Here is a 576,716-nt window from a genome sequence, read left to right as displayed (position 1 = left end):
AGCACCTCACAACCAGCAGCTACCTCTCACCATTTTTTAGGTCCTGCCCAACTGCGAGATCGCAGTCAATGGGCGTACGAGTCCCAACGTTACTAAACGACCAACCTCAAATCATGAATTTATCAGACACCACCTTAACAGAGATGCAAATTAAAATTCTAGAAAAAGGACTTTCCTTCACCCCTGCCCCAGCTTTTGACAAATTCACATGGATCAAAGACATTAACTTATTTGCTCAAAAACTGGCATTACATAAGTTTCACAAACTCAGACAAATTAACTCTTCTAATCCAACTATGAAAGAAAGGGAAGTCCTGGAAACTTTATTCGATCTCCAAGTAGAAAATGAAACCGGAATCCGCCAGTTCTGTGCACCGGCTACCAATCTCAAACCAAAATCGCAATTTACACCTTCCATTGTGAATTTTCATAACATTGAAAAATTTGTGAATCTAGAGTGCAACGACATTCAGAAATTAGATATCAAAATGACACAATCCAACATGAACCTGAACCAACAGGAACAACAGGCACTCAAACAACTAACCAAAAATGATCAGATCGAAATTAAACCCTCAGATAAAGGAGGAAATTTAGTGATCATGAACAAAGAAGATTATCGTCAGATGTGCCTTAGATTAGTGCAAGACACTACCACTTATGAAATTTTGAAGAATTCAAAGAATTCCTCACGGCCTTAAAAGATCTACTAATGGAAGCAAAACAACAGGAACTTATTTCAGATCTAGAATTTAAAGCAATATTTAATTCAACACCTACCATCGCTACTTTCTATGCACTTCCTAAAATCCACAAACAGCGTACGCCTATACCTGGTCGCCCGATTGTTTCGGGCAATAACAACCTTACTGAGGGCATTAGCAAATATGTTGATCAGATACTAGCCCCATTTGTCGAGACCATGCCATCATATCTGAAGGATACTACGGCTACGGTCAAAAATTACAGGAGGTCTCTGTCTCTCAAGGAGTTATGCTAGCGAGCCTCGATGTAGAGGCACTCTACACTAGCATACAACATCAACATGGACTACATGGACAACATGGACTACATACAAGTTTTACCTCTTAAGTAGAGGAAATTCTTTCAACACTCATAACCAGTTTGTCTTAAGATTGCTTCGATTCCTACTCTCTCATAACTACTTCATTTTTGACAAATGTTTCTATTTACAGAAAGTCGGAACAGCAATGGGTACCAGCTGTGCTCCCACCTACGCCAATTTATATCTAGGCTGGTGGGAAGCAACCCATGTGTTCCAAGACAACATGCAGAAATACACAGACCACGTACTACTGTGGGGGCGCTACATCAATGATGTCTTGATACTATGGGACGGAGATGCAGCGCTTTTCCAAGAATTTTTCAAAGAACTAAATTCGAACTCCATCGGCCTCACCCTAACAAGTGAGATTAATCCAAACACTATTAACTTTTTAGACCTAACCATCACTATTGAACCGAATGGTGACCTCAAAACCAATATATTCCGTAAACCCACCGCTACCAACAGTTTCCTGCAGTGGCGAAGCTTTCATCCAGCCCCCCTTAAAAAAGGAATACCGGTAGGGCAGTATCTGAGAGCGCGGAGAAACTGCTCGACTGAAGACGCGTTCATAAATGAATGCAACATCCTATATCACAGATTCATCAATAGAGGCTATCCAAAAAAGGTCCTACATAAAGCCTTTTATAGGGCCAAAAACACTGATAGAAACAGACTGCTGAACATAAACCTAAATTTTCAAACGCCTACAAAAACGATACGCTGTACGCGGTACATTCGATGCTGCCCATCACAGAATTAAACAAACAATCCAACAATATTGGCCCGTTCTCCAGGCTGACCCGGACCTAAAAGAAGTCCTATCAAACACTCCAAGCATAACATATAGACAAGGCAAAAATCTCAAGGATCACTTGGTTCATAGCCATTTTATAAATCCAGCCAACGAGGTCCGATCAGTCACTTGGCTAAAATCAGAATTCAAGGGATCGTATTCTTGTGGTACATGCAGTTATTGTAGATACTTACCAAAAACGAAGACATTCACAAACTCGAAAGGTGATCAGACGTATACGATAAGACAATTCATGAACTGCCAAAGCAAGGGATTAGTATACGCAGTCAAATGCCCATGTGGCCTATTATATATAGGAAAAACTATCCAGCAACTCCGCAATCGCATAGGCTCGCATCTCAGTAATATCAGGACCAAACCAGCATAGCGAGACACATAAACGAGTATCACAGTGGCAATCCAAAAGGCCTGACTTTCTGGGGCATAGAAAAAATCTGTCTCGGACCACGCAAAGGCAACTTAGACATGAAACTACTTCAAGCAGAAGCCAGATGGATACATAGGTTACAGACACTTGCTCCAACAGAACTCAATGAAGGGTTCACCTTCACCCCATTTCTATAATTTTGACTCTAACCACGGGAATATAAAAGTATATATAATGTTGTTTTAGATCCTGGTATAAACCATGGCCATAATTATGGCCGCAACACACCAAAAAAAGGAGTTTCTATCAAAGAATCTGACCATCGACCAGACCTCGAGCACCTCTCAGTGATCAAGTCCGGACACGCATGCTAATAGTTAACAACAAATTATAAAATCAAATTATCTCAAAGATTCAGTACAATTTTTGTCAAACAAAATTGACTGATATCGTCTCTTAAATTACGCACAATAGGCAACCAAACAAAAGTCTTTATATAACTTCAAGATCATGTCCCATAAAAGGCTCTGGTACCACGAGCCCTGATAATTACCTTTTTCTGAGAATAAGTCCTATAATGCGCAGCTCTCCAGCATCACACCACACTTTGAGGCTAAGTCCTAAGACATGCGCAGTCCCACCACACTACATCATCCGTGACTATCTTCTAAAACATGCGCAATAGGTATATGACAACATAACTCGGAGACTATGTCATAAAACATGCACAGTCAAAAACCACATATCCTTTTGAGACTATGTCCACAGACATGCGCAGTCGGAACCTATAACTCCAAGAACTTCTAAGTTCCCACGCAGACGCAAACCTCAAAACGGCCAAAGAGGAGGGGTTGTCGGTTTACCCGCGAATTTCATATTCAAAAACGGGCTATTACCCTATCACATTTGAATATTCATAAGGCAGGTCTGAACTTTCTATTGATCGTCTCCAATTGGTCCAATATACCAGGATCACGGGTGACGTGATCCATAAGCAGATAAATTTCCTGCCGGGATCCCGCCCGCCATCGCCAACTTTGATAAAGTCGGAGTACCGACGAAACTAGTCAGGAAGCAGGCAATGGCTATTTTAATGTAGTTAGTGCCACGAGTGTGATATTCCTTGTTGCAGTTTGACTGAACTTCAGAGGTGCAAATCAGATCATCATCACATACTATAGTATTACCTAGCAAAGCATTGCGGCTCACGCCAACTGCCACACGGGTCAGCACGGCCGTGCACCCACCCAATGCACCTTATACTATATTATATTGTATACATATCGATGATCTGAATTTGATCGACTGTACGCCAATACATACGCAGTGTGAACTGTCCGATAGATAGCAAACCGCATACATACTAATAACTGCTGTCTGGCAGTATACAACTGTGATACTCTATCGCCACGAAGTTACCACAGCGTATGTAAGATATAACTGTTAACTGGATCCTTAATCGTGACGGCTGGCTAAGGACAGTTACAGTTGATTATATTATTAAAATACACTGCGAGGAAACATCAGCTAACCACAGCTGAAAAATGCGCTGTGTGTGGGTGATTATACACTGAGGGTGTATAATCACCCACACACAGCGCATTTTTCAGCTGTGGTTAGCTGAAAGAACAACAATCAAAAGGGTGATTGTCAATACATGAATAACTCTAGTTGGTGGACGCACCTCTAGCTGATTATTCTGTATTAGTACAGCAAAGCCGATCAATAGCATCATAAATAAAAAAAAAATAGACTTGAAGCACAACTACTTTTAAATAACACTGTATATACTGCACATTGGTTATATTTTATAAACAATACAATAAAAGTTAAGTTTTACCTTGGGGCAAGTATAGGTATTTCGCCTTCGGGCAATTGGATTTACTAAAGCAATACCTCCCACAAGGCAGGGATCATTGGTCCCCATCTCTGAGTTTCATTTCTAGCACAAAAATCGCCCCATTGACTTACATTGGAGTGCAGAAGTGGTCATTTTTCTCTGTCACTTTAAGAGGTAGGAGTTAAACCAGCTTAGGTCTGCCGTGCCCAGGGAGGACCTCATCCAGCCCGCACTGAGTTTCATTCCTACCACCTTGGGGAAAAAAATGTGTTTTTGCGAGCCTTAGAAGACATTTCCTGAATTCCCATAGGAAATCAATGGCGTCTCTATTCAATTGCATTGAGCGCATATCAGGTGGGTTTTCTCTGCCGGCTTAAGAGATACACGTGAAACTAAAGCCGATCCTGGGTGCATAAGGTGCATCTCATCCAATCCGCACTGAGTTTCATTCCTAGCACATAGCCAAAAAATCGCTCCATTGACTTACATTGGAGTGCAAGAGGGGTCATTTTTTCTCTGTCCCTCTAAGAGGTAGGAGTTAAACCAGCTTAGGTCTGCGGTGCCCAGACCTCAATCCAGACTGCACTGAGTTTCATTCCTACCACCTTGGGGAAAAAAGGTGTTTTTGCGAATGTTAGAAGACATTTCCTGAATTCCCATAGGAAATCAATGACGTCTCTATTCAATTGCGTTGAGCGCATATCAGGTGGGTTTTCTCTGCCGGCTTAAGAGATACACGTGAAACTAAAGCCGATCCTGGGTGCTTAAGGTGCATCTCATCCAATCCACACTGAGTTTTATTTCTTAATTTATGCCAAAAGGCTAGATACCCTTCCTGCCCCAAGGTAAAACATAACTTTTAATACAATTGATCAAAACATATAGTTAGGTGATTGTGTATATACAGTGTTAAAAAAATAGACACATGCTGATGCAGCTTCAATGATATACTGTAGTGTACTAACTGACACAGCCTAATCCCTAGAGGCCATCTATTCCTGGGATGAATGATGCTGTGTTTAATAGTTGAAATTATTCAGCTATACTCTATCAATGCTGAATTTTACACTTAGGACAGTTAACTTCACTGCCTTAGTGTATGAAAATTGGACTTCGGAATTGTTGTCTGCGGACCCGCAGGGAATTGACAGCAAACTCTCTTAAGCCTCTTTTAGTGTCTCGGTATCTGTTATATAAGTGTTGCTATGTTACTAATAATGCATACAGTGCCTGTGACACTTAGACGCCGACGTGAGTCAGAGAGTTACTATATTCAAAAGTCCATAAGTAATACACTACATATGTAGTGCGGGGTGTAATCACAGGCTAGACATCGCACAATTATTTACAATCACATTATTTACGTATCGGTGCAGTTTTCAACCTGTGTCTAATTTAAAATTGCCATTGCCTCTCTGCTGACTAGTTTCGTCGGCATACTCTGACTGTATCAAAGTTGGCGCTGGCGGGCGGGACTCCGACAGGTTCTTTATACGTATGCTGGACTTCCGTCGCCCGTAATCTCAGGATCCTAACCAATCAAAAGTTTAGAGAGGAGGTGTCATGTAAATAGGATTGGCTGTGGGGGACGGCTTTGGATTCAAATCTGGCGGGTAAATTGGCAATCACCGCCTTCTTGACTGTTAGTCTATAGCGCAGACTCACGGACTTAGAGTAAATTCTTATAGTTCACTTCCCGGTGCGCCTGCGTTGGAAATTAGTGCAAGATTAATCATGCCCGTTGCGCATGCTCTAGGACTTAGATTCTTTTCACTGTGAGTCTAATGCCCAGGCTTCTTGACTTAGAACGGATTCGAATACCGGATCTATAATACGCCTGCGCTAGTGCAGAATTTCTATTTATATTGGGACTTAGTGCAATTTGGATCCTGTTCAATGCGCATGCTCCAGGACTTAGATTCTTTTTGCTGAAGATCTACTTTGCAAGGTCCTGGAATTAAAACAATTCGGGTGGTAAGTCTGTTGGTGCGCCTGCGTTGGGACTTTGTCTAAAATCCCTGCTCTGATGATGTCCATTGCATAAGCTTGAGGACTGGGAGTCAATTTAAGTAGAAAGATGGATTAACATTTAGAATCACGTGCCAGTATCCCCACCCGTATTTTAATCGTGTCTTTATGTGGATATCATGCAATAATTGCATAAGTACTAATATTGTATCCACTATAAGGGGTCTCTACTAGGTCAGTGCCTATTTTGTGTATTTTGACTTGCTAAATGCCAATAGTCGGGTTGTTTACATGATCACCGGTACTGTCCCAGGATTTAAAAATTGTGTATCTGTGCTCATAATTGTTCCATTTAAGGGCTTATCTAAATGGTGATGCATTAAAGGATCCTGGATCTAAAATAACTCTGTATAAGACCACTAATATTCCAATGCTTTACAAGAAAGGAGTAAAGGTAAATCCCTCATTAAGCCCTCGTGGGGCCAAAGTCTGCAAATGGTAGATCCACTTTGCTTCAGCTTGGAGCAATTTAATGTCTAAATTCCCTTTACGTGGTCCAAGTTTTATTAATGCGATACCCCAAAAGACCAAGCCCTTGGGGTCACCATTGTGATGTTGATTGATATGGCGGGCTATGCTTGTCTCAGTCTTCGTCCTTATGTTTCTCAAATGCGAGTCTATGCGGTTGCGGAATCGTTGAATCGTCTTTCCGACATATAGTAAACCGCAGGGACATTTCGCAGCATATACAATGCCTTTTGTCTGGCAGTTCATGAATTGTCGAATGGTATAGGTCTTCTGGTCAAGAGGATTCGTGAAGGTCTGGGTTTTAGGTAAATACTTACAATAACTGCAGGTTCCACAGGGAAATGATCCTTTTACTTCCGACTTAAGCCAAGTAGTGGCTATATTGTCGGTTAGTGAACTGGAGAAGTGACTATGGACTAAGTGGTCCTTCAGATTTCTCCCTCTTCTGTATGTAATACTAGGAGTAGTTGATAACACTTCCTTCAGATCTGGATCTGCCTGCTGTACCGGCCAGTACTGTTTGATGGTTTGTCTTATTTTATAATGTGCTGAATCAAAAGTTCCAATGCATCGTATAATTTCGGATGGTGCAGATGTATATTTGTTTTTGTTTAGCAAACTGTTCCGGTCTGTAGTTCTGGCCCTATAAAAAGCTCTATGTAAGACCTTTTATGGATAGCCCTTCCATATGAATCTGTGATAGAGCGTGTTACATTCTTTTAGGAATGCCTCTTCGGTGGAGTCCCGCCAGCCAGGGCCAACTTTGATAAAGTCAGAGTATGCAGAAGAAACTAGTCAGCAGAGAGGCAATGGCAATTTTAAATTAGACGTAGGTTGAAAACTGCACCGATACGTAAATAATGTGATCCTCACCCAGCGTGGATGCCCTGAGGCACACATTATACCAAATGTACTAGACAGGGAGGTCAGCATCATAGGTAACACGAATCCAAGTGAAATGGGGAAATCCAGCACTCCAGAAAAAACAGTTTTCAGCTAAAACGATACTTTATTTTCCATATTGGTTAAAAACTTTTTCTCTCCCAAGGAGAGACCCTTCACCAACCGGTTTCACGCTCGTGGCGCTTAATCATGGTATTACCATGATTAAGCGCCACGAGCGTGAAACCGGTTGGTGAAGGGTCTCTCCTTGGGAGAGAAAAAGTTTTTAACCAATATGGAAAATAAAGTATTGTTTTAGCTGAAAACTGTTTTTTCTGGAGTGCTGGATTTCCCCATTTCACTTGGATTCGTGTTACCTACCTGAACGGCTGGCCGCCGTTGAATCTTCCGTGCACCCTCCCATATCCATTGCGGGACCACAAGTCATCTAGTACCAAGCGGAGGTGAGCTGACCACATATTTTTTCACTTCATTGAGGTCAGCATCATAGTAGTTAGACTCGCCGAATTCGTGATCACACAGCCCGTTAGATACGCGCACGCAGATCGTGGCAAATTGTGCGATGTCTAGCCTGTGATTACACCCCGCACTACATATGTAGTGTATTATATATAGACTTTTGAATATAGTTACTCTCTGACTCGTGTCGGCGTCTAAGTGTCACAGTCACTGTATGCATTATTAGCAACATAGTTGCAAACTTATATAACAGATACCGAGACACTAAAAGAAGCTTAAGAGAGTTTGCTGTCAATTCCCTGCGGGGCCGCAGACAACAATTACGAAGTCCAATTGTCATACACAAGTGCAGTGAAGTTAACTGTCCTAAGTGTAAAATTCAGCGTTCGTAGTTGATAGAGTATAGCTGAATAATTTCAACTATTAAACACAGCATCATTCATCCCAGGATTAGATGGCCTCTAGGGATTAGGCTGTGTCAGTTAATACAGTACAGTATATCATTGAAGGTGCATCAGCAATTCTATTAAAAGTTATGTTTTACCTTGGAGCAAGAAGGGTATCTAGCCTTTTGGCATAAATTAAGGAATGAAACTCAGTGCGGGTTGGATGAGGTGCCCCCTGGGCACCTTTGAACAGTTAAGGTTTAAGTCCTACCTCTTAAAGGGACAGAGAAAAAAACATCTTTTGCACTCGACTGTAAGTCAATGGGGCGATTTTTTTGGCTATGTGCTAGGAATGAAACTCAGTGCAGATTGGATTAGATGCACCTTGGGCAGCTTGCATCAGCATTATTTTCACGTGTATCTCTTAAGCTAGTTGAGAAAACCATCCTCATATATGCAGCCGATGCTAGTGAATGGAGATACCATTGATTTCCTGTGGGAATGCAGATATCTCTTCTAAGCAGTGCAAAAAGATGTTTTTGCCCTAAGGTGCTAGAAAGGAACTCAGTGGAGGTTGGATGAGGTGCCCCCTTGGCACCTTTAAACAGTTAAGGTTTAAGTCCTACCTCTTAAAGGGACAGAGAAAAAACATCTTTTGAACTCCATTGTAAGTCAATGGGGCGATTTTTTTGGCTATGTGCTAGGAATCAGGGGCGGTCTTGGCATTTCTGGGGCCCCAAGCGAAGTTATGGCATTACGCATTCCAAAACAATAGACCGCTGTGTTTTGACCCCAGTAGTATATACCCCTAGTGTGCTACCGCCAGTAATATATACTCCTTGTGTGCTGCCCCCAATACTATATACCCCTTGTGTCCTGCCTCCAGTAGTATATACCCCTTGTTTGCTTCCCCCAGTAGTATATAGACCCCTGTGTGTTCCCCCAGTTATATATAGCCCCCCGTGTGCTCCCGCAGAAGTATATAGACCTCCTGTGTGCTGCCCCAGTTGTATATAGACCCCCTGTGTTCTGCCCCCAGTTGTATATACCCCCTGTGTGCTCCCCCACTAGTATATAGGCCCCCTCTGTGCTCCCCCACTAGTATATAGCCCCCCTGTGTGCTCCCCCACTTGGATATAGACCTCCTGTGTGCTTCCCCACTTGGATATAGACCCCTGTGTGCCCCACCAGTATTATATAGACCCCTTGTGTGCTGCCCCAGTAGTATACAGACCCCTGTGTGCTCCCCCAGTTATATATAGACCACCTGTGTGCCTCAAAAGTAGTATATAGACCCCCTGTATGTTCCCCCAGTAGTATATAGACCCCCTGTGTGCCCCACCAGTAGTATATAGCCCCCTGTGTGCTCCCCCAGTAGTATATAGCCCCCCTGTGTGCTCCCCCACTTGGATATAGACCTCCCGTGTGCTCTCCAAGTTGTATATAGACCCCATTCTGCTGCCCCAAGTAGTATATAGACCCCCTGTGTGCTGCCCCCACTAGTATATAGACCCCTCTGTGAAGCCCCAGTGGTCTATAGCCCCCCTGTGTGCTCCCCCTGTTATATAGCCCCCCTGTGTGCTCCCCCCATTTATATAGACCCCCGATGTGCGCTCCCCCAGTTAAGCAGACCCCTGTGTGCTCCCCCTCCCCTATAGTGTATAACACAATAAAACAAACACTTATACTCACCTGGGTCCGGGGGTCTCCTCTTCTCTTCCCTCTTGTGGCGGCAGGAAGAGTTTTCCCTGCGATCACAAGAGGCCGCACTCCCCTTGTCCTGGCGCTGATGCTCCAGTGATGTCACTGGAGCGCCGGCACCACAAGGACAGAGCGGCCACTTGTGACCGTAGGGAAACAACTTCCTGCGGCCACAAGAGTGACTGACAGGAAGGGAGCCAATGTCTCCCGCCCTGTCAGTGCTGCTGCATGTAACTATGAGCGCTCATTACGAGTGCTCATAGTTACAGTTCAGATGGCAGCAGCGAGCGGGGCAGCGGCCCTGTCCAGCGGTCTTGAGCACAAGAGCGGGGCGTGGGGGCCCCCCTGGATGTTGGGGGCCCCAAGCGATCGCTTGGGGTGCTTGGTGCCAAAGACCGCCACTGCTAGGAATGAAACTCAGTGCGGATTGGATTAGATGCATCTTGGGCAGCTTGGATCAGCATTAGTTTCATGTGTATCTCTTAATGTTTCAAAAGATTTTTATTGAGAAATTTTTCAATTTTTGACAGAAAGAAAATAATTATAGTTCAACATTGTACATATGTAGGTATAACAAACACATGGAGCAGCGTATTGTGTTCACAGCGGGTATTACAAGTATAAAAATAAACATCTTGAATGTGGAGGCCTCAGCAAATATTATTGACATGAAACCAACTAACAATAGGAAATAGAGTGCCAATGGGTTGAGAGTATAATACCCGATTTTACTGGGTGATATCGTGAACTAGAAACTCCAGTTAAACAAGATAACAGTACTCGGATCTAACTGGGGCAGAAAGGGGTGGATAGGTAAGGGGAAGAAGGAAGGAAGTAACAGGGGTAGGGGGGAAGGGGTGGGAAGCAGGCAGGCAATCCTTGTATTTATAGGAATTGGAGGTGTATGTGGGTTGGTACTAGGGTAACATCCTTTTCTCCGCTACTGATATATAGTGGAGGAGGCAAGAGGGTTATGAAACCTTTAAGTAGATTGGTTAAGTCTAGAAAGACTTAAAGGAAGTACTGCAGGGTCATCAGGAATATAGTATGGAGATTGCTCCCACCCGGCCCACTGTTTAGAGAACAATGATAACGTACCTCTCCCGAAGGCTATATATTTTTCTAACTCGTATATTCGTCTAATTTCCGGGAGTATCATGTATGCTATTGGGGGAGATTTAGATTTCCATACTCTAGTGATGGCGAGGCGTGCTATTGTGATAAGTTTACATACTAATATGCGATGCTTATAGGATATTTGGTCCATGTCTAAATACAACAAGGCCATTGCTGGAAACAAGGTAATAGGGGTAGAAGTGATTGTAGTTAAAATGTGTTGTATCTGTGTCCAAAATAGTTTCAACACAGGACAACCCTAAAGTATGTAGTATAAGGATCCCGTATGGCCACATCCCCTCCAGCATAATGGGCTCGCGTCAGGGTACATGTATTGTAATTTCTGCGGTGTGTAATACCATCTTAGTCTCGTTTTAGTATGGATTCCCTTTGAGATGTACTTATCACCGATTTCAAGGAATGTAGACATGCTCTTTCCCACTCTTTAAGAGAATAGGATCTACCAAGATCATCCTCCCAGGCCATCACAGGGGGGGATTTCCCCTGTGCGTCTACACCACTCACAGCAGCGCATATGGGTTTGAGGCCTTTGAGCTTTAGTGTTAACACTGTAGTGATTGTGTGCTCCAAGACACCCGTTTAGGTAACATCTTAGAAGTGATATGACAGATTTGCAAATATAAAAAGAAATCCTGTCTAGAAATATGAAATAAGTGAGATAGTTCCTGAAATGATTTCAGGTGGTCATTGTCCATGAGGTCAGATATAGTATGGATTCCATAAGAGTGCCACCTAGCCATGGCCTGGGAAGAGTCTCCCGGAAGAGCGTATGTGAGTGACAGGAAGGGAATGGGGACCGAAAGCAAAGTGGTAGGGGAGCCTCTACATGCGTGCAGGGTTGACCAGCATTTAAGACCGGCTGACATTGGAGGAGAGTATTGTACCTTTGTGACGGGCAACCAAATGGAGGCATATAGTAAAGATTTAAGGTCTCCACCTGCCTGGGTTGCTTCAATTTGTAACCAGTTCTTTTCAGAGGAGCCAGTCCACCACTCCCGTAACTGGGATAGTATAGATGCGGCATAATAAACATAAGGGTCGGGCACCCCAATTCCACCCCTATCTACTGGGCGGGATACAATGGAATAAGCAGTACGGGGGGGCCTACTTGCCCATATGAATTTTGAGATGAGCTTTCTGGTGGCTTTGAAGTACGATTGCAGTATAAATATTGGGAGAGTCCGAAAGAGATAAAGGAGCTTTGGCAGCAATAACATTTTGAAGGTAGCCAGGCGGCCAGTCCAGGCAATTTTATGTTTGGTCATGTTGTCAGCCTGTTTCTGGAGATCAGCTAAGAGGGGAATATAGTTGCGTTTGAATAGATGTGCAGGGTTGGCTGTGATATACTGTATGTTCCCATGTATTTAATTGCTTCTGTTTGCCAGGCTAGGGGGATAGACGATTTCATGTCACTCAATTGGGTGGGGGGGACATGAATAGGAAGGGCTTCAGACTTTAAGGTATTTAGTTTATAATATGAAACAGAACTGAATTCGGAAAGGAGAGATAAGGCAGCAGGTAGAGAACGGTGAGGAGAGGATAAGATGAGGATAACATCGTCCGCGTATAACGATAGGACGTGGGAGGTCTTGCCTATGGTCACTCCTTGGACATTAGGGTCCGTGCGGAGGAGGTGGGCCAATGGCTCTAGGGAGATAACGAAAATTAAAGGGGAGAGGGGACAACCCTGTCTAGTTCCATTAGTTATGCTAAAGGAGGGGGTCCCCTGTCTAGTTCCGTTAGTTATGCTAAAGGAGGGGGATAGGGTGCCATTTGTAAAAACTTGAGCAGTGGGAGCGGAATATAGCGCTTGTATGCAGGGCAGCATTTCCACACTGACCCCAAACCTCTGGAGCACCGAGAAGGCATAGATCCAGGAAATCCGATCAAATGCCTTCTCGGCGTCCAGAGATACCAGGACCGTGGGGAGCTTGCAAGTGTGGACATGGTGTACAATATTTAGGACTCGACGGGTGTTATCGTATGCCTGCCTGTTCCTTACGAACCCCGTCTGGTCCATGTGTATGATAGAGGGTATGATCAGGGCTAGTCTGTCAGCAAGGATTTTGGCATACATTTTTAAATCAGAATTTAGTAGGGAAATGGGACAGAAGTTCTTCGGGGAGTCGGGGGGTTTAAGCTAAAGAATTAAAATAAATGGGGGGACAACAGTGGTGTAGCTACTATGAAGGCAGGGAAGGCAACTGCTATGGGGCCCCTGCAGGAAGGGGGCCCGAGGAAGCCTGCCCTGCCTTCATGGTAGGTACCCACGCTCCCCCAGGGGTCCAGAGAGGAAGAGGGACCCCCACTGCACTGTTCAGCCCCCTCACTGTAGTGCCGGGTGAGCGGGCTGAACAGAGGAGCAGGACCTGCCAGACGGCACAGGAAAGGGATGAAGGACCTTTGGGTCACATGACCCAAAGGTCCTCAATACCTATGTAAAGATCAGCCCGGACTACAGGAGGAGGAGGGGGAAGCCTGGGAGCTGTAAGTGCTGTGTATGTGTGTCAGTGAGTGTACATATGTATCTGTGGGTATATGTATATGTCAGTGTGTGTATATATGTATCTGTGTGTATATTTATATGTCAGTGTGTGTATATATGTATCTGTGGGTATATGTATATGTCAGTGTATATATGTATCTGTGGGTATATGTCAGTGTGTGAATATATGTATCTGTGTGTATATTTATATGTCAGTATGTGTATGTATCCGTGGCTATATGTGTGTGTGTGTGTGTGTATGTCAGCAATGTCTGTAACACTGCTGTATATGTGTGTGTGTATGTATCTGTGGCTATATATATATATATATATATATATATATATATATATATAGTCTGTAACACTGGTGTATATGTGTGTTTGTGTATGTCAGTAGTGTCTCAAGTGATTGACAGGTTTGCTCCCAAAGATGTTCTGCAGCAGCTTCTATTAATGCTGGGCTCTAATAAAAGAACCCACCATTAATATCTGCTGCATTTTCTTTTATTTCCGGTTGAGTATTTCTTATTCCATGATTTCCCTGTGTACAGTCTACTCATGGTGTATACATCAGCACTAGTGTAATCACATTACAGCTTATATATGTGTGTATGTCAGTGGCGTATCTGTATATATGTTAATGGTGCCTCTGTGTGTATATATGTGCGTCATTGTCTGTGTTTGGCGCGGGGGGGGGGGGGGGGGAGCGTACAGGATTCATGGGGCCCCGTACAGTTTTTTGCTATGGGGCCCCATGAATCCTAGCTACGACCCTGGGGGACAAGATGGAAGAAAAAGATTTATAGTAGAGATTCGTCAGTCCATCAGGTCCAGGGGATTTGTTAGAGGGGAGAGAGCTAATAACCTTTTCTATTTCGGAGATAGAGAAAGGAGCATTTAGAGAAGTAGATTGGTTAGGAGTGAGGATAGATAGGTTAACTTTATTTAAGAATTCATTAATCTTATCCTGTGAGGGCTGAGGAGTGGAGGGATCGTCTTTAAGGTTATAGAGTTCCCCATAAAATCTTTGGAAACAAGATGCAATAGAGGTAGAGTCTATTAGTTTCCCTTTTGCGTGGGGATCTATCATGTACGGGATGCGGGATTTCTGATGTTGTGTCTTAAGTTTCTGTGCCAAAAGCTTCCCTGCTTTGTCACCAAAGGTATAATACTGTGCCTTGGTTTTACGCAATTAAAATTCAAAGTCCACCAGAAGGGCATCTTTTAGTCGTGTCCGTAGGGAACGGAGCTGGTCAGTGAGATAAGCTGATTGAGTATGTTTATGTACGGCCTCTAGTTCCCGAATTTCTTTCATTAAAGAGTTAACTAGTTTTTCTCTTTCCCGTTTGGCCCTACTGCCCAGTTGCACCATTTTGCCCCCTATAACCACTTTATGCGCGTTCCATAAAGTTGCTGCATTGACTTGCTCCGTCCTGTTATGAACGAAGTAGTCTTTCAGCGCATTTTCTATCTCTAGTTTGTATTGCGGCTGTGATAAGAGGAAAGCGTTGCAACGCCAGAGGTAGGTCCTAGTGGGGTTATCTGAGTCCTGTATATTACAGGTGATAGGGCAGTGGTCTGACCAAGACCTATTCAGAATAGAAGATTTAATTAAGAATAAAGTGGGAGTGTCTGTTAGCATTAGATCGATCCTGGAGTAGCTGTTGTGGGAGGGCAAGTAGTAAGTAAAATCTATTTCGGTGCTATGGTGGGCACGCTATACGTCTATCAGCTCGCATTGCCACAACAGTGCCGGTCCAGTGATGGGTGAACACGGGAATAGTTTTGAGATGCGTCCAGCCTTGTATCAGGGATAACGTTGAAATCCCCACAAATCAGTAGTTTCCCTTGTTTGTGTTTGTTAGTAAGTCTGAACACTTTACGAAGGAAGCCAATTTGACCATGCTGCGGAGCATACACAACAACCAGAGTATATACAACATTATTGATGGTGCACACTAAAATAATAAATCTACCATTGGGGTCCGCAATATTGTGCATAATGGTGAGAGCAACAGAATTGCGGAAAGCAATGGATACACCTCTAGCTTTAAATTTAAAGGGAGCGTGAACAATAGTGGAATAAGATGGATGTTGGATCCTGTGGGTGTCTTTACTTAGTAAATGGGTTTCTACCAAGCACAGGATATCAGCGTCCATCTTTTTAGCCTCTGCCCATAGGAAGGATCGTCGAGCAGGGGAGTTCAGGCCTCACATTATACAAAACAACATAAAGTACCATCAAAAATGTTCAATGTTGTAATGAATGCGAACACATTATACAGATGAGCTGTGTGAGAGAGGCCAGACTCCAAGAGTATGGAGTGCAACCTGGTACCTAAGGAAGAAAGGGGGTTAATAAAGGATGGCCTGCAAACGAACAGATCGAAAAACCACAAAACATAAGGAAAACAGGAACACATTGGGCTGTTATGGAGCCCAAAAAACCACAGCACACGGGTGCTAACCAATTTAGCCCAGTTACAACTAGAAGGTTGGGGCACAAAAGTCTGGTTAGGTTGTACCAGAAAACACATCCTCGAGGGTCAGCAGTCCTGTTCATGGAACGCTGGCCCGATCTTGGCGATCAGTAGGTGGAGAGCGGCGGTCGGGTCTTTTATTTGACGGGCATTGCTGGCAGTCAGGAACGGGAGTGGGTGACACGGAGAGGGTCCCATGAATCCAATAAGCGCCTGCCATCATCCAAGTTGTTGATGATGAAGGTCTTACCGTCTTTAGTAACCAGGTGTTTGTTTGGAAAATCCCATTTGTAGATTATTTTTTCTTCTCTGAGAGTGCGGGTAACCGGACCCAAGGAGCGGCGCCACTGCAGGGTGGCCGATGAGAAATCTGCATACACTGCTATCGATTTATATTTGTCAGGAACAGCATTTTTGTTTCTTGTAGCATTCATGAATGCTTCTTTCACGTGAAAGAAATGGAAGCGCGACAGGGTATCTCGTGTATCCTGTGGCAGATGTTTAGGGCACGGAACCCTGTGCGCACGATCCACTACTAATTCCCTGTTCGGGCAGTCAGGCAGTACATCTTTTATGAAACGTTGCACATAGTGCATTAGTTCATTGGGGGTCATGGATTCCGGTATCCCTCGGAATTTGACGTTGTTCCGACGGGATCTGTCTTCGAGATCCATAAGTTTGTTTCTCAGGTAGGTTACCTCATCGGCAAGGCTGTCATGTGAGTCAATAAGCTTGTTGTGAGAGCCTACTAAGTCCTTTAGCTTGTTATCATGGCCTTCTAGTGTAGATTCAATAGCAGAGACAGCACGTTTGATAGGTGCAATGGAGGATTGATAGCTGTTGTGTATATCCAGCAAAGTGGACATCATGCGCTGTTTTACTGAATTAGTGGCTGGAGAGTCATCATCAGGAAAGTTGAGCAAATATGCAGCAGTATCCAGTCCTTTATCAGAAGCTGCTGCAGCTGCTGCTGTGTACTCTGCCTGCAGTGATTTAGCCATGGCATAGTTTCTGTGTAAGGGAGAGGAGGGAGGGGGAGACAAGTCCTCCTCCTCTCTATAGCTGTGGCCGGCCGGTTCCTTTCCCTCCTCTGGGGTCACTTCCCTACTGTCTGGGGTCTCATCCTCCATAGGGTGCAGTGAGGAGAGGGGCTCATACCTGTTGGTAGTAGGTGGAGTGGAGGACAACACCGCTACATAGGAGCTGGAGGCGGCAGTGCTGGACTCCGGCATAGAACCTAAGATGGTGGCGGCGCCATCTTGTGAAGCCACTGGTGGGAAAAAGTCTGTCATCCTCGGGGTCCCGGGGTCACCCCTCACTCTCCTTTGCGTGCCGCTACGGTCTCCGCTCATTCCCCGACTTTAGCGGTGTTTTTCCCAAGCAGATCGGTGCTGTAATCGCTGTTAGTTCGTTGCTGCAGGACGGAGCTCTCTGCTCCCGCAGCCATCCAGCACAGCGCTCAAACTAGGCCCCTCACGTGTATCTCTTAAGCATATATGCACCCCACGCTAGTGAATGGAGATACCATTGATTTCCTTTGGGAATGCAGATATCTCTTCAAAGCAGTGCAAAAAGACGTTTTTGTCCCAAGGTGCTAGGAATAAATCTCAGTGCATAATCCAATTTTAACTTAATTGCTGTGAAGATCGACAAAAAATATTCTAAAAATTAACCTTTATTAATAATAATTTAAAATGTCAAAATGTGATCAAAAGAGATAGTGATTAAAAATTATTCTGGGTGTAGGAGATGAAAAGATATTCGATAATCAAAATAGTGTCTATGTATAGCTCAGTAAAGTACTGTATATTTATATATAATATCCGCTAAAAACAGAACACAACTGGTCATACAGGCGTACAGACTGATCCAGATATGGTCAATTTATCAGCCACAATCCGATCCTTATAGTCTGACGCTAAACCATTTCTATCACAGGCCAGTATTGTGTCAGTCTCAGCGAAAAAAATATCCCAACAGGACTCTCGGTAAGCTAGCAGTGTCTTGGCGTGCCCTGTGAAGGCAAACTAATAACAGTATTTCTTATATGGTTAGCAGGCCCGGACTGATAACCTGGCAGGCCGGGCAAATGCCCGCTGGGCTGCTCAGATTATTATTCGGAGGGCCGCCGACCAGCCCCGCTCCTAAGTAAACCACCACGCACTCACACCCCCCAGCCCTCAGCCCCCCTACAGGTCACAATCGCCCTGCATCTGCCGCCGATCCAGCAGGTCCTCTCTGGTCCGGTGCTGTTAGCTGCTTGCATATTCTGTTACCGGCAGCCCGATGCAGCGCGGCCCCGGAGGCTCACAGCTCCATCCCCGCGGCGCCTGCATCTCTCTCCCCTCCTGCTCGTCGGAAGACTTGTGACATCATCCGTTGCTGCCCGCCCGAGCAGGAGAGGAGAGGGATGCTGCAGGCGCGCGGGCTGGAGCTGTGAGCCTCCGGGGCCACAGAATATGCAAGCAGCTAACACAGCACCAGACCAGAGAGGATCTGCTGGATCCACCAGAGGTGAGTATACTTTTGTTTTTTTTGTTTTTAACATGAATGCTCCTACACAGTGGGAGCTTCACTTGGGGCCTATAACATGGGGTTACAGAGGGGGTTGTATACAATGTGGGGTCTGTACAGGGGGAAAGGCCATGTAGGGGGCTACAGAGGGATGCTTTTACTGTCTGGGGGGCTTCAGGGGGGATAATATGGTGTGGCTATACTATGTGGGGGCTGGATGCACAGAGACCTATACTATGTGGGGGGCTACACTGGGGGGGGGGGATAATATGTTATGGCTATACTATCGGGGGAGGAAAATATGTGGGGGCTGGCTACACAGTGAGTGACATCCATGTATACTGTGCATATAGTGAGTGACCTCCCGGTATACTGTGCATATACTGAGTGACATCCCTGTACACTGTGCATATACTGAGTGACATCCCTGTATACTATGCATATACTGAGTGACATCCCTGTATACTGTGCCTATACTGAGTGACATCCCCGTATACTGTGCATATACTGAGTGACATCCCTGTATACTGTGCATATAGTGAGTGACCTCCCTGTATACTGTGCATATAGTGAGTGACCTCCCCGTATACTGTGCATATAGTGAGTGACATCCCTGTATACTGTGCATATAGTGAGTGACATCCCTGTACACTGTGCAAATAGTGAGTGACATCCCTGTACACTGTGCATATACTGAGTGACATCCCTGTATACTGTGCATATACTGAGTGACATCCCCGTATACTGTGCATATAGTGAGTAACATCCCCGTATACTGTGCATATAGTGAGTAACATCCCCGTATACTGTGCATATAGTGAGTAACATCCCCGTATACTGTGCATATAGTGAATGACATCCCCGTATACTGTGCATATACTGAGTGACATCCCCGTATACTGTGCATATACTGAGTGACATCCCCGTATACTGTGCATAGACTGAGTGACCTCCCCGTATACTGTGCATATAGTGAGTGACCTCCCTGTATACTGTGCATATAGTGAGTGACATCCCCGTATACTGTGCATATAGTGAGTGACATCCCTGTATACTATGCATATACTGAGTGACATCCCTGTATACTGTGCATATAGTGAATGACCTCCCTGTATACTGTGCATATAGTGAGTGACATCCCCGTATACTGTGCATAGACTGAGTGACATCCCTGTATACTGTGCATATACTGAGTGACATCCCTGTATACTGTGCATATACTGAGTGACATTCCCGTATACTGTGCATATACTGAGTGACATCCCTGTATAGTGAGTGACATCCCTGTATACTGTGCATATACTGAGTGACATCCCTGTATACTGTGCATATACTGAGTGACATCCCTGTATACTGTGCATATACTGAGTGACATTCCTGTATACTGTGCATATACTGAGTGACATCCCTGTATACTGTGCATATACTGAGTGGCATCCCTGTATACTGTGCATATACTGAGTGACATCCCCGTCTACTGTGCATATAGTGAGTGACATCCCTGTATACTGTGCATATACTGAGTGACATCCCTGTATACTGTGCATATACTGAGTGACATCCCTGTATACTGTGCATATACTGAGTGACATCCCTGTATACTGTGCATATACTGAGTGACATCCCTGTATACCGTGCATATACTGAGTGACCTCCCTGTATACTGTGCATATAGTGAGTGACATCCCTGTATACTGTGCATATAGTGAGTGACATCCCCGTATACTGTGCATATACTGAGTGACATCCCTGTATACTGTGCATATAGTGACATCCCTGTATACTGTGCATATACTGAGTGATATCCCTGTATACTGTGCATATAGTGAGTGACATCCCTGTATACTGTGTATATACTAAGTGACATCCCTGTATACTGTGCATATACTGAGTGACATCCCTGTATGTTGTGGCTATACTATGTGGGGGGCTACACGGGGGGATAATTTATTGTGACTATACTATGTGGGTGCTACAAAAGGGGATATACTATGGGGGCTACACAGGGGGAAGTGCTATACTATTTGGGGGGCCTATATTATGTGGGACTGCACAGGGCATCTATATTATGTGTGAGGGGGCTATATCATTTAGGGGCTGTACATAGGGACCTGTGCTATATAAGTTCTGCTGCTCAGTGGGACCTATGATATATGGGGACTGCTGCACAGGGGAGCTTACTATAGGGGAGGATTGAAGTCGCCCATATAATGACATAGCACAGAGAGGGTCTAATACTATATAGGCACACGGAGCTGCCTGACTGCTTATGTGGGAGCACAGAGGGGGCACTATTACTGTGTAAAGCAATGGGAAAGGTTATATAAGGTTATAATGAGGTATAAGGTTAGGATGATGCTGGAGCGTGGAGCCTAAAGTGTTTGTCTCGCAGATTCTGGGGAGACGAGTCATGGCTGGAGAAATCTTCATGATGGGCTGAGCCAGATGGAAAGAAAAGGAAAAAACAGACAACTTTGACTACCAAAAAGTCACTTATGATTCATGTAGGAAGACGCTGCCTGTAAGTCACTGGATGTAACTGCACAATCATGCATAATCACTTTTTGGGTGCATTTACATGTACAGGATCTGCTGCAGATTTGATGCTGGGTTCCGTCATTGAGTAACAAAGATATCTGCAGCATCAAATCTGCTGCAGATCCTGTTTGTGTGAACGTACTCTTAAGGCCTGTAGATCCTTTATATAGCTTGATCTCTACCTCTATGTGGTCACTGCTAGAGATGAGTGACCTAAGTTTAGGTTCACATGAACCCAAATCATCTGAACTTCATCTCAAATCAATGCTGAGGTAGAATATTGCATTTTAATTACTGGTGGTATAAAGAGAATATTATTTATAGACAGTACAGCAGTATTATCCAGTCACTGTATGACGGCAGTGGTCATGGTATTATTTATCCGGTGTATACTCATTTTATTGGTTATACTTGTGTTCACGTACTGGATTTTATTCAGTGACAGCATAGTGGTATTAGTTATGTTGTAGTGATGATGGTGGTTGAGGTATTATCTTTTACTTGTATACTGTAAGGCTGCGTTCACACTACGTATATTTCAGTCAGTATATGTATATTTCAGTCAATATATTTCAGTCAGTATATTTCAGTCAGTATTGTGGTCCTCATATTGCAACCAAAACCAGGAGTGGATTAAAAACACAGAAAGGCTCTGTTCACACAATGTTGAAATTGAGTAGATGGCGGCCATTTAATGGCACATATTTGCTGTTATTTTAAAACAACGGCTGTTATATTGAAATAATGGAATAATGAATAATAATAAAAATAATGAATAATAATAATGAAATAATGAAATAATCCACTCAATTTCACCATTGTGTGAACAGATCCTTTCTGTGTTTTTAATCCACTCCTGGTTTTGGTTGCAATACTGACTGAAATATACGTAGTGTGAACATAGCCTTATAATGGTAGTATCAGTCTCTTTATAATAGATTGGTCAGTAACAGTATGGCGGTAATATGTATAATGATAATATGCGCTTTCTGTTTACTAGTGTTATTTGGTAACTATGACAGCTATTTAGAGATATAAAGTATTATCATGCATAGAAAATTGTCTTACCAGTGCTACCATTATACAGGATATATGTAATATTATTTTACATATCCTAAAAATTTCCCTAGGACCCTACTTATATATATATTATCACCGCTGTAGCCTGTTGTTGTAGATAGATAGTTAGATAAATATGAGATAGAGATATAGAGAGATAGATAGATAGATAGATAGATAGGAGATAGATAGATAAATAGATAGAAAACTTGTATCTTGGAGCAGCACTACAGATCACTTGCGGTGGGTGCCAGCAGGTGGCCGAGACCACGGCTTCCAAATAGGTATACGCAGAAATTCCCACAGCACTCCGAAGTATCAAACAAACGTGGTTTATTGCATGGTGACACAGCACAAAAAAGTCAAAGCGACGTTTCGACGACCTCCGTCGTCTTTTTCAAGCGTGACTAAACATCAAACAGCAGATCCTTTTATACAGGTGTATTAATTAGTGTTACACTGTGATAGGTGCATTGGTGCACGTGACTAAGGTTTGACAAACAAACAAATAAAGTTTTTTGTAAAAAAATCAATACAAGTGATTACATGAGTACACAAATCATGTGTACAAGTGCTCAAGTGTAGTGAGAAATAGCTTGAGCCGGACGGCAAAGCATCATCCAACATAATAATATAAATCATAACAGTCTTGTCTTTAAATAATTCCTTCAATAATTCCTTGTAGCGGCTCCGGCTCACCACCAGTAGAGGAGGAACATAAACCTTTTGGCAGTAGTGCGCATGTCAGCGCTCTGTGCATAGTAAGTTACACCCATCATGTCTCGATCCCAAGTGGGAATATTGGTTGTAGTAGTCGTGGTGGATCATGGTGCAGGTCGCTCAAACAGCTCTAAGCAGAAAGGCAGCATCACCCCGAACCATCATCACAGTCGGTACCGCCGCTACTGCAAAGAAAGCTGATACTTTCCATGCCGACCACATATATTTAAATGTGAACAGTCACCAAATGTACAAAGCGATCATGTCGGTACTTGGGACGAGTATAGGACTCAGCATCACCCCGGAACACTTAATTTGTCCGGTACCGCGTCGTCCTTTCATCCTGTGGCCCCTCCGGGCCCCTTCCCAGAGATCGCTTGTAGTCATGGTTTAAACACAGTTGTGTGTGAATGGTGACTGAAAGTAACACAAAAAGACATCCGGGTTTTACGGTATTTAACTTACTGCCTCGGTTTGTTCTTGCTGCGGTGGGTGGTGAGTCTGTCCGCTACAATCCGATACCATAATAACATTATCTGTAAGACAAAATTATTTACAGTTAATATATAAAAAAAGGATCTAATGTAAACAATTGACACACTCAGATTAACAGCACATAGATCCCAGGGGTCACAGTGGAATCACAGTTCATCTCATCATATGTCGTGATGTCTTATATTCTACATTCAGTCCTGCAGGACTCAAAGCATTGGTCTTAAAAATCCATTCTAGTTCACGTCTATGTAACGCTAATTGTCTATTGCCTCCTCTTGCAGGCATATGAACCCTATCTACCACCATACATTTTAAATCACTCTCCTGGTGTCCATGCTCAGTAAAATGTTTGGACACAGGCAAGTCCATTTTCTGTTTCCTTATACTGTACCTGTGTTGAGTAAATCTTACTCTAAATTCCCCCGTGGTTTCCCCCACGTAGATCATATTGCATGGGCACCATAAAATGTAAATGACAAAATCAGATTTGCAGGATAGATAATGTTTGATTTTGTGTTCTCTCTTTGTTACAGGGTGAATGAAGCTGGACCCTTTCACCATGTGGCGGCACGTAACACACCCCAAACATGGGAAGCATCCCACACTTCGAGACCCCAGGTAAGTTTGTGTATCAGTCTTTTTCTGTGTTATATCGGTCATTACCAATTTGTCACGTAAGTTGGCTCCACGTCTATATGACAATAGGGGAGGAATCTGAAACTCAGGAATCTCAGGAAAACTACGCTTAATAATAGGCCAATGTTTATTTATTATATGTCCTATTTTTGGAGAGAAGTGAGTGTAAGTGGACACAAATGGCATGCGTGTGAGTGTGGTGTCCGGACACCACACTACTCGTCCCAAGTACCGACATGATCGCTTTGTACATTTGGTGACTGTTCACATTTAAATATATGTGGTCGGCATGGAAAGTATCAGCTTTCTTTGCAGTAGCGGCGGTACCGACTGTGATGATGGTTCGGGGTGATGCTGCCTTTCTGCTTAGAGCTGTTTGAGCGACCTGCACCATGATCCACCACGACTACTACAACCAATATTCCCACTTGGGATCGAGACATGATGGGTGTAACTTACTATGCACAGAGCGCTGACATGCGCACTACTGCCAAAAGGTTTATGTTCCTCCTCTACTGGTGGTGAGCCGGAGCCGCTACAAGGAATTATTGAAGGAATTATTTAAAGACAAGACTGTTATGATTTATATTATTATGTTGGATGATGCTTTGCCGTCCGGCTCAAGCTATTTCTCACTACACTTGAGCACTTGTACACATGATTTGTGTACTCATGTAATCACTTGTATTGATTTTTTTACAAAAAACTTTATTTGTTTGTTTGTCAAACCTTAGTCACGTGCACCAATGCACCTATCACAGTGTAACACTAATTAATACACCTGTATAAAAGGATCTGCTGTTTGATGTTTAGTCACGCTTGAAAAAGACGACGGAGGTCGTCGAAACGTCGCTTTGACTTTTTTGTGCTGTGTCACCATGCAATAAACCACGTTTGTTTGATACTTCGGAGTGCTGTGGGAATTTCTGCGTATATAGATAAATAGATAGATAGATAGATAGATAGATAGATAGATAGATAGGAGATAGATAGATAGATAGATAGATAGATAGATAGATAGATAGATAGGAGATAGGTAGATAGATAGATAGATAGATAGATAAATAGATAGATAGATAGATAGACAGACAGACAGACAGACAGACAGATAGATAAACTTGGCACCATTTCCGTCAATAAAAATGAGTTGCAATACAACACAACACGACCTAAGTGTGATATGGTATGTGGGCTAGAGGGGTGTGAGTGCCAGGGCTGATTTTAAGTCCCAGCCCGGCCCTGATGGTTAGGTACTTATTATACCTACAAATGTAGGTGATATTATCAGTCTCCAAATAACCATACAGTTTCTGTCGCCACCATGCTCACACGTCCAATCACTCAAATTACTGAACTATCGAGCTATGTAAGTCAGTGGTTAGTCCGGCACAGCCGGCGTTGACGGACTGTCACTAACAAATTCACAGACTTAGTATAGTCTTGTAAATGCTGTCTAAATATAATGAAGTAGACTATCTCCTAATAACATCCAGATATTTAAAATAACACACACAAACCCACCACCCACCCGACGTTTCACAGCTAGACTGCGGCTTTATCAAGGGCAAATATGATGGGCGAGTCGCGATCTGCAGGCTCTTTTATGGGGCTGTTCTTACAGATACACAAGATCATTGGTCTAGTAATTAGTATAATCAACATATGGCAATGTTTTGTATTTATTTGAGATGTCCAATAGAGGGACACTAACGATTACCATGTGACCACCGTCCTTTGCGCATGACTGTTATGATCGGACAGGGACTTAGGTTGAAAGCAGCTATTCTAGCTCTACTGCGCATATACCTACACTTAGAAGAATCTCTACTATTGTAGATCCATTGCGCATGTGCGCACACTTAGAGAAAATTCGTCTTTAAGCGGTCTACTGCGCAGGAGTATACACTTAGAAAATATCATTGTCATAGATCCACTGCGCTAAATCTACATACCTGGATACATAGTCTCCAAATGAGTATATCATTCCACATCATGTGTCGATTTCTTGGTAAGTATTTGGAGCTTAGTTTCTATGTATCCCAGGGGACAAACTGTGCAAGATGATACATCTAAAATTTACAACTTGATAGGGATTCATTTATGTGGATCTATTTAGCGGAATTAGATACTACAAGAATATTTTATCACAAGAAAATGTGTTGTACAGAATCACAAGCTGCAATACCTTCCCTCTAAAAAATTGGCGTCTCTATAAGTTAATCAATTTATTATAATTTATAATTAGCAAATCTGCAAGGAAAGTTTAAACCCCATAGCCCATCAAAAAGATGGCAAATCTTTCTAAGATCACTATTTACTATAAACTATTAACAAAATTATATATAAATAGCAAATGTTAACCTAAATTTAGGAGAAAATATAATAAGTAACAGTCTAAGACAGATCAAAGGAACCATATATGCTATATGAATGGTGTGTACGTAAAGCCTTCATTTAGGCCCTTCGGAAACATGCAGTCTAATCTAAATATCCATTTGGCCTCTTCCTGTAATAAAATCCTATCCAGATTTCCTCCTCTTGGGCCTAGCATCATCTTTCGTAGTCCAAAAAAGGTAAGGCAATTTCTATCACTGTTATGGAATTCTTTCATGTGACGTACTATTGCCGTGTCTGTGCCAGTTTTAATATTGCTTAAATGCAGACTAATTCTACACCTTAGTTCTTGTATTGTCTTGCCAACATATACCTTAGGACAGGTACACATAATTGCATAGACCACTCCTCTACTTTTGCAATTTATGGTGTCATACAGTTTGAAGGTTCTCTCTCCTCTCTAGGGACAAATCTACAAAAGGAACACTGTCCACAAGGAGCTGTACCATTCCCCTGTCTTGTATCCAGGCTAGTATATTCTTGGGTGGATAGATGGCTATGGACCAATATATCCTTTAGATTGCAACCTCGTCTGCAGGTAATGTTAGGATAGGGGTTCAGAACCTCTTGCAGTTCTTTGTCCCCTAGCAATAAAGGCCAGTACTTGCGTAGAGTTTTCAAGACTTCTGATGACTGATTGTCATATGTACCGATGCATCTTACTATCTTTTTGGTTGTCATTCTTTGCGATATCGTAGTATCGTTTATAAGTTCAGTTCTTGGTGTATTTGTAGCTCTGTTGAAGGCCCTATTTAAGACATAACTTGGATAACCCCGTGCTCTAAATCGTGTTTTTAAATTTTGGCATTCTGTTCTGAATTTCAGATCATTCAAACAATTCCTGCGAGCCCGCAGGTATTGTCCTGTGGGGATACCAGATTTCAGAGTTTTTGGGTGATGACTCTGCCAATGCAGTAAGTTGTTTGTTGCCGTATCTTTCCTGTAAATGTTTGGTTGAATAATATTGTCAGTGTCAATGTATATCTCCAAATCCAAAAAATTGATTTTTCTCCCTCCAATCTCTGACGTGAAACACATGCCAATCTGATTTGTGTTTAGCCTCGAAATAAAATTTTGTTACGTGTCCAAATCCCCTTCCCAAAAAAACAAAATGTCGTCAATATATCTACCCCAAAATAAAATGTGCTCAGTGAATGGGGTATTTAGTTCGGAAAAGACAATTTGATCCTCCCAGTACCCTAAAAAAAGATTAGCAAATGTAGGTGCACAAATAGTCCCCATTGCCGTGCCATGAATTTGTTTGTAAATGAGACCATTGAAGGTGAAAAAATTATGTGTCAGAACAAAACTCAAAAGTGACAACGTAAAGGAATTATGTGCTGTGTACTGGGTTCCTCTAGTGTTAAGAAAGTGAGCTACCGCTTGAATACCAAGATCATGTCTGATGTTACTATACAGGCCTTCAACGTCTAAGCTAACCAATATCGTTTTCTCTGTCACTGCAATGTTATAGAGTTTCAGAACTGTGTCCTTTGTATCCCGTAGATAAGAGGGTAGAGATTCTACAAAGGGTCGTAAGATACAATCAATATATCTACTCCTGGGTGATATTGTCATTTCCCGATACAATTGGTCTGCCTGGAACTGGATTTATTTTCTTATGCACCTTCGGAAGGGTGTAGAAGGTGGCCATAGTTGGATTAGGGTTATATAGTACTTTAAACTCATCATCTGATAACAATTTCTCTGCCTTAGCCTTCATAAGTAGGACTTTTAAATCCCTCAGAAAATCCTGTGTAGGATCTCTCCTCAGGATTTGATATGTGTTTTTATCATCCAGAATCTTTTGACACATAGATATATATGCGTCTCTCTGCATTACCACAATGTTTCCACCTTTATCGGAACTTTTTATTACCAAATCTCTGTTCTCTCTGAGCTGTTCCAGAGCCAACCACTCGGATATATCCGACTCTGAAAAATCAGTTTCTTGTGGTTTTCGATGTGGCTTATTTTTGCCGGGATTTCTCTTGATATTATATATGTTACCAGTCTCAAAATCAGTAGCGTCCCATATAAATTTCCTATGTTTTCATTCCTTAATTTCCTTTTTAAGGCTATCTATGTTTTTTTGTAAATTAATTTCCGCTTTTTGGAAATCAGGGTTCGATGAAAATGTTTGAATCTCACTGATCTCTTTATCCAATTGTTCCCCTATTTTGTTAAGGTAACCACGTTCGTAATTTAGCAAGTAATTCATTAAACGTAAAGAACTATCAGTCAACAAACTTTCCCATCCCTTTATGAAGTCTGGGTCATCAGTATGGGAATTGGGGGAGATCAGAATCCGGAGACCCCTGTACACTAAACCTTTTTGTACATAGGACTTCAGACTAGTGATCTCCCACCAAGATCTAGTATATGATTTGTAGGTTCTCTCAATCTGTCTAAAGGCTGACTTAAAATCAATTTGTCCAATTGGTAAGGTTTCTCTTGAAAACATGTGTGCTGCCTCGAGATTCAAAGTCTCATTATCAGGATTATTGTTTAAGAAACCAGCCATAACATCTATAAAAGATGTACTTTTCCCTTTCCTGGGAGTGGGGCACAGGTAATGGGACCCTAAGGTGTCCCAGATACAAATCTACAACAGGGATGGCCCCCAATCTTCACGCTAAGTACTATAAGTGCATAATCCAATTTTAACTTAATTGCTGTGAAGATCGATAAAAATATTCTAAAAATTAACCTTTATTAATAATAATTTAAAATGTCAAAATGTGATCAAAAGAGATAGTGATTAAAAATTATTCTGGGTGTAGGAGATGAAAAGATATTTGATAATCAAAATAGCGTCTATGTATAGCTCAGTAAAGTAATGTATATTTATATATAATATCCGCTAAAAACAGAACACAACTGGTCATACAGGCGTACAGACTGATCCTATATGCTATTTATATATAATTTTGTTAATAGTTTATAGTGATCTTAGAAAGATTTGCCATCTTTTTGATGGGCTATGGGGTTTAAACTTTCCTTGCAGATTTGCTAATTATAAATTATAATAAATTGATTAACTTATAGAGATGCCATTTTTAAGAGGGAAGGTATTGCAGCTTGTGATTCTGTACAACACATTTTCTTGTGATAAAATATTCTTGTAGTATCTAATTCCGCTAAATAGATCCACAGAAATGAATCCCTATCAAGTTGTAAATTTTAGATGTATCATCTTGCACAGTTTGTCCCCTGGGATACATAGAAACTAAGCACCAAATACTTACCAAGAAATCGACACATGATGTGGAATGATATACTCATTTGGAGACTATGTATCCAGGTATGCAGATTTAGCGCAGTGGATCTATGACAACGATATTTTCTAAGTGTATACTCCTGCGCAGTATACCGCTTAAAGACGAATTTTCTCTAAGTGTGCGCACATGCGCAATGGATCTACAATAGTAGAGATTCTTCTAAGTGTAGGTATATGCGCAGTAGAGCTAGAATAGCTGCTTTCAACCTAAGTCCCTGTCCGATCATAACAGTCATGTGCAAAGGACGGTGGTCACATGGTAATCGTTAGTGTCCCTCTATTGGACATCTGAAATAAATACAAACATTGCCATACGTTGATTATACTAATTACTAGACCAATGATCTTGTGTATCTGTAAGAACAGCCCCATAAAAGAGCCTGCAGATCGCGACTTGCCCATCGTATTTGCCCTTGATAAAGCCGCAGTCTATCGGTGAAACGTCAGGTGAGTGGTGGGTTTGTGTGTGTTATTTTAAATATCTGGATGTTATTAGGAGATAGTCTACTTCATTATATTTAGACAGCATTTACAAGACTATACTAAGTCTGTGAATTTGTTAGTGACAGTCCGTCAACGCCGGCTGTGCCGGACTAACCACTGACTTACATAGCTCGATAGTTCAGTAATTTGAGTGATTGGACGTGTGAGCATGGTGGCGACAGAAACTGTATGGTTATTTGGAGACTGATAATATCACCTACATTTGTAGGTATAATACGTACCTAACCATATAAGAAATACTGTTATTAGTCTGCCTTCACAGGGCACGCCAAAGACACTGCTAGCTTACCGAGAGTCCTGTTGGGATATTTTTTTCGCTGAGACTGACACAATACTGGCCTGTGATAGAAATGGTTTAGCGTCAGACTATAAGGATCGGATTGTGGCTGATAAATTGACCATATCTGGATCAGTCTGTACGCCCGTATGACCAGTTGTGTTCTGTTTTTAGCGGATATTATATATAAATATACAGTACTTTACTGAGCTATACATAGACGCTATTTTGATTATCGAATATCTTTTCATCTCCTACACCCAGAATAATTTTTAATCACTATCTCTTTTGATCACATTTTGACATTTTAAATTATTATTAATAAAGGTTAATTTTTAGAATATTTTTTGTCGATCTTCACAGCAATTAAGTTAAAATTGGATTATGCACTTATAGTACTTAGCGTGAAGATTGGGGGCCATCCCTCTTGTAGGAATGAAACTCAGTGCGGGTTGGATGAGGTGCCCCCTGGGCACCTTAGAACAGTAAAGGTTTAAGTCCAACCTCTTAAAGGGACAGAGAAAAAACATCTTTTGCACTCCATTGTAAGTCAATGGGGCGGGGGGCGTGGCTAACCACTGAGGAGAACAGACGCACGGCTACTCAGCTCCTGCTACCACAGCTGCATTATTGCTTTCCTGCAGCACAAAATTCTCCTAATTTATCACTTGGGACTGCTGATCATCTTGCCGACATCTCAAGATGCAAAGAACATCAAGAAAAGCATCAGCAGCGGCGCGGAGAAGGATACAATCCTCTCTTTCCTTGGCCAGAGCGACTCAAGATGGCGCCGGCTCTTACACTGACTACTGGCTGGACTCGCTGATATCAGGTGGCGTGGGAGGCCGCCCCAGCATCCAACTTAGCTGACGAGCACCAAGAGGGCCCTGCAAGTGGACAGTCGCTCTCAAAATCAGCTAAACGGAGGAACCGGAGAGGTAAGAACACAAGCACGGGCTCCCAGCGGCAGCGCTCAGCTAGTGCAGAAGAGCAGCAACGCCATTTTCCCTCATCTGCCGTACTCTCTCCGGTCACCCCTCCCTCTCCTCCGGCTGCCGCTTAATACATGAGTTGTCACTCCGACCTGTGCCTCCCTGAGCTTTTTGGTGAAGGACTCTCTGCCTCCTCTGACCCTAATCTAGCCTTTTCTGCAGATCCTGCTATTTTCACATCCGAATCTCTTACTGTCCGATCTGATATGTCGATCTCCCAGCATAGCTTACCTACTAATGTTAATTACTCAGCTGTCAATATGGGGAATAGCACTCTCTCCCCGAAGCTACAGAACTCCCTGGCACTCCCTGTCTCCTGGCTGTCAGAGACAATCCTAATATGCAGCCTTCAGGGGCATTCTCCTCATCTTCACCCTCCACTTGCCCTATTATTACCTTGCAGAATGCTGCCCTGAACATGGAGACAGACATTCGAACTGACCTGCCTCAAGCTTCAGATGCTATTCTGGCCTTTCCTTTCCTTAAAACTCTGCTTTCATCGTTCCGCGACTCGCTACTGGATGGAGTGGACAAAATTGTCTCCTCTTTTGCTTCTTCCATGAGAGCGTTGGAAAACAGACTCCTACTAGCAGAGTCGAAACTCAGCAAACTAATTTCCTCACACAACTTATTAGCGGACGCATGTAGGAGATTGGACGAAGAATCTGTTCAGTTGCATAACAATAACCTTAAATTGAGAAATGTTCCTGAATCAATCGCTCTTCCAGATCTATCAGCATATATTCAGCGCCTCCTTAAACAAGTTCTACCTTGTCCAAACAGAGAGCTGTCGCTAGACTGGGTCCGCCGGGTTCCTAAACCCAAATACCTTTCCCAAGATACTCCTAGGGACATTATAGTTCGCATTCATTATCTTCATGTGAAAAAATGATTTTTTGACAGCTACCAGAACATTGGATAAACTCCCTGGCGACTATCAGCATGTTTCAGTATACTCAGACCTCTCCCCCGACACATTAAAAAGGCGCAGGTCCTTCACCTCTTTTACCAAATCCTTGACGGAAAAAAGTATCACATATAAGTAGATTAACTCCGCACATCTGCTGATTCACCTTGGAGAAACCAAACACGTAGTCACAAGCCTTGGAGAAGGATTACAGCTGCTGAACTCGTGGCAACCGTCGCATGACAAGCATTGACTGAACAGTCAGCAGGACTGCTTTGTACCGTTCATATGTATAAGTCACATTTCCTCATTCCTCAGCGACATAAACCGAACTTTGTGCCCTTACACCCCAATGCAGCGTCTCTGATATGTATATATTATACGCTGCCAGGTTTGTCTTAACTCTGCTGTTTGTTTGCATTACCAGCTTGTTTGCATTATGTTATTAATATTGTTATATACAGTATATGGAACCTTATTCATATCTTCTGTGAGCTCATTCAACACTTTCCTATGCTACATTATTTTTTGCAGCTGTTACATATGTGCCATTTAGCCTACCCTACTGAACTATTCACAGCTACGTGGTGACTATATACTCATTCACTAGCTTGCTCTTGCAGTATGTGTCAGCATGTTGCTCTAAGCACAACATTTAGCTTCTCGATAGTCGACGCTATAAATTCTTTGTGGCAGCTTATTTAGCCTAACCTGATAACTATGTCTCCACGGAATGACTTTGAATTTCCTAGCTTACTCCTGCCAAACCTTCTCCTTACACTTATAGTATATGTGATAGCAACCAACTCAAGATATGCGTTGTCGCGTACAAGCCGACTTTAAACGCTTTCCTAGCGAATGATAAGGTTAAAATCCCGCATTGTTCTTTGTCTTTATCTGTACTATCTCCAGCATTTCGTTGCTCTAGCCTCTTCCAGCCAATTATTCATGCTTAGTATTCCTGCGTAATGCCGTAGTGTGTGCATATACACTATTATTATTATGCAATGTTAAATTTCTTGAAAAATTTCAATAAATATATTGAAACGTAAGTCAATGGGGCGATTTTTTGGCTATGTGCTAGGAATGAAACTCAGTGTCAGCACAATTGCCAACAACTGTGAAGAGTACTGAATTTAACCCGTTAAGGACAGAGCCTGAAATGGCCTTAAGGACAGAGACAAATTTTATGAATATGACCAGTGTCACTTTATTCATTAACAACTTTGGGATGCTTTTACCTATCCAGCCGATTCTGAGATTGTTTTCTCGTGACATATGGTACTTTACATATCTGGTAAAATGGAGTCGATACTCCATTCCAGCGAATCTTTATGAAAAACACCAAAATAACGTGAAAAATTGTGAAAAAATGCATTTTTCCAACTTTGAAACCTTTCTGCTTATACAGAAAATGGTTATGCCACATAAATTATATATTAAATAGCATTAGCAACATGTCTACTTTATGTTGGTATCTTTTATTAAACTGTATTTCATTTTTTTTAGACAATAGAAAGCTTAAAACATTAGCAGCAATTTTCCAAATTTTCAGTATAATTCAGATATTTCAAAATCAGATATTTTTAGGGACCTGTTCAGGTTTAGCTATGTTCACACTACGTATATTTAAGGCTGTATGTATGAGGCTGTATAGCAACCAAAACAAGGAGTGGATTGAAAACACAGGAAGGCTCTGTTCACATAATGTTGTAATTGAGTGGATGGCCGCCATTTAATGGCAAATATTTGCTGTTATTTTAAAACAACGGCTATTGTATTGAAATAATGGAAGTTATTTACCGTTATATGGCGGCCATCCACTCAATTTCAACATTGTGTGAACAGAGCCTTTCTGTGTTTTCAATCCACTCCTGGTTTTGGTTGCTATGAGGACCTGACATGAGGACCAAATACAGCATCAAATATACATAGCGTGAACCCAGCCGGGGGCTATGTTCAGACTATGTAAGTGTGCGGCTGTATAATTTTTTGTCCGTACATGTCCGGGTGGTCTTGCGTCCGTGTTTGAAAAGCACTTACGGTCTCATCGTAAGAGTACGTCCGTAGTGTTGTGAGGCTTCCTGGCTTGTTTCGACCCGGCCGAAAGCATGTAATTTATTCATGAATCTGCCCCCGGCCCAAATAAGCACACCCAGATCCCTATAAAATCTACGCCCACTCGCGAAGTGCGCCCATATGCTTTTTGTGTTTGGAAAAATCTTGAAAAAATTAATGATGTCTGGAACTAATGCTCCTTATGGTCCTGCCAGAAGAATGAGGCTTCTGCACAAGCACCAGCCCCTGGTGCTTGGTGTCTTGTGGAACCTTCACCATTATTATCTGCGATTGTGTGTAAGTATTTATTTATAAACAATTTTTTTTTTTTTTTTTTTTTATGTCAAGCTTTATCCAACTGTTTTAGAAATAGCGTTACTAAATGTTTAGGATTAGAATCAGTAAACATTGCTTTAGTGTATTGTTTCTGCAAGCTTCCTTAAGTACTGTTGACAAAAGGTCCTTAAATGCAACAGTTGAATACCTTTCAGACTAATTTACATGTGTTAAAAATATTTTTTATTTATTTTTCTTATCAGAGGCGAAAAAACAAACTGCAGCGCCGTCATCATGTTGGACGGCGCTATTGGGTGCACCCGATAAATCTGCGGAGGGAGACCCGTGGCCACATCGGTTGCCTGTATGACGATTTGCGCCGGTAGGTTTTTTAGTAAAAAATGTGGTTTAATATTTTAATATAATATCATAATTTTAACTTTACTGTAACAGAAATTTTTAACCAAACTCCATAATGTGCATTATGTCCATTCGTTTTTTTTTTTTTTAAGCCTTACAAGCTCTAAATTTCAGCATTTGTTTCCCTATGACATCTTCGTATGATCTGTGTTTGTGTGTAATATTTCTGAGAAATATATTTCTACATTTGTTGCAGTCATCCTGACAAATTCCAGGCGTTCGTCCGCCTGCCTATGGATGCCTTTGATAATTTGCTTTCAATTTTGAGCCCACATCTCCAGAGACAGGACACCCACCTGCGGAAATCCATCCCTCCTGTGGCCCGTCTGCTCATAACGTTAAGGTGAAGAGGCTTTTGTTGATGTTTGAGTATTTGTTCATGTATTAATGTAAATGTAATTTTAGAATAAAAAAAAAATATCTAGAAATATTTTATTAATATATTTTTTTGTTTAGTTTTTTTATTCCAGATTCTTGGCGACAGGGGAGAGTTATGCATCGTTGCACCTCCAATTCCGGGTTGGTAAGTCCACCATCTCTGGAATTGTGAGGTGCACGTGCGGCGTGATCTGGGAGCATTTGCAGCCCATCGTGATGCCCAGTCCGACCCGGGAGATTTGGTTGCAGTCAGCAGCAGGCTTTCAGTCTGTGGCCAATTTCCCCAACTGTATAGGGGCGTTTTATGGTAAGCACATACGTGTGAAGCAACCACCGCGATCAGGATCACAGTATTTCAATTCTAAGAAATTTTTTTCTGTGGTCCTGATCGCGGTTGTTGATTCCACGTATTGTTTCCTTGCCATCGACGTCGGCTCCTATGGCAGTACTGGGGACTCCCGGGCGCTACTGAGATCAGAGTTTGGGAGGCGAATACTGTTAGATCGCGTAACTCTACCTCCTCCCACTCCTCTTCCGGGTACCATGCATCCCGCTCCATTCGTCATGGTAGGGGATCAAGCCTTCCCTTTACTGACCAACCTGCTGCGCCATTACCCACGGAGAGGGCTTGATGAACGGGGGAGAGTATTTAACCGGAGGCTGAGCCGGGCACGTAACTTCGTGGAGTGCGCCTTCGGAATCATGACTAGTCAGTGGAGAGTGTTTACCACTGCCCTGCAGTTGAACTTGGGCACAGTTGACATGGTCATTAAAGCTGCCTGTGTTCTCCACAACTACCTTTGGGACTATGCCCCCCCCTCCCCCGGATGTGGACGTGGAGACACTGCCAGCTTTTAGTGCCCCTCTCAACTATGGCCAAGGGAGACAACTCAACCGCGGGATAGTGGTCAGGAACCTCTTTGCTGACTACTTCATGACTCCTGAAGGCGCCGTGCCCGTGCCCCTTTCACAGCCTCCGTTATGAGCCACGGCCACAGGACTGATGTTTTTCCGCATGTGTGTCACCTGTCTCTGGGATGTGTCAGCTCTTTTATTTTTTGTTATAATACTTTTTGGGTTATATTTGATTTACTGTATATTTATTTTAACCAAAAAAAAAAAATAATATATATAATTTATTTTCTACTAAACAATGTGTCTGGCTTTTCAATGTATGTCAACCATGTAGTGTCTGGCCACATAGTTGTAGTGTTCTAAAATACACATAACCTCACTAGATCTACTTATGGGCAGGAATTAGCGAGCATGGGCAGATCCTGCTAATGTTCAGAATTGGATAGTCCTTTCAACCTAGTGTGCAGAAACATTGATGTGAGCCAAACATGTGTGTTTCCTATGGAGTGACCAGCAGGGTGCGCACTATATGTAGAACTTTATAGTCTGGGATATGTAACAGGATCTGATATCTTCTAGGGACACAGCCCATCTCACTTGTTACCAATCACCATTAACACACCACATATATCCCTCCACCCATCACCCAGGTGCGGCAGGTGGATTGAGGGATGGATGTGGTCTACTTATGTAGTTGGTTCTGTGTACGTTTATATAGTCTCAACGTTTGTAGCTAATTAGCACATGCTGGATGTCCTGCAGGAGGATAGTTCTAATAATATCTGACACATTGCTCTATGTAGAAATTTGTGTGGCCTGATCATAAAGATTAATTTAGTAAACTATTATTGATCATCCCAACCCTCTCCTGCTCTGGCCACTTCCTGCCTTGCCCACAGATGTCAGCATAGAGCAGTGTCAGACTTTAAAAACACAGAATAGCAACATTCACTACATCTTCTTATGCAAACAAACTATCAAATGTATTGTTTATAGTATTTCGGTGTTCCTTAGTGGCACTCAGTAATTATTAATGTGTTTTTAAGGCTTAAACACTGAAAGCTAAATAACTAAAAGACAACAATTACGCTAACAAACATATATCTCAAAATGGATTTATTACATGTAAAACCAAAACATAGATCACATGATAGTGTGTCTGGGTGGATGTGGCAGAGGGTGTGTGACCACTACTTTTGACCATGTTGACAGGAGGTTGAATAGTGTGCAGAGGCAGTAGTCTGGCCATTATGTGAAGGCCACAGCCAGCCTGACTGTAGTCTGCCAACACAACCATAAAAGGGACATCCCCATCCCCCCAAGCTCTTTCTGTCATCCATAGCTAATGGGATGCCAGACCTTGTAAAGAGTCTGTTGTTGATGTCGTCCTGGTGCGCAGAAATTGTATGAAAAGATGAATGCTAGTAATCCTACGTTGGCACAAGGGCCCTTCAGTCTAGCAGACAAGGGGTGGTGTTGGTGGAGGTGAGGAGAGGGAGTGCGGCCCGCACACAAATGTTGTTGGACGGTCAAGCCAGATGTTGGCCTCCCTCGCCAGGCTCCACAGGGCCCTCTTGCCATCTTGGTGGTGGAGTCATGGGCAGTGCCTGTGGCAGATGAGGTTCTTCATTCTCTTTATCCGATTAGGCCTCTGCTGGTTGCTGAACTAGTTCTGGTCTGAGGAGAAAAGAACACTGGTCACAATCTGTGATTACAAAATAGGTTTTATACATTGGTGGAAGTCCAAATAAACAATATGCATCCAATGCAGTATGTTACTCTGGCTGGTTTAGGAATTTTTTGTTCAATATGTTCAATGTGTCACACTTGAACTTTGATCACTACATTCACACACTGGTACCCCAAAATGCTGGTCTTCACAAACCGACCGTAGTGGAACATTGTTAGGTCCTATGGACACATTAGGTCCAATGTTTTACCATTATTACTACAGTCCATGCTATTGGCCAAAATTATACTTACAGTTATGTATTATATCCTGGACTGATCAAAAGCTGTTCCAAAGGCGGTTATGCCACGCTGCATTTGTTACTTATCTTGTGTCCAGCAGGGGGCGCATGATCTTACCTAAGTATATATTACTCTAAAGTGTTACATAAATGTAGTGCTCCCCCTGCAGGACCCTCAATGTCTATAATCTCTGTAAATATAACACATGTCTATGTCTGCACACATAAGACACTGACCTACTTCTGACCTATCATCTGATGCTAGCATGGACACATGCAATTAAGACACACACTTACTGGCGCCGTCTGCTGGAATTCAAAATGAAACGCAGCATTGGGGCAAAACGCAAAGAGGCCAGTTCTTCTTGTGAGGCCCCACGCCTCATCAGCTGCCGTCGCTCCCTGATGAATCTGTCCCTCACACTGGACCACCTGGTCTCCACATGTTTGGCTGAAAGCAAAAAGCGTACAGACATTAGTAATATATGAGCGTCAGGTGACCATAACAGTATAGTTTCTTGTTTGCCATAGTGGCTAAACAACTTACCAATTATCAACTTCTGTAATCTACTATGCTTGTCCCAATCTGGGTATACAATCCGGGCAACCTCCCTCCATGCGGCACTCCGCCTTAGCCGGCTTGTGTACCCAGGCGCAGGGCCGTCCCATAGTAGTGGCCGAGCATGGACCTGAAAACAAAAAAAAATTACAGTAAGGTCTTGGAAACACTGATAGATTAAGGTAATAGCTAGTCGAGGAATTTTCCATGCTACACGCCATGTTTCAGCCAAAATAGTACGTCACTTATGTGGGTGGATTCTCGAGCTTCCCGTGCAGCTAACTCCCTCCCTCCTCCATCCATGATGTCTGCTGGCGGCACATATCATATACACAGTACACTACTACTCCTATCATGTGTTCATAGTATAAGGCTAAAATACATCGGCTTAGTACTAGGGAATGGCACCCCACAATCCGGCACGGGGGGCTGGTATCGGATAGCGACCCGGGGGGACACGCCTCCTCTCTGTAGGATCGTCACGTCAGCACTGGGCGTAGCGGGGGGGGGGGACAATTGTGTGTCCTGTGCTTGGCTAATGGCTATGTGAGACCATGTAACGCTGGTCAGCTTTGCCATTTTTCCGCCATTGTCACGTCGTAAGCAGGTGCGCTACAAGTGCCATAATGGGCGTCCACGCCGCTTTTAACGTGGCTGCTGCGTATTGTGTGTGCTTCCGACGTTACAACGGATGACAAAGTAGAAAGCAGAGCAGCGGTAAAACCATAAGTAGCCATTAGCCTAGCACTGAACACAATTAGCACAGCACACCAAACACTCCGGTTAAACCACCCACCCCCCCCCCCGCTACGCACACTGATGACGTGCATGTACTACAGAGAGGAGGCGTGTCCACACTGTGTCCCTAGCCTATACCATCACCCCGCGCCGGATGGTGTGCTTGATTTGCGTGCTATTAAAGCTAACTCGTTATGATGACACTATGAGTACATGATGGCAGGATTTGTACTGTGTATCTGCTATGTGCCGCCAGCAACCATCATGGAGGGAGGGGGGAGAGACTTAGGTGCACGCCCATCTCGCTAACACAACACATAAGTCACGCCCTGGTTTCCCAGCAACATGTGCTCTTACAAGGACAATTCCTCGACTAGCCATTACTTAGAAATAGCGCGGAAAATATTATGTGCGTGACCTCGGCCAAAATTGCTAATGCATTGCCTTATTTTAAGGACACACACATAGGCAAAGACAAATCCAATAATTGATCGATTTCAAGCGCCCCCTGATGGCAAACCCATAGGAATTACACACAATCGTAGTTACATTAACTACTATGAGCGATGTATCGTGCCACAAAATCACAATGGACAATCGGTCCGATTAAATAAATATTAGATACCATCTTGTCGTCAGAAAATTATATAATTAATTTAATTTTTTTTATTTTTTTTTCTCTAAACAACAGCCTGTAATTACATATCTTACATTTTGACATTAAATCACCCGGGATAAAATCTAAGCATTCTAACTAACATGCATGTAAATGTTAGTAACACAACAACTCAGATTAATACATCAAGTCACAGGCACACACATCGCTTCTCAGCCTCCAAAGGAGACTATAAATATGTGTATATCGAAGAGCTTACCTATCTAGAACGGACTCACAACACCTCATTAAAAACTTACTTCCAATATTAGCTTTACCACGTCTATTATAGAGCGATCAATAACCATCTCTGGGTACATCTATCAGCCTTTACTGTAAAAGAAAATTATTCAGCCAGGTCGTGTTTCAATGTGCAGATGTTCAAATCCAGACAAATCATAAATAACCTTGGCTTCTACCCATAGGAACCAAAAATGATACATTTTTTATCTCCATCCAGTCACACAACGGCCTAGCTGAAGCATGGGCACAAAGACCTCTTACATTCATCCCTGTAGTTTCTGCAATGTTTGAAAGTAAACAAAGCACTAAAAAGATAAGAACACCGTGAGAAATGTTTCCGAAACAGCATTTCTATAATGTATAACCTTAGAAAATGCTAAATTTTTATTCTATGAGGCTATGTCAATGCAAAGTGTCAATCCTGCTCTCATCACATAGGTGCAACTATCTAAAGTGCAGGGTGGCACACAGCAAACTGCACTACCAATGCTATATAGCAGTAGCCCACTCCTACAAGAAATTGGCCACCAACACACACCATTCATTTCCCTTTTGGCCCAAAAGGCACCTGCAAAGGTCTAGGACACATGTCCACTCTCAGACAGGGCAGCGAGCAGACCTGTACCAACGATACCTCATACCCAGCCCTCAGGCCAGGCACTCACTGGTCATCAGTTACTATAAACCAAAGGTGTTATCTCCAGAAGGAGAAAACTGGTGCACAGGGATGAAATTACCACAGAACAACAGGTTTGTTATTCATAAATTCATTCCTTACACCCCTTTGTTTGCACCATGTCCTAGCTGGTTGCGGCTTAGGCCCCACTATTTCACGGATCCTTTCTATATTGAAGCTACCGAACCTGTGGATCAGCCCAGCCACTATGGCCCTTTGTGAGCGAGCACAATGATTTACATATGCAAATACCAAGGCCTTTGCGGCAAAGAGCAATGTTGCTTGGAAATCTAAGCTAGCTTTCAGCTTTGTTACTGCCAGGGTTAACACATTTGTGATTAGCATATGAAATAGAGGCTTTGTTTTCACTCATAAAAACTGTTGTAATCTGGATACATGGATAATAGTGATGTGGCATTAATGCTAATGATTAAGCTAAACAAACTGCACAACCAGCTAAGGTTTTTAGAGGACATGTGAAAACCTGAGACATTACATAGAAATACACATGGAATTGTATTCCTAAACATTGTCAGACTTGTCAAGCAATCTGATCTCACAACAGTAAAGTAAAAGTTAGATTTTGACAGAGGGGGAAGGGCGCATGAAGCTCCAGCTTACTGCATACAGATCATTGGATTCTGCTGCAGTCTCACAAAGGCCAATCTCGTGGTCCAGTCTAGGAGCAGACTATCATATATTCCTCGAATACACACCATGAAAAAAGCCTTAGTCACGGATTAGCGTAGTGCCAGAAGATGCTTACAAAAGGCTGCCACTATTGGGAAATGTGACATATACATGGTGAACACAAATCCATCAACTGCACTATGCGCCAAGCCAAACAATCATCTGCTTAAGAAAAAAAAAAAAAAATGTTACGTCTCTTAACACATGTAAACATATCCTTGATGTATCATTGTAAAGGCTTTAGGCCTGTCCATATTGCAAATGGCCACTTTATAGCATAGCCAACATTGAGTCTGCTCGATTTAATTATTACGTTAAGGAAAAGCGCTACATTCCACAACCCAATCGAGAGACAATAACGCTGATGTGTGTTGAAGAATGTAAATAATTCAAAAGTCCTAGACAATGTATCAGTGTTTTTTCATACAAAAATATACTAGCGATTTTCTTGATTATCATGAAGGTAGTTATGATGTGCAGAAAAATAGAAGTGAGATCTGAAATTTTTTAGAAATAAATATATCATGTTCTCAATCAAATCTCAGATGCAAGTGATTATAGTAGAGAAAAAAAATATTTAAAAAGGACATTTTACACACAAACATTAGGTGCCAGATTATCAGTCAAAGATATAAATCCAAAGGCAGGAATGGATTTAAAAAGAGGACACATCTGAGGCTTTCATTTATGACCTGATCTCTGTTTTAGAGCCCATTTCTGTCCTTGGCCTCAAAAATTTTTCACATAGTGTTTCAGGTCCAAAGGTCCCCTACACACAAGAAACAGGCGCCCTGGAGATATGAAAAGGCAAGATTTATCATTGTACATCTTTCTAACTTTGTTTGTTTAAATGAGGATCTTAGCAAACTGTTTTTTCAAACAGAGTGTACCATGTCACCACGGTAAGGTGTCCTCAGGGACATGGACCCTACTCTAACCTAACACAAAATGACCTCTCTGGGCCAGAAGAAGCAGACCACTTGCCATAAAAAAAAAATAATAATAATAATATAAATAAATTATATAAAATAAAAAATATGATGTATTGCCTCATACATCACATACTAGAAATCATAAACGTGGTAGGTGACGAGAAGCCCGAGAGCGCCGTCCACGCCGTGGCTGGTGCCTAAGAACGGCCCTAGTACCCTCAGATGGAGGTGGCACGGCACCAGGTGGCTCTGGGGAAACTGCTGGGGGGACAGGGGGGGACAGAGGTGGGGGCTCAGTGGTCTGAGGGAAAAGGTTCACCTCCTCCGGGATACATGGCCTCCGTAAGTGTAAACCATACACAGTTTGTAGGATGTGGCCCACGTAGGAAGGGTCGGGGAGAGTATCCGAGTCAATCTGCTCATGGCACGACATGACGAAGTCCATTACGAGCCTCGCACTCCGTGCCACATTAGTAGGGAGATTCCGTAAACGGGTTCCCAGATAGTGGCAGAAGAAGTCATTCTGGTCATCTCCCCCATCAAACCGCCTCACAAACTCGATGACAGAATGATCAACCTCAGTCAATGCTGACTCTAGGTTCTTCTAGGTCCCGGCGCCGCCTGGTGGTGGTGGTGGACCGCGTCAGTGGCTGACGTGGCCTAGCTGCCAGGGGCACACCACTGGGAGCTGCACCAGATGTTGACGGTGCTGCAGCCTCCTCCTCTTCGGGCATGGAAGTAGAGCCAGAAGGTCCTGGCATCTGCTCCGTGCCCTCAGAAAGAGTCGGGCTGGCTGGCTCCTGTGATGGCGGTGGCGTGGCACTCTCCCCCTCCTGCTGGGGTGCTTCAACGTCAGCACCACCAGCATCCTCTCCTCCAGCTGGCTCCGAAAAATTGCCACTGGTTCTGTGGAGAGACAGAAAGGTTAGATAATCTAGACACATTCACAAAGTCACTTTTTTTTTTTTTTTTTTTTACTATTTGCTAACATACAGTATGGTTACATTTGCTATTTGGTAACAGGAATACATTATGTAGTACTATCAGCATCCTAGGTCAGGACATACAACTGTTTATTCCTAGTCTTTCAGATTACTGTGTTCTCAAATAAAAAAAGCTGCATATTGTTTGAATAATTGCCCCTTTCTCACTGTGCCAACAATGCTCTCATCTTCATGGCATGGTGTGGCCATGGAAGCATTCTTGTGACAACACAATAAAAAGTGTTTTCTCATGTCGCCCATCATGGAGAGGGGTGTAAATTAGTCATGTCACCAGATACACAAGCGTCCAGTAACAGGGCTCTGTACCTGTCATTGATCCCCGCAGGGCACACTGACAGTGACAGAGCAGCAGGCTGCCGAGCATTGAGTATTCAGGAAGTGAATAGTGTGGGGCGCCCAACAGCTCTCTGACTGCTTTGTACAGTAGGACACTAAAGATTTAACATTATCCGCTGCATGGAAAAGGGCATTTCATTCACCATGCTTACTGGCTCGGCCACCTACAGCACACGCTGAACAACTGAGGGAGTGACCGTGATCAGAAAAATTCCATATAATTGGATATTTTGTTGTAGCTCCATTACAGAAAGTCATATATTTTACTTTCATTAGAGGATGGTGAAGCATGAGTGAGAGTGGTGTGTAAGCATTTGGTTGACTGTGAGCAAAGGGGCCTATTGGGATTGATCAGGATAGATTAACCCTCTCTGTACAGTCACATACACCATCATGAAGGCTAATAAACATGACACAACTAGGGCGTTAGAAAGAATGGCAATAGTGTATGTTGCGAAATAATATCTATACATTTCTGAGAATAGTATTGTCATTCCTAGAAAATCTCTACATAAAGCAGAATGTGATGGGGAGTGGATGATATCAGCTGCCACTGAGTATCGAGCAGGTTCAGCTGAAGATCCCAAGCCAGACTTTGTAGAGAATAGGGCCATCTAAGATTTTATATCATCAATTAGATATTGGACACTATATGATACTATATACATTAGCTTATAAGCCAAATATCCTTACAGCCGTTGACTCTGGCTCGGGAGAAAATCCAACAGGGACGCATAGCGCATAGAGGTCGGCTCCCCACCCCTCTCCTCCGTGCGTATCGCCCGTTGGTACTGGTCCCTCACACTTGACCAGCGGGTCTCCACTGCTCGGACTGACAAAAGAGAAAAAAAAAAAGGATAAGCTTAAAAAAAAAAAAAATAATAAGATTTCAAAGGATTATTATGAATATCGTCCATTCTTCCAAAGATTTTCATTCATACATGATGTGACAATACGACATACCCATCCGCATCTGCTCCGAGTCCGTCACCTCTCCCCACTGTGGGACTACCAGAACCGCTATAGTGTCCCACGTCTCGCGACGCAGAAAGCGGTCGTGGTAGCCACGCACAGTCAAATCCCACAAATGGGGACGTGACCGCACCTGAAAAAAAATATATGAACACATAAATCAATACACATCTCCATCTGACTTCACCTCTCTGTGTGTCTAGATCTATTTGAAGAATAACAACACGAATAACATGTTTTCCATAATTCAATTACATAGAGTGGTGTTGGGATTCCAACAAACCACCTGTGTAATCTAATGAACACAGCCTAATAACCACTGAGCCAAGACGCACAACACAAAGGAATGCCAGAACTCTTTGAAGAGACTTATGCTGCGTTTACACGTAACGATTAATCGTACAATCGATCGTAACACGCTCGTGAGGTAGCGATTTCTTTGATTGAAACGACTAGTGTTTACACGGAACGAGTTATCGTCTGAAACGATCGTTTGTGCGATTGTTCAGAAGATTGTCCAACCGGTCGTGTGGCTATTCAAATGGATCAATCTGTTGATTAGTAGGCTGCTGGGCTGATAATTAGCATAAAGAGGCTGGTCATAGGGAGGGGTAAAGACACCAGGGAGGTGTGTGTAGCAGTACTGCACATGCACATAGTTTAATTCGAACCAGCTGTGTTCAGCTGTTGCAGTAGAAAAGATGACTCTGAACCAGAGAAGGGGTCTTGCCTGGCTGATGCTTTTTGAGGCAATGGAAGACAGTGAGGAGCCTGCACCCAAAAAGCGTATGTGGGTAAAATCGTGGCTGCAACAGAAAGACAGCTTGTCACATATGGCGCTTGTGAAGGAGCTTCGTACCAATCACCCTGCTGATTTACACAACTCCGCATGTCGGAGGCGTCTTTTTTACGCCTGTTGAGAATGGTGGAAACCCGGATTGTGAGGGAAGACACTGTAATGCGGAGGGCTATAACAGTGGAGGAGCTTTTGTTAGCCACATTACATTTCCTGGCCACAGGACGTTCAATTCAAGACATGAAGTTTTCCACTGGAATATCTGCAGCAGCACTATGTTACATAATACCAGAGACTTGTGAGGCTATTGTAGCCGCCTTAAAAGGAGATTATTTAAAGGTAAGTAAATTATATTCTAGTATAATGTTTATGTGGTAGATAGGGAATTTTTAAGCCATGTTTATGTGTAATGTGCATATAATTTTGTGAATGCTAGTGTTTGAGCATAAAGTAACTTTCAAATAAACTGGATTTAGTAATAAACCTGTGGCAACATTGTGACCAGCAACATAATGCCATAATGTTGGTTGTACAATGTCATCTGGTAGGCACAACATCACTATTTAAAGTTATGCAGCATTGCAGTGCCCTTAATGATATTTAGAAAAGGGTATTATGCAAAAGGTCATAGTGTGATAAAAGCTGCCATGTGCAGCATAAATACATAAATGAGTATTAGAGATATTTCAAGGGTTTAAAATTATGACTGGTGGTAACTGCACACAGCAACAAATCACAGCACAGCATCCAGCTTAGTTGAACTGTAAGATGCGCAGTGCTTGGTTGTTTTGACAAATTTGCACCAGTCTACATTTTACACCCTTTGCAAAATCACCCCCTATGTGTCTTTCTATAGAACACAATAAAAAATTACGTAGCTTACATTTCTATTAATAGCCAACCAGTGTGTTTATAGATTTTGAATTTTTCACAAACCTATTACCAACACGTTTTTTTTTTTTTTTTTATTACGATAGGGCTGACCTTTTGTAACTGTACCACACTGGATGGTTTATTAGTATGATAACAGTGACACTGTCACCTTCAACTGCGGATTGTGTGAAGTTGGTGGAGTCTTGCGACAATTGGACCACTTAGGGCAGCCCACCTCTCCAACGTTGGTCCCTTGACGTCATTTGGTTGGCTCACCTTATAGGGGTGGGGCCTAGACCTTTAGCCCACTCTGATACAAAGGGCTACGTGCGGGCGGCCCAACGTTGGGGTGGTGGACAGGGGAAAGTGCGGCTATTGCTGCTAGGCTACACCCAATTAACACACTCTGTAGTGGGAATTGAGACTGTCGCATACATTTGTGGGTATAGGGTTTACAAAATGTAAAAAAATAACTAATGTATCGACTCAATTTACTCTACATTTGAGCAAGCCCTATTAGCTCATCCACAAGTTTATTATGTCTATGTATGCATTACAATAAAAGTTGCCTTTAGGTCCATTTACACAAAAAAATTCAATGACTGATTTTGCCACTATAACCAAAAATGACCAGGAACATACTTAACACACAAAACACTTTGTACGGGGAAGACTAATACTTCAACTCCTTTTAATCCATTTTGGTATGTGTTGTAAAACATTTGCCTGATATCTGTCAGTAAATATGTTTGTGTGCATGGACCCGTGAGCACACAATTGGTAAGGGGAGTATTTGACTGTTTATGAATGTTAACTTACAAACTAACATCCACATGTTGCAACTATTCATGACTACTTGTAAGTCCGTCTTAAACTGCATGTACCACCAGGGCCAGGGTGAAGCACTGTAGGCGCCCTAACTTACACCCAAAGGGAGGAAACACTATTAGCTCTCTGAAAGGGTTCCATTGATTATAATGGAGTAATGTCAGAGATGCCCTGGGGTATAATCAGTAAAAGGGTTGAATAGGCCCACTTCAAGGAAGGCTGGCCCTGTTAATTCAACATCTTTTAGTTCTAAAGATTTTCTACTACACTAATTTGCTCACGGTGCTTGTCTATGAGGGGAGACGTCCAAGTATGAAGTTCAATTTTTATGTTGGATACCTTAATGCAAAATCTGTAAAATACTTAAAGGTTAAAAATAATAAATGAAGAATCACATCTTATCTTAAAATAAACTACGCTTCGTCATGTGTATGCTGATATGTGTACCCTTACAATGTTTAGTCTAATAATAAACTGGTTTGTGCAGTTTAACACCATTGTATATAATTTTTGTTTGGATGATGTGATCTATAGTATTATAGTAGTATTAGTAAAGTAATCTATAATGTTAAGGTTGGTTAAATATTAAATATTGATGTTTTGGGAGATTAAATGTAGTGGGTGTTTTGGCACAATGTATATGCAAGTAATTAATAGCAGTTTGTAAATTTTTACAGTATTATAAATGCTTCTTTTCTAGTGTCCACAAACTGCAGAAGAATGGCTAGAAGTTTCAGAAGAATTTAATAAAAAATGGCAGTTCCCTAATTGCGGTGGGGCCATGGACGGCAAACATGTGCGCATTATGCAGCCTGCAAAGTCTGGGTCATTTTATTTTAATTATAAAAAATTTTTTAGCATTATTTTATTTGCTCTCGTAAATGCTAATTATGAATTTTTACTTGTCGATGTTGGCCGTAATGGCCGCCTATCTGATGGAGGTGTCTTTGACCGTTCTTGATTAGCACATCTTCTACGCTGTAATGCTTTAGCTATTCCCTCTAATGATCAGACAAAAGGCAACATGAATTTTGTATTCCTAGCAGATGATGCCTTTCCTTTAGGTCCTCATGTACTTAAGCCATATCCGCAACGTCTCCTGACTGATGAGAGAAAAATTTATAACTATCGTCTGTCCCGCGGCCGCAGAGTCGTGGAAAATGCCTTTGGCATTATGAGAAACAGATTTCGCATATTACATTCCCCTATAAACTTACAGCCCTGGAAAATTGACTCTGTAATATTAGCATGCTGTGTTTTACACAATTATTTAAGAAAGAATGACACTGTCTCTTACACGCCACCCACAATTTTTGATGTAGAGAATCCAGAAACACTTCAGGTCACTCTAGGGGACTGGCGTGTTCATGGAGACACATTGGTTCCTTTACAGCGTTCACATCATTTAGGGCGCCCTAGCTCTGACGCTGTGCTATGTAGGCAACAGTATTGCAGCTTCTTTACTGGGCCAGGATCTGTTCCTTGGCAAAATAGAGTGCTGTCTTAAAATAGCTCAACATGTAACTGTACCTGAAAAATAAATATTTACACAAATGTACAATATATAGAATTTATTTTTCATAGTGTAATTTCCATGTCTTTCACAAATTTCAATAAACAAAAAATACAAAATGTGTGTTTGACATTGTCCCACAGTGTGAATTTGTTTGTGAAACATAAATAAAAAAATTAAAATGTGTTGTGTATATTTATGTTATCCAACATGTTAATTTTTCCTAATGTACATGTTATGAAAATGATAGCATACTCCCATAATAATTCTGCAATATTTACATTACTTTAACTCACAAATGGCTTAAGCTAAGCATTAAAAATTATTTTTCATGTATTAACAGCACCACCACCACTGGCATGTTGCCTGATACATACGCTAACAAGTTTCAACTATTAGTCATGTTAGCTTGCACACATATTACATATACGTAACATAGATCATCACGTGGCGACTTACACAGTAGATTAATAAACACTAATGCCCAGTCTGTTACTTGGTTACTTATCTCTGCCAAATGTGCAACCCGAGTTACAGTAGATTAATATGAGCTTATTCTTAAAATTATTTTTGCATGTAACTTCATCAAACTTGCAAGGTAATAATGTCGCTAATGTTAAAATTTAATTCGTTATGACACGTTGGGTGCAATATGTCAGACACAATCATCCGCTTTCTGGCACCATAAAAACATTTTGCCACAGCATGGCTAGCCCCAATATAACTGTCATGTCTGCTTTCGTGTGGCAAATCATTTCTGATTTAAGGGCAAGTCAGAGTTTAAAATCCTAAAATGCAGTGGATGCTTGGCTCAGTAAGCAAATTGCTAACATTGGAATCAGGCCAGCCACAGCAACTCTGGTATCTTCCAAAAAGCAGATTCTGTCTTGTGTCGAACAAACGGCTTAGGAGTTCCATACAATCAAGAGTTTGGTGATGGGAAGGCCAAAACTGGGAGTACAAAGGAAGAAATTTGTGGCCCTATTCGCCACAACTTTGGGAATTGCTGTCTAACAGTGTAGCAGGTAGGACAAGGACAATACTGGGAGGGAGTTGGTAGAGAGGCAAGGATAACAAGTTGTGTATTTAAGGTCAAGATACTTAGGGTGTATCAGCACAAACAGGAGTAGAGGCTAGTGGTTGCTGGTGGTGAGGCTGTGTGATGCAGGAGCACAGCATGGATGACAGGATGAGGATAAATGGGTATCTTGGAATTACAATTTAGGTGTGGAAGATGTGGAGCAAAGGGTGGATGCTGTAGATGATGAAAAAGACAGTTAGTAGAATAGTAGGAAACGGAAGGGGATCGGAATATATGTAGTCAGGATAAATGTGGCCATTCTAAAGAACAGATAACCCGTCGCAATTTGTCCTAAAAGAAAACATACACGAGTACTCATACATATATTTGCTTCTCTGTAGTGTCAAAATTAAAGTTTACTATGTTGCAAAAATGGAAAAATTTTAAGGCAATACATTGCCTCTTATTAGAGGTGAAGCTGCTGGTGAGGCTTCAACGTTATATGATATATTGCCTCTCAAATCATGGGGCCAATAAAAGGAAATAATACTATGAGTCCTTGTGCTTCAGCCCTTTTGTACATTCGGTTATAATGGATCTGAAGTTAGGGAAAATACTGGCACATATAAACGGGATATTCATCCCAACACAAATGTCCCTCTATATTACCATCTAAACTTACAGCTCCTGGTGAGATCAGGGGTTATCAATGCATTTACTACTACATATGTGTTATTGTCATTTCAATGTGCCTACAATGTATGCTTAACAGACATTCTGAAAAATAGTGTGACAAATGAAAAATTGGATTTGGATAGTGAAATGTTAAATAAACACCTATTAAGCCCATATGTTTATCACAACTATGCTGCACGTAGGCCGTGGTGGATACATTCAGTGAATAAGCAGAGCAGCCAGATATTAGCTGAATTAAGTGTTTGCCTCCGTATTTCCTGCATGCAGAATTGAGCATGTTGGCCCAAGGTAGAATGCATAGCTACTGCTATGGTTTTAATTAGCCCTAGCAAACAATATGTGAGCACTGGAACTTATCAAAAATGTGAGTCTGCCACGAGTATTGGTTAATTTGAGCACCAGGTTGCTGCCTCTGGTCTACCTTTCTTCTCCTTTATGTTTTTAAATTTCCCACCGTATTGGCAGAAGGAACTGGCTTTTGCAGTCAGCTAATCTAATGTGTATGAAATTGGATATTTGCATCCTGATAATAGTGTATCTTATTAATAAAGCTGTTATCTATATAACAAGAAAAAAACAGCTTCAGTCCTTTGGTTAAACTGTCTCAAGCCTTTGTTTCCTGAGTAAAAATAGAAAACATGTGATATTGATCCATTATTACATTTACTACCATTTATATAGCAATTGGCTGGGTTCACATTATGTATATTTCAGCCTGTATTTGGTCCTAATGTCAGGTCCTCATAGCAACCAAAACCAGGAGTGGATTGTAAACACAGAAAGGCTCTGTTCACACAATGTTGTAATTCAGTGGCTGCCTGTCAAATAACGGTAAATAGCTGCCATTATTTAAATGCAACAGCCGATTTGTTCAATTAAATGCAAATATATGGCAATACATGAGGGCCATCCACTCAATTACAACATTATGTCAACAGATCCTTGGAGTTTAATATCCACTCGTAGTTTTGGGTTGCTATACAGCCTGAAATGTAATGGCTCAACTATACATAGTGTGAACATAGCCTTAACGTAAAAAATCTTACATTTTAAATATATTGTAGGTTAGTGTACTGTTCAGAAAAAACCATCGCAATTACGAACATTTAATCGAATTAGTTACAACTGCGAGACAAATTTTTACTTCCGGCCTACCTAACAACGCATTACGTCACTGTGGGACGAACCTAATTGTAGTCTATACTCCAATGCTGTGGGGCAAACAGGAAGTGGAAGGGAATGTTGTCACACGCAATTACGCACGTAGCTAGTAAATCAGACTGCCCGTGCGTAATCGCCATTTTACAACATGTCTTCAAAGGAGAGACGTCGTGCGCCACCCCTGGGCCATGTAGAGACAGAGATTTTAGTCAAGATGATGGACGAACGAGATTACGATCACAAACGGACAGTATATCGCTTTCCAAACGCCCGGAAAGCTCGCATTATGGATCACATTATACGTGCCCTTCAGACAAAATGCGGAGTATTAAGGACCAAAGAACAACTTCAAAAAAAGTGGTCAGACTTGAAAATTAAAGAACCAGACACATTGCGTCGCATAAGAAGCCACTTACGCAAGAAAAGAAAAAGTAAGTAACCTATAGCTAAGAGTAAATACTAGTTTAATCTTTGTGGTCCAGACCACTATGACCCAGTGTATTGCGCAAATAGTGCACATATAGGGGTACATTTTCCTGACATGGTATAAATAGCAAATGACTCATTAGCCACTAGCAAACAATCAAATTATACCTTTTGCTTTCCAAAGAGCGGGTGAGCATAAAAAGGCGGATTATGTTTGGTTGCCCGGGGACCATTAAAGGGGTTGTCCGGCGATAAAAAATTATTCACATAATAACACAAATTACAAAGTTATACAACTTTGTAATGTATGTTATGTCTGTGATTGGCCACCTTCCCCGTGTCCCACCACCCCCACCAGTGTACCCGGAAGTGTGTTGCGCTATACATTGCCTGTCACGTGCCGACCACGATCTCCGATCCTCAGCAGTGACGTCTTCTTCGGGAGGCCGGCGGATCTTCCCGAGTGCCGGCCGTCCTCTGCAGCGTCATCCGAAGCTCAGCCGCGATTGGCTGAGCATAACTGTGCTCAGCCAATCGCGGCTGAGCGGCTGATGACGCGGCCACGTCATCAGCTGCTCAGCCGCGATTGGCTGAGCACAGTTATGCTCAGCCAATCGCGGCTGAGCTTCGGATGACGCTGCAGAGGGCGGCTGGAACTCAGGAAGATCCGCCGGCCTCCCGAAGAAGACGTCACTGCTGTGGATCGGAGACCGTGGACGACACGAGATGCGGTGAGTATAATGCAGCACACTTCCGGTTCTAGCGTGGGTGGGGGGAAACACGGGAAGGGGGCCATTCACAGACATAACATACATTACAAAGTTGTATAACTTTGTAATGTGTGTTATTCTGTGAATAATTTTTTATCGCCGGACAACCACTTTAAGCCATTAGTACTTTACTACATATTTGTAACATTTCCCCAATAGACTAGTTATATTACCATTTAGCCAGCGTGCACACCTACAGGGTATGCAAGTGATGTGTTTGTTCGCATGTAATTGTGTGTGCTTTATTTTAAAGTTAACCTGCTGAGGATCTTTAGCTGAATATCAGCAACAGATCCTGGATGTGTAAAAGCACCCTTTAATACCTATGCCACTTCAAAATCACCATTTAAAGTATGGGTGGGGAACCAGTGGAACGTGGGCCACATTTGGTCCATGAGACCTCCCGATGCGGCCCACATCTCCCCGTTGTGGTGAGCAACACTTAAGGAGGAAGGAGCCGGCATACACAGCATCTTCCGGTGTCTGTGACAGTCCACATACACAGGAGTAGGCTAGCTGTGTCGGCTCCTTCCTCCACCAGAGCGGCGCCTGTCTTCAGTCTCCTGCGTGCTGCACGCTATGACGTAACTTAAACGCACGCTGCCTGCATGAGAACACCCGCACAGAGGACCTGGGACATAAGAGGACCTGGGCAGGGTGGGAGCGGAGTTAAGGTGAGTGGGTTTTTTGTAAATACTTATAATTTAGGGTACAATAGTAATCTAGGGAGTTGCCAGATGGGGGGTAACTATCCTACCAGGGACATGACTGATGGGGGTTAAATAGTCTACCAACGACATGACTGATGGGTGTTAACTAGTCTGCCAGAGATATGACTGATGGTGGTTAACTTGGCTACCAGGTTCAAGACTTGGGGATTAACTAGACTACAAGGGGCATCACTGGGGCTTAACTACTGTAGCAGGGGCATCACTGGGGGTTAACTACAATAGCAGGGGCACTTTGGGAAGTAGAATTTGGCTTGCTACAAATTGCCGCACATGTAATGCGCCTCTTGAATGATTTTATTAATGCCATACCTACCCTCAACATGGGAAAGGTTCCCCACCCCTCACCTAAAGGCTGTGCAATGATTTAGTGTGATACAAAATGGTTGTACAATGACATGGAGAATATTATATAAAGATATCATGAATGTGTATACTTTAAGATTTCTCTTTATTTGCAGATTGCAAACATGATTCAAATTTAAGTTATCACTTTTGCACACTTGCTGTAGTGTGTCTGGCATGCTAAATTGCTTTTGCCTGCTTTCAGACGCCTGCGCTCTGCTGTGCATCGTCATCTGGTCCTCATCACAATTCACTACGTGACAAACACACAGGGAGTGCATGTAAATCATGGGTTGCTTGATGACATACTTCCCTCCCGTGACTATACGTCCTGGTTAGTCAAGGGGTTCAATGGAATCAAACATGTATCATGTGCTTAAGGGCAGAACATGCATCTAGTTAGGAAGAGGAAAATGAAGGTAAGTACTATGGGCCTGCTGCAGGATGATGGGCAACTAAAATCAAACCTAGTTTTATTGTAGTTTATGCCCGTCAACTCCTTCCAATGTTCCCACCAGGGTCCATATTTAAAGAGTGACACATCATTGACCTTTTGTTAGTTGTTCACTGTACTAAAAGTAACATGGCAAAACATGGAAGCAGAAATATCCTGGTCATGCAGGACACGGAAGAGGGCGTAATGACCTTATGGACACATGACAGTAAGGTTTGGATTTATGTCATGGTTAAAAATGTTCCATTAACTGAAGGATGGTGGTGAAAAACTGGAAGATGTAGGTGCTGTGTAAGTATGGCAGGGAGTGTAGGTATGTATATATGTTAGAAAACTTATATGGCGTTAATTTATGGAAGATATCCGTGTATGTCATGTAAGTAAATTTAAAATGTTGCGATAAACTGTGTTTTGGCTTTACTTAAACATCTGGAGCCTTTCTGTATTTGTCTATCTCGGAGTATGGGATTTTAAAACACCAAAAATGTATTACAAAAATCTCTATTAATGTTTGCCTGTAATGTTATTAAGTAAAAATATTTACAGTTGTGAATATATTTAAGTGGTCTTGCTGTAGCCTAACGTAAACTTATTCTGATAAAAACTCTAAGCAAAGTGTATACATCAGTAGTTTTGAATTTTTAAAGGCCGCAGTATGTATGCAGTTTATGGCTATTTCCATATGTGCATCAGAAGTGTAGGCAACTACACCATACATCATTCCTTGATATGAAAAAACAAAGTCACTTGTATTGGCGAAGCATGCTGCCATGCAGCTAACAGCATTACAAGTTGCGATATAGTTTTCCTTAACGCAAACTTATATGTTAAAAATAACTCAACAATGTTTGTAGCATACATACACCTTTAACCATGCCCTGTCAAGTCTTTGACCACTAAGTAATGTACTGCATATCACTAACCCACACTTAACTTCAAAGTTATTGGAAGATTGATTATGAGCCATACTCTTTTTATATGAGGCACAGTTAATGAAATAAAATTTAATAAGCATTTGTATTAGTTTTTGTAAAGTTGTAATCTTTACCAAAAACTATGCTAGACGGAAAATGTAGTATGGACATAACTGGTAACCAATATATTGTCAGTATGAAATTAAAGATAGTAATATTTAGGAGTTGCACAAAACAGGAATAATAATATTGTAATCATCATTTTGCACAGGAATTTACAACTTGCACTAGCAATACATTGGAACGCTGCTACACAAAACGGCCGTAAGCTAATTTTACTTTCTTCTTAGAACAACAGAAGCATGCGGACGCAATGCCACAGGGACAATCACATCATACTAGAAGTCAGAGCAAACAGCAAACACACCAAGATCCAGCTCCGTCAGAAGGTAAATTTTTGCTTCTCATATCTTGTGCTCGTAAAACACAACAACCCTGGCAAGTCATTATGGCCACTATATCCATCTAGTGGATGTTCTCAATTTGATTAAAACCTGTAGCCTGGCATAGTCAATGATAAATAATCTGGTAGCTTGTCCTTGTTTACTTGTTTGCAACAAATTAACATACACTTCGCATGTATGCAATGGTGGGCCATGTTAGTGTGTTATCAAATTTTTATGTACATGCAGTTGTTTTTGATACTTGTTGTTAAAAAAATTATTTCCAAATTCTGCTCTCCAGTACAGAATAGGTTTCCTCAGATTAGTGATCCTGTAGGTGCTTAAGTTTATAATGTGAAAGCTCCTACTGTAGTGTGTAGTAAGTTAGAAATTTATAGTAGGTACTGATAAATTTCGTGCCAATATCACTTCCAGGAATGGAGTTCAACGATGGGGATAGAGAAATGGCTAGTGTGTCAACCTCTGGATCTCAAAACCTTATGGACCAAGGTATGTCCAAAGCAATATTATACAAATGACTTTCCCCTGAGTGTAATGTGACTTTGTGGGTATGTAACTAGTTTGCCTTCATGTATGAGTGCGTCTACACATAATGACATAGTCAGGTTTTAATGATTAAAATAATTTTATTTTTCCTTTCTCATTAAATTTGGATAAACTTTTAACTGTGATTATTGACTAGATGTATTTGAATATCAAGCTACATTGAAGTTATAAAGCAGCATTGGATATGTGAGAGTATTGAATTCACCAAATGAAAGAATGTGCCTTGGTCTTGTTTGGATGGCTACTGGTCTTGGCCAATATTTATATCACCAATAAAATGTTAAACTTTAATGTTACACAAGAGTTATTTGTTAAATAGTGTCGATAATGTATAATGTTATAATTGAAAGATTTAAAAGTTACCTACAGAATTGTTATTTTTTTTCTTTAACAAAACCTCAATTTACAGTGTCACTGTTGATAAAAAGATTTTTACAGACACCATTATTACAGGTGTCTTTCTGTAACTTTTGCAATTGATTTATTAGTAAAGGAAAGACATTTTTCATAACGAAAGTATTGAGAAGCTCTCCACTACGTCTTAATTGTGCTCATATGGATAGATCTAAATAAAAGATCACAGCAGACCAACAATAAGTTATTCTACAAATTCCTTACCTGTTAGCTTATGGGGCAGTCAACAATGGCCTGTTTGAGAATCGATTAAAGCTGTCACCCAGCGGTGTGACTGTAATCCTCTGTTTTCTGCTTTATGATGCCGCATGACTCCCAGCATCCTCCTCCCCCCTCCCCTTTCCTTAGAGCAGACACGGTACAATTCATGCAACAAATCATGCGAAATGGTATGTATAAATTTAATTTATATTATATTGTGTATTTTTTAAAAGGTAAACTAATCATTGGTCATACACCTGATGAAGGGAACACTAGTGTAAATTGTCAAACCTCCACACTTGGTGAGTACACATTCCCTATATGTAATATCAGCCATTATAATAATTATAAATGTTTTTGATTACCACCTACCTAGAGTTAGTTCCTTATATCCAGCAGCACAAATCATAATTTCCTTGTATCTGTATTGGTAACATTAATTCTTACCCCCAGACACCTGTGTAATGTAATGTTTATAGTGGTTTTTAGCAAACTTCGTGCCATGTGTGTAGTTTGAGATCACCTAAAATATAAGTTGTTTGGAATTAATATTCAGATTATGTTTGCATTAGTTAAAGTGTCAGTGTTGTGCACTTTGGAGTTTTAGCGAGTTGCACGCTCTCCCCCTTTTTCTTAATTTTTTCTCCAATGGTGAGAGCTACAGAAAAGAACAAAACAGTATAACAAAGATGGTAATGACAAATTCCACATCTGTTAACTTTGTGCATAGTCAGCACTTACCTGTCTGATATCGGTTAACAGCTGTCAACCAGCTCCATGCCTGTAATTGTATTTTTTATTATTTCTGCTGCTGTTTAAGGGCCCTATTCCCCAGTAGCGATAATAGGCTGGATAGGCCCCATTTGGACAAATTTGCCCATTTACAATATGGTGCTTACAGATAATGATATGGTGATGATTGTGTCATAGGCTGTTCGGTCACTTAAGGGCAGACATAAAATCATTGATCACCCACCGCTCATCACTATGTTGGAATAGCGGAGCACATTGGGTAACCGACCATTTGACAGCATCACCAATAGCATCATATATTACCTGTAGGTCTTCTCCACGCTGCCTTCATCCCTGATTCCCCCATTCTCTATCATATGAATGGCTGGTCATCTGATGGAGCACTGAGACAAGCACAGGCCGGGAACACCACGGCTTAAAAAAAGCCAAGTGTGGCCTGTCAGCTGACCGGCAAGTGGGAAGATAGAGCGCACAGGACCCGGGGACTGAAAATACAGCAAATAAGACCTGCAAGTAAAGTATTGCTGCTGCAAGGGCAGCAGGGGGTGGGGGGTGGGGTTATATGGAAAAGGTTTTTAAATGCAGATACTGAATGATTTCAAAGGCAATGTTTTAGAAAAAAGGTCTAATAATTTTTTGGTATTTATTTTTGCTTGAAAAGGACGGTGATTATTTATCTACTTTTGTTTTAAATGAAATAAAGACCACATGGTGAGGTTTTATGTTAGTTGTAACACCAAAAGTATACAGCTTACATGTGTTGTTATGGGTTATAAATTTTTATTATTACACAATCGTAACTTGTTTTATTGTAAGAACAATTTTTTGGGGACAGTTTTTTCCAATTTTTAAGTTTTTTCATTTCTCTATTTTTAATATTTCTTAAAATAAATGTCCAGTATATTTAACTCCCTAATTTGCAAATGTTTTATTTTTTACACAATGAAACTCACCTATACCCAATTTATATTTGGTTAAAGGAAGAAATTATGATTACATTCTGTATTGTCTGCAGTACAGTGAGTCTTTGCACTGGTAGTAAGTGTTTGTCATATGACAAATTTTTAATTTATACATATATCTTTTTTTTTTTTTTTTTAGATAACATTTCTGGAAAACCTTACATATCTAATATATTTGTGTTTTCTTGAACTATGTTCCTATGTAAAATATTTTGCCACTTATGTTGGTTGAATAAAAAATTCAAAAAGTACCCCACATGACATAGTTATGAAAAGGTAAAATTTTTGATATGTATTTAAATTTGCAACTTCCCTTTTTCCCCCAATCCCCCCACATGCAACAGGAAAGTTTAGTGCGTTATACATAACTAGCTTAATGGTGTATTTGTCCGTAATATTCGACTGCAACTTCCTCTTTGGTTGCTGGGGCAAAGATGGTCTACTTTCAGGAGTGGCAGCCACCCTTTGTCAAGACATTAGACGCGCAGCCGTGATAGGCAGAGCATAATTGTGCTAAACCGATAGCGGTTGAGCAGCTGATGACACGGAAGAGTGTGGCTGATATTGGTGAAGACTGGCAAGCTTAAGGCAGCAGCCCCGCCACTGATGATGTTGTGGCACAAGATGGTTGATGGGCGCTCCCTGGATCAGGTAATGTTTACGGAACCTACATTTCCTGGTACACCTGTAGGGATGGTAGAACTCAGCCAATGGGGTGATATAATGACTTTGCATACATTGCAAAGATATTAAACTTTGTCATATATGTTATTTTTATAAGAATGGCTTTGTCCCACACTAGACCTTTTATTTTGCTTGTGTAAATTACATTTTAGGTCATATTTCTTTTGGATAGTATATGTAAGATATGCCTGATATAATGGTAATGTAATTTTGTTGGTTAATATGTATATGCATTGAGTGTGAAAGAGTGGTATTTTTTAGATTACATATGTATATTATAATTGATGTAGTGCATATAAGTTGAATAAAATATTTTTTTTACTTTTACAGAACAAACAGGTACACAGGCAAAAGCTATGATGTTAAAAGGTGCAATGGAAGAATTGGCCATTAAAATGTCGCTGGAGATGGTGACTCTCCAGCGTAAACTGAGACATGTTCAACACATGTTGTGTGAATTCTCTGACCTGACACGTCAACTGCCTTAATACTGTATCATTGACTACATGATGCAATGTATACATCTGAATGGCCTTGCTTTGTTGTGCTTACTAGTTGTTTACATGTTGGTTGTAAATCTTAAATAGCATATTTTATGTGTGTAATTTATGATATTTTTGTGCCAATATACCAAATTTGGTTAGTGGTGTTAGGGCCTGTTCCCACTAAGGGAAACTTTTAGCTTCAATGTCAAAGATGGTCCTCAGTTCAGTAACGTAAGGCTGCAGCTAACAAAGGGTGAAGATGGCCTACGGCCGCATGTGCTCTCCCTGCACTGATGGATGCAGTTGTTTAGTCCTTACTGTGGTAAAAGCATGTGCATCGAACGAATAAATACTTAGATTACTAGCCAACGCCTAACCCTATTCTGCAGCTGCCAGTTCTGCCATGAAAGGCCACTATATTTTATATGTTTAATCCAGCACAAATAGGTTAATTTTTTATACATATTTGCAGTGTAACAATCTGTGCTAATGCCCCTTTGAGAACTGTTTCTATTTCCTAATGGCACATAAGTAAACATAGATTTATCATTATATAATGGCCGCATTATGGCATCATCTTTAATTTCTCCATTTTAACATATTTTCTACAAGCAAATGGTTAGATTTTAGTTGTGTGTGTGCTTTAATAAACAAACTGTTGATAATTATATTTGTGAATGAGTGGAGTTAGTTCCGCTTCACATAGTGCACCTAAAGGGATAAAGTAGTGCAATAAATCCCACATGTAGAGTAAAAATACTCTGATGTTTGAGTTACATAGACACTGTGTCTGTGGGTAGGAGAACATTTAGCACATGTGTTAATAAGTTCTGTTGAACTTAATAGACAGATTACATGAATCGCGCATTCATTTCTTCACCTAGTCTGTGGCACTGTTGTTGCCTATGTGCTGAACCTATGTTCTTTGTATTTGACTTCCACATTAAGACCAACCTGAATATGAGTTGTCACCAGTGGTAAAGTACAGTTTGATACGGGTGCAGTGTGATGATCTTTGTACTTACTGTAAACTGAATTTGTCACAATACAGCTTTTATGGAAGATAATTTGCAGGGGTCCTGTGTAGGAAACAAATAATGTGCTGAGGAAGCTTTCCTTATAGACAATGCAATGGTTGTATTCAGATTTTTTTTTTTTTTTCTATCACTGATTTATTTTAACAAGTACCTGTATACATCTTTGTTTATGTTATTCCTTTTCTCTTTCACATGTGTCCAGCATGTAATGTCAACATTGAGGCTTCCAGTTGGTGTTAATTTTTTTTCTCTTGTGAACCAACAGCAGTTTTCCAACTGCAATTATCATTATGGCAAAGATTGGTTAGACGGTTTCACCCATGAAGGGAATGGTAGTTGTGCAACCGTTTTAGGGACACGAGTATAAGAGCCGTGATTGAGGCCAGGCCTGAATTTACACTAGTACATTAATGGTTAGATGGTATTGGCTCTGTGACAAGTAACGTAGCATATGTGTCTGTAACATTACTTGAGCCTACAGTTTTTTATATTTGAAATATTTGTTATAAGTACAGTTATCTTTGATGTGTACATGCAAGTGTAAATGTTAATCCATGGACGTATTCCATTTACATTTTTTTTCCTTTTGTTGTGAATGGTTATTTTGATAATTTATAGGAATTATTGGTTGAGTGTATGGTTGTTTCAGCATATTTTAAACCAATAAAAATCATTGTTAAAACTTTTAATATATATGATCTTTTCCTTGCCATTAATGTATTTGTGTTTTTATGGCCTGTTAGTAGTTCAAAATACATTGTTTAATTTCTGATTATGATTCAATGTTAATTTGACACTGGCATCCCCTTCGGCCATGCTAACATCAGTAAAGAGTTGTGAATGATAGGTTTATCGTTTTACATACCCTATTTTATATTATACGTTATGGTGTGTGACCAAGTACAAAGTCATCTTTTATCAAATGCATATTGTATTAAGTGGCCTTGACCTTGCTGCATTAGCGTCAGTTCACTCCGCCCACAACGGCAAACGTTACAACGCCCCCGGTGACGGTCATTGGTAGGGTGCCATAAAGGGGTGGGGTGTAGACCTTTCAGCCAGCGTCTTCTAATGGGCGGCAAGGTACAGCTGCCAACGTTGCCGTTGAGGTTGGGAATAACTGACGGTAATGGCGTGAAGCAACGCCCACTTAATACAATTTGCAGCTGATATAAGAGCACTTTTTAGTAGAACAAAAACCATGATGTATGATATAAAGTAAGGTATGAAAAACACCAAATTTACCCATTACACTTGAGTCGAGATGTCAGGATGCCCTAAGGGGGTGAAAGTTTCTATTTAAGCTTGCCTTTGCAAATTGTTATAGTCTAATACTAAAGTCGGTAGACAGCATCAACATAACAATTTTATTATAATAATATTCAGTATCAATTTTACTATAAGCACTAAACATGACAAACAGCCAATCTGAGTATACAAGGTACAGGGAATTTTTTTTTTTTTTTTTTTTTTTAAATAGTCAACAATCTTAAATTATTATCTTCCATTGCTTTATCAACGCACTTCACCATGTGGTGCACAATGTAGTTTGGCTAATTGCATCATCATCACAGCTCTGTTCTTCTGTGACACAGTTGTCTTTTATTTATAAATGAAGAGAATGTATATTTTGACACCTTTTCTTTTTCGCATGAAAATATATGTACTCCACTTTGTTATTTAAATGTAAAATTTAAACTCACAATGAAGAATAAGTTGGCTCCCCATAGTCATGACTAGCATGTGGAGCATTTAGTGATTCTAATCTAAACCGGTTAGGTTGACTGTCTTGCATTTGAGTGGGAATAGTGTGAAAAGGATTTTGTGTGGATGTTCGGTATGGATGTTGGATGTATTGGGCTGTTTGTATGTGTGATTGTTGGGGATGTTTTTGAGGCTCACTTAACAATGTATGCTCTGTTAGTTGGCCAAGGATGCCTTTAGCTAGGGCATCACCTATAATCCGCTCACAATATAGTCGTTGTTTTTCCACCATGCGACGTAGTTTTCCAGCCACATTATATCCAAACCCCTCAAATTCATCAACCGGATTACCTAACATTTTTTCTGAAAGGGCAATCATTTTAGATCGTTGTTGCTGGACTTTTGTTCTTTTCCAACCCACATTGGCCTCACTGCGTGTAGCTTGGCCCCTAGTTGATACACTGTGTTGGGGCTGTGTACTGCTGTCTTCGCTATTGGGTACATCCTGGTCCTCTATGTTCTAAAAGAAATGAAAAGACACACATACACTTTAAGGCTATGTTTACACTACGTATATTGGAGGCTGTATATTTGAGGCTGTACAGCCACCAAAACCAGGAGTAGATAGAAAACACAGAAAGGTTGTTGTAATTGAGCGGGTGGCCGTAATTTAATGGCAAATGTTTGCTAGCGTTTTAAAACAACTGCTGTTACATTGAAATAATGGAAGTTATTAATCATTATATGGCGGCCATAAAATCAATTACAACATTATGTGACCAGAGCCTATCTGTGTTTTCAATCCACTCCTGGTTTTGGTTGCTATGAGGACCTGACATGAGGAACAAAAACTGTCTCAAACATACATAGTGTGCACCCAGCCTAAACCCTTACAATCACAGGACTATATCCCAATAAAAACCCATAAATCGATATGCCACTTTTCAATTAAATAGTTCAGTACTAAGTATAATTAAGTGTGCTCACTGTATATGCTGAATGCAGCTCTCTCTGTACCTCATTGAGCTGCATTCAAACTCCCCTTCAGCAGCCTATGTTGTCCTGGTGTATAATGGGTTCTGTATGTGACATTGCTAAGATTGAGAAACATGTTTCCAAGCTCTGTCCACTGTGATCTTCATAGACATATTCCGGCTCAGTGGTGGAGACTGGGCGGTGGGGGCTGGTAAGATGCTCCTTCATGTAACTAATTTTCTTGCGCCAAAAATTAAAACACCAGTGCATGACAGCCTGGATGAGGGGGAGTGTGATTTTATCTCTTTGAGGTTCATTTAGAGCATCTGTTAGGATCTACAGTCCGTTAACGTAATACACATGTTAAAATGTTAGAATTTTCAACAAAGAGGCCTACCCCTGAAAATTATTTCTATCCCTAATGTGTTTAAACACAACATTACTAAATGTGATATGTTAAAATTGATTGCTGGAGGGGGTTAGTTGTATTACAAGCTAATGTTAATGAAATGTGAAAGCTTACCACGAATGTGTTCTAATTACATATGTAGCCATATGTATACCATCCACACATATGAAGATCTGTTGGTAGTTTGGGTAACAGAAAGGGGCAAAAAAGGGTGGAGGAAATGTTTATTTTCGGTGATAGAAATGTTGTTAATTTTTACTAGTTAATTTTTAGATTTTCCCAACATTTACTAAGTATACTAATTGGCCTTGTAGTCAGTAATACAAAGTGTTCCAAGTGTGAAGCAGCTATAGCTATAGATTGTGTTCTGAGCCCATATAAAGTGCACTTGTGACCCCATGTGGTGGGGTAACAGACAGAACCCCCCCCCCCCACCCCCACCCTTTACCAGCTTTTAGTGAACTGAACCTTTCATGTCCCACTTCTGTATTAGGTTGTCCAACAACAGTCTCACCCCCTGCAGGGCAAAGCTTGTGCTGGAAGATGAGTCAAAATCGCATATAGTATGACAGAGAGTGCAGTGCTCTCTAAATTTCTACAAGCGTTGGACTCAGCTGCCAGCGATGGTGGCCCCCTGCAACGGCTGATATCTCAATGAGCCGACCAGATACAGATACAAAACTCGACGGCCTCAGGTTAGTATAGTGGGCATTTGTCGGTGGGTGGGAGCCTGTGACCCCTGCCCGGGTGGAGACATGTTTCCTTGTTCTAAAGGTGTCTAATTACAAACGTCTATTGTGTAAGCATGCCTGTAACATGTATGTTAACTTGTGTAAATTAACAGTGATGTAGTGGGAGGAGATAGTGTTTTAGCGACTTGAGTCACAAATTTGATTAGGCTGCAAATAGCTGAACATCCTTCATGTAGTATCCTATTCAGTACGTAAATGAACAATATTTGAGCCACTACAAAAATCACAGACAAACCTGGGAATTTTCAGAATATGCAACTTCTGCATTTGAAGGACCTGCCTCCTCATCCATATCTCCTGTATTGCCGATAGTTCGGGAGTCTCTACAGGCCTCTTGATCGTGTCTGAATGACATAAGATGATAGTACCATAACCGTGGCTGGTACACTTCATTGGCCCCAGCTCCAGAGCGTTTTGAGGCCTCTACCTTGTTCATTTCCTTCTTATATACTGTACGTAGATTTTGTATTTTCTGTTTTACATAGCGTATATCTGCCGTGGGTACATATTTCCGACTTAGCTCTAAAAGCTTGTTATAACTGTCCAACTTTAGCTGACGGTTGGAATATTCTTTGCTTTTGATTCTCCATAAAGAAGGCAAAGCCTGATAGCATTCAATGAATTCGCGTGTGAATTCATTCGGAGTCTCCATGAAATAGTGTTGTCTAAATTAAGTAGAGCTGTTGTTTAAAAAATGTGGAAAAATATAGGTAAATACATTTGTTACACATGATTTAGCTTATGTAATACGAGCGCTTCAGCTATTATTTACAGACTTGCACTAAGTAAAATATGCGCTATTCGTGCAAATGTTTACTATAAATGAACTAATAAAGACCAAAACCACACAGAAATACAAATTTAACATAAACTAAACTGTTATAAATCTCCGAAAAAAACGTGCCTTAACAACACAACTTACTTTAAACTTGTAAAAATTTCTCTAGTAACCACCACAGGCCGTCACCTCAGAGTCTGAGCAGGTTTAACTTTCTGTAACGCCCACCGCAGTACGCAAAATGCCGCCTACTTTCAGATCCAATCACTACGCGCCAAAAGTGACCTTCATTATAGATATGCAAATCAACTTCTTCAACGCACGACACAGGTGCGATCGCGCGACAAGCGTTTACACGAACAGATTAGCACTTCTTTAACGAACGACAAACGACGATTTGATAGCCTGCTAAAAGATCACGATCACCGATTCCTCGTTCGTCGTTTGATCGCTCGCTGCGTTCACACGTACGATTATCGGTCCAATTCGATCGTTATCGCGCAAATTCGCTCGATAATCGTTACGTGTAAACGCAGCATTAGGAAAAGATAGAAACATTTGTGTGCAATTATTTAATTTAGTAAAGGCTTTTTATCTTAACTTGCACTAATTAGTAGTCCACAAGACCAGCTCAATGAGAGCTTTGCATTGACACCTGATGACAAAGGAAATCAACATTGCTTTGAAAAACCATCAACACATGTGCTAACCAGTGAAGCTAACAATGACACTACTGCGGTGGTTGTTCTGGGGTGTGTGGTGTTTTGCTAACAGTAGTGTGTGGCAAAAACATGTCCCAATGACTATGGTGACAGATATTGCTATTTTGCCATAAGTATGGTCAACATTGATCAATAAAACATTAATTTACAAATTTTTTCTTAAATATCTGGCCAATAAAATACATAGAAGGTTATGTATTGCATTATGTGAAAGATTCAATGAGGGACAGACAATAACATTCAACAACGTCGAAAATAAAGCTACATGAAAAACGCATCAAAAACGCATCAGTTTTTATACTACATGAAATATGCTGAAAATATAACAGTTACATATCAGACAACATGAAAAACCATTACAAAACAATAGCTTTAGAAAACACAACATTTATAACGCCAACAAATATTGACATTCACAATATAACCGACAAAACGCATCAAAAACGCAAGTTATCTAATTTTTGCTAATATATTAAAATACGCAAATATTTTACTTTTACAAAAAACGACACAAGAATAACAAGAAGAACGGTACTGTAACAACGGCTCACAAATTTGGCATATATAAATTGTTAATTAATAATTTATTTTTGCTATAAATAAATACTAGAGCATATAAGGAAATACATCACGCTACAATATGCTGATTGTTTGCAAAGTTAATAATCAATTTTTAATTTTTTTCTAAGGCAACATTCACACGCCCGTCTCGCATAACAAATCCGCAGATATTCCACACGACAAATAGTAATTATATTCATATGTGTCTTAAATGTGGCTTAGGTGCGGGTTTATTGGGCGAGACGACCGTGTGAATTGGCAAAAATAACTCTACATTTATTACATTTACATAATATATATATAAACATATATATATATATATATATATATATATATCTTTCTTTTTCACTGTTTTTGTTGCACTGAGGATGATGGCTAGCAAGATGGAAGGATTCATTCAGTGCGCAGTCTGCCGCATGTACGCACAACTGGAGCAGGTGTTCCAGGGTGAGTACCGCTGTGACAGATGCGAGCATGTTGCCCATCTAGAAGCTCGAGTTAGAGATCTGGAGAAGCATATTGCAACACTGAGGGAACTTGGCCCCCTTGAGAGGGAACTTCGGCTCACTGAGCAGGAAGTTAGTGGGTTAGAGATGGAGGGTGGTGATATAGATCAGGAGGCCCAAGTAAGTAGCTGGGTTAATGTAGTTAGAGGGACCAGTAAGGGATCCAAGAAAAGGAAGGCCACTTCTCCTACTATATGCCCAAGCAAAATTGCCAAGTTAGGTGATGATGCAAGGGCATCCGTGTCAGAAATGGCAGCTCTAGTGGAACCTGTTCTCCCTAACATCCGGGGGAACAGTCCAACTAGTAGTGGGCGGGATGGTATTGTAGGTAGGCCTAGACAGTTAGTGGTTGTAGGGGATTCTATAATCAGGAAGACTGATAGAATAATTTGTCGCCAAGACCGCCTCAACCGAATGGTTTGCTGTCTCCCTGGTGCCAGGGTTCGGCATGTGGTGGAAAGGGTGGATAAATTACTTAGGGGGGCTGGGGATGACCCAGCTGTCGTGGTCCATGTGGGAACCAATGACAGGATACAAGGTAGGTGGAGGTCTATTAAAAATAATTTTAGAGAACTAGGTGCTAAGTTGAAGGGAAGGACCTCCAAGGTGGTATTCTCTGGAATACTGCCTGTGACATGCGCATCGCAGGAAAGACAGCGGGAGCTTAGGGAGTTAAATGCATGGCTCAAGTCGTGGTGTAGAGGAGAAGGGTTTGGGTTTTTAGAGCACTGGGCTGACTTTTCATTGGGGTACAATCTGTTTTCCGCAGATAATTTGCACCTTAATGGAAGGGGGTCCGCTGTGCTGGGGGAGAGAATCCTAGAAGGGGTGGAGGGGTTTTTAAACTAGGGATGTGGAGGGAGGACAATGTAGTATGTAATGTAGTGGCAGATAGGTTAGAGAGGGGACAGAACAATGAGGAGGGAGGAGAAGGGTCCTGTGGGGGGAGGATAAGAGCAGTGCATAGGGAGATCCATATGTTGCGGATGAACAGTGAGGATGATTGTAGCCACAGCACAGTAATAAATCCCATTTCTTATAATGAAGCGGTTAAACTCGATGGCAATATAAAGTGTATGGTTACTAATGCCAGAAGTCTAGCCAGCAAGATGGGGGAGCTAGAGGCCTTGGTTCTGTAGGAGTCCATTGATGTGGTTGGTGTGACTGAGACATGGCTGGACTCCTCACATGACTGGGCTGTCAATATTCAGGGATTTACGTTGTTCAGAAGGGACCGGGTGGGCAGAAGGGGAGGAGGAGTATGTCTGTATGTCAGAAATGATATTAAAGTGAGTGTAAAAGATGCAATAGTGGGCGATGACTGTGATGATGTGGAAGCATTATGGGTAGAACTACAGAAGGAGGTAAATAGTGAAAAAATTATTCTTGGTGTAATCTATAGACCCCCCAACATTACTGAGGAGGTAGATGGCCAGTTGAATAGACAAATAGAGCGGGCTGCCCGGGAGGGGACAGTAGTGGTAATGGGGGACCTCAACTACCCAGATATAGATTGGGGTCATGGTTCAGCTAAAACCACAAAGGGGAGGGAATTTCTTAACCTCCTGCAGGATAATTTTCTGGGCCAGTTTGTGGAGGAGCCAACTAGAAGTGATGCCTTGTTGGATCTGGTTATTTCTAACAACGCTGAGCTGGTTGTGGATGTCACTGTCCATGAACACCTGGGGAATAGTGACCACAATATAGTGACTTTTAGCTTAAAGTGTAGAAAAGAAAAACATGTTGGTAGGGCAAAACCTCTTAATTTTAAAAGGGCCAATTTTCCTGGGTTAAGGGCAGAACTTCAGGGCATAGACTGGGAGCGGCTGCTGTCACATACGGATACAGCTAATAAATGGGAAATCTTCAAATCCACATTAAATAACTGTACTGCCAAATATATTCCTATGGGTAACAAATATAAACGGTTAAAATCCAATCCCACATGGCTTACAACCGAGGTTAGAAGGGCTATAAATGAGAAAAAAGGGGCATTCAAAAAATATAAATATGAGGGGTCAGCTGTAGCATTTAATCATTACAAAGAAGTCAACAAAACCTGTAAAAATGTAATAAAAGCAGCAAAAATTCACAACGAAAGGCAGGTAGCTATAGAAAGCAAAAGAAACCCCAAAAAATTCTTCAAATATATTAATGCAAAAAAAACAAGGTCAAAGCATGTAGGACCCCTAAATAATGGTGAAGGGGAATTAATAACTGGGGATCAGGAGAAAGCTGAGTTACTTAATGGGTTCTTCAGTTCTGTATATACAAAAGAGGATGGAGCTGTGGTGGGTGGGGCCAGTACTGAGGTGGGTGGGGCCAGTGCATGTAATGTACTGAACTGGTTTACTATAGATATGGTCCAAGATAAATTAAACAAACTCAATGTAACCAAAGCTCCAGGGCCTGATGGATTACACCCCAGAGTTCTTAGGGAACTCAGTTCTGTAATTTCTCTACCCTTGTATGAAATATTCTGTGATTCTTTGCTTACTGGTATTGTGCCGAGGGACTGGCGTAAGGCAAATGTAATGCCGATCTTCAAAAAGGGCTCTCGAACTTCCCCAGGTAACTATAGACCTGTAAGCTTAACGTCCATTGTGGGGAAACTATTTGAGGGGCTTATAAGGGACTACATCCAGGAATATGTAGTGGCTAATAGTATTATAAGTGATAACCAGCATGGTTTTACTAAGGACAGAAGCTGTCAAACCAACCTAATATGTTTCTATGAAGAGGTAAGTAGAAGCCTGGATGGCGGCGTGGCTGTGGATATCGTGTACCTGGATTTTGCAAAAGCGTTTGTTAGGAATATGACTTTGCGCTTCTCGGTCCGTGCCGGGCGGTCGAGGAAGCGCTGAGTTTGTCTGTGGGTTTTTTTTTTACTCTGTCTGTATTGTGTTGTATTTGCCAGCCACACCCGCTTTTCCTGGCAGACTCCTGGCAGTGCAGGGGTTACTGCTCTGCTTGATCTTCTCAGCTGAACTTGCTGCTGGGATCAGGGCTGGTCCAATCATCTGCTGGACTTAAGTCTCTGATCCAAGATAAAAAGCAGCAAGTTTCTCCCTTTCCTGCTGACTATTAGAGTTCACTCGCCTGCTCAGCTCCCTGTTTAGTTCCTCTGATCTCTGTATTCTGGACCTTCTGCATTTGACCTCGACTATTCTCCTGTTTGCTGTTTTTGTACTTCGCCGCTCGACTGTTGCTGACCTGGTTTGTCTGACACCTCTTATTGTGTTTTGTTTGTCTGTCCGTGCTCTGTGTGTCGCACCTATTCAGTGTAGGGACCGACTCCGTGGTTGTCCGGGCCATTTAGGGACGTCCGTGGCAATTAGGCAGGGTCAGTGGGTGGGGTCAGCTCAGGGCTCACTGTCCGTGTCTTGTCAGACTGCCTTTGCCATACTGACCATAACAGAATAGTCAGCCCAATAATTTGTTGGGGTAACCTAGCATTATGGACGCCATGAAGACTCTGGTGAACCAGATGCAAGGTCTGAACACGCTGGTTCAGAACCTTGCTGAGCGCTTCCAGGAACAAGAGACTGCACCCCGACAGGTGACCATGACCACCCCTCTACCTCCGGAACCTCCGGTGCAGCTCCCTGAAAAGTATAAGGGAGACAGAAAGCATTTCCGAACATTTAGAGAGGGGTGCAAGTTGTTTTTTCGTTTGTGCCCCTACTCCTCTGGAGATGAGGACCAAAGGGTGGGCATTATTATGTCCCTCTTGCAGGGTCCTCCTCAGCAGTGGGCTTTTTCATTACCCCCTGGATCCATGGAGTTGACCTCCGTGGATCAATTTTTTTCTGCCCTAGGACTCCTGTATGACGATCCAGACCTAGCAGCGGAAGCAGAACGCCAACTGACTTCCATGAAACAGGGAAAGAGACCTGTGGAGGAGTACTGTGCGGAATTCAGACAGTGGTGTGTGTCATCTGGCTGGAATGACCCCGCACTGCGGTGCCAGTTCCGGATGGGGTTGTCGGACCAGTTTAAAGACCTATTAGTGGTATACCCTACCCCCGACACCTTAAAGGAAACAATGACTTTGGCGATTAGGGTTGACAGGCGACTCAGAGACAGACATAGGGAGAAAGGAACTTCTGAGTCTTCTAGTTCTTTTCCTGTTATTGACTGTGTTTCTCAGCCTCCTCCTTCTGTTGCTCTGTCACAAGAAGAACCCATGCAGCTTGGAGCCTCAGATACCAAGACCCGACGAGCCTTCCGCTTGCAACACAACCTCTGCCTATACTGTGGTAAACTCGGTCATCATGTGCGGTCCTGTCCTGCTAGACCTGACCAGCCGGCTGAAAGACTCCAGTGCCTGAGTGACCATCGAGGGGGTCATTCAGGTGCACAGGTATCCCTTGAACATAAAAACAAAGTATTGGTACCTATCTCACTTTGTTTGGGGCACAAATTAGTCTCGGGTTTTGCTCATGTGGATTCTGGGGCCTCCGCCAATTTCATTAGCTCCAGTTTTTGGTCACGTTTAGAGGCATGTCCGCTTTTGCTCAATAATCCGCTGACCATCACTGGTGCGGATTCTACCCCTTTGGCCAAGGGTAGAATCTGCTATATCACTCCGACTATGAGGGTAAATTCACACGGGTGTCTCGCATAAAAAAACCGCAGCTAATCCGCACCTAATCCGCACCTAATCCGCAATACACGTATTAATAATAATAAGAATAATAAATGTATTGCGGATTAGCTGCGGATTAGCTGCGGTTTAGCTGCGGATTTCTTGTGCGAGACGCCCGTGTGAATTTACCCTGAAGGTGCAGGTTGGGTCAATTCACCAAGAAATGCTTGACTTTTTAATCATGGGCAATTTATCTACTGATGTTATTCTGGGTTTACCTTGGTTGAGTAAACATAATCCTGTTTTTGATTGGTCCACTCGTGAATTGGTAAAATGGGGATCTGAGTGCTCTCCTCATTGTATTTCGCTGAATGCCGCAGATGTCTTCCCCAAGGAGGGGGAGATCCCGGAGTTTATTTCCGATTTCTCAGATGTGTTTGACGAGAAGGCTGTTGATGTGTTGCCACCTCATAGGCCATATGATTGCTCCATTGATTTGATCCCTGGTACTAATTACCCTAAGGGTACAAACCCACTTGACGTATTTGCTGCATGAATCAGTCTTAAAAATAAGCAGGCAAAACGCAGGTTGGCTTTATACAAATGTTCTGTGTTAAAATACGCAATTGCGTATTTTTGAAGCATGAAGCTTGTTGTTAGCAAAGCATCAGTTGTTAACAACCTGTGCGAAAAACGCAGCTTCACGCTTCAAAAATACGCAATTGCGTATTTTAACACAAAACAATTGTATAAAGCCAACCTGCGTTTTGCCTGCTTATTTTTAAGACTGATTCACGCAGCAAATACGTCAAGAGGGTTTGTACCCTAAAGGTAGAATTTTTAATTTGTCTAGGCCTGAGAGGGAGGCTATGCGAGAGTACATTCAGGAAAGCCTCCGCAAGGGTCACATTCGTCCCTCCAGCTCTCCCATGGGTGCAGGGTTCTTTTTTGTTGGTAAAAAGAATAGTGGTCTTAGACCGTGTATTGATTACCGAGAACTAAATAAGATCACTATCAAAAACCAGCACCCCCTTCCTCTTATTCCAGATCTCTTTAATCAGATTGTGGGTGCTCAGTGGTTCTCCAAGATAGATCTTCGTGGGGCCTACAATCTGATCAGAATAAGGGAGGGGGATGAGTGGAAGACCGCCTTCAATACCCCTGAGGGACATTTCGAGTATCGGGTGATGCCATTTGGTCTAAGTAATGCCCCTGCAGTATTCCAGCATTTTGTGAATGACATATTCAGGGAACATCTGGGGAAATTCTTGGTGGTGTATTTGGATGATATCCTAATTTTTTCGCCGGTTTGGTCTTCCCACGTAAACCATGTTCGCACTGTTATGCATTTGCTTAGAAATAATAACTTGTTTGCCAAACTGTCCAAATGCCAATTCGGAATCCAGAAGGTCTCTTTTCTGGGGTACATAATTTCTCCCAACTCTTTTAGTATGGATCCTGTCAAAGTGGCAGCCATTGAGAAATGGGAACGTCCCACTAACCTTAAGGCATTGCAAAGATTCTTGGGATTTGCCAACTATTATAGAAAATTTATTAAGGGATTTTCCATAATTGCTAAACCCCTTACTGACCTGACCAGAAAAGGGGCTGACCTAGATAACTGGACTCTTAAGGCTATAGAGGCATTTGGACAGTTAAAAAGATGTTTCTCCAAGGCACCCGTGCTCATCCAGCCTGATCTGGAGCAACCTTTTGTTATTGAAGTTGATGCTTCAGAGGTGGGGGTTGGTGCGGTTCTTTCTCAGGGCCCTGAGAGTCTCACCAACCTCCGACCTATAGCTTACTTCTCCAGGAAATTTTCCCCAGCAGAAGGAAATTATGATATTGGTAACAGGGAACTGCTTGCCATCAAGTGGGCATTCGACGAATGGAGGCATTTCCTTGAAGGAGCTAAACACAAGGTCAGGGTACTAACTGACCACAAAAACTTATTGTACCTAGGCAAGGCCAAACGCCTAACCCCTCGACAGGCGAGGTGGGCGTTGTTCTTTACTCGTTTTGATTTTGAGATAACCTATCGTCCAGGTTCTAAAAATGTCAAAGCTGATGCCCTATCGCGGAGTTTTGATGCCAGTAATGTCCCCAAAGGTGAACCAGAAAATATACTTGCGCCCGGGGTGGTCCTTGCCATACTCCAACCTGATCTTGTCGCTCAGGTGGTAGAGTCTCAGTCCCTTGCCCCTGAAAATACTCCGGAGGGAAAACTCTTTGTACCCCCCAATCTCCGGCTTAGAGTCTTGGAGGAAACCCATTGTTCTGTTCTAGCTGGTCATCCGGGAATTGCTGGTACCAAGTATCTCCTCTCAAGGCAATATTGGTGGCCTTCTTGGTCCCAAGATGTAAAATTTTTTGTTGAAGCTTGTGAAGTCTGTGCTAGGTCCAAGGTCCCTCGTAGGTTACCAGAGGGCCTCCTCCACCCTCTTCCTATACCTAGGAGACCATGGACCCACCTCGCTATGGACTTCATCACAGTTTTGCCATTGTCCAAAGGGAAAACAGTGATCTGGGTGGTGGTGGACAGATTCTCCAAAATGTGCCACCTTATTCCGTTGAAAAAACTCCCCAATGCTTGTACTTTGGCCACTCTGTTCATAAACCATATCCTAAGGTTACATGGGGTTCCTGAAAACATTGTCTCTGATAGGGGAGTGCAATTTGTCTCCAAATTCTGGAGAGAACTATGTGGTCGTTTGGGGATTTCGTTGTCTTTTTCGTCTGCCTTTCACCCCCAGTCTAATGGGCAAACGGAGAGGGTAAACCAATCCTTAGAACAATTTCTTAGATGTTTTGTATCATGTTCTCAGGATAAATGGAAAAAACTATTTGCCTCTAGCAGAGTTTGCGCTTAATAATAGAGAGAGTCAGTCTACCAAAATGTCGCCTTTCTTTTGCAATTATGGGTATAATCCCAGGTATTCATCGGCTCACTCTCCAGAGTCTGTAAATCCTTCAGCTGAAGTTATCTATCAAAGACTGTGCACAGTCTGGGCCCAGGCTCTTGTGAGCCTGACTAAGGCCCAGAGGTTGTCTAGCATACAAGCTAATAAAAGACGTATATCTGGCCATGAATATCAGGTAGGGGACAAGGTGTGGCTCTCCACGAGAAATCTTAAGCTCAGAGTCCCTTCTGGAAAATTACATTCACAATGTCTTTCATAAATCATTGTTAAAAAAATATGTAGTTCCTGTGCTTCCAGCAGTCCTCCCTGCTCCTCTGGTCATCCAAGGTGAGCTGGAGTTTGAGGTGGACAAGATTTTGGACTCTCGCCAAGTTCAAAATTCCGTCCAATATCTTGTCCAGTGGAAAGGATTTGGTCCCGAGGAAAATACTTGGGTTGCCAGTAAGGACATACATGCCTCACGCCTTATCCGGCAGTTTCATGCCCGTAACCCCTCTAAGCCTGGTCCTTTGAGTGAGGGTCCAGTGGCCCCTCATAAGAGGGGGGGTACTGTTAGGAATATGACTTTGCGCTCCTCGGTCCGTGTCGGGCGGTCGAGGAAGCGCTGAGTTTGTCTGTGGGTTTTTTTTTTACTCTGTCTGTATTGTGTTGTATTTGCCAGCCACACCCGCTTTTCCTGGCAGACTCCTGGCAGTGCAGGGGTTACTGCTCTGCTTGATCTTCTCAGCTGAATTTGCTGCTGGGATCAGGGCTGGTCCAATCATCTGCTGGACTTAAGTCTCTGATCCAAGATAAAAAGCAGCAAGTTTCTCCCTTCCCTGCTGACTATTAGAGTTCACTCGCCTGCTCAGCTCCCTGTTTAGTTCCTCTGATCTCTGTATTCTGGACCTTCTGCATTTGACCTCGACTATTCTCCTGTTTGCTGTTTTTGTACTTCGCCGCTCGACTGTTGCTGACCTGGTTTGTCAGACACCTCTTATTGTGTTTTGTTTGTCTGTCCGTGCTCTGTGTGTCGCACCTATTCAGTGTAGGGACCGACTCCGTGGTTGTCCGGGCCATTTAGGGCCGTCCGTGGCAATTAGGCAGGGTCAGTGGGTGGGGTCAGCTCAGGGCTCACTGTCCGTGTCTTGTCAGACTGCCTTTGCCATACTGACCATAACAGCGTTTGACACAGTTCCTCATGGACGTCTGATGGGTAAGTTAAAGTCTATCGGTTTGGAAAATTTAATGTGTAACTGGATTGAAAACTGGCTTAATAATCGTACCCAGAGAGTGGTGGTCAATGATTCCTACTACGAATGGTCCCCGGTAATAAGTGGTGTACCCCAAGGGTCAGTACTGGGCCCTCTTCTGTTTAACTTGTTTATTAATGATATTGAGAATGGAATTAACAGCAATGTTTCTATCTTTGCAGATGACACCAAGCTTTGTAGTACGGTACAGTCTATGGAGGATGTGCAGATATTACAGGATGACTTAGACACACTGAGTGTTTGGGCGTCCACTTGGCAAATGAGGTTCAATGTGGATAAATGTAAAGTCATGCACCTGGGTACTAATAATCCGCATGCATCATATGTCCTGGGGGGAATTACTCTGGGAGAGTCGCTGATGGAGAAGGATCTGGGTGTACTTGTAGATAATAGACTACAGAACAGTACACAATGTCAGTCAGCTGCTTCTAAGACCAGCAGGATATTGTCATGCATTAAAACAGGCATGGACTCTCGGGACAGGGATATAATATTACCGCTTTATAAAGCTTTGGTGCGGCCTCATCTGGAGTATGCTGTCCAGTTTTGGAACCCGATTCATAAAAAGGATGTTCTAGAGCTGGAGAGGGTACAAAGACTGGCAACTAAACTAATAAGGGGAATGGAGCATCTTAGTTATGAGGAGAGATTAAAAGAATTACATTTGTTTAGTCTGGAGAAGACGTTTAAGGGGAGATATGATTAATTTATTTAAATATATAAATGGCCCCTACAAGAAATATAGGGAAAAGATGTTCCAGGTAAAACCCCCTCAAAGGACAAGAGGGCATTGCCTCCGCCTGGAGAAAAAAAGGTTCAACCTCCGGAGGCGACAAGCCTTCTTTACCATGAGAACTGTGAATCTGTGGAACAGTCTACCACAGGATCTGGTCACAGCAAAAACATTAGAGGGCTTCAAAACAGGGCTAGACAAGTTCTTAGAGCAAAATAATATAAATGCATATGTATAGAACCTATCACCCCTCACCCTTCCCTGTATCCATCCCCTCCTTGATTGAACTTGATGGACATGTGTCTTTTTTCAACCGTATTAACTATGTACTATGTAAATATATTTAAAACTATTAAAAAAATATATATATTATATAGATATATATATATATAGAGAGAGATAGATAGATAGATAGATAGATAGATAGAGAGAGACAGAGAGAGAGTATAAATCTTATTTATAAAAAAAAAAAATTAAATATTATTATAATTTTTAAATAACATTTACCTCTGCGATCAGCCGGGGAACATCAATGTCCCTCTGCCAGGAACCACGTCGCCCACGACGGGCACCACCATGCTCCGCTACTCGTCGTGCCATAGCTCCAGATCGGGACATCTAAAGGAGGTCACCTATTGAAGCCCATTCACTTGGGCCTTTTAAACTCAAGGGGCGTTACGCATTGATCAATTATTCTAATCAGAATCCGGATTTATCCGGCTGTAATCAGAGGTTCCGTCTGGGACAAATGTTACTTCCTACGGCTGACTTGGACCTTTTCGGGCCGGAAATAATGGTCTTGCTCATTTTTTACGGACCCGGATACAATCAGGCTGGAAACTCATACGGAGTGTGCCCTTGACAGCAGCATATCCTATACTTCCAAGCATACACATGAACCACCAAAAATACTGCCGCACAATTACAGCCGCATATACAGCCGCACACTTACATATTCTGAACCCGGCCTTAAAGTGTATTTGAGGGGACTGTATGTTAGAAAGCCCCACAAAGCACCCCATTTCAGAAACTGCACCCCCCCAAACTCTGCAAAAGCACATACAGAAAGTTTTTTAACCCTTTAAGGGAATCACAGAAATAAAAGCTGTAAGAAAGTGTGTAAGAAATTGGAAAATTTTTATTTTCTGTGCAGAGATTTTATTGTAATCCAATATCTTTCATATTGATAAACCTATTAACAGAGAAATGCACCCCAATATTGATTGCCCCGTTTCTGCAGTTTACAGATATACCCCATATGTGGCCCTATTGCGCTATTTGACGCAACCACAAGCCTCAGATAAAAGGGAGCGCCTAGTGAGTTTCAACGCCTCCGTTATATTTGGTCATTTTTGACTGTACCACTTCAGGTTGGCAGAGGCTCTGGAAGGCCAAAACCTAAAAAACACCCCTAAAGGGACACCATTTAGAAAACTTCACCCCTCAAAGAATGTATCAAGGGGTGCGGTGAGCATCTGGACCCCACAGGTGCTTCACAGATTTTCAGAACAATGTGGTGTAAAAAAGGAAAAATTCTATTTTTTACACTAAAACGTTGTTCTAGCCTTCATTTTTCATTTTTACAAGGGGATAAAAGAAAAAAAAAATCACCAAACGTGTAGTGCAGTTTCTCCCGAGTACAGAAATAAAGTGTCAAGCGGGCGCAGGACGAGCCTCCAAAGGGAAGGAGCGCCAATTGGCCTTTGCAAGCTGGATTTTACTGGAATGGATTTCAAGGGTCATGTCGCATTTACAGAGCCCTCGTGCTGCCAAAACACTGGAAACCCCCCCACAAGTGACCCCATTCTTGAAACTACACCTCTCAAGGAATCTAACAAGGGGTGCAATGAGGATATGGACCCTACTGGTGACGGGCAGAAATGTGAAACAATGTGACGTGAAAGTGAAAATTTTCATTTTTTCACTTTCACGGCACAAATGTGCCCGCCATCAAGGGGTCCATATCCTAACTGCACCCCTTGTTAGATTCCTTGAGGAGTGTAGTTTCCAGAATGGGGATAACTTGTGGGGGGATTTCCAATGTTTTGGCAGCACGAGAGCTCTGTAAATGCGACATGGCGTTCATCATCCATTCTGGCCAAATCCAACCTCAAGAATCCAAATGGCGCTCCTTCCCTTCGGAGGCTTGCCCTGCGCCCACATGGCGCTTTATGTCCACATGTGGGGTATTTACGGACTCGGGGGAAATTGCTCTACACATTTTGTGTGTTTTTTTCTCTTTTATCCTCTTGTGAAAATGAAAAACATAAGGCTAAACCAACATAGTGTAAAAAATTTAATATTTCATTTTCACGCCATATTGTTCCACATTTGTGCCAGTCACCAGTGGGGTCCATAGGCTCACTACACCCCTTGTTACATTCCCTGAGGGGTGTAGTTTCCATAATGGGGTCACTTGTGGGGGGTTTCAACTGTCTTGGCAACACAGGGGCCTTTTAAATGCAACATGGCCCCTCGAAATCCATTCCAGCCAAATCCAGCCTCCAAAAGCCAAATGACACTCCTTCCTTTTGGAGGCTTACCCTGCACCCGCATGGCGCTTTATGTCTACATGTGGGGTATTTCCGATTTACGTATTTTTTTATTCGCAAATAGCCGATTTGCGAATAAAATATTCGCATATTGGCACTTTCCGCCGAGTACGCCGGGGGGCGGGGAGGGGGTGTGGAGGGGGCGTTACGGGGGGGATTTATCATTTTTTTAAGCGCAAATATACGCCGAAAACCTACTCCACCTTTCAGATGGCGTAGGTTTTTGGCTGTGCGCACCGACGCGCACGGGATTTATGTAGAGGCAGTCCGCCACTACATAAATCTCCATAGCGCTGGAGATGCGGTGACATTTATATGTCCGGCGTAAAAAATGCCAGACTTAATAAATGTCCCCCTATATGTTAGTCTAGCCTTGATTTTTTCCTTTCCCACAAGGGGTTAAAAAAGAAAGTGAACATAAAACGTGTAGGGTAATTTCCCCTGAGTACGAAAATATCTCACATGTGGGCATAATGTGCCATATTCCTTCCCGACTCCATAATGGCGATCAGAATAATCCCCGGATCAACGTGACCCCTGAAATAGGAATAAGGGCCAGAATTTAGAAAATGTAGAACTCTGATGATGTGTGGTACGCCTTGAAGCGATCCAGTATGCAGATCCCCCTGTTACGCCACACTCTGCACTTCTTCTGGTGTCTCCTGTTTTCCAGTGTGGGGGACGTCACCTGGAAAATGTTGCCCTGGTGCGATACGGGGTCCTTCATATCCAGAAGTGCCGGGTCCGCTCCATGGCTGCTAATTATTAGGGCTCTATTACTACTTCTGATATTTACGGATCATGCCGCAAGCTACAGTAGCTCGGGCAGTGACGGACCAGAAGAGGGGGTGCTGGTATAAAAGATATCCCCGAACAGGTGGTAACCTTTGTTCAGCAGTGGGAAGATCAGTTCCCGAACGATCTTCCCACTAATTCGGAGGATGGGGGGGGCAGGATTCGGGTGTCCCTTCCTTCATACACTCTAAGGGTACGTGCACACTGCGGAATGGCGAAGGATAACCCTTTGTGCATTCCGCAGCTGACACCCGCCGGCGGACTGATGGAGGCACGCATCTCCGCTCGTGTCATAGACTCCATTCTATGCACGGGCGGATTCCGCCCTCTGTCCAAAAAATGAACGTGTTCATTCTTTGGACGGACGACGGAATCTGCCCATGCATAGAATGGAGTCTATGACACGGGTGGAGACACACGCCCGCATCAGTCCGCTGGCCTGTGCCAGCTGCGGAATGCACAAAGGGTTTTCCTTCGCCATTCCGCAGTATGCACGTACCCTTAATCTGTAAGTGTACCCTGAGGTACGCTCACAGAGTTTGTAGAATTTCACGCCATACCGTCATCTCTTATTGGGTTGGTACTGGCGGAAAAGACGTGTCTGGGGGGCAGCGTACGCTACGCTACCCCCAGACACGTCACTGGATGATGAGGATGAGGATGAATGGAGGGAAAAAGGATCCCCCCCATTCATCCTCACTGGCTGTTTCGGTGTCGGAGGCAATAATAGCATATGCGTCCGACGCCGAAAACACTTTGGGGGCCATCTTTATACGTGGACTAGTATACGGGGTATGTAAATGTGTAATGTAGTGTAGTGTAAAACTTTATTTCATGTAGTGTGGTGTAGTGTAGTGTTTTTTTTACGTTTTTTTGACAGTAAGAAAAAATATCTACGCCAAGAAAGGAGCTGCTGATAAATGCCGCACTTATGTGCGGCACTTATCAGCAGCCAGTGGCAGTAGGATATACGGGGGAAAAATGCCCCTACGCCAAAAAGGAGGAGTTGCTGATCAGCGGCGCACTTATGTGCGATGCTGATCAGCACTCAGCGGCGTTAGGGCGCATAAAAAGGAAAAAAAAAATTTGGGGGGGGTGGAACAAAACTTTTCAACCCAAAGCAACTGATCAGTGAATAATATTCACTGATCAGCCGCTAGCGGGCAGTAGAGCGACGCTTCCGAAGACTTCCGAGGCCTGCCGAACCCGAAGAGCGGAACATTTCCGAAGTTAGACGACGCTGGACCCGACGAAACCCGGAAGCGAAGTGACGAAGATACGAGGACGCCACGGACCGCAGATCTTCGCTTCGGACGCCCAGATCAGGTGAGTATGGTACACCTGCACCACACACACCTGTTCTGAGGGGTGCAGAACCCGGCGACACTGTTTTGTAACAGATTGATCGCCGTGATGGGCCGGCCGGTACTGGCCGGCCTATCACGTCGATCGTGGGGGTGGCATCGGCGCCATCTTTCCCCAGGACATGATGGCGATTGGTGCTAATCACCCCCCGTGCCGACAAGCAGGGATGGCCTGCTATACATCATAGCAGGCCATCTTCCCCGATCGCTGTGTGTGAACACGCAGCGATCGGGAAAACATTGCGCGTAAGTGTACGCCCGTTTGCGTTAAAGCCCACCATGCAGGGGCGTACACTTACGCCCAATGTCGTTAAGGGGTTAAGGCTTAACTTATATTAGTATTATTTAAAATGGTGCGATATAGTGAAATTAAAATAGGAGACCTTTAGAATATAGTGGCGTCAGATACAAGAACCCTAAGTATTCAGGTTATGCAGCTGTTAGGCCGGGCGTTCGGCTCGGCGTCCATAGCAGCCATATGTTTTTCCCTCACTCTGCTCTGCTGTTCTGTGTTGTAGCAGAGGCCAGGGTTTCACTCCCCTGGCTGATAAGCTTAGGTATTGCATGTGTTCACTAATTATTGACTGACAGCTGACTCACAAGTTAGATGTCTGTATCTGGGCAGGACCTGGAGCCTCAGCCCCAACAAAGTCTCAGGCTGGGACTCCAGGCTCCATAAGTATCAGCCCTTAGCTCTCATTCCTCGCCTGCGATAGTACCTGGTTCACCCTAGAGTTACTTGACCTAGCCTTTAGTCTGTATTTGATGCCTGGTTACCTGACTTCTGCTATTAACCCTTTGACTACCCCTTTGGACACGATTTTGTACTGTGCTGCCAGTTTGGTATTTGACTTGGACTTCTGACTTCTCCTTATTGTGTTTAGTCTGTCTTGTATTGTTCTGTGTTTCACTCCAGCCTAGGGACTGCCGTCCAGTTGTCCGTTTGCTATTTTAGAGCATTTGAGGCAAGAAGGTAGGGACAGCGGGGTGGGTGCCAGCTTCAGGGCTCACCTGTCCTTGTGTCTCCCTGTCCCAATCCTAACATTATCGCAGGCCCAATAATCCACGCCAGCGATCACGACAGCTCACCATGTCTGCTGAGCCATCAGTCGCTGACCGTTTAGAAGAACTTGTGAACCGGATAAGCGGTATTGCAGGTGTGGTAACTCGACTGGCAGACCGAGTGGATTCTCTCACTCAGGCCACCACCCAGTTGACTGCGACACCTGCCCAAGTTGCAGTACCGGTTCAGACCACTAGACTTAAAATGCTCATGCCTGACAGTTTTGACGGTAATCCTGAGAAATTCAGAACATTTAAAGAATCATGTAACCTTTATTTCCGGTTTAATTCATTCTCTGGGGAAGCAGAGAGGGTGGCCATGATTGTGTCCCTTCTCCAGGGGCCTCCCCAGGATTGGGCCTTGTCATTACCAGTTGAAGCTCCAGAATAGAGTTCAGTCCAGTCCTTTTTTTCCCTCCCTAGGACAGATCTATGATGACCCTAATCATGCTGCCCTGGCCGAGGCTCACTTGTTGTCCATCCAGCAAAGTCACCGCACCGCTGAGGACTACTCGGCTGAGTTTAGGCAGTGGAGTGTGGTGACTAGGTGGGCAGACGCACCTTTAAAAACCTTTTACCTTTTATTATTAAAGATGCTATGGTCAGTCATCCCTCTCCTTACTCTCTAAGTGACATGATGACCTTAGCCATCTCCATTGACAGACGACTTAGAGAGAGAAAGTGGGAGAAGCAAGGGGTGACATCTAGTGCTCCTTGTCAGGGTCACTTGGTTGGTAGCAAGGTAATCTCCCCTAGATTTGTTACAGTTCCTTCTCCTACCTCGTTATCAGAGGAACCTATGGTATTGGGGTCAACCTCTGCTGCCACCCGCAGGAAACATCGAATGGACAATTTGCTGTGTCTGTACTGAGGAAAACCTGGTCACTATGTCGAGAGTGCCCGTCTAGGCCTAATCAACATCCGGGAAAACGGCAGTGCTGGGGGGGTGATCTGGAGGGTCACCCAGGCACACAGGTACCTCCAAAAATCTATGATAAGCTTTTACTGCCTGTTAAATTGTTTTCTGGTGATGTTTATTTTTCCTGTCAGGCCATGGTGGACTCAGGCGCAGCCCTGAGTCTTATTCTTATGTCTGTTGCTGTGTCCTTAGGGTTAAAGTTGATTCCGCTGTGTTACCCATTCTCTGTTTCAGGTGCCAACTCTGCCCCTTTAAGTGGGGGTAACATCAGGTTCCGTACCCCTGAGGTGTCTATGGGGGTTGGCTGTCTCCACCATGAACAAACTAGCCGCAGATGTAATTCTTGGGTTACCATGGTTACAACTCCACAATCCTGTCTTTAGTTGGAGAACCTCAGAATTGATCAAGTGGGGTAATTCTGGGGTGAGTGAGTGGGGTGAGTCGCATTTGACTCAAATTTATTCGTCCTTGTGTTCAGCTTCTGATATGTTGGCTCTTCCTGAGTTCATTGAGGACTACTGTGATGTTTTTGATGAGGCGGTTGCTGACGCCTTGCCTCCTCACCGTCCGTATGATTGTGCCATCAATCTTGTGTCCGGGGCCAGGTTTCCTAAGAGTCAGATTTTTAACCTGTCTCCCCCGGAACGAGAGTCGATGCGGCAATACATACAGGATAGTTTGAGGAAGGGTCACATCCGCCCATCAGTGTCTCCTATGGGTGCTGGCTTCTTCTTTGTGGAGAAGAAGGATGGCGGGTTACGTCCTTGTATAGATTACAGAGAACTTAATAAAATAACCGTTAAGGACCAGCATCCCCTTCCCCTAATCCCGGATCTTTTAAACCAAGTTGTAGGTGCCCGTTGGTTCTCCAAAATTGACCTTCGGGGGGAATATAACTTGATTCGGATCTGGGAAGGCGATGAATGGAAACCAGCTTTTAACTCTCCCGAGGGTCACTTTGAATATCTGGTGATGCCTTTTGGGCTCAGTAATGCTCCTGCTATGTTCCAAAGGTTCGTAAATGACATATTTCGGGATCTGTTTGGTCAAATCATCGTGATATACCTGGATGACATCCTCATTTACTCACCAGACTGGCCGTCCCACCAGAGACATTTACGTGAGGTGTTATATAGGCTTAGGAAAAATTCTTTGCGTGCTAAGTTCTCCAAATGTCTTTTTGGAGTAAAAGAGGTTGGGTTCCTTGGGTACATTCTTACCCCTAATTCAGTACAAATGGATCCCAAAAAGGTGTCCGCAGTACTGGAGTGGGCAAAACCTACTACCTTGAAAGAGGTCCAAAGGTTTCTAGGCTTCGCAAATTTAAGTAGAAAATGTATTCGCAATTTCTCATTAGTTGTCAAACCATTGACTGAACTTACGAAAAAAGGGGCGGACCCAAACTCTTGGTCTAATGAGGCCGAACAAGCGTTTACTCAGTTGAAAAAGAGTTTTTCTACTGCCCCCGCCTTGGTTCATCCTGATTTAGAGCTTCCATTCGTGGTTGAGGTTGATGCCTCAGAGTCCGGTGTAGGAGCGGTACTCTCTCACGGCAGGGAACCTTATACCAATCTGAGACCTGTGACTTACTTCTCCAGGAGATTCTCCACTTCTGAGGCTAATTACGACATTGGTAATCGGGAACTTTTGGCCATCAAATGGACCTTCGAGGAGTGGAGGCATTTCCTGGAGGGAGCTAGACACCAGGTTACAGTTTTGACAGATCATTTGAACCTGTTATACCTGGATAAAGCTAAAAGGTTAATTCCGCGTCAAGCCCGTTGGGCATTATTTTTTACCCGTTTCAATTTTATTGTTACGTATCGTCCGGGATCCAAGAATATTAAGGCAGACGCCTTATCCAGGAGCTTTGGTGTTGATAATATGCCCGAGGTAGAGCCTGAAAACATCCTACCCCCAGGCATTGTGTTGGCCAGTATGTCCGTTAACCTAAAAAACGAAATTTTGAGATCTCACAATAACGCGCCAGCTGATGTACCTCCTGATAAGCTGTTCGTTCCTGTAAACCTTAGATCTTAAACCTTAGCAGTGTTGAAAGAGGTTCATGCGTCCACACTGGCTGGTCATCCTGGCAAAGCTGGGACAGGTTATCTGTTGTCTCGTTCATGCTGGTGGCCTTCATGGCAAAGAGACGTAAGGGAATAAGTAAAGTCCTGTGCACGAGCCAAAACCCCACGGTCTTTGCCTGAAGGTCTGCTGCAGCCCCTTCCGTTGCCTTGTCGTCCATGGTCCCATCTATCGATGGACTTTGTCACGAACCTTCCTCCCTCACGGGGAAAGACCGTAATCTGGGTGGTAGTAGACCGATTTAGCAAGATGTGTCACCTGATAGCCTTGAAAAAACTTCCCACCGCCAAATCCATGGCAAAACTGTTTGTACGTCACATCCTCCGTCTGCACAGAATCCCTACCAATATTGTTTCAGACCAAGGGGTGCAATTTGTATCAAAATTCTGGAGGGCATTTTGTGAGTTGTTGAATATATCATTGTCATTTTCTTCTGCATTCCATCCAGAAACCAATGGACAAACAGAACGTACTAATCAGTCTCTTGAACAGTACTTAAGGTGTTCCATATCTGATAATCAAAATGCATGGTTTGAGTATTTACCTATGGCAGAATTTGCTTTGAACAACCACGTTAATACGTCCACACAACTAACCCGCTTCTTTGGTAACTATGGTTATCATCCCCGGTTTTCAGCAGTTCCTAATCAAGAGTCTCAATTCACTTCAGTCAAAGAACTTACACAAAAACTGTGCACAGTTTGGGCGGAGAGTCTTGCGAGTTGTGACTCTAACCGTATCCCAACAGAAACATATCCAATATGCCAACCGTAGACGCCGTCCTGGTCCCCAGTATGTGGTGGGTGAGAAAGTATGGTTGTCCTCCAAGAACCTCCGACTTCATGTGCCTTTAGCTAAATTTGCACCCCGGTATATTGGTCCATTCCCCATTGTTGAAATTATTAACCTTGTTTCATTTTAGTTACAGTTACCTCGATCATTAAAAATTCATCCTGTATTCCACAAGAGCCTCCTTAACCCCTGAAATGGCCTTAAGGACAGAGACAAATTTTATGAATATGACCAGTGTCACTTTATTCATTAATAACTTCGGGATGCTTTTACCTATCCGGATGATTCTGAGATTTTATTCTCGTGACATATTGTACTTTACATTTCTGGTAAAATGGAGTCGATACTCATAACAAATCTTTATGAAAAACACCAAAATAACCTGAAAAATTGTGAAAATATGCATTTTTCCAACTTTGAAACCTTTCTGCTTATACAGAAAATGGTTATGCCACAAAAATTATATATTAAATAGCATTAGCAACATGTCTACTTTATGTTGGCAGCATTTATTAAACTATATTTAATTTTTTTAGACAATAGGAAGCTTAAAACATTAGCACCAAATTCTGCAAATGCACATCCAGAAAGTTTTTTAACCCTTTAGGGGAGTCACAGAAATAAAAGCAAAGTGTGTAAGAAATTTGAAAATTTTTATTTTCTGTGCAGAGATTTTATTGTAATCCAATATCTTTCATAATGATAAACCTATTACCAGAGAAATTCACTCCAATATTTATTGCCCCGTTCCTGCAGTTTATAGAAATACCCCATATGTGGCCCTATTGTGCTATTTGACGCAACCACAAGCCTCAGATATAAAAGAGCGCCTAGTGAATTTCAACGCCTCCGTTATATTTGGTCATTTTTGACCGTACCACTTCAGGTTGGCAGAGGCTCTGGGGTGCCAAAACCTAAAAAACACCCCTAAAGTGACACCATTTAGAAAACTGCACCCCTCAAGGAATGTAACAAGGGGTGCGGTGAGCATTTGGACCCCACAGGTGCTTCGCAGATTTTCAGAACAATTCTATTTTTTACACTAAAATGTTGTTCTAGCCTTCATTTTTCATTTTTACAAGGGGATAAAAGAAAAAAAAAACACCAAACATGTAGCGCAGTTTCTCCCGAGTACAGAAATACCCCACATGTGGACATAAAGTGCCAAGCGGGCGCAGGACGGGCCTCCAAAGGGAAGGAGTGCCAATTGGCCTTTGCAAGCTGGATTTTACTGGAATGGATTTCAAGGGCCATGTCGCATTTACAGAGCCCTCGTGCTGCCAAAACACTGGAAACCCCCCACAAGTGACCCCATTCTGGAAACTACACCCCTCATGGAATCTAACAAGGAGTTCAGTAAGCATATGGACCCCACTGGTGAGGTGCACAAATGTGGAACAATGTGACGTGAAAGGGAAAAATTTCATTTTTTCACTTTCACGGCACAAATATGGCCATCATCAAGGGGTCCATATCCTCACTGCACCCATTGTTAGATTCCTTGAGGGGTGTAGTTTCCAGAATGGGGTCACTTGTGGGGGGTTTCCAGTGTTTTGGCAGCACGAGGGCTCTGTAAATGCGACATGGCGTTCATCATCCATTCTGGCCACATCCAGCCTGCAAAATCTAAATGGCGCTCTTTCCCTTCGGAAGCTTGCCCTGCGCCCACATGGCGCTTTATGTCCACATGTGGGGTATTTACGGACTCAGGGGGAATTGCTATACACATTTTGTGTGTTTTTTTTTCTCTTTTAACCCCTTGTGAAAATGAAAAAATTTAAGGCTAAACCAACATTATAGTGTAAAAAATGTAATATTTAATTTTCACGCCATATTGTTCCACATTTGTGCCCGTCACCAGTGGGGTCCATATGCTTACTAAACCCCTTGTTACATTCCCTGAGGGGTGTAGTTTCCATTATGCGGTCAATTGTGGTGGGTTCAACTGTCTTGGCAACACAGGGGCCTTTTAAATGCAACATGGCCCCTCGAAATCCATTCCAGCCAAATCCAGCCTCAAAAAGCCAAATGGCGCTCCTTCCCTTTGGAGGCTTACCCTGCACCCGCATGGCGCTTTATGTCCACATGTGGGGTATTTCTGTACTCAGAGGAAATTGCTCTACACATTTAGTGTTTTTTTTTATCTTTTAACCCCTTGTGAAAATGAAAAGATCAATGATTTAGTGTAAAAATTAAACCTTTTTTTACACTAAATGTTGGTTTAGCCTTGATTTTTTCCTTTTCCACAAGGGGTTAAAATAGAAAGTGAACACAAAACGTGTAGGGTAATTTCCTCTGTAAACCAAAATACCCCACATGTGGATATAATGTGCCATATGCCCAGAGGGCAAGCCACCAAAGGGACAGAGCGCCATTTAGAGGCTGGAATGGAGGATGGAGACCATGTCGCAATTAAAAAGCTCCTGTGCTGCCAGGACAGTAGAAACTCCCCACAAGTGACCCCATTATGTAAACTACACCCCATAAGGAATCCAACAAGGGGGTACAGTGAGCATATGGACCCCACTGGTGACAGGCACATAAGTGGAACATGTGCCATGAAAATAAAAAATAATTTTTTTTCATTTTCACGGCCCAAATGTGGCCGTCACCAGGGGGCCATATCCCCGCTGCCCCCCTTGTTAGATTCCTTATCGGGTGTAGTTTCCAGTATGGGGTCACTTGTGGGGGGGTTTCTACTGCCCTGGCCGCACAGAGGCTTTATAATTGCATCATGGCATCCTCTAATGGGAATGGCGGCCATACCTATTTAGCTGGGGAAAAAGGACAATTCTAATTTATTTGGGGGTATTAGGCCAATTATTAGTTTATAAGGTTGAAAATGACAGGTGTCCATTAAATTTAACCTGTGTTGATCCAGAGGAAGGCAAAAAAACCCTCGTGAGGCAGACGACAGTAGCCTCATCACAGGGGAAAAATTCCTTCCTGACTCCATAATGGCAATTAGAATAATCCCTGGACCAACGTGACCCCTGAAATAGGAATAAGGGACAGAATTTAGATAATGTAGAACTCAGATGACGTGTAGTACGCCTTGAATCGATCCAGTATGCAGAGACCGGGGGGATCAGGACAGGTGTCACACTGGAAAATGGTGTCCTTCCTGATCCCCCTGTTACGCCACACTCTGCACTTCTTCTGGGGTCTCTTGTTCTTCAGTGTGGGGGACGTCACCTGGAAAATGTTGTCCTGGTGCAATACGGGGTCCTTCATATCCAGAAGTGCTGGGTCCGCTCCATGGCTGCTAAATATTAGGGCTCTATTACTGCTTCTGATATTTTCGGATCGTGCAGCAAGCTACAGTAGCTCGGGTAACCTTTATCCAGCAGTGGGAAGATCAGTTCCCGAACGATCTCCCCACTAACTCGGAGGATGGGGGGGGGGGCATCTGGGGGCTGGATTTGGGTGTCCCTTCCTTCATACACTGTAATGGTACCTGCACACTGCAGAATGTCGAAGGATAACCCTTTGTGCATTCCACAGCTGGCACCTGCCGGCGGACTGTTGGAGGCGCGCGTCTCCGCTCGTGTCACACTCCATTATATGCACGGGTGGATTCCGCCCTCTGTCCAAAGAATGAACGTGTTCATTCTTTGGACGGACGACGGAATCTGCCCATGCATAGAATGGAGTCTTTAACACGGGTGGAGACGCGCGCCTCCATCAGTCCGCCGGCGGGTGCCAGCTGCGGAATGCACAAAGGGTTATCCTTCGCCATTCCGCAGTGTGCAGGTACCCTGGATCTGTAAGTGTACCCTGAGGTACGCTCAAAGAGTTTGTAGAATTTCACGCCATACCGTGATCTCTTATTGGGACGTTACTGGCGGAAAAGACGTGTCTGGGGGGCAGCGTACGCTACGCTACCCCCAGACACGTCACTGGATGATGAGGATGAATGGAGGAAAGAAGGATCCCCCATTCATCCTCACTGGCTGTTTCGGTGTCGGAGGCAATAATAACGTATGCGTCCGACGCCGAAAACACCCTGGGGGCCATCTTTATACGGGGATTGGTATATGGGGTATGTAAATGTGTAGTGGTGTAGTGTAGTGTAAAACTTTATTCCATGTAGTGTGGTGTAGTGTTTTTTACGTGTTTTTTTGACAGTAAGAAAAAATATCCCTACGCCAAGAAAGGGGCTGCTGCTAAATGCCGCACTTATGTGCGGCACTTATCAGCAGACAGTGGCGGTAGGATATAGAGGGGAAAAACGCCCCTACGCCAAAAAGGAGGAGTTGCTGATCAGCGGCGCACTTACGTGCGATGCTGATCAGCACTCAGCGGGGTTAGGGCGCAAAAAAAAGAAAAAAAAATAATTGGAAAAAAAAAATAATAATAATCTTTTTAACCCAAAGCAACTGATCAGTGAATGATATTCACTGATCAGCCGCTAGGGGGCAGTAGAGCGACGCTGCCGGAGATTGCCGAGACCCGCCGAAGCCGAGGACCCCAGCGTTTCCGAAGATTTCCGACGCTGGACGACCGAACCCGGAAGTGAAGCGAAGAAGACGCGAGGACGGCGCGGACCGCAGATCTTCGCTCCGGACACCCAGATCAGGTGAGTATGGTACACCTGCACCACACACACCTGTTCTGCACCCCTCAGCTAGGTGCAGAATCCGACAAAACTGTGTTTTTACAGTATGATCAGCATATAGCATACAGCATATAGCAGCGATCGTCGGCACGGGAGGGGTTAATCACCCCTTGTGCGACGAACAGAGATGGCCTGCTATACATTATAGCAGGCCATCTTCCCCGACCGCTGTGTGTGAACACACAGTGATCGGGGAAACATCAGGCGTAAGTATACGCCCGTTTGCGTTAAAGCCCACCCTGCGGGGGCGTATACTTACGCCCGATGTCGTTAAGGGGTTAAGAAGTACACTCCTCCAGCAGTTGCTTGTCCTCCTCCCCTTCCAGTTGTGGTCCAGGGTGAATTGGAGTACGAGATTGAAAGGATTCTCGTAGAAGAATTCGTAGGACCATACAGTATCTGGTACATTGGAAAGGGTATGGCCCGGAGGAGCATACATGGGTAACATCACGAGATCTTCATGCCCCTGATTTAATAAAAAGTTTTCATCTTTCGTATCCTGAAAAGCCTGGAGGTCTTCATGAGGGTCCGGAGGGGGGGGGGGTTCTGTTAGGACTCGGGCCAGGCGGTCGGCTCAGCGTCCATAGCAGCCATATGTTTTTCATTCACTCTGCTCTGCTGTTCTGTGTTGTGGCAGAGGCCAGGGTTTCACTCCCCTGGCTGATCAGCTAAGGTGTTGTGTGTGTTCACTAATTATTGACTGACAGCTGACTCACCAGTTAGATGTCTGTATCTGGGCAGGGCCTGGAGCCTCAGCCCCAATCAAGTCTGGCTCCATAAGTATCAGCCCTTAGCTCTCATTCCTCGCCTGCGATAGTACCTGGCTCACCCTAGAGTTACTTGACCTAGCCTTTAGTCTGTATTTGATTCCTGGTTACCTGACTTCTGCTATTAACCCTTTGACTACCCCTTTGGACATGATTTTGTACTGTGCTGCCCGTTTGGTATTTGACTTGGACTTCTGACTTCTCCTTATTGTGTTTTGTCTGTCTTGTATTGTTCTGTGTTTCACTCAGCCAGCCTAGGGACTGTCGTCCAGTTGTCCGTTTGCTATTTTAGAGCATCTGAGGCAAGAAGGTAGGGACAGCGGGGTGGGTGCCAGCTTCAGGGCTCACCTGTCCTTGTTTCTCCCTGTCCCAATCCTAACAGCAGCACTAGCTATGATTGCCCAGTGGCCTATATATAGCAATGCAGTTCGTATGCCAATGTGTATATCCTATGCTGTTGTATAAGGTAGCAGCAAGTATGCGGTATATCGCTGTATCTGATATTAGACCAGATGCTATGGTGGTGATATAGAGACAATCAAGGGGTAGTGTAACTAGGGAAGGATACCTTTGACCGAATGTATCGGTGTCTAATAACACTCCCTATGCCTCTATTATTGTATAGTAAGACGCTGTGCAGGTCCGTGATTCTAACACAGCAATTTGCGATATATCGCTATTTCAATTATAAAATCAGATGCGGTGACAGCAAAGACAGCCGGGGACAGCCTGAAATTCGGGGGGTAAGATTGACTAGGACCCCTGGATACCTCTGGGACCCGAAAGTTGTGGCCTAAGGCCCGGCCCAGTAACGGAAGCAGGAAGCTCCCTAGCAGACTGAGAGGGATAACAGACTCAAGCACCATTGGGGGAAGAGATCTACAGGGTCACAGCGCCCATCAGCATTCCACACACCACCAGACTCTCCATCAGTACAGTAACCCAGTCAAAGCCGCCAGTATTCACCACTGTATGCTAAAGGACTGTATAACATCTGCAAGACTAACAGTAAAGGAGTTGTTGTTACACTGCCTCCCTCCTTGTCTCCCTGTTGTCTGGTCCACCTGCACCACACCACCATCAAGGGCCATATTACCAGGCAGCAGTATTTTATGGTTGGCCCCGGGGGAACTACAGGTCCACACCACCGACCACCTTACACACGGGTGCAGCCCCCCTACAGAAACCGCTGCAGCAGCCACAGAAGAGAGAGAGATACCCGGGAAGCGCCAGAGAGTCCCCCTGAACCTGCAGAAGCCCTCGTGCCCACCTGTGACCGTGACAAAGTTCCAGCCATCCTGCAGGTATAGCACACTCTCCCCCTGCAGCCCTCAGTGCATCCCCTCACAGAGGAGCTACACTCAGGAGAGACTACCATCACTATCATCCACTCCTCATTCTCCTCACTCTCTTCCCATTACCCCGGCTCGCTGCATGTTTTCAATTGGCGTCACGAACAGGATAGGCTGTGTGCTTGTCACAAAGTACCAACACCTCAGCTGTGAGAAAACTTCACTCAAGTGTGTGCTAACCGCAAAAGAGGGGGAACCCTGCATCTCCATAGACTGTGGGTGTGCATTATCTGCCTGAAAGCCTGCCATTAAACTGTTCTTGCATTGTAAGAGACTTTGTTCCAGCCCTGTAGGGGTTAAAGCACCACAATTGTTTGCTGCACCACAGCCTGAACCCGGAAGTGACGGTTCCCGTGCAGACGCTCCGTAACGGAGCCTACCACCATCTTAGGCTCCTGCTGCTGCCTAATCATCACAATAAGTGAGTCTACTTACTGTTCCTGTCAGCTGTGTCTGAGATCGCTGCGGTGTGTGAGCGACTGTATGTTAGAGACTATTGTGTGTGCTCTTACAGAGACAGTATTAAGTGTTAAAATGTCCAGTTCTTCAAGTGACAGTGACTCTCCTGGGCCTAAGGCCACTACCGCTACAGGCCCAATGCCTCTCACTCTACCCTACTACATGGGGGCTCCCTGGCTGCCCCGTTATCGTGGAGACGCTAATACTCTTAGAGGATTCAGAGAACAAATGATGGCCACCTTCAGGATGTATCCTTTATCCCAAGAGCAGCAAGTAGAAATGTTGATGGGACAATTAGAGGGACCTGCCCTTAAAGAGATAAAGTCATGGTCTCCTACTGAGAGGAAGACAGTAAAAGACATATTTGCTAAACTACAGTCTGAGTTTGAAGCACGCTCATTGTCAGAGTTACAGATGAGGTTCTTTGAGAGACGACAGAAACCTGGAGAATCACTCAGAGACTATGCTTATTCTCTCCAAGAAGCTATGGGAGCCATTATCCAAGCAGAACCCTCTGGGGAGGCTCATGCAGACAGAACTTTGTTAGAGCGCTTCATAGAGGGAGCCTACTCCGAACACATCCAAGGCCAATGAGAATGCTTGCTGAGCAGCACCCTACTCTCCCTTTCCAAGAATTCAGAAGAATGGCTGTTCGAGTGCTAGAGAGGGGGCGACATCAAGAGCCTTCCAACCTGGCAGGCCATCCAGCTGCTGCCATGAGACCTGCTGTTCCTGTCTCTTTGCTTCCTTCCACAGGTGCTCCACCCGTGATCCAAGCTGCGCAAGCCCCTGCATCTGATGCTGTTTCCCGGTTGCAGGAGCAACTGACTTCCTTGGCCAAGACTGTTGAGACTCTATGTAGACGTCTAGATGACCTCGCTACTCACCCTCAGCCGTCCAGTGTTCCTGAGACCCCTGTCAGGAGTTTTCCAGATGCATCACCTCCTGTCTACAAGGGTCCACCTGCAAGGACTGCACCAGATAAGGCAAGTCGTCCCAAGCCTATTTGTCGTTATTGCCACAAATATGGATACTCTGCTGACACCTGCTTTCAGTTAAACTACACATCCCCGAGGGCGAGGACCGCCCCTCGGGATCAGCAGATCAAGGTCCACCTCGAGAACCGCTCTGGGGCCTTAGGTACATCTCGTCCTGCCCGAGAGTAATTATCTATCTAAATGGGGTACCCTTTGAGGCTCTTATTGATACTGGGTCTCAAGTGACTACTTTTCAGAAAAGTGCATATGAACAGTACTGGGACATGTGTGACTTAATTCATCCCCCTGAACCCTGGCTCAATGTTATTGGCAGTTCTGGTCACCATATTCCCCATCAAGGCTACTGGGAACCTACCATTCAGGTTAATCATCTCATGTTACCCAGGCAAGGTGTTATTGTGACTTCAGTTGAGGATCATGAGTTTCCACCTGTTGTGTTGGGGATGAATGTAATGAAAAATTGTTTTGGGGAAATTCTTGAGTTGTTGCATGCATCTCTGTTCACAGCTCCACCACCTACCCAGAAGGGAATTCAGAGCGCCATCAAGAATATCAGCGCACAACAGAAGTTCAGCAGTGGATCTGGAGACATCTGCAGAGTATGTATTTGTGATTCCAAACCTATACTTTTACAACCTAATGCAGAAACTGTACTTTGGTGCCGCGCACGCCCTGGTGTTGGAGGAGAGGACTATCAAGCTCTCTTAGAACCCATTGACATCAAGGAGCGAGCGCTAGTGAAGGCCGCCAGAAGCCTAGTTACTTTGTCTCAAGGGCGAGTGCCAGTTTGTCTAGTCAATGTTGGTGACAGTCCAGCTACTCTTCCCAAGTTCTACGCTGTTGCAAAGCTCTCCCAAGTCACATTTGAAGACATTGTAAGTAGTAAAGCAGCAACCTGCTGCCAAACTGCTCGAGTCATGGACAGTGCAGAGCAGAGGCCCCAGGAACCCTGGTGGACCCAACTTGATATTGGTGATCCTGCTACGCCAGCTGCGCAACTAAAAGGCGTACTGAACATTGCATGCCAGTATCAACAAGCTTTCAGTCAACATCCACTGGACTTCGACAAAACCACTTTGCTGCAACACACCATTCAAACTGGAGACCATCCGCCAATCAAGGAGCGGCATAGGCCTCTACCACCTGCTATGCACCAGTCAGTCAAGAAGCTTTTGCAAGACATGAAGGATTCAAACGTTGTCAAAGATAGCCAGAGTCCTTGGGCAGCACCCCTTGTGTTGGTAAGGAAAAAAGATGGAACCATCCGTTTTTGCGTGGATTACCGCAAACTCAATAGTGTGACCCACAAGGATGCCTACCCACTTCCACGCATCGAGGAGTCCCTCACAGCTCTAGGGAAAGCTGTTTACTTTTCTACCCTGGACCTCACCAGTGGATACTGGCAGGTACCAGTGGCACCAGAGGATCAGGAGAAGACCGCTTTTACCACCCCAATGGGTCTCTACGAGTTTACCAGCATGCCTTTTGGGCTGTGTAATGCCCCAGCTACGTTCCAGAGGCTGATGGAGCGATGCCTTGGACATAAGAACTTTGAGAGCATTCTTCTTTATTTGGATGATGTGTTAGTCTATTCCAAGACTTATGAGGAACATCTCGAGCATTTTGCAGAAGTTTTTCAAGTCCTAATCCAGCATGGGCTGAAGATTAAGACATCAAAATGCCACCTCCTCAAACCACAGGTGAAGTACTTGGGCCACATAGTGAGCGCAGAAGGAGTGAAACCTGATCCAGAAAAGATCTCAGCAGTTCAAGACTGGCCTACACCAACCACTGTTAAGGAAGTGAGGAGTTTTCTCGGATTCGCAGGGTACTACAGACGTTTCATACCGCAGTTTGCCCACATATCCGAACCGTTGCAAGAACTACTGAGAGGGCATCTGCCTGAAGTTCGTAAAAAGAAGTTGCCCATCATCTGGACTGACCAGCAGGTGACTGCCTTCCAGACTCTTAAGAGACTTCTGACCCAGACTCCTATCTTAGCTTACCCTGACTACCAGCTTCCATTCCGCTTGTACACCGATGCCAGTTACCTAGGCCTCGGAGCAGTCTTGTCCCAAGTGCAAGATGGGAAAGAAAGAGTCATTGCCTACGCAAGTAGAGGTCTGCGAGGTGCAGAGAAGAACGACCAGAATTACAGTTCTTTCAAACTGGAGTTCTTAGCACTCGTATGGGCAGTGACCGAGAAGTTTAAGGATTACTTAGCAGTGACACCCTTCACTGTCTTCACTGACAATAATCCATTGGCCCATCTCAACACGGCAAGACTTGGAGCGTTGGAGCAACGCTGGGCATCAAGGTGGGCAAACTATCAATTTACTGTGAAGTACCGCTCTGGCAAGTTCAACATCAATGCCGATGCCTTATCCCGCCTACCAACAGGTGAGGAACCAGCCAGTACACTGGAACATGAGTGGGAAGAAGTCGAAATGCCCGCATTCTACACCCGTTTTGCACATCAGAAAACGACTGTGGTTGCACAGAGTCAAAATGCCAGGACTACCCAATCTAACCAGCACCTTGAAAATGTTTCCTGGAAGACCCTCCAAGAAGAAAGTAGAGTGTTAAGAGAGATCCAGGACTACCTGCAAAGTGGTAGGATACCACGCAGACTGCGTCAAGACTATCCTGACCCTGAGCTGCTACGTCTCTGGAGACAGAGAAAACGCCTGTTTTTCTACCAAGGTCTACTACAGAGGAGTACTCTTGACCCAACCTCCGGTGAGCGACTTCATCAGTTGCTGATCCCACGTAGGGATGCTCACATTGTACTTGAGGCGTACCATGACAAGTCTGGACACTTTGGTGTACAGAAGACCGAATCAACCATTCGGAGAAGGTTTTACTGGATTGGCATGCGCCAGGACATTGAGAAGTGGTGTAGAGAATGTCCTTCCTGTACAAGGACCAAAGGAGAAAGACATGACCAAAGAGCTCCTTTGCATCCTATCAAGACTCAACGTCCTCTTCAAATTGTTGCTATGGACCATGTAAAACTGGAGTCAAGTAGGTCTGGGTATACCTATGCCTTGACCATAGTCGACCACTTCACAAAGTTCGCTGTAGCAGTACCAGTGAAGGATTTGACTGCTCAGACAACTGCTGAAAAGCTTTGGAAGAATTTCATTCTACCATACGGCTGTCCTGATCACATTCTAACAGACAGAGGAGCTGCCTTTGAGTCGCAGTTAATCCACCAACTCTGCCAGCAGCACAACTGTAAGAAGTTGAGAACTACCGCTTACCATCCTCAAGGTAACGGTCTTTGTGAGAAGATCAATCAGATCCTTATCAGCATGTTGAGAACAGCCTCAACCTCTCAAAGGGCTGATTGGCCAAAATCACTACCTGAGTTGGTGTACACCTACAACAATACAGTCCATTGTTCCACTGGATATACTCCATACTTCCTAATGTTTGGTCGTCAAGGACAGTTACCATCCGACTTAGCCCTTGGAGTACAAGTACCAGATTCAGTGAACCCTTTACCAGAAATCACCTGGGTGAAAGACCACCAAATACGTCTGGAAGAAGCTAAGGAGATTGTTGCTACTAAGATGGAAGAAGCCAGACATAAACAAGAAGCAGATTTTAATCTACATGCTCGATTGGAACCATTACAAATGGGAGATAGAGTTTGGCTAAAAAAAACATAATCGAACAAGTAAACTTGATCCAAAGTGGGAAGCCGAACCCTTCACAATTGTGGCTGTACCCTATCCAGACGGAGAGGTCTACAAGATTGAGAAAGAAGGAAGAGAATCTCAAACCGTACACCGTAACCGATTGAAACTTTGCCTAAAGGAAGATCATCCAGCAGAGTTCAAGGATACAGAACCTAGTTCACAGACAGAAGAAAGCTCAGAGCTACCTGTTCATGTACCAAGTGCATTCTTTGACCCACTGTACATGTTTCTGGGACCTATTCTAACTGTGCCTACCTCAAGAGTTCCTACCAGAGAACTGGCTACCTCAAGAGCTGAACCAGAATCCGAACTACTATCAGTAGTAGTGGAGCAGCCACCTCCATTGAGGAGATCTGAGAGAACCACCAGAGGAATGCCTCCACTCAGATACAGAGTCTAAGTTCCGGCCTTGTTGGCCATATTGTTGATTGCATTATAATGTTCTTTATGAGTAAATGTTATAGCAATGTAATGTTCAAGCTTTAGTGCCTGACTTAAAGTCAAGAGTAACGTTTAAGGTATGTGCCTAGTTATATAGCCAAGATTCCCAGAACTGTTTATGTTAGTTATAATCTGCCATGGACTGCCTATTCAGTGACCTTACTTACCCAGAGACTCTCATGGACACTATCTTTGTCATGTGCCACAGAGCGTTGTTTGTTCTGCCAAAAAGGGACTTCATGTTCATGGACACTACCAGGACTCTCTATATACTTAGCTGTGCCAGAAGCCCTATACTACTACACTGTTATTGCAGCCATGTGTATTGCTTATTCAAACGGACCACTCTAATATGGACGCTGTGCTAAGTGCCAATAGAGAGACTTTAAGAGTTCCCTGTTGGGCAGGAGCCCACTATGTTTACAAAATTGTTTGCACTATATTTGCCTATGTGCCTAACCAAACTTTTACACTTTTATACAGGTATGGTGCCTTTTATTTGTGTTTCCAGCTTTCATCCTCGCCCCAGCCCGTCGCCGAGGCCGGCTTATTTTTAGAGGGGGAATTATGTAGTATACCAGAGCATGGTTCCTGTGGCTGGGCTGAGGATGGCACCTGTCTACAAGCAGTTTATTGTCTATTCTAGGTGGTAACATGTCTTATGTTCAACTGTTATTTGTATTTCTCTGTACCCTGTAACTGGCAGGCAGAGAATGGGTTACATGCTTTACAGTGCACACCACACAACAGCGACACCTACTGTCCCTAGTGGGAACTGCTCTAGGTAGTGTAGAGATAGTGTATTAATCCCATAGGAAGTTGCTAGAAGGGGGAGGAGCAGTCTCCTCACAAGACCTAGCTGTGACAGGAAGTGGTGTTCAGTTCAGTGTAGTCCAGTCAGTGTGCAGTCACTGGCAAGTCAGTGTGTACAGCCACTATACAGTGCAGCTAGTGGTTGTTCTGCAAGCAGGCCAGTCAAGCCTGCTTGTTACTAAAGAAGGGGAAGGAGATAAAGGAGGAGAGACTGAACCAGAGGAGAGTTCTTCAGAAGTATTTACAGAGATAAAAGGTATTTCTCTAGTGGGGATCCTAAGGGCAGAACCCCTAAGCAAAAGGACTTGAGCATACTGGGTAGCAGAGATAATTGAGGCCTCTGTACCCATCTTCCTGAAATTCGGGGGGTAAGATTGACTAGGACCCCTGGATACCTCTGGGACCCGAAAGTTGTGGCCTAAGGCCCGGCCCAGTAACGGAAGCAGGAAGCTCCCTAGCAGACTGAGAGGGATAACAGACTCAAGCACCATTGGGGGAAGAGATCCACAGGGTCACAGCGCCCATCAGCATTCCACACACCACCAGACTCTCCATCAGTACAGTAACCCAGTCAAAGCCGCCAGTATTCACCACTGTATGCTAAAGGACTGTATAACATCTGCAAGACTAACAGTAAAGGAGTTGTTGTTACACTGCCTCCCTCCTTGTCTCCCTGTTGTCTGGTCCTCCTGCACCACACCACCATCAAGGGCCATATTACCAGGCAGCAGTATTTTGGGGTTGGCCCCGGGGGAACTACAGGTCCACACCACCGACCACCTTACACACGGGTGCAGCCCCCCTACAGAAACCGCTGCAGCAGCCACAGAAGAGAGAGAGATACCCAGGAAGCGCCAGAGAGTCCCCCTGTACCTGCAGAAGCCCTCGTGCCCACCTGTGACCGTGACAAAGTTCCAGCCATCCTGCAGGTATAGCACACTCTCCCCCTGCAGCCCTCAGTGCATCCCCTCACAGAGGAGCTCAGCGCCACACTCAGGAGAGACTACCATCACTATCATCCACTCCTCATTCCCCTCACTCTCTTCCCATTACCCCGACTCGCTGCACTTACGACAGTCTATTGATGCTGTTTGCCCAACCGTTATCTGTTTGTAAATTGGGGTTTACACAAAGCACATAATGAAGCTTAGGAAATTGTAGTGAACCGTGTCCGGCTAACTGCCTGCTGTGTCGGTACACGGTCTCTACGAGCGGCCTGCTGCTTCCTTGTGGCCAGTATTCTAGGTCTCACTAATAGTTAAAATACACAAAACAAACTCCCACCACCAACACTCCAACGATTCGCCACTATACTTGTGGCTTTCTCAAGAGGATTTCATTATAGTGACCGGCCCCGCGTATAGCGGTGGTATTTAAACCTTATGTCAATGTATTACGGACCTCCCATTTTTTTGAATAATCAAATGACTTTGGATAATGGGGAATTAATATATGCATAGATCACTAATGGGGGTGTCAATGTCGACTGAGGACTAGTCACAAGTATAGTGGTGAAACGTTGGGGTGTTGGTGGTGGGAGTTTGTTTTGTGTATTTTAACTATTAGTGAGACCTAGAATACTGGCCACAAGTAAGCAGCAGACCGCTGGTAGAGACCGTGTACCGACACAGCCGGCAGTTAGCCGGACACGGTTCACTACAATTTCCTAAGCTTCATTACGTGCTTTGTGTATACCCCCAATTACAAACAGATAATGGTTGGACAAACAGCATCAATAGACTGTCGTTAGGGTTACAGCCCCCGGCTGTCTTTGCTGTCACCGCATCTGATTCTATAATTGTAATAGCGATATATCGTAAATTGCTGTGTTAGATTGACGGATCTGCACAGCGTCTTACTATACAATAAGAGGCATAGGGAGTGTTATTAGACACCGATACATTCGGTCAAGGGTATCCTTCCCTAGTTACACTTTCACTACCCCTTGATTGTCTCTATATCACCACCGTAGCATCTGGTCTAATATCAGATACAGCGATATACCGCATACTTGCTGCTACCTTATACAGCAGCATAGGATATACACATTGGCATACGAACTGCATTGCTATATATATAGGCCACTAGGCAATCATAGCTAGTGCTGCATAACCTGAATACTTAGGGTTCTTGTATCTGACGCCACTATATTCTAAAGGTCTCCTATTTTAATTTCACTATATCGCACCATTTTAAATAATACTAATATAAGTTAAGTCTTAAATTCAGTAATCTTCACAGTTGTTGGCAATTGCGGTGACACAGACTACCTAGCGTGAAGATTAGGGGCAACCCTGTTTTCTATTAAGAATGAAACTCAGTGCGGATTGGATTAGATGTACCTTGGGCAGCTTGGATCAGCATTAGTTTCGCGTGTATCTCTTAAGCTAGTCGAGAAAACCGTCCTCATATATGCACCCGACGCTAGTGAATGGAAATACCATTGATTTCCTATGAGAATGAAGATATCTCTTCTAAGCAGTGCAAAAAGACATTTTTGCCCCAAGGTGCTAGGAATGAACGTCAGTGGGGGTTGGATGAGGTGCCCCCTGGGCACCTTAGAACAGTGAAGGTTTAAGTTCTACCTCTTAAAGGGACAAAGAAAAAACATCTTTTGCACTCCCCTGTAAGTCAATGGGGCGATTTTTTGGCTATGTGCCGTGGCAAAAGATTACCTGTATTCCCAATGGGATAAAACTTAACTTTTAATATTTTCGATTAAATAATACAAAGAGTGATAGTGTATATACGCAGTGCAATAATTAAAAATAGTCACACACTTGTGTGGTCTGTATTGGTTACTGTATGTGTAGCCTAAATGTGGTTATAGTTTGACAAGCCAAGATTTGTTTTATTGTCAAACTGATCAGCTAAGGGTTAATCTAACCACTGCTTATTGCTGAGAGAATTATAACCACAGAATAGCGAAGTGCTTGAATTTTGACTTAGAAAAAATTAAGGCTTTGCTCTGATTGCCGGCAAATCATGCAAGCTTAATGTTTTTACTGTATAGTACTCAGCGCTTGATATGTGTCATGAAATATCTTCCCTGAAGTGTTACAGTCAGCTGATAACACTAATTGTGATTCAAGCAACGATGTTGATATAGCTATGTACAACCATAATTAACTGCCTCTCTTTATGTGCCTTTATTCACTGAACGCATTGTCGCAGAGGGCTTAGGTTGTAGTGTAATGCTGCCTTCAATAGTGATAACTGTAGCTAGTTACCGCTACATATATATTTTCTGTGCGGCACGGACTCTGCTCTGCTGGCAGCGTGTAGCATTCCCAGCCAGGCAGAGAAAGCCGGTCACAGAATGACAGCGTGAGTTGCCCTATCACTGAGCCACGGGCGGGGGTCCCGCGGCTGTGATCTGTGGGCACAGCTGTACTAGCTACACCAACTCGCAATTCTTTGCTGATAGAAAATGATAGTTACGACTTAGACTTTTACAAGTGTGTGTCCTATATTAAAACACCCATGCCAAACAACCTGACTAGTTTTGCCAGTATTCCCTGGCTTTCTCAAAGGTGGCATTGAGGGGGGAGGGGCTTCAATGAGTTTATATGCTTTCAATAATGCGGTTCAGCCCCCGGTCTTATCAGTTCTAGCCTATGGTTGTTATGTACTATAGTGAGGCTTGGAGTATATCACAGGATAGCGCCTCTGATTGGAAGACCTTGGTAACATTTGAAAGATGGAGAAGGCGCCTAATGCGAAAAGACCGCCCTCTAGTCGTTTTTGACCTGCATTACGTACATGTGCGCATGACCAAGTACTTGGCCGCGAAGCTGAGAAAAGAGTGTCAACTGCGCATGTCTTTAAACTTAGCCTCATCGGTGATTTGTGAGTGCTACTGCAAGGCAAGTAGAGGCAGAGTGTCTATTGCGCATGTCTTGAGACTTAGTCTCTCGGCGGATGTGTAAGTATTACTGCGCAGGTTACTAGACTTAGACTCCATCGCTACTTGTAGATGTAAGTACGTGACTGTTGTGCATGCCTTGAGACTTAGTCTCACCGCGGGTATGTAGGTATGACTGCGTAGGTTACTAGACTTAGATTCCATCGCTATTTGTGGATGTAAGTACGCATGATTATGTACTTTGCAGCTATCACTTCATGTACCAGCCGAAAGAATGCTAGATTTGTACTTGGATTTAAGTTAGTTATCACGGATTAAGGATTTATTGATACATGAATTGTATAATTTTAAAAAAAAATGAGAAATGGTCTTCTGCGCTAATCTTAGGAGAGGTTAAAAAATGAACTGATGGACCTAATAATAGAACTGTATTGGTTCACTCTGGATTTGATTTAGTTTTTATAGGAAGGGGGTATACGTAAACCCTTCATTTAAGCCACCAGGAGATTTTTAATCTGTGAATCCATTTGGCTTCAGCTTGTAGAAGCTTTAGGTCGAGGTTTCCTCTTCTTGGACCAAGTTGTATTTTTTGAATACCCCAAAAGGTTAGCCCCTTGGGGTTTCCTCCGTGTGAAGCATTAATGTGTCGAGCTATACTTGTATCTGTTTTAGTGCGCATATTGCTCAAGTGTGAGCCAATCCGATTTTTGAACTGTTGTATCGTTTTTCCCACAAAAAGTAGCCCGCAGGGACATTTGGCTGCATACACGATGCCTTGAGTCTGGCAATTAATAAATTCACGAATTTGATACTCATGATTATCAGTTGGATTGTGGAAGGACTTCATTTTGGGAACAAACTTGCAGTAAGTACAACTACCGCAGGAATATGATCCTTTTATATTCGATTTGAGCCACGTGCTTGTTGATACTACTTGACTATCTGTGAAATGGCTGTGTACGAGTTCATCTTTTAAGTTTTTCCCACTTCGATAGGTAATAGATGGGATGGTCGTGATAACATCTTTGAGATCTGGATCGGCCTGAAGGATCGGCCAGAGCTGGGTGAGTATTTGTCGGATTTCATGATGTGCTACATCGAATGTTCCTATACAGCGGATCGTTTTGGCTGTATTCTTCTGAGTTTGTCGATTGAGGAGTTCATCTCTGCTAGTATGTTTGGCTCTATAGAAGGCCCGATGAAGAATTCTTTTGGGATACCCTCTGCTTCTGAATTTGTCTTACAGGGTATTGCATTCCTTTAGGAAATCAGTTTCACAGCACCAGCACCATTTACAATGGGTCCCCCTCCACAGGCACAATTTCAACCCTCACACAATGGTCTAAACATTCCACCAATTCATACCCACCAAACTTCAAATTTTTTAGGACCAGCGCAGTTGCGCGACAGGAGCCAATGGGCATACGAACAACAGAAAAAACGTTAACGGACAAACCTCAGATTCTTAATTTGGCTAAAATAGATCTCAATGCCCATGAAATACAGTTATTGGATAAAGGACTAACCTTCACTACTACTCCACACTTTGATACCTTCAATTGGATAAAAGATATCCATCTGTTCGCTCGCAAATTAGCTCTCCACAAATTTTTCAAAAATAAACAGCAAAACCCCGGAGTATTATCAGCTCGTGAGAAAGAAGCATTAGATGCATTAATTGAGCTCGAATCTGAAAATGAAACCGGTATCAGACAATTCATGGCCCCGGCATCAAGTTTAAGACCTAAATCTCTGTTCACACCACCTCAGGTGACTTTTCACAATATTGACAAATTCGTCAATCTTAACTGTAATGACATTGAGAAAATCAATCGCAAAGTGTCAAAACATAATTCAAACTTAACACACCATGAAAGGATTGCACTTAAGACTCTGACAGAAAACAACAACATCGTGATAAAACCCTCGGACAAAGGGGGGAACCTAGTGATAATAGAACCCTTCTGAGTACAAAAATATATGTTACGCCTCCTGCAAGACACCAACACCTATAAAGTCCTGAAACTCGACCCCTCCCGAGGTTACCAATTGGAACTTCGAGAAATATTATTGAATTGAATGCAATACCCTGTATGACAAATTCAGAAGCAGAGGGTATCTCAAAAGAATTCTTCATCGGGCCTTCTATAGAGCCAAACATACTAGCAGAGATGAACTCCTCAATCAACAAACTCAGAAGAATACAGCCAAAACGATCCGCTGTATAGGAACATGTAGCACATCATGAAATCCGACAAATACTCACCCAGTTCTGGCCAATCCTTCAGGTCGATCCAGATCTCAAAGATGTTATCACGACCATTCCGTCTATTACCTATTGACGTGGAAAAAACTTAAAAGATGAACACAGCCATTTCACAGATAGTCAAGTAGTATCAACAAGCACGTGGCTCAAATCGAATATAAAAGGATCATATCCCTGCGGTAGTTGTACTTACTGCAAGTTTGTTCCCAAAATGAAGTCCTTCCACAATCCAACTGATAATCATGAGTATCAAATTCGTGAATTTATTAATTGCCAGACTCAAGGCATCGTGTATGCAGTCAAATGTCCCTGCGGGCTACTTAATGTGGGAAAAACGATACAACAGTTCAAAAATCGGATTGGCTCACACTTGAGCAATATCCGCACTAAAACCGATACAAGTATAGCTCGACACATTAATGCTTCACACGGAGGAAACCCAAGGGGCTAACCTTTTGGGGTATTCAAAAAATACAACTTGGTCCAAGAAGAGGAAACCTCGACCTAAAGCTGAAGCTCAAGCTGAAGCCAAATGGATTCACAGATTAAAAACTCTATCTCCTGGGGGCTTAAATGAAGGGTTTACGTATACCCCCTTCCTATAAAAACTAAATCAAATCCAGAGTGAACCAATACAGTTTTATTATTAGGTCCATCAGTTCATTTTTTAACCTCTCTTAAGATTAGCGCGGAAGACCATTTCTAATTTTTTTTTAAAATTATACAATTCATGTATCAATAAATCCTTAATCCGTGATAACTAACTTAAATCCAAGTACAAATCTAGCATCCTTTCGGCTGGTACATGAAGTGATAGCTGCAAAGTACATAATCATGCGTACTTACATCCACAAATAGCGATGGAATCTAAGTCTAGTAACCTGCGCAGTTATACCTACATACCCGCGGTGAGACTAAGTCTCAAGCCATGCACAACAGTCACGTACTTACATCTACAAGTAGGGATGGAGTCTAAGTCTAGTAACCTGGCAGTAATACTAACACATCCGCCGAGAGGCTTAGTCTCAAGACATGCGCAATAGACACTCTGCCTCTACTTGCCTGTCAAGCGTACATATACCCATAAGAAGCGATAGAGTCTAAGTCTAGACATCTGCGCAGTAGCATTCACAAATCACTGATGAGGCTAAGTTTAAAGACATGCGCAGTTGACACTCTTTTCTCAGCTTCGCGGCCAAGTACTTTGTCATGCGCACATGTACGTAATGCAGGTCAAAAACGACTAGAGGGCCGTCTTTTCGCGTTAGGCGCCTTCTCCATCTTTCAAATGTTACCAAGGTCTTCCAATCAGAGGTGCTATCCTGTGATATAATCCAAGCCTCGCTATAGTACATAAGAACCATAGGCTAGAACTGATAAGACCGGGGGCTGAACCGCATTATTGAAAGCATATAAACTCATTGAAGCCCCTCCCCCCTCAATGCCACCTTTGAGAAAGCCAGGGAATACTGGCGAAACTAGTCAGGTTGTTTGGCATGGGTGTTTAAATATAGGACACACACTTGTAAAAGTCTAAGTCGTTACTATCATTTTCTATCAGCAAAGAATTGCGAGTTGGTGTAGCTAGTACAGCGGTGCCCACAGATCACGTTGTAGCAAAATTGATATGCTATATTCCTTCATATTGCAAGCAGGTGGATAGCGGATGAGTGACAGACTAACAGCTGTTTTACACGTCAATGCGTGCTTGATCACAGCCCTGACGTCATCACGTCTTCCCGTCTTTAAACACACTTCACAATTAACATATTTAAAAACATACAACTTCCAAATTAGAAAGACAATGACATCTTGCACAGTGCAATAATAAAATATATCTATACAGGGATTACCAGCAAGTACCATGAATCCCTAGCCGGTCATTGAGACCCAATGGGCCTACGCGTCCAATAGCAAGATCAGTTCAGTTTGTTTCTGTAATAATCTGGTCTCGCGATTGCCTCCTTCTGGTGTTTGTTTCACCTGTATTAGACCCATAAACCAGAAGTCAGAGGTATCACTGTTGTGCACTGTACGCATATGGGTGATCAACCGTGGACAACCTTTTCCTGTGCGTAGAACAGTTAAGGTTTAAGTCCTACCTCTTAAAGGGACAGAGAAAAAAAAATCTTTTGCACTCCATTGTCAATGGGGCGATTTTTTGCTAGGAATGAAACTCAGTGCGGATTGGATTAGATGCACCTTGGGCAGCTTGGATCAGCATTAGTTTCACATGTATCTCTTAAGCTAGTCGAGAAAATCGTCCTCATATATGCACTCGACGCAGGGAGAGCATCTACATCGGCACAGCTGTGAGAGAGCATGTGTACCCTCCCCACTCCCAGTGTCTGGGTTTGACCCCCCCCCCGTTGTGATATCAGATCTAAGGCAAGGTCACTATACACTTTGTTTCACCAATAAGGGTGTAATTTTAAGTTTGTTCTTGTTTGCATGGAGTCTTTAACCTCTTAAGGACCCATTACGTACTGCTACGCGGGTCCTTTAAGAGGGCGCCGCGGACCAGCCGTATGCGATCGGGAGAGATGGCCTGCAGAAATACATGCCGACAATCGCTGCTATTGGCTGATCAGTTCAGATCAGCCAATAGCGGCGATCGGAACCTTTCTGAGCCATCGGTGACCCGATGACCCGGAAAATAATGGCGGCCGATGCTGTCCGAGGACGGCACCTATCGCCATTACTGTTAAAAGTAATGGTGGCCACGGTGCCACGTCCCCATTGCCATGACCACGGCGATCAAAGTCCCCAAAAGTGATAACTACCTGCTCTGGACCCCTCAGCTAGGTAGCTGAGGGGTCCAGAGCAGGTATTTGGCCACACTCACCGGATCCCGGGGTCCCGATCGGTGTCTTCCGGGTTCCGTGATGTCATCTTCTTCTGTTCGGGTCTTCGGCCTTTTCCGTCGGCCCCTCAGATGTCTTCGACTTTTTTACGGCGCTCTGCTGCCCTCTAGCGGCTGAAAAGTGTAAGTAATGTAGTAAATGGTTTTTTTTTTTTCAAATTTTTTTTTTTTGTATTTTCCGCACCCTTACGCCGATGAGTGTTGATCCGCATCGCAAGTGCGCTGCTAGTCAGCAACTCCTCCTTTTTGGCGTAGGGTGTTTTTTTCTATATCCTACTGCCACGGTCTGCTGATAAGCGACACCATTTTTGGCGTAGGTTTTTTTTTATACTGAATGGTAAAAAAACACTACAGTACACTACACTACATTGAATAAAGTTTTACACTACACCACTACATACCCCATATACCAATACCTATATAAAAATGGCCCCCAGGGCGTATTCGGTGTCGGACGCATATGCTATTATTGCCTCCGACACCGAAACAGCCAGTGAGGATGAATGGGGGGATCCTTCTTTCCTACATTCATCCTCATCATCCAGTGACGTGTCTGGGGGGTAGCGTAGCGTACGCTGCCCCCAGACACGTCTTTTCTGCCAGTACCGTCCCAATAAGAGATGGCGGTATGGCGTGAAATTCTACAAACTCTGTGAGAGTACCTTAGGGTACACTTACAGATTTAGGGTATGTGCACACTGCGGAATGGCGAAGGATAACCCTTTGTGCATTCCGCAGCTGGCACCCACCGGCGGACTGATGCAGGCGCGCGTCTCCACCCGTGTCATAGACTCTATTCTATGCATGGGCGGATTCCATTGTCTGTCCAAAGAATTAACACATTGGACGGAGAGCGGAATCCGCCCGTGCATAGAATGGAGTCTATGACACAGACGGAGACGCGCACCTCCATCAGCCTGCCGGTGGGTGCCAGCTGCGGAATGCACAAAGGGTTATCCTTCGCCATTCCGCAGTGTGCACGTACCCTTAGGGTGTATGATGGAAGGGACACCTGAATCCAGCCCCGAGATGCGCCCCCCCCCTCCTCCGAGTTAGTAGAAAGATCATTCGGGAACTGATCTTCCCACTACTGGATAAAGGTCACCACCTGTACGGGGATAACTTTTATACCAGCACCCCCTCTTCTGGTCCCTCGCTGCCCGAGCTACTGTAGCTTGCGGCACGATCCGAAAATATCAGAAGCAGTAATAGAGCCCTAATATTTAGCAGCCATGGAGGGAACCCAGCGCTTCTGGATATGAAGGACCCCGTATCGCACCAGGGCAACATTTTCCAGGTGACGTCCCCACACTGGAAAACAGGAGACCCCAGAAGAAGTGCAGAGTGTGGCGTAACAGGGGGATCAGGAAGGACGCCATTTTCCAGTGTGACGCCTGTCCTGATCACCCCGGCCTCTGCATACTGGATTGCTTCAAGGCGTACCACACGTCACTGGAGTTCTACATGATCTAAATTCTGTCCCTTATTCCTATTTCAGGGGTCACGTTGATCCGGGGATTATTCTGATTGCCATTATGGAGTCAGGAAGGAATTTTTCCCTGTGATGAGGCTACTGTTGTCTGCCTTACGAGGGTTTTTTTTTTGCCTTCCTCTGGATCAACACAGGTTGAATTTGATGGACACCTGTCATTTTCAACCTTATGAACAAATAATTGGCCTAACACCCCCAAATAAATTAGAATTGTCCCTTTTTCCCAGCTAAATAGGTATGGCCGCCATTCCCATTAGAGGATGCCATGATGCAATTACAAAGCCTCTGTGCGTCCAGGACAGTAGAAACCCCCCACAAGTGACCCCATTCTGGAAACTACACCCCATAAGGAATCTAAGAAGGGGTGAAATGAGGATATGGCCCCCTGGTGACGGCCACATTTGGGACGTGAAAATGCTTTGCGTGAAAGAGCTTTGTAATTGCGACATAGCCTCCATCCTCCATTCCAGCCTCTAAATGGCGCTCTGTCCCTTTGGTGGCTTGCCCTGTGCCCATATGGCACATTATGTCCACATGTGGGGTATTTTCGTACTCAGGGGAAATTACCCTACACGCTTTGCGTTTATTTTCTTTTTTAACCCCTTGTGGAAATGGAAAAAAATCAAGGCTAGACCAACATTTAGTGTAATTTTTTTAAAATTTTACTCTAAATCATTGATCTTGTCTTGATTTTTTCATTTTCACAAGGGGCTAAAAGATAAAAAAAAAAAAAAAAAAAAAAATGTGTACAGCAATTTTCCCTGAGTACGGAAATACTCCACATGTAGACATAAAGCGCCATGCGGGTGCAGGGTAAGCCTCCAAAGGGAAGGAGCGCCATTTGTTTTTTTTGAGGCTGGATTGGATCTCGAGGGGCCATGTTGCATTTAAAAGGCCCCTGAAACCCCCCACATGTGACCCCATTATGGAAACTACACCCCTCAAGGAATGTAACAAGGGGTGTAGTGAGCATATGGACCCCACAGATGACGGGCACAAATGTGGAACAATGTGGCGTAAAAATGAAATATTACATTTTTTACACTATAATGTTGGTTTAGCCTTGAATTTATCATTTTCACAAGGGGTTAAAAGAGAAAAAAAAAACACAAAATGTGTAGAGCAATTTCCCCCGAGTCCGTAAATACCCCACATGTGGACATAAAGCGCCATGTGGGTGCAGGCCGAGCTTCCAAAGGGAAGGAGCGCCATTTGGATTTTGGAGGTTGGATTTGGCTAGAATGGATGAAGAACGCCATGTAGCATTTACAGAGCCCTCGTGCTGCCAAGACAGTGGAAACCCTACACAAGTGACCCCATTCTGGAAACTACACCCCTCAAGGAATCTAACAAGGGGTACAGTGAGGATATGCACCCCTTGATGACGGGCACATTTGTGCCGTGAAAGTGAAAAAATTAAAATCACATTTTTCCACATTTGTGCCCGTCACCAGTGGGGTCCATATGCTTACTGCACCCGCTGTTAGATTCCTTGAGGGATGTAGTTTCCAGAATAGGGTCACTTGTGGGGGGTTTCCAGTGTTTTTGCAGCACAAGGGCTCTGTAAATGTGACGTGGCCCTTGAAATCCATTCCAGTGAAATCCAGCTTCCAAAAGCCAATTGGCACTCCTTCCCTTTGGAGGCTCGTCCTGCGCCTGCTTGGCACTTTATGTCCACATGTGGGGTATTTCCATACTCGGGAGAAACTGCGCTACATGATTTGTGGTTTGTTTTTTTTCCTTTTATCCCTTTGTGAAAATCAAAAATTGAAGGCTAGAACAACGTTTTAGTGTAAAAAATACTTTTGTCTTTTTTCACGCCATATTGTTCGGAAAATCTGTGAAGCACCTGTGGGGTCCAGATGCTCACCGCACCCCTTGTTACATTCCTTGAGGGGTGTAGTTTTCTAAATGGTGTCCCTTTAGGGGTGTTTATTAGGTTTTGGCACCCCAGAGCCTATGCCAACCTGAAGTGGTACAGTCAGAAATGACCAAATATAACAGAGCCATTGAAATTCACTAGGCGCTCCTTTGTATCTGAGGCTTGTGGTTCCGTCAAACAATGCATTAGGGCCACATATGGGGTATTTCTATAAATTGCAGAAACGGGGCAATAAATATTGGGGTGCCATTCTCTGGTAATAGGGTCATAATTATGAAAAATATTGGATTACAATAAAATCTCTGCACAGAAAATAAAAATTTTCAAATTTCTTACACACTTAGCTTTTATTTCTGTGACTCCCCTAAAGGGTTAAAAAACTTTCTGGATGTGCTTTTGCAGAGTTTTGGGGTTGCAGTTTCTGAAATGGGGTGCTTTGTGGGGCTTACTAACATACAGTCCCCTCAAATACACTTGGCTGGGTTCACACTATGTATATTTGAGGCTGTATTTGGTCCTCATGTCAGGTCCTCATAGCAACCAAAACCAGGAGTGGATTGAAAACACAGAAAGGATCTGATCACACAATGTTGAAATTGAGTGGATGACCGCCATATAACGGTAAATAACGGCCATTATTTCAATATAACAGCCGTTGTTTTAAAATAACAGCACATATTTGCCATTAAATGACGGCCATCCACTCAATTACAACATTATGTAAACATAGCCTTTCTGTGTTTTCAATCCACTCCTTGTTTTGGTTGCTATACAGCCTCAAACATACAGCCTCAAATATACGTAGTGTGAACCCAGTAAACCTGAACAGGTCCCTAAAAATATCTGATTTTGAAATTTTACTGAAAATTTGCTGCTAATGTTTTACGCTTTTTACTGTCTAAAAAAATTAAATATAGTTTAATAAATGCTGCCAACATAAAGTAAACATGTTGCTAATGCTATTTAATATATAATGTATGTGGTATAACCATTTTCTGTATAAGCAGAAAAGTTTCAAAGTTGGAAAAATGCATTTTTTCACAATTTTTCAAGTTATTTTGGTTTTTTTCATAAAGATTCGTTATAAGTATCGACTCCAATTTACAAGAAATGTGAAGTACAATATGTCACAAGAAAACAATCTCACAATCAGCCGGATAGGTAAAAGCATCCCGAAGTTATTAATGAATAAAGTGACACTGGTCATATTCATAAAACTTGCTCCGGTCCTTAAGGCCATTTCAGGCCCGGTCCTTAAGGGGTTAATAAAAGTTATATTTTAGCCCTAGGGTGTGAATATTCGTCAGTGATTTACTGTTATCATAGGCTGTTTGTTCGAAAAGCTATGAGCACTTACAGTGAAGATGAGGTGCCGGGGGTCCAGACATTAAAAAGCAGCACGGGAGTTCGCCGGGTGCTGCAAAGGATGTCATCTCAGGGGGCCCGGGCCTGGTCATCTGGCCCCCTAACAGTCGCTATGGTGGTAGTTCCGCCACTGGTAGAATTTTTTTCAGCTGCCTTATCCAACTTTTTTAGTCCAGTATGGCTGCCAAAAGTAGCGTAGTTCGTTGTTTTCTGCTGACATCACGTCTCTATGTGTGCACAGGTTCGCCATCTTGGGTCGTGATGTTTTCAGTGCAGTGACTATTCAGGGAATTCCTGCTAGAGGGAGGGAGTAGCCATCTTGTATTCTTGTCATGTCTCCCATTCCTCCCACTGTCACGCCTCTCTTTCTGTGCATACCCCTCTCAGTAACATTACAAGAAATCAGCCAAAGTTTGTCCCGCACTACAAACTCCAGCCAGCCACTCCTCTGCACCCCCGGCTGCTCACTTCTGCCATGGTCACAGCTCTAGCAGCCTGTCTCTGGGTCAGTAATGTGGACAGGAGCAGCCTGCAGCCCCTGTCCTCATGATCTCTGTGCGCTCTCTCCCTGTAGCAGAAGCAGGGAGCACAGCGCTGTACAGTGTAGCCGTGGCCCCTGCCTGCTTCAAAGTAGGATGACTGACACAGCCTGCAGAGAAGAGGCTGGTTGGAACTTGTAGTGCGAGGCATACTTCGGCTGATTCCATATCGGAAGGGAAGAGGAAAACAAAGGGGGACGGCAAGAGAGGGAAGTATGTTTTCACAATTAATTTATTAATGAAAAGGGTTATTTTGAGTTAACTCCAATTTCTTCTTTGATGGAGAAACACTTGGATATACAGTTTCTTCATGTTACGGTAAAGTTCACAAAGATCACGAATTAACAAATAGAAAAGGAACCATTTTAACATTTATCTTTTTTATTGTCCAGTTTGGCTTTATTATGTTTTATCAAAATGGCAGAAATGTAATGAAAATGTGGCACTGCTATAAACTGATGAAATGTGGTAGAACAAATTTCAGTGTATGACTAAATGCGCCTATCTAAGCAATAGCAGGAATAAAATACTGCAAAGATACATCCTCGTGTAGCAATATAAAGTGGACCATCCGCTTGTGCACAATATCTGCAACAGAAAAAAAAATATTAGAAAAAAAAAAAATTAAAACTGCATATCAGTTGAACTGTGAAAAAAGAATCAATTGTTAAAGGGGTTGTGTCACAAATTATTTAATAAAAATGTCAATAAATTAATAAAAGTTATGCGGTGTAACTAACATTTTTTTTTTCAACAAAAAAGGAGATCCAAAAAGATTGCAAAAAAGGACAGTCATACGTATAAGAAATAAACTTGTATTTATTTAATCCATCAACAAATTGTTAAAAAAAAATCATAAAAAAGGAGACATAGAACCAGTACCAAACACAAAAAGTATAATGAGGGGACAAGATATAAAATTTATATAATTACTTATTGATATATTGCACATGCTCATCAGTATATGTATATGTAACAATACATGCAGCCACCACTAGATGGCACCCAAGAATAACAATGCAATACAAAAAATAATAACAATAGGTATAGAGGGCAATCAAGAAATAAATATTTTTTGGGGAATTTTCCTGGCCATTATATATTATTTCTTTCTTGATTGCTCTCCATACCTATTGTTATTATTTTTTGTATTGTATTGTTATTCTTGGGTGCCATCTAGTGGTGGCTGCATGTATTGTTACATATACATTTATTGATGAGCATGTGCAATATATTAATATGTAATTATATGAATTCTATATCTTGTCCCCTCATTATACTTTTAGTGTATGGTACTTGTTCTATGTCTCCTTTTTAATAATTTTTTTTTTATAACAATCTTTTGATGGATTCAATAAATAAAAGTTTGTTATATTTATGACTGTCCTGCTCCTGCACTTTTTGCAATGTTTTTGGATCTTCTTTTTTGCTGATTCGTTTATTTTGTGCTTAGGGGTGTGCTATTCTGGGCACTTTTGTATATTTTGCAGTTGTTAACCTTTTTTTTTTTTTTAAATCAATGCCTTCGTTTTTCTAAACCACGTTGTGACCATAGGATCATCCAATGACCTGGTTGCGCCCAACCTCCCTCCCCCCCCAAACCTCTAATTTTATGGATTTACTCTGTTGTGTATAAATCCAACAATAATTGGCAGTTTTCAGGGTAGAAATATGGCACAATCATCAATCATCTGGACATACCCCGAGCATTTGATATCAATGACGACTGCGCTATGTGTATGTTATCAGCCAATATCTAATATCACATGGTTCCTACGGTCCTATAGCCATAATTCAGACAGGAGAACTCCTCCACTCCAAAGACAGGTCGGGGGCAGGTCCAGAAAATAAAATAGCAGCAGGAAGGTAGCAATAAAAATATTTATTAAAAATATATATTAAAAAATATGTCTGTTTGAACAGGACGCTTTAGAGAACGGTCCGGTCTCTTTATCAAGTGGCTACGTGATAAAGGGACTGGATCGGTCACGAAATGCATCATGTCCTGACAGGTGTATATATATATTTTTTTTATTATTGCTACCTTTCTGCTGCTAAAAAAAAAAAAAAAAAAAACTACACCAACTAACCTCTTCTTGTGCCTCTTCAGCGCAGATCGCTGCTCCGGGACCCCTGCCAGGCTCCAAGATCTGCACCTGAGCCAACATCACGCCCTGGCTGATGGACTGGCCACTCACCCAGTCAGTGACTAGGGCATGATGACGCTGCCATCATTGATTGGCTAATTGGGCTGTCCATTAGCTGGGACAGGCAACCTTTGCTTACCTCTCCCTGTGCCCACGATGAGCAGCGTGACCGGCCCCTGAGACCTCTGCTGGAAGACACTTTCCCTCAAATTGTGATGATGTCACAACTCGGGGGAAAATACCTTCCAGCGGGGGGCTCGGGCCGCTCACGCTACTTTTCGTAGGCACACAGAGAGGTAAGCAAAGGTTGCTAGATATTTTCTTCCCTTTCGCCTGTCAGATTTTTGACAGGGCCGGACTTCTTCTTTAAGTCTTCTAGTACTTATCAGCTCCTGTATGTCCTGCAGAAAGTGGTGTATTCTTTCCAGTCTGGAAAGCAGGAGAGGTTTTCTATGGCAAATTTCTACTGCTTTGGACAGTTCCTGACATGGACAGAGGTGGCAGCAGAGAGCAGACAGGAAAGACAGGACATACAGCAGCTGATAAGTAATGGAAGACTTGAGATTTATTTAATAGAGGTAAATTACAAGTAAAGCAACCATAGAAAGTAGTCCTGGCACCACCAACCATAAAGGAGTGGGACCTCATGCACTGCCCCTTAGTCCACTAACGCCCTGGGTGCTCAATCAACCATGTACTGTACGAATGTACAAACAAACAGATTATGCCATATCATATATATAAGCACAAACATATCCATCCAGTGAAGCAGTTAAGCCTAAAAGAGACACATCTATAAAATGCATACAAAACACCCCTGATAGATATTACTTAATTGACCAGATCTCTTGTCCCTATAGAAAGCATATATTGATTAGGTGTATAATTGGTCAGCGGTGATGCACACCAATACCCCCACAATTTTTGGAATTTACCTTTACACCCCCTATGCTTATAGGTCACATACTCATACGGTAACACAGCGTTTGTAAGTGACAGCCATTTCCTTACTGTGGGTGGCCTTGAATCCATCCACCTGATGGCGACAGTTTTACGAGCCATAAATAAGGTTTCTTTCAGAAATATTCTCGTATGGTGAGACCATTGATCCTCGTCTAGTAGGCCAAATAGACAAACCTTCTGGTCTAGGGGTACCTGCTTATCTAATATCTTTGACAGTATGTCTACTACCCCTTATCCCGCACGCCCACATCATATGCCAAAAGTCTGAGTTTACTACACAACACCTATGGCACTCTGTAGTCAGATAGCTTTGGTGCGTGATGTACAGCTGGATAATTTTATTGTTAGCGGCAGGCGACACATACATATGAGAGGATAGCATGTCTGACCATTCATCATCTGTTATATTTGGGATCACGGCCAACCACTTGCTTTGCACTGGCATGGTTTCCATCTCAATTTTGGACCTTATCAGGTATGAAAATATGGCCGATATGAGCCCCCGTGAGCCCTGTGATTTAATAATACCTATTAGTGGGATTTTGCAGAACGGTCTACCGGATTGTGGGAAGTGACTAGTAAAGGCATGTTTAAGCTGCATGTATCTGTATGCCGCCTCCCCCGGAATGTCCTGATTAGACTGAAGTGTCTGAAATTATTTAAAACCCCTATCTTCATACACGTCCTTAATGAAGCTAACACCCTTCCCAATCCAAAACGTCGGTTCTAAGGCATCAGACAAGTGACTAAGCTGTGGATTATACCATAGTGGCATGTCGAGCATATACCGCCATACATATACCGCAATACCTGGAATGCTAGCTTATGCAAGGGGAGTAGTTTCGTCCCTCTAGGCATCCCTCCCTCCAAGACCAGCCATAGCTGTTTCAACCCAAGAAAATGGGCTAGATGATGCTCTCCATTAGGGAGTCCCCCCGCTTCTACCCACGTTAGTAAATATCGGAGCTGACCAGCCAGGTAATACAAGAAAATGTCCGGCAGAGCCAAGCCCCCCAGGTTCTTGGGTCTCTGCAAAGTGGATTGTTTCAGTCAACCCCAACACAAATGGATGTAACAGCGAATGCAAACATTTGAAAAAGTGTAAAGGAATTAGTGTCGCTGCATGTTCTATAATGTACAAACATTTGGGCAGTACAATCATTTTTATAAGCTTTATATGGCCAGTAACCGCCAAGGGCAGTGACCCCCAATTACTAAACTTAGTTTTAACATACTCTAATAAGGGAAAAACATTAGATTGTAGGTCATTCACCGAGGACTTATTTATGATGTTACCTAGATATTTGAAGCTCTGTACCACCTTCAGGTCATACACCACAGGGCCCCATAACCCTCCCGCAGCTGCATAAAAAAAGATTTGTTCCAATTTATTTGGAGGCCAGAGTATATACCAAATTGCTCTATGATATGTATGGCAGCAGGCAAGGTGTCTCTAGGTTTGCTCATAATTAATACCATGTCATCTGCGTAGAGACCAATTCGGTCCTCTCTAATACCATTTATCACCCCCTTATATATGCGGGATTGTCTAATTTTCAAAGCAAGAGGTTCTATTGCAACTGCAAATAAGAGGGGGGACAGGGGGCACCCCTGCCTAGTTCCCCTTGAAAGGTTTGAGTAAGGTGATAGCAGTCCATTAACTAATATATTAGCTCATGGAGAGGAGTATAATATGGTGATCCATTTAATGAATACAGGCCCGAAGCCAAAGTGTCGCAGGACCTCTAGAAGATATATCCATTCGACGGAATCAAAGGCTTTTGCTGTATCTGAAGACACCACCGCCCAGTCAGCCCCCCTGGCCTTCCCTACCTGTACTACTGATTGTACCCGCCTAATGTTTTCGGATGTAGACCTACCGGGCATAAAGCTGGATTGGTCTGAGTGAATAATACTTAGAATTACCTTATTTAATCTATTGGCTATGACTTTAATGAGGATTTTATAATCTAAATTCAAAAGCGAGATGGGTCTATATAACGTGCATTCTACTGGGTTTTTATCTGGCTTTAACAATTCTACTATTGTGGCATCGTATAAGGAGTCGGGGAGTTTGTTAGTCTCCAGGGCCGCCCTATACATTGCTACCAGACCTGGAAATATCTGTTCAGCATATTGCTGATAGATTTCCACCGGGATACCGTCCGGGCCTGGTGCTTTGCCTTTCTGCATATACTTTAATGCCTCTGTCACTTCGTCCACCCCCAGCGTTTCCATCACGTCCAGCCCCAGCGTTTCCTTGTGCTCAGGAAAGAGACGCGGAAATGTGATCTCATCTAGGTAGGTAGATAGTGATGCAGAGTTGTAGGTAACTCTAGATGAGTATAATTCCTCATAGAAATGGAGAAACTGGGACGCTATTGCCTCATTGGTCAAGTGCGTAAACCCATCTGCCTATCACGGTGGACCAGAAAGGCCAGGAGTTTACTGGACTGGTTAGCTAGTTAAAAAAAGGACTGTTTAGCAAAAAACTATTTACAATCAGCTTTCTCACTAAAACACACTAGAAATTTTCTCCCTTCCCCTAGCCATGCATTCTTATTAGCCTCAGATGGGTTGTTCACATATGCATACTCCAAGTCTACACATTTCTGAGCTAGTTGCCTTTCTTCCCTCCCACACTCCTTCTTGATATAAGAAATAGTTGATTGCAAGTTCCCTCTTATATAAGCCTTAAAGCTCTCCCACAGTATCAGTTGATTATCGTATGCCTAATGAGCTGCCCAGAACACCTGCAGTTGGTCAGGTATCCTATCATGTTCACCCACTAGTGTTAGCCAGAACGGGTGTATTCTATGACCCTTACCCCCAGATTGCGCCTCTTGGTTAGCCAAGTCCGAGTGGACCTCTGGGTCCATAGGATATATTCGAGACCGTCGGCAATGCATTGGGGCTGCTAAGCATAAAGTCTATGCGGGACAGGCTGTTGCATCCTATATTATGGCATGAGTAGGATCTAGTAGAGGGGTGCAAAAATCTATATACATCATGCCAGCCCATGTCATCTAGAAATACCTTTAAGTGAGGCGTTCCTTGTGTCTGTCCAGGTGATTGTCTAACACCATGTTAAGATCTCCCATAAGTATTACTTTAGCTTCCGGGTAAGTGGTGACAAACAGTGCAGCCTGATGCAATAAGCGCATATTAGAGGGGGGGGGGTTAACATACACACCCATAAGAACATATGGTACATTATCTATTTTAGCATATACAAACACATAGCGACCCTCCAGGTCTGTGGTCACCGTACCCCAATTCCCACTTAAGGTTTTTGTGTATAAGCAGCTCTAGAGTGGGAGGTACCGCATGAATGTGCCCCCCACTGCACCCAGGGTTTCTTAAGCCACTTCACAGTCTGGGGTGTTAGATGAGTTTCTTGCAGGCACACTATTTGGGGATTGAATTTGCGGATATGAGACGTGACCATCACCCTCTTACGTGGGTTGCCCATCCCCCTGATATTCCAGGACATGAATTTTATTCCTGCCATATTGCATCAGCGATATATAGAAATTTCAGGAGGGTGCATGCACAGAAAAGGCGTATGAACACTGATATATTCCAAAGGTGCTCAACCGCATCCCTAGCTTTTCCATATGTACTTGGCATCGAACATTGTGGTAAAACAGTAACGCCATCTAGTGGCCAAACATTGAAACAGCCAACAGGGCTGTAATAAAGGTAGCAAAACATGGCTACTAAGGCACAGCCACGGCTCTGGTGTAGCCGTGCCAGAATGCCACTTGTGCTGGAATACAGTGGCATGTAGATAATGGGGGAGATACCCCGCACTTATTCACTTAGCTTAAACAGCGTAAAAACAACACCATAGTTCACTTATCACATACCAAATCACATAACATCCACCTCCACTATCATATATATAAATATATATACCCCCACCACCGCGCCTCCTCCATCCATATTCAAAACCTCTTAGATAGCATGACAGTGTGGACCTCAGATGGGTTACACACGGTCCCTTATTTAACTTCTCACTCCAATGCAACCAGTGGCGGATTATAATATGGGCGGTTTGGGCAGCTGCCCGAGGCTCCAGGGGGGGCCCATGCCACGCCGGCCACATTATAATCCGCCACTGCACTGCCACGGCTGATGTGCGGCTGCCGGGGGTGTCCCATCCTATCCCCGGCAGCGCGCGCATCAGAGAGCTCCCCGTGCGCCTGTGGCTGTGACTTCCGGCGCACAGGGAGCTTTCTGATGCGCGCGCTGCCAGGGATAGGACGGGACACCCCCGGCAGCCACGCATCAGCTGGGGACAGACCAGGAGGCGAGAGGCTCGACGGGGGAACGGATGGCAGGTGAGTTGTGTTGTGGTTTTTTTTTTTTGTGAGTTATCTGCTGTGCACAGGGGGTAAAGAGGGGGACCATCTATAAGGGGGGGAGAGGGGGACCATCTATAAGGGGGGAAGAGGGGGCCAGCTATGAGGGGGAAGAGGGGGGCAGCTATGAGGGGGGAAGAGGAGGACCATCTATAAGGGGGGAAGAGGGGGACTATCTATAGGGGGGAAGAGGGGGACCATCTATAAGGGGGGAAGAGGGGGACCATCTATAAGGGGGAAGAGGGGGACCATCTATAAGGGGTGAAGAGGGGGACCATCTATAAGGGGAGAAGAGGGGGCCATCTTTAAGTGGAGAAGAGGGGGACCATCTATAAGGGGGGAAGAATGGGACCATCTATAAGGGGGGCCAGTTCACATAATCTGTGCTGTTCTGACCTCCTCTATAGATCAGCACCCTCCTCTCCTGACATCTTCTGTGCTGCTGTGACCCTGTGATCTCCCCTATAATATCAGTACCCTCCTCTCCTGACATCCTCTGTGCTGCTGGGACCCTGCGACTTCCCCTATAAGATCAGCACCCTCCTCTCCTGAAATCCTCTGTCCTGCTGTGACCCTGTGACCTCCCCTATAAGATCAGCGCCCTCCTCTCCTGACATCCTCTGTGCTGCTGTGACCTCCCCTATAATAAGCAACCTCCTCTCCTGACATCCTCTGTGATGCTGGGACTTCTCCTATAGGATTAGCACCCTCCTCTCCTGAGATCCTCTGTGCTGCTGTGACCTCCCCTATAAGATCAGCACCCTCCTCTCCTGACATCCTCTGTGCTGCTGGGACCTCTCCTATAGGATTAGCACCCTCCTCTCCTGACATCCTCTGTGCTGCTGTGACCTCCCCTATAAGATCAGCACCCTCCTCTCCTGACATCCTCTGTGCTGCTGTGACCTCCCCTATAAGATCAGCCCCCTCCTCTCCTGACAACCTCTGTGCAGCTGTGACCTTGGGGGGGGGGGGGGGGGGGGCAACAGCAGGAAACAAAGTGGCAATATGTTTATTGGGGGCAACAGCGGGGGAACAAGTGGCAATATGTTTATTGGGGGCAGTGGAGGTGGGGTGGACAATGCTTACTGGGGGTAGCAGCAAGGGACCAAACATTATGTTTATTGGGGCCTGCAGGGAGGGGAGGAGGGCAGTGTTTATTGGGGACAGCGTGGTGGGGGGGGGGGGACAGTAGCGGATTATAATGTGGGTGGTTTGGGCAGATTGACTGGGGGGGCAGGTTGGGTGGACAGCCCGGGGCCCAGGGTACATTTAATACGCCACTGAATGCAACAGTAACTGGAACACGGACGCTCTTAGGCCTGCAACTCAGTCAAGTGAGCAACATGGCTCTCCCCGAACCATGATCGATGCTCAAACTGGGCGCGGTCCTCTATCTCGACGGGCAGCTGGCGTCTGGAGACCCATTCTTCTGCTTCCTTTGGGTCCAACACAGATTGGTCTCCATCCACCACCCTCAGTCGTGCAGGATAAGCCATGGAGTATGAAATCTCCATTTCTCTCAATTTACGCTTGATAGCCACAAATGTCGCCCTCTTTTTTTCCAATTCAGCGAAAAAATCAGGAAAAATGGACACTGGGGCCCCATTGTAGGTTATATTCTGTCGTTGCCGAGCCAGCCGGAGGACCATATCCCTGTCTGTGCTGTTTAACAGGCGGGCCAGGAATGGTCATAGTGGCGCCCCTGGTGGCACTGGTCGCACCGGCACCCTGTGAGCGCACTCCACTGCAAATGCTTTAGAAAAGTTTGCATCAGGAAACAGGTCAAGCAGCCATTTTTCAGTAAAAGCAACTGTATCTGAGCCTTCAGCTCTTTCAGGCAGACCCAGTATTCTAAAATTGTTTCTCCTCAGTCTATTCTCTAAGTCATCAGACTTTTGTTTCCACTTCTCTGCAGAATTCTCCAGAGCAGTTACAGCATTAGGAACAGGGGCAAATCTCTCCTCTATGTCAGATAGTCTATTTTCATTCTCTTTTATTCTCTCTCTCATGGATTGCATATCCTGTCTGATTAGCCCCACATCTATTTTAACTTCATCCAATTTGCCTGTAAGCGAGGCTTTGCATGAAGAGATGGCAGTAAGCAGTCTCTCTGTAACTTTCCTTTAGTGTGGGCTCAGCGCCATCCCCCTCCTACAGGTCCTTGTGCTCTGACCTGGTAGTGGAGCTCCCAGCCCCTCCATGCTGCTGCTGCTGCTGGGACGCGCGGCCGCCATCTTGATTTTCTGGCCGGGCGAACTCCTGCAGCTTTTCCACAGCCCTCTGTGGCGTTTTTTTGGGCATCACGCGGTGGTCCGGGCTGACGGACCTTCAGTCACCTGGTGGGTGAGTTTGGTGCTGTTTGATTGCAGCAGGATGATTTAGTGCGGGATCTCTCGGCGGAGTGGCTCCTACATGCAGCCCTGCGCGTTCACGTCCAGGCCACGCCCCGTTCACTCTCCTTTTTAATCATCCAGTTGTTCCTAGCCCTCCTGCTGGGGAGATCTTCACTTGCAACAATCCCACAAAACACAATTCAGACACATTGCTATCATTTGCGGATCACATATGCGATATCACCTTAGGGCACCCTTTACCAGTCCTTATCAAGCGTAAGTGCTCAGCAGATAGGGAGGGTAGTTTTGCCAATGTAATAAAAAAACGTAACTACACACAAATGCTGTCTGGCAAGTTATGAAGTCAAAAATTTCCCAAGTTGTACTACCAAGCAATATAACTTTTACTTCTTTAAGATGTCTACAATAATTACATTGGCCACATTTATAGTTACCACTTAAATCTCCCTGACCAAGCCACATTTTTTTAATATTATTAGCACTAGACATAATTTTAAATCGGCCTCTAACTAGCATATCACGTTTGTTTTTGCACCTCTTAAATGTTAGTGGGGGTCTATTTTGGGTGAACTCCTGTAGGGACTCTCTCTCTGGAGAGGTGCGGGGGGGGAGAGCGTGTGGAGGTGCAGGGGGGGGGGGGCTGCCTGGGTGATCGCTGATCGTCTGGGCAGCCCATAGGATACAGCAGCGTCTGCTGACGACGCTCCTATTCCACAGAGTAGCGGCAGCAGATCGTTGCTGTATAAGTCGTTTGTCTTTTAACATGTTTGAAAGACAAACGACACAACGATCAGCCAACATGAACGATGACGGCTGATCATTGCCCTCTATTCCACGGGACGATTATCGACCGTAACGGCCGAAAACCATTCCGTGGATTAGGACCTTTAGACCTAGCTTTTTCAATAACTTCCTTTGGGTAGCCACAATCTAATTATCACTTAACCTCTTAAGGACCCATGTCGTACCGGTACGTCATGGATCACTGTCACTTAAGGACCCATGACATACCGATACGCGGGTCCTTTAAGAGGGCGCCGCGGACCGGCCGCATGCGATCGGGAGAGATGGCCTGCAGAAATACACTGCAGGCTATCTCTCCCTGTCGGCATGGGGGGTTGTTAACCCCCCCCATGCCGACGATTGCCGCTATTGGCTTATCAGTTCAGATCAGCCAATAGCGGCGATCGGAACCCTTCCGGGTTATCGGTGACCCGATGACCCGGAGAAAATGGCGGTCGGTGCTGTCCTAGGACGGCACCGACCGCCATTACTATAAAAAGTAATGGTGGCCAGGTGCCACCGGCCCGATCGCCGTGAACGGCCGGCCGCTACCGGCCGGCCGTTCACGGCGATCAAAGTCCCCAAAAGTTATAAATACCTGCTCCGGACCCCTCAGCTAGGTAGCTGAGGGGTCCAGAGCAGGTATTCGTACATTACTCACCTGTCCCGGGGTCCTGATCGGCGTCTTCCGGGTTCGCGGCGTCCTCGTGGTCTCGTTCGGGTCTTCGGCTTCTTCCGTGACGTCACGTTCGGCTATTTTCGGCTCCAGCGTCGGGTTTTCGGGATTTTCCGCTCTGCTGCCCTCTAGCGGCTGATATGTGTAATACACTTATCAGCAGCTACAGGGATGTTCAGTATGTAATAAAGTTTTTTTTTTTTTTTTTTCTATTTTCCGCACCCTATCGCCGCTGAGTGTTGATCAGCATCGCACGAAAGTGCGCTGCTAATCAGCAACTCCTCCTTTTTGGCGTAGGGTGTTTTTTTTCTCTATCCTACTGCCACAGTCTGCTGATAAGTGCCGCACATAAGTGCGGCATTTATCAGCAACACCATTTTTGGCGTAGTTTTTTTTTTTTTATACTTACTGTAAAAAAACACGTAAAAAACACTACATTACACCACACCACACTACATTGAATAAAGTTTGACACTACACCACTACATACCCCAGGCGCGCGTCTCCACCCGTGTCATAGACTCCATGTTATGCACAGGCGGATTCCATCGTCCGTCCAAAGAATGAATACGTTGGACAGAGAGCGGAATCCGCCCGTGCATAGAAAGGAGTCTATGACACGGACGGAGACGCGCGCCCGCATCAGTCCGCCGGTGGGTGCCAACTGCGGAATGCACGAAGGGTTATCCTTCGCCATTCCGCAGTGTGCATGTACCCTAAGGCTGGGTTCACACTATGTATATTTCAGGCAGTATTTGGTCCTCATGTCAGGTCCTCATAGCAACCAAAACCAGGAGTGGATTGAAAACACAGAAAGGATCTGTTCACACAATGTTGAAATTGAGTGGATGGCCGCCATATAACAGTAAATAACGGCCATTATTTCAATACCACAGCCGTTGTTTTAAAATAACAGCAAATATTTGCCATTAAATGATGGCCATCCACTCAATTACAACATTATGTGAACAGAGCCTTTCTGTGTTTTCAATCCACTCCTGGTTTTGGTTGCTATACAGCCTCACAAATACAGCCTCAAATATACATAGTGTGAACCCAGCCTTAGAGTGTATGTAGGAAGGGACACCCGAATGCAGCCCCCAGATGCCCCCCCCCATCCTCGGAACAAGTGGGAAGGTCGTCCGGGAACTGATCTTCCCACTGCTGGATAAAGGTCACCACCACCTGTACGGGGATAACTTTTATACCAGCACCCCCTCTCCGCTCCCTCGCTGCCTGAGCTACTGTAGCTTGCGGCACGATCCGTAAATATCAGAAGCCGTAATAGGGCCCTAATATTTAGCAGCCATGCAGTGGACCCAGCACTTCTGGATATGTGGGACCCCGTATCGCACCAGGACAACATTTTCCAGGTGACAACCCCCACATTGGAGAACAGGAGACCCCAGAAGAAGTGCAGAGTGTGGCGTAACAGGGGGATCAGGAAGGACACCATTTTCCAGTGTGACACCTGTCCTGATCACCCCGGCCTCTGCATACTGGATCGCTTCAAAACGCACCACACGTCATCGGAGTTTTACATTATCTAAATTCTTCCCTTATTCCTATTTCAGGGGTCACGTTGATCCAGGGATTATTCTGATCGCCATTATGGAGTCAGGAAGTAATTTTTTCCCAGTGATGAGGCTACTGTCGTCTGCCTCACAAGGGTTTTTTGCCTTCCTCTGGATCAACACAGGTTGAGTTTGATGGACACCTGTCATTTTCAACCTTATAAACTAATAATTGGCCCAATACCCCCAAATAAATTAGAATTGTCCCTTTTTCCCAGCTAAGTAGGTATGGCCGCCATTCCCATTAGAGGATGCCATGATGCAATTACAAAGCCTCTGTGCGGCCAGGACAGTAGAAACCCCCCACAAGTGACCCCATTCTGGAGACTACACCCCATAAGGAATCTAACAAGGGGGGCAGCGGGTATATGGCCCCCTGGTGACGGCCACATTTGGGACGTGAAAATGAAAAAAATTGTATTTTTTATTTTCACGGCACATGTTCTACACATGTGCCCGTCACCAGTAGGGTCCATATGCTCACTGCACCCCTTGTTAGATTCCTTATGGGGTGTAGTTTCCAGAATGGGGTCACTTGTCGGGGGTTTCTACTGACCTGGCAGCACAGGAGCTTTGTAATTGCGACGTGGCCTCCATCCTCCATTCAAGCCTCTAAATGGCGCTCTGTCCCTTTGGTGGCTTGCCCTGTGCCCATATGGCACATTATGCCCACATGTGGGGTATTTTCGTACTCAGGGGAAATTACCCTACCTGTTTTGTGTTCATTTTCTTTTTTAACCCCTTGTGGAAATGGAAAAAAATCAAGGCTAGACCAACATTTAGTGTAATTTTTTTTTAAATTTTTACTCTAAATCATTAATCTTGTCATGATTTTTTCATTTTCACAAGGGGCTAAAAGGTAAAAAAAAAACACTAAATGTGTAGCACAATTTCTCCTGAGTACGGAAATACCCCACATGTGGACATAAAGCGCCATGCGGGTGCAGGGTAAGCCTCCAAAGGGAAGGAGCGCCATTTGGTTTTTTGAGGCTGGATTTGGCTGGATTGGATTTCGATGTTGCATTTAAAAGGCCATTGTGTTGCCAAGACAGTTGAAACCCCCCACAAGTGACCCCATTATGGAAACTACACCCCTCAAGGAATGTAACAAGGGGTGTAGTGAGCATATGGACCCCACTGGTGACGGGCACAAATGTGGAACAATGTGGCGTGAAAATGAAATATTACATTTTTTACACTATAATGTTGGACTAGCCTTGAATTTATCATTTTCAAAAGGGGTTAAAAGATAAAAAAAAACACAAAATGTGTAGAGCAATTTCCCCCGAGTCCGTAAATACCCCAAATGTGGACATAAAGCGCCATGTGGGCGCAGGGCAAGCCTCCGAAGGGAAGGAGCGCCATTTGGATTTTGGAGGTTGGATTTGGCTAGAATGGATTATGAACGCCATGTCGCATTTACAGAGACCTTGTGCTGCCAAGACAGTGGAAACCCCCCACAAGTGACCCCTTGAAATCCATTCCAGTGAAATCCAGCTTCCAAACGCTCCTTCCCTTTGGAGGTTCGTCCTGCGCCCGCTTGGCACTTTATGTCCACATGTGGGGTATTTCTGTACTCGGGAGAAACTACACTACACTTTTTGTGTCTTTTTTTTCCTTTTATCCCTTTGTGAAAATGAAAAATTGAAGGCTAGAACAACGTTTTAGTGTAAAAAATACTTTTGTCTTTTTTCACGCCACATTGTTCGGAAAATCTGTGAAGCACCTGTGGGTTCCAAATGCTCACCGCACCCCTTGTTACATTCCTTGAGGGGTTTAGTTTTCTAAATGGTGTCCCTTTAGGGGTGTTTCTTATGTTTTGGCACCCCAGAGCCTCTGCCAACCTGAGGTGGTACAGTCAGAAATGACCAAATATAATGGAGCCATTGAAATTCACTAGGCGCTCCTTTGTATCTGAGGCTTGTGGTTGCGTCAAATAGCGCAATAGGGCCACATATGGGGTATTTCTATAAACTGCAGAAACGGGGCAATAATTATTGGGGTGCATTTCTCTGGTAATAGGGTCATAATTATGAAAAATATTGGATTACAATAAAATCTCTGCACAGAAAATAAAAATTTTCAAATTTCTTACACACTTAGCTTTTATTTCTGTGACTCCCCTAAAGGGTTAAAAAACTTTCTGGATGTGCTTTTGCAGAGTTTGGGGGGTGCAGTTTCTGAAATGGGGTGCTTCGTGGGGCTTTCTAACACACAGTCCCCTCAAATACACTTTAAACCTGAACAGGTCCCTAAAAATATCTGATTTTGAAATTTTACCGAAAATTTGGAAATTTGCTGCTAATGTTTTACGCTTTCTATTGTTTAAAAAAAAATGAAAGATAGTTTAATAAATGCCGCCAACATAAAGTAGACATGTTGCTAATGCTATTTAATATATAATTTATGTGGTATAACCATTTTCTGTATAAGCAAAAAAGTTTCAAAGTTGGAAAAATGCATTTTTTAAAAAATTTTCACGCTATTTTGTTTTTTTTCATAAAGATTTGTTATAAGTATCGACTCCAATTTACTAGAAATGTGAAGTACAATATGTCACGAGATAACAATCTCAGAATCAGCCAGATAGGTAAAAGCATCCCGAAGTTATTAATGAATAAAATGACACTGGTCATATTCATAAAATTTACTCCGGTCCTTAAGGCCATTTCAGGCCCGGTCCTTAAGGGGTTAAAGGGGTTAAGGGGTTATGTCTCCTCGGAATTTCTGATGCTGCGGAGGCGCACAAATTGCCCATAGGGCACCGCTTGTTTCACGTGATGTGGGTGAAAGCTATTATAATTGAGTAACATGTTGGTTTCAGTAATTTTGCCGTAGCCACTGACTGTAAGTTCTCCCCCTTCTAGATGTAAATTCACATCTTCATAATTAGCCGTAAAATATATTTTGAAGGTTTTGCAATAAATATATGTAACAAATAAATAAACTCCTCTTTAGAACCAGCCCACACAAACTCAACATATCATCAATGTATCTAAGAAGCAATGCTATCTTAGACACAAAGGGGTTCTGAACATTAAAAATCATGTGATCCTCAAACTTGTAAACTTGTGTAAACAGTATGTTGTACCAGCTTGACTGTGCAGGACAGGAAATTGCTGACCATCTATGGATTGACCTATCAGAATGTGATATGTCTCTTGAGTCTTGAAACCCCACTTGTATTTAAAGTTTATATACTGTATTTCATGTGAAACGAAATAAAGCATGAGTGTGCACTCTTAAGTCAGCTGAGAGAGGGGGTTATACAGTCTTTTTGCCTGGTACCTTGTCCTCCTCGCTAGCGCTCATCTTACTTTATTTGGAAAGGGATAGTCACTTGAGGAACAAGGTGGATAAAAAGAAGTCCAACCTTGACAGTTGGTGACCTGTACGTGGACAGTACTTGAGGGGACACTGAGCTCTGGGGACCGATCGCCTGACACCCACCGGATGAAACAGGACTGCCTGACATAGGAGACGGATCTTCTCCACTGAAACACTGTACGTCTACTGATTCTATGAATCTGTGGCTTATCTGTGTGCCAGACAGTTTAGATAGATGCAACTTTTTTTTAATCTGCCTGTTTTGAGTATTCACCCAAAAGTTTGCATAATCCGGGATTAGCGCCCAATTTATTATTTGCAACTTTTTAAAAGATCGCACAAACAGCCGCAGGCTTACGTCTGGTCAGTACCAGGTGAATAACCTTGAGCAATTTTCGCGACTTTTTACTTAGATACATTTACTATGACATTGCTACTAGAGATGCGCGGACCGTCAGACTTTTGGTCCGACGGCATCTGCACTCAATCGTGATGCCTGTGATCCCGGGTGCATTGTTGCGATCCCGGGAATATGCGGCCAGGATATTCCAGGGAATTCCAGATTGATATCCTGGCCGCATATTCCCAGGATTGCAACTATGCACTCGGGATCACAGGCATCACGATCGACCTCAGATGCTGTTGGACCAAAAGTCCAAAAGGTTCGCTCATCTCTAATTGCTACATGTTAATAAATCAGTCACAAGATATTGGAACAAAATACACACCAATCCCCATTACAATAGTTGCATACATTAGACTCCATTGTAAATGTCGCTCTATATGTGGTTGGCACTGTGAGGTACGCTGGTCAAAAACCACAGGTATTTGCCTCCTGGTTGAGACTGCTAGAGTAGCTATGACGGTCCCATCATGAGGAAAAGAATTACACAAAGACAACCGGGCTTCTGGTGGTGAGACGCTGGAAGTAGGGTGTTTTTTTTTTTTATCAGTCGCTCAGCTTCTGGGGGTTACTGGACTCCAAAGGGACGATTGTGACTGGATTGAACACTGATAATCAGGTTGTGATGTCTCCTTTTTTTTGCTGTAATTTTTGCGTATTTTTTTTTGGGTGAGACAACCTGGCATTTGCTCTGTTTGAGTCACATAGGAGAAGGCTAACTTCTGGTTTGAGGGATGCAGTGTAGGGAAACAAGTAACAGTAGCCCAAGAGGGGAAACGTAAACCAGTAATGTGATGGAAAGCTTATGGTCATTGCGAATTAGAAGGAACCGTGAAAGTAATAGGTCTCCACACAGGTGGAAGCTGTAAAAAAGCACTAAAAAGAGAAGATAGATAAAGATAAGAGAGAAAAGCAAACTGATGCATAGTTAGTGAGAGACTTACATCGGACGGGGAACAGAAATTTTTATTCTAAGTATAATATATATGTGTAACAGAAGGGAGCAAGAGGTGAAAAGCCCAAAAAATAGAGGTGACTACTGGATTTGTGGTGTAAAAAAATCCTAACTCTCATCATATTTGTTACAATTGCAGATCACATTTCATCACTTCTGCCCCCTTCCCCTAGAAAAAGGTGTCTTCAGAAACAGCCCCCTAAGCTGAAGCTGTTGACACTTATAAAAGAATTATTCTAGATATGTTTTACATTACATTTACAAGGTGCCTTTTATTTTATTTATAGCAAAAGAAGGTTAATATGAGACTAGCTGAGTGTAACATTATATTATTTTTATTACTAATTAAAGGAAACTTTTAAATATTAGTAACACCTTCATATCATAAAGAGATTTTATTACTGTTTTCCAATGCTGTTCCTAAAGGTGTATATAGTTTTATAATTGGCTATGTTATTATATACCTAAAGGCCAAGTTTAAAAAGGGGGGGAGAGAAGGGAATTAATGAATTTGAAATACCGTACAGACTTTTTTGTTGACTAAATATGTTTATTGTGTTTTTGTTACTTATTATGTTTGATATTTCTTTCTGTTTTTTCTTAAAGAAATTTTATTAGTGGCATATTCAATATTTGAACACACATACTGATGTTCCATAACATGTTCAAAAAGAAAGTTGCTTGCAGGCGACAAAGAATTGTAAGTTTACAACATTATACAGATACAATGAACCTTTGCAAGAAAATCGAAAGACATATTATCGTATATAATACAACTTAGTCTTACCAGAAAACATAGGTAGAACAACAGTAACCTATAATATCACCTTAAAAGATGGTATAGAAGTCAGATATCTAAGAACGTTATCTGTAGAATGGAAAGAATAATTTTAAATAGAAAATGAGAAAAGATTAAGCAAGTTGGAGCATTCCCAGAGATCCCTTTTGGGCAGCCATGCAATACCAAACTGTTTCTTTAAATTGATTAATGACAGAGTCTCTCTCTTCTATAGTAAAATCATAAATTAGAAATTGTGACAGAATAAGGGGAGAGTCAAGGGATTCTACTGTACCATGCCAATCACTAAGTATTTGTGCCTGAAGGACCCTCGAGTGATATTGTGCCCAGGGGATGGCAGGAATGTAGGAAGTTAACAGGCCTAGAACTGACCTGGCTTTCCTAAAGGTGGTGAGAGGCTGATCTATAAGATTTTTAGCCTTAGAGGAAACTAAAGAGATCTTATGTTGTGGTAAAAGGATTTTTTAGATAGTGAATACAGTAAGATCCCTAAAAATTGACAGGATTGAGAGGGGATCTTATTGGATTTCTCATCATTCACTTCCCACCCCAGTTTAGACAAGATTCCTTCCACTTTGCAGATCTGGGATTGAAGAGAGGAGGCTGAGTCACTGACTAATAGGAAGTCTAGATAGGGAATAATGATAATGTTGTACTCCCTAATGTGAGCCATGACCTCTGCCATCACTTTCGTAAATACCCTGGGAGCCTGAGAGATGCCAAAGGGTAAAGCTTGATACTGATAGTGGCAGACCGTATCCCCTATTTTAACTGCGTGATAGTACGCATCTCTCAGGTCCAGGGTAGCCATAAAACAACCCTCTGAAAGACTCAAAATGGCAGAGGAGATAGAAACTTATTCAGGGGTTTTAAATTGATGATGGTTCTAAAAGAACCATTTGGCTTCCTGACCAAGAATATCGTGGAGTAGAAACCTTTACCCTACTCTGATTCAGGGACAGGAACCAAAACCTGCTTGCTCAGGAGAGACTGCATTTCTAGGATATGAGCTGCATGTTACTCGGGATCAGAGGACAAATCAGTAGTAACGAATCTTTCCCCTGGGGAGGACACACGAAATTTTCAAGCCATATTTTATTGTGTCTAGAACAAAAGTACTGTTAAAAATACTGCCCCATTCAGACACAAAATACAGAAGGCGACCTCCCACAGGGCCCTGGCGTCATTGGGTCTGTTTTTTGGAATTATCTATAGTTGACATGAGGAACCCTTTGGATTTTTTAGGGGCTCTCCATTCCCTTTTATTGGCAGCCCCTCCCCTCTGTATGTTCCTACCTCTCCCTCTGAAGGAACGGTTGGGTTGTTGCTGGATGAGCGGGAACCCCTTTTTTCTATCCGAGGCCTTCTCAAGAATATTATCCAGAGCTGGTCCGAATAAAGACTTGCCCTCACATGGGACCCCACACAATTTTGCCCTTGAAGTGACGTCACCCTTCCACTCCTTGTGCCAGATAAACTTCTAGCCGAGTTAGCTAAAGCAGCAGATCTCGTTGATAATTTGAGAGAATCAGCCGATGCTTCAGACATAAAAGACACTTCATAGTTTAAAGTGTCAAAAGACTTGAGGAGATCTTCAGCGGAGGTACCTCTACTGATTCCTTTAACTCAGACATCCAGATTCCCAACGATCTGGAAACTGAGGTTGCTGCTACTAGGGGTCTGAAGGAAGCGGTAGTTGCTTCCCAATTCTTTTTTAGGTAGACTTCTGCGCATCTGTCCATGGGATCTTTTAAGGTTGCGCAGTCCTCGAATGGTAAAGCATTACGCTTCTAAATTTTAGCAAGAGGCAGATCTATTTTAGGAGCGTTCCCCCAAGTAGCTGTTTCCTCCTGGTCAAAGGGGTACTTCCTTTTGAACTGCAAAAAAATCACATATACTTGTACATGTGCCTCATAAATAATAATACTTGTATCAAAAAATAAAAATAAACAAGCATGGAAGCATATGACTTACAGCCCCTGGTACGAAGAATTTTCTATCAGGGTTGGACCACTCATGGCTGATGACAGTTTTTATACTCTGATGTATAGGAAAATTAAGGCGTTTCCTGGGAGCCAGGCCCTCAAACATATCATCTTGGACAGATCTGGTTTCAGGAATTTCCTCCAAATCCATGGTCTGTCTAACTGCCTTCACCAGATCATCAACATAATCAGTAGCATATGTAGGCCTAGTCATGTCATCCTCAATTTTTGTATTAGAAATCAGTTCCCCTGGCTCCTCTCATCCCGATAACTGTTCCTCCTGTTCCTCCTCTTGGGTAGACGGAGGTAGAGGTGGGAGATAATAAGGTCTACTTGGCCCTGGTTCTTCCAAAAAAATGGGAGGAGCAATAACAGGTGCATGTATCGGGTGCTGGGGAGGGTTAGAGGCCTAGGTAAAAGACAAACAATGGTACTAACTAAATCATCTACAGACTTTAAAATAAACCAAAAGAAAAGGGGGCTAATCAGTACATACCCTGATTTGATTTCTAATAATTTCTTGCATGTTATGCATAAATGAGGGACCTTGTTCATCCAACACCTTATTCATACACCCTCCACAAAGAGTTAGGTTATATGAACTACTAAAATGTTTTCTGCACACCAGGCAATCTCTGCTCTTAGATCTAGCTTTTATACAGGTAACTACCTAATAAAGAAGAACGAAAAGGTGTCAGAGAGAAAAAAATGTATGCTATATTGTTTGTGGGGAGCTCCCCTCTTACCCACTTCATACCGCAGTTGCCTGTGCTTCAGGTCTCACAGCCTCAGCTGTGTCAGCTCCTTCGTTCTCCATGGTGGCTCAAAGCTTCTGGAGGTCAGGAGAGGATCAGTGGGTAGATTCTGCAGATGTAGCCGTCCAGCACTGAGCACTCACCACAGTGAGGCCCCGAGCTGGCTTTTAAATCTGGCGCCACGGATCATGTGACCGCCTGGCCCCGCCCCCTCTGCCGCGCGCTGATGCGGCCTACACCCTTCCGGCACTCTTACGAGATAGGACGCAGCCTCCGGAAGCTGACAGGCACGGCTGCAGCGTTCCCTCCACTCGATGTAACCGGAAGTCGGAGGAGTCCCTTACACAGTGCGAACGCGTCGCCGCGCTAACACGTGGGACCTCCGGGCATTCGGGGAAACCGGGGAGTTCCGGGGATCCATACCTGGAGGTGCCGGGGACCGGGCCAGACTGGGCGGCTGCTCTCCAGAAGGAGCCCAACGCCGCCGGGGACCGGTAAGATCTTGGGACCGGCCAAACCCCAGTCACTGCTTCTTCTATCCAGGGAAGGGAAGGTGGAGCAGCCACCTTCCAGCTCCTGCTCCCATAGGGACAGGAAACAGAACTGGTGCTAAGAGGGAGCGCGTGCTTTTTAAAGATTCAGGGACTTCCTGTATCCTGTTTTCTGTCCTATGGGAGTGGGAGGTGGACCTCTCCAGGGGTGCCGTCATAGGGCGATAAGAATAATGTCTGGTAGAGTATCCAATAAACAGTGTCTTAATAAACATTTCAGGGTGAATAATAGAGTTAAATGGATTCCTTTAGAAGTAAGTAATTTAGTAGGATTAGTAGTATAATCTATTTCAATAAATTGAAAAAGATAACAATGAGAGAGAAGTGGTATGGCAAAAATTCCTGCACTTGCTTGCAGGACCAGACACAATGAAACAAGTCTGCTTTTGGAAGTAAACATTTCGGACAACTATATATGTGAGGAGTGTGGGAGTTGGAGAAAGGAATATTAATATTCCAAGGCATAAATAGCCTTGTGTATAAGGTGGAAATGTATTTCTCGTAAAACCACATTAGGAGTGGAAGAATGCACTAGTTGAGATCCTCTTAATGTTTGTTGGGTCAGATCCTCTAAAGGAAGTATTTTAAGAAAAAATTTGTCTAGTTAAATTCTTTTGAGAACGTGATCTTAGTTCTCCATATGTATGCAATAAAGAATTATGTACAGTTGGCGTTGGGAATAGATTATCAAATGCGGTATCACTTTCCACTTCTGCTATATCCCGTACTCTGGAAGTGAGAAATTAAACTATAGAATCATATTGAGGTAGATGAAAGAAAGAGTTTAAATTGTGTTGGAATTAGTATCCAGTAAGTCCCCAACAGAGGAAACACGTGCACTCTGCCACTTCGAGTAATCCAATATGTCGGTCTGACAGATTATCCGACAGATTTTTTTCTGCCAAAGTCAGGAATGGACTATAAAAAAAAGAACAGGTCGTAAAGATAAGACTGAGATTTCTCTTTTCAAATCCATTCCTGGCTTAGGCTGAAATTTTTTTTTTAAATAATCTGTCAGACATCTTTTGGTGTAATAGTCAGTTAGATAAAGTGGTTAAAGTCACAAAGAAAATCTTTTCAAAATGCAAAAGGGTAAACTATATAATTTTCTATTTTCCATGTGGCATTTGTGTCCTTAATCCCTTGAGGACCAAGCCCAAAATGACCCAGTGGACCAGGCCAAATTTAGTGAATTTGGCCAGTGTTGCCGAAACAGTGAAAACCCATTATGGAAACTACACCTCTCAGGGAACGTAACAAGGGGTGTAGTGAGCTTATGGACCTCAATGGTGGCAGGCACAATGTGGCGAGAAAATAAATACTTTTTTTTTACAAAAATGTTAATCTAGCCTCAAATGCTTCATTGTCACAAGGGGTTAAAAAAGAGAAAAACCTGCTAAACATGTAGAGCAATTCCCCACGAGTACGGAAATACCCCACATGTAGACGTTAAATACCAAGAGGGTGCTAGGAAAGCCTCCAAAGGGAAGGGATTTAGCCAGATTGGAGGACGGAGGCCATGTTGAGTTTACAAAGCGCCAGTGTTGCCAAAACAGTGAAAACCCCCCCACAAGTGACCCCCTTATGGAAACTACACCCCTCAGGGAATGTAACAAAGGGTGTAGTGAGCATATGGACCTCAATGGTGGCAGGCACAATGTGGCAAGAAAAGAAAAAATTAGCTTTTTTTTTTTTTTTTTTTTTTACTGAAAAGTTAATCTAGCCTCGCATTTTTCATTTTCACAAGGGGTTAAAAAGAGAAAAACCTGCTACACATGTAGAGCAATTCCCCACAAGTACGGAAATACCCCACACGTGGACGTTAAATGCTAAGCGGGCGCTAGGAAAGCCTCCAAAGGGAAAGAGCGTCGTTTGGATTTAGGAAGCTGGATTTAGCCAGTTTGGAGGATGGAGGCCATTTACAAAGCGCCAGTATTGCCAAAACAGAGAAAACCCTCCACAAGTGACCCCATTATAGAAACTACACCACTCAAAGAATGTAAGAAGTGGTATAGTGAGCATTTGGACCCCACTGGTGACAGGTATAAATGTGGAACAATGTGTCATGAAAATGAAAAAAATGAAATTTTTCATTTTCACAGCACATTGTTCCACCTATGTGCCTTTCACCAGTGAGGTCCATATCCTCACTTCACCCCTTGTTAGATTCCTTGAGGGGTGTAGTTTCAATAATAAGGTCACTTGTGGGGGGTTTTCACTGTTTTGGCAACACTGGCGCTTTGTATACTCAACATGGCCTCCGTCCTCCAATCTGGCTAAATCCAGCTTCCAAAACGGCACTCCTTGCCTTTGGAGGCTTTCCTAGCGCCCGCTTGGCAATTTACGTCCACATGTGGGGAATTTCTGTACTGAGTGCCCTTTGGGGCCGGAATGCCCTTTTGACCCCCTCATGCTACCAGGACCTGTCACTCATCACAGGCACATAGATAGGGAGAATAGAGGAAAAATAAATTAGACATGCACGGAATTGGCTGACAGTTGCAGACATTCTTAGGAAAATAAATAGAGAAACACCCAAAAAAGGACGCCGTTACAAAAATAACACCAGTAAAAAAATGTATTATAGGAGGTGTAGGGTGTATGAGCATTTCAAAACATTTTTTTCCTGGACTGAATGTGCTGCAGTAGGTGAAAAGTAGAAATGCCAATTTTCACACTGCTCAACTGTTAGGCCAGTATGACTCTCCACGTTGGTATTCGATGCCGACATGGAAAGTCTGCCCTCCACTAAGAGTGCGTTCACACTGAGCAAAATTGGTGGAATTCCATGGCGGAGCTTATCGCCCTGGAATATTGTCTGCCCCAGTGTAAATCAGTGTGTCTATAGACACATTGTTTGACACTGAATCAGTAGATTTTATGCTGCAAATTCGCAGTGAAATCCGCTGCGGATCCACTCCTGTCATTTTTAATAAGGTTAGGGGGGGCTGGCTGTTACATACCCACAGTGGGCTGTCAATACTGCTGCAAGTATGTAACAGTCAACCCCCTTAACCTAATTGAAAATGACAGGAGGGGATCCACAGCTGATATCATTGCAAATTGACAGCTGAATTCTACTGCAGATCCATTCTGTGTAAATCTACCCCGAGGGTATGTTCGCACTAAGCAAAATTGGCGGAATTCTGCGGCAGAACTCTACACTGCGCCTACCTCAGTGTGTTTATAGGAGGGCTTGCGCCCCTCCGCTCAAAGAATTGAGGTCAATTCTTTGAGCTGAGGCACGCAAGCTCTCCCATAGATACACTGTTTGACATTGAGGCAGGAAATTCCGCCACGGAATTTCGCAGATTTTGCTCTGTGTGAATATACCCTAATTATGGCGTGTATGTCTCCTTTCGCAAAAAAACAAAAACTAAATGTGGTCTAAATTAGGAGAAAAGCACGGCGTTGGCTGACAGTTGAAAAGAAGAAATGGCAATTTTCACACTGCTCAACTGTCAGGCCAGTATGACTTTCCACATCGGTATGTGATGCCGACATGGAAAGTCTGCCCTCCACTAATTATGCCGTGTATGTCTCCTATATAAAAAATAAAAATAAAAATTGGAACTTTGGGAAATTTGAAGGCTGAAAAATTTGAAGGTTGGGAAAATTGAAAGTTTTGAAATTTGGAAATTAGTACTCCATAGACGTATGGTACGCCTTGAAGCACTCGCTGATGCAGAGGCCTGGTTTATCGGGACAGGTATCACACTGATAACACGTGTCCTTTCTAAACCTCCTTTTGTAGCAGACCCTGCACTTTTTCTGGCTTCTGCCCTCTTGCCAGTGTAAGGGACTAGGCCAGGAAAGTGCTGCCCTGGGACAATACGGGGACCTCCAGTTCCAGAAGTACTAGGCCCTCCTCCATCTCCACCACCGAAAATCATGGCCTTGACCACTGGCTCCTGAAACTCAAGGTATTTCCCAGGGTGGCACCTTGCATTATCGTTGTAATGTAGGAATTTGAGGATGGCCTCAAAGCGATGCCTTGTCATGGCCATCCGGTTGATTGGAGTGTTATATAAAATATCCACACTCCAATACTGCCTAATTCGGGGTTTTTTAACTAGCCCCATGTGCAGCAGAAGACCCCAAAACGTGGTCATTTCCGCTGCATCAATTGGGGTCCAGCTCTTGGTTCCAGAGAAAAAGGAGGAGACAGGATTCTGGGCCAGGAACTGCTGGGCATACAAATTAGTTTGTACGATCATCAGATTTATCAGTTCTTCACTGAAAAAGAGCTTGAAGAAGTCTATTTCAGTGAAGCCTGAGGGGTTAAACTGGATTCCTGAATGCCCCACAAATTCAGGAATCTGGGGTTCAAAATTTGTGGGGGCTGGGGTCGAGATGGGCTCACTGGGATGGGGGGCAGGGGTGGAGATGGGGTCCCTTTAGGGGGGGCTGCATGAGGCATTCGCCTTGGACACCTTCTGCGTCTTGGGGTCTCATCATCGCTGGATGGTGAAGGGGAGGAGGAGGAGGAGGTCGAAACGAGGAAGGTGGGATCTTCCTCTTCTCCCTCACTGGCTGTTTCGGTGTCCGAGGCAATAAGAGCGTACGCCTCTTCTACCGGAAAAAAACGTTGGGCCAGAGAGACGGGGGGGGGGGGGGGGGGGGGGGGGTGGAATGGCACAGAGGTGGGCAGGTGAGGTGGGCAGGTGAGAAGGGGATGGAGGAACAGGGGCAAAGAAAGGCAGGGGGGCCGCTAGCAGCACAGAGGATTCTGCTAGCAGGAAAAAAAAGCCTGTGCCCACTTGTCACTGATCAGAACAAGAGAGACGGGGGAGGATGGCACAGGGAGGGACGGTGAGGTGGGCAGGTGAAAAGAAGATGAAGGAATGGTCTGAGGGGGCAAAGAGGGGCAGGGGGGCTGCTAGCAGCACAGAGGATGCTGCTAGCAGGAAAAAAAAGCCTGTGCCCACTTGTTGCTGATCAGTGATCAGAACAAGAGAGACGGGGGGAGGGTGGCACGGGGGGGGGAAGCTGAGGAGGGGCAGAGGAACAGTCGGGGGACAAAAGAGACAGGGGGACCACTAGCAGCACAAAGGGTGCTGCTAGCAGGATCTCCCTGCACACTATGCCACTGACTGAGGTGGTAGCACGGGGCCAGGAAAAAGAATAAAAAAAAAAAAGAGAGAACTTTCAGGGGATCAGCCAGGCAGCACACAGAGGGCACTGCTGGCTGATTACCCAGCACTATGCCACCAACGAGGCTAGCACAGATGGTGGGGGGTCACAAGGGCACATGGGGGGGGAGAATGATGGGTGACTATGGCACAGATGGAACAGGGGGGCTGGATGGCACAAGGGGAGCGTGGATGGCACAGGGGGGAGGCAGATGGAACAGGGGGAGGCAGATGGCGCAGGGGGGAGGCAGATGGCTCAAGGGGAGGGTGGAGTGCGCAGGGGGGGGGGGGGGGCGGATGGCACAGGGTTTGACAGGCAGGGGGACTGCTAGCAGCACAGAGGGTGCTACTAGCAGGATCTCCCTGCCAGGTAACTGCAGCAGTGGCACAAGGGGGCATCAGGGGGGCACGGGCAGCAGCTCACTCACGTGGATCACTCTCTGCTCGAGTTCTCCTGACAGAAAGGACCTAAGCAGGGATGGATCACTCCCACAATCCCCCTGAAAGGCTGTGATTGGCTGTTCAGATTTGAACAGCCTATCACAGCGATCCGGGAGGGGAGGGGGGAGTGATTTCCCCAGGTCCTTGCTGATACACATGTGTGCTGTGTGAAGCAGCAGCCATTGTGACCATATAAGGGCATATGTAACCCCTGCAGCCCTGGAAAGCACAGGACGTACCTGTATGCCCAGGGTCGTCTGGGGACAGGTATCCAAGGCGTACAGGTACGTCCAGGGTCGTCTAGGGGTTAAACTGTCACTGTCGTGAACTTTTTTTTGCACAAATCAATAGTACAGGTAATTGTAAGAAACTTTGTAATTGGGTTTATTAGCCGAAAAACAAATTTTTATCATGAAAAAGCAGTTTGAAGCTCTCCCTCTGTCTTCATTGTTCTCCTATGGAGAGAGAAAAATAGTTAAAACTAGAAAATGTACCCGGCGCTGCTCGGGTATAAAGTGTCAGTGTGTTAATTAGATTTGTTCTAAAGTGCCCAGGAGGCCAAGCTAAAGGTATTGTTTCATCTGAGTTAATCAGTGGAATTAGTGTATACCTGTAGTGCATAGTTGGAGGGGTTCTGTATACCCACAATGTATAGTTTTTAGGGGTCTCGCATATCTGTAGTGCATAGTTGGGGGGGCTTTATACCTATAGTGTATAGTTGAGGGAGGTCCTGTATACCTGCAGTGCACAGTTTGTGAAGGTCCTGTATACCTGTACTGTATAGTTTGGGGGTCCTGTATACCTGTAGTATATAGTTGGTGCTGTATACCTGTAATGTATAGTTGGTGGAGGTCTTGTATACCTGTAGTTTATAGTTTGAGGGTCCTGGATACCTGTAGTGTATAATTGGTGGAGGTCTTGTATACCTGTAGTATATAGTTCGGGGGTCCTGTATACCTGTAGTAAATAGTTTGAGGGTCCTGTATAACTATAGTATAGAGTTGGTGGAGGTCCTGTATACCTGTAGTGTATAGTTTGGGGTCCTATATACCTGTAGTATATAGCTGGTGGAGTTCCTGTATACCTGTAGTATATTTGGGATCCTGTATACTTGTAGTATAGAGTTGGTGAAGGTGCTGTATACCTGTATTATAGAGTTGGTGTAGGTCCCGTATACCTGTAGTGTATGGTTTTGAGGTCCTGTATACCTGTAGTGTATAGATTGGGGTCCTATATACCTGTAGTATATAGTTGGTGGAGGTCCTGTATACCTGAAGTATATAGTTGGTGGAGGTCCTGTATACCTGTAGTATATAGTTTTGGGGTCCTGTATACCTGTAGTGTAAAGTTTGGGGTCCTGTATACCTGTAGTATATAGTTTTGTGGAGGTCCCGTGCACTTGTAGTGTATAGTTTTGGGGTCCTGTATACCTGTAGTGTCCTGTATACCTGCAGGGTTATATTTACCCGTATGGCAGTGTTATCCAGTCACAGTATGGCGGTATTGGTCAGGTCTGGTGTGGCGGTGTTATCCAGTCACGGTATGGTGGTATTGGTCAGGTCTGGTATAGCGGTGTTATCCAGTCACAGTATGGCAGTATTGGTCAGGTCTGATATGATGGTGTTATCCAGTCACAGTATGGTGGTATTGGTCAGGACTGGTGTGGCAGTGTTACCCAGTCACAGTTTGCCGGTATTGGTCAGGTCTGGTATGGCAGTGTTATCCAGTCACAGTATGGCGGTATAGGTCAGGTCTGGTGTGGCGGTGTTATCCATTCACAGTATGGCGGTATTGGTCAGGTCTTATATGACAGTGTTATCCAGTCACAGTATGGCGGTATTGGTCAGGTCTGGTATGACAGTGTTATCCAGTCACAGTATGGCGGTATTGGTCAGGTCTGGTGTGGCAGTGTTATCCAGTCACAGTATGGCGGTACTGGTCAGGTCTGGCAGTGTTATCCAGTCACAGTATGGCGGTATTGGTCAGGTCTGGTGTGGCGGTGTTACCCAGTCATAGTATGGCGGTATTGGTCAGGTCTGGTATGGAGGTGTTATCCAGTCACAGTATGGCGGTATTGGTCAGGTCTGGCAGTGTTATCCAGCACAATATGGCGGTATTGGTCAGGTCTGGTGTAGCAGTGTTACCCAGTCACAGTTTGGTATACCTGTTGTGCCCTGTATATACATGTACTGTATGGATGGAGTAGGGGGCCCTGTATATACATGTACTGTATGGATGGAGTAGGGGGTCCTGTATATACTTGTACTGTATGGATGGAGTAGGGGGCCCTGTATATACATGTACTGTATAGATGGAGTAGGGGGTCCTGTATATACATGTACTGTAGAGATGGAGTAGGGGGTCCTGTATATACATGTACTGTAGAGATGGAGTAGGGGGTCCTGTATATACATGTACTGTATAGATGGAGTAGGGGGTCCTGTATATACATGTACTGTATAGATGGAGTAGGGGGTCCTGTATATACATGTACTGTAGAGATGGAGTAGGGGGTCCTGTATATACATGTACTGTATAGATGGAGTAGGGGGTCCTGTATATACATGTACTGTAGAGATGGAGTAGGGGGTCCTGTATATACATGTAATGTATAGATGGAGTAGGGGGTCCTGTATATACATGTACTGTATAGATGGAGTAGGGGGTCCTGTATACATGTACTGTATAGATGGAGTAGGGGGCCCTGTATATACATGTACTGTATGGATGGAGTAGGGGGCCCTGTATATACATGTACTGTATAGATAGAGTAGGGGGTCCTGTATATACATGTACTGTATAGATGGAGTAGGGGGTCCTGCATATACATGTACTGTATAGATGAAGTAGGGGATCCTGTATATACATGCACTGTATAGATGGAGTAGGGGGTCCTGTATATACATGTACTGTATAGATGGAGTAGGGGGCCCTGTATATACATGTACTGTAGAGATGGAGTAGGGGGCCCTGTATATACATGTATTGTATAGATGGAGTAGGGGGCCCTGTATATACATGTACTGTAGAGATGGAGTAGGGGGTCCTGTATATACATGTACTGTATAGATGGAGTAGGGGGTCCTGTATATACATGTACTGTAGAGATGGAGTAGGGGGTCCTGTATATACATGTAATGTATAGATGGAGTAGGGGGTCCTGTATATACATGTACTGTATGGATTGAGTAGGGGGTCCTGTATATACATGTACTGTATAGATGGAGTAGGGGGTCCTGTATACATGTACTGTATAGATGGAGTAGGGGGCCCTGTATATACATGTACTGTATAGATGGAGTAGGGGGTCCTGTATATACATGTACTGTATGGATGGAGTAGGGGATCCTGTATATACATGCACTGTATAGATGGAGTAGGGGGCCCTGTATATACATGTACTGTATAGATGGAGTAGGGGGTCCTGTATATACATGTACTGTATGGATGGAGTAGGGGATCCTGTATATACATGCACTGTATAGATGGAGTAGGGGGCCCTGTATATACATGTACTGTATAGATGGAGTAGGGGGTCCTGTATATACATGTACTGTATAGATGGAGTAGGGGGTCCTGTATATACATGTACTGTATGGATGGAGTAGGGGATCCTGTATATACATGCACTGTATAGATGGAGTAGGGGGCCCTGTATATACATGTACTGTATAGATGGAGTAGGGGGCCCTGTATATACATGTACTGTATGGATGGAGTAGGGGATCCTGTATATACATGCACTGTATAGATGGAGTAGGGGGCCCTGTATATACATGCACTGTATAGATGGAGTAGGGGGTCCTGTATATACATGTACTGTATGGATGGAGTAGGGGATCCTGTATATACATGCACTGTATAGATGGAGTAGGGGGCCCTGTATATACATGTACTGTATAGATGGAGTAGGGGGCCTACCAGTTATTACTGTGGATGTTGTGAGGCAGCTTCCCTAGCAACCATTGCTCCCTGTGAAAATGAAAGCAGTAATCCTATTGGTTGCTAAGGCTCCAACTGCCGTGTCTGCTGCAGCTAATTATATCACCTGTGTTTGCAGTGAGGAGATTTTCCCATTCATCTCTATGGGGCGCCGCTCTTACCCCTCCCCCTCCTCTCCTGTACATCTGGCGGGGACGGGACCTTCGCAATAACCTTCCCGGGCACCCAATGTATCTGTGTGCCAAATTTGGGGTCAAACGGTTCAGGCGTTTGGAAGTCTGTAGAGGACAGACAGACAGACAGAAGGACAGACAGACAGACAGACAGAAGGACAGACAGACAGACAGAAGGATAGACAGACAGACAGACTTTGATTTTTATGATATAGATAGTTAAAGCTACAACACAGGCTCTATCCTCTGACAGTCACCACTGAGCTATCTGACCTCTGAATTGCACTCTGAATAGCTCCCCCACTGTGTAATCCTTTCTCTGTTTTTTTTTGCTGTTGACATTTCTGCTCCGTCTCTCCTCCCCCCTCCCCTCTTCATAGAACAAACAGGATGCATCTGATTGAGATGTCCTGATAATGAGCAATGGATGACAGAAAGGAGAGGAGGGGGAGACCTGGGAAAAGGCTTTTTAAATGCAGATAATGGCATATTTGCCGAATAAACCCAATTACAAAGTTTCTTAAAATCACCTGGACTATTGATTTCTGCAAAAAAAAATTTCACGACAGTGACTCTTTAACCCTTTGAGGACCAGGCCCAAAATGACCCAGTGGACCGCGCAAATTTTGATCTTAGTGTTTCCGTTTTTCCCTCCTTCCCTTCTAAGAGTTCTAGCACTTTCAGTTTTTTATCTACAAGGCCATGTAATGGCTTATTTGTTACCGGAATATTTGTACTGTGTAATGGCGTCATTCATTTTACCATAACATGTATGATGGAATTCCAAATATATTATTTATGAAGATATAAATTGGTGAAATCGCAAAAAAGAATGCAATATGGTAACGTTTGGGGGGTTCCTGTGTCTACGTAATGCACTATATGGTAACAGCGACATGATACTATTATTCTATAGGTCAGTCCGAACACAACCATATGCAGGTTACACAGATTCTCTAATGTTATATATTTTTTTTAAATGAAATCCTTTTTTTTGGCAATTAATTATAAATAAAATGGGCCTATTGTGACGCTTATAACGGTTTTATTTTTTCACCTACGGGGCTGTATGGGGTGTCATTTTTTCTGCCATGATCTCTAGTTTTTATTAATACCATATGTGTGAAGATCGGACGTTTTGATCACTTTTTATTAATTTTTTTTTATATATAATGTAACAAAATCGGTAATCCGCGCACTTTTTTCCCTCTTTTCGTGTACGCCGTTTACCGTTCGCAATGACGCTTGTTATATTTTCATAGATCGGACAATTACGCACGCTACGGTATATTATATGTTTATTTGTTTTTATATGTTTTATTTATATAATGGGAAAGGGGGGTGATTTCAACTTTTATTGGGGGAGGGTTTTTGGGGTAGTGTGTTAGTGTTTTTAACTTTTTTTTTTTTACACATTTGAAGTCCCTTTGGGGGACTTGTACATAGATTAGTTTGATTTCTACACTGATGAATGCTATGCCATAGGCATAGCATTGATCAGTGTTATCGGCGATCTGCTCATTGAGCCTGCCATTGAGCCTGCCATTGAGCATGGAGGCAGGTGAGAGACCTCCGGCGGCCCGTTTTACCGATCGGGACCCCCGCAGTCACACTGCGGGGGTCCCGATCGGTAAGTGACAGGGGACTCCCCCTGTCACTTACACTTAAACGCCGCGGTCGCGAGTTAATGGAGTTAATGACACGCGGCAGCGCGATCGCTGCAGCGTGTCATTGCCGGTGAGGTCCCGGCTGCTGATTGCAGCCGGCCCCCACCTGCTGTGAAGCGTGCTCCGCTCCGGAGCACGCTTCATAGCGGGAGAAACACCCAGGGCGTACAGTTACGCCCTAGGTCGTCTGGGGACAGACTTCCATGGCGTAACTATACGCCCTGGGTCGTCTAGGGGTTAAAGATAACACTTCTCTTGATTTCTGGGTGAAGTTCCGAACCCGCCGAGGTTCGGGTTCGGCTGAACCCGCACGCTCGGCATCGGATTACCGCTGTCTGCCCACTCCGTGCAGCGGGCGGATCCAGCGGGAGGAACGCCTGGAAAACTGGGATACAGCCATAGCTATAGGCTGTATCCCAGTTTTCCAGGCGGTCCTCCCACTGTATCCGCCCGCTGCACGGAGTGGGCAGACAGCGGTAATCCGATGCCGAGCGTGCGGGTTCAGCCGAACCCGAACCTCGGCGGGTTCGGACCATTCCTACTTCTTATTAAACCTTCATATTAAAAAGAATAAGACCCAAAAACAGACCCTTGTGGCACACCACTTGTAACCAGTCTCTGCTCAGAAAATACACCATTAAAAACAACCCTCTGATATCTATCCTTCAGCCAACCAAAAATCCACTGAACTATCCAGGGTTCTCTAACTTCTCTATCAGCTCTTTATGCGGGGAACTGTATCAAAGGCTTTGATGAAGTCCAGATAGGCGATATCCACGGCATCACCTTCATCCAACACTTTTGTGACATAAACAAAAAAATCAATGAGATTAGTCTGACATGATTGTCCCGCAGTAAAGCCATGCTGGTTTGGATTCATCAAATTGTTTATTCTAAGGTGATCCATTATCTTCTTCTATAGAAGATTTTCTATCAATTTACTACTACAGATGTTAAGCTAACTGGCCTGTAGTTACTGGGCTCTACTACCCTTCTTGTGGATGGGTTTAACATTGGCCTTTCTCCAATCATCAGGAACATCTCCTGTTAGCAGGGATTGGTTATACAGATCTGTCAGGGGGGCAGCAATCACAGATCCGAGTTCTTTAAAAACCCTGGGGTGGACACCATCTGGACCCATCGCCTTATTCATTTTCCTCCAATGTAACTGGGGCATTTAGAGTATCAAGAGAAGATGTGTTGAGAAGGTAGAGATTATGAATCTCGAAAATTCTTGACAGCAGCAAGATCAAGCTTATTTTTGGAATACAGTGAGCGGTATAATTGTTGTAAAAGTCGTGATATGACTTTAGGATCTATTTGTTACATAGTTAATACGGTTGAAAAAAGACACATGTCCATCAAGTTCAACCAATGAGGGGATGGATACAGGGAAGGGGGAGGGATGATAAGTTCTATACATATGCATTTATATTATTTTGGTGTAAGAACTTGTCTAGCCCTGTTTTGAAGCCCTCTACTGTTTTTGTTGTGACCAGATCCTGTGGTAGACTGTTCCACAGATTCACAGTTCTCATGGTAAAGAAGGCTTGTCGCCTCTGGAGATTGAAACTTTTTATCTCCAGGCGGAGGCTGTTCCCCCTTGTCCTTTGAGGAGGTTTTACCTGGAATATCTTTTCCCCATATTTCTTGTAGGGGCCATTTATACATTTAAATAAATTAATCACATGTCCCCTTAAACGTCTCTTCTCCAGACTAAACAAATGTAATTCTTTTAATCTCTCCTCATAACTAAGATGCTCCATTCCCCTTATTAGTTTAGTTGCCCGTCTTTGTACCCTCTCCATCTCTAGAACATCCCCTTTATGAATCAGGTTTCAAAACTGGAAAGCATACTCCAGATGAGGCCGCACCAAAGCTTTATAAAGCGGTAATATTATATCCCTGTCCCGAGAGTCCATGCCTGTTTTAATGCATGACAATATCCTGCTGGCCTTAGAAGCAGATGACTGACATTGTGTGCTGTTCTGTAGTCTATTATCTACAAGTACACTCAGATCCTTCTCCATCAGTGACTCTCTCAAAGTAACTCCCCACAGGAAATATGATGCATGCGGGTTATTAGTACCCAGGTGCATAACTTTACATTTATCCACATTGAACCTCATTTGCCAAGTGGACGCCCAAACACTCAGTGTGTCTAAGTCAGCTTGCAAGATTTGCACATCCTCCATAGACTGTACTTTACTACAAAGCATGGTGTCATCTGCAAAGATAGAAACATTGCTGTTAATTCCATTCTCAATATCATTAATAAACAAGTTAAACAGAAGAGGGCCCAGTACTGACCCTTGGGGTACACCACTTATTACCGGGGACCATTCGGAGTAGGAATCATTGACCACCACTCTCTGGGTACGATTATTAAGCCAGTTTTCAATCCAGTTACACATTAAACTTTCCAAACCGATAGACTTTAACTTACCCATCAGACGTCCATGAGGAACTGTGTCAAACGCTTTAGCAAAATCCAGGTACACGATATCCACAGCTGCGCCCCCATCCAGGCTTCTACTCACCTCTTCGTAGATACATATCAGGTTGGTTTGACAGCCTCTGTCCTTAGTAAAACCATGCTGGTTATAACTTATAATACTATTAGCCACTACATATTCCTGGATGTAGTCCCTTATAAGCCCCTCAATTAGTTTCCCCACAATGGACGTTAAGCTTACGGGACTATAGTTACCTGGGGAAGTTTGAGAGCCCTTTTTGAAAATCGGCATTACATTTGCCTTACGCCAGTCCCTCAGCACAATACCAGTAAGCAAAGAATCACTGAATATTTCATACAAGGGTAGAGAAATTACAGAACTGAGTTTCCTAAGAACTCTGGGGTGTAATCCATCAGGCCCTGGAGCTTTGGTTACATTGAGTTTATTTAATTTATCTTTGACCATATCTATAGTAAACCAGTTCAGTACATTACATGTGTTAGCAGCACTGGCCCCACCCACCTCAGTACTGGCCCCACCCACCACAGCTCCATCCTCTTCTTTTGTATATACAGAACTGAAGAAGCCATTAAGTAACTCAGCTTTCTTCTGATCTGCAGTTATTAACTCCCCGTCACCATTATTTAGGGGTCCTACATGCTCTGACCTTAGTTTTTTTGCATTAATATATTTGAAGAATTTTTGGGGGTTTCTTTTGCTATCTATGGCTACCTGTCTTTCATTGTGAATTTTTGCTTTTATTACATTTTTACAGGTTTTGTTGACTTCTTTGTAATGTTTAAAGGCTAAAGCTGACCCCCCTGATTTGTATTTTTTGAATGCCCCTTTTTTCTCATTTATAGCCCTTCTAACCTCGGTTGTAAGCCATGTGGGATTTGATTTTAACCGTTTATATTTGTTACCCATAGGAATATATTTGGCAGTACAGTTATTTAATGTGGATTTGAAGATTTCCCACATGCCGAACCCTGGAACCAGGGAGACAGCAAACCATTCAGTTGAGGCGGTCTTGTCGACAAATTATTCTATCCGTCTTCCTGATTATAGAATCCCTACAACCACTAACTGTCTAGGCCTACCTACAATACCATCCCTCCCACTACTAGTTGGACTGTTCCCCCGGATGTTAGGGAGAACAGGATCCACTAGAGCTGCCATTTCTGACAATGATGCCTTCGCATCATCACCTAACTTGGCAATTTTGCTTGGGCATTTAGTAGGAGAAGTGGCCTTCCATTTCTTGGATCCCTTACTGGTCCCTCTAACTACATTAACCCAGCTACTTACTTGGGCCTCCTGATCTATATCACCACCCTCCATCTCTAACCCACTAACTTCCTGCTCAGTGAGCCGAAGTTTCCTCTCAAGGTGGCCAAGTTCCCTCAGTGTTGCAATATGCTTCTCCAGATCTCTAACTCGAGCTTCTAGATGGGCAACATGCTCACATCTGTCACAGCGGTACTCATCCTGGAACTCCTGCTCCAGTTGTGCGTACATGCGGCAGACTGCGCACTGAATGAAACCTTCCATCTCACTAGCCATCATCAAGTGAAGAAGAAAGAGATTTAGCACTTACTAGAACTTGTAACTCCTTCTTTCAACTCCCCTTTAAACTCCACTTATAACAACCACTTGTCAGCAAACCACAGCAGTGAGCAAGCACACACAGTGAGCGCTGAGCCTTGATTTAAGCACCTGAGATCAATCAACCCCACCCCCAGGTGCAGAGCAGACCCAAAAAAAACTAAAAAAAAAACTGTTTGGACCTGTTGAACTAAGCAGCTATGGTACTATCCATCTATCTATGCACTGCAGCAATGCACACCACACAATTGCAATAAAACAACAATATATCAGTCACTCCAAACCCACAGAATCAGCAGCAACTCCTGTTTAAACTCCATTTAATCAAAAACCACTTGTCAGCAAACCACAGCAGTGAGCAAGCACACACAGTGAGCACTGAGCCTTGATTTAAGCACCTGAGATCAATTAACCCCACCCCCAGGTGCAGAGCAGAGCAGAGGAAAAAAAAACAGTTTGGACCTGTTGAACTAAGCAGCTATGGTACTATCTATCTATGCGCTGCAGCAATGCACACCACACAATTGCAATAAAACAACAATATATCAGTCACTCCAAACCCACAAAATCAGCAGCAACTCCTCTTTAAACTCCACTTTATCAACCACTTGTCAGCAACCACAGCAGTGAGCAATGTATAGTGAGCAGTGTATATTACCCTCTGTATCTTTGAGAGCAGGTAAATGTGTAGTTGGTCTACAGCCTTTAGCAAGCTTATCTAACATCTTCCCTGATTTGTTACCATAATGGAATAGGCTGGATAAGACGCACCCCTGATTTAGACCACTGAAAACAGGGGGGGAAATTTCATGCTAATTGAACTTCTCTGGTGGTCTAAAGTCATGAAGGGAATAATTCAGTGAAGGGGTCAAAGACCTGTAACAACTTCTTTAACAGTTTCCTCTTTCCCCCACTCATTACCTGTAGTAATGGCACCTGTTTAAACTTGTTATCAGTATAAAAAGACACCTGTGCACACCCTCAAACAGTCAGACTCCAAACTCCACTATGGTGAAAACCAAAGAGCTGTCAAAGGACAACAGAAACAAAATTGTAGCCCTGCACCAGGCTGGGAAGACTGAATCTGCAATAGGCAACCAGCTTGGAGTGAAGAAATCAACTGTGGGAGCAATAATTAGAAAATGGAAGACATACAAGACCACTGATAATCTCCCTCGATCTGGGGCTCCACGCAAAATCTCACCCCGTGGGGACAAAATGATCACAAGAACGGAGAGCAAAAATCCCAGAACCACGTGGGGGACCTACTGAATGAACTGCAGAGAGCTGGGACCAATGTAACAAAGCCTACCATCAGTAACACACTACGCCGCCAGGGACTCAGATCCTGCAGCGCCAGACGTGTCTTACTGCTTAAGCCAGTACATGTCCGGGCCCGTCTGAACTTTGCTGGAGAGCATTTGGCTGATCCAGAAGAGTATTAGGAGAATGTCCTATGGTCTGATGAAACCAAAGTTGAACTGTTTGGTAGAAACACAACTTGTCATGTTTGGAGGAAAAAGAATACTGAGTTGCATCCATCAAACACCATACCTACTGTAAAGCATGGGAGTGGAAACATCATGCTTTGGGGTTGTTTCTCTGCAAAGGGGCCAGGAAGACTGATCCGGGTACATGAAAGAATGAATGAGGCCATGTATTGTGAGATTTTGAGTGCAAACCTCCTTCATCAGCTAGGGCATTGAAGATGAAACGTGGCTGGGTCTTTCAACATGACAATGATCCAAAGCACACCGCCAGGGCAACAAAGTAGTGGCTTCGTAAGAAGCATTTCAAGGTCCTGGAGTGGCCTAGCCAGTCTCCAGATCTCAACCCTATAGAAAACCTTTGGAGGGAGTTAAAAGTCCGTGTTGCCAAGCGACAGCCCCAAAACATCACTGCTCTAGAGAAGATCTGCATGGAGGAATGGGCCAACATACCAACAACAGTGTGTGTTAACCTTGTGAAGACTTACAGAAAACGTTTGACCTTTGTCATTGCCAACATAGGATATATAACAAAGTATTGAGATGAAATTTTGTTACTGACCAAATACTTATTTTCCACCATAATTTGCAAATAAATTCTTACAAAATCAGACAATGTGATTTTCGGGATTCGTTTTCTCATTTTGTCTCTCATAGTTGAGGTCTACCTATGATGTAAATTACGCCTCTCATCTTTTTAAGTGGGAGAACTTGCACTGTTGGTGACTGACTAAATACTTTTTTTCCCCACTGTAGATGGCCCGTTAATGCAGCAGGGCAGCAGTAGGTGAGTTGTATAGGGTTGTTAGAATGTCAGCGTAGCTGTACTTGTATAAGTTGCCCATACGCTGTTATTCGGTAGGGTTCATATAGATAAGTACAAGAGTAGATGGTGCTAGTAGCACCGCTTACCAGTCTGGTTGTTTGGGATACTCAGTATGGTTACAGGCCATATAGTGGAGTCCTCCGACGGGTCATGCTGCTAGATGCTTGTTCCGGGCGCTCGCCTTAGCGTTTGTGCGTTGCTCACTTTTATGATGTGGCAATCTTGCGCATGCGTGCAGTCCTCTGTTGCCCGCCGAACCTCGTGGTCTTTTGGTGGTAAGTGTAGTGGTTTGAACAGCAAAGAGATAATAAAGGCTAGAAACTTCATATGGGTGGATATTCAGCTGGTCGCGTTTCAAAGCCTCCTTTGGCTTTTTCCTCAGCAGCAAATACGTAGTAATGGTGGACTACAGTGTCTCTGGTACTTATAAAAGTCACTGTCTTGTGATTGGACTATTACTTGATAGTAGGTGTAAAGAGATGGACTGGATTGTTTTAAATACACTGATTTGGGCTAGTAAGTAAAGTAACATAAGTAGCAACATATACAATAATTAGCAGACAATGAATACATAATAGATAATTAAGTCGATTAGTAAAAACATGATCAACATAATATTAGAAAACATGCTGACTGGGTGAAAGCTAGTAAAGACGTATGGACTGGTTTGTTTTAAATGCACTGATTAGAGCTAGTAAGTAAAGTAACATGTGTAGCAACATATACAATAATAAGTAGACAATGAATGCATAATAGATTAGTAAAAACAAAATCGACATAATATTAGAAACCTATTCTACCACTAGGTAGAAGCTGGTACAGACTTATATGCAATGGGTTAAACGATAGACAAATCCTAAAGGGATAATCATATGGATGATGATAAATGTGAATAAATACTAAATGGATAATAGATGCATACAAAAATGAAAAATAAAAAGAAGAGGAGAGTAATCGTATAGGAGTATTCTTATGTATTCATGGAGTGTACAGAGAAATTGCATAGGGAAATGACTTAGGGTAAAGGAAGCTGGGAGTAGTGATGTTTTATGGTAACAGGAGGGTATAGGCACTAAGCTGCAAGTAGATTCGAGGACGTAGAGAAATGAGGATTGAGAAAGGAAGGTAGATAGAACGGACCCTGGGGAACAATGTCAGAACCCGTCACCGCGCTGATAGTACAGCCTGGCAGATGATGGGCTGTGGAGGAGGTCCCCAGAGCCGAAAGAGGAATAATTCATAAAAAGCCAAAAATTTCTAATTCTTCGTTGAGGCCGCCTGGTGCTATCCTCTCGAAATCATAGATAAACTTGGATTTTGTCCTGGACATGGCAGAGATGTAGTTCCCTCCGCGCCAGCTCTTCTTAATGTCTGTATAGCAGTGTAAATGGTACCAGTGGGATCCATGTTGTGAAATTGTTTGTAATGTGAGGACAGAGGATGTTTTTCATTACCCTTCTTTATATTGTAGAAATGCTCCTGAAGTCTGACTTTCAGTTCTCTGTTTGTTCTACTTATGTATTGTTTAGAACAGGGGCACTGTAACATATATATGACCCCTTTAGTGCGGCATGTGAGAAGCTCTCTTATGGACCACGTGTTAGCCGTTGAGGTGATAGAGGTAGTCTTTTTTTGGAATATGGTAGCTTTGCAACATGAGCAAGAGCCACATCTGTAGAAGCCAAAAGAATTAAGCCAGGTGTTGCTAGGTGTTACGGTAGGTAGATTTATAACTGTGGGAGCAACTTTGATCCCTAGATTGGGGGCTTTGGTGTACACTATAGCCGGTTTACTGGGTAGAGTAGATGCTAAGGTTTTGTCACGGCATAAGATGGACCAGTTCTTTTCAAAGATCCTTTCTATCTGCTTATGTTGTGGGTTGTAGGGGACAATGATTTTGGTAGTGAGTTCTCTTGTGGATGTGGGGGTAGAGGCTGTGGAGGTGAAATTGAGGTTAAATGAATTGTTGTTGAGCTGTGCATTAAAACATTCTGTGTACTGTTACTGTTCCATATGAGAATAATATCGTCTATGTAACGTTTCCATATGAATAATTCTTTGTTGATGTATGATGAAATGTATTGATTTTCCCAGAATGCCATGAAGAGATTGGTGTAACTGGGTGCAAAACGGGTGCCCATAGCAGTGCCGGTGATTTGATTATAGTACTGACCTGTGAAGTAGAAGTAGTTGTGAGTGAGTATGAAGTGAATGGCTTGAAGTGTGAAGTCTATTTGGTCTGGTGGCATCAGTGTTTGTGACAGGAAATGTTGTACAGCTTGGATTCCTTCTAAGTGATCAATGACAGTGTATAAAGACTGCACATCCAGGGTTGCCATAGTGTAATGAGATTGCCAGGGAAATGATTCAATGGTATGTACTATCTGTACAGTGTCTTTGATGTATGATTGTGTGGATTGGACAAGGGGTTGTAAAATTCTGTCAAGGTAATTGAATAGATTGGCTTTAAGTGACCCTATGCCTGATATGATCGGTCGGCCTGGAGGGTTAGTGGGATTTTTATGTATCTCGGGGATACAGTAGAAGACAGGAAGTCTTCCATCTGTCCCTCTAATGAAATCGTATTCTTTGGAGTTGAGAATGTTTTGTTCTAGTGCTGTGTCACATAGGGTTTGGAGTTCTGCTTCGTAGCTTTCACCTGGATCAGATTTGAGCAGGCGATAGGTGGAAGTGTCTTGTAGTTGACTGTGACATTCTGCATTGTATTTGATAATGTCTAGAATGACTATACCTCCACCTTTGTCTGCCGGGCGTATTGTGATGTCTAAGTTACTTTGAAGTTGTTTAACGGCTTGGTGTTCTTTAAAAGTTAAATTTTGTTGTTTGTGTTTTAGTTGTAGCTTACGTATATCAGTTTGTACTGCTTTTTTGAAAGCTATGATTTCTTGGCTAGCTTCTTGTCGTGGATAGAAATTGGATTTGTTAGCGCAGTTGGTATGCATATAGATGTATGTTTGTTTGTTCATGCGTTCTAGTGGGTTCTTCATGTGATATTTGGTCAAACATAATTTATGGATGTATTTTTCAAGTCGAATATAGGTGTCAAACATACTGATTGAGTTAGTAGGTGCAAATTTGAGGCCTTTGTTCAAAAGAGAAAGTTGGGAAGGTGTGAGTTGGACTGAGCTGAGATTGTAAATGGAATTGGATTCTGTCAATATGTCAATATTGTGGGTCTGCGGAGTCTATGTCGTCTCCGTCGTTTGCATGCGGTCGTTTTTTGGGGGTCTGGGAGAGTGGGGTGGAATGGTGAATGTTGCGGTCTGGCTGTGAATGAGGGTTGTGGAATGAGGTACTGGGTTTCTGAAAGGTCGGTTGGTAGGAAAGCTGAGGTTGTGTGGGTTAAGGTGGATGATGGGTGTATGGTTTGAATGGTTTGTAACGTGGATGGTATGGTTTTGGGCATCCGGACCACCATTTTTTAGAGCTCAACCGTACACGCTCATACCAACACACACCTTCCCAACTTTCTCTTTTGAACAAAGGCCTCAAATTTGGAACTACTAACTCAATCAGTAAGTTTGACACCTACATTGGACTTGAAAAATACATCCGTAAATTATGTTTGACCAAATATTACATGAAGAACCCATTAGAACGCATGAACAAAAAAACAGACATCTATATGCATACCAACTGCGCTAACAAATCCAATTTCTATTCACGACAAGAAGCTAGCCAAGAAATCATAGCTTTAAAAAAAAGCAGTACAAACTGATATATGTAAGCTACAACTAAAAGACAAAACAACAGAATTAACTTTTAAAGAACGCCAAGCCATTAACCCCTTAAGGACCGTGGCTGTGCCTGCTAATAAGGTAATCAGATGCAGCTGTCAAAGATGACAGCTGCATTCGATTACCGAATCCAGCGCTTCCCTGGTGTCTAGTGGCCGACGTTGTCCTGGAGGAGCGATCTACGCGTGTGGTGCCGGCCGGGGTCTGCGCCAAGATGTCGCTGATCCCAGCTCGGCACTCAATGCGAGATCAGTGCACTTATACTAGAAGTCCCCCAAGAATAAAAGTAAAAAAAAAGTTATGTTTTCAATAAAAAGCCCCCTCCCCTAATAAAAGTCTGAATCACCCCCCTTTTCCCAGGTTATAAATAAAAATAAATAAATAAACATGTTTGCTATCGCCGCGTGCGTAATCGCCCAAAATCTTAATTAATCACATTCCTGATCTCGCACGGTAAACGGTGTAAGCGCAAAAAATCCCAAAGTGCAAAATTGTGCATTTTCGGTCGCATCAAATCCAGAAAAATTTTAATAAAAAGCGATCCAAAAGTCGCATATGCACAATCAAGGCACCGATAGAAAGTAAACATCATGGCGCAAAAAATGACACCTCAGACAGCCCCACAGACCAAAGGATAAAAGCGCTATAAGCATGGGAATGGAGCGATTTTAAGGAACATATATTTGTTAACAATGGTTTGAATTTTTTACAAGCCATCACATAATATAAAAGTTATACATGTTACATATCGTTTTAATCGTAACGACATGACAGACATATACATGTCAGTTTTACCACAGGGCGAATGGCGTAAAAACAAATACCCCCCAAATAAACAAAATGCTTTTTTTTTTAATTTCACCACACATTGATTTTTTTGAGTTGAGTTTTTGCAGTGTACTTTATGAAAAAATTCAGCCTGTCATTGCAAAGTACAATTAGTGTTGCAAAAAATAAGGGCTCATGTGGGTTTCTAGGTGAAAAATTGCAAGTGCTAGGGCCTTTTAAGCACAAGGAGGAAAAAACGAAATTGGCCCGATCCTTAAGGGGTTAAACAACTTCAAAGTAACTTAGACATCACAGTACGCCCAGCAGACAAAGGTGGAGGTATAGTCATCCTAGACACTATCAAATACAATGCAGAATGTCACAGTCAACTACAAGACACTTCCACCTATCGCCTGCTCAAATCTGATCCAGGTGAAAGCTACGAAGCAGAACTCAAAACCCTATGTGACACAGCACTAGAACAAAACATTCTCAACTCCAAAGAATACGATTTCATTAGAGGGACAGATGGAAAAAACCTTAGCATCTACACTACCCAGTAAACTGCCTATAGTGTACATCAAAGCCCCCAATCTAGGGATCAAAGTTGCTCCCACAGTTAAAAATCTACCTACCGTAACATCTAACAACACCTGGCTTAATTCTTTTGGTTTCTACAGATGTGGCTCTTGCTCATGTTGCAAAGCTATCAAATTCCCCAAAAACTACCTCTATCACCTCAACGGCTAACAACTACAAGTGGTCCATAAGAGAACTTTTCACATGCCACACTAAAGGGGTAATTTATATGTTACAGTGCCCCTGTTCTAAACAATACATAGGTAAAACAAAAAGAGAACTGACTACAGGAACATTTCTACAATATAAAGAAGGGTAATGAAAAATATCCTCTGTCCTCACATTACAAACAATTTCACAACATGGATCCCACTGGTACCATTTACACTGCTATAAAGACAGCTAAAAAGCTGGCGGGGATGGAACTACATCTCTGCCATGTCCAGGACAGAATCCAAGTTTATCTATGATTTCGAGAGGATAGCACCAGGCGGCCTCAACGAAGAATTAGAAATTTTTGGCTTTTTATGAATTATTCCTCTTTCGGCTCAGGGGACCTCCTCCACAGCCCGTCATCTGCCAGGCTGTACTATCAGCGCGATAATGGGTTCTGACGTTGTTCCCCAGGGTCCGTTCTATCTACCTTCCTTTCTCAATCCTCATTTCTCTACGTCCTTGAATCTACTTGCAGCTTAGTGCCTATACCCTCCTGTTACCATAAAACATCACTACTCCCAGCCTCCTTTACCCTAAGTCATTTCCCTATGCAATTTCCCTGTACACTCCAGTACTGAGTTTTTTGAATACATAAAAAATGAGTCACACTCAATACATTCATCACTCTTTAATATATTCATTACTCCCATACGAATACTGTTCTCTTCTTTTTTTCATTTTTGTATGCATCTATTATCCATTTAGTATTTATTTACATTTATCATCATCCATATGATTATCCCTTTAGGATATGTCTATCATTTAACCCATTGCATATACGTCTGTACCAGCTTCTTCCAAGTTAGCATGGTTTCTAATATTATGTCGATTTTGTTTTTACTAATCTATTATGCATTCATTGTCTACTAATTATTGTATATGTTGCTACACATGTTACTTTACTTACTAGCTCTAATCAGTGCATTTAAAACAACCCAGTCCATACATCTTTACTAGCTTTCACCCAGTCAGCATGTTTTCTAATATTATGTTGATCATGTTTTTACTAATCAACTTAATTATTTATTATGTATTCATTGTCTGCTAATTATTGTATATGTTGCTACTTATGTTACTTTACTTACTAGCCCAAATCAGTGTATTTAAAACAATCCAGTCCATCTCTTTACACCTACTATCAAGTAATAGTCCAATCACAAGACAATTACTTTTATAAATACCAGAGACACTGTAGTCCACCATTACTACGTATTTGCTGCTGAGGAAAAAGCCAAAGGAGGCTTTGAAACGCTTCCAGATAAATATCCACCCATATGAACTTTCTAGCCTTTATTATATCTTAGCTTTATTAGAATTATCGCAAAAAAAAGAAATTAAAAGCAAGACCTGGGAGGTGGGAGACCATATAAGAGGACAAGGTATATGTTAACAATAAAGTGCAAGTGCAAATATCAAGTATAAGTACAATAGCTTATTGCAGCCTGGTTATATACAGGAAAAAGTAAAGTGCAAATGCATAATTCATAAACCAATAGGCTGTATAAGATAAGTGCTCACCACAATGTATGCAGATGCACATAAACAAAATTACCCGGGGTCACAGTCCCAAAGCATCAGGCCTCTCACCTCACACTCCAACGTAGTTTCGCTACCCGCTTCCTCAGGGAGTAATGAGGGCGGCGTCCGCGCTGATGGTGACGGCGTCCGCGCTGATGGCCGCCATATAATACGATACAGGTAAAAGTTATTTAGCCATCCAATGAACAGAAGGGGCTTGCTATATAATATCCTCTGGGCCTCCCCCTCATTACTCCCTGAGGAAGCGGGTAGCGAAACGACGTTGGAGTGTTAGGTCTGAGGCTTTGGGACTGTGACCCCGGGTAATTTTGTTTATGTGCATCTGCATACATTGTGGTGAGCACTTATCTTATACAGCCTATTGGTTTATGAATTATGCATTTGCACTTTACTTTTTCCTGTATATAACCAGGCTGCAATAAGCTGTTGTACTTTCTCCTGAGTACAAGGGTACCCCATATGTGAGCATAAACCACTGTATGGGCACACAGCGGGGCTCAGAACAGAAGGAGCGCCAATTAGCATTTGCAGTACAGATTTTTCTGAAGAAGTTTCCGAGCACCGGGTGCGTTTGCAGAGCCCCTATAGTGTCCGCAGAAGAGAAACCCCCCAAAAGTCACCCCATTTTGGAAAGGGCACCCCTCAAAGAAGTCATCTTGGGGTGCAGTGAGCATTTTGACCCCACAGGTATTAGAGGAAAGGATTCAAAATTAGAAAGTAAAAATGAAAAAAAAAGCATTTTTTCAATAATATGTTTGTTTAGTTTGAAATTTCTCAATTTCATGAGAAACAGGAGAGAAAATGCACTGCAAAATTTGTAAAGCATGTTCTCCTGAGTACAACGGTACCCCATATGTGGGCATAAACCACTGTATGGGCACGCAGCAGGGCTCAGAAGGGAAGGAGCGTCATTTTGCTGGTGCAAAACCGCAGCTAGTATCGGTTATTAATTTTTTATTTTTTTTTAATGAGATTACAGGTAATCTGGGGTAGTGACGGGCAACCTGGGAGTGTTTACTTGCTATCTGGGGTGTTTATGGGCAATCTGGGGTGGTACGAGCAGTCTGTGGCAATCTGGGGTGTTTATGGGCAATCTGGGGGTGTTTACTGGCTATCTGGGTTGGTTACAGGTAATCTGGGGGTGTTTACTGGCTATCTGGGGGTGTTTACTGGCTATCTGGGGGTGTTTACCGGCTATCTGGGGGGGTGACGGGCAATCTGGGGGGGGGGGTCAAAGGCAAACTGGGGTGGTGATGGGCAATCTGGGGGAGGAGTGACAGGCATTCTGGGGTGGGTATGGGCAATCTGGGGTGGTTACGGGCAATCTGTGGTAATCTGTAGTTATGGGTAGCCTGTGGCAATCTGGGGTGGTTACAGGCAATCTGGGGGTGTTTACTAGCTATCTGGCGTAGTTAGGGTAATCTGAGCAGTTACAGGTAAACTGGAGTGGTTATGAATTATCTGGGGTGGTTACAGGTAATCTGGGGTGGTTACAGGTAATGCGGAGTGGTTACAGGTAATCTGGGGTGGTTACAGGTAATGCGGGGCACTTGACTTTTTATCCCGTCACCAATGATTTTTGGTGACGGGACAAAAAGTGCTAGAAGCATTTGGAACAAGTGATCAGTGGTATATAGTATATACCGCTGATCACTTGTGCCAGGACCACATCGGCTAGTCCCTGATCATTGCCCCATGTTCTCCGCCACCTCTGGTGGTGGAGAGAATGAGAGTTTGATCTTTTTTTAAGGGTACAAACACACTTGTCGTATCCGCAGCGAGTTTCTGGCTGCGTATTCGCAGTGAGACTCGCTGAGGATCCCAGCCATGTGTACTCAGTGGCAGACAAAGTCGCAGCAGGGATGTACATCCTTTCACTGTGGATTAACGGTGAGAGGAGATGAAAGCATGCAGTGCCCGTTATCGGTGGCTGCCGTTATACTGGTAATAACGGCGATCGTCGGTGTGGGGACTGGCCGGGACTGAGCCCACACTCTGCCCCAACTTCTCAGCGACCTTCGCTCCGGCCAGTTACAGGAGGGTGTCAGCAGTCACACTGACCGCTGATCCCCGTCCTGCAGCCCGCTGTCCTGCAGATCCCCCCGTCCTGCAGCCCGTCCGATGCGCCCGCTGTTAAAAGGCGTACGCATCGGAATAAAGCCCATTAGTGGCCGCCGTGAAAAGGCAGCATGGCGGTCACTAAGGGGTTAAAGGGACCCAAGTCGCTCTTAAAAGGGACCCAGGTCGATCTTAGAGGGACCCAGGTCGCTCTTAGAGGTACCCAGGTCGCTCTAAAAAGGACCCATTTCGCTCTTAAAGGGACATATTTCGCTCTTAAAGAGACCCATTTTGCTCTTAAAAGGGACATATTTCGCTCTTAAAGGTCCCAGGTCGCTCTTAAAGGGACCCATTTTGCTCTTAAGGGGACATATTTCGCTCTTAAAAGGGACCCAGGTCGCTCATAAAGGGACCCATTTTGCTCTTAAAGGGACCAATTTCACGCTTTAAGGGACCCATTTCGCTCTTAAAGGGACCCATTTTGCTCTTAAAGGGACCGAGGTCGCTCTTAAAGGAACCAAGGTCGCTCTTAAAGGGACCCAGGTCGCTCTGAAAGGGACCAATTTCACTATTAACCCTTTAAGGACATGGCCCATTTTCGTTTTTACGTTTTCGGTTTTTCCTCCTTGTGTTTAAAAGGTCATAGCACTTGCATTTTTCCACCTAGAAACCCACATGACCCCTTATTTCTTGCGTCACTAATTGTACTTTGCAATTACAGGCTGAATTTTTGCATAAAGTACACTGCGAAACCAGAAAAAAATTCAAAGTGTGGTGAAATTGAAAAAAAAAACGCATGTTTTTTTTTACACATATACTAGAAGCCCCCCTGGGGGACTTCTAGTATATACACTTTGATCTCTCATAGAGATCTCTGCAGCATAGATATGCTGCAGAGATCCATGAGATCGGCACTCGTTTGCTTTCGGCTGCTGCAGCCGGAAACAAACGAGTGCCGAGCCGAGGACGGGGCCATCTTGGACGCGTCCCCGGCCGGCATCAGTAACGGAGATCGCTCCTCCGGGACAAGGTCCCGGAGGAGCGATCTCCCCCACTAGACACCAGGGAAACGTTGCCTCCGGTAATCGGAGGCAGCTGTCAACTTTGACAGCTGCCTCCGATTAGCTAATTAGCGGGCACGGCGATCGGACCGTGCCCGCTAATAGCAGCGGTCCCGGGCTACTCGCGGCACCCGGGATCGCGGCACTTCAAAGCGGGGCCGCCGCGCGGCCCCGCTTTGAAGTGCTAATGAGGACATAGGACGTACCGGTACGTCCTATGTCCTTAAGAGGTTAAAGGGACAAATTTCACGCTTAAAGGGACCCATTTCGCTCTTAAAGGGACCCAGTTCGCTCTTAAAGGGACCCAGGTCGCTCTTAAAGTGACATATTTTGCTCTTAAAGGGACCCAGGTCGATCTTAAAGGAACCCATTTTGCTCTTAAAGGGACCCATTTAGCTCTTAAAGGGACCCAGGTCGCTCTTAAAACGACCCAGGTCACTCTTAAAGGGACCCAGGTACCTTTTAAGGAGACCCGTTTTGGTCTTAAAGGGACATATTTCGCTCTTAAAGGGACCCAGGTCGCTCTTAAAGGGACCCAGGTCGCTCTTAAAGGGACCCAGGTCGCTCTTAAATAGACCCAGGTTGCTCTTAAAGGGACCCATTTCGCTTTTAAAGGGACCCAGATCGCTCTTAAAGGGACCCATTTTTCTCTTAAAGGGACATATTTCTCTCTTAAAGGGACCCATTTCGCTCATAAAGGGACCCATTTCGCTTTTAAAGGGACCCAGGTCGCTCTTAAAAGGACCCATTTTTCTCTTAAAGGGACATATTTTGCTCTTAAAGGGACCCAGGTCGCTCTTAAAGGGACCCAAGTCGCTCTTAAAGGGACCCAGGTCGCTCTTAAAGGGACCCAGGTCGCTCCTAAAAGGACCCATTTTGCTCTTAAGAGACCCAGGTCGCTCTTAAAGGGACCCAGGTCGCTCTTAAAGGGACCCATTTCGCTTTTAAAGGGACCCAGGTCGCTCTTAAAGGGACCCATTTTGCTTTTAAAGGGACCCATTTCGCTCTTAAAGGGACCCAGGTAACTTTTAAGGAGACCCATTTTGGTCTTAAAGGGACATATTTCGCTCTTAAAGTGACCCAGGTCGCTCTTAAAGGGACCCATTTCGCTCTTAAAGTGACCCAGGTCTCTCTTAAAGGGACTCAGCTCCCTTTTAAAAGGACCCATTTTGGTCTTAAAGGGACCCAGGTCGCTCTTAAAGGGACCCAGGTAGCTCTTAAAAGGACCCATTTTGCTCTTAAAGGGACATATTTCGCTCTTAAAGGGACCCAGGTCGCTCTTAAAGGGACCCAGGTCGCTCTTAAAGGGACCCATTTTGCTCTTAAAGGGACCCAGGTCACTCTTAAAGGGACCCAGGTGGCTCTTAAGGGGACCCCGGTAGCTCTTAAGGGGACCCATTTCGCTCTTAAAGGGACATATTTCGCTCTTAAAGGGACCCATTTCGCTCTTAAAGGGACCCAGGTCTATCTTAAAGAGACTCATTTTGCTCTTAAAGGGACATATTTCGCTCTTAAAGGGAAATATTTTGCTCTTAAATGGTCCCAGGTCGCTCTTAAAGGGACTCATTTCGCTCTTAAAGGGACCCAGGTCGCTCTTAAAAGGACCCATTGTGCTCTTAAAAGGAACATATTTCGCTCTTAAAGGGACCCATTTTAAGGGATCCCTTTAAGAGCTACATGGGACCATTTAAAGGGAACCAATCACGCCGAAAATCCATCTTAAGATAAGGAAATGTGCTGGCACATCACCCAGCACGTTTCCTAAACATCCCCCTGTAACCTCCATGCCCCCCTCCATCAGTCAGTAATCTTACTTTTAAGAAGTCCCGCGCTGTATGTAAATTTCTGGCAAGTAGTCACGGTGGGCGGATTTAGTCAAGGTGGGCAGAATCAGTCACAGGTCCTGGGCGTCTGTAATGGCTGTAATCACTCCCAGAGGGGCGTGCTTGAGGTCTGCCTTCCATCCACGTGACCTGGCGGCTTGCGCTTCACGTCGGCAGCGTGCTGACATCATCCGCATGAAGTGTAGACGTCATCTGTAGTCCGCGCATATGCAGTACGGCGGGAGATGACGCCGACATACTGCGCATGCGCGGACTCCGGAAGATGACGGCGGTGCGTGCGGATAATGTCAGCTCGCCGCCGATGTGAAATGCAAGCCGCCGGGTCACGTGGATGGAAGGCAGACCTCAAGCTAGCCCCTCTGGGCGTGATTACAGCCATTACAGACGCCCAGGACCTGTGACTGATTCTGCCCACCTTGACTAAATCCGCCCACCGTGACTACTTGCCAGAAATTTACATACAGCGCGGGACTTCTTCAAAGTAAGATTACTGACTGATGGAGGGGGGCACGGAGGTTACAGGGGGATGTTTAGGAAACGTGCTGGGTGATGTGCCAGCACGTTTCCTTATCTTAAGATGGATTTTCGGCGTGATTGGTTCCCTTTAAGAGCGACTTGGGTCCCGTCCCTTTAAGAGCGATTTGGGTCCCTTCCCTTTAAGAGCGACTTGGCTCCCGTCCCTTTAAGAGCGACTTGGGTCCCTTTAAGAGCGACTTGGGTCCCTTTAAGAGCGATCTGGGTACTTATAATGGTAAAGATCATTGCTCGGTTACCATGACAATCTTACTCATGTCAGTGAGACAAAATCGTTAAGGACTTTTCATATATTACATCTTCTATTGGCCAATAGTGGACATGTGACTGTGGATGGTGTGATACATTGACTGACGAGACCTTAAGAGTTCCTATTGGCTGCTATATTTCAGCTATTTGCATATGTGCTGTGATTGGCTGTTAGCGGTTAGAGTGTGGCCATTATTTGCATTGGGCCATTATTTTCTATGGGTAGGGCTAAAAAAGTGGAAAGGGCGCCATAGGGTGATAATGTAAACAACAGATTGTAGGCCGAACAAGCTGATAATGAAACTGCTCACCTGATGGTGTTGTGCTAAGAACACAACACCTGTATGCAGTAAGGAGAGAGGTAGTAGCCGTAGCAGCCAGGTTCCAAGGGTAGATGCCGAGATCCCAAGCCAGGAGATCAGGGAATGGAGAATGGTAGATGAAGTGTCGGATCCTCGGGGTAGGCAGGGACCACAGGAGCCAGAATGACGGCGCTTCACGGCTTCAGGTTTATTGAAGTAAAACAATGAATTTTAATGGTCTCATAAACAACGCGTTTTGAGGCATAAATTGCCCCTTTGTCAAGTAGGAGAGACATAGTGTATCATAGGCAGAGGGTCCTTTATATATATGCCAAAGTATCTGTTTGGCAGGAAACTGTAAAAAAGGTGCCGCCCCCTGGGGTCAGAGGTGACTGAAACAGATCAAATCAAATTCTAACAATATACACTTGAATACAACATGATTACATTTGTTAAAAGTATAAAAGACTCTTATGTGCATACAATCACGATTTCTATTATTTAAAATAAAATAAAATAAAAGTGACATCACAGAGGTCCGTATCACATGTTCATTTTTTTGGTGGTGATTTTGAATAAACTTTATTGTGTGCACTTTTTTCTTTGTTGGTAGAGACATAACTTTATTTATAAGACAAATGATAAAAATCACTTGATCAGTTTTTGTTTTCTATTTGTTTTTTATAGTGGTTTTTAATAAACTTTATTGTGTGCACTTTTTTCTTTGTAGGGGCATAACTTTATTTATAAAACAAAAATCACATGATCGCTTTTTTTGGGTTTTTTTTGGGGGGGGGTTGAATAAACTTTACTGTGTGCACTTTTTTATTTGTAGTGGCATAACTTTATAAAAAAAAAAATGACATAGGGAATGGGGATTAAAACATGTCTAATTAATATACATATACATGAGGTACATGTGTGCCTATGATAATGGGTAACCATAGATTAAGCTAAATAGGCTAAATGAGCTGGATAGGACTGAGTTAAAACTTTATTATGGATGGGTGGAAGGTGGTGGAAGGTGAAAGGATATTATGGCTGAGAGAATATATTAAAGGTTGATTTCGAAAGCTTCATTCAGGCCATTAGGAGACAATGTATCCAGTTTAAAGATCCAAAACATCTCGCATCTCTTTAATTTCTGGAATCGATTCGAAGCATCTGCGGGTATATGATCAATTGGGCAGATTTTGAAGCCAGAGAAGTCATTGCTGTGGTGTATGGAAGCGTGTCTTGATACGCTATGTTTCATAAACCCTGTGTTTACATTATGACGATGTTTATTAATTCTTGTTCTCAGGGGCATTATAGTTCTCCCTATATACTGAAGTCCACAGGGGCAGGTGAGTAAGTATACTACAAAATCTGTTGCACAAGTTAAGTGATGTTTTATAGGAAATTTTTCTTTAGTCATTTTACTGGAGAATTGGTTTGTACATATGATGTTCTTACAGCACTTACATCTAGGGTTATCGCATTTGTTGGTTTCATTTATGATATTAGTATTTTTAGTAGGTATTTTGGTTGGACATAGTTTACTGGGGGCCAAACAATTTTTAAGGGTTTTTGCCCTACGGTAAATGAACCTTGGAGTACGTGGGATCTCTTTTTTGAGGATAGGATCACACAGTAGAATCTTCCAATGTTTCTTGAAGAGGTCTTCCATTCTTTTATGGTTCGAATTGAAGGTAGTGATAAAAGCTAAATTAAACTGTTTGACTTTATCTTGTTCTACAGTTGTTTTCTGTCGTGATAGTTGTAAACACTCTTCTTGCGTAAGATTATTAGTTCTTCTTAGAGCTGAGTCGACTACTTTTGTAGGGTAGCCTTTCGCTGCGAATCTATTACTCAAAGTACCACATTGCGTTTCATAGTAACTATCTTTGGTGCAATTTTTTTCGAATTCTCTTAAATTGACTGAAGGGGATGTTGTCCTTCCATTTCTTCAGGTGAGAACTATGATAATCCAAATAACTATTACTGTCTACTTTTTTGAAATGTGTTTTTGTGATGACTTTCTCTTTTTCTGTGCTGAGTTCTAGATCCAAATATTCTACTTGGTCGCGGGAGTAGGTGGCCGTGAAGGTGAGTCCCCAGGAGTTCTCGTTTAGGTAAGATACAAAATTTTTTGCTTCATCGATTGTACCATTCCATATAAGGATGAGGTCATCAATATACCGTTTGAACAAATGTATTTTCGGAAGCCAGATGGGATTGGAATAAATAAAGACTTCTTCAAAGAGGCCCATGTATAAGTTAGCATAGCTTGGGGCGAAACTTGTGCCCATGGCCGTACCTCGGGTTTGCCTGTAGATTAACCCTTCAAAGTGAAAACTGTTGTGCGTCAAAATGTATAAAATGCTGTCTAGAATAAACTGTCTTTGTTTTTTGGGAATAGTGGGATCTCTATCTAGGATCTCCGCAATGCACTCAATACCCTTAGTGTGGGGGATATTTGAGTAAAGGGCAGATACATCTAAAGTCACCCAAATATAATTTGAGTGCCATGGAATATTATATAATGTGTTAATAAGGAATGTAAAATCCTTTAAATAAGATTTGAGAGAGATCACATATTTTTGAAGTAAGAGATCTACATAATGGGACAGGTTGCTGCTGACTGACATCACACCTAAAATGATGGGTCTTCCTGGAGGATTTTTCTCGTTCTTATGTACCTTTGGTAGGTGGTAGAAGGTCGCTAATGATGGATTATCCGGAATAATTTCTTTTTTTCTCTTTTTCAGTGAGAATACCGGCTTCAAAGGCTGTATTGACCAAAGACTTTCACTCCATGAGGTAAGTATGGGTAGGGTCTGTGTCTAGTATTTCATAGTACCCTGTATCCGATAAAATATTGGATGCTTCATTCAGGTAATCACAGCGGTTTTGGATGACAATTCCCCCCCCCCTTTATCCGCACATCTTATAACAATATCTCTATTGTCCATTAGGGTTTTTTTGGCTCTTTTTTCTTTAGCATTGAGATTATGGATGTTATCAGGAGCCATATTTATCTTACGAAGGTCTGACATGACCATTGATGTAAACGTTTTTATATAATTACCCTTATGGTGTAGAGGATAAAAAGTGGAATCAGGACGTAGACTGGTGTGTATGGGTGGGGGAGATTGTGATGGAGAGATGGGGCTAGGTGCTGGGGTGGATGCTTTGGGAGGAGGGTCTACCATTTGGAAGTGTCTTTTTAGGGTCAATTTTCAGATGAAGGAATTGAGATCTAAAAATAGTTGGAAGTCATCGAATTTGCCTGTAGGGCAAAAGGATAACCCTTTACTGAGTAAAGAGATTTCATCTTTTGCTAGAAGATGATCTGAAAGATTGAAGATTTTCACCTTTACATTCTGTTCTTCTTTTGGATTTGAGAGTCTAGTGGGTAGTCCTTTTCGTTTTCGCACTCCTCCTCTGGTTCCTCTCTTTTTTTTTTCCTTTTTCCTTTTATTGGTAGGAAAAAATTTGTAATTTTGGTGGCAGGTGGACTTTTCTTTATAGGGTGACAGATCCCCGGAGTGATGGTTGAGGGTAGCGGTAAAAAAGATACTGAGGGATTGCTAAATGTAGGATTGTTAGCGGAATTGATGTCGGGATAGGTATCCGATAATATATGTACTCCTGTATCTAATCCAGGGACTGAAGGTAAATGGTCAGCAGTCAAACAGTTCAATTTAGCTTTTATCACTACCTTCAATTCGAACCATAAAAGAATAGAAGACCTCTTCAAGAAACATTGGAAGATTCTACTGTGTGATCCTATCCTCAAAAAAGAGATCCCACGTACTCCAAGGTTCATTTACCGTAGGGCAAAAACCCTTAAAAATTGTTTGGCCCCCAGTAAACTACGTCCAACCAAAATACCTACTAAAAATACTAACATCATAAATGAAACCAACAAATGCGATAACCCTAGATGTAAGTGCTGTGAGAACATCATATGTACAAACCAATTCTCCAGTAAAATGACTAAAGAAAAATTTCCTATAAAACATCACTAACATCAATAAACATCGTCATAATGTAAACACAGGGTTTATGAAACATAGCGTATCAAGACACGCTTCCATACACCACAGCAATGACTTCTCTGGCTTCAAAATCTGCCCAATTGATCATATACCCGCAGATGCTTCGAATCGATTCCAGAAATTAAAGAGATGCGAGATGTTTGGGATCTTTAAACTGGATACATTGTCTCCTAATGGCCTGAATGAAGCTTTCGAAATCAACCTTTAATATATTCTCTCAGCCATAATATCCTTTCACCTTCCACCACCTTCCACCCATCCATAATAAAGTTTTAACTCAGTCCTATCCAGCTCATTTAGCCTATTTAGCTTAATCTATGGTTACCCATTATCATAGGCACACATGTACCTCATGTATATGTATATTAATTAGACATGTTTTAATCCCCATTCCTTATGTCATTTTTTTTTTTATAAAGTTATGCCACTACAAATAAAAAAGTGCACACAGTAAAGTTTATTCAACCCCCCCCCCAAAAAAAAACATCATGTGATTTTTGTTTTATAAAGTTATGCCCCTACAAAGAAAAAAGGGCACACAATAAAGTTTATTCAAAACCACTATAAAAAACTAATAGAAAACAAAAACTGATCAAGTGATTTTTATTATTTGTCTTATAAATAAAGTTATGTCTCTACCAACAAAGAAAAAAGTGCACACAATAAAGTTTATTCAAAATCACCACCAAAAAAATTAACATGTGATACGGACCTCTGTGATGTCACTGATGATGTGATGTCATTTTATTTTATTTTAAATAATAGAAATCGTGATTGTATGCACATAAGAGTCTTTTATACTTTTAACAAATGTAATCATGTTGTATTCAAGTGTATATTGTTAGCATTTGATTTGATCTGTTTCAGTCACCTCTGACCCCAGGGGGCGGCACCTTTTTTACAATTTCCTGCCAAACAGATACTTTGGCATATATATAAAGGACCCTCTGCCTATGATACACTATGTCTCTCCTACTTGACAAAGGGGCAATTTATGCCTCGAAACGCGTTGTTTATGAGACCATTAAAATTCATTGTTTTACTTCATTAAACCTGAAGCCGTGAAGCGCCGTCATTCTGGCTCCTGTGGTCCCCGCCTACCCCGAGGATCCGACACTTCATCTACCATTATTTTCTATGGGAAATTCGGGGTCTTTAAACGTAAATTTGGTAAAAACGACAAATCCGATCAAAACAACAAATAGAAAGCAACACCACACACCGCCGAGGGCTTCGAAACGAAGTTTGAACGGATTTGTGTGCGCACGGCGGTTCAGGCTGTATTACGTGCAGAAAAATAGCTGGAAGAAGAAACGGAAGAAGAAGAAGAATACGGATTACAATATAGTGCTTTTCAAGCACTATAATGACATTCCAAGCTGTAAGACATTGTAGAACAGTACGCAGGTGACTTTATGAGGGGCATGAGGAAGCTCAGCTTACACCAGAACAGCTTTTCAGCCAAAAGTTTTTCCTTTCCCTGATTGATACAGCACTTACTAGTATCAGTGATAGGTTCAAGCAAGTTGAGTTTTTTTTTTCTCTGTTTCGGTTTTTATACTCTGCAAATAATAGGAAAAAAAAAAAGTTGAAGAGGAAACCCTGGAGGAGTCTTGCCACAAACTGGAGCAGACTTCTGGGTGATGTTGACAGCCAAGACTTGATGGAAATAAGGGCAGCCGTCCATAGTTTTCCTGATCATATCTCTTCTCCTGCAGCTATGTTAGATTATATTTACAAAGAGAATGTTTTGGAGCTCTATGGTTATTTAAGCATTGCCCTGCGCTTACTCTTGGTATTGCCCATCACAGTTGCTTCTGGAGAAAGAAGCTTTTCCTCTTTAAAATTGATCAAAAATTATTTGTGCTCCACCAAGTCAAAGTCAGGGTGGTTCAGTTTTGATTATGGAAGGAGAGCTGTCACAGCATTTAGCAGTACAGAAAACACTTACTACAAAATGTGGACCAGCGAACAACAAATTACAGTATTTTATTGTTAAAGCGACTCTGTACCAACAATCTAACCCCCCCAAACCGCTTGTACCTTCAGATAGCTGCTTTTAATCCAAGATCTGTAATGGGGTCCGTTCGGCAGGTGATGCAGTTATTGTCCTATAAAACAACTTTTAAACTGGCAGCCCCGTGCCCAACGGCTGTGGCCTAGTTTGTGTATGCATAAGGCTGGCACCACCTCTCTTTCTCTCCTCCCTACCCTCCTCATCATTAGGAATCCTCCAGGCAGATTGTCTTCCATTCATCAGCTGTGTGAATACTGAACATGGGCTGGATCGTTAAGTCACCTGTGCAATGTTGAAAAAGGAGTAAATGTTCCCATGGCATTCCTAATGATGAAGAGGGTGGGGAGGAGGGACGGAGATGTGGTTCAAAGTAAAGGGCACAGATACTCCCATTGGGCACGGGGCAGCAAGTTTAAAAGTAGTTTTTTAGGACAATTACTGCATCACCTGCCGAACGGACCCCAAGACAGATCTTGGATTAAAATCAGCTATCTGAAGGTACAAGTGGTTTGGGGGGGGGGGGGGGGGGTGTTAGATTGTGGGTACAGAGTCACTTTAACCCCTAAGGACAGAGACAAATTTTATAAATATGACCTGTGTCACTTTATTCATTAATAACTCCGGGATGCTTTTACCTATCCAGCCGATTCTGAGATTGTTTTCTCGTGACATATTGTACTTCACATTTCTGGTAAAATGGAGTTGATACTCATAAAGAATCTTTATGAAAAACACCAAAATAATGTGAAAAATTGTGAAAAAATGCATTTTTACAACTTTGAAACCTTTCTGCTTATACAGAAAATGGTTATGCCACATAAATTATATATTAAATAGCATTAGCAACATGTCTGCTTTATGTTGGTAGCTTTTATTAAACTATATTTCATTTTTTTTACACAATAGAAAGCTTAAAACATTAGCAGCAATTTTCCAAATTTTCAGTAAAATTTCAAAACCAGATATTTTTAGGGACCTGTTCAGGTAAAGTGTATTTGAGGAGACTGTATGTTAGAAAGCCCCACAAAGCACCCCATTTTAGAAACTGCACCCCCCAACCTCTGCAAAAGCACATCCAGAAAGTTTTTTTTAACCCTTTAGGGTAGTCACAGAAATAAAAGCTAAGTGTGTAAGAAATTTGAAAATTTTTATTTTCTGTGCAGAGATTTTATTGTAATCCAATATCTTTCATAATGATAAACCTATTAGCAGAGAAATGCACCCCAATATTGATTGCCCCGTTTCTGCAGTTTATAGATATACCCCATATGTGGCCCTATTGCGCTATTTGACGCAACCACAAGCCTCAGATATAAGGGAGCGCCTAGTGAATTTTAACGCCTCCGTTATATTTGGTCATTTTTGACTGTACCACTTCAGGTTGGCAGAGGCTCTGGGGTGCCAAAACTTAAAAAACACCCCTAAAGGGACACCATTTAGAAAACTACACCCCTCAAGGAATGTAACAAGGGGTGCAGTGAGCATCTGGACCCCACAGGTGCTTCACAGATTTTCAGAAAAATGTGGTGTAAAAAAAGGAAAAATTACATTTTTTACACTAAAACGTTGTTCTAGCCTACATTTTTCATTTTTACAAGGGAATAAAATAAAAATAAAAACACCAAACGTGTAGCACAGTTTCTCCCGAGTACAGAAATACCCCACATGTGGACAAGTGCCAAGCGGGCGCAGGACGAGCCTCCAAAGGGAAGGAGCGCCAATTGGCCTTTGCAAGCTGGATTTTACTGGAATGGATTTCAAGGGTCATGTCGCATTTACAGAGCCCTTGTGCTGCCAAAACACTGGAAACCCCCCACAAGTGACCCCATTCTTTAAACTACACCCCTCAAGGAATCTAACAAGGGGTGCAATGAGGATATGGACCTCACTGGTGACGGGCACAAATGTGGAACAATGTGACGTGAAAGTGAAAATTTTCATTTTTTCACTTTCACGGCACAAATGTGCCCGTCATCAAGGGGTCCATATCCTCACTGTACCCCTTGTTAGATTCCTTGAGGGGTGTAGTTTCCAGAATGGGGTCACTTGTGGGGGGTTTCCAGTGTTTTGGCAGCACGAGGGCTCTGTAAATGCGACATGGCGTTCATCATCCATTCTGGCCAAATCCAACCTCCAAAATCCAAATGGCGCTCCTTCCTTCGGAGGCTTGCCCTGCGCCCACATGGTGCTTTATGTCCACATGTGGGGTATTTACGGACTTGGGGGAAATTGCTCTACACATTTTGTGTGTTTTTTTCTCTTTTAACCTCTTGTGAAAATGAAAAATTTAAGGCTAAACCAACATTATAGTGTAAAAAATGTAATATTTCATTTTCACGCCATATTGTTCCACATTTGTGCCCGTCACCAGTGGGGTTCATATGCTCACTACACCCCTTGTTACATTCCCTGAGGGGTGTAGTTTCCATAATGGGGTCACTTGTGGGGGGGTTCAACTGTCTTGGCAACACAGGGCCCTTTTAAATGCAACATGGCCCATGAAATCCATTCCATTGAAATCCAGCCTTCAAAAACCAAATGGCGCTCCTTCCCTTTGGAGGTTTACCCTGCACCCGCATGGTGCTTTATGTCCACATGTGAGGTATTTACGTACTCGGGGGAAATTGTTCTACACATTTAGTGGTTTTTTTTATCTTTTAACCCCTTGTGAAAATGATAAATTCAAGGCTAAACCAACATTATAGTGTAAAAAATGTAATATTTCATTTTTACACCACATTGTTCCACATTTGTGCCCGTCACCAGTGGGGTCCATATTCTCACTACACCCCTTGTTACATTCCCTGAGGGGTGTAGTTTCCATAATGGGGTCACTTGTGGGGGGTTTCAACTGTCTTGGCAACACAGGGGCCTTTTGAATGCAACATGGCCCCTCGAAATCCATTCCATTGAAATCCAGCCTTCAAAAACCAAATGGCGCTCCTTCCCTTTGGAGGCTTACCCTGCACCCGCATGGTGCTTTATGTCCACATGTGAGGTATTTACGTACTCGGGGGAAATTGTTCTACACATTTAGTGTTTTTTTTTATCTTTTAACCCCTTGTGAAAATGAAAAAATCAAGACAAGATCAATGATTTAGTGTAAAAATTAAAAAACATTTACACTATATGTTAGTCTAGCCTTGATTTTTTCCTTTTCCACAAGGGGTTAAAAAAGAAAGTGAACACAAAACGTGTAGGGTAATTTCCCCTGAGTACAAAAATACCCCACATGTGGGCATATTGAGCCATATGGGCACAGGGCAAGCCACCAAAGGGACTGAGCGCCATTTAGAGGCTGGAATGGAGGATGGAGGCCATGTCACAATTAAAAAGCTCCTGTGCGGCCAGGACAGTAGAAACCCCCCACAAGTGACCCCATTCTGGAAACTACACCCCATAAGGAATCCAACATGGGGGTACAGTGAGCATATGGACCCCACTGGTGACGGGCACATATGTAGAACATGTGCTGTGAAAATAAAAAATACATTTTTTTCATTTTCACGGCACAAATGTGCCCGTCACCAGGGGGCCATATCCCAGCTGCCCCCCTTGTTAGATTTCTTAAGGGGTGTAGTTTCCAGAATGCGGTCACTTGTGGGGGTTTCTACTGCCCTGGCAGCACAGAGGCTTTATAATTGCATCATGGCATCCTCTAATGGGAATGGCGGCCATACCTATTTAGCTGGGGAAAAGGGACAATTCTAATTTATTTGGGGGTATTAGACCAATTATAAGTTTATAAGGTTGAAAATGACAGTTGTCCATCAAATTCAACCTGTGTTGATCCAGAGGAAGGCAAAAAACCCTTGTAAGGCAGACGACAGTAGCCTCATCACAGGGGAAAAATTCCTTCCCGACTCCATATTGGCGATCAGAATAATCCCCGGATCAACGTGACCCCTGAAATAGGAATAAGGGACAGAATTTAGAAAATGTAGAACTCAGATGACGTGTAGTACGCCTTGAAGCGATCCAGTATGCAGAGGCCGGGGTGATCAGGACAGGTGTCACACTGGAAAATGATGTCCTTCCTGATCCCCCTGTTACACCACACTCTGCACTTCTCCTGGGGTCTCCTGTTTTCCAGTGTGCGGGACGTCACCTGGAAAATGTTTTCCTGGTGCGATACGGGGTCCTTCATATCCAGAAGTGCCGGGTCCGCTCCATGGCTGCTAAATATTAGGGCTTTATTACTGCTTCTGATATGTTCGGATCGTGCCGCAAGCTACAGTAGCTGGGGCAGCGAGGGACCGGAAGAGGGGGTGCTGGTATAAAATTTATCTCTGTACAGGTGGTAACCTTTATCCAGCAGTGGGAAGATCAGTTCCCAAACGATCTTCCCACTAACTCCGAGGATGGGGGGGCATCTGGGGGCTGGATTCGGGTGTCCCTTCCTTCATACACTCTAAAAGCTGGGTTCACACTACGTATATTTGAGGCTGTATATTTGAGGCTGTATAGCAACCAAAACCAGGAGTGGATTAAAAACACAGAAAGGATCTGTTCACACAATGATGAAATTGAGTGGATGGCCGCCATTTAATGGCAAATATTTGCTGTTATTTTAGAACAACGGCTGTTATATTGAAATAATGGCCGTTATTTACTGTTATATGGCGGCCATCCACTCAATTTCAACATTGTGTGAACAGATCCTTTCTGTGTTTTCAATCCACTCCTGGTTTTGGTTGCTATGAGGACCTGACATGAGGACCAAATACAGCCTGAAATATACGTAGTGTGAACCCACCTACAGGGTACGTGCACACTGCGGAACGGCGAAGGATAACCCTTTGTGCATTCCACAGCTGGCACCCAGCACCCGGACTGATGGAGGCATGTGTCTCCGCACATGTCATAGACTCCATTCTATGCACGGGCAAATTCCGCCCTCTGTCCAAAGAATGAACGTGTTCATTCTTTGGACGGACTATGGAATCCGCCCGTACATAGAATGGAGTTTATGACACGGGGGGAGACACGCGCCTGCATCAGTCTGCCGGTGGGTGCCAGCTGCGGAATGCACAAAGGGTTATCCTTCTCCATTGCGCAGTGTGCACGTACCCTAAATCTGTAAGAGTACCCTGAGGTACGCTCACCTCACAGAGTTTGGAGAATTTCACGCCCATCTCTTATTGGGACGGTACTGGCGGAAAAGACGTGTCTGGGGGGCAGCGTACGCTACGCTACCCCCAGACGCGTCACTGGATGATGAGGACGATGAGGATGAATGGAGGAACGAAGGATCCCCCCATTCATCCTCACTGGCTGCTTTGGTGTCGGAGGCAATAATAACCTATGCGTTATGCGAAAACACCCTGGGGGCCATCTTTATGCGGGGACTAGTATATGGGGTATGCAAATGTGTAATGTAGTGTAGTGTAAAACTTTATTCCATGTAGTGTGGTGTAGTGTAGTGTTTTTTTGACAGTAAGAAAAAATATCCCTACGCCAAGTAAGGAGCTGCTGATAAATGACGCACTTATGTGCGGCACTTATCAGCAGACAGTGGCGGTAGGATATAGGGGGGAAAAAACGCCCCTACGCCAAAAAGGAGGACTTGCTGATCAGCGGCGCACTTACGTGCGATGTTAATCAGCACTCAGCGGCGTTAGGGCGCAAAAAAAAAAAAAAATTTGGGAAAAAAAAAAAATATCTTTTTAACCCAAAGCAACTGATTAGTCAATGATATTCACTGATCGGCCTCTAGGGGGCAGTAGAGCAACGCTGCCGGAGATTGCCGAGGCCCGCCGAACCCGAGGACCCGAGCGTTTCCGAAGATTTACGACGCTGGACGACCGAACCCGGAAGTGACCCGAAGAAGACGGGAGGATGGCGCGGAACGCAGATCTTCGCTCCGGACGCCCGGATCAGGTGAGTATGGTACACCTGCACCACACACACCTGTTCCGGCGACACTGTTTTTTTACAGTATGATCGCCGTGATGGGCCTGGCCGGTACTAGCTGGCCTATCTCGGCGATCGTGGGGGTTGCACCGCGGCCATCTTTAGCGGGGACACTAATGGCGATTGGTGCTATCTCGGACAGCACCAATCGCCATTGCTTTCCGGGTCACCGATGACCTGGAAAGCTGAATTTAGCTGCTATATGCTGATCTGTATTGATCAGCATATAGCAGCGATCGTCGGCACAGGAGGGGTTACTCACCCCCCGTGCCGACGAGCAGAGATGGCCTGCTATACATTATAGCAGGCCATCTTCCCCGACCGCTGTGTGTGAACACACAGCGATCGGGGAAACATTGGCCGTAAGTATACGCCCATTTGCATTAAAGCCCACCCTGCGGGGGCGTATACTGACGCCCGATGTCGTTAAGGGGTTAAAGTGTCACTGTTTGTTTGTTTGTTTTTATTGCAGTAATCAATAGTCGAGGCGAAACTGTTTAATTGGGTTTTTAGGCAAATATGCCATTATCTGCATTCAAAAAGACTTTCCCCAGGCCACCCTCCCTCCTCTCTCTCATTCACTGCTCATTATTAGGAAATCTTGACTCTTTTACATCAGTCGAGTCCTGTCTTTTCTATGGAGGAGGGAGATTAGTTGGCAGCAGAGAACAAAGGATTACACAAAGGGAGCTGAGTGAAAGCTGCTATTCAGAGATCAGAGAGGTCAGTGCTGACTTCAGAGGAGATAGTTGGTGATGTAGCTGTAAATTACCTCTTTGTTGTTCTGTTTTGGTGCATCATCTCCCTCCACCCTTCCCCTCTCCATAGAAAACAAGGAAGACAGGGGGAAGAGCTTTAAACTACTTTTTTGTGATAAAAATGCATTTTTCGGCTAATAAATCCATCACAAAGTTTCTTAAAATCACCTGTACTATTGATTTCTGCAAAAAAAAAAATAAAATCTTTCATGTACGACTAATTCTTTTATTCGTACATGAAAGAAAGGAGAATGATATACAATTAGTGTTTGAAAAACAGAGTGATATACTATAAGTGTGGAAATAACATTCTTTCATTGCTTGACAGTAAAAAACATGAAACGCTGGGGTGTGGTGGCGGTCATCGGGGAAGGGGGGCCTGGACATAACTTCGCTTGGGGCCCCAGAAATGCCAAGACCGCTCCTGAAAACCAGCAATTATAGTACAGTAGCCATTAACTCCTCACCCATCCTTTACTGTATAGAGTTCCCCCCATCCCAGCACTGTAAAGTATGGAAGATGGTGGTGCACTGACTGTACTACTACTGTAATGTATATGCACTCCAGCATTCTTATACAGTACAGGATGGGAGATGGTGGTGCACTGACTGTACTACTACTGTACTGTATATGCACTCCAGCAGTATTATACAGTACTGTACTGTATGTTAAGCCTCACCAGTGCTAAACTCACCAGGTATAACCCTTGATCCATGCTCGCAAAAACGTTCAGATACCGAGTACTTCAAGACTGGGAGCCCGAAAAGTGTTTGAGAACCGAGCAAGAGTTTAAGAACCAAATCAAACTTTCCTTGAAAATACAGTTTGAGTTCCAAGCAGTTTGAGAACCAAGCAGATTGAGAACCGAGGTACAACTGTGTGTGTGTATGTATGTATATATATATATATATATATATATATATATATATATATATATAATATACACACACACTACCAAATGCATTACTACCTATACTACAGCAAGTAAGAATGTGGTAACGAGGTGTCCCTAACACGGTGTTAATCAACATAGAAAGGACTAGATAGAGAAAAAATACTCAATTGTGATGAGCCGCATAGCATCCATCAGAATAGTGATGGAGTTCAAAATCATAAAATTTTTTCCACAGTGTCGGGGGGGGGGGGGGGGGGGGGGGGGGGGGTTGTTCTATCCAAACGTCGTCTCTTGTGCTCGTCTTGAATAGCCGGAGTAAGCCCATTTCCATCTTTAAGGGAATAAATGTAACTGTAAATGTAGGCTGAACCATCCGTTTTAAAAACTTTTAGTATGGCAGGATAGAGAAGAGCAAATCGTATTTGATTTTTCACCAATGTCGAGCTGATGTGCGCAAAGCTTTACATTTTTGAACCACTACTGCGGAGTAGGCATTAAACATAAGGATTTTGTGGCCACGAATTGCAACATCAACTGTAGATTTATTAAATGTTTGTAAAATGTTTTTATCATTGCAATTCAGATATTTGACAAGCACTTGTCTGGATTTCTGCTCTTTTTGATTTGCATCCTGCTTATGTTTCGCTGGCGGGGGGCCAACACAGTGAGCTCTTTCCACAATAATATGACCTTGAATACCGAAAGCTTGGGGAATTTCTAGAGAACAGATAGCATGTAATTACAAGGCTGTAATGGATTCAGGTAAACTTATAATATGTAAATTGCTGTGTCCGGAGTTTTCTAGATCATTAGTCTTAGTTTGCAATGAAGTTGTGCGGGCGGAACATTAAAGTGAGCATAATGTAGGAGCAGGAAGTGTCAGCATCCTGCTCCTACATTCCCTCCCATAGACTGCCGGCACTTCATTCCAGCAGCCTATGGGAGGCCGGGACCTGACCTCTCCGGCAGGCGTGATGATGTGACGTCATCACGCCTGCCGGACGTCCCGTCCCCGCGGCTCGCAAGATGGAGCCAGAAGTGGAGGAGAGCTTCTGCCTGCAGCCACAGCGCGGATTAGGTGAGTAGGATGTTTGTTTGTTTTAGGGGCACCTCTGGGGGCATTATTAGTATATAGGGGCACCTCTGGGGGCATTACTAGTATATGGGGGCATCTCTGGGGGCATTATTAGTTCATGGGGGCACCATTAGTATATGGGGGCACCTCTGGGGGCATTATTAGCTCATGGGGGCACTGTTAGTTCATGGGGGCATCTCTGGGGGCATTATTGGCTCATGGGGGCGCCTCTGGGGGCATTATTAGCTCATAGGGGCACCTCTGGGGGCATAATTAGTTCATGGGGGGCACCTCTGGGGGCATTATTAGTTCATGGGGGGCACCTCTGAGGGCATTATTAGTTCATGGGGGCACCTCTGGGGGCATTATTAGTTCATGGGGGAACCTCTGGGGGCATTATTATTTCATGGGGGGCACCTCTGGGGGCATTATTAGTATATGGGGGCACCTCTGGGGGCATTATTAGTATATGGTGACACCTTTGGGGGCATTATTAGCTCATGGGGGCACCTCTGGGGGCATTATTAGCTCATTGGGGCACCTCTGGGGGCATTATTAGTATATGGGGGCATCTCTGGGGGCATTATTAGTTCATGGGGGGCACCTCTGGGGGCATTATTAGTTCATGGGTGCACCTCTGGGGGCATTATTAGCTCATGGGGGCCACCTCTGGGGGCATTATTAGTTCATGGGGAACCTCTGGGGGCATTATTAGCTCATGGGGGCCACCTCTGGGGGCATTATTAGTTCATGGGGAACCTCTGGGGGCATTATTAGCTCATGGGGGCACAGCAGGGGATCCTACATACAGAGGGCATCCCACATTCCTACTCGCTTTACTGCACATAACACCAAACAGCACGGTTACTTTGGGAGCCTACAGGAGGGAGAAAGGAAAGGAAGTTGCTAGAAATGTGCGGAGTCTAAATTGTTTGTCTCGCAGGTTCTGAAGAGATGAAAAGTAGATGGAAGAAATCATCATGGAGGTCTGGGCCGGATGGAGAGGAAAAGGGAAAGTGACTCCTCAGATCAAAGAAGACGTCACCTGTGAGTCACTGTATGACGGTTTTCTTAATTTGTAGAACATTATTTAGTAGGGGTGCCCCGAGGAATTTTTTTTTTTAAGGGGTGCCCCGAGGTGGAAAAGGTTGGGAAGCACTGCTCTAGACCACACCAGTTTGGCACAGGGCTGCAAGTTTAAAAGTTGTTTTTTAGGACAATAACTGCATCACCTGCCGAACGGACCCGAGGACAGATCTTGGATTAAAAGCAGCTATCTGAAGGTACAAGTGGTTTGGGGTGGGAAGATTGCGGGTACAGAGTCACTTTAATGAAGTGGCGCCTCCAACCCCTTGGCACTTAGAGAAGTCAGAGACCTAGTTTGTAATGATAAGAGTCAGAGCGGGGAGCAGTATTGTGAGCGGGGGGCAGAGGAGCTCACTCACACTGCCGCCATCCCTTACGCACCAGAACCAGAAGTCCTGTGTTTGATATTTCAAATCTGAAAGATGAAAATGTAATTGAAAACCAAATATTAATGAAAGTTTAAAGTTATCACCGTAGATAATCACAGAGTTTACAAGACACAAGGATATATGCTGACCACGCAGAATGCAACAGAGGTGCCACTACAGCAACGATCCTGTCTGAAGTGTGAAGACTAGAGATGAGCGAGTAGTGTAATATTCGACTTTTGAGAATTCGAATTGAATAGTCACCGAGATTCAACTATTCGAACGAATATTCGATCCCATTATAGTCTATGGAAAAAAAATTCTCGGCACTTGGAAATCCAAATTCGACCACTTGGAGGTCACCAAGTCCCCCATGAAACCTCCCTAGACGATGCCAACACCTCTGGAATGACACTGGGACATTAAGTGGAGCATGCCTGGGTGCACCCAACACCCCAAAATCGTAATATAATGCCACTCCCCGCAGTTGCAAATGAAAAATATTTGCAAACGCTTACGGCAATGTTCACACATTTCTTTCGTATTTCTTGCTCAGCGTTACATACATGATTCCAATGTGTGTCGGTAGAGCGTCATGTTATTCGTGCATATCACATGTCATGCAGTAGGAACGTTAGGCTGCAGCAGAGCATAGGAGAGGCAAAAAAATGTCCAGGAAATCGTCCCCTTTAGGCCAAGAAGAGCTGAAGCTCATGGTGCAAATCATCGATGAAAGGGATTATGCCTATGCAGCCCTCTGAACTGCGTCCCAAGGAAGAGGGTGTCTTAAGGCAGGGGACACTTAATAGAGAGAAGGCAGGCAAGAGGCAGCAAAGCGGAGGCCCGCATCAGTCAACCGCGCAAAGCTCCCACCTCGAGGGGCCGTGTTTCTTTGGTTTGGATATTTTTTAATGTCTGTGCCGATGATAAACGGAGCGCAGTGTGCTCACTGGAACCGTATGTATCACATGCCCTTAGTGGGCTTCTGGAACAATATGTATCACGTGCCCTTAGAGGGCTACTGGAACAGTATGCATCACGTGCCCTTAGTGGGCTAAGGACAAGTAGAGGCAATGGCAGACACCCTTAAAAGTGTGTGTCAGGCCTTAAAGGAATTACAAGCTTTCCCTGTACCTAGCTCCCGGGAATCTTCTGGCAGCCGCCCACGCTCACCTATGCTTCCTATCTGGCTAGCCAGCCCTGAATGCCCTTCCCCCAGGAGAGGGCCCCCTCCTGAGAGACCCTATTGTACTTTCTGCAAACGGTATGGCCATTACCGGAGGGCTTGTTACCAGTTAAACGATCTGCCCAAAAGCCAAGGACCGACCCTCGGAAAGGAAAGCCACCAAGGTCCAAGAAGGCGCCCAAGTGGGAATCCAGGTTCCTATCGTCCTGCCCCCATGTAACTGTCCGGGTTAAGGGAGTTCCCTTAGATGTACTCATAGACACTGGCTCTCAAGTCACCACTGTTAATCATCAAATGTTTAAAAGGAACTTCGATTGTTCAGAGCTGTCAAAAGAATTGCCAGGAAGTCTGTCACTCGTTGCAAGCCCATACCGCAGATTGGTTACTGGGAAGCTACAATTCAGTTAGGTAGAGATAGTTTATCAGGTCAAGGAATAATTGTGACTGAAACTTATGGCAGTAAAAGCTCAGACATGGTACTCTGCATGCCTCTCTCTCTTCTCTCCCACCTGCTGACAGATCTTCAGTCCAGAAAACCATTGGCCGCCTCAACGCCCAACAGAAGTTTGCTAACTCCAAAGGAGAGATTTGCAGAGTCAGAATTGCCGACTCACGTCCAGTAGTCCTCCCGGTCAATAGTGAAGTGGTGATCTGGTGCCTAGCAGGACCCGGCATAGGGAACGAAGAGTATCAGGCCACCTTGGACCCCATTACGATAGATGGACATCCACTCTTCAAAGCAGCCAGGAGCCTTGTCACCGTCTCTAACGGGCGAGTACCGGTCTATTTAGTAAATCTCAGCAGTGAGCCAGCCCGGCTCCCTAAGTACCATGCAGTAGTCCAGCTGTCCCAGTTGAACCCAGAAGATTTGCTGGCAGATAGTTCAAAAGCAAAACAGAGTTCAGTCACCCTTGGGTCCAGCTTTACTCCTAACCCCCTTGGTAGTCTGATATCCACATAGGAGATACCAACACTCCCCCAGAACACATTAATGGAGTTCTCAAAGTGGTGAAGAGACATCATCTAGCCTTCAGCAAAAACCCTCTGGACTACGGAAAGACTACTCTACTACAACATCATATCAACACTGGGGAAAACCCGCCAATTAAAGAGCGTCACCGCCCTATAGCTCCAGCCATGTACCAGCCTGTCAAGGAACTTAGCAGAGAAATACCGGTGTCATTCAAGATAGCCAAAACCCCTGGGCTGCCCCTATTGTTCTAGTTAAAAAAAAAAAAAAGAGGTGTGCCATCCGTTTCTATGTGGACTACAGCAAGCTCAATAACATCACCCACAAAGATGCATATCCTCTCCCAAGGATCGAAGAATCTCTGGCTGCACAGGAATCGGCCTCTTACTTCTACACCTTGGACTTAACCAGCGGATACTGGCAAGTACCAGTAGCACCAGAAGACCGAGAGAAGACTGCCTTCACCACCCTCATAGGCCTATATGAATTTACAGAGATGCCTTTCGTCCTGTGCAACCTGCAACTTTCCAGCGGTTAATGGAAAGATGTCTGAGCCATGTCAACTTCCAGGGCATCCTGCTATACCTCGATGATGTCATTGTGCATTCTAGCTCCTACCAGGATCACCTGGATACAGCATCTAACAGGAGTCTTTCAGGTCCTTCTCTGCCACGGCTTGAAGATTAAGCCATCCAAGGGCCACCTGATGAAACCCCGTATCAATTACCTGGGACATGTCGTGAGCTTCACGGGCGTCAAGCCTGACCCCGAAAAAAAAGCTGATTTCACCAATTGGGCTACACCCAGGACTGTTAAAGATGTCAGAAGCTTCCTGGGATTCGCCGGATATTACAGGCATTTTATCCCTCACTTTGACCAGATCGCTGCTTCCCTTACTGAACTATTGTGCGGCTGCCCCAGAGATGTTCCTGGGAGAAGGTTACCTATCAATTGGCAACAGGAAAAGGCCTTTCACACCCTAAAGGCTCTCCTAACGCAGCCCCCGATTCTGGCCTACCCAGACTATACTTAACCTTTCCGCCTGTACACAGATGCCAGCTACCAGGGCCTAGAAGCTGTCGTCTCCCAAGTCCAGGACGACAAATAAAGAGTCATTGCCTACGCCAGTAGGAGCCTTAGAGTAAGTGAGAAGAATGACCAGAACTACAGCTCCTTCAAGCTAGAACTCCTGCCTACACAGACAGCAATCCCATGGCACACTTTAATACCGCCAAACTGGGCGCTCTAAAACAGAGATGGGCCTTATGCCTAGCAAACTTTAGCTTCACCATCAAGTACTGCAGTGGCATAGCCAATGTGAACGCTGATGTGCTATGCCGCTTACAAACTGGTGATAAACAGTCTTCAGAAGACCAGTGGGAAGATGTGGGGATGCCACCCTATTATGACCCCATTCGCCTACCAAGAAGTTGTAACTGCGGCCCCACAGAAGCAGGAAGGTCCTAAAAGTGATCCCCGGCAAGACTTACCCAAATGAAAGCTGCTACAGGCCAAAAGCCGTGTACTTGGAGAGTTCCAGGACTACCTTACAGGCAAGATACCTGTCAAGCTCCGTAAGGCTCCCCCAGATATTGAGCTACAGAGGCTCTGGCGGCAGTGAAAACACCTCTTCCTGCAGCAAGGCCTTGGACCCTGTAACAGGAGAAAGGGTTCGGCAGATCCTCATTCCTAGGCAAGACGCCAAGATAGTCTTGGATGCCTACCATAATCAGTCCGGCCACTTCTGAGTACACAAGACAGAAGCTACAATCTGGAGGACATTCTATTGGGTCTGCATGATAACGGACATCAAAAGCTGGTGCCAAAATTGTCCCGATTGTAATCTGGATAAGTGAGGGAGGACAGATATTAGAGCCCCTCTGCATCCTATCAGTACCACCAGACCAGGAGAGATTGTGACCATAGACCATGTGAAACTGGCTCCTACCAGGTCTGGCTACTGTTATGCCCTGACCATGATCGACCACTACAGCAAGTGGGCAGTAGTTGTTCCAGTCACAGACTTAACAGCAAAACTACAGCTGCCACTCTGTACTCTCAATATATCAAACATTACAGGTGTCTTGAGGCCATCCACTAGAACTAAGGCCCAGCATTTGAGTCTCAACTCAGGACCACTGCCTACCACCCTCAAGGGAATGGACAGTGCGAACATATGAACCAGGTGGTCATCAACATCAACGGCTGCTGTCTCTAAGCCAGGTGAATGGCCTAACCTTCTGGGAGAACTTGTGGAGATTTACAATAATACTGTCCATTGTTCCACTGCCTACACACCCTTCTTTATGATGTTCAGCGACAGGGTTAACTACCTAGCGACAGTGCCTTAGGCATCCAAGTCACAGACTCTCCTGCTTTGCTGCCAGAAATTAATTGGATACAAGAGCACCAACGGAGGATCCAAGAGGCACAAGAGATAGTTAGTAACCAGATGAAGGAAGTTCACCACTGGCAAGAGCAGGATTACAACCGTCGCGTTAGCGCCCAACCTCTCAAAATTGCTGATAAAGTCTTGCTAAAAGATGGTCATCGTTCTTGGAAACTTGATCCACTCTAAGAAGAAGACCCCTATACCATTGTTGCGATTCCCCATGAAGCTATTGGTGTGTACCAGATTCAGAAGACAGGAAAATCTCCTGTGAACTTCCACTGTAACAGGCTGAAGCTCTGTGGTGACAGAGACCTACCACAAAGGACTGTGGCTGCTAAGGCCGTCAAAGAACCCCCAGCTACAGCTCGCCTACCCTCGATCGGAGAAGTGCTGCTGAATACGGAGCCCATCTACTTGCCCTACAGCCTAACTCCAGGCCCCCTTCCAGCAGAGGTTCCCTGTTCTCATTCAAGAAGCCCAGATCACCCTTCCTTCCATAGTCTGGCTTACAGCCATCTAATTGACTCTGGCAGCTCTCCAGAAGAAAACCACCAGCTGAGAAGAACTACGAGTTCTACCAAAGGTCAACCTCCAGCTCGATGTCGTGACCTGGTTTTTGTTTAGTTTTGCCCGTCGATTTAGGCCCCTCGAATAACTTTATCCCCCATAGGTAAGTAGTGTAGTTAACCCCTTAAAGACAGAGCCAATTTTGATTTTTGCACTTCCATTTTTTTCCTCCTTGTGCTTAAAAAGCCATAGCAGTTGCATTTTTTTCACCTAGAAACCCACATAAGCCCTTACCTTTTGTGCCACTAATTGTACTTTGCAATGACAGGCTACAAAACAAGGAAAAAAAACTAAATGTGTAATAAAATTGAAAATAAAAAACGAGTTCTGTTTATTTGGGGGCTATTTATTTCTACGCCGTTCGCCCTGGGGTAAAACTGACTTGTTATATATGTTCCTCATGTCGTTATGATAACAACGATATGTAACATGTATAACTTTTATTTTATCTGATGGCTTGTAAAAAATTCAAACCATTGTTAACAAATATATGTGTAACGCCTGGAGTAGTGGATCCACTGGACCGTCACTAGCGATAGCACTAACCCCACCAGGGAGCGGAGTCTAAGGGGCCGCTGGTTTTCACCAGAGCCCGCCGCAAGGCGGGACGCACTTGCTGCGGCAGGCGACCCCCAGGTCGCTACCCCTGGCTTGGTTGCTAGTGACGGCAGGCGAGGCGTGGCAGGAGCAGTAGGCAGGCAGAGGACTGTAGACGAGATCGCAGGTGGCGGACAGGACTCTGGAACAATGGGAAGGCAGTGGGCAAGGACTAGGGACAAGGACTGAAGACAGGAAACAGGGACAAGGACTAAGGTCAGGAACAACAGGGAGCTGGGCCAAACGCTATGGGAAGCATGTAGAGGCTCCAACACCTGTAGTGGGGCAGGGCTGGAATTTATAGGGAGTGATTGTGTGCATACACCAATTGGGGCGGATTGGCCCTTTAAATCTGAGACAGCCGGCGCGCGCGCGCCCTAGGAGGCGGGGACGCGCGCGGCGGCCGGCACAGACGGAGACAGGAGCGGGGCGAGGTAAGGAGCCCCCCCCGGGGGGCGTGGCCTGCAGCTGGAGCAGATGGACATGTGAGAGGAGAGCTCCTGGCCCATAGCAGCTCACATCAGCGACAGCCGACCCGAACACCGTCAAAAACGGTACCATCCGACACCGGAATCCCTCCTGGATCATGGCAGCAGCCCGCAGAGGCAAAAGACCCTTCCTACCCCGCAAAATGACGGAGTTCTTCTCCTCCTCAGCTATCCAAGATGGCACCCGCAGCAGCACAGGGAGAGACCCACAGGCACCTGCTACTTCAGCCTCTGGTAAGAGACAGGGGCAAGTCTCCAACAGATTCACCCCACTAGCGTGCTTGGAGAATGAGGGGGACATAGAGGACATTGAGGAAGCTAGAGCTTCAGCTTCCCATGACTGTGCAGAGAAACAGGGAGGAGATGGCTGCCATGAGCCTGCAGATTCCCCCTCTCCCTCCCCCTCCCCTACCAGCCCTGCTAAGCAAAGACCTCTCCTCACACATGCTGCTGAGGAGCAGGTTTTCATCCCTATTGACTGCTTTAAAGCTATACAACCTTCACCAGAGCCACTGACACATGCAGCAATGATAGATCTTTTGTCCATGCTGTGCAACACTATACAACAAAGCTTTTCTACTGCTGTTAACCCCATACGTGCCAGTGTGAATCAACTGGAGGACAGAGTGAACCACACTGAGAATAAGATGACTGAGATGATTTCAATTCATAACGATATGGTGGATTCACACTCTAACTTAGCTGAAGAAGTACAAGCTTTGAGGAATAAAATCACCGATATGGAAGACAGATCCAGGCGTAACAACCTGAAAATAAGGGGTATCCCTGAATCTGTCCCCTCGGACGAACTACTGTATTACGTCCAACGCTTTATCAAAGACGTACTTCCCGACTCCTCTAACAGAGACCGCATTATCGACCGTGCACACAGGGTACCGCGCCCTCGTCACCTTTCCTCTGAAGTCCCCAGAGACACGCTAGTCAGAGTCCACTTTTTCCATATAAAAGAGGCTGTGCTACAGGCAACAAGGAAGCGGGACTCTGTCCCAGAGAAATATAAGGACATCAGTGTCTTTGCAGACCTATCTGCCGCAACCTTACAGTGGAGACGCTCATTAAACCCCATAACCTCCGCTTTGAGAGCAGAGCATATTGTCTACAGATGGGGTTACCCGAATAAGCTGATCATAACCAGGAATGGCACGACCTCCATTGTCTTTACTCCAGAAGATGGATTTGAGCTTCTACACGCATGGAATTTAGTATCAGAGCCTCTGACTTCCCAACCAGCTCCCAAGCCACAGAGGATCCGTCCAGAATGGGAGACCGTCTCTCGCCGCAAGGGTCGAGGCGGCAAATCATAAAGGGCCACTCCATGGATCCATTCAGTGTTCTACCCCTTCGGCCTAGGCCGGACTTTGAGCCCCACACCTACTCGGGACAGTATGCGTTTTCCCGAGTTCTTTCCTTTTCTGCCCTATGGGCCTAATATGGCCCAGTTTATGTTCATGCTTTTCTTGTGTTTTTCCTTGTTCTATTTGTTTTGTGTTTGCAGGCAGCGTCTCCAGTACCCCTCCCGTATCCTACACTCTTGGTCATTGGTTACTAAAAGTAAGTCATGGGTACCCCCCCCAGTGCATGCCCAGATGGTGAACGTAAATACTAGCATATTGCTAGAATGTCGTTATGGTCATAAAAATTGTATCTTATAATGTACATGGGCTCAACACTCCCAAGGTCGGAGATTTCTAAGCTCGGATGTGACATTCTATTAGCCCAGGAGACTCACATCCGAGCCCAAGATGCTTTTAGAATTAAACACTCTGCTTTCCCTACTATTATACATTCCCATTATAATGCCAAGAGTAGAGGTGTATTTGTAGCCTTTCGGAACTCAATTGCGGTCACCATAGACCACCAAATAGTTGATAAAGCCGGGAGATATCTGATCCTCATCTGCACAATCAATAATGCCCAATTCACATTGGTCAACGTGTACGCCCCTAATAGAGGCCAAATTAACTTTTTCCGGAAAGTATATAGAATTGTGCAACGACACCAGAAAGGACTTCTCATCCTAGGGGGAGATTTTAACATCTCGCCTGACCTCCAAAGGGACGTCTCAAGAGCTCCCACTCGCCCTCACCCTTCCTTGGATCAGACCTTATGGAAGGAAGACTTATATGACGTGTGGAGAGCCCACCACGCCTCAGAAAGGGACTATACGTTCTATTCCGCTGGATTTAATTCCTATTCCAGAATAGATTTATTTATCACTAATCTTCCAACCCTATTATGTATCACAGAGTCAGCCATTCTGACACGCACATGGTCAGACCACGCACCTATCTCCATATGCGTTTCAGAGCAAACCAACTCGCCTAAAACTTTTATGTGGAGGTGTAATGCATCTCTCATATCGAACAAATTACATAGACCAGAGGTTGAAAAATGTCTGGCCGACTACTTCACAACTAACGCCTCTCCCGAGATCTCTCCAGAAACCCTGTGGAATGCCCATAAGGCAGTGATACGCGGCACCCTCATAAAACTAGGCTCACAAGTCAAAAAAGCCCGTCAGAAAGTGATCACTTCTCTCCTGGCTGATATCAAAAAAGTGGAAACTATTCATAAGAGCTGTCAATCATCTTCCATAACTACAGAACTTAGGTCCTTAAGACAAAGATTGAGAGAGGTCCTATTATCGGACTATGAATATAAGCTACGTAAACTTAAGAGTGTGTATTACTCGCAAGGGGATAGGGCTGGTAAAGTGCTCGCAAGGAGGCTCAAAGCTCAACACACGAAATCTAGGATCCCATACCTGGTAGACCCTATATCTAAGGGTAAACTGGTGACCCCGTCAGATATAGCCGAATCCTTTCGAGCATTTTACTCTAAACTCTATAATTTACGAGATGATAGAGACAATCCTGCTCCCTCACAACCAGCTATAGATTCCTTTTTGGACTCTCTCAAACTTCCTTCTATTTCAGAAGAACAGCGTCTATCTCTGAACGCTCCTTTTATGATATCTGAACTGGAATCTATAGTGAAGTCCTTACCGACCTCTAAATCCCCTGGGCCTGACGGCCTCACTAACCTCTATTTCCGAACTTTCTTTCCTATTCTAGCCCCTCATCTTCTATCTTTCTTCCAGTCCATTGGGGAATCCGGCAAAATTCCAGCTGAAAATCAATTGGCTACTATCATTACTCTACCAAAACCGGGCAAACCAACCACAGACCCTAAAAATTTCCGTCCTATATCCCTGCTAAACGTAGATATAAAAATATACGCCAAATTGCTCGCCACTAGATTAGCAGTCCTCCTTCCTCATATTATTAAAAACGACCAAACTGGATTTGTCCAATCAAGACAAGCCTATGAGAACACCCGTAGAGTTATAAATATAGTACACCATATCTCCCAACATAAAACTAAAGCAGTCTTAGTATCGTTGGACGCCGAGAAGGCGTTCGATAGGATTTCCTGGCCGTGCGCCTTCTCGGCCCTCCAGAAATTTGGCATCTCGGGCCCTTTTCATAAATTTATCACTGCATTATATAGCAATCCCTCAGCTCAAATTTTCACGAATGGTATACTCTCCCCTCCATTCGCAATCACGAATGGAACACGGCAGGGTTGCCCACTTTCCCCTCTGATTTTTATACTATCTATGGAACCCTTGGCACACTTGTTACGCACTGACCCCCAAATCTTCGGCATTAAAATTGGAAATCATATGCACACCGTATCATTATACGCAGATGATGTCATACTGTCACTTAGCAACCCTGCCGTGTCCCTTGGACGCGCTCTTTACTTGCTACGACAATTTGGGGCCCTCTCCTATTATAAACTGAATGAAACGAAATCTGAAATTCTCCCATTCCATATCCCCCCCGCTGAGCTGAATTCCCTCAAAGCCGGATTCCCCTTGGACTGGAGAAGTGATTCGCTAAAATATCTTGGTACTCACATTACCGCTCACCCATCCTTACTTTTTCAAAAAAAACTATCCGCCTTTGTTGGCAGAGCTCCAGTCGCTTACCTTACAATTTTCTAAAACAGAGACGTCGTGGATGGGCCGTGTGGCGGCGTTCAAGATGCTCCTCCTCCCCAAACTCTTATTCTTGTTTCAAACACTCCCCATTACGATTCCCCAGAAATTCTTTAAAGCTGTCCGTAGAGTAATCTCATCCTACATATGGGCAAACCGCCCCCCTAGGATTAAGTATTCAGTCTTAGTTAAACCACTCAACATGGGGGGTCTGGGTGTCCCTGACCCCTTCTTCTACTACTCAGCCACCCTTCTTTCGCAGCTCCGCCACTGGTGGAACGATCACTCATCTGCTAACTGGGTTACAATAGAAAGAACATATATACAAGGCAGCTTACAAGATTTCCTTTTTGCAGCAATCCTAGATCCCGCTGTAATCCCGAGACATTTACCCCCTTCCATGTTAGCTAGCTTAAAGTGCTGGAAGCTCTGTCATACAAATAAAGGCTCCTCTCACACCCCTTCCTCTCTACACTTTCCTATAACAGCTTTCACTCCTCTCCTGCACTCTGTCGCAGGTTCTGCACTGGAAAAGTGGAAAGTCTTAGGCCTAACCAACTCAGCCTTTTTGCATGAAGGATTGGTCCTGAAGGACTTCGAATCACTACGCGAACATTTCCAGTTGCCAGTCCGCGACTTTTACATATATCTGCAAATACGCCACTTCTTGGGTATTAAGGGTAAGATAGAAATACTCTGGGATCCATATTTACCCCTATTACTAAATCGTAAACAGAAAGGCCTACGGCCACTCTATGAATACGTGGGGGACCTCAGTGTCTTCAGCAAGGACCCATATATCCTCAAATGGGAAACAGCGCTAAAGTCCTCATTCTCACCACAGGAATGGACACAGGCGTTCCGCTGGTCCCTTAAGTCTGTGTTAAGCATCCCACAAAGAGAGAATGTGGTGAAGTGCCGCCTGAGCTGGTACTACACACCGCAAAGACTCAATTTAATATACCCATCGTCGGATCCACTTTGCTGGAGACACTGCGGTCAAACAGGCTCGTTGATACATGTACTATGGGAGTGCCCAGTTCTCCGCTTGTTCTGGAGCCAAGTATCAGACTTGTTGAATTCACTGTTTGAGACACAACTCGCCCTCTCTCCAGATCAGGCACTATTATCCTTACGTCTGCCCCAGATCCAGGCCCGACACAAACCTCTATTTTGCAAAATCCTGACTATAGCACGTCTATTAATCACCAGAAAATGGAAGTCTAGAGTCCCCCCCCTAGCTAGGGAGGTCATAGCAGAAACCAGAATGATATACGCCATGGAATTGTACATAGCTCAAGGCAAAGGGACTGTTAGTTCCTTCTCTGCACAATGGGAGGTGTGGACTAACAGTAAACACCACACTACCCCTGACCCCTGATCTCACATAGAGACATTTCCATCCCCCCCCCCCCCCCCCCCTTTTCTGCCAACGCCCCTTGTTGATTACCTCATATATGGGCACAACTAATATACGGAGCACTAGATACTTGACCTGACCCCCCCCCCCCCCCCCTGACTGTGTACAATACCCACCTTTACTTGCCTGGAGACGCTGCCCTGCCTTTCTATTTGATTGGTTGATCTGTTTGACCTGTTGACAGGTCGTCTTGTTTACAAAGTTATAGTTACCTCTTCTATGTGATTACTGTTGGAACCTAACGGGACCACCTACAAGGAAGCCATTATCGCCCTGATCTGCAATACCGTATGGAATACAAGCAAAGGCGATACTCTACCCCCTTCAGGAGGGGTCGTTGACCCATGGACTCTGCTGGTCCCTGGTCCTTACTTACCGATTTATGATATGGTGGTTCCCACTCCTACCTATACCTTTGTATTCCTATATCTTTATTGTTTATGTACAAAAATTTCCTGTATGAAAAAATCCTTTCAATAAAAATCTTTGAAACGTAAGGAGCCCCCCGGGGCCGAACAGGTAGCAGCGCCGGGTCCCTGCACAAGGACCCAGGCAGCTGCATGGGGCTGAGGGAGGTCGCGGCGGCGGCCCGGAGCACGGGACGCCGCCGCGGCCGTGACAGTACCCCCCCCCTTTGGCCTCCCCCTCTTTCTAGCCTGCAGGAACCTCTTGATGAGATCTTGGTCCAGGATGTTAGCCTCGGGTTCCCAGGACCTCTCCTCAGGACCAAATCCTTTCCAGTCCACCAGGAAGAACCGTCTCCCTTTGACAGTTTTCATGGCCAGAATGTCTTTAACAACGTAGACGTCGTCAGAGACGGCTTGTGGAGCAGAGAACGAAGACTTATCGGAGAACCGGTTGAGGACCACTGGCTTTAAGAGGGAAACATGGAAGGCGTTCGGAATCCGCTTAGTAGGGGGTAGGCAGAGTTTGTAGGTGACAGGGTTAATACGTTTTAGCACCGAGAAAGGACAGAGGAATCGAGGACCCAACTTGTAGCTGGGAATATTGAGTCGGACATATTTGGCCGAGAGCCAGACTGTCACCTGGGAGAAGATTCGTGGCGGGTCTTCTTCTCTTATCCGCCTGGTCCTTCATGTGGTCAGATGCCTTGAGCAAGGATTGTCGAGTCTGTTCCCAGATCGACTGTAGGTCAGATAACAACTCCTCCACGGCTGGGACCTCAGAGGATGGAGAGAGAGGCAGAGGAGGACGAGGGTGATGACCATAGACCACATAGAAGGGTGACTTGCCTGTGGAACTCGAGTCCAGATGGTTGTAGGAGAACTCCGCCCATGGAAGCAGACTGGACCAGTTGTCCTGGCAAGCAGAGACGAAATGTCGAAGATAACTGCCAAGGACCTGATTGACCCTTTCCACTTGGCCATTGGTCTGGGGATGATAGGCCGATGAGAAGTCCAGCTTCACTTGGAGTTGAGAGCAGAGAGAACGCCAGAATCTGGAGACGAATTGTGAGCCTCTGTCAGACACTATATAAAGAGGAAGACCATGTAGGCGGAAGATATGCTGAAAGAACAGCTGGGCCAGGCAAGGAGCTGATGGTAGTCCAGGAAGAGCCACAAAGTGGGACATCTTGGAGAAGCGGTCAGTAACAACCCAAATGACCGTGTTACCCGCCGATGGAGGCAAGTCTGTGACAAAGTCCATGCCTATATGGCACCAGGGGCGGTCTGGAACTAGCAAGGGCTGAAGTAGGCCGGCAGGTTTTTGATGGGAGGACTTGTTTCTGGCACAGATGGTACAGGAAGCCACAAAGTCCTTGACATCTTGGAGTAGGCTAGGCCACCAGTAGTGGCGGGAGATCAGTTGCCCGGTCTTTAGAACTCCCGGATGCCCGGCCACCATAGAGGAATGACCCCATTTCAAGATGCGTCTTCGAAGAGCAGGGCGCACATAGGTCTTACCGGGAGGCACCCTTTGAAGAGTGGATGTGGCGACTGGCACTAGGCGATAGGGAGGTATAATGTGGCGAGGGGAGTCCTCTTGTCCCATGACGTCAGATGCTCGGGAGAGAGCATCGGCTTTCACGTTCTTCTCAGCCGGACGGAAATGGATAACGAAGTTGAAACGTGAAAAGAAAACAGGTTCGGGTTTTGCCTGATGCGTCCTTTTGCGAGAGGACGGCTCCAGCGCCTACTGAAGATGCGTCGACCTCAAGTGAAAACGGCTTGGTGGCATCCGGGCGAACTAGCGCAGGAGCAGAAGCAAAGGCTGACTTTAAGCTAGTGAAGGCTTGCTCGGCCTCAGGTGGCTAATGCCTGGGATCCGCCTTCTTCTTAGTGAGGGCCACGATGGGTGCGACCAGGGTAGAGAAGTGTGGGATGAACTGCCGATAATAGTTGGCAAATCCTAGGAGGCGTTGGATAGCTCTGAGTTCCACAGGACGTGGCCACTGGAGAACAGCTGAGAGTTTGGCCGGATCCATTTGTAGACCCTGGTCGGAGACGATATACCCAAGAAACGGAAGACTGCGCTGATGGAAAACGCACTTCTCTAGCTTGGCGTACAGATGATTGGCCCGTAGTTTTCGTAAGACCTGACGCACTTGTGCCACGTGAGTCTGCTGGTCAGGGGGGGAAGACCAAAATGTCGTCAAGATAGACAATGACGCAGACATAGAGGAGGTCTTGGAAGATGTCGTTAACAAATTCCTGGAAAACCGCTGGGGCATTGCATAGGCCGAATGGCATGACCAAGTATTCGTAGTGCCCATCTCTGGTGTTAAAAGCGGTCTTCCATTCATCTCCTTCACGAATACAGATTAAATTGTACGCTCCCCTGAGGTCCAGCTTAGAGAAGATCTTGGCTCCACGGAGACGGTCAAATAGTTCAGGGATAAGTGGAAGAGGATACCGGTTCTTGACTGTCACCTTATTTAGGCCCCTGTAGTCTATGCATGGGCGAAGAGAACCGTCCTTCTTTTGTACAAAGAAGAATCCTGCGCCAGCAGGGGATGTGGATTTGCGAGTGAAACCCTTTTGTAGGTTCTCCCGGATGTAGGAAGACATGGCCTCAGTCTCGGGCACGGAGAGAGGGTACACCCGACCTTGTGGTGGAGAAGTTCCAGGAAGGAGGTCTATGGGACAATCATATGTCCGGTGAGGGGGTAGAGAGTCTGCCTCTTTGGCAGAAAAGACGTCAGCCAAGTCTTGGTATTCTGCCGGTAGGCCGGGTGGAGGCTTGACGGAGTCAGGTGACGTCACAGAGCCCTTGGGCAGAGGAAGCATCAGACACCGGTTAGGGCAGTCCAGACCCCAACTGAGAATCTCCCCGGTTCTCCAGTCTAGCTTAGGGGTATAAAATTGCAGCCAAGGTAGGCCCAGCAAGATGTCGGAAGAGGAATGGCGCAAGACGTAGAAGGAGATCCTCTCCTGATGCAAAGCGCCCACCTGGAGGACTAGAGGTGCAGTCTGGTAGAGCACAGCTTCAGCAAGAGTCTCGCCCGTGACCGAGGAGATAGACAGGGGTTGGGCTAGCTGGATCACGGGTAGCCGCCATCTTTGGACCAAGGTAGCTGCGATGAAACTGCCCGCAGACCCGGAGTCGATGAAGGCAGTAGTTTGGTGAATTTGTCCTGAGGGTGTCTGGATGGAAACTGGCATAGACAATCTTGGAGAGGTGGCATTCACACCTAGGGAGGCCTCTCCTACCGGACCTAGGTGCAAGCGTTTCCCGGACACTGAGGATGTTGGGGACATCTGTCGAAAGTGATCAGAGCCACCACAATAGAGACAGAGATTCAGCTCTAGTCGGCGAGCCGTCTCATGAGGGGTCAGTCGAACTCGTTCTACTTGCATTGGAATCTCAGGAGTCGACTGGGGTAGAGGAGCAACAGGATTCTGGAACACCGGTGCTAGGCGGTGATGGCGACGGGGCAGGCTTAGTCATCGTTCTTGCCGGACCTCCTCCTCTCTCTCGGAAAATCGGTTGTCAACTCTGGTAGCCAGTAGGATAAGATCGTTCAGAGATGTAGGGTGGTCGCGGGCGGAGAGCACATCTTTCACCCGACTGGATAGGCCCTTCTTGAAGGTGGCTAATAGAGCGGCCTTATTCCAGTCCAATTCAGCTGCCAGGGTGCGGAACTGGATGGCGTAGTCACCAACAGAGGAGCTCCCTTGAGAGAGGTTGAGGAGAGCAGTCTCAGCTGAAGTAGCACGGGCAGGTTCCTCAAAGACGGAGCAAAACTCGGCCAGGAAGGTTCAGAGATTGGCAGCAACAGGATCATCTCGGTCCCACAGCGGCGTGGCCCAGGCCAGAGCTCTACCCTCCAATAGGCTGATGATGAAAGCCACTTTAGAGCGCTCGGTGGGAAACTGACTACTTAAAAGTTCAATATGCATGGTGCACTGAGTCAGGAATCCCCTGCACAACTTGGGATCGCCTCCATATTTACTCGGGAGGGCCAGTCAAAGTTTTGAGGTGGCTGCAGGTGGTGGTGAGCGCTGAGCTGTAGTATGCTGCTGTAAGGCGGCAGTCAGTTGCTGGATCTGCTGCGACTGTTGCTGGATTTGTTGAGCCTGTTGAGCGACCACTCTGACGACGTCACGGAGATCAGGCACCTCGCCGGGATCCATGGTTGGAGCCTACTGTAACGCCTGGAGTAGTGGATCCACTGGACCGTCACTAGCGATAGCACTAACCTCACCAGGGAGCGGAGTGTAAGGGGCCGCTGGTTTTCACCAGAGCCCGCCGCAAGGCGGGATGGACTTGCTGCGGCAGGCGACCCCCAGGTCGCTACCCCTGGCTTGGTTGCTAGTGACGGCAGGCGAGGCGTGGCAGGAGCAGTAGGCAGGCAGAGGACTGTAGACGAGATCGCAGGTGGCGGAGAGGACTATGGAACAATGGGAAGGCAGCGGGCAAGGACTAGGGACAAGGACTGAAGACAGGAAACAGGGACAAGGACTAAGGTCAGGAACAACAGGGAGCTGGGCCAAACGCTATGGGAAGCATGTAGAGGCTCCAACACCTGTAGTGGGGCAGGGCTGGAATTTATAGGGAGTGATTGTGTGCATACACCAATTAGGGGCGGACTGGCCCTTTAAATCTGAGACAGCCGGCCGGCACAGACGGGGACAGGAGCGGGGCGAGGTAAGGCGCCCCCTGGGGCCGAACAGGTAGCAGCGCCGGGTCCCTGCACAAGGACCCCGGCAGCTGCATGGGGCAGAGGGAGGTCGTGGCGGCGGCCCGGAGCACGGGACGCCGCCGCGGCCGTGACAATATGTTCCTTAAAATTGCTCCATTCCCAGGCTTATAGCGCTTCATCCTTTGGTCTATGGGGCTGTGTGAAGAGTCATTTTTTGCGCCATGATGTGTTCTTTCTAATAATACCTTGATTGGGCATATGCGACTTTTTGATCGCTTTTTATTACATTTTTTCTAGATTTGATGCGACCAAAAATGCGCAATTTTCCACTTTAGGATGTTTTTACGCTTACACTGTTTACCGTCTGAGATCAGGAATGAAATAAATTAATAATTCGGGGGATTACGCACGCAGCGATACCAAACATGTTTATTCATTTATTTATTTATATTTATAACATGGGAAAAGGGGGATGATTCAAACTTTTATTAGGGGAGGGGGCTTTTTATTAATAACACTTTATTTATTTTACACTTATACTAGAAGCCCCCTGCTGGAAGGGGGCCTTTCACATACATAACACACATTACAAAGTTGTGAAGGCACTAACCCTTTAAGTGTAAACAGACCTCCTACATTTGGAAGAGTCTGATCTGCACCATCAGGGATACTTAATCTGAGGGGAGAGAGGACATTTTTACCTTGAAAAACATAGGATCACCAAATATATTTTGGGTGTATGGGTTGAGATAAGATTTCTGATTGTTTACAGGCCATCCCCAGGAGTGAAGATCACTGGCTGTCTTTATTTTTTGAACAGCTTCTATGTGGAATCTGTCAAAGGAAAACAACTTGATCGGCGGAAATATTTATCCCAAACTGATAAAGGTAGGGAGTCAACTCCCCTATAAAACTAGAGAAGATGCAAAAGGGCTGAGGAAATCCAGAAGGAGACAGCGCTGAATTGATAATGCTGGACACAACTACCCATGCAAATCGCAACTAAAAACAAGAGTTGAAACATAGTACAAGCATGTCTTTAAGTCAATTAACTCCATCATAGCATCCTATGGATTAAGTGGAGTAGTGGACTACATGGATTCCATCTTGAATCCTCTGTATGAGACAAATTTGAAGGGTTTCAGGTTCATACTAAGCCTATATGTTCCATTCAGTTACTAAATAAAGAACAGCTGAAAAAGTGCCCCTTCCCTAACCCTGGCACTGGGACAGAGGTCACAAGGACATTATAAGCTTCTAGATACTGTAGAAGAGCCCTTATAAAAGAATATGAGAAGTTAGGTGGGCTAGGAAACATTTGGGGGGGGGGGGGGGGGGAGAAGATAACTCTATACTGAAGCCCTGGAAGAATAAAATCCAGGATCCAGCTGTCTTGATTGACACACATCCAAGCCTCCTGAACTCCAGAAATCCTCCCCTCCCCCAGGAAAGTGACCTGGTGTAGTCCTGGGAATCCTTGGGGGAGGCTCCAGTGACCTCCCTACTCCTATAATGTCCTGAATTTTATGGCGCTATATTGCACCCATTACTTCTTAACTACTGAAGGGCTACTTATAACAGAAGAATTTCCCAGATACCATCAAAGGCAGACCGAAGACTTTTTTTTAAAGTGCCTTATGGCAGAAAAGGTAGAACCCAATTCCTGGAAACCTATATTGTAATCTGTATTCTTCTTATTATTATTCTTCCACTGCTTTGCGCACACACTCTGTTCAAACTGCGCTTCAAAGCCCTCGGCGGTGTGAGGTATGCTATTTTCGTTTCGATTGGATTTGTCGTTTTTAAGAAATTTACGTTTGAAGACCCCGAATTTCCCATAGAAAATAATGGCCCATTGCAAATAATGGCCACACTCTAACCGCTAACAGCCAATCACAGCACATATGCAAATAGCTGAAATATAGCAGCCAATAAGAACTCTAAGGTCTCGTCAGGCAATGTCTCACACCATCCACAGTCACATGTCCACTATTGGCCAATAGAATATGTAATACATGGAAGGTCCTTAACGATTTTGTCTCACTGACATGAGTAAGATTGTCATTGGTAACCGAGCAATGATCTTTACCATTATAAGTACCCAGATCGCTCTTAAATGGACCCAGGTCGCCCTTAAAGGAACGCAAGTCGCTCTTAAAGGGACCCAAGTCGCTCTTAAAGGGACCCAAGTCGCTCTTAAAGGGACGGAGCCATGTCACTCTTAAAAGGACCCAAGTCGCTCTTAAAGGGACGGGATCCAAGTCGCTCTTAAAGGGTCCCATGTAGCTCTTAAAGGGATCCAAGTTGCTCTTAAAGGGACAGGACACAAGTTGCTTTTAAACGGACGGGACGCATGTTGCTCTTAAACGAACGGGACGCATGTTGCTCTTAAAGGGACGGGAGCCATGTCGCTCTTAAAGGGACCCAAGTCGTTCTTAATGGGACCCAAGTTGCTCTTAAAGGGATGGGACTCAAGTCGCTCTTAAAGGGACGGGACCCAAGTCGCTCTTAAAGGGTCCCATGTAGCTCTTAAAGGGATCCAAGTCACTCTTAAAGGGATGGGACCCAAGTTGCTCTGAAACGGACGGGACGCATGTTGCTCTTAAAGGGACCCAAGTCACTCCAAAAGGTATGGGACCCATATCGCTCTTAAAGAGATCCATGTCGCTAGAGCGACCTGGGTCCCTTTAAGAGCGACTCGGGTCCCTTTAAGAGCGACCTGGGGGGGGGCGTGGCCTGCAGCCGAAGGAGACGGTCGCACATCCTGAGCGCTCCCGCTCATTACCCCGTTTATCAGCGACTTGGACCTTATTTTGCCCGCTTCCTTCTTCCTACTTGGGCTCCTATTGACTGAGAGTTACCCCCTACCTGGACATTATGTCATTCCGTCCGACTCAGCCGCGGAGGCGGCTAAAAGTTATATGGGATCCTCCGCATTTCAAGCAAGATGGCGCCGGCTCCCGCATGAAGCAGAAGCCGACAGAACCAGCCGACGCCTGTACTTCTTCTCCTCTTAATCAGCCTGCGCTACCACGGAGCACGATTTCTGACACCCCATCCTCCGTACTTCCCCCTAAATCCTCGGGGCTTGAATCTGAACACCAAGCTGACACTTCTGGTTTTAATGTGCCTGGAGTTGTGCCGCCGACGGGGATGAAGTGTACTGTATCTGAGACTCTGACATTTGCCACTGTGAGCCACCTGGGCTCTCCCTGCAAAGGATCTCTCCAAGCTTCAGAGTCTTCTGCCATAATCCCGCCTAAGGACTTATCAGATCACCCTACTCCTGCTTCATTGCTAGCCACTGCTGCTAACTCCATTAATCTTTCTCCCTCGGCACCTGTGTTTGTTAGCAGCAAGGTTCAGCAAGACCCTGGCAATTCTCACTCGCTCCTTGTCTCACCCACAAAGGATAGTCTGCCACCCTCCACAGCTGTGTGGACATCTATATTTTCCACTGCGGCACAAGACTGTGCATTTATATCATCTCCTACTCCTTCAGCATTTCTGCTTAAAAGCTCAGATATAAACTTTGATGCGTTACAATCATCAGATACACAGATGACCGAATTTCCCATCAAAAAATTGCTACTGTCTTTCAGAGACTCTCTCCTATCTGGAATTGACCAAATTTTTCAATCATTTAGTTCCGCTGTGAGAGCTGTGGAGGACAGAGCGTTGTTGGCAGAAATAAAGTTGGGCGAGCTCATCAATTCCCATAATCAGCTGTCGGACTCCTGTAAGAGGTTGGAGGAAGAGACACAACAACTAAAAAGCAGAACCATGTTCCTGGAGGACTATGTCAGACGAAACAACGTTAAGCTTAGGGGAGTACCCGAATCTGTCCCGACATCAGAATTATCATCGTACATCCAGAGGTTTATTAAGACTGTCATGCCCAAATGTACAAATAAAGATCTGGTTATAGACTGGGTCCGCAGGGTTCCCAGACCCCGACATCTTCCCATAGATACTCCGAGAGATGTCATTACGCGCATTCATTTCCTCCATGTCAAAACAGCACTTTTAGATGCGACCAGATCAGCAGACAGACTACCGGATGAATATCAGAAGATATCTGTGTTTTCAGACCTATCACAAGGAACCTTAAAATGGCGCAAATCCTTTACTCCTTTTACTAAACTACTGTGGGACAATCATATCCCATACAAATGGTCTTCTACTACCCACCTTCTTGTGTTTAAGGGGAACTCCACATACAATCTTGCTAGCCTGGAAGAGGGAATGCAATTATGGCATTCATGGCACCCTGGACTTGGTCATTAATGAGCAACAATAGATGGGCGGTCTGTTTCAATTATCTTTGTCTCCTACCCTTCTGGCATGGGCTGGACTATGTACCCTCCACTGCGGCGTGACTAACATTCGTTAGTGTTAAACGCTGCTCTATTTTGCTACTTTCTTATCATAGTCATGCGACTATGTACCTGCATCTACACAGTTTATTTATATGATTATTCGAGAATTGTGACTGACTAGTTGTATATCGCATTGTCTCTAGCAATATACTTGCTTTCTAGGATTTAGCATTTATGAGTAAGATACAGGTTTGATCTGTAGCAACAATAAAACATTATTCATGGCCCCCTGAGGCCAAGTTTAGCGTTGTAATGAAACAGTTGAGCCGTTCTCGCTCTATTCTTTTATTATCTTTTAGCTGTCAGTTATATAGTATGTGCATTACCATACCCTTATAGTTACCCACGTTATCTGTGTTGCATGACGAATATTAGAAAGCTATGTGACATGTTTAAACTTAAGCGGTTACCAATCTTCCTGCCTGTTATCTCCTATTTTCCTGCAGGTTCATCAAGGTAATATAGCATACTTATCCTCTTGCATTATGTATACAGCATATTCCTGCCTTTCATACCTTTGCAACTTATTTTTATCTCCATTGTTAAAATCTATGCTTTAAAACCTCAATAAAAATTATTGAAACATTAAGAGCGACCTGGGTCCCTTTATGAGTGACCTGGGTACCTTTAAGAGCGACCTGGGTCATTATAAGAGCGAAAAATGTCCCTTCAAGAGCGAAATATGTCCCTTTAACATTACTGTACACTAGTGTAAAATACTTAGATCACTGATACAATACATTGCAGTACCTGATGTACTGCAATGTATTGTATCATGCCTCATGCTGACAGACAATAGTCACAGCCACCCCTGTCAGCATGAGGCATCTCCATGGTGACCCTGGGGACCTTCATTAGGACCCCGGGATCACCATGGAGACATCGGAGGATCGGACGGCGCCGCGGGACATCGCGATCACGTAAGTGACCCACGGCGCCGACCGGAAACTCGTTAGAAGCCGCTGTCATGGTTTGACAGCGGCATTTAACGGGTTAAACTGCCCGGAGCGGAGAATCCTCCGCTCCGGGCAGTTTCAGGGGGGGGTCAGCTGTCACACTGACCGCTGATCCCCCGCTCTGCTAACGCCGCCGGGCGGCAATTCATTCCGATGCGTACGCTGTTAAAAGGCGTACGCATCGGAATAAAGCCCATTAGTGGCCGCCGTGACAAGGCAGCACGGCGGTCACTAAAGGGTTTGTCCGGCGATAAAAAATTATTCACAGAATAACACACATTACAAAGTTATACAACTTTGTAATGTATGTTATGTCTGTGAATGGCCCCCTTCCCCGTGTTTCCCCCCACCCACGCTAGACCCGGAAGTGTGGTGCATTATACTCACCGCATCTCGTGTCGTCCACGGTCTCCGATCGTCAGCAGTGACGTCTTCTTCGGGAGGCCGGCGGATCTTCCCGAGTGCCGGCAACCCTCTGCAGCGTCATCCGAAGCTCAGCCGCGATTGGCTGAGCATAACTGTGCTCAGCCAATCGCGGCTGAGCGGCTGATGACGCGGCCACGTCATCAGCCGCTCAGCCGCGACAGGTAATGTATAGCGCACCACACTTCCGGGTACACGGGTGGGGGTGGTGGGACACGGGGAAGGGGGCCATTCACAGACATAACATACATTACAAAGTTGTATAACTTTGTAATGTGTGTTATTCTGTGAATAATTTTTTATCGCCGGACAACCCCTTTAAGAGCGATCTGGGTCCCTTTAAGAGCTATCTGGGTTCCTTTAAGAGTGAAGTGGGTCTCATTAAGAGCAACCTGGGTCCCTTTAAGAGCGATCTTTGTCCCTATAAGAGCGATCTGGGTCCCTTTAAGAGCGAAATGGGTTCCTTTAAGAACTAAATGGGTTCCTTTAAGAGCGACCTGGGTCCCTTTAAGAGCAAAATATGTGCCTTTAAGAGCTAAATATGTCCCTTTAAGAGCAAAATGTGTCCTTTTAAGAGTGGCCTGGGTCCTTTAAAGAGTGGCCTGGGTCCCTTTAAGCGTAAAATTGGTCCCTTTAAGAGCGACCTGGGTCCCTTTAAGAGCGACCTGGGTCCCTTTAAGAGCGACCTGGGTCCCTTTAAGAGCGACCTGGGTCCCTTTAAGAGCGAACTGGGTCCCTTTAAGAGCGAACTGGGTCCCTTTAAGAGCGACCTGGGTCCCTTTAAGAGCGACCTGGGTCCCTTTAAGCGTGAAATTGGTCCCTTTAAGAGCGATCTGGGTCTCTTTAAGCGTGAAATTGGTCCCTTTAAGAGCAAAATGGGTCCCTTTAAGAGCAATCTGGGTCCCTTTAAGAGCTATCTGGGTCCCTTTAAGAGCTATCTGGGCTCCTTTAAGAGTGAAGTGGGTCCCTTTAAGGGCGAAATGAGTCCCTTTAAGAGCGACCTGGGTCCCTTTAAGAGCGACCTGGGTCCCTTTAACCTCTTAACAACGCATGACGGGTATACCCGTCATGCGGCCGTTAAGAGTAAACAGAGAGGGCTCCCGGCGTGAGCCCTCTCTGCAGCGCGCGATCCCCGGTTGCTAAGTGCAGCCAGGGACCGCGTGTATTAGCCGGCCGCGGCGACAGCTGCATTTGAACAGTGAATGTGGCCCCTCTACCTGGTGTCCAGTGGGGGATCTGCCCCCCGCGATGCGATCGCGGCGGGGAGATCCGTTGTACTGAGCCGGCCGGGGCAATCCCCGGCTTGGCAATCTATTTAGATGGTCTGCAGCAGACCATTATAATAGAGCCATGATCTGATGGATCATTGCTCTATTATATACACAGGATTGATCTCAATGGGAGATCAGTTCTGTGTATATAGAAGTCCCCCAGGGGGCTTCATATTACTGTAAGTGAAAGTAAAAAAAAGTGTTTTTATTAATAAAAAATCCCCTCCCCTAATAAAAGTCTGAATCACCCCCTTTTTCCCATTTTACAAATAAAAATAAATAAATAAATAAACAAACATGTTTGGTATCGCCGCGTGCGTAATCGCCCGAACTATTAATTAATCACATTACTGATCTCGCACGGTAAATGGCGTAAGCGCAAAAAAATCACAAAGTGCAAAATTGCGCATTTTCGGTCGCATCAAATCCAGAAAAATTGTAAAAATAAGCGATCAAAAAGTCGCATATGCGCAATCAAGGTACCGATAGAAAGTAAACATCATGGCGCAAAAAATGACACCTCACTCAGCCCCATAGGCCAAAGGATAAAAGCGCTATAAGCCTGGGAATAGAGCGATTTTGTTAACAATGGTTTTATTTTACAGGCCATCAGATACAATAAAAGTTATACATGTTATATATTGTTTTAATCGTAATGACTTGAGGAACATATATAACAACTAAGTTTTTCCATAGGACACACGGCGTAAAAATGAAGCCCCTCCAACGAAAAATAATTGCGTTTCGCAGCATATTTTATGGAAAAATTCAGCCTGTCATTGCGAAGTACAATTAGTGACGCAAAAAATAAGGGCTCATGTGGGTGTAAAATGCAAGTGCTATGGCCTTTTAAGCACATGGAGGAAAAAACGAAAATGTAAAAACGAAAGTTAGCACGGTCCTTAAAGGGTTAAGAGCGAAATATGTGCCTTTAAGAGCGAAATATGTCCCTTTAAGAGCAAAATGGGTCCTTTTAAGAGTGACCTAGGGCCCTTTAAGTGTAAAATTGGTCGCTTTAAGAGTGAAATTGGTCCCTTTAAGAGCAATCTGGGTCCCTTTAAGAACGACCTGGGTCCCTATAAGCGTGAAATTGGTCCCTTTAAGGGCGATCTAGGTCCCTTTAAGAGCGACCTGGGTCCCTTTCAGAGTGACCTGCCCCGCAGAGTGACCTGCCCCGCACCCCGGAGCTGCATGGGGGAGGGAACTAAGCCTGCCTGACTATCCTGCTCCCGGCCGCTCCGTTTCCCCCCAGTCTCTCCCCTCTGCCCCCCAGCGTCTGCCCGCCCCCCGGCCCCCCTGCCTCCTCAGCTGCTCCCCTGCTGGGGGGCAGCCTCTCCCCCTACCCCCAGCCTCTCCCCTCCCCCCCCAGCCTCTTCATCTAACCCTCAGCCTCTCCCCTGCCCCCCAGCGTCTCCCCTGCCCCCAGCCTCTCCCCCTGCCCCCCAGCCTCTCCCCCTGCCCCCCCAGCTTCTCCCCCTGCCCCCCCAGCTTCTCCACCTAACCTCTCCCCTGCACTTCAGCGTCTCCCCTGACCCCAGCCTCTCCTTCTGCCCCCCAGCCTCTCCCCTGGTCCCCAGCCTCTCCCCCCTGCATTCTCAGCCTCTCCCCTGACCCCCCAGCCTCTCCCCTGACCCCCAGCCTCTTCCCCTAACCCTCAGCCTCTCCGCTACCCCCCCCAGCCTCTCCCCCTAACCCCCAGCCTCTCCCCTGCCCCCCAGCCTCTCCCCATGCCCCCCCAGCCTTTCCCCCTAACCCTCAGCCTCTCCCCCTAACCCTCAGCCTCTCCCCTGCCCCCCAGCGTCACCCCTGACCCCCCAGCCTTTCCCCCTAACCCTCAGCCTCTCCCCCTAACCCTCAGCCTCTCCCCCTAACCCTCAGCCTCTCCCCTGCCCCCCCCAGCGTCACCCCTGACCCCAACGTCTTCCCTGCCCCCCAGCCTCTCCCCTGGTCCCCAGCCTCTCCCCTGCCCCCAGCCTCTCCCCCCTGCATTCTCAGCTGCTCCCCTGCCTCCCAACCCCTCCCCCTGACCCCCAGATTCTCCCTTTGACCCCCAGCCTCTCCCCCTGCCCCCAGCCTCTCCCCCTGAATCCCAGCTTCATCTGTGGGGGCTCAGTGTGTGGAAGTGACCCCAGAACATCACTAATAGGGGATAGGGGAGATGTTTTTGTTCTATCCCCTATTAGTGATGTTCTGGGGTCACTTCCCTACACTGACCCCCACAGATCTATGTATTCTGATTTCCCACAATGCCTCCAGGACCCAACTACAACAGCTGCAGGCACTACAACTCCCAGAACAGTCTGCAGCCCTCAGGATATGCTGGGAGTTGTAGTGCCTGCAGCTGCTGTAGTTGGCTCCTAGGTGCATCATACACTGGATGCTTTGTGGCATATAAGTATACATAGTTCTGTGGGGGCTCAGTGCAGGGAAGTGACCCCAGAACATCACTAATAAGATATAGGGGGAGATGTTTTTGTTCTATCCCCTATTAGTGCTGTTCTGGGGTCACTTCCCTGCACTGAGCATCCACAGATCTATGTATTCTTATATGCCACAAAGCATCCAGTGTATAGGACCCAACTACAACAGCTGCAGGCACTACAACTCCCAGCATGTACTGACAGTCTGCAGTCCTCAGGATATGCTGGGAGTTGTAGTAAAGTAGTAAAATCCTCTGATAGCTGCCGCTGTAGACAGATTTGTTGCTGGACCTTCAGGGCTGATGGTTGTCACCCACAGATTGCAGCCACCAGGAGCCTCTGCACACAGTGATTTATTATAGGGTTGTCTTCTCAGAGACTACAACTCCCAGCATACCCTGAGAGCTGCATAAATGGAGGGTGTTCTGAGATTTGTCACAGATACAGTTGAATTCAGGAAAGGAGCGGGTCAGCATGTCGTGTCTCACTGGTTGTATATTGGTGGGTTCCAGGTACCCCAGTCCAACACTGGACAGAACCGGTCCCCAAACTAAGACGTCCCCGGCCTCCTTCCTTCCTCCATCACGTCTGTTTGATGAGAACAGGGGGCATCAAGCAGAGCGGCACCCAAGTGTCAGGGTATATACCATGCATGTACAGTAATGGGGGGGGGCTCTGCGTGCAAGGTGCCTAGGGCAGCATGAACTCTAAATACAGGCCTGGTGTTATGGGGCTTAGAAATGTATCAGCAAATTATTAAATTTTCATGAAATTTCCAAAAATGATTTTTTTAGGGACCAGTTCTTTTTTTAGGTTGATTTAGGAGGCTTGTATACTGGAAACCCCCATAAGTGACCCCATTTTGGAAACTAGACAACTTAAAAATTAATCTAGGGGTATAATGAGCATTTTAACCCTACAGGGGCTGGAGAAAAGTATTCACAATTAGGCCAGAATAAAATGTAAAATAGAAATTTTCCAATAATATATTTGTTAAGATTAAAGTATCTCATTTTCATAATAAACATGAGAGAAAATGCACCCCAAATTTTGTAACGCAGGTTCTCCTGAGTACAATGGTACCCCATATGTGGGCGTAAACCACTGTATGGGCACACAGCGGGGCTCAGAAGGGAAGAAGCGCCTATTAGCATTTCCAGTTCAGATTTTGAAGAAGTTTCTGAGCGCCAGGTGCGTTTGCAGAGCCCCTGTAGTGTCAGCAGAATAGAACCCCCCCCAATAGTCACCCCATTTTGGAAAATACACCCCTCAAAGAATACATCTTGGGGTGTGGTGACCATTTTGACACCACAGGTATTAGAGGAAAGTATTCAAAAGAAGACAGTAAAAATAGAATTTTTCCAATACTATGTTTGTTTAGTTTGAAATTTCTCAATTTCGCGAGGAACAGGGGAGAAAACCCACCCCAATATATGTAACGAAGGTACTCCTGAGTAGAACGGTACCCCATATGTGGGCATAAACCACTGTGTGGGCACACAGCGGGCCTCAGAAGGAAGGGAGCGCCAATTAGCATTTTCAGTGCATGATTTTTCTGAAGAAGTTTTTGAGCGCCAGGTGCGTTTGCAGAGCCCTTGTAATGTCTACAGAATAGAACCCCCCCACAAGTCACCCCATTTAGGAAAGTACACCCCTCAAAGAATTCATCTTGGGGTGTGGTGAGCATTTTGACCCCACAGGTATTGGAGGAAAGTATTCAAAACTAGACCGTAAAAATGAAAAAAATTTAATTTTTCCAATAACATGTTTGTTTAGTTAGAAATTTCTCAATTTCACTAGGAAAAGGGGAGAAAAAGCACCCCAAAATTTGTGAGGGAGGTTCTCCTGAGTACAATGGTACCCCATATGCGGGCATAAACCACTGTATGGGCACACAGCAAGGCTCAGAAGAGAAGGAGTGTCATTTTAGTTACAGGCAATATGTGGGTGTTTACTGGTTATCTGGGGTGGTAATGGACAATCTCGGGGTGTTTAGTGGCTATCTGAGGTGGCAACAGGCAATCTGGTGGGGTTATGGGCAATCTGGGGTGGTTACGAGCAGTCTGTGCCAATCTGGGGTGGTTACGGTCAATCTGGGGTGGTCACGGGCAATCTGGGGTGGTTACGGGCAATCTGGGGGCGTTTACTCGCTGTATGGGGTGGTTATGGGCAATCTTGGGGTGTTTACTGGCTATATGGGGTGGTTATGGGCAATCTTGGGGTGTTTACTGGCTATCTGGGGTGGTGATGGGCAATCTTGGGGTGTTTACTGGCTATCTGGGGTTCTGATGGGCAATCTGGGGGTGTTCACTGGCTATCTGGGGTGGTGACGGGCAATCTGGTGGTGTTCACTGACTATCTGGGGTTGCAACGGGCAATCTGGGGTGGTGACGGGAAATCTGGGGTGGTTGCGGCAATCTGGGGTGGTTGAGAGCAATCTGGGGTGGTTACAGGCAATTTGGGGTAGTTACAGGCAGTCTGTGGCAATCTGGGGTGGTTATGGGCAATCTGTGGTGGTTAAGGGCTGCCTGGAATGATTATGGGCTATCTGGGGGGATACAGGCAATCTGTGGAGATTACGGGCAATATGGGGTAGTGACAGGCAATCTGGGGTGGTTATGGGCAATCTGGGGTGGTTATGGGCTGTCTGGGATGGTTATGGGCTATCTGGGGTGGATACAGGCAATCTGGGGTGGATACGGGCAATCTGGGGAGATTACAGACAATCAGGTAATCCGGGGTGGTTACAAGTAATCAAGGGGTTTACAAGTAATCCAGGGTGGTTACAGGTAATCCAGGGTGGTTACGGGTAATCCAAGGCACTTGACTTTGGTGACAGGCTTAAAAAAGTGCAGGCACCATTTGGAACAAGCAATCAGTGGTATATAGTATATACCGCTGATCACTTGTACTGGGACCACACCGGGTGGTCACCGATCATTGCCCCATGCTCTCCGCCACCTCCGGTGGTGGAGAGAATGAAGCTTTGATCATTTTTAGGAATCCATCACTGTGAACAGAGTCTGTTCACAGTGATGGCGGCGGCCATCTTGGATCAGATGGCCGCCCTGGTAGGGGAGGGTCAGTGACCAGGTCACTAGGGTTCATTCTGGGGACAGGGGGGGACATGTTCTCATCTCCTCTCACTGTGGATTCACGGTGAGAAGAGATGAAAGCATTTAGCTGCGCTGGCAATGTCTGTTACCGGTGGCCGCCGTTATACCGGTGAGGGGACCTGCCAGGACTGACCCCACACTCTGCCCCAACCCCTCAGCTACCGGAGGGGGCTGCGGGCATTACCGGTGCTGCTGCACTATTCTGCTGCCATCAGCTTTTTATGGTGATGGCGCAGAATAGAGCCCATTAGTGATTGCCGTAAAAATCAGTATCGGCGGTCGCTAATAACATAATACTTGTATTCTCTGGGTCGCTATGGTTACGGCGATACCACATTTGTGTAGGTTTTTTAACTATTACCGCTTTGGCGCAATAGAAACTATCTTCCTAGCAAAAACCCATAAAAACTGTTGCCGCATTGCAAGATCCATAGCGTTCTCATCTTTTGCGCGACAGAGCTGGTTTTGGGCTTATTTTTTGCGGGAAGATCTGTAGTTTTTATTGATACCAAGTTTTATATATATATATGACTTTTTGATCTCTTTTATGACATATTTTCTAAAGTGGATTGATAAAATACAGCTATTCTGGTACGGTTTTTTTTTTTTTTTTTTTTTTTTTTTTTTACAGTGTGTGTCGTGCAATATAATTATTGATATAGTTTATAGATTGGGTCGTTACGGACATAACTATACCAAATATGTATATAATTTGTGTTTTTGATCACTTTTATGTCACGTTTTATTGGGTATGGGGAATGTAATGCATCTTTATTATTGGGGGGGGGCTGGGGGGGCTATGTTGTGTTTGGTGCATTTTTTCTTTCACTTTTTTTTTACTTTTACACTAGTGTAAAATACTTAGATCATTGATACAATACACTGCAGTACCTGATGTACTGCAGTGTATTGTATCATGCCTCATGCTGACAGGCAATAGCCACAGCCACCCCTGTCAGCATGAGGCATCTCCATGGTGACCCCGGGGACCTTCATTAGGACCCCGGGATCACCATAGAGACATTGGAGGACCGGACGGCGCCGCGGGACATCGCGATCGCGTAAGTGACCCACGGAGCCGTCCGGGATCCACCGGGACCCGTTAGATGCCGCTGTCATGGTTTGACAGCGGAATTTAATGGGTTAATCCTCCGCTCCGGGCAGTTACAGGAGGGTGTCAGCGGTCACACTGACCGCGGATCCCCCGTCCTGCAGCCGCCGCCGGGCGGTAATTTATTCCGATGCGCCCGCCGTTAAAAGGCATAAGCATCTGAATAAAGCCCATTAGTGGCCGCCGTGAAAAGGCAGCATGGCGGTCCCTAAGGGGTTAAGAGCGAAATGGGTCCCTTTAACAGCAAAATATGTCCCTTTAAGAGTGAAATATGTCCCTTTAAGAGTGACTTGGGTCCCTTTAAGAGCGACCTGGGTCCCTTTAAGAGTGAAATTGGTCCCTTTAAGAGCGAAATGGGTCCCTTTAAGAGCGACCTGGGTCCCTTTAAGAGCGACCTGGGTCCCTTTAAGAGCGACCTGGGTCCCTTTAAGAGCGAAGGGACCCAGGTCGCTCTTAATGCTACCCAGGACGCTCCTAAAGGGACCCATGTCGCTCTTAAAGGAATGGGACCCAAGTCGCTCTGAAAGAGACGGCACCCAGGAAGTTTCTCTTAAAAGGAAGTCACTGGTAAAGGGGCGCTCTGGAAGTCACTGGTAAAGGGGCGCTCTTTTCAAGCACTATGTATTTCCCTGGAAATGCAAATCTAGTTTATTCATTTATTTATTTTTGAGGGTCGCCTCTGATTGATTCCCATATGTACTACACAAGAACACATGTAGCAGCAACATTACTCTCAAGAGAAAAGTAACAGTCTATAAGATTTCTACAAATCCTTATGGCCTCAGTTGAAGAGCCTACAAATGGAAATGTTATTACTAGTAACTCTAACCACCTGGGTGTCTAAATCCCATTCTTCCCAGGTTTTGGTAATCATCAGTGACAAGGGCCTGAAAGGTGTCCTCAATAGGGAAAACTAGCTTCCTCTTGCTAAAGACGAGCAAACAACTCATCTCCAATAAATTGCACCTCTTGTATATCCTCTATGCCCAGTGGAAGTCTGACAGAGAGAAGGTAAGATCAAATGGGAAAAAATATTCCCTAGATAGATAAATTACTGGATTCAAATAGTTGAGTCAGATAATGTACTAGACTCAGACCTAGAAGCAAAGGACAGGGTTTGTGACTCCTAGATCTTAACAGGTACCACTGGTACTCTGGAAGCATCTGAAGCCATAAAGAAGGTAGCAATAGGTGCAGCAGCTGCCAAGAGGCTGCAATACCATCCTTCATTATCTGGCCAAACAGATAGGAAGGAAGAACTGGCCTCTATAATGATAACATTAAAACAGGATGGGCATATGTTCTTCTTAATGGAGAAGAGAGACCCGCATAGTAACAGGTAAATCTCCTAACAGGAGTAGCTCCTTCCCACAAAGATAAAGCTAGGAGCAAAAGCAGAAATATATATATATCACAGTCCTAAGCACCAAGGTGAAGACTAGTGTCCACACAGAGTAATTATATACCACCTTGAAAGGTATAGGGAAGAGGAGAGGGAGATAGAAAACTGGGACAGTCAGTACTATGCAAAACTGACCCCTATCACTCTCCCCCAAGTGTAGCAGACTTTAGTTGGCACACTTACCACCAGCACCGGCAGCTAGTCTGCAGCAGAATTCCTCATATGTGATGCAGTGGATCAGAACTTTGAAGACTGATGACACACAACTCTGCAGATATTCCAAACTTGCCACCCGGCGTCCTCAGAAGACCGGAAATTCTGTCTCTTTCGGCACATGGCGCTAGCGCCCCACTGAAGGAACCGCTGAAAGACTAGGCCTCGGGCCTCACCTCCTCCAAGCGCCCGTACATTGCGGCTAGAAGTAGGCCACAAACGTCCGACCACTAGGCCATAGCACGACCAGACCCGGGACACGGGCATACAAAGGAGAGGTCCGGGGGTTGCAGCAATGGAAAATTCCCTGCACGCCCCCGCCACATAAGGGATGGCGCAAGGAGCACCAGCGGGCCATCCCTTAATACCAGTCACCAAAGAACTACTCAATATTTCGTACAAAGGTACAGAAATTACAGAACTGAGTTCCCTAAAAACATGGAGTGTAATCCATGTGGCCCTGGAGCTGTGGCATGGAGTTTTTTAAAGATAACAGATCAATTATCAAATACTACAATTCATATAAAATACTATTCATGTTTACAAAGTTTTAACATCATCCCATATTAAGAATTACAACCCAAATTCTCTATTTCCCACCCCCTCCTAATCTGCCTTAAAGGGAATGTGTCACAAAGAAAAAAAAAATTGGAAAGTGTTAAAATTACATTTGTTGTTGTTTTTGGTTAATTTATATGTGTTATTTATATTTTTTACATGTAAGGAAATATGAAAAATTAATGATCTAATTTTTCATATTTCCCACTGATGGCCCCTAGGGGGAGCTCCAGCAGGTATAAAGTAACCTGAAATACAGCTGCTGAAAAGAGGCAGTCTCTGCTTTACTGCTGTGACATCATCACCTCCCCCCTCTTTTCACAGAACAAAGAGGGGAAAGAAGCAGTGCCATTTTGTTGTTGTCTGCACAGCAGTACAGATACTGATAGAAGTGTGTCCCCAGCCAACTTCATAATACACCTCAGCTCTGCTCCAGATGACTCGAAAATCTGGATACAGTCCTGCAAAACTTCACCCAGGACTGTATCCCACTCATCCAGACATGCAGAGCAGAACTCAAATGCAGCCAGCTGACAAGCCGACGGCCGTGCGAAGTGAAGCACTTCACTACTACCATTAATTTGCTCCTCCCTGATGTACACACAGACAGACAGATCATACATGCACACACAGGTAGCTCATACACGCACACTCATACAGGGAGATCATACTCGCACACTCATACAGGGAGATCATATGCGCACACCCATACAGGGAGATCATACGCGCACACCCATACAGGGAGATCATACGTGCACACCCATACAGGGAGATCATACGCGCACACCCATACAGGGAGATCATACGCGCACACCCATACAGGGAGATCATACGCGCACACCCATACAGGGAGATCATACGCGCACACCCATACAGGGAGACCATACGCGCACACCCATACAGGGAGACCATACGCGCACACCCATACAGGGAGATCATACGCGCACACCCATACAGGGAGATCATACACGCACACCCATACAGGGAGATCATACACGCACACCCATACAGGGAGATCATACACGCACACTCATATACGCACGCTCATACGGACAGGCAGGTCTCCTGACAGCTGCTCCTGGTGCTCCAAAGCTACCATCGGATCTCCGTCCACATGCAGCTCCCCGCTCAAGCCCCAGTAGCCTCTGACCATACCACACACCTCAGCTGCTGTTGAACCTCATACCTCAGCTGCTGCAGAACCTCATACCACACACCTTAGCTGCTGCAGAACCTCATACCACATACCTCAGCTGCTGCAGAACCTCATACCACATACCTCAGCTGCTGCAGAACCTCATACCACACACCTTAGCTGCTGCAGAACCTCATACCACACACCTCAGCTGCTGCAGAACCTCATACCACATACCTCAGCTGCTGCAGAACCTCATACCACATACCTCAGCTGCTGCAGAACCCCTTACTAGACCTCAGCTGCTGCAGAACCTCATATACACCTCAGCTGCTGCAGAACCTCATACCACATACCTCAGCTGCTGCAGAACCTCATATACACCTCAGCTGCTGCAGAACCTCATACCTCATCTGCTGCAGAACCCCTTACTAGACCTCAGCTGCTGCTAATTGTTTGGGAGCTAAAATGAAATTCTTTGCCAGGTCATATATATATCCCATCTATACCATGTTAGCCTTGCATTACATATGCAGATGCAGTGTAGTAGCTACAGGCAGTGTCCTGACATTGGGAAGGAAGGGGTTAACACACTGGCAGCTTTTCTCTTTATTACTCTGGTCAGTGTGACACTTTTCTGCCTCCTCCATCCACTATCTCCTGAGACCGAGCTCCCCTGTCCCAGCATGTAGCACTGTAGTCTCTGTGCGTCCCCTCCCCCATCCTCCTGCACGGAGCTGAGTCCTGCCGGCTCATTATCAGATCAGTCACAGCCCGAGCAGGAGGAGGGGGAGATCGGCCAGCTGCTGAGGATAGTGCTGGGCACTGGGTACCTTCTCTGGGGGCTCCACAAGTATGGCGTCTGGCTTCCTCTCCAGCTCCCTGTGTGTGTGAGCTGCACATGTAAGCTCTCAGCTACATTGTAGCAGATGGGACGGGAGCCGTCCATTGACTCCAATGTACTGAGGGCTGCCATAAAGCAACTGTGTATGTGTCGTGCAGGGAGACATACACAGATGCAATTGCAAATGGCAGCCCCCAGGGCAGCACATTATTGTTAATTTTACAAAATATAAAAACAGGAATCAAAGTCTAACTATTTTTAAAGATATTAATTAAATGAAACAAAAATAATAAAAAAAAGAAAAAAAAAAGTGACACATTCCCTAACTAACTAACAAAAAAAACTATTATTAGCTTAATATTGCCCCATTTTTTGCAATTTCTCATATTTGTCGCTACAAGAAAGCCACATCCTAAATGTTGGTACAAATGGTGTCATCCAATTTCGAACTATTAACAGCCTTGCATAAAACAAACTTCTAATAATCTTATTCTTTACTCTCCCTTCCTTTTTAATCCCTGTAGTATCGCCCAATATTGCCAACTCCGGCGACGGCTCCAAAACATAATTCACATCCTTTGAAATTTGAGATATTACTTGCTCCCAGAATTGACATAAAGCATCACAGGTCCATAGCATATGTATGAAGCCAGCTCCCATTACTCCACATCTTGGGCATTTATCATCACTTCTTCTTTTTATTTTATATAGAAATGAGGGGGTGTAATATATACGATTAATAAGATTGAATTTAATTATTCTATGGTCTCCTGATTTTGATACTGTCTTGGTGTTACGTATTGTATCTAACCACTGATCATCTTCTAATAATCCTATTTCTCCATGCCATTTTTCCCTATATCTAAACCCTTCCTCCCCATCATTAATTAAATACATATATACCGTTTTGTTTTGTTTTTTATTAGATTTGTTCTTAACTTCTCCACCAAGATATGTGTACCTGAAAATACATTACCCTTATTACTCACAGTGGTCATTAAAGGGGTAGTCCACCCAAAAAAAATTTCTTTCAAATCAACTGGTGCCATAAAGTGCCAGAGATTTGTAATTCACTTCTATTAAAATACCTCAAGTCTTCCAGTACTTATCAGCTGCTGTGTGTCCAGCAGGAAGTGGTGTTTTCTTTCCTGTTTGACACAGTGCTTTCTGTTGCCTCCTCTGTCCATGTCAGGAACTGTCCAAAACAGGAGCAAATCCCATTAGAAAACCTCTCCTGCTGTCCAGACTGGAAATAATACAACTTCCTGTTGGGCATACAGCAGCTGATAAGTACTGGAAGGCTTGAGATTTTTTAATAGAAGTAAATTACAAATCTCTGGCACTTCATGGCAGCAATTGATTTGAAAGAAAAAATATTTGGGTGAACTACCCCTTTAAGGCATCTTTTAATCTATAGTAATCAAACCAACTCCGTTGTTCCAGATTAAATTCCAATTTAACCTCTTCCCAGGATTTAACTCCCTCTTTTCCTCTTCTAATATCCTCCACTATATTTATCCCTACTGTCTGTAACGAATTTAACCTCTCTATTTTCATCACTTCTGGAAGATTACAATTACCCCAAATGGGCGCTAAGTCCAAGACCCCTTCCAACTTCAAACACTTTTTTAGCTCGAGCCAAGTTTTAACAAGAGACTTAATCATTATCATTTCCTGAGACACCCTCTTCTCTAACCGATTCTAGCATCTGGAAAATATCCATTTGTTCATACCAATTTTCCCCTTCTATACATTTTAATAGCTGATTATGCTCTGACCTAATAAGCCAATAGACCTGTGATGCCAAAAAAATACTTTTTTATATCAGGAACTCCTATACCACCCTTTCCCCAAGGAGGACAAAGTTTCTCTAATTTTATCCTTACCCTTCTTCTTCCCCAAATGAGAGCGTTAAAAATCACCCTTATCCTCCTAACATCTTTGTCTTCTAACCAGATAGCAACCGCCGCAAACAGATATAGCAGCCTTGGTAGAACGACAGATTTCAGCAAAATAACCCTATCAGCTCTAGATAAAGGTTTATCGTCTTTTTTATATTTAAGTCAATAAATTGTTTAATATTTCTAGATATTTGTATCCCTAAGTAACAAAAACTCATCTTTCCCAAGTACATCTAACGAGCCCAATGACATCACAAAATCATAATTTAAAGGCATCAACACAGATTTTTTCCAGTTAATTGAAAGACCGGAGTACCCCGCCAATTCCTCAATAAGAGTGATAATTCTCGGGACTGCCTCTACAAAGTTCTTTAGGAACAATAACAGGTCGTCCGCATATAATGAAATCCTGTCCCGTCCACCCCTCGCCCCAAAGCCTTCTATAAATGCGTCAGATCTTATCTTAATGGCTAATGGCTCAATCCCTAGGGCGAAGAGCAAAGGGAAGAGGGGACAACCCTGCCGAGTTCCCCTACTAAGCTTAAAGGAACTTGACAAAAACACCGTTCACACTGACTACTGCTCTTGGATCTTTATATAATAGCTTCACCATATTTATAAACTTATCCCCACTACCAAATCTTCTCATTATTTCCCATAAATAGTCCCACTCCACCCTGTCAAACGCCTTAACTGCGTCCAAGGACAGGATGGAGTGGGACCCCGGTACAATGACTGACTGCATGTTCTCATATACCCGTCTAATGTTGAACCTGGACATTCTACCTGGGCCAAAACCCGTTGGTCCTCATGAACTAGGGTTTCAAATACTTTTCCAAGCCTCAAAGCCAATACCTTTGCATATAACTTCGCATCGGCGTTGAGAAGGGAAATAGGTCTAAATGATTCTAACTCTAATAGATCCTTATCTGGTTTGGGTATTAAACTCATAACAGCTTCCCCCATAGAAACCGGTAACTCCCTCACTTCAACAGATTTTGTTATGATTTTATACAACCCTGACACTAATACATCCCTGTGTGCCTTAAACATCTCATACTGAATACCGCCCCCCCCCCCCCCGGGAGAGGAGCCCCCCTTTACTCCGTCCAGGGCCTCATATAGTTCTTCTAATACTATCGGAGCATCTAACTTCTCTCTTAAATCCTCTTTTAACTGCGGGAAATCTATACCCTCCATAAAGACTTGTAAGCTTTCTAAACTTTTTTTATTTTCAGATGTATATAAAATACTAAAATAATCACTAAACTCCTTGGCAATCTGCAATGGCTGATTCGTGACTTTCACGTCCCTCCCCTTAATTGCAGCAATTCCCTTATTCCCCATCTGTTTCCTAATTAGTGCCATCAAACTCTTATTCGGTTTACCTGCACCCAGAAATCTCCTCTCCTTCGTAAAGGATAGTTGATTTCTGGCTTTTTCAAAAAGAAACAACTCCAACTCACCTTGTGCGCTTTTTAACCTATCTTCCCTATCTACTGTGCAGTTATTTTTAACCTCTAATTCCATATTACTAACCTGTTCCCTTTTTCATTTTACATATAATTCCAAAATATTTCCCTTTAATAAGTAATTTCATTGTCTCCCATACTGTTAATTCCGAGGCTGAACCCCAATTTATCTCCCATAAGTCTTTAAATTCTTTATCTATTCCCTCCTTATCTTTAATTAAACGTAACCAACGTGCATTAATTCGAATCTGTCTAGGTGTTTCATCTATCCTTTTCCCAAACTCCACTAATATAAGTGCATGATCCGATATACATCTACTCAAGTGTTCCATTCTATATATTTTTTTGTGCCATTACAGACTGCCAAGTCAATCCTAGACATTGTCTCTGCAGATTTATTCCAACATGTAAATTCAGTTTTTCCTGGGTTTCTTTCCCTCCAAATATCTATCAATCCTAGTTCTCCTATTAGCCTACAGAGGGGTGTATTCCCCCTTTCACCATCCCATGTTCCCTTCCGTATTCTGTCCAAGTTCTCATTTAACACCATATTAAAGTCTCCCATCACCAGGGTTGGGCAATACTCTTTCGTCTTGCAATATTTAACCCCTTAAGGACAGAGCCTGAAATGGCCTTAAGGACAGAGACGAATTTTATGAATATGACCAGTGTCACTTTATTCATTAATAACTTCGGGATGCTTTTACCTATCCAGCCGATTCTGAGACTGTTTTCTCGTGACATATTGTACTTTACATTTCTGGTAAAATGGAGTCGATACCCATAACGAATCTTTATGAAAAACACCAAAATAACGTGAAAAATTGTGAAAAAATGCATTTTTCCAACTTTAAAACCTTTCTGCTTATACAGAAAATGGTTATGCCACATAAATTATATATTAAATAGCATTAGCAACATGTCTACTTTATGTTGGTAGCTTTTATTAAACTATTTTTCATTTTTTTAGACAATAGAAAGCTTAAAACATTAGCAGCAATTTTCCACATTTTCAGTAAAATTTCAAAATCAGATATTTTTAGGGACCTGTTCAGGTTTAAAGTGTATTTGAGGGGACTGTATGTTAGAAAGCCCCACAAAGCACCCCATTTCAGAAACTGCACCCCCCCAAACTCTGCAAAAGCACATCCAGAAAGTTTTTTTTAACCCTTTAGGGGAGTCACAGAAATAAAAGCTAAGTGTGTAAGAAATTTGAAAATTTTTATTTTCTGTGCAGAGATTTTATTGTAATCCAATATCTTTCATAATGATAAACCTATTAGCAGAGAAATGCACACCAATATTGATTGCCCCATTTCTGCAGTTTATAAACATACCCCATTTGTGACCCTATTGGGCTATTTGACGCAACCACAAGCCTCAGATATAAGGGAGCGCCTAGTGAATTTCAACGTCTCCGTTATATTTGGTCATTTTTACTGTATCACTTCAGGTTGGAAGAGGCTCTGGGGTGCCAAAACCTAAAAAACACCCCTAAAAGGGATACCATTTAGAAAACTACACCCCTCAAGGAATGCAACAAGGGGTGCGGTGAGCATCTGGACCCCACAGGTGCTTCACAGATTTTCAGAACAATGTGGTGTAAAAAAGGAAAAATTCTATTTTTTACACTAAAATGTTGTTCTAGCCTTCATTTTTCATTTTTACAAGGGGATAAAAGAAAAAAAAAAACACCAAACGTGTAGCGCAGTTTCTCCCGGGTAAAGAAATACCCCACATGTGGACATAAAGTGCCAAGCGGGCGCAGGACGAGCCTCCAAAGGGAATGAGCGCCAATTGGCCTTTGCAAGCTGGATTTTACTGAAATGGATTTCAAGGGTCATGTCGCATTTACAGAGCCCTCGTGCTGCCAAAACACTGGCCCCACGCTGCCCAAAACGCTGCCCCCACAAGTGACTCCATTCTGGAAACTACACCCCTTAAGGAATCTAACAAGGGGTGCAGTAAGCATATGGACCCCACTGGTGACGGGCACAAATGTGTAAAAATGTGACATGAAAGTGAAAATTTTCATTTTTTTCACTTTCACGGTACAAATGTGCCCGTCATCAAGGGGTCCATATCCTCACTGCACCCCTTGTTAGATTCCTTGAGGGGTGTAGTTTCCAGAATGGGGTCACTTGTGGGGGGTTTCCTGTGATTTGGCAGCACGAGGGCTCTGTAAATGCGACATAGCGTTCATCATCCATTCTGGCCAAATCCAACCTCCAAAATCCAAATGGCGCTCCTTCCCTTCGGAGGCTTGCCCTGCGCCCACATGGCGCTTTATGTCCACATGTGGGGTATTTACAGACTCGGGGGAAATTGCTCTTCACATTTTGTGTTTTTTTTCTCTTTTAACCTCTTGTGAAAACAAAAAATTTAAGGCTAAACCAACATTATAGTGTAAAAAATGTAATATTTCATTTTCACGCCATATTGTTCCACATTTGTGCCCGTCACCAGTGGGGTCCATATGCTCACTACACCCCTTGTTACATTCCCTGAGGGGTGTAGTTTCCATAATTGGGGGTCACTTGTGGGGGGGTTCAACTGTCTTGGCAACACAGGGGCCTTTTAAATGCAACATGGCCCCTCAAAATCCATTCCAGCCAAATCCAGCCTCCAAAAGCCAAATGGCGCTCCTTCCCTTTGGAGGCTTACCCTGCCCCACATGTCCACATGTGGGGTATTTCCGTACTCAGGGGAAATTGCTCTAAACATTAAGTGTTTTTTTTTTTATCTTTTAACCCCTTGTGAAAATGAAAAAATCAAGACAAGATCAATGATTTAGTGTAAAAATTAAACATTTTTTACACTATATGTTAGTCTAGCCTTGATTTTTTCCTTTTCCACAAGGGGTTAAAAAAGAAAGTGAACACAAAACGTCTAGGGTAATTTCTCCTGAGTACAAAAATACCCCACATGTGGGCATAATGTGCCATATGGGCACAGGGCAAGCCACCAAAGGGACAGAGCGCCATTTAGAGGCTGGAATGGAGGATGGAGGCCATGTCGCAATTAAAAAGCTCCTGTGCTGCCAGGACAGTAGAAACCCCCCACAAGTTACCCCATTCTGGAAACTACACCCCATAAGGAATCCAACAAGGGGGTACAGTGAGCATATGGACCCCACTGGTGACGGGCACATATGTGGAACATGTGCCGTGAAAATAAAAAATATTTTTTTTTCATTTTCACGCAACAAATGTGCCCGTCACCAGGGGGCCATATCCCCGCTGCCCCCCTTGTTAGATTCCTTAAGGGGTGTAGTTTCCAGAATGGGGTCACTTGTGGGGGGTTTCTACTGCCTTGGCAGCACAGAGGCTTTATAATTGCATCATGGCATCCTCTAATGGGAATGGCGGCCATACAGTACCTATTTAGCTGGGGAAAAGGGACAATTCAAATTTATTTGGGGTATTACGCCAATTATTAGTTTATAAGGTTGAAAACGACAGGTGTCCATCAAATTCAACCTGTGTTGATCCAGAGGAAGGCAAAAAAAAAAACCCCCGTGAGGCAGACAGTAGCCTCATCACAGGGGAAAAATTCCTTCCCGACTCCATATTGGCAATCAGAATAATCCCTGGATCAACGTGACCCCTGAAATAGGAATAAGGGACAGAATTTAGAAAATGTGGAACTCCAATGATGTGTGGTACGCCTTGAAACAATCCAGTATGCAGAGGCCGGGGTGATCAGGACAGGTGTCACACTGGAAAATGGTGTCCTTCCTGATCCCCCTGTTACGCAACACTCTGCGCTTCTTCTGGGGTCTTCTGTTTTCCAGTGTGGGGGACGTCACCTGGAAAATGTTTTCCTGGTGCGATACGGGGTGCTTCATATCCAGAAGTGCTGGGTCCGCTCCATGGCTGCTAAATATTAGGGCTCTATTACTGCTTCTGATATTTTCGGATCGTGCCGCAAGCTACAGTAGCTCGGGCAGCGAGGGACCGGAAGAGGGGGTGCTGTTATAAAGGTTATCCTCGGAGGCAATAATAGCGTATGCCTCTGACGCCGAAAACACCCTGGGGGCCATCTTTATACGGGGACTAGTATATGGGGTATGCAAATGTGTAATGTAGTGTAGTGTAAAACTTTATTCCATGTAGTGTGGTGTAGTGTAGTGTTTTTTTGAAAGTAAGAAAAAATATCCCTACGCCAAGAAAGGAGCTGCTGATAAATGCCGCACTTATCAGCAGACAGTGGGGGTAGGATATAGGGGGGAAAAAATGCCCCTACGCCAAAAAGGAGGAGTTGCTGATCAGCGGCGCACTTATGTGCGATGCTGATCAGCACTCAGCGGCGTTAGGGCGCAAAAAAAATTAAAAAAAAAATATAATAATCTTTTTAACCCAAAGCAACTGATCAGTCAATGATATTCACTGATCAGCCACTCGGGGGCAGTAGAGCAACGCTGCCGGAGATTACCGAGGCCCGCTGAACCCGAGGACCCGAGCGTTTCCGAAGATTTCCGACGCTGGACGACCGAACCCGGAAGTGACCCGAAGAAGACGCGAGGACGGCGCGGACTGCAGATCGTCGCTCCGGACGCCCAGATCAGGTGAGTATGGTGCACCTGCACCACACACACCTGTTCTGCACCCCTCAGCTACCTAGCTGAGGGGTGCAGAACCCAGCAAAACTGTTTTTTTACAGTTTGATCGCAATGATGGGCCGGCCGGTACTGGCCTGCCTATCACGGCGATCGTGGGGGTGGCATCGGCGCCATCTTTCCTCAGGACACCAATGGCCATTGGTGCTATCTCGGACAGCACCAATCGCCATTGCTTTCCGGGTCACCGATGACCCGGAAAGCTGAATTTAGCTGCTATATGCTGATCTGTATTGATCAGCATATAGCACCGATCGTCGGCACGGGAGGGGTTAATCACCCCCCGTGCCGACGAGCAGAGATGGCCTGCTATACATTATAGCAGGCCATCTTCCCCGACCGCTGTGTGTGAAGAGTGACCCTTTAAGTTTCTTGAAAGGAAAAGTCCCATAAATTGATTAAACCCTAGGCAGACAGGGAGGTGCGGGAACATAATAAAGAAAATATACTCACCATTCCCATGCCCACATAGTGTTTCCATAAAGATATCCAACAGCCACTAGCCTCCTGCAGCTCCTCCAGCAGTATAGATCAGTACAATGAGTTGTAAGCAGACTTGTGAACTGTTATTTGATGGCAAATATGTAGTCACTAATACTTCATAACGGGGTAAGGCTTGCAGCCCTCCAGTTGTTGTAAAGTTATGATTCCAAATATGTCTGAGCAGCCAAAGCTTTAGATCTGCTTTGTACTACAGACTAGAATTTATATATTATTTTACCCACCCATATCCCTCACTGAAATTATAAATGAGATTGTCCGGAAAAAATGAATACTTGACCAGGCTGCCGGAGCTGCAAGGGGACATGTCCATGATATAAACTTACCTGTCCTGGTTCCCACCTCTACCGGCCTGCTCTGCATCGCTGCCTGTGTTTTTAAAACATACAGTGATGTCCTGCTCCCACCAGAAATGGCCGCTTATCCGTTAGCGGCGGGAATGGGCAACATGGCCAAGTGTTCATTTTTTCCGGACAACCTCTTTAAGGTTAAAAAAGAAAAGTGTTGTGTAGGTGACAGTACAGTCCTGCCTGATCTGACATCAGGGGAGGGAGAGCTGCCAAGGCCACTGACTATGGTGCCTGCATTAATAACTAGATTTGCATTTCCAGGGAAATACATAGTGCTTGAAAAGAGCGCCCCTTTACCAGTGACTTCCAGAGCGCCCCTTTACCAGTGACTTCCTTTTAAGAGAAACTTTAATCCTGGGTGCCGTTTCTTTCAGAGCGACTTGGGTCCCATTCCTTTAAGAGCGACATGGGTCCCTTTAGGAGCGTCCTGGGTAGCATTAAGAGCGACCTGGGTCACTTTAAGAGCGACCTGGGTCCCTTCGCTCTTAAAGGGACCAAGGTCGCTCTTAAAGGGAACCAATCACTTAAAAAACGCATGTAAAGCTATGGGAATGTGCTGTAGCAGCACCCAGCACACTTCCCTCTGGGCGTGATTAGCCTGCATAATTGTGGCGGCGTCATTGGAGGCGTGTTGTCTCTAACGTCAGCACGCCTACGTTCTTGCTGTGCCGCTCAGGCGCAGTACAGCGGGTCCGGTCTGCGCCGTACTGCGCAGGTCAGGTACAAAATAGCCTCAAACTCATTGCCGGATCTCCAGCAATGAGTTTGAGGCTTTCTGCACGTGCGCAGTACGGCGCAGACCGGAACGCTGTACTGCGCATGAGCGGCTTAGCAAGAACGTAGGCGTGCTGACGCCGCCACAATTATGCAGGATAATCACGCCCAGAGGGGCGTGATTAGCACTGCAGAACGCCCAGGGACCGTGACTACTTGCCCGCAGCTCCCCGCCCTGAGGACTACTTGGGGGTAATTTACATAAAGGGCGCCAAGTTTATAAAGTACGTTTTTGGCTTGTACATTGCAGGGACGAGGGGTATAAAAGCATGTTTGGGAAGTGTGCTGGGTGCTGCTACAGCAATTTCCCATAGCTTTACATGTGTTTTTTAAGTGATTGGTTCCCTTTAAAGGGAACCAGGTCGCTCTTAAAGGGACCAAGGTCGCTCTTAAAGGGACCCATTTCGCTCTTAAAGGGACCCAAGTCACTCTTAAAGGGACATATTTCGCTCTTAAAGGGACCCAGGTCGCTCTTAAAGGGACCCATTTCGCTCTTAAGGTACCCAGGTCGCTCTTAAAGGGATATATTTTGCTCTTAAAGGTACCCAGGTCGCTCTTAAAGGGACCCAGGTCGCTCTTAAAGGGACCAAGGTCGCTCTTAAAGGGACCCAGGTCGCTCTTAAAGGGACCCAGGTCGCTCTTAAAGGGACTCATTTAGCTCTTAAAGGGACCCATTTCGCTCTTAAAGGGACCCATTTTGCTCTTAAAGGGACCCAGGTTGCTCTTAAAGGGACCCAGGTTGCTCTTAAATCGACCAAAGTCACTCTTAAAGGGACATATTTCGCTCTTGAAGGGACCCGGGTCGCTCTTAAAGGGACCCAGGTCGGTCTAGCGACATGGGTCTCTTTAAGAGCGACATGGGTCCCATACCTTTCGGAGTGACTTGGGTTCCTTTAAGAGCAACATGCGTCCCATCCATTTAAGAGCAACTTGGGTCCCGTCCCTTTAAGAGTGACTTGGATCCCTTTAAGAGCTACATGGGACCCTTTAAGAGCGACTTGGGTCCCGTCCCTTTAAGAGCAACTTGGGTCCCATTAAGAACGACTTGGGTCCCTTTAAGAGCGACATGGCTCCTGTCCCTTTAAGAGCGACTTGGGTTCCTTTAAGAGCAACATGCGTCCCGTCCGTTTAAGAGCAACATGCGTCCTGTCCGTTTAAGAGCATCTTGGGTCCCGTCCCTTTAAGAACGACTTGGGTCCCTTTAAGAGCGACATGGCTCCTGTTCCTTCAAGGGCGACCTGGGTCCCTTTAAGAGCGACCTGGGTACTTATAATGGTAAAGATCATTGCTCGGTTACCATGACAATCTTACTCATGTCAGTGAGACAAAATCGTTAAGGACCTTCCATGTATTACATCTTCTATTGGCTAATAGTGGACATGTGACTGTGGATGGTGTGAGACATTGCCTGACGAGACCTAAGAGTTCCTATTGGCTGCTATATTTCAGCTATTTGCATATGTGATGTGATTGGCTGTTAGCGGTTAGAGTGTGGCCATTATTTGCAATGGGCCATTATTTTCTATGGGAAATTCGGGGTCTTTAAACGTAAATTTCTTAAAAACGACAAATCCGATCGAAACGAAAAATAGATAGCACACCTCCCACCGCCGAGGGCTTCGAAACACAGTTTGAATGAAGTGTGTGTGCAAAGCAGTTCGGGCTGTATTACGTGCAGAAAAATGGCTGGAAGAAGAAGAATACGGATTACAATATAGTGCTTTTCAAGCACTATAATTATTAGATCCGTGCACAACACTTCCACTAAGCAGGTGTCTTCCGTCCAGTATGCAGTTACGGCTCTCAATGCTGAGGAGTTTGAATTTGGGGTGTCAGGGATGGGAAGGAGGGGGGCGCTAAATGGAATCTTTGCCCCGGCTGCTGGAAAAGCTGGCTACAACTCTGCTGTTAGGTCAAGAAAACACATAGTAACTTATAGAAATTTGTCTGTGCTTCAATAGAATAGAATTTTTTTCCCTCTGGTACAAAGAGGCTTCTTCAAGCTCCTGAATAACTACAGGCTGGAATGTCTCCTCCCCCCCCCCCCCCCCATCCTTCATGATTGACACCTGGAAGCCTCCAGCAGGTTTATGTACGGAAGGGGGAGTTACAAAGGAGTGCACATAATATGTTCATACATATTGCATACAAATATTCATAATACACACACACATCATACACAGATATAAAGAAATGCACATTACCTATTTGCATATATAGTACACACATGCATGATACGTACATACACACATGATATACAGGTACATACACACATGATGCACATTACATATATGCATAAATAATACACACACACACCATACACACAGACTAACATACATACCTCTTGTCTGGTACAGGAAAGCATCAGTGCACATGCTGTCAAATCTGCAACTCCAGGAGTTGCTCCAAGGTCTCACTGTGCAGGCTGCAGCCCCTCTCCCGCTGCTCCTGCTGAAGGATTACATGTCGCCCTGGAGCTGCTGAACAGCGAGGTCTTCCTCTTGCTCAGGGGCCCAGGGAGGGGTAGGGCCCACTGAGGGATTCCCTTGCTCCCCTGTGGGCCAGTCTGAGCCTGGCTTACAGTACCACATGGAAATGAACAGGCACAGCAGTGCTTCCTTTCATTCATATTAGTGACTGGCGTAGATCTCCCAGACCCCACTGATCAGACCCCTGACATGTCAGTAGTGACAGTTACTTTTTTTTTTTTTTTAAGTTTGTGTGGCAATATTTTACAGAATATGAAGTTTTCAATGGTGAAGCTGTAAGATATATTTTGGTACATGTGACGTTTTAATAGCTTTTTATATTGCTTTATATTTTTTATTTATTATTATTTTATTTATTTTTTTATCACAATTTTGTTTAATTTTTTTTCTATTATGGTTCTTTTCCTGTATACAGTAATCAAGTACAGTGATATATGCATTATATTTTTTATGAGTAAATTGACGCATGTGTATAATATTTATATTATATATTTTATATTAGATTTTTTGGGGGTGTTTATCTTTTTTTTGTTTTCATTTGATATGTAATAAATAATTAGTGCTTGCATTTTATGACTATGGGGGATATTTACTAACAAATCTAAAAACACGATTTTGTCAATCTAATTTCCAATCTAATGTGTTTAGTCAAATTTATGTAAATTGTCTAATAGCATAGTAAATGTGTCTTAAAAATAATGGTCTTTTAATTAGTCTAATAAATTCACCTGGTTCGGAGCAGACGTAGCGATGCGCCAATATATGCGACTTCTTAAAAAAATTGAGCAGTTAATAAATTTAGCTAAAAGAGAATTCTGGCGCACTTTCGATCTAATTAATAACAAAAAAAATAATTCAAAAAGTTGCATCTAATTTGGAGGATAGTCTTGTCTAAAAAAGCTTCATAAATTCATATTAGATTTATTTTGAGTGCAAAATAGATATATTAGACTAAAAACAGGCGCAATTAGTTTGATAAATGTCCCCCTATGTCTTTTGCACTAATATTGCATTTGGCACTTTTCTACAATGGAATATATTCTGTGACACCACTCTGGGTATTTCAATTTAACGTCGTTCACGCATGCGCATAGCATTTGCAATACACTGGAATACACTCCTCAAGTCAGGTCCTCATAGCAACCAAAACCAGGAGTGGATTGAAAACACAGAAAGGCTCTGTTCACACAAATGTTGAAATTGAGTGGATGGCCTTCATATAACGGTAAATAACTGCCATTATTTCAATATAACAGCCGTTGTTTTAAAATAACAGCAAATATTTGCCATTAAATGACGGCCATCCACTCAATTTCAACATTGTGTGAACAGATCCTTTCTGTGTTTTCAATCCACTCCTTGTTTTGGTTGCTATACAGCCTCAAATATACGTAGTGTGAACCCAGCCTCAATGTGTATAAAGTAGTTTGCACGTGCGCTTTTAGACTATGTCGCCGTGGCCACAACAGCACTTACGTAATATATCGAAACTATACAAGTATCATATTCAGCTAATATTGTTCTATTATAACATCTTATAACATATTATAACTCTCTGCCACATGATGTTGTCATGGCTTATTCATTAAATAAGTTCAAGGGAGGTATTGATGCTTTTCTTGAAAAATATATTACAAGTTATGGGCATTAGATTTCTATTGTTACGTTGATCCAGGGATTATTCTGGTTGCCATTGGAGTCGGGAAGGAATTTTCTCCCTGTGATGGGGCAATTGTCATCTGCCTCATAGGGGTTTTTGCCTTCCCTGGATCAACTCAGTATGGTTTCCCTAGGTTGAACCTGATGGACTCTTGTCTTCTTTTAACCTTATCAACTATGTTACTATCGCTTTATCTCCATCTACATTGCACTGTATTTATAAAGTCTGATATTGGGGCTTGATAATGATTTTATTTAATTCATATGCATGCGCCTGTGTGCATGTTTGAGCCTGTCACGCCACCGTTCGCTATTATCATGGGACTGTGATGTAGTTCTTTGACTTCCGCATCATGCGACTGTGACGTAGTTCCTTGACTTCTGCATACAGCGCGGCATGCACAACGGCAACCAGTGGGGACTCCAGCTGATGGTAATTCTAATTTGATTGCCTCATTATTTCTATGACTGTATTTTCCGGCATATAAGACGACTTTTTAACCGTGAAAAATATTCTCAGTAGTCGGGGTCGTCTTATACGCCGGATATGGTTGCCGCAAATGATGGGGGAGCTCAAAAACGTCCACAACCCCACTGTATGCGGCGACTGCTATAAAAAAAAAAACAAAAAAACTATTCAACTCACCTGTGATTGTTTCCAGCAGCAGCGCGTCTCCAGTCATGTTTCTGGCTCAGACAGTGTGATACAGAGACACTGCCTGTACCGGAGGTCCCCAAAGCTCTCCCGGCAGCCGAGTGTCTCATCGGAGAAGCTGCTGCCTGACCACAGCAGGGGTCCAGCTAGTAAACCCTGCTGCGATCAAGCAGGAGTTAACACTTTCCGGTGTATAAGACGAACCCCTGAAAATCCACAGCCCCAGAGAGAGCTAATCTCCCAAAGTATTTCATAAATGTATTCAATTAATAAAGCAGTGTACTTTACATAGACATAATACAGTGCCATAGACTTCTACATCTAGTGCACCTCCTGCTGGATACTCCATAGGAATTACAACTGATTTGTGACGTCACTTTTTTTTTTACAGAATCTAAACCCTGCCTGATCTACTAAATTAAGGGAAATAGCAAAATATGTTGATTTCCCATAATTAATGTACATTAGGAATTTGTCTAACATTCCATAAGTAATAACATTTTTTAAAATAATTTTAGCCAAACTTCTCCTTTAATTGACGGGTTCACTTTCATTTGAAAAATATAGAAACTACTTACTACATAAGGCTTTATTTGGATTTACTTGCTGTCCTGCGAGAAACTGTAAAAGCTTCCTTATATCAACTCTGGCTATGGACATGATGTCTGGGTCACTTTGTGAAGGCTCATCAGAAACTAGGAAAAAAGATTAAATTAATTATTTAACAACCCCAGAGCCAATTTTTCATTTTTGCACTTACGTTTTTTCCTCCTAGTGTTTAAAATAGTGATTGTATTTTTTCATCTACAGATCCACATGGGATCTTATTTTTTGCGACATCAATTATACTTTGCAATGACACACTTAGGGGGAGATTTATCAAAGGGTGTAATATTTAGACTGGTGCAAACTTGCCATAGCAACAAATCAAAGCTCCTCTTTTCTTTCACCAGAGCTGGAAGCTGAGCTGTAATTGGTTGCTGTGGGCAGTTTGTACCAGTCTAAATTTTACGCCCTTTCATAAATCTCCCCCTTAATCTTTCCATAAAATTTGCTGCAAGATCTAAAAATAAAATTGTGCAGTGAAATACAACTACAAAAAAAAATTTCATTTCAGGAGGGCTTTGTCTTTACGCTGTTCATCCTATGGTAAAACATGTCAGTACAATTACAAAAATTCAATGATTTATTTAACCCCTTGCCTCTGCAGCCTGTTTTGGCCTTAATGACCAGGGCCTATTTTTAAAATCTGACCTGTCTCTCTTTATGTAGTGATCACTCTGCGATGCTTTTAGCTATTGAAGTTATTCGGAGATTGTTTTTTCGTAAAATATTCCTCTTTAGGTTTGTGGTATACTTTGGTTGATACACTCAGTAGTTTTTTGCGCAAAAATTAGAAAAATTTACATTTCTTTATATTCAAAACTCTCTTTTTCTAAGAAAAATAGTCATGCCACATGAACTAATTATTAATGCAACATCTACAACATGTCTATTTTATGGTGACGTCATTTGGTGAACATCCTTTTACTTGTTAGGATGTTATAGAGGGCTTTAAAACTTTGCAGCGATTTTTCAAATTTTCAGGAAAATGTCAGATTCTAATTTTATTAGGGACCAGTTCAGTTCTAAAGTGGATTTGTGGGGCCTGTATGTAAGTTATCCCCATAAATCCCTCCACTGTACAAACTGCACCCCTCAAAATATTCAATGTAAATTTTCATTTTTTTGGCAGATATTCTATTTTAACCCGTTCCGCCAATATGACGTCCAGGGACGTCATGAAAAGCAGTGCCATTCTGCAACATGACGTCCCTGGACGTCATGCCTTCTCTGCCCCCCCCCCAGCTGTCCGTATCTGAGATCGGGCAGCGGGAGTAGGCTGTGTCACACAGCCTCCTCCCGCTGCCAATGCCCGGAGGGGAGCCGTGCTCCCGCACGGGCAGTTAACCCCATAGACACCCCATAGGCAGTTAACCCCATAGGCAGCATCTATGGGGAGATCTGATGCCTCCCGCTAATTGGGCGTCAGTAGGAGGATGCGGCACATTGCTTCCTCCTGCCGCCACTGCTGATGTGCTCCCCCGCCTCTCTCCCTCCCTCTCCGACCCCGTGCTGCTCCCCCTGCCCCAGTCCAGCTCCCTCTCCCCATGCGCTCCGGCCCCCTTCCCTCGATCCTGCTTCCTCCCCCTCATCCGGCTTCTCCTCCATGCGCTCCGGCCCCCTCTCCCCCAATCGGCTTCTCCCCCATACGCTTCGCCCCCCCTCCCCCGATCGGCTTCTCTCCCATGCGTTGGGCCCCTCCCTCCCCCGATCCGGCTTTGCATGCACTCGCCCGTTCCCCCCTCGCTCCTGCTCCGGCTCCCCCGTTGCCCCCCACTGTATCATGCATGACAGCACAGATCAAGTGCTGTAATGCATGATATATATATCTGCAAAGGTTGAAACAAAAAAAAACACACACACAAATACATAATTAGTTAATGAATTTAAAAAAATGTATTAATTAAATACATAAATAAATAATTTAAATAAATAAACTAGATTTGCATTTCCAGGGAAATACATAGTGCTTGAAAAGAGCACCCCTTTAACAGTGACTTCCCTTTAAGAGAAACTTTAACCCTTGATACCCTCCCTTTAAGAGCGACTTTGGTACAGTCCCTATAAGAGCAAATTTGGTAAAGTCCCTTTAAGAGCAACTTTGGTACAGTTCCTAAAGGAGGGATTTTGGTGACAACACTTTGAGTGACCTATATACTGTCCCTTTAAGACCAGCTTAGGTACTCTCCCTTTAAAAGAGATTTAGGTACCACCCTTTGAAGACCAGCTTAAGTACTGACCCTTTAAGAGCGGCTTGGGTACCGTCCTTTTAAAAGCGACTTGGGTACCGTCCCTTCAAGAGCGGCTTGGAAAACGTCCCATTAAGAGCAGCTTGGGTACCGTCCCTTTATGAGCGGCTTGTGTAACGTCCCTTTAAGAGCGACTCATGTAATGCCCCTTAAAGAGTGACTTGGGTACCGTCCTTTTAAGAGCGACTTGGATATTGTCCCTTTAAGAGCGACTTGTATACCGTCCCTTTAAGAGCTAATTGGGTACCGTGCCTTTAGGAGGGACTTGGGTAACTTCCCTTTAAGAGGGACTTGGGTAATGTCCCTTTAAGAGCGACTTATTTAATGCCCCTTCAAGAGCAACTTGGGTACTGTCCCTTTAAGAGCGACTTGGGTACCGTCCCTTTAAGAGCAACTTGGTACCGTCCCATTAAAAGCGACTCGGGTACCGTCTCTTTAAGAGCGACTCGGGTACCGTTGCTTTAAGAGCGACTTGGGCATCGTCCCATTAAGAGCGACTTGGGTACCGTCCCCTCAGCTCTGCTATTTTACTGACTGAACTATGCTACTTATAATGGTATAGAAAGATCATTGCTTGGTTACCATGATAATCTTACTCATGTCAGTGATACAAAATTGTTAAGGACCTTCCATCTTCTACGGCTTCTATTGGCCAATAGTGGACATGTGACTTTGTGAATTTTGTGAAACATTGCCTGACAAGACCTTAGAGTTCCTATTGGCTGCTATATTTCAGCTATTTGCATATGTGCTGTGATTGGCTGTTAGCGGTTAGAGTGTGGCCATTATTTCCAATAGGCCATTATTTTCTATGGGAAATTAGGGGTCTTTAAACCTAAATTTCTTAAAAATGACAAATCCGATCGAAACCAAAAATAGATAGCACACCTCACACCGCCGAGGGCTTCGAGACGCAGTTTGAACGGAGTCTATGCGCAAAGCGGTTCGGGCTCTATTATTCGCAGAAAAATGGCTGGAAGAAGAAGAATATGGATTACAATATAATACTAGATTTGCATTTCCAGGGAAATACATAGTGCTTGAAAAGAGCGCCCCTTTACCAGTGACTTCCATTTAACTTTAATCCTGGGTGCCGTCCCTTTAAGAGCGACTTGGGTCCCATCCCTTTAAGAGCAACTTGGCTCCCGTCCCTTTAAGAGCGACATGGGTCCCTTTATGAGCGACCTGGGTCGCTTTAAGAGCAATGTGGGTCCCTTCACTCTTAAAGGGTCCCAGGTCACTCTTAACGGAACCCAGGTCGCTCTTAAAGGTACCTAGGTCGCTCTTAAAGGGACCCAGGTCGCTCTTAAAGGGACCCAGGTCGCTCTTAAAGGGACCCAGGTCGCTCTTAATGAGGCCCATTTAACTCTAAAAGGGACCCAGGTCGCTCTTAAAGGGCCCCCGTTGCACTTAAAGGGACCCAAGTGGCTCTTAAAGGGAACCAGGTGGCTCTTAAAGGGACCCAGGTCGCACTTATAGGGACCCATTTTGCTCTTAAAGGTACATATTTCGCTCTTAAAGAGCCCCAGGTCGCTCTAAGAGGACCCAGGTCACTCTTAAAGGGACATATGTCGCTCTTAAAGGGACCCAGGTCGCTCTTAAAGGGACCCTGGACGCTCTTAAAGGGACCCTGGACGCTCTTAAAGGGACCCTGGACGCTCTTAAAGGGACCCTGGACGCTCTTAAAGGGACCCTGGACGCTCTTAAAGGGACCCTGGACGCTCTTAACCCCTTAACGACAAAGGGCGTATAGGTACGCCCTATTGCCGGTAAGGGCGTTCAGAGCGGCGGTCCCGGGTGCCGCGTGTAGCCCGGGACCGTAGGTATTAGCGGGCACGGTCCGATCGCCGTGCCCGCTAATACAGTAATCAGATGCAGCTGTCAAACATGACATGATTACCGGATCCAGCATCTCCCTGGTGTCTAGTGGCGGAGATCGCTCCCCCGGGATGTTATCCCGGAGGAGCGATCTCCGTTTCTGAAGCCGGCCGGGGACCGCTCCAAGATGGCGCCGTCCCCGGCTCGGCACTCGTTTGTTTCCGGCTGCAGCAGCCGAAAGCAAACGAGTGCCGATCTCATGGATCTCTGCAGCATATCTATGCTGCAGAGATCTCAATGAGAGATCAAAGTGTATATACTAGAAGTCCCCTAGGGGGGCTTCTAGTATATGTGTAAAAAAAAATAAGAAAAGTGTTGTTGTGAATAAAAAGCCCCCTCCCCTAATAAAAGTCTGAATCACCCCCCTTTTCCCAGGTTGTAAATAAAAGTAAATAAATAAACAAACATGTTTGCTATCGCCGCGTGCGTAATCGCCCGAACTATTAATTAATCACATTCCTGATCTCGTACGGTAAACGGCGTCAGCGCAAAAAAATCCCAAAGTGCTAAATTGCGCATTTTTGGTCGCATCAAATCCAGAAAAATTGTAATAAAAAGCGATCAAAAAGTCGTATATGCGCAATCAAGGTACCGATAGAAAGAACACATCATGGCGCAAAGAATGACACCTGACACAGCCCCATAGACCAAAGGATAAAAGCGCTATAAGCCTGGGAACGGAGCGGTTTTAAGTGATGTATATTTGTTGACAATGGTTTGAATTTTTTACAGGCCATCTGATACAATATAAGTTATACATGTTACATATCGTTTTAATCGTAACGACTTGAGGAACATGCATAACAAGTCCGTTTTACCCCAGGGCGAATGGCGTAAAAACACATTTCCCCCAAATAAACAAAATGCGTTTTTTTTTCAATTTCACCACACTTTGAATTTTTTTTTGGTTTCGCAGTGTACTTTATGCAAAAATTCAGCCTGTCATTGCAAAGTACAATTAATGACGCAAAAAATAAGGGCTCATGCGGGTCTCTAGGTGGAAAAATGCAAGTGCTATGGCCTTTTAAGCACAAGGAGGAAAAACCGAAAACGCAAAAACGAAAATTGGCCCTGTCCTTAAAGGGTTAAAGGGACCCATTTCACTCTTAAAGGGACATATTTCGCTCTTTAAGGGACCAATTTCACTCTTGAAAGGCCCAATTTCATGTTTAAAGGGACCCATTTCACTCTTAAAGGGACCCAGGTCGCTCTTAAAGGGACCCATTTTGCTCTTAAAGGGACCAATTTCACTCTTAAAGGGACCAATTTCGCTCTTAAAGGGACATATTTTGCTCTTAAAGGGACATATTTCGTTCTTAAAAGGGACCCAGGTTGCTCTTAAAGGGACCCATTTTGCTCTTAAAGGGACATATTTCGCTCTTAAAGGGACCAATTTCACGCTTAAAGGGAACCATTTTGCTCTTAAAGGGACCAAGGTCTCTTTAAAGGGACCAAGGTCGCTCTTAAAGGGACCCATTTTGCTCTTAAAGGGACATATTTTGCTCTTAAAGGGACATATTTCGCTCTTAAAAGGGACCCAGGTCGCTCTTAAAGGGACCCATTTAGTTCTTAAAGGGACATATTTCGCTTTTAAAGGGACCCAGGTCGCTCTTAAAGGGACAAATTTCACGCTTAAAGGGACCCAGGTCGCTCTTAAACTGACATATTTTGCTCTTAAAGGGACATATTTCGCTCTTAAAGGGAAATATTTTGCTCTTAAAGGGACCCAAATTGCTCTTAAAGAGACCCAGGTCACTCTTAAAGGGACCCAGGTGGTTCTTAAAGGGACCCATTTTGCTCTTAAAGCGACCCATTTCGCTCTTAAAGGGACCCATTTCGCTCTTAAAGGGACCCAGGTCGCTCTTAAAGGGACCCAGGTCGCTCTTAAAGGGACATATGTCGCTCTTAAAGGGACCAATTTCACACTTAAAGGGAACCATTTTGCTCTTAAAGGGACCAAGGTCTCTTTAAAGGGACCAAGATCGCTCTTAAAGGGACCCATTTTGCTCTTAAAGAGAACCAATCACCTAAAATTTACTATCCCTATTATCAAAGATTCTCTCTCCCTAAGTCTATCTATGAAGATACAGACTGCCTTTGCAGTCTGTATCTTATTCTTTACCTAATTTCTCTTCCTCTGTGCAGTAATGCCGGGCGCCGCCATCTTGATGACGTCACGCTGGAACGCACCGCTGGAACGCACGTGACGTCATCAAGATGGCGGCGGCCGGCATTAATGCACCGGAACAAAGGAGCAGGTAAAGTATAAGATACAGATTGCAAAGGCAGTCTGTATCTTTATTAAGTCTATTTATGAAGATACAGACTACATTTGCAGTCTGTATCTTATACTTTACCTGCTCCTTTGTTCCGGTGCAGTAATGCCGGCCGCCGCCATCTTGATGACGTCACGTGCGTTCCAGCGGTGCGTTCCAGAGCGACGTCATCAAGATGGCGGCGGCCGGCATTACTGCATCGGAACAAAGGAGCAGGTAAAGTATAAGATACAGACTGCAAATGCAGTCTGTATCTTCATAAATAGACTTCGGAAAGATACAGACTGCCTTTACAGTCTGTATCTTATACTTTACCTGATCCTCTGGTCCGCTACAGCAAGGCCGGCGCCGCCATCTTGATTACGCTACTTGCGTTCCACCGCTGGAACGCAAGTGACGTATTTAAGATGGCGGCGCGCAGCCTTCCTGCACCGAACAAGAGGATCAGGTAAAGTATAAGATACAGACTGCAAAGGCAGTCTGTATCTTAATAAATAGACAAAATGAAGATACAGACTGCCTTTGCAGTCTGTATCTTATACTTTACCTGATCCTCTGGACCGCTACAGCAAGGCCGGCGCCGCCATCTTGATTTAGTCTTTTGCGTGCCAGCGGTGGAACGCAAGTGACGTCATCAAGATGGAGGTGCCCGGCCTTGCCGCTTTGCATGACGGGAGCTTCCTGTCTCGCGCCAGCTCTTTTGAAAAGAGCCGGCGCGAGATAGGAAAGTAAAAAGTAAATATTTTAAAAACACAGCCAAAAAAGTAATCAATTATATTTACAAATATTAATAAAATAAGTAAATACATCTAATTAGGGGAAAAATTTTTTTTAATTTTTATCGATGATTGGTTCTCTTTAAAGGGACATATTTTGCTCTTAAAGGGACATATTTCGCTCTTAAAAGGGACCCAGGTCGCTCTTAAAGGGACCCATTTAGCTCTTAAAGGTATATATTTCGCTTTCAAAGGGACCCAGGTCGCTCTTAAAGGGACCCATTTCGCTGTTAAAGGGACCCAGGTCGCTCTTAAAGGGACCCATTTTGCTCTTAAAGGGACCCGATTTGCTCTTAAACTGACATATTTTGCTCTTAAAGGGACAAATTTCGCTCTTAAAGGGAAATATTTTGCTCTTAAAGGGACCCATTTTGCTCTTAAAGGGACCCAAATCGCTCTTAAAGGGACCCAGGTCACTCTTAATGGGACCCATTTTGCTCTTAAAGGGACATATTTTGCTCTTAAAGGGACATATTTCACTCTTAAAGGGACATATTTTGCTCTTAAAGGGACCCAGGTCGCTCTTAAAGGGACCAATTTAGCTCTTAAAGGGACCCAAGTCGCTCTTAAAGGGACCCATTTTGCTCTTAAAGGGACCCATTTCGCTCAAGGGACCAAGGTCGCTCTTAAAAGGGACCCAAGTCGCTCTTAAAGGGACCCATTTTGTTCTTAAAGGGACCCAGGTCGCTCTTAAAGGGACCAATTTCACTCTTAAAGGGACCCAGGTCGCTCTTAAAGGGACCCATTTTGCTCTTAAAGGGACATATTTTGCTCTTAAAGGGACATATTTTGCTCTTAAAGGGACATATTTTGCTCTTAAAGGGACCCAGGTCGCTCTAAAAGGGACATATTTCACTCTTAAAGGGACATATTTTGCTCTTAAAGGGACCTAGGTCGCTCTTAAAGGGACCAATTTCGCTCTTAAAGGGACCAATTTCACTCTTAAAGGGACCCAAGTCGCTCTTAAAGGGACCCAAGTCGCTCTTAAAGGGACCCATTTTGCTCTTAAAGGGACCCAGGTCGCTCTTAAAGGGACATATTTCGCTATTGAAGGGACATATTTCGCTCTTAAAGGGACCCAGGTCGCTCTTAAAGGGACCCAGGTCGCTCTTAAAGGGACAAATTTCACTCTTAAAAGGACCAATTTCGCTCTTAAAGGGACCCAGGTCGCTCTTGAAGGGACATATTTCACTCTTAAAGGGACCCAGGTCGCTCTTAAATGGACCAATTTCACTCTTAAAGGGACCAATTTCATGCTTAAAGGGACCCATTTTGCTCTTAAAGGGACCCAGGTCGCTCTTAAAGGGACGCATTTTGCTCTTAAAGGGATATATTTCGCTCTTAAAGGGACATATTTTGCTCTTAAAGGGACCCAGGTCGTTCTAAAAGGGACCCATTTAGCTCTTAAAGGGACCCAGGTCGCTCTTAAAGGGACCAATTTCACTCTTAAAGGGACCAATTTCACTCTTAAAGGGACCCAGGTCGCTCTTAAAGGGACATATTTTGCTCTTAAAGGGACCCAGGTCGCTCTAAAAGGGACATATTTCACTCTTAAAGGGACATATTTTGCTCTTAAAGGGACCCAGGTCGCTCTTAAAGGGACCAATTTCGCTCTTAAAGGGACCAATTTCACTCTTAAAGGGACCCAAGTCGCTCTTAAAGAAACCCAAGTCGCTCTTAAAGGGACCCATTTTGCTCTTAAAGGGACCCAGGTCGCTCTTAAAGGGACATATTTCGCTATTGAAGGGACATATTTCGCTCTTAAAGGGACCCAGGTCGCTCTAAAAGGGACCCATTTAGCTCTTAAAGGGACCCATTTCACTCTTAAAGGGACCCAAGTCGCTCTTAAAGGGACCCAAGTCACTCTTAAAGGGACCCAGGTCGCTCTTAAAGGGACCCATTTTGCTCTTAAAGGGACCCGTTTCGCTCTTAAAGGGACCCAGGTCACTCTTAAAGGGACCCAGGTTGCTCTTAAAAGGACCCATTTTGCTCTTAAAGGGACATATTTTGCTCTTAAAGGGACCAAGGGCGCTCTTAAATGGATATATTTCGCTCTAAGGGACATATTTCGCTCTTAAAGGGACCCAGGTCGCTCTTAAAGGGACATATTTTGCTCTTTAAGGGACTTATTTTGCTCTTAAAAGGACCCAGGTCGCTCTTAAAAGGGACCCGGGCCGCTCTTAAAGGGACCCAGATCGCCCTAGCAACATGGGTCCCTTTTAAGAGCAATATGCGTCCCGTCCGTTTAAGAGCAACTTGGGTCCCGTTTCTTTAAGAGCGACTTGGATCCCTTTAAGAGCTACATAGGACTTTTTAAGAGCGACTTGGGTCCCGTCCCTTTAAGAGCGACTTGGGTCCCGCCACTTTAAGAGCGACTTGGGTACCTTTAAGAATGACTTGGGTCCCTTTAAGAGCGACATGGCTCCCGTCCCTTTAAGAGAGACTTGGGTCCCTTTAAGAGCGACTTGCGTTCCTTTAAGGGCGACCTGGGTCCCTTTAAGAGCGATCTGAGTACTTATAATGGTAAAGATCATTGCTCGGTTACCATGACAATCTTACTCATGTCAGTGAGGCAAAATCGTTAAGGACCTTCCATATATTACATCTTCTATTAGCCAATAGTGGACATGTGACTGTGGATTGTGTGATACATTGCATGAAGAGACCTTAGAGTTCCTATTGGCTGCTATATTTCAGCTATTTGCATATGTGCTGTGATTGGCTGTTAGCGGTTAGAGTGTGGCCATTATTTGCAATGGGCCATTATTTTCTATGGGAAATTCGGGGTCTTTAAACGTAAATTTCTTAAAAACGACAAATCCGATCGAAACGAAAAATAGATAGCACACCACACACCGCCGAGGGCTTCGAAACGCAGTTCGAATGGAGTGTGTGCACAAAGCAGTTCGGGCTGTATTACGCGCAGAAAAATGGCTGGAAGAAGAAGAAGAAGAAGAAGAAGAAGAAACGGAAGAAGAATACGGATTACAATATAGTGCTTTTCAAGCACTATAACTAGATTTGCATTTCCAGGAAAATACATAGTGCTTGAAAAGAGCGCCCCTTTACCAGTGACTTCCCTTTAAGAGAAACTTGGATCCCATTCCTTTAAGAGCGACATGGGTCCCGTCCCTATAAGAGTGACTTGGGTCCCATACCTTTAAGAGCGACTTGGGTCCCTTTAAGAGTGACTTGGGTCAGGTCCCTTTAAAGGGAACCAATCACACACAAATTGGCCATAAAGATAAGGAAACGTGCTGGTACATCAGCCAGCACGCTTCCTAACCATCCCCCTGTCCCCTCCGTCCCATGAACATTCAGCCCGCAAAGTTAGTTTAATAGTGTCCCGCGCTGTATGCAAATTACCATCTAAGTAGTCAAGGTGGGCGGGTGGCTGGTCAAGTAGTCACGGTGGGCGGGGGCTTCGTCATGTAGTCACAGGCTCCTGGGCCGCCTCCGGTGCTGTAATCACGCCCCTCCGGGCGTGTTGTAAAGCGGCTCCTGGTGACGTCACTCGGGGGGGCCGGCATTGCACGTCGGCAACGCCGACGTCTTTACTAAGCTGCGCATGAGCAGTGCAGCCTGAGAAGACGCTGCTGTACTGCGCTTGCGCGGCGTAGTACAGCAGCGGCTTCACCAACTGTACTGCGCATGCGCAGCTTAGTAAAGACGTCGGCGTGGCCGACGTGCAATGCCGGCCCCCCCCGAGTGACGTCACCAGGAGCCGCTTTACAACACGCCCGGAGGGGCGTGATTACAGCACCGGAGGCGGCCCAGGGGCCTGTGACTACATGACGAAGCCCCCGCCCACCGTGACTACTTGACCAGCCACCCGCCCACCTTGACTACTTAGATGGTAATTTGCATACAGCGCGGGACACTATTAAACTAACTTTGCGGGCTGAATGTTCATGGGACGGAGGGGACAGGGGGATGGTTAGGAAGCGTGCTGGCTGATGTACCAGCACGTTTCCTTATCTTTATGGCCAATTTGTGTGTGATTGGTTCCCTTTAAGAGCTACATGGATCCCTTTAAGAGCTACATGGATCCCTTTAAGAGCGACCTGGGTCCCTTAAAGGGACCCAAGTCCCTCTTAAAGGGACCCAGGTCGCTCTTAAAGGGACCCATTTATCTCTTAAAGGGACCCATTTATCTCTTAAAGGGACCTATTTCGCTCTTAAAGGGACCCAGGTCGCTCTTAAAGGGACCCAGGTCGCTCTTAAAGGGACCCATTTTGCTCTTAAAGGGACATATTTCGCTCTTAAAGGGACATATTTTGCTCTTAAAGGGACCGATTTATCTCTTAAAAGGGACATATTTTGCTCTTAAAGGGACACATTTTGCTCTTAAAGGGACATATTTCGCTCTTAAAGGGACCAAGGTAGCTCTTAAAGGGACCGATTTTGCTCTTAAAGGGACATATTTCGCTCTAAAAGGGACATATTTCGCTCTTAAAGGGACCCATTTTGCTCTTAAAGGGACCCAGGTTGCTCTTAAAGGGACATATTTCGCTCTTAAAGGGACATATTTTGCTCTTAAAGGAACCCATTTTGCCCTTAAAGGGACATATTTTCCTCTTAAAGGGACCCAGGTCGCTCTTAAAGGGACATATTTTGCTCTTAACCCCTTAAGGACCGGGCCTGAAATGGCCTTAAGGACCGGAGTAAATTTTATGAATATGACCAGTGTCACTTTATTCATTAATAACTTCGGGATGCTTTTACCTATCCGGCTGATTCTGAGATTGTTTTCTCGTGACATATTGTACTTCCCATTTCTAGTAAATTGGAGTCTAAACTTATAACAAATCTTAATGAAAAAAAACAAAATAGCGTGAAAAATTGTGAAAAAATGCATTTTTCCAACTTTAAAACTTTTTTGCGTATACAGAAAGTGGTTATATCACATAAATTATATATTAAATAGCATTAGCAACATGTCTACTTTATGTTGGCAGCATTTATTAAACTATCTTTCATTTTTTTTAAACAATAGAAAGCGTAAAACATTAGCAGCAAATTTCCACATTTTCAGTAAAATTTCAAAATCAGATATTTTTAGGGACCTGTTCAGGTTTAAAGTGTATTTGAGGGGCCTGTATGTTAGAAAGCCCCACAAAGCACCCCATTTTAGAAACTGCACCCCCCACACTCTGCAAAAGCATATCCAGAAAGTGTTTTAACCCTTTAGGGGAGTCACAGAAATAAAAGCTAAGTGTGTAAGAAATTTGAAAATTTTAATTTTCTTTGCAGAGATTTTATTGTAATCCAATATTTTTCATTATTATGAACCTATTACCAGAGAAATGCACCCCAATAATTATTGCCCCGTTTCTGCAGTTTATAGAAATACCCCATATGTGGCCGTGTTGCGCTATTTGACGCAACCACAAGCCTCAGATATAAGGGAGCGCCTAGTGCATTTCAATGGCTCCGTTATATTTGGTCATTTCTGACTGTACCACTTCAGGTTGGCAGAGGCTCTGGGGTGCCAAAACCTAAAAAACACCCCTAAAGGAACACCATTTAGAAAACTACACCCCTCAAGGAATGTAACAAGGGGTGCGGTGAGCATCTGGACCCCACAGGTGGTTCACAGATTTTCCGAACAATGTGGAGAGAAAAAAGACACTAAAACGTTGTTCTAGCCTTCAATTTTTCATTTTCACAAAGGGATAAAAGGAAAAAAAAGACACAATGTGTAGCGCAGTTTCTCCCGAGTACAGAAATACCCCACATGTGGACATAAAGTGCCAAGGGGGCGCAGGACGAGCCTCCAAAGGGAAGGAGCGTTTGGAAGCTGGATTTCACTGGAATGGATTTCAAGAGCCCTTACAGAGCCCTCGTGCTGCCAAAACACTGAAAACCCCCCACAAGTGACCCCATTCTGGAAACTACACCCCTCAAGGAATCTAACAAGGGGTGCAGTGAGCATATGGACCCCACTGGTGACGGGCACAAATGTGGAACAATGTGACGTGAAAATGAAAAATTTCAATTTTTCACTTTCACGGCACAAATGTGCCCGTCATCAAGGGGTCCATATCCTCACTGCACCCCTTGTTAGATTCCCTGAGGGGTGCAGTTTCCATAATGGGGTCACTTGTGGGGGGTTTCCACTGTCTTGGCAGCACGAGGGCTCTGTAAATGCGACATGGCGTTCATAATCCATTCTAGGCAAATCCAACCTCCAAAATCCAAATGGCGCTCCTTCCCTTCGGAGGCTTGCCCTGCGCCCACATGGCGCTTTATGTCCACATGTGGGGTATTTACGGACTCGGGGGAAATTGCTCTACAAATTTTGTGTTTTTTTTTCTCTTTTAACCCCTTGTGAAAATGATAGATTCAAGGCTAAACCAACATTATAGTGTAAAAAGTTTAATATTTCATTTTCACGCCACATTGTCCCACATTTGTGCCCGTCACCAGTGGGGTCCATATGCTCACTACACCCCTTGTTACATTCCTTGAGGGGTGTAGTTTCCATAATGGGGTCACTTGTGGGGGGTTTCAACTGTCTTGGCAACACAGGGGCCTTTTAAATGCAACATGGCCCCTCGAAATCCAATCCAGCCTCAAAAAACCAAATGGCGCTCCTTCCCTTTGGAGGCTTACCCTGCGCCCGCATGGCGCTTTATGTCCACATGTGGGGTATTTCCGCACTCAGGAGAAATTGCGCTACACATTTAGTGTTTTTTTTTACCTTTTAGCCCCTTGTGAAAATGAAAAAATCATGACAAGATTAATGATTTAGAGTAAAAATTTTAAAAAAATTGCACTAAATGTTGGTCTAGCCTTGATTTTTTTCCATTTCCACAAGGGGTTAAAAAAGAAAATAAACGCAAAACGTGTAGGGTAATTTCCCCTGAGTACGAAAATACCCCACATGTGGACATAATGTGCCTTATGGGCACAGGGCAAGCCACCAAAGGGACAGAGCGCCATTTAGAGGCTGGAATGGAGGATGGAGGCCATGTCGCAATTACAAAGCTCCTGTGCTGCCAGGACAGTAGAAACCCCCGACAAGTGACCCCATTCTGGAAACTACACCCCATAAGGAATCTAACAAGGGGTGCAGTGAGCATATGGACCCCACTGGTGACGGGCACATGTGTAGAGCATGTGCCGTGAAAATAAAAAATACAATTTTTTTCATTTTCACGTCCCAAATATGGCCGTCACCAGGGGGCCATATCCCCGATGCCCCCCTTGTTAGATTCCTTATGGGGTGTAGTTTCCAGAATGTGGTCACTTGTGGGGGGTTTCTACTGTCCTGGCCGCACAGAGGATTTGTAATTGCATCATGGCATCCTCTAATGGGAATGGCGGCCATACCTACTTAGCTGGGAAAAAGGGACACTTCTAATTTATTTGGGGGTATAAGGGCAATTATTGGTTTATAAGGTTGAAAATGACAGGTGTCCATCAAATTCAACCTGTGTTGATCCAGAGGAAGACAAAAACCCCTCGTGAGGCAGACGACAGTAGCCTCATCACTGGGAAAAATTCCTTCCCGACTCCATATTGGCGATCAGAATAATCCCCGGATCAACGTGACCCCTGAAATAGGAATAAGGGACAGAATTTAGATAATGTAGAACCCCAATGACGTGTGGTACGCCTTGGAGCGATCCAGTATGCAGAGGCCGGGGGAATCAGGACAGGTGGCACACTGGAAAATGGTGTCCTTCCTGATCCCCCTGTTACACCACACTCTGCACTTCTTCTGGGGTCTCCTGTTTTCCAGTGTGCGGGACGTCACCTGGAAAATGTTGTCCTGGTGCGATACGGGGTCCCTCATATCCAGAAGCGCTGGGTCCGCTCCATGGCTGCTAAATATTAGGGCGCTATTACTGCTTCTGATATTTTCGGATCGTGCGGCAAGCTACAGTAGCTCAGGCAGCGAGGGACCAGAAGAGGGGGTGCTGGTATACAAGTCATCCCCGTACAGGTGGTAACCTTTATCCAGCAGTGGGAAGATCAGTTCCCGGACGATCTTCCCACTTGTTCCGAGGATGGGGGGGGGAGGTGGCATCTGGAGGCTGGATTCGGGTGTCCCTTCCTTCATACACTCTAAGGGTACGTGCACACTGCGGAATGGCGAAGGATAACCCTTCGTGCATTCCGCAGTTAGCACCCACAGGCGGACTGATGCGGGCGCGCGTCTCCGTCCGTGTCATAGACTCCATTCTATGCACGGGCGGATTCCGCTCTCCGTCCAACGTATTCATTCTTTGGATGGATGATGGATTCCGCCCGTGCATAGAATGGAGTCAATGACATGGGTAGAGACATGCGCCCGCATCAGTCCGCCGGCGGGTGCCTGCTGCGGAATGCACAAAGGGTTATCCTTTGCCATTCCGCAGTGTGCATGTACCCTAAATCTGTAAGTGTACCCTGAGGTACTCTCACAAAGTTTGTAGAATTTTACGCCATACCGTCATCTCTTATTGGGACGGTACTGGCAGAAAAGACGTGTCTGGGGGGCAGCGTACGCTACGCTACCCCCAGACACGTCACCGGATGATGAGGATGATGAGGATGAATGGAGGAAAGAAGGACCCCCCATTCATCCTCACTGGCTGTTTCGGTGTCGGAGGCAATAATAACGTATCCCTCTGACGCCGAAAACACCCTGGGGGCCACTTTTATATAGAGATTGGTACATGGGGTATGTAGTGGTGTAGTGTCAAACTTTATTCAATGTAGTGTGGTGTAATGTAGTGTTTTTTACGTGTTTTTTTACAGTAAGTATAAAAAAAAAAACTACGGCAAAAATGGTGTTGCTGATAAATGCCGCACTTATGTGCGGCACTTATCAGCAGACCGTGGCAGTAGGATATAGAAAAAAAACACCCTACGCCAAAAAGGAGGAGTTGCTGATTAGCAGCGCACTTTCGTGCGATGCTGATCAACACTCAGCGGCGATAGGGTGCGGAAAATAGAAAAAAAAAATTGGGAAAAAAAAAAAAAAAACTTTTATTACATACTGAACATCCCTGTAGCTGCTGATAAGTGTATTACACATATCAGCCGCTAGAGGGCAGCAGAGCGGAAAATCCCGAAAACCCGACGCTGGAGCCGAAAATAGCCGAACGTGACGTCACGGAAGAAGAAGAAGACCCGAACGAGACCACGAGGACGCCGCGAACCCGGAAGACGCCGATCAGGACCCCGGGACAGGTGAGTAATGTACGAATACCTGCTCTGGACCCCTCAGCTACCTAGCTGAGGGGTCCAGAGCAGGTATTTATAACTTTTGGGGACTTTGATCGCCGTGAACGGCGATCGGGCCGGTGGCACCTGGCCACCATTACTTTTTACAGTAATGGCGGTCGGTGCCGTCCTCGGACAGCACCGACCGCCATTTTTTCCGGGTCATCGGGTTACCGATGACCCGGAAATGTTCCGATCGCCGCTATTGGCTGATCTGAACTGATAAGCCAATAGCGGCGATCGTCGGCATGGGGGGGGTTAACAACCCCCATGCCGACAGGGAGAGATGGCCTGCAGTGTATTTCTGCAGGCCATCTCTCCCGATCGCATGCGGCCGGTCCGCGGCGCCCTCTTAAAGGACCCGCGTACCGCTACGTCATGGGTCCTTAAGTGACAGTGATCCATGACGTGCCGGTACGTCATGGGTCCTTAAGAGGTTAAAGGGACCCAGATTGCTCTTAAAGGGACCCATTTTTCTCTTAAAGGGATATATTTCGCTATTAAAGGGACCCAGGTCGCTCTTAAAGGGACCAAGGTCGCTCTTAAAGGGACCCATTTTGCTCTTAAAGGGACATATTTCGCTCTTAAAGGGACCAAGGTCGCTTTTAAAGGGACATTTTTCGCTCTTATAGGGACCCAGGTCGCTCTTAAAGGGACCCAGGTTGCTCTTAAAGGGACATATTTCACTCTTAAAGGGACCCAGGTCGCGAAATGGGTGTCTTTAAGAGTGAAATATTTCCTTTAAAGGGACCCGGATCACTCTTAAATGGACATATTTCGCTCTTAAAGGGATCCATTTCCCCCCTCAAGGGACCAAGGTCGCTCTTAAAGGGACCAAGGTCACTCTTAAAGGGACCAAGGTCACTCTTAAAGGGACCAATTTTTCTCTTAAAGGGACATATTTTGCTCTTAAAGGGACATATTTCGCTCTTAAATGGACCCAGGTCGGTCTTAAAAGGACCCATTTTGCTCTTAAAGGGACATATTTCGCTCTTAAAGGGACCAAGTTCGCTCTTAAAGGGACATATTTCGCTCTTATAGGGACCTAGGTCGCTCTTAAAGGGACCCAGGTCGCTCTTAAAGGGAGATATTTCTCTCTTAAAGAGACCCAGTTCGAGCGAAACGGGTCTCTTTAAGAACGAAATATTTCCTTTAAAAGGGACCCAGATCACTCTTAAAGGGACCCATTTCGCTCTTAAAGGGACCCAGGTCGCTCTTAAAGGGACATATTTCGCTCTTAAAGGGACCCATTTACCCCCTCAAGGGACCCAGGTCGCGCTTAAAGGGACCCGGGTCGCTCTTACAGGTTAAGGACCTTCCATATATTACATCTTCTATTGGCCAATAGTGGACATGTGACTGTGGATGGTGTGATACAATGCATGACGAGACCTTAGAGTTCCTATTGGCTGCTATATTTCAGCTATTTGCATATGTGCTGTGATTGGCTGTCAGCAGTTAGAGTGTGGCCATTATTTGCAATGGGCCATTATTTACTATGGGAAATTTGGGGTCTTTAAATGTAAATTTCATAAAAACGACAAATCCGATCGAAACAAAAAATAGATAGCACACCACACACAGCCGAGGGCTTCGAAACACAGTTTGAACGGCGTCTGTGCGCAAAGCGGTTCGGGCTGTATTACGCGCAGAAAAATGGCTGGAAGAAGAAACGGAAGAAGAAGAAGAATACGGATTACAATATAGTGCTTTTCAAGCACTATAACTAGATTTGCATTTCCAGGGAAATACATAGTGCTTGAAAAGAGCGCCCCTTTACCAGTGACTGCCTTTTAACTTTAATCCTGGGTGCCATCCCTTTAAGAGCGACTTGTGTCCCATCCCTTCAAGAGCAACTTAACTCCCGTCCCTTTAAGAGCGACATGGGTCCCTTTAGGAGCGACCTGGGTCGCTTTAAGAGCGACGTGGGTCCCTTCGCTCTTAAAGGGACCCAGTTCGCTCTTAAAGGGACCCAGATCGCTCTTAAAGGGATCAATTTCACTCTTAAAGGGACCCAGGTCGCTCTTAAAGGGACCAATTTCATTCTTAAAGTAACCAAGAGCGCTCTTAAAGGGACCAATTTCATTCAAAAAAGGGACCCATTTTGCTCTTAAAGGGACCCAGGTCGCTCTTAAAAGGACCCATTTCACTCTTAAAGGGACCCAGGTTGATCTTAAAGGGACCCAGATTGCACTTGAAGGGACCCAGTTCGCTCTTAAATGGACCCAGTTCGCTCTTAAAGGGACCCATTTTGCTCTTAAAGGGACCCAGATCGCTCTTAAAGGGACCCAGATCGCTCTTAAAGGGACCCAGATCGCTCTTAAAGGGACTTAGGTCGCTCTTAAAGGGACCCATTTCTCTCTTAAAGGGACCCAGGTCACTTTTAAAAGGACCCATTTTGCTCTTAAACGAACATATTTCGCTCTTAAAGGGACCCAGATTGCACTTAAAGGGACCCAGTTCGCTCTTAAAGGGACCCATTTCGCTCTTAAAGGGACCCAGATCGCTCTTAAAGGGACTTAGGTCGCTCTTAAAGGGACCCATTTCACTCTTAAAGGGACCCAGGTCGCTCTTAAAGGGACATATTTTGCTCTTAAAAGCACCCAGGTGGCTCCTAAAGGGAACTAGGTCGCTCATAAAAGGTACCCAGGTCGCTCTTAAAAGGACCCGGGTCGCACTTAAAGGGACCCAGGTCTAGCGACATGGGTCTCTTTAAGAGCGACATGGGTCCCATACCTTTTGGAGTGACTTGGGTCCCTTCAAGAGCAACATGCGTCCCGTCCGTTTAAGAGCAACTTGGGACCCGTCCCTTTAAGAGCGACTTGGATCCCTTTAACCTCTTAAGGACCAATGACGTACCAGGACGTCATGGATCACCCGCGTACCGGTACGTCGTGGGTCCTTTAAAAGGGCGCCGCGGACCGGCCGCATGCGATCAGGAGAGATGGCCTGCAGAAATACACTGCAGGCCATCTCTCCCTGTCGGCATGGGGGGTTGTTAACCCCCCCCCCCCCCCCCCCCCCCCCATGCCGACGATCGCTGCTACTGGCTTATCAGTTCAGATCAGCCAATAGCGGCGATCGGAACCTTTTCGGGCCATCGGTGACCCGATGACCCGGAAAAAATTTTTACTGTAAAAAGTAATGGTGGTCACGGTGCCACTGGCACGCTCACCGTGAACGGCCGGCCAGTACGGCGATCAAAGTCCCCAAAAGTTACAAATACCTGCTCCAGACCCCTCAGCTAGGTAGCTGAGGGGTCCAAAGCAGGTATTTGTACATTACTCACCTGTCCCGGGGTCCTGATCGGTGTCTTCCAGGTTCGCGGCGTCCTCGTCTTCTGGTCGGGTCTTCGGCTCCTTCCGTGACGTCCCGTTTGGCTTTTTTCGGCTCCAGCGTCGTCTTTTTTCACTTACACTTTACACTTATCAGCAGCTATAGGGATGTTCAGTATGTAATAAAGTTTTTTTTTTTCCAATTTTTTTTTTTCTATTTTCCGCACCCTATCGTCGCTGAGTGTTGAAAGCGCACGAAAGTGCGCTGCTAATCAGCAAATCCTCCTTTTTGGCGTAGGGTGTTTTTTTTCTATATCCTACTGCCACGGTCTGTTGATAAGTGGCGCACATTAAGTGCGGCACTTATCAGCAACACCATTTTTGGCGTAGGTTTTTTTTTTTTATACTTACTGTAAAAAAACACGTAAAAAAAAACTACATTACACCACACTACACTACATTGAATAAAGTTTGACACTACACCACTACATACCCCATATACCAATCCCTATATAAAAATGGCCCCCGGCGTGTTTTCGGCGTCGGACGCATACGTTATTATTGCCTCCAACAACGAAACAGCCAGTGAGGATGAATGGGGGGATCCTTCGTTCCGCCATTCATCCTCCAATGACGTATCTGGGGGTAGCGTAGCGTACGCTGCCTCCCAGACACGTCTTTTCCGCCAGTACCATCAAAATAAGAGATGACGGTATGGCGTGAAATTCTACTAACTCTGTGAGAGTACCCCAGGGTACACTTACAGATTTAGGGTACGTGCACACTGCGGAATGGCGAAGGATAACCCTTTGTGCATTCCGCAGCTGGCACCCGCCGGCGGACTGATGCAGGCAAGTGTCTCCACCCGTGTCATAGACTCCATGTTATGCACGGGCGGATTCCATCGTCTGTCCAGAGAATGAATACGTTGGACGGAGAGCGGAATCCGCCCGTGCATAGAATGGAGTCTATGACGGACGCACGCCCGCATCAGTCCGCCGGTGGGTGCCAGCTGCAGAATGCACAAGAGGTTATCCTTCGCCATTCCGCAGTGTGCACATACCCTTAGAGTGTATGAAGGAAAGGACACCCAAATCAAGCCCCCAGATGCCCCCACAATGCCCCCCCCATCCTCGGAGTTAGTGGGGAGATCATTCGGGAACTGATGTTCCCACTGCTGGATAAAGGTTATCACCCGTACAGGGATAACTTTTATACCAGCACCCCCTCTTCCGGTCCCTCGCTGCCCGAGCTACTGTAGCTTGCAGCACGATCCAAAAATATCAGAAGCAGTAATAGAGCCCTAATATTTAGCAGCCATGGAGCGGATCCAGCGCTTCTGGATATGAAGGACCCCATATGGCACCAGGGCAACATTTTCCAGGTGACGTCCCGCACACAGGAGAATGGGAGACCCCAGAAGAAGTGCAGACTGTGACGTAACAGGGGGATCAGAAAGGACACCATTTTCCAGTATGACGCCTGTTCTGATCACCTCTGCATACTGGATCGCTTTAAGGCGTACCACACGTCATTGGAGTTCTACATTATCTAAATTCTGTCCCTTATTCCTATTTCAGGTGTCACGTTGATGTGGGGATCTGATCGCCATTATGGAGTCGGGAAGGAATTTTTTCCTGTGATGAGGCTACTGTTGTCTGCCTTATGAGGGTTTTTTGCCTTCCTCTGGATCAACACAGGTTGAATATGATGGACACCTGTCATTTTCAACCTTATAAACTAATAATTGGCCTAATACCCCCAAATAAATTAGAATTGTCCCTTTCCCCCAGCTAAATAGGTATGGCCGCCATTCCCTTTAGAGGATGCCATGATGCAATTATAAACCCTCTGTGATGCCAGGGCAGTAGAAACCCCCCATAAGTGACCCCATTCTGGAAACTACACCCCATAAGGAATCTAACAAGGGGGGCAGCGGGTATATGGCCCCCTGGTGACGGCCACATTTGGAACGTGAAAATAAAAAAAAATTGTATTTTTTATTTTCAGGGCACATGTTCTACACATGTGCTCGTCACCAGTGGGGTCCATATGCTCACTGTACCCCTCATTAGATTCCTTATGGGGTGTAATTTCCATAATGGGGTCACTTGTGGGGGGTTTCTACTGTCCTGGCAGCACAGGAGCTGTGTAATTGCGACATGGCCTCCATCCTCAATTCAAGCCTCTAAATGGCGCTCTGTCCCTTTGGTGGCTTGCCCTGTGCCCATATGGCACATTATGTCAACATGTGGGGTATTTTCGTACTCGGGGAAAATTATCCTACACATTTTGCGTTTATTTTGGAGGTTGGATTTGGCTAGAATGGATGAGGAACGCCATGTCGCATTTACAGAGCCCTTGTGCTGTCAAGACAGTGGAAACCCCCCACAAGTGACCCCATTCTGGAAACTACACCCCTCAAAGAACCTAACAAGGGGTGCAGTGAGGATATGGACCCCTTGATGACGGGCACATTTGTGCCGTGAAAGTGAAAAAATGAAATTTTTAACTTGCACGTCACATTGTGCCACATTTGTGCCCGTCACCAGTGGGGTCCATATGCTCACTGCACCCCTTGTTAGATTCCTTGAGGGGTGTAGTTTCCAGAATGGGGTCCCTTGTGGGGGGGGGGGGGTTCCAGTGTTTTGGCAGCACGAGGGCTCTGTAAATGCGACGTGGCCCTTGAAATCCATTCCAGTGAAATCCAGCTTCCAAAAGCCAATTGGCGCTCCTTCCCTTTGAAGGCTCGTCCTGCGCCCGCTTGGCACTTTATGTCCACATGTGGGGTATTTCCGTACTCGGGAGAAACTGCGCTACATGTTTTGTGTTTTTTTTCTTCCTTTTATCCCTTTGTGAAAATGAAAAATTGAAGGCTAGAACAACGTTTTGGTGTAAAAAATACTTTTGTCTTTTTTCACGCCACATTGTTCGGAAAATCTGTGAAGCACCTGTGGGGTCCAAATGCTTACCGCACCCCTTGTTACATTCATTGAGGGGTGTAGTTTTCTAAATAGTGTCCCTTTAGGGGTGTTTTTTAGGTTTTGGCACCCCAGAGCCTCTGCCAACCTGAAGCGGTACAGTCAGAAATGACCAAATATAACGGAGCCATTGAAATGCACTAGGTGCTCCTTTATATCTGAGGCTTGTGGTTGCGTCAAATAGCGCAATAGGGCCACATATGCGGTATTTCTATAAACTGCAGAAACTGGGCAATAAATATTGGGGTGCATTTCTCTGGTAATAGGTTCATAATTATGAAATATATTGGATTACAATAAAAGCTCTGCACAGAAAATTAAAATTTTCAAATTTCTTACACATTTAGCTTTTATTTCTGTGACTCCCCTAAAGGGTTAAAAAACTTTCTGGATGTGCTTTTGCATGGTTTGGGGGGTGCAGTTTCTGAAATGGGGTGCTTTGTGGGAATTTCTAACATACAGGCCCCTCAAATACACTTTACCGCTGGGTTCACACGCTGTAACTGTGCGGCTGTATTTTTTATGCGGCTGTAAATGTGCGGGTGAAACTCCGGCCGTGGGAAAAAATAGACATGCGGCTCAAAACATACGGTCATTTACTTGGAAATCTGGTTCAACTAAAAATAACAAATAAAATGTTAAGAAAGTGATGCAAACACCCCTGGATGCATCTGGGAAAGCAGGGAACACAGTTTACATGAATTGCTATTACCGGGGATTGCGATCCTCTGCAGTATAGCCGATGCCTCTAATAGTTAATATATTAAATTACTAAAACACATTTTCTTTGTAATCAAGACACTTTCGTTGTTCAATAATTTATGTCTAACGAATCCATCATTTTGCAATTAAATATACTGTTAAAATAAATAGATATATAAATAAATGTATATTTATCTATATATTTATTTTTTGACAGTATATTGAATTGCACAATGATGGATTCGTTAGAATTAAATTATTGAACACCGAAACTGAATTTATTTCAACGAAAATGTGTTTTATTAATTAAATATTAATTAGTACAGGAAGCTCTATAAGCCGTTAATTCATATTCCCGGCAATAGAGCATTTTGTACTAATCATCACTTTACTTTAATTAAAACATCAAATGTTTCTTCTAATTATGTTATGACAATAGCATTATTAGAAGAAACATTTAGAATTATATGTGCACTCAGCTGATTGGCTGATCGGCTGAGCGCACATATAATGAGCTGGTCCGCAGTACAGTGACTTCATTGTGCTGCGGACCAGCGAAGAGGACACATCGGGGTGAGTATAGAGCTCTCCCCACCCCCTCCCCAGCACTGCACCCCTCCCAGCAAGGAAGGGGGGTCACTTAACCCCTTCCTTGCTGGGATGGGTGCAGTCTGACATTAGTCTGGCCCCCAGGGGGTTAAGGGGGATGCAAAACATCCTCCCTTAACCCCTTGGGGGTCAGACTGTAAGCAGCGATCTGTAAAGATGCTGTATACTGTAAGGTGCACAACACCGCTCACAATGATGGGTGTTGTGCTCCTGTTTGTGTGTTTTTTGTGTGTTTCTCCCTTTTTGTTTTTCAGATATCGGTATCCTGGGGATTACGTCGGATTCCATGGACTACGTCGATGACCAGCGGTTGTTTGAATTTTTTTTATAAAATGGTAAATGAGGGGTGTGGGGGTGTTTTTATATGAATAAAAAAAATTTTAAACTTGTGTCTTGTCTTTATTTCTTTACTTTATAGACTTAGTAGTGGAAGCCGTCTAATAGACGGAATCCATTACTAAGTTGGGGCCTAGTGTTAGCCGGTATAAAATGGCTAACACTAACCCCCTATTATTACCCCAGTACCCAATGCCACCAGGGGTACTGGGAAGAGCCGGGTGCCAGTGGTCCCGGAGCGTCAATATTGGCGCTCCTGGACCGGGCGGCAGCAGGCTGGTAAGATTTAGGCTGGGGAGGGCCTAAAACAATGGCTATTCCCATCCTGGTGTTACCAGGCTGCTGTCGTTTGGTTTTTAACCAGGCTGGTTATAAAAATAGGGGGGACCCTATGCGGTTTTTTTTAATTATTTATTTATTTTTTTTTTAAAAAAAACCGCATAGGGTCCCCCCTATTTTTATAACGAAAAATAGATAGCACACCTCACACCGCCGAGGGCTTCTAAACGCAGTTTGAACGGCGTCTGTGCGTAAAGCGGTTCGGGCTGTATTACGCGCAGAAAAATTGCTGGAAGAAGAAGAAGAAGAAGAAGAAACGGAAGAAGAAAAAGAAGAATACGGATTACAAAATAGTGCTTTTTAAGCACTATAACTAGATTTGCATTTCCAGGGAAATACATAGTGCTTGAAAAGAGCACCCTTTTACCAATGACTTCCAGAGCGCCCCTTTACCAGTGACTTCCTTTTAAGACAAACTTTAATCCTGAGTGCCGTCTCTTTAAGAGCACCTTGGGTCGCATCCCTTTAAGAGCAACTTGGCTCCCGTCCCTTTAAGAGCGACATGGGTCCCTTTAGGAGCGACCTGGGTGGCTTTAAGAGCGACCTGGGTCCCTTTTAGAGCGCTTAAAGGGACCAAGGTCGCTCTTAAAGGGACCCAGGTCGCTCTTAAAGGGACCCAGGTCGCTCTTAAAGGGACCCAGGTCGCTCTTAAAGGGACCCAGGTCGCTCTTAAAGGGACCCAGGTCGCTCTTAAAGGGACCCAGGTCGCTCTTAAAGGGACCCCGGTCGCTCTTAAAGGGACCCATTTTGCTCTTAAAGGGACATATTTCGCTCTTAAAAAGGACATATTTCGCTCTAAAAGGGACCCATTTTGCTTTTAAAGGGACCAATTTCGCTCTTAAAGGGACTCAGGTCGCACTTAAAGGGACCAATTTCACACTTAAAGGGACCCATTTTGCACATAAAGGGACCCAGGTCACTCTTAAAGGGACCCAGGTCGGTCTTAAAGGGACCCATTTAGCTCTTAAAGGGACTCATTTTTCCTCTTAAAGGGACTCATTTTTCCTCTTAAAGGGACCCAGGTCACTCTTAAAGGGACCCAGGTCGCTCTTAAAAGAACCCATTTTGCTCTTAAAGGGACCAAGGTCACTCTTAAAGGGACCCAGGTCGCTCTTAAAGGGACCCAGGTCGCTCTTAAAGGGACCCAGGTCGCTCTTAAAGGGACCCAGGTCGCTCTTAAAGGGACCCAGGTCGCTCTTAAAGGGACCCAGGTCGCTCTTAAAGGGACCCAGGTCGCTCTTAAAGGGACCGATTTAACGCTAAAGGAACCCATTTCGCTCTTAAAGGGACCAAGGTCGCCCCCTTAAATGGACCCAGGTAGCTCTTAAAGGGACACAGGTCGCTCTTAAAGGGACCGATTTAACGCTTAAAGGGACCCATTTCGCTCTTAAAGGCACCAATTTCGCTTTTAAAGAAACCCATTTTGCTCTTAAAGAAACCACGTCACTCTTAAAAGGACCCAGGTCGCTCTTAAAGGGACCCATTTTGCTCTTAAAGGGACATATTTTGCTCTTAAAGGGACCCAGGTCACTCCAGGTCCCTTTTAATGGGACCCATTTTGCTCTTAAAGGGACATATTTCGCTATTAAAGGGACCAAGGTCGCTCTTAAGGGGACCCAGGTAGCTCTTAAAGGGACACAGGTCGCTCTTAAAGGGACCCAGGTCGCTCTTAAAGGAACCAATTTAACGCTTAAAGGGACCCATTTCACTCTTAAAGGGACCCAAGTCGCTCTTAAAAGGACCCATTTTGCTCTTAAAGGGACATATTTTGCTCTTAAAGGGACCCAGGTCACTCCAGGTCCCTTTTAATGGGACCCATTTTGCTCTTAAAGGGACATATTTCGCTATTAAAGGGACCCAGGTCGCTCTTAAAAGGGACCAATTTCACTCTTAAAAGGACCAATTTCAAGCTTAAAAGGACCCAGGTCGCTCTTAAAAGGACCCATTTTGCTCTTAAAGGGACATATTTTGCTCTTAAACGGACCCAGTTAGCTCTTAAAGGGACCCATTTCGCTCTTAAAGGGACCCAGGTCGCTCTTAAAGGGACCCAGGTCGCTCTTAAAGGGATTAATTTCATGCTTAAAGGGACCCATTTAGCTTTTAAAGGGACCCAGGTCGCTCTTAAAAGGACCCATTTTGCTCTTAAAGGGACCCAGGTCGCTCTTAAAGGGATCAATTTCACTCATAAAGGGACAAATTTCATGCTTAAAGGGACCTAGGTCGCTCTTAAAGGGACCCAGGTCACTCTTAAAGGGACCAATTTCATGCTTAAAGGGACCCATTTCGCTTTTAAAGGGACCCAGGTCGTTCTTAAAGGGACCCAGGTCGCTCTTAAAGGGACCCATTTTGCTCTTAAAGGGACCCAGGTCGCTCTTAAAAGGATCAATTTCACTCATAAAGGGACAAATTTCATGCTTAAAGGGACCCAGGTCGCTCTTAAAGTACATATATATATATTTTTTTATTCCATTTCTATTTTTGTTTTTGCACCTATCACTTTCTTTTTTCTCTTTTTCTTTCCTTTTTCTATGTTTGTCTTTTCCCTTTGTTTCTCAGTTCCTACACTTTCTTCTGGGGTGGTTGCACATTGCTGTTTCGGTATTCAGATCTTGTGTCTGTGTGTTTTTCACTCAGGTCAGCATTTATATGGTGGATATATATCATTCTTAATGTCTATGCTACCAAACCGTACTACTGATGTGGAGTCCCACCACTAGGATCAGAGCCGGGCCCGGGAGTCCTTTTCGATCTGCCAAATGGATGCACTTCACTCCTGATGACAACAGTGAATGTATTTCTAGATATCCTTGAGTTCTCTCCCTGGGAAGCCGTCTAGGAAATTTACTTTGTGACATCTATATTAAAGTACACCATTTTTCGTGATGATATTGAGAATAAGCGGATAAAACACCATCTAGGCTTGTTTTCAGTTTACAAGCCAACCCAGGACTATGGCCAGGTGTATTATGGACCCTCTCTTCCTTGTGCCCCCTGCCCTTCGTCCTGACATTGATGTTGCAATCTGATGTAATATAACATAGGGATTTGGACATTGAGAATTCTTCGCCTGCCCCCATGATAAAATGATGTCCTCTGAATTATGAACCATTACTGTCCTTCTGCCTAGGCTGCTACTGATAGTACAGTTTGGGATATGGACACTTTCATATGTGCCTAATTTATATGGTCAAGTATTAAACAGGGATCGTGTAAATGTAACAGCTGTACTGTTAAGTGATACTTAATTGTTGATAAGGAATGAATTTTTATAGCTGTACAGATATGTGCTTTCGGGGTATGTGTACCATGGCAAGGGTTATTTATTGTGTTGGTATTTAATGTTTCTTGTTCCTAATCTGGAATGGGCTTAATTCAGATATTCTGATATATACAAGGGCCATTGCTGGCACGGCTGGGCACTGACATCTATACGCTGGTATATGTGGTGATGAATTTGTCTTCTCTTTTTTCCGCTTTATTATAGATATAGGGATAACTTAGTGCTTGAAGATATTCTCCGTAACTTGTAATGAGCGCATGCGTACGTATTGCTATTGCTGGCGTGGACTACTAACATTGTTAAATGGACCATTGGATGATGGACTAAAATATAATATATGTGTTGCTATGGTGTTCGTTATTATTGTTTCACTAATACCGGCATTTTCTATGGATACTATAGCTATGCATTGCAAATGATACGTTCACCCTCACATGCGCACGCTGATTATGATGCTGTGCGCTTTATTTGATTGATTGATTTTCTCTTTTTACTTTATTTTTTTATTTTATTGATATGCGCCGACATCATGTAGAGATACCTATTGTTATGTCCGTGCATTAATGATAATAAGGTAAATATTTCCTTACATATATTGGGATCCTATCAATAAGGGTCTTGTTTGCGCATGCGCCGAAGGATTCAGCGATATAGCGATTATACTAACTTGGTATTGTGCCTGGTGACTGCTGATTCTACGGGACGCTTTGATATTGCTCATTATTTGCATTATACTTAAGGATATCCATAGCGCGCTGGATAAACAGTCATTGCCTTCTTATTGGCTGAATGATATGACGAGTTGATGATGTCTGCCCATTTGATGCGGCTTCCGGCTGCGCTCTGTGCCAATACATTCTTGCGCAGGCGCAGTGTGAGTGCTGGGATGACCATATGTTTTGACTTCCAGAGGCGCATTGCGTTCATACATCTTGGCGCAGGCGCAGTATGAATACCGGGACGCCGTGGGCGCCATTTTGCCATGGTTACACATGCCCTGAAAGCCGTATCAACAGAGATGGGTGAGTGTCTCGATGGATTATTAAACACAGGTGTCTTCTGATATTAGTATATGTATAAATAGTATCCCTACACAGCATATCCTTCTCCCTGACGAAGTTCCGGTGGAACGTAACGCGTAGGAGCATCATGGGTAGCCACGGATCGCTCCTCTCCCTCTTCATTTGGTGATGTTCATTGGATGGTTTTCAATTTTCGTTTGGCACTTTTCATTGTTCATTAGAATATTTTCTCCTATCACCATTTAGTTGACACACACACAGTCACATACATATATATATATATATATATATTTTTTTTTTTTGTAAATATTTTTTTCATTACTAGGGTGTATATGCATTGTGTTCTACCTATGAGGGTCAGTTGAGCTATAACATAGGACCGTGGCTTTACCCTGGGGGTACCCCATACCGTGTGGGTCTCAACATGTGTGTTTTTTCCTTTGGGAATTTTAATTGTTTTTAATGTGTAGGGATGTGTTATTCCTCTGCCCGCCTTTGTGTCAGTACATGTTAATTTTCTATGTATTTCTAATAAATATTTTTGCACTATTTAACTATTTTTTCTCTGGAGTGCTCCTTGATATCGCATACCCCTGTTTTCTCTTGGTGTTGTGTAAAGTTCTAACGTCACTGGAGCATGGTCAGAGATAACCATGTCCCTAATCATCACAGCCGCAGCTCTAGACGAAAGTAATGGACTCACCAGAAAGTAGTCTAAACGCGACCATGACTGATGGACATGTGAGAAATGGGTGAAGTCACAAGTATCAGGATGGCGTTGACGCCAGATATCGCTCAGGTCTGCGGCAGTGAGGAACATAGGGAGTAGCTTATCACCGGGCCGTGTGGGCATGCACTTACCAGATGGTTGCTTCCTATCTAATGCAGTATCCACTACTGAATTGAGGTCACCCCCCACCAATTTCCAAGGTTCATTATCACATTGCAGTTTTCCCAAAACCACATCAAAAGAACTGTTTGTTGTCGGCATTGGGCCCATACAGGTTATATAGGCTCAGGGTCTGACCCCTATGGTCTAGCATTACATGGGAAAAGCGGCCCTCAGTATCAGACTCATGAGACAGAAGCTGGAACAGGAAGTTTTTATGGATCAAGGTAAGTACTCCCGCTTTCCCACCCACCGCTGGAGACCCGAAGACGTGCCCCACCCACAGCTTTCGCATCCTCACAAAATCCTCAGCCTCTAAATGCGTTTCCTGGAGGAGCACTATATCAGGATGAAAGCGTTTTAAATGTCGCAGTAATTTAATGCGCTTGTGGGGCGAGTTGAGGCCTTTGACATTCCACGTCACTACATTTATTGTCTCAGCCATAGGGAGACCATTTCAAAGGGACAATTGACTGGTAAAAGTAGAGGAGGAGTATAGTGAAGGATGAGAAAGCATTAGGTATGGCACATACGGAGTATAGAGGCAATATAGGAACTGGAGAAATGAGTAAGTAACTAAATCTTTCCCCGCCGGCATAAACATTGGATGTAATATCAACCCATAAACTACTAACATAAAACCTAAAACCCAAAAAATCAACCCAGTAGAGAGCTTGGTGACTCATGACTCCCTACAACGGTGGTGTAGAGATATTAATATGATTGCTCACCTGGTATAGTGGAATCATCAAAGTCTGGAAGGCAAGGTGGGAGTCCAGTGGCTGACAATCCATATGACTGTGGTTACAGCAGCAAGCGTGGTCAAACAGTCCAAGCTCGGTACACAGGAGAATAGCAAAAGTTGTAGGTTAAGGCAAAGGCGAAGTCAAATAACAGTCCAGGTTCGGTACACAGGAGAATAGCAGAAGTTGTAGGTTAAGGCAGAGGCGTAGTCAAATAACAGTCCAAGTTCAGTACACAGAAAGGAGCTCAGGAGAAAATGCTGGACTATAGGCTGGGAAGCACAATAATCTGGCAAGGAGGAAGGGGCAAGGCTTGACTTAAATAGGAAGTCCAAGGATGAAACTAATTAGGCAATCAAGGCAAGGTTCTCAAGGAATAAGAAACTGTCCAACAGATTCAGGAAAGGAGCTGTCCAGAATTACTAGTAGCTCAGTGATGAGAGCTGCTGCCTGGGATACTGGAGGTTCTGGGTTCAAGTCCTGACAGGTGGTTATGGACTACCTTTTTTCAGGCATGGCCGCAGGAGACTCCAGCCCCCTTCGGTATATACTGGCTCCCTGTAGGAACAAAACCTGAACAGCGCCCAGTGTGGTGCACTGTACCTATAGTAATACAGAACATAATGAAAACACTTGTATGGTGTAAATACCGTGAAATCAGCTAAATGTATGTGGCTGTTTACCCGTCAGGACTCAGGCGACTCGATCATATGAATAAAAGTGATAGAGTCCAGAGGGTAAGCTCTCACAAAGGCACTTAGAAAAGATTCACCAGGAAATGTACCTGAGATCCAACCTAAATAAGAGAATAAAGGAAGGAATAGGTGTCAGTTATAAAGAACAAACTGTCTCAGTTTGGCGATGGAGATCGGTCGCCTTCAGGGCGTCTACCAGAATATCTGCGCCTCCTTTTGCGCTCAGCTTGTGTTCGCAAAGCATCTCGTCTCGCTGCAGGTGCTCTGGACGATCTAGCTTCCATCAGCGACGGTGAGCGCTGCTTGCCAAAACCCTGATGATCCCTGGAAGGTGCAATAACATCCGCCAGAGCCTTTTCAGCTTCCTCAGGTGATGTGAAAGATCGAGACGTACCGTCAGATTTGTACACTCTCAGGGTGGCAGGGTATTGCAATTGGAATCTACGATCCGCTTTGTAAAGGTCGGAACAGATATGACTGAAAGCTCTCCGTTTTTTTGCGACCTCTGCGGAAAAGTCTTCAAATATCAGAAGTTTGGTGCGATGTAACTCCAGGGGTTTCGTGCACTTACGGAAAGCGCGTAGGATGTCCATTTTGTCGTTGTAGTCGAGTAACTTGAAGATAACTTGCCTTGGTCGGATATTATCAGAGTCTTTACTGCGTTGAGAGGACTGGGGGGGGGGGCAATGCGCCCTTTCCACACGGCATGCGTGTTGGAGACCCAAGGCCTTCGGAAGATCATGCTCGCAGAAACGGTGAAGCTCGGATGGCAAAATTGACTCACTCACTCCCACTATACGCAGATTATTTCTTCGGGAGCGATTTTCCAAGTCTTCCAGTTTGTCGGCCATTTTAACATTCCTCTCCTCCGTTTTGCTGATCCTCGTATATAAGTCCTTATTCTCCTCCTCCAAATAAGTGAGTCTTTGTTCTAGTGTGTCAAGGCGAGTTGCCTGGGTGGTAACTTCGGCTTTAAGTTGATGCAAAGTGGAACGAATGGCTTCCTCGACAGTCTTTTGTATCTCTGGAGCCAATAGTTTTGCCACCTCAGCAGCTAGTTGCAGGTGATTGATGCCAGAGGAGACAGCAGTAACGTCTACATCTCGAGGCGTGGCACCTTGTGGCACAGCGGGGGCAACGTCCCCCGATGAGGCAGAAAACATGTTTGTCTGGCTAGTAGCCACATCCAATTCCACGGTATGAGGCGCTGCAGCTGATTCCGTAGCTGACGGGTTGCCTGTGCTCCGTTGTACAAAACAATCCATGATGCCACTTAGAAAAAGAAAACAGGATCCGGAGCTGGGATAGGAATCAGATCCGCAAAAGAGAATTGGATGAGAAAAACAAGTGTGAGCAGGTACAGTTGTAGACAGAGATTGATTAAGCAATAGGTCCTGCAGTATTGTAACAGAGCAACAGATGGCGCCAGAGGATCAAAGATGAGAATAGTCTCCCAGACCTTAGTATTAGCAGAGTGAACTGTTGCAAATGTCCACTAGATGGCTCCAGATATTATGTAATAATGGCAGAAAAAGCAGGGAGGATCAGCCCAGGATGATGAGAGTGATCCTCCAGAAGATAGAGGTGACGTGCAGACTGCAAGAATTGTATGTAGAATAATATTGCTCCCACACAGTTTGATAGGAGGTGTGCACAGTTATTGGAAAGCACGCATAGTGCAACAGAAACCATGTATCATAGAACAGGAGGATTGTAATTATAAACAATACCAGTTCAGTAGAGGATGATGGAGGAGGAATACAGGCTGGCAGGAGGAGAGCAGAGGAGGTGAATAGAGAAAAACAGGATAATGCCCAAGCTGACAGGAGCCATGTACAGGGTAGCAGGAGGTTCACTCCACGTGGATGAGCTTGGAGCAGGGAGGTGAGAAAAGTGGACAAAATGCTGGGAGTTGTGCTCCAGAGGATAAGAGCTGCATATAGATCTGTACAGCCTTGGGAACCAACACTGTGATAGGGCCTTGGCAGTGTAAAGTATTGTGCTGGTGTAGCTGAGGCCAGCAGTGAAGTGGCCGTCTGAGTTCACAGCCTGTGTCGTCTGCTGTATAGTCTGCCCGTGTGGAGAAGATGGCTCCCCCCAGTATCAGGGTAATGGCATGTGCAGGCACCTGCGTCTGTGGTCCTGTGCCGGCTGCGGGCACACTTTCGGGGCTGAGTGGGGCCAGTCGTGGGGTCCGTGCAGCCGGGGATGAGCTATAGCCCCGCTGACAGTCTCCTCACCCGCAGTCTGAGGCGTAATGGCGTCCGCACACCGTTTCCGCTCCCGCGCGACCTGCCGTGTTCCGTGACGCTGCTTGGCGTCCCGACGGGCGCGCTGCCTCCGGAATCTGCCAGGAAGAAAAGGGGGGTCCCAGGGAACAGGTCTGTCGCCCAGGTGGGCAGTTATTCGCGGTTCAGTGGCAGGGTCGGCAAGAGCTCCGGCACCTCCGTCTTCACATGCCTGCGCCGGAACCGGAAGTCCCACGTCCAGCAGGAGTAAACTCCTTAAGTCTTTTCTAATATGTTTTATGCCTGACACCCTCCACAATTTTTCTAACCCATCTTTGGACCTGTTCTATTTTAACAATATCCTTTTTTTTTTAGGTCTTACTAGAGCTCTATACAACAGGATCACAATCTCCCTCTTACTCGTTACACCTCTATCTATACAGCCCAACCTCCTCGTTGCACTGGTGACTCATTTTAATGTTTCAATAGTTTTTATTAAGGTTTTAAAGGTATAAGTTTGTATCAAATGTAAAGGTGTCTGTGTGAACTGAATCCACTATTCCATGTGCATCTCAATCACTCACACAGGTGGTGTGCACTCTCAGTCTCGCAGGCTGCCACTAGCCCGTATATGTGCATCAACATAAAATACAAAAGGTTTGCTGGAGTGCCATCAACATAAAATACAAAAGGTTTGCTGGAGTGCCATCAACATAAAATACAAAAGGTTTGCTGGAGTGCTCAACATAAAATACAAAAGGATTGCTGGAGTGCCAACATAAAATACAAAAGGTTTGCTGGAGTGCCAACATAAAATACAAAAGGTTTAAAGGTTTAACAATGAAGGAAATAGGTTGCAGGTACTTAATACTGAGACATATTATACATATAGCGCAGGTATACAAATCTGGAGGTATATAATAAAGTTTACAGAACATAAACAGACATCAACAAACAACACTGCAACAATTTTGCAGTCACAAACACGTGCAGAGGGGCATAATTACAGCGGAAGAACGTCCAGGGGACTATGACCACCTGCTAGCCGAACACCGCCCAGATGACTACCTCAGAAAATTAGCACACAGGGAGCCAGTTTTATAAAGTTACTTTGCGACTTACAAGGGGGAGGCAAGGAGGCTATGAAAACACGTGTGGCAAGTGTGCTGTGTGCTCTAACAGCACATTTCAAAGCTCTATATGCTTTTTTTCCGGTGATTGGTTCCCTTTAAACAAATTTTGCCATTTCTTCCTCTTTTGAGGCCTTAGCAGCAGTTAGCCTTTTTCATTTACAATAAAATCTCTAGTAAACTATAGTCGTTTCTTCTTCCTTTTGCTAATTTTTTATACTTGAAGTCTAGTTGCCTTTAACCCCTTAAGGTCAAAGCCTATTTTCGTTTTTGCGCTTTTGCTTATTCCATTTTAAGTTTAAAAGTCCATAGCGCTTGCATTTTTTCACCTAGAGACGTATATGAGCGCTTATTTTTTGCTAAACCAATTGTACTTTGCAATGACAGGCATTATTTTTCCATAACATATGCTGCGAAACCGGGAAAAAATCATTTGCGCTGTCAAATTGAAAAAAAAACGAATTTGTTTTGATTTCGGGGAGTTTTGCATTTACGCCGTCCGTCCTATGGTAAAACTGACTTGTTATGCATGTTCCTCAAGTCGTTACGATTACTATGATATATAACATGTATAACTTATATTGTATCGGATGGCCTGTAAAAAATTCAAACCATTGTTAACAAATATACGTTCCTTAAAATCGCTCCATTCCCAGGCTTATAGCGCTTTTATCCTTTGGTCTATGGGGCTGTGTGAGGTGTCAGTTTTTGCGCCATGATGTGTTCTTTCTATCGGTACCTTGATTGCGCATATACGACTTTTTGATCGTTTTTTATTTTTTCTGGATTTGATGCGACCAAAAATGCGCAATTTTGCACTTTGGATTTTTTTTGCGCTGACGCCGTTTACCGTGCGAGATCAGGAATGTGATTAATTAATAGTTCGGGCGATTACGCGCGCGGCGATACTAAATATGTTTATTTATTTATTTATTTATTTATTTATATTTATAAAATGGGAAAAGGGGGGTGATTTGGACTTTTATTAGGGGAGGGGATTTTTTATTAATAAAAACACTTTTTACTTTTTTTTTTACTGTAACTAGAAGCCCCCCTGGGGGACTTGTATATAGACAGCACTGATCTCTCATAGAGATCAATGCTGTGTATATACACAGCAAAGATCGATTAGATCGGTCATAGATTACTATGGCCTGCTGCAGGCCATAGCAATCTATTGCCGAGCCGGGATCAGCGTCATTCCGACGCTGAGGCCCGGCACGGGCAGAAGAACGGATCTCCCCCCCGCGATCACATCGCGGGGGGGAGATCCGTCCCACTAGACACCAGGGACGTGTGGCGCAGTGCCTCTAAATGCAGCTGTCAGGTTTGACAGCTGCACTTAGAGGCTTAATTAGCCGGCGCGGCAACGGGACCCGCGCCGGCTAATAGAGGCACTGCCCGGCTGCACGTGTCAGCCGGGATCAGCGCCGTTCAGAGCGGGGTCCCGGCGGGACCCCGCTCTGAACACCCCGAGCGGCACCATGACGTATCAGATACGTCATGGGTCGCTAAGGGGTTAATATGGCATTTTTAGTGCTGCACACTGAATCCCCGCTCCCAATGCTTTATCCCATCCTTTAAATTCATTATCTAAACACTCCAATTTTCTTAAAATCTGTCTTCCAAAAGTCCAATACTCTTCTTGTAGTATAGGTTTGCACACAATCAGTTTGTATATTAACCCCTAGACGACCCTGGACGTAGGGTTACGTCATGGAAGTCTGTCCCCAGACGACCCATGACGTAACTCTACGTCCTGGGTGTTTCTCCCGCTATGAACCGCGCTCCGGAGCAGAGCGCGCTTCATAGGAGGTGGGGGCCGGCTGCAGTGAGCAGCCGGGACCTCACCGGTAATGACACGCTGCAGCGATCGCGCTGCCGCGTGTCATTAACCCCTTAAACGCCGCGATCGCAGCCGCGGCGTTTAAGTGTAAGTGACAGGGGGAGTCCCCTGTCACTTACCGATCGGGACCCCCGCAGTGTGACTGCGGGGGTCCCGATCGCTGAAACGGACCGCCGGAGGTCTCTCACCTGCCTCCGTGCGGTCCGATCGGCGATCTGCTGCACTGAGCCTGCACAGGCAGGCTCAATGAGCAGATCGCCGATAACACTGATCAATGCTATGCCTATGGCATAGCAATGGTCAGTGTAGAAATCCAAGTACTGTATGTACAAGTCTCCCAAAGGGACTACAAATGTGTAAAAAAAAGAAAGTTCAAAACACTATTACACTACCCCAAAGCCAGTCCCCCAATAAAAGTTGAAATACCCCCCCCATCCTATTATATAAATAAAACATATAAAAATAGATAAACATATAATATACCGTAGCGTGCGTAATTGTCCGATCTGTTAAAATATAACAAGCGTCATTGTGATCGGTGAACAGCGTACACGAAAAGAGGGAAAAAAGTGTGCGGATTACCGATTTTATGTTACATTATATATTTAAAAAAATCAATAAAAAGTGATCAAAACGTCCGATCTTCACAAATATGGTATTAATAAAAACTAGAGATCATGGTGGAAAAAAATGACACCCCATACAGCCCCATAGGTGAAAAAATAAAACCGTTATAAGCGTCACAATAGTCCCATTTTATTAATATTTAATTGCCAAAAAAAAAGGATTTCATAAAAAACAAAAAAAATATATATAACATTACAGAATCTGTGTAACCTGCATATGGTTGTGTTCGGACTGACCTATAGAATAATAGTATTGTGTCGCTGTTACCATATAGTGCATTACGTAGACACAGGAACCCCCCAAACGTTACCATATTGCATTCTTTTTTACGATTTCACCTATTTAAATCTTCATAAATAATATATTTGGAATTCCATCATACATGTTATGGTAAAATGAATGACGCCATTACACAGTACAACTATTCCTGTAAAAAACAAACACTTACATGGCTTGTAGATAGAAAACTGAGAGTGCTAGAGCTCTTAGAAGGGGAGGAGGGAAAAACGAAAACACTAAGATCAAAATTTGCGCGGTCCACTGGGTCATTTTGGGCCTGGTCCTCAAAGGGTTAAACCATACACACTGGTGGTCACTGGAACCTAAATTTTCTTCCATTCTAACTTCAAACACCCAATTCCTATTAGTAAATACTAATTTTAGAACGTTCTGACCTCACCAGCTGCCCCTGTAAGGGCCTTTATTACATTCTTACTTTTACATGAAAGAGCACAAGGGATATTCCAATCAACATTTGGCATGTTGAAGTCACCCATAACTACAATGTCCCCCTTTAAGGACATTTTAGTAATTTTATCCATTAACATGTTTTCATAGTCCTCAGTTTGCACTGGTGGCCTATAGAAAAGACCTATCCTAACAAATCCCTCTTTGGACTGCATGGAAACTGAGAGAGTCTCCAGCTCTTTATACACTGCTCAAAAAAACAAATGGAACACTAAAATAACACATCCTAGGTCTGAATGAATTAAATATTCTCATTGAATACTTTGTTCTGTACAAAGTTGAATGTGCTGACAACAAAATCACACAAAAATCATTATTGTAATTAAATTAATTAACCAATGGAGGCCTGGATTTGGAGTCACACACAAAAGTAAAGTGAAAAAAACACACTACAGGCTGATCCAACTTTGATGTAATTTGTTTAACACAAGTCAAAATGAGTCTCAGTATTGTGTGTGGCCTACACGTGCCTGTATGACCTCCTACAACACCTTTGTAGTGACCACTGGGATGTTATCAGTGGTATGATACTGCTCAGCCAGAAGTGGAAATGTTGTGACACCAGAGCTAGTCCAGCACACAGGTATGGTGTTAAACCTGCTTTTATGTTTTGGCTGGCTGTACTGTTCCTCAATGGTCGGTGACCTACCAGGCTGTGATGGGTCCCTGGGGCTCCTATCACGGTAGTCCTGAGTGGCAATTGACCCACTTGGACTATGGGTACTGCCACCCACAGAGAGGGGAAAAATGACCCAAGGTGTGAAGGATGTGTATAGGTGCTTATAAAGAGATGACTGAGTCCCAGTAGAATAAATAGCACTGCTTTACTATACAGTATCTTGGAACTACAGAACACTTTGGCAGTAGACAGTTTGTCTTGTTACAGGCTTTAGTGTTTCACTGGATCTGTGTTGAGAGATACTTGTATGTGCTGAATAGAAGAGGTAGTTGTAGCGGTGCTTGAATAGAGTTAAACAGTGAAGAGGATAGGAGTTTGTCAAGGGAGTCCCAACCCAATGTAGTACTGTGCTCTGCCGGAACTTAAGAGAACAATACTTGAGAGGTACTTGAGAGAGAGAGAGAGAGATACTTGTGCCTGTGTTTAGATTGTGTTGTCTGACCACCTTCTGCCCTACAGTGTCAAGTTACCTATCCTCCTAGGGTGACACAAGCCCCAGTCGTGGTTACCTGGGTGAAGCTAAGTGTCCGAGGTTCCCAGGTGTCACCTGCACTGCAAGAGAGAGTATGTAGACCTTCTTTACAGTAGCTTTGTTCTATCCAGGTCAGTTCCACTGTAGCTTAGGATACTGCCTTGCACTTTATAGAGATGTTCTAGGCGTAGGCTGGGTCAAACCCTGACTTGTCTTCCTTGTAGTGTCTAGCACTGCATAGCGGAAATAGATAGACTGAAGAAACTGAGTGTCTCTAGCTGCTTCATACACTCGTGTTCCAGACTCTCCAACACAACTGGACTGTCCCGGACAGGGGTCCTGGCAGAGCCAGGCCCTGGCTTAACTACAGCAGGGATGTCTACTCTGTGTGTGTCTTCCTCCCACGAGAATCTGAGGGAAACTAAGGCTACACTTCATCCCACCAAGTGACTACTTCCTACAGGGATATGTAAAAGTCCCTGTGAGTGGTGAAAAAGGATGTGTGCAAAAGAAAGGAGAAAAAGGATAGGTTAGTAAAGAAGAGTCTCTATTGGTCAACAAAATAAATAATATAGAAGGAGCAGTAACTCTTTTTTCACTACAGCTGTGCAATAAATAGAGGTTTACATACAAAACACTGACATCTAGTGGTCAAATAGACTACCTTCACCACCACTTATCTTGGAGGAAAACAGCTTTTGCGACAGATGTGGCATACAAAACACTTGTGGTGGGACACCACACCTGGGCATACTCCTGATGGTCGTCTAAGGGATGGTCTTCTAAGGGATCTCCTGGACTAAAGCATCCGTCAATACCTGGACAGTCTATGGTGCAATGGTGGAAGGAGCAAGACATGATGTCCCAAATGTGCTCAATCGGATTCTGGTCTAGGGAACAGGTGGGCCAGTCCATAGTTTCATTGCCCTTATCTTGCAGGAACTGCTGACACACTCCAGCCACATGAGGTCTAGCATTGTCCAGCATTAGGAGGAACCCAAGGCCAACTGCACCAGCATATGGTCTCACAAGGTGTCTGAGGATCTCATTTCTGTACCTAATGGCAATCAGGCTACCTCTGGTGAGCTAAACCGAACAATTAAAAACCAAGTAATGTAGCGATAATTGTTATTTAAGCATGATAAAATACATAATAAGAAAAATTGAATCAAACACTAAAAAAACAGGGTGGCAATCACATAACCATAGATGTCACATAACCATAAGAAGCAGTTCATATGAAAGAACACTGGGACCGGGTATAAAGTGCTAAGTGCATAACAATCCAGATATAGATAAACCCCGTATTTACTATCAAAACCCTTCCCACCCCATATCTGAACCACAACAATATTACCAGTATCACAAATTCTGTTCAATCTCAAGGACGCCACCAGCCCGATGCGCATTTCGTGTCCTTTGTCCGGGTCTGAGCACATGGAGGGCTGTGCGGTCCTCCAACAAAATGCCACCCCACACCATTACTGACCCACTGCCAAACCGGTCATGCTGAAGGATGTTGCACGCAGCATATCACTCTCCACGGCGTCTCCAGACTCTATCACACCTGTCACATGTGCTCAGAGTGAACCTGCTTTCATCAGTCAAGAGCAAAGGGTGCCAGTGGCCAATTTGCAAATCCTCATGTTCTCTGGAAAATGCCAAGCATCCTGCAAGGTGTTGGGCTGTGAGCACAACCCCCATCTGTGGACATCGGGCTCTCATACCATCCTCATGGAGTCGGTTTCTAATCATGTGTGCAGACACATGCAAATTTGTGGTCTGCTGGAAGTCATTTTGAAGGACTCGGGCAGTGCTCCTCCTTGCACAAAGGAGGAGGTAGAGGTCCTGCTGCTGGGTTATTGACCTCCTATGGCCTCTTCCACATATTCTGGTGTACTGGCCTGTCTCCTGGTAGCGCCTCCAGCCTCTGGACACTACTCTGACAGACAAAGCAAACCTTCTTGATACAGCTCGCATTGATGTGCCATCCTGGATGAGCTGCTCTACCTGAGCAACTTCTGTGGGTTGTAGAGTCTGTCTCATGCTACCACGAGTGTGAAAGGACCACCAACATTCAAAAGTGACCAAAACATCAGACAGAAAGTGTAGGTACTGAGAAGTGATCAGCCTGTAGTGTGTTTTCCATTTTAATTTTGTGTGCAACTCCAAATCCAGGCCTCCATTGGTTAATGTTTGGTGTCACCACATTCAACTTTTAATGAATTAAATATTCTCATTGACTACTTTGTTCTATACAGACCTAGGATGTGTTATTTGAGTGTTCCCTTTATTTTTTTAAGCAGTGTATGTATTTTGGATGACTATCCCTAACATTAATGGCTACCCCGCCTCCCCTTATCTCTTTTCTGTTTTTCCTGTACAAAATACATCCCCGTATCACTTTTTGATACAGTTTTTCCGGATTTGATGTGACCAGAAATTTTGCACTTTGGTATGTTTTGCGCTTATGCCATTTACCGCGCAAGATCAGGAATGCCATAATTTAAATGTTCAGAACATTCTGCAGACGGCAATATTAAATATATTTATTTTTATTTATAAAATGGGAAAAAGGGGGATAATTATAACTTTTACAATGGGAGGAGAATTTTTATTACAAAAAAATATATATATTTTTTACACTAACTTTTAGTCCCCCTGGGGGACTTTTATTATTACTACACTGATCTCCCATAGAGATCAATGCAGTATACTGTATATATACTCCATTGATCAATGAGATCAGTGCTTGATTACAATGGTCTGCTGGAGCCCAGAGCAAACAAACACCATCATTGCGAGGCTGTCACGTTGGGGCCCGACAGGGTAAAAGCAAGGATCCCCCTCCGTAATTGCATTGTGGAGAGGGGGCAATTCCGCCACTAGACACCAGGTATGGGTTGTTTATATCTATTTAAATTTAGCCGTCAGCTTTGACAGGTGTATCTAGATAGGTAATTAGCCAGCAGTCCTGGCGTGACAATTCTCTGAACTTCCCCACCCGCTGCAGGACATACGGGTACATCCTTATGGGGGAAGGTGTTAAAAAGTAGAAAACGCTTAAGCTTATAAAAAATATGAAAAGATTACTTACAGATAATCTTATTTTCAGTAGCCCATGAGACCACCCCTGGAGAGTGCCTACCATTACAGGAAAGGAAACCTGAGAAGATAAAAGACTAATACACCTCTCCACACCTCAGTTCTGTAAGTACTCCAGCGGAGGCATAATACAAAAGTATTTTTCAACACTTGTTTTCCTTTAGATAATCAATATAAAATAGAGTATAAATGAGGGGTTCTGTCATGGGCTACCGAAAACAAGATTACCCATTTGTAATCCTGCTTTTACCCAAATGCCTATGACAGTACCCCTGGAGGACAAGAATAGAAACAAAAATCAGGGGGAGGACAACAGCCCTTTCTGCACAGGATGTAGCCACTGATCTTGTAGAGTTGGCAGTAAAGAAGGAGAAGGGGAGTTTTACCCTAAGTAGAGGGTTAGGTCCTGAGAACTGGATTAAGAAATTTTCCAGATATTTTATTAAACACCTTCTGGCATCTAGATTATGAAAGGTCCGTTCTCCTTGCTTGCTTGATGGATTATTGCAGAAGGAAGGTGAAATTACTTCCTGATCTTTATGAAACACTTTAACCACTTTGGGTAAGGAGTGAAAAGTTTTCATGATCACTGTGTGTGTATGAAAGTGCTGCGGCGCTTTGTGTGTGTGTTTCGGGCTGCGGCGCTTTGAAGTGTACTGTGCTTCGTGCCGCTCCTCCGTAGGTGCTGAAAAAAGATTGATCACGTCCTGGGAAACTGGGAAAAGATTCCCAGGAAGGGATCCATCTTTTTCCAGCACCTGGGAAGGAGCGGCGCGGAGCAGAGCACACTTCAAAGTGCCGCAGCCCGATGAGCAGAATACACATAGGGACGAAGCGCTTCGACCTTACTGTATATTCATCTCTACTTTTAATTAATTAATTTTCTGCCAATTTACATTGTTAGGGCACACCATCTTATAGGAAGTTGTTTAAATAGGATACTAACATGGGCTAAGTGGGCTACAATCTTGTTGAATACCCTCGGAGCCTGAGATATTCCAAAGGGAAGGGGTCTTAATTGAAATGCATTTACTGATTTTGCATTAAGACTGCCACAGTGATATGAGATAGGTGCATGGGTATGAGGTAATAAGCATCCTTTAAGTCTATGGATTCCAAAAGAATTTGGATGTAAAAGATGTCCGACCTGAGTATTTCCATGAAAATTTTTTGTAAGTCAGAAACTTATTTAGGGTGCCTTTACACGTAAACGGATCCGCAGTGGATTTCACACTGCAAATTCACAGAGAAATCCGCTGCGGATCCAGTGCCATTATCCCTATGATAGCACATACTCGCAGCGGGATTGACATCCTGCTGTGAGTATGTGAGTTAACCCCTGCAGCCAAAAGCATACATTACCTGCTCGGCGGCGTGGCCGTATGAGAGGCTCCCGGCTCTGGGCCCGCTCAGCCAATCAGTGCTGCACTGGTTACATTTTTTTCTTATGTTCCATATTTCTATCTATATTAAAAACAATTCTAAAATTTTGCAGTTTTCATTCTCACCACTAGGGCTAAGACTAAGCTGAAACTTCCTGCTGTGTCTGTAGTGATAAAAGAAGGCTGCTGTAAAGTGATCTGCACAGCACTGCAGCGACATGTGACACCAGCAGAAAGAGGAGACAGTAGCAGCTCCCTGTGGAATGACCTCTTCACAGGTCACAGAGCACGCTCTGTAATGTTTTACATTACTATTTGGCAGGTAATGCAGTTATTGTCCTAAAATAACTTAAACTTGCAGCCCTGTGTTAAACTGGCATGGCCTAGAGTGTCTAAGCCCAGCTTTGCAATGCCTCTCCATCCCTCATTAGTCTGAATCATTAGTCCATCATTAGTCTGAATCATCACTTGTCTGAACACTGCACATGTGCTTAGACAACTGATGAATAGGAAAAATCCTGCCAAAGGGCATTCTTAATGAAGAAAAGGGCGGGGAGGAAGGACGGAGAAGCGTTGCAGGCGTAGGGCACAGACACTCTAAGCAATGCCAATTTGATGCAGGGCAGCAAGTTTAAGGGTATAAACCCACACACCGTATACGCAGCAAATACGCAGCAGATTAGATCTAAATAACTGAACACAGCATCAAATCTGCACCATCAAATCTGCTGCGTATTTGTTGCGTATCTGCTGCATATACGGTGTGTGAGTTTGTACCCTAAAAGTAGTTTTTTAGGACAATAACTGCATCACCTGCCAAACAGACACCAGGACAGCTCTTGGATTAATAGCAGGTATCTGAAGGTATAAGTGGTTTGGGGAGGGGTTGCAGAGTCACTTTAAAAGGAACCAATCACCTAAAAATTGCAAATTAACCTATGGAAATGTGCTGTTGCATCACCCAGCACACTCCCCACACATTTTTCTACCCTCCATTCATAAAACTTATTAGCCGAAAACTCATGTTTTAAAATTGGCACGCTGTATTCAAATCAGCTACAGGTAGTCATCAGCCGCTATTCTGTAGTCACGGGCGTTCCTCGGCGATCCAAAATGCATAATTGCAGTAACGTTACGCAGGCGCACCTCATTCCTCAAAGCAATTATGCATAGGGCATGATTACGAGACATGCCCAGGGGACCGTGACTACTGGATAGCGACTCACGCCCAGATGACAACCAGTGGCTGATTTAAATACAGCGCACCAATTTTAAAAAGTTAGTTTTTGGCTCATAAGTTTTATGAACGAAGGGTAGAAAAATGTGTGGGAAGTGTGCTGGGTGATAACAGCACATTTCAATAGGTTAATAGGCAATTTTTAGGTGATTGGATCACTTTAAGCCTTTCAAATTTATAATGACTGAAGATGTTTGGCTTTTAGTTAAGGAAGAGAGGAGTAAAATCCCTTCTCCTCTGTTCCGAGGGGGGAACTTGGATTAAAACTCTCTTTTCTACTAATGACAGAATATTTATCTCTATGGGCCCTATTACACGGGACGATTATCGTGCGAAAAATCGTTATATCGTTCAAATTTAAATGATCTTTGTTCTGTGTAATTGCAGGCAACGATCGAAAAACCGTTCGTATGTCGCTGAACGTTGATTTAGAGCTGAACCTAAAATTATCGTTAATCGTTCGCTGTAATTCCACATTGCTCATTGTTTTCCTTAGATTTCAGGTTAACGATAAACAATCTTGATTGCGATCGTTTATCGTTAAAAATCACTCCGTGGGATAGGACCCTAACATAGTGAATTGCTAAGTAGAAATGAAAACAATATTAAAAGTTACAATGAAGGTTTATATTTCTACAGTGTGGCGAGGAAAAAATATTTATGAGAACATACTTAAATCTATACGCTAATTAAACCCACATTCACTTTGTGCGTTAGTTTGCAGTATTAACTTTGCTTCTATTTGCAGTAATGTTTTATTGTTTTATGTGTTTAAAGTCACCTCCATGTATATCATTTACATGTTGTATTAATTTAGGAATACCGAGGGGGCGTGGCGAACCGCCGATGGAGCTCCGGGCTACACAGCTACATAAGCGGCCACACACCCGCTCTGCGGCAGCTATTTGGCTCCTATACATGGAGCAGAGGTACCGGGGGACCCCGAGAACAACCTCCACCCACGCCAGACCTGTTACCCTCCTGCACCTGTTACCCGTACCTCACCCGCGGCGCGGCCGCATCCGAGTCCCTGCGGCCGGACACGTGGCAGACATCCCTGAAGCTCCCCTGCAGCCCACAGTGTGACCCGGCCGGCTCCTGGAACCGGATCTCTCCTGGCCCGTTGCAGAGTCCATCGGAGGTGAGGAGGGGGGACCCGATCAGCCCGGTAGACGAGACAGAGGGTGAGCACGCACATGGAGCGCGGCCATCTTGCTCGCACCCCGTCAAAGTACAGCCTGCAGCTGGGCCTCCTCATTCCTCCCCTGCTACCCCTAGCAGTAATCAGGGAGCCGGCAGCCACCGCTATACCTCTGCATCCCCCATACAACAGACCTTGCAGCGTGCTGACCCCATCACCTTAAAGGGGCAGCAGCGAATATCGCAATATATGATGGCCACCACACAGAAAACGCAGCGGGGGGATAAAAATAAGAAGGGGGGTCAGACCCAGACCACTAAGAATAATGCTGCCCCATCCCACTCTGATGCCTCGCCTAGATCAGATTGGCGTGCAGCGGACTCGGACTCTGAAACTTCTATTATAGGCAATATGTCCCAGCACGGGGTCCAGGACTTACTGTCTCTGCTCCCTACCAAACAGGACTTTAAGTCCATAATTACTGAGGTGAAAGAGACTTTTAGAGCGGAGCTTGCAGAGGTGAGAAAGGACCTACATCATATTTCTCAGCGTGTAGACTCACTGAAAGATGACCATGATTCTACCAGGGATTATATTGGCAAATTGAGATCCACTGTTTGCACCCAGGCCCATACCCTGGATGATATGCAACGCCACATTGAAGACCTAGACAATAGAGGGAGGCGCAATAATATACGAATAAGAGGCTTACCCGAAGCGACACATGATGATGATCTTGTCAGTACGCTAGAAGGTCTCTTTAATTCTATTCTAGGTGAACCACACACCAACAAGATTAAGTTCGACAGGGCGCACAGAGCTCTCAGGCCCAAACCGACATCAGGTGCGCCCAGAGATGTTATCTGCTGCCTGCATGACCACACGGTTGAAGAGGCCATCATGACTAAAGCTCGCTCTCAACGTGATCTAGATTTCGATGGTGCATCCCTTCAACTCTTTCCTGATTTATCCTGGATAACTCTACAGAAACGCCGCTTCTTACGCCCTTTGCTCGCAATGTTGAGGGATTCTGACGCCTCATACAGATGGAACTTTCCCTTTGCACTTTCTGCTCGAAGGAATGGCAGAAGAGAAGACGCCCACGATCCGCTGAATCTAATCTCCCCCCCCCCCCCCCCCCCCCCCGTGCAAGACATGGATCCCCCTCATGAGTAGAGACATGGCTGTGGGCCTCGTGTCCTCCCTGCCTCTAAACATTTTGGCCCCTTCTGGGCTACTATAACATGGCCTATTTTTTCGACAATTGATACTACCATAGCTGTGTTCCTCAGTTCCTTATATGTTCTTTGCTTGGTCTGCTGTTGACCCGGTTGGTGCTTCCTACTTCCCCCCAATAGGGGCATCATACTTCAACCTTTGGGTTGTTTATTTTTGTGTGTGATAGTTTACTGGCTAATCTGTTTGCCACTTTTTCCTGATCTGATGCGTCAGGACGGTGAGCCATGTGCTCCTACAACTGTCTATCTTTGGTGTCTTTGTCTTGTTTGTCTGCGTTTTCTCTCCCCTCCCTTCTTCTCCCCTTTTTTCCCTATCTCCAGGGGTCCTTCGGCTGCTATATTGTGTCCATATATAGGTGAAAATGGCCAGTCCCTGTCCACGAGCTGTCTGATCTGGGTGAGTTGTTATTTTGCTGGTCCGCATTCTATACTCCCTCCCAATGGCTAGGATAGTGACTCTAAACGTAAACGGCCTTAACTCCAATATCAAACGCCGTTTGGCCCTAAGGGAATTGCCTAATTTAAAGGCAGATGTGGCTTTCTTACAGGAAACACATTTTGATGACACCGCGACTTTCTCATTTGCCCAGCATTCTTATCCCATAGCTATCGCTGCCTCCAGGGGCTCTAAAACTGCAGGTGTAGCCATTCTTTTCTCTCGCTCTTTGCCCTTTCAGGGTTCTTTTTCATTCTCAGACCCGGGCGGGAGGTATGTTATAGTGGAGGGCACGCTACACGGTAAACCTCTAATTTATTGTAATGTCTATGCCCCAAATAGGACCCAGATTCCCTTCCTCCGTAGGGTTTTTAACAGGTTGGCAAAATACCCCCTGGCCCCCAGAGTTGTAGGAGGGGACTTTAATTTAACCTTTTCAGACCTGCTAGACAGACACTCTGTAGATAACCGAGCTGTCCCCGCAGATCAAACCAGACTTTCCACTGAATTCCGCAAACTTAACCGAAAACATAACCTATATGACCACTGGAGGTTGGACCACCCTACGGAGAGGGAATATACGTTTTACTCCCACCCACATCGCTTACATTCTAGGATTGACTATTTCTTTGGCAATATTCCCACTGTCAGACTCTTGCTAAGGGCATATATAGACCCTATCTCCTGGTCGGATCACGGGCCGGTAGTGATTTGTTTGAAAAGCTTAATGACCCCAATACGCCACTGGCGCTTAAATGAAACCCTACTGAAGTACCCGCTTTCCCGTGATTTGATCAAGGCCAGTATATTTCCTGGAAAATGGGGGCTCTGTGGACTCTGAAGCCATCCTATGGGAAGCCCATAAAGCAGTGGTCAGAGGGCAATGTATTGCTCTGAGCTCTCGTCATAAACGAGACTCCCAGATGGCCTTTCTGGCGGCCAAGCGAGAAATTCAGACTTTGGAGCACTCCCTAGCCGACCGTCCGTCTCTGATGAAGCTGCGGCGACTGGTGGCTGCGAGATCACGATTGAAAGAGCTATCATTAATGAAAGTCGAGAAGCTGCTTCTCTATTCTAGGCAGCGATTTTATGAAAAGGGTAATAAGACCCATACTCTTCTGGCTCGCAAGCTGAATGATCAAACAGCCTCCCAGTCCCCCCAGGTCCTCAGGGATTCTTTGGGCGCTTTGCGATATCATTCTGCTGATATCTCTTCCCTATTCCTCCAATTCTACTCTAAGTTTTATTCACTACCATCCACCCTTCCCTCCGATCCTGAGGCCCGTTCCTGCCGGATTAACAAATTTTTATCAGAGTGTCAACTCCCCTCTTTACCAATCAATGCTATAGATGAGTTAAACGCACCCATTAGCATGGAGGAGCTGTCAAACACTTAAATCTCTTCCATCGGGCCGGGCACCAGGACTGGATGGTTTTACTTATCTTTACTATAAAACTTTCTCTGCAGACCTGTCCCCCAGATTGCTATCACTTTTTAACTCTTTTCTCCAAGGGGAAGCTATACCTTCCTCCTTGTCCCACTCATTTGTAACCCTTATCCCTAAGCCAGGTAAGGACCACACGGATTGTTCCAATTATAGGCCTATCTCCCTTTTGAACTCTGATTTTAAAATTTTCACCAAAATATTGGCCACTAGACTCGGTTATTGGCTACCCTCCCTCGTGAATGCAGATCAGGTGGGGTTTGTGCCCGATAGACAGGGTGGAGACAATACCAGACGGGCTATTGATATTATCGATGCAGTCAGCCAGCAGTCAGAGAGGGCAGTGCTTCTTAGTCTAGATGCAAAAAAGGCCTTTGATCGCCTTGGCTGGCCGTTTATGTTTGAGACCCTAAAACGCTTTGGTCTTGGGGGACTCTTTCTGACTGCAATTGAGGCATTGTATTCAAACCCTTCTGCAGCTATTAAATTCCCCCATATGTTGTCTGGGACCTTTCCAATTCTGAATGGCACCCCCAGGGGTGCCCGCTGTCGCCCTTACTATTTGTTCTATGCATCGAGCCCCTGGCGGCGGCGGTCCGCAATTGCCCCGATATACGTGGGGTGTCGGTTAGAGGCAAAGAATTCAAAATCATGCATTTTGCCGATGATATCCTCCTCACCCTGTCTGACCCCACCACGACCCTCCCTGTCTTGCGTGACCTTCTCACTAGATTCGGAGTCCTATCAGGCTATAAAGTCAACACCACTAAATTAGAGGTCATGCCCTTGAATCTTCCCGATCACCTGGTCGCACATCTGCGCTCGGTATTTAAATTTAAATGGACTACATCTTCGCTTAAATATTTAGGTATCCGATTGACACCCTCCTACTCTGCCCTGTACTCAGCTAACTTCCCCGCTCTATTTAGGGACATTAAAACTCTCCTCTCTAAGTGGACCTCTCCCTTTATATCTCTCCTGGGTAGGGTCGCCTCTGTGAAAATGACCATATTACCCAAATTGCTTTACTATTTTGAAACCCTTCCTGTGAGAGTACCTCTCTCAGAGCTCAAGGCCCTCCAGAGGGATATTTGTAAATTTATCTGGTCATCAAAACGATACCGCATACCTAAGTCGGTGATGACGAGTAGTAAGGCCCAAGGCAGGCTGGCGTTCCAAACATACTTCATTATTACTGGGCGACCCACCTGCGACAGATTCTTGCCTGGTCGAAGTACTTGGCCTACAAAAAGTGGGTGGAAATTGAGAAGGTTTGGCTGGCCCCATTTCACCCCAATTCTTTTTTGTGGCACCCATCCCCCCCTTCCTCCGCACATCTCAGCCTATTGGGGTGCATTCGCTTTACCCTGCATATCTGGTCTTCCTGCTATTCTAAATTCGGGCTCATATCTAAAGCCTCCCCTCTACACTCCTTTCTTCTTTTCCCTAACTTTCAACCAGGTTTACAGTCCCAACCTGTTTAGTTGTGGGGTTCGAAAAAGCTTTTCCAATTCGCTGACATTGTGGACCCACTTACTCGCACTCTCCTTCTATTTGACAGACTTGTGGACAGGGTGGATTTACCATCTTCAGAGGGGTTCACTTATTTGCAGATACAACACTTTATGATGTCTCGCCTGGGAACCCTCACAGTGACCAAACCCTCGGCTTTTGAGCAACTGGTGAGGTGTAACACCTCCACTGCTGGATTAATTTCGGATATTTATAGTATCCTCAATTCCCCTGTGGGCGATTCCCAGGTTGGTCATGCATATATGTCCCGTTGGGAAACATTGTTGGGTAGGCAGCTTCCACCAGAATGTTGGAGTGTAATCTGGGAAACTGCAAACAATGGCATAAACATTTTTTGTTTTGCAACATATCATGTCTGAAACCTGAAAGGAAAAACCACCTAATTGTATATTTGTATTACATACAAAAAAGAAATCACACCAATTACAATTTCCACATATCACATTGCCTGTCACTGGGGATTGTGTCAACCAGCTATTATCTTTTTTTTCTTTACCTCTTTAAATTAAAAAGTGGTAAGTGTGTAGCCTGTCCTAACATGCTAACAACTAATGAATTCTGCAACTCAGATGGTACAAAAAGATATTTGATCCGTCATCATATCTCGTGTGAGACACAAGGGGTTATTTATTTTGCAACTTGCCCCTGCAATAGGATTTATGTCGGCATGACAACTAGCCAACTTCATAGAAGAGTGAGAGAACACGCTTTAGACATCCGAGCGGCAAGGGATGTGACGGACACAGCTGGTCTAAAAACCCTTCCGAGACATTTCAAACAGGTTCATAACTCGAATCGTGTTTGAAAGTTCGAGGTATTTGGTCCAAGCAAATATCCGTGGCGGTAACATCAAAAGAATCCTGGCACAAAAAGAAACTAAGTGGATATATATCTTCTGAAAACCATGGTTCCTCATGGCTTAAATGAATATAATAGCTTCACTCCATTTTTGTAATGATGATACTTTACCCTCATCCAAAGAGAGAAATATATATGGTACTCTGCACCTCTTGTAATCATATTTATCGAGGAAAGCTCTTTTTTTAACCCCAATTTTAACTAATTTTGTGCATATGTTGTCATTTATTGACACAAATGCACACTATAATTTTAACTTATTTTTATCTAAATCTATGTGTTTTCTTATTGTATATTTCCTTTTCTTTTTAGTTTTTCCTACTTGGATGCTCATCAGGAAGATACATCTAACGACTCACCGTATGGCTCTGCACCTTGATATGGACATATCCTATTTTTGTCGGAAATCGCTTATATTTTCTTTTTTTGTTGTCAGTGACATGCATTGTAGTAGATTTTTTGTGGTTCTATTAATCTTTTATATGTGGCCATCACTTTAATATATGCACATCTTTTATATAATTGAATCTTTATATAATATTTTTGATATCTATATTTTCTATGAACTGTTTGCCACTCGTATTTTGCACATATTACTTTATTGTTTCTAAATATATAGGTATATTTATTTATATTGCTGTATTATATTCTGTATTCACCTATGACACACTTGCATTTTTTAATTGTCTCTATATCTAATAATTGTGTGTTTTGCTGCAAGCTTTTTATTTCAGCTGTATGTATTTGTATGTGTGGTAAGTATGCACTTTTCACGAGCACTTTTTGCACGCTTTTCGGCACCTGCATGTCACAGTCACCTTTTACACTTTGTTTTTTATATATTTATCACATATTGCTTTTATTTTATTTTGCTTCACGTCTTTTGGCGATTTTTTGGCTCTTAGTGTTTGTGCGCATGCGTGTATTTTAATTTGTCCTATGTGATATTCGGCACTCACAGCTGCTTGGCGCAGGCGCTAAGGGGATTAGGTAGGCGGTCTGACTGAGGCACCATGTGACAGGTCACATGGCCGATAATGCAGCCATGTGACGGTCCACGTCATACTCCTCTCCATCATGTGACTATTTTCCGTTACATTACATCCGATTGTATATACCTGCGGTTATATTTACCTCTTTAAAAGCGAACACGAAACGTGCGTAGGGTGAGTAGGTAGAGAGGACACTGTGTATGTACATTTACCAGTGGTAGACATATATTTATGTATATATATATATATATATATATATATATATATATATATATATATATTTATTTATATATATATATTTTTTTCTGTATTGATTACTGTTTTTGTGGATTTGCTGTAACACTAATTTAACTTAAGTCGAACCTTCTCTGGGTCTGTTACTATATTATTTTCAGCACATCAAAAAGTATATTTTGGATTCCTTCCACATTTTTTTGCACTGTTTTATAATATCGAATTTTATATACCTAAAGTATATCTGGTTCCATTAGTCACTTACTGGTATCTGTTTCCAAACGTATATACATATATATTTATATATTTATCATGAATATGTGCAATATACTATTATACAAGTGATATGTAAATACAGGTTATTTATTTTGATTCATGTCCCCTCTCCCCATTTTTTGTGTATGGTACTGTTCCTTTGTCTCCAACTTTTAATGTAATTTTTTAATTGTGTAATAAATAAAAATTTATTGTGATACATTATTTATTGTCCAGCAAAACTTTTTTGGGATCCCCTGCGTGGATTCCTTTTTCTTTATGCTAAATTGCGTTTTTTGCGTATAGGACGGATTATCTAGGGCACCTTGTGGTAGATAATTGGTGTCTATTTGCAGTAATGTTTTATTGTTTTATGTGTTTAAAGTCACCTCCATGTATATCATTTACATGTATTAATTTCGGAATACCTTTTTTCGTTATTATAGATCTAATGTGTTCGTAGAACCTTCTATTAAGTGGTCGTATCATTTTTCCAATATAGAATAACCCACAACTGCAAACAATGGCATAAACATTTTTTGTTTTGCAACATATGTCTGAAACCTGAAAGGAAAAACCACCTAATTGTACATTTGTATTACATACAAAACAGAAATCACACCAATTACAATTTACACATTTCACATTGCCTGTAACTGGGGATTGTGTCAACCAGCTATTATCTTTTTTTCTTTACCTCTTTAAATTTACTGCTCACTAATGCATCTTTCAGATTTTTTCAGTGGTGAAATGAGACTAATGGTTGTTGTGAAAAGTAATTAGTTAGAACAGGGTCTTGAGCTATTTAATACCAGTGTTTCTTAATTATGGTTCGTATGGTATCGGCCATAGGACTGAATTTAAAGTGACTGTACCACCAGGCCCAGGCTGAAGCACTGGAGGCGGGCCGGCCCACCCTTAGTAGGAGGAAACCCTAGCCCCTCTATGATAGGGTTCCATTGATTCTAATGGAGCCACGTCATAGAGGGGCTGGGGTTTCTTCCCACTGGGGGTGGGTCAGCCCGCCTCCAGTGCTTCAGCCTGGGCCTGGTGGTACAGTCACTTTAAAAGAAAAGGCAAACTGTGTTGCTTTTGGAACAACAGTGTTACTATTGGTATGGGAAACCATTTTCTTGAAAAATAATGCAGATTGTGACAATCTGCACTGTAGAAATCACACTGTAGAAATCTGAATCTTCATTGTAACTTTTAATATTGTTTTTATTTCTACTTAGTAATCCACTATGTTACGCCCCCCCCCCCCCCCACCTGCGCCAGTAAGCTACTTATGGGCTACTTATTGAATGGCGTCCCCGCCGACTGCTACACGCTCTGCAAGATTTTATATTTCTGGATGAATAAAGTTTTTTATGGTGAGTGCCTTCTCTCTACTTCTTACATATTGGAACTTGTGTTTATCGCTTGAATGAGCACCGCCTAATATATTACTGCTGATTTTCTACTACCTGGACTCTATATACGTTGTTGCTTGGCATGGATTAATTAATTGCTGGTCCACTGTTTCTTTTTTGCTGTTACTTACTTGTGTCATGTTCCTTTCCTGCAACTATTTACTTGACCTAGTGTTGTTGTCTGTCCTGTATTTCTTAAAGCAGTTATCCAGCTCTACAAAAACATGGCCACTTTTCCCCCTCTCTTGTCTCCAGTTCAGGTGTGGTTTGCAATTAAGCTCCATTTACTTCAATGGAACAGAGTTTGAAACCCCACCCTATCTGGAGAGAAGAGAGGGGGAAAAGTGGCCATGTTTTTGTAGCGCTGGATAACCTCTTTAATTCAACTTATTCCTATGCTCAGTTGCATTTTCTGATATACAGTCACATGAAACATTTGTATGATGATCTTTAAAGATTTTTTTTTATACATGTGCTCCCACCTCCCAAGGGGTTTGTTCCACCCCTCCCTCTTTTATGTGTTTTTAACATGATTATGAAAAAAGTTTTTTGTATAAAGATTTTTAAATGTGTAGATGTACTGCTGCCCTGCATCTTTTGGTGTTTGTTGGGGATATATATTAATTAAGGCTTTACATATCTTTTTAGGGGCAAGACCCAAATACAATGAGTCTGGCTGTTTGGTAGCTTTCATATTCTTAGATGCTTTAGTTGCCTTAATAAATTGTTGTCATCTTCTGGAAATAAGGTCCTGTTAGACGTGCCCTTATTCTCGTCAGATAAAAAAGGGTGCATACTTCACCCTCTTCTAATTCACCTAATCTCTACTGCCAACATCAACAGTCTCTGGGGTTTACTAGAGGGCAGCAAAGCCTCCAGACACTATGAGGCTGCAGATGCCGGATTTACGCTGTCCCCAGATTTTCCAGGGTCCCCACTCCAGAAGTGGCATTACCCAGCCAGAAGTCGTCACTTGACACTTGTCTGAGGTCACTGGTGTGCCTCACACATGCACAGCAAAGGAACTCAGCTGGAGAGGGAGCACACGGACAGCTTCTCCTTTTACACACGGCCCAGCATTTTCAACCCTGGTGCAGCTCACATGCGTGGGGACCAACAGGAGCAGAAAACAGCAGGGGCAACGGGACCCACGCCTAAGGACCCCCGGCAAATTCCAGGCTGAGCCTCGCAAAGAGACATAAGCAACCACTGAGCCCCACAAGGCAAGAAAGCCGACAGAGGACCTGCAACCCAGTTTTTTTTTTCCCTGATTTCAGGAGCACTCTTCCCAGGCCTCTTATTCACAGGACAGGAACCCTAAATTGAGGTGTGGAAAGGTGTGTCAGTCTTTAATTTTCTCTCGTTTCCTGTCCTGCAATGGTGGGTACTCTGTAGGTACAGTGTGCTGGCTTTAGGATAAAAGGAGGGTAAGTTAACCATTATAATTCGAAATTGTACTCAACAAACAATAACTGCAACACTGAGGTCCATGACTGACAAGCTGTCTAGTAGTGCCTCTCTACAGTACAGTGCTACACTGCTCTTTAACTGTGCCAGGAAAAGCTGTTTCACGGAAATTCATATGAGGGCAGCTTAATTTTATTGTACTGAACCCTGAAGAAGCTCCTCGTACCTACATAGAAAATGATTTACAGCAACATTTTCTGACTTTATTTACTTATGGACTTAAAGGGGAACTCCGGATAAGAAAAACTTGTTTTCTATTAAAAGTACATTAAAAGGAATATAGAGGTGTCTATACAATGTATTACTGTCTCTGTACAGTTCTGCCACACTCGTAGCTGATAGAAATCCTGGAAGTTAAAAAAAATGGCCCACATTGTCTCCTGCTCCTGCTGCTATCCCCCCCTAGAAGACAAATCTTACATGCCTCTGTCTCACATTGTGTGTGTTTGCTGATGATGCATACAGAGGACAGGGCGTGATCTCACAGGAGGCTTGGCTGGATAACCCAATCCCCTGACTGATTCACCATCTCTGTTCGGCCAGAAGCAGCTGCTGCACTAATTTTACTGATTGTAATGGGTGGGGGCTGTGATGATCACATGAGGGAAAGCATTGCATTCTGGAAAATGCCAAACCAGGAAGAACAGAAACACAAAACATAGCAAACCCCCCCCCCCCCCCCCCCCCAACAAAAAAAAAAAAATGATTTTTGGTAGATTCAAAACTGGGATAGACAGGTAAGTAATGCATTATGCTTCTGCAGAAGTTTAATTTTTTTAACCTCTACCTGGAGTTACCCTTTAATTTAACTGTACTAGCTATATGCTTTTTTCCTTTAATCTTTATTTAGTTTTTATTTTGGGGGCTTTACAATCAATTGTTATTTTTTCTCATAGAGCCATACATGATACACTAGTTTTACATACAATGTTTATCCTTGAATTAATTAACATTGTACCTTGAGAGACCACCGTTCTCACTACAGGATTTTAGCGTGAAAGGACAGCTTCAAATAATGTTCATGATCATTATTTACTGCCGTCATGTTGCCCTAAAATCCCATAGTGGGAACATAGCCTTAAACTGTAAAGACAAGACATAGGCAATAAGTAAACAAATAAAAAATACAGAGCCACATACCCCAAGGAGGATTTCCTAGATCTTTGAAATGTGTTGAAACAGAAACTAGGTCAGTCTCTATTTTCAAACGAATTTCTCCATTTCTGTTGGCTTCAATTACCTTAAAAAATAAATTCATTTTATGATTCCTTACACTATGCGACAATATTTATTCTATAATCAACACCCAAAATTTCCAGAAATTGCAAATACAAAAAAGTGGGATATACAATCAAGTAGCAATCATTGACATGTACTATAAAAAAAATATATATCTATATCATAAAAATGTCTGTCTGTTTGTCCTCTATAGACTTCCAAACGCTTTAACCATTTGACCCCAAACTTGGCACACAGATACATTGGGTGTCCGGGAAGGTGAGAGCGAAGGTCCCATCCTTGCCAGATGTACAGGAGGGGAGGGGGAAGGGGAAAAGTGCCCCATAGAGGTATACAGGACCCCCCCTCAACTATACACTACACGTATACAGCCCCCACCCCAACTATACACTACAGGTGTATACAGGACCCTTAAAAACTATACACTTTAGATATAAAGAACCCCTCCAACTATACACTACAGGTACACACAAACTCTATTTAACTCAGATGAAACAATATTTTTTAGACGATTGCAGTTTCCTGTTTAACATAATTTGCAATGACAATTCTGTATGTTTTCCGAATGGGCAATTGTAGGTTGCTGCTCCAGAGTTCCATCGGGTAAAACTCTATGGGGGAGATTTATGAAAGGGTGTAAATATACACCTAGTGTAAACTGCCCACAGCAACCAATCACAGCTCCTCTTATATTTTACCAGAGCTGAAAGCTGAGCTGTGATTGGCTGCTGTGGGTAGTTTACATCAGGTGTATATTTACACGCTTTAATAAATCTCCCCCTATGTCTATGCACTGGGAAATAACAATGCCAATGGTGTATGAAACCATGCCGTATATAACCCTGCCAATGTTGTATATAACCAGGTTGTATATAAAACTGCCAATGTTGTATATCTGATCGCATGACATCTCAGTCTGGCTATTAGGTAATTAGGGTGTTAAACATTTTTAGTTTATTTCTAATCTGCATAAGCTACAATTTACATAAACAGTGCAGAATTGTCAGGGTATACAGTGTATTTAGGGGAATTTAGGGCACCTGGGGATTCCCCCTTAAAAAAACAAGGGCATAGATTGGCCTCCTGGGCGACCTTGGAACAAATCTAATTAACACACTGACACTTTATAGCCGGGCAGCGCCGGGTGCATTTTCTAGTATATTAATATAAATACATTTTACACTACGGTGATATTAGAACTATTTATTGAAACAAACTGCGACTGTCTCAACCCCTTAGTGACTGCCAACATACCTTTTCACGGCGGTCACTAATGGGCTTTATTGGGTTACATACGCTTTTTAACGGTGTTTGTATCAGAATGCCCTGTGACAGTGTGACAGCTGATCCTCCCCTGTAACTACCCGGAGCGGAGGATCCTCCGCTTCAGGTAGTTTAACCCGTTAAATGCCGCTGTCAAATCATGACAGCGGCATCTAACAGTTTCCGGTGGCATACTCACGTGATCGCAATGTCCCGTGGTACCGTCAGTTCCCCTGATGGTCTCCATGGTCATCCAGGGGGCCCATGGTCATCCCGGGGGCCCCTGGACTTACAACGGATATGCCTCTGCTCGGCCATACAGAGTTATGGCCTAGCAGATTGCCTGTCAGCATGTAGCTGACACATACAATACACTGCACTACAGTAGTAGTGAAGTGTATTGTATCAGTGATTAATGATCACTGATTAGTAAAACACTAGTGTACAGTAATGTACACTAGTGTAAATGTGTGTGTGTGTGGGGGGGGGGGGGGGGGGGGAGTGCACCAAAACACAAAACACCCACCAGTCCCCGTCCCCCCCCCAAATAATAAAATTGCATTACATTCCCTATACACAATAAAACGTTATATAAAACAGATTAAAAACACAAACTCTATGCATATTTAGTATCGCCACGTCCATAACGACCCAATCTATAAAACTATATCAATAATTATATCGCACGACACATACAGTAAAATTATTTTAAAAAAAGTACCAAAATAGCTATATTTTATCAATCCGCTTTAGAAAATACATCATAAAAGAGATCAAAAGTCATAAATATATAGAACTTGGTATCAATAGAAAGAACACATCTTCTCGCAAAAAAATAAGCCCAAAAGCAGCTCTGTCGCACAAAAGATAAGAACGCTATGGATCTTGCAATGTGGCGACAGTTTTTGTGGGTTTTTGCTAGGAAGTTAGTTTCTATTGCGCCAAAGTGGTAATAGTTTGAAAAAACCTATACAAATTTGGCATCACTGTAACCATAGTGACCCAGAGAATACATTTATTATGTCATCCGTGACCGCTGATACGGATTTTTATCTATTCTGCCGCCATCAGCTTTTTACATGTGTCCCCCTGCCCTCAGGATTAATCCTAGTAACCCGGTCAGTGAGGAAAAGGAGCGACTCGTTGCGACCCATGATGCCCCTACGCCTTACGTTCCACCGGAACTTCGTCAGGGAGAAAGCTAGGAAGACACCTGTTACAAATAATTCATTATGATTCATAAAGACACCAACCTGTAAACAGCAATTCATCTCCCAAGGTGTGCAGTCCTATGTGTGATACAGCAGCTCATTGCAAGCTGCAATATGCCATTTGCCCTTTTGATGCAAGTTCCAGTATATTCCCTTGCCAGTACTTCTCCTGTACATGCGCAGTTGGGGAACCAGAACGCCACAGGCGCCATCTTGCCGTGCTCGCACACACCTTGGGAGATGAATTACTGTTTACAGGTTGGTGTCTTGATGAATCAAAATGAATTATTTGTAACAGGTGTCCCCCTAGCTATGACTGTAGATAAATAGGATCCTTGTATGGTACTCTTTCTCCCTACCGAAGTTCCGGTGGAACGTAATGCGTAGGAGCATCATGGGCCACAATAAGTCGCTCCTTTCCCTCTTTGTTTGGTGATATACATTTTTGACTGATACACTGCTTAAGATTTCATAGTTTAGTCACCATTTACATTAAACATGCACATTTTTGATTTTTGTTCAGGACATATTCATTTTTGTACATGTTGTTTACTAACCTTATATTATTTTTGAGGGATGGTTGAGCAGGTAGTTGTGCCTCAGCAGTATATGCGCAAGGTCCTTGAACTGGCTCACACATGTGTTAGGAGGTCACTTAGGTGTTGAAAAAACACTGGAGTGCATACTGCAGCGATTTTATTGGGCCGGTGTATATAATGTAAGTAATGTAAGTAAGATAATGTAATAAGTAAGAGAATTTTGTAATTCCTGCCCTATATGTCAGATAAATGCTCCAATGCCCCATTTCCGCAGCCCCCTAGTTCCACTCCCAATTATTGAGGTCCCCTTTGAGCGAATAGCGATGGACATTGTGGGCCCTCTAGTCAAATCAGCCAGAGGTTATTAATATATCCTTGTCATTTTAGACTATGCCACCCATTACACGGAGGCTTTTTTTTTATTATTTTTTTTTTTAATTTATATCTTTTTATTTATTTTTCAATATTTTCCCATAGAAAAGTGACATCATTACTTCATCATAACAATTTTACATATAAAAGCACGTAATACAAATTAACCACCATACAAAAAAAATTCCCCAAATTACCCCGGCAACCCCCCCCCCCCCCCCCCCCCCCCCTGGTCTGACCAAAAAAAAAAAAAAAAAAAGTAAAATAAATATATAAAAATATGTATATATATACTCCCTCATACATTTCATAACATCTTTCACATTTTTCACAACTTGGAGCCCCCGGAGCCATCCATTGTTTAATTATAATAAATCTAGCATAGAAAAGCATTTTTTGTACAGTTTTCTTACTCCTTTTTCTCGCAATGATGTTAGTGGTGTCTCCCAGCAAAGCAGTGACCGGGTTCAGCTCAAATTTCACCTTACTCTTCCCTTCAATTTTTTTGTGCACTCTCCCCCAGTACTCTTGCAAGACGCTGCATGTCCAAAGCATATGTGCAAAATCCGCCTCCCCACAGCCACATCTTGGACACTTTCCATCCTTATTCCTTATTCTACAAAGGAACATTGGGGTGTAATATAATTGATGTACTATATTAAATTGAATAATTCTATGATTACCCACACTTGAGACTTCCTTAATACTCCTCAACACTTTCTCCCACCTGCTCTCATCTATTTCCCCAATTACTCCCTCCCATTTTTCCTTACTTTTTATCCCAATCTGTTGTTCCTTATAAGGTGCGAGTATATTGTTGTAATCTCTTTCTTTTTGATTGTCCCGCCCCTTAGTTTTTCCACTAGTGGGCTGGGGCTACATATTTGCAGCTTACTATTATTCTGACTTACAACTAACGCTTTTCTACATCTAACATAAGAAAACCAATGTCTTTCCTCTATCTTATATTCTACTTTTAAAGTATCCCAACTTTTGATGTTATTTCCGTCCATTATGTCTCTAACTGTTTTCACCCCCACCTCCTCCAGTACTTTTACTACTCCCAATTTCCTAATTTCCCCTAACTCATCATTTAACCACAGTGGGGCAAACTCCATTGTTCCGCGATTATTTAGTGCTTTTTTCAGCCAGTCCCATGTTCTGACTAAGGTCTTTACCATTACCAATTTTTTCCAAGCTATGTTCCCCAAACTCCTGTTTCCAGTATTTGAAAAATGTCCAGGGTCCATTGCTGATGCTTTTGCTCAAATACAAAAAAAAACTATCCTGCCTCCACCTAGCCAACCAATATATTTGAGACGCATAATAATATCTTTCCATATCTGGGACTCCCAGTCCACCTCTTGTCATTGGGATATATAGATTCTCTAGCTTTGTTCTTACTATTTTCCGTCCCCATATTAATGCATTCAACATCATTTTTATTCTTTTAAAATATTTTTTCTCTACCACTATGGGGGTGGCCCCAAATACATACAGGAGTTTTGGTAACAGAACTGTCTTAATTAGAACAATTTTATCTGCTTTAGAGATCATCAATCTTCCCCATATACTCACTTTTTTCTCCATTGTATTAATGGTGGGCTCTATATTTAGCTTATTAAACTGGACAAAGTCCCTTGAAACCTGGATCCCCAGATACCTAAAACTAGCCCCATCTTCTAAATTAGATAATGATGGAAAAAATATCTCCTGTTTATTACCCAAGGTCATCAAAGTGGACTTGGGCCAGTTTATCAATAATCCTGAGAAGGTCCCCATTTCTTCCACTAATTCTATAACACTAGGGACTGCTACAAGAGGGTTTTTTAAGAAAAACAAAAGATCATCAGCATACAGGGATATCCTGTCCCCTCCACCCCTCACCCCAAACCCTTCTATAAGATGATCCGACCTAACCATAATTGCAAGGGGTTCCCCTAGTAAGTCTAAACATCTCCGAGTGGGTCTCCCCCGTCATTACACCAGCCTTTGGGTTTTTATACAGCAACTAAACCATCCCTATAAACTTCTCTCCCATTTCAAACAGTCTTAACACCTCCCACAGGTACTCCCACTCCATCCTGTCAAATGCCTTTGTTGCATCCAGAGACAGGATGGAGTGGGGCCCCTCATTCCCTGCCACTTGCATATTTTCAAAGAGACGTCTAATATTATGTTTCGCCATTCTCCCCGGATTAAACCCACATTGGTCCTCGTGGATTATACTACTTATCACCCTTCCCAATCTCAGGGCCAGTATCTTAGAGAATAATTTTGCATCGCTGTTTAACAGCGAGATTGGCCTGTAGGATTCAACTTCCAGATGGTCCTTTCCCGGTTTAGGAAGCAAGATTATAGAAGCTTCCTCCATTAAGGATGGCAATTCCTCCTCATTCACTGCCTCTGTTAATATCCGATGTAAACTAGACAACAAAAATTCATTGTGCACCCTAAATAGCTCGTAAGGCAGTCCATCTCTCCCCGGCGCTGAATTACCCTTTATGGAGGCCAGTGCATACTTCAACTCATCTAGTGTTTTGTATTTGTTTATTATAATTACTCTCAGTTGTATATAGTTTTTCATAGTACTTTTTAAACTCCCTATTAATCTCCCCTGGATCATTAGTAATCTCACCTGTCTCAGTCTTGATTGCCTCTATATTCCTCTTGTCCCCCTGATTTTTAACCAGCTCCATTAGACCTTTGTTCGGTTTACCTGACCCCAAAATTTTTTTTGATCTCATAAACTCTGCTTTATTTCTGGCTTTATCAGCCAAGTACTTTTCTAAGTCTTCTTCCCTATCTCTAAGCACACTTTCCAGCTGAGGTGATGGTGAGTTTTTGATTTCTTCTTCTACTTTTTTAATTTCCCCCACTAATTCCTTCTCCTTTTCCCTAAATTTCTTTTTTAAAGTGCATATTACCCCATAATATTTTCCTCTTATTATAGCTTTAATCGTGTCCCAAACCACCCCCCCCTTTAGCAGTGTTATAATTTATTTCCCATAGATCCCTAAATTCCCTTTCTAACTTTTTAGTGTCCTCTATTATATGTAACCAGTGTGGATTAATTCGTATATTCCGTGACATTTTTACTTTTCTACTCTGTATCTCCACTACCAAGGGAGCGTGATCAGAAATACATCGTTGCAAATACTCTATTTTACTAACTTTCTGTGCCATTATATCATTTAACAACCCTAAATTCTATTCTAGTCCGTGCCGACTTATTCCAACAGGAAAATGTGCTTAGTTCTGGGTGTCTCTCTCTCCATACATCCCTTAACCCTAACTCTTTTAAGATGTTACACAAAGGAGAGTTACGGATGACTCCCCTGGAGCCAGCCAGTCACAACCTGTCCTTCTGTTCATCTGCAACAATATTCAAGTCGCCTATAACCAACACGGGACAGGGGTCCTTATTCCTACTGTACTCAAATAATTCTTCCAAGATTTTGGACTTAAATGGCGGGGGAATGTAAACAAAGGCTAGGATACATATCATATTGTCTACCTTACAATATAAGAACACAAATCTGCCTTCATTATCGCTCTTGCAGTCATATAGTTTCCAACTTAGACTTTTATGTATTAAAACAGACACGCCTCTTGCATAATTGGAGAATACTGAATGATATTGATTGGACCACCAAGTTTTACCAAGTACACCACTGGACTCTCCAACTAAATGGGTTTCAAGCAAACCTACAATACATGGGAGATGGTTTTTGAGAACATTCATTACCGCTAATCTTTTAAGTCTATCAGCCAACCCCCTGATATTCCACGCTAGTATTTTAACCATCCTTTATATGTCCAAAAAAAAAGGAAAGGGGGAGATCCCAATGAAATAAAACAGGAGAAGAAAACAGAAAAGGAAGAAAGAAGAGGAGAGGAAAAAAAAAAAAGAGATCCTTACGGACCAGGGTACACCCTTCATGTCGAAAATAATGGAAGAATTGTGCAAACTGTTCCACATTAAACATTTGCGTACATATGTCTACCATGCTCAAACAGATGGCCTTGTTGAAAGGTTTAACAAGACCCTAAAAAACATGCTGAAAAAGGTTGTAAGGATGGCCATGATTGGGATATGCTGTTACCGTATTTACTTTTTGCCATTCATGAAGTCCCACAGGCCTCCACAGGCTTTTCACTGTTTGAATTAGTTTACGGTCGTCATCCCCGTGGACTGCTTGATATAGTCAAGGAAGCTTGGGAACAAGAGGTTAGTCCCTACAAAAGTGTGGTGGAACATGTAAGCCAGATGCAGGAAAGAATGCAGGCTGTAATGCCAGTGGTCAAACAACACCTGCTGCAGGCACAGGAAGCCCAGTGTAGGGTATACAATCAACCAGCCAATGTCAGAGAGTTCAACCCTGATCAAGTCCTGGTGCTCATACAAACAGTAGAGCAAGTTTTTGGCTAAATGGCAGGGACCCTTTGAAGTTGTGGGAAAATTGGGTCTAAACTATAAAGTGTTTCAGCCAAGTAAAAGAAAACAATACCAGATTTACCATGTAAATCTCATCAAGCCTTGGAAAGAGATGAAGTCATTATCTGCAGAGGTAGTCACTAGAAAAGAAGGTGATAGTGAGATAAAGTGAAGGTGGCCGAAACTCTGTCCCCACCCCAACAACAAGAGGTAAAAGAATTTCTCCAGAGAAACATGGATTTCCTTACAGAAATACCAGGGAGAACAGATGTGATAAAACACACCCCACCCTCCTCGTCATTAGGAATGATCCAGGAACATTTACTGCTGTTTGAGCTTTGCACAGGTGTCTTAACGATCTAGCTCATGTTCATTATACACACAGGTGGGGAATAGAAGGCAATCAGCCTGGAGCATTCCTAATGATAAGGAGGGCGGAGAGGAAGGACAGAGAGGTTTAGCTAGCCTAATGCATATACAAATGTCAGCCCCAGGCGTTAGACACAGTGCTGCCAGATTAAAAATTGTTTTTATGACAATAACTGCATCCCCTGCCGAATGGACCCCAGGACAGATCTTGGATTAAAAGCAGCTATCTGAAGGTACAAGTGGTTTGGGGGGTCAGATTGTGGGTACAGATTCGCTTTAAGAGTAAAATCCTCCCTTCTCTGTTGGAAGAACAGGCGGAATTAGACCAGAGGAGTTCGTTGGAATCCGGAATCGCCAATTCAAGTCACCACAGATGCCAGTCTTTGGGGATGGGGGGGCACATGTTCAAAAACTTCACTTCCAAGGTCAATGGCAGGAAGTTCCCAAGAGACAGTCCTTGAACTACAGAGAACTGAGGGCAGTCTGGGAGACCCTGAAGGCAGCCGAGTCCCTTCTTGTCCACAAGGACATCAAAATCCTCTTGGTAGTGGCGTACCTCAGACACCAAGGGGACGCAAGATCTACTCACCTTCAAAACTTGTCAGCAAGAATTTTCTCCTGGGCAGAACAGAGAGTGTCATCTGTTTCTGCAATCCATCTGAAAGGAACAGACAACATACTTGCGGACTACCTAAGTCGTCTCTATGTCCTCCCGGGAGAGTGGGAATTAAATACCCAGACATTCTCCAGCTTAGTAGAGAAATGGGGTTATCCAGAGATTGACCTGTACGCCTCAAAATCCAACAAGAAGAAGCAGAGGTTCTTTTCTCTAAATCCCCGGGATTACCTGGATGCACTAGATGCCCTACAACAAAATTAAAATTTCAAGCTGATATATGCACTTCCCCCCTTTCCACTGATCGCAAGGACTCAAGGATATCAAAAGATATGTTCAAGTCAGACCTTGGTGATTTTCAAAGCTCCGGTGTGGCCCAAGAGAGCTTGGTTTAGTCTCCTCAAATCCCTAGTCATCCAAGGCCCAGTTGTTCTTCCTCTACAGGAGGACTTATTGATCCAAGGTTTCTATGCCATCCAAATCTGGCAAGTTTGCACCTAGCGGCATAGCTTTTGAAAAGTCCCTCCTTTCAGCTAGAGGGATATCTGACAGGGTAATAGAGACATTACTAAACAAAAAAGAAGTCACCTCTTCTATCTATTTAAAACAATAGAAGAAATTCTATTCCTGGTGTGGCGACTCTCCAACCAATATGCTCCATCCTGACATCCCCAGAATCTTGGACTTCCTGCAAGATGGTCTGGACAAAGGGTTATCCATAAGTACTCTCAAAGTTCAGGTGTCAGTTTTAGGTTCTATATATGACATCCAAATAGCAGACCATAGGTGGATAAGACAGTAGCCAGGATGAAGCCCAAAATAAAAAAAAAAAAACAGGCTCCTCCCTGGGACTTGAATATAGTTTTGTGTGGTCTCTCCAAAGAGCCTTTTGAACCGATAAATGAAATTTCCCTGAAATTCCTCATGATTAAAACGGCTTTTCTGGGGGGGCGTGTCTGACCGCCCAGCAAGATGGCCGCTCGTTAGAGGAGCTCCGCTCTTAGCCGCCTGCTTCATCAGCTATATACCTGCTCCATCGCCCATTTACCCGTCCCTCACCGCAGACGAAGCGCACGGGGCCACAGAGGCGCTACAGGAACTGCCGCCCGCCGCGTGAATGCCTCTGGAGACCGGGAAACAGATGCCTGGGGAGCTGAGGAGACTGCTGCGCCCGCCATCTTGGGACACGCGGCTCTGAGGAGAGAGGCCTCCCGCCTTCCCACGCTAGCTGCGGAAATACAGGGGGACTGTACTCCAGACCTACAAGTGACCCGGCCCTTCACAGCACCCACAATCCTCCCGGCCGCCGTCCCGCACAGGAGCCCTGTGAGTAACGGCGCTCAGCGCTATCTTTCCCCTCCCCTGACGGCCTTGTCAGCACCGGAGGTGCACGGAAACACAGTCAGTACCTGAGTGGAGGCAGAGGCTCCATTATACCGGCCTAAAATACTGCCCCTGCCATACCTTAGCCCTACATTCTCTGCACTGGGACTATTCTCTCCTGACCCTACAGTACAGGGTACTGGCGGGGAACCGCCGCCATTCTGCACATCACCGTGCTGGAGAACACAGGGTCTCACACCCCCTCCCTCCTGAGGGACACAAACTCTCTCCCTGCATCCCTGCAGCCCCTACACCAAAAGTCCTTGTTGCAATACTTCACTCCCAAACCTGTGACATTAACCCTCTCAAGTGGAGACCTGCTTACACAAGATCAGACCCCTGCTGCACTGAATAACTGTGAGCTAAACCCTGCCTCTTCTCCAACTGCAAATATGCCTTACAAAAGTTCTAAGAACTCTAGCTCAGTGAAGAAGGGCCCCGCAGCCCACACCAGGCAACATGTAAGCGGTCATGTACAAAATGATGATGATTATAGCCTGACCCCCTCGGCACTAGCCCCTGCAAAAGGATGGCACTCCCCTTCTGAATCTTTACAGGAGGAGGCGGTGGAACAGCATGGGTCCCCACTTACAGCTCCCCCAGACTGGCGCTCACTACTACAATCCCTGCCCACCAAGGCTGATTTCCAAGCTCTGGTTACTGAGGTGAAGGAGGCCTGCAGGGCTGAAATTGCGCACATCCGCAAGGATCTAAAACATGTTGCGGAACGGGTCGACGGTTTGGAACACACCCATGATGATACTAGGAAATACATTTCCAACCTCCAAAAACACGTGGTGCTTACCACTAACCACCTACAAGAAACAACGCGACATTTGGAGGATTTGGATAATAGAGGCAGGAGGCACAATATAAGGGTCAGAGGTCTTCCTGAAACATCCACTGAAGAACTACACACAGTGCTACAGTCTATCTTCAATGGCATCTTGGGACGCCCTGAGGACGCTACTATCCCACTAGACCGAGCACACCGGGCCCTCCGACCCAGAAATGCTTCCACTCAACCTAGAGATGTCATATGTTGTGTTACTGACTATGCTACCAAAGAACTGATCATGAGCAAGGCACGACAACTGGATGTTATTACCCATCAAGGGCATACTATTCAACTCTTCCCGGATCTGTCGTGGCTGACACTTCAGAAGAGACGCCAACTAAGACCCTTGCTGAGCTTGCTGCGGGATCACAACATCCCCTACAGGTGGGGGTTCCCTTTCGCCCTCATTGCCCGAAGAAACGGGCAAACTGCTACGCTGGTCTCCTATGCTGACCTGGAGGACTTCTGTGGGACCCTGGAAATCCCCCACCCTGACCTCATGGACTGGGAGATCCCGCTCCCGCCTAGGCCTCCGCCTCCTGAGTGGCAGAGAGTCGAAGCACAGAAGAGAAAATCCACCCCTTCCAAAGCCCCTCCGGGACCACCCCCTCGCTGAAGTGTCCGGGTTTTTCCTGTGTGATAATTAATGCCTACTGGGGAGTGTGTAACTGATATTGTTACATTGTTGTCTTCCAGGCTCCCTGGGATATTGCACGCCTTTGACCTTGGCGGTTGCCCTAAATTTTCCCCTTGACAGTTTTACAGTTTGTTGTGATATATGTGTACCGAGGTTCGGGTATAACGGGTTCAAGTGATGTACCTGGCACTTGGCTAGTGCCAAGATAGTTGAGACACTCAGGCTCATTTGGCGGTTGAGCGTCCTCTTGTAGCGAGTATACCAGCTATAGTTTTTTCTTTCTTTTTTGCTACCACCTATCAAATCTTGCTGGGCTGGATCGGATGCTTTTCCCCCTTCCTTCTTAGGGGTATTCTTCCGGGTCGGTCGGACCTCCCCTTCCTCCTCTGGGGTTGGGGGGATCTGATCGATCCCTTTTTTCAGTAAGCTACAGCTACCTGTAATTGCTTGACCCCGCTATAGGACTCCCGGGACGCCCTCACGGTAATTCTGTGGGGCGGCCTGGTTAAGTTGATTGGGATTATAGTTGATACACTACTGTTGTTTTCCTTTCTCTTTGCTTGATCATTTACATTCTCTGATTCTCTGTCCCTCTGCTGTAGTTTGTCTCCACTCCTGTCTATCGTCTACCTCCTCCCTAGTGTTCTTATCCCTGCCCCCCCCTGCAGACGAGGTCCTCCTGGTCCTTGGTAAGTACCTTGCTACCTTGCACATCTCTCTCATTATCTGGGGATAGGTACTGTTGCGCTACTGGGAAATGGTCAGATTGCTCACCCTGAATGTCCATGGTCTCCACACCAATGCGAAGCGTAGGCTAGCCCTTACTGAGTTCTCCTCCTCAAGGGCGGAGGTGATCTTTTTGCAGGAGACCCATTATGATGACACAGGCAACTTCGACTTTGCAAAGCATAAGTTTCCTATCTCATACTCGGCATGCTGTAACAGGAGAAAGGCGGGAGTAGCGATCTTGCTAGCTAGACACTGCCCCATTCAAATATCTACAGTGGAAGTAGACCCTGCGGGCCGCTATCTTATACTCCAAGGATCTTATAGAGGCTCCCCAATTACCTTGTGTAACGTATACGTACCCAATAACCACCAAATAAGATTCCTCCGCAAGCTCCTACTGAAACTCTCACAGCTACCCCCCTCCACATTAATAATTGGGGGGGATTTTAATATGATATTTTCCGAGCAGATGGATCGCTTCTCCCTGACCCACCCGCGGACCCCCCCCCCCTCCTCTACCAGTATGGCAAGGAACTTCCGCAAACTACTACGCCAGCACTCCCTATACGACCTCTGGCGGATTAACCACCCCCGAGATAAGTCCTACTCCTTCTACTCCTCTCCCCATAAAACCTTCACTAGAATTGACTACTTTTTTAGCAACATTATGGGACTTCGGCTTATGTCGGATGCTAACATGGGCATTATCTCATGGTCAGACCATGCCCCTGTTATACTTGACCTTAAGGATACTGTCCCCTATACAAGGTCCTGTCACTGGCGCCTCAATGAGTCGCTTCTGAAAACTCCCCACCTACGAGACTCCCTCTCTTCCTCCCTGACGGCTTACTTCGCAGAAAACCTGGGCTCTGTTGGGTCCCCGGCAGTTTTATGGGAGGCCCATAAGGCGGTGATTAGGGGACACTGTATCTCTCTTAGCTCTAAACTAAAGAAAGATAGGAACCATATGAGAGAGGAGTTGGCTGCTCAGTTGCGACAGAGAGAGGCTGAGCTCTTAGCCGCTCCATCGCTGTCTTTACTTCGGAAGGTTATAGGCCTCCGGGCGAAGGTGAAGAGCCTGGCTATGCATGGAGTAGAGAAGTTGCTCCTCTATACTAGACAAAAGTACTACGAAAGAGGCAATAAAGCCCACACATTATTAGCTAAGCAGCTTCGAAACCGCACTGAGCACCAGACTCCTCACGCTCTTAGAGACAGGGACGGTGCCCTGATCCATGACCCCTCAGCTATAGCTGAAAAATTTCGGGACTATTTTGCCCGCCTCTATCACTTGCCCTCCATGCTGCCTGGGGACTCTGCGGAGCGCAAAAGGCTTTTTGATGAGTTTCTGGCAGGATGTTGCCTCCCCAGGTTACCGGCGGAGGCTCAGGAGGCCCTAAACGCGGAGGTGTCCGCAGAGGAACTAGGAGAAATAATTAAAGAACTCCCCACCGGTAAATCCCCTGGACCCGACGGTCTCACTTACCTATACTATCGCACCTTTGCGCCGGTTCTGACCCCCCACTTACTAAATCTCTTTAATGCATTCCTGTCAGGGACCCCCCTACCCACGACGCTGACCCATGCTTACGTAACCTTAATCCCCAAACCAGGCAAAGATCCCGCCGATTGCGCTAGCTACCGCCCAATTGCCCTCTTGAATGCTGACCTCAAACTGTTCACCAAGGTCCTTGCCACCCGCCTGCCGACTTGGCTGCCGCAGCTTATTGACAAAGACCAGGTTGGGTTTGTTCCGTGTCGACAGGGGGGCGACAACACCAGGCGGGTCGTTAACCTAATTGACGCGGTTAATAGGGAAGATGGATCGGCCTTGCTCTTAGGCCTTGACGCGGAGAAGGCCTTCGACCGCCTGAGTTGGCCATTTATGACGCGGGTCTTGGAAACTTTCGGCATATGTGGGGCCTTCCTCAGAGCGGTCAACGGCCTGTACTCCTCTCCCACGGCTTCCATAAAATTTCTGCACGCTATGTCAGGAACAATTTCTATCCACAATGGCACCCGCCAGGGCTGCCCACTCTCACCGCTTATTTTTGTAATGTGTATCGAGCCCCTGGCGGCTGCCATTAGGAATCACCCGGATATTCATGGGGTGCAAGTACGTGGGAAGGACTACAAACTCTCTCTCTTTGCGGATGATGTCTTGCTTACCTTGACTCAGCCACATATCTCCCTCCCCAATCTCCATACCCTCTTAACCCACTTCGGTCACTTATCAGGGTACAAGGTGAATGCATCCAAAACAGAAGCCCTACCTATTAATATCCCTACTCCGTTACTTGCTACTTTGAAGAGTAATTTCACTTATAATTGGAGAACCGACTCGCTCAAATACCTAGGGGTCCAAATCACAAATTCCTACCCTTCCCTCTACACCCACAATTTTCCAAAACTATTTGCAGAAATCCAAACCCTGCTGGATAAATGGAACTCATTACCCATTTCTCTACTAGGGAGGATAGCGGCAGTTAAGATGACGGTCTTGCCTAAAATTCTATACTACTTTGAGACTCTCCCGGTCCAAGTCCCTATGAGCGCTCTTAAAGCAATGCAGGCCTCTATCCTATGTTTTGTGTGGGCCCATAAACGCCATAGAATAGCAAAAAGTATTTTACAAGCCCCCAAGTCCCTGGTGGGTCTATCCCTGCCTGACTTGGTTTGTTACTATTGGGCAACACATCTACGCCACATTCCTGCCTGGTCGACGCCTTTAGCTTACACAAAATGGATGCTACTTGAAAAACTGTGGATGGCGCCTGTGCACCCTAACTCTCTCCTCTGGTCCACCTCTGATACCCCCTTCCAGGGACCGGCCTTAGGCCCAATGATTCATACGAGGCAAATCTGGCGTACTTGCATCAAAAAATTCTCCTTAGTCTCCAAATGCTCCCCAATGACCTCCTTCCTCTTCCATCCAGGCCTCCCAGATAGCTTGACGAGTGGTATGTCCAAAGTGTGGCACCCCAACCAACTGTTTCGCTTTGCAGACATAGTTAACCCTAGAGATCGATCCCTTATACCTTACTCCTCTTTGGCTGCCGAGTATGACCTACCTCCCATAGCGCAATATCAGTACCTCCAGATTAAGCACTTTATGCTTTCCCTTTTCTCTACTACTACGGTCTCCTCCCCCACGGACTTTGAGAGGCTGTGCAAGGCAGGAGTGTCCACTAAGGGCCTTATCTCTGATATCTACCGTATTCTAAAGAGCCCCCCCCCTGATGAAGAGGTGCGATACCCCTATATGGCACGGTGGGAAGCCTTGTTTGGTAGACATCTACCGCAGTCTGTGTGGCGAGTGATCTGGGATAGAGCTGCTAAAACCTCTATATGCACAACCTATAAAGAGAATCAATACAAGCTGATGCTTTTCTGGTATCATACACCCGAATTCCTTCATACTATAAATCCGACACTATCAAATGTCTGCTGGAGATGCCAGGTGGATGTAGGCTCCCTTCAGCACATTTACTGGTCCTGCCCTCTAATTGCCTCTTACTGGGAGACGGTGAAGGATCTGATCAAGGAGGTTGTAGGTATTGAGATTGAGCAGGATCCAGTTTTCTATCTCTTTAACATACCGTCTGTGAAATTGGGGCGCAGGACCATGAAATTGCTTCTCCACATCCTTACAGCCGCACGGTGCCTCATAGCCAGGTTTTGGAAGCGGACGGTTCCCCCCACACGAAACGACTTATATGCTCGTATCCTTGATGTGAGGAACATGGAGCAGTTAACAGCTATGCTTAACGATAGACTAGATCATCTTAAGCAGGTCTGGAAACTGTGGGATGTGTTCTGGGCCGAGCAGGAGTCCACAAGGACCAGGCCGCACCATACTACTTGGAGAGGAGTCCCTCTCTGTAACCTTTCCCCTGTGTGTTTTTTTTTGTCTTGTCTACCCCCTCCCTCTCCCACTGAGTTTATTTTGATATGAGGCTGCTTCTTTATTTTGCCTTTCCTTGGGCTTGGTATTTCTTTTTCTTTTTATTTTATATTTCTGTTTGATGAGTTGTGGGCATAGTCTATACCTACATATGTTCCTGATTGTAGGCTCGGACTGATTCTTTGTATTGAGCTGTGTAAGCTTGTCTATAGCTTATTGGTTGCTGCACACGTTGTATGACATGTTAACTGTTGTTTCAAAATGGGAAAAAAAAAAAAAAACCTTTCAATAAATATACAATTTAAAAAAAAAACAAAAAACGGCTTTTCTAATAGCCATTACTACGGCCCAAAGAGTTGGGGAACTTCAGGCACCATCTATTATAGAACCTTTTTGTACTATTCTAGAAGAAAGAATAATATTCAAACTAAACCCTTCATTCCTTCCAAAGGTCGTCACAGACTTCCATAGATCTCAGGACATCGTGGTCCCATACTTCTGTAGTGACCCAAAGAATGAAGGAGAAAGACTTTCATAATCTGGATGTAAGAAGAGCTATTATGCAGTACCTGGAAATTACTAAGAATTATAGGAAAGATGAGAATCTTCTACTTCAATTTCAAGGCCCCAACAAGGGTAAGAAAGCAACAAAGAGTTCCATTGCAAGATGGATCAAGACTGCTATTTGTGGAGCCTATACTACCATGGAAAAGGATCCCCCTACAGGTCTAAAGGCGCACTCTACTAGAGCTACAGCAGTTTCGTGGGCAGCTAGATCAGCAGCCTCCCTTGAACAAATCTATGAGGCTACGTGGTCTTCACCCCACACATTCTTCAAGCACTATCGTATGCATATTGGCACTTCTCAGCACCTGGCTTTTGGGAGAAAAGTGCACCAGGCGGTGGTCCCTCCCTAAAGTCTAAGTTGGTATGTCTCCATTGTGGTGCTGTCATGAGGACGCTGTGAAAAGCTAGAATTATTACTCACCGATAATTCACTTTTCATAAGTTCCTCATGACAGCACTCTTAAATTTCCCGCCCTTATTAGTGTATGATCCTGTATGGTTTTGTTAGAATTACACTGAAGGGGGATTGTGGGAAGTACCCTTTTTACCTCTGTGATTTCCTGTTCCTGATAGGGTCAAGGGTGACTTCCTCCATTGTGGTGCTGTCATGAATGTTAAGAAAAGTGAATTATCGGTGAGTAATAATTCTAGCTATTGTGACTCTTATAGCACTTTTAATTTATCACCTACGGGACTGTATGGGGCGTCATTTTTTGCGTCATGATCTCTAGTTTGTATTAGTATCACATGAGTAGATGGGACTTATTGATCACTTTTTATTATTTTTTTTTATTTATAAAATGTAATAAAAAATTAACAATCCTTGCTTTTTTTTTACCGCTTTTTGTTCACGCCATTCAAGGTGCAGGAATAATATTGGTTTATTTTAATAGATTGGACAATTATGCACGCTACAGTATATAATATGTTAATTATTTTTATTATTTATTTATTGGGGGAGGGGCTTTGAGGCATTTTTAAAAACTTTTATTTAATTATTTTTTCACACATTTTTAGTCCCCCTATGGGACTTTTGCATACCTGCAATACATTGCATTAACCGATCACTGCTATGCCATAGCATAGCAGGGATCAGTGTTATTGACGATCAGGCTCTATCAGAAGACAGAAGATCAGACTGCACGGAGGAAAGCAGTAGACCTCCAGCAGTCAGGCCTTGCGATCGGGACCCCCGCTGATCGGTTAGTGACAGGAGCTGCTCCTGTCACTTACATTAAAACGCCGCCATTGAGGGTGAGGGCCCAGCTGCTGATAGCAACCAGTACTTGGCCGCTATGAAGTGAGCTCAGCTCCTGAGCTTGCTTCATAGCCCGGCACTCCGGTGGGGCATATATTTATGCTGTTTTGCACCAAGGCCCAGGCTTTGCCACTGTATGCCACTGGTCGTTTAGGGCTTAAATCAATTAGGTAATAAGCAATAATGACCAAGCTGGCTTGAAACTTTCAAGGAAAAAATATTCAATTTCTTTCCTGGGAAAGTACATTGTAAGACACAGTCGTAAGCATTCAAGTATCCATTTCATCCAGCGACAAACATGGGCTGGTTGTCCTGCGCCTCTTGTGGGAACCCCCTAGGGATCAGATCCTGATCTTGAAGTGAATTCAGATATCTTTGTGCTGAGGCGGAGTATGGTGTGTCTCGACTGTGCCATCCAGTTGGAAACTGAAGAGCAAACTTTGCCTTTGTTTTGACTAGAAAAGAAATCTATGCAAAGACACGCCTTCTTTTTCGCCATCTCGACAGAATGATTACTGACTATCAGGACTTTACATCCTCTAACATCTATACCTGGCGGTCTAGATGTTAACCTCCGTTCTTGGAAGAAAAAGCGGTCAACTTACAAAGGGTCTGGCTAGCTGTGAGATACTTCTTCAGCGCCACCATCTGAGGATTTCTGCCATGTGCATTGTGATGGTGGCTCCCGCTTTTGACAATAAGCTTCTCCATCAGGTGGAGATAGGTTTCAGAGGTAACTGACCCGTCCCACAGATTTTAGAAAACTGCCACTATAGTTTAAGTTTCAAAACGAGAACTGGTTACAACAGGAAAGAGAAGAACAAGTCCTACCCTATATATTTTCCATCCCATTTTATCCACTTAAGACTTTGGCACAAAAACTTAATTGACAGTTTAAAAGAAAAAACTGCCACGTGCGATTCCAGCCTTATGTTTTTTTTATTTTCTAATTTGTACAAAAAAAGACAGGAAATTGCCCAAAGTCAGGGCTTTTCGCAAGACCAAATGCAGTAGTACCTTGGTTCTAGGGCTGGGCGGTATACCGCGAAAACACCGATACCGTCACTGGGGTCGGTTAACCGACCTCAACTTGGCCAGGACGGTATGTGCAGTATTTTCTGTATTCCCCGTCTTCTCAGCGCCGCCTAATCGCTGCCCGGACAATGCCGGGGGCATTTGGAATAAACTATTCTGCTGCTGGGGGAGGGGGGACCTTGAAGCAGTCTCTAATTAATAATCTGCTTGGCCAGCCAATCCCCCCTACACCCGTATTGCGTCGCCCACGTACCGCCTCTGCAGCCCTCCTTTTTATTGACTGCGTGAGGGCGGGCTTTCTTGTGGTCGCGCGAGCTGGCAGTTGGATGTGCTCTCCTCTCGGCACTTTCCTGCATCACAGGCGGTAAGATGGCAGCCGCTTCTCACCCAGGCCCGGCCCCTGTGTAGTGATAACAGCCTGGGGGTCCATGGGTGCAGTAGCGTTTGGTGCCAAACTGCCGGTGGTATGCGGGTGAGGGGGCGGGGCCGACACTGTACTGTACACTATCGATCTGGATGGAAGCTGCTGATACACTGTCAGCGTGCACCCAGGCCCCCTGTGTAGTGATAACAGGCTGTTACCACCACACAGGGGGCCTGGGTGCAGCTTCCATCCAGATAGTGTACAGTACAGCCCCCTCACCCGCATACCACCGGCATCAAATGCTACTGCACCCATGGACCCCCAGGCTGCTATCACTACGCAGGGGGCCTGGGTGCAAGCTGACAGTGCAGCAGCATCAGGGCCGGCCTTAGGGTAGATGGCGCCCTGTGCGAAACTTTCTTTTGGCGCCCCCCCCCCCCCCCCGCCCCTGTTGATACCCCCTAATGGTGACATAGACTAAATCTCACAGCCTCCCATCCCTCCAGACAACCCCCCACAATAAAACCACAAACGGGACAGGAGGCTGTAGGATTTAGATACAATATACTAAATCCTACTACAACAAGCTCCACCCCTAAACCCCAGCCCCCCCAAACCCCCGATAGAAGTACCATCTATGTATGTATCTATCAATCATGTACCCCCCCCCCCCCCCCCCGTTATATATGTGACCTTTTAATCACTTTTTGAATTTTTCTCTGGGATGTGACTTCACTAAAAAACAGCAAATTTGGACTTGGCCTATTTGGCAATTACACTGTTTACCGTGGGGGCAGTAGTTATGTACTGTTTAGCTGTTGGGTATGCTGGGGGCAGTAGTTATGCACTGTTTAGCTGTTGGGATATGCTGGGTGCAGTAGTTATGCACTGTTTAGCTGTTGGGGTATGTTGGGGGCAGTAGTTATGCACTGTTTAGCTGTTGGGGTATGTTGGGGGTAGTAGTTATGCACTGTAGCTGTTGGGGTATGCTGGGGCAGTAGTTATGCACTGTTTAGCTGTTGGGGTATGCATGGGGTAGTAGTTATGCACTGTTTAGCTGTTGGGTATGCTGGGGGCAGTAGTTATGTACTGTTTAGCTGTTGGTGTATGCTGGGGGCAGTAGTTATGCACTGTTTAGCTGTTGGGGTATGCTGGGGGCAGTAGTTATGCACTGTTTAGCTGTTGGGGTATGTTGGGGGCAGTAGTTATGCACTGTTTAGCTGTTGGGGTATGCTGGGGGTAGTAGTCATGCACTGTTTAGCTGTTGGGTATGCTGGGGGCAGTAGTTATGCACTGTTTAGCTGTTAGGGTTTGCTGGGGCAGTAGTTATGCACTGTTTAGCTGTTGGGGTATGCTGGGGGCAGTAGTTATGCACTGTTTCAGCTGTTGGGGTATGCTGGGGGCAGTAGTTATGCACTGTTTCAGCTGTTGGGGTATGCTGGGGGCAGTAGTTATGCACTGTTTAGCTGTTGGGGTATGCTGGGGGCAGTAGTTATGCACTGTTTAGCTGTTGGGGTATGCTGGGGGCAGTAGTTATGCACTGTTTCAGCTGTTGGGGTATGCTGGGGGCAGTAGTTATGCACTGTTTAGCTGTTGGGGTATGCTGGGGGCAGTAGTTATGCACTGTTTAGCTGTTGGGGTATGCTGGGGGCAGTAGTTATGCACTGTTTAGCTGTTGGGGTATGCTGGGGGCAGTAGTTATGCACTGTTTAGCTGTTGGGTATGCTGGGGGCAGTAGTTATGCACTGTTTAGCTGTTGGGGTATGCTGGGGGCAGTAGTTATGCACTGTTTAGCTGTTGGGGTATGCTGGGGGCAGTAGTTATGCACTGTTTAGCTGTTGGGGTATGCTGGGGGCAGTAGTTATGCACTGTTTAGCTGTTGGGTATGCTGGGGGCAGTAGTTATGTACTGTTTAGCTGTTGGGTATGCTGGGGGCAGTAGTTATGTACTGTTTAGCTATTGGGTATGCTGGGGGCAGTAGTTATGTACTGTTTAGCTGTTGGGTAGGCTGGGGGCAGTAGTTATGCACTGTTTCAGCTGATATATAGATAGATAGAGATAGATAGATAGATAGAAGGGAAAGAGGTAGAGAGACAGAGGAGAGAGAATCATCAGACTTACAGCAGGGGCCCAGGATCCTGGAGGCTGCAGCATTGCTGAGGAGGAGGAGGAGGAGGGAGGACGCACATGGCTGGGCAGAGGTCACAGGTCACCACACTGATGGGACCTGAGCACACTGCAGGCTGCAATGTGGCAAGAAAAAAGTCAGCCTCCCACATATGGTGGGTATCGGGGGCGGGGCTTGTCGGCGGGGGGCGGAGCTTACCGGGATCAACCCGGAACATTAATTTGCCAGGTCCCTAGCCCGTCTATCTTCTGGAGCGCCCAAACCAACTACTATGTAAGGAGGGCAGGCGGCCAGCTAGAGGGGCGCTCTGGCAGACAGACAGAACGTCTGTCTGCCAGACCAGTTAAGTGTGCAGCTGACTGCCAGAGCGCCCCCTAGCTGGCCAGGAGTGATGCGCCCTGTGCAACCGCACAGCTCGCACACCCCAAAGGCCGGCCCTGAGCAGCAGTACAGCGCCGGCCTCACCTGCATACCACCGTGGCTGGGTGGAGAGGTGGGGGCTGGAAAGGTGATTTCCCGATTTACCTCCCGAGCCAGGGCCCACATATACTGGTGCAGGGCAAGGGATGGAAGATCCCCCTTCAGTGTGAGCTCAGCACTGCTGCTGCCGGGCGGCTCTCTTCTCCTAGCTTCTTTGGAAGCTGCACGGTGAGCTCTGCTGCACATACAGTTGGGGTCAGGTATGGGTCGGCACATCCTCGCTTAACTGGCCACCGCACTCTGTCCCGCACAGGAATCCTCGGAGCCCCATTATCTTTTGTTAGTTCTGGAAGCAGCCGTGTGTGACGCTCTGCTCGGGACACAGATATATGTGCTACATCACTGAGTGACAGGGGCCGAGGATAGATAGATAGATAGATAGGAGTCCTATCTATGTGTCTCCTATCTATTATCCATCCATCTATCTATCATCCATCTATCTATCATTTATCTATCTATCATTTATCTATCTATCATTTATCTATCTATCATTTATCTATCTATCTATCATTTATCTATCTATCTATCATTTATCTATTTATCTATCATTTATCTATCTATCTATCTATCCATCTATCATCTATCTCCTATCTGAATATATACTGTATAGATAGATAGATAGATAGATAGATAGATAGATAGATAATAGATAGATAGGAGATAGATAGATAGGAGATAGATAGATAGATAGATAGATAGATAGATAGATAGATAGATAGATAGATAGATAGATGATAAATAGATAGAAGATAGATAGGAGATAGATAGATAGATAGATAGATAGATAGATAGATAGATAGATAGGAGATAGATAGATATATAGATAGATAGATAGATAGATAGATAGATAGGAGATAGATAGAAGATAGATAGGAGATAGATAGATAGATATAGATAGATAGGAGATGGCACTTGAAAATGGCGTAAGAGACGCCAAAACATTCTGTATTACTTGTGAAGTTTGCTTCATATTGTTATATGGAATAAATCCACGTTTGTATTACCATCGGAAAATGGGGTTTTCAAAAGGGGTGTGGCTTTTAAAAGGGGCGTGTCATAATTATCGTTCGATTTATCGTTACCGCGGCTACATGTACGATAAACCGCAATATTGATTTAGGCCATTATCACCCAGCCCTACTTGGTTCTCTAACTTAATTGGTTCTGGAGGCCGTTTGAGAACCAAGCAGTGTCTTCCCATAGGAAATAATGCAAATGTGTTTGGTTCCAGCACCAACCAATAATTACCTACAGTACCCATATATTACATTGAAAAGTGCCCAGTTTAATCTCTACAGTACAGTACAGAACAGCACTATGCTGTACAGTACATTATAAACAAACATTCAACAAAACCAGCAATTATAGTACTGCAGTCACTAACTCCTCGCTCATCCTTTACTGTATAGAGTCCACCCCCCATCCCAGCTCTGTACTACTACTACTGTACTGTATATGCACTCAAGCAGTCTTATACAGTACTGTACTGTATGTGAAGCCTTACCAGTGTTAACCTCACCAGGTACAACCCACCATCCACGCTCGCAAAAATGTTCAGATACCGAGTACTTCAAGACTGGGTGCCCAAAAAGTGTTTAAGAAACGAGCAAGAGTTTGAAAACCAAAGCAAACTTTCCTTGAAAATACAGTTTGTGTTCCAAGCAGTTTGAGAACCGAGGTACCACTGTATATGACCCCCTTTGTGATGTCACAAGGACTTCCATCTGGTAGCAATGTCAACAAATGCCAGACAAAAAAAAGCAGGGCGACGGGGAACCATAGAAAAAAGATCTTTACAAAAAAGATAGACAGGCCCAAATGGTAGATACTAGGAAAAAGATCAAAGACCTGGAAGCGGCCCTAGTGGCTCACCCTACGGTGGGTACCCTGCCAAGTTGATAGCAGCGCGAGCCCTCCTCCGAGATTTGGCTATGCACAAAGTAGAACGCTTGCTTCTTTATTCAAGGCAAAAATTCTATGAAAAAGGGAACAGAGCCCATACGCTCCTGGCTCGCATGCTCACTGAGCGCTCAGCTGCTCAATTTCCGCAGGCTCTCAAGGACTGCAGAGGCACGCTCCGATTCCATCCCTCGGAGATCGCCTCCATCTTTACTGACTATTTCTCTAAACTATACTCCCTCCCATCCTCACTGCCCCTGGATCCGGAAGCCAGGGCCCAAAAGATCGGAGATTTCCTGGCTAAGTGCAGTCTGCCCAAACTCTTCAATCACCTCTGAGGAGTTGGAGGAAGTCCAAAAGCCCTTCCTTCTGGCAAATCTCCGGGCCCAGACGGGTTCACCTACCTATATTATAAGGTCTATTCTGCGGAGTTGACCCTGCGCTATGTCTCCCTTTTTAACTCCTTCTTAGAAGGTTCTCCCATACCGTCCACCATGCTCCACTCCCTTATTACCCTGCTCCCCAAGCCCGGCAAGGACCCGCAAGAGTGCGCTAGTTATCGGCCTATAGCTTTGCTAAACGCTGATCTCAAGCTATTTACCAAAATTCTAGCCAACCGCCTTGGTTACTGGCTGTCTTCCCTGATTGATGGTGATCCGGTAGGCTTTGTCTCTGGGTGACAGGGAGGTGATAATACGCGAAGGGCGGTGGACATAGTGGATGCAATTAACTTACAGTCGGACCAAGCCCTACTACTTAGCCTTGACGCCGAAAAGGCGTTTGATCGCCTTGGTTGGCCTTTTCTTTTTTAAACTCACACAATTTGGTTTCTCGGGACCCTTCCTTAACAGCTATCCACAGCCTTTACTCTAGGCCGTATGCATCTATTAAATCTGCCCACCATCAATCAGAAACACTCCCCCTGTCTAATGGCACCCACCAGGGTTGCCCACTATCCCCGTTGCTCTTTGTTCTATGTATAGAACCCCTGGCGGCGGCCATTAGAAGCAATGGAGATATTGCAGGGGTGAATATTCGGGGGAAGGAGTTCAAAATCATGTTATTTTCAGACGATGTCTTGCTTACGTTAACAAATCTGCATATTACCCTTCCAGTTTTACAGGATTTGTTAGATGCATTTGGAATAGTTTCAGGCTACAAAGTAAATACACCCAAGACCGAGGCTATGCCTTTAAATTTACCTGACCCGGTCTTCCAACGCTTATGTTCTAACTTCCAATAGAAGTGGTCCCCCACCTCTATACGATACCTGGGTATCAATTTAGCGCCATCTTATAATTTACTGTATTCAGCTAACTACCCTGCGTTATTTCAAGATGTTAGATTGCCACTTACTAAATGGAAAAATCACTATATCTCCCTCCTGGGCAGAATAGCAGCAGTCAAGATGACCATCCTTTCTAAGATATTATATTATTTCGAAACCCTCCCGGCCAAAGTACCTATACGAGAGCTTAAGTCCCTCCAGACTGCACTATTTAAGTTTATTTGGAAATGATAAACGGCACAGAATACCTAAGTCGGTCATGTCGTCTAGCAAGTCGCAGGGTGGCTTGGCTGTCCCTAATTTGATACATTATTATTGGGCAACCCACTTGAGGCCCGTTGTCTCCTGGTCCAGATACCATGCTTACAATAAGTGGACAGAGATCGAAAAGAGGTGGCTAGCGCCCATGCATCCGAACTCTCTATTGTGGCATGGGACGCCACCCCCTCTTCTCACCGCCCGCCTCTTAGGTCCCATCGGGTTTACCATGTCTATTTGGTCTACCTGTATATCTAAATTCAAGTTGGTATCACCTGCCCATCCATTAATTTCATTCCTGCTTCATCCATCCTTCTCCCCGGGACTGGAATCTGGTGTGGTCCGAACGTGGGGAAGTAAAAACCTCTTCCAGTTCGCAGAAGATCTAGCTGATAAATATAACCTACCCACCTCGGAGCGGTATACTCACCTGCAGCTTCAGCATGCCTGGGAGCCACTACAGTCTCCAGGCCAACGGCGTTCGAGCAACGGGTTCGAACTGGCCCCTCGGCCAAGGGCCTAATCTCAGACATCTATAAAATCTTGGGATCTCCTAGTAATGATGCCCCAATTCGACAAAAATAAATGGATCTTCCCGGAATGTTGGGCAATTATCTGGGATAGGGCAGCCACTTCCTCTATCTGTGTAACTTACAAGGAGACCCAGTATAAACTGATGACGATGTGGTATCACACCCCAGAGCTCCTGCATGAATTGAATGGGAACATTCCCTCCACTTGTTGGAGACGCCTTCAAGCGGTAGGCTCAATTTATCACATTTTTTGGACTTGCCCAGTTGTCAAAGAATACTGGACGGCCTTTTTGCAACAATTTCTCCTCCATGTTCCCACAACCTATTCCCCGTGATCCAGCGATCTGTCTACTGAACCTCACCCCCAAAACCCTGGGTAAAAAGCCCACCAAACTCTTACTGAATCTGTTGACGGCGGCCAAGACTCTGATAGCTCGGCACTGGAAACAGCAGACTCTTCCTCCTTTCACAGATTTAGTAACGAGAATTAAGGAAATACGTTCCTTAGAATATCTCACGGCCTGATTAAATGAAAGATTAGACCTCTTTGAGCAGGTCTGGGCCCCATGGGACACGTATTCGTCCACACAAGGCTTCACATGTTAGGAGATCACCTGTGCATTATTTTCTCCTAGTATTCCCCCCCCCCCATTGTGTCTTCCCCGGTCTTGTCTGATTGTTTCTCCTGTTTGTTTTACATAACGCGAATCCAATGGGATATTCGTTCTTGCCCCTGCAACATTTCTATCATTGGACAGTTTGTTAGACTGTGTGGATTTTATGAGTAGAATGTCTTATTTAGACATCATAGACTACTAGGATACTTGCTTGATTCGCATTGTTTATATTGGCCTATTATTGTATCATTTGTTTCTTTGATTTGTCTCTTTGAGATTGTTCCAATAAATGTATATGTTTAAAACACAAAAATTCTAATAAAAATACATTTAAAAAAAAAAAAAAAAAAAAAAAAGATCTTACCCAGAACGCAGAAGAAACGTTAACTGTAATACATTTATGTATTAAGTAAGGCACTTCTAACACTTACTTAATTTGAATTTATATAGCACAATTTGGAATATAAATTGCACATAATTTTAATTATATGGCTATGTTAACACTACGTAAGTTCCATAATGATCACGGCCGTTGTAGCCAATCTACAACAATGGCTGTAATTACCTCGAAACTTGCGTAGTGCTGACTTCTATGGAATCCCGGCCGGAGTGTATACACATAGTATGCACTCTGGCCAGGTTCCTTAGAGGCGCTGCAAAAAACTGCGCTGTGTGGGTGTACTGTACAATGGTGGGCGGGGCCAAGTAACACTTCGGTCGACAAGCCCCTCCTAGGTGGCACAATGCGCAGATGATAAAAGATCACTTTTTACTGGAACAAGCACCATGACGTATATATAAAATAGAGCATGAAAACTGCAAAATTTACCCTTTTACTGTGTTTAACCCCTTAGTGACCGCCGATACGGCTTTCTACGGCGGTCACTAATGGGCCTTATTCTGCTGCCATCAGCTTTTTACGGCGATGGCAGAGAATAAGGCTGCGGGGCCGGGACGGCCCCCACCCCATCCCCCCGGCTACCGGAGGTAGCTGAGGGGTTGGGGCAGTGTGTGAGGTCCGTCCCGCCCCCCCCCCTTACCGACGATCGCCGCTATTAACGTTATAGCGGCGACCGTCGGTAATGGAGATTACCGGTGCCGCCGCCACCTTTCATCTCCTACCGCCGTGAATCTACGGCGGGGGGAGATGAAATAAGTATCCCCCAGACCTCAGATCAGCCCCCCCTAGTGCCCCGATAACTAACCCCCCTCCCCCGGCGGCCATCATTTCCAAGATGGCCGCCGCTATCGCTGTGAACCGACTAACGTCGGTTCACAGCGATTAAAAGGTTAAAATGAATGAAAGCCCCATGCTCTCCGCCACCGGGGGCAGTCATCGGGGACCCCCCTGTGGGGTCCCGGTACAAGCGATCAGCGGTATATACTATATACCGCTGATCGCTTGTGCCATGTGCTCCCGGCACTTTTTATCCCCTGTCACCATGAATGATTGGTGACAGGGGATAAAAAGTGATGTCCCCCCACCCCCCAAGTCGCCCCCCCCACCCCCCCTGTCACCCCCCGTCCCCCAGTCACCCCCCCTTCCCCATATACTCACCGGATCGACGGAGCTCCTTCCTCCTCGACGTCCTGGCTGGTTATGAAGTGCGCATGCGCTTCACAACCAGCCAACTCTGAAAATTTAAAGTGACAGAGACTAATTTGGTCTCTGTCACTGAACTATGATTACTGAGATAGAAAATATCACAGTAATCATAGTAATACAGTGAAAATGAATATGTAAAGTACAAAAAGTGACAAACATACAAAAAAATAAAACACACACTTTTTATTATAGTAATAATTGCAGTTTACTCCCAAATTACCCCTAACCCCTCCCCAGATTACCCGTAACCACCGCACGTTGCCCGTAACCACCGCACGTTGCCCGTAACCACCGCACGTTGCCCGTAACCACCGCACGTTGTCCGTAACCACCGCACGTTGCCCGTAACCACCACACGTTGCCCGTAACCACCGCACGTTGCCCGTAACCACCGCAAATTGCCAGTGACCCCCTCCAGATTGCCCGTAACCACCCCAAATTACATGTACCCACCCCAGATTACCTATAAGCACTTCAGTTTATCAGTAACAATCCCAGATTGTCTGTAACCCTTCCAGGTTGCACATAACCCCCCCAGGTTCCCCGTAATCATGCCAGATTACATGTAACCCCCCCAGATTGCACGTAACCACTGCGCGTTGCCTCTGACCACGCCACGATGCCTCTGACCACGCCACGATGCCTCTGACCACGCCACAATGCCTCTGACCACCGCACGTCGCCTCTGACCACCGCACGTCGCCTCTGACCACCGCACGTCGCCTCTGACCACCGCACGTCGCCTCTGACCACCGCACGTCGCCTCTGACCACCGCACCTTGCCTCTGACCACCGCACCTTGCCTCTGACCACCCCAAATTGCCAATGACCCCCTCCAGATTGCGGTGCCCATGTCAGATTACAGGTACCCACCCCAGATTGCCTATAAGAACTTCAGTTTATCCGTAACCACCCCACATTGCCCGTAACCACCCCACGTTGCCCGTAACCACCCCAGATTGTCAGTAAGCACTGCAGGTTGCGCGTAACCACCCCACGTTGCCCGTATCCACCTCAGATTGTCTGTAAGCACTGCAGGTTGCCCGTAACCAGCCAATGTTGCCTGTAACCACCCCAGATTGTCTGTAAGCATTGCAGGTTGCCCGTAACCACCCCACGTTGCCCGTATCCACCCCAGATTGTCTGTAAGCACTGCAGGTTGCCCGTAACCACCCCACGTTTCCCGTAACCATCCCAGATTGTCTGTAAGCACAGCAGGTTGCCCGTAACCAGCCCACGTTGCCCGTTACCAGCCCACGTTGCCTGTAACCAGCCCACGTTGCCTGTAACCAGCCCACGTTGCCTGTAACCAGCCCACGTTGCCTGTAACCAGCCCACGTTGCCTGTAACCACCCCACGTTGCCGTAACCACAGCAGGTTGCCCGTGACCACCACACGTTGCCCATAACCACTACACGTTGCCCGTAACCACCCCGCGTTGCCTGTAACCACCCCACGTTGCCTGTAACCACAGCAGGTTGCCCGTGACCACCCCATGTTGTCCGTAACCACCCCAGATTACCTGTAACCACCTCAGGTTGCCCATAACCACACCAGGTTGCCCGGGACCACCCCACATTACCTGTAATCTAATTTTTTTATCTTATTTTAGTAACTGCGCTATTCTAATAACCATTACTAGCTGCGGTTTTGCTCCTGTAAATCGGCGCTCCTTCCCTTCTGAGCCCTGCTGTGTGCCCATACAGTGGTTTATGCCCACATATGGGGTACCGTTGTACTCAGGAGAACCTGCGTTACAGATTTTGGGGTACGTTTTCTCTCCTGTTCCTCGTCAAATTGAGAAATTTCAAACTAAACCAACATATTATTGGAAAAATTCGAGTTTTTCATTTTTACTGGCCAATTTTGAATACTTTCCTCTAATACCTGTGGGGTAAAAATGCTCACCACACCCCAAGATGAATTCTTTGAGGGGTGCACTTTCCAAAATGGGGTGACTTTTGGGGGGAATCTATTCTGCTGACACTACAGGGGCTCAGCAAACGCACCTGGCGCTCAGAAACTTCTTCAGAAAAATCTGCACTGAAAATGCTAATTGGCGCTCCTTCCCTTCTGAGCCCGGCTGTGTGCCCATGCAGTGGTTTATGCCCACATATGGGGTACCGTTCTACTCAGGAGAACCTGCTTTACATATATTGGGGTGACATTTCTCTCCTGTTCCTCGTGAAATTGAGAAATTTCAAACTAAAGGAACATATTATTGGAAAAATTCGAGTTTTTAATTTTTACTGTCTACTTTTGAATATTTTCCTCAAATACCTGTGGGGTCAAAATGCTCACCACACCCCAAAATAAATTCTATGAGGGGTGCACTTTCCAAAATGGAGTGACTTATGGCGAGATTTTACTCCGCTAGCACTACAGGGGCGCTGCAAACGCACCTGGCGCTCAGAAACTTCTTCAGCAAAATCTGCATTGAAAAAGCTAATTGGCGCTCCTTCCCTTTTGAGCCCTCCTGTGTGCCCATGCAGTGGTTTACGCCCACATATGGGGTACCATTGTACTCAGGAGAACCTGCGTTACAAATTTTGTGGTACTTTTTTCCTCTTGTTCCTCGTGAAATTGAGAAATTTCAAACTAAAAGAACATAATATTGGAAAAATTTGAGTTTTTCATTTTTACTGTCTACTTTTGAATACTTTCCTCTAATACCTGTGGGGTCAAAATGGTCACCACACACCAAGATGAATACTTTGAGGGGTGCACTTTCCAAAATGGAGTGACTTTTGGGGGGGTTCTCTTCTACGGACACTACAGGGGCTCTGCAAACGCACCTGGCGCTCGGAAACTTCTGCAGCAAAATCTGCATTGAAAAAGCTAATTGGCGCTCCTTCCCTTCTGAGCCCTCCTGTGTGCCCATGCAGTGGTTTATGCCCACATATGGGGTACCATTGTACTCAGGAGAACCTGCGTTACAAATTTTGGGGTACTTTTTTCCTCTTGTTCCTCGTGAAATTGAGAAATTTCAAACTAAACAAACATATTATTGGAAGAATTCAAGTTTTTCATTTTTACTGTCTTCTTTTGAATACTTTCCTGTAATACCTGTGGGGTCAAAATGGTCACCACACACCAAGATGAATTCTTTGAGGGGTGTACTTTCCAAAATGGGGTGACTTATGGGGGGTTTTCTCTCTGCTGACACTACAGGGGCACTACAAACGCACCTGGCGCTCAGAAACTTCTTCAGCAAAATCTGCATTGGAAAAGCTAATTGGCGCTCCCTTCCTTCTGAGCCCTGCTGTGTGCCCATACAGTGGTTTACGCCCACATATGGGGTACCGTTGTACTCAAGAGAACCTGCATTACAAATTTTGGGGTGCTTTTTGTCTCATATTCCTTTTGAAAATGAGAAACTTTAATCTAAACGTATATATTATTGGAAAATTTAAATTTTCAATTTTTTTACTGCCTAATTGTGAATACTTTCCTCCAGCCCCTGTAGGGTTAAAATGCTCATTATACCCCTAGATTAATTCTTTAAGGTGTGTAGTTTCCAAAATGGGGTCACTTGTGGGGGTTTTCAGGATACCAGACTTCTAAATCCATTTAAAAAAAGAACTGGTCCCTAAAAAAATCAGTTTCACGAAAATGTGATAATTTGCTGATAAATTTCTAAGCCCCATAACACCCTAAAAAAGTAAAATATGTTTACCAAATTATGCCAGAATAAAGAAGACATATTGGTAATGTGACTTAGTAACTAATTTATGTGCTACGACTTTCTTTTTTTAGAAGCAGAGAATTTCAAAGTTCATAAAATGCAAATTTTTAAAATTTTTCATGATATTTTGATGTTTTTCACAAAAAACACACAAAGTAGTGACCAAATTTTGCCACTAACATAAAGTGCCATATGTCACGAAAAAACTATCTCAGAATCGCTAGCATACGTTAAAGCATCACTGAGCTATGAGAGCATAAAGTGAGACAGGTCAGATTTTGAAAAATTAGCCTGGTCATTAAGGCCCAAACTAGCTGCAGCACAAAGGGGTTAACCAGCTGTGATGTGGTTGCTCTTTATCCATCTATACTCCTTGATGTTGGTTTGAAATGTCCGGCATATTTTCTATAGACATTTTAGAACGTATTTTGACCCCACTAGGGAATTTTTACTTATGGCTACTGAGGTTTTCTTAACTCATGATTTTTTTTCTCTCTGATAACTCAATTTTTACAAATTCAGGGGGTCAGCATGAACGCTAAATTATAACCTTCGTTTGCTAACATTGTTATGATAAGCTGGGTGGAAAAATATATTCTTTTTTATCTTTAAACTTTATTTTGTTTTTCTCTATAATACAATGATAAAAAAGGGTATAGAAGGATACCAATATAACCCCGATACAATTTTCCTTATTTCTTTACCTCCATTACCCTTACCCCAACATTGGTAATTAGAGATTCCAGGTACATAATATTATACACTGTTATCTTCTTCAAAGGGGTGGCACCTCCGGTACCCAAGCACCCAAAATACATTATCCTCCATCCTAATCCCGTATTCCCTTTCCCTATCTGCCAACTACTCTGACTACCCTAACTATCCTAGGCTAGGGTGCCGAGTGATCCCCCCAGCGGTGCCGCACCGACCTCGTACAACTGGAGAGCCGCTGATGCACAACTATATTCTTCTTTCCATCCTTCCTCCTGTTTTTTTTTTCCTGAATAGGATTATACCTTGTCATACCATATTTAATAAAACAGCCAGTTTTACAGTACCTTCTTATTTCAATCATCACCCAACCCTCTCCAGGGCGTCCAAGCCAACTATATGGCATTTTCCGCCCCAGAGGTAAAGTTTTACACAACACACACCCTTGTGGTTTATCCCATATCTATAATATCGGACTCACCACTTCCATTTCCACACAAACCGGTAGTGAACTTCTGTTATTCAGAAATAAAAGAAGGTATAGGTCCTCAAGACAAGACAAGGAAAAGTTGGAAATAATATGGTATGGTAATGGTGATACTTCGGTAAATAAGGAATGGTCCGAGAGTGAAATACGGTAAAAACACTTTACCGAATGAGTAGAAAATAATAAGTAAAATAATACGTACCATAATCAACCGGTTAAGATCATCAAACAATCAAATATAAAAATAATGTCTAAAAACAAATCGTTTGACCCAAATAATGGATATAAACAATATAGAGTATGAAAATGATATATATAAATATAAGATGAAGATCTGGACAAAAAATTAACACTAGTAAATAATAATAAGGGATAATGAGTAATACTAAGCAATAAACTTATGAACTTTGCTTCATGATTGCCGATAGAGCAAGTACATTGTGGCCAAGATTTAAGTCACGCAGCTAGCTGCAGTGCAAATAAGCCTGTTAACTTTCCGTATTGCCATATGCGGACGAACTGTGTTATATAATTGCGGATTAAGTCAACACATCTCAGCTACGGATGAGCCATCCATTCATGATTTGCACAGACTCTGCATATTATTCGTTTGCTCATTACTGTTTATTATTTCTGCTTAATATTGCTTAGTATTACTCATTATCCCTTATTATTATTTACTAGTGTTAATTTTTTGTCCAGATTTGCACGTTTATCTTCATCTTATATTTATATATATAATTTTCATACTCTATATTGTTTATATCCAGTATTTGGGTCAAACGATTTGTTTTTAGACATTATTTTTATATTTGATTGTTTGATGATCTTAACCTGTTGATTATGGTACCGTATTATTTTACTTATTATTTTCTACTCATTCAGTAAAGTGTTTTTACCGTATTTCACTCTCGGACCATTCCTTATTTACCGAAGTATCACCATTACCATACCATATTATTTCCAACTTTTAATTGTCTTGTCTTGAGGACCTATACCTTCTTTTATTTCTTATTCATACTCAGCTCTGTAGGGTACAGACACCCCATAGGTTAACCTCGGCAATCCATTAGCAGTCGAACTCACACTTACCTTATCCTTTAATTTCTGTTATTCCTTTATATAAGGATCTTTACTTTGTCATATAACACCACTGGCTGATTACTCGACCCAGACCAGCCGAGTTCCTCATACTTCTCATTACTTCTCGAACCATTATCCTATCCTCTCTCCTTTACCCACCTTTCCTTCTCTTATATTTTACCTATGCGTCCACCGCCGGGGGAACCCCCCACACCACCCAGCCCTCCCTAGTTCCCATTCTCACTAGCCATTATACCGATCGGGCCCCAGAAGGAGCACCCCATGTTACATATGAGATTTAATCTTCATCTTATAACTTTCTACAAGCATTCCTCTTACCATTAGTACCCAATTATCATATCTCTCCCCCCCCCCCCCCTAGTACGGAAAAAAAAAAATTAAACACCTCATCCTACATATTTCCTAAACAGTGTAATTGCATTCTCCCATTCCTGGATCGTTGGAGGCAATATTGACATCCATTTTTTAACTATTTGCAGCCTTGCCACAAAAAGACTCTCATTCATTTCTTTCCTTTTTTTTAACCCTATACATTGTGAATCTTCACCTAGCAGACAAGTGGCAGGCGAGAACGGGCCCTTAATACCTAAATCATTTTCTATCTTCTGAAACACACTCGCCTAATACTCTTGTATACAAGGACATTCTTACATCATATGTAGCCATCCCGCCTGCTCCCTGCCACATCTCACGCACTCTGACGTATCTCGCTTCTTTATCTTAAACAAAAATTCCGGTGTGTAATATACTCTTCTAACAATGTTGAATTGTACCATGCGATGACTAATGTTTTTTGAGATCTTCTTTACATTTCCCATTATGATGTTCCATTTACCTTCATCTAATCCTTCTATCTAACCAAGCCCTATCATCCAACCCAAACTCTCCCTTCAAACTATTCCATGTTTTCAATTGACCCAGATGAAACGCATCGCTTACTTTACTTATCCCTGCCTTACCACACCACCTTAGTCTTTCCATTTTCCCTATCTCTACCAGGTTCTTATTATATCATAGGGGGGTAATCTCTAAAGATGTTCTTATTCCACTAATGGTCTTAAGTTCCTTCCACGTCTTAGTTAATATTTGTACCGATGGATAGGACTCCCATTTCTTATCTTCCAGGAGGCCAGTCTCCAGTACCTCCAACAAATCGTCCTGCTGTCCCTCTACCTCCCCCTCCAACCATTGAAATAAATCAAATTTACCCCTACACCTTAACAAATTTAACTGAGATGCCAAAAAATATAATCTAATACAAGGAAACGAAAAACCACCCTTATCTGCTGGTAGAGAAAAATAATTAAGCTTTATCCTTACTCTCTCCCCCAAATTAGGCGGTTCATTAGAACATCTATTTTTTTAAAAGTATGTTTCTCAGTCCATACTGGTGTTGCATCAAATATATATAATATTTTTGGAAGTATGACCGTTTTGGCTAGCATCATTCTATCGGAAAAATATATTCTTGATTGTCATATTCCATTCTTCCATTGTTAAGAGTTTGTAGGTCGCTATATTGACAACCTCATAGTTGTCTGGAAGTCATATTTAGAGACCAGAAATAAAAAGATCGTAAAAAATGGCAAGAAAGAAAAAATTGAAGGATTATAGGAATGTAAAAGAAAAAATGTAGGTAAAAAAATGGAAAATGAAAAAAATGAAAAAATGAAAAAATGAAAAAATGAAAAAAAATGAAAAAATGAAAATAGATGAAAAGAATGAAAAAATGCAAAATGGTGGTATAAGATTATAAAATTGTGCACATGATTGGTATACAAAATATCCTCAATTCATCAGCACTATAAGTTTATAATGGTAAATCATATGATTATAGCAGAGTTCATAGTATAATGGCGCTTATATAGCACTTGGTTACGCCAAACGTTCATGAATGTGCGCTACTCAGATCCAGTTGTAGAATCTTAAATGGTAGCATTCATGTGGCGAACTGTTCATACGGCAAATGAGCCTGATATATAGTCAGCAGGAATAGGTTGAGTGATGGTTATCGCGTAAATATAGCGATGTGCATGCAATTGCTGATATATTCATGTGGTGTGTATTACACCTCTCACCGTTCCTGCGAGAAGAGGGGTCCCCGGAGCGGCTGGCTTGTGCGCTCAGACTTGCCGGTCTTAGTTGAGCTGTTCCTAATGCTGGAAGCGTGTGCCGTGCTCAGCCCAGGTATTAATGAAGATCGGAGCTCCGTACATGCGCAGTAGGTTGTGTTGCCCGCGGGACCTCGTGCTGATGTTGGCGCCAAATAGATGTTTGAAAAGGCTGTTAACGTGGTAAGCCTTTAAGCATTAGTTCTTAGGTGGGATATTGTTAGTAGCTGGACGCGTTTCGATACTTTCTTAGTATCTTTCTCAACAGCAAAAAAGTAAATAATGTAAAAAAAGTAAAAAAAGTAAATAAAAAAAGTAAAAAAAAGCAAAAAAGTAAATAAAAGTAAATAATGCTCATTATTTACTTTTTTGCTGTTGAGAAAGATACTAAGAAAGTATCGAAACGCGTCCAGCTACTAACAATATCCCACCTAAGAACTAATGCTTAAAGGCTTACCACGTTAACAGCCTTTTCAAACATCTATTTGGCGCCAACATCAGCACGAGGTCCCGCGGGCAACACAACCTACTGCGCATGTACGGAGCTCCGATCTTCATTAATACCTGGGCTGAGCACGGCACACGCTTCCAGCATTAGGAACAGCTCAACTAAGACCGGCAAGTCTGAGCGCACAAGCCAGCCGCTCCGGGGACCCCTCTTCTCGCAGGAACGGTGAGAGGTGTAATACACACCACATGAATATATCAGCAATTGCATGCACATCGCTATATTTACGCGATAACCATCACTCAACCTATTCCTGCTGACTATATATCAGGCTCATTTGCCGTATGAACAGTTCGCCACATGAATGCTACCATTTAAGATTCTACAACTGGATCTGAGTAGCGCACATTCATGAACGTTTGGCGTAACCAAGTGCTATATAAGCGCCATTATACTATGAACTCTGCTATAATCATGTGATTTACCATTATAAACTTATAGTGCTGATGAATTGAGGATATTTTGTATACCAATCATGTGCACAATTTTATAATCTTATACCACCATTTTGCATTTTTTCATTCTTTTCATCTATTTTCATTTTTTCATTTTTTTCATTTTTTCATTTTTTCATTTTTTTCATTTTCCATTTTTTTACCTACATTTTTTCTTTTAAATTCCTATAATCCTTCAATTTTTTCTTTCTTGCCATTTTTTACGATCTTTTTATTTCTGGTATTAATCATAGATTCTATATATTATATCTGTATTTATTTGTGTTTTATCATGTCACTTGCTATTTAATATATGTTTTTATCATGGTATTTTGTCAAACGACATATACTATATACAACATTTTGATTATTTACCAGTAAAAATCATTTTATAAATTACCTCTATATCTCATCATTTGTAATTATTCACCCTCTTTTTAGACTTGTCTAGAGGACCTAGATTCCCTTTTTTCCTTTACTATATATACCATTGTCTTTAGGGTATAGACATCACATAGGTTAACCTCGCCAAGTCATTAGCAGTTGAACTCACACTAACCGTTTCCTGTGTTATATTTAGAGACCAGTTTTTAAATATCTTACTTAAAATAATTTTGGTCTAAGTTTCACTTCTTGGGAAAAAAAATAAAAGTGGTGCCGCATAGAAAAAAAATGTGCAGGTATTTCCATTCTATTGGCAACATCGTGCCACCCCCATGATATAAATAATAAACCTTATGGAGAATGGATTAGACTTAAACAGGACTGTTCCAGATCAGATGTCTTTGCCTTATAACCTTATCGGGCACCAACTGTATCTGTGGGCCAATTTTGGAGTCAAACGGTTCATGCATTTGGAAGTCTATAGAGGGCAGACAGACAGACTTTCATTTTTATGATATAGATAAAAGTGTAGCTATTTGAACAAGCACACTACATATCAGAAACAGAGCAGGAGATTGTAGCAATTAGGCACCTTCTTACATGTCTAAGTCTACATTCACACATCTGTAGTACAGCCTGTGACTGCGGACTCGCGGCCACGGCCCGCACTACAAATGTGCATCTGTAGTGCTCTGTACTTCATGGAGCACTACATTGCCACTTCATTAGCATAGTGATCGGTGCCGCAAAATGTGGGTTCGCATTACAATATGTTCTTTTTTATTGCGGCACGGATCGTGGTCCCGTACACATGTACGAATGTGTGAACGGGGCCATTGAATACCATTGGTTCATTGTTCTGTCCACAACGGACGTGTGAATGTAGCCTAAAGCTTATATAAGCTTAAATGCTAATATACACCAGCTATATATCATCATCAGGGGCATGCATGATCAGTAAAGTTCCACCTGCCTGAATTGTCACTCAGCACAAAGAGTCCTGCCCACAAAATCACCATGACAAAGAAGTGATTCTGCTGAAACATGGGTTTGGTAAAAAAAAAAAAAAAATGGCCTAAAATGCAGCATGACTGTGGCTAATCTTTTTCATTCAGGGCCTATTTTTCAAATCTGACCTGTCTCTCTTTATGTAGTGATAACTTTGCGGTGCTTTTAACCCCTTAGTGCTGCAGCAGTTTTGGGCCTTAATGACCAGGCTCATTTTTCAAAATCTGACCTGTCTCACCTTATGCGCTTATAGCTCAGTGATGCTTTAACGTATGCGAGCGATTCTGAGATACTTTTTTCGTCACATATGGCACTTTATGTTAATGGTCACTAATTTGTGTGTTTTTGTGAAAAACATCAAAATATCATGAAAAATATAAAAAATTAGCATTTTATGAACTTTGAAATTCTCTGCTTCTAATTCTGGCATAATTTGGTACACGTATTTAACTTTTTTTAGGGTGTTATGGGGCTTAGAAATTTATCAGCAAATTATCACATTTTCGTGAAAGTTTCCAAAACTGATTTTTTTTAAGGAACCAGTTCTTTTTTTTAAATGGATTTAGAAGGCTTGTATCCTGAAAACCCAAGTGACCCCATTTTGGAAACTACATACCTTAAAGAATTAATCTAGGGGTATAATGAGCATTTTGACACTACAGGGGCTTGAGGAAAGCCCATTAGGCCGTAAAAAATGGAAATTTTTAATTTTCCAATAATATATACATTTAGATTAAAGTTTCTAATTTTCAAAAGGAACATGAGAGAAAAAGCACGCCAAAATTTGTAACGCAGGTTCTCTTGAGAACAACGGTACCCCATGTGTGGGCATAAACCACTGTATGGGCACAGAGAGGGGCTCAGAAGGGCGCTCCTGCCAATTAGCTTTTCCAATGCAGATTTTGCTGAAGAACTTTTTGAGCGCCAGGTGCGTTTGCAGAGCCCGCGTTTGTAGTGCAAGCGGAGTGAAGTGCCCCCATAAGTAACCCCATTTTGGAAAGTACACCCCTTAAAGAATTCATCTTGGGGTAGGATGAGCATTTTGACCCCACAGGTATTAGAGGAAAGTATTTAATATTGGCCAATAAAAATGAAAGACTCGAATTTTTCCAATAATATGTTCGTTTAGTTTGAAATTTTTAAATTTCACAAGGAACAGGAGAAAAACTGTACCCCAAAATCTGTAACTCAGGTTCTTCTGAGTAGAACGGAACCCCATATGTGGGCATAAACCACTGTATGGGCACACAGCAGGGCTCAGAAGGGAAGGAGCGCCAACTTGCTGGAGCAAAACCACAGCTAGTAATAGTTATTAGAATAGCGCAGTTACTAAAATAAAATAAAATAAAAATGAGATTAAAGGTAATGTGGGGTGGTTATGGGCAACCTGGGGTGGTTCCGGGTAATCTGGAGGTGGTTACGGGCAACCTGGGGTGGTTAAAGACAACATGGTGTGGTCACGGCAATTCAGCTGTGGTTACAGGCAACGTTGGGTGGTTACGGGCAACGTGGTGTGGTTACGGGCAACCTGGGGTGGACACAGACAACCTGCTGTGGTGGCAGAAAATCTGGGGTGGTTACAGGCAACCTGCGGTGGTTACGGCAACGTGGGGTGGTTACGGAAAATCTGGGGTGGTTACGGACAATCCGGGGTGGTTACGGATAAACTAAAGTGCTTATAGGTAATCTGGGATGGGTACATGTAATTTGGGGTGGTTACGGCAATCTGGAAAAGGTCACTGGCAATTTGGGGTGGTTACGGGCAACGTGTTCTGGTTATGTGCAATCTGGTGGGTTACGTGGAATCTGGCGTGATTACAAGCAACCTGGGGTGGTTACAGGCAACCTGCTGTGGTTACGGGCAATGTGCGGTGCTAACAGACAATCTGCGGTGGTTACGGGCAACGTGGGGTGGTTACGGGCAACGTGGGGAGGTTACTGGCAACATGGGGTGGTTACGGACAATCTGGGGTCGTTACAGAAAAACGGAAGTGCTTATAGGTAATCTGGGGTGGGTACCTGTAATCTGGCGTGGTTACGGGCAATCTGGAGGGGTCCATTGGAAATTAGGGGTGGTTAGAGGCAACGTGCGGTGGTCAGTGGTTATGTTCAATCTGGGGGTTACATGTAATCTGGCGTGATTATGGGCAACATGAGCTGGTTAGGTGCAACCTGCTGTGGTTGCAGGCAATCTGGAGTGGTTACAGGCAACCTTCGGTGGTTATGGGCAACGTGGGGGGTTACGGACAATTTGGGGTGGTTACGGGCAATCCGGGGTGGTTACGGATAAACTGAAGTGCTTATAGGTAATCTGGGATGGGTACATGTAATTTGGGGTGGCTACGGCAATCTGGAGAAGGTCACTGGCAATTTGAGGTGGTTACGGGCAACGTGTGGTGGTTATGTGCAATCTGGGTGGGTTACGTGTAATCTTACGGGCAACCTGGGGTGGTTACAGGCAACCTGCTTTGGTTACGGGCAATGTGCAGTGCTAACGGTGTGTGGTTACAGGCAACATGGGGTGGTTACTGGCAACATGGGGTGGTTACGGACAATCTGGGGTGGTTACGGAAAAACTGAAGTGCTTATAGGTAATCTGGGGTGGGTACCTGTAATCTGGAGTGGTTAGGGGCAATCTGGAGGGGTTCATTGGAAATTTGGGGTGGTTAGAGGCAACTACCGGCGCTGCTACCTTATTCTCTGCCATCGTCGTAAAAAGCTGATGGCAGCAGAATAAGGCCCACTAGTGACCGCCGCAAAAAAGCCGTATCGACGGTCACTAAAGGGTTAACTATCGCGGTTATTCTGAGAAGGTTTTTTCGTGACATATTCCTCTTTATGTTTGTGGTATACTTTGGATTATACACTTAGAAGTTTTTTGTAAAAAACACATTTGCGCAAAAATTTGAAAAATTTACATTTCTTTATATTCAAAACTTTCTTTTGAACTGTTAATGCAATATCTACAACATGTCTGCTTTATGGTGATGTCATTTGGTGAACATCCTTTTAATTGTTAGGATGTTAGAGGGCTTCTAAATTTTGCACCAATTTTTCAAATTTTCATGAAAATTTGAGTTCTGATTTTATTAGGGACTAGTTCAGTTATAAAGTGGATTTGTGGGGTCTGTACGTTAGTTACCCCCATAAATCCCTCCACTATAAAAACTGCACCCCTCAAAGTATTCAAAGTCCCATTTTTATAAGTTTATTAACCCTTTAGGTATTTTGCAGAAATGTAAGCAAGTTGAAGGGGAAATTAAAAATGTTCTCTTTTTTTGGCAGATATTCTATTTTAATCATTTTTTTTCTCTTACACAGCAAATACTAACTGAGTAATGCCACTCACTATTTATTCCCTGTATTGCAGTGTTTTAAGAAATCCCCCTTATGTGGCCACACCTGACTCAACCACAGGCCGCAGACATGACTGAGACCTGGGGAATTTTGGGGCCTTTTTTTTTTATTTCAGGTTTTTTTTTTTAGCCATTGTACCATGTCACGGAGGCCTTGCGGTGCCAAAGTATTTGTGTAAGACAAGTTGACGATTCCATCTGAACCATTCTGAGGGACATGTGGCACCCTGATCATTTTTTATTACATTTTTTATGAGGTGGTATGCATGAAAAACACATAACCCTACATAAGCCTGATAGTCTTATACTATAGCAGCCCAGACGCATGAAACAGTGTCTGGGTTGCTATGGTAACCCACCGCCGAAGCTGCGCGGCTTCGAGGGGGTTGCCCAATAGACACTGCGGTCACCTGGACCGCGGTGCCTATGGCGTTAACTGCCTGGGGGGAGCGCAGCTCCCCTCTGGGCAGAGGCAGCAGGAGGAGGCTGTGTGACACATCCTCCTCCCGCTGCCCGATCGTTGTTAGGGACAGAGGGGGGAAGCAGGGAGAGGATGACGTTCCGTGAAAGTCATATTGCAGCAAGGGGTTAAAAATCACAAGTTTTCCTTTACTTATCAGCTGCTGTAAAGTGTTGTAAGAAAGTGTTGTATTCTTTTCAGTGCTCTCTGCTGTCACCTCTGTCAGAGACAGGAAATGTCCAGGGCAGAAGAGATTTTCTTCGTGGATTTGCTCCTGCTCTGGACAGTTCCTGTCTCGGACAGAGATGTCAGCAATGAGCACTGTCACACTGGAAAGAATCCATTGCTTAAAGCAGGACAAACAGAAGCCTGGAGTAATAGAAGACAGGAGATTTTTAAATAGAAGTAATTTACAAATCAATATACCTTTGTGAAACCAGATGTTATTATTATTATTATTATTATTATAATAATAATAATGAAAGCTGGAGTACATTTAAAGTGACACTGTCACCCCTTTTTGCATTATGACTGCTCTACACAAGTGTAAAGGGTAAATTCAGCAGTTTTCATACCTCATTTTATATCATACGTCATGATGCTTGTTCCAGTAAAAAGTGATCTTTTATTATCTGGTATTGGGCTACCTGGGTGGGGCTTCACGGCCGAAGGGCCACTTAGCCAGGCCCCTCCATGCCGTCATTGCCGCATAGGCCCTGCCCCCTCGGCAGCTATTAGAAGGGCCCCACCCCCACTAGATTGGCCCACACCAATGTCCGCTGGAGGGGCCTATGTGGCGAAGACGTTGTGGAGGGGCAAAGCTAAGTGGCTCTGGGGGCGTGGCTAAGTGGTGCTTCGGCCATGAAGCCCCGTCCAGGTATCCCAAACTCAAAAGATTGATTTTTTTCTGGAACAAGCATCATGACGTATGATATAAAATTAGTTATGAAAACTGCTAAATTAACCCATTACACCTGTGTAGAGTAGTTCTAATGCAAAAAGGGGGTGACTGTCACTTTAACCCCTTAAGGACCGGGCCTGAAATGGCCTTAAGGACTGGAGCAAATTTTATGAATTTGACCAGTGTCACTTTATTCATTAATAACTTCGGGATGCTTTTACCTATCCGGCTGATTCTGAGATTGTTTTCTCGTGACATATTGTACTTCACATTTCTTGTCAATAGGAGTCGATACTTATAACGAATCTTTATGAAAAAACCCAAAATAGCGGGAAAAATTGTGAAAAAAATGCATTTTTCCAACTTTAAAACTTTTCTGCTTATACAGAAAATGGTTATACCACATAAATTATATATTAAATAGCATTAGCAACATGTCTACTTTATGTTGGCGGCATTTATTAAACTATATTTCATTTTTTATAGACAATAGAAAGCTTAAAACATTAGCAGCAAATTTCCAAATTTTCAGTAAAATTTCAAAATCAGATATTTTTAGGGAACTGTTCAGGTTTAAAGTGTATTTGAGGGGACTGTGTGTTAGAAAGCCCCAGGAAGCACCCCGTTTCAGAAACTGCACCCCCTAAACTCTGCAAAAGCACATCCAGAAAGTTTTTTAACCCTTTAGGGGAGTCACAGAAATAAAAGCTAAGTGTCTAAGAAATTTGAAAATTTTAATTTTCTGTGCAGAGATTTTATTGTAATCCAATATTTTTCATAATTATAAGCTTATTACCAGAGAAATGCACCCCAATATTGATTGCCCCGTTTCTGCAGTTTATAGAAATACCCCATATGTGGCCCTATTGCGCTATTTGACGCAACCACAAGCCTCAGATATAAAGGAGCGCCTAGTGAATTTCAATGGCTCCGTTATTTTTGGTCATTTTTGACTGTACCACTTCAGGTTGGCAGAGGCTCTGGGGTGCCAAAACCTAAAAAACACCCCTAAAGGGACACCATTTAGAAAACTACACCCCTCAAGGAATGTAACAAGGGGTGCGGTGAGCATTTGGACCCCACAGGTGCTTCACAGATTTTCCAAACAATATGGCTTGAAAAAAGACTGAAGTATTTTTTACACTAAAATGTTGTTCTAGCCTTCAATTTTTCATTTTCACAAAGGGATAAAAGAAAAAAAAAAAAAAAAAACATGTAGCGCAGTTTCTCCCGAGTACAGAAATACCCCACATGTGGACATAAAGTGCCAAGCGGGCGCAGGACAAGCCTCCAAAGGGAAGGAGCGCCAATTGGCTTTTGGAAGCTGGATTTGGATGGAATGGATTTCAAGGGCCATGTCGCATTTACAGAGCCCTCGTGCTGCCAAAACACTGGAAACCCCCCACAAGTGACCCCATTCTGGAAACTACACCCCTCAAGGAATCTAACAAGGGGTGCAGTGAGCATATGGACCCCACTGGTGACGGGCACAAATGTGGAAAAATGTGACGTGAAAGTGAAAATTTTCATTTTTTCACTTTCATGGCACAAATGTGCCCGTCATCTGGGAGTCCATATCCTCACTGCACCCCTTGTTAGATTACTTGAGGGGTTTAGTTTCCAGAATGGGGTCACTTGTGGGGGGTTTACAGTGTTTTGGCAGCACAAGGGCTCTGTAAATGCGACATGGCGTTCATCATCCATTCTAGCCAAATCCAACCTCTAAAATCCAAATGGCGCTCCTTCCCTTCGGAGGCTTGCCCTGCACCCACATGGCGCTTTATGTCCACATGTGGGGTATTTACGGACTCGGGGGAAATTGCTCTACACATTTTGTGTTTTTTTTTTCTCTTTTAACCCCTTGTGAAAATGATAAATTCAAGGCTAGACCAACATTATAGTGTAAAAAATTTAATATTTCATTTTCACGCCACATTGTTCCACATTTGTGCCCATCACCAGTGGGGTCCATATGCTCACTACACCCCTTGTTACATTCCTTGAGGGGTGTAGTTTCCATAATAGGGTCACTTGTGGGGGGGTTTAACTGTCTTATCAACACAGGGGCCTTTTGAATGCAACATGGCCCCTCGAAATCCATTCCATCCAAATCCAGCCTTCAAAAACCAAATGGCGCACCTTCCCTTTGGAGGCTTACCCTGCACCCGCATGGCGCTTTATGTCCACATGTGGGGTATTTCCGTACTCAGGGGAAATTGCTCTACACATTGTGTTTTTTTTTTATCTTTTAACCCCTTGTGAAAATGAAAAAATCAAGACAAGATCAATGATTTAGAGTAAAAATTAAAAAAAAATTACACTAAATGTTGGTCTAGCCTTGAATTTTTTCCATTTCCACAAGGGGTTAAAAAAGAAAATGAACACAAAACGTGTAGGGTAGTTTCCCCTGAGTACGAAAATACCCCACATGTGGACATAATGTGCCATATGGGCACAGGGCAAGTCACCAAAAGGACAGAGCGCCATTTAGAGGCTGGAATGGGGGATGGAGGCCATGTCGCAATTACAAAGCTCCTGTGCTGCCAGGACAGTAGAAACCCCCCACAAGTGACCCAATTCTGGAAACTACACCCCATAAGGAATCTAACAAGGGGTGCAGTGAGCATATGGACCCCACTAGTGATGGGCACATGTGTAGAACATGTGCCGTGAAAATAAAAAATACCATTTTTTTCATTTTCACGTCCAAAATGTGGCCGTCATCAGGGGGCCATATCCCCGCTGCCCCCCTTGTTAGATTCCTTATGGGGTGTAGTTTCCAGAATGGGGTCACTTGTGGGGGGTTTCTACTGTCCTGGCCGCACAGAGGCTTTGTAATTGCATCATGGCATCCTCTAATGGGAATGGCAGCCATACCTACTTAGCTGGGGAAAAGGGACCATTCTAATTTATTTGGGGGTATTAGGCCAATTATTAGTTTATAAGGTTGGAAATGACAGGTGTCCATCAAATTCAACCTGTGTTGATCCAGAGGAAGGCAAAAAACCCTCGTGAGGCAGACGACAGTAGCCTCATCACAGGGGAAAAATTCCTTCCCTACTCCATAATGGCGATCAGAATAATCCCTGGATCAACGTGACCCCTGAAAAAGGAATAAGGGACGGAATTTAGAAAATGTAGAACCCCAATGACGTGTGCTACGCCTTGAAGCAATCCTTTATGCAGAGGCCGGGGCGATCAGGACAGGTGTCACACTGGAAAATGTTGTCCTTCCTGATCCCCCTGTTACACCACACTCTGCACTTCTTCTGGGGTCTCCTGTTTTCAGTGTGGGGGGCGTCACCTGGAAAATGTTGTCCTGGTGCGATACGGGGTCCTTCATATCCAGAAGCGCTGGGTCTGCTCCATGGCTGCTAAATATTAGGGCTCTATTACTACTTCTGATATGTTCGGATCGTGCCGCAAGCTACAGTAGCTCAGGCAGCGAGGGACCAGAAGAGGGGGTGCTGGTATAAAAGTTATCCCCGTACAGGTGGTAAACTTTATCCAGCAGTGGGAAGATCAGTTCCCGGACGATGTCCCCACTAACTCCGAGGATGGGGGGGGGGGAGGGGGCATCTGGGGGCTGCATTCGGGTGTCCCTTCCTTCATACACTCTAAGGGTACGTGCACACTGCGGAATCGCGAAGGACAACCCTTTGTGCATTCCGCAGCTGGCACCCGCCGGCGGACTGATGCAGGTGCACGTCTCCGTCCGTGTCGTAGACTCCATTCTATGCACGGGCGGATTCCGCTCTCCGTCCAACGTGTTGATGGAATGACGGATGATGGAATCCGCCCATGCATAGGATAGAGTCTATGACACGGGCGGAGACGCGCGCCTGCATCAGTCCGCCGGCGGGTGCCAGCTGCGGAATGCACGAAGGGTTATCCTTCGCCATTCCGCAGTGTGCACGTACCCTAAATCTGTAAGAGTACCCTGAGGTACTCTCACAGAGTTTGTAGAATTTCACGCCATACCGTCATCTCTTATTGGGACGGTACTGGCGGAAAAGACGTGTCTGGGGGGCAGCGTACGCTACGCTACTCCCAGACACGTCACTGGATGATGAGGAGGATGAGGATGAATGGAGGAAAAAAGGATCATCAAAGGATTCATCCTCACTGGCTGTTTCAGTGTCGGAGGCAATAACGTATGCGTCCGATACCGAAAACACCCTGGGGGCCACTTTTATATAGGGATTGGTATATGGGGTATGTAGTGGTGTAGTGTAAAACTTTATTCAATGTAGTGTGGTGTAATGTAGTGTTTTTTTACGTGTTTTTTACAGTAAGTATACAAAAAAAACCTACGCCAAAAATGGTGTTGCTGATAAATGCCGCACTTATGTTCGGCACTTATCAGCAGACCGTGGCAGTAGGATATAAAAAAAAAACACCCTACGCCAAAAAGGAGGAGTTGCTGATTAGCAGCGCACTTTCGTGCGATGCTGATCAACACTCAGCGGCGATAGGGTGCGGAAAATAGAAAAAAAAAAATTGGGAAATTTTTTTTTTTTTTTTTACTACATTCTGAAAATCCCTGTAGTGGCTGATACGTGTATTACACTTATCAGCCGCTAGGGGGCAGCAGAGCGCAAGATCCGAAAAAAGACGACGCTGGAGCCGGAAAAATACGAAAAAAGACGACGCTGGAGCCGAAAAAAGCCGATCGGGACTCACGAAAGAAGCCGAAGACCCGACAAGATGAAGAGGACGCCGGGAACCCGGAAGACGCCAATCGGGACCCCGGGACAGGTGAGTAATGTACAAATACCTGCTCTGGACCCCTCAGCTACCTAGCTGAGGGGTCCGGAGCAGGTATTTATTACTTGTGGGGACTTTGATCGCCGTGAACGGCGATCGGGACGGTGGTACCGTGACCACCATTACTTTTTACAGTAATGGCGGTCGGTGCCGTCCTCGGACAGCACCGACCGCCATTTTTTTCCGGGTCATCGGGCCACCGATGGCCCGGAAAGGTTCCGATCTCCGCTATGGGCTTATCAGCCAATAGCGGCGATCGTCGGCATGGGGGGGGGTTAACAACCCTCCATGCCGACAGGGAGAGATGGCCTGCTATGTATTATAGCAGGCTATCTCCCCCGATCGGGACCTGGCCGGCCCCGGCGCCCGCTTAAAGGACCCGCGTACCAGTACGTCATGGGTCCTTAAGTGACAGTGATCCATGACGTACCGGTACGACATGGGTCCTTAAGAGGTTAAGCCAATAGCAATAGTTGTATAGTAGGTATAAACTGAAGACAGCCTAAGAATTCAACAGATTTATTACACAGCAATACACAATGTCATAAAGCTGGCAAATTGTTAGACTGTCTAGCCCAAATTTACAGTGTCTAAAAAATTTACAGTTTTAGTAAAAGCTGGGCCACTGTAATATTGACTTGACTCAATCAGATACTCCCTACAATCAGATCCAAATGTTAAAATTATTATACAAACCAGTCTACTATGTGTATGAAAAGTATACAAAAATATCATCCAAAATAAGCCACGAGTGAAAACAAAAAAAAATAACAAAGTCACTTACTATAAAATTGCTTACATTTTTCATCCTTTCCACAACGCTTTTCATAGTTTTTAGTGCTGGCAAATATATGCTTACCTGAAAGTAAATATAAAACTTAAATGGGTATGAAAATATAACAACTTCCTCATTAATGTGCAACAAAGGTGAGGATTCTGAATAGAGCAGTGGCTGTTCTTCATTCAAAGTCTATGGGGCAGATTAAAACAGCTAAGCGCTGTATTAGCAAAAAATGAAGGAAAAAAAGTAATAACACATTCTTTAAAGTCTATACATTCATGCATGTGATACTTACATCAAAGTTTGGTACAATAGGCTCTTTAAAGTCATTCCATAGCCTTCTAGGAGTAACACTGACAGGGATGTCATGTGTGACAAAACGACTTGTGCTTGAAAGTGAAGGCTTAAGCAAAGAAAAATAGAAATTAATACTTCAACTGATGTAATGTATGTGTCTATATTTCTTTAGGTTAAATTAACACAAGCCAAGTAAATAAAAAAATAAGTGGAGGGTCAACATTTTTTTAAATGAAGATACTTATCATGTACGTTAAGTTCACGGTTTTGTCTACATACAATGCCTGTGTTCCTATAAAATGCTCATGCTGGTCATTCTAGGTCCATTGCAAACGGCCGTTACACTGCCACTACAGCTAACACTGATCATAACCAAAAAAGAAAACAAATGCTGATTTTTCGTAGCAAACAACTTATATATCTTTATTGAATATACATTAAAATCATTGCCGTAAAAAAGAGAGACAAACCAAACATTAAAAAGAACAGTGACTATCCTGGAGGTGTTTCTAAAGTAACCAGATCACATGTGCTGAGATCTCTGACCAACAACAAATGTCACAGAACAGGGGGATATATTCTCAAGAATCACATGGTAGGACACTATAATAAATATAATAAATAATAAAGTGCAAGTGCATTCAATTCATAGACTCAACCTACAGATAATTGATAAATCTCTGATCCACCCTTCATCTAGTATTATTTCCCCATCAAATCTAGAGATCCAGACAGTTAGATACCTTTTGCGGTAATATACAATGTGTTTCCTCCAGGACGCCACCACCCCGACGCGCGTTTCGTTGCCTTCGTCCGGGGGTCACTGTTCTTTTTAATGTTTGGTTTGTCTCTCTTTTTTATGGCAATGGTTTTAATGTATATTCAATAAAGATATATAAGTTGTTTGCTACGAAAAATCAGCATTTGTTTTCTTTTTTGGTTATTATCATGTAAGTTAGCATATATGCAACACAATATACTTAAAGCGATACTGTCAGCCACTTTCTGTATGAGGACTTCTCTACACAACTGTAAAGTCTAAATTCTGCAGTTTTTATACCTAACTTTATAATAGATTTCTTGGTGCTTGGTCCAGTGAAAAATGCTTTTTATCGTTGGTGGATTGTGCCACCTAGGCAGGGCTTCACGACTGCTGCACCACTTCGCCCCGCCCACATCAACACCGGAGACCCGCCCCTCTGCGACACTGTCACTGTCTAGGCCCCCTCGGCGGTCACTGGAATGGGCCAGCCTAGAGGTTTAGGCCCCACCCCCAATATCAATTAAAATATGCGGCCAATACAGTTTTGACCGACCAGGACTCAAATTGAAGTGGGCTCTGCACTGAACTCCCCAAGATCAAATAGCAGGGTTACGGACTGGACCCTGTTGCAGTCCGTTCCGTACTGTTTAACCCATTACCTGCTGCAGTCTATAGAGACAGCGCCATGTAAAGAGAGGATAACAGAAGTATGACAGCAGGAACTGCTATGCTATGCCTGCCTGGGAGGTGAGTCTGGCAGTTCCAAGTAGTGAACCCTTCACATCCTAAGCAGTAGTGACCAAACGACATGTGAAGGATCTGACAGGAGAAGAGAGCTCCCCCTGCAAGATTGTATGCCTGTGGGGAGGTGCAAGTAGTCTACAAGGTAAGGAAAAACAAGGACACTCACCAATTCATGTGACTTCTTTATTTCATTTTGATGCAGCCTACATCCAAATTGGCATGCACAAAAAGGGACACCAAACACTACACAGACATGTGACAGCTGTTTCACACGTTACTACAGTACGTGCTTCACCAGATGTTGCCCCTCCTACAAATCTCAGGTTAAATAGTACCTGGTACGATGTGCATAGGTGGGCATTACACTGTGGTTAAAGACAAAAATACAGTGGTTTGCAATAAATTAAAATATCAACAAAAAGTTATTTTTCTTTGTAATTCAATTCAAAAAGTGACCTTATATATAATATAGAGTCATTACATACAGAGTGACCGTTTTCAAGTGTTTATTTCTATTGATTACGGATTAAAGCCAAGAAAAACCCAAAAGTCAGTATTTCAGAAAATTTGAATATTTAACCCAAAACACCTGCAGTGACTTCCTAAGTGTTATAAAAGGTCCCTTAGTCTGGTTCAGTATGCAACACAATTTTGGGGAAGACTGCTGACTTGACAGATGTCCAAAAGGCAGTCATTCACACACTCCACAAGGAGGATAAGCCACAAAAGTTCATTGCTAAAGAAGCTGGTTGTTCTCAGAGTGCTGTATCAAAGCATATTAATGGGTAATGGGTAGTTGAGTGGAAGGAAAAAGTGTGGTAGAAAAATGTGCACAAGCAACCAGGAGAGCCACAGTCTTAACAGGATTGTAACGAAAATGCATTTAAAAAAATTGGGAGAGATTCACAAAGAGTTGACTGCTGCTGTAGTCAGCGTTTCAAAAGCCACCACATACAGATGTCTGCAGGACATGGGCTACAAGTGTTGCATTCCATGTGTCAAGCCACTCCTGACTAAAAAACAATGCCAGAAGGGCAAGGGAATGGGCCAAGGAAAAGAAGAACTGGACTGTTGATCAGTAATCAAAGGTGCGGATTTCAGATGAAAGTAAATTATGCATTTCATTTGGAAATCAAGGTCCCAGAGTCTGGAGGAAGAGTGGAGAGGCTGTACACAATCCAAGCTGCTTGACGTCTAGTGTGAAGTTTCCACACTCAGTGATGGTTTGGGGAGCCATGTCATCTGCTGGTGTAGGTTCACTGTATTTCATCAACACCAAAGTCAACGTTGCTGTCTACTAGGAAATTTTGGAACACTTCATGCTTCCCTGTGCTGAAAAGATTTTTGGAGATGGAATTTTCATCTTCCAGCAGGATTTGGCACCTGTCCACACTGCCAAAAGTACCAATACCTGGTTTGCTAACCACAGCATCACTGTGCTTGATTGGCCAGCAAACTCGTCAGACCTTAACCCCATAGAGAATTTATGGGGTATTGTCAAGAGGAACATGAAAGGCACCAGACCCAACAAAGCAGATGAGCTGAAGGCCGCTATCAAAGCAACCTCGCCTTCAATAACACCTCTGCAGTGCCATCAGCTGATCGCCTCCATGCCACGCCGCATTGATGCCGTCATTCATGCAAAAGGTGCCCCGACCAAGTATTGAGGGCATTTACTGTACAGACTTTTCATTTGGTCGACATTTCTGTGTTAAAAACATTTTTTTTTTTTTTTTTTTCAGTTGGTTTTATATAATATTCAAATCTTCTGAAATACTGATACTGGATTACAAGGCTGTAATCCATAATCACTTCCATCTTCCCCACGCCACTCTGGGATGCCGGTCTCCATTTGCAGCTCCTACATGTGCTACTGACATGAATAAATTTCCACCTGTGGTGAGTGGACCCTACAACCTCTGCTTAACCATTTATGGACTGATATGTGCTCTTATTATTGAGCTAAGCACTTTTGCACCTTACACAGTATTTTGCACTAATTGTTTATACACTGTGGTCTCTGATTCACAGAGACATACAAAGGCATGAATATGCCTTATATATATTGCACTTTACCTTGTTTTTATCATATTCTTTCACTTGTATATATATGCTAATGATTTGATGACGATATTTGATATGCTAATCAGACAGCTATAAAATGACATCACTGGGACACTCCCACTATGCTTGATAATGATCTTGTGAAAAGATCAAATTTATTTTTTGCACTTTTTGTAATAAATAACACCTTTTTTCACCTATGCTAATGTGCTGCAGAACATCTTTGCATATCTATCTACCTACCTATCTGTCCTTCTATCTCCTCTTTCGTCTATTTATTTATTTATTTATCTATCTATCTTTCTAATATCTATGCAGAAGATATGAGCAGCACATATAGTTCAAATGCAGTCAGGTGCATCATAAATGTACAAAATAGGGACATACTAAAAAGCATGAAACGTTTTATGCCGTCTTTGATAAAGCCGGTTTAGCTGGCGAAACATGTCAGGAGGCATGCTATCTGTACGATTTTAATCTGCTCACCACGGAGTTGTAGTCTTCTGCAGAGACCAACTCCATGATTGTACTAGAAAAAAACTGATATTGAATATACAGCCCGCCTAGTGTAATGAGTATTGTGCATCGGGGTTCAATAGCTGCAGGCACCCCTGGTCCACTATCGGTCAATTAGACCGTACAGTGGGACACCCGCAAGTGTACCAACGTTAGGCTGCAACATAGTCAGTGACTAATCGGGTGATCGGCATCGTAAAGCAAAATTGACATTATCCCGTAGCAAAAGTGCGATACTGTATCAGTCCATTACAAGCGGCATTGACCAACTACTACTGTATACAAGAGCAGTCCAGTTTAATACTGTGATTGATACAATAGAGACTCCGTACAGTGGAGACTAAGGGGGACATGTATCATCGGGCGTACAGGGGTTTTTCGGCGGAAAGTGCCAATTTGCACATTATTTTATTTGCAAATGGGCGATTTGCGAACAAAATATCTGCACTTTCCGCCGGGTACGCCAGGGGGGCGGGGAGGGTGTGTGAAGGGGGCGGAACGGAGGGCGCGGACTCAGAGTCCACGCGATTCACGATCCATTCCGCCAAAAGATATGCCGAAAACCTACTCCAGTCCTCAGCTGGCGTAGGTTTTCGGCTGTGCGCACCGGAGCGCACGGGATTTATGTAGAGGATGTCCGCCTCTACATAAATTTCCGTAGCGCCGGAGATGCGGGGACATTTATAAGACCGGCGTAAAAAAGCTGGACTTAATAAATGTCCCCCTAAGTGTGCGTGAGCCTAGTACCTTACAGCTCATCGCATCCACATTGTCGCAGGACTACAGTACCCAGCACTGCAGACACTGACTAATAAGAATTACTTTATACTCTATTGGTGAATAAGTTTTAATCTCACAACTATCACTGCCAAGGGAATTGTCTCTTTTAATTGATGCGAATAAAAGTTATTTTTTAATTACGCTTTAGCCACTGGGGAAAGTAAAGTGCAATAGGAAGTTCTTCCATAGTGTCTCTCATATACAATTGCACTTCCAAGCAGGCAGTGGGTCAAGCATTGATTGCGCTGTAATGAAATGGCACATATGCATACATATGCAAAGAGATGCTGCTCGGATGGGGCGGGGGTGGGGGGGTGTTGTGGGGAGTCCATTACAGGCATTGCACATCCGCGCTCCGTGCGGAACACTGAATGTGTGAATGCGGCCTAAGGTTTTAATTGGTTTGATAAGTTGGTTAGACCTGGAATGAACAGGGTTTTTCTGTAGGTATGTATGTATTGTGACAATCTGGGGGTTACTCGCTCGCTGGGATCGCCATCTCCTGGGCCTGAGACGGTTGGCACATCACAAATTGCAGTCCAGTCAGCACTGTACGGTTTTATACTGACTACAGTCAGCTTTATTTATCAGTTCAAAGAAAACACAAGACATAGGCAACACTGCCAATAAAATAAACCTAGGCCGTCTAGCCACTGACTAACACCACAGCTGTCACTTATGAGCCTAATGCTCAATATCACCAGCTCCACTGGTCTCACCCAGACTTGTCTGCAGCTCCCACAGGCCTAGCACTGCCTGTGTTCTCCCACCCTGGGAGTCTTCACCTGGGAACCATCACCTGGGCAGCTCTGAAGTCTCTAATAGAGCTCCATCAGGTGGGTTTCAGAGCCTCATTAGCTCTTGGACTGGAGTGGAGTATCTGGACCAGAAGCTCCACCTGAACTCCAATTTCCACTCCAGAGGCATAGAACTGCTGTAAGGCCCCACCATGCCACAGTATGTATGTATGTTTCCTCATTGGAAATAATGTTAATTCCTTTTTTTTCATTTTTTTGTTCACAATGTTTCGGTGATCAAATCACATCTATCTCCCCTATCTATTCATCTAAAAAAAACTGATTAAAATTAAGGGAGTATACCTGGTCACAAGGAGCATACAGTAGGTCTGCAAGGGTGCATGCCTGTCTACAAGGGGCTGCAGGGGGTGAGGCAATCTTGCTACACCAGGGCATATCTGCATATCTTTTTCCAGGGTGACATACCCAGCTACGATTGACATATTTAGCTGCAAAAGTTATATCTTGCTATAAGGTGCATGTCTTGCTACAAGGGGCATATCTGACTGCAGGTAGGCATACCTGGTAACATGGGGCAGATCTGGATGCAGAGTGGCATATCTGAGTATAAGGGCATATGTGTCTGCAGTGGACCTACCTGACTATGAGGGGCATATTTGGCTGCAGACAGCATATCTGGTTGCAGAGTGTATACCTTACTATTAGCTATAAGGATCATATCTGGCTGCAGGGGAGCATAACTTACTATAAAAGACATACCTGGCACCAGGAACCATTGTATCAGACTAAAGGGGCATACTTGGCCGCACAGGGCATTTCTGCCTAAAGGGGGCATGTCTGGTTACAAGAAGCATTATAGCCTCTAGCTACAGGGGGCATGTCTGGTTACAAGAGGCATTGTTACTGTGAAAAAGGCATTATTATTTGACATTTGTTGAGTATTATAACTGTGACTTACAGATCAGTCACATTTTTAAGGGGGGTTCTTGTCTTGAAATCAACTGCTGACAGAGACTTACACAGAGCCTATGGCTGCAGTATGATCCCTGCCTTATTTTGTCAGATAGCAACCTTGGGGGTACTCGATTGGAACAGCTTATCACATGAGGGTACTTGGCTTGAAAAGAATGAGAAACACGGCTTAAAGTGTCTGAGCCCTAGGTCTGTGACGCGTCTCCGTCCCTTGTCCCCGCCCTCTTCACCATTAGGAACATTCCTGGCTAGAATTTCTCCTACTCCTACCTTGGCTAAACACATGTGCCTTAATGATCCAGCACATGTGTAGTGTTCAGACAAGTGATGAATAGGAGAAATCCTGCCTGGGGCATTAATAATGGTGAAGAAGGTGGGGAAGAGGGATGGAGGGGAGTTTCAGGCCTAGGGCAAGACACTCTAGGCCACGACAATTTGACACAGGGCTGCAAAATTGAAAGTGTTTTTCTAGGTCAATAACTGTATCACCTGCTGAAAGGACCCCAGGACAGATCTTGGAGCAAAAGCAGCTGACAGTACAAGCGGTTTGGGGGGGGGGGGGGTACAGTTTGTGGGTACAGAGTCACTTTAACCCCCTGGGGACCAGACCGTGGCATTTTTCTCACTTAAAAGCAACACATGCATAGGCTAGGCTATGGCGTTTTTCAGTAAAGCAGAAGTCCATGACCAAACCATCAGCCTACTGCGTTTGACAAAAACTGCCACAGACCAGCAGAAACCCCAAGGAGGACAGAAAAACGCCATGTGTGTAAGGCAAAACATAAACTTCCGTTGACTTTACACTGACATCTGACCGCTGATGTTTTTGCAAAAAAAAAAAAAAATTATAAAAGGGGAAAAAAAAAAAAAAAGAGGCCATGTGAAACCAGCCTCATGTTTTTAGGGGTACTCCGGCCTGGGGGTATTCTTCAGCGATGGCCGGTGATGGGATGGTTATGGACGGCGGAGGTCACTTACCTACCCCGTGTTCCAGCGCCAGGTCTCGAATCGCACCGCTCGGTACACCCGTCCCACTTCTTAATGTGAGCTGCCGCATGAGACGTGACATCTCAAGGCAGCTCAGCCATTCAGCGGCCGAGGCGGAACTTTGCTATGGCCGCTGAATGGTTGAGCTGCCTCATGCGGCACCTCACTCCAGGAAGCGCCTGCGGGACGGGTGTATCGGGCGACGCGATCCGAGACCCGTCGCTGGAATGGGGTAGGTAAGTGACCTCTGCCGTCCATAACCAACCTATCACCGGCAATAACTGAAAAATACTCCCGGGCCGGAGTACCACTTTAAATTGTTATGATTTAGGTAGGTTAGAAATTCATCAAAATCTGTAGGGGTTCTATTATATCCGACATATATCATCCTATTTCAATGCCCTGGTAAAAAAGTTTTTATTTTTTTTTAATTGAAAATTATTTCCGTTTCAAATCTGTCCAGAAACAAGTAAGTAATGTACATGCAACAGAAATGCCCACTGCTGGACCATAGCTTTGCACAAACCAGACACTGTTAAAGAGGAATATGTTATTTTCTAATATAAACAATAATTAAATACAAAGTTAACCCCTTTCCTCCTCATGTTTAAAAGGTCACATCGCTTGCATTTCACCTGCAAACCCACATTAATCTTTATTGGGTACGTGCATACAGAATGAGACAGACAGACAAACACAATATCGGATAGTAAACTAGCAAGGATCAAAACCAGACGGGCAGCGCAGTACAAAAACATGTATCAGTCGGATAGTCAAAGCTAGAGGTCAGGTAACACAGACAAGCAAGCAGAGGGATTAGGTACGGGGATCGTAGGAATAGACAAGGGGAAGCTGGGATCAGGGTGTTAATCTAATAGCGAGCTCTGAGAGACTGTCTTAGCTTGTTTTTTTGCTGACCACATGCTCTGATCCTCCAGGCTCCAGACAGGCAGAAGAACAAGTCAGTCAAACAGAGTTGTTCAGCTGCAGCAACCAAGGCTGAGAGAGTCAGTGGTAACCCCTCTGCATTGCCGGAAGCTGAGAAGTAATTGGGTGTGTCACACAGAAGCAAAAACAAGGCCCAGTTCACACCAGGCTACTGCACATTCCTGACAGTACCCCACCCCCCCCCCCCCCCTTATGAGGGGCCTTAGGACCCTCATATCCTTACTAGAAACCCACATATGTTTCCCTGGTCCAAAGCCCTTCCAGTGGACCAGATACTGTAAGGAACCCTGTACCCAACGAGAATTCAGAATCTTTTCCACCCCATACTCCAACTCACCCTAAATGATTAGTGGAGCAAGAGGAGTAGATGGAGAAACTAGAGTGGCAAACCTTTTTAAGAGAGCCTTGTGAAATACATTATGAACCAAGAGTATGGCAGGCAGTTTTAACATAAAAGTAACAGGATTAATTATTTCCACAATGGTATAGGGACCAATATATTTGGGTGCTAGTTTGCCAGACTGCACACTTAACCTTAGGTTCCTAGTCGAAAGCCAGACCTTCTCACCTAATAGTGAGTTTACACAGACAGATTTATCTGACAGATCTTTAAAGCCAAAACCAGGAACAGACTATAAACAGGGATCAGGTCATAAAGGAAAGACTGGGATTTATCCTCTTTTCAAATCCATTCCTGGCTTTGGCTTCCAAAATCTGTCAGATAAATCTTTCAGTGTAAATGCACCCTAATACATACTGATGGCCAGGTATGTGTCTTTTATTAGCATGCTTTTGGTATAGTTCTTGGGCTTTATCCAAGCTCTGATGAGCTTGGGCCCAAACTGTGTACAGAAAACAAGGCTTTCGCTGAGGGGTTAACTGATTCGGCAGAGTGAGTAGAAGAATACCTAGGGTTAAAACCGTAATTGCAAAAGAACGGTGACATTTTAACTGAACGTTGCTCCTGATTGTTTACGACAAACTCTACCAAAGAAATAAAGTCTTTCCATTTGTCTTGGGCATCAGCCACGAAACATCTTAGAAATTGCTCTACAGACTGGATTATTCTCTCTGTCTGCCCATTCGTCTGCAGGAGGAAGGCGGACGAGAAGATTCCCAACCCCCCACAGAACTCTCTCCAAAATGTCGCTACAAACTGAATGCCCCGGTCGGACACAATATTTTCAGGGATACCATGTAGGTGCAAAATGTGATTAACAAACAATGTAGCTAAGGTGCGGGCATTTGGTAGTTTACACAGAGAGATGAGATAGCACATCTTTGAAAACCTATCCACAACAACCCAAATTACAGTTTTTCCCTTAGACAGAGGCAAGTCAGTAATAAAATCCATAGAAGTATTTGTCCAAGGTCTCGTAGGCACCAGCAGCGGATGTAAGAGACCCTCAGGTGGCCTACGGGGAACCTTGGACTGTGCACAGTTCTCACAAGCGTCAACAAAAGATTTGACGTCTCGGGCCCAGGAAGACCACCACTAATGACGCAAGAGCAAATGCTTAGTTCCTGCCACCCCCGGGTGACCAGCCAACACCTAACCATGAATCTCCTCCAAGACCCGGAGGCGAAGATTCGGTGGTGCAAACAATAGAGTTTCTGGAGTATTCTGGGGTGCCAGGGACTGAGACTCTGCGATCAGAGTCACCAGGTCAGGTTGTAAGACGGCCACTACTACACCAGGGTTCAGAATAGTATCGGGCTGGTCCCTGGGAGTGCTCTCGATGTCAAAGCTGCGAGAAAAGGCATCAGCTTTGACATTTTTGGTAATAGGTAGGTAATAGGTAATAGATAAGTAATCTCTAAGTTGAAGTGAGTAAAAAACAAGGTCCATCTGGCCTGCCTTGGGGTTAGACGTTTAGCTTTATCTAAGTACTTTAGATTCTTGTGATCGGTGAGTACCACCACCTTATGTTTTGCCCCCTCTAGGAAGTGTCTCCATTCATCGAATGCCATTTTTATAGCTATTAACTCTCTGTTCCCAATATCCTAGTTACATCCTGCCTTAGAGAACTTCCTAGAGAAGAAAGCAATGGGTGGGAGGTTGGTAAGAGTAGCTGACCCTTCAGATAGGACTGCTTCTACCCCCACCTCGGATGCGTCCACCTCCAAAATAAAAGGACACTCAAAGTCCGGTTGTGCCAGCACTGGAGCCTCTGAGAAACCTTGTCTTAGTTTGTTGAATGCCATGATAGCGTCTGTGGTCCAGTTTACCAGATCCGCTCCCTTCCTGGTTAAATCAGTGATGGGTTTGTCTATAAGCGAGAACCCCTTAATGAATTTTCTACAATAATTGGCGAAGCCTAAAAACCTCTGCAGAGTCTTCAGGTTATTGGGTCGCTCCCAGTTTTCGATGGGTATGACCTTAAGAGGGTGCATACCAAACGAGTTTGAAGTTATTTTGTACCCCAGAAATGAGACTTCAAGTATACCAAACTGGCATTTCGACAACTTGGCACAAAGGTTATTAGCTCTCAGAAGCTCCATGACTGTACAGACATGCAGAATGTGTGAAGACCAAATCGGGAGAAAAAAATTAAAATATCATCAAGATAAACAACTAAAAAAACTACCCAGATACTCTCGAAATACATCATTTACTAAGTGCTTAAAGACTGCTGGGCATTGCATAAGCCGAAGGGCATAACAAGGTATTTGAAATGTCCTTTAGGGTTATTGAAAGAAGTCTTCCATTCATCACCCTCTTTGATCCTTATCAAGTTGTATGCTCCCCGCAAGTCAATCTTTGAGAACCATTTAGCACCCACTATCTGGTTGAACAAGTCTGGAATAAGGGGTAGCGGGTGTTGGTTCTTAACCATGATTTTGTTCAACTCCCGGTAGTCAATACAGGGCCAAAGCCCACCGTCTTTTTTACCAACAAAAAAAAGAATCCCGCCCCCAGAGGAGAGGAGGAGGGGCGAATGTGGCCCTTTCGGAGACTATCCTTAATATACTCCTGCATAGCCTCCCTCTCATGACAGGACAGATTGAAGATACGACCCTTGGGATATTTGACATTGGGAATTAAATCAATCAGTCATATGGTCGTGTGGAGGCAATCCGCCCACTGCACTTTCATCAAACACATCTGCATAGTCGGACAAAAATTCTGGAATCTCCCCTTCCCCAGGGGAACACTCTGCGAGTGCCACAGCAATACAGTGGGAAGCACACTTGGGCCCCCACCGAAAAAGTTCCCTGCTGGACAAATCGAACACAGGGTTATGTGCTTCCAGCCAGGGTAATCCCAGAATTACATCAGAAGACAAATTATGCAAGAGAATAAAATCAAGGTTTTTAACATGAATAGGCCCCACCTTGACTTCCAGGCAGGGGGTCATATACTGTACGTCCCATTGGGCAAAGGGGGCAGAGTCTGCTCCAGTGACGTGAAATGGGCAAAAGTAACTTATTCTATTGAATGAAGGTTACCTGTGTGCCTGAGTGACCCCCTCGACAGTCGTTCAAGGTTTCCCGCATTCCCACAGTACAGACAGAGGTTGTACTGTAAGCGGTGTGCCCATCTGGCCTTGGCATCGGTGGCATCTTCCCAAGTGGAAATGCCGCTCCACTGTCGGAATTCTGAACAATAGTCCTCTACTGGACGTTAACCTTGCTGTAACCTGTTTAATTGTCGCTCCGCATTGGCTGCACAATCCGGGTTATCATACAGCAGGCCCAATGTGGGAAATGCGAGAAAAAACGGTCAACTGTTTGCAGGTCGGGGGAGTCAGGTGACAGGGAGAAGCCCCATTCCTGAAATGGTCCTTGAAGGAGGAACAAAAGAATGCCCACCTCTGCGACTCGCCTCCAGAGGAATGAGGACGCAGTCGAAAGAACAGCTTACAACCCTCCCTGAAAGTGTGGAAGCTTTTCCTGTCCCCCTTGAATTTCTCTGGGAGCTGGACAGGAGACTCACTCAGGAGGTTTTAAGGAGGTCATTGTAAGCTGTCAGGGGGCTGTTTCCTGCTCTTGGACCCTTTCAGCCAGCTCCTGCACTATGGTGTTGAGCCGCTGCATGTGGTCCACTATGGTGGTCATGGTGTCCATGGTAACTGTGAGGCAAAATCAGTTGGCTAGCTATTCTGTCAGGACGGGGCATGTAGGGACAAGACACAATAGTGAGCCCTGATACTGAAACCACCAACTGTCCCTACCTACTTGCCTCACACGGCCCTAGGCAGCCACGGACAAACACAATGACATTCCCTACACTTGGGTACATGCACACAGAACAAGACAGACAGACAAACACAATAAAGTATACTAGCAAACTAGCAAGGGTCAAAACCAGACGGGCAGCACAGTACAAAAAGTATCAGTCGGATAGTCAAAGTCAGAGCCAGAGGTCACAGGAGTAGACAAGAAGGGAACTGGGATCAGGGTGTCAATCTAATAGTCAGCTCTGAGAGATTGCCTTAGCTTGTTTTTATGCTGACCAAGAGCCTGGTCCAGATCCTCATTGGACCGGCGCTCTGATCCTCCAGGCCCCAGACAGGCAGAAGAACAAGTCAGTCAAACAGACTTGTTCAGCTGTGGCAATCAAGGCTGAGAGAGTCAGTGGTAACCCTTGCATTGCCGGAAGCTAAGAAGTAATCGAGTGTGTCACACAGAAGCAAAAACCAGGCCCAGTTCACACCAGGCTACTGCACATTCCTGAAAAAGACCTAATTTTTCCATGAAATATACTGTAAAACCGGGAAAAAATTATTTGTGCTGTGAAATTGAGAACAAAAAGCAATTTGTTTCATTTGGGGGGGGGGTTTCATGTTTACGCCATTTGCCCTATGGAAAAACTGATTTGTTATCTATGTTCCTCAAGTCAGTAAAATTACAACGATAAGCAATTTAGATAATTTTTATTTTATCTGCTGGCTTTTAATTATTTAACCCTTTGAGGAGCAAGCCCAAAATGACTCCGTGGACTTCGCAAATTTAGATTTTTGTGAATTCCTTTTTTTTCTCCTCACCTTCTAAGAGCTCTAGCACTTTCAGTTTTCTATCTTCAGGGCCATGTAAGGGCTTGTTTTTTGACAGGAATAGTCGTACTTTGTAGTAGGGTCTTTCATTCTACCATAACATGTATGATGGAACCCCAAAATTATTATTTATGAAGATATAAATTGGTGAAAACGTAAAGAAGAATGCAATATGGTAACTTTTTGTGTGTGAGGAAGGGGGGTGTTCCTGTGTCTGCGTAATTCACTATACGCTAAAAACGACATCATACCATTATTCTATAGGTCAGTCCAAACACAACCATATGCAGGCCAGGTTTACACAGATTCTCTAATGTTATATATTTTTTTTTTTTATGGAATCCTTTTTTTTTTGGCAATTAATTATTAATAAAATGGGCCTATTGTGATGCTTATAATGGTTTTTATTTTTTCACCTACGTGGCTGTATGGGGTGTCATTTTTTCCACCATGATCTCTAGTTTTTATTAATACCATGTGAAGATCGGATGTTTTAATCACCTTTTATTAATTATTTTTTTTCAGATAATGTAACATAAAATCGGTAATCCTGGCACTTTTCTCCCTCTTTTCGTGTACGCCGTTTGCCATTAGTGATGATGCTTATCATATTTTAATAGATCGGACAATCACGCACGCTACGGTATATGATATGCTTATTTTTATATGTTTTATTTCTATAATGGGAAAGGGGGGTGATTTAAACTTTTATTTGGGGGGGACACTTTGGGGTAGTGTAATAATGATTTTAACTTTTTTTTTTTTTTTTTTTTACAAATTTTAAGTCCCCCTGGGTGACTTTTACATGCAATACTTTGATTGCATACACTGATCATTGCTATGCCTATGGCATAGCATTGATCATTGCGATAGGCGAACTGCTCATTGAGCCTGCCTGTGCAGGCTTAGTGAGCAGATCGCCGATCGGACCGCACATAGGCAGGTGAGACCTCTGGCAGTCCATTACAGCTATCAGGACCCCCGCAGCCATACTGCGGGGTCCCGATCGGTAAGTGACAGGGAACTTGTCATTAACAGCCTTTCATTAACAGTGAGGGCCGGGCTTCTCTAATGGAGGGGATTTCCTCCCCCTGTACCTGTGGATAGAATGGCGCCGTACATGGTAACTAGGCAGCAGTTAAAAAAATGGCCCTAGGCACCAGTTTCCCAGCACCTACGCTTTTCTATACATATTAAAGTGAATTTACCTGATGGTACATTCACTTTAATTCTGCCTAATTTTTCTAGTATGGATTTTATAACATTAACTCCTTGTTTTTGGGATATTTTAGTATACAAGCTTTTCTAAATTGACTGTCCCCAAAAGCATTCCCTGTGGCCAGTCACATTCAGTTATGACCATAAGGAACTCATTTGTGTTTTTAATTGGTGCAGTTACTTTAGCATGTTCATTAATAGCTGTTAAGAGCCAGTTGGGATAGTTAGACAAAGGTTTAGGATCCGCTTACACAGAAAGATTATCTGCCAAAGATTTGAAGCCAAGGCAAGAAATAGACTATAAACAGAGATCAAATCATAAAGGAAAGCCTAGGATTTCTCTTTTGAAATCCATTCCTGGCTTTGGCTTCAAATCTTTGGCAGATAATCTTTCTGTGTAAAGGGACCCTTTGTTAATGCCCTTATCCCAGACACAATGGATTTTTAGAGTTGTGATAAAAGTGGTTTATCTATTTTAGGGACAAAGAATCAGTACAGATTTTCGGGGGTATACCTTTTTTTACTCTATTTTACATAATGTTCGCAACTGCATTTTAATTTTGACAGTTGGATTGTCACTCATCCTAGCATCTGTACCAGTATCACTAAGTTGCCGCAAGGCCTCCTTTATACAGTATTTCTTCCAAATTATCACAATATGTCCTCTTGACTACTTTTTAATCTTCTCTTTTAAAGGGGAACTCCAGATAAGGAAAACCTATTAAAAGTTATATAGATGTATCTATACAATGTATTACCATATCTGTGCAGTTCAGCCACACTGGTAGCTGATAGAAATCCAGGAAGTGAAAAAAAAAAAATGGTCCCTGTGCCAATCCATTTTGTCTCCTGCTGCCACTGCTCTCCCACCATAGGAGACAAATATTCCATGCCTCTGTCTCACATTGTGTGTGTTTGCTGAGAACAGGCTGATGCAGACAGGGGGCAGGGCGGGATATCACAGGAGGCTTGGCTGGATCCCCCAATCCCCTGAGTGATTCACCATCTCTGACCGGTAAGAAGCAGGTGTTGCACTGATTTCGCTGATTGTGAAGAAGTGTGCAGTGAAATTAAGGCTGTGTTCACACATGTTGGAATTTCATTGCAGTACTGTAGCGTCTTCACAAAAATGATGCAGTAACACAAGTAAATGATACTCATGCAGAGAGGATCAGAGCCTTATTGTGGGGCTTAACTTCAAAGATAAAAGATGCTTGATCACAATATGTGCGTGGAAATAAAAAGAAAAAAAAATATTCGAAAAGTTCTTTATTCCAATATCAGCGTTACAGGTAGAGAATACAGCGTGCTGTGTGGTGTTAAAGGTAGAGAATAGAGTGTGCTGTGTGGTGTTGCAGAAAGAGAAGACAGTGTACTGTGTGGTGGTACAGGTAGAGAATACAGCATGCTGTGTGGTGTTACAGGTAGGGAATACAGCGTGCTGTGTGGTGTTACAGGTAGAGAATACAACGTGCTGTGTGGTGTTACAGGTAGTAACTGTGTGCTGTGTGGGTTGCACAATGAGATGATAAAGTACGGCAAATAATTCAGTAACACCATGAAACTGCAATGTGTGAACACAGCCTAGATATTCTGCAACAGATTTGGGCAGGGAATGGGCAGGGTGGGGGACTGTGATGAACAGCTGAGGGAAAGCATTGCATTCTGAAACCTGTAGTACTGTGTACAGCTGCTCAACCAGGAAGTGCAGAAACACAATACAGAACAACCCCCCCCCCCCCCCAAAAAAAAAAAAAAAAAAAATGAATTTTTGGTAGTTTCAAAACTGGAATAGGTAAGTAATGCTTTATGCTTCTGCAGAAGTTTCATTTTTTTTAACCTCTACCTGGAGTTTCCCTTTAACCATTTCAAGGCTGCTTGTTCTCCCCTAGACAGATTGGTGTGGGAATGAAATACTGTAAACGAGGGCTTTAACCACTGTGCATTGTCTGGCACCTGGCCAGTTTGGCCCAAGAGTTCTAGGAAACCTATGTTAACTGGCATTTCCCTTTTTAGTTTGTGTGTAAGATCTGGGATGTTCTTAGAAAAGAATTTCTTCAGATTTAATTAATGAATAGATTCAAAGTCCACTGGATCAAAAGGTTTAGTAATTCAAATGTTTAACCCTTTATTAAGCAATGACACTACCTTGTCATCTAAGAGAAAATCAGTTAAACTGACCACCATAGGTAGGTTAATTAGTCATGTGTGTTCTCTAGATATTCCCATGTAACTATACACTTTTCTTCTTGCTTTTCAGATATGGGCAGCATGGCGGCTCAGTAGTTAGCACTGTAGCCTTTCAGCGCTGGGGTCTTGGGTTAAAATTTTATGTTTTCTTTGTCATTATGTAGGTTTTCTCCCACACTCAAAGACATACAGATTTGTTTTTTCTTACACATTTTTCTGTAAATTTTAGCATTACTTTTTTTCTGCTACCATTGTATTGAGGTTTTTTTCACAAAAGCTTTTCCGGACTCATAATGCAACTCATTGTGTATAAATTCGACCTTTTTTATGCCTTTATTTCTCTTTGTGACTTCACCAATATTTTCATCTAGTATCTTTTGGAATGGTTTTGAATTTTAGTTTTGCACAATTCAGTTGCAGTTCTCTCCTATTCTATTTCATTTTGTTTTAGAAGAAAATTTTGCAAATTCAGTGCACAGCTTTGATGTACAGTAAGTCATGCCTTGCTTCTTGAACTCTGGGATTTCAGCAAGCTGGGAGACTTTGTTGTATGAAGGCAGACCTCTTCGTACTTGTTCACATTGGGCAGTGGATTTCAAAGAACCTATAAACCAAAAAAGCTGCAGTTCTTTTTCGGCCAATTGCTTTATTTTAGATTGTAAAATCTTGATGCTCATAATTTGAATATCTTTTTTTTGTCATAATTGATAGAAAAAAAAAGAGTTGGCGTCCTCACAACCTGCATTTCGTATTAATTCTATACTCTCTTGTGTTTCATGTTTTTCTGCTTCCTATTTCAATCCCTTCCATACTTTGGGGGAATCCGGGCTGCACATGAATTGATGAGTGCCCTTGTTTTTCCTTACCTTGGTATCACTAGGTTGCCACTAGGACCCCTTTAGAGACACAGTAACTGACTTATGATTGCAGTATTATATATCCCCAGCGTTCATGAGAGTGGGTCTATCAGACACTGTATGGGTGCTCATGTTCAGACTGAGTCGTTTATCAATGCAAAGTTGATAAACGACTGTTTGTCTGAACATGAGCACCCATACAGTGACTGATAGACCCACTCTCATGAACGCTGGGGATATATAATACTGCAATCATAAGTCAGTTACTGTGTCTCTAAAGGGGTCCTAGTGGCAACCTAGTGATACCAATATGTATGGTAGTTTGAGTAAAATTCCAACTGTTAAAATTAAAATGCAGTTGCAAATGTTCTTACGTAATAGTGTGGAAAAAGGTATATTACCGTATTTTTCGCTTTATAGGATGCGCCTTTTGATAAGACGCACCCCTGATTTTAGGGGAGAAAAATAGAAAAAAAAATTTTTTGCTCCTTGTCACAGTTTGGAGATAGCAGCAGTGTGATCGGTGCCAATCCCCCCATATAGTGCCCCACATAGTAGCCAATGCCCCCATATAGTGCCCCACATAGTAGCCAATGCCCCCATATAGTGCTCACATAGTAGCCAATGCCCCCATATAGTGCTCACATAGTAGCCAATGCCCCCATATAGTGCCCCCCATAGTAGCCAATGCCCCCATATAGTAGCTAATGCCCCATATAGTAGCCAATGCCCCATACAGTAGCCAATGCCCCCATATAGTAGCCAATGCCCCCATACAGTGCCCCCATATAGTAGCCAATGCCCCCATATAGTAGTCAATGCCCCCAATACAATGCCTTCATGGTAGCCAATCATCCTTGTGACCAGAAAAACAACAAACAGGCTACTCAAATGTCCGCCGGCCCCAGCACCTCTTCTCCCGACACTCCGGTCTCCCGTCATCCTCCAGCACAGGCAGTGGGGGACAGGGAGACTGCCGCTGCAGAACACTTCCGGGACACAGGCAGCGTCTCTGTACCTCGCTGCCTGTGCTGGAGGATGACGGGAGACCGGAGTGTCGGGAGAGGAGCTGCTGAGGCCAGCGGACAGGTGAGTAGGACAGGGATCCCCTCCGCCCACCCAGCCCGCCCCCTCCATCGCCGCTTAGCCGATCAGGAGCCCAGGAAAGTGCTGCTCATTGCACTTTTTACCGGACTTCTGATCGGCTCAGCTGAGCGCCGATAGAAGAGGCGGGCTGGGCGGGCGCAGGGGATCACTCAGTGCCGCTCACTATGCATATGCATAGTGAGCAGCAATACAAGGGGCGGACGGGACGGCTTCCATGCAGTGCTCAGCACTGCTTGGGAGCCGTCTTCGCTTTATAGGACGCACTTGGTTTTCCCTCCCACTTTGGGAGGAAAAAAAGTGTGTCTTATAAAGCGAAAAATACGGTATCCTGCAAAAAAACTGAAAAACTGCTACTATATTCCCCAAAAATCACTGCTGGTACTTTCGCCCCTAAAATACATAAACCACGTTTGACATTACCCAGACTACTTTTTGTGTCCGGGATAGGGTCATCAACTGAATAAAGTACCAGCACTGAATAGCCCCGAATGAATACAATACATCTTTTGTCAGCAGGCAAAGGGTAGCCTGGCACTGGTCTCCAGTGCAAAATATCACAGGAACTTGGATGCTGCATGACAGCAGGACCCATGCTGTAACTAGCAGACAAACCTTCTTATCCTTGCAGTTTTACCCCTTAAATGCTGTGGTCAAACTGTGAGTGGTATTTAAGTGGTTTTTGGGCTTTCGTCACGCCACCAGCACCGTGGTCATGCAATCCCTGGGATTGCAGCAGGGGGCATAATGAAGGCCCCCAGGTATGCCATATATTTGTGCTTACTCTGTTCTGTCTCTGGTAAGGTCACCTATGAACATTATGTTGACAGGATAACACAGTGATCAGAAGAGTGCATTTCAAAGTACCTTTGTGGGAATAATGAAAAGTAAAAATTTAAGTTTGAAAAAATATAATTTTATTAAATAAAATAAGCCTCCCAGCAGATCCTTGTCTACTTTTTTGAGCTTAAAGGGGAACTCCGGATAAGAAAAACTTGTTTTCTAATAAAAGTACAATAAAAGTTATATAGATGTGTCTATACAATGTATTATCGTATCTTTACGGTTCGGCCATACTGGTGGCTGATAGAAATCCAGGAAGTGAAAAAATATGGCCTCTGTGCGGATCCACATTGTCTCCTGCTCCCCCACATTAGGAGACAAATATTCCACATTGTGTGTGTTTGCTAGGCACAGGCTGATGATGCAGAGAGGGGGCAGGGCGTGATTTACCACCTCAGACTAGCCTGAAGCAGGTGTTTCAGCTTCGCTGATTGTGCAAAAGTCAACACAGAAATTAGGGCTATGTTCACACATGTTGGAGTGTCATTGCACTACTGCAGCATCTGCACAAAAATGATGCAATAACACAATTAGATAATGCTAAACAGCAGAGAGGATAAGATCCAACACTGCCAATAACACCTGCACAAAAAACAAGGCATACAAAGTATATCCCATGTAAGATAATATCGGATAAAGTCCTTTTTGTGGGAATCAATTTCAAAGATAAAAGATGCTTAACCATAATATGTGCGTGGAGAAGAAAAAAAATTTAAAAAGTTATTTGCTTTATTCCAGTATCAGCATTACAGGTAGAAAATACAGCGTGTTGTGCAGGTGGGACAACAATGAAATTATAAAGTACTGCAAATAATTCAGTAACACAATGAAACTGCAATGTGTGAACACAGCCTAGATGTTCTGCAACAGCTTTGGGCGGGGAATAAGCAGGGTGGTGGACTGTGATGAACAGCTGAGGGAAAGCATTGCATTCTGGAACCTGTAGTACTGAGTACATCTGCTCAACCAGTTAATGCAGAGACACAAAACAGAACAAAACCCCCCAAAACAAATTAATTTTTAGTAGTTTCAAAACTGGGATAGATATTGTAAGTATTGTTATATATTGTTGTTATATGCTTCTGCAGCAGTTTCATTTTTTTTTTACCTCTACCCGGAGTTCCCCTTTAATTACAAACCAATGCTGACACAACTAGAGAAGGACCTATAAAACTGGGGTTCTTTGCCACTTTCGTGGTTTGGTAAAATGAGTGTGTTGAAAATTGACTCACTACTCAAGTTTTCTATATATTTCAGACAGCCCCTCTGAATGTCCCCAGCTCCTTTCTGAAGAGACTACACAGACTGGCTTTTAAGTTCATGTGGGGGAACTCTAAAACTAGACTCGGGCATGCCCTGCTTATTAGAGCCAAACATAGGGGAGATGCGTCTATACCGCTTTTACTTCATACCATAGAGCTACCATAGCTACTTGTGTGCTGGACCTCCTGCATCATGGGGATTCTAAGCTTTGGGGAGAGATAGTACACTCCCTGAGCTTACATAAATCCAAAGGGATCTTTTGGTTCCCCAAATCAATTTTGGTCAAAGACTTGGAGCTTTCCCCTATAGTGAAGACTCTCTTTTTGGTTTGGAGGAGGTTTGCATCTTAAGTACAGTAGGTTTTGTAAATGCTCCTGGACCACTTAGTCCACTGCTGGGCAACAAGCTTTTCCCCCAATTTTTGGTAAATCGTCCTTTTTCCCCTATCACAGATGCTCATACTCCGAAGATCTGTGATGTACTAGCGCAGACAGGGGTCCTTAGCACCAGCCTCAGTGTTGCATACCTCACTATCATCATTTGAGCAATTATGTGTAGCCTCTGAAGCCCGATAACACTGATTTATGGCATTCTTATCACTGAAGGTGAGAAAAAATAGGAAAAAATGTCAGCTCACCTAACTTGCTGTAGTGATTAGCTCAGTTGGCAGTGTTGTCTTGAAGCACGTGGGAAAAACATATTGCGGGCCACAACCCGTAAGGCAATCAGCAAAGGGTAAACATCCACAGCTTCTTAAAGAGAACCAATCACGGAAGATTTTTTTTTTTTTTTATTCCTTAATTCTATTTAAATTACTTTTTTATTAATATTTGTAAATAGAATTAAGGAATTTTCTGTCCGCGTTTTTAATTTATTCATGTCTCTCTTCACTGTCACGCGCCGGCTCTTTTGAAAAGAGCCGGCGCGTGACAGGAAGCTCCCGGCATGCAGAGCGGCAGGAAGAGCTCCCATGAGCCTTTGCCCGCCGCTCTGTAAATACACAGCGATCTCGCGCTATACAGCGCGAGATCGCTGTGTATATCTGTCCTAATTAAACCTATTAGTTTTCTCATGAAGATACAGACTGCATTTGCAGTCTGTATCTTATACTTTACCTAATCCTATGTAGCAGTGTAGTGAGCCGGGCGCCATCTTGATGACTGGAACGCACCGCTGGAACGCAAATGACGTCATCAAGATGGCGCCCGGCATTACTGCACCGCTACATAGGAGTAGGTAAAGTATAAGATACAGACTGCAAAGGCAGTCTGTATCTCCATAAGGTCTACTTATAAAGATACAGACTGCCTTTGCAGTCTGTATCTTATACTTTACCTACTCCTTTGTAGCGGTGCAGTAATGCCGGGCGCCATCTTGATGACGTCATTTGCGTTCCAGCGGTGCGTTCCAGTCATCAAGATGGCGCCCGGCTCACTACACTGCTACATAGGATTAGGTAAAGTATAAGATACAGACTGCACAGGCAGTCTGTATCTTTATAAGTAGACCTTATGGAGATACAGGCTGCCTTTGCAGTCTGTATCTTATACTTTACCTAATCCTGTATAGCGGTGCAGTATTCCCGGGCACCGCCATCTTCATGACGTCAGTTGCGTTCCACTGCTGGAACGCAAGTGACGTCATCAAGATGGCGGCGCCCAGCAATACTTTTACTACTATACAGGATTGGGTACAGTATAAGATACAGACTGTAAATGCAGTCTGTATCTTCAGGAATAGACTTAGGGAGAGAGAAACTTTTATTATAGGGACAGTTAATTTTAGGTGATTGGTTCTCTTTAAAGTATGAAATTCTTTATTGCGGCATCAAAACATAAAAGAACAAACAAAAAGTGAACAGTGAGCTAAAAAACACCGACGCGTTGCGAGGCTCTACCTCTTAATCATGGCAAGGTGAAAGCATGTATGACAGATTTTTATGTTGCCCCATGTGATGCAAAAGGAATAGGGAACGCCCCTCAAAGGGAGGGGAAATCTCTCGTCAAATCGATCACATGATCGGCTTACAGCATATATACAAGAGCAAAAAAGGACGAAAGAAAAATAACAAAAATAATAAAAATACTCCCAGAAATAAACACCAGTTACAGCCCGAAAGGCTTAATAAATATATAGTAAGTCTGATTTATAGTTCAGGCCTCTTGGGAATCTGGTGTCTAATAGGAGAATCCACAGGGCTTCTCGTTTGCGCAAGAGGTAAGTTCAATTGCCTCCCCTCCTGGGTTGTTTAACCCTTTCTACAGCGCTAATGCGGAGACTGCTAATGTCACCGAGGTGACGCTCTACAAAATGTTTTGCTTAACCGGATAACGATCTACTAGATCTACCAAGGGAATGTGATCTGATGTCCGTGATATGTTCCCCTAATCGGATTTTAAGTTTTCGTGTACTGGAACCTACATACTGGACATTACAGGTGTTACAACGTGCTACATATACAACGTAATTGGTGTTGCAGTTAATAAAAGATTTTATGGGATAATTACGGCCTGTGCTACTGGAGGTTATAGAATTGCTTTTGTCTGCGAATTGACAAATACCGCATCGCGGTACCGCACATCTAAAAAATCCCTGGACTGAGAGCCAATTGTGTACCCCTCTATCAGATATACTGGATGAAACATCGCTTGGTGCAAGTAAATTACCTAAGGTAAGACCACGTCGTGCCACACACTTGATGCCGGTTTTAAGGGCTAATTCACATTTACTGTCCTGATAGAGTAAAGGCAGGTATCTATTTACAATTTTACAAATGTCCTGAAACTGTGGACTGTATCTGGTGGAAAAAAACTATAGGATTATGAGAATGGTTAGGTTGGAGACCGTTCACACTATGATTTTGTGTTTCATGTCTATCCTGCAAATGAAAAGAACGGTCCCTACTTTCTGCTATGGTCCTCGCTCTAGTGATAACATGTTGTTTATACCCTCTAAGTGTCAAGCGGTGGGTGAGTTGTTCGGCCTGGCGGATGTAAGTGTCTTTGTTTGAACAGTTACGTATAAGGCGAATAAATTCACCTATGGGTAGATTTCTGGTAACGTGTGAGGGATGGCTGCTGGAGGCATGGAGTACTCCATTTCCTGCACTCGGTTTTCTGTATAATTCAGATTATATTTTGCCTTCCGCAAAACTCAGGGTGACATCTAAGGGCTCGTTCCCACTGAGGAAAGGTAGCGTAATTACGCGACGGAATTGTCCGCCGCGGAATGCCGTTAGCCTCCCGCTCATAATGGGAGTCTATGGGAGGCGCGCGCTCCTGCCCTGTCCGCGCTGAAGAATGAACATGTTCATTCTTCAGCGCGGACAGGGCAGGAGCGCGAGCCTCCCATAGACTCCCATTATGAGCGGGAGGCTAACGGCATTCCGCGGCGGACAATTCCGTCGCGGAATTCCGCTACCTTTCCTCAGTGGGAACGAGCCCTAAGAAGGAAATGGATTCAGCTTCAAATTGAAAAGTAAAACTAAGGTTGAGTGGATTGTCATTAATAAACCACACAAAATCTGCAGCCTCCTCATGTGAACCCCGCCAGACCAGGAGGAGGTCATCTATGTAGCGTCCATACCAGGCCACCAAGCCTAAAAAGGGGTTATGGACACTACATAGATAAACCTCCTCCCAATATGCCATGAATAAATTTGCAAGGGAAGGAGAAAAAGACGCGCCCATGGGGCAGCCAAGAACCTGTAAAAAGAAATCCTCACCAAACTGAAAAAAATTGTTGGTCAACAGAAAAAAAGTAACTTTTAGTATAAATTCACACAGTACATTGCTGTAGTTACTATATTTTTTCAAATGAAAAGCCAAAGCGGTAATAGCGACATCATGGGGTATGTTCGAGTAGAGTGCAACTACATCGCAGGATAGCCAGGATACATTGTGTAGCGCTGGAAGGTTTTCTATACTAGCCAGTAAACTCTTGCTATCTCGAACATACCCCATGGTCCGAACCGCCAGTGGTTGCAGTAGGTTGTCCAGCCAAATACAAAGTCTTTCCAACAGAGAATTAATGCCAGAAACAATAGGACGAAAAGGAGGGGGAAAAATATTTTTGTGAGTTTTTGGTAACGCATGTAAAATGGGAATAACTGGGAAAGGAGGAAAAAGATGGGTACGTTGCTTATCACTCAAGACATTCCACTCCACCCCTGTATCCAACAGATCTAGTAGTTTGTTTCTAATGATCCCAGTTGGATCACCCGGCAACTTTTTATAGGTTGTCGTGTCATCCAAAATACTGCGAACCTCTCGTGTGTATAGATCCTTATCTAGGATAACCAGAGAACCCCCTTTATCAGATTTTCTAAATACTAGGTATGGGTTATTCCTAAGTTCTGTCAGGGCTATACGTTCCCCCCTAGTTAAATTATCCTTATGTACATTATCCCCGGGATGTGTGTATAGATCCGTTAGAGCTTCTTCTACCCTATGTTGGAATAAATCCATTCCAGAAGTTCTGGATTGCACAGGGTAGAAAGTTGGGTTAGGGATAGTCAGCCTACCACCGGTATTAGTAATGTATTGTTCATCAGTTAACCCCAAAGCCTGTAAATCAGAGAGTCCCTGGATACACATCTGTTCGGAAAACAACAGGTTAGTGGGAATAGTGCCTCTGCCTATTAAGTTTAAATCCGACCTTTCGGCATCAGTGGTAGCACTTTGCAACATATTAGCCAACGGTAAAGCAGGTACAATGTCCTCTGATACATTAGACATAAAATGTCTTTTAACTGTTATCTGACGCACAAACTTGTTAACGTCCTGAATGGTATCATATAGACAAAACTTTTTAGTGGGAACAAAAGTCAAACCAAGGGACAGTACCTTCATTTGTGCATTTGTGACTGTGCACGCTGATAGGTTATAGACATCCAAGGTTATAGACATCCAAGGCAGCCGGTGCTACCATCTCCTGCGCGCTCCTCCGTGTCCTCCACGATCGGTGTTTACGCCTGGCTCGACGGGTCGTTGGGTGTTTTTTGGCTGTTGAAAATCAGGTGTGCCTCTAGAGCGTGTTACTGGCGGGTCACGATAAAAATTTCTTTTTTTGTTGTTTCTACGGCGAGCCCCGCTCACTTTTTGTTTGTTCTTTTATGTTTTGATGCCGCAATAAAGAATTTCATACTTTAAGAAGCTGTGGATGTTTACCCTTTGCTGATTGCCTTACGAGTTGTGGCCCGCAATATGTTTTTCCCACCTGCTTTAAGACAACACTGCCAACTGAGCTAATCACTACAGCAAGTTAGGTGAGCTGACATTTTTTCCTATTTTTTCTCATGTTATATTGACCGCACAGTCCTGCTCCCTCAGCTGAGTTGTATCATTTGCTTTTTTCTCAGTACACTATTGGCAGTTTGAGTTTTTTACTTTTTTGGAAATGGCCGTACAGGCCCCTCTGGATAATGAGGAACGTCTTCTTAAAGCAGCAGCGGTCTTCTCAGGTGAAGACATGGAGCATAATACCGAAGACTACAAAAAATCTATATGGCTGTTTGAAAAACAAAAAAACAAACAGATTAAACTTTGGTGGCACATCATCGCAAACCCCCTAATGCTGCAGAAGGGGAAGCTTTTGTCTCAGAATGGAATGATGCCCTTTCAGTTTGCTCCTTCACCATTATGGATATTATTATTAAAAAGAGCGAACAAAAATTGGCAGACCTCAATAGATCTCTTGTCGACATGGACATTACTTTACAACAGTTTAATCATACCCCTGGTTTTGCCACTATGTTGGATCAGACACACCAATCACTAACAGAGGTGGAGAATGATATAATTGAAACAAAGAAAATAAAGTTTAATAGAGATTTAAAAGATTATTCAACGGATACTGTTTATACCTGGTGGGAACAACGACGTATCCAGCGTTCCTTCCCACCAATCCTAAAAAATCCTAATCAAGGTTCCTCCAGTCAAAAATCTGTGTCTTTTGATACTTCAGATGCGGACAGCTCGGATATCCAAACAGATTACTCTGAACAGGAGGAAGTGGCCACTTCTTCCACCAACAGGAACCGCAACCCTACTAGCGGGGCTCGCCGTAGAAACAACAAAAAAAGAAATTTTTATCGTGACCCGCCAGTAACACGCTCTAGAGGCACACCTGATTTTCAACAGCCAAAAAACGCCCAACGACCCGTCGAGCCGGGCGTAAACACCGATCGTGGAGGACACGGAGGAGCGCGCAGGAGATGGTAGCACCGTCTGTCTTGGATGTCTATAACCTATCAGCGTGCACAGTCACAAATGCACAAATGAAGGTACTGTCCCTTGGTTTGACTTTTGTTCCCACTAAAAAGTTTTGTCTATATGATACCATTCAGGACGTTAACAAGTTTGTGCGTCAGATAACAGTTAAAAGACATTTTAAGTCTAATGTATCAGAGGACATTGTACCTGCTTTACCGTTGGCTAATATGTTGCAAAGTGCTACCACTGATGCCGAAAGGTCGGATTTAAACTTAATAGGCAGAGGCACTATTCCCACTAACCTGTTGTTTTCCGAACAGATGTGTATCCAGGGACTCTCTGATTTACAGGCTTTGGGGTTAACTGATGAACAACACATTACTAATACCGGTGGTAGGCTGACTATCCCTAACCCAACTTTCTACCCTGTGCAATCCAGAACTTCTGGAATGGATTTATTCCAACATAGGGTAGAAGAAGCTCTAACGGATCTATACACACATCCCGGGGATAATGTACATAAGGATAATTTAACTAGGGGGGAACGTATAGCCCTGACAGAACTTAGGAATAACCCATACCTAGTATTTAGAAAATCTGATAAAGGGGGTTCTCTGGTTATCCTAGATAAGGATCTATACACACGAGAGGTTCGCAGTATTTTGGATGACACGACAACCTATAAAAAGTTGCCGGGTGATCCAACTGGGATCATTAGAAACAAACTACTAGATCTGTTGGATACAGGGGTGGAGTGGAATGTCTTGAGTGATAAGCAACGTACCCATCTTTTTCCTCCTTTCCCAGTTATTCCCATTTTCCATGCGTTACCAAAAACTCACAAAAATATTTTTCCCCCTCCTTTTCGTCCTATTGTTTCTGGCATTAATTCTCTGTTGGAAAGACTTTGTATTTGGCTGGACAACCTACTGCAACCATTGGCGGTTCGGACCATGGGGTATGTTCGAGATAGCAAGAGTTTACTGGCTAGTATAGAAAACCTTCCAGCGCTACACAATGTATCCTGGCTATCCTGCGATGTAGTTGCACTCTACTCGAACATACCCCATGATGTCGCTATTACCGCTTTGGCTTTTCATTTGAAAAAATATAGTAACTACAGCAATGTACTGTGTGAATTTATACTAAAAGTTACTTTTTTTCTGTTGACCAACAATTTTTTTCAGTTTGGTGAGGATTTCTTTTTACAGGTTCTTGGCTGCCCCATGGGCGCGTCTTTTTCTCCTTCCCTTGCAAATTTATTCATGGCATATTGGGAGGAGGTTTATCTATGTAGTGTCCATAACCCCTTTTTAGGCTTGGTGGCCTGGTATGGACGCTACATAGATGACCTCCTCCTGGTCTGGCGGGGTTCACATGAGGAGGCTGCAGATTTTGTGCGGTTTATTAATGACAATCCACTCAACCTTAGTTTTACTTTTCAATTTGAAGCTGAATCCATTTCCTTCTTAGATGTCACCCTGAGTTTTGCGGAAGGCAAAATACAATCTGAATTATACAGAAAACCGAGTGCAGGAAATGGAGTACTCCATGCCTCCAGCAGCCATCCCTCACACGTTACCAGAAATCTACCCATAGGTGAATTTATTCGCCTTATACGTAACTGTTCAAACAAAGACACTTACATCCGCCAGGCCGAACAACTCACCCACCGCTTGACACTTAGAGGGTATAAACAACATGTTATCACTAGAGCGAGGACCATAGCAGAAAGTAGGGACCGTTCTTTTCATTTGCAGGATAGACATGAAACACAAAATCATAGTGTGAACGGTCTCCAACCTAACCATTCTCATAATCCTATAGTTTTTTCCACCAGATACAGTCCACAGTTTCAGGACATTTGTAAAATTGTAAATAGATACCTGCCTTTACTCTATCAGGACAGTAAATGTGAATTAGCCCTTAAAACCGGCATCAAGTGTGTGGCACGACGTGGTCTTACCTTAGGTAATTTACTTGCACCAAGCGATGTTTCATCCAGTATATCTGATAGAGGGGTACACAATTGGCTCTCAGTCCAGGGATTTTTTAGATGTGCGGTACCGCGATGCGGTATTTGTCAATTCGCAGACAAAAGCAATTCTATAACCTCCAGTAGCACAGGCCGTAATTATCCCATAAAATCTTTTATTAACTGCAACACCAATTACGTTGTATATGTAGCACGTTGTAACACCTGTAATGTCCAGTATGTAGGTTCCAGTACACGAAAACTTAAAATCCGATTGGGGGAACATATCACGGACATCAGATCACATTCCCTTGGTAGATCTAGTAGATCGTTATCCGGTTAAGCAAAACATTTTGTAGAGCGTCACCTCGGTGACATTAGCAGTCTCCGCATTAGCGCTGTAGAAAGGGTTAAACAACCCAGGAGGGGAGGCAATTGGACTTCCCTCTTGCGCAAACGAGAAGCCCTGTGGATTCTCCTATTAGACACCAGATTCCCAAGAGGCCTGAACTATAAATCAGACTTACTATATATTTATTAAGCCTTTCGGGCTGTAACTGGTGTTTATTTCTGGGAGTATTTTTATTATTTTTGTTATTTTTCTTTCGTCCTTTTTTGCTCTTGTATATATGCTGTAAGCCGATCATGTGATCGATTTGGCGAGAGATTTCCCCTCCCTTTGAGGGGCGTTCCCTATTCCTTTTGCATCACATGGGGCAACATAAAAATCTGTCATACATGCTTTCACCTTGCCATGATTAAGAGGTAGAGCCTCGCAACGCGTCGGCGTTTTTTAGCTCACTGTTCACTTTTTGTTTGTTCTTTTATGTTTTGATGCCGCAATAAAGAATTTCATACTTTAAGAAGCTGTGGATGTTTACCCTTTGCTGATTATCACTGAAGGGACAGGGGACCTGCCCTTGGGGTGCCAAACAGCTTGGCATGACGAACTGGGTAAGGAACTAACTGAGGAGGAGTGGTTGAAGTCCTTTACCTTAAACCACAATCTATCTGTATCTAGCAGAATTCAGGAACTTAATTACAAAATCCTGACGCAATGGTATAGGACGCCTGAAAAGTTACATAGAATGTATCCTTGTGTGTCTAATCTGTGTTGGAGATGTTCCTCAGCGGTGGGTTCCATGTTACACATATGGTGGTCATGTCCACCTCTTGCCTCTCTTTGGAAAGGAGTCCAGGAACTACACTCACTGGCCACTTTATTAGGTACACCTGTCCAACTGCACGTTACCACTTAATTTCTAATCAGCCAATCACATGGCGGCAACTCAGTTCATCTAGGCATGTAGACATGGTCAAGACAATCTCCTGCAGTTCAAACCGAGCATCAGTATGGGGAAGAAAGGTGATTTGAGTGCCTTTGAACCTGGCATGGTTGTTGGTGCCAGAAGGGCTGGTCTGATTATTTCAGAAACTGCTGATCTACTGGGATTTTCACGCACAACCATCTCTAGGGTTTACAGAGAATGGTCCGAAAAAGAAAAAACATCCAGTGAGCAGCAGTTCTGTTAGCGGAATTGCCTTGTTTATGCCAGAGGTCAGAGGAGAATGGGCAGACTGGTTCAGTAAATCAAATAGCCAACCGTTACAACCAAGGTAGGCAGAAGAGCATCTCTGAATGCACAGTACGTCGAACTTTGAGGCAGATGGGCTACAGCAGCAAAAGACCACACCGGGTGCCACTGCTTTCAGCTAAGAACAGGAAACTGAGGCTACAATTTGCACAAGCTCATCGAAATTGGACAGTAGAAGATTGGAAAAACGTTGCATGGTCTGATGAGTCTCGATTTCTGCTGCGACATTCGGATGGTAGGGTCAGAATTTGGCATCAACAACATGAAAGCATGGATCCATCCTGCCTTGTATCAACGGTTCAGGCTGGTGGTGGTGGTGTCATGGTGTGGGGAATATTTTCTTGGCACTCTTTGGGCCCCTTGGTACCAATTGAGCATCAATGCAATGCCACAGCCAACCTGAGTATTGTTGCTGACCATGTCCATCCCTTTATGACCACAATGTACCCAACATCTGATGTCTACTTTCAGCAGGATAATGCGCCATGTCATAAAGGTAGAATCATCTCAGACTGGTTTCTTGAACATGACAATGAGTTCACTGTACTCAAATGGCCCCCACAGTCACCAGATCTCAATCCAATAGAGCATCTTTGGGATGAGGTGGAACGGGAGATTAGCATCATGGATGTGCAGCCGACAAATCTGCGGCAACTGTGTGATGCCATCATGTCAATATGAACCAAAGACTCTGAGGAATGCTTCCAGCACCTTGTTGTATATATGCCACGAAGAATTGAGGCAGTTCTGAAGGCAAAAGGGGGTCCAACCCATTACTAGCATGGTGTACCTAATAAAGTGGCCGGTGAGTGTATATAGTAAGGTCATTGGTGCAGCTGTGACTCTAACCCCTGAAATGGCCAAAATAAAATTTCCAAAATAAAAAGGGTCTATTGGGTTGTTTTCTGCTGGCTACCATGCAGATTATCCCAAAGTTAAGGAAGTCACAGACTCACACTTCTAGGAGTCAATGGGTGGACACCTTTAATTTGAATATGCGCATGGAAGAGCTGAGGTCAGACGAACATAACACTGGAGCCAAATTTACCAGCAGATGGAGACCTTAGCTTGACTTTCAGTTAGGGCTGGGCGATATTGGCCTAAATCAATATTGCGATTTATTGCACATGTAGCTGCAGTAACGATAATTGAACGATAACTATGACACGCACCTTGTAAGCCACACCCACTTGCCTGTCAAACTGGGGATTTTTTGTTTCAAAAAAGTAAAAAAAAAAAAAAAAAAAAAAAAAAAGGTACTCACTGAGCAGCAACTCATACATACACAGAAGGGGACAGGTCCCTATATATATACGCTATGTACACACAGGAGGAAGGAAGGACTTGCTTGTGTCTGTATTTATTGTATATACAGGGACTTGTCTCCCTTCCTTCCAGCCAGAGTTACATGTGGTGACTAGGAACTTAGACAGCTCTGCTATTCCAGGCACAGCCAGAGCTACTTGTGGTTTCCAGGAACTGACAGCTCTACTATTCCAGGCACAGCCAGAGCTACATGTGGTGTTCAGGAACTGAGACAGCTCTGCAATTCCAGGCACAGCCAGAGCCTGAGTGTACATAGAGAATGGAGAAAACGCTTTCTCCTTTAGCCTCTGCCCATGGATGTCAGTGATAAGAGGCAGAGCAGGGCAGGGAAGCTAAACAAGAAAGCGTCTCCTCCGTGCAATAACATGCTGCTACACAGACACTGTCCCTTTCCCTGGACACAATGGAAGGATCTACAACCCTGCAGAGTGTGCCTCCTGGAAACTGGTGCCGGCTATGAGTTTTGGGGGAGGGCTGTGTGGACGGCAGCACAGTAGTAAGTTTAGCTCTTAAAGGCTGCTGCTCCTCAGTTACACGGAGGGGGGATAGAAGGGGGCCCCCAAACAATTGCCCTGTTTGACAGGACAGGTCCCGGCAGTGACAGGAGGGGGATGGGGCAGCGCTGTCACCTGAGCAGCAGTTTTCTTGTCCTCAGCCTTCAGACATCTGCTCTGTGCTGCGTTCACTGCACGGGGAGGCTGCACTCGGCCGTGGGGCTCCACAGGCACAGTGTCTGCATCTTGGGGCCCGGGATGGAGATAAGTCAGATCCCTAACTGTAGTGTCGGTGCTCATTGATCCCCCTCCTGTCTCTGGCCTAGGATAAAGACTCCCCTCATCCGATCAGCTGCAGCCATGTCCTGCCTGGCTCTGACACGCTGGACTCTCCCTGCATCTGCACATACAGTGCACAAACCTGTGAAACACCGCAGATACCATCCTGGCAAAGTTGAGGTTGGTTAACCGACGCCAGAGACGGTATCAGTATTTTCACGGTATACCGTCCAGCCCTACTTTCAGTCCTTATCAGATCTAGCTACATGATTGGCAGGGTCGGCTGCCTTGACTGGGTAGACTGCGACTATCAAATGTGTGAGTGTGAGTTGCTGTGGTGGCAAGTAGGGTAAGAGCTCTTCAACTTTTCCCTACCTCCTCCCTACCCCCCTACTATGTTTGTCCTTGTCCATGTATGTTTTTGTTTTACAAATACACTGTTTCTCCAAGTTATTTGTCATATTCTCTCTGTTGTTGGGCCAGGTGATGAGACATGGATAGAATCAAACACCTCTTTTTTAGCATAACTTGTTGTGTTTTTTTCTCATACTCCTATGTAAGGTGGTGACTACTGGAGCAGAAGCAGGACTAAATACCCTGCCATTCCTCTTTACATAAACATTGTAAGCTAAGGTTTTCTTTGTCTGTGCTTCCTATGATTCTTTATGACTGTAGAAACATTGCTTATTGGGCTATGTGTACTTTCTGTATGTGCTTTATATATGAAAATTGTTGATAATAAAAATAATTATACATAAGGATAAGTGCCGCGCTACACAGAAGATACACTAGTGAAGCAAATTATCCCACACTTGGTAGTTCATAAGCGCAATCACTCACTAAGTCCATTTGTGCGGGTATGCTTTGACTTGTGGTCCTTCACGTCAATGAGGTAGATGTCAATAAAGTTAATTCCTCTGGTTTCCACGGATGGAAGAAGAGTCCTTGTAGTCCGCGCGCCCCGGCCGGTGGTGCGTATGGCACTTGTTGGAGTAATCCTAAGTGAAAATCCTCTGTGACGTCACAGGTGCTACGGATCGCTGTGTGAGGCAGACTTTGACGCGTTTCAAAGGTTCAGACCTTCTTTCTCAAGAGGATTTGGCTTACATACACGGTTCCCCAATAAAGGTTAGTGTTCATTTCTCAGGATTAACCCCTTCTTGTAAGGACCTCTTTTTATAAAAAATCAAACAACTCAAAGTCCGCATTCAGTCCTTCTGGTTGCACAGAATTGAAGAGTTGTTTGCTTTTTTTTTTTTATAAAAAGAGGTCCTGACAAGAAGGGGTTAATCCTGTGAAATGAACACTAACCTATATAGGGGAACCGTGTATGTGAGCCAAATCCTCTTGAGAAAGAAGGTCGGAACCTTTGAAACGCATCGAGGAATTTTGTCTCACACAGCGATCCGTAGCACCTGTGACATCACAGAGGATTTTCACTTAGGATTACTCCAGCAAGTGCTATACACGCCACCAGCCGGGGCGCGCGGCTTGTGAACTATAAGGACTCTTCTGCGATCCGTGGAAACCAGAGGAATTAACCCTATTGACATCTACTTCATTGACGTGAAGGACCACAAGTCAAAGCATACCCGCACAAATGGACTTGGTGAGTGATTGCGCTTATGAACTACCAAGTGTGGGATAATTTGCTTTACTAGTGTATACCTTCTATGTAGCGCGGCACAACACTTATCCTTATGTATAATTGTTTTTAGTAAGTGGAAGCAGGAACCACTAGTTGTTAGCACGCAGCAACACAGACACTAATCATTATTAGTGTACCTTTATATCAGGAGTGCGGGTGTTTTACTTTGTATTAATATGTTAATAAAAATATTTTGAACCTAAATAAAATTAGCCTCCCCCAACTCCCTCTCCCAAACAAATACAACAGCACAAGTTCCGCTTCCAAAATAATTTCTAATTAAAATATAAAAAATGAAAACAGACACATATTTGGCATCATCACATCTGTAATGACCTGAACTATAACATTATAATAATTTGCCTCTGAAAGAAAGGAAAAGTAAGCAATCAAAAGTCCTATGTACCTTAAGATGGTGTCAATCCCCCCCGGAAAAGGGGAAAAAAAAAAAAAAAAAAAAAGAATAAAAAACAATATACAGTATTAGGTATGTCAACTAAAAAATGAAAAGGCAATTGGAAGGCGACAATGAAAAAAAGACACAAATGAGAACCTTATGACCACAGGAAGCGCATTGGACAACCAATGGGGAAAGCATGTATAATAAAATACCCCATAAAGTAAGAGTTAATGTTATAAAAATCCATGTAAGAAGAAATAGACAAAAATTAGGAATTTATTGTGCTACATTACTGTTTCTATTAGAAAATAATGTATTACTCTTTAACAATGCCTGGTATGCACAAGCCATGGTACAGCAATGGACATTCCTGTTGCATGTATGTATGCTGACTTGTTTCTGGGCCAATTTGAAAAGGAAATGATTTTCAATGTAAAAAAACCTTTTATTAGAACAAAGAAATATTATTACAGGTTTGTGGATAACATAATTGTCATATGCGATTGAACCCCTACAAAGTTTGATTAATTTGTAACCTACCTGAATCAAAACTATTTAAACATGAATCTAACTTGCAAATGGAACAAGTAAGGAAATTTTTGGATGTTTTAATAAGAGTAGAACAAGACAGACAGGAGTAAAACATTACTCCATTATAACAGCTATCAACCAAAACACACTAAAGCAGCAGTGCCATATGGACAGTACCTAAGATTACAAAGGATAAATAGTTCCAATAATGCATTCTGTGACAAAGCTAACAAACGAACCAAGCATCTGCTGTTGAAGGGATACCAGAGAGACAAACTTAAAAAAGCCAAGATAACAGCATATAAAACAGATAGGAAAGAGTTAAAGTAGAAGTTCGGCCAAAAGCATTTTTTAATATGTTACTAGTTATGGAAAATTAGACAACTTCGTAATGCACATTAATTACGAAAAATGCAAATTTACTGCTATTTCCCTTAATTTAGTAGATCACGGAGATGGGGATAGCCCTGGTACTACTTACCCATCATCCGCTTATAGTATGAGCAGATGATGGGGAAGTAGTGCCAGGGCATATGGGGCGGCAGCGGGGGGGGGAGGGCAGATTGGGGATGGCCCTGGTACTACTCCCTCATCACCTGCTCATACTATGAGCAGATGATGGGGGAGTAGTACAGTGTATATATGTGCAGACTGACCTGTTCTATAGACAGCCATTGATTCCAATGGAGTGTCCAGCAGTGCTGTCCAGAAGCACTGTTTTTTACTTGAAGGGAAACTATCAACTGTGTCAGGGTAAACGCCAATACAGACCACCGCTTTTAATGATAATCAATGGAGTGGATAGGCCAGATGACAAGGCAGTACTCCTAAACATAATGGTAACCTGAAATGCTTAAAATTTTTAGCAAATCTTTAATAAATCAGGACAAGACAGTAATAAAGTTCTCTTGCAAAAAGAAGCAATATTGATCTTGTCTACTGGAGCACAAGGAGCTAGCAGTCACTATAACGCCACTTGGTAAGATATAACTTATGTATTGTTGTTTTTAATCACAGCATAACGCCCACTTACACGTCATGCCAGGAACTATTAAACCTTGGATTTGCAGAAGGGGCGACATCTGGTGAATCACATTTTAAAGTGCAAAACAGCTGTAATGTGTCTGGTTTCCCCAAGTGTTTGGTGTCCCCACCTGCCTGTGAGTGCCTTTTTTCCCTTACCTTGGAAACTATTAATCGATGACACTGTCTTTCTGAAATTGAGCACCCCTACAGGGACCATTAGACCTACTCTCATGCACGCTTGAGACACGCTCACATAACTTACTATCATAAGCAGTGCCGATTACTCTGTCTCTTTACGGAGGTGTAAGGGCCCTATTCCACGGGCCGAGCAACGATGTAAACGAGCGCTGATCTGCTAGATCGGCGCTCGTTTACTGGGCCTATTCCACGGCCCCGATGATCGTGAAACGAGGGCTGCGCACCACTATTCAACCAAAGCGATGCGCTGGTGGCGAACGACGATTTTAGGTTTGAACCTAATTGAACGATCAGCCGATGACACGATCATCGGCTGATCGTTCTATTCCACGGAGCGAACATCAGCTGAATCGGGCCGATTTGGCCTATTATCATTCCTGTGGTATAGGGCCCTAAGCAGTTATACTTACCTCCCGGGACCCACGTCTCTTTACTGACACGAGACCTGACAGATTGTTCCACTCAGCCAAACAGCAGTTGAAGTCCCGCCTCAGCCACTGATTGACTAAACAGAGCAGAATATCAGTTCTGTTGACAGTGAACAGACATTACTCTTCCCATGCCGTGCAGCAGTGACTCCATAGCGTGTGAAGGATCTGACAAGGGGAGAAAGCTCAGAAGTTGCTGTGTGCAGATGGGTACCATGCCAGCTGGGAACCTAACAAATGATCTCAGGGCTGCCATAGCTATAATCAGTATTAGGCTGTGCCAGAAGCATAGCCTTATACAGTGTATTACCTGTACATACAGTGTAAATATGACAGGCACTAATAATGCATATGTACACTTGGCCCTCTGCCCAAGTGAAAAAACCTTATTTAGCACACCCCTAAACAATTACTTTTTTAACCCCTTCACGTCAGCAATGCGTAGATATAAATTCCTGCTGCACATACAAAGTGCCGCAGGAACATATATGCACGTTCCTGACTGAAGGGGCTGTAGATGTGTGCACACATTAGTCCTGCACACATTAGTGTCCGGAGAGCCGAGGATAATGACGATCCCGCAGCTGCCTCTCATTAACACATTAAATGCCCCGATCTATAGGCTCCTGTCACTGTGTGATCGCATGTACCAACAGGCAGAGGTAAGCCTCTTACCTCCGTCCTGTCGGTTCAGCAATCTGTGCATAGAGTGCCGATAACACTGATCTATGCTATGGCATATCATAGATTGAAAAAAGTGCACAAAAGTGTAAAAGTTTTTAAAAGTATTAAAAAATACCAACCAATAAAACTTGTTGCCCATTATAAAAAAAAACAAAACACACATCGTAGCATTCGGAATTGTCCGATCTAGTAAGATATTACATTATTTTTCCCGCACGGTGAACAGCGTAAACGGGAAAAAAACACCAGGATTGTTTTTTTTTAATTATATATCAGCAAAAAAATAAATAAAAAGCAACCAAAATTTTTCTGTTACACCAATATGATATGAATAAAAACTAGAGAGCATAGCGCAATAAAATGACACCCCAACCAGCCCTGTAGGAGGAAAAATAAAAGCACTATGGCTCTTAGAAGGTGAGGAGAAACATTGCATTAATTTGGCCCTGACATCCTGGCACGAATGACCTCAGTCTTGAAGAGGTTAATTATAATACGACGCATAAAAAATCCCTGGTAAAATATGGACCACCACATAGAACTATTAAAATTTGTAGACCTCCCTGTGCATATATTTAAAGAGACTCTTTACCCACAATCAACCCCCCCCCCCCCCCCCAAACAGCTTGTACCATCAGATAGCTGCTTTTAATCCAAGATCTGTTATGGGGACCGTTCAGCAAGTGATGAAGTTATTGTCCTAAAAAACTACTTTTAAACTTGTAGCCCCTGTGCATTATGGACGTGGCTTAGATTGTGTATGCATAAGGCTGGCACCACCTCTCTGTCCCTCCTCCCCACCCTCATCATCATTAATAATGCTACAGGCAGATTGCCTCCTGTTCCCCACCTGTGTGAACACTGAACATGGGCTGGATCCTTAACCCACCTCTGCAATGTTCAAACGGGAAAATGTTTCAGTGGCATTCCTAATGATGAAGGATGGGGAGGAGGGACGGAAAGGCAGTGTCAGCCTAATGCAAACACAATCTAATCCACGGGCATAGGGCACGGGGCTGCAAGTTTAAAAGTTGTTTTTTAGGACAATAACTGCATCACCTGCTGAACGGACCGCCAGGACAAATCTTGTATTAAAAGCAGCAATCTGAAGGCACAAGTGGTTGGGGGGGGGGGGGCAGATTGTGGGTACAGAGTCGCTTTAACTGATCTAATACATCAATGCTAGAAGTATACATAGTGCCTTGTCCCCAGGTTAACTCATTAATCATGAACAGGGAAGGTCGTTATAAACCCCTTCAAGACCGAGCCCATTGATGCACGGATGTTCAGGTCAAATTAATGCAATGTTCCTCTCCGCCTTCTAAGAGCCATAGCGCTTTTATTTTTTCACCTACAGGGCTGCTTGGGGATTCATTTTTTGCGCCAACATCTCGTTATTATTGGTATCATATTGGTGAAAGAGAAAATTTTTGATTGCTTTTTATTCTTTTCTTTTTTTTTTTCTTCAGATATATAATTTTAAAAAATCAGCAATCCTGGTGTGTTTTTTTATTTTTTCTTTTACACCGTTCACCATGGGGGAACAATAATGTTATAATGTCCTGGGGGTCAGTCAGTGACAGAAGTTTGTACTGTCACTGAGTACCTTAAAAGCTGCAATCGCTGTGCATTGCGGCTTTTAAGGGGTTAAAGCGGGATTGCAGCTGCTTGTCATTATGCTGGGCTCCCGGGACACTGATGTGTGTGGGACCGCTCTCACTGCAGCAGTCCTGCACACATAAAACCCCTCTCACAGTCAGGAATGTATATATACACTCCTGATGCACGGGATATGTGCAGCAGGAATGTATATATACAGATTGCTGACGTGAAGGGGTTAAAATATAATATGCCCCTTCTACATATTTCATTGAATCAGTGATGTCATCAGGAAGTACAGTACAGACCAAAAGTTCGGACACACTTTCTCATTCAAAGAGTCTTCTGTATTTTCAGGACTATGAAAATTGTAGATTGCAGCAGCATGCTATTGCATGCGGTTTGCATTCAGTTTTATCATCATTTACTTTTCAACAGGACAATGACCCCAAACACACCTTCAGGCTAGGTTCACACTACGTATATGTCCGGCCGCATATTTTTCGCGTATGCGTATGAAACTCCGTCCGGGACTTTACGCAAGTTGCGGCCGGATACGTACGGACCGCGAACTTACGCCCGTAGCGTACTTACGCTTCCCGAGCGCTCTTCGTAGCGATCTAACAGCGGTCTTTTACTTGGAAATCTTCGCCTAGCCCCGGACACCCCACAGAACCTTTTGGATCGGAACAAAAAGCTGGCAAAATGAAGAAATCACCACTACGTACGGGACCGCATGTTACACTACGGGCGTAAGTTACGGCATCTTCGTCCGGAAACAATGGTCTGGTTCATTTTTTACGGCGCCGCATACGATCCGGGCGTAAGTTCGTACGTAGTGTGAACTGTGCGCCCGCAGATCGTATACTTTCCATTGTACGCAAACTACGTAAGTTTCCGGCCGCTTATTCACGGAACGCGCTATGGCCGGAAACTTACGTAGTGTGAACGTAGCCTTAGGCTGTATAAGGGCTGTTTGAACAAGGAGGAGAGTGATAGGGTGCTACGCCAGATGACGGCCTCCACAGTCACCAGACCTGAACCCAATCGCGATAGTTTGCGGTGAGCTGCACCGCAGATTGAAGGCAAAAGGGCCAACAATTGCCAAGCATTTCTAGGAACTCCTTCAATTAGGAGTTGGAAGACCATTTCAAGTGATTACCTCTTGAAGCTCATCAAGAGAATTCCAAGAGCAAAGCAGTAATCACAGCAAAAGGTGGCTACTTTGAAAAACCTAGAATATTGTTTTGCACTTTTGTTGTTAAGTATACTGTATAATTCTACATGTGTTATTCATAGCTTTGATGCCTTCAGTGTGAATCTACAATTTTCATAGTCATAAAAATACAGAAAACTCTTTGAATGAGAAGGTGTCTCCAAACTTTTGGTCTGTACTGTATGGCTTTGGGAATGCAGGGCCACAAAAACTTTTTTTTTTTAAAATATATTTTTTTAAAAACCCACTAATATCTAAAAAAAAAAAACTACACACATTCGACATCAGTGTTTGTTCTGACTCACAAAATAAAAATTAAACTTAACTCCATTTTTTGGCATTTTTATTGATACAACATATGTACCCAAAAAAGGAAGAAAAAAAACACTCATACCTATAATTAAAAATCAAGGTGATCCCAGGCAACTCACTAATAAATGAGATCAAACATCCAAATGCAATAGGCTTTGCAGAGACATATATAGACCAGCTGTTAATCCATCAACCAATCATAAACATGAAAAGCACAACTCAGTAACTTTCTCCAACGTCTGGGTGACGTCACAACAGACCGTACCCCTTTTCCGAAAGGGGTCACGCTTTCCTTCGTTAGGGAGGGGGTAACACTGTTGCTTCTATTTTTTTAAGCTTAAGTCTAGGCTCCACCCACTTCTGACGCAGCATGTTCTCCATTTATAAAATTCTTCCATCTTCGGACGGTAATTCCTAATACGGAAGTATCACTCCCCCACTTCCATTCACATTAAGTGGCTTCGCACTTGCATATAGCCTGACATGCTGCCAGACCATTCTAATATCGATACATTGTAGTACATGTTTCCCATTCATTCATACATGTGTTCCATTGTTCCATGTGTTAAACTGCCACAAATAATCTAAAAATGTACTCATGTTTTTTTAAAACAATTGATAACTAGATTAAATAAAAGTAAAAAATTAGATCAGTATATCTGTGCAGCTGGATAAAAATCGTGCTACTAATCCAGCATCACACATGTCACAATAAGATGATACTGAGGACACATATATAAAATATATCTTATGAAAAATATACTCAGAGAAAATACTCCTTAAAAACTCATCCAAAAGGATTTTTATCAGTTAGGGTTGGTAAACCAAAATATATATAAAACCCATCTGTTTTCAAATTGCATATAGTTCGATCTCACTATTGAGCCCAGCTGGTATCAATGTGTTGAGATCAAAGGTCGATTTTGATTCTGCTCGTGACATCATCTTCATATAGTCACCCCTTCTAGGTTCCCTCTCGACTGTTTCAATCCCGCAAAAGCTCAGTACCCCTTGGGTTGTTGTTATGTCTTTCTTTATAATAGGCAGACAATGGGTGATTGAGGCAACCCTTACTTGTATTTCACAAATGTTCAGGCCACCTCACCTTAAGTGTCCTGATGGTCCTCCCCACATACATCTTAAACTTTAGTTTGTTTTCTCTTTTCCATTATAAAATACATTAAATACCATAACAAATGTTCATATTTACACTACATATTGTATTCAGTAACATGATACATAAATCCCCCCCCCCCCCGGCAAATACCAAGAGAGGAGAGAAAATAAAAAGTAATAACAATCATCATGGATGTTTTTCATATTTTTCAATACAATTTTCCCAATCACCTCTACATGGGTCAGAATGTGACATCCACTTTCTAACTATTAAACAACCATAAAACAACATTATCTGTATATCTGTATGATTTTCCTTATACCTTATTGAATCTCCAATAATCTTTCAACAGAAAAAAATGCAAGAACGCGTTTGAATCAGCACCGTTATACCATACGCAAAGGGCGCCTGGACTTACCCGTGTCCAAGCCCTTTGCGGAGGCTAAACATAAAGAAAGCGATCTTAAAGTGATGTTTGTAGATCAAATACAAATTCCATCAAGAGGGGGTGATCGTTTATCTTTATTAAAACGACGTGAATTAGAATGGATACATAGGCTGAATTCATTAAAACCCAATGGTCTTAATGTGGACTATAAGGTACTTCCCCATTATTGCAACACAAGATAAGATACAGTGGTACTCTTCTGGGTTCTGATGCGCATGATACAGTCTTTAACATATCCTGTGTACACTACACATGATTTCACTATATTAATTTAAGGTTACTAATTATCAGTTTTTTTCTGTTTTTTTTCAGTAATGAAACACTCAAGCATTTGTTGGAACAAGAACAATGGGACACCACGGCCATTGTCAGCATCAACACGAATACAAATTTATATGTTACTCTTACCGGCTCTTGAGTCATTTAGTTGGTGATGTACATAAGCTTTTTCTACACAGTGTTGACCTGAGGACTGCACCATGCGGCTCGCGATTTGAACCATCTGCTCGTAGCCCCCACAGGGTTAAGCCAAACTCAATGGCCCGAGTTCAATTTGGTCCCAAATTTGAGTGAGAGGCTGACATTTCTCCAGTTTCCGTCCGGCTGGATGGTATGGCGATTTGCCTGGGTTAATTGCCTGGCATTTGTGGAAGGTTCTCTTGTTCTTACACTTGTCCTCTATGGGTTAACTAAATTGTGTACATACGTTACCTTGACTACTTCGAACACTGCTGTCACCCAAGACGTTTCAACTTTTCATTGATCGTGACCCACGCATGCAGAAGACTTAATGCCTTCTAAGCTAGCATGCGGCTCACAGAACGGAAGCACCTTTGACGCATATTGAACTGGTGTATGATGCTGAGGTCAGAATACTGTGAGTGTACTCTTATTGTTCCAATTTGATAGTTAACTACATTGTTTATGTCATTTATTTATTATCACGCTTATCACATTTATCAACATTTATTTGATGGGCCTATAGTGATCCCCGTATGAAAACTTTATATCTATGATTTATATCTATGATTGATATGATATACTTCCACTGATTTCTTTGATTATGCACTGAATTAATTATGATGTACACATGTATATAACATACCAGAGTGGGGTGTATTCACTAGCCTGAAAGTGGTCCGAAGAGAAGGACTGAAATGTCGCTGATGTTTTTTTGTGTGATGCTTTAAAATAAATTTTTCAACGTTTGATTTACCTCAACTGGAGTGCTGCGGTAATATTTTTCTGCTGTATACGACACCGGTGGATCTAATGATACGGCAGGCACCCACCTGCAGTATTTTGCATCGAGTGCTGCTTCATTTTTTAGTTTCCATGTCAATCTTTCAAGATATCACAAAACCACAATATATGCACAAATCCTGCCCCTTCCATACCACAACTAGGGCATCTATCATCGTTCCACTTCTTTACTTTAAATAAAACAAACTTAGAGTGTAATATAATTGATGTATTATGTTAAATTGCATGTTATTGTTTCCAGCTACTGATACTTCCTTCATATTACCAAGAATACCTTCCCATTGGGGATCCCCTAGTTCTATCTCCGACTCCCACTTTTCTTTACTTTAACCCCTTTACGACAACGGGCGTAAACTTACGCCCTCGCGCCCTGGTACTTAGCGCATCAGGGAGTAAATTTACGCCCGATGTTTCCCCGATTGCTGCGTGTTCGCACACAGCGATCGGGGAAGATGGCCTGCTATAAATCATAGCAGGCCATCTTAGCTTCTCGGCACGGGGGGTGGTTAACACCCCCCGTGCTTACGATCGCCGCTATTGGCTGATCAATTCAGATCAGCCAATAGCGGCGATCGGAACCTTTCCGGGTCATCGGTGACCCGATGACCCAGAAAAAAATGGGTCCGAGGACGGCACCGACCACCATTACTGTAAAAAGTAATGGTGATCACGGTGCCACCGGCCCAATCGCCGTGAACGGCGATCAGAGTCCCCCAAAATAGTAAATACCTGCTCTGGACCCCTCAGCTAGGTAGCTGAGGGGTCCAGAACAGGTATTTGTACATTACTCACCTGTCCCGGGGTCCTGATCGGCGTCTTTCGGGTTCGCAGCGTCCTCAGTCTTCTCATTCGGTCTTCGGCTCTTTCCGGCGGTCCCCATCGGCTTTTTTCGGCTCCAGCCTCGTCTTTTTCCGGATTTTGCGCTCTGCTGCCCCCTAGCGGCTGATATGTGTAATACACTTATCAGCAGCTACAGGGATGTTCAGAATGTAGAAAGAGGGGGGGGGGGGGGGGGGGGGGTTCCAAATTTTTTTTTTTCTATTTTCCGCACCCTATCGCCGCTGAGTGTTGATCAGCATCGCACGAAAGTGCGCTGCTAATCAGCAACTCCTCCTTTTTGGCGTAGGGTGTTTTTTTTCTATTTCCTACTGCCACGGTCTGCTGATAAGTGCCGCACATAAGTGCGGCATTTATCAGCAACGCCTTTGTTGGCGTACGGTTTTTTTATACTTACTGTAAAAAAAAAAAAAACACGTAAAAAACACTACATTACACCATACTACATTGAATAAAGTTTGACACTACACCACTACATACCCCATATACCAATCCCCGTATAAAGATGACCCCCAGGGTGTTTTCGGCGTCAGAGGGATACGTTATTATTGCCTCCGACACCAAAACAGCCAGTGAGGATGAATGGGGGGATCCTTCTTTACTCCATTCATCCTCATCCTCCAGTGACGTGTCTGGGGGTAGCGTAGCGTACGCTGCCCCCCAGACACGTCTTTTCCGCCAGTACCGTCCCAATAAGAGATGACGGTATGGCGTGAAATTCTACAAACTCTGTGAGCGTACCTCTGGGTACTCTAACAGATTTAGGGTACGTGCACACTGCGGAATGGCGAAGGATAACCCTTTGTGCATTCCGCAGCTGGCACCCGCCAGCGGACTGATGCGGGCGCATGTCTCCACCCGTGTCTTAGACTCCATTCTATGCATAGGCGGATTCCATCGTTCATCCAAAGAATGAACACGTTGGACGGAGAGCGGAATCCGCCCATGCATAGAATGGAGTCTATGACACGGATGGAGACGTGCGCCTGCATCACTCCGCCGGCAGGTGCCAGCTGCGGAATGCACGAAGGGTTATCCTTCTCCATTCCGCAGTGTGCACGTACCCTTAGAGTGTATGTAGGAAGGGACACCCGAATCCAGCCCAAGATGCCCCCTCCCCCCCATCCTCGGAACAAGTGGGAAGATCGTCCGGGAACTGATCTTCCCACTGCTGGATAAAGGTTACCACCCTTACGGGGATAACTTTTATACCAGCACCCCCTCTTCCGGACCCTCGCTGCCCTGTAGCTTGCGGCACGATCCGAACATATCAGAAGTAGTAATAGAGCCCTAATATTTAGCAGCCATGGAGCAGACCCAGCGCTTCTGGATATGTGGGACCCCGTATCGCACCAGGGCAACATTTTCCAGGTGACGTCCCGCACACTGGAGAACAGAAGACCCCAGAAGAAGTGCAGAGTGTGGTGTAACAGGGGGATCAGGAAGGACACCATTTTCCAGTGTGACACCTGTCCTGATCCCCCCGTCCTCTGCATACTGGATCGCTCCAAGGCGTACCGCATGTCATTGGGGTTCTACATTATCTAAATTCTGTCCCTTATTCCTATTTCAGGGGTCAAGTTGATCCAGGGATTATTCTGATTGCCATTATGGAGTCGGGAAGGAATTTTTCCCTGTGATGAGGCTACTGTCGTCTACCTTACGAGGGTTTTTTGCCTTCCTCTGGGTCAGCACAGGTTGAATTTGATGGACACCTGTCATTTTCAACCTTATAAACCAATAATTGGCCTAATACCCCAAAATAAATTAGAATGGTCCCTTTTCCCCAGCTAAATAGGTATGGCCGCCATTCCCATTAGAGGATGCCATGATGCAATTACAAAGCCTCTGTGCGGCCAGGACAGTAGAAACCCCCCACAAGTGACCCCATTCTGGAAACTACACCCGATAAGGAATCTAACAAGGGGGGCAGCGGGGATATGGCCCCCTGGTGACGGCCACATTTGGGACGTGAAAATGAAAAAAATTGTATTTTTTATTTTCTAGGCACATGTTCTACGTAAGTGCCCGTCACCAGTGGGGTCCATATCCTCACTGCACCCCTGTTTAGATTCCTTATGGGGTGTAGTTTACAGAATGGGGTCACTTGTGGGGGGGGTTTCTACTGTCCTGGCAGCACAGGAGCTTTGTAAACGCGACATGGCCTCCATCCTCCATTCCAGCCTCTAAATGGCGCTCTGTCCCTTTGGTGGCTTGCCCTGTGCCCATATGGCACATTATGCCCACATGTGGGGTATTTTCGTACTCAGGGGAAACTACCCTACACGTTTTGTGTTCATTTTCTTTTTTAACCCCTTGTGGAAATGGAAAAAATCAAGGCTAGACCAACATTTAGTGTAATTTTTGTAAAATTTTTACTCTAAATCATTAATCTTGTCATGATTTTTTCATTTTCAAAAGGGGCTAAAAGATAAAAAAAAACAACACTAAATGTGTAGCGCAATTTCCCCTGAGTACGGAAATACCCCACATGTGGACATAAAGCGCCATGCGGGTGCAGGGTAAGCCTCCAAAGGGAAGGAGCGCCATTTGGTTTTTGAAGGCTGGATTTCAATGGAATGGATTTCGAGGGGCCATGTTGCATTCAAAAGGCCCCTGTGTTGCCAAGACAGTTGAAACCCCCCACAAGTGACCCCATTATAGAAACTACACCCCTCAGGGAATGTAACAAGGGGTGTAGTGAGAATATGGACCCCACTGGTGACGGGCACAAATGTGGAACAATGTGGTGTAAAAATGAAATATTACATTTTTTACACTATAATGTTGGTTTAGCCTTGAATTTATCATTTTCACAAGGGGTTAAAAGAGGGGAAAAAAAACAAAATATGTAGAGCAATTTCCCCCGAGTCCGTAAATACCCCACATGTGGACATAAAGAGCCATGTGGGCGCAGGGCAAGCCTCCGATGGGAAGGAGCGGCATTTGGATTTTGGAGGTTGGATTTGGCTAGAATGGATGATGAACGCCATGTCGCATTTACAGAACCCTCGTGCTGCCAAAACACTGGAAACCCCCCACAAGTGACAACTGCATCCCTCAGGGAATCTAACAAGGGGTGCAGTGAGGATATGGACCCCTTGATGACGGCCACATTTGTGCCATGAAAGTGAAAAAATGAAAATTTTCCCTTTCACGTCACATTGTTCCACATTTGTGCCCGTCACCAGTGGGGTCCATATGCTCACTGCACCCCTTGTTAGATTCCTTGAGGGGTGTAGTTTCCAGAATGGGGTCACTTGTGGGGGGTTTCCAGTGTCTTGGCAGCACGAGGGCTCTGTAAATGCGACATGGCCCTTGAAATCCTTTCCAGTGAAATTCAGCTTCCAAAAGCCAATTAGCGCTCCTTCCCTTTGGAGGCTCGTCCTGCGCCCCCTTGGCACTTTATCGCAACATGTGGGGTATTTCCGTACTCGGGAGAAACTGCGCTACACATTGTGTCTTTTTTTTCCTCTTATCCCTTTAAGAAAATGAAAAATTGAAGGCTAGAACAACGTTTTAGTGTAAAAAATAAATTTTCCTTTTTTCACGCCATATTGTTCGGAAAATCTGTGAAGCACCTGTGGGGTCCAAATGCTCACCGCACCCCTTGTTATATTCCTTGAGGGGTGTAGTTTTCTAAATGGTGTCCCTTTTGGGGTGTTTTTTAGGTTTTGGCACCCCAGAGCCTCTGCCAACCTGAAGTGGTACAGTCAAAAATGATCAAATATAACGGAGGCATTGAAATTCACTAGGCGCTCCTTTATATCTGAGGCTTGTGGTTGCGTCAAATAGCGCAATAGGGCCACATATGGGGTATAAACTGCAGAAACGGGGCAATAAATATTGGGGTGCATTTCTCTTGTAATAGGTTTTATTGGATTACAATAAAATCTCATTAAAATTTTCAAATTTCTTACACACTTGGCTTTTATTTCTGTGACTCCCCTAAAGGGTTAAAACACTTTCTGGAAATGCTTTTGCAGAGTGTGGGGGGTGCAGTTTCTGAAATGGGGTGCTTTGTGGGGCTTTCCAACATACAGGCCCCTCAAATACACTTTAAACCTGAACAGGTCCCTAAAAATATCTGATTTTGAAATTTTACTGAAAATTTGGAAATTTGCTGCTAATGTTTTAAGCTTCCTATTGTCTAAAAAAATGAAAGATCGTTTAATAAATGCTGCCAACATAAATTAGACATGTTGCTAATGCTATTTAATATATAATTTATGTGGTATAACCACTTTCTGTATAAGCAAAAAAGTTTCAAAGTTGGAAAAATGCATTTTTTCACATTATTTGGGTTTTTTTCTTAAAGATTCGTTATGAGTATTGACTCCAATTTACCAGAAATGTAAACTACAATATGTCACGAGAAAACAATCTCAGAATCAGCCGGATAGGTAAAAGCATCCCGAAGTTATTAATGAATAAAGTGACACTGGTCATATTCATACAATTTGTCTCTGTCCTTAAGGGGCTAAGGTCCCATCTTTTGATCTACCATAAGCTGTGTATAAATTGCTGATATCTTTTTTTTTTTCCTCTTAATTTTTAGCTCAATTTCACAATAAAATAATCAGGTTTACAAATTGTAATCCTGTTGCCTTTAAAGTATCCATTAATGCATTTTTAACTCTTACAGAGTCATAATAATACTTTTCCTGTCCATCATATGCTTTTCTTATTGATTCCCAACTCTTTATACCCTCTCCTTCTTTCACATCTTTTATCACCTTTATCCCTACATCATACAAATATCTTATCACTCCAAGTTTTTTAAACCTCTCCCAACCCATTATTGAGCCGAAGAGGTAAGAACTCACCTAAAAAATCGATATGAGGCCAATAATCCATGCTAATACACCCTCTAACACACTTTCCACACATATCTGTAGCATCTGCCCCTGCCCCATACACCCCCAAATCATACTTTGATCTTGTCCCACGCTGTATGCTAATTCCTCTTATGTAGTCATGTTCAGGCCAAGTAGTCATGGCCCGGCGGCTTGGCTTGGCTGTAATCACGCCTCTATGGGAATCATTCACTGCGTCATCATCCGGGGGGTGGGCCTAGGACACTGACATACAGTGGTTCACTTTAACCTCTTAACGACCGCGGGCGTATATCTACGCCCTGTGGCCTCCTCGAGGGGTTCAGAGCGGGGCCGCTCTGAATCGCCGCGGTCCTGGGTGCGGCACGTAGCCCGGGGCCGCGGCTATTAGCGGGCAAGGTCCGATCACTGTGCCTGCTAATAAAATAATCATATGCAGCTGTCAAAGTTGACAGCTGCATCTGATTATTTACTACTCCCCATCCCTGGTGTCTAGTGGCAGAGACCTCTCCCCCGGGACGTTGTGCCGGAGGAGCAATCTCCGCGTCTTCACCTGGCCGGGGTCTGCGCCCTAATGGCACTGATCCCGGCTCGGCACTCGAATGCTTTCTGCTGCAGCAGCCGAAAGCAATCGAGTGCCTATCTCATTGATCTATGCTGTATATCTATTCAGCAAAGATCTCAATAAGAGATCAGTGTGCTCATACTAGAAGTCCCCCAGGGGGGCTTCTAGTATAAGTGTAAAAAAAAAGTGTCATTAATAAAAAGCCCTCTCCCCTAATAAAAGTTTGAATCACCCCTCTTTTCCCATGTTATAAATAAAAATGAACAAATAAATAAATAAACATGTTTGGTATCGCCGCGTGTGTAATCGCCCAAAATATTAATCACATTCCTGATCTCGCATGGTAAACAGCATAAGCGCAAAAAAATTCCAAAGTGCAAAATTGCGTATTTTTGGTCGCATCAAATTCAGAAAAATTGTAATAAAAAGTGATAAAAAAAAATCACATATGTGCAATCAAGGTACCGAAAGAAAGAACATATGGCGCAAAAAAATGACTCCTCACACAGCCCCATAGACTAAAGGATAAAAGCGTTATAAGCATGGGAATGGAGCGATTTTAAGGAACATATATTTGTTAACAATGGTTTGAATTTTTTACAAGCCATCACATAATATAAAAGTTATACATGTTCTATATCGTCTTAATCATAACGACTTGAAGAACATATATAACAAGTCAGTTTTACCCCAGGGTGAGCGTGATAAAAACAAATACTCTCCAAATAAAAACAATGCGTTTTTTGTTTGTTTTTTTTCCAATTTCACCACACATTGAATTTTTTTCCTGGTTTTGCAGTGTACTTTATGCAAAAATTCACCCCTGTCATTACAAAGTACAATTAGTGGCGCAAAAAATAAGGGCTCATGTGGGTCTCTAGGTGAAAAAATGCAAGTGCTATGGCCTTTTAAGCACAAGGAGGAAAAAAACAGAAGTGCAAAAATCTAAATTGGCCGGGTTAAAGTGTCACTGTCGTTTTAATTTTTTTGCAGAAATCAATAGTACAGGCGGTTTTAAAAAACTTTTTAATTGGGTTTATTAGCCGAAAAATGCATTTTTATCATGAAAAGGCCTGTGACTTGTGACAGTATTATCTGATTGTATTGCTGATTCTGTACTGCGTTGCCCGTAAGGTTTTGACTTTGCTTGTTCACCATCCCCTATTGTGTTTGTCTGTCTGTCCTGTTTAGTGTGCCACATATATATGTACCTTCTTGCCCTGACAGAATAGCCTGCCCAAACTGTTGTTTTGCCTCATGGACAACAGGACTGCCATGACTAATATTGTGGACCAAATGCAGCGGCTCAATACCATGGTTCAGGAGCTAGCTGTAAGGGTTCAGGAGCAGGAGACGGCCCCACGAACACTTACTGTGACCTCCCCAGCACCTCCTGAGCCGCCCGTCCAGCTCCCAGATGAATTCCAAGGGCCACCACAGGAATGGGCCTTCTCCTTACCACCTGATTCTCCTGAGCTGCTGACCGTAGATTAATTCTTTTTGGCATTAGGGCTTTTACGTTGACCCTGACAGTGCAGCCAATGCTGAGCGTAAGTTGATGGGATTGAGACAGGGCAGACGTCCATTGGAGAAGTACTGTTCAGAATTTAGGCAGTGGTGCGGCCTCTCCACTTGGAATGACTCTGCCCTCCACTTTCCGTTCCGGGCAGGAGAGAGTGACCGGTTAAAGGATATGCTGGTAGCCTACCCCACCCCTGACTCGCTTGAGGAGAGTATGACTTTAGCCATCCGAGTCGACCGAGGTTTGAGGGACAGGCAGCGGGGGAGAGGTACTCCAGACCATCCCAGAACTTCACTGTCTCCAGCCTCCTACCCCAAACCTTCCCCTCCTGATATACCCACACCACAGGAGCCTATGCAGGTGGACTTCACTGATGTCAAGGTCAGACGATTGCATCGCCAGCAGAACAATGTATGTCTATATTGTGGGAAAGCATGACATTGAACTTGGCAATGTCCTTCCAGGCCAGGACCATTGAGGTGAGTGACTATTGAGGGAGACACTCAGGTGCACAGATAACCTTCACCCAAAAGAATAAATTACTTTTGCCAATTTCTCTGAGGTTGGGGGAGAGAAGTGTTTCTAGTTATGCCCAGATTGATTCTGAGTCCTCTAATTTTATTAATCCCATGTTTTTTTTTCAGGTTTAGAGGTATGTCCCCTACTGCTCCAGTGTCCAGTTATTGTGACTGGAGCAGACTATTCAGATGTGTTTGACGAAAAAGCTGTAGACAGATTGCCGCCTCACAGACCATACGACTGTGCTATTGAGCTAGTTCCCCATGCCGAATTTCCTCAGGGTCGTATTTTTAACCTCTTATCCTGCGAGGGAGGCTATGCGGGACTACATAAAGGACAGTCTGCGTAAGCGTCATATTTGTCCGTCCTCCTCTCCCTTGGGGACGGAGTTCATTTTTGTGGGCAAAAAAAGAAGGTGGGCTCCGGCCTTGTATCGATTACCGGGAACTGAACAAAATTACAGTTAAAAATCAACACCCGTTGCCCTTGATTCCAGACTTCTTTAACCAGATAGTGGTAACCAAATGGTTTTCTAAGGTGGACTTGCGGGGGGCATATAATTTAATCAGAATCAGAGAAGGAGATGAGTGGAAGACTGCCTTCGATACCCCAGAGGGCCATTTCGAATACCTTGTTGTGCCCTTTGGGTTATGTAATGCCCCGGCGGTCTTCCAGCATTTTGTTAACATTTTTCGTGAGCATTTGTGTCGTTTTCTTGTTGTTTACCTGGATAATATTTTAATTTTTTACCCCAATTGGGCTTCTCACATGGTGCATGTCCGTACTGTAATGGAGCTTCTGAGGTAAAATAATCTGTGTGCCAAGTTGTCAAAATGCCAGTTCGGTATACAGGAGGTCTCGTTTCTCAGCAATTACATTACTCCAAATTTATTTTGTATGGATCCACTCAAAGTTGTAGCTATTGAAAAATGGGAACGACCCAATAACCTGAAGGCCTTACAAAGGTTTTTGGGCTTCGACAATTATTATAGGAAGTTCATCAAGGGGTTTTCTATCATAGCCAAACCTCTTACGGATTTGACCAGGAAGGGGGCAGATCTGGTAAACTGGACCTCAGAGGCTACTCAGGCATTTGACAAACTTCGGCGGTGTTTCTCAGAAGCCCCAGTGTTGGCTCAACCAGACTTTGAGCATCCTTTTATTTTGGAGGTTGATGCATCCGAAGGTAGGTCTTGGCCCAGGGATCGGACACTCTTACCAACCTTCGGCCGATTGCCTACTTCTCGAGAAAGTTTTCTCAAGCTGAATTTAATTACAACATTGGCAATAGGGAATTACTGGCAATAAAGATGGCGTTTGATGAATGGAGGCATTTCTTGGAAGGTGCCAAACATAAGGTGACGGTGCTGACTGACCATAAGAATCTGGTATACCTAGATGGTGCTTAACGTCTCTCTCCGCGTCAGGCTAGATGGGCCTTGTTTTTTACTAGATTCGACTTTGAAATCACGTGTCAGCCTGGTTCCAGTAATGTCAAAGCTGACGCCCTATCTCGCAGCTTCCACATCGAAAGCTCTCCCAAGAATCAGCCCGATACAATTTTAAAACCCTGTGTTGTTGAGTCAGTCTTGCAACCAGACTTGGTGACTCTGATCGTAGAGTCTCAGGGTCTGGCACCCCATAATATTTTAGAATATCTTCTGTTTGTGCCTCCAAATCTTCAATTCCGGGTCTGGAAGAAATCCATAGTTCTGTCTTGGCTGGCCATCCAGGGGTGGCAGGTACTAAGTACTTACTCTGGCGCCATAACTGGTGGCCAGCCTGGGCCCGGGACGTCAAATCTTTTGTTGAGGCTTGTGAGACCTGTGCGAGGTCCAAGGTTCCCCTTAGGCCACCTAAGTGTCTTTTACATTCTCTGCCGGTCCCTACAAGACCCTGGACGCACCTCTCAATGGATTTTATTACCGACCTGCCACTGTCTAAAGGTAAAACAGTAATTTGGGTGGTTGTAGATAGATTTTCGAAAATGTGCCACCTCATCCACACTCTTCATCAATCATATTTTGCGCCTGCATGGTGTCCCCGAAAAAATAGTTTCCGACAGGTGTGTTCAGTTTGTGGCTAGATTCTGGAGGGAGTTTTGTGGCAAGTTGGGTACCTCCTTGTCCTTCTCAGCTGCCTTCCATCCACAGAAGAATGGGCAGACTGAGAGGATCAATCAGTCTTTGGAACAATTTTTGAGGTGTTTCGTGACAAATACTCAGGACAGATGGAGAGATTTCATTCTCTAGCTGAGTTTGCTCTAAACAATCATGAACAATGCTCTATTAAGATGTTGCTGTTCTTTTGTAACTATGGTTTAAATCCTAGGTACTCGTCCATTCACTCCGCTGAATCTGTGAACCCCTCAGCTGAGGCTATATTTTCTAAACTGTGCACAAATTGAGCCCAAGCTCATCAGAGCTTGGTTAAAGCCCAGGAGTCATACCAAAAGCATGCTAATAAAAGACGCATATCTGGCCATCAGTATGTACTAGGCGATAAAGTCTGGCTCTAGACTAGAAATCTGAGACTGAGGGTGCAATCTAGGAAACTGGCACTCAAATATATTGGGCCATATACTATTGTAGAGGTAATTAATCCTGTTGCCTTCAGATTGAAACTGCCTACGTCTCTTCGGATTCATTTTATATTCCATATGTCTCTATTAAAGAAGTATGTGCCGCTGGTGTCCCCATCGTCTCCCCCGTTCCACTTATCATCCAGGGTGAGTTGGAGTATGACGTGGAGAAAATTCTAAACTCTCGTTGGTTACAGGGCTCATTACAGTATCTGGTCCACTGGAAGGGCTTCAGGCCAGAGGAGCGTACATGGGTTTCTGCTAAGGACTGCATGCTCCTCGCCTAGTTTGGCGTTACCATGCACTAAACCCTTTCTAAGCCTGGTCCAGTGGATAAGGGTCCTGAGGAAAGTGCCTGTGCTTTTGGCGTTCCCATACACTTCTATGGGGGCCTCTGTGCCAGAATTCCGGACGAAAATATTACAGGATCTAAAAAATCCTGACCTATTTTCTGGAACAGAAACCCTTCAGGAAAAATATAAGCCTATGGGTCTGGAAATCTGTCCGGATTTCCTTATAAGAAATCCAGATAGATTTTCTGGACGTGTGAAGGGGGCCTTAATGATGTCTGAATGAAACGGCTGATGCAGGTATACAACAGGTCAGAGATGACTTACACAGTCTGGAGAAGCTCTTAAAGGTGTAGTGCGGCAGTAAACAATTATTCACAGAATAACACACATTACAAAGTTATACAACTTTGTAATGTATATTATGTCTGTGAATGGCCCTCTTCCCCGTGTCCCACCACCCCCACCAGTGTACCCGGAAGTGTGGTGCGCTATACATACCTGTCACGTGCCGACTCGTCTCTGATCTTCAGTCAGAGATGTCGTCTTCCGGCGGCCGGACCGAATCCCTCCGACCGTCCTGAGTGCCGGCCGCCCTCTTCAGCATCATCAGATGCTCAGCCGCGATTGGCTGAGCACAGTTTGGCTCACCCAATCGCGGCTGAGCAGCCGATGACGCGGCAGAGGGCGGACGGCACTCAGGACGGTCGGTGGGATTCGGCCCGGCCGTCCGAAGACGACATCGCTGACTGAAGATCGGAGACGAGTCGGCACGTGACAGGTATGTATAGCGCACCACACTTCCGGGTACACGGGTGGAGGTGGTGGGACACGGGGAAGAGGGCCATTCACAGACATAACATACATTACAAAGTTGTATAACTTTGTAATGTGTGTTATTCTGTGAATAATTGTTTACCGCCGCACTACCCCTTTAATGATGGAAATGAGAGACCTTTGGGAAATTGCATCCATAGAGAGGTCTCTCAATCATGGCACCATTCCGAAAGGATTGGTGGTTTACAAAACCCTAGCTGGGAATGGGATAAATTATTTTCAAAGTTTTCCATTGGAACAGTTCAGTTTATAATAGACAAGAGATGTATTAGGCTTCGTGCACACAAAGCAAAAGTGACGGAATTCTCCGCCCCGGAATGCCGCCAGCCTCCCTGTCATGACAGTCCGATATTCCGCAGCTGAGAATTCCGCCACTTTTGCTCCGTGTGCACAGAGCCTTAATTGGTGTGAACAAATAACGAAATAATGACATTGTTTGCATCGTCTTAAACTATATATGAGGAACATGAGATTATAAGGAAGTACACTCTTTGTCAAAAAGTATGCAGATGAGAATAAAGTAAAAAGAAGAAGAAATTAGAGAGAAAAAATTTAGCAAGTTTAAGAGAAAGAGTAGTAGATACCTGGAACAAACTTCCAGCAGAGGGATAAACATACATCTATCCTAAGATAAAAAGAAAGAAAATACTAAAAGGGCAGACTAGATGTACCCAGTGGTCTTTTTCTGCCAACAATCTTCTATGTTTCTATGTAACCCCTAGACGACCTAGGACGTACCGGTACGCCCTGGAAGTCTGTCCCCAGACGACCCTGGGCGTACCGATACGTCCTGTTCTAAGGGGCCTATTCCACGTAGCGATAATCGGCCGAATCGGGGCAGCCCAGCCCTCACCGTTAATGACAGGCTGCAGGGATCGCACAAGTGATAGGGCGCCGAGGATTCCTTCCTGTGCAGGAGAGAGAGAGCAGTGCCCGGTGGAGCATGGAGGTGGCGACCTATACCTGACCCCTGCAGCAACAGTATGTGCGGGAGAGGGGGGGGGGGGGTCAGAACAGCACGTGACAGTGACTGGGGGTAGATATCAGATAAATATAGACAGACAAGAGATAGATAGAAGATAGTTATCTATCTATCTCCTATCTATCTATCTATATACAGTGTGTATGTATGTGTCTGTCTGTCTATGTATGTGTCTGTCTGTCTGTGTGTCTATATATATATATATATATATATATATATATATATATATATATATATATATACACACATATATACACTTATCGGCCACTTTATTAGGTACATCTGTCCAACTGCACGTTACCACTTAATTTCTAATCAGCCAATCACATGGCTGTAACTCAGTGCATTTAGGCATGTAGACATGATCAAGACAATCTCCTGCAGTTCAAACCGAGCATCAGTATGGGGAAGAAAGGTGATTTGAGTGCCTTTGAACGTGGCATGGTTGTTGGTGCCAGAAGGGCTGGTCTGAGTATTTCAGAAACTGCTGATCTACTGGGATTTTCACGCACAACCATTTCTAGGGTTTACAGAGAATGTTCCGAAAAAGAAAAAACATCCAGTGAGCAAGTGCTTTTTGATGGACCAATAAATACCACAACTTTTTTCACTATACGGATGTGCCGCAAAATTCTTGGATTTATTTAGTTGGAGATTTAATCCAATCTCCGTTGCTAGGCACTCCAGCACTGAAACTGGGAGTGCGCTCTATTGTGGACATTAGATAGATAGATAGATAGATAGATAGATAGATAGAGATAGATAGATAGATAGATAGATAGATAGATAGAGCAAAAAATATAGGCAGCACACCAAACGAACTGTGGGTGCCAGCAGACGTAAAAAATCAACTAGTAAAAAATACTCTGATGGTAATACAAACGTGAAAACGTGAATTTATTCCATATAACAATGTGCAGAAAACTTCACAAGTAATATACAACGTTTTGGCATCTCCTATGCCATTTTCAAGTGGCACTTGAAAATGGTGTAGGAGATGCCAAAACGTTGTGTATTACTTATAAAGTTTGCTGCACATTGTTATATGGAATAAATTAACGTTTGTATTACCATCGGAAAATGGGGTTTTCAAAAGGGGTGTGTCATAATTATCGTTCAATTTATCGTTACTGCAGCTACATGTACGATAAACCGCGATATTTATTTAGGCCATTATCGCCCAGCCCTAGTATAATGTAATAAATGTATGTAAAAGTCCCTCAAAGGGACTTAAAATGTGTTAAAAAAAAAAAAAGTAAAAATGTCTTTACAAAACACCCCAAAGCCCCTCCCCCAATAAGTTTAAATCACCCCTCTTTCCCATTTTATAAATAAAACATATAAAAATAAACAAACAAATAATATATAATATATAATATAAGTGATCAAGTGCCAATTTCACCAGTTTATATTTTCATAAATAATATTTTGGGGGTTCCGTCATACATTATGGTAGAATGAAAGACGCCATTACAAAGTACAACTACTCCTGAAAAAAACAAAACCTTACATGGCCCTGTAGATAGATAAATGAAAGTGCTAGAGCTCTTAGGGAAGGAAAAATTCTAAATTTGTGCGATCCACTGGGTGATTTTGGGCCTGAGAGAAGTTGCTCCCAATTCCATACTTTGGATGAAATTGTGTCCTATGAAACCTTAATGGACCTTACAATACATGAAGATTCCATTTCAACAGAACACGTTGCTCATCATATTCCACTTACACCGACAGTCAATAAAGGCAACAGTAGAGAATATAAAATATATTCGCAGGAACAACATTCACTGCTGCATAAATCAAAAAGAAATAATCAGCTACCGAAACAGACTAGACAACAACCCATTCCAAAGAGGGTGACAGTGACCGATCCTAATATCGGGGAAGGATGGGAGGAATTCACCCCTTTAAATGTTCCAAACAGTAACCACTTCTCGTCACTCCAGCACACAGTAGATCAAGATTTGAACTGTGATGATGATGCAACAAGAATGGACATAAGTACAGTATGTCTCAAGCACTTTGGATGAGACAAGGACTAATAGTCACTGGAACCCAAACTAGATGAATAAAAAATATAAATAATACATATAAAAATAAGGATGAGGGAACTATAAGAAAAAAAAACATAAAACACAACAAGAGGAAAAAGGGATAATTTAACCCAATCGGAACGTGCAGCAATCCGCAATTTACTAAAGAATAAAAACATCATAGTCTCTCCTATGGATAAAGGGGGAGGGATTGTGATCCTCAATACAGAGGACTACCATATGGAAGCCACTCGACTACTGGTTGACAATAAAACATCCAGGAAACTTAACAGTGACCCCACTGACCGGTTCATCAAGGAGTTAGATCAACTAATAAATAAGGGGTTTAACCCCTTCCCCCAATATGACGTCCAGGGACGTCATGAAAAGCAGTGGCAGAATGCATCATGACGTCCCTGGACGTCATGCTTTCCCTGCCTCCCCCCTCTGTCCCTGGGTGAGATCGGGCAGCAGGAGGAGGCTGTGTCACACAGCATCCTCCTGCTGCCACTGCCCGGAGGGGAGCCGCGCTCCCCCCGGGCAGTTAACCCCAGAAACGCCGCGGTCAATGCGACCGCAGCGTCTATGGGGAGATTCAGTGTCCCCCGCCGATCGGGCGGCGGGGGGAGGCTGCAGAACGCTGCCTCCCCCCACCGCCACTCCGTCTGTGTCCCCCGGCCCCCTCCCCTCGTCCTCCGATACCGGCGGATCGCCGCTACTACCGTTTTAGCGGCGATCCGCCGGTACCGGGCATTACCGGCGCCGCCGATAGTTTTCATCTCCCCCCACCGTGGATTCATGGTGGGGGGAGATGAAAAATGTCCCCTCAGACCCCAGATCAGCCCCCCGATCACCCTACCCGGGCGGCCATCAGATCCAAGATGGCCGCCCCCATCCCTGCGAACAAACGATGTTTGTTCGCAGGGATGGAAATTAATTAGTGATCAAAGCCCCATGCTCTCCGCCACCGGAGGTAGCGGAGAGCATGGGGCAGTGATCGGGGACCCCCCCGTGTGGTCCCGGAGCAGGCGATCGGCGGTATATACTATATACCGCCGATTGCCTGTTCCCAGTGCTGATCAGCACTTTTTATCCCCTGTCACCATAAATCATTGGTGACAGGGGATAAAAAGTGTCACCGTGCCCCCCCCAAGTCGCCCCCCACCCCCCCAGTCACCCCCCCTTCCCCACATACGTTACCTGATCCACGGAGCTCCGTCCTCCTCGACGTCCAGGCTGATTCTGAAGTGCGCATGCGCTCCAAAATCAGTTATCTCAGAAAATTTAAAGTGACAGAGACCAATTTGGTCTCTGTCACTGAACTATGATTACTGTGATAGAAAATATCACAGTAATCATAGTAATACAGTGAACATTAATGTATAAAGTACAAAAAGTGAAAAACATACAAAAAAATAAAACACACACTTTTTATTATAGTAATAATTGCACTTTACTCCCAGATTACCCCTAGCCCCCCCCCAAAGTACCCGTAACCACCGCAGGTTGCCCATATCCGCCCCAGATTGCACGTAATCACCGCACATTGCCCATAACCACCGCACATTGCCACTAACCACCGCACATTGCCACTAACCACCACACGTTGCCCATAACCACCGCACGCTGCCCATAACCACCGCACGTTGCCACTAACCACCGCACGTTGCCCATAACCACCGCACGTTGCCCATAACCACCGCACATTGCCTATAACCACCACACGTTGCCCATAACCACCGCACGTTGCCTATAACCACCACACATTGCCCATAACCACCGCACGTTGCCCATAACCACCGCACGTTGCCCATAACCACCCCAAGTTGCCAGTGAGCCCCTCCAGATGGTCCGTAATCAGCCCCGATTGCCCGTAACCCCCCCCCCCATATTGCACGTAACCACTGCACGTTGCCTCTAACTCACACACGTTGCCAGTGACCCCCTCCAGATTGCCCGTAACCACACCAGATTGCCGTAACCACCCAAAATTACATGTACCCACCCCTGATTACCTATAAGCACTTCAGTTTATCCGTAACCACCCCAGATTGTCTGTAACCACCCCATGTTGCCCATAACCACCGCAGATTGTCTGTAACCACCCCATGTTGCCCATAACCACCGCAGATTGTCTGTAACCACCCCATGTTGCCCGTAACCACCGCAGATTGTCTGTAACCCCCCCAGGTTGCCCGTAACCACCACAGATTGTCTGTAACCACCCCATGTTGCCCATAACCACCGCAGATTGTCTGTAACCCCCCCAGGTTGCCCCTAATCACATGTAATTCCCACCAGATTGCCTCTAACCACCGCACGTTGCCTCTAACTCACACACGTTGCCAGTGACCCCCTCCAGATTGCCGTAACCACCCAAAATTACATGTACCCACCCCTGATTACCTATAAGCACTTCCGTTTATCCGTAACCACCCCAGATTGCCTCTGACCACCGCACGTTGCCCCCGACCACCGCACGTTGCCCCCGACCACCGCACGTTGCCCCCGACCACCGCACGTTGCCCCCGACCACCGCACGTTGCCCCCGACCACCGCACGTTGCCCCCGACCACCGCACGTTGCCCCCGACCACCGCACGTTGCCCCCGACCACCGCACGTTGCCTCCAACCACCGCACGTTACAGGTTCCCATCCCAGATTACCTATAAGCACTTCAGTTTATCCGTAACCACCCCACGTTGCCCGTTACCACCCCACGTTGCCCGTAACCACCGCAGGTTGCCCGTAACCACCCCAGATTATCCGTGACCACCCCACATTACCTGTAATCTCATTTTTTTATTGTATTTTAGTAACTGCGCTATTCTAATAACCATTACTAGCCGCGGTTTTGCTCCAGCAAATTAGCGCTCCCTTCCTTCTGAGCCCTGCTGTGTGCCCATACAGTGGTTTATGCCCACATATGGGGTACCGTTGTACTCAGGAGAACCTGCGTTACAGATTTTGGGGTACATTTTTTCTCCCATTCATCGTGAAATTGAGAAATTTTAAACTAAACGAACATATATTGGAAAAATTCGAGTTTTTCATTTTTACTGTCTTATTTTGAATACTTTCCTCTAATACCTGTGGGGTCAAACCGCTCACTGCACCCCAAGATGAATTCTTTGAGGGGTGTACTTTCCTAAATGGGGTGACTTTTGGGGGGGTTCTCTTCTGCTGACACTACAGGGGCACTGCAAACGCACCTGGCGCTCAGAAACTTCTTCGGAAAAATCTGCACTGAAAATGCTAATTGGCGCTCCTTCCCTTCTGAGCCCGGCTGGGTGCCCATACAGTGGTTTATGCCCACATATGGGGTACCGTTCTACTCAGGGGAACCTGCGTTACAGATTTGGGCATGCAGCTTCTCTCCTGTTCCTCGTGAAATTGAGAAATTTCAAACTAAACAAACATATTATTGGAAAAATTCAAGTTTTTCAATTTTACTGTCTTATGTTGAATACTTTCCTCTAATACCTGTGGGATCAAAATGGTCACCACACCGCAAGATGAATTCTTTGAGGGGTGCACTTTCCAAAATGGGGTGACTTTTAGGGGGGTTCTCTTCTGCGGACACTACAGGGGCTCTGCAAACGCACCTGGCGCTCAGAAACTTCTTCAGCAAAATCTGAACTGAAAATGCTAATTGGCGCTCCTTCCCTTCTGAGCCCTCCTGTGTGGCCATACAGTGGTTTATGCCCACATATGGGGTACCGTTGTACTCAGGAGAACCTGCGTTACAAATTTTGGGGTGCGGATTCTCTCATGTTCCTTGTGAAATTGAGAAATTTTAAACTAAACGAACATATTATTGGAAAAATTCGAGTTTTTCATTTTTACTGTCTAATTTTAAATACTTTGCTCTAATACCTGTGGGGTCAAAATGGTCACCACACCCCAAGATGAATTCTTTGAGGGGTGTACTTTCCAAAATGGGGTGACTTTTGGGGGGGTTCTTTTCTACGGACACTACAGGGGCGCTGCAAACGCACCTGGGGCTCAGAAACTTCTTCAGCAAAATCTGCACTGAAAATGCTAATTTGCGCTCCTTCCCTTCTGAGCCCCGCTGTGTGCCCATACAGTGGTTTATGCCCACATATGGGGTACCGTTGTATTCAGGAGAACCTGCGTTACAATTTTTGGGGTACTTTTTTTCTCTTTTTCCTTGTGAAATTGAGAAATTTCAAACTAAACAAACATATTATTGGAAAAATTTGTGTTTTTCATTTTTACTGTCTAATTTTGAATACTTTCCTCTAATGCATGTGGGGTCAAAATGCTCATCCTACCCCAAGATGAATTCTTTGAGGGGTGTACTTTCGAAAATGGAGTGACTTTTGGGGGGATTCTATTCTGCTGACACTACAGGGGCACTGCAAATGCACCTGGCGCTCAAACTTTTTAAAAAAGCTAATTGGCGCTCCTTCCCTTCTGAGCCCGGCTGTGTGCCCATACAGTGGTTTACGCCCACATATGGGGTACCGTTGTACTCAAGAGAACCTGCGTTACAAATTTTGGGGTGCAGATTCTCTCATGTTCCTTTTGGAAAGGAGAAACTTTAATCTAAACATATATATTATTGGAAAATTAAAATTTTCGATTTTTTTAAGGCCTAATTGTGAATACTTTCCTCCAGCCCCTGTAGGGTTAAAATGCTCATTATACCCCTAGATTAATTCTTTAAGGTGTCTTGTTTCCAAAATGGGTTCACTTATGGGGGTTTCCAGTATACAAGCCTCCTAAACCCACTTAAAAAAAGAACTGGTCCCTAAAAAAATCAGTTTTGGAAATTTTATGAAAATGTGATAATTTGCTAATAAATTTCTAAGCCCCATAACAGCCTAAAAAAGTAAAATATGTTTCCCAAATTATGCCAGAATAAAGAGGACATATTGGTAATGTGATTTAGTAACTAATTTATGTGCTATGACTTCCTTTTTTAGAAGCAGAGAATTTCATAAGTTCATAAAATGCAAAATTTTCAAATTTTTCATGATATTTTGATGTTTTTCACAAAAAACACACAAAGTAATGACCAAATTTTGCCACTAATAAAAAAGTGCCATATGTGACGAAAAAACAATCTCAGAATCGCTAGCATACGTTAAAGCATCACTGAGCTATAAGCGCATAAAGTGAGACAGGTCAGATTTTGAAAAATGAGCCTGGTCATTAAGGCCAAAACAGGCTGCGGAGGTAAGGGGTTAATAACCAACTCATTTCTAAAAAAGAAATGGAATTTATTACAAATATCCAAGGATTGCATCATTTTATACACAATTATTGAGGAAGAGAAGGTTTTCTATTTGACGAAAAAGTCCAGATACAAGAAGGTACAATATATTCCGGAATGTATTAGTTTTATTTTATCTCATAAATTTTTCATTTATGACGGCCATTTTTATTTACAAACATGGAGAACCGCTATGAGGACCAAGTTCGTCCCGAGTTATGCCAATTTGTATGTGAGGATGTGAAAGCATCATACCATATCGACAGGCGAACTTGGTCCTCTGGAAGAGATTCATAGATGATATTGTATTCATCTGGGAGGGATCAGAGAGTTCTCTTATGAGTTTTTTGACCTCGGTTAATGACAACCAGTTTGGGTTAGTATTCACACCCATATTTAGTACCTCTTCAAATTATTTTTTAGATATTACTATATTTATAGAAAATAACACAATCTTTACTCAAAGCTACAGGAAGGAGGTAGACTCGAACAGATTTATATTACTATCTATCTGCCATTTGCCAACGTGGCTACTGAATATCTTTAAGGGCAAACTACTATAGGTAGGCGCATTTGCACAAAAAGATTATGATACTGAAGCTAATAGGTTGCTGAACGACTTCATGAATAGAAGGTTGCTGAACGACTTCATGAATAGAGGGTATGAATCTGATGGCGTTAGAGATACCATAAATGAAATTAGGGATAGGTCGAGAGATACTTTCCTACAACCCAATGTAAAAATAAAGGAAAAACATGAAATGGAAGGAGGGATGGGCAACATTCCCATAATTACTCAATATAATAATCAGACTTACCTTTTTAAAAAACTAGTGAAAACACACTGGCCCTTTTTAAAGCAAGATAAAATAATAGGGAATCTCTTAACAGAGGTCCCAAAATTTGTGTTCCGACGTGCCCAGAGGGTAGGAACTTTGGTTTTTCCAATGGTTTCTTATAAAAATTTTTCTTTCTAGTATTATCCATATAATACTAGAAAGAAAAAAATTAATAAGAACCATTTAAATACTGCTTTCTTTCCATGAAGAGAGGGTAGAGCGTGTGTACTGGTGGGGATGCACAAGAAAAAACTTCCTAGTTCTGTGACTAGCAACTTTAACATCAAAGAAACCATATCCTGCAACACCAAAGGGGCTATATATATTGTGTTACCCCTGTGGTAAGATGTATGTGGGGGGACCATCAGGACACTTAAGGTGAGGTGGTCTGAACATTTGCGAAATATAAGTAAGGGTTGCCTCAATCACCCATTGTATGCCCATTATAAAGACATAACAACAACCCAAGGGGCACTAATTTTTTGGGGGGATAGAAACAGTCGAGAGGGAACCTAGAAGAGGTGACTATATAAAGAAAAAGTCACAAGCAGAATCAAAATGGATCTTTGATCTCAACACATTGATTACAGCTGGACTCAATGGTGAGATTAAACTATATGCATTCTGAAAACAGATGGTTTTATATATATAACAAACCTTACTGATAAAATCCTTTTGGATGAGTTTTTAAAGGAATTTTTTTTTAACTATATTTTTCATAATGTGTCTTGTACATCCCTGCTGCGAGTTTGTCCAAAGGCCGATTTGTTAACCCCCCCCGGCCGCCGGAGACTATATATCACCTGGTCCCAACTATACATCATCTGGTCCTTCGCTGATTCCCGGCACCTCCCGCTCAGCCAATCAGTGCGCTGCCCCACCGCAGCACTGATTGGCTCAACGGGCCATGAAGACGTCGGGAGCCCCGTAGCCGGGATTAGCTGGTGTAGTCTCTGGTGGCCGGGAGTTAACGGGGCGAGCTGCGGACAAACTCGGAGCAGGGATGTAGATCCCTGCTGCGAGTTTGTCTGCCATTGAGTACACATGGCTGGGATCCTCAGCGAGTCTCGCTGCGAATACGCAGCCAGAAACTCGCTGCGGATACAGCAAGTGTGTTTGTACCCTTAAAAAAAGATCAAACTCTCATTCTCTCCACTACCAGAGGTGGCGGAGAGCATGGGGCAATGATCAGGGACTAGCCGATGTGGTCCTGGTACAAGTGATCAGCGGTATAAACTATATACCACTGATCACTTGTTCCAAATGCTGCCGGCACTTTTTGTCCCCTGTCACCAAAAATCATTGGTAACAGGATAAAAAGTCAAGTGCCCCGGATTACCTGTAACCACCTCGCATTACCTGTAACCACTCCAGATTACCTGAAACCACCCCACATTACCTGTAACCACCCCGCATTACCTGTAACCACCCCACATTACCTGTAACCACCTCGCATTACCTGTAACCACCCCGCATTACCTGTAACCACCCCACATTACCTGTAACCACCCCAGATTATTCATAACCACTCCAGTTTACCTGTAACGGCTCAGATTACCCGTAACCACCCCAGATAGCCAGTAAACACCCCCAGATTGCCTGTAACCACCCCAGATTGCCACAGGCTACCCATAACCACTACAGATTGCCCGTAACCACCCCAGATTGCCCGTAACCACCCCAGATTGCCCATACCCACCCCAGATTGCCTGTCACTCCTCCCCCAGATTGACCATCACCACCCCAGTTTGCCTGAACCCCCCCCCAGATTGCCCGTCACCCCCCCCAGACTGCCCGTCACCAACTCAGATAGCCAGTAAACACCCCCAGATTGTCCGTTACCACCCCATATAAGCAGTAAACACCCCCAGATTGTCCGTTACCACCCCATATAGCCAGTAAACACCCCTAGTTGGTAAACACCCCCAGATTGTCCTTTACCACCCCAGATAGCCAGTAAACTCCCCCAGATAGCCAGTAAACACCCGCAGATTGCCGGTAACCAACCCAGATAGCCAGTAAACACCCCAGATTGCCACAGTCTGCTCGTACCACCCCAAATTGCCCGTCACCACCCCAGATAGCAAGTAAACACTCCAAGGTTGCCCGTCACCACCCCAGATTACCTGTAATCTCATTTTAAAAACATTTTTTTTAGCAACTGCGCTATTCTAATAACCGATACTAGCTGCGGTTTTGCACCAGCAAAATGACGCTCCTTTCCTTCTGAGCCCTGCTGTGTGCCCATACAGTGGTTTATGCCCACATATGAGGTACAGTTTTTTTCATTTTTACTTTCTAATTTTGAATCCTTTCCTCTAATACCTGTGGGGTCAAAATGTTCACTGCACCCCAAAATGACTTCTTTAAGGGGTGCCCTTTCCAAAATGGGGTGACTTTTGGGGGGTTTCTCTTTTGCGGACACTACAGGGGCGCTGCAAATGCACCCAGCACTCTTCAGAAACTTCTTCAGAAAAATCTGCACTGAAAATGCTAATTGGCGCTCCTTCTGTTCTGAGCCCTGCTGTGTGCCCATACAGTGGTTTATGCCCACATATGGGGTACCGTTGTACTCAGGAGAACCTGTGTTACAGATTTTGGGGTGCGCTTTCTCTCCCTTTCCTTGTGAAGTTGAGAAATTTTAAACTAAACAAACATATTATTGGAAAAATTCTAGTTTTCCATTTTTACTGTCTAATTTTGAATACTTTCCTCTAATACCTGTGGGGTCAAAATGCTCACTGCACGCCAAGACGTATTCTTTGAGGGGTTAACGTTCCAAAATAGGCTGCATTATGGGGGGTTTCACTCTGCTGGCACTACAGGGGCACTGCCAACACACCTGGCGCCTGAAAACTTGTACAGCAAAATCTGCACTGAAAATGCTAATTGGTGCTCCTTCCCTTCTGAGCCCCGCTGTGTGCCCATACAATGGTTTATGTCCCCATATGGGGTACCATTGTACTCAGGAGAACCTGCATTACAAATTTTGGGGTGCTTTTTCTCTCCTGTTGCTTGTGAAAATGAGATACTTTAATCTGAACAAACATATTATTTGAAAATTTCTATTTTCCATTTTTTCCGGCCTAATTGTGAATACTTTCCTCCAGCCCCTGTAGGGTTAAAATGCTCATTATACCCCTAGATTAATTCCTTAGGGTGTGTAGTTTCCAAAATGGGGTCATTTATGGGGGTTTCATGTATACAAGCCTCCTAAACACACTTAAAAAAAGAACTGGTCCCTAAGAAAATTAGTTTTGGAAATTTCATGAAAAATTGAAGAAAAGTAAAATATGTTTACGAAATTATGCCAGAATAAAGAGGACATATTGGTAATGTGACCTAGTAACTAATTTATGTGATCCGACTTTCTTTTTTTTAGAAGCAGAGAATTTCAAAGTTTGTAAAGTGCAAATTTTTCATGATATTTTTATGTTTTTCACAAAAAACACAAAAAAGATAGTGACCAAATTTTGCCACTAATATAAAGTACCATATGTTACAAAAAAAACAATCTCAGAATCGCTAGCATATGTTAAAGCATCACTGAGCTATAAGCGCATAAAGTTAGACAGGTCATATTTGGAAAAATGAGCCTGGTCATTAAGGCTCAAATAGGCTTGGTCCCTAAGGGGTTAAACATAAATTTTTTAAAAACGACAAATCCGATCGAAACGAAAAATAGCACACCTCACTTCGAAATGCAGTTTGAACGGAGTCTGTGCGCAAAGCGGTTCGGGCTGTATTACGCGCAGAAAAATGGCTGGAAGAAGAAGAAACAGAAACTGAAGAAGAATACGGATTACAATATAGTGCTTTTCAAGCACTATAACTAGATTTGCATTTCCAGGGAAATACATAGTGCTTGAAAAGTGCGCCCCTTTACCAATGACTTCCAGAGCGCCCCTTTACCAGTCATTTCCCTTTAAGAGAAACTTAATCCTGGGTGGCATCCCTTTAAGAGCGACTTCGGTCCCCCATCCCTTTAAGAGCAACTTGGCTCCCGTCCCTTTATAGAGTGACATGGGTCCCTTTAGGAGAAACCTGGGTCGCTTTAAGAGCTCTTAAAGGGATCCAGGTCGCTCTTAAAGGGACCCAGGTCGCTCTTAAAAAGGTCCAGGTCGCTCTTAAAGGGACCCAGGTCGCTCTTAAAGGGACATATTTTGCTCTTAAAGGGACCCGGGTCGCTCTTACAGTAACATATTTCGCTCTTAAAGGGACCCGGGTCGCTCTTAAAGGCACCTTTTAACCCTTGCTTTTAACCCTTTAAGGACGGGCCAATTTTCGTTTTTGCGTTTTCGGTTTTTCCTTCTTGTGTTTAAAAGGCAGTAACACTTGCATTTTTCCACCTAGAAACCCGAGCGTTTTGAGTGCCGGCCGCCCTCTTCAGCGTCATCAGATGCTCAGCGGCGATTGGCTGAGCACAGTTTGGCTCAGCCAATCGCGGCTAAGCAGCTGATGACGCGGACACGGCAGAGGGCGGCCGGCACTCAAAACGCTCGGAGGGATTCGGCCCGGTCGTCCGAAGACGACATCGCAGACTGAAGATCGGAGACGAGTCGGCACGTAACAGGTATGTATAGCGCACCACACTTCCGGGTACACGGGTGGGGGTAGTGGGACACGGGGAAGGGGGCCATTCACAGACATAACATACATTACAAAGTTGTATAACTTTGTAATGTGTGTTATTCTGTCAATAATTCTTTACCGCCGCACTACCCCTTTAAAGGGACCAAGGTCGCTTTTAAAAGGGACCCATTTTGCTCTTAAAGGGACAGAGGTCGCTCTTAAAGGGACCCAGGTCGCTCTTAAAGGGACCCATGTCGCTCTTAAAAGGACATATTTTGCTCTTAAAGGTACCCAGGTCGCTCTTAAAGGGACCCATTTAGCTTTTAAAGGGACCCAGGTCGCTCCTAAAGGGACCCATCTCGCTCTTAAAGGGACCCTTTTGCTCTTAAACGGTAATATTTCGCTCTTAAACGGTAATATTTCGCTCTTAAAGGGACCAAGGTCGCTCCTAAAGGGACCCAGTTCGCTCTTAAAGGGATCCAGCTCGCTCTTAAAGGGACATATTTGGCTCTTAAAGGGACCCAGGTCGCTCTTAAAAAGACCCAGGTCGCTCTTAAAGGGACCAATTTCGCTCTTAAAGAGAACCAATCACCTAAAATTCACTATACCTATTATCAAAGGTCCTCTCTCCCTAAGTCTATCTATGAAGATACAGACTGCCTTTGCAGTCTGTATCTTATTCTTTACCTAATTCTTCCTCTTCTGTGAAGTAATGCCGGGCGCCGCCATCTTGATGACGTCACGCTGGAACGCACCACTGGAACGCAATTGACGTCATCAAGATGGCGGCTGCACCGGAACAAAGGAGCAGGTAAAGTATAAGATACAGACTGCAAAGGCAGTCTGTATCTTTACGAAGTCTATTTATGAAGATACAGACTGCATTTGCAGTCTGTATCTAATACTTTACCTGCTCCTTTGTTCCGATGCAGTAATGCCGGCCGCCGCCATCTTGATGACGTCACGTGCGTTCCAGCGTGACGTCAACAAGATGGCGGCGGCCGCCATTACTGCACCGGAACAAAGGAGCAGGTAAAGTATTAGATACAGACTGCAAAAGCAGTCTGTATCTTCATTTTGTCTATTTATAAAGATACAGACTGCCTTTGCAGTCTGTATCTTATACTTTACCTGATCCTCTTGTTTGGTGCAGTAAGGCCGGCGCCGCCATCTTGATTACGCTACTTGCGTTCCACCGCTGGAACGCAAGTGACGTAATCAAGATGGCGGCAACCGGCCTTCCTCCACCGAACAAGAGGATCAGGTAAAGTATAAGATACAGACTGCAAAGGCAGTCTGTATCTTCATTTTGTCTATTTATGAAGACACAGAATGCCTTTGCAGTCTGATCCTCTGGTCCGCTGTAGCATGGTCGGGCGCCGCCATCTTGATTTAGTCTCTTGCGTTCCAGTGGTGAAACGCAAGTGACGTCATTAAGATGGCGGCGCCCGGCCTTGCCGCTCTGCATGACGGGAGCTTCCTGTCTCGCGCCGGCTCTTTTAAAAAGAGGCGGCGCGAGACAGGAAAGTAAAAAGTAAATATTTTAAAAACGCAACAAAAAAAATAATCAATTATATTTACAAATATTAATAAAATAATGAAATATATCTAATTAGGGAAAAAAAAAATTTTGATTATCATCCATGATTGGTTCTCTTTAAAGGGACCAATTTCGCTCTTAAAGGGACCCATTTAGCTTTCAAAGGGACCAAAGTCGCTCTTAATGGGACCCAGGTGGCTCTTAAAGGGACCCAGGTCGCTCTAGCGACATGGGTCTCTTTAAGCCAAACCAAAAAAGAAACAAGCTAAACACCATAATAGCGCACACCTCCAAAATAAAGTATATAATCAAATTTTATTTATACACGATTCCAAAGAAAAACAAGGCAGAAAGAAGCACCATAACAAACATGATTAACCCTTTGAGGACCAGGCCCAAAATGACCCAGTGGACCGCGCAAATTTTGATCTTAGTGTTTCCGTTTTTCCCTCCTCCCCTTCTAAGAGCTCCAGCACTTTCAGTTTTTTATCTACAGGCCATGTAAGCGCTTATTTGTTACAGGAATAGTTGTACTTTGTAATGGTTTCTTTCATTTTACTATAACATGTATGATGGAATTCCAAATATATTATTTATGAAGATATAAATTGGTGAAATCGCAAAAAAGAATGCAATATGGTAATGTTTGGGGGGTTCCTGTGTCTACGTAATGCACTATATGGTAAAAGCGACATGATACAATTATTCTATAGGTCAGTACGAACACAACCATATGCAGGTTTACGCAGATTCTCTAATGTTATATATTTTTTTTAAATGAAATCCTTTTTTTTGGCAATTAATTATAAATAAAATGGGACTATTGTGACGCTTATAACGGTTTTATTTTTTCACCTACTGGGCTGTATGGGGTGTCATTTTTTCCACCATGATCTCTAGTTTTTATTAATACCATACTTGTGAAGATTGGACGTTTTGATCACTTTTTATTAATTTTTTTATATATATAATGTAACATAAAATCGGTAATCCGCGCACTTTTTTCCCTCTTTTCGTGTACGCCGTTTACCGTTCGCAATGACGCTTGTTATATTTTAATAGATCGGACAATTACGCACGCTACGGTATATTATATGTTTATTTGTTTTTATATGTTTTATTTATATAATGGGAAAGGGGGGTGATTTCAACTTTTATTGGGGGAGGGGTTTTGGGGTAGTGTGTTAGTGTTTTTAACTTTTTTTTTTTTACACATTTGAAGTCCCTTTGGGGGACTTTTACATTCACTACTTGGATTTTTACACTGATGAATGCTATGCCATAGGCATAGCATTGATCAGTGTTATCGGTGATCTGCTCATTGAGCCTGCCTGTGCAGGCTCAGTGACCAGAGCGCCGATCGGACCTCACGGAGGCAGGTGAGAGACCTCCGGCGGCCCGTTTTACCGATCGGGACCCCCGCAGTCACACTGCGGGGGTCCCGATCGGTAAGTGACAGGGGACTCCCCCTGTCACTTACACTTAAACGCCGCGGTCGCGCCGCGATCGCGGCGTTTAAGGAGTTAATGACACGCGGCAGCGCGATCGCTGCAGCGTGTCATTACCGGTGAGGTCCAGGCTGCTGATTGCAGCCGGCCCCCACCTGCTATGAAGCGCGCTCCGCTCCGGAGCACGCTTCATAGCGGGAGAAACACCCAGGGCGTACAGTTACGCCCTAGGTCGTCTGGGGACAGACTTCCATGGCGTAACTATACGCCCTGGGTCGTCTAAGGGTTAAAAACAATTAAAAAAACATAGGTATATAAGCAATCCAAAGAGTGAGAGGATATGATAGTCCTCTCACTACATCAGGACATCACCAGAAAAAACAAATCCTTCCTCAAGGTCAAAACAAATATATATATATATATATATATATATATATATATATACACTCACCGGCCACTTTATTAGGTACACCATGCTAGTAACCGGTTGGACCCCCTTTTGCCTTCAGAACTGCCGTGGCATAGATACAACAAGGTGCTGGAAGCATTTCTCAGAGATTTTGGTCCATATTGACATGATGGCATCACACAGTTGCCGCAGATTTGTCGGCTGCACATCCATGATGCGAATCACCCGTTCCACCACATCCCAAAGATGCTCTATTGGATTGAGATCTGGTGACTGTGGAGGCCATTTGAGTACAGTGAACTCATTGTCATGTTCAAGAAACCAGTCTGAGATGATTCTAGCTTTATGACATTATCCTGCTGAAAGTAGCCATCAGATGTTGGGTACATTGTCTTCATAAAGGGATGGACATGGTCAGCAACAATACTCAGGTAGGCTGTGGCGTTGCAACGATGCTCAATTGGTACCAAGGGGCCCAAAGAGGGAAAAGAAAATATTCCCCACACCATGACACCACCACCACCAGCCTGAACCGTTGATACAAGGCAGGATGGATCCATGCTTTCATGTTGTTGACGCCAAATTCTGACGCTACCATCCGAATGTCGCAGCAGAAATCGAGACTCATCAGACCAGGCAACGTTTTTCCAATCTTCTACTGTCCAATTTCGATGAGCTTGTGCAAATTGTAGCCTCAGTTTCCTGTTCTTAGCTGAAAGGAGTGGTACCCGGTGTGGTCTTCTGCTGCTGTAGCCCATCTGCCTCAAAGTTCGACGTACTGTGCGTTCAGAGATGCTCTTCTGCCTACCTTGGTTGTAACGGTTGGCTATTTGAGTCACTGTTGCCTTTCTATCAGCTCGAACCAGTCTGCCCATTCTCCTCTGACCTCTAGCATCAACAAGGCATTTCCGCCCACAGAACTGCCGCTCGCTGTATGTTTTTTCTTTTTCGGACCATTGTCTGTAAACCCTAGAGATGGTTGTGCGTAGATCAACAGTTTCTGAAATACTCAGACCAGCCCTTCTGGCACCAACAACCATGCCACGTTCAAAGGCATTCAAATCACCTTTCTTCCCCATACTGATGCTCGTTTTGAACTGCAGAAGAATGTCTTGACCATGTCTACATGCCTAAATGCACTGAATTGCTGCCATGTGATTGGCTGATTAGAAATTAAGTGATAACATGCAGTTGTACAGGTGTACCTAAAGTGTCCGGTGAGTGTATATATATATATATCTTACAAAGATATAATTAAATCCAAACGTCACAACTAATTATCTAAATATCCTCTATGTGTCAATAATTATAACAAATACCTGAGAACAACTTGGTGTAAAAAAGTGCTAAACTATAAAGTTCTCGAGTGCTACAAACTAGGACATGGTATAAATGTACAAATATGTCCATGTCTTAGTTTGTAGCACTCGAGCACTTTATAGTTTAGCACTTTTTTTACACCAAGTTGTTCTCAGGTATTTGTGATAATTATTGACACATTAGTAGAGGATATTTAGATAATTAGTTGTGACGTTTCGGTTTAATTATATTTTTGTAAGAATTTTTTTTTTTTACGCCAGCCAGTGTATTTTACTATACTGCACAATAAGATAGAGTCTTTGCATATTGTTATATATATTGTTTTGACTATGAGGAAGGATTTGTTTTTTTTTGGTGATGTCCTAATGTAGTGAGAGGACTATCATATCCTCTCACTCTTTGGATTGCGTATATACCTATTAGTGATGTCACGATACCAGAATTTTGAGTTCAATACCAATACTCGATTTTTTAGTTCGATACTCGATACCAGTTCGATACCTCAAAAAAAAAATACAACACCCCCACCCCTTATAAGATCAGCACCCTCCTCTCCTGACATCCTCTGTGCTGCTGTGACCTCCCCTATAAGATCAGCACCCTCCTCTCCTGACATCCTCTGTGCTGCTGTGACCCTGTGACCTCCCCTATAAGATCAGCCCCCTCCTCTCTTGACATCCTCTGTGCTGCTGTGACCCTGTGACCTCCCCTATAAGATCAGCCCCCTCCTCTCCTGACATCCTGTGCTGCTGTGACCCTGTGACCTCCACTATAAGATCAGCCCCCTCCTCTCCTGACATCCTCTGTGCTGCTGTGACCGTGTCCTCCCCTATAAGATCAGCCCCCTCCTCTCCTGACATCCTCTGTGCTGCTGTGACCCTGTGTCCTCCCCTATAAGATCAGCCCCCTCTTCTCCTGACATCCTCTGTGCTGCTGTGACCCTGTGACCTCCCCTATAAGATCAGCCCCCTCCTCTCCTGACATCCTCTGTGCTGCTGTGACCCTGTGACCTCCCCTATAAGATCAGCCCCCTCCTCTCCTGACATCCTCTGTGCTGCTGTGACCCTGTGACCTCCCCTATAAGATCAGCCCCCTCCTCTCCTGACATCCTCTGTGCAGCAAGGGACCAAACATTATGTTTATTGGGGACAGCATGGGGGGGGCAGTAGTGGATTATAATGTGGGCGGATTGATGGGGGGGGGGGGCAGGTTGGGTGAACAGCCCGGGGACCAGGGTACATTTAATCCGCCACTGGGTACAGACTACAACCCCCACAGTGCAGGGAGCTGGTGAAGGCTGCCGGGTCTGGATGGACAGGAGAGGGTTACTCTGCCTGGCAGGTCAGTTCCTGTCAGGGGGCAGGGGTGTAAGGGCAGGGATGCGGGGGCACACCAGAGGGCAGGGATGCGGAGGCACACTAGAGGGCAGGGATGGGGGGGCACACTAGAGGGCAGGGATGGGGGGGCACACTAGAGAGCAGGGATGTGGGGGGCACACCAGAGGGCAGGGATGTGGGGGGCACACTAGAGGGCAGGGATGTGGGGGACACACTAGAGGGCAGGGATGCGGGGGGCACACTAGAGGGCAGGGATGCGGGGGGCACACTAGAGGGAAGGGATTCGGGGGCACACCAGAGGGCAGGGATGCGGGGGCACACTAGAGGGCAGGGATGTTTGCAATGTCTGCACACATCCCCTTCTCTCAGTGGGGTACCTGTGGACACTCATCATGAGGCTTGTCAAAGCTGAGGGGAGGGGGATTTATAAAGGGAGCTAATTTAAGGTGGAACAGACAGCCTGAACCTCGGCCACCAGGAAGATTAACCTTTGCTGCTGGCCAAGGTTCAGGTTGTCTGTTCCACCTTAAATTAGCTCCCTTTACAAATCCCCCTCCCCTCAGCTCCGGGAAGCTCCCAGCTGTCGGACCTCCGTTACTCCGTGCATATTCATGTGTGCACACTCAGGCCGGTCAGGAAGCGCAGCCACCGAGAGTGTGCACACATGAATATGCATAGGAACAGCGCCGGGAATGGACGGAGGGGGAGCGGGCATCAGAGTCTTCAGCCCTAGACGCAGCTCCTCACACCGGCTGCTGCATTCCAGGAGGGACAGGAGGCTGAGGTGTGACGGGCTGCGGGTCATTAGCAGCGGGGGTCTGTTACACACAGTAGCCGACCCCCACTTCTTCTGGAACGGCAAAGGATGGGTCAGATGCTGCAGTCAGTTGTGACAGCGGCATCTGCACAAGTTACATAGCCGGCACATGCGATCGCTGTGTGCGGCTATAACTTATCCCTGCAGTGAGCGGAGGAAGGGGCCGGCGGAGGAGGAAGTGACGCCAGGGGGCAGAGGGCAGCACTCAGAGAACATGGCCGGCGCTTAGCTAGCCGCCGGCCGTGTTCTCTGCTCTATACTTTATATTAAGCTGCATTATTAGGCAGCTTAATATAAAGTATCGATACCAGGAAATCCTGGTACCGAATCGTTTTTTTGCCCGAAATATCGATAGTATTATCGATATTTCGGTGCATCGTGCATCCCTAATACCTATATGTTTTTTTAATTGTTTTTAATCATGTTTGTTATGGTGCTTCTTTCTGTCTAGTTTTTCTTTGGAATCATGTATAAATAAAATTTGATTATATACTTTATTTTGGAGGTGTGCGCTATTATGGTGTTTAGCTTGTTTCTTTTTTGGTTTGGTTTGACTTATTTGAACACCAAGCTGCACCCCCATTGATATCAAATTGTGAGGTGAGCTCCCTTTTCTTTGTTGTATTTCAATGGGTCTCTTTAAGAGCGACATGGGTCCCTTTAGGAGCAACATGCGCCCCGTCCCTTTAAGAGCGAATTGGGTCCCGTCCCTTTAAGAGCGACTTGGATCCCTTTAAGAGGGACATGGGACCCTTTAAGAGCGACTTAGCTCCCGTCCCTTTAAGAACGACTTGGGTCCCTTTAAGAGCGACCGGGGTACTTATAATGGTAAGGATCATTGTTCGGTTACCATGACAATCTTACTCATGTCAGTGAGACAAAATCGTTAAGGACCTTCCATATATTATCTTCTATTAGCCAATAGTGGACATGTGACTGTGGATGTTGTGATACATTGCCTGACAAGACCTTAGAGTTTCTATTGGCTGCTTTATTTCAGCTATTTGCATATGTGCTGTGATAGGCTGTTAGCGGTTAGAGTGTGGCCTTTATTTTCAATGGGCCATTATTTTCTATGGGAAATTCGGGGTCTTTAAACGTAAATTTCTTAAAAACGACAATTCCAATAGAAATGAAAAATAGATAGCACACCTCACACCTCCAAGGGCTTCGAAACACAGTTTCGAAGAAGGGGAGGAAGGGGAGGAGGAAGAGGAGGAAGAGGAGGAGGAGGAGGAAGAGGAGGAAGAGGAGGAAGAAGAGGAGGGATAAGGAAGAAGAAAGAAGAAGGAAGATGAAGAAAAGGAAGAAGGAAGAAGAAAGAAAAAGGAAGAAGGAAGAAGAAAGAAAAAGGAAGAAGAAGAAAAGGAAGAAGGATTACAATATAGTGCTTTTCAAGCACTATAAAAATGGATCTCAGTAGCTCCTCTGATGATAGATGAGTGGGAGAAAGAAATGCAAAAAATAATAATAATAATTAAGTACTTTAAGGCCCAAATGAGCAATAAGACTGAAAAGTTTTGTAAGGTATGGTCAAACTGGCCAAAATGGCAAGAGATAATGTTGTAAAGGTGGTGGGGGAGGTCGAGAGTGGGTGGAGAAGTGAGGTAGTGAGGATATATCTGTTTTTGTTTTTTTTTTGTTTTTTCTTTCTTCATTTTTTTGTTTTTTCGTGTTGGGGGGTGGACAGAGAGGGAAGGGGAAAAGGAGCAGGATGGAGGCTTGGGCTCCCTGAGGAGGGTAAAGAAAGAATGCGTTAAAACAATAGGTGTTGGCAAGGTCCAATATTGTAATTTGGTTGATATATCTAAATAGTTATTTGTTACCAAGAGATGTACTCCCCGAGCACTGAGATTTCCATCACAACATTAGAGTCTAGAACTAGTTTGGTTTGGAGTGGTTGGCAGGGCCGTCTTACCCATTGGGCATGGTAGGCGGCTGCCCGGGGGCCCTTGCGTCCTAGGGGGCCCCTGCCTGCTGTGACAGCAGGCAGGGGCCCCCTAGGACGCAAGGGTCCCCGGGCAGCTGCCTCCCATGCCCAATGGGTAAGACGGCCCTGCGCGCCCCCCTTCACCTTCTCTTGCGACCGCAAGCACTTTCTTGCTTGCGGTCGCAAGAGGAAATCCGGCCTCGGGGCTGATGCGTCGCTCCCCGGGGGATTCTCCGGGAGCGCACGCATCAGGAACCTCAGTGCGCGTCGCTGGGGCTTCCTGTACCGGAAGTCCCGGCCTGGGCGCACACTGTGCTTCCGGATGTGTACGCTCCCGGAGAATCCCCCGGGGAGCGACGCATCAGCCGGGGGCAGAAGAGGAGAGGAAGCAGTGACGGGGGAGCGCTGGTAGGTGAGTTGGGTGTTTTGTTTTTTTTATCTGCTTTGCAGGGGGGAGCCATCTATAAGGGGGGAATACGGGGGAACCATCTATAAGGGGGGAATACGGGGGAGCCATCTATAGGGGGGGATACAGGGGGGAGCCATCTATAGGGGGGGATACAGGGGGAGCCATCTATAGGGGGGGATACAGGGGGAGCCATCTATAGGGGGGATACAGAGGGAGCCATCTATAGGAGGGGGATAAAGGGGGGAGCCATCTATAGGGGGGATACAGGAGGGAGCCATCTATAGGGGGAGCAATCTATAGGGGGGATACAGGGGGGAGCCATCTATAGGGGGGATACAGGGGGGAGCCATCTATAGGGGGGATACAGGGAGAGCCATCTATAGGGGTGATACAGGGGGGAGCCATCTATAAGGGGGTAATACAGGGGGGAGCCATCTATAAGGGGGTAATACAGGGGGGAGCCATCTATAAGGGGGTAATACAGGGGGGAGCCATCTATAAGGAGGGAATACGGGGGAGCCATCTATACGGGGGGGATACAGGGGGGAGCCATCTATACGGGGGGTAATACAGGGGGGAGCCATCTATAAGGGGGTAATACAGGGGGAGCCATCTATAAGGGGGTGATACAGGGGGGAGCCATCTATAGGGGGGATACAGGGGGGAGCCATCTATAGGGGGGATACAGGGGGGAGTCATCTATAGGGGGGGGACAGGGGGAGCCATCTATAGGGGGGATACAGGGGGAGCCATCTATAGGGGGACACAGGGGGAGCCATCTATAGGGGGATACAGGGGGGAGCCATCTATAGGGGGGATACAGGGGGGGCCATCTATAGGGGGGATACAGGGGGGAGTCATCTATAGGGGGGATACAGGGGGGAGCCATCTATACGAGGGGGGGATACAGGGGGGAGACATCTAAAGGGGGGGATACAGGGGGGAGCCATCTATACGAGGGGGGGATACGGGGGGGAGCCATCTATACGAGGGGGGGATACAGGGGGAGCCATCTATACGAGGGGGGGATACAGGGGGGAGCCATCTATAAGAGGGGATACAGGGGGGAGCCATCTATAAGGAGGGAATACGGGGGAGCCATCTATACGGGGGGGATACAGGGGGGAGCCATCTATACGGGGGGGATACAGGGGGGAGCCATCTATAAGGGGGTAATACAGGGGGGAGCCATCTATAAGGGGGTAATACAGGGGGAGCCATCTATAAGGGGGTAATACAGGGGGGAGCCATCTATACGGGGGGGATACAGGGGGGAGCCATCTATACGGGGGGGGGGGATACAGGGGGGAGCCATCTATAAGGGGGGGTACAGAGGGGAGCTATCTATAAGGGGCCAATACAGATGTGCAGTGTGTAGAGAGATGAGGATGGTGACAGAGTGTGGAGCCTAATATGTCTGTCTGGCAGATTCTGTGGATTCATGGCTCAAAGAAGTTCTCATAACGGCACAGGGCAAATGGAAAAGAAGATGAAAAGGGAAGAACTCTGATCAGAGAAGACGTCCCCTGTGAGTCACTTGATGTATCTGCACTGTAATGTATATGGTGTACAGAACCTGTGTAGAGCTGGGTACCTCTATATGACTGGATGAGGTGATAGTGATCTGTGTACAGTGGATTAGTCAGTAGCAGCGGTGGTGTTAGTCAGTATGCGGTGGTAATATTTGTTGCTTGTTATCTGGCATATATATAGAGAAGGGCAAAACAACATGTCTCATATAGACAGAGGAGCAACAACATGACTATTATATTATATATGAACCATGTTGTTTCCCTGTATTCTGTATACAGGGAAACAACATGGTTCATATATAAAATAATAGTCATGTTGTTGCCCCTCTATATATATGAGACATGTTGTTTTGCCCTTCTCTATATATAAGCCATGTTGTTTCCCTGTATATTGTATTATACAGTATACATACAGGGAGACAACATGGTTCTCATATATAATAGTCATGTTGTTGCCCCTCTGTATATATGAGACATGTTGCACTGGTGTGACAATAAACCCTGCAGATTGCTGTTGGAAGTGCTGTCTCCATTTTTTTGGATACTTTAAAGCCAACTTGGTCTGGTTTGGTGAGGCATGCACGCACAGTTATTTTTTGTTTTTGCGCTGCTGAAAGACTGTGTTGTGAATTAAAGTTTATGTTAACAATAATTTGTATTTTTTATTGTACGTAACTGTACTGGCTAGGGGCGGGGTTGCAAAGATGGGGGGTTTTGATGGCGGCGGCTGCGGGAGGTGGGGCCCAATTCGCACCTCTGCCCAGGGGCCCATAATGCAGTTAAGACGGCCCCGGTGGTTGGGGGTGACCCTGGAGAGCTGGGGGGGGGGGGGGTCTCCGATCCTGATCCAAGCCCCTGGAGCAAACTCGTCGATCTGGGGGTCTTGTCTCAACTGAGAAGGCTAACTAAAAGAGATTATTTAATGAATAAGAAGCAGTTATTAGCTTATGACGATTGTTCCTCATGGATGGATGCTGGGGTGTGACAGCGAAAATATGGTATATGGATGCTGAAGTTTCAAGTCTACCCCAGGAAAATGCTCATGGATTGTATAATAAATGTGGCCCGCAGCATTAAAGTGAATGATGAAGAATCTGTAAGAGGGAGGGAGGCCTGTAAATGGTCTGACTTGCTCAATGGATTCAGTGTGGTAAATTATGCAGTCTCTTTAACCAGTTGCCGCAAAATTACGTTTGGGAAACGTCATGTAAAGCAGGTAGTTCCTGCAACATGACGTTTCCCAAACGTCACGCTCTCCCTGCTTCCCCCCGCTGCCCTATGTGAGATCGGGCAGCGGGAGGAGGCTGTATCACACAGCATGCTCCCGCTGCCTGTGCCCGGAGGGGAGCCGCACTCCCCCCGGACAGTTAACCCCATAAACGCTGCGGTCGATGCGACCGCAGCGTCTATAGTGGAGATCAGATAACTGCCGCTGATCGGGCGGCGGGAGGAGGCTGCGGCACGTTGCCCAGACTATATCTGTTCACAGGGATGGAAAAGAAAAAAATGATCAAAGCCCCATGCTCTCCTCCAATGAAAATGAATATGTAAAAGTGCAAAAAGTTAAAAACATACAAAAAAAAAATAAGACACACACTTTTTATTATAGTAATAATTGCAGTTTACTCCCAAATTACCACTAACCCCCCCCCCCCCCCAGATTACCCGTAACCACCGCAGGTTTCCCGTAACCGCCCCAGGTTGCCCATAATCACACCAGATTACAAGTACCCACCGCACGTTGCCCATAACAACCGCACGTTGCCTGTAACCACCACACGTTGACCGTAACCACCCCAGGTTGCCCGTAATCACACCAGATTACAAGTAACCACCACACGTTGCCCGTAACCACCTCACGTTGACCGTAATCACGCCAGATTAAATGTAACCACCGCACATTGCCACTGACTACATGTTACCTCTGACATCGCACACTGCCTCTGACCACCGCACGCCGCATCTGACCACGCCAAATTGCCAATTTTGCTCGTGACCACGCTAGATTGCCGTAACCACCCCAAATTACATATAAGCACTTCAGTTTGTCCGTAACCACCCCACGTTGCCCGTAAACACCCCACATTGGCTGTAACCACAGCAGGTTGCCCGTATCCACCCCACGTTGCCCGTAACCACCCCACATTGCCTGTAACCACAGCAGGTTGCCCATGACCACCCTAGGTTGTCGGTATCCACCCCAGGTTTCCCGTAACCACCGCAGGTTGCCCGTAACCACAGCAGGTTGTCCGAAACCACCCCAGTTTGTTGGTATCCACCGCAGGTTGCCCGTAACCACCGCAGGTTGCCTGTAACCACCCCACATTACCTGTAATCTCATTTTTTTTTATTGTATTTTAGTAACTGCACTATTCTAATAACCATTACTAGCTGAGGCTTTGCTCCAGCAAATTGGCACTCCTTCCTTTTGAGCCCTGCTGTGTGCCCATACAGTGGTTTATGCCAACATATGGGGTACAGTTGTTCTCAGGAGAACCTGCGTTAGAGATTTTGGGGTGAACTTTTTCTCCTCTTCCTCATGAAATTTAGAAATTTCAAACTAAACGAACATATTATTGGAAAAATTCGAGTTTTTCATTTTTAATGGCCAATTTTGAATACTTTCCTCTAATACCTGTGGGGTCAAAATGCTCAACACACCCCAAGATGAATTCTTTGAAGGGTTTACTTTCTGAAATGGGGTGACATGTGGGTTTTTTGTTTTTTTTTTACTCCGCTGGCACTATAGAGGCACTGCAAACACACCTGGCGCTCAAAAACGTCTTCAGTAAAATCTGCACTGAAAATGCTAATTGGCGCTCCTTCCCTTCTGAGCCCCTGCTGTGTGCCCATACAGTGGTTTATGCCCACATATGGGGTACCGTTGTACTCAGGAGAACCTGCGTTACAGATTTTGGGGTAAATTTTCTCTCCTGTTCCTCGTGAAATTGAGATATTTCAAACTAAAGAAACATATTATTGGAAAAATTCAAGTTTTTCATTTTTACTGTCTAATTTTAAATACTTTCCTCTAATACCTGTGGGGTCAAAATGCTCACCACACCCCAAAATGAATTCTTTGAGGGATGTACTTTCCAAAATGGAGTGACTTATGGGGAGATTTTACTCCGCTAGCACTACAGGGGCTCTGCAAACGCACCTGGCGCTCAGAAACTTCTGCAGCAAAATCTGCACTGAAAATGCTAATTGGCGCTCCTTCCCTTCTGAGCCCCGCTGTGTGCCCATACAGTGGTTTACGCCCACATATGGGGTACTGTTGTATTCAAAAGAACCTTTGTTACAGATTTTGGGGTACTTTTTTTCTCCTGTTCCTCGTGAAATTGAGAAATTACAAACTAAACAAACATATTGGAAAAATTCGAGTTTTTCATTTTAACTGTATAATTTTGAATACTTTCCTCTAATACCTGTGGGGTCAAAATGCTCACCACACACCAAGATGTATTCTTTGAGGGGTGTACTTTCAAAAATGGCGTGACTTATGGGGGGGTTTCTCTCTGCTGACACTACAGGGGCACTGCAAACCCACCTGGCGCTCAGAAACTTCTTCAGAAAAATCGGCATTAAAAAAGCTAATTGGCGCTCCCTTCCTTCTGAGCCCTCCTGTGTGCCCATACAGTGGTTTACGCCCACATATGGGGTACCGTTGTACTCAGGAACCTGCGTTACAAATAATGGGGTGTTTTTTTCTCATGTTCCTTTTGAAAATGAGAAACTTTAATCTAAACCTATATATTATTGGAAAATTTCCATTTTCCATTTTTTTACGGCCTAATGGTGAACACTTTCCTCCAGCCCCTGTAGAGTTAAAATGCTCATTATACCCTTAGATTAGTTCTTTAAGGTGTCTAGTTTCCAAAATGGGGTCACTTATGGGGGTTTACAGTATACAAGCCTCCTAAATCAACTTAAAAAAAGAACTGGTCCCAAAAAAAATATCAGTTTTGGAAATTTAATGTAAATTTGATAATTTAAGCCCCGTAACACCCTAAAAAAATAAAATATGTTTACCAAATTATGCCAGAATAAAGAAGACATATCGGTAATGTGATTTAGTAACTAATTTATGTCTTATTTATGTTTATGACTTCCTTTTTTAACCCTTTAAGGACATGGCCCATTTTCGTTTTTACGTTTTCGGTTTTTCCTCCTTGTGTTTAAAAGGTCATAGCACTTGCATTTTTCCACCTAGAAACCCACATGACCCCTTATTTTTTGCGTCACTAATTGTACTTTGCAATTACAGGCTGAATTTTTGCATAAAGTACACTGCGAAACCAGAAAAAAATTCAAAGTGTGGTGAAATTGAAAAAAAAAACGCATTTCTTTTATTTGGGGGAAATGTGTTTTTACGCCATTCGCCCTGGGGTAAAACTGACTTGTTATGCATGTTCCTCAAGTTGTTACGATTAAAACGATATGTAACATGTATAACTTATATTGTATCTGATGGCCTGTAAAAATTCAAACCGTTGTTAACCAATATACGTTCCTTAAAATCGCTCCATTCCCAGGCTTATAGCGCTTTTATCCTTTGGTCTATGGGGCTGTGCGAGGTGTCATTTTTTGCGCCATGATGTGATCTTTCTATCGGTACCTTGATTGCGCATATACGACTTTTTGATCGCTTTTTATTACATTTTTTCTGGATTTGATGGGACCAAAAATGCGCAATTTTGCACTTTGGGATTTTTTTGCGCTGACGCCGTTTACCGTACGAGATCAGGAATGTGATTAATTAATAGTTCGGGCGATTACGCACGCGGCGATACCAAACATGTTTATTTATTTATTTGTTTACTTTTATTTAAAACCTGGGAAAAGGGGGGTGATTCAGACTTTTATTAGGGGAGGGGGCTTTTTACTATTAACAACACTTTATTTTTTTTTTTTACACATATACTAGAAGCCCCCCTGGGGGACTTCTAGTATATACACTGTGATCTCTCATTGAGATCTCTGCAGCATAGATATGCTGCAGAGATCCATGAGATCGGCACTCGTTTGCTTTCGGCTGCTGCAGCCGAAAGCGAACAAGTGCCGAGCCAAGGACGGCGCCATCTTGGACGCGTCCCCGGCCGGCATCAGTAACGGAGATCTCCCCCACTAGACACCAGGGAAACGTTGCCTCCGGTAATCGGAGGCAGCTGTCAACTTTGACAGCTGCCTCCGATTAGCTAATGCCCGCTAATAGCAGCGGTCCCGGGCTACTCGCGGCACCCGGGATCGCGGCACTTCAAAGCGGGGCCGCCGCGCGGCCCCGCTTTGAAGTGCAAGTGCGGACATATGACGTACCGGTACGTCATATGTCCTTAAGAGGTTAAGAAGCAGAGAATTTCAAAGTTCATAAAATGCAAACTTTTCAAATTTTTCATGATATTTTGATGTTTTTCACAAAAAAACACAAAGTAGTGACCAAATTTTGCGACTAATATAAAGTGCCATATGTGACGAAAAAACAATCTCAGAATCGCTAGTATACGTTAAAGCATCACTGAGCTATAAGCGCATAAAGTGAGACAGGTCAGATTTAAAAAAATTAGCTTGGTCATTAAGGCCCAAACAGGCTTTAGAGGCAAGGGGTTAAAACTTTCTAAATAATGTTATTGGTAATTGTAAGGGTGAAATAGTAAAGATTCTCCTTTTCGGGTAAGTACTGACTCTGGGTGGCCACGAGTATTGGTCTGAGGACGGTCGTAAATGGATCTGTGAGACCGGCACCGGGTGTCACTCTATTCCAACCCAATTGAAGGATGGTTATTAGTGCAAGAATGACAAATATAGAACAGGGGGTAAAAGATAAATGTACACTTCAGCTGGGTGGAGATACATCCCATGGATAGTAAAGTACTGTAAAATGCAAAATTGATGGAAATAAGTGAATTGAGCTATACCTAATTTAAGTAACTTTAGAGGGGTTGGGTATCCCAAGTCTCAATATATTTATTTTATGTGGATTTTTGTATGTATATGCGGTTTGTTAAATAAATAAAGAAAAAGAAAAAAAATGAGTACATTTTTAGATTTTTGGCAATTTAATAAAGTAAAGATTTTTTTTAACATTAATAGAACACATGTATGAATAAGAAACGTGTACTACAATGTATCAATATTAGGACAATCTGGCAGCACAGGAGGCTATATGCAGGTGTGAAGCAACTTCATGTGAATGGAAGTGGGGGAGTGATACTTCTGTATTAGGAATGATCTTAGACAGCGTGAGAGGCTGTGTCCGAAGACTTAAGAATTTTATGAATGGAGAACATGGTGCGTCAGAAGTGGGTGGAACCTAAACTCAAGCTTAAAAGAGAAGTAACAGTGTTACCCATTCCCTGATGAAGGAAAGCGTGACCCTTTTCCGAAACACTGAGTTTTTTGGCCCTCTGTGGTCTCCATATGATCTATTGTGACGTCCCCCAGACCAAGGGCAAAAGTTTTAGTTTTTTGTTTTTTTTTGTTTTTTTACACACTACGCTACTGGCGGGAGAGTGTCACATGTCTACACTCCGTTCTCCTAGCTACTGAGTTGGCTCCTTCGTGATTCAACTACCACTTCTAATGTGCAATTGACTACGAATAGAGATGAGTGAACCTCGAGCATGTTTAGCATTTGATTATCGATGGCTGCTGAAGTTGGATAAAGCCCTAAGTCTATGTGGAAAACATGGATATAGTCATTGGTTGTATCCATGTTTTCCAGACGGCTTTATTCAACTTCAGCACCCGCTAATCAAATGCCGAACGATTGGGTTCGGATGGACTCGAGCATGCTCGAGGTTCGCTCATCTCTAACTATGAACTCCAATATAGACATTCAGGACATTGAATGCAGCCGTGGACAATCTCCTCCTTAAGGCTAGGTTCACACACAGTATATTTCAGTCAGTATTCCTCATATTGCAACAAAAACCAGGAGTGGATTAAAAACACAGAAAGGCTATGTTTACATAATGTTGAAATTGAGTGGATAGCCGCCATTTAATGGCAAATATTTGCTGTTTTTTTTTTTGTTTTGTTTTTTTTAAAAGCCGCTATTGTATTGAAATAATGGCAGTCATTTACAGTTATATGGCTGCCATCAACTCAATTTCAACCAGGGCTGTGGAGTCGGTAAGCCGAAGCTCCGACTCAAACTGTGACTCCTGAATTTTATCAGGACCGACTCCAACTCAGACTCCTTCATAAATGGCCAGTCACATACCAGGGGAGTTATTTATCACACTGACTCAGCAGCTTCTCCCTAATGTCCTACATGATCCTGGGCTGACTTTTGAGTGAGTAAAGGAATACTGTATATAAAACAGATTCTCCTGTGTCTGCAGTGGATGCAGCCAGTCTCCAGCCTCCATGTCCTGAACTACTCACAACTAGACTAGATGGAGAAGGTAGTCTTTTCCTGCTGCCAGTCTTCTATGCTTCTAACTAAATATTCACCATACTTAAAGAAACACTGCTAACAATGCCAGATACCTGTAATATAGAGGTCAGCCATAGTGATATACAGGGGGTCACACATAGTGATATAGAGAGGGGACACACATAGTGATACAGAGATCACATAGTGATATAGAAGGTCACTGTGGGGGCACGCAATAGCACACACACACACACAGCCTGCTGCAGCCATAGCATGCATACACACACACACACACACACACCCTGCTGCAGCCATAGCACACACCACACACACACACACACACACACACACTCGGCTTGCTGCGGCCATAGCACACATACACACAGCCTGCTGCAGCCATAGTGCACACACACACAGCCTGCTGCAGTCATAGCACACACACAGCCTACTGCAGCCATTGCGCAAGCGCGCACACACACACACACACCTGCAGCCATAAAACACTGAAGAAAAACACACAATCTTCTCCCAGAGAGAAAACACCACACTGAGGACAGAGGTTACTGCTACACTACTTATGTCTTCTCCTCCTCCTCTATATTACACAGGATATCTTCATATTACACTGCTGCTCATATACAGTCATCCAGCATCCAGGAAGAGAACAGCAAAGATCTCCCCACACACAATGGACTCTTCCAGCTCAGAAGAAAACTGCCAAATAGTGACCGACAACTTTTCCATGACCACCCTTACCTAATAGGGCCAGTGTCCTATTACTGATATATTTCCCGACCACCCTTATCTAATAGGGCCAGTGTCCTATTAGAATGTTGCTCATAATATATATATATTCATGAGGAAAACTTGTAAAATTCATATCAAAATTCAATTCTACATTTTTTAAAGATTTTTTTAAAAAGCTGGAGTCTGAGTCTGTACATTTTTTTCTGATTCAAACTCCGACTCCAGCCAAAACTAGCTTCAACTGAGACTTCACGACTCCAACTCCACAGCCCTGATTTCAACATTGTGTGAACAGAGCCTTTCTTTTTTTTCAATCCACTCCTTGTTAAGGTTGCAATTTGAGGACCACAGTACTGACTGAAATATACTGTGTGTGAACCCAGCCTAAGGGTCCATTTACACAGAAAGATTATCTGACAGATTATCTGCCAAAGATTTGAAGCCAAAGCCAGAAATGGATTTGAAAAGAGGAGAAATCTCAGGCTTTCCTTTATGACCTGATCTCTGTTTATAGTCTGTTTCTGGCTTTGGCTGGAGAGAGTTGCTGAGTTGTGCTTGTCACATTTATGATAGGTTGATGGATTAGCAGCTGGTTTGTATACAGTGGTTCGCAATAAATTAAACAATTTTTTTTTCAGTAATTCAATTCAAAAAGTGAGCTCATACATTCTATAGAGTCATTACATACAGAGTGAACGTTTTCAAGCATATATTTGTGTTAAAGTTAATGATTATGGATTAAAGCCAACAAAAAAAAAAGTCAGTATTTCAGAAAATGAGATTATTATATAAAACCAAATGAAAAAAATGTTTTTAACACAGAAATGTTGACCATATGAAAAGTATGTACAGTAAATGCCCTCAATACTTCGTCGGGGCACCTTTTGCATGAATGACGGCATCAATGCGGCGTGGCATGGAGGCGATCAGCTGTTGGCACTGCAGTGGTGTTATTAAAGCCCAGGTTACTTTGATAGTGGCCTTTAGCTCGTCTGCATTGTTGGGTCCGGTGTCTTTCATCTTCCTCTTGACAATACCCCATAAATTCTCTATGGGGTTACGGTCTGGCGAGTTTGCTGGCCAATCAAGCACAGTGATGCTGTGGTTAGTAATCAGGTATTGGTACTGCAGACCTCTGTAAGTGGTGGCTTTTGAAGCACTGACTCCAGCAGCAGTCCACTCTTTGTATATCTCTCCCAAATTTTTGAGTGGCATTTTCGTTACAATTCTGTTAAGACTGAAGTTCTCCCGGTTGCTTGTGCACCTTTTTCTACCACACTTTTTCCTTCCACTCAACTTCCTATATGCTTTGATACAGCACTCTGAGAACAGCCAGCTTCTTTAGAAATGAACTTTTGTGGCTTACCCCTCCTTGTGGAGTGTGTGAATGATTGCCTTCTGGACACCTGTCAAGTCAGCAGTCTTCCCCATGATTGTGTTGCATACAGAACCAGACTAATGGTGCTTTTAGACGGAGCGATAATTCGCCCGATCGCACGATTAACGATTTTGAATGAACAATGTTTTTTTTATAACGATCAGCGTTTAGACGGAACGATACATCGTACAGATAAATCTTTTTGGAAATGTTTTGCGATCGCTTAACCCCTTCAGGACCAGGCTAATTTCCGTTTTTGCGTTTTCATTTTTTCCTCCTTGTGCTTAAAAGGCCATAGCACTTGCATTTTTACACCTACAGACCCACATGAGCCCTTATTTTTTGCGTCACTAATTGTACTTTGCAATGACATGCTGAATTTTTGCATAAAGTGTACTACGAAACCAGAAAAAAATTCAAAGTGTGGTGAAATTGGAAAAAAAAAACACATTTCTTTTATTTGGGGGGAATGTGTTTTTACGCCATTCGCCCTGGGTTAAAACTGACTTGTTATGCATGTTCCTCAAGTCGTTACGATTAAAACGATATATAACATGTATAACTTATATTGTATCTGATGGCCTATAAAAAATTCAAACCATCGCTCCATTCCCAGGCTTATAGCACTTTTATCCTTTGGTCTATGGGGCTGTGTCAGGTGTCTTATTTTTTTGCGCCATGATGTGTTCTTTCTATCTGTACCTTGATTGCGCATATACGACTTTTTGATCGTTTTTTATTACATTTTTTCTGGATTTTATGCGACTAAAAATGCGCAATTTTGCACTTTGGGATTTTGGGCGATTACGCACGCGGCGATAACAAACATGTTTATTTATTTATTTGTTTACTTTTATTTAAAACCTGGGAAAAGGGGGGTGATTCAGACTTTTATTAGGGGAGGGGGCTTTTTTACTATAAACAACACTTTTTTTTTTTTTTTTACACATATACTAGAAGCCCCCCTGGGGGACTTCTAGTATATATACTTTGATCTCTCATTGACATCTCTGCAGCATAGATATGCTGCAGAGATCCATGAGATAGGCACTCGTTTACTTCCGGCTGCTGCAGCCGGAAGTAAACGAGTGCCGAGTCGGGGACGGCGCAATCTTGGACGAGTCCCCAGCCGGCTTCAGTAACAGAGATCGCTGTCCTGGAGGAGCGATCTCCGCCACTAGACACCAGGGAAATGCTGTATCCGGTAATCGGATGCAGCTGTCATGTTTGACAGCTGCATCTGATTACTGTATTAGCGGGCACGGCGATTGGACCGTGCCCGCTAATACCCGCGGTCCCGGGCTACATGAGGCACCCGGGACCGCGGCGGATCAGAGCAGTGTCGCCGCGCTGCCCCGCTCTGGACACCCGCACCCACGCGAGGACGCAGATCGGTCCGTGTAAACATTCTTTCAACGATTTCATCTATGTGCGAGATAGGCTTAAGCGATCGCAAAATCATCGCATAACGGATTTTCCGTACAATGTATTGTTCCATCTAAACGCTGATCGTTATAAAAAAAACATTGTTCATTCAAAATCGTTAATCGTTCGATCAGGCGAATTATCGCTCCGTGTAAAAGTACCATTAGGAAGCCATTGCAGGTGTTGTGGGTTAATTATTCAAATTTTCTGAAGTACTGACTTTTGTTTTTTTTTTGGCTGTAATCCATAATCATCAACTTTAACAGAAATAAACGCTTGGAAAAGTTCACTCTGTATGTTTTTGTTGATATTCAAATTTTTTTGCAAACCACTGTATGTCTTTGTGGAGCCTACTGCATTTGGATGTTTGATCTAATTTATTAGTTGCGTCTGGGATCACCTTGTTTTTCCGTTATAGGTACCAGTGTGTTTTTTCTTCTATTTTTCAGTGTGGTCTGACAGAACCATTTACCCAGTGATTACCACTTACAGGGCTGTGGCACAGGTGGATTCAGGCCCGCATCTGCCATGAGGCGAAGTGAAGTCTTCGCCTCAGGCGGCAGCTCTTAGGACCCTGCAGGGGGCGGCACTGGCCGCCTCTGCACAGTGAGCTTTTATGCATATATTATGCTCCTGACTACAGGAGCAGAGAGATCAGCCATAGACTGATGTCTCTGCTCCTGTATGCGTATTCCGGGGCGTGCTACGCTAATAGCGTACCGCCCAAGGAATATACGTGCAGAAGCAGGGACTCCAGTGTGATGCCGGACTCCCTGCTTCTGCACTATAGGAGCGCCTCCTGCTGTCAGCTGTGTGTGCCTCCTAATAAGGACACAGACACAGCTGACAGGAGGCTCAGAGCAGGGAACTATGAGTTCTCTGCTCTGTGCCATTCACTTCTAGATCGCAGGCTGTGTTAGTGCTGCGATCTAGAAGTGATCTGGAGCAGCCAGTGATGTCTTCCTGGTCAGGCTGCTCTATTAAATCTGTGATCAGCCTGACCAGGAAGCGACCAGGAAGCATCCAGGAGGCCACAGGGACAGCGGGGGAACCAGTGGTGAGGTGAGTAGCTGCTGGCCTGTTTTTTGTTTTACTTTGCTGAGATTGGGGGACACAGGAGATGGGTGATACAGGGGGTGATTGTGGGGAGATGGGGGGACACAGGAGATAGATGATACAGGGGGTGATTGCGGGGAGATGGGGAGACACAGGAGATGGATGATACAGGGGGGACACAGGAGATGGATGATACAGGGGGTGATTGTGGGGAGATGGGGGGACACAGTAGATGGATGATACAGAGGGTGATTGTGGGGAGATGGGGGGACACAGGAGATGGATGATACAGGGGGTGATTGTGGGGAGATGGGGGGACACAGGAGATGGATGATACAGGGGGTGATTGTGGGGAGATGGGTGGACACAGGAGATAAATGATACAGGGGGTGATTGTGGGGAGATGGGGGGACAAGAGATGGATGATACAGGGGGTGATTGTGGGGAGATGGGGGGACACAGGAGATGGATGATACAGGGGGTGATTGTGGGGAGATGGGGAGACACAGGAGATGGATGATACAGGGGGGACACAGGAGATGGATGATACAGGGGGTGATTCTGGGGAGATGGGGGGACACAGGAGATGGATGATACAGGGGGTGATTGGGAGATGGGGGACACATAAGATGGATGATACAGGCTGTGATTGTGGGAAGATGGGGGGCACAGGAGATGGATGATACAGGGGGTGATTGTGGGGAGATGGGGAGACACAGGAGATGGATGATACAGGGGGGACACAGGAGATGGATGATACAGGGGGTGATTCTGGGGAGATGGGGGGACACAGGAGATGGATGATACAGGGGGTGATTGGGAGATGGGGGACACATAAGATGGATGATACAGGCTGTGATTGTGGGAAGATGGGGGGCACAGGAGATGGATGATACAGGGGGTGATTGTGGGGAGATGGGGGGGACACAGGAGATGGATGATACAGGGGGTGATTGTGGGGAGACACAGGAGATGGATGATACAGGGGGTGATTGTGGGGAGATGGGGAGACACAGGAGATGGATGATACAGGGGGTTATTGTGGGGAGATGGGGGGACACAGGAGATGGATGATACAGGGGGTTATTGTGGGGAGACACGAGGAATATGAGGAGACGGATGATACAGGGGGTAATTGTGGGGAGATGGGGAGACACAGGAGGAATATGAGGAGATGTATGATACAGGGGGTGATTGTGGGGAGACACAGGAGGAATATAAGGAGATGGATGATACAGGGGGTAATTGTGGGGAGATGGGGAGACACAGGAGGAATATGAGGAGATGGATGATACAGGGGGTGATTGTGGGGAGATGGGGGACACAGGAGATGGATGATACAGGGGGTAATTGTGGGGAGACACAGGAGGAAAATGAAGAGATGGATGATACAGGGGGTAATTGTGGGGAGATGGGGAGACACAGGAGGAATATGAGGAGATGTATGATACAGGGGGTGATTATGTGGGGCACAGGAGGAATATGAGGAGATGGGAGGATTATGGGTGGCACAGGAGGAATATGAGGAGATGGTGAGACACAGGTGGGGGGGGATTATGATGAGATTGGAGGATTATGAGGAGATGGGGGACACAGGGGATTATGACTACAGGAGGAGATGGGGGGATTATGACTACATGAGGAGAATGGGGATTATAATAGTGTGGAGATGCAGAAGGGATCTTCTGCAGAGCCTAAAATGTCTGTCCAATAGATGCTGCGGGGACAAGTCATGGCTAACAGAAGTCTTCATGATGGAGTCAGATCCGAATATAGAAGAAAAGAGAAAGTGAACAACTCTGATGAGAGAAGACGTCACCTTTGAGTCACTGGATGTAACTGCACCCTGATCACTATACTGTCACTGTGTGGGGGTAATGCTGGACTCTATACAGTGTTTTTTATTCAGTAGCAGTACTGGTGGTATTGATCAGTCAGTGGTGGAATTTTTCCCTTGTAGTGGCAATATTGGTGATAATATTTAGTCACTATGGAGTGCTGATATGCAGTCATTATGTGGTGGGATTATTTGGTGTTTATATGATGTTGATCTCAGTTGTGGGGGGGGGGGGGGGGGGGCGCTATTTCAGTTCTCGCCTCAGGCAGCAGAAGAGCTAGAATCGGCCCTGGGTGGATTCTAGTCGGTTACCGAACTAGTAGTTGTTTTTGTACCCAAAAATGGTTCATATAAAAACTACAACTTGTCCCGCAAAATACAGTACGAGGCCACACAGCCACACAAGAAAAAAGAAAAGAAAATTATAACTGATGGAATTATTTTTTAACCCTTTTTCAGAACAAAAAAATAGCTCTGTCACTAAGGGGTTAAAAATAAAACGCTTTAGAGTTAGGCCAAAACAAGGGTTGTTTAAGACATACATTTAAAATCTACAATAAAAAAGTGACATTTCTGTAACAAAAAAAGTGACATTTTTGTGACATTTTGTAACAGTAATGTAACTGTTAAGAGCTAAAAAAAAAAAAAAAAGGGGTACCTGTCAAGAAAAACAACTTTTTGACATGTCACAGCTGAGACCCTCTGTAATCAGGAGATACATCAGGGGAGAAACAGCGGCAACAATGCCATCCATTCCCCGGCCATATCTCCCTTACAGCTGAGTCCGTCAAAGGAAGTCTATGATACTACCTAAAAAGGATAGAATAAGCAGTTGTAGAGTGCATAGCACTGCTGCCAAGTCCGCTCCCCTGGCTATGTCTCCTGATTCCAGTGGGTCTCAGCAATGAGGCTGAATGAGCTCAATAAATTTTGACAAAGTTATTTTTAGTGACAGATACTCTTCACGGCCATGTTTCCACGTAGTAAGACACCGGCCTGGCCAGGTCACGGAACGGGCGGCGTCAGAGAAGATCACCCTGGCCGGATCCGCAGCATAAAATCCGCTGTGATACTGTGTGTGTGAAGCTACCCTTAGCAGCAGATCTGCAGCAGAAAATCTGCTGCGATGCGGTGTGTGTGTGAAGCTACACTTAAGGAACATTTATATTTGCCATATCGCAGTGGATTTCATGTTGTGACTTTCGCTGTGTAATCCACTGCCAGTCTGATTAGCATTTAAGTCTAAGACACTCCATTCTCACTGCAGATTCTTATGTTATATTAACAAATAATAAAGAGGCCATACTTACTTGTCTACGCTCCCCCGGTGCCCTTTGGCGCACCCACACTCAATGTTAGTTCACTAACTCAATCACTGGTAATAATGTTTGTCTCAGCAAGGGACACAGAGATGCTGCCGGAGGGCAATGGGGGAGCACAGACAGTTAAGAATGGCTACTTTTTTATTATTTAATATAACATGAGAATCTACTGCAAGAATGGAGTGTTAAACTTTAATGCTAACTAGATAACTAGAAATGATCAAATTTACAGTACTAACGAAGCAAATTATTTTGATAGCTCGTAAATTTACTTATCAGCCTGCTGTTTTTAAAGTTCTTGACACTTTACTTCGGTTGTCTGAAAAAGCTGGATCTAGTCCTGGAAACGTCTGCCAGGACTGGATCCAGGTTTTCCAGGCACCTGGAGCGTAGCGGCACAAGCCTAAAAGGCAGTGGGTTGATAAGCCGAGCTGACAAAGCCATTCGCTTCATTGCTACTGTAAAAATTTGCTCATCTCTAATGCTAACCAATCTTGCAGCAGATTTCACAGTGAAAAACTCACAGAGTGAAATCCGCTGCAATACAATACAAGTGAAGGTACTTATAGGCTTTTCTCAAATGTTTTTTTTTTTTTTTTGGCCATATTTATGAACAGCTTTCATTTTGAGGCTGCGTTCACACTAAATATATTTCAGTCAGTATTGTGTTCCTCATATTGCAACCAAAACCAGGAGTGGATTGAAAACACAGAAAGGCTCTGTTCACACAATGTTGAAATTGAGTGGATGGCCGCCATTTAATGGCTAATATTTGCTGTTATTTAAAAAATAAACGACTGTTATATTGAAATAATGGCAGCTATTTACTGTTATATGGCGGCCATCCACTCAATTTCAACATTGTGTGAACAGATCCTTTCTATGTTTTTAATCCACTCCTGGTTTTGGTTGCAATATGAGGACCACAATACTGACTGAAATATACGTAGTGTGAACCCAGCCTAAGGCTATATTCACACTACGTATATGTACGGCCGTAGTGCGAGCCGCGAATATTCGCCCGTAGTTTTGAGGTTGATGCGTACGCTGGAAAGTATACGATATACGGCTGCACAGTGCACACTACGTATGAGCCTACGGCCCGATCGTAAACGGACCCGTAAAAAATTAACAAGACCAGTGTTTGCGGCCGGAACTGTGCAAATTCACGGCCGTGGATTTACAGGCGGTCCGTACGGGTACTTAAAAAATAGCCGGCAATAATGCCGAATGCCGATGCCTCTAATAGTTAATATATTAAATTAATAAAACACATTTTCTTTGTAATAAAGTCCCTTTCGTTGTTCAATAATTTAATTCTAATGAATCCATCATTGTGCAATAAAATATACTGTTAAAATAAATATATATAAATAAATGTATATTTATATATTTATTTTTTTACAGTATATTTAATTGCACGATGGATTCGTTTGAATTAAATTATTGAACGAAACTGATTTTATTACAACGAAAATGTGTTTTATTAATTAAATATTAATTAGTACAGGAAGCTCCATTAAGCCGTTAATTCATATTCCCGGTAAATACAGCATTCTGTACTAATCAATACTTTGCTTTAATTAAAACATCAAATGTTTCTTCTAATTATGCTATCACAATAGCATTATTAGAAGAAACATTTTGAATCATATGTGTGATCAGCAGATTAGAGTCGTCCGCAGCACAGTGACTTCATTGTGCCGACGGACGGCGAAGAGACAAGATGGAAGAGAGAAGAGCAAGATATCGGAGAGTGAGTATAAAGCTCTCCCCACCCCCTCCCCAGCACTGCACCCCTCCTAGCAAGGAAGGGGGGTCACTTAACCCCTTCCTTGCTGATATGGGTGCAGTCTGACATCAGTCTGGCCCACAGGGGTTAAGGGGGATGCAATACATCCTCCCTTAACCCCTTGGAGGCCAGACTGTAAACAGCGATCTGTAAAGATGCTGCATACTGTAAGGTGCACACCGCTCACAATGATGGGTGTTGTGCTCCTGTTTGTGTGTTTTTTGTGTGTTTCTCCCTTTTTATTTTTCAGATATCGGTATCCAGTGAATTACGTCAGATTCCATGGACTACGACGATGACCAGCGTTTTTTTTTTTTAATAAAATGGTCAATGAGGGGTGTGGGGGTGTTTTTATTTGAATAAAAAAAAAATTTCCACTTGTGTATGGTCTTTATTTCTTTACTTTATAGACTTAGCAGTGAAAGCCGTCTAATAGACGGAATCCATTACTAAGTTGGGGCCATTATTACCCCAGTACGCAATGCCACCAGGGGTACTGGGAAGAGCCGGGTGCCAGTGGTCCCAGAGCGTCAAAATTAGCGCTCCTGGACTGGGGCGGCAGCAGGCTGGTAAGATTTAGGCTGAGGAGGGCCTAAACCAATGGCTCTTCCCACCCTGGTGTTACCAGGCTGCTGTTGCTTGGTTTTTAACCCGGCTGGTTATAAAAATAGGGGGGACCCTATGTGTTTTTTTTTAATTATTTATTTATTTTTAAAAAAAAACAGCATAGGTTCCCCCCTATTTTTATAACCAGCCGGGTTAAAAACCAAGCAACAGCAGCCTGGTAACACCAGGGTGGGGAGAGCCATTGGTTAAGGCCCTCCCCAGCCTAAATCTTACCATTTTGCTGCCGCCCCAGTCCAGGAGCGCCAATTTTGACGATCCGGGACCACCGGCACCCGGCTCTTCCCAGTACCCCTGGTGGCATTGGGTACTGGGGTAATAATGGGGTGTTAGTGTTAGCCATTCTATACCGGCTAACACTAGGCCCCAACTTAGTAATGGATTCCGTCTATTAGACGGCTTCCACTACTAAGTCTATAAAGTAAAGAAATAAAGACCATACACAAGTGAAAAAAAAAATTTATTCAAATAAAAACACCCCCACACCCCTAGTTGACCATTTTATAAAAAAAAAAAAAAAAAAAAACAACCGCTGGTCATCGTCATAGTCCATGGAATCTGACGTAATCCACTGGATACCAATACCTGAAAAACAAAAAGGGAGGAACACACAAAAAACACACAAACAGGAGCACAACACCCATCAGTATTCAGTATCTTTACAGATCGCTGCTTACAGTCTGGCCCCCAAGGGGTTAAGGGAGGATGTATTGCATCCCCCTTAACCCCTTGTGGGCCAGACTGATGTCAGACTGCACCCATACCAGCAAGGAAGGGGTTAAGGGGTGGGGAGAGCTTTATACTCACTCTCCGATGTCTTGCTCTTCTCTCTTCCATCTTGTCTCTTCGCCGTCAGCGGCACAATGAAGTCACTGTGCTGCGGACGGCTCTTTTATATGTGCGATCAGCTAATCAGCTGATCGCACATATGATTCAAAATGTTTCTTCTAATAATGCTATTGTCATAACATAATTAGAAGCAACATTTGATGTTTTAATTAAAGCAAAGTATTGATTAGTACAGAATGCTCTATTTACCGGGAATATGAATTAACGGCTTAATGGAGCTTCCTGTACTTTCCCAGATGCATTCCAGAGGTGTATGCATCACTTTCTAAAGATTTTATTTGTTATTTTTATTTGAACCAGATTTTCAAGTAAATGACCGTATGTTTTCAGCCGCATGTCTATTTTTTCCCAGGGCCGTAGTTTCAGCCGCACATTTCCGGCTGCGTAAAAACTACGTCCGGAAATATACATAGTGTGAACATAGCCTAAGGCTGTATTTTCTCCCCAAAAAGACAGCCATCCAAAAAAACAGAGGCTGTGTGAAAATAGCCTAACGGATCACGGACGTGGAATGCATGTACCGAAGTCCCCCCGCGCCCGGACAGCATCTGTAATTAGGTGCTGGGAGCGGGGGAGACTGTAGTCATAAGCGCCGTGCTGTAATGAATCAGCCGCGCTGTGCTGTTACTACAGCGCGGCGCTTATGAATACAGTCTCCCCCGCTCTCAGCATCTAAATTACAGGGGGCGCAGGGGGACTACGGTACATGCATTCCACGTCGTGATCAGTCAAGATCACGGAACGTGGGAATGCAGCCTAAGGCTATGTTCACACATAGTATTTTGGTAAGTATTTGTAACCAAAAAATAAGGAGTGAGATTGACAGAAAAATTGTAATAGAAAGATTAACACAGTTTCTGTGTATTCAACATATTCCTGGTTTTGGTTGACAAAATACTATTCAATCTGTTGTTCTTCCATCTAAACTAATAAGTACATGTTTTCTTACCAACTCTACAGCCACTGTCAGACACGGACAGTGTTTATTTGTCAGTTTCATCTTTACAGCCTTAGAGTTCTGTGCGGTTTTTAAAGCTCGAGACAGGTTTTCAGGTGCTAGCTCCAAATAAATTTCATTTTGCTCTGCAGATACACCTTCCATTTGGTACTCATCAAAGAAATTGGCCTACAAAAAGAAGAGAAAAACAGAATTTACATGGGGGCTGCGTTCACACTACGTATATTTCAGTCAGTATATGTATATTTCAGTCAGTATATTTCAGTCAGTATTGCAACCAAAACCAGGAGTGGATTATAAACACAGAAAGGATCTCATGAACAAAGAAAAAACTCAGCTCACCATAGGTGGTTTGTTGTGTGATGGTGGACGTTCAGGCAGGAGCAAGTGGAGTAGTAGCGGGCCGCACCCGGTGATAATAGTAAGAAGGAGGAGAAGATCCACAGCGTCCAAAAAAAGTTTTGTTGTCTTTATTATGAGGCATATAAAAAGTTACAAAAGATAAAAACGTAGGCCTACATATTTCGGGGAAACACCCCCCCTTGATCACGGCAGTGATCAAGGGGGTGTGTTTCCCCGAAACATGTAGGCCTACGTTTTTATCTTTTGTAACAGAAAGGATCTGTTCACACAATGTTGAAATTGAGTGGATGGCTGCCATTTAATGGCAAATATTTGCTGTTATTTTAGAACGGCTGTTATATTGAAATAATGGCAGTTATAAACTGTTATATGGCAGCCATCCACTCAATTTCAACATTCAACAGATCCTTTCTGTGTTTTTAATCCACTCCTGGTTTTGGTTGCAATACTGAATGAAATATACTGACTGAAATATACATAGTGTGAACGCAGCCTTAAAGATTATTGTCTTAGACCACATGCATGTCAGGTAAAATTTCTCCAGATTTCTTATGAGGAAATCTGGATAAATTGCTATAGCCATAGACTTCTATTGGGTACAGACAGCATTCAGTCTTTTTTCTGAAGGGTGTCCCTTATGGAAAATAGGTCAGAAAACTTTAGCACCTGTCCTATTTGTGTCTGGAATTGCCTGGCGCGAATGACCCCTTTATTTTTTTATGGGACTTATAGGAACATCCAGAAAACTCTGGATGCGCTATCGGAAGCTGTTCAGAATTCCAAATGCATTGCTAGGCAACCCAGGCCTGCGTTAGCACGCAATCCAGTCAGTTGTTGTGCCTGGTCCTTTAAAAGGTTTTGTCCGGGATAAATTCATAATTGGGGATGCTGCTGGGGCTGCACAGGGACATGACAGTAATATATACTTACCTGTCCCATTCCACCACAGCTGTCCAATCCAAGACTCTTCTCAACTGACAATGTTTCAGCAACATGCCGCTCCCACCAAATTTATGCTGAGCAGCCAATTCTAGTGTTAAAGGCATATTACTGGATGTTGCTGAAACAATGACAGCTACTGTACAAAGAGTGAGCTGCCCAGGATCCGACATCTGCCGCAGAATGGCACAGGTAAGCATACATCACTGTCACTTGAAGCACCCCCACTAATTAGAATTGCATAAAGTTAAATGTGGCGCTGTGATTGACAGAGCAAGAAGCCTTTATTACACAGTCTTTTGATCGGAGGCAGAACTATGCCTTGGGCCACAAGAGGCCGCTTTCTCCCCCACTGCCGCGACGCATTAGTAATGTCACTCATGCGCTCGCAGAGCAGGAAGGGAGAGGAGAAGCTGTCTTTCTCAGTCCTTGTGATAAAACAAAGGCCATGGGCAAAATAAATTCCTCCACAACATTGGTTAATCCTGAACACGATACGTCTATTTTCACTTAACATATTGGTAATTGCCAAAACAAGAAAAACAACAGTAAGAACAAGAAATAAATCTGTCCTTAAAGGGGTTTAAAAAATATTCACTAGTATTCACTATTACTATTATTCACTAAATAACACACTATTTATGACGTCGTTCGACCCAAGATGGCGGCCGGGGTTGACAGTAATCTGGTAAGTATACTGCACCACACTTCTGGGGGTGGGGGGACACGGGGAAGGGGCCATTCACTTACATAACACACATTACAAAGTTGTATAACTTTGTAATATGAGTTATTTAGTGAATAATTTTTAAACGCCGCACTACCCCTTTAACTTCTTAAAGGGGTACTCCGGCCCGGGGCTATTTTTAGCTCTGGCCGGGGAGGGGGTGCTTATGGACTGCGGAGGTCACTTACCTCCCTGCTTCCAGCGCCGAGTCCTGGATTGAGACGACCGTTACACCCGTCCCGCGGCCGCTTCCTGGTGTGAACTGCCGCATGAGACGTGACGTCTCAAGGCCGCTTAGCCATTGAGCAACCGTAGCGGAGTTCTGCCTCGGCCGCTGAATGGCTGAGCTGCCTTGAGATGTCATGTCTCGTGCGGCAGCTCACACCAGGAAGTGGTGGCCCGGCGCTGGAACCGGAGAGGTAAGTGACCTCTGCCCTCCATAACTACCCCTTCCCCGGCCAGAGCTAAAAAATATCCCCGGAGTACCCCTTTAACCCCTAGACGACCCTGGACGTAGGGTTACGTCATGGAAGTCTGTCCCCAGACGACCCATGACGTAACTCTACATCCTGGGTGTTTCTCCCGCTATGAAGCGTGCTCCGGAGCGAAGCACGCTTCATAGCAGGTGGGGGCCGGCTGCAGTGAGCATCCGGGGCCTCACCGGTAATGACACACTGCAGCGATCGTGCTGCCGCGTGTCATTAACCGCGGTGTTTAAGTGTAAGTGACAGGGGGAGTCCCCTGTCACTTACCAATGGGGACCCCCGCAGTGTGACTGCGGGGGTCCCGATCGTTGAAACGGGCCGACGGAGGTCTTTCACCTGCCTCCGTGCGGTCCGATCGGCGATCTGCTACACTGGGCCTGCACAGGCAGGCTCAATGAGCAGATCGCCGATAACACTGATCAATGCTATGCCTATGGCATAGCAATCATCAGTGTAGAAATCAAACTAGTGAATGTAAAAGTCCCACAAAGGGACTTCAAATGTGTAAAAAAAAAAAATTTTCAAAACACTATTACACTACCCCAAAGCCCCTCCCCCAATAAAAGTTGAAATCACCCCCCTTTCCTATTATATAAATAAAACATACAAAAATAAATAAAAAGATAAACATATAATATACCGTAGCGTGCGTAATTTTCCGATCTATTAAAATATAACAAGCGTCATTGTAATTGGTGAACGGTGTACACGAAAAGAGGGAAAAAAGTGCGCAGATTACCGATTTTATGTTACATTATATATATATATATATATATATATATATATATATATATATATATATATATATATAAAAAATCAATAAAAAGTGATCAAAACGTCCGATCTTCACAAATATGGTATTAATAAAAACTAGAGATCATGGCGGAAAAAATTACACCCCATACAGCCCCGTAGGTGAAAAAATAAAACAGTTATAAGCGTCACAATAGGCCCATTTTATTAATATTTAATTGCCAAAAAAAAGGATTTCATAAAAAAAATACATATATAACATTTGAGAATCTGTGTAACCTGCATATGGTTGTGTTCGGGCTGACCTATAGAATAATAGTATCATGTTGCTGTTACCATATAGTGTATTACGTAGACACAGGAACCCCCCAAACGTTACCATATTGCATTCTTTTTTTCGATTTCACCTATTTATATCTTCATAAATAATATATTTGGAATTCCATCATACATGTTATGGTAAAAAGAATGACGCCATTACAAAGTACAACTATTCCTGTAAAAACAAGCACTTACATGGCTTGTAGATAGAAAACAAAGTGCTGGAGCTCTTAGAAAGGGGGGAGGGAAAAACGAAAACACTAAGATCAAAATTTGCGCGGTCCACTGGGTCTTTTTGGGCCTGGTCCTCAAAGGGTTAAGGATGGAGCCCAAAATGGCCTTAAGGACTGGACCAAATTTCAGGAATATGACATGTGTCACTTTATCTATTAATAACTTCAAGATGCTTTTACCTATTCTGCTGTTTTCTCGAGACATGTTATACTTTATATTGCTGGTAAAATTGAGTCGATACTTACAGCCTATCTTTATGAAAAAGCCCAAAACAACGTGAAAAATTGCGAAAAATTGCATTTTTCTAACTTTGAAATTTTGTGCTTGTAAGGAAAATGGTTATGCCACATAAATTAGATATTAAATAGCATTAGCAATATGTCTACTTTATGTTGGCGGCAATTATTAAACTTGTGTTCAATTGTTTAAGACAATAGAAAGTTTCAAAGTTTAGCAGCATTTTTCAAAATTTTCACAAGAATTTCAAAATCTGATTTTTCAAGGGACCAGTTTATGTTTGAAGTGGATTTGAGGAGGCTGTATTTTATGAAGCCTCACAAAGCAACCCATTTCAGAAACTGCACCCCCCAAACTGTTCAAAATATAGTCCAGAATTTTTTTTTAACCCTTTAGGTAAGTCACAGTAATAAAAGCTAAGTGTGTAAGAAAATAAAAAAATAAAATAAAAATTCAATTTTCTTTGCAAAAAATTATATTGTGATCCAATATCTCTCTTAATAGAAAACCTACTTCCAGAGAAATGCACCACAATTTTTATTGCCCCATGTCTGCAGTTTATAGAAATACACAATATCTGGCCCTATCGCGCTATTTGACGCAACCACAAGCCTCAGATGTAAAGGAGCGCCTAGTCAATTTTGAAGCCTCTGTACAATTAGCCAATTTGCAAAGTACCACTTCTGGTTGGCAGAGGCTCTGGGATGCCAAAACCTAACAAACACCCCTAAAAGGGACACCATTTAGGAAACTACACCCCTCGAGGAATGTAACAAGGGGTATAGTGAGCACATGGACCCCACTGGTGACAGACAATGTGCTGTGAAATAAAAAATTAAAAAATTTTTACACTAAAACTTGGTCTAGCCTTGAATGTTCCAGGTTGACAAGGGGTTTAAAAGGGGGGGGGGGACATAAAACTTGTAGAGAAATTTCCCCCGAGTACAAAAATACCCCACATGGGGACATAATGTATCATGCAGGCGCAGGACATGCCTCCCAAAGGAAGGAGCACCATTTGGCAGCTGGATTTGGCCAGAAAGGAGGACGGAGGCCATGTCGGGATTACAAAGCCCCCGTGCTGCCAAAACAGTGGAAAACCCCCACAAGTGATCTCATTATGGAAACTACACCCCTTAAAGAATGTAACAAGAAGTATAGTAAGCATATGGACCCCACTGGTGACAGACACAAATGTGGAATAATGTGCCGTGAAAATGAAAAATTAAATTTTTTACACTAAAACGTTGGTGTAAATTTGAATTTTTCATGTTCACAAGGGGTTTAAAGAAAAAATAAACAGCACTCATGTACAGCAATTTCCCCCAATTACAGGAGTACCCCACATGTGGACACAAAGCTGGCGCACGGAAAGCCTCCAAAGGAAAGGAGCGCAATTTGGATTTTGGAAGCTGTATTTGCCCAGAATGGAGGACAAAGGCCATGTCGAATAAAATACAAGGGGACAGCGCTACATAGCGCGGATCAAAGGTATAAAGACAGGGAGGAAACAGCGTGTACGGAGACCCTCACCTGGTGGGGTTGTGCTATAGATAGAGGCACAACACTCATCAAGGCATGTATAAAAGACCGCAGCCACTCCCGCTATCCCAAGGGAATGATATACATAAAAAAAAGGCCATGTCGGGTTCGCAGAGCCCCCGTGCTGCCAAAATATTGTAAACCCCCACAAGTGACCCCGACGAATTCAGTAATCTGTGGTTTGTACGGGGTGGGGTCACTTCAGGGGGCTTGTGGGGCTTCTTGGGGCGGCGCCTTGGGGGCTTGTTATCACTAACTGATGATGGCGATGAGGAAGATGAGGAAGAGGAGGAAGGAAGAAGGAACGAGGGATCTTCCTCTTCTCCCTCACTGGTTGTCTGAGGATCGGAAGCAATCCAGGCGTATGCATCCTCAGCCGAAAACAACCTGTGGGCCATTTTTTTTGTTTTCTTCTTTAGGACGCCTTCACACACCAGATCCACTTTGGATTCGCAGCAAAATCGGCTGTGGATCCAGCGTCAGTGCATCCCTGTGAGAATACATACACGCAGCGGGATTGACATCCCACTGCGTGCATGTAAGTTAATCCCCCGCTGGCTGGAGCATACATCACCTGCTCCCCACTCCAATTTGCTTCGGGGCTCCCGGCGTCTGCTTATCCCGCGCAGCCAATCAGTTTGGTACCCCGCCGCATCCACTGATCGGCTGAGCGGGATGTCCTGCCGAGAACCCCCAAAGCTACCGGAGCGGGGAGGAGATGATGTATGCTCTGGCCAGCGGGGGGTTAACTTGCATACACGCAGCGTGATGTCAATGACACACGAGGGGGGGGGGGCGGTGTTTGTCTCGGACAGCACCAATCACCGCTCAATGCCAAGGTCCGGTCCCAGAAACAAATTGCAAATTGCTGTGAATGACCAGTGAGAAATCAACAGTACAGGCAATTTTAAGAAACTTTGTTATTTTGTTTATTAGGCAAATATGCCATTATCTGCATTCAAAAAGACTTTCCCTGGGTCCCCCGTCCCTCTCATTCACTGCTCATTATCAGGAAATCTCGACCTATGGAGAGGGGAGGGAGGAGGAGGGAGATTAGTCGCCGGCAGAGAACAGAGAATAAAGGATTACACAACGGGACCTGTGTGTAGGCAATATTCAGAAGTCAGAGAGGTCAATGCTGACTTCAGGGGAGATAGCCCGGTGATGTAGCTGTAAATTAACTCTTCGTTTTCCTGTTTTGGTGCCTCATCTCCCTTACCCCCTCCCCTCTCCATAAGAGAACCATGAAGACAGGGGGGTAGCTTCAAACTGCTTTTTCATGATAAAATTTATTTTTCGGCTAACAAACCCAATTATAAAGTTCCGTAAAAATCGTTTGTACTATTGATTTCTGCAAAAAAATTAAACGACAGTGACACTTTAAGAGCATAAATGCACTCCATAGACAAAAAGGTATTTGAGAGAATCAATAATTTCAGCTAAAGTGGGAATAAGAGGATTTAATCCAGTGTCTCAGAATTGCAGTAGTGAAATACAATATAGCAACGGGTCTAAAAGAAATTCTAAATCCCAAGTATCTTTCATAAAATCTCTAACCTCCAACCACATGGATTGTATATTAGAGCAGGGTTTTTAAACCTGTGGTTGAGGGGGTACGCCGGAGAAGGGAAAAAAATAAAGTTTTACTTTTGGTGCCAGGATACTGCTTTCACTCAACGATGTCCAAACACCACTCACCACCGCTGCTCTCACTCACCTCCTTCCACACAGTGTGGGGGGGAAGGGCATGCATGAGGCACCACCAGGAGGTGTCGGCAGCTATCTTCCCCGCTCTCCGGGAACCCGCGCCGACAGCTACGGCGCCCAATTATCTCCCCTCCGCCCCCCCCTCCAAATCGGCACCAGCATCTACAGACCCCCACCAACCCTGCCCCGACCCACGCCGCCAGATACGGACCCTGCCCTTCACTATGGGGACAGAGCAGGGCAGGGGACATTATTCTTCAGACACAAAGTTGCAAGGTATTCCATGAAGACGTAAAAAATGACGGCTAAATAACTCTGCAAGAGTTGTAGCACTAGTAACCTTTTCAATGCAATAAAAATGACACATTTTTGAAAAACGGTCTACAACAACCCAGGTAAGCAACTTCCCCTTGTAGGGAGGAAAGTCAGTAATAAAGTCCATTGATGTAGGAGAAATTCCACCGTTATAGAGCGTAATAGACTGCAGGGTTGCTAACCAATAAACATAGAAGGGGAAGACAGGACTCACACAAAACGACGAAGATAAGCAGACAAGACATGGGTACAAGGACACATGTACTAGGACACAGGGACCGCAAATGCACGTCAATAGAGATTGACCCATGGTTGCGGTCTAGGTGTGGGGCACATAGTCCAGTTCAGTTCAGCTGAGGAGAAAGAGAATATGCAACTGGCAGGTTCATCATGCAGCACAGTAGTGGCTGCCTAGAACACGGAAACCCGCATTGCGGAGTCGCTCAAACAGGAGCCGGGCATAAAGAGGGTAATAAAGACGTTGAGAGTCGCCGTGGAGAGTGACTTATTGGAAGGTGGGGGAGATCCCAAGACTGCAGCTGCTGTAAACCCTCCTCAGGATCTCGGCTCATAACACAGTCAGAGCCTTTAGTAGCAACGAGGCCAGAGGAGCCTCTCCAGCGGTATGGGATTCCGTGAGCTTGTAATTCGTCTGTCACCGGTGCAAAAAAGTCCTTCAGAAAAGCAAAGTGGCCGCAGATAGGTCCGGAAAGACGGCCACTTTCGTGTAAGGAGCAGGCATCGAGGTACAATACGCTGTCGGGTTGCAGCAAGGAACGCTGATTTGACATGAAGATGCCTGATGTGCACCAAAGCATCCCTCGGGGTGTCCGGAGGCAGGTGGGCCGGTCGCGGCAGTCAGCGCGCCCAATCTACAGCAAGATCGTTCAGGTGGTAGTCAGGTAGCGTCGCTTTCATGAACTCACGGGTATAGGTGGCCAATTCAGCAGTAGGAACGGATTAAGAGACTCCCCTCAGTTTCAGGTTATGGGCACGAGACCTATCATCGACTGCGGTCAAAGTCTCACATAGCTGAGCCACCTCCTCGTTAAGTTGCCAATGGTAGTCAATCAGGACATTGTATTCACATACAATTTCTACAATCTTGTCCTCCACATCTTGTAGGCGCTGCTCAATCTTTATTACAGAATCACGGAGAGCTTCAATTGTATGGCCCAGTCTGATTTGTATAGAGTCCCGGAAGGCCAGCAGCATCTCTCTCAGCAAGGTGGTAGTGAGCTGGGAGTCAGGGATGCAGAGGCTGTCAAAGGGGTCATTCAGAAGCAGTGGTGTAGCTGGAGTAGAAGATGGTGTAAACATTGGGGCATATACACTCAGGCTCTGATGTGTTGTAGTTATAGGGAGAGCTGAGCACCGCTGCACATTGGAGCAGTCTGCTTTCTGAAGGGGAGGGGGAGCCCGGAGGGGGACAGAAGAGGATTGACGCTGCGGCTCCGCTGCTTAGCCCGGCAGGGGTCCGGGGTAGCCGGCATGTACAGGCTGACTCCTCCGATTGTTACCTCCTCGAGAATTGTGATCAGTGCGGGCTGCAGCGGGCTCCCGTGGTGTCCCCGATGAGGCAGTAGGTGACGGAGCAGTCTGCCACACAGTTTCGTCGCCGGCACACAGGCAAGAAGGAGTGAGAGCTGCCGGGACTCCTGTGCCATGTTGATTAGCTCGTGCAGAGGGAAGAGAGGCTTCCAGCTTCCTCCGTGCTGCAGCCATCGCTCGTCTGGATGTTTGTCTCATCCCGTTCAGTAGTAGACAGGCAGGAAAGGTTCCGAGACCAAAATAAAGAGTGTCAGTTCAGTAGAATCGCTGTAAATGTAGTTTGTAGCGGGAGCTCAGCCAGCACACAACCGGTCTCCTCAGTAGCGAAACCACACACCCCCACAGTTCAGGGTCCTTAACCTCCCGTTCCTTTCCAATGGGATTACAACGTTAGTTATGGTATAAAAGTTGTTTTAAATTTCAGCTTAGATTTTCAAGTCTCCTTGAATAATATCCTGCAGTCTGCAAGTGCATATATCTCTTTGCAACTTGAGACCCAACAAACAGTATTGTAAAGCTGTGCTCCAGACAGAGAAAGAAAAACTGAACGGTCTCGGCATGTGCAGCCGTCCTCTGCACCACACGTGGTCCTCAGTCCGCGTTAGCTCTTCTCTCTGGATCCCCAGGCCACAGACCTCCACGTTTTCCACCGCTTTCACGAGCCTCTTTCACCAGCTGTCCAGATGGCGCGGCTACTTCACTTATTCGCCACTATCTCTAGCCGCTCAGCTCACTTGTCCCCCGCAGACGCCAGTCTCTCACTACGGGCCCCGCTAGCCCCTCGACCTCGTCTCTCACCCGAGCTCTCCCAAGTACGGAGCCACTGCCTTGATGACGTCAGCCACGACTTCTCTCCACCTCGTCCGACTCTGCGACCAGGTCTCCCTCCACCGGGGGAACACCTCATGTCAAACCCGAGATTGGAACCATCGCCTCTCACCCGAGGTATTCCCTTCAGGGGCCGCAGTACTCAGGTCTCCTTTCACCTCTCAGCCCACCGGATGCATGGAACCCCTTGCCGGGTTCCTATTGCAGGATAAGCCGGACACCTACAGCCTCAGGTATCTTGGCGTGATCGGAGGGCAGGAGAGTTCACCTTAGCTCTTCCTGCATTCTCCCCTCTCTCTTAAACCAGTAACTGCGCAGTTCTAATTGTGTTCACTTGCAGCGGTTTACAGCCAGATCTCCCCTAATCTTTTTTTTTCTAGTAACCGTGATATACTTTTTTGGTTACTAGTTGCGGTTTACCGCCAGATCGGTGTGATCTCTTTTTCTTATAACCCCTATACCTTTTCCGGTTATTAGCTGCGGTTTACCGCTAGATCGCCCCTGATCTTTTTTTGTAATAACCGCTATACCTTTTTTGGTTATTAGCTGCGATTTACTGCCAGATCACCTGCAAACCTATTAACTGCACTGTAATATTTGCAGTTACTAGCTGCTAAATACATCCAATAATAGCCCCATATTACCTGTAATAACCCTCAGATTACCCGTAAATACCCCTAATAGAAATGGATCCTGCTGTCATATAATCTCATGTGCTCTAGCAGCCCAGACAGTGAGACAGAGTGCCTCAGAGGCAGAGCTTTCTTCTGAGAGCGAGACGTCTATAGTTTCTAGATCCCCCAGTCCCATGCAGGTGGGTGCAGCTTTTAGGTATGATTCATCAGGAGCAGGGCCTAGTCATGCAGTCCCTCACTCACTGTTAGATTGGGTGGAATTATTTCCACCCCAAATTCCTCAAATTGTAGCGACCCCTGGCATCAACGTTGAGGTCTCAAAATTTACCCCTTATTATTTTTTTTTTTAACTATTCATAGGGGATCAGGTCCTGGAATTAATTGTCCAGCAGACCAAACTTTAAGCTAGACAAGTAATTTCACAAAATCCCTGGTCTAGCTATGCCCGGGCATGGGTTCCCACTGTGCCTCAATTAAAAAAAAAAATGGGAATTACCCTAAATATGGGCTTAGTAAAAAATAAAAAAAAATCCATACAGTACCACCGTATTTGCAGTGGTTATGACTCGTGCATTGTATGAGGCCATAATATGCTTCCTGTACTTCATAAACAATTCCCAAAATCCCCCCAGAAATTACCCAGCCTATGACAGGCTATGCAAATTGAGACCCTTTCTGTCTCTTCTTAAGGATTAATTGTTAAACCTTTACACCCCCTCTCTAAATTTGTCCGTAGACAAGTCCCTTATGAGTTTTAAGGGCCATCTGTCCTTTCAACAGTATATACTATCCAAAAGAGCCCGGTAAGATGTCAAACTCTATGAAGTTTGTGAGAGCTCTCCGGACTACACTTGTGGCTTTTTTATATATGAGGGCAGGGACCACCACCTCAACCCACCCAGCTACCCAGAGGGAATTGGCATCAATGGGAAGATCGTCAGGCAGCTCGTGGAGCCCTTCCAAAAAAGGGGTATCATGTCTACAAAGACATTACACAAGTGTACTACTTTATAATGCCCTCCATGCAGCTAACACAGGTGCCTGTGGGACTGTTTGTAAGAACAGGATGGTCTCCCACAGCTGCTGGTGTCTAGGCGATTGGCAAAGGGACAATCACTGTCATTTCCAACTGATCAGCTGTTTGCAGTGAAATGGAGTGACAAGAAGGAGGTCTACTTGCTGACCACCATACATGAAGCACCATAGTTACAGAGAAGGGATCCACTACACAAAATGCAAGCTTTCTTCAATATCAGTAGAAAGTTGTTGAGCACCTGATGTTTGAGGCACCCCATAATGCAGACGCCTTTCAGTCTCAGAATGTTGAGCGGCTCACTGGGCGCCACTTCCCTCATCATGTCCCTGAAACCCCAAACAAAAAAGTGTCAGGTATGCCATAAACATGGTATAAGGCGAGAGACCCAGTTTTATTGCCCCATGTGTCCCTCTGAACCAGGCCTGTGTGTGTGTGTGTATCCCTGTTTCAAAAAATACCACACCATTATCAATTATTAATTTTAGCAAAAACATCAAACAAACCTGGGGTGGGGGCATTCTTTTAGGTAAAAAAAAATTCATTTATTCAGATTTTGCTTAAGTTTATGGGCTTTCCAAGGGAGGGAGAGATTCTTATAATTAGGTTATATTCTTATTTCTAGACTGTAAATTTTTTTTTTACCATTTACTATAATTCTTCAATTTAACTTTTATTACTCTAAAATTCTTGGAAAATTAATTCCAGGACTTGATCACTCACTTATATGGCAAATTACATCGCAGAGGAAAACAGTTGAGGCGTGGCTTAGCTAGCAATGTGAGCAGACTTGCCTTAGAGCAGCTCCAAAGCATGATCCTGCTTTTATCCGGGGCATCCTGCAAATATACCAGTATTAATCAACGGAACAACAGTGGGGAACATGACTGAGTCTCCTATCTGCCGATATAACCAACAAAACGAAGGTGGCAGCAAACTAGAAGCTCGGGAAGAGCAGCAGCACGCCGAGGCCTGTGGGGCCGGCGCAATCTTTACAGCAAGACTTAACCCAGGCAGTAGCAGCGCAGATGCACCGCTTCACTCGCATGACAGAAGATGCTATTCACCCCGGTGATACATCGGACGACTGGAGCGATCTGGGAGCGGCGCAGTCAAACTGGTTAGCCTGGCATTATTATCAGACCCCTTGATGGGGACGACACCTGCATCCAGGATGGCCGACGGCCCTGGAGGTACAGAGGAGACACGGTCCAATATAAAGGCTGGGGAGACACAGACACAGTCGGGCGGTGATCTAACTTTGCAAGTCGTTATGCTAGCCATTTTCAAAGGTATTATGGACCTCAAGCTTATTATGGGAAATATGAAAGAGGACTTAAAGTGACTCTGTACCCACAATCTGTCCCCCCAAACCACTTGTACCTTTGGATGGCTGCTTTTAATTCAAGAACTGTCCTGGGGTCCGTTCGGCAGGGGATGCAGTTATTGTCTAACGGCCGAGGCTTACATTTGTATAAGCATTAGGCTGGCACCACCTCTCCGTCCTTCCTCCCCCCCCTCCTCATCATTAGGAATGATCCAGGAACATTTACTGCTGTTTGAGCTTTGCACAGGTGTATTAACGATCCAGCCCATGTTCATTAGTCACCCAGGTGGGGAATAGAAGGGAATCTGCCTGGAGCATTCCTAATGATGAGGAGGGTGGGGTGGAAGGACAGAGAGTTTTTGCCAGCCTAATGCATATACAAATGTAAGCTCGGTCGTTAGACACAGCGCTGCCGGATTAAAAGTTTTTTTATGACAATAACTGCATCCCCTGCCGAACGGACCCCAGGACAGATCTTTGATTAAAAGCGGCTATCTGAAGGTACAAGTGGTTTGGGGGGGTCAGATTGTGGGTACAGAGTCGCTTTAAATTTGCTGCGTCATGACCTACAGAAGGTCTCTGAACGCATGGGAGCTGTAGATGGACGAGTGAGGGAGCTGGAAGATCAAGTACCTCCTATGAAAAGGGTTGTGAATAACTTGTCTATGTCTATCAAAGTTATTATTTCAAGAGTCGGTTCAAATTTAAACAGATTCTTATTTTTGGAATTGTCAAAAGCATCCTTCAATTGAATGTACTCAAACCATTCCGAACCCCCCAAACTAAACTCATTTTTTAAACACTGCCATAATTTCAGTTGACCGTCAATGAAGGCGTCACAAATTTTCACAATCCCCGCTCTTCTAAGCTGTATTAAAGTACCGATTTTACATATCTCAGGTAGTTTGTCATTGTTCCATAAGGGAGTATATTCTAGGGCAGGGGTGGGAAACGTCCGGCCCGTAAGATCCTTCGATCCGGCCCCCGGCTAATAGTTGAATATCCCTGCTGACTTCTTCACCGCGCTCCCTGACTGCTTAGGAGCGCGGTGAAGAAGCCAGCAGGGATAGGTGGAGGTGGCCGGGCACAAGGCCGCCGTGCGATAGGCCACATCCCGTCACTCCCGCTTATTGGTTGCGCTTCGCACGTGTCCACACCCACACCAGCGACTGTCCTCCGCGCCATCCTCTGCCACATGCTGTGTCCGCCAGGAGGTTCCGGGGGGAGAGCTAGGGGGAATCAGGTGCGGGAATGCAGGGGGAATAAGGAGCGGGAGTGCGGGGGACTCAGGAACAGGAGTGCCGGGGAATCAGCAGCAGGGGAATCAGGAGCGGGAGTGCGGGGGAATCACGGGAGGCACAGCTGTGGCAGCATGATATACAGGGGGTACATGTGGCAGCATTACTCTGTGCCCCTGGCTATAATGCTGCCACATGTGCCCCCTGTATATCATGCTGCCACATGCCGAGCCCCTGACTAATGCTGCCACATGTGCCCCCTGTATATCATGCTGCCACATGCCGTGCCCCTGACTAATGCTGCCACATGCTGTGCCCCTGACTAATGCTGCCACATTTGCCCCCTGTATATCATGCTGCCACATGCCGTGCCCCTGACTAATGCTGCCACATGTGCCCCCTGTATATCATGCTGCCACATGCCGTGCCCCTGACTAATGCTGCCACATGTGCCCCCTGTATATCATGCTGCCACATGCCGTGCCCCTGACTAATGCTGCCACATGCTGTGCCCCTGACTAATGCTGCCACATTTGCCCCCTGTATATCATGCTGCCACATGCCGTGCCCCTGACTAATGCTGCCACATGTGCCCCCTGTATATCATGCTGCCACATGATGTGCCCCTGACTAATGCTGCCACATGTGCCCCCTGTATATCATGCTGCCACATGCCGTGCCCTTGAATATAATGCTGCCACATGCCATGCCCTTGAATATAATGCTGCCACATGCCGTACCCCTGACTGTAATGCTGTGCCATTGTATATAATGCTGCCACATGCTGTGCCCTTGAATATAATGCTGCCACATGCCATACCCCTTACTAATCAGTACCAGCCCACGTAAAACTCATTGCCAAGGAAAAGCATGTCCAGCCTTCACATTAATGGTGAGTTTATGTTCATTTTTTATAACGTTATTCTGTACGGCCCTCGAACTATTTTGTAAATTTCCAAATGGCCCCCGACAGGAAAAAGGTTCCCCACCCCTGTTCTAGGGCATTCTTTACATTAACCAGATTTTTAAGGCTCTCCCACACCCTCATCAGCATATGTGCTACCGGATATTTTTCCCACTCTTCCTTTTTCAAGTTGTCTGACTAGAATCTCAAGTATACCACAATGTGAACTCTCCAGTTCTCTCTCCACATATTTATACATCTCTACACTATTCCTATTACACAAACAACTGAGCTGCCAAGTAGTAAAGCCTCACATCCGGAAACCCCATCCCCCGCCCCCCATCCCCAATTTTTAAACGCATCCTCACCAGTTTTCTTCCCCAGATGAGCTTGTTAAAGATAGACTATTTTTTTTAAACGTGTTCTCATCTACACATAAAGGTGTGGCAGAATTTTGGCAACACTTGTTCTTGCTAGCATTATTCTTTCTGCCTTAGAGTATTTTAGGTTAAGAAACAACTCCAGGGTCTGATTTAAAAAAAAAAAAAAAAAAACTATTACCAAATACACAAGGGATCATGTATACCTTTTGTGTAGTAATGGTTTGAACCCAGAACTGCTACTCTCTTGACACCCACATGGCCTGTTCTGATCATCAGTTGTTCTCCCCTCACTTCCTGTATTAGCTGCAGCTCGTACATTTCCCAGCATCCTCTTCCTCGCTTCAGTTAGTGCTTGTAACGCCCACTGTACACTCCCTTTTCCAGCCCACTCAGTCCTCTCTGTCCCACCCCCTGAATGTTACCACCCCCTTGTGTCACGCTGTATTTTCCTGTGCCCAGCATTACTGCAGTTCTAGTACAGTTTCTGCAAGCCTCCCTGCTGCAGACTTCTGAAACCAGCATCTACCAGTATACACAAAAATCCCCACATACACCTCAGACTGTTCAGTTTGCATCCATCTGCTCTCTGGTCACTTCCCCTCTCCTCCATTCTGGTGAGGCTGTTCTTCCTTGCATCCATCTCCCCTCCGTTCTGTGTCTGTTCTTTGATGCATCCACCTCCCCTCCCCTCTCCTCCGTACTGGTCTGTGCTGAGGCTGTTCTTTGACGCATCCACCTCCCCTCCCCTCTGTGCTGTTCTGTGCTGAGGAGGCTCTTCTCTCTTGAATCCATCTCCCCTCCTTGCATCTTTCTCCCCTCTCCTCTGTTCTCAGAGGAGACTGTGATAGTTTCCCTCACCTTCCTCCCCCGTTCTGACCCCTTTATAACACAATATGAACACAGAGCTGTTTCTAGCACTGCTGTATATACTTGTGCTAGCAATCGCTCTGTACTAGTTCAGCTCTGTGTACCATGTGACCGGGCTGGTGGAGAACACGAGAGGCAGGGAAAGGCTGTCGGCAGTGGGTGATGATAGGAGCAGGAGGGAGGGAGTTGACATGCTGGAGCCTGTGTGCACGTCAGGCCAATCAACGGCCAGGGGGCGTTACCACAGCTGCATAAACACACCCAGATAATGAAGGAGGTGTCTCCGTCCCTGCTCAAGGCACACCTCTGATCGTGACGTGGCTGGCATTGTAACGAATCAAGATGGCGGCTGCAATTCGTGACAGCAATTTTTGCTGAACTACAGAACTTCCGGTGGCAGAGGAGGGGGTGAAAAGTTAGGTAAGATGCAGGAATCAGTTATAAATGTATATTAGGCATTTGTCTAACTTTGGATTGTGGGCAGGAATTTAAAAAATAGTGTTAGGCCGGACTTCTCCTTTAATCCAAAGGTCCACCTTATTACTAATATTCTTTAATACAGGAAAGGCATTCTTTTCATGGAAGTCTTTAATATTACTGGTCACCTCGATCTCCAGATACCTAAAACTTTCTCCATGCTTTAATATTCTCATTTTACCATACTCCATATCGCTCACGCTAATTAGGGTCACTGATATCGGAAGAAAGATTGACTTATTCCAGTTAATCTTCAGACCTGCATATACCCCATACTCTTCTATTAATTTAACTATACCTTTCACTGTATTCCTTGGGTCAGAAACAAAAAACAACATATCGTCGGCGAATAAGCTTATTTTGTCTTCCCCTCCTTTGACCCCAAAGCCCTGTATCCTCTTATTATTGCTAGAGGTTCCAACGTCAAAATAAACAACAGGGGAGAGAGGGGGCATCCCTGCCGGGTACCTCTTTTCAATTGAAACAACCCCGAATGTACCCCATTCACTATAACGCATGATCATACCTCTCTGTACAATATCTTCACCTTATCTATAAAATCTTTCCCTAACCCAAATCTTTCCATCACCTACCAGAGGAACCCCCACTCCACCCTGTCGAAGGCCTTCTCAGCATCCAAATACAGGATGGACTGGGAGCCCCCCACCCCACTCTCTGGATATTGTGGAAGACCCTATTAATATTTTCCATGATTGTTCTACTCAGCACGAACCCCCCCCTGATCCCTATGCACTAATCCAGGAATCACCTTTTTAAGGCGGATTGCTAAGAGTTTGGCATACAGTTTTATGTCTACATTTAATAACGATATCGGTCTATATGACCCAACATCTTTTTAATATTTACCCTCCTTTGGTATTAAGGTTATACCTGCCTCCCTCATCGAGTTCGGCAGTTGCCCATTCTCCAGTGTCCCTCTTTTTACTCTACATAGAGCCGGCAAGAGTACTTCTTTATGCCTTCTGTAGACCTCAATAGGTAAGCCATCTCCTCCCGGGGCCAAATTCCCCTTTACCTCACTCAACACTTGTATAAATTCTTACACAGTGAGGGGGCACCCCAGCTCAACTCTCTGTTCTTCTGATACAGTAGGGAACTGTATTAAATCCAAATAATTATCCATTTCCTCTGGTGTGGCTCTCTCTTTGGAGCCATATAGCTCCTCATAATATTTTACAAAAACTTCACTAATTCCCCTCTGGGTACTAACTAGTTTTCCTGCTTTATCTATTTATCACTGATATCACTTTTTTATTTTCCTGATTTGCTATTACCGCCAATGTTCGTTTATTTGGTCTACCGCCACTTAGGTCTTTTTCCTTACCCATAAAGAATATTTCGTTTTTTGCCTTCTCCTTTAAAAGTGCATTGTACTCTTGTGCCTGTTGCCACTCCTTATTGTTCTCACCACATACAGTATCGACTTTCCATTATCTTACTCGACTTTACCTTACAGTGTCTTTTCCTCCTTCCTAAATTCCCTCTTCTTAATCTCAATATTCTTCTTGAGGATACCACTGAGAAATGCTTTCATGGCATCCCATACCACATTATCTGGTGCAGACCCCCAGTTTCTATTTAACATTTCCACTAGTTCTACTTTTATTTAGCTGTCCCCATTAAGCAACTTAAACCAGTACCATTTATCCTCCATCCCCCAATGTCTCTCTTTTCCCCTGTGCATATAACTACACATAGAGGAGCATGATCTGATACTGCTCCAGTCTTATATTTTATATCTTTTATAAACCAAAAAACCTGACCATTTACCAAGGCAAGATCAATACTAGAGCTCATCTAGCAGGTCTTATTAAAGCAAGAATAAACAGATGCATCAGGATTTCTCTCCCTCCATATATCTCTGAGGCGGAGCTCTTCACATATCTTACTTAAATGAGTTACACTAGGTAAATTCTTTTTTTTTTTTTTTTTATTGTAATTTTTATTGAAAGTTTTATATTTTATACAATACAGAAATTAATATTTAAAGGGTGAATGACAATTGTATAATGGTCATGTATACAGAAACATATACCAAACAAGACAGAAAGACAAAGAATGGCGCACCCGCAATATAATAATAAATAAATTTGATATCTTTATTTTCAAAACACATAAACAAAACAGCAAATGAACATACACTTAACACCTAAAAACCCAATCCGGGTAAACCATCACAGGGAGTACTTGTAATAATATATGTGTCCTTCTAACCGCAGCCCCAATAACAAATAAATATCCGGCCCTATATCCTATCTAAACAAATAAGTCAGAATCCTGACTGTTCAAAATACATATATCCTAAAGTGCACGTGCTCACAAAAATAGCATGAACTAATAAATAAATAAACGACCATGTATGAAATATAAATGCTGAAAACCCTTATAATCCCCCCAAAAAAGTGACCAAGTGCAAAACTTATCCTATCATTTCAGAGAGTCAGGGTCGAAACCATAACAGAATAATCACATGTCACCCAGGGCTCTGAGATGGGGCTCCGGTCTGTAACCCTACGCGTATTGTCACCTCACGTGACTTCGTCAGGGGTAATGGTTCTACATTCAATACGTCCTTATATACCCATTTGCCCCCCCCAAAAAAAAAACACAAATCAAATTACATCCAGGTGTCCATTACCATATCCACTGAGGGAGAACATCCACTGGCGTCCATCATGGCGGATAGCAGCGTGCGTGTCACCCGGTGCGCATGACCGGAAATGCGTTCCACCACGTTATCTCCGGAAGTAGACCATGCATTCCATCCGGAATCACATGTCTGCGTTCCACCAAGTCACATGATCGCTATATTACGCTACTCACATAGATAATATTGTACTACGCTACTCACATAGATAATATTGTACATTACACTACTCACATGAATAATGTTAAAATGATATTGGCGAGATGATAAACATAACTTATCCATAACATAGTTCCACCAAGTCACATAATCGCTATATTACACTACTCACATAAATAATATTATAAATTGCGCTACTCACATGAATAATGTTGTAAATAATATTTAAATGATAAACACTTTTTGAGTTTCCGTTTTCTTCCTCAGCCTCCCTTTTCCCCCCTCCCCCCCCTCTTTTTCTTTTCCTTCTCTCTTCCTCCTCTCCCCTGCAACCTGCAGGACTTTTTTTATTAGGCTTGCGGTTTGCGTTATAGTGCACTGCCGTGTTGGTAGTACCGATGTTTGGAAATGTTGACATTGCACTGTTCTTTCTCTTGCTCTTTAAATAATTTGAAATGTGACACCAGGCGACTTGCAGGTCGTCATGTACTGAGATTGCATTGATTTTGTATATGCTGTTTTGCGTTTGGTTGTCAATAAAATCAGATTACACATAAATGATAAACACCACCTATCTCTAGCATGGTGACCAAGATCCTAAACAATATGTAACTCTTAACACAAATGCTCTACCCACCTCCTGTAGCATAGTGACAAGGATTCTGTATATCTATACCAGTGAGGATAATAGATCATATGAAACTCTTAAAAGACATACTTTGCCCATTTTCTTATCAGCCATAATAAACCATTGATTTCATATAGGATCCACATATAACCGTACCCTTAAATATGTACATGCATACATTTAAATATTATTTATGACATTATTCATGTGAGTAGCGCAATTTATAATATTATTTATGTGAGTAGTGTAATATAGCCATTATGTGACTTGGTGGAACTATGTTATGGATAAGTTATGTTTATCATCTCGCCAATATCATTTTAACATTATTCATGTGAGTAGTGTAATGTACAATATTATCTGAGTAGCGTAATATAGCGATCATGTGACTTGGTGGAACGCAGACATGTGATTCCGGATGGAACGCATGGTCTAGTTCCGGAGATAACGTGGTGGAATGCATTTCCGATCATGCGCACCGGGTGACACGCACGCTGCTATCCGCCATGACGGACGCCAGTGGATGTTCTCCCTCAGTGGATATGGTAATGGACACCTGGATGTAATTTGATTTATGTGTGTTTGTTTGTTTTTTGGGCAAATGGGTATATAAGGACGTATTGAATGTAGAACCATTACCCCTGACGAAGTCACGTGAGGTGACGATACGCGTAGGGTTACAGACCGGAGCCCCATCTCAGAGCCCTGGGTGACATGTGATTATTCTGTTATGGTTTCGACCCTGACTCTCTGAAATGATAGGATAAGTTTTGCACTTAGTCACTCTTTGGGGGGGATTATAAGGATTTTCAGCATTTATATTTCATACATGGTCGTTTATTTATTTATTAGTTCATGCTATTTTTGTGAGCACGTGCACTTTAGGATATATGTATTTTGAACAGTCAGGGTTCTGACTTATTTGTTTAGATAGGATATAGGGCCGGATATTTATTTGTTATTGGGGCTGCGGTTAGAGGGACACATATATTATTACGAATACTCCCTGTGATGGTTTACCCGGATTGGGTTTTTAGGTGTTTTTAAGTGTATGTTCATTTGCTGTTTTGTTTATGTGTTTTGAAAATAAAGATATCAAATTTATTTATTATTATATTGCGGGTGCGCCATTCTTTGTCTTTCTGTCTTGTTTGGTATATGATCTGTTATAAGGACATGGGCAGCATCCCATTTAGAGATTTTTAGTAGCTCCCACCTTCTCTTTTTGTACAGTAAGTATACAGAAACATTGCAGAGACATCAGAAAAAATACCTTACTAAATCCAAGAAGTTAAATCCAAAGAATAATGAAAGAACATGGCGTACATACACCTCCAGAACAATGGTGGGAGAAAACAAATGCTTAGGGGGGACAAGACAAGACAGGAAACACAAGGAAGGGATTTGTGGTGAAGGTTCGTAAACTATGTAGGTTGTCCTGCACCCGAGGGTCGAGCACGAGCTGACTCTTTCTGCCCAGTATATGTCCCCACTAGGTAAATACTTAACTCCCCCCCACTTGCAAATAACCTCAAAAGACCTCATTCAGAGTGGAGGATGAGTACGGAGGTGGGACATATATGAACGTCAAAATACATTTTAGAAAAACTATTTTTCAATAAATTATCACATACCTTCCTTCCATATCTATTACCCCTAAATAATTCCCAATCAATTATTAAATTAACCCCTTCCCCCAATATGACGTCCAGGGACGTCATGAAAAGCAGTGGCAGAATGCATCATGACGTCCCTGGACGTCATGCTTTCCCTGCCTCCCCCCTCTGTCCCTGGGTGAGATCGGGCAGCAGGAGGAGGCTGTGTCACACAGCATCCTCCTGCTGCCACTGCCCGGAGGGGAGCCGCGCTCCCCCCCGGGCAGTTAACCCCATAAACGCCGCGGTCAATGCGACCGCAGCGTCTATGGGGAGATTCAGTGTCCCCCGCCGATCGGGCGGCGGGGGGAGGCTGCAGAACGCTGCCTCCCCCCACCGCCACTCAGTCGGTGTCCCCCGGCCCCCTCCCCTCGTCCTCCGATACCGGCGGATCGCCGCTACTACCTCTTTAGCGGCGATCCGCCGGTACCGGGCATTACCGGCGCCGCCGATAGTTTTCATCTCCCCCCACCGTGAATCAACGGTGGGGGGAGATGAAAAATGTCCCCTCAGACCCCAGATCAGCCCCCCGATCACCCTCCCCGGGCGGCCATCAGATCCAAGATGGCCGCCCCCATCCCTGCTAACAAACGATGTTTGTTGGCAGGGATGGAAATGAATAAGTGATCAAAGCCCCATGCTCTCCGCCACCGGAGGTAGCGGAGAGCATGGGGCAGTGATCGGGGACCCCCCCGTGTGGTCCCGGAGCAGGCGATCGGCGGTATATACTATATACCGCCGATCGCCTGTTCCCAGTGCTGATCAGCACTTTTTATCCCCTGTCACCATAAATCATTGGTGACAGGGGATAAAAAGTGTCACCGTGCCCCCCCCCAAGTCGCCCCCCACCCCCCCAGTCACCCCCGTCCCCCAGTCACCCCCCCTTCCGCACATACGTTACCTGATCCACGGAGCTCCGTCCTCCTCGACGTCCAGGCTGATTCTGAAGTGCGCATGCGCTCCAGAATCAGTTAGCTCTGAAAATTTAAAGTGACAGAGACCAATTTGGTCTCTGTCACTGAACTATGATTACTGTGATAGAAAATATCACAGTAATCATAGTAATACAGTGAAAATTAATGTATAAAGTACAAAAAGTGAAAAACATACAAAAAAATAAAACACACACTTTTTATTATAGTAATAATTGCAGTTTACTCCCAGATTACCCCTAGCCCCCCCAAATTACCCGTAACCACCGCAGGTTGCCCATATCCGCCCCAGATTGCCCGTATCCACCCCAGATTGCCCGTAATCACCGCACGTTGCCTATAACCACCGCACGTTGCCCATAACCACCGCACGCTGCCCATAACCACCGCACGTTGCCACTAACCACCACACGTTGCCACTAACCACCGCATGTTGCCACTAACCACCGCATGTTGCCTATAACCACCACATGTTGCCTATAACCACCGCATGTTGCCCATAACCACCGCACGTTGCCCATAACCACCGCACGTTGCCACTAACCACCGCACGTTGCCACTAACCACCGCACATTGCCACTAACCACCGCACGTTGCCCATAACCACCGCACGGTGCCCATAACCACCGCACGTTGCCACTAACCACTGCACGTTGCCACTAACCACTGCACGTTGCCACTAACCACCGCACGTTGCCCATAACCACCGCACGTTGCCACTAACCACCGCACGTTGCCCATAACCACCGCACGTTGCCACTAACCACCGCACGTTGCCACTAACCACCGCACGTTGCCTATAACCACCGGACATTGCCTATAACCACCGCATGTTGCCTATAACCACCGCATGTTGCCTATAACCACCGCATGTTGCCTATAACCACCGCATGTTGCCCATAACCACCGCATGTTGCCCATAACCACCGCACGTTGCCCATAACCACCGCACGTTGCCTGTAACCACCCCAAATTGCCAGTGAGCCCCTCCAGATGGTCCGTAATCAGCCCCGATTGCCCGTAACCCCGCATATTGCACGTAACCACCGCACGTTGCCTCTAACCACTGCACGTTGCCTCTAACTCACACACGTTGCCAGTGACCCCCTCCAGATTGCCGTAACCACCCAAAATTACATGTACCCACCCCTGATTACCTATATGCACTTTCGTTTATCCGTAACCACCCCAGATTGTCTGTAACCACCCCATGTTGCCCGTAACCACCGCAGATTGTCTGTAACCCCCCCAGGTTGCCCCTAATCACATGTAATTCCCCCCAGATTGCCTCTGACCACCGCACGTTGCCTCTGACCACCGCACATTGCCTCTGACCACCGCACGTTGCCTCTGACCACCGCACGTTGCCCCCGACCACCGCACGTTGCCCCCGACCACCTCACGTTGCCCCCGACCACCTCACGTTGCCCCCGACCACCTCACGTTGCCCCCGACCACCGCACGTTGCCTCTGACCACCGCACGTTGCCTCTGACCACCGCACGTTGCCTCTGACCACCGCACGTTGCCTCTGACCACCGCACGTTGCCCCCGACCACCGCACGTTGCCCCTGACCACCGCACGTTACAGGTTCCCATCCCAGATTACCTATAAGCACTTCAGTTTATCCGTAACCACCCCAGGTTGCCCGTTACCACCCCACGTTGCCCGTTACCACCCCTCGTTGCCCGTAACCACCGCAGGTTGCCCGTAACCACCACAGATTATCCGTAACCACCCCACATTACCTGTAATCTCATTTTTTTTTTGTATTTTAGTAACTGCGCTATTCTAATAACCATTACTAGCTGCGGTTTTGCTCCAGCAAATTGGCGCTCCCTTTCTTCTGAGCCCTGCTGTGTGCCCATACAGTGGTTTATGCCCACATATGGGGGTACCGTTGTACTCAGGAGAACCTGCGTTACAGATTTTGGGGTACATTTTTCTCCCATTCCTCGTGAAATTGAGAAATTTTAAACTAAACGAACATATATTGGAAAAATTCGAGTTTTCATTTTACTGTCTTATTTTGAATACTTTCCTCTAATACCTGTGGGGGTCAAACCGCTCACTGCACCCCAAGATGAATTCTTTGAACGGTGTACTTTCCTAAATGGGGTGACTTTTGGGGGGGTTCTATTCTGCTGGCACTACAGGGGCGCTGCAAACGTACCTGGCGCTCAGAAACTTCTTCGGAAAAATCTGCACTGAAAATGCTAATTGGCGCTCCTTCCCTTCTGAGCCCGGCTGGGTGCCCATACAGTGGTTTATGCCCACATATGGGGTACCGTTCTACTCAGGGGAACCTGCGTTACAGATTTGGGCATGCAGCTTCTCTCCTGTTCCTCGTGAAATTGAGAAATTTCAAACTAAACAAACATATTATTGGAAAAATTCAAGTTTTTCAATTTTACTGTCTTATTTTGAATACTTTCCTCTAATACCTGTGGGGTCAAAATGGTCACCACACCCCAAGATGAATTCTTTGAGGGGTGCACTTTCCAAAATGGGGTGACCTATGGGGGGGTTCTCTTCTGCGGACACTACAGGGGCTCTGCAAACGCACCTGGCGCTCAGAAACTTCTTCAGCAAAATCTGAACTGAAAATGCTAATTGGCGCTCCCTTCCTTCTGAGCCCTCCTGTGTGCCCATACAGTGGTTTATGCCCCCATATGGGGTACCGTTGTACTCAGGAGAACCTGCGTTACAAATTTTGGGGTGCGGATTCTCTCATGTTCCTTGTGAAATTGAGAAATTTTAAACTAAACGAACATATTATTGGAAAAATTCGAGTTTTTCATTTTTACTGTCTAATTTTAAATACTTTCCTCTAATACCTGTGGGGTCAAAATGGTCACCACACCCCAAGATGAATTCTTTGAGGGGTGTACTTTCCAAATGGGGTGACTTTTGGGGGGGTTCTCTTCTACGGGCACTACATGGGCGCTGCAAACGCACCTGGCGCTCAGAAACTTCTTCAGCAAAATCTGCACTGAAAATGCTAATTGGCGCTCCTTCCCTTCTGAGCCCCGCTGTGTGCCCATACAGTGGTTTACGCCCACATATGGGGTACCGTTGTACTCAAGAGAACCTGTGTTACAAATTGTGGGGTGCAGATTCTCTCTTGTTCCTTTTGGAAAGGAGAAACTTTAATCTAAACATATATATTATTGGAAAATTAAAATTTTCGATTTCTTTAAGGCCTAATTGTGAATACTTTCCTCCAGCCCCTGTAGGGTTAAAATGCTCATTATACCCCTAGATTAATTCTTTAAGGTGTCTAGTTTCCAAAATGGGGTCACTTATGGGGTTTTACAGCATACAAGCCTCCTAAATCAACTTAAAAAAAGAACTGGTCCCTAAAAAAAAATCAGTTTTGGAAACTTTCACAAAATGTGATAATTTGCTAATAAATTTCTAAGCCCCATAACAGCCTAAAAAAGTAAAATATGTTTCCCAAATTATGCCAGAATAAAGAGGACATATTGGTAATGTGATTTAGTAACTAATTTATGTGCTATGACTTCCTTTTTTAGAAGCAGAGAATTTCAGAAGTTCATAAAATGCAAAATTTTAAAATTTTTCATGATATTTTGATGTTTTTCACAAAAAACACACAAAGTAGTGACCAAATTTTGCCACTAATATAAAGTGCCATATGTGACAAAAAAACAATCTCAGAATCGCTAGCATACGTTAAAGCATCACTGAGCTATAAGCGCATAAAGTGAGACAGGTCAGATTTTGAAAAATGAGCCTGGTCATTAAGGCCAAAACAGGCTGCGGAGGCAAGGGGTTAATTAATCAATTAATTCCCTCTGTGAACTAATACAGATAATCCCCTAGAGTATTTAAAATATGTTGTGTGATACTGAGACCACCAAGGTCTATTTAAATACGTAACTGTGGAATTTGTGAGGTGTTTCAATTAAGCATATAATTCCTGATAAATAATTTTTAACAACACTAAACATTGCATGCCTATTTACTCTATCATTTAAACCCTTAGTGTTCAAAACCAATATCCTAGTACTCATTCTCCACTCCCCCTATACAGGTCATATAACAGCAACACTGAAAAAAAAGACCTGCCCAGGTCCCCCCTCTCCAACTTCACCCCCCCCCCCCCCACACACACACCTCTCCGACTCTTTATCTCATCTCTCTACTGCCATTCTCCAGCAACATCATTCTCTTTTTCATTTTCTGATCCTCCTCTTCTACTGTACTGATCCTATTTCCATATCCCCTTTTATTACAGATATTTCAGTATGAACAGTGCCCACTTGGCCAGTTAATGCTTCCAAAGAGAGGCTACACAGCCTCCAATATTTCTCTAAGGTTGCATTCCCTTACAACTTTTGCTCTTGTTCTGGGCACCTCCTACTACCTCCTCCAATAAGGATTCATTTAACACTTTGTTTGCTGTTTTGGATTTGTTTACAGCTTGGGAGGGTGACAAAAATGTTTCCATTTTATTGCCCAACTTCCCCTCTTAACTTTCCTTTGGGGGGCTTTAGGTTTTTTTTTTTGTTCTCATCATTATACATCATTATATCCCCCTGCACTCTTATCACTTAGTACCTCTTGGTGATATATATAAAATTCCTAACAACAGTTGGACAAACCACCACCACTCCTTCCCCCCCATTCCAATTTTGATACTCAATGTTCTTCTTAGTGGTTCAGTTCCGACAAGAAAGGAAGGAGGAGGGGGGGGGGGGGGGCGGGCAACCTTCACCCTGGCACGAGGGGGGGGGAGGGCTGGGGGGGGGACAGGTTCCCTTTAAGTCTCCATACAAATAAATACTTATGCTCAATGTACAAGAGCCAAATCTCACCATGTGCAGATGTCCACTGCACTACACACACACAGCCTCAGTCCGCTTTCCAAGAATCCGGCACAGCCGACCTCCACGCGGTCCACCTCTCGCTGAGCCTCTCTTCCCGGCTATCCGGAAGGTACCGCCGGCAGCTGGAGTCAGTTGCTCCACTCACTTGACCTCCTCGGTCTCACCAACCCGGGCCCCTGTCTCTCACACAGCCCCTTCGTTTCGCTGATGCTCCAGCACTCCAAGCATCCACCTCAGCCCGAATGAGCTCGCCTCACACCAGAGCTCTCCCGAGGACTCTGCAAGACGAAGTGCCGAAGGGCAGGAAACAGCTGTCGCTGTTAAGAGTTGATTGCGTCCTATCACTGTTTGTGTCTGTCTGAAATCCCATGTGGAAGAAATAAACTACCTGTTTTACGAAGACATCAATTGGTGAGTGCCATATCTCTTCATATCTTCACCGGAGATTATTGCTACAGTCTATTTTATGATATAGAGCACCACTGATGTCACTCAGATTTATGCATCTTTAAAGACCGTGTTCCCAGTGTCTATAAACCTAAGCCGTAGTTCCGGGCTCCCTTATCTTTTTCTACCCCGTCATCTTGCTGTTTTATACCTTGTTATGGGTGTTTGTGTTTATATCACTTCACATGCATTATGTTTGTCAAAAATTTTTTGAAAAAAATCCTTTAATAAAAATTATTGAAACATTAAAGGAATTGGGGAATAGATCATATCAATTGTTATATCTAGGTGGGGATTTCAATATGGTGATGAATAATGATAGGGATAGGAGAGGAGGGAGAATGCAGAGTTTAGGCCCAGCAACTCCGCTCTCTAGGTTCGCCATGGAGATGGGCTGGCAGGATATCTGGAGATGTAGATACCCACATCTGGAGTTTTTTTCTTGTTTTAATAAGACACATAGTACTGCATCACGTATTGATCTGGTCTTAACCAATGAGGCGGGGTTGGGAGCAGTAACAAGTATGAAATATTTACCATGTACAGTATCGGACCATGCCCCAATATTACTGGAAGTCCAGCTTGGGTTATCAACTGTCATCCCGATGTTCCATAGAATAAATGTGTATTGGTATTCAGTTATTGGGGATCTACAAGACCTGGACAAACAGTTAAGAGTTTTTTGGGGAAATGTAATGTTGGGTCCGCCCCACTAGGGGTTGTCTAGGACTCTCTCAAAGCGTTTTACAGGGGTATCATAACCAGTAGAATCTCCTACGCAAGGAGGAACTTCCGTAAACATGAATCTCAGTTAGTAGAGAAAATTCAGAAATGTTCAAAAGAATATTCGGATAGTGACTCCCCCCAGAAACTAGAGGAGCTTAATAAAGCTCAGAGTGAATTGGAAAAGTTAGTTAGGGAAAAGGCTCAGCACAAGATTTTTTTTGCGGGTGGACAATCATATATGGAAGGGGGTAAATACAATAAGGTCTTGTCTCAAGTTATAAAGAACCAAGGGGATAGACAGAAGATTCATGAATTGTGTACCTCGGATGGTGATGTAATTACGGACCCCCAGGAAATAAGAGGGGAATTCCTGAACTCCTTTAAAAATATTTATGGATCCTCAAGAGAGGTGGAGGTGGGGGAGGTGCAGGAATTCCTGGATAGTCTGCCATTACCTAGTATTGACTTAGAAAGTAAGGAAGATATGAACAAGCCGACTACACTGGGGGAGCTGGAAGACACCTTAAATTCCATCTCGGGTAACTAATCCCCGGGCCCGGATGGGATATCTTATGAATCATATAGGCGACACAGAAAGATCTTACTTCCATTTCTCCTGACAGTCTATAATGAATGCTTTAAAGTTGGGGCGCTTCCTGCCTCAATGAGTGAAGCAACGATAGTCCTCATTCTAAGAAAGGGCAAAGCAGAGAACGAGGTTGGGTCTTATCGCCCAATTTCGTTACTGAATACCGACTTTAAATTAATTGCTAAATGTTTAGCTAGGAGACTAGCGGCCCACATTAAATCTATTGTGGGAGAAATGCTAAATGGGTTTATCCCAGGGAGAACAACTTTTAACAACATTGTTCGAACGTTTTATAACATCCAAGCAGAGGGGAGGGAGGGGCTTCGCTCGATCCTGTCATTGGACGCAACTAAGGCCTTTGACAGGGTCGAGTGGACCTTCCTCTTCCCCGCTCTTGAAAAGTTCGGACTGGGAGAATACTTTATTAAGTGGGTAAAGATTTTCTATAATCAGCCCACCGCTAGAATTAATATAAATGGAGTATTAACTGATGCCTTTCCACTAGAAAGGGGAACGAGGCAGGGGTGTTCCCTCTCGCCCTTATTGTTTGCGCTCTTTATAGAGCCATTAGCATGGACTGTCAGAGGGGTTAAAGAGTTTAATGGATTCGGGTTAGAGGGGGAAAAGGACAAACTGTTATTCTATGTGGATGATATTATTTCGTTTGTAAGAGACCCACAAAAGGCTGTCCCAATGATTATTCAGGCTATTGAGAAGTTTGGCACCCTTTCAGGACTTCTGATTAACTGGCATAAGTCTACTTTGCTACTGTTGGAAGAGGGCCAGGTTGCATTAGAAGATAGCCTGGAAGTCAAGTGTAGTAAAGACAGTATGGAATATCTGGGGATACGTATCACTGGAGACCCGTTGGACTATGCCAGGCTCAATCTGGTTCCTGCCATAGACAGGGTAAGGAAAAAGGTTGGGGTTTGAGTACTCTTCCCCTGTCTATGGCAGATAGGATTGCTTTGGTAAAAATTGTTATCCTACCGCAGATGTTGTATTTCTTTAGAGCATCCCCTGTGTGGATAAAAGATAAGTATTTTAAAGATCTGGAAAGGATACTTAATCAACTTATATGGGGCAGGAAGAGGGTAAGATTAAAGCAACATTTCCTATCTCTCCCGAAAGATAGTGGGGGGGTTGCCCTCCCTAATTTTAGAGTGTATTTCTTGGCGGCTCAACTAGCGAAAGTTAAAAAGTTTCATGAAACTGGCATCGGATCTTATCTGGTTAAGCACTGTGGTGGGAAGGGGAATAATTTTCTAGCTAATTTGGATGGTGGATTGTTTAGCTTGGGTGGTTGGCCCTCACAAACTATTTAATAAAGTTTGGGCGCAATTGCGAAAGGTTTTAGAGATGAAGGATAGCTTAGAGGTCACTCCTGTTTGGCACAATACTAATTTAAAGGAGATATATAAAATACAAGAATATGGGTGTTGGGAGAGAGCGGGTCTATTTAGTGTATCACACATGTTTATAGAGGGGGAATTGATCCCATTTAAGTAGCTTAGATAAAAGGTTACTTTACATGAAGGGTATAGGTTTACGTATTTGCAATTGCAGGATGCAGTCCTTAAGACGGCAGAGAAGGAAAGATTTTTCACAGAGTCACATGAAGTAATTGAGTATCTGTGGAATACACAAACAAATAGTAAATCACTCACTTTTATATATAAGCGTTTGATGTAGATCACGGCGAATAAGTCTTTTATGAAGGGTAATAAATATTGGAGAGACGTATTCGGAATGCACTCAGGAATGGACTGGGATCGAATTAATAAGAACGTAGTGGTCGCTTCTAACAGTGAAAATCATAGGTTGATACAGTTATAAATTAACTATTACCTCTACTATACACCTAGATTGCTCAATAAGTTTAAGGGGGGCGCCGATAGGAAGAAATGTCTGAAATGTGATGGGGAAGATGCTGATCTTTATCATATGTTATGGACATGCCCAGTTATTAGCGTGTACTGGATAGAGGTGGGAAATAGAATTCAGAAGTAATTGGGCAAATCCCTAGACCTCTTTCCGGATCTTTGTGTATTAGGGAATGTGTTGGAGAACATCACACATAGAACTGTTATTAGTAAGATACTTCTGCTAGCACGGGTAGTTATAATGCAGAACTGGTTGGATAGGGAAATCCCTGCTATAGAAAAATGGGAAAATATGATCAGAAAGGTTAGAAACCACAAGATATTCTATTATGCGAACTGTTCAAAAGGATCTAAAAAAAAGAGCACAATGGGTCCTGAGATTTGATTGGTGATGAGGGTCTGCGTGTTTTGTTTTCTTTTTCCGCTCTTCAGTCTAGGGTGGGGTGGAGGGATTTTTGTTACAGCTTTAAAATGGATGGAAGTATAAAAAAGGGGTTCAGGATTTTTCAAAAAACTAGCATTGCATTGACCTCTGTGGGTGCTGTAAATTCTACATACACTTCTTTTTTTTTTTTTTTTTTAATTAGAGGTTATTGTGTTCTCAGTCACATGATCACTCTGCCTGTGTTTTCTTTACTTCCTGTGATGTCACGTTCCCTTTCTGTTTCCTGTTCCTGTCAGTGAGGGAACAGTAAGTAATCAGGTGGATGGGGCATGCATTTACAATTCTTTAGCCCCACCCTGTAGGAGGCACTAACATCTGAGCAGCATGACATGGAGGAGAGCTGGCACAGCAGTTAGTTATATTGTGGGGTGCACAGACATGTTGCTTTGCAGTGTTGGGGGTCCTGGGATAGCAGCTGCATGTATGTCCTCCTATGTTTGCATGGATTTTATAACCTTGTGAGCACCAAAGGGGCGCCACAGTGACCAAGATGATGTATTACAATCTCTGTACAGTACTGCAGAATAGGTTGGAGTTATATAAATAAAGGTACTATAGGGGTAACTTATGAAAATCTGGGCAGAGGACATGTCAATTCTTTTTGCATAGCGCAGAGGAGAGCAAAGGCGCACAAGCCCTCCCATAGAGACGCCATTTGACACTGAGGCAGGCGGGATTCTGCAGTGGAGGGCTCCACCATGAAATTTCGCCAAATTTAAGTGTGAATGGGCCCTAAAGATGTACATTGTTAGGGCGGTATAATATGGTAGAGTGGGTGGAGCTAGATTCAGAGAGGAGGGGGTGGGGCTACAGGCTTGCAGAGCTGTGATGTCACTGCTGAACCCTGTGACCTGGAAGTTCTTTATGTAAGCAACCACATATACAAAAAGCAGCAACAGAAGATGTCCAAGGACACAGAGGAGAAAATAGAGAAAACAGCCAAGGGAAAGGGAGAAGATTACAAATTATTCTCCTTTCCAATATGAATCCAATAAATGTTGGACAACCTCTTAAAATCTTCCCTAAATAAGGTCAGACAATTAGAACAATACTCCTTCTTCTCTATAACATCAAAAAGCCCAGCTGAAAAAATAACCCAACTCCCATCAGCCTACCATATAACTCAGACTATAAGAAGTGTCCTAAGGCTTTAAAGTGTCACTGTCATTAAAAAAATTTTTTGCACACATAAATAGCACAGGCGATTTTAAGAAACTTTGTAATTGGGTTTATTAGCCAAAAAATGCATTTTTATAATGAAAAAGCAGTTTAAAGCTCTCCCCCCTGTCTTCATTGTTCCCTATGAAGAGGGCAGGGGTGGGGGGAGATGAGGCACCAAAATATAACAACCAAGAGTTAATTTACAGCTGCATCAAAGGCTATCTCCTCTGACAGTCAGCACTAACCTTTCCGACCTCTGAATACCTCTTTCACACGGTTCCACACTGCAATGCTTTGTTCTCTGCTCTCTGCTGCTGACTAATCTCCCTCCTTCCTCCTCCCCCCTCCATAGCACAGACAGAATCCGACTGATGTAAAACAGTCGAGATTTCCTGATTTTGAGCAGTGGCAGAAAGGAGAGGAGGAGGGACCTGGGAAAAGTCTTTTTTAAATGCAGATAATGGCATATTTGCCTAATAAACCCAACTACAAAGTTTCTTAAAATCGCCTGTACTATTGAATTCTGCAAAAAGAAAAATTACCGACAGTGACTCTTTAACCCCTTAAGGACCGGAGCAAATATTATGAATATGACCTGTGTCACTTTATTCATTAATAACTTCGGGATGCTTTTACCTACCCGGACGATTCTGAGATTGTTTTCTCGTGACATATTGTACTTCACATTTCGGGTAAAATGGAGTCGATAACTTTAAAACTTTTCTGCTTATACAGAAAATGGTTATGCCACATAAATTATATATTAAATAGCATTAGCAACATGTCTACTTTATGTTGGCGGCATTTATTAAACTATATTTCATTTTTTTTAAATAGGAAGCGTAAAACATTAGCAGCAAATTTCCAAATTTTCGGTAAAATTTCAAAATCAGATATTTTTAGGGACCTGTTCAGGTTAAGGCTGGGTTCACACGCTGTAACTGTGCGGCTGTATTTTTTATGCGGCTGTAAATGTGCGGGTGAAACTCCGGCCGTGGGAAAAAATAGACATGCGGCTCAAAACATACGGTCATTTACTTGGAAATCTGGTTCAACTAAAAAATAACAAATAAAATGTTAAGAAAGTGATGCAAACACCTCTGGATGCATCTGGGAAAGCAGGGAACACAGTTTACATGAATCGCTATTACCGGGGTTTGCGATCCTCTGCACTATAGCCGATGTCTCTCATGGTTAATATATTGAATTAATAAAACACATTTTCTGTCTAATAAAGTCCCTTTTATTGTTCAATAATTAAATGTAAACGATTCCATCATTTTGCAATTAAATATACTGTTAAAATAAATATATATATAAATAAATGTATATTTATATATATATTTATTTTTTGACAGTATATTTAATTGCACAATGATGGATTCGTTAGAATTAAATTATTGAACAAAGAAACTGTATTTATTTCAACGAAAATGTGTTTTATTAATTAAATATTAATTAGTACAGGAAGCTCTATAAGCCGGTAATTCATATTCCCGGCAATAGAGCTTTCTGTACTAATCATCACTTTACTTTAATTAAAACATCAAATGTTTCTTCAAATTATGTTATCACAATAGCATTATTAGAAGAAACATTTAGAATTATATGTGCGCTCAGCTGCTTGGCTGATCGGCTGAGCGCACATATAATGAGCCGGTCCGCAGTGTAGTGACTTCATTGTGCTGCGGACCAGCGAAGAGGACACATCGGGGTGAGTATAGAGCTCTCCCCACCCCCTCCCCAGCACTGCACCCCTCCCAGCAAGGAAGGGGGGTCACTTAACCCCTTCCTTGCTGGGATGGGTGCAGTCTGACATCAGTCTGGCCCCCAGGGGGTTAAGGGGGATGCAATACATCCTCTCTTAACCCCTTGGGGGTCAGACTGTAAGCAGCGATCTGTAAAGATGCTGCATACTGTAAGGTGCACAACACCGGTCACAGTGATGGGTGTTGTGCTCCTGTTTGTGTGTTTTTTGTGTGTTTCTCCCTTTTTGTTTTTCAGATATCGGTATCCTGGGGATTACGTCGGATTCCGTGGACTACGTCGATGACCAGCGGTTGTTGTTTTTTTTAAATTTTTTTAATAAAATGGTCAATGAGGGGTGTGGGGGTGTTTTTATTTGAATAAAAATTTTTTTAAACTTGTGTCTTGTCTTTATTTCTTTACTTTATAGACTTAGTAGTGGAAGCCGTCTAATAGACGGAATCCATTACTAAGTTGGGGCCTAGTGTTAGCCGGTATAAAATGGCTAACACTAACCCCCTATTATTACCCCAGTACCCAATGCCACCAGGGGTACTGGGAAGAGCCGGGTGCCAGTGGTCCCGGAGCGTCAAAATTGGCGCTCCTGGACCGGGCGGCAGCAGGCTGGTAACACCAGGGTGGGAAGAGCCATTGGTTTAGGCCCTCCCCAGCCTAAATCTTACCAGCCTGCTGCCGCCCGGTCCAGGAGCGCCAATATTGACGCTCCGGGACCACTGGCACCCGGCTCTTCCCAGTACCCCTGGTGGCATTGGGTACTGGGGTAATAATAGGGGGTTAGTGTTAGCCATTTTATACCGGCTAACACTAGGCCCCAACTTAGTAATGGATTCCGTCTATTAGACGGCTTCCACTACTAAGTCTATAAAGTAAAGAAATAAAGACAAGACACAAGTTTAAAAATTTTTTTATTCAAATAAAAACACCCCCACACCCCTCATTGACCATTTTATTAAAAAAATTCAAACAACAACCGCTGGTCATCGACGTAGTCCACGGAATCCGACGTAATCCCCAGGATACCGATATCTGAAAAACAAAAAGGGAGAAACACACAAAAAACACACAAACAGGAGCACAACACCCATCATTGTGAGCGGTGTTGTGTTCCTTACAGTATGCAGCATCTTTACAGATCGCTGCTTACAGTCTGACCCCCAAGGGGTTAAGGGAGGATGTATTGCATCCCCCTTAACCCCCTGGGGGCCAGACTGATGTCAGACTGCACCCATCCCAGCAAGGAAGGGGTTAAGTGACCCCCCTTCCTTGCTGGGAGGGGTGCAGTGTCGGGGAGGGGGTGGGGAGGGCTCTATACTCACCCCGATGTGTCCTCTTCGCTGGTCCGCAGCACAATGAAGTCACTGTGCTGCGGACCGGCTCTTTATATGTGAGCTCAGCCGAACAGCCAATCAGCTGAGCGCACATATAATTCTAAATGTTTCTTCTAATAATGCTATTGTCATAACATAATTAGAAGAAACATTTGATGTTTTAATTAAAGTAATGTGATGATTAGTACAGAATGCTCTATTGCCGGGAATATGAATTACCGGCTTATAGAGCTTCCTGTACTAATTAATATTTAATTAATAAAACACATTTTCGTGGAAATAAATTCAGTTTCGTTGGTCAATAATTTAATTCTAACGAATCAATCATTGTGCAATTCAATATACTGTCAAAAAATAAATATATAGATAAACATACATTTATTTATATATCTATTTTTTTTAACAGTATATTTAATTGCTAAATGATGGATTCGTTAGAAATAAATTATTGACCAACGAAAGTGTCTTGATTACAAAGAAAATGTGTTTGATTAATTTAATATATTAACTATTAGAGGCATCGGCATTCGGCATCATTGCCGGCTATTTTTGAAGTACTCCGTACGGACCGCCTGTCAATCCTCGGCCGCATGTCCAGCCGCAAACAATGGTCTTGTTCATTTTTTACGGGTCCGTTTACGATAGGGCCGTAGATTCAGACATAGTGTGCACTGTGCAGCCGCATATCCTATACTTCCAAGCATACACACGAACCACTAAAAATACCGCCGCACAATTACAGCCGCACTGTTACAACGTGTGAACCGAGCCTTAAAGTGTATTTGAGGGGACTGTGTGTTAGAAAGCCCCACAAAGCACCCCATTTCAGAAACTGCACCCCCCAAACTCTGCAAAAGCACATCCAGAAAGTTTTTTTTAACCCTTTAGGGGAGTCATAGAAATAAAAGCTAAGTGTGTAAGAAATTTGAAAATTTTAATTTTCTGTGCAGATTTTATTGTAATCCAACATCTTTCATAATGATAAACCTATTAGCAGAGAAATGCACCCCAATATTGATTGCCCCGTTTCTGCAGTTTATAGAAATACCCCATATGTGGCCCTATTGCGCTATTTGACGCAACCACAAGCCTCAGATATAAGGGAGCGCCTAGTGAATTTCAATGGCTCCGTTGTATTTGGTCATTTTTGACCGCACCACTTCAGGTTGGCAGAGGCTCTGGGGTACCAAAACCTAAAAAACACCCCTAAAGGGACACCATTTAGAAAACTGCACCCCTCAAGGAATGTAACAAGGGGTGCAGTTAGCATTTGGATCCCACAGGTGCTTCGCAGAATTTCAGAACAATGTGGTGTAAAAAAGGAAAAATTCTATTTTTTACACTAAAATGTTGTTCTAGCATTCATTTTTCATTTTCACAAGGGGATAAAAGAAAAAAAAAAAACACCAAACATGTGGCGCAGTTTCTCCCGAGTACGGAAATACCCCACATGTGGACATAAAGTGCCAAGCGGGCGCAGGACGAGCCTCCAAAGGGAAGGAGCGCCAATTGGCCTTTGCAAGCTGGATTTTACTGGAATGGATTTCAAGGGCCACGTCGCATTCACAGAGCCCTCGTGCTGCCAAAACACAGGAAACCCCCCACAAGTGACCCCATTCTGGAAACTACACCTCTCAAGGAATCTAACAAGGGGTTCAGTGAGCATATGGACCCCACTGGTGACGGGCACAAATGTGGAACAATGTGACGTGAAAGGGAAAAATTTCATTTTTTCACTTTCACGGCACAAATGTGGCCGTCATCAAGGGGTCCATATGCTCACTGCACCCCTCGTTAGATTCCTTGAGGGGTGTAGTTTCCAGAATGGGGTCACTTGTGGGGGGTTTCCAGTGTTTTGGCAGCACGAGGGCTCTGTAAATGCGACATGGCGTTCATCATCCATTCTGGCAAAATCCAGCCTTCAAAATCCAAATGGCGCTCCTTCCCTTCGGAGGCTTGCCCTGCGCCTACATGGCACTTTATGTCAACATGTGGGGTATTTACGGACTCAGGGGGAATTGCTCTACACATTTTGTGTGTTTTTTTTCTCTTTTAACCCGTTGTGAAAATGAAAAATTTAAGGCTAAACCAACACTATAGTGTAAAAAATGTAATATTTCATTTTCACGCCATATTGTTCCACATTTGTGCCCGTGACCAGTGGGATCCATATGCTCACTACACCCCTTGTTAAATTCCCTGAGGGGTGTAGTTTCCATAATGGGGTCACTTGTGGGGGGGTTCAACTGTCTTGGCAACACAGGGGCCTTTTAAATGCAACATGGCCCCTCGAAATCCATTCCAGCCAAATCCAGCCTCAAAAAGCCAAATGGCGCTCCTTCCCTTTGGAGGCTTACCCTGCACTCGCATGGCGCTTTATGTCCACATGTCGGATATTTCCATACTCAGGGGAAATTGCTCTACACAATTAGGGCCACATGTATCATCCTGCGAACGGATGATTTTCGGGGTAGAAAGTGCCGATTTGCGTATTTTTTTATACACAAATGGCCGATTTGTGAATAAAATATTCGCAAATCGGCACTTTCCGCCGAGTACACCAGGGGGGCGGAAAGGGGGAGTGTAGTGGGCGGAACGGAGGGCGATGACACAGAGTCCGTGCGATTTACCATCCGTTCCGCCCAAATATACGCCGAAAACCTACTCCAGTCCTCAGCTGGCGTAGGTTTTCGGCGGTGCGCACCGGCGCGCACGGGATTCACGTAGAGGCAGTCCGCCTCTACGTAGATCTCCGTAGCGCCGGAGCTGCGGGGGCATTTTTAAGTCCGGCGTAAAAAGCGCCGGACTTAATAAATGCCTCCCTTAGTGTTTTTTTTTATCTTTTAACCCCTTGTGAAAATGAAAAAAAATCAAGAAAAGATCAATGATTTAGTGTAAAAATTAAACATTTTTTTACACTAAATGTTGGTCTAGCCTTGATTTTTTCCTTTTCCACAAGGGGTTAAAAAAGAAAGTGAACACAAAACGTGTAGGGTAATTTCCCCTGAGTACGAAAATACCCCACATGTGGATATAATGTGCCATATGGGCAGAGGGCAAGCCACCAAAGGGACAGAGCGCCATTTAGAGGCTGGAATGGAGGATGGAGGCCATGTCGCAATTACAAAGCTCCTGTGCTGCCAGGACAGTAGAAACCCCCCCACAAGAGACCCCATTCTGGAAACTACAACCCATAAGGAATCCAACAAGGGGTACAGTGAGCATATGGACCCCACTGGTGACGGGCACATAAGTGGAACATGTGCCATGAAAATAAAAAATACATTTTTTTCATTTTCACAGCCCAAATGTGGCCGTCACCAGGAGGCCATATCCCCACTGCCCCCCTCGTTAGATTCCTTATGGGGTGTAGTTTCCAGAATGGGGTCACTTGTGGGGTGTTTCTACTGTCCTGGCCGCACAGAGGCTTTGTAATTGCATCATGGCATCCTCTAATGGGAATGGCGGCCATACCTATTTAGCTGGGGAAAAGTGACCATTCTAATTTATTTGGGGGTATTAGGCCAATTATTAGTTTATAAGGTTGAAAATGACAGGTGTCCATCAAATTCAACCTGTGTTGATCCAGAGGAAGGCAAAAAACCCTCGTGAGGCAGACGACAGTAGCATCCTCAAAGGGGAAAAATTCCTTCCCGACTCCATAATGGCAATCAGAATAATCCCTGGATCAACGTGACCCCTGAAATAGGAATAAGGGACAGAATTTAGATAATGTAGAACCCCAATGACGTGTGGTACGCCTTGAAGCGATCCAGTATGCAGAGGCCGGGGTGATCAGGACAGGCGTCATACTGGAAAATGGCGTCCTTCCTGATCCCCCTGTTACGCCACAGTCTGCACTTCTTCTGGGGTCTCCCTTTCTCCTGTGTGGGGGACGTCACCTGGAAAATGTTGCCCTGGTGCGATATGGGGTCCTTCATATCCAGAAGCGCTGGGTCCGCTCCATGGCTGCTAACTATTAGGGCTCTATTACTGCTTCTGATATGTTCGGATCGTGCCGCAAGCTATAGTAGCTCGGGCAGCGAGGGACCGGAAGAGGGGGTGCTGGTATAAAAGTCATCCCCGTACAGGTGGTAACCTTTATTTAGCAGTGGGAAGATCAGTTCCCGAACGATCTCCCCACTAACTCGGAGGATGGGGGGGGGGGGGGCATCTGGGGGCTGGATTTGGGTGTCCCTTCTTTCATACACTCTAAGGGTACGTGCACACTGCGGAATGGCGAAGGATAACCCTTTGTGCATTCCGCAGCTGGCACCTGCCGGCGGACTGATGGAGGCGCGCGTCTCCGCTCGTGTCACACTCCATTATATGCACGGGCGGATTCTGCCCTCTGTCCAATGTGTTCATTCTTTGGACGGACGACGGAATCCGCCCGTGCATAGAATGGAGTCTATGACACGGGTGGAGACGCTCGCCTCCATCAGTCTGCCGGCGGGTGCCAGCTGCGGAATGCACAAAGGGTTATCCTTCGCCATTCCGCAGTGTGCACGTACCCTGGATCTGTAAGTGTACCCTGAGGTACTCTCACAGAGTGTGTAGAATTTCACGCCATACCGTCATCTCTTATTGGGACGGCACTGGCGGAAAAGACGTGTCTGGGGGGCATCGTACGCTACGCTACCCTCAGACACGTCACTGGATGATGAGGGTGAATGGAGGAAAGAAGGATCCCCCCCATTCATCCTCACTGGCTGTTTCGGTGTCAGAGGCAATAATAACGTATGCGTCCGACACCGAAAACACCTTGGGGGCCATCTTTATACGGGGATTGGTATATGGGGTATGTAAATTTGTAGTGGTGTAGTGCAAAACTTTATTTCATGTAGTGTAGTGTAGTGTTTTTTGCGTGTTTTTTTGACAGTAAGAAAAAATATCCCTTCGCCAAGAAAGGAGCTGCTGATAAATGCCGCACTTATGTGCAGCACTTATCAGCAGCCAGTGGCGGTAGGATATAGGGGGGAAAAACGCCGCTACGCCAAAAAGGAGGAGTTGCTGATCAGCGGCGCACTTAAAAAAATAAATCTTTTTAACCCAAAGCAACTGATCAGTGAATGATATTCACTGATCAGCCGCTAGGGGGCAGTAAAGCGACGCTGCCGGAGATTGCCGAGACCCACCGAACCCGAGGACCCGAGCGTTTCCGAAGATTTCCGACGCTGGACGACAGAACCCGGAAGTGAAGCGAAGAAGACGCGAGGACGGCGCGGACCACAGATCGTCGCTCCGGACGCCCAGATCAGGTGAGTATGGTACACCTGCACCACACACACCTGTTGTGCACCCCTCAGCTACCTAGCTGAAGGGTGCAGAACGCGACAAAACTGTTTTTTTACAGTTTGATCGCCATGATGGGCCGGCCGGTACTGGCCGGCCTATCACAGCGATCGTCGGGGTGGCATCGGCGCCATTTTTGGTGGGGACACTAATGGCGATTGGTGCTGTCTCGGACAGCACCAATCGCCATTGCTTTCCGGGTCACCGATGACCCGGAAAGCTGTTTTCAGCTGCTATATGCTGATCTGTATAGATCAGCATATAGCAGCGATCGTCGGCACGGGAGGGGTTAATCACCCCCCGTGCCGACGAGCAGAGATGGCCTGCTATACATTATAGCAGGCCATCTTCCCCGACCGCTGTGTGTTAACACACAGCGATCGGGGAAACATCGGGCGTAAGTATACGCCCGTTTGCGTTAAGGCCCACCCTGCGGGGGCGTATACTTACGTCCGATGTCGTTAAGGGGTAAAAATGCAACATCAGTATAATAAAAATTTAAAAAATGTCATAACCCCACCCTATACTGTGGATAAGGGCAGGGCTGTGGAATCGGTAAGCCGCAGCTACAACTCAGATTACTTAATTTTATAAGAGACTCCAACTACAGCTCCTTCATGCCTAGTCTCCAGGCACCATGTCTTGAAGAACTCAAAACTGGACTAAATGGAACAGGTGGTCTTTTTCTGTCGACAACCTATGTTTCTAACTAAATATTCACCATACACAAAGAAAAACTGCTAAAAATACCGAATACCTGTGATATAGAGGACAGACATAGGCCCATATTTATCAGCACTTTGTCAGCATCCATGCTACTGAATCATTGCGGCCTCACACGAACTACCCGCCCAGCAGGTCAGTGCAGCTCTGTCCCACCTCATTCACTGATTAGCTGAACAGGCATTTCTGAGTGGGGCCATTACATTGTAGGAGCGGAATAAGGAACCCTGGGTAGATGTGTGGAGGACTGCCTGTCCATCAATGGCGGTGCCCGAGGTAGTGGTAATCCAGATAGATACTAGAAAGGACCTGGCACTAACCAAGTAGTTCCGCTAATTTATTGTAGTGCAGTAGACATGAGGTACAGGAAGGACACGTTTCATATAAGCTTGGCCTTCATCAGCTTAAAGGGGTTGTCTGGGATATTTCAATAAACTAGCATTGCATTGACCTCTGTGGGTGTTGCATATTCTAAATACACTTCTATTTTTACTTAAAGCGCTTACTGTTTTCTCAGGCTCAGTCTCATGACCACTCTGCCTGTGTTTTCTTTACTTCCTTTGATGTCCTGTTCCCTGTTTCCTGTTCCTGCCAGTGAGGTAACAGTGAGTCATCAGGTGGGCGGGTTATACACCCACATTTCTTTAGCCACACCCCTAACATCTAACTAACATCTGAGCCCAAAAGAAACTGCAGCAGTAAGGACAGCATGACAGACAACATCTCTGTACAGCACTTCAGCATAGGTTGGAGCTATAAACTATAAATAATAGACGATTTATCAAACCTTGTGCAGAGGAACAGGGAAGCAGTTGCCCATAGCAACCAGTCAAATTCTAGGTTTCATTTTTAAAGGATTTTTTAACCCTTAGAGGACCGGGGCAATTTCAAGCTGGAACTGCACTTATGTGTGATGGCAGCATGAAGGTAATGCTGGATTTTTGTTCCATTTGTTTTTGTGGTGTGAATAAACACTAAGATTTGAACTGTGAATTGCCTGTTTTCCTCTGTCTGCTACCGCTACCTAGCTATACCTGAGCAACTCCCCTACATATGGTGGCTTGGAGCAGGCAAACGCAGTGAGGCAGGAGAAAAAAAACGGAGGGGTTTTTTTTTCATATTTTTTCCTGGCACCATTGCATGTCTTGGATTAAGGCTGCAAAGCTTCAGCCGGCATCTCCAGACAAGATGGAGGAGTTGATTAAACAGCTGGTGTGGGCTAATACCCAGTAGCAAGAGACTAATGCCCAGCTGCAACAGACTAATGCCCAGCTGCAACAGGCTAATATACGGCAGCAAGAGACTAATGCCCAGCAGCAAGAGACTAACAAATTGCTGTTACAACAAATGGTGGCCATCCGTGAGTCTCCGCCAGTGGTTTCCCAGCTATAGCCTGCCGCCAGAGAGAGAGTCCGGACGGCGCTGAGAAAGGTGACGGCAGAGGATGATGTGGAGGCCTTCCTGGGAGTGTTCGCGAGAACGGCTGAGCGAGAGGGTCTCCAGCCTGACCAGTGGGCTGAAGTGGTTGCCCCATTTCTCACAGGAGATGCACTAAAGGCATACTTTGACCTCACTCGGGAGGACGCCCAGGACTACAAAAAGCTGAAAGGTGAGATCCTGGACACGCTTGGGGGTCAATATATATGTTCGGGACCAACGTGTATATCAGTGGGGGTTTGTGGAATCCAGAGCCGCCAGGTCTCAAGCCTATGACCTGCTGCACCTGGTAAAGAAATGGCTCCAGCCCGAGACTTTAACTCCAGCCCAAATAGTGGAGAGGGTGGTGGTTGACCGATTTGTGCGCAGTCTGCCGATCACTATCCAGCGCTGGGTAGGCCAAGGTGACCCAGGCAATTTAGACCAGCTGGTTGGTCTGGTGGAACGTTATGTAGCTACCCAAGACTTGGTGCGAGACTGTACCCCTCGCCGGAGGCCACCCCTCCCATACCCCCACTTGCAGTGGCTAAGAAAAAGCTTCAACCTCCTGCTGGGAGTAGCTCCCCACCAAACCAACGTTCTCCAAGGTTACATGAGGTCCCCATTATCCGCTGTTGGCGCTGTAATGGTCCGGGACATGTTGCGGCAAGGTGCTCCTTAACCTCTGAGCCTATGGACTGTGGCTATACTCGCCGGACATCCTTCTATGCCCGACCTGCTGTTAGTGTATGTACCGCTAACCTCTCGGACGAGGATAGGGCACCTCCCATGTGCCCAGTGTCTATCGGCAGGTGCAGGGTCAATGCTCCACTGGACTCGGGGAGCCTGGTGACCCTAGTACGGGATACCCTGGCGCTTCCATCTCAGTTCACTAAGCGCAAAGTTGGAGTGTTGTGTATTCATGGAGACTTGAAAGACTATCCTACTGCCCAGGTGGTAATAAAAACTCCTGCAGGGGAGGAAGTCCATGAGGTGGCAGTAGCGTCGAATCTGCCATATGACCTGATAATAGGATAAGACTTTCCCTTATTCTCTGCATTGTGGCCATAATTTTTGAATGTCTGTCCCCAAGAGTCAGGCAGAGCAGTAGCTGAGGGTCCTAACCCAGATGTTAAGCCAGAACCATGGGCCACCGAGATAGAAGGGCCAGCCGTAGGGGTGACCGCCACTTCGGTGGATGAGATGGAGACATTTCCAGTGAATGTAATGGTTGGGGATGTAGAGGACTTGCCACCGGGCCCCGAATTGTCAGATCTGGACATCTCTGGTGACAATTTTGGCACGGCGCAACTCCGGGACCTGACTCTGTCCCGAGCACGGGAGAGTGTCTTAATGGTCGATGGTGAACCACAACAACCAGGAGCTGAGGCTATATTTCCTCGTTTTGTGGTTCACCACAATATGTTATATCGTGTCGCTCAACTACGTGGGGAGAATGTTGAACAATTATTAGTGCCCCCGGCATATCGTCACCTGGTACTAAATCTTGCTCACCAACATGTGTTAGTGGACACCTTGGGGCACAGAAAACCCAGGACCGTATACTGCAGAGGTTTTATTGGCCTGGGGTATTCAAAGAGGTGGAGGAATTTTGTAAGTCTTGTCCGACCTGTCAGATAACTAGCCCCCAGCAGCACTTCCGCAGTCCTCTAGTACCCCTCCAGATTATAGAGGTACCATTCGAGAGGATGGCCATGGACCTCGTTGGTCCAGTTCCAAAGTCTGCTAGGGGTCACCAACACATCTTAGTAGTTATTGACTATGCAACCCGGTACCTGGAGGCGGTGCCGCTGTGCCATACCTCTGCCAAACTCATAGCTAAGAAATTAATGGAGATGTTTTCAAGGGTAGGGTTACCTAGAGAGATACTGACAGACCAGGGGACTCCCTTCATGTCTAAGGTCATAAAGGAAGTCTGCAAGTTGCTTGGCATTAAACAGTTAAGGACGTCTGTTTACCACCCCCAAACGGATGGTCTTGTGGAGAGGTTTAATCAAACTTTGAAAAATATGCTGAAAAGAGCAGTGTCTAAGGATGGGAGGGACTGGGACCTGCTTCTGCCCTATTTAATGTTCGCAGTGCGAGAAGTGCCCCAGGCCTCTACTGGGTTCTCGCCCTTCGAACTTCTTTATGGCAGACACCCCCGAGGCTTGCTCGACGTGGCCAAAGAGGCGTGGGAGCAACAGCCTACTCCACACAAGAGTGTCATTGAGTATGTTACTAAAATGCAGGAGCGGATGGAGACAGTGATGCCCCTTGTCAGGGAACATATGGAGGCAGCTCAGCAAACCCAGAGTCAGGTCTACAATAGAGCAGCTCAGGTCCGGAACTTTAACCCAGGAGATCGGGTTTTGGTTCTCGTACCGACTGTAGACAGTAAGTTCCTTGCGAGGTGGCAGGGCCCCTACGAAATTCTGGAGAAAGTAAGCAACGTAAATTACAAGGTACATCAGCCTGGTCGGCGGAAACCGCAGCAGATCTACCATGTCAATTTACTGAAGCCATGGAAGGCTAGAGAGACTTGTGTTGGCTGCCCACAGTCGGTATGTTTAGGGGAAGGGAAGCTAGCTCCTCCGACTGTTTCAGGGGAAGCAGCTGCCAGAGTACGTGTTCCTGACAGCCTTTCACCGAAACAGGCTCAGGAAGCCAAGGAGTTCATTAGTCGGAACACGGACGTGTTCTCGGACCTCCCTGGGCGTACCTCCTTAATCCAACATGACATTGTCACCGAGCCTGGGGTGAAAATCCGGCCAGAGCCGTACCGGGTCCCCGAGGCTCGGCGCCAAGCCATCGCAGAGGAGGTACAGTTGATGCTGCAGCTGGACGTGATTGAAGAATCTAAGAGTGAGTGGGCCAGCCCGATAATATTAATACCCAAACCGGATGGAAATTTACGTTTTTGCAATGATTTTCGTAAGCTAAACGAGGTCTCTAAATTTGACGCCTATCCTATACCCCGGGTGGATGAGTTAATGGAGCGTTTAGGACAGGCCAGGTACTTTTCCACCTTGGACCTCACCAAAGGGTACTGGCAAGTGCCCTTGACGGAGGCTGCCAAGGAGAAAACGGCCTTTGTCACACCCGAGGGGCTATATCAGTATAAGGTATTACCTTTTGGTCTTCATGGTGCTCCGGCCACATTCCATCATTTAATGGATATTGTTCTTCATCCACATCGTCAGTATGCCTCGGCGTACCTTGACGATATTGTCATTTTCAGTACTGACTGGGAGAGTCATCTAGCGAAGGTACAGGCCGTACTAGACTCACTCCGTAGGGCGGGACTAACTGCTTACCCAAAGAAATGTGCCATAGGGTTAGAGGAGGCCCGATACTTAGGCTATGTCATTGGGCGCGGAGTCATCAAACCCCAGATGAATAAGGTAGAGGCGATACAGGGTTGGCCAAGGCCTGTCACTATCCGGCAAGTAAAATCGTTCTTGGGTTTGGTGGGATATTATATGAGGTTTAATTCCCATTTCGCTACTTTGGCAGCTCCATTGACAGGGCTCTTGAAGGGACATAAGTCAGTGATGGTACGCTGGAATGACCAAGCGGAAAAGGCTTTTTCAGCTTTGAAGTCTGCTTTGTGTGGGTCACCAGTCCTGGTGACACCTGACTTCAAAAGGGAGTCTGTAGTACAGACCGATGCCTCTGAAGTGGGCCTCGGGGCTGTGCTGTCTCAGGAGGTTAACGGGGAAGAACATCCCGTTGGATTCCTGAGTCGCAAGCTTACCCCAGCCGAAACCAGGTACAGTATAGTGGAGAGGGAATGCCTAGCCATCAAGTGGGCACTGGAGTCTCTCCGTTACCACCTGTTGGGGAGGAATTTTCGTCTGGTGACTGACCATTCACCTCTCAAGTGGATGAGCCAGGCGAAGGAGAGGAACGCTCGGGTCACCAGATGGTTCTCGTCACTACAGAACTTCAAGTTCACGGTAGAACATAGAGCAGGCCGACAACAAGGGTATGCAGATGACCTGTCCCGAGTGCATTGTTTGGCAAGTGTTCACCCCCTCAAGGTTGAACAAAGGGGGGGGAGTATGTGACACAGTCCGGGGGCTGTTGCTGGATGGGAGGTATTTTCCTCTCAGCTTGTCTTGCTCTGAGTAATGCAGAGAGCTAGGTTCATGGACTGGACTGGATTTATTAAGCCATTCCAGGTTTTTAGGCATTTCCCAACATACAAAGCTGAGCTGGGAGATGTGGTGTGTGCTCAAGTCTGGAGTACACCTATGTGATCTGTCTAGGAGGACTGGTTGGACTGTGTTCAGACACATGGACTGTGTACAAGGCAGCTGCTGCTGTAAGGTCTGAACCAACAATTAGAACTTCTGTTACTGCTTTAAAGGCCAAGCTGGAACTGCACTTATGTGTGATGGCAGCATGAAGGTAATGCTGGATTTTTGTTCCATTTGTTTTCGTGGTGTGAATAAGCACTAAGATTTGAACTGTGAATTGCCTGTTTTCCTCTGTCTGCTACCGCTACCTAGCTATACCTGAGCAACTCCCCTAGAGTGCTTAAAAGGCCATAGCACTTGCATTTTTTCACCTAGAAACCCACATAAGCCCTTATTTTTTCGTCACTAATTGTACTTTGCAATGACAGGCTGAACATTTTCATAAAGTACACTGCGAAAAAAGACAAAAATTCAATGTACGTCCAGGGTCGCCTAAGGGTTAAAAACGAAAGAAGCAATCTGATTGGTTGCTATGGGTAACTGCTTCCCTGCACAGGCTTTGCTAAATCTTCCCCTATATTGTTACTATTGTACTCTAAGGATGTACAGTGTTAGGGCAGTGCTGCTGCTGTGTGTAATATGGAGAGGAGAGATGATACTTTGCCTCATGGCAGTCACCATTCTATTTCTTGCTTAGGTAAACCTCCAGCAGAATCCTGTCTAATAGAACCCCCCCACCTGTAGTATGGCTACTGTAGTGTATGTGTAATCCAGGACTACAACTCCTATCACATACAGGTTTGCTGGGTTTTGTAGTGCTACAAGAGATAGAGTGAAAAAGCAAGTTTATTTGATAACATAAGTAATTGGCAGACACTGAGCCACCATGCTGCCCAAAAGGCACTTGTAGTAATACAGACATTTACTGCCTATGGGTAAAGTGGGTGGAGCTAGGTTCTGAGTGGAGGGTGTGGAGCTTTAGGCATGCAGAGCTGTGCAGACCCCTGTGACCTGGAAGTTCTTTATGTAAACAAACACACATCCAAAAAGAAGCAACAGAGGAGGATGCCCAGGGACACATCGGCAAAAAAAAAGTTAGAATAAACTACTAAAGGAAAGGGACAGATTACAAATTATTCACATTTCCAATAAGAAAAAAAATGTTGGACAACCTCTTTAACCCCTTCAAGACTAAGCCTATTTGGGCCTTAATGACCAGGCTCATTTTTCAAAATCTGACCTGTCTCACTTTATGCGCTTATAGCTCAGTGATGCTTTAAAGAACAACTCCGGCGGGACCCCCCCCCCCCCAAAAAAAAAACAAAAAACACAGACACCATACTCACCATCCCTCCGGTGACGATCGCCACTCCATTCGCCCGCCGTCCGCCTCACCGTCACCGCCGTCCAGCGATGTCTCTGACTTCCGGGTCCCGGGGATGGAAAAGGCTGCCAGTGCGCTTGCGCACTGGCAGCCTTTTCATTGGCTGGAGCGCATCACATGGCTTCCAGCAACCTCAGCCAATCAGGGCTGAGCAAGCTGGAAGCCATGTGATGCGCTCCAGCCAATGAAAAGGCTGCTGGTGCGCATGTGCACCAGCAGCCTTTTCCGTCCCATTCACTCTCCATGAAGATGTAGAGGAGGAAGAAGACCCGGACCACCCCCCCGGCTCTGACGTCTTCGTCACCAGATGCCGCCCGGGAGAAGAGGACCGTGACGACCGTAATAGGTAATGTATACATTCTTTAACTTTCGGGCGGGGGGGTCGGGGGTCCGAAAGTGGGGGAAGGGGGCCAGACTGGGTATTTAACCACATTACAAAGTTATATACTGTAACTTTGTAATGTGTGTTAAATAAGCTAAAAAAAAATTTCGCCAGAGTTGTCCTTTAACGTATGCTAGCGATTCTGAGAATGTTTTTTCATCACATATGGCACTTTATATTAGTGGCAAAATTTGGTCACTACTTTGTGTGCTTTTTGTGAAAAACATCAAAATATCATGAAAAATTTAAAAAATTAGCATTTTATGAACTTTGAAATTCTCTGCTTCTAAAAAAAGAAAGTCGTATCACATAAATTAGTTACTAAGTCACATTACCAATATGTCCTCTTTATTCTGGCTTTTTTAGGGTGTTACGGGGCTTAGAAATTTATCCGCAAATTACCACATTTTCGTGAAAGTTTCCAAAACTGATTTTTTTAGGGACAAGTTCTTTTTTAAGTTGATTTAGGCTTGTATACTGGAAACCCGCATAAGTGACCCCATTTTAAAAACCACACACCTACAACTACAATGGTACCCCATATGTGGGCGTAAACCACTGTATGGGCACACAGCGGGGCTCAGAAGGGAAGAAGCGCCAATTAGCATTTCCAATGCAGATTTTGCTGAAGAAGTTTCTGAGCACCGGGTGCGTTTGCAGCGCCCCTGTAGTGTCAGCAGAATAGAACCTCCCCAAAAGTCACCCCATTTTGGAAAGTTCATCTTGGGGTAGGATGAGCATTTTGACCCCACAGGTATTAGAGGAATGTATTCAAAATTAGACAGTAAAAATAAAAAACTCGAACTTTTCCAATAATATGTTCGTTTAGTTTGAAATTTCTCAATTTCACGAGGAACAAGAGAAAAAAAGTACCCCCAAATTTGTAATGCAGGTTCTCCTGAGTAAAAAGGTAACTCATATGTGGGGTGTGGTGACCATTTTGACCCCACAGGTATTAGAGGAAAGTATTCAAAAGTAGACAGTAAAAATAACGTGTTGTATGGGCACACACCATTGTATGGGCACACAGCAGGGCTCAGAAGGGAAGGAGCGCCAATTAGCATTTTCAGTGCAGATTTTGCTGAAGAAGATTCTGAGCGCCAGGTGCGTTTGCAGTGCCCCTGTAGTGCCAGTGGAGTGAACCCCCCCCCCATAAGTCACCTCATTTTGGAAAGTGCACCCCTCAAAGAATTCATCTTGGGGTGTGGTAAGCATTTTGACCCCACAGGTATTGGAGGAAAGAATTCAAAATTGGCCAGTAAAAATTTTCCAATAATATGTTGGTTTAGTTTGAGATTTCTAAATTTCACAAGGAACAGGAGAAAAAAATGTACCACAAAATCTGTAACGCAGGTTCTCCTGAGTACAACAGTACCCAATATGTGGGCATTAACCACTGTATGGGCACACAGCGGGGCTCAGAAGGGAAGGAGCGCCAATTTGCTGGAGCAAAACCACAGCTAGTAATAGTTATTAGAATAGCGCAGTTACTAAAACAAAATAAAAAAAAAATGAGATTACAGGTAATGTGGGGTGGTTATGGAGAGTCTGGGGTGGTCCTGGATAATCTGAAGGTGGTTACAGACAGTACGGTCAACTGGATACGGTCAACCAGGGGTGGATACGAAAAACCTGCTGTGGTTACGGGAAACCTGCTGTGGTTACGGGAAACCTGCTGTGGTTACGGGAAACCTGCTGTGGTTACGGGAAACCTGCTGTGGTTACGGATAAAGTGCTTATAGGTAATCTGAGGTGGGTACCTGTAATTTGGAGTGGTTACGGGCAATCTGGAGGGGGTCAGTGGCAAGGTGCAAGGTGGTCAGTGGCAAAGTGCGGTGGTCAGTGGATTCACAGTGGGGGGGAGATGAAATGCAGCGGCGGCACTGGCCGAGATCCGGGCACGGCCCGGATCTGGGCAGTTGCGGCAGGTGCCCAGCTATCACTGACAGCCGGGCCCCGCCGGGGATGACAGGAACAGTGAGCAGATTTGGACGTGCCGGTACGTCCATATGCGGGAAGGGGTTAAAGAAAAACTCCCATGAAAAACTTTTTCCCAGTAATTGAAGCACATTACAAAGTTATATAACTCTGTAATATACTTCAATCACCTGTCTGTCCTCCTTCCCTATCTTTTCCCCCCTCCACCCCTCACCAGGAAGTGTAAGAAACTCCTTCATACCTAATTACTGTCGTCACCAGGCTCCTCTCTCAGCTCCTTCTAGTGACCATGAGTCATCAGCAGGAGGGCTAGGTCCTGTTACACCAGCGTCCCCCTCCCCTGCCTGGTCAGGTGACTCAGCTTGCTCAGCTCCCATTGGCTGAGAAACTGCAAGCCATCTGACATTCTGCAACTCAATAATGACTCGTGACAGACTCTGGGCACATAACCAGCTATAGGACCCCCTCCCCCATACTCCCTCCTGCTGCTGAGTGGACTCAGTGAGTGAGTGAGTCATGTCACTTGCTTATCTTTCTCCTCCCGGCATGTCAGCTACACAGACCCTGTCTTATCTCTCCCCTGCTGCCCTGACCTAATTAGGGACGGCCATCCTGCAGAAGGTACACTACAGTGAAGTGAAAGTATGTGTGTGCAGCTTCAGTGTGTGTATATAGCAGCCTGACTGAAGAGAGCCAGAGAGGGGGTCATGTTTAGTGTATGATGGGAGTTGTAGTGAATGGAGGGGCAGGTACTTGCAGTGTCACAGTAGGGGGCTGGCTTGTCACAGCAGCCAAATTGCATCATGGAAAGCTGAAACCAGGAAGCAAGGAAGAAATGAAGAACAAGACTAGAAATCAGAAGGTACACAGACGGTGGGAAATTCAAACAGTGACAGCTCAGGAGGGATGATAAGTATAAAAGCTATGTTTCTGATTGGTTTTTGGTTTTTTTCCTTAGTGCGGGAGTTGTCCTTTAAGGACTACAGTACAGAGTGGTAAACAAGCAGGTTTAAATGCACAGCAAAAAACCCGCCAAGTCATGTGGGCGGAGCCAAATCACATGGACGGGGCCAATGTGATGATGTCATAGTGACAAACAGTGTAAACAACACCAATGAATAGGAGGGGGCTGGTCAGGGTAAACAATAGTGGAACAGGAATGAGACTGGAAGAAACAGTAGTAACAGTGCTGGAATATGGGATGAATACAGAGCCATGTCCACAAAGCAGTGCAGTAGAGGCGGCCGGCTGGCTGTAACGATCACATGCTAGGCCGAAATGTGACCTTACCGTACCTGATGTCCCCTGCACTACAATAAATTATCAGAACTACTAGTTGAGTGCCAGGTCCTTTCTACCATCTATCTAGATTACCACTACCTAGGGCACCACTGACGGACGTGCTGTCCTCCCCACATTTGCCAAGCTTTCCTGTGATTGTGCACCCGTCCAAACTACTAATGTTCATTACCCTGTTGTTTGATGGTGCAGAAACCGTAATAATCCTATTCAAATCTACAATAGCGACAGAATTTTTGCAGATTCCACAAAGTGAGTACAAGAAACGGGATTTAGAACGGGAAACCAAGAAACTGACTTAAACTGCATGTTGCCACGCCCTATTCCACCAACAGATCTGACGACAGATTATCTGCCAAAGATTTAAAGCCAAACCAAGGAACAGACTATAACCAGAGAACAGGTCATAAAGGAAAGACTGGATTTCTCCTCTTTTCTAATCCACTCCTGGGTTTGGCTTCAAATCTTTCACAGATAATCTGTCATCAGATCTGTTGGTGGAATAGGGCCTTTACTGAATATCATAAACGAAGCAAGATACCAAGAGGCTTGAGATCACATCTGCATCTCACTTTCTTTGTTAACGACATTACATACTGTAAAGACTTAAAAAAGAAAGAACAACAACAATTGTTTCTCTTGACCACTGATAGACTTCATAAAGAAATCGCCACCACCTGTGAAAAAAGTCACCGCATCTAAGCACCTTCACTCTTTCCAGGAACTGGACTTCACTTTACTCGACAACCATTTTGAAAAATACCACAAAGAACTTGAGGAGACGAAAAAAGCCAAGTTTCTCCGCAACACAGACGACTACCTGAAAAAGACTTATCACTGTGCAGGGTCCAACAGCACCGGTGGAGTAACGTTCAGGAGGGTGGAAAAAAAACACAGGGATGCATGCCTGTTGGCTTAGCGTGTGTTGTCTGGGTAACCAGTAAACAACAACAGTGTGTCGTCATCGTGATCTGACATCTGACCATGCACTGATTGGTTAATTGTCTTTGTGTTTGCACATATATTCCCCCATGGTTGTGTCATTTGTATGTATGCTTGATAAAGACCGCAAGGTCGAAACGTCGCTACATGTACCTGCTATGCTAATAGAGCCTTGAAACTCTACTTTGGATGCTATCGGACTCTACCTGCATTTGATGTTCCTATGGTCAGCTACTAGGATTGCTGTCCTCCTGGCATGCATCCCTGTGTTTTTTTTCCACCCTCCTGAATGTTACTCCACCTGTGCTGTTGGACCCTGCACAGTGATATGTCTAATCCTACCCAGCGTGCACCTACCCTACAAAACTTGGATTTTACTGACAACACGGACATCCCGTGCCCAGGTATATTCACATGTACTGAGGACGAAGCTCGAAGGATTCTTGAAGTCCGCACCTTCAACGGTGCATTTCTAAGTTCCCCTACTATATACTCTTTAAAAAGGAAATGGGAAAGTGAAAAAAGATTGACCTCGCTTGAACTCCATGCTGCTACACTGACTGAATACTATAAGGCAAGACGCATACCTAGGGGTCTTCGACCCCACTTGAGACCTACCCTCTTTCCAAAAAACAAACAGTTTTGCTCCAAATTTGAAGCGATAACCAATAAATATTGCTTTGATTTGATACTGCTGAACATCGAACACCTCAATCCGGAGATCCTCACGTGAACCAAAGCTATTACATCCCTGGAAGCACAACTGATTGCCACACTCCCAGCAGCTAAATGGTCCGAATATTGCAGAAAGGTTGACACCACTATTGAGAAATAGTTTTTTTCCAAACAGGTCACAACTATGTCTACACACACTAGACCACAGGCAGCCCTGTCCTCCGACACACTTGGGCTTAATCCAAGAGTACAATCATGCCTCCCACTACAGACCCCTGTGTTGAAGCATACATACAACTCGTTTGCAATGACATTGAGAGACTTAGAAGATCTGACTACACAGGTACCCTTAACCCTTTAAGGACGGGGCCAATTTTCGTATTTGCGTTTTTGTTTTTTCCTCCTTGTGTTTAAAAGGCCATAGCACTTGCATTTTTCCACCTAGAAACCCACATGAGAACTTATTTTTTGCGTCACTAATTGTACTTTGCAATGACAGGCTGAATTTTTGCATAAAGTACACTGCGAAACCAGAAAAAAAATTCAAAGTGTGGTGAAATTGAAAAAAAAACCAAATGCATTTCTTTTATTTGGGGGAAATGTGTTTTTACGCCATTCGCCCTGGGGTAAAACCGACTTGTTATGCATGTTCCTCAAGTCGTTACGATTAAAACGATATACAACATGTATAACTTTTATTGTATCTGATGTCCTGTAAAAAATTCTAACCATTGGTAACAAATATACATTTCCATTCCCAGGCTTATAGCGCTTTTATCCTTTGGTCTGTGGGGCTGTGTCAGGTGTCATTCTTTGCGCCATGATGTTTACTTTCTATCGGTGATTGCTCATATACGACTTTTTGATCGCTTTTTATTACATTTTTTCTGGATTTGATGCGACCAAAAATGCGCAATTTTGCACTTTGGGATTTTTTGGCGCTAACGCCGTTTACCGTGCGAGATCAGGAATGTGATTAATTAATAGTTCGGGTGATTACTCGGCGAAAGCAAACATGTTTATTTATTTATTTTTATTCAAAACATGGGAAAAGGGGGGCGATTCAAACTTTTATTAGGGAAGGGGGCTTTTTACTAATAACACTTTTTTTTTTTTTTTTTTACACATATACTAGAAGCCCCCCTGGGGGACTTCTAGTATATACACTTTGATCTCTCATTGAGATCTTTGCTGTATACTTATCACCTGCAGCCGATAACAAACGAGTGCTGAGCCGGGGACATCTTTGAGCAGACCCCGGCCGGCTGCAGACACAGAGATCGCTCCTTCGGGACAACGTCCCGGAGGAGCGATCTCCCCCACTAGACACTAGGGAACGGCTGCCTCCGGTAATCTTGATTAGCGGGCACGGCGATCAGACCCTGCCCGCTAATAGCCGCGGTCCCTGGCTACACGCGGCACCCGGGATCGCGACGGTTCAGAGCGGGGTAGCCGTGCGGCCCTGCTCTGAACACCTCCTGGGGACATATGACGTACGGGTGCGTTATATGTCCTTAAGAGGTTAAACACAACCCAAATTTGACCGAAAAAAACATCTTCACTGACTTGACAATCAACAAAGAGATTACCATCAAACCGGCCAATAAAGGCGGAGCAATAGTCATCATGGATAGTACTTACTATATCAATGATATCCAGACACAACTTAGCGATACTCAGGTGTACGAACAATTACCAATGAACTCCACACCGAGATACACAGTACAACTTAAAGGACAACTCCGGCGGGACCCCCCCCCAAAAAAAAACACAGACACACACAGACACCATACTCACCATCCCTCTGGTGACGATCGCCAGTCCATTTGCCCGCCGTCCGCCTCACCGTCACCTGCGTCCGTCGTCCAGCGATGTCTCTTGCTTCCGGGTCCATGAGAGAGAAAAGGCTGCCAGTGCGCTTGCGCACCGGCAGCCTTTTCATTGGCTGGAGCGCATCAAATGGCTTCCAGCAAGCTCAGCCAATCAGGGCTGAGCAAGCTGGAAGCCATGTGATGTGCTCCACCCAATGAAAAGGCTGCTGGTGCGCATGTGCACCAGCAGCCTTTTCTCTCCCATTCACTCTCAATGAAGACGCCGAAGAGGAAGAAGACCCGGACCACCCCTCAGCTCTGACGTCACCTGTCACCAGATGCCGCCCGGGAGAAGAGGACCGTGACGACCGTAATAGGTAATGTATACATTCTTTAACTTCCGGGGTGGGGGGTCGGGAGTCGGAAAGTGGGGGAAGGGGGCCAGACCGGGTATTTAACCACATTACAAAGTTATATAACTTTGTAATGTGTGTTAAATAAGCCCAAAAAAATTTTTCGCCGGAGTTGTCCTTTAAAATTCTGATTGATCAGGCACTGGAGGATTATGTAATTCACACTAGACTACATGATTTTTTTGTTACCTATGCATCCAGTTACCCCGGTCTTATATACTCTTCCAAAAATCCACAAGAGTGTGCTGACACCGCCAGGTCGACCTATAGTCTCAGGGAGGGGTTCTCTCGTCAAAAATTCTGCTATTTTCCTTGACAAAGTTCTCAGGACATATGCCACATCAGCACGCTCATACATTCGAGACACCAGTGATTTCCTTGACAAAATCAGCATGCTATCTGTCAATAATGACACCATACTAGCATCATTTGATGTGGTGTCACTTTACACGTCTATTGAACACCAGTTGGGCCTACATGTAGTGTTACACTGCCTTGACACATCTTACACTTCCTCTGAATGCAAACTCTTTATTCTTTCCTTATTGGAATACATACTCAGTCACAATTTTTTCGAATTTGGGGGCGTGTTTTACAGACAAGTACGTGGGTCCTAAAGGGGACTCACATTTACACATCCACATATATGTCACATGTACAAACATGGTTGAGGTATATAGATGATGTTTTCTTGACTTCGACAGGCAGTGAACAACAACTGCTTGCCTTTCAAACCTCATTGAATGCAATTCACACGGAATTAAAATTCACACTGACTTTCTCTACCCAACAGATCCAGTTCTTAGACACACTAGTCTACAAAACAGGACATAGACTTGACACTGACCTCTACACAAAACCTATGGACAGAAACAACCTACTGGTCTTCAATAGTAACCATCCCCGCACCATGCTGAACTCGCTTCCTTGGACCTTGGAGTCAGTTCCTCAGGGTCCGACGCATAGTTAGTGACGAGACGATGGCAGACTTAAGACTAACTGAAATGTGCAACAAATTCATACAAAGAGGCTATCCACTTGACCTGGTTGAACACCACAAGACACTACAGACCCGACGCCCTGACACTTTTCAAAAGCCCAACAGACAAAAACAACTCAGACTCCCCTTTGTATCAACATACAACCCACAGAGCGGCAAGATAGCAACCACTGGAGCATCCTCAAAAAAGGCTGGCCCAATATTCCTGAATTCCAGATACCCCCGAAGATGGCCTATAGGAGAAATAAGAATCTCAGGGACCTCTTGGTTAAATCAGAGGTACCACTCATGGTGGGCGCATATCTTACACAAAGCAAACAAGCACCTCCGAAACGGGGTAATTTCCCCTGCCTTAACTGCACTGCCTGAGGCAATTTGAGGAAGGGTGACACGTTCACACACCCACATACGGGCAGGATATTTCATGTTAAGCACAGATACACTTGTTCATCAGACCATGTTGTATACCTGATCACCTGCCCTTGTGGCCTCTGTTATGTGGGGGAAACAAAGATGCAAGCTAGGACCAGAATAAGCAAGCATAAGAGTACGATAAGAAATGCCGATCCCTAGACACTTTCGTGATGCGCGCCACAATATCAGCCAATTAAGATACATGATCATTGATCATGTTCTCCCCCAAGGAGGGGAGGTGACAGACAAGGACTACTAAAGAAAAAAGAATCCCAATGAATATACAAGCTGGACACACTACAACCGAGAGGACTCAATATGGAGCTTAAATGGTACTAAACACAACTGGACTGTTTGAAGGTACCTTTCTCTCCCTCCTACTTCGGTGGACTACCTACTCGACAGTTGTTATATAATATCTATACACAGAAACATTAAGATGAACTTCAGCTTTGATAATCAGTATATTGTTTTTAGATACATTTTGATTTTAACTGTGTTTATGTCTTATGCGCATATTGCCTGGCATGATGAGTACTAATCACTTTTTCTTTGCATCCCCAGATACCCATCCTCCTCTGGTTTCTCCTGTCCACAGTTGGGCTACCCGATGTGCCAAGCTTGGGAATATGGAAGCCTGCCTGTCTCTTGCCTATGTATTCCGATACTATTTTGCTCTCCCCTTTGGGACCACTGTTGTTGTCTTAGTCTCTCAATAAACGTGCACTGAGCAGTCTACTTGCCATGTTTTTTCTACCTGCATACTGAGAGTGACCGCTCTATATTATTCCCTTGTGTACTACAGCTGGACTCTGACCACATAATAGAGCCTTTTCCCCCCCTCCCGTTATAAGTGGGTCATTGTGCACAGCAGTGTATGGAAAATCTGTGCCTACATACCCACTTGGAGTGGTGTGTGTGTTCTGGTGCCTGACGACATGCGTGTGGTCACACTCTACCCTTACCGGTTGGAGTGAATGCTCCACCTCGCCTCCGGCAACCACACGGGGGGTGGATCGTCTGGTGCCTGGTATGGATGGTCCACTCCGTTGGTCGTCACGACCAGGTGTCCGCAGTGACACACTTTTGATTAGTAAACCCCTGTTGGCATGAGTCTAAGTATACTATCACCTGTGACAGTCCAGTCACATAACGCTTGTTTGGTAGATCCTTTTTCCCTATAATTTATGTGCCCACAGTGCATTAGTCTCTAAGTACAACATTGCATAACAGTTTGGTCTCTACTTACGTCTTTGATATCCTATGCCTCCTTTACAATAACACTGTGCTGTCAGATCACGATGACGACACACTGTTGTTGTTTACTGGTTACCCAGACAACACACGCTGAGCCAACTTCCGGCACGCTCTCCCGCGATCATTGCCAGCGTACACAGATGTCAGGGTTGCTTATTTCAGAGATGATCTCTGGCTGGCCCCAAACTGTGGACGAGAATCCAGCTCCCACCAGGTAATGGGGTTACATTTCTACAGCGTATGACTGATCCGATCAGCGGATCATTATGTTCCCCCTGCTGTGATATTATGAAAGGTCTGATACTATATCTGGATCCTGCATGTTTTTGGACACTATCTGTTTCTATATAGTAGTAGTACTATCCATCTTTTGCATAATACCCGGGCATCATGTGTTTCACACACACCTCCCCCCCAGGCCAGTTCCATGCACTGATTGGTTAATTGTCTTTATGTTTGCACATATATTCCTCCATGGTTGTGTCATTTGTATGTATGTAATAAAGCCTTGAAACTCTACTTTGAATGCTGTCGGACTCTACCTGTACCTGAAAAAGACTGTCTACAGATAGAAGGACCCATCGGGTGGCTCCTGTCCATTGGGAAGATCTGGCAGAAACCGACTCTGGCAGCGACCGCTTAGGACCAGCTAAAGACCGTCGCCCTTTACTCAAGGCCAACCAAAACCGACAAAGAAAACAAGGCAGGCGTCCGCTGCCACCACCATAGGACCCCCATGGTGACAAGATTGCAGGTACGGGATAATCCATAGAACTTACTATATCATCTAAACTGTAAAAATGATGCACAACTGAGACTTTTACAAAAATGATTACTGTATTACTTGCTAAAAAGTGCCTGCGTCTTATATTCAGGAGACAGGGCAGCCCCACACTGTCAGACTGCCCTCGCCGCCAGAGGACGACGTCATTGACACTAGATGGCAGACGGGGGTCGACATGATTGCGGTAAGTACAATGCACCACACTTCCGGGGTGGGGGGCGAACACGGGGAAGGGGGTCATTCACATACATAACACACATTACAAAGTTTTATAACTTTGTAATGTGTGTTATATTGTGAATAATTGCTTAGCGCCGCACTACCCCTTTAACACTGGGTGCCGCCCCTTTAAGAGCGACCTGGGTCCCGTCCCTCTAAAGAGCGACCTGGGTCCCGTCCCTCTAAAGAGCGACCTGGGTCCCGTCCCTCTAAAGAGCGACCTGGGTCCCGTCCCTCTAAAGAGCGACCTGGGTCCCGTCCCTCTAAAGAGCGACCTGGGTCCCGTCCCTCTAAAGAGCGACCTGGGTCCCGTCCCTCTAAAGAGCGACCTGGGTCCCGTCCCTCTAAAGAGCGACCTGGGTCCCGTCCCTCTAAAGAGCGACCTGGGTCCCGTCCCTCAAAAGAGCGACCTGGGTCCCGTCCCTCAAAAGAGCGACCTGGGTCCCGTCCCTCAAAAGAGCGACCTGGGTCCCGTCCCTCTAAAGAGCGACCTGGGTCCCTTTAAAGAGCGACCTGGGTCCCTTTAAAGAGCGACCTGGGTTCCTATAAAGAGCGACCTGGGTCCCTTTAAAGAGCGACCTGGGTCCCTTTAAAGAGCGACCTGGGTCCCTTTAAAGAGCGACCTGGGTCTCTTTAAAGAGCGACCTGGGTCCCTTTAACCCCTAGACGACCCAGGGCGTATAGTTACGCCATGGAAGTCTGTCCCCAGACGACCTAGGGCGTAACTGTACGCCCTGGGTGTTTCTCCCGCTATGAAGCGTGCTCCGGAGCGGAGCGCGCTTCACAGCAGGTGGGGGCCGGCTGCAATCAGCAGCCGGGACCTCACGGTAATGACACGCTGCAGCGATCGTGCTGTCGCGTGTCATTAACTCCTTAAACGCCGCGATCGCTTTAAGCGTTTAAGTGTAAGTGACAGGGGGAGTCCCCTGTCACTTACCGATCGGGACCCCCGCAGTGTGACTGCGGGGGTCCCGATCGGTAAAACGGGCCGCCGGAGGTCTCTCACCTGCCTCCGTGCGCTCCGATCGGCGATCTGCTACACTAAGCCTGCACAGGCAGGCTCAATGAGCAGATCGCCGATAACACTGATCAATGCTATGCCTATGCCCATGTGCTTTTGTTTGTTTACTTTGTCCTTGGACTTCCTGAGGTCACTGACCCGGAATGCCCACATGATGTAATGATGTCATCAAATAGTGCCTATATATACCTTATGCAGTGTCTACTTTGTATGCTTGATAAAGGCCCATGTTAGATAATATAGGGCCGAAACGCGTTGCAATAAAGGAACATTGATTATTACGCCATTTACTTTTGGATACTTCTGGTTGCACCGTTGGGTGTAAATTGCGTATACTCCAGCGCTCATCGTATTCTGGTGTGGATTTGGTCTTCGGTCCTGTAGTCGGTTGACTACATATCTACATATGCCTATGGCATAGCATTCATCAGTGTATAAATCAAACTAATCTATGTAAAAGTCCCCCAAAGGGACTTCAAATGTGTAAAAAAAAAAAAAAAAGTTATAAACACTAACACACTACCCCAAAACCCCTCCCCCAATAAAAGTTGAAATCACCCCCCTTTCCCACTATATAAATAAAACATATAAAAATAAATAAACAAATAAACATATAATATACCGTAGCGTGCGTAATTGTCCGATCTATGAAAATATAACAAGCGTCATTGCGAACGGTAAACGGCGTACACGAAAAGAGGGAAAAAAGTGCGCGGATTACCGATTTTATGTTACATTATATATTAAAAAAAATTAATAAAAAGTGATCAAAACGTCCGATCTTCACACATATGGTATTAATAAAAACTAGAGATCATGGCGGAAAAAATGACACCCCATACAGCCCCGTAGGTGAAAAAATAAAACCGTTATAAACGTCACAATAGGCCCATTTTATTTATAATTAATTGCCAAAAAAAATTTAAAAAAAATATATAACATTAGAGAATCTGTGTAACCTGCATATGGTTGTGTTCGGACTGACCTATAGAATAATGGTATCATGTCGCTGTTACCATATAGTGCATTACGTAGACACAGGAACCCCCCAAACGTTACCATATTGCATTCTTTTTTGCGATTTCACCAATTTATATCTTCATAAATAATATATTTGGAATTCCATCATACATGTTATGGTAAAATGAATGACGCCATTACACAGTACAACTATTCCTGTAACAAATAAGCCATTACATGGCCTTGTAGATAAAAAAATAAAAGTGCTAGAGCTCTTAGAAGGGGAGGAGGGAAAAACGGAAACACTAAGATCAAAATTTGCGCGGTCCACTGGGTCATTTTGGGCCTGGTCCTCAAAGGGTTAAAGAGCGATTACGGACAATCTGGGGAGATTACAGGCAATCTGGGGTGGTTACCGGTAATCTGGGGTGGTTACCGGTAATCTGGGGTGGTTACAGGTAATCTGGGGTGGTTACAGGTAATCTGGGGTGGTTACAGGTAATCTGGGGTGGTTACAGGTAATCTGGGGTGGTTACAGGTAATCCGGGGTGGTTACGGGTAATCCAGGGCACTTGACTTTGGTGACAGGCGTAAAAAAGTGCCAACACCATTTGGAACAAGCGATCAGTGGTATATAGTATATACCGCTGATCACTTGTACTGGGACCACAACGGGTGGTCACCGATCATTGTCCCATGCTCTCCGCCACCTCCGGTGGTGGAGAGAATGAAGCTTTGATCATTTTTAGGAATCCATCACTGTGAACAGAGATTGTTCACAGAGATGGCGGCGGCCATCTAAGATCAGATGGCAGCCCTGGGAGGGGAGGGTCAGTGACCAGGTCACTAGGGTTAATTCTGGGGACAGGGGAGGACATGCTCTCATCTCCTCTCACTGTGGATTCACGGTGAGAAGAAATGAAAGCGTTCAGCTGCGCTGGTAATGTCTGTTGCCGGTGGCCGCCGTTATACTGATAACAACAGTGATCGCCGGTGAGGGGACTTGCCGGGACTGACCCCACACTCTGCCCCAACCCCTCAGCTACCTCCGGTAGCTGAGAGGAGGGGGCTGTGGGCCTTACCAGCGCCGCTGCACTATTCTGTGCCATCGCCATAAAGAGCTGATGGCAGCAGAATAGAGCCCATTAGTTATCGCCGTAAAAATCTGTATCGGCGGTCACTAATAACATAATACATGTATTCTCTGGGTCACAACGGTTACGGCGATACCACATTTGTATAGGTTTTTTTAACTATTATCACTTTGGCGCAATAGAAACTATCTTCCTAGCAAAAACCCACAAAAACTGTCGCCGCATTGCAAGATCCATAGCGTTCTCATCTTTTGCGCGACAGAGCTGGTTTTGGGCTTATTTTTTGCGGGAAGATCTGTAGTTTCTATTGATATCAAGTTTTATATGTATATGACTTTTTGATCTCTTTTATGATGTATTTTCTAAAGTGGATTGATAAAATAAAGCTATTCTGGTACTTTTTTTAAAAAAAATTTACAGCGTGTGTCGTGCGATATAATTATTGATATAGTTTTATAGATTGGGTCGTTACAGACGTAACCAAATATGTATAGGATTTGTGTTTTTGATCACTTTTATGTCACGTTTTATTGGGTATAGGGAATGTAATGCATCTTTATTATTGGGGGGGGGGGCTGTATTGTGTTTGGTGCACATTTTTTTTCACTTTTACACTAGTGTACATTACTGTACACTAGTGTAAAATAGTTAGATCACTGATACAATACATTGCAGTACCTGATGTACTGCAATGTATTGTATCATGCCTCATGCTAACAGGCAATAGCCACAGCCACCCCTGTCAGCATGAGGCATCTCCATGGTGAGCCTGGGGACCTTCATTAGGACCGCAGGATCACCATGGAGACATCGGAGGACCGGACATCGCGATCACGTAAGTGACACACGGCGCCGTATGGGATCCTCCGGGACCTGTAAGATGCCGCTGTCATGGTTTGACAGCGGCATTTAACGGGTTAAACTGCCCGGAGCGGAGAGTCCTCCGCTCCGGGCAGTTACAGGAGGGTGTCAGCAGTCACACTGACCGCAAATCACCCGCTCTGCTACCGCCGCCGGACGGTAATTTATTCCGATGCGCCCGCCGTTAAAAGGAGTACGCATCGGAATAAAGCCCATTAGTGGCCGCTGTGAAAAGGCAGCATGGCAGTCACTAAGGGGTTAAGAGCGAAATATGTCCCTTTAAGAGCGAAATATGTCCCTTTAAGAGCGACCTGGGTCCCTTTAAGAGCGACCTGGGTCCCTTTAAGAGCGACCTGGGTCCCTTTAAGAGCGACCTGGGTCCCTTTAAGAGCGACCTGGGTCCCTTTAAGAGCGACCTGGGTCCCTTTAAGAGCGACCTGGGTCCCTTTAAGAGCGACCTGGGTCCCTTTAAGAGCGACCTGGGTCCCTTTAAGAGCGACCTGGGTCCCTTTAAGAGCGACCTGGGTCCCTTTAAGAGCGACCTGGGTCCCTTTAAGAGCGACCTGGGTCCCTTTAAGAGCGACCTGGGTCGCTCCTAAAGGGACCCATGTCGCTCTTAAAGGGACGGGAGCCAAGTCGCTCTTAAAGGGACGGCACCCAGGATAAAAGTTCAAAGGAAGTCACTGGTAAAGGGGCATTCTTTTCAAGCACTATGTATTTCCCTGGAAATGCAAATCTAGTTTAGTTTGAAATTTCTCAAATTCACTAGGAACAGGGGAGAAAAAGCACCCCAACATTTGTAACGGAGATTCTCCTGAGTACAATGGTACCGCATATGTGGGCATAAACCACTTTGTGGGCACACAGCAGGGCTTAGAAGAGAAGGAGTGTCATTTTAGTTATGGGGTGGCGATGGGCATTACCGGCGCCGCTACACTACTCTGCGCCATCGCCATAAAGAGCTGATGGCAGCAGAAAAGAGCCCATTAGTGATCGCAGTAAAATTCCGTATCGGCAGTCACTAAAAACATAATACATGTATTCTCTGGGTCACTACGGTTACGACGATACCACATTTGTATAGGTTTTTTTAACTATCTATCCTAGCAAAACTATTTTCCTAGCAAAAGCCCACAAAAACTGTCGCCACATAGCAAGATCCATAGCGTCCTTATCTTTTGCGCGACAGAGCTGGTTTTGGTCTTATTTTTTGCGGGAAGATCTGTAGTTTCTATTGATACTAAGTTTTATACAGATGTAGCCAGGGTTAACATGATCCCTGACGCAACAATTGTGTCAGGTTGCTGTGTTAAGTCAATTAGTGTCGAGTTAAATGCGTCATTGTGATCAAGTTAACACAGGCTCTGTATGTATATGACTTTTTGATCTCTTTTATGACGTATTCTCTAAAGTTGATTGATAAAATACAGCTATTCTGGTACTGTTTTATTTATTTTTTTTACTGCGTGTGTCGTGCGGTATAATTATTGATATAGTTTTATAGATTCGGTCGTTAGGGACGTAACAATACCAAATATGTATAGGATTTGTGTTTTGGGGGAGGCTGGGGGGGATGTTTTGTGTTTGGTGCACATTTTTTTTACTTTTTTTTTCTTTTACACTAGTGTACATTACTGTACACTAGCGTAAAATACTTAGATCACTGATACAATACATTGCAGTACATTAGGTACTGCAGTGTATTGTATCATGCCTCATGCGGACAGGCACTCAGCACGGCCACCCCTGTCACCATGAGGTATCTCCATGGTGACCTCGGGAGCCTTCATTAGGACCGCAGGATCACCATGGAGACATCGGAGGACCCGACGGCGCCACGGGACATCGCGATCACATAAGTGACCCACGGCACCGACCGGGACCCGTTAGAGTTAAACTGCCCGGAGTGGAGAATCCTCCGCTCCAGGCAGTTTCAGAGGGGGGGGTTCAGGGATCACACAGACAGCTGATCCACCACTCAGCCGCCGCCGTCAAAAGGCGTACGCATTGGAATAAAGCCCATTAGTGGCCGCCGTGAAAAGGCAGCACGGCGGTCACAAAGGGGTAAAGAGCGACTTGGGTCCCTTTAACCTCTTAAGTACGCATGACGTAGCGGTACGTCATGTGCTCGTAAGGTGTTCAGAGCGGGGCCGCGCAGCGTGGTCCCGGGTGCCGCGTGTAGCCCGGGACAGCAGGTATTAGCGGGTACGGTACGATCGCCATGCCCGCTAATACAGTAATCAGATGCAGCTGTCAAAGAGGACGTAACCCCAGGGGGGCTTCTAGTATAAGTGTAAAAAAAAAAGTGTTATTAGTAAAAAGCCCCCTCCCCTAATAAAAGTCTGAATCACCCCCCTTTTCCCATGGTTTAAATAAAAGTAAATAAATAAACATGTGTTGCTATCGCTGCGTGCGTAATCGCCCGAACTATTTATCACATTCCTGATCTCGCACGGTAAACGGCGTGAGCGCGAAAAAATCCCAAAGTGCAAAATTGCACATTGTTGGTCGCAACAAATTCAGAAAAAATGTAATAAAAAAGTCGTATATGCGCAATCAAGATACCGATAGAAAGTTAACATCATGGCGCAAAAAAATTACACCTCACACAGCCCCATAGACCAAGGTATAAAAGCGCTATAAGCATGGGAATGGAGCGATTTTAAGGAACACATATTTGTTAACAATGGTTGGAATTTTTTACAGGCCATCAGATAAAATAAAAGTTATACATGTTACATATTGTTTTAATCGTAACGACTTGCGGAAAATGCATAACAAGTCATTTTTACCCCAGGGCTAATGGCGTAAAAACAAAAAACCCCTAAATAAAAAAAAACGGGTTTTTTTGTTCAATTTCACCACACATTGAATTTTTTGCTGGTTTCGCAGTGTACTTTATGCAAAAATTCAGCCTGTCATTGCAAAGTACAATTAGTGAAGCAAAAAATAAGGGCTCATGTGGGTCTCTAGGTGGAAAAATGCAAGTGCTATGGCCTTTTAAACACGAGGAAAAAAACTAAAACGCAAAAATGAAAATTGGCTCCGTCCTTAACCTCTTAAGGACATAGGACGTACCGGTACGTCCTATGTCCTCACTTGCACTTCAAAGCGGGGCCGCGCGGCGGCCCCGCTTTGAAGTGCCGCGATCCCGGGTGCCGCGAGTAGCCCGGGACCGCTGCTATTAGCGGGCACGGTCGGATCGCCGTGCCCGCTAATTAGCTAATCGGAGGCAGCTGTCAAAGTTGACAGCTGCCTCCGATTACCGGAGGCAACGTTTCCCTGGTGTCTAGTGGGGGAGATCGCTCCTCCGGGACCTTGTCCCGGACGAGCGATCTCCGTTACTGATGCCGGCCGGGGACGCGTCCAAGATGGCGCCGTCCTCGGCTCGGCACTCGTTTGTTTCCGGCTGCAGCAGCCGAAAGCAAACGAGTGCCGATCTCATGGATCTCTGCAGCATATCTATGCTGCAGAGATCTCAATGAGAGATCTGAGTGCATATACTAGAAGTCCCCTAGGGGGGCTTCTAGTATATGTGTAAAAAAAAAAAAAAAAGTGTTGTTTATAGTAAAAAGCCCCCTCCCCTAATAAAAGTCTGAATCACCCCCCTTTTCCCAGGTTTTAAATAAAAGTAAACAAATAAATAAATAAATAAACATGTTTGGTATCGCCGCGTGCGTAATCGCCCGAACTATTAATTAATCACATTCCTGATCTCGTACGGTAAACGGCGTCAGCGCAAAAAAAATCCCAAAGTGCAAAATTGCGCATTTTTGGTCGCATCAAATCCAGAAAAAATGTAATAAAAAGCGATCAAAAAGACGTATATGGGCAATCAAGGTACCGATAGAAAGATCACATCATGGCGCAAAAAATGACACCTCGCACAGCCCCATAGACCAAAGGATAAAAGCGCTATAAGCCTGGGAATGGAGCGATTTTAAGGAACGTATATTGGTTAACAACGGTTTGAATTTTTTACAGGCCATCAGATACAATATAAGTTATACATGTTACATATCGTTTTAATCGTAACAACTTGAGGAACATGCATAACAAGTCAGTTTTACCCCAGGGCGAATGGCGTAAAAACACATTTCCCCCAAATAAAAGAAATGCATTTTTTTTTTCAATTTCACCACACTTTGAATTTTTTTCTGGTTTCGCAGTGTACTTTATGCAAAAATTCAGCCTGTAATTGCAAAGTACAATTAGTGACGCAAAAAATAAGGGCTCATGTGGGTTTCTAGGTGGAAAAATGCAAGTGCTATGACCTTTTATGCACAAGGAGGAAAAACCGAAAACGTAAAAACGAAAATGGGCCATGTCCTTAAAGGGTTAAAGCGTAACTGTCATTTCAGGGCCATTTTTCTGAAAACATTAAATATCAACAGTACAAGCGATTTTAAGAAACTCTGTAATAGGTTTTATGTACTGAAAAAGTTTCCTTCTGTAGTGAAAAAGCAATCTCCCAGCCTCCCCCCTCACATCAAATGAAGCAGGATTTCTGTCTCCATTATGTGGCTATGGAGAGGGGAGGGGCTGTGAGGAGTGACTGAGCACGGAGGATTTCTTTTTTTTTTAAATCAGATAATTTTTATTGAAAGTTTTTCCATTTTCAGACATACAACTTTACACAAGAAAAAAGAAAAAGGAAAGGGAAACAAAACGAGACTTTAAGACATTGCCAAGAAGAGGAGAAAAAGAACAGGCCAGGATTCTGTATGACCTCACGCAGGAGGCCGCAGCGATAGGCTCGATATAGATACACAACCATATATGTAGCACTATACTGTATACAAACTTAATATGAGTATTGTATAAATACCATTGTAAAAGATAGACCTGAGATAAATTAAAGCTGTCTCACTACTGCTTCTTAGGCCTTCGTGGAGAGACTCTATATGTCTGCACATGACACCCTACTTTGTACCAGTGATCTATGGTAGAATGTTACTAGGGGGAAGTGGTGGTAGCCTGCAAATCTGCAACAACGCCCTAGATGGGAGACCCGGGGTGTCCACCCATCTTCCCCATATTTTTTCAAACTTCTGAGGACACTTCCTTTTTATATACACTGCGCGTTCCAGTCTCAAGGTATTATTCATTTTTTGCAAATACTCTTGCTTGGTAGGTGGGACACGTTGTATCCAATGGGCAGCTATAACCTTACGTGCCTGATAAAGCATTCTCTGCACCGCCAGGAGAGTGTGCTCATCCGCATCTGAGAGCTCCAGAATCCCCAGTATACATGCCCTGGGATCAAAAGAAAGGCTCACCGAGTAAGCCCTCCTCACGATCTCCACAACCCCCCTCCAGAAGCCCTCCAATTGTGTACACCCCCACAGCATATGCAATAAGTTTGCCTCCTCAGCACCACAACGGGGGCAGTTAGGTTCCGGCCAAGAGCCTATCTTATGAAGGAAAATTGGGGTCTTGTATACCCTGTGGAGGAGATACAGCTGTGAGAGACGCTGAGCCTCACTCAGAGATACCTTAGTAGTAAGTTCAAGTACATCGTTCCATTGATCGTCTGAGATGTCTCCCACATCCGCCTCCCATTTCTCTTTGACAGACAGAGGGTACTTTTGAAGGTGCTCACACAATAGATCTGCATATATTGTTGATATAAGACCCCTGGCCGAGTTATCTGTGGAGATATATACTAGGGAGTTATGGGAGGGGGTAGTCATTGGTCCAGTACGTTCTTGGGCCACATACGCATGACGTACCTGGAGGTATCGGTAGAACTGTGTGTTAGGGACATTATAAGTCTCCCGAATATGATCAAAGGACACAAAATTATCCTCTTGTTTTAACTGATGCAGATATACTATACCTCGCCTCTCCCATGGGGAGAATCCTTCCAATCTAAAAAACTCAGGCAGTTTTGGATTCCGCCACAATGGGGTATAAATCGTGAATCCAGTAACGCCCAACAGGGCCTTGGCCTTATTCCACGCCCGTACCATTAAGGCCAATGTAGGGATCTCTCTCCCACCCCATTTTGTGACCCCCGCTTCCAATGCCATAATAGGCAGACTATGGCCACTGGCCCAGGTCACCAGCCGCCCCGTTTGTCCCATGGATTGTAGCTGTCCCCATCCCCTAATCTGCTGTAGTTGGGAAGCGAGGAAGTATATGTATGGATTAGGCAAGGCCAACCCTCCCGCCTCTTTACTCCTCTGCAGGGTTTCTAGTTTAACTCGCGCCGCCCGCTTTCGCCACACTAGCTCTCTAAATAAACATTGTATTTTGTGAAAAATCCTCTGAGGGATCCACACTGGGGAGTTGTGAATGATATACAATAGCTGTGGCATTAAAATCATCTTAAGCAGATTACCCCTGCCTATGACTGAGAGCGGGAGTTTGCACCATATGTCAATTTTAGAGCGGAACTTGAGCAGCAATGGGGTCATATTTATCTTCAGGAAGTCTCTAGCATCTGGCGTTATCATGATACCAAGGTACCTAAAGGACGTGACTACTTGTAAGCCGGACCAGACCAATTGTGTAGTGTCCGAAAGCGGGTGCAAGGGCATAACAACTGATTTAGACCAGTTTATTAAAAGGCCGGAATTACGGCCAAACTCCTCAATAAGTGACATAATCATTGGTAGTGACCTGCTAATATCACGGACATATAGCAGGAGGTCATCAGCGTACAAGGATACACGTTCCTCCCATGCTCCCCTACAGAAACCCTCAAAGTCTGAAGTAGACCGCAACAAGCACGCCAAGGGTTCTATTGTGAGTGCGAAAAGGAGGGGCGACAGGGGGCAACCCTGCCTAGTGCCCCTCCCCAACGCAAACCCACCTGATATCCCACCATTTGCCCTCACTCTGGCCCGAGGTTGGGAATAAAGGAGCTGCACCCATCCCAGGTATCCTGGTCCGAACCCCATTTTCCGCATGACCGCCCATAGGAAGGCCCACTCGACGCTATCGAAGGCCCTGGCAGCGTCGAGTGAGACCACCGCCGGGCAGCCCCCCTCCCCCGCCCCCAGCTGGATATTCATATACAGTCTACGGAGGTTCAGTGCTGTTGAGCGATCTGGCATAAAGCCACATTGGTCTGGGTGGATCAGAGAAGTGATGACGCGCTTAAGGCGATCCGCCAACACCCGTGCGAGGAGCTTGACGTCATTATTTAACAGCGAAATAGGTCGATACGACCCAGGGTCAGCTAAATCTTTACCTGGTTTGGGTAAAACCACCACCGTAGCCTCTCGCATGGATGACGGCAAAAGCCCAACTCCAAACGCCTCGTTATAAACCTTTAACAGCTGAGGGAGAAGGAGTTCCTGGTGTAATTTATAGAACTCGGCAGGAAAGCCGTCACAACCAGGGGATTTATCATTTGCAAAAGATTGAAGGGCTTCCTCCAACTCCTCCAGCTGCAAAGGCGCCTCCAGTTGTTCTAGTTGGGCGGCAGTCAGACTCGGGAGTGAAATGGAGTGCAGGTATTGCTCTATGTTTGCCTCCGAGACCTGTAGAGTAGATTTGTATGTGTTAGAGTAATAGTCATACAGGACTCCCAAGATATCCTCATCTGAGCATACCCTCTGCCCCCCCGAATTAGTTAACTCAACAATATGAGGTGGGCCGGACTGGGATTTTACTATAGTGGCTAGGAGGTGACCTGCGCTCTCCCCCTCCTGGAAGAACCGTTGTTTTTGGAAGAATCTCTTATCCTCTGCTATTTTTAGTACGTGGTTGCTATAGGCTGTTTGGGCCTCCTCCCAGTTGGCCTTATTCCTAGGGGACGGATCTGTCACCATTGCATTTTCAGTATCCCCGACTCTACTCTGAAGCACCGTGGTGAGTTTCCTGGACTTAGTTTTATGTGCACTGATTTTTTGAATATAAACTCCCCTCATGTACGCTTTCATAGTCTCCCACAAACAGAGTGTCGAGGCAGAGCCAGTATTTACCTCAAAAAATTCCCGGATGGCTACATCTACAGAGGTATCCACATCCACGAGTTGCAACCAAAACGGGTGCAGCCTCCAGGGCAAGATCTCGCCTCCCCCCCGTACCCCCATATTGAAACTCACATGCAGCGGGGAGTGGTCTGACACACACCTTGGTAAATATCGTATATCAGATACATACGTCAAGAGGGTGGGTGAGCCCACAGCCATGTCGATCCGGGACAGGGAGTGGTGCGACCCAGAATAGCAAGAAAACTGTTGATGATCAGGATGGCGGATTCGCCAAAGGTCGCAAAAACCACACTCCCCCAGCAGGCGCGACAGGGCTGTCGGCTGGGATGTACTTTGCGTACTCGTGGACGCCAATCTGTCTAGAGGAATAGAGAGTACAGTGTTAAAATCACCGATCAGCAACACCGGCACAGAAGGTAACGATGCAATATGGGTAAGAATACGTTTAAGCACCTCCATTGTAAAAGGTGGCGGTATATAAAGGGCTACCAATATCAGGTGTACATTATACAGGGAGCAGTGCAGGCACACAAATCGTCCTTCGCTATCTGTCTTAGAGACGTGGCACACAAAGGGAATGCTACGGTGTACCAACACACTGACTCCCCTGGCATGAGTGGAGTATGTGGAGTGGAATGCACATTGGGCCCAAGGTTTAGTCAGCAGATGCACGTCATCTTTAGTGAGGTGTGTCTCAGAAAGACAGACTATAGCAGGCTGGAGAGGGTGAAGTGAGGAGAAGATGGCGCATCTCTTAGTTGCATCCCTTAAGCCCCGTACATTCCAGGCCACCACAGACACTGCAGCTACGGAGGGTGCCATTGCATACAAAGATGTGTATGAGTCAGCAATACTGGTGCTGCAGTAAAAATAGTCTTATTACACATATACCCTTTCTGACTATATTCGATCTCTCCACTTGGCACATATAAAAGCTGGATAGCTAATAATAACATAAACAATAAGAACATAAACATTATTCTCCAACAAGAGAAAAAGTGAGGCAGAAAAAAATACTCTAGACCCCGTGTAGGACTCTAAGCTCACCAAACTCCGCTCCCCCAATCCACCCGCACAGGTCAATATGATATGCTAATGTACACGTTCCCGTGACCAGAAGTCATAACCAAAATGGTTAGGCACATATGCTTAAACAAACGTTGCAACAGTCGCAAAATAGCTTGCAGGGCCCGCCGGAACCTGGGCAGAGAGACGTTGTCATGTCCCCGGGCAATTCACCACCAATCCGCAATCTCAGTCATTCTGTCTCAACTCTCTTTCATTATTATCCAGCCATTGCAGAGCAGCTTTAGGCGATTCAAAAATGTGAGTAGTGCCCAAGGCTACCACACGAAGTTTGGCTGGGTATATAGTAGAGTAGGGGACTTGTAGGGATCGTAGGCGCCTGCGAATGTCAGTAAACTGAGCTCTTTTCTTCTGAACTTCAGCGGAAAAGTCTGGGTAAATGGAGACCCTGGACCCATTGATGGATAGAGTGTCATTGTCCCTAGCCAGGCGTAGTATTGCATCCCTGTCTCTGAAATGCAGAAGGCGCATGATCACTGGTCGGGGAGCTCCCCCTGGTGGTGGAGGACGAGAGGGCACCCTGTGTGCTCTTTCAATGGCAAAAAGATGTGAGAGGTTGTTAGTTCCTATTTTGTCCTTCAGCCAGCTTTCAAAAAAGACCACTGCATCCTTCCCCTCCGCCCTTTCAGGGATTCCTAAAAGTCTCAGGTTATTGCGCCTCAGTCTGTTCTCTAAATCATCCGATTTGTTGATCAGCAGGGACACATTATGAACAACCCTCTTTAAATCACGTTTCACTGGAGGGAGCTGGTCCTCCATCTCACTGATCCGACCCTCCACCTCACCAATGCGTTCATTTACTTTTCTCATGTCCTGTCGGATGAGGTTAATATCTTCCTTCAGACCTCCAATATGTGCATGTAAGGAGGCACTGCTCTGTGTTAGGGCTGCATATACATCTTTTATGGTGGGATCATCAGTAGGCTGTGCTGCATTCTCAGATCCCCCTTGTGCAAAACCATGTGCCTGGCTACTGCATGTCGGCTCCCGGTCTCCAGGATTTCTCCTCTTATCCCCCTCCACACCGTCAGCCCCCCGCTTCCTCACATCGGTACCTGTCTCGTACTCTGAGGGATCAATATCCTCCTCTATAGAGCTTGTCTCCCAGGCTGTTGAGGAGCGGGCAAGCCTCTGTGGTCGCGGCACGCTCTCCTTCCCGCGCTGTTCTCCCTCAGCGCCATGTTGGATCTGCGGCATGGCAGGGCCGCCGGCTTTATCCTCCGCGATCTTCCGCGATGTGCGCACCATCTCGCCCTCTCTCACTCAGGAGCTGCTTGGGCACCCGGTAAGACTCCCGGTGTGGTTTTTGCGGGGTTTCGGCCACGGGAAGGATGTCTGAAAGGATCACTGTGCGGGGAGCTCGGGCTGCACACGTCCTCCTACATCGGCAGTCAGGCCACGCCCCCAGCACGGAGGATTTCTGCAAAGCACAACACCCTGCAATCTTCTCTCAGTAAAGGCCCTATTCCACGGAACGATTATCGTCCGTATTCGGCCGATATCGGCCGCTACGAACGATAATCGTCCCGTGGAATAGAGTGCAACGATCAGCCGACATCATTCATGTCGGCTGATCGTTGCAGTCGCTTGTTTTTCAACATGTTGAAAAACAAGCAACTGATATAGCAGCGATCTGCTGCCGTCGCTCCGTTGAATAGGAGCGTCGGCAGCCGACGCTGCTATATCCTATGGGCTGCCCGGACGATCAGCGATCCTCCGAGCAGCCCCCCCCGCCGCCCCCTCCAGCCGCGATGAATAGCGGCGGCAGCGAGCGGGGAACGATGAGCAAACGAGCGCTGAGAGCGCTCGTTTGCTCCTCTGACGACCCGTGGAATAGGGCTATAAGTTCATAGATAAGCACTGACCTTTCTGACACCTGAATTTAGCGTTTTAGGTGCCCAGACAGTCTACAAACAGCTGACCTTCATGTCACCTCTTCCTGCTCCCTCATCTCCCTCAGCCCCTCCCCCCTTCATAGGCTTACAATGGAGAGAGCAGAACCCGTCTTCACTGGCTTCTCTGTAATGAAGACGTGTTTGCCTGATAATGCACAGATAAGAAGTCAGGGGGGAGGCTGGAAGATTGCTTCTTGAGTACAGGAGGCAGGTTTTATCAGCCAAAAAAGCCATTACAGAGTTTCTTAAAATCGCTTAGACTACTGATTTCTGCAATAAAAAAGAAAACATGACAGTTACGCTTTAAGAGGTTAAAGGAGAAGTCCGGCGAAATTTTTTTTCCCCCAGTTCCTCCCCACATAAAAATTTTTGTTATATAAGTTCCTAATGTACACTCATGTCAGATTATGGTCCCTTACCAGACTTTCCCCTGGGTCTCCAGCTGCAGGAAGTGGCTTACTTCCTCATTCTGTGCTGACGTCACAACGAGTGCAGGGTCCCTGCTGCACCTTGGGTCGTGATGTAGGGCTTGCCACGTCATGATCCAGGCGTCCTCTGAGCTCCTGGCACGCCTCCCAGACTCATGCATATTCATAGAGATGACTCCTTCCTGTACAGAGACACTGACTACAACCAGTTCTGTACAGCAATCAGAACTGGATGAGGTGGGGGCTGCTGAGGGGGAGAAAGTACGGCAGACTAGAGCAGCAGCACTGAGAACACCTCATTGTGTGCTGTAATCAGATCGGGAGGAGGTGGGGGCTGTGGGAGAGAGCATGAGACTGGAGCAGGCAAGCTGGAAGCTCGTGTGATCTGTGAACAGGACGGGAGGAGGTGGGGTCTGCAGGGGGGAGGAGAGGGCATAAGATGCTGGAGCAGGCAGGCTGGGAGCTCTGTATGAGCTGTGATTAGGACAGAGAAGGTGGGGAGGAGAGGGCATGAAAGGCTGGAGCAGGCAGGCTAATGCCCCTATTCCACGGGTCGTTAAGAGGAGCAAACGAGCGATCTCAGCGCTCGTTTGCTCCTCGTTCCCCGCTCGCTGCCGCCGCTATTCAGCTCGGCTGCAGCGAGCGGGTGAGTGTGGGAGGGGCAGCGGAGAGGCTGCCCAGGTGATCCCTGATCGTCCGGGCAGCCCATAGGATATAGCAGCGTCTGCTGCCAACGCTCCTATTCAACAGAGCGACGGCAGCAGATCGCTGCTATATCAGTCGCTTGTTTTTCAACATGTTGAAAAACAAGCGACTGCAACGATCAACCGACATGAACGATGTCGGCTGATCGTTGCACTCTATTCCACGGGACGATTATCGTCTGTAGCGGCCGATATCAGCCGAATACGGACGATAATCGTTCCGTGGAATAGGGCCTTAAGAGCTCAGTGTGTCTGCTCTTACCAGAACGCTGATAAGGTGGAGGCTGCAGGGGGGAAAGAACATGACAGGCAGTGCAGGCTGAGAGCTCCATGTGTGCTGTGATCAGAAGGGATGAGGTGGGGGTTGCAGGGGGGACAAAGCATGACAGGCTGTGCAGGCTCACTGAGAAGACAGTGTGAGTAGTGACCAGAAGGGGAGGAGAGGGGGGCTGTGTATACTATGTGGTGATTTGTCAGTGTAATTTACCATTTTGCAAAGCTGCACATAAGGTGTGCAGACACTACCAGTGATGCCACAGAGGATGCATGTGGTAGGAATACAGGCTAAGCACTAGGAGGGTGGTAACATTCAGGGGGTGGGACAAACAGCAAGGCTTGACTGAGCGGGCTGGACAAGGAGGAGAGGGGTGTATACAGTGGGAGTAACAGAGCTTGGACAGGAAGTGAGGAGACACCAACTTATAGTCAGAATGGGCAACATGGGGGGCAGAGAGTGGCGATTCTGGGCTTAAACTGTTACTATACAAAAGGTGTACATGATCCCTTGTTTATTTGGTGATTGTTTGTTTGTTATTTTTTGTTTGTTTTTTAACAGACCCCGGAATTCTCCTTTAAGAGCGGCCTGGGTCCCTTTAAGAGCGGCCTGGGTCCCTTTAAGAGCAACCTGGGTCCCGTCCCTGTAAGAGCTACATGGGTCCCTTTAAGAGCGACATGGGTCCCGTACCTTTTGGATTGACTTGGGTCCCTTTAAGAGCAACATGCCTCCCGTCCCTTTAAGAGTGACATGGGTCCTTTAACCCTTTAAAGACAGGGCCAATTTCGATTTTTGCGTTTTCGTTTTTTCCTCCTTGTGCTTAAAAGGCCATAGCACTTGCATTTTTCCACCTAGAAACCCACATGAGCCCTTATTTTTTGTGTCACTAATTGTACTTTGCAATGACAGGCTGAATTTTTGCATAAAGTACACTGCGAAACAGGAAAAAAAATAAATGTGTGGTGAAATTGAATAAAAAACGCATCTTGTTTATTTGGAGGAAATGTGTTTTTACGCCATTCGCCCTGGGGTAAAACTGACTCGTTATATATGTTCCTCAAGTCGTTACGATTACAACGGTATGTAACATGTATAACTTATATTGTGTCTGATGGCCTGTAAAAAATTCAAACCATTGGCAACAAATATATGTCACTTAAAATCGCTCTATTCCCATACTTATATCGCTTTTTATCCTTTGGTCTATGGGGCTGTGTCATTTTTTGCGCCATGATGTTTACTTTCTATCGGTACCTTGATTGCGCATATATGACTTTTTGATTGCTTTTTATTACAATTTTTCGGGATTGGATGCGACCAAAAATGCGCAATTTTGCACTTTGGGATTTTTTTGCGCTGGCGCAGTTTACCGTGCAAGATCAGGAATGTGATTAATAGTTCGGGCGATTACGCACGCGGCAATAGCAAACATGTTTATTTATTTATTTACTTTTATTTATAACCTGGGAAAAGGGGGGTGATTCAGACTTTTATTAGGGGAGGGGGCTTTTTATTTACAACATCACTTTTTTTTTTTTTTTTACTTTTACACTTATACTAGAATCCCCCCAAGGGGACTTCTAGTATAAGTGCACTGATCTCTCATAGAGATCTCTGCAGCATAGATATACTGCAGAGATCAATGAGATCGGCACTCGTTTGCTTCCGGCTGCTGCAGCCGGAAGTAAACGAGTGCCGAGCCGGGGACGGCGCCATCTTGGAGCGGCCCCCGGCCGGCTTCGGACAAGGAGATCGCTCCTCCGGGATAACGTCCCAGGGGAGCGATTTCCACCACTAGACACCAGGGATTAGCTGAATCCGGTAATCGGATGCAGCTGTCATGTTTGACAGCTGCATCTGATTACTGTATTAGCGGGCACGGTCCGATCGCCGTGCCTGCTAATACAGTAATCAGATGCAGCTGTCAAACATGACAGCTGCATCCGATTACCGGATTCAGCTAATCCCTGGTGCTAATACCTGCGGTCCCGGGCTACAAGCGGCACCCGGGACCGCCACGGTTCAGAGCGGGGTCGCCGCACGGCCCCGCTCTGAACGCCCTTACCGGCAATAGGGCGTAAATATACGCCCTTTGTCGTTAAGGGGTTAAAGTGAATGTGTCACGTTTTTTTTTATTATTTTTATTTTTGATTCATTTAATTAATATCTTTAAAAATAGTTAGACTTTGATTCCTGTTTTTATATTTTGTAAAATTAACAATAATGTGCTGCCCTGGGGGCTGCCATTTGCAATTGCATCTGTGTATGTCTCCCTGCACGACACATACACAGTTGCTTTATGGCAGCCCTCAGTACATTGGAGTCAATGGACGGCTCCCGTCCCATCTGCTACAATGTAGCTGAGAGCTGACATGCGCAGCTCACACACAGAGTGAGAGGAATGAGTTAATCCATCCAAAGTTTGAAGGAAGATATAACAGGAAAATAGAAGAAAAATAAATCCTTTTCTCATGAACTCCTTTTCTTATGAGAACTCCCCTACATGACTGAATCCTGTTCAAGGACATACAGCTGGTCTACCGTCTGTTCCCAGCAGATAATAAATGTTATTTTATAATTCACATTCAGATAACAAATGTTTTTTAGCATCCTTATGTATGTATCAACATCCTTATGTAAACAATTTTAATTGAACATTTAATCTTATTGTATATCCATATTTGTCAAAATATATCCATAGTTATTCGTTTTTTGAAGTTGATGACATGTATAGTGTATGACTTTGCATTTTACATTCATATCCATTGGTTTTTCCTGTATAAATAAAGGTGGGTTCTCAGAGATGGAGAACACACCAGACTTGTTTGCAAGATACGTAGTCTGTGTCCTCATTCTAAGTGCATGGTGTGGGAGAGGGGATCCGGACCCATTCTCCAACTCAATTAGGAAACAGCCAACAACAGTAGGCCTTCTTTGGGAAGGCACCTCGACACAGAGGGAGCTGCAGAGGGAGCCAGACGCCATACTTGTGGAGCCCCCAGAGAAGGTGCACAGTGCCCAGCACTATCCTCAGCAGCTAGCCGATCTCCCCCTCCTCCTGCTCGGGCTGTGACTGATATGATAATGAGCCAGCAGGACTCAGCTCCGTGCAGGAGTACGGGGGAGGGGACGCACAGAGACTACAGTGCAACATGCTGGGACAGGGGAGCTCGGTCTCAGGAGATAGTGGATGGAGAAGGCAGAAAAGTGTCACACTGACCAGAGTAATAAAGAGAAAAGCTGCCAGTGTGTTAAACCCATCCTTCCCAATGTCAGCACACCCCCTGTAGCTACTACACTGCATCTGTATATGTAATGCAAGGCTAACATGGTATAGATGGGATATAGATATATGACCTGGCAAAGAATTTCATTTTAGCTCCCAAACAATTAGCAGCAGCTGAGGTCTATTAAGGGGTTCTGCAGCTGCTGAGGTATGAGGTTCTGCAGCAGCTGAGGTCTAGAAAGGGTTTCTGCAGCAGCTGAGGTATGTGGTAAGAAGTTCTGCAGCCGCTGAGGTATGTGGTGAGAGGTTCTGCAGCAGCTAAGGTGCAGTATGGGGTTCTGTCGCAGCTGAGATGTAGTATGGAGGTTCTACAGCAGCTGAGGTGTGTGGTATGGCCAGAGGCTACTGGAGCCTGAGCGGGGAGCTGCATGTGGACGGAGATCCGAGGGTAGCTTTGGAGCACCAGGAGCAGCTGTCAGGAGACCTGCCTGTCTGTATGAGCGTGCATGTATGATCTCCCTGTATGGGTGTGCGCGTATGATCTCCCTGTATGGGTGTGCGCGTATGATCTCCCTGTATGGGTGTGCGTGTATGATCTCCCTGTATGGGTGTGCGTGTATGATCTCCCTGTATGAGTGTGCGTGTATGAGCTGACGAAGTCACGTGAGGTGACGATACGCGTAGGGTGTGCAGACCGGAGCCCTATTCCAGAGCCCTGGGTGATATGTTACTATATTATCATTGATTCAGCCTGACTCTCCATTGATAGGATGGTTTAGCACTGTGTCACTTTTCTTGATAGGTTTATGGATTGGTTCATTATATTTATATTGTATACTAGAAAATGTACCCGGCGCTGCCCGGGTATAAAGTGTCAGTGTGTTAATAAGATTTGTTCTAAGGTGCCCAGGAGGCCAAGCTAAAGGTATTGTTTCATCTGAGTTAATCAGTGGAATTAGTGTATACCTGTAGTGCATAGTTGGAGGGGTTCTGTATACCCACAATGTATAGTTTTTAGGGGTCTCGCATATCTGTAGTGCATAGTTGGGGGGGCTGTATACCTATAGTGTATAGTTGGGGGGGGGGGGTTCCTGTATACCTGTAGTGTGTATTTGGGGGGGGGGGGCTGTATACCTGTAGTGTATAGTTGAGAGAGGTCCTGTATACCTGCAGTGTACAGTTGGTGAAGGTCCTGTATACCTGTACTGTATAGTTCAGGGGTCCTGTATACCTGTAGTATATAGTTGGTGCTGTATACCTGTAATGTATAGTTGGTGGAGGTCTTGTATACCTGTAGTTTATAGTTTGAGGGTCCTGGATACCTGTAGTGTATAATTGGTGGAGGTCTTGTATACCTGTAGTATATAGTTCGGGGGTCCTGGATACCTGTAGTAAATAGTTTGAGGGTCCTGTATAACTATAGTATAGAGTTGGTGGAGGTCCTGTATACCTGTAGTGTATAGTTTGGGGTCCTATATACCTGTAGTATATAGCTGGTGGAGTTCCTGTATACCTGTAGTATATTTGGGGTCCTGTATACTTGTAGTATAGAGTTGGTGTAGGTCCTGTATACCTGTAGTGTATAGTTTTGAGGTCCTGTATACCTGTAGTGTATAGTTTGGGGTCCTATATACCTGTAGTATATAGTTGGTGGAGTTCCTGTATACCTGTGGTGGAGTTCCTGTATACCTGTAGTGTATAGTTTTGGGGTCCTGTATACCTGTAGTGTATAGTTTGGGGTCCTGTATACCTGTAGTGTATAGTTGGTGGAGGTCCTGTTTACCTGAAGTATATAGTTGGTGGAGGTCCTGTATACCTGTAGTATATAGTTTTGGGGTCCTGTTTACCTGTAGTGTAAAGTTTGGGGTCCTGTATACCTGTAGTATATAGTTTTGAGGAGGTCCCGTGCACCTGTAGTGTATAGTTTTGGGGTCCTGTATACCTGTAGTGTCCTGTATACCTGCAGGGTTGTATTTACCCGTAGGGCAGTGTTATTCAGTCACAGTGTGTCGGTATTGGTCATGTCTGGTATGGCGGTGTTATCCAGTCACAGTATGGTGGTATTGGTCAGGTCTGGTGTGGCGGTGTTATCCAGTCACGGTATGGTGGTATTGGTCAGGTCTGGTATAGCGGTGTTATCCAGTCACAGTATGGCAGTATTGGTCAGGTCTGATATGATAGTGTTATCCAGTCACAGTATGGCGGTATTGGTCAGGTCTGGTGTGGCGGTGTTACCCAGTCAGTTTGCCGGTATTGGTCAGGTCTGGTATGGCAGTATTATCCAGTCACAGTATGGCGGTATTGGTCAGGTCTGGTATGACAGTGTTATCCAGCACAGTATGGCGGTATTGGTCAGGTCTGGTATGGCAGTGTTATCCAGTCACAGTATGGCGGTATTGGTCAGGTCTGGTACGACAGTGTTATCCAGCACAGTATAGCGGTATTGGTCAGGTCTGGTGTGGCGGTGTTATCCATTCACAGTATGGCGGTATTGGTCAGGTCTTATATGACAGTGTTATCCAGTCACAGTATGGCGGTATTGGTCAGGTCTGGTATGACAGTGTTATCCAGCACAGTATGGCGGTATTGGTCAGGTCTGGTGTGGCAGTGTTACCCAGTCACAGTTTGGTATACCTATTGTGCCCTGTGTATACATGTACTGTATGGATGGAGTAGGGGGCCCTGTATATACATGTACTGTATAGATGGAGTAGGGGGCTCTGTATATACATGTACTGTATAGATGGAGTAGGGGGTCCTGGATACATGTACTGTATAGATGGAGTAGGGGGTCCTGTATATACATGTACTGTATAGATGGAGTAGGGGGCCCTGTATATACATGTACTGTATAGATGGAGTAGGGGGTCCTGGATACATGTACTGTACAGATGGAGTAGGGGGCCCTGTATATACATGTACTGTATAGATGGAGTAGGGGGTCCTGTATATACATGTACTGTATAGATGAAGTAGGGGGTCCTGTATATACATGTACTGTATAGATGAAGTAGGGGGTCCTGTATATACATGTACTGTATAGATGGAGTAGGGGGTTCTGTATATACATGTACTGTATAGATGGAGTAGGGGGTCCTGTATATACATGTACTGTATAGATGGAGTAGGGGGCCCTGTATATACATGTACTGTATAGATGGAGTAGGGGGCCCTGTATATACATGTACTGTAGAGATGGAGTAGGGGGTCCTGTATATACATGTACTGTATAGATGGAGTAGGGGGCCCTGTATATACATGTACTGTATAGATGGAGTAGGGGGTCCTGTATATACATGTACTGTATAGATGGAGTAGGGGGCCCTGTATATACATGTACTGTATAGATGGAGTAGGGGATCTACCAGTTATTACTGTGGATGTTGTGAGGCAGCTGCCCTAGCAACCATTGCTCCCTGTGGAAATGAAAGCAGTAATCCTATTGGTTGCTAAGGCTCCAACTGCCGTGTCTGCTGCAGCTAATTATATCACCTGTGTTTGCAGTTAGGAGATTTTCCCATTCATCTCTATGGGGCGCCTCTCTTTCCCCTCCCCCTCCCCTCCTGTACATCTGGCGGGGACGGGACCTTCGCAATAACCTTCCCGGGCACCCAATGTATCTGTGTGCCAAATTTGGGGTCAAACGGTTCAGGCGTTTGGAAGTCTGTAGAGGACAGACAGACAGACAGAAGGACAGACAGACAGACTTTGATTTTTATGATATAGATGTGATTATTTATTCGTTTATTTATATATGTTTTGAGAGCACGTGCACTTTAGGAGGACAACACATGGAATAGTCGGGTTTTGATATTTATCTGATTGGTTGGCATACAGGGCCTGGTGGTTATTGTTTCGCTGCGGTGGGAGGGATACACTCATTATCATGTTTACTCCCTGTGATGGTTTACCCGCATTGGGTTTTTAGTTGTTTTTAAGTGTATGTCCATTTGCTGTTTGTACATGTAGTTTTGGAAATAAAGATAATATTACTTATTATTACATGATTGTGGGTGCGCCATTTTTTGTCCTTCTTTGTTGTTTTGTACGTGTTCTGTTATTAGGACATGGGCAGCATCCCAGTTACAGATTCATAGCAGCTCCCACCCTTCTTTTGTATACAAATATGAGCTGCCTGTGTGTGCATGTATGATCTGTCTGAGTCTGAGTGTACATCAGGGAGGAGCAAATAATGGTAGTAGTGAAGTGCTTCGCACGGCCGTCGGCTTGTCACCTGGCTGCATTTGGGTTCTGCTCTGCATGTCTGGATAAGTGGGATACAGTTCTGGGTGAAGTTTTGCAGGACTGTATCCAGATTTTCGAGTCATCTGGAGCAGAGCTGAGGTGTATTATGAAGTTGGCTGGGGACACACTTCTATCAATATCTGTACTGCTGTGCAGACAACAACAAAATGGCACTGCTTCTTTCCCCTCTTTGTTCTGTGAAAAGAGGGGGGAGGTGATGATGTCACAGCAAGTAAAGCAGAGACTGCGTCTTTTCAGCAGCTGTATTTCAGGTTACTTTTTACCTGCTGGAGCTCTCCCTAGGGGCCAACAGTGGGAAATATGAAAAATTAGATACATTTTTCATATTTCCTTACATGTAAAAAATATAAATAACAACACATAAATTAACCAAAAACAACAACAAATGTAATTTTAACACTAAGTTTTTTTTCTCTTTGTGACACATTCCCTTTAAGAGCGGCTTGGGTACAGTCCCCTCAGCTTTACTGACTGAACTCTGCTACTTATAATGGTAAAGATCATTGCTCGGTTACTATGACAATCTTACTCATGTCAGGGAGACAAAATTGTTTAGGACCTTCCATCTTCTATTGGCCAATAGTGGACATGTGACTGTGTGGATGGTGTGATACATTGCCTAACAAGACCTTATAATTTCTATTGGCTGCTATATTTCAACTACTTGCATATGTGCTGTGATTGGCTGTTAGCGGTTATAGTGTGGCCATTATTTACATGGGGCCATTATTTTCTATGGGAAATTACGGGGTCTTTAACCCCATAGTGACCGCTGCACGTATTTTAAAGGCGGCCACTGATGGGCTTTATTCCGATGCGTGCACCTTTTAAAGGCGGATGTATCGGAATAAACTGCCACCAGGCGGCAGCGGAGCAGGGGATCAGCGGTCAATGTGACAGCTGACCCCCCCTTGAAACTGCCCGAAGCGGATTATCCGCTTCGGGCATTTTAAACCGTTAAATGCCGCTGTCAAAGCATGACAGCGGCATCGATCGGGTTCTGGTGGCTGCGGGGCACTCACGTGATTGTGATGTCCCGCGGCGCCGTCTGCTCCTCCGATGGTCTCCATGGTGATCCCGGGGTCCTAATGAAGGCCCCCAGGCTCACCATAGAGATGCCTCTGTATGGCCAAGTAGATGCCTGTCAGGAAGTATACACAATACACTGCATTACATCGGTAATGCAGTGTATTGTATCAGTGATCACTGATTAGTAATACACTAGTGTAAAGTTATGTACACTAGTGTAAAAGTAAAAAAAGAAAAGTGCACAAAACACCCCCCCAGCTAATAATAAAAATGCATTACATTCCCCATACACTATAAAACGTTACATAAAAGTGATCAAAAACACAAATCATATACATATTTGGTATCGCCACGTCCGTAACAACCCAATCTATAAAACGATATCAATTATACCGCACGACACACGCTGTAAAAAATAAATAAATTAAAAAGTACCAGAATAGCTGTATTTTATCAATCCACTTTAGAAAATACGTCATAAAAGAGATCAAAAAGTCACATACATATAAAACTTGGTATCAATAGAAACTACAGAACTTCCCGCAAAAAATAAGCCCAAAACTAGCTCTGTCGCACAAAAGATAAGAACGCTATGGATCTTGCAATGTGGTGACAGTTTTTGTGGGTTTTTGCTAGGAAGATAGTTTCTATTGTGCCAAAGAGGTAATAGTTAAAAAAAAACCTATACAAATGTGGTATCGCCGTAACCGACCCTGAGAGTATATGTATTATGTTATTAGTGACTGCCGATACGGATTTTTACACAGATCACTAATGGGCTCTATTCTGGCAGCACTTTATGGCGATGGTGCAGAATAGTGCAGCGGCGCTGGTAAGGCCCACAGCCCCCTCCTCTCGGAGGTCGCTGAGGGGTTGGGGCAGAGTGTGGGCTCTGTATATGTTTTAATGGGCTCAGTCCCGGCTGGTTCCCGCACAGGCGATCGCCATTATTAACAGTATAATGGCGGCCACCGGTAACGGGCATTGCCAGTGCAGCTGTACGCTTTCATTTCTTCTCACCATGAGAGGAGGTGAAAAAATATCTCCCCCCCCCCCCCCCCCCCCAAGAATTAACCCTAGTGACCTGGTCACTGACCCTCCCCTCCCTGGGCGGCCATCTGATCCAAAATGGCCGCCGCCGTCACTGTGAACAGACACTGTTCACACTGATGGATTCCTAAAAATGATTAAAGCTTCATTCTCACCACCACTGGAGGTGGCAGAGAGCATGGGGCAATGATCGGGGACCAGCCGGTGTGGTCCCAGTACAAGCGATCAGTGGTATATACTATATACCGCTGATCGCTTGTTCCAAATGGTGCCAGCACTTTTTACCCCCTGTCACCAAAGTCAACTGCCCCGGATTACCTGTAACCAACCCAGATTGCCCGTAACCACCACAGGTTTCCACAGATTGCCCATTGCAACCCCCCAAGCTTGCCCGTTGCAACCCCAGATAGCCAGTGAACACCCCCAGATAGCCAGTGAACACCCCCAGATAGCCCATAACCATGCCATATAGCCAGTAACCACCCCCAGATTGCCCGTAACCACCCCAGATTGCCCATAACTACCCCAGATTGAAAGTAAGAGATACAATCAACCGGCACTTCGTGTATGTCACATAGGAATAGAAAAAATCCCAGCACCCGTAGTGTTCACTGCTGCACACGTATTGACCACACTGGTCTTTATCAACAGCACTGTTGATAAAGACCAGTGTGGTCGAAACACTTGCAGTGTTGATGTAATAAACATCTTCTGAAGCAGTGAACACTAGCGAGTGCCGGGATTTATTATATTCCAGATTGAAAGCAATCACCCCAGATTGGCACAGACTGCTCGTAACCACCACAGATTGCCCATAACCACCCCAGATTACTGGCTATCTGAGGTGGCGACAGGCAATCACCCCGGGATTGTCCATTACCAGCCCAGATAACAAGTAAACACCCACATATTGACTGTAACTAAAATGACACTCCATCTTCTAAAGCCTGTTTTGTGCCCATACAGTGGTTTATGCCCACATATGGGGTACCATTGTACTCAGGAGAAGAATTTCTTAAGTTTGTAAAGTGCTAATTTTCCACATTTTTCATGATATTTTAATGTTTTTCACAAAAAACACACAAGACAGTGACCAAATTTTGCCACTAACAAAGTACCATATGTTACGAAAAAACAATCTCAGAATCGCTAGCATACGTTAAAGCATCACTGAACTATAAGCGCATATAGTGAGACAGGTCAGATTTTGAAAAATGAGCCTGGTCATTAAGGCCCAATTAGGCTTGGTCCCTAAGGGGTTAAACGTAAATTTCTTAAAAACTTCAAATCCGATCGAAACGAAAAATAGATAGCACACCTCACACAGCTGAGGGCTTCAAAACGCAGTTTGAACGGAGTCTGTGCGCAAAGCGGTTCGGGCTGTATTAATCGCAGAAAAATAGATGGAAGAAGAAGAAACGGAAGAAGAATACGGATTACAATGTAGTGCTTTTTCAAGCACTATAATTACTGTAAACATGCCAAAATATGGCAGTGTTTTATTGATGACATATTTTGTGTGTGGGAGGGCCCAAGGGAGTCTCTTGATTCTTTTCTCTTTGCCATCAACTCTATATGGCTTGCACTCCAATTTACCATGCACTGAGGTCTAGAGTCTGTGGACTATATTAATACTAGAGTAAGCAAAAAGGCCATGGGTAAACTCACCACCGATTTATTTTGGATACCCTAAAGCATGAACAGCCTCTTCCATTTGTTCCAACGGGTAAGACGTACTGTGGCAAACCCTGAAATTAGGAACGCCAAACTCCAGACTTGACTAAATGGAGCACAAATTTCTGGAGAGAGGCCACCTCAGACACGTTCTCACAGAAGCCAGACATGGGACTAGACGCACAAGGAACATGGACCCCCCCCATGTCTAGTCAGAGGGTTCTTGCCACCACCAGACAGGGCACATTTCCATGCCCAAGGTAACAATGTCTTAAAAGGCAATGAGGTTCACCATCCCCGCACAGGCCAGGCATTCAAAATGAAAGGTTACAATACCTGCACCACTAAGAATGTTATCTACTGCATAAAATTACTAGCAAAATCATGCAAATGGTTCGTGACAAGATTAGCAAACATAAATCCACGATCAGATGCATGAACCTACTTCCTACCACTGCCTTACCACTTCAAAGAGAGCGGTCACTCAGTAGCTCAACTGAAATACCAAGTATTGGAGCAAGTTAAATTACCCAGGAGGGGGGGGGCTACCTCAAAAAATTGCTACACAAAAGACTAGACTGAGCAGGGAATATGAATTGTCTAGTATCAGCTCCTGAAATGTCTCTTCCCTTCTGGCTCTAATCATTCATTTTTTCATTGTCTTGCCTTCTAGACACCCCAAATTCTTGAGACTTCCCCATCCCCTACTTACCGGAGGACCCACCACCTACCAGGTATAATGTGTCCTTATAATTGCACATATCATATCTTTGATGTGACCTCCTACAGCCTGAGGTGTTTGTCCGTTACATTATGTTAACATTCTGATTATGTACATATGTATATACTGTATCTAGCATCACTTTTGTATTTGTCATATGTGTCCTACTGGTCACCTTATATGTTATACTAGAAAATGTACCCGGAGCTGCTTGGGTATAAAGTGTCAGTGTGTTAATTAGATTTGTTCCAAGGTCGCCCAGGAGGCAAATCTATGCCCTTGTTTTGTTTTTTGTTTTGTTTAAGGGGAAATCGCCTATACCTCGTTCTGCACTGTTTATGTAAATTGTAGGTTAGAAATAAACTAAAAACTTTAAACATCCTAAATACCTAATAGCCAAACTGAGATCATCATCATGTGATCAGACTGTATACAGAGCCTGGTTACATACAAAATTGGCAGTTTTATATACAGAGCCTGCTTATATACAACATTGTCAGTGTTATATACAGCCTGGTTATATGCAACATTGTCAGTGTTATACTGTATACAGCCTGGTATACAACATTACCAGTGTTATACTGAGCCTGGTTATGTACAACATTGGCAGTGTTATATACAGCCTGATCATGTACAACATTGGCAGTGTTATACAGAGCCTGGTTATATACAATCTTGGTAGTGTTATGCTGAGCCTGGTTATATTCAACATTGGCAGTGTTATGTACAACACTGGCAGTGTTACACTACCGTTCAAAAGTTTGGGGTCACATTGAAATGTCCTTATTTTTGAAGAAAAAAAATGTACTTTTCAATGAAGATAACTTTAAACTAGTCCTAACTTTAAAGAAATACACTATACATTGCTAATGTGGTAAATGACTATTCTAGCTGCAAATGTCTGGTTTTTGGTGCAATATCTACATAGGTGTATAGAGGCCCATTTCCAGCAACTATCACTCCAGTGTTCTAATGGTACAATGTGTTTGCTCATTGGCTCAGAAGGCTAATTGATGATTAGAAAACCCTTGTGCAATCATGTTCACACACCTGAAAACAGTCTAGCTTGTTAAAGAAGCTACAAAACTGACCTTCCTTTGAGCAGATTGAGTTTCTGGAGCATCACATTTGTGGGGTCAATTAAACGCTCAAAACGGCAAGAAAAATAGAACTTTCATCTGAAACTCGACAGTCTAGTCTTGTTCTTAGAAATGAAGGCTATTCCATGTGAGAAATTGCTAAGAAGTTGAAGATTTCCTACAACGGTGTGTACTACTCCCTTCAGCGGACAGCACAAACAGGCTCTAACCAGAGTAGAAAAAGAAGTGGGAGGCCGCGTTGCACAACTAAGCAAGAAGATAAGCACATTAGAGTTTCTAGTTTGAGAAACAGACGCCTCCCAGGTCCCCAACTGGCATCTTCATTAAATAGTACCCGCACAACACCAGTGTCAACATCTACAGTGAAGAGGCGGCTGCAGGATTTTGGGCTTCAGGGCAGAGTGGCAAAGAAAAAGCCATATCTGAGACTGGCCAATAAAAGAAAAAGATTAAGATGGGCAAAAGAACACAGACATTGGACAGAGGAAGACTGGAAAAAAAGTGTTGTGGACGGATGAATCCAAGTTTGAGGTGTTTGGATCACAATGAAGAACGTTTGTGAGACTCAGAACAAATGAAAAGATGCTGGAAGAATGCCTGACGCCATCTGTTAAGCATGGTGGAGGTAATGTGATGGTCTGGGGTTGCTTTGGTGCTGGTAAGGTGGGAGATTTGTACAGGGTAAAAGGGATTCTGAATAAGGAAGGCTATCACTCAATTTTGCAACGCCATGCCATACCCAGTGGACAGCGCTTGATTGGAGCCAATTTCATCCTACAACAGGACAATGACCCTAAACACACCTCCAAATTGTGCAAGAACTATTTACAGCGGAAGCAGGCAGCTGGTATTCTATCGGTAATTGAGTGGCCAGCGCAGTCACCAGATCTGAACCCCATTGAGCTGTTGTGGGAGCAGCTTGACCGTATGGTATGACAGAAGTGCCCATCCAACCAATCAAACTTGTGGGAGCTGCTTCTGGAAGCGTGGGGTGCAATTTCTCCAGCTTACCTCAACAGATTAACAGCTAGAATGCCAAAGGTGTGCAATGCTGTAATTGCTGCAAAAGGAGGATTCTTTGACAAAAGCAAAGTTTGATGTAAAAACAATGTTATTTCAAATACAAATCATTATTTCTAACCTTGTCAATGTCTTGACTCTATTTTCTATTCATTTCATAACGTATGGTGGTGAAGAAGTGTGACTTTTCATGAAAAACACAAAATTTTTGGGTGACCCCAAACTTTTGAACAGTAGTGTATATACAGCCTGGTTATATACAACATTAGCAGTGTTATATACAGCCTTGTTATGTACAACATTGGTAGTGTTATGCTGAACCTGGTCATATAATATCACTTGGAAATACAAAAAAGTTCAGGGCACTCACCCGTTTGTAGTGAAAATTCTTTTATTTCTTATTTCATGGTGCAGTAAAATTGCACGCTGATCGGAGCAGACGCCAACCTGTTAAAGCGACAGGTTGGCGTCTGCTCCGATCAGCGTGCAATTTTACTGCACCATGAAATAAGAAATAAAAGAATTTTCACTACAAACGGGTGAGTGCCCTGAACTTTTTTGTATTTCCAAGTGATATTATATTTCTGAGTCTACACACTAAGGAGCACCCCCGTAGTAGGATCACACTAGTCCACAACCCATCCAACCGCTTATGTTTCCATGCCAGAAGTAGTGCCGGTGCAAGCCTCCCTATAGACTCTGCTGAACCTGGTCATATACAACTTTGACAGTGTTGGTGGAGGTCCTGTATACATGTAGTATCTGGTTGGTGGAGGTCCTGTATACCTGTAGTGTGTAGTTTGGGGGTCAACCCCCCCCCCTTTAAGGACAACACAGAAGAGGTTTCAAAGTTTCTAATAATGTATACAATCCCCCCCCCCCTGCAGGTAGCCCCGTACTTTGATTTCAAGCAAAAATCCGCTGCGGATTCAGTGTCATTCAACCCTATGACACTACATACTCGCAGCGAGATTGACATCCCGCTGCGAGTATGTAAATTAACCCCCTTTGCGGCCAGAGCGCACCACTTACACTACAGAGGCACCCATCATCCTGCCCGCACAGACCGCTGTTAGATCATGCAGGCTCCCCTCCAGTGTGTTCAGCGCTGTGCTGCTGCCGGGCACGGCTCTCTCCTCACGGCTCTCAACGTCTTAGAGTTGAATGACACTGAATCCGCAGCAGATTCCGCTGCGAATTCACAGCGTGAAATCCGCTGCGGATCCGGGAAGGTGTGAAGGCACCCTAACATTGTACAGTGTATATACAGTAAGGGGCTTACCTGACGGGCGGTGGTGTTGGGGAATGTATACATTAAGGGAGTGTTAGGGAATGTATACAGAATGGGGGCTACCTGACTGGGGAATGTATACAGTATGGGGGCTATCTGCAAGGGTGGCAGTGTATACAGCATGGGGGATACCTGCAGGGGGGAGTGTATACAGCATGGGGGCTACCTGCAGGGGGGAAGTGTATACAGTATGAGGGCAACCTGTAAGAAGGGGAGGGGAGTGTATACAGTATAGGGGCTACCTGCGGGGGGTGGAGTGTATACAGTACGGGGGCTACCTGCAGGGGGAGGAGGGGGGTGTATACAGTATTAGAAACTTTGATACCTCTTCTGTGTTGTCCTCACCAAGAATGAAAAGGTAGTGCTTTAGAGGGCCAGATTATGATAATGCAGGATTGTGTATGCACTTATTATTGTAAGCTGCAGGTTTTCTGCATACACACCTTACTTATGGTCTACAGTTGGTGCGGGGGGGGGGGGGGGGGGGGTGGCAAACAACAAACTCCATGTATACAGGACCCCAGAACTATACACTACAGGTATACAGGACCTCCACCAACTATATACTACAGGTATACAGGACCTCCACTAACACTGTCAATGTTGTATATAATAAGGCTCAGCATAACACCAATGTTGTACATAACCAGGCTGTGTACTGTAAAACGCTGCCAATGTTGCATATAACCAGGCTATATATAACACTGACAATCTTTGTATATAACCAGGATGTATATAAAACTGCCAATGTTGTATATAACCAGGCTCTGTATACAGTCTGATCACATGATCAGGATGTTTAAAGTTTTTAGTTTATTTCTAATGTGCATAAGCGACAATTTACATAAACAGTGCAGAACTGTCGAGGTATATAGCGTATGAAGGGATATATAGGGCTCCTGGCAATTTCCACTTAAACAAAAAAAAAAGCAAGGGCATAGATTTGAATCCTGGGCGACCTTGGAACTAGGGCTGGGCGATATTGGCCAAAATCAATATCGCGGTTTATCGCACACGTAGCCGCGGTAACGATAATTGAACGATAATTCTGACACGCCCCTTTTGTAAGCCACACCCCTTTTGCAAGCCACACCTACTTGCCATGCCAAAGTGGCAATATTTTGATTCACAAAAGTGAAAAAAATAATAACTCACTTAGCAGCAACACAAGGCAGAGCCATTTAGTGCATACTAGTTATTACAGTATAGGGGCACGGCGCACAGTATAGGCACAGTATAGGGGCACGGCGCACAGTATAGGCACAGTATAGGGGCACGGCGCACAGTATACTGTATGCACAGTATAGGGGCACGGCGCACAGTATACTGTATGCACAGTATAGGGGCACGGCGCACAGTATATGCACAGTATAGGGGCACGGCGCACAGTATATGCACAGTATAGGGGCACGGCGCACAGTATTTGGGCACAGTATATGCACAGTATAGGGGCACGGCGCACAGTATATGCACAGTATAGGGGCACGGCGCACAGTATAGGGGCACGGCGCACAGTATAGGGGCACAGCGCACAGTATAGGGGCACGGCGCACAGTAAATGCACAGTATAGGGGCACAGCGCACAGTATATGCACAGTATTGGGGCACGGCGCACAGTATATGCACAGTATAGGGGCACAGCAAAGTATTTGGGCACAGTATAGGGGCACAGCACAGTATTTGGGCACAGTATTGGGGCACGGCGCACAGTATATGCACAGTATTGGGGCACGGCGCACAGTATATGCACAGTATTGGGGCACGGCGCACAGTATATGCACAGTATAGGGGCACAGCAAAGTATTTGGGCACAGTATAGGGGCACAGCACAGTATTTGGGCACAGTATAGGGGCACGGCGCACAGTATATGCACAGTATAGGGGCACAGCGCAGTATATGCACAGTATAGGGGCACGGCGCAGTATTTGGGCACAGTATAGGGGCACGGCGCACAGTATATGCACAGTATAGGGGCACAGCAAAGTATTGGGGCACAGCGCAGTATTTGGGCACAGTATAGGGGCACAGTGCAGTATATGCACAGTATAGGGGCACAGCGCAGTATATGCACAGTATAGGGGCACAGCGCAGTATATGCACAGTATAGGGGCACAGCGCAGTATTTGGGCACAGTATAGGGGCACGGCGCACAGTATATGCACAGTATTGGGGCACGGCGCACAGTATATGCACAGTATAGGGGCACAGCAAAGTATTTGGGCACAGTATAGGGGCACAGCGCAGTATATGCACAGTATAGGGGCACAGCGCAGTATATGCACAGTATAGGGGCACAGCGCAGTATATGCACAGTATAGGGGCACAGCGCAGTATATGCACAGTATAGGGGCACAGCGCAGTATATGCACAGTATAGGGGCACAGCGCAGTATATGCACAGTATAGGGGCACAGCGCAGTATATGCACAGTATAGGGGCACAGCGCAGTATATGCACAGTATAGGGGCACAGCACAGTATTTGGGCACAGTATAGGGGCACGGCACACAGTATATGCACAGTATAGGGGCACAGCGCAGTATATGCACAGTATAGGGGCACAGCGCAGTATATGCACAGTATAGGGGCACAGCTCAGTATATGCACAGTATAGGGGCACAGCACAGTATTTGGGCACTTACAGCTCCTGCAGACACCAGGGACAGGCTGAGGGCAAACAGCAGCTCCAGCACCTGGGCACTGGGCACATACAAGGAGAAGAGGATCTGCAGGGGCTGGCAGCTGCTTCCTTCCTGCAGGGTAGTGACAGCTCTAGATCGCAGTACCATCTTCTACAGGTTCTCTCCCTTGGGCTACTCCCGCTCTCTGCGCCCTCCGCGCTCTGATGGGACAGGTGCTGGGTGGGGAGGGGCTCTGATTGGACAGGCCGGGACGGGTGCATGGAGAAGGGCATAGCGCGCTCTGATGGGACAGGCCGCGTGGGGAAGCATGACGCGCTCTGTCGGGCAGGAGGGGGTGCGCTCTGTCATGCCGCGCACGGAGATGGGGGGGAGGCGCACTGTCATGCCGGGCTCTGAAGTATGGGCATCCCTGCACAGACGGCACACGGGGTCGGGGGTCGCGCTCTGTCGTGCTGGGTGCGGAGGGGGGCGCTCTGTCATGTCGGCCTCCCTGCACAGAGAGCACACTAATTCACTGCTCACGGCTCAGGCGGGGAAAGCGTGAAAATACCGCACATACCGTCCTGGCAATGTTGAGGTCGGTTAACCGACGCCAGAGACGGTATCGGTATTTTCACGGTATACCGCCCAGCCCTACTTGGAACATAACCAATTAACACACTGACACTTTATACTCAGGCAGCACCAGGTAGATTTTCTAGTCTCTCTCTCTCTCTCTCTCTCTCTATATATATATATATATATATATATATATATATATATATATATATATGTCATCTATATCTGCAAAAATAAAAACACACAGACACAAATATATAGAAAATAATTGATTAAAACAAATAAAATAATTTATTAAATACATAATTTAAATAAATATACACATTCACCATCCCCCTTTATAAATGATCCCCCTGTAAATAAGATACATATATTTGGCATCGCAGTGTCTGTAATGACCCCGTCTATTAACCCATTACATTAATTATACTGTCCTATTAACACCATTAAAAAAAATTATAAAAAACTAATCAAAATGACAATTTTTTGTTAATCCCGCTCTCCACAAAACATAGATAAAAGTTATCAAAAAAAAACCCTCCATTGGTGAAAAAATAAAACTATTACTGCTCTTACAATATGCAAGACACAAACAGTATTTATAATATAAATGCCATAAACTATAACAAAAGCTATATAAAATGGATATCACTGTAATCGTACCGACCTGACATGTTACGATAACATGTCGTATGTAATGTATAGTAAATGGCGTACAGAAAAAATAGTTACATAGTTAATACGGTTGAAAAAAAGACACATGTCCATCAAGTTCAACCAAGGAGGGGATGGATACAGGGAAGGGGGAGGGTTGATAGGTTTTATACATATGCATTTATATTATTTTGGTCTAAGAACTTGTCTAGGCCGGTTTTGAAGCTCTCTACTGTTTTTGTTGTCACCAGATCCTGTGGTAGACTGTTCCACAGATTCACAGTTCTCATGGTAAAGAAGGCTTGTCGCCTTTGAAGGTTGAACCTTTTTTTCTCCAGTCTGAGGCAGTGCCCCCTTGTCCTCTGAGGGGGTTTTACCTGGAACATCTTTTCCCCATATTTCTTGTAGGGGCCATTTATATATTTAAATAAATTAATCATATCTCCCCTTAAACGTCTCTTCTCCAGACTAAACATATTTAATTATTTTAATCTCTCCTAACTAAGATGCTCTATTCCCCTTATTAGTTTAGTTGCCCTTCTTTGTACCCTCTCCAGCTCTAGGACGTCCTTTTTATGAATCGGATTTCAAAACTGGACAGCATACTCCAGATGAGGCCGCACCAAAGCTTTATAAAGCGGTAATATTATATCCCTGTCCCAAGAGTCCATGCCTGTTTTAATGCATGACAATATCCTGCTGGCCTAAGAAGCAGCTGACTGACATTGTGTGCTGTTCGGTAGTTTATTATTTACAAGTACACCCAGATCCTTCTCCATCAGCGACTCTCCCAGTGTAACTCCCCCTTGGACATATGATGCATGTGGGTTATTAGTGAAAAACAGCTGCTAAATTGTGATTTTGTTCGTACCACCTCATAAATAAATATTGATCAGGGTGTCACATGTCACCAGAATGGCACAGATGGAAACGTCAACATATTTTGGCACTGCAAGGCCTCTGTGACATGGTATAATGGCTAAAAAAAAAATCAAATAAAAAAAGACCCCAAAATTCACCAGGTCTTTGTCATGTCTGAGACCTGTGAGTCAGGTGACGCACTGCAGCCACATATGGGGGATATCTAGAAACATTGGAATAAGGAGAATAAATATTGAGTTCCATTTCTCAGTTAGTATTTGCTGTGTTAGAGGAAAAAAATGGATTAAAATCTGCCCAAAAAATTTGAAATTTTGACATTTCTCCTCCAACTTTCTTAAATTTCTGTGAAATACCTGAAGGGTGAAAGTAGGGCTGGGCGGTATACCCTGAAAATACCGATGCAGTCACTGGCGTCGGTTAACCAACCTCAACTTTGCCAGGACGGTGTCTGCGGTATTTTCACTATCTCCCTGTCTGAGCCCTGAGCGCTGCACATGTTGGAGGAGGTCTCCTATGTGCTGTCTGTGCAGGGACGCACAGATAGCCCATGGGAGACTTGTACAGTATGTCTGAGCGCCCCTCTTCTCCCCACCCCAATCCTCCGCGCGGCGTGTCAGAGCAGCCCCCTGTCCGTGGTAGCGGTCACCCAACTGCCTGAGCGCCCCCCCCCCCCCAAACTGCCCGGTGTGTCAGAGCGGCCCCGAGCCCGCCTGTCCGTGTCAGCGGCCCCCTAACTGCCCGGTGTGTCAGAACGGCCCCCCACCCGCCTGTCCGTGTCAGGGCCCCCCCCCAACTGCCCAGCATGTCAGACCGCCTGTTCGCATGTTGCAGGGGCCCCCGAAGTGGCGGGAGTGCAAGACCGGCCCCCCACCTGCCTGTCTATCCCAGGGGCCCCCCAACCTGTCCGACGTATAAGAGTGGCAGCCCACCCGCCTGGCACGGCGGGTGACATCAAAAACGCTGAAGCTCGACTCATCCTGGCAGAGAATGCAAAGGTGGCCAGATATTTAAAGGGGACATGTAGGTAGGTAGGTAGATAGATAGATAGATAGATAGATAGATAGATAGATAGATAGATAGATAAACTTCCACAACGGAGAGCACTCTGCTTTAGCAGTATCGCGGGTGTCGGCAGCTGGAGACCGAATCCACGTCTCCCCTTCAAATAGTCCAAGAATCCCGCAGCACAACCAAATATAGTTGCAAATCAAAAAGGTGTTTTATTCCATATTCAGTGGAGAATTCACATGCAACGTTTCAATCTCATCACAAGATCTTTCTCAAGCATGCATGAGTTTCAAAGCTTGCATGTGAAAATATCAGATAAATCTTTCTGTGTAAACGCACCATTATGCGATAAACCGAGATATTGATTTAGGCCAATATCGCCCAGCCCTAGGTGAAAGGTTACTTTGAATAATTTGAGGGGTGCAGTTTTTACAGTGGAGATATTTATGGGGGTAACTAACATACAGGCCCCACAAATCCACTTCAGAACTGAACTGGTGCCTACAAAAATCAGAATTTGAAATTTTCCTGAAAATTTGAACAATCACTGCAAAATTTTTAAGCCCTCTAACATCCTAACAGGTAAAAGGACGTTCACCACATGACATCATCATAAAGTAGACATGTTGTAAATATTGCAACAATAATTAGTTCATGTGGCATAACTATCTTTCCTTGGAAAAGAGAATTTTGAATATAAAGGATCGTAAATTTTTACAATTTTTGTGCAAATGTTGTGTTGTTTACAAAAAACTACTGAATATATCCACAAAAGTATACCACAAACATAAAAAGGAATATGTGAAGAAAAAAACGCGATACTTAAAAGCATCGCAGAGTTATAACTACATAAAGAGAGACAGGTCAAATTTAAAAAATAGGCCCCGGGCATTAAGGCCAAAACAGGCTGTGGAGGCAAGGGCCCTATTGTGACTCTTACAGTGCTTTTATTTTTTCACCTAAGGGGTCATATGGGGCATCATCTTTTGCGCCATGATCTCGTTTTTATTAGACGTATTGATCGCTTTTTATTAATTTTTTTATACATGAAATTTAATTCAAAAAAAGCAATCTCTGCGGTTTCTTACCGCTTTTTGTTCACACCATTCATCGTGCAGGAATAATATTGTTTTATTTTAATAGATCGGACGATTATGCAAGCTATGGTATATAATATGTTTTAATTTTTTTTTAATTATAAAGATGTTTATTTATTACATCAAAATACATCTTGAATAACAAATCCAATAGGGAGAAAAATCCTTGGGACCTGGAAATCAAGATTCGACGAATTGGAGATCACCAAGTCCAAGACATCTTTAGAAACTGATGCAAACACCTCAGGAACGTATCTAGGAAAGCAGGGAATCAGTATTACCAGGGTTAGCGATCCCCGGCAATAATGCTGATTCCTCTAATAGTTAATATATTTAATTAATTTTTTTTTTTTAATTTGTTTTAAAAAAATTATTTTCGTTGTTCAATAGCTTAATTAAAACGAATCCATGCTTTTGCAATTAAATATACTGTTGATAAAAAAAATTATATGTATATTTATTTAAAGTATATTTAATTGCAAAAGTATGTATTCGTTTTAACTACAACAGGAAACTCTATTGCCGGCAAAATCTATTGCCAGTAATACAGCTGAATGTAATAATTAATACTTTAATTAAAACAGCAAATGTTTCTTCTAATGATGCTATTTTTTTTAAAATCACAATATCAACATTAGAAAAATGTAGATTTATATGTCCACTCAGCTGATTGGCTGAGCGGACATATAAAAAGCCGGTCCAGTCACACTAAGCTCAGTGTGCCAGGGACCGGCGAAGAGAGAAGACAGAAGAAGAGAGAAGATAAAAGAAAGAAGATAGAAGACATCGGAGGGTGAGAAGAAAGCTTAACCACTTCCTTGCTGGTATGGGTGCAGTCTGACATCAGTCTGGCCCCCATGGGGTTAAGTATGGACCCTTACTTAACCCTGTGGGGGCCAGATTGTTCAGTATGGCACCCAAAGGGTTAAGGGGAATGCAATGCATCCTCCCATAACCCCTTGGGTGCCACACTGTAAGCAGCGATCTGTAAAGATGCATGCAGTAAGGGTCCCCACTTAACCCCTTGGGGGCCAGACTGATGTCAGACTGAACCCATACCAGCAAGGAAGGGGTTAAGTGACCCCCCCCCCCCCTTCCTTGCTGGGATGGGTGTAGTGCAGGGGGAGCTTTCTTCTCACCCTCCGATGTCTTCTATCTTCTCTCTTCGCCGGTCCCCGACACACTGAGCTTAGTGTGACGGGACCAGCTCTTTATAGCCAATCAGCTGAGCGGACAACTAAATCTGAATGTCTCTTCTAATGTTGCTATTGTGATAAAAAAATAGCATCATTAGAAGAAACATTTGCTGTTTTAACCCCTTCACGTCAGCCATCTGTATATATACGTTCCTATTGCACATGCCCCGTGCAGTAGGAATGTACATATACGTTCCGACTTTGACGGGGCTTTGTGATGAGAACGGGATCGCTGCAGGGACAGCGATCCCGTTCTCATCTGTGTACAGCACCGGAGATAATGAGGATCAGCTGCGATCCCGCAGCTGACCCCCATTAACCCCTTATGGGCCGGTGCCGCTGCTGTATTTCATCTCCCCCCACCGTGAATCCACGGTGGGGGGAGATGAAATAAGTAAAAATCAGACCCCAGATCAGCCCCCTAGTGCCCCAGTCACTAACCCCCCCTCCCGCGGCGGCCATCGGATCCAAGATGGCCGCCGCGATCACTGTGAACAGACTAATGTCTGTTCACAGTGATCAAGCAAGAAAAATGAATGAAAGCCCCATGCTCTCCGCCACCGGAGGTAGCGGAGAGCATGGGGCAGTCATCGGGGACCCCTCTGTGGGGTCCCGGTACAAGCGATCAGCGGTATATACTATATACCGCTGATCGCTTGTGCCATGTGCCGCCGGCACTTTTTATCCCCTGTCACCATGAATGATTGGTGACAGGGGATAAAAAGTGATGTCCCCCCCACCCCCCAAGTCGCCCCCCACCCCCCCTGTCACCCCCGTCCCCCAGTCACCCCCCCTTCCCCATATACTCACCGGAACCCACGGAGCTCCTTCCTCTTCAGTGTCCTGGCTGGTTATGAAGTGCGCATGCGCTCCACAACCAGCCAAGCTCTGAAAATTTAAAGTGACAGAGACCAATTTGGTCTCTGTCACTGAACTATGATTACTGTGATAGAAAATATCACAGTAATCATAGTAATACAGTGAAAATGAATGTATAAAGTACAAAAAGTGACAAACATACAAAAAAATAAAACACACACTTTTTATTATAGTAATAATTACAGTTTACTCCCAAATTACCCCTAACCCCCCCCCAGATTACCCGTAACCACCGCAGGTTGCCCGTAACCACCGCACGTTGCCCGTAACCACCCCAGGTTGTCCGTAATCACGTCAGATTGCACGTAACCCCCCAGATTACCCGTAACCACCGCACGTTGCCCATAACCACCGCACGTTGCCCGTAACCACCGCACGTTGCCCGTAACCACCGCACGTTGCCAGTGACCCCCTCCAGATTGTCTGTAATCACCCCAGATTGCCTGTAACCACCCCAAATTACATGTAACCACCCCAGATTAGCTATAAGCACTTCACTCTATCCGTAACAATTCTAGATTGTCTGTAACCCCTCCAGGTTGCCCCTAACCACCGCAGGTTGGGCATAACCACCGCAGGTTGGGCATAACCACCCCAGATTGCCTGTAATCATGCCAGATTACATGTAACCCCCCAGATTGCACGCACCCACCGCAGGTTGCCTCTGACCACCGCACCTTGCCTCTGACCACCGCACGTCGCCTCTGACCACCGCACGTCGCCTCTGACCACCGCACGTCGCCTCTGACCACCGCACGTCGCCTCTGACCACCGCACGTCGCCTCTGACCACCGCACGTCGCCTCTGACCACCGCACGTCGCCTCTGACCACCGCACGTCGCCTATGACCACCGCACGTCGCCTATGACCACCGCACGTCGCCTATGACCACCGCACGTCGCCTCTGACCACCGCACGTCGCCTATGACCACCGCACCTTGCATCTGACCACCGCACCTTGCCTCTGAACACTGCACCTTGCCTCTAACCACCCCAAATTGCCAGTGACCCCCTCCAGATTGCCCGTAACCACGCCAGATTACAGGTACCCACCTTAGATTACCTATTAGCACTTCAGTTTATCCGTAACCACAGCAGGTTGCCTGTAACCACCCCAGATTGTCCGCAACCACCCCAGATTGTCCGCAACCACAGCAGGTTGCCTGTAACCATACCAGATTGTCTGTAACCACAGCAGGTTGTCCGTATTCACCCCACGTTGCCTCTAACCACCCCAGGTTGCCTCTAACCACCCCAGGTTGCCTCTAACCACCCCAGGTTGCCTCTAACCACCCCAGGTTGCCTCTAACCACCCCAGGTTGCCTCTAACCACCCCAGGTTGCCTCTAACCACCCCAGGTTGCCTCTAACCACCCCAGGTTGCCTCTAACCACCCCAGGTTGCCTCTAACCACCCCAGGTTGCCTCTAACCACACCAGGTTGCCTGTGACCACCCCATGTTGACCGTATCCACCCTAGATTATCCGTAACCACCCCAGATTACCCGTAACCACCCCAGACTGACCGTAACCACCCCAGACTGACCGTAACCACCCCAGACTGACCGTAACCACCCCAGACTGACCGTAACCACCCCAGACTGACCGTAACCACCCCAGACTGACCGTAACCACCCCAGACTGACCGTAACCACCCCAGACTGACCGTAACCACCCCAGACTGACCGTAACCACCCCAGACTGACCGTAACCACCCCAGACTGACCGTAACCACCCCAGACTGACCGTAACCACCCCAGACTGACCGTAACCACCCCAGACTGACCGTAACCACCCCAGACTGACCGTAACCACCCCAGACTGACCGTAACCACCCCAGACTGACCGTAACCACCCCAGACTGACCGTAACCACCCCAGACTGACCGTAACCACCCCAGACTGACCGTAACCACCCCAGACTGACCGTAACCACCCCAGACTGACCGTAACCACCCCAGACTGACCGTAACCACCTCAGACTGCCCGAAACCACCTCTAGATTACCCGTAACCACCCCAGACTGTCCGTAACCACCCACATTACCTGTAATCTCATTTTTTTTATTGTATTTTAGTAACTGCGCTATTCTAATAACTGTTACTAGCTGCGGTTTTGCTCCAGCAAATTGGCGCTCCTTCCCTTCTGGGCCCTGCTGTGTGCCAATACAGTGGTTTATGCCCACATATGGGGTACCGTTGTACTCAGGAGAACCTGCGTTACAGATTTTGGGGTACATTTTTTATCCTGTTCCTTGTGAAATTTAGAAATTTTAAACTAAACCAACATATTATTGGAAAAATTCAAGTTTTTCATTTTTACTGGCCAATTTTGAATACTTTCCTCTAATACCTGTGGGGCCAAAATGCTCATCCTACCCCAATATGAATTCTTTGAGGGGTGTACTTTCCGAAATGGGGTGACTTTTGGGGGGATTCTATTCTGTAGACACTACAGGGGCGCTGCAAATACACCTGGTGCTCAGAAATTTCTTCAGAAAAATCTGCAGAGAAAATGCTAATTGGCGCTCCTTCCCTTCGGAGCCCGGCTGTGTGCCCATACAGTGGTTTATGCCCACATATGGGGTACCGTTCTACTCAGGAGACCCTGCGTTACAGATTTTGGGGTGAATTTTCTCTCCTGTTCCTCGTGAAATTGAGAAATTTCCAACTAAAGGAACATATTATTGGAAAAATTCGAGTTTTTCATTTTTACTGTCTACTTTTGAATACTTTCCTCTAATACCTCTGGGGTCAAAATGCTCACCACACACCAAGATGAATTCTTTGAGGGGTGCACTTTCCAAAATGGGGTGACTTATGGCGAGATTTTACTCCGCTGACACTACAGGGGCACTGCAAACCCACCTGGCGCTCAGAAACTTCTTCAGCAAAATCTGCATTGAAAAAGCTAATTGGCGCTCCTTCCCTTCTGAGCCCTGATGTGTGCCCATACAGTGGTTTATACCGACATATGAGGTACCTTTTTACTCAGGAGAACCTGCGTTACAAATTTTTGGGTACTTTTTTTCTCTTGTTCCTCGTGAAATTGAGAAATTTCAAACTAAACGAACATATTATTGGGAAAATTTGAGTTTTTCATTTTTACTGTCTACTTTTGAATACTTTCCTCTAATACCTGTGGGGTCAAAATGCTCACCACACCCCAAAATGAATTCTTTGAGGGGTGTACTTTCCAAAATGGGGTGACTTATGGTTTTTTTTCTCTCTGCTGACACTACAGGGGCACTGCAAATGCACCTAGCGCTCGGAAACTTCTTCAGCAAAATCTGCAATGGAAAAGCTAATTGGCGCTCCTTCCCTTCTGAGCCCCGCTGTGTGCCCATGCAGTGGTTTACGCCCACATATGGGGTACCGTAGTACTCAAGAGAACATGTGTTACAAATTTTGGGGTGCTTTTTCTCTCATGTTCCTTTTGAAAATGAGAAACTTTAATCTAAATGTATATATTATTGGAAAATTTTAATTTTTCATTTTTTTACAGCCTAATTGTGAATACTTTCCTCCAGCCCCTGTAGGGTTAAAATGCTCATTTTACCCCTAGATTAATTCTTTAAGGTGTCTAGTTTCCAAAATGGGGTCACTTATGGGGGTTTCCAGTATACAAACCTCCTAAATCAACTTAAAATAAGAACTGGTCCCTAAAAAAATCAGTTTTGGAAACTTTCACGAAAATGTGGTAATTTGCTGATACATTTCTAACCCCCGTAACACCCTAAAAAAGTAAAATATGTTTATGAAATGAAGACAGAATAAAGAGGACATATTGGTAATGTGACTTAGTTACTAATTTATGTAATACAACTTTCTTTTTTTAGAAGCAGAGAATTTCAAAGTTCATAAAATGCTAATTTTTTCAATTTTTCATGATATTTTGATGTTTTTCACAAAAAACACACAAAGTAGTGACCAAATTTTGCCACTAATATAAAGTGCCATGTGAGACGAAAAAACAATCTCAGAATCGCTAGCATACGTTAAAGCATGACTGAGCTATAAGCGCATAAAGTGAGACAGGTCAGATTTTGAAAAATTAGCCTGGTCTTTTAGGTGCAAATAGGCTCGGTCTTGAAGGGGTTAATTAAAGTATTAATTATTACATTCAGCTGTATTACTGGCAATAGGTTTTGCCGGCAATAGAGCTTCCTGTAGTAATTAATATTTAATTAATTAAAAAAAAATTGTTGTTCTAATAAAGTTATTTTTGTTGTTCAATAGCTTAATTAAAACGAATACATACTTTTGCAATTAAAGGAGATGTCCGGCCAAAATTATTTTTTTATATGTTATTACTTATGGAAAGTTATACAATTTTCTAATGTACATTAATTATGGGAAATGCTCATATACTGCTATTTCCCTTAATTTAGTGTATCAGGAAGTGTTAGAATTCTCTCAGATCCAGTGACGTCACGACGAATGGTGTCCAGCAGGGGGCGCTCTCTATATAGAAGTCAATGAGTACCATTGACTTCTATATATAGTGCGCCCCTGCTGGACACTCCATAGCAATTACAGTGTATGTGAATGTAATGTTATGTACTGTACTTTTGTGACTTCATGAATACATTTATGGAATACTTTGGGGAGCAAGTGTCCTTGCTCCCCAAAGTATCCCATAAATGTATTCAATGAATACATTTGCAGGGCACTGAGCAGGGAGGGAGAGAAGTGCCATCTACTTCCCCCCTCCCTCCCTCCCTGCTCGGTGCTCACACAGGGGCTGCTCTTCATGCCCCCTGCCGCTCCCCCTCCTCCCGGCTTCAAACAAACTATCGCGCCGCTGACTCACACCTGCCCGCCCCGCTCCTCACTATCCGGGCGGCCGCTGCCTCCCTCCCGCCCGCACGCCCCGTTCCTCACACTATCTGGTCCGCCGCCGCTCTCTGCTCCTGCATGCCGGCCGCAGCAGCCCGCCCCAACCCCGACCAGGAGCACCCTGAAATAAGAAAAGACCCCAAAATTCCCCAGGTCTCTGTCATGTCTGCGGCCTTTGGTTGAGTCAGGTGACGCACTGCGGCTACATATGGGGGATTTCTAGAAACACTGGAATAAGGGGAATAAATAGTGAGTGGTATTTCTCAGTTAGCATTTGATGTGTAAGAGGAAAAAGATGGATTAAAATGGAATATCTGCCAAAAAAATGAAAATGTTAAATTTCCCCTCCAACTTGCTTAAATTTCTGCAAAACACCTAAAGGGTTAATAAACTTGTGAAATGTTACTTTGAATACTTTTAGGGGTGAGATTTATGGGGGTAACTAACATACAGGCCCCACAAATTCACTACAGAACTGAACTGGTCCCTAATGAAATCATAATTTGTAATTTTCATGAAAATTTGAAAAAAACGGAGGGGGGAGGAGGAAGGAGGGAGTTAGAGCCCAGACAGGTCAGTGGTGACTGTCCAAGAAGATAATGGGTGAGATATTTGTAGATTAACTCTTTGTTGTCCTGTTTTGATCTTTTGTTTAGCTCTCTCCATAGGAGAACAATGAAGACAGGGGGGAGAGCTTCAAACAGCTTTTACATGATAAAAATGCATTTTTCGGATAATAAACCCAATTACAAAGTTTCTTAAAATCGCCTGGACTATTGATTTCTGCAAAAAAAAATTTCACGACAGTGACACTTTAAATATATTAACTATTACAGGAATCGGCATTATTGCCGGGGATCCCTAACACCGTCAATACCGATCCCTGTAATATTGCTTCTCTGCTTTCCCAGGGAGCAGTAATCTTTATTAACCCCCTGCCTCTTAAGCCTGTTTTGGCCTTAAAGAGAACCAATCACGGGCGAAAATGAATTTTTTTTTATTCCCTAATTAGATGTAAATCCTAATTTTAACAATATTTGTAAATATAATTAATTAATTTTAAAGCTGCGTTTTTTAAATATTTCTGTTTTACTTTCCTGCCTCGCGCCGGCTCTTTTGAAAAGAGCCGGCGCGAGACAGGAAACTCCCGTCATGCAGAGCGGCAGCAAGGCCGGTGGGGGCCCGCCATCTTGATGACGTCACTTGCGTTCCACCGCTGGAACGCAAGTCACGTCTTCAAGATGGCGCCCCCCCCCCGGCCTAGCTACACCAAACAAGCGGATTAGGTAAAGTATAAGACTGTAAAGGCAGTCTGTATCTTCATGAAGTCTATTTATGAAGATACAGACTGCCTTTGCAGTCTGTATCTTATGCCTTACCTACTACTCTGTGCCGGTGCAGCAGGGCCGGCGCCGCCACCTTGATTACGTCTTTGCGTTCCACCGCTGGAACGCAAGTTACGTCATCAAGATGGCGGCGCCGGCCTTGCTGCACAGAACAGAGGATTAGGTAAAGTAGAAGATACAGACTGTAAAGACAGTCTGTATCTTCATAAATAGACTTCATGAAGATACAGACTGCCTTTACAGTCTGTATCTTCTACTTTACCTAATCCTCTGTTTCTGTGCAAGCAAAGCCAGGCGCCGCCATCTTGATGACGTAACTTGCGTTCCAGCGGTGGAACGCAAAGACGTAATCAAGATGGCGGCGCCGGCCTTGCTGCACAGAACAGAGGATTAGGTAAAGTAGAAGATACAGACTGTAAAGACAGTCTGTATCTTCATAAATAGACTTCATGAAGATACAGACTGCCTTTACAGTCTGTATCTTCTACGTTACTTACTCTGTTCTGTGCAGCAAGGCCGGCGCCGCCATCTTGATGACGTAACTTGCGTTCCAGCGGTGGATCGCAAAGACGTAATCAAGATGGCGGCGCCGGCCCTGCTGCACCGGCACGAAGTAGTAGGTAAGGCATAAGATACAGACTGCCTTTGCAGTCTGTATCTTCATAAATAGACTTCATGAAGATACAGACTGCCTTTACAGTCTGTATCTTCTACTTTACCTAATCCTCTGTTTCTGTGCAAGCAAGGCCAGGCGCCGCCATCTTGATGACGCAACTTGCGTTCCAACGGTGGAACGCAAATGACGTCATCAAGATGCCGGCGCCCGGCCTTGCTTACACAGATACGAAAGAGTAGGTAAGGCATAAGATACAGACTGCAAAGGCAGTCTGTATCTTCATAGATAGACTTAGGGAAAGATATACTTTAATATTAGGGACAGTGAAATTTAGATGATAGGTTCTCTTTAATGATCAAGCTAAATTTTTCAAAATCTGACCTGTCTCACTTTATGCTCTTATAGCTCAGTGATGCTTTAACGTATGCTAGTGATTCTAAGACAGTTTTTTCGTAACATATGGCACTTTATGTTAGTGGCAAAATTTGGTCACTACTTTGTGTGTTTTTTTGTGAAAAACATCAAAATATCATGAAAAATTTGAAAATTTAGCATTTTATGAACTTCTGAAATTCTCTGCTTCTAAAAAAGGAAGTCATATCACATAAATTAGTTACTAAATCCCATTACCAATATGTCTTCTTTATTCTGGCATAATTTGGTAAACACATTTCACTTTTTTAGGGTGTTACGGGGCTTAGAAATTTATTAGCAAATCATCACATTTTCGTGAAAGTTTCCAAAACTGATTTTTTTTTAGGGACCAGTTCTTTTTTTAAATGGATTTAGAAGGCTTGTATCCTGAAACTTAAAAAATGCTCATTATACCTCTAGATTAATTCTTTAAGGTGTGTAGTTTCCAAAATGGGGTCACTTATGGGGTAAGTGACCCCATTTTGGAAACTACACACCTTAAAGTATTAATCTAGAGGTATAAAGAGCATTTTAACCCTACAGGGGCGTGAGGAAAGTATTCACAATTAGGCCGTAAAAAAAAAAACGAAAATTTAAATTTTCCAATAATTTAATCTAAACGTATAACGTTTCTCATTTTTAAAAGGAACATGAGAAAAAAAGCATGCCAAAATTTGTAACGCAGGTTCTCCTGAGTACAACGGTACCCCATATGCGGGTGTAAACCACTGTATGGGCACACAGCTGGGCTTCGAAAGAAGGGAGCGCCAATTAGCTTTTTTAATGCAGATTTTGCTGAAGAAGTTTCTGAGCGCCAGGTGCGTTTGCAGTGCCCCTGTAGTGCCAGCGGAATAGAACCTCCGCATAAGTCACCCCATTTTAAAAAGTACACCCCTCAAAGAATTCATCTTGGGGTGTGGTGACCATTTTGACCCCACAGGTATTAAAGGAAAGTATTTAAAATTAGGCAGTAAAAATGAAAAACTCGAATTTTTCCAAAAATATGTTGGTTTAGTTTGAAATTTCTCAATTTCACGAGGAACATGAGAAAATCCGCACACCAAAATTTGTGACGCAGGTTCTCTTGAGTACAACAGTACCCAATATGTGAGTATAAACCACTGTATGGGCACACAGGAGAGCTCAGAATGGAAGGAGCGCCAATTAGCTTTAGTAGTGCAGATTTTTCCGAAGTTTCTGAGCGCCAGGTGCATTTGCAGCACCTTTGTAGTGTCAGCAGAAGAGAACCCCCCAAAAGTCACCCCATTTTGGAAAGTACCCCCCCTTTAAAGAATTCATCTTGGGGTGTGGTGACCATTTTGACCCCACATGCATTAGAGGAAAGTATTCAAAATAAGACAGTAACATTGAAAAACTAGAATTTTTCCAATAATATGTTCGTTTAGTTTGAAATTTCTCAATTTCACTAGGAACAGGGGAGAAGCTGCATGCCAAAATATGTAACGCAGATTCTCCTGAGTAGAACAGTACCCCATATGTGGGCATCAAACCAAGGAAGGGAGCGCCAATTAGCATTTTCAGTGCAGATTTTTCCGAAGAAGTTTCTGAGCGCCAGGTGCGTTTGCAGCGCCCCTGTAGTGTCAGCAGAATAGAACCCCCCCAAAAGTCACCCCATTTAGGAAAGTGCACCCCTCAAAGAATTCATCTTGGGGTGCGGTGAGCGGTTTGACCCCACAGGTATTAGAGGAAAGTATTCAAGACAGTAAAAATGAAAAACTAGAATTTTTTCCAATAATATGTTCGTTTAGTTTAAAATTTCTCAATTTCACGAGGAATGGGAGAGAAAATGTACCCCAAAACCTGTAACGCAGCTTCTTCTGAGTAAAACGGTACCCCATATGTGGGCATAAACCACTGTATGGGCACACAGCGGGGGCTCAGAAGGTAAAGAGTGCCAATTTGCTGGAGCAAAACCGCAGCTTGTATCGGTTATTAGAATAGCACAGTTACTAAAATACAATTTAAAAAATGAGATTCCGGGTTATCTGGAGGTGGATACGGGCAACCTGCAGTGCTTACAGACAATCTGGGGTGGTTATGGGCAACGTGCGGTAGTTACATGCAATCTGGGCGGTTACGGACAATCTGGAGGGAGTCACTGGCAATTTGGGGTGGTTACGGTCAAGGTGCCGTGGTTATGGGCAACGTGCTGGGGGGGGTGGGGGGCAACTTGGGGGACGGACACTGACACTTTTTATCCCCTGTCACCATATATGGTGACGGGATAAAAAGTGTTTCCCTGCACTGGGAACAGGCGATCAGCGGTATATAGTATATACCGCCGATCGCCTGCTCCGGGACCCCACAGGGGGGTCCACGATCACTGCCCCATGCTCTCCGCTACCTCCGGTGGCGGAGAGCATGGGGCTTTGATCTTTTTTTTTTATTTCTATCGCTGTGAACAGACATAGTCTGGGGTTAACTGCCCTGTCTTCGATAGGGACAGAGGGGGGAGGCAGGGAAACCATGACGTTTGGGAAACTACCTGCTTTACATGACGTTTCCCAAACGTCATTTTGTGGCAAGGGGTTAAAACAGCTAAATAATTATTTAGCTGTTTTAGTAAAGTTAATTTAGATTCGAGTATTCGATCACATATTCAATCGAACTCAAATCTTTCGACTATTGCAGTATTCGATTGAATAGCTATTTGATCGAATACTATTCGCTCATCTCTAGCTACTATATATCCTGCAGAAAGTGTTGTTTTATTTACATTCAGAAACTGTGCTCTCTGCTGCCACCTCTGTCCAAGTCAGGAACTGTCCAGAGCACTAGCAAATCCCCATAGAAAACATCTCCTGCTCTGGAAAGAATACCACTTCTTGCAGGACGTACAGCAGCTTATAAGTACTTGAAGGCTTGAGTTTTAAGTAAATAAGATAAAGTAAATAAGATAAATCTCTGGCAAAAAGTAGATAAAGAAAATAAGAAATCTCTGGCGATTTCTGGCACTAATTGATTTTAAAGAAATACATTTTTTGCTGAACTACCCCTTTAAGAATATCAACTGAGCACTGCTCTTTATTTATTTTAGCAATAAGTGAGTCACAGCACACATACATTTCATACAGTTGTTGCTACATGACTGACTGAAAACCTTACAAAATTCTAAAAATTATGTGTTGATAAAAGTATGCAGAAAATTACCTGGCAAAGCTCACACCACATGCTGACACCTCCATTAGCCACCTTGTCGGTAAGAATGAAGTAAAGGTTGTTGCCTGTAAGTCGCAAGGTGCATGATTTGGTTAACTTCGTTATTGTGTTTACAACTCCTGTAAAACACAGAATTTACAATAAATACTTTACATAAAATGTGCAAGCATTTCTTAAAAAAAAATAATAAAAAAAATAAAAATTTGGAGATATAAAGACTAATGGTGCCTTCACACATAGATTTATCTGACAGATTTTTGCAGCCAAAGGCAGGAACAGACTACTATGCAAATGGTACTTTAGGGTACTTCACACGTACCGGATCCGCAGCAGATTTCACACTGAGTTTGCAGCGGATTCAGTACTGTGAAGCTGAATGGGTCTCATACACCTTTACCCCGCCGCCAGCTGGACGCCCGCAGCCCCGAGCATACATTACCTGCTCAGTGCCGCAGCTGTGTGAGGCTCCTGGCTCCCCTCGTTCTTCTTTAGCCAATCAGTGCTGCCGTATTTTTTTATTATAGTATTGTATTGCCCTCCCCAAAAGTGCCCTGTGTCCCTCAGTGTCCCCCTGCCATCATTCTCTCCAGCAGCCACAGCTCTGGGAGTCAGGTCGTGACTAGGGATGCATGATGCACCAAAATATCGATTTCCTGGTATCGATACTTTATGTTAGGCTGTGCAGAGAACACGGCCGGCGGCTAGCTGAGCGCTGGCCGTGTTCTCTGTGTGCCGCCCCCTGCAGTCTCCTGCTCTGCACTTCCTCCCTCCGCTCCCATTGGCGCCAATTTCAAATAGCCTACACAGTGCCGGTTGGTGGTGCAGCAGAGCTGTCTCAGTGCCGGTTGGTGGTGCAGCAGAGCTGTCTCAGTGCCGGATGGTGGTGCAGCAGAGCTGTCTCAGTGCCGGATGGTGGTGCAGCAGAGCTGTCTCAGTGCCGGATGGTGGTGCAGCAGAGCTGTCTCAGTGCCGGATGGTGGTGCAGCAGAGCTGTCTCAGTGCCGGATGGTGGTGCAGCAGAGCTGTCTCAGTGCCGGTTGGTGGTGCAGCAGAGCTGTCTCAGTGCCGGTTGGTGGTGCAGCAGAGCTGTCTCAGTGCCGGTTGGTGGTGCAGCAGAGCTGTCTCAGTGCCGGTTGGTGGTGCAGCAGAGCTGTCTCAGTGCCGGTTGGTGGTGCAGCAGAGCTGTCTCAGTGCCGGTTGGTGGTGCAGCAGAGCTGTCTCAGTGCCGGTTGGTGGTGCAGCAGAGCTGTCTCAGTGCCGGTTGGTGGTGCAGCAGAGCTGTCTCAGTGCCGGTTGGTGGTGCAGCAGAGCTGTCTCAGTGCCGGTTGGTGGTGCAGCAGAGCTGTCTCAGTGCCGGTTGGTGGTGCAGCAGAGCTGTCTCAGTGCCGGTTGGTGGTGCAGCAGAGCTGTCTCAGTGCCGGTTGGTGGTGCAGCAGAGCTGTCTCAGTGCCGGTTGGTGGTGCAGCAGAGCTGTCTCAGTGCCGGTTGGTGGTGCAGCAGAGCTGTCTCAGTGCCGGTTGGTGGTGCAGCAGAGCTGTCTTAGTGATCACTCCGTATAGGAGAGCTGTCTTAGTGATTACTCGGTATAGCAGACCTGTCTTAATGATTACTCGGTATAGCAAAGCTGTCTTAGTGATTACTCAGTATAGCAAAGCTGTCTTAGTGATCACTGGGTATAGCAAAGCTGTCTTAGTAATTACTCGGTATAGCAGAGCTGTCTGAGTGATCACTATACTTGGTATAGCAGAGCCGTCTGATCGCACAGTTTAGCAGAGCTGTTTTAGTGATCAGGCTATTTGGAAAAGCACAATTGAATTAATGATAATGACTACTGTATCAGTCCATACAATAGAATCTGGACACAGTCCCTGGTGATGTTGACGGCTGCAGCTATTGTATCAGACTCCCTGTATTGTATCAGTATTCCCTGCCTGTGGCTGTCGGTGAACTACAACCCCCAGCATACCGGTAGCTAAACTATTACAAGACTACAACCCCCAGCATAGCCTGATAGCTGAAATATTACAAAACAACCCCCCCCCCCGCATATCCTCATACCTGAAATATTACAAAACTACAACCCACAGCATAGCCTGATAGCTAATTTAGAATAGGACAATTTTAACCACAATTATTTAGAAAATGTAAATTTTATTTTTAACGCCATAAAAGTCCATATATTGGTATAACTGTAACAGGGCGGACCTGAAGAATATAGATAACATTTCCGATCTATTATATTTGCTGTCTAGGGGGGTATTCTATTTCTACCACTGTGTTTTGGTTTTTTTGTTGTTTTTTTTTATTTTTTATTTTATATATTTTACCAAGTATCGAACTGGTATTGAGTATCGAAATAAAAAAAAGTTAGTATCGGTATCGAACTTAAAATTATGGTATCGTGACATCACTATTTTATCCAGGAAGTGAAGCCTTGATGCAGTAGTAAGTGCGGCGAAAAAACACTTTATCAGCATTTCCCGTAATAAGTGAATATTGGGGATTTATATAACTTTTGGGGGGCAATACAATACTTTAATAAAAAACTTTGCCAGACTTCCCCTTTAACAGTGGGCTGTGTGGGTATTACAGGTAGTAATAGCGTGCTGTGTGGGTGGGATCACAATGACATGAAAATACTGCAGTTAGTTCAGTAACACAATGAAACTGCAATGTGTGAACAAAGCCTAGCTGTTCTGCAACAGCTTTAGGCGGGAAACGGGCAGGATAGGGGACTGTGAAGAACAGCAGAGGGAAAGCTAAGCATTCTGGAACCTGTAGTACTGTGTACAACTGCTCAAGCAAGAAGTACAGCCACACAATACAGAATGGGGCGTGCAGCAGGCAGAGGCGGGGAGGTAGTCATCTGGGCGGCTCCCCGCTCATGTCTAGTAACCACTCTCTGCCTGTTAGCGCACTCGGCAGGAAGATTGACAGGGAATGAGGCCAGTAACTTACTAACAATTTTGAGGGTTTTTTTTTTTTTTTTCAGAAAAAGAAAGTCGTCTAAAAGAGGCGACATGGACACTCTGGACAAGAACCAATGGTGCTTCTGAAGCCATGGTCTCATAGCAGTACAGAGGCTCCCATCATTACAGCGTATAAGCATTAGGGCTGTATTACACAGCCTGATGCACTGGGTGAGTGCTGATCTGCTAGATTGGCGCTCACTTACAGTGCCTATTAGACGCCTCAATGTGCAGCAAGGGCTGCATGAACATTGTTAACGATGTCTGTGTAGCTCTTCCTTTAAATTGGTATTCCAGCATATACAGAAAATAATAAAAAAGTTTATCTGTCCATGTTCCCGCCAGTGTCCTTCTGGCTTGAAAGATTGAGGTTTCTCCTCTTTTCAAATCCATTCAAAAATCTGTCATGTAAATTTGTCTGTGTAAACATACCCATGATGACGCTGCAGAGGGCGGCCGGCACTCGGGAAGATCCGCCGGCCGCCCGAAGAAGACGTCACTGCTGAGGATCGGAGACCGTGGTCGGCACGTGACAGGTATGTTTAGCGCACCACACTTCCGGGTACACGGGTGGGGGTGGTGGGACACGGGGAAGGGGGCCATTCACAGACATAACATACATTACAAAGTTGTATAACTTTGTAATGTGTGTTATTCTGTGAATAATTTTTTAGCGCCGGACAACCCCTTTAAAAAATTAATCTAGGGGTATAATGAGCATTTTAACCCTACAGGGGCTGGAGCAAAGTATTCACCATTAGGCTAGGTTCAGACGCTGTAACTGTGCGGCTGTATTTTTTATGCGGCTGTAAATGTGCGGGTGAAACTCCGGCCGTGGGAAAAAATAGACATGCGGCTCAAAACATACGGTCATTTACTTGGAAATCTGGTTCAACTAAAAATAACAAATAAAATGTTAAGAAAGTGATGCAAACACCTCTGGATGCATCTGGGAAAGCAGGGAAACAGTTTACATGAATCGCTATTACCGGGGTTTGCGATCCTCTGCACTATAGCCGATGTCTCTCATGGTTAATATATTGAATTAATAAAACACATTTTCTGTCTAATAAAGTCCCTTTTATTGTTCAATAATTAAATGTAAACGATTCCATCATTTTGCAATTAAATATACTGTTAAAATAAATATATATATAAATAAATGTATATTTATATATATATTTATTTTTTGACAGTATATTTAATTGCACAATGATGGATTCGTTAGAATTAAATTATTGAACACCGAAACTGAATTTATTTCCACGAAAATGTGTTTTATTAATTAAATATTAATTAGTACAGGAAGCTCCATAAGCCGTTAATTCATATTCCTGGCAATAGAGCATTCTGTACTAATCATCACTTAACTTTAATTAAAACATCAAATGTTTCTTCTAATTATGTTATGACAATAGCATTATTAGAAGAAACATTTAGAATTATATGTGCGCTCAGCTGATTGGCTGTTCGGCTGAGCGCACATATAATGAGCCGGTCCGCAGTACAGTCACTTCATTGTGCTGCGGACCAGCGAAGAGGACACATCGGGACATCGGATGGTGAGTATAGAGCTCTCCCCACCCCCTCCCCAGCACTGCACCCCTCCCAGCAAGGAAGGGGGGTCACTTAACCCCTTCCTTGCTGGGATGGGTGCAGTCTGACATCAGTCTGGCCCCCAGGGGGTTAAGGGGGATGCAATACATCCTCCCTTAACCCCTTGGGGGCCAGACTGTAAGCAGCGATCTGTAAAGATGCTGCATACTGTAAGGAGCACAACACCGCTCACAATGATGGGTGTTGTGCTCCTGTTTGTGTTTTTTTTGTGTGTTTCTCCCTTTTTGTTTTTTCAGATATCGGTATCCTGGGGATTACGTCGGATTCCATGGACTACGTCGATGACCAGCGATTGTTGTTTTAATTTTTTTAATAAAATGGTCAATGAGGGGTGTGGGGGTGTTTTTATTTGAATAAAAAAAATTTTAAACTTGTGTCTTGTCTTTATTTCTTTACTTTATAGACTTAGTAGTGGAAGCCGTCTAATAGACGGAATCCATTACTAAGTTGGGGCCTAGTGTTAGCCGGTATAAAATGGCTAACACTAACCCCCTATTATTACCCCAGTACCCAATGCCACCAGGGGTACTGGGAAGAGCCGGGTGCCAGTGGTCCCGGAGCGTCAAAATTGGCGCTCCTGGACCGGGCGGCAGCAGGCTGGTAAGATTTAGGCTGGGGAGGGCCTAAACCAATGGCTCTTCCCACCCTGGTGTTACCAGGCTGCTGTCGTTTGATTTTTAACCCAGCTGGTTATAAAAATAGGGGGGACCCTATGCATTTTTTTTTTATTATTTATTTATTTAAAAAAAAAACACGCATACGGTCCCCCCCTATTTTAATAATTTAATTCTAACGAATCCATCATTGTGCAATTAAATATACTGTCAAAAAATAAATATATAGATAAATATACATTTATTTATATATCTATTTATTTTAACAGTATATTTAATTGCAAAATGATGGATTCGTTAGAAATAAATTATTGAACAACGAAAGTGTCTTTATTACAAAGAGAATGTGTTTTATTAATTTAATATATTAACTATTAGAGGCATCGGCATTCGGCATCATTGCCGGCTATTTTTGAAGTACTCCGTACGGACCGCCTGTTAATCCTCGGCCGCATGTCCAGCCGCAAACAATGGTCTTGTTCATTTTTTTACGGGTCCGTTTACGATCGGGCCGTAGATTCAGACATAGTGTGCACTGTGCAGCCGCATATCCTATACTTCCAAGCATACACACGAACCACCAAAAATACCGCCGCACAATTACAGCCGCAAATACAGCCGCACAGTTACAGCGTCTGAACCGAGCCCCCGGCCGTAAAATATGGAAAATTAAAATTTTCCAATAATATATACGTTTAGATTAAAAAGTTTCTCATTTTCAAAAGGAACATGAGAGAAAAAGCACCCCAAAATTTGTAATGCAGGTTCTCATGAGTACAACGGTACCCCATATGTGGGTATAAACCACTGTATGGGCACACAGGAGGGCTCAGAAGGAAAAGAACGCCAATTAGCTTTTCCAATGCAGATTTTGCTGAAGAAGTTTCTGAGCGCCAGGTGCGTTTGCAGAGCCCCTGTAGTGTCAGCAGAATAGAACTCCCCCAAAAGTCACCCTATTTTAGAAAGTACACCCCTCAAAGAATTCATCTTGGGGTAGGATGAGCATTTTGACCCCACAGGCATTAGAGGAAAGTATTCAAAGTTAGACAGTAAAAATGAAAAACTCGAATTATTCCAATAATATGTTCAATTAGTTTGAAATTTCTCAATTTCACGAGGAACAAGAGAAAAAAAAAGTACCACAAAATTTATAACGCAGGTTCTCCTGAGTACAACAGTACCCCATATGTGGGCATAAACCACTGTATGGGCACACAGCAGGGCTCAGAACGGAAGGAGCGCCAATTAGCTTTTTCAATGCTGATTTTGCTGAAGAAGTTTCTGAGCGCCAGGTGCGTTTGCAGAGCCCCTTTAGTGTCAGCGGAGTAAAATCTCCCCATAAGTCACCCCATTTTGGAAAGTACACCCCTCAAAGAATTCATCTTGGGGCGTGGTGACCATTTTGACCACAGAGGTATTAGAGGAAAGTATTCAAAAGTAGACAGTAAAAATGAAAAATGCGAATTTTTCCAATAATATATTCCTTTAGTTTGAAGTTTCTCAACTTCACGAGGAACAGGAGAGAAAGTTCACCCCAAAATCTGTAACGCAGGTTTTCCTGAGTAGAACGGTACATAATCCACTGTATGGGCACACAGCGGGGCTCAGAAGGAAGGGAGCGCCAATTGGCATTTTCAGTGCATGATTTTTCTGAAGAAGTTTCTGAGCGCCAGGTGCATTTGCAGTGCCCCTGTAGTGAAAGTGGAGTGAAGCGCCCCCCCCCCCCCCCAAAAGTCAACCCATTTTGGAAAGTGCATCCCTCAAAGAATTCATCTTGGGGTAGGATGAGCATTTTGACCCCACAGGTATTAGAGGAAAGTATTCAAAATTGGCCAGTCAAAATGAAAAACTCGAATTTTTCCAATAATATGTTGGTTTAGTTTATAATTTCTAAATTTCACAAGGAACAGGAGAAAAAAATGTACCCCAAAATTTGTAACGCAGGTTCTCCTAAGTACAAAGGTACCCCATATGCGGGCATAAACCACTGTATGGGCACACAGCGGGGCTCAGAAGGGAAGGAGCGCCAATTTGCTGGAGCAAAACCACAGCTAGTAATAGTTATTAGAATAGCCCAGTTACTAAAACATTTAAAATAAAAAAAATGAGATTACAGGTAATGCGGGGTGGTTACGGGCAACGTGGGGTGGTTACGGGCAGTCAGGGGTGGTTACGGATAAACTGAAGTGCTTATAGGTAATCTGAGGTAGGTACCTGTAATCTGGCACGGTTACGGGCAATCGGGAGGGGGTCATTGGCAATTTGGGATGGTCAGAGGCGGCGTGCGGTGGTCAGAGGCGGCGTGCGGTGGTTGCATGCAATCTGGGGGGTTACATGTAATCTGGCATGATTGCGGGCAACCTGGGGTGGTTATGCGCAACCTACAGTGGTTACGGGCAACTTGGGGGGTTACAGACAATCTTAGATTGTTACGGATAAACTGAAGTGCTTATAGGTAATCTGGGGTGGGTACATGTAATTAGGGGGGATTACGGACAATCAGGAGGGGGTTACGGGCAATTTGGCGTGATTATGGACAACCTGGGGCGGTTACGGGTAATCTGGGGGGGGTTAGGGGTAATTTGGGAGTAAACTGCAATTGGTCTCTGTCACTCCAAATTGGTCTCTGTCACTTTAAATTTTCAGAGTTGGCTGCTTCTGGAGCGCATGCGCACTTCAGAACCAGCCTGGACGCCGAGGAGTAAGGACCTCCCAGGATCAGGTGAGTATATGGGGAAGGGGGGTGACTGGGGGACGGGGGGGTGACTGGGGGGACGGGGGGCGACTTGGGGGGGGACGGACAATTCACTTTTTATCCCCTGTCACCAATCATTTATGGTGACCGAGGATAAAAAGTGCTGGGCAGCACATGGCACAAGCGATCAGCGGTATATAGTATATACCGCTGATCGCTTGTATCGGGACCCCGCAGGGGGGTCCCCGATCACTGCCCCATGCTCTCCGCTACCTCCGGATCTCTATCTTGGATCTGATGGCCGCCGGGGGAGGGAGAGGGATAGCGACTGGGGCAGCACATGGGCACTGACCACTACAGAAATAAGTATTATTACATCCCACAGCATGGATTCACGGTGGGGGGAGATGAAAGGCACTGCGGCGCCAGCCCATTAGTGATTGCCGCATCGGCGGTCACTAAGGGGTTAAATGCCGAGATACGGGCCCGGCCCGGATCACGGCAGTTGTGGTGGGTGCCCGGCTATCACTGACAGCCGGGCCCCGCCGGGGATGACAGGAGCGCAGCTCCTGCGCCCCTGCCATCCCGAGGACGTACCGGCGGCACGTCCATCTGCAGGAACAGGCTGCAGATTTGGACGTGCCGGTACGTCCATATGCGGCAAGGGGTTAAAGAGACACAGGTCAGATTTGAAAAAGAGGCCCTGGACATTAAGGCCAAATCAGGCTGAAGAGGCAAGGGGTTAAATGACGTTTGAGACAACTGTATCGCTTCCCAGTGTAACAGTGCTCCCCCTGTTCCCCCATATGGTAAAGAAGCCCTCTCTGTTCCCCATATAAGTAGCTTTGCCAAATATGTGCCACTCTGTGCCCCCATATAGTGTAGGAGATCTTCTTTGTGCCTCCATTTAGGTATGGTGTATTAGTGGAGGTATCGTGGATAAGGGGTGTAGTAGTACAGGAAAAGATGAGGGGTGTAGTAGTAGTACAGGAATAGATGAGTAGTTTAGGTACAGATGAGGGGTGTGTAGTAGTAGTACAGGAATAGATGGGGGGTGTAGTAGTACAGGAGTAGATGAGGGGTAAAGTAGTAGTACAGGAATAGATGAGGGGTAAAGTAGTAGTACAGGAATAGATGGGGGGTGTAGTAGTATAGGAATAGATGAGGGATGTGTAGTAGTACAGGAACAGATGAGGGGAAGGGACATAGCTAGGAGCATGGGGCCCCATGAAACTTTATTGACTGGGGGAGCATGGGGCATATATCTGAGGGGGTGGGGTATATATCTGGGTAGGAGGTAGATGACACCTGGGGTGGGGTATATTATATGGGGGGGGGGTAGATGGAAGAACAGTTCACATGGACATATCCTGTATTGTTTCCTGTATTGTGGCTGTGTAGAGGTTTGGGTGGCGTCTATGTAATCCGCCCCCAATGTTATCAACCAAAAGCCGCCTCTGGTGATCGCAGAGTGTATTGCAAACATGGGGCCATTATCAGTCAATGTTCATATGAGGCGCGGAGCCGCATCAGTAACTACTGATTACCTGTTCAAGTTTTCTGCTGTGGGATGTAATAATACTTATTTCTGTAGTGGTCAGTGCCCATGTGCTGCCTCACTATCCTCAGTGTCCTCTGCAGGAAGGAGCGCAGCCTGTCCATGCTGAGTGCGCAGAGTAAACAAGAAAAGCAGCGTGAGCGATGACACAGAGGCACTGCTGATCTTCATCCGCAACACATGATTGGTCCTAGCTAAAATAATAGGCCGGCACATGGAGTTCTCCGGAGGCGGCTGCAGGGACTAAAGAATCGGGGGAGAGTGTCGCTGTTACTGGAGCTGTACAGCGGGATCAGGGGGCACAGAGCAGCACCCGCAGCGACACTCTCCCCTGATCCTTGAGTCCCTACAGCCTCCATGTGCGGCCAGGAGGGGAGCGTGTGTATTTGTCCCGCTATGGGGGGGCGGGTCAGTGGCAGGGACATAGGACGCTGCTGGGCACTCTCCCTCCTCAGGCTGTGCTTCAGTAGCTAGAGGCCACAACAAACGCGCCTCCCTGCCGGCCGCCCGCATCCAATGATCTTTTTTGAAAGTCGATTTTCGAAAAAAAAATCTAATTGATTCTCAAATTCTGGCCGAATTAATATAATTAATTTGATTAATCGCCCAGCCCTATATACACCATACAGTATTCTGCTTTGTGGGAATAATCCTTTGGAATTGCATTGTGTCTCACTCCTATTATGAGATGAGGTCCTCTAGCTGTTGCAAAACTACAATTACCATCATGCCTGGAGAACTAAATCCAAAGCTATAACTGTCCAGGCACGATGGGAACTGTACATTTCCAACAGCTGAAGGGCTAAAGTTGAATAATTACAGTAGGTCTCACTCAGCACTGAGACCCAATGCTACTGTTTAAGCCTACCTGTGACAAACTATGCAGACTGGGCACACATGATTTCCCAACAACTGGAGAGCTAAGGGTGAACTGCTGCACACCTTACTTGGTTAGATCTCACGATTACAGTAGGTCTCAGGAGTGAGACCCAATGCTATTGTTTAAGCCTACCTGTGATGAACTATGCAGACTGGGCACACATGAACTTTGTTCAGGCACCAGAGGTTAGGGTATCCATGGATACAACTACACTGGGACTGTACTGAGTACAAGTCCAATCGGATTTAAAAAAAAAAAAATAGGAGAGTTATGCTTGTACAAACCAATCATGTCATATCCATGGATACTTTAACTTTGAGCAGGTAAATGGATTTCATGCATGCCGGGGCTGCGTACTTCTTGGCAGGTCCAATTTAACTTTTGAAATGTTAAAAGTCAATTTAATTGATACTTACCGTTTAACCCTTTATAATTTGCAAAAAAAACCTGGAACCTAGTACATTTTAAAGCTTAGTAATCAGTGTCCTATGACCTCTTTCTTCATAGTAATAGTATCCTATGGCCTCTTTCTCCATAGAAGTGCTCCTCAACCTGTGCCAAAACTGCAAATACCTATTGTAATCTGACACGATAGGACCAGATTGGCTTTTGTATAGCTTTACAGCAGTGTGTATAGCTGCCATACAGACATGACACAATCCTCCTAAAAGTTGTTGGCTGTACTTATTAATTAAAGTGAAGATGGATTCTTTAGTTTGTTTGTTTTTTTAAGAGCAGTGATTCCAAACGGATGCAAGACTACAACTTCCAATATGCCCTGTAGCGTAATTTTGCATCAGTCGCAAGGATTGCGTGGGGAACTAACTCTCTCCGCGCACGCGCCTCCTAGACGACCGTCCGTAGAGGGAACGGAGAAAATATGTCCCGCCGCTACAACACACCATTTAGGGGGCGCGCATACACTCGCTACATACAACACACACAGAGAATGATACACACGCGTGAAGTGGTTCAGACAGCTGATGTCCACTATCTTACAGCGGAACCTCATCTTGCTTCCGTCGTTGCAACAGCCTGGTGGTACTTTTCAGTTTCCGCTCCTGAAGCCTACGTAACACCACGGAACATGGGCAGTCACGTGACAGGAACACCGCTTCTGATTGGCTGTTCGGTTGTGTTGTGTGGGCTGTTGAGGCTGAGGCGCATCTGTAAAGTGGCGGGAGGGTTGAGACTAGAATTGAGTTGCTAGAAGGAGGTCCTCCTCCTGGAGTCTGTATTCTAGTGTGTTCACCATTCTACTAGATTACTGACAGCAAAGTGCAGACCTCCTAACAACTCAATTCTACTAGAATACTGACTGCAGAGTGCAAACCTCCTTCTAACAACTCCATTCTACTAGATTACTGACAGCAAAGTGCAGACCTCCTCCTAACAACTCCATTCTAGCCCCTATCCTTTTCTAGCAGCACTGACGACACACACACACCAAGACAGATATTACCAATAACACCAGCATAAAGGAAGAGAAAATATTATCACCATACATATTAGCCACCATATTATAACTGACCAAATCCTGTACACTGAGACCAATATGGGAAGGAAATATTACCGCCACATCACAACCACTACCATCACCACCATGTTGTCACTGACCAAATCCTGTATACTAAGACCAATAAAAAACACAGTACCAGATAACAAGTAACAAATAATTCCACCACATACTGGCTAACACCACCGCTGCTACTGACAAATACCACCACATACTGACTAACACCGCCACATACTGACTAATACCAATGCTGCTACTAATACCACCACCACATACTAACACCACCACATACTGACTAACACTACCACATACTGACTAATGCCACCACATACTGACTAACACCACCGCTGCTACTGAATAACATCCATTGTACACAGATCACTATCATCCAGTCATATAGAGGCTGATGCAGCTGTACACAGGTTCTGTACTCCATATACATTACAGTGCAGTTATATCAGGTGACTCACAGGGGACGTCTTCTCTGATCAGAGTTCTTCCCTTTTCATCTTCTCCATCTGTCCTGGGCCATTATGAGAACTTCTCCGAGCCACGAATCCACAGAATCTGCCAGACAGACATATTAGCCTCCTCACTCTGGCACCATCCTCATCTCTATACATCCCTCATCTACATCGCACATCTGTATTGGCCCCTGTACGCCCTCATTCAGTAGGTAGGCTGACTGTATGTGACCCCCCTTATAGTATATGCCCGCCACTATGCATCCTCCTTATAGATGCCCCCCATGTTGCCCCCCTTATAGATGGCCCCCTCTCCCCCTATGTTCCCCCCCTTATAGATAGCCCCCTCTCCCCCCCTTATAGACAGCCCCCTCTCCCCCCCTTATAGATGGCCCCCTCTTCTCCCCCCCTTATAGATGGTACCCTCTCTCCCACCCCCTATAGATGGCCCTCTCTCCCCCTCCCTCCTATCGATGGCCCCCTCTCTACCCCCCTCCTTATAGATGGCCCCCTCTTTATAGATGGCCCCCTCTCACCTTCCTCCTATAGATAGCCCCCTTAACCCCCTCCTCCTATAGATGGCCCTGCTCAAACCCCCCCGCCTCCTATAGATGCTCCCCTCAAACCCCCCCTCCTCCTATAGATGCCCCCCCTTAAACCTCCCCTCCTCCTATAGATGGCCCCCCTCAAATCCCCCCCCCTCCTATAGATGGTGCCTGCAGGCAAATAAAAAAAAACAAACACACACACAACTCACCTAACCCGCTCCCCCTCTCCGGACTCTGTTTGCCCCCGGCTGATGCGCGGCCGCCGGGGGTGTCGCGTCCTATCCCCAGCAGTGTGCGCATCATAGAGATCCCTGTGGCTGTGACTTCCTGCACAGGGAGCCCACATTAAAGACACTCCCTGTGCAGGAAGTCACAGCCACAGGGATCTCTATGATGTGCGCGCTGCGGGGGATAGGAGGCAGCACCCCCTGCAGCCGCGCATCAGCCGGGGGCAGACGGAGTCGGCCTCTTGTGACCGCAAGCAAAACAATGCTTGCTGTCACAAGAGTGGTTGATGAGGGGGCCTCGGAGACCGCTGCGACCCTGGTAGTAACGCCACTGCTGGGGTGCTAGTCTGCATGTGTGTGTGGGGGGCGGTTTACTATCCTGGGGTGCTAGTCTGCATGTGTGTATATGTGTGTGTGGGGGTTACTATCCTGGGGTGCTAGTCTGCATGTGTGTGTGGGGGGGGCTACTATCCTGGGGTGCTAGTCTGCATGTGTGTGTGGGGGGGGTTACTATCCTGGGGTGCTAGTCTGCATGAGGGGGGGTGTTACTATCCTGGGGTGCTAGTCGGCATGTGTGTGGGGGCGGTTACTATCCTGGAGTGCTAGTCTGCATGTGTGTGTGGGGGGTACTATCCTGGGGTGCTAGTCTGCATGTGTGTGGGGGGGGGTTACTATCCTGGGGTGCTAGTCTGCATGTGTGTGTGTGGGGGGGGTACTGTCCTGGGGTGCTAGTCTGCGTGTGTGTGTGGGGGGGGTTACTATTTTGGGGTGATAGTCTCTGTGTGTGTGGGGGGGTACTATCCTGGGGTGCTAGTCTGCATGTGTGGGGGGTTACTATCCTGGGGTGCTAGTCTGCATGTGTGTGTGTGTGGGGGGTTACTATCCTGGGGTGATAGTCTGTGTGTGTCTGGGGGGGGGGGGGTTACTATCCTGGGGTGCTAGTCTGCATGTGTGTGGGGGGTGTTACTATCCTGGGGTGCTAGTCTGCATGTGTGTGTGTGTGTGTGTGTGGGAGGTTACTATCCTGGGGTGCTAGTCTGCATGTGTGTGTGATACTGGGCGGAATAAGCTGACTGAAATACTTGCTGTTGATGAGGACGAATGATGAGGAGAGTAATGACTGAGAACGGCACCCAGATCTTGCTGAATAGGAGAAGCCTGAGGATCAGGGAGAGGTCCCGACTGGACCGGAATACTTTTGAGGTAACGCTGGAGCCAAAGCTCGACGGCTATTGGGGTTACCATGGCAACAGGGGGAAGTCACGTGTCACCAAGCCTATTGCATGATCACTCCATTAAACCATAGACAAATACATATGCATGAGAAATACTAGACTTGAACACTGGGGGGGGGGGGGTGACATAATACCAGTAGTTCGCAGTGGCCATTATAGTTTCAAGGAACAATAGAATACAGACAAATCCTGACACCAATATACACTTTTAGGAGAAATTAGAGAAAACCTCTGTTCTGGGACACTGCATTACTATCCTGGGGTGCTAGTCTGCATGTGTGTGGGTGGGTGGGGGTTACTAACCTGGGGTGCTAGTCTGCATGTGTGTGTGTGGGGGGTTACTATCCTGGGGTGATAGTCTGCGTGTGTGTGTGTGTGTGTATGAGGGGGGTACTATCCTGGGGTGCTAGTCTGCATGTGGGCGGGGGTGTTACTATCCTGGGGTGCTAGTCTGCATGTGTGGGGGGGGTGTTACTATCCTGGGATGTTAGTCTGCATGTGTGTGTGTGGGGGGGGGGTTACTATCCTGGGGTGCTATTCTGCATGTGTGTGTGTGGGAGGGGGTTTCCTATCCTGGGGTGATAGTCTGTGTGTGTGTGTGGGGGGGGGGGGGGGGGTGTTACTATCCTGGGGTGCTAGTCTGCATGTGGGGGGGGGTTTACTATCCTTGTGTGCTAGTCTGCATGTGTGTGTGGGGAGGGTTACTATTCTGGGCTGCTAGTCTGCATGTGTGTGTGTGGGGGGGATTGTTGACTATCCTGGGGTGATAGTCTGCGTGTGTTTGTAGGAGGGGGGGGTTACTATCCTGGGGTGCTAGTCTGCATGTGGGGGGGTGTGTGTTACTATCCTGGTGTGCTAGTCTGCATGTGTGTGTGTGGGGGGGGGGTTACTATCCTGGGGTGCTAGTCTGAATGTGTGTGAGTGGGGGGGTTACTATCCTGGGGTGATAGTCTGCCCGTGTGTGTAGGAGGGGGGGGTACTATCCTGGGGTGCTACAGGAATACAGCCACAGGGATCTCTATGATGCGCGCGCTGCGGGGGATAGGACGCAGCACCCCCGGCAGCCGCGCATCAGCCGGGGGCAGACGGATTAGGCCTCTTGTTACCGCAAGCAAAACAATGCTTGCGGTCACAAGAGTGGTTGATGAGGGGGCCTCGGAGACCGCTGCGACCCTGGTAGTAACGCCACTGCTGGGGTGCTAGTCATGTGTGTGGGGGGGCGGTTTACTATCCTGGGGTGCTAGGCTGCATGTGTGTATATGTGTGTGTGTGGGGGGGGGGGTTACTACCCTGGGGTGCTAGTCTGCATGTGTGTGTGTGTGTGTGGGGGGGGTTACTATCCTGGGGTGCTAGTCTGCATGAGGGGGGGTGTTACTATCCTGGGGTGCTAGTCTGCATGTGTGTGGGGGGTTACTATCCTAAGGGTGCTAGTCTGCATGTGTGTGTGTGGGGGGTACTATCCTGGGGTGCTTGTTTGCATGTGTGTGTGTGTGGGGGGGGGTGTTACTATCCTGGGGTGCTAGTCTGCATGTGTGTGTGTGGGGGGGGGGGGTTACTATCCCGGGGTGCTAGTCTGCGTGTGTGTGTGTGTGTGTCTGTGTGTGGGGGGGGAGTTACTATCCTGGGGTGCTAGTCTGCGTGTGTGGGGGGGTCTTACTGTCCTGGGGTGCTAGTCTGCATGTGTGTGTGTGTGTGGGGGGGGGGGGTTTACTATCCTGGGGTGCTAGTCTGCATGTGTGTGGGGGGGGGGGGGGTGTTACTATCCTGGGGTGATAGTCTGCGTGTGTGTGTGGGGGGGGGGTTTACTATCCTGGGGTGCTAGTCTGCATGTGGGGGGGGGGGGGTTACTATCCTGGGGTGCTACTCTGCATGTGTGTGTGTGTGGGGGGGTTACTATCCTGGGGTGCTAGTCTGCATGTGTGTGTGTGTGTGGGGGGGGGTACTATCCTGGGGTGCTAGTCTGCATGTGTGTGTGTCCAGGGGCGCCGCAATGATGAGGCGACCTGAATCGTCTGCCTCAGGCGGCGCCACCAGCTATCTTCATGGGGGCGGCATTCAGTGGCAGATTATAATATGAGCGGTTCGGGCGGCCGCCCACATTATAATCCGCTACTGACTGTACCCAGGGCCGCTTTAACCAGAGGGCACATGGTGCACGTGCACCGGGCCCACTGGTTAAAGGGGCCCCCCCGAGCAGGCCGGCCGTTGCTATGTGCGACCAGTGCGGTCGCACAGGGCTCCGGCCATCAGCCTGTCAGGGGGGAGCGCCATGGATGGGTAATCTACTTACCCCTCCATGGCGCCCCCTGCAGGGCCCCCCCGTCCGCCGCTGCCCCCGTCCGCTCCTGCTGCGGCGCTTCAGCGCTGCAGCAGCAGCGACACTGACAGAGAGAGAGCCATTGGCTCCCTCCCTGTCAGTCACTCACTCTTGTGGCCGCACTTCCTGCGGTCACAAGAGGCCGCACTCTCCCTCTAGCGCCCGACGTCACTGGAGCGTCGGCGCGAGGGTAAGGGGAGTGCAGCCTCTTGTGACCGCAGGAAGTGCGGCCACAGGAGGGAAGAGAAGAGGAACGCGAGGACCCAGGTGAGTAACAGTGTTTGTTTTTTTCAATGTTATATGGGAGGGGGAGCTATATACTATTGGGGAGCACAGGGGGCTATATACTATGGGGGAGAACAGGGGGCTATATACTATGGGGGAGAACGGGGGCTATATACTATTGGGGAGCACAGGGGGGCTATATACTATGAAGGAGAACGGGGGCTATATACTATTGGGGAGCACAGGGGGCTATATACTATGGGGGAGAACGGGGGCTATATACTATTGGGGAGCACAGGGGGCTATATACTATGGGGGAGCACAGGGGAGCTATATACTATGGGGGAGCACAGGGGGCTATACACTATGGGGGAGCACAGGGGAGCTATATACTATTGGGGAGCACAGGGGAGCTATATACTATTGGGAAGCACAGGGGGCTATATACTATTGGGGAGCACAGGGGAGTTATATACTATGGGGGAGCACAGGGGAGCTATATACTTTGGGGGAGCACAGGGGGCTATATACTATGGGGGAGCACAGGGGGCTATATACTATGGGGGAGCACAGGGGGCTATATACTATGGGGGAGCACAGGGGAGCTATATATTATGGGGGAGCACAGGGGGCTATACACTATGGGGGAGAACGGGGGCTATATACTATTGGGGAGCACAGGGGGCTATATACTATGGGGGAGCACAGGGGCTATATACTATGGGGGAGCACAGGGGAGCTATATACTATGGGGGAGCACAGGGGGCTATACACTATGGGGGAGCACAGGGGAGCTATATACTATTGGGGAGCACAGGGGAGCTATATACTATTGGGAAGCACAGGGGGCTATATACTATTGGGGAGCACAGGGGAGCTATATACTATGGGGGAGCACAGGGGAGCTATATACTTTGGGGGAGCACAGGGGGCTATATACTATGGGGGAGCACAGGGGAGCTATATACTATGGGGGAGCACAGGGGAGCTATATACTATGGGGAGCACAGGGGGCTATATACTACTGGGGAGCACAGGGGGCTATATACTATGGGGGAGCACAGGGGGCTATATACTATTGGGGGAGCACAGGGTAGTTATATACTATTGGGGAGCACAGGGTAGCTATATACTATTGGGGAGCACAGGGGCTATATACTATTGGGGAGCACAGGGGTCTATATACTATGGGGGAGAGCACAGGGGGCTATATATTATGGAGAGCACAGGGGGGCTATATACTATTGAGGGGGAGCACAGGGGGGCTATATACTATTGGGGGAGAGCACAGGGGGGCTATATACTATTGTGGGAGAGCACAGGGGGGCTATATACTATTGGGGGAGAGCACAGGGGGCTATATACTATTGTGGGAGAGCACAGGGGGGCTATATACTATTGTGGGAGAGCACAGGGGGGCTATATACTATTGTGGGAGAGCACAGGGGGGCTATATACTATTGTGGGAGAGCATAGGGGGGCTATATACTATTGGGGGAGAGCACAGGTGGGCTATATACTATTGTGGGTGAGCACAGGGGGCTATATACTACTGGGGAGAGTGCACAGGGGGGCTATATACTAATGGGGGAGCGCACAGGAGGGCTGTATATAACTGGAGGAGCACATGAGGGTCTATATACTACAGGGACACCTTAAAACTATGGAGGCACAGAGGGGTGTAACTATGTAGGAGTACAGAGGGGTGTAACTACTGTATAGGGGTACAAGGGACCTAACTACTGTATGTGTTGGAGCCTAAAATATTTGTCTGGCAGATTCTGGAGAGAAGATTCACAGCCAGGAGAAGACTTCAAGGTGGCCCAGGCTGGATGGAGAGAAAAAGAAAAGGTGACAGACTCTGATCGGAGAAGACGCCTCCGGTGAGTCACTGGATGTAACTTCACTCTGTTATAGGCTTGTACTGATAGGGGTCATGGTGTGGCGGTATTATGTAATGGTATCAATGGTGATATCTTTCTGTTTTGTTTAGTGCAGTTTTTATGTAATATGTAATCACTGAATGGTGGAAATAGTGTTATAAGGTAACTACTGTATGTATTGGGGCTCCTGATACAGTGTGGGGGCAAATTCAGTACATTATACAATGTGCAGAAAGGTAAGGGGGGGCCCACTCTTGAGGGCTGTGCACTGGGCCCACCAATGTATTAAAACCGCCCTGACTGTACCATGTACTGGAGCCCCCCCGCCCCCGGGCAGTATCTGTAATGAGATGCTGTGAGCGGGGGAGACTGTATTCATAAGCGCCGCGCTGTACTAAATCAGCCGCGCGGTGCTGATACTACAGCGCGGCGCTTATGAATACAGTCTCCCCCGCTCACAGCATCTCATTACAGATACTTCCCGGGGGCGGGGGGGCTCCAGTACATGCATTCCACGTCCGTGATCCGTCAGGATCACGGAACGTGGGAATGCAGCCTTAGTCCCCCGGCTGATGTGCGGCTGCCCGGGGTGTCCCGTCCTGTCCCCGGCAGCGCGCGCATCAGAGAGCTCCCCGTGCGCCGGAAGTCACAGGCACAGGCGCACGGGGAGCTCTGTGATGCGCGCGCTGCCGGGGACAGGACGGGACACCCCGGGCAGCCGCACATCAGCCGGGACCAGACCAGAGAGGCTCGACGGGGGAACGGAGGGCAGGTGAGTTGTGTGCTGTTTTTTGTTTTTGTTTTATCTGCTGTGCAGGGGGGGGGGGGAGAGGGGGACCATCTATAAGGTAGGGGGGGAAGGGGGCCATCTATAAGGGAGGGGGGAAAGAGGGGGACGATCTATAAGGGAGGGGGGAAAGAGGGGGACAATCTATAAGGGGGGGGGACCATCTATAAGGGAGGGGGAGAGGGAAGAGGGGGACCATCTATAGGGGGGGGCCATCTATAAGGGAGGGGGGAAAGAGGGGGACCATCTATAAGGGGGGGGCCATCTATAAGGGAGGGGGGAAAGAGGGGGACCATCTATAAGGGGGGGACCATCTATAAGGGAGGGGCGGGAGGGGGACCGTCTATAAGGGGGGGGAAGAGGGGGACCATGTATAAGGGGGAGAGGGGGACCATCTATAAGGGAGGGGGAAAGAGGGGGACCATCTATAAGGGGGCATCTATAAGGGAGGGGGGAGAGGGGGACCATGTATAAGGGGGGGAGGGGGACCATCTATAAGGGAGAGGGGACCATCTATAAGGGAGGGGGAGAGAGGGAAGAGGGGGACCATCTATAAGGGGGGGGGGGGAAGAGGGGGACCATCTATAAGGGGGGGGAGAGGGGGACCATCTATAAGGGGGGAGAGAGGGAAGAGGGGGACCAACTATAAGGGGGGGGGGAAGAGGGGGACCATCTATAAGGGGGGAAGAGGGGGACCATCTATAAGGGAGGGGAAAGAGGGGGACCATCTATAAGGGAGGGGGGAGAGGGGGACCATCTATAAGGGAGGGGGGAGAGGGGGACCATCTATAAGGGGGGGAGAGGGGGACCATCTATAAGGGAGAGGGGACCATCTATAAGGGGGGGGAAGAGGGGGACCATCTATAAGGGGGGAAGAGGGGGACCATCTATAAGGGGGGAAGAGGGGGACCATCTCCTAAAAGATCAGCACCCTCCTCTCCTGACATCCTCTGTGCTGCTGGGACTTCTCCTATAGGATTAGCACCCTCCTCTCCTGACATCCTCTGTGCTGCTGGGACCTCTCCTATAGGATTAGCACCCTCATCTCCTGACATCCTCTGTGCTGCTGGGACCTCTCCTATAGGATTAGCCCCCTCCTCTCGTGACATCCTCTGTGCTGCTGGGACCTCTCCTATAAAGTCAGCCTCCTCCTCTCCTGACATCCTCTGTGCAGCAAGGGACCAAACATTATGTTTATTGGGGACAGCAGTGGGGGGGGGCAGTAGTGGATTATAATGTGGGCGGATTGACGGGGGGGGGGGGGGCGTCATTCTATAGTTCGCCTCGGGCAGCAGAGAGGCTAGAATCACCCCTGTGTGTGTCTGGGGGAGGGTTACTATCCTGGAGTGCTAGTCTTCATGTGTGTGTGTGGGGGAGGGGTTACTATCCTGGGGTGCTAGTCTGCACGTGTGTGTGTGGGGGGGGAGGGGGTTTACTATCCTGGGGTGCTAGTCTGCATGTGTGTGTGTGTGGGGGGGTTACTATGTGGGGGTGCTAGTCTGCATGTGTGTGGGGGGGTTATTATCCTGGGGTTCTAGTCTGCATGTTTGTGTGTGTGGGGGGTTACTTTCCTGGGGTGTTAGCCTGCATGAGGGGGGGGGGGGTTACTATCAGGGGGTGCTAGTCTGCATGTGGGGTGGGGGGGAGGGGGTTACTATCAGTGGTACAAGTCTGCGTGTTTGTGGAGTGTGGTGGCTTAGAACCTAAGCTGTTGGATACTATTGGTGTGGCTGCTGTCAAGTAAAATGTTTTTGTACATTCACCCCATAGATTTTGTTTCCAACAGCAGAATGGCCCAACACAGGGGAAGCTATCCAGCGGGCTAGAGAGAAGCACTGTGTGCCTACTGCTTTACAGAGAGATTAGGAGTCTGATAGCAGTAAGTATGTTGTATGCAAGTAGATTTTTAATGCTCCACTAGTATTTATATTAAAGCAGAATTCCGGGAAGATCTAATTTCTCTCCTCACCTTCACAACGGCACCACAGGAGTTAACTCTTGCCCTAGGGACAGGAAAAGCATACAACGAGAGGTTAAACGCCCCTCCCCTTCCCCCATACACCAGTGCTTTTCCTGTCCCTGAAGGGCAGGCACGAGAGGTGTGGGGATCTAGGTGAAGATGAGGAGATCCCCAGAAGAAAAGTTCCCCTTACCAGTGGGATCGATCGGGTTTATCCACTTCCTTCCCAGAAGGCGACTGGTGATCCTTGGTGGTCGGGGTAAGGAGAGGATCGCTTGCGCGCCTTCCTTTTCTGTGTGACGGGACGCTTGGGGATTGCGGTGCTGCGGCCTCCTGTTCTCCCCTACGGCAGCGCGTCCAGGTTCGGGCCTCCCGGCGGGTGTGCGGCCTACTCTGTGTCTGCCGTGGCCTACTTCCGGTCCGACGAGTCCGACGGAAGTGGGGCGGGGGGACGGACGTGTGTCACTACCTTCATGCGTAACGTGGCACGCTGACGTCACAAGCAGGAAGCAGAGCTCCGGCAGCTGGGAAAACGCCGGGCGGTGCATTTAAAAGGACGGACTCTTTTATGCGGGTCGCCCGTCCTGAGGTCTGCTTCACCATGGAATCCTCTTCATCGGCAGACAAGTCTTCGCACTTGCCAGCGGCGGTAAGTGTGCCAAAAATGTCTCCTTTTTTCTACACTGGGGTTTGTGGTGCAGTACCTGTGTATTCTACCTTTATACAACTCCACTCTCTCTGGGTGCCCACCTGCTGGTCTCCTGGGTGTTGGGACTCCCTCTTTTCTCCTGCCATGACACTTCTTACCTGTGTTTCATGCCTAGGAGAAAGAAACCACTCAGAGAGAGAAGGAGACAGCCAAAGCTCCTCCACCACCTGCAAGGAAGTGCATTAATTGTAAAACCAGATTGCCATCTTCCTTCAAACTAAATATTTGCACATCCTGCATAAATGAATTTATTAAGGAGGACAGATCGTCTTTTCTATCTGATATAAGACAACTGATTAAGGATGAAATTAAGGGTTTTAATCCTGTTGCTCAGGCTGTTACTCCGGCTCCAGCCCCAGAACCTGTAAATAACCTTGATCTTGGCTCCCTCCGGTTAATGTTGCTCTCGCCATTATATCCCCGGGTTGTTCGGGATCCTCGGTAGCTTCTGTTAGATCCAAGAGGTATAGTTCCCCATCTTCCTCCTCTGTATCAGAGATTGAGTCGGGTCAAATTTCTGACTCAGCAGTTCGGTCTGAAGAATCCGACACACAGGAAGAGAGGAGGAAATATTTTTTCCCTCCGATCATATTACACCCTTGTTAAAGGCAGTAAGGAGTGCATTAAAGGACAACTCCCACGAAAAATTTTTTTGGCTTATTTAACACACATTACAAAGTTATATAACTTTGTAATGTGGTTAAATAACCGGTCTGGCCCATTTCCCCCACTTTCCGACCCCCGACCCCCCCCCCCCCACCCCGGAAGTTAAAGAATGTATACATTACCGATTACGGTTGTCACGGTCCTCTTCTCCCGGGGGCCATCTGGTGACGACGACGTCAGAAATGGGGGCGGTCCGGGTTTTCTTCCTCCTCGTCGTCTTCATGGAAAGTGAATGGGAGAGAAAAGGCTGCTGGTGCACATGCGCACCAGCAGCCATTTCTTTAGCTGAACCGCATCACATGGCTTCCAGCTTGCTCAGCCCTGATTGGCTGAGCTTGCCGGAAGCCATGTGATGCGCTCCAGCCAATGAAAAGGCTGCCGGTGCGCAAGCACACTGGCAGCCTTTACTCTCCCATGGACCCGGAAGTGAGAGACATCGCTGGACGGCGGACGCAGGTGACGGTGAGGTGGACGGCGGGCAAATCGAGTGGCGATCGTCACCGGAGGGATGGTGAGTATGGTGTCTGTGTGTGTCTGTGTTGTTTTTTTTAGGGGGGTCCCGCCGGAGTTGTTCTTTAAGCATTGAGGACAAACAGGAGGAGATCTCGGCTGCGGATCAGTTATTTGCGGGTCGCAAGGCAAAGAAAAAACTAGGGTTTCCTTTCCACAAAGCTATTAAAGACTTAATTACGGATGAATAGAGGAAACCTAAAAAGAGGATGTCAGTTCCTTCAGATATCAGGAGATGTCTCCCCTTTGATTCTGAGGAAACTGAAGATTGGGAAGTTCCTATGATTGATGCCCAGGTGGCAAAAATCGCAAAAAAGACCGTTATCTCCTTTGAAGACTCCACTCAGCTCTGTGATCCAATGGATCGCAAGGCCGAGAGTTTATTGAAAAAGTCCTGGGAAACAGTGACTTTTTCAATTAAAAACAATATAGCAGCTACTTGCGTAGCCAGAGCATCCCATGTCTGGATTAACCAGTTAGAGGAACATCTAAGGGGCAACACTTCAAAATAGAAAAAAATTGACTCTCTTCCTCTATTAAAAGATGCGATAGGATTCCTAGCAGATGCCATAGCCGAAGCGATACGTGTGGCAGCCAAAGATGGAGCCCTAATCAATTCAGTATGGCGGGCTTTATGGCTGAAGGACTGGACTGGAGATAATATCTCAAAGTCCAAACTTTGTGGCCTCCCCTTTGAGGGCAAATATGTCTTTGGATCAGCCCTTGACAAATTATTAGAGAAGTCTTCTGACAAGAAGAAGGCACTCCCAGAGGAAAAAGTCCAAAAGAAAAAGGAGCAGGTACTGTGTCCCAAATCTCAGGAGAAATACAAGGGAAAATCAAAGAGAGGTCGTTGGAGATACTCAAAAGGGGGCAAGAATTCTAATATTTTTTTCAAGGGGGGAGACTGTTCAAGTTCAGGGAGTCCTGGGCAGAAGTTACAAAAAATTATTGGATTCTAGATATCATACAGAAAGGGTACAAGATAGAATTCATCCAACCTCCTCCCGAAAAATTCAAAATCTCCCAACAAACCTCTCAGTCCCTTCAGTTGGAGCTTGTTCACAGTGTCAGGAACTTGATAAGCTCCAATGTAGTGATCACGGTTCCAGTGAAGCAACTAGGAAAGGGACACTACTCGAATCTGTTCTTAGTTCCAAAACCAAATAGAACTTACAGACTGATCATCATCAACATCAATATCATGTCCCAGGTCCCCTTTCCAACCAGAAAGTGGCTGGGGACTGGAGCATCAGTAAGCAGACAACAGTGCCTCGAGCTGGGGAGGTAAGTGGCCTTTTTTATGTTTGTCTGTTATTTACCTCTATTTAAAAATCTCCAGTCTTCCAGTATTTATCAGCTGCTGTATGTCCTGCAGGACATGTTTTCTTTCCAGTCTGACACAGTGCTCTCTAGCCAAGACAGAAACTTTCCAGAGCAGGAGAAGTTTTCTATCCCCATAGAAAACCTATTCTGCTCTGCAGGGGTTGATCTACAAAGGGGTCAAAGTCTGTATTGTGGGGAGGGAGGATCTGGTCCGAGTCTCTGTGTGGAGTGAGTGGGCTAGAACCTAACCTGTTGGATATTATTGGTGTGGCTGGTGTGAAGTAAAATGTTTGTGTATATTCACCGAACGGGAAGGGTAGAAACTAGAATGGAGTGTCCAGAAGGAGGTGTAAAGGACCTTTGATGACGTCATGCCCATGTGACCAGTCTCATGTGGGAGGAGCTATCTTCCTCTGCTATGTTTTCTATGAGTAAAAGAGAACAAAGGCAGTGCTTCATGTACAGGACCAGATGCAATGGGATGTATAGAATTTCTGTATCGGAGTGAAACCGTCTCCTCTCCCACCTGGCTAAGTTGTGCAAGATCGAGGCACAACTCCATGCATATCCTTAAGAAGGGAACCAGTGTGCAGCTTTCCTGCACACCCACGCCAGGGCCGTAACAAGATGCAGACCTCCTCTCTAAATTTCAGCAGGTATAACAGGCGCAGCTACTCCCAACAAATGAAGTATAAAACTACTTTATTAAAATAATAAAAACATGTATAAAAGGCTAAGCATTACGCGTTTCTACACCGGATTGGTCTCTTCATCAGATGCTTGGTTAATACAATGAGAAGTAGCCATATTTAAATCCAACAAGAGGAAGTGACATCACAAGTAGGAGGATACAAAGTATATATAAAACATAATAAATCACCAGACAACAAGATATTTACCCATAAGTATGCACATATAAATGGGTTAATATCTTGTTGTCTGGTGATTTATTATGTTTTATGTATACTTTGTATCCTCATACTTGTGATGTCACTTCCTCTTGTTGGATTTAAAGTGACACTGTCACCCCCTCTGTGCATTCTGACATCTCTACACAGGTGTAAAGGGTAAATTTATCGTTTTTCATACCTTATTTCATATCATACGTCATGGTGTTTGTTCAAGTAAAAAGTGTCCTTTTATCAACTGCAGATTGTATTAAGTGGGCGTGGCAGTGCGGCATTAGCGCAACTTAGCCCCGCCCACAACGGTGCCGTTGGCCCCAATGGAGCCGTTGTGGGCGGGGCTAAGTGGCGCTAATGGCGCGATGCCACGCCCACTTAATACAATCTGCAGTTGATCAAAGGACACTTTTTACTTGAACAAACACCATGTCGTATGATATGAAATAAGGTATGAAAAACGCTAAATTTACCCTTTACACCTGTGTAGAGATGTCAGAATTCACAGAGGGGGTGACAGTGTCACTTTAAATATGGCTACTTCTCATTGTATTAACCAAGCATCTGATGAAGAGACCAGTCCGGTCTAGAAACGCATAATGCTGAGCCTTTTATACATGTTTTTATTATTTTAATAAAGTAGTTTTATACTTCATTTGTTGGGAGTAGCTGCGCCTGTTATACCTGCAGGAATTTGGAGAGGAGGACTGCATCATGTTTTCTATGAGGAAGCTGGTTTCCCGGGCTTTTTGTGCAGTGTACAATCAGCAGGAGGTAAGCCACATTGAGGGCACTGCTATGTGATGTTCTGCAGGGTCAGGGGTGTGTGGGTGCTCTGTTATGTGATGGTCTGCAGGGTCAGGGGTGTGTGGGTGCACTGTTATGCGATGGTCTACAGGGTCAGGGGTGTGTGGTGATGCTATAAAGTAGCTGTCAGAGGTTGGTCCGACGTCACGTGGGGCTGCACAATCCTTCTAGTAATTTTTGGGCGTCTCATGTTTGTTATTCCTTTCTATAGGTGTTATTTCTGGAGCAGAGGCCGAGGATAAGGGCGTACCATCTGAACAAAGAGAGGGGGAGTCTGGTGACAGTAAGTATCGGTGGAAGCCTTAGGGTGGGTTCACACGTATCGGATCTGCAGTGGATTTCTCACTGCGAATTCGCATCGAGACCCGCTGCGGATCCCTGTCCAGTAAACTCTATGGGCAGACAAATTAAAATATAATTTTTTTTTTTGAAAAGTGAGGATCTTAGCAAACTATTTGATCTAACAGAGTGTACCATGTCGCCATGTTAAGGCGTCCTCGAGACATGGTCCCTACTCTAGCATTTTCACACTAGCAATGGCCTCTCCTGGGCTTTAATAAGCCTACAACTGGGCAGATAGGAACCAAGTGATCTATTTTATAGCAGCCTTGGGACATGGGTGGAGTGCAGGCCAACAGGAGGTAGTCACACCCCCACATTCAACAGAAAAAAAGGGAAATTTTGGCAGCACATCTATGACTCTGTTCACACTTCAGGTTGCAAGCTGCTTGTGGCTTAAGTATAGACAACAAACAAAAGGTGCATCAGCAACCCACAGGTGTAAGGGCTTACCATATATATACTCCTCCCAGCGTACACACGGTAAACACCTACTCTGTAGATATTAAAAATAATTTTTTTATTTTTTTTTTAGAAAAGTGAGGATCTTGGCAAACTATTTGATCAAACAGAGTGTACTATGTCGCCACGTTAAGGCGTCCTCGAGACATGGTCCCTACTCTAGCATTTTCACACTAGCAATTGCCTCTCCTGGGCTTTAATAAGCCTACAACTGGGCAGATAGGAACCAAATGATCTCTTTTATAGCAGCCTTGGGACATGGGTGGAGTG

At 44.8% G+C, this 576,716-nt stretch overlaps 1 protein-coding gene and 1 pseudogene across 4 annotated transcripts; one reads left to right on the top strand and one right to left on the bottom strand.

The window, feature by feature from the left end:
• Positions 1 to 46,104: 46,104 nt before the first annotated feature.
• Positions 46,105 to 50,506, top strand: LOC138784190 (putative nuclease HARBI1; annotated as a pseudogene).
• A 64,041-nt stretch (positions 50,507 to 114,547) lies between these two features.
• On the bottom strand, positions 114,548 to 560,648 carry HUS1 (HUS1 checkpoint clamp component). 4 transcript variants are annotated; one of them, XM_069958559.1, is made up of 8 exons: positions 560,563 to 560,648; positions 549,222 to 549,349; positions 438,009 to 438,185; positions 338,505 to 338,612; positions 338,213 to 338,287; positions 289,082 to 289,181; positions 232,187 to 232,303; positions 114,548 to 114,772 (listed from the first exon to the last, which is right to left on the bottom strand). In XM_069958559.1, the coding sequence occupies exons 2-8, from the start codon at positions 549,240 to 549,242 to the stop codon at positions 114,690 to 114,692; spliced, it is 681 nt and encodes a 226-aa protein (XP_069814660.1). In that variant the 5' UTR covers positions 549,243 to 549,349; positions 560,563 to 560,648; the 3' UTR covers positions 114,548 to 114,689. The 4 variants fall into 4 exon arrangements, with proteins under 4 accessions (XP_069814660.1, XP_069814656.1, XP_069814658.1 ...); XM_069958555.1 differs by having other exon boundaries at positions 560,524 to 560,636; XM_069958557.1 differs by having other exon boundaries at positions 338,228 to 338,287; positions 560,524 to 560,636.
• Positions 560,649 to 576,716: the final 16,068 nt, after the last annotated feature.

The sequence above is a fragment of the Dendropsophus ebraccatus genome, chromosome 2 (assembly GCF_027789765.1).
Source record: "Dendropsophus ebraccatus isolate aDenEbr1 chromosome 2, aDenEbr1.pat, whole genome shotgun sequence".
NCBI lineage: Eukaryota > Metazoa > Chordata > Amphibia > Anura > Hylidae > Dendropsophus > Dendropsophus ebraccatus.
The sequence above is the reverse complement of the archived record's forward strand: the minus strand, read 5'-3'. Positions and strand labels throughout refer to the sequence as shown.

Coding starts and splice junctions, on each gene's coding strand:
- HUS1 (XM_069958555.1), bottom strand. CDS start 560,575: ATGAGGTTCCGCTGTAAGATAGTGGACATCAGCTGTCTGAACCACTTC. Junction 438,186..549,221: donor TGTGGTGTGAGCTTTGCCAG/GTAATTTTCTGC, acceptor TTCTTTTTGTAG/GCCAATTTCTTTGATGAGTA. Junction 114,773..232,186: donor TCCAAATAAAGCCTTATGTA/GTAAGTAGTTTC, acceptor TTTCTGTTGCAG/ATATTGTGCACAAGCGGATG.